The sequence below is a fragment of the Schistocerca serialis genome, chromosome 1 (assembly GCF_023864345.2).
Source record: "Schistocerca serialis cubense isolate TAMUIC-IGC-003099 chromosome 1, iqSchSeri2.2, whole genome shotgun sequence".
Taxonomy (NCBI): Eukaryota; Metazoa; Arthropoda; class Insecta; order Orthoptera; family Acrididae; genus Schistocerca; species Schistocerca serialis.
Window position 1 is genome coordinate 618,045,069 of NC_064638.1, and position 576,716 is coordinate 618,621,784.

A 576,716-nucleotide genomic window follows, 5' to 3' on the forward strand; every position below is an offset into this window, starting at 1 on the left:
TTCTTCATTTAAGGAGAGGTGTGAAACAAGCTAAAAAGAGAACTGAAAATTACATGAAAATTGGTTTCCACTTTTGCACATGTGCACTGAAATGCTGTACTCAGTAAGAAAATTAGTTTTATCAATCTTTAAGTGATTGCGTCTGCGATCTAGGGGTAGCATCTTTGACAAGCAATCAAAACATCCTCGGACCCAGGTTCGAACCCTGCCGCTGCTTAAATTTTGAATAAAAATCATTAACAGCGGCAGCCAAAGTCTTCTGGCATAAGAAGCCACCCTCATTCTATCAACAGCTTTGTCTATGGGGAGCAGGCAGAGGTTCATGGCAGTCTATTGTCCTTGGGGTAGGAATCGGCCCCTAAAAGGCAGAAGAATCAGCAGTGATCAAAGGCATGTGGATGCAGAAGGCAATGGAAACCACGGCATTAAACATACATAATGTGTATTCACACGATATGTGGCCTGTAATTGAAAAAGTGTCATGATTGTCATCATGATGCCTCCATTGGCAAAAAGATTTCAGACTAGTGCCCTATCAGATCTGTGGGAGTGGACTGCCAAGGGTGAGATGATCATCAGAAAAAGATTACATAACCAATTAAAGGGTAATGTTTGACATGTTGGGGTTTCGAATATCAGAAGTTTGAATGTAGTATGGAAGCTAGAAAATCTGAAAGGGAAGGCTCACTCTTGATATGGAGGGTTTGTGAAGTGAAATGGAAAGAAGTCAGGGATTTCTGGTTGGATGAGGAGAGGGTAATATCAACAACAGTAGGAAACGATGTAACAGGAGTAGGATTCATTATAAACAGGAAGGTAGGACAAAGAGTAAGTTACTGTGAACAGTTCAACGTTGAAGTTGTTCTCATCAGAATTGACAGTAAACCAATATCGACAACAAAACATCAGGTAAACATGCTGACACTGCGAGCAAAGGATGGTAGAGAAAGCGTGTGAGGATACTGAACAGGTAATTCAGTACATAAAGGGAGATGAAAATCTAATAGTCATGGAGGACTGGAATGGAGTTGTAAAGGAAAGAGCAGAAGAGAGGCTTACAGAGAATATAGGCTTGGTAGTATGAATAAGAAAGGAGAAAGACTAATTCAGTTCTACCATAAATTTCAGCTGGTAATAGTGAGTGAATACTATGTTCATCAATAATGTGAGGAGGAGGAATACTTGGAAAAGGCTGGTAGAATGGGAATATTTCAGTTAGATTACATCACAGTTTTACAGAGATTCTGAAATCAGATAATAGGCTGAAGTTTAAGAGACTAGTCAGGAAGAATCAAAGTGCAAAGAAGTGGGGTATGTAAATACTGAGGAATGAAGAGATTTGCCTGAAGTTCACTGAAGCTATAGATACTCTGACAACAAATAGCTCAGTACGCAGTTCAGTTGAAGAGGAATGGACATCCCATACGCAGTTCAGTTGAAGAGGAATGGACATCCCTAAAAAGAGCAATCACAGAAGTTGGAAACAAAAACACAGCTGTAACGAAAATAACTGTGAGGAAATCATGGGTAACAGAAGAAATTCTTCAACTGATTAATGAAAGAATGAAGTCAAAAATGTTCAGGAAAATTCAAGAGCGCAAAAATGCAGGTCACTTAGGGATGAAATAAATAAGAGGTGTAGGAAGCTAAGGTGAAATGGCTGCATGAAAATGCGAAGAAAATGAGAAAAGAAATATTCGTTGGAAGGACTGACTCAGCATATACAAAAGTCAAAACAGCCTTTGGTGAAATTAAATGCAAGGGTGGTAACATTAAGTGTGCAATGGGAATTCCACTGCCAAATGCAGAGGAGAGAATGGATACGTGGAAAGAATACACTGGAGGAATCTCTGGGGGAGGGGGGGACTTGTCTGATGACATGACAGAAGAAGAAACAGGTGTCTGTAGAGAAGAGATAGAAGAGCCAGTAATAGAACCAGCATTTAAAAGAGCTTTGGAAGACTTAAGATGAAATGAGGCCAAAAGGAGAGATAATATTTCATCAGAATTTTTAGCTTTAGGAAAGGTAAAGGCACAGAGAAACAGGTATTGTTGATAATGGAAGCAAGACTGAAGAAAAATCAAGACACATTCATAGCACCTGTTGACCTGGAAAAAAATGTCTGTAAATGTAAAATGGTGCAAGATGTTTAACATTCTGAGAAAAATAGGGGCAAGCTATAGGGAAAAACAGGTAATATACAATATGAACAAGAAACCAAGAGGGAACAATAAGACAGGAAAACTGAGAATGAAGTGCTCTGATTAAAAAGGATGTAAGAGAGGGGTGAAGTCTTTTACCTTCAAGAGTGGGATTAAAATTCAAGGTGAATGGATACCAATAATAAGATTCACTTATGACATTGCTAATCTCAGTGAAAGTAACGAAGAATTACAGGATCTGTTGAATGGAATGAACGGTCTACTAAGTACGGAACATGGAGAATAAATCACAACTGGGGATCACAAAGTAGATGAAGTTAAGGAATTCTGCTATCAAGGCAGCAAAATAACCAATGACAGATGAAGCAGGGAGGATATAAAAAGCACTGGCCAAAAGGGCATTCCTTGCCAAGAGAACTCCACTAGAACATAGGCCTTAATCTAAGGAAGAAATTTCTAAGAATGCACATTTGGAGCACTGCATTTTATGGTAGTAAAACATGGGCTGTACGAAATCCGGAACATGAGAGAATTGAAGCATTTGAGATTTGGTGCTACAGAAGAATGTTGGAAACTAGGTGGAGTAATAAGGTGAGGAATGAGGTGGTTCTCTGCAGAATCACTGAGGAAAAGAATATATGTGGAACACTGAAAAGAAGAAAGGACAACATGATAGAATATTTGTTAAGACACAAGGGAATAACTTCCATGAAGGAAAAAAAAAAAGTTCAGTTTTATTTCACACTATTTGTTACCTTCTGAAAGCAAAGAATTTTGTAAACCTTTTGTAAAATAAGGCTTGTTTTTTTCCTCAGAAAATTTTTCTATTTCTTATTTTCTTGAAAGATATATTTACGTATGAAATAGAATATGACAAGCTGTAACAATTTTTATAAGAAAAGATATAAAAATACACAGTCTAGCAAAGTGACACTAAACCACAAATAAAACGCTTTTAAGGCAAAGTAATAGATTTATGAGCCAAAATAGAAAAAAAAAATTCGAATTTCACAATCTCTAATTTGTGGCTCAATGAATTTAGAAGTGCAATGTATACAGCATATAAAATGACTTCAATTTTTTCCTAGATGGAAGAAAATAAACTTTTTAAATTAATTTCTTATTATTTATTTATCTTCTCGGTTGTGAAAATTGCCCCAGTTCAAACGTTACTAATTTCAATGCCACAATGTGTCACCTTCAGGCACACACATGGGCCCCTGTAAAAATTGTTCCAGTTCAAATGTTACTGATTTCAATGCCACAGTGTGCCACCTCCAGGCACACACGTGGGCCAATCAATGTATGGCTGCTACATAAACTATCTGATAAGAGTGTGTGAGGAAACTGTTGATCCGCCCATGTATCAACATATCAAATACACTTCAACTGACTGATCCCTAACCCCCCCCCCCCCCCCCCCCCACCACCCTCACCACCCACCCACTTCAAAAAAATTGTAGCTTAGGAATTAGTAACTTTTAAACTGGGAAACAATAAATATAGCCGAGTGTTTACTTTCTTTCAAGATGTTCTAAACAACTGTATCTCCACCATCATCCAGCATTAAAACAGCTATGAGACTTTGTAATTGAGTTTATTTACAATAAAAGAACTCACACTCACATTTGGAAGGAAGCAATAACAAGTTTCTGATAATTATGCTTCAGTGCTTTATTATGAAACATGTGGAGTCAAATAAAGCACAAACTTCCTAATTTCATCCATTCTTTATGTACTCGGTGCAAATGTACATATTATACAATTCACAGGCCTACAAATATATACAGCTCATTCACTTAAAAATATAAAATAGGAACTCATATTTGTCTACAAAATATCACAGAAATGAAAGTTAAATGCATTATTCACATTATTACACACCCTCTCTCCAAGTCTTTAATATGCTAAGTGTTTCATTTTGTCAATTCTTACTAGAATAAGCCCAAACTGTTGCAAAAATTTTAATATGTACTTAACAGGAGATGTATAAAAGCGTTCACTATAACAAAATCCTATTAGTTCATCGTCATATGAACACTCTGTCAAGGAGAAAACATTTGGTAATGCTTCTGTTGAAAGATGTGGATAAAAAACATCTTCAATAATAAATGACAATGGTGAGCTTTTGTTGTATGTGAGTGAGTAGAACTCTTCACTGAGGGTAGCCGGCATAGCCAAATATAAACGATAATCAAGCTTTTTAAAATGAAATCGTCTCTCACATTCTTCTAGCAGTTCATTAATTTTTAAGTACACTTCCTCTAAAGGGACGGACCCCATCTCATAGGAAAAAAACTGTTTCGCTTTGCGGTATTTTAAGCCAACAGTTCTGTTATAATATGTATGGTGGGGATTATGCAACTGCAACAGAGATATTGGCAAAGAATACATGTGACTAGTTACAAGATGAATTGAAGTGAATTGTGGTTTAGACTGTAGTTCTGCTGAGAAATGTTTTAACAATGGAAAAATTCCACCCTGGTGAAGAAAACCAAAAAATATAGTCAATATTAAATTACTGATGCACCATAATGATAGCAAAAAATTCATTTTTGAATGAGCACCAGTTGGTTTTCTCTGCACATGATGATAGGGCTGCACTGTACCAGAAGTTTGATATATATGTTGTGAGTGTAGAAAAACTACAGGAAGTGTAACAGGTATTAGAAATCTTGGTTCCTGATGGGGGAAAACAGATAATGCAGCTACTGGTGTGATGAAAGAGGCTGTCATAAGACTGACAACACTTTGTATTCTTGGTAAATCAGTCCACTGCTTGAGAATTAGAGCCCTGAAACAAAAAAACAATGTACATGATTTTCAATAAAAGATAGATTCATCTATAATGTTTAAAACAGTGGCACACTTCTGATTTTGCTGCAGTGCAGTCAAAAATCGTGTTCCTTTGCAACATAAATTGCAATGCAAAGTAATTAGGTTATAGAAATTTGCCGTTAGAGTTAAGGGAAGTTGAAATGCCCTATCCCAACAATATTAAATTGAGTGACTTGGCTTCCCTGTATTTCAGGAACTACTGTAAACATTGACATGAAACTTTTACAGGACATTAAACTGTATGTTCTGAGTCTACTGAACAACAATAACTGCATTTCAGCCACTGCTTTTAGAAATACAATTTTTTAATAACACAGTTAAAATTTTGTGTATTTTTTTGTACGTTATACTAAATAATTTCAATTATACATAAAATTATGTTCTTCTTGTAGTTTAGTAGACTCAAGATATGTATGTTATTACTCCGTCAAAATTTGAATACTCTACTCAAAGTGGTTTCTGAGATTTAGAGAAGAATGCAACAGAAAATGTAAATTTTCAGGAACCGCTTCTAAAGTTTCAAAAGACTGTAACTCACTTAAAATATGTTTAATTTTTTATTTTTAGTCACTCAGAAGCACCCAGCACCATACTGTATATCATCCTCATGATCTTTTCCCCAGCTTTTTCTTCTTAGCAGCCAACTGTGCTGCATACTCTGCTTTATCAATGCGAACCTTGTCCATCCATTCAAGTTTTCTGATGTAGTTCGCTCCAGGATTAATTCCTATATGCTGTAGCACTTTCACACCACCAATGTTATCATCATTAAAAGCAATAACAGCATCACTGCCCCCTCCCACTCCCACTTTAGTGTCTTCATTCCAACAAAAATGTTTTTTGGTAAGCAAGACCATATAAGATTATTGAACGACTCATTGGGATTTTGAGTCTGACCATGCAGACACTTCACAGTAATTCAGTATTTGCCAGGTCTCTGTAAATAGGTTTTATGATATCCATGACTGCTGCTGGGATGGAATGTTTATGGCTGTATGAACTGTTTGAGTACTGAGCATTGCAGTAATTGCACCATGAATCAGGTCCAGGAGGGCAAAGGTGGTGTACTGCTTTTTCATCAGTTGACAGTCTGTGGAAGAAGTTAGCCCATACTGCCTACTTCATTTTCAACAAATCCTCAGTATTATTTCTAATGGCCATCCCGTAACACTGCTGCAGTTCATCAATCAGTTTGTCTGTCAGCCTGCCTCCTACGGTTTTACCATCAGAAAGTCTCTTGTCTCTCAAACTTTGTTTCAACTTCCTCAACCTGGTGCCCATCCTCTTCTGGACATGAACAACACATTCCAGTTTTGTGATAAGCTTCTCACTGTAAGGCTGAGTGGCTACTACACTGTTGTATGCTTCTGAGTCTCCATCACCTAAGAACTTAATGTAACACACAAAAATTTCAATAGCTGCAGAGGCCTCCATACCACCACTTGTTCCTTCATAGTTTCTGTCGCAGATATGTCCTCCTTCATTCCCTGCTTTACACTTATAACAATGTTTGGTTAAAATCTGGAAATCTATTAGCTTTCCAGTATCCACAATGGTCATTGTAGCAACAGAATTGTTAGAACTGTAGCTGCACTTCTGCCAAGTGCTATCAAAAGCTACTGGTATGTCAGTCATACCATCATTTATTTCAACAGCTTCATTTGCAGCACCCTTCATTGGCTCACATGCAACAGATTCCACAGCAGGTCCAATAAATCATGCATACTTGTCTCTTTTACAAGGTGGGCATGGCGTACTCATCACGGCACACATTGTTTCTGCTGCAGTGTGTCCTTTGCCAACAGCTCTCAATCTATAAAACCACCTAAAATTTACTTTATCTTTACACGTACCAGAATTCAAAAATGAAGAGTATATTTACAACTAGCAGAATTAATGATAAGTTTCCTGGCTAGTCCATTTGATACCTGTCTTTATGTAAAGTAACTGGCCCTCCACATATTTTACAACACCCTTGCTAGGATGTGTAAATCTATCAGAATATAACCTAGCCTCTCTTTACATCACTTTCGTTTTGAGAAAACTGTGTATCACTATGTTGTATTTTTATCTTCGAAGCAATAACGAGTGTTTCTCTAGATACTGATGAGTTTGCCTATATTTCATTGGCTGTAACTTCACATGCCACAAGTTGAACACAATGTTTCCCTTTATTCGAAAATCTATTAGCATGAAACCCATGTTTCTTAAAAACACTTCATTTTGGCATCATACTTTACTTTTTGAGAGATTTACCAACCTACTTGTCACTTTTCCTTGGAAAAACATTAGCATTTTGACATACAATGGGTGTTTATACTATGAAACTATACGATACTGTTTTTGACAATGCCACCAACACAAACATGTGATTTAACATTTAAAAAAATAAAATAAAACACTTCCCATATATATATTCAGAAAACTGCAAATCTGCATATTGTTGTCTGCACTGTACTGATAATGCCTGTCTTTCTAGTGACACACTCACAAGCATTGGTCTGTTTGTTTGATCTGACGAGTGATCCAGGATGGTCTGGTAGATAATTCCTATTGTTTGGGTAACTGCTTTATTGGAAAGAAAACTTAAAATGGTGGAAATCTTAACTGTCCTTTCAGAGTTAGATATGTAAAAAAATACTGCATACTAGGTTAAAACTAGAAGTAGCTATAATTTTCATCTGGACAGAAAATAGTAAAGTTAAAAGTTAGCAGAGTTGCACAATACCATCAAATTATAAAATAAATTATTCATAATATATAAAGACATATATACTATCTGCTGTTTCAAAACAAAGCTAAAAGATTATTTACAAAATAACAGTTTTGATATGGCAGTGGAGTACCTGGATTAAAACAGATTGTCTAATGTAAGAAGTCCTGTATTAAAAGATATCTAGAAATGATAAGTAGTTAAGACTAAAAACAAACACAGAACTAGATTAGAAGAAAATTCATTGTCAATTACTGAGTAAGAAATGAATTTTAAGCTGCTAATTTTTCAATGTTGGAATGACAAGATCCATAAAATGTGAATTGTTTCATGGATTAACAAAGGAATCAATAAATGGGGTGCTCTAGGACTATGGTGCAAGTGCTTCAGCAGTAAATAACTAGTATTTTAATATTTTTTATCTCCATATTTGATATCTTATCAGCTTTAATATGTTCCTGAGAAGACTTTTTTTTATTGAGAAACTCTTCTATAAGTTTTCTAAATGCCCTTCTTGCCATTCACAGATCACCTTTGATGTGTGGGCACTCTACAAAACTCCAATGTGTAGTGCAGACCAAAGAATCTAGAGATAATGTTGTCACAGATCTGATTCGTGCTTCCTGTGTGGTCTCTTCTGTCTGGCAGCCAATTCTTCCGCAGATGAGCCTGAGACACTATCATGTGCATATAACTTGAGCAGCTTACAACTGGTGAAAAGAAAAGAAAAGAAAAGAAAAGAAAAGAAAAGAAAAGAAAAGAAAAGAAAAGAAAGGAAAAGAAAAAAAAAGAGGGTGAGTTTATTGTGCTCAGTCAAGTTTCCTTTTCCATAACAATATTGCTTTCAAAATGGCCACATATCTTTCCCCTATAATTAAAAATTTCTGTTCAGTAATGGTTGTTTCCTTACAATATACATTTCTGTTCTAAAAACAATACTCTATAAGTGAGATATAAGTAAGGGTAAATCAAATAACAGTTTTTACTTACTTGTATATCATTTTTATGACTGTGATCATTCCGATGACCCCCAAAACATTATACAGCAGTGGAACATTGACCAACACATGAAGATATCGTGGGTGTAATCCATGTTTGGATAAGTTTGTAAAAACTGTATTATATCGTAAGAAATTCAAAGGAGTAACAACAAAATTATTCAAACTTACTTTAAATTCCTGAATTTCACTATTTGTCAAATATCCATAGTAATATGAATCAGTTATTATGTAAAAAATAATCCCGGGTATGCAAGATAAAATAAAGACAAGCATACGGAGATGAAATTGTACAAAACCAACACTTTTTGATCCAAGACCTCTATGAAGCCAAAAGAAAACAGGCGGAATGGCAAATGCAATAAATGTTGGTCGATTAAATACTCCTATAACAACCACTGTCGCAACAGCAAAACAACAACTAAAAGAATGACTTGGTAAGGAGTTTATCAATTTATAGAGTTTTGTCCTGGTTACTGGTGAATCAGCCTTGTTGTATTTTTCTCTGAGATATTCATCACGATGAATGACCTGAAGACAATACTTGTTATTAATAAAATTTAATTACAGGTAGACTAAAATAAATAATGAACAATCAGTGTGTCCCTTACCTGCTCTGAAAATGACATACAGTCAACAACTAAACATAAAAGAACAGACACCAAAACCATTTCCATCATATTCGAGAATGTTCTTGTTCCAAAGACTAGGATAACAAAAGAACTTGCATGTACAATGAGTCTCACTCTATAATTTTGACCATAACATTTGCAGATGTGATATAAACAATAATCAGTAATAAATGACAAGGCACAACAAGTTAAACGAGGTAGAACTAACAATGTATATGGAGTTTGCACTTCAGCACCAGTCCAATACTTTGCATAAGGTGCAATAAACTTCAAGAATTTTAATGGCAGTCCTACACAAACATATGGCAGCACAACACTTCTAATTGGGAATGTTGTATTAAACTCCCAAGGCCTAGAAACATCAGTATTAAAAACATCACCTGAAAGAGGAAAGAAAACAATCATGTAATTTAGATCAAAATTTTATCAGTTTTAGCTGGACAACACAAAAGATACTCTTAGAAGGTCCTACTATATAACTAAGAACAATGAAATACACTGAGGTGACAAAAGCCATGAGATACCTCCTAATATCATGTTGACCTCCTTTTGCCCACCGTAGTGCAGCAACTCATAGCTTCAACAAATTGTTGCAAGTCCCCTGAGGAAATATTGAGCCTTACTGCTCCTATAGCAGTCCATAATTGTGGAACTGTTGCCAGTGCAGGATTTTTAGTATGAACTGACCCTTCGATTAAATCCCGTAAATGTTCAATGGAATTCACGTTAGACAATCTGGGTGGCCACATCACTCACTCAAATTGTCCAGAATGTTCATCACACCAATAGCGAACAATTGTGTCTGGCGACATGACATCGTTGTTTGGGATGATTGCAAATGATCTCCAAGTAGCGGGACATAACCATATCCAGCCAATGACTGGTTCACTTGAACCAGATGACCCAATTCATTCCATATAATCTCAACCTACACCATTATGGAGCTACCACCAGCTAGCATAGTGCCCTGTTGACAACTTGGGTCCATGATTTTGTGAGATCTGCACCACACCTGAAGCCTACCATCAGCTCTTACCATCTGAAATTGGGACTCATTTGACCACCCCTTGGTTTTGCAGTTGTCTAGGGTCCAACAAATATGGTCATGAGCCCAAGAGAGGCATTGCTGATGATGTCATGTTGTTAGTAAAAGCTTTTGTGTTGGTTATCTGCTGCCATAGACCAGTAATGCCAAATTTCTCTGCACTGTCCTAATGGATATGTCTGTCATATGTCCCATATTGATTTCTGCGGTTATTTCGTGCAATGTTGCTTGGCTGTCAGCACTGACAACTCTATGCAAACGCTGCTGCTCTCGGTTGTTAGTTGAAGGATGTTGGCCGCTGCTTTGTCCATGGTGAGAGATAATGACCGAAATTTGGTATTCTCGGCACTCTCTTGACACATCTCTCAGAATACTGAATTCCCTAATGATTTCCAAAATGGAATGTCCCATGTGTCTAGCTGCAACTACCATTCTGAATTCAAAGTCTGTTAATTCCCATCATGCAGCCATAAGCACATTGAAAACCTTTTCACATGAATCACCTGAGTAAAAATGACAGCTCCATCAATACACTACCCTTTTATACCTTGTGTACACAAAACTACTGCCATTTGTATTCCTACATATCACTATCCCATGACTTGTCACCTCTGAGTAAGATGTCAATATAAAGCAATGAGATAGGTAAAGCTCAACCAGAAGGCTGGTGGCCCTGTTGGAGGTGCTATGTCCTTGCCTTCCTCAAACCTTTGAACTGACTTAGCTAGACAGTTACGAGGTGTGATAAAAAAGTAACAGGATTTTTTATTTAATTTCATGGGTGTTATACATTCAATTTTCTTTTTTTATCTTGTTGGTACATATGTTCCTGATTTATGTTTGATTTTCAGCTGTTTTGAATATTTAGTTTATTGTTGACAGTTGTACAGGTTATACATGTTTTCAAGTTCTCAGTGAATTTTACTTACAAAAAAGATGGATCAAAGAATCTGCATTAAATTTTGCTTGAAAAATTGAATAAAGTGCAGCCGCCCCATTCAAAATGTTGACTATCGCTCCTGGTCAATCTACTATAAATAAGAGAAGACTTTACGAGTTGTGTAAACATTTCAAAGAGAGTTGAGGGATCAAGTACTGATAACAATGTGGAAGACGTAAGGAAAATGGTTCTAGAAAATTGCCGAATCACCGTCAGAGAGGTTGATGATGATGTCGGCATTTCTTTGGCTCATGCCAAGCAATTTCTTGATGTTTTGGGGGTGAAATGGGTAGCAGCGAAGTTTGTTCCAAAAGTGTTGAATTTCAACCAAAAATGATGCCACATAGATAATGCTCAGGAACTGCTGAATTAAGTTGACAATGATCAGTAACTTCTAAAGAAGATTATAACAGGTGACAAAACATGTATGAATCCAAACTGAGGCCCAATTATCCCAATGGAACCTGCCGTAAGAGCTGAGACTGGGGGGTGGGGGGGTCAGGGTGGAGGGAATTACAAGTTCGACCATATGTGTAACTTCTTCTCACTGTTATCTTTGACTACTATGGGATAGTGCATCATGAGTTCCTGCCTTATGGTCATATGATCAATAATGAATATTATCTGGAAATTACGCATCATTTGCATGAAGCAATCTGAAGAGAATCACCAGAATTAGGGCAAAACTACTTGTGGAAATTGCTTCATCATAATGTTCCAGGTCACACGTCAATGTTCATGCAAGATTTTTTGGCAGAAAACAAACCACTATATTCACCAGGCATGGCTCCCTGTAACTTCTTTCTATTCCCAATGCCGAATAGAACCATGAGAGGATGTCGTTTTGCCACCAGTGATGAGATAAAAATAGAATCGCTGAAGGAGCTGAACACCATAACGGAAAGTGAGTTCCAGAAGTGCTTCCAAGATCAGAAAATGCACTGGTACAATTATTATATCTGAGGAGGATTACTTTGAAGTGGACAAAGTTACTGTTGATGAATAAATAATGATTCTTCAAAAAAAAATTCTTTTGCTTCTGGATCACACCTCATATATGAGAACATACAGTTTAATGTGGCTTCTGAACCATGTTGCAACTTGTCATTTGTCACATTAACAACCATTGCCAAAGGATGGAAGAATTGTTAAGTGACTTGGAATAGAACCTGAGACCTTTGAATCCATAGCACAGCACTTAACCACTGATTCACTGAACCACACTAGTAACAAGATACTGATATACTAGCAGGGTGCTTCTCTTGCATCCTGGAGGAACAGTTTGGCAGATTACGAATCAATATTTAGTTTACAAAGACAAGCAATAGAGGGGCCACACAACAAAATGATAAACTTTCAAAAGTCCAAAACAAATCTTAATTATTTTTTGTTGTGAAAAGGAAGGAGGATATAAGCAGTAGTAATGCTATTTGTGTCAAAACACTTTAAAGCATCATACTCATTTTGCTACCTACAAGTTTAAATTTATAAGAAAAAGGAATTCTATGTTCCTCAACAGATGGAAATAGAAACATTGATCTAGCTGTGAATCTCAATCAGTTGCGCGAGTCTAAAATCAAGATGGTGGACATATCTTTGAACTGTGGAGGCAGGTTATTAAGCAATACTAGAAGTTTGGGAAAGTTGCTGCTGTTCAAAAACTGTGGAGTAATGACTATGGAACTTATTCACCTAAAAGACGAAAATTACAATTATATGTGCAGCTGATGCAAAGGACAAGCTTGAAAAAGAAGCACTCCTAAATAGTGAAAATGCAAACAAATACCTATTACAAAACAACCTTTTTGTAAATCAGTCTAAAACAATGCCTATAATGTTCCAAACCAGTGTGAAATGTATAATGCTAATATTAATTAAATAGTGAAAGCAAACAATGGAAAATCTGGGATGGCATGTAACAATATAATGGAAAGGATAATTGCTACATATAATATACCAGAGATGCTGAGTTGCAGAAAGGCACAACAAAAGGATTGTCGGAAAGTTAGCTTTCAGCCAACAAGGCCTTTGTCAAAAATAGTATCCAAACACACACACACACACACACACACACACACACACACACACACACACACGCAAATGCAACTCACACACACATGATCACAGATTCTGGCAGCTGGAGCCATACTGCGAGCAGCACGGCATAATGAGAGAGGCAACTGGGTGGGAGTAAGGAGGAGGCTGGGGCAGGGAAGGGGAAGGATAGCAGGACAGGGGTGGGGGACAGCGAAGTACTGCTGGTAACATGCAGCGATGAGGTGGAGAGTGGGGCAGCTAGGTGCACTCGGGAGGTTAGACGTAAGGTGTGGGAGAGAGAGGGGGGAGGGGCAGCTAGTAGAAAATGAGAGAAGAAAAATATTGGGTGCATTGGTGGAATGAGGGCTCTGTAGTGCTGGAATGGGAACAGAGAAGGTGCTAGATGGGTAAGGACAATGAGTAATGCAGGTTGAGGCCAGGAGAGTTATGGGAGCATAGGGTATATTGCATGGAAAGTTCCCACCTGCGCAATTCAGAAAAGCTGTTGTTGGTGGGAAGATTCCAGGTGGTACAGGTTGTGAAACAGTCATTAAAATGAAGGATGCCATGTTGGGCGGCGTGCTCAGTGACATGGTGGTCCAGTTGTTTCTTGGCCACAGTTTGTTGGTGCAATTCATGTGGACAGACAGCTTGTTGGTTGTCATGCTCATGTAGAAAGTGGCACAGTTGTTGCAGTTTACCTTGTAGAGCACATTACTGGTTTCACATAGAGCCCTGCCTTTGAAGGGGTTGGTGATGTTTCGTGATAGGACTGGAGTGGGAGGATGTATGGGACAGGTCTTCCATGTAGGTCTATTACAGGGATATGAGCCATGAGGCAAGGGGCTGGGAGCAGGGGTCGTGTAGGGATGGATGAGAATATTGTGTAGGTTTGATGAGTGGCAAAATACCATTGTGGGAGGGATGGGAAGTACAGTGGGTAGGACATTTCTCAGTTCTGGGCATGGCAAGAGGTAGTCAAAAACCTGGCAGAGAATGCAATTCAGTTGCTTCAGTCCTGGGTGGTACTGAGTCACAAGGGGAATGTTCCTGTGTGGCCAGATGATGGGTTTTTTGGAAGTGTTAGGTGACTGGAAAGATAAGTCATGGGAGATCTGTTTTTGAACAAGTTTGGGAGGGTTATTACGATCTGTAGAGGCCTCAGTAACAGCCTCAGTATATTTCCAGAGGGACAGCTTGTCGCTTGAGATGCAAAGGCCACGGGTGGCTAGGCTGTATGGAGGGAACTTCTTGGTATGGAATGGTTGGCAGCTGTTTGAGTGGAGGTATTGCTGGCAGTTGGTAGCTTTGACATGGATAGAGCAACTAATATAGCCATCTTTGAGGTGGAGGTCACCATCAAGAAAAACCTCGATGGGTTGAGTTGGTCCAGATGAAGAGAATGGGGGAGAAGATGTTGAGTTTTTGGAGGAATGTGGATAGGGTGTCATCACCCTTGATCCAGATCATGAAGATGTCATCAGTGAATTTGAACCAGGAGAAAGGTTTGGGATTATGGGTGTTTAGAAAGAATTTCTCCTGATGGCCCATGATTAAGTTAGCATAGGATGGTGCCATGCAGGTGCCCACAGCCGTAACCTAGATTTTTAAAATTTTTATTTTTTATTTTTTTAAGTAATCTCTTTGAAGGAGAAGTAATTATGGATGAGGATATAGTTGGTCATGGCAACTAGGACAGAGGTGGTTGGTTTGGAATCTGTTGGTCATTGGGAGAGATAATGCTCAATAGCGGTAACACCGAGGGCATTATGGATGTTAGTATAAAGGGAGATGGCATCAATAGCGACAAGCAGCACACTGTGTGGTAAAGTAACATGAACTGTGGAGAAGCAGTAGAGGAAATGGTTGATATCTTTTAAGTAGGAATGTCGGTTGTGGGTAATAGGCTGAAGGTGTTGGTCTACAAGAGCAGAGATTTTCTCAGTGGGAGCACAATAACAGGCCACAATGAGACATTCTGGCTGGTTGGATTTATGGACTTAAGCAAGCATGTATAAGATAGGAGTGCGGGGAATGGTAGGGGCAGGGAGAGAGATGGACTTTTGAGAGAGGTTCTGGGATGGCCCTAAGGATTTTAGGAGAGACTGGAAATCCTGCTGGATTTCTGGAATGGGGCGACTGTGGCACAGTTTGTAGGTGGATGAATTTGACACCTGGCAGTGTCCTTCAGCCAGGTAATCTTGGGGGTTCAAAACCATAGTGGTGGAGTCTTTGTCAGAAGATAAGATTATAAGATCAAGATCAGTTTTTAGGTGGTGGATTGTAGATTTTCTGTTGATATAATGTTAGTTTGCATGTTGAGGGATTTCGGGGATGATGGTGAGGCAAGATTTGAGGTTAAGAAATTCTGGAAAGTTAACAGTGGGTGATTTGGGGGCAGTGGGGGTGGATCATGGTTGGATGGAAGAATGAACTGAGTCGGGCAGGGTTCCACATTTGTCTCTGGTTGAGTCTGACTGATAGGGTTGGTGGCGAAAAACTGCTTCCACTGTAGGGACCGGGAGAAGGAGAGAAGGTCTTTAACAAGTCCTATATGGTTGAACCTTAGGGGTGGGGGGGGGGGGGGGGGGAGGGGGGGAGTCAAAAGGTGAGGCCTTTGGAGAGGACTGATACTTCTGCAGGGCTAAGGCTTTGGGAGGAAAGGTCCATGACTGCATTTAGAGTCTGTTTAGGTACTGGATTCTGTTTGATGGTGGGGGTGGGGGGGGGGGGGGAGATTTGGAGGATGGGGTAAATGTAGTAGGTCTGCGAGACACAGTTTGTCGGTTACGAGGGGATATGGGGCAGGTTTGGGGGTTGTAACAGAGATGGTGGACAGTGGTACTCCCAGGCAGGAGTTGGAAGAGAACAAGTTGGAGAATTTTTTGAGGTGGCATTGTGCATGTTGCTCTAGTTCCGGGATAGCAAGAGTTTCAATGTGTGTTATGAGATCCAGCAATTTGGGATTGCATAACAGGGGAATTTAACGAATTGAGAGAAGGTATTGCAAGGAGGTTTGGGCCTGATTGATATGGTTATGCAAGACTGTAATGGTGAGGGCTAAGGACTGGCAGAATAAGAACAGATGGAGGTCACTGTGGAAGGAAGGATGGCAGCCAGAGATGGGTAATTTGATGGTAAGGCCATTTGGGCAGATTCCATGCACCAAGCAACAACACAGGAACAATATGTGGGACTGAGTTCTGGCTAAGGGACAGAAACTTTTCTGTACTTACGCAAGTGGAAGACGTAAGGTGGAAAGAACGCGTAAAGATGTGTAAATAACATAGAATAATGCCCAAAAAATTTTGCTAAAACACACAGAAACACAAGGGAAAAATCATGAAAAGGAAGAAACACGTGAAATAAGGAGAAACAAGATGAAATTTGAGGGAGTAGGCCGATAGTGAATGGGAAAAACCAACAGAAATTAGTCCAAAGTCACAACAGATCAAATGAAAAATAAAAAATATTTGTAATGTAGGTAGCAGGTCTGTAGGTGGATAAGTGTCAAAAGAGGGGATGACAGAAGTGACTAGATTATGTGAAATTAGTAGGTGTGGACTGAAATAGAGGGGGGAAGGACTGGGGTATCGGGAGGGCTTGGTAGGACACAGGGAGAGCGATCAATATGAATTTATGATATCGGCAGGTGTAAAGTGGGACATAAGATGCTGCATTGTCAAAATATACCAAGGGTCGCACTGAAACCTTTGCAGATTGTAATTACCCTTTCAACCTTGTACAAGAACAAATCTCCCATGCCTTATCTTTCCAGTAACCCAAAACCCCACCGTCCACCTACAGAGGAGCATTCCCCTCATGACTGGGTACCATCCAGGACTGGAGCAACTGAATTACATTCTTCGCCAGGGTTTCAACAACCTCTTGCCAGAAATGAGAAATGTTCTATCCAATGTCCTTCCCATCCCTACACAACCCCTGCTCCCAACCCCTTGCCTCATGGCTCATGTCCCTGTAATAGCCTAGATGGAAGACCTGTCCCATACATCCTCCCACCACCACCTACTCCAGTTGGTCTCAAACATCACCTATCCTATTAAAGGCAATGTTACCTGTAAAACCAGTCATGTGATCTACAAACTAAGCTGCAACCACTGTGCTGCTTTCTACATGGGCATGACAACCAACAAGCTGTCTGTTCGGATAATTGACCATCTACAAACTGTTGCCAAGAAACAACTGTATCACCCTGTTGCTGAGCACGCTGCCCAACATGATGTCCTTCATTTTAATGACTGCTTCACAGTCCATGCCATCTGAATACTTCCCACCAACAAAGCTCTTCTGAGCTGCACAGGTGGGAACTCTCCTTGCAATATATCCTACATTCCAACCCTCCTGGCCTCAATGTGGCCTCAAGGCCTTGTTGGCCAACTTTTTGACAGTCTTTTTGTTGTGCCTTGCTGTGACTCAGCGTATCCGTTATATGGTGGTAGCAACTATCCTTTTCATTATATTCTTAAATTAAATAGTAAGGCAATTAAAGAAGTACGCAACATAACATTTCTAGTAACTATTATAGATAACCATTTGTTGTGGGAGGAGTACATAGATGTACCGTGTACAAACACAAATACACAGATTTTCCTCATGTGCAAAATGGCAAAAGTTGTGGATGACAAAATTCACAGGACAATGTACTATGGACTGTGTTCCCACAACTGTCTTTTTCAGTTCATATACGGGGAAGTGCACAGAATGGCTACTTAAAAAAGAGTATTTAAAATTTAGAAAAGAGCAGTGAGATATGTAGGCAAAATACCAGCCACAGAAACTTGTACACAAGTTTTGTAAATCATAATATTATGACAGTGTACTCACTGCATATAACTGAAACCACACTTCATCATCTTCGCTACATGGTGAGTAGCAACTTTGCTTTTCATAATATTAGAACATTATGGCATTGAGAGTAAGTGATAAACACCTCCTAAATAAAGATGTACATGGCCATGCAACAAGAAGAAAGGAAAATTACTACACAAGGTAGAGTAATCTCAAATTGAAAATGAGTGCTCCAGATGAAGCAGGGAAAAGATTTTAAGCGTTACCAAAATCAACCAAGAAAGTGAAGGAATTAATTAATTTAAAAATTGTTTAAAAGTGTATTGTACAGAGAAATGTATATACTGTATGAGTAAGTATTAAATAACAAAATAAATATTAGCTATTGCATTGTAACAGAAAATACGTAACAACCTCATATGTGCCTATAAAATGTAATCCTGTTTTTTTTCTGTACATTTATTGTAGGCCTATACATAAAATTGTATGATGCACCCTAAACTCACAGCCAAAAATTATCAGCTAGAGCTAGATACATCCACCAACTTGTTTTTAGTTCACTTAGTTCAATTCATTGATCAGTATGGACTGCAAAAAAAAATCAAACCTCGGTCCTGCAATATGTAAAGGAGAGCTTTACAGAAAGACACAAATGTAAAACTTGCAAAGAAGTCAACACAAAACTTAAAAAGAAGTCAGCTCCATCATCTGACAATGGGCTCAGGCTCAAAACTAGTAATGACATAACAAAATCATTTCAAGAAAACTTGTGGCTCATTGCACTATTTCATACAGTGTAATTTATGAGAACAGCTGGATAAGGGAACAAACAATAATAGCAACAGAATAAAATATGCTGATCTAAATAAACTATTCTGCAATATTTTCGAGAGGCTTTGAAAAGATTACATAGAAATTGGGTAAGAGGAACAACTGAAAACACAGGAAAAGAATTGAGAAAGTCACATCAGGTAGATACCACATTTCATCAATTAATATGGCAGACAGTACAAAACAAGAGATATAAAACTGTACACCCATTTGAAGATTTCTTTAAATGTTTTTAGAGTTCAAGATATGACTCACAAAAACAGATGAAAATAATAACATTTCAGAAGTAAGCTAAATCATATATATACACCAAGTCCAAGTACAAAGTAAGAACTAACATCATTTGATACAAACAGTTACAGATGGAGGAAAAATAAAACAAAGGATTTTGCAAAATCATGAACAGAATGTCTGCACAGGAACACACTGTCTCAAAACTGAAAACTTTTAATTAAAAAAAAAAAAAAAAAAAAAAAAAAAAAAAAAAAAAAAAAAATCATCTTCACAGTATAAATACTGTCAGTAGCTCTTTAACACTTTCCAAACTTCACCGAAGCTCTCCTGGATACCTACTGGGACTGGCACTCCTGGAAGAAAGGATACTTTGAAGCATTTCTCATGAAAGGCAGGGTTCCACAGTAGAGTCCGGGTTCTGGGTACAGTTTTAATCTGCCAATAAGTCTCAACAGTCCATTATTCTGCTGTTAATGAAATACCTTAAATTAAGTATTGTGTATATTTGCTATTACCATTGCCACTATGCGCAGACCTCAATGCTCTGGAAATTGTTCCATTCGAATGGTGTACTCACGAGCAGTAAAGTTTGGAAACTGGTAGTATTGGGCTTTCATGACAGATGTACTAACTCGTGAACTTATGCTATGAAATCTGATCTTATATTGTGTTATGCATATGTCCTATAACACGCTGATCACATGATTAACCACTAGCACCTAGACCCTAAGAACAAATATTGGTCAGAAAGCAGATTTTTGTGAAGCATTTGTATAAGCAATAATTCTTTGTGTGCATGCAAATCTATAGCAAACTCAGGTTAGTCTCTTGTCAGTAAAAAACTGAAGCACTGGGTTTAGACATAGCCAACAAAATAGAACAAATTGCTAACAGAACTGTCATCCACTACCCTCACAGAGATGGGATGTCAAGGAAGAAACTTCTGGAGATTGTGGTCACATTGGAGATATGTGATTCTTTATATAATGCAATAGAAAGTCTTAGCTGAATTCAAACATAGCCATAAGGAGTTCTAACATTACTGATGTTAACAATGATTAACTCCAATAAGACTGATGATACCATGGAGAAAAAGGATGAAACAGTAATAATCAACTATCAATTACGGGGTAAGAACTACAGTTAATGTATTGAGGAAATACCACAAGCACATTCACCAAACCCTAGTGAGGTTTCAGACTTCCTTGAAAAAGTTTAATACTGTACTGCCTAAACTGGACTGAACTGATGTCTGTAAGCAGTTCAAAGAAAGGAAGGAATATAAGAAATTAACATCCTTTCAGCAATGAAGTCATTAGAGACAGAGCACAAGCTTGGCTTGAGGAAGTATACAGATGAAATCAGCTGTGTGCTTTACAAGGATCCATGCTCGCATTCACCCCAAATCACAGAAAACCTAAATCTGGATAGCCAGAGGGGGATTTGAACCACTGTCCTCCCTAATATAAATATAATGTCTTACCACTATGTCACCTTGATCAGCATGCAAGCCATTAAAGATGACGAATTAAAATTGAGTTCATTGATACCAAACTGGCTGTAAATTTCAACACAGGCAAAGTAAATACATGAAACTTCACACACCATCTGCAAGGGAGGTCATGGCACTCATCTTTTGAGCTGTTATGATGTGTTGTAGGTTGAGTTCCTGCAAAATAATGAAAGTTTGACAGGAGCTACCACAGAGCAAAATATGAGGTGTCAAATAAAAAGGGAGGAATGTTAAGAGAGGGTCTCCTGTTGCTACCTGTTACAAATGCTGCAGTGCAGACATCAGATGAACCATATTTTTAAGCACAGCTGCTTCCACAAAGTTCCCTTGGGTGTTGTGTGTAGCATTGCAGTATATGCTGCAGATACTCCCAATTCCTCTTATACATTATTCCACTGGGTTACTGGCAGGATGGTGTGACAAATGGATATTAGCCATGACTGTCTTTTACATCTTTCTAATGTATCAACATAAACTTAGGCTCATTATCTGTGCTCTCTACAGTTTGGGAAATAGTGTTTTACCATTCTTGCATAAACTATGGCACACTCTGCCTTCTCAAGTGGGTACAATACCTTGAATTCTGGAAATACATCTAGTACTAATAGAATGTAACAAAATATGCTTCTCAAGTTTGATAATGGCACAAATAAGCTGACTCACACTGCTTCAAGTATATCGTTGAGCCTAATGCTCAGCATCTGTTGTTGGCTAGACCTGTAGCTAGATTTTCCCTCTGACATCAGTCACAGGACCTAATGCATTCTTGCACAAGCTTGGTCATACCATAGAAATGTGGAGACTCACTATGTTTGGTACATGCATTTCTTATAAACTACAATCAAATCAAATACATTGATGAACTCCTGAATGTATTTCTTCAAATAACATGTCACGCAATGATCTGAATTCTCCGCTTCCTTACACAACAACACATCACATCATGGCACATCTTCTAGACACATTGAAGTTTAAATTATTTTCTTGTAGTATGGGTCCTCAGCTTCTATAAACCTTTTAATAGATTTCATCTTGCTTTCAGCTATTGGAACTTTATTTTAAGATTGCAATTTTGGCATTAAGTGATTTTCAAGCATCTACAAAACATAATAGAACATAATGAGAAAAAATCACACCAAGGTTAACAGAAGGTACAACCAGTTTTGTAGTTTAATGACATTTGTGTACTGTACTTTCAAGATTTTAATATACAAGTCAGGCAGAGATTACAACACAATACACAGGATTAACTCATCAGAGTAAATGTCTAAAACAGTTGAGAAATTTTTTATTTCTGAGGTCTGTTTGTTCATTGAATACGTACTGTGGCTGTTCTTTGAAGGTGCTATAAATTTCAGTTTCTTCCAGAATGTCCATCGCTACCCTGTGTAGTGCCTTTAAGGATTTCTCGATGCAGTTGGTATTATGATTATTTTTTCTGAGCTGTGCACTAAATGAAGACTTCCAGTTCTCACATATGTCTGTGTACACACTGAATTTGGTGGAGAAACATTTATTGTTTGCCCCACATAGAAATTTTCACATTCACTGCGTTTCATTTTATGTCACTGATTGTGTAAATGGTATTTGTTTTTGGGTTGTGAAACTGATTATTATCCCTACTTTGTTGATTATCCAAAACCCAATTCATACATTAGTTTATGAAAATCATCAGTTATTCTGTCTGATATGATACCCTAATAAGGTAAAGCAATGTATTTTATTTTTTCTGGTTTTGCTTCTCTTGTTAATGTTATTTTTTTATCTGTAGGGTTGCTTTTGTTATGAAATTTGGTAGTATACATTTTGTCTACCTTATTACCATTGTAGTCATTATTTGTTGTTATATGTTTTAGTATACACAACTCTTTGGTAAATTGTTGCTCTGTTTTCTCCAAATATCAGTCTTTATCTTGTTCTACATCTCATCCTCGCTTTGGTTGTGACACAATTTCTTGCCTATTCCTTGAGTTAATCCCTACTCTGAATCCTCTAAACCATCTTTAATTCTGTTGTATGCAACACATATGAAGTATTTTGTATCTGCATTTTTAAATATATGTACTTTAGTAATCTTTTTCACCTCCTTTGGCAATTTACACTCCTGGAAATTGAAATAAGAACACCGTGAATTCATTGTCCCAGGAAGGGGAAACTTTATTGACACATTCCTGGGGTCAGATACATCACATGATCACACTGACAGAACCACAGGCACATAGACACAGGCAACAGAGCATGCACAATGTCGGCACTAGTACAGTGTATATCCACCTTTCGCAGCAATGCAGGCTGCTATTCTCCCATGGAGACGATCGTAGAGATGCTGGATGTAGTCCTGTGGAACGGCTTGCCATGCCATTTCCACCTGGCACCTCAGTTGGACCAGCGTTCGTGCTGGACGTGCAGACCGCGTGAGACGACGCTTCATCCAGTCCCCAAACATGCTCAATGGGGGACAGATCCGGAGATCTTGCTGGCCAGGGTAGTTGACTTACACCTTCTAGAGCACGTTGGGTGGCACGGGATACATGCGGACGTGCATTGTCCTGTTGGAACAGCAAGTTCCCTTGCCGGTCTAGGAATGGTAGAACGATGGGTTCGATGACGGTTTGGATGTACCGTGCACTATTCAGTGTCCCCTCGACGATCACCGGTGGTGTACGGCCAGTGTAGGAGATCGCTCCCCACACCATGATGCTGGGTGTTGGCCCTGTGTGCCTCGGTCGTATGCAGTCCTGATTGTGGCGCTCACCTGCACGGCGCCAAACTCGCATACGACCACCATTGGCACCAAGGCAGAAGCGACTCTCATCGCTGAAGACGACACGTCTCCATTCGTCCCTCCATTCACGCCTGTCGCGACACCAATGGAGGCGGGCTGCACGATGTTGGGGCGTGAGCGGAAGACGGCCTAACGGTGTGCGGGACCGTAGCCCAGCTTCATGGAGACGGTTGCGAATGGTCCTCGCCGATACCCCAGGAGCAACAGTGTCCCTAATTTGCTGGGAAGTGGCGGTGCGGTCCCCTACGGCACTGCGTAGGATCCTACGGTCTTGGCGTGCATCCGTGCGTCGCTGCGGTCCGGTCCCAGATCGACGGGCACATGCACCTTCCGCCGACCACTGGCGACAACATCGATGTACTGTGGAGACCTCACGCCCCACGTGTTGAGCAATTCGGCGGTACGTCCACCCGGCCTCCCGCATGCCCACTATACGCCCTCGCTCAAAGTCCGTCAACTGCACATACGGTTCACGTCCACGCTGTCGCGGCATGCTACCAGTGTTAAAGACTGCGATGGAGCTCCGTATGCCACGGCAAACTGGCTGACACTGACGGCGGCGGTGCACAAATGCTGCGCAGCTAGCGCCATTCGACGGCCAACACCGCGGTTCCTGGTGTGTCCGCTGTGCCGTGCGTGTGATCATTGCTTGTACAGCCCACTCGCAGTGTCCGGAGCAAGTATGGTGGGTCTGACACACCGGTGTCAATGTGTTCTTTTTTCCATTTCCAGGAGTGTATTTTATATTTTTATTTTGTGGTGGAGAATCCTGTCCTGAGTTTTTTGTTTGATAAATGCAAGTCCAAACTACATCTTGTTTCACAATTCTGTATTCGTAAAATATTTACTATTTTTTCTCTGATATACACAACAGAGTGATATATGTAGGTACTTGATGCAGTAAGGAACTCAGCTTTTTTAATATAGTTGTGTACAATGAGTCTGACTATTACTTTTAGTTGTTATTTGTACAGTCTTTTTCTGCATATTGTGCCCTTTGAGCCCCAGAAAAGAATCCTACAGCTAAGAACTGAGTGTATGCAGGAATAGTAGTTCACCACATGGCATTGGGTGTTACAAATTGCCACTAAAACCCCAAGACCACAATGTGTTTATTACATTCTGTTTGGCAGTATCCTTAAATGTTCATTCCAGTTTAACTGACAACCAATGTTCATTCCTAAATGCTTGGTGTCCATTACACATTTTGTATCATCTATGCCCAATCCAGCATAGCTGATTTCCATCTTTGTGATGAAGTGTATGCTGTTTGTTTTCTTTGTGTTCAGTGCTAATTTATTACATACAACCAACCTGTATAAACCTTTAAGGGTTCCATTTGCCTTCTCTATGAGCAGTTCTGGCGTTTTATCAGTTATTACATTGTTACTATTGTCAGGAAAGACAACATTTTCTCCATGTCTTGTACTGTCTGGAAAGTTATAGGCATATGAAGAGAATTGGTCCCCATACACTGCCCTGAGATACGTCTATGTTTATTTATTTCTTGTCTGACAACTGTGTTACGGAACATTTATCACCAGCTGATGAATGAACTCTCTCTTACCTTTTGCACCCTGTTTTCCAATTAAGACTGGAAACATTCATTTGCTATTCTTCATACACCTAATGCTTCTAGTTTGTTCAATAGTATTTTATGGTCAACAGTATCAAAAGCCTTGAACAAGCCTACGAATACGTGAGTTACACAGTCACCTTCTTCTATGAGCGGAGAATAGGGACTGGAACCTCATCTATGCCTGCTGAGTTCGTATTTTTTCATTTCTGTATTGTCTTGCTGATATCGAGTTCTATTGTTGAACATCATTGTGCTTGCAGTGTAATTCACTGTGGATGCTACACATGTTATAGAAAGATTTTGTTGCAACTTCTCCACAATAAAAGAGAAGTAGTCATTTATTAACTTTGGCATCTTTGATTTGCAAGTTACTATGCTTGTGTCCATTTCTTCCAGTTTCACATGTCATGACAACCCATACTACTTTCCTTTTATTTTATGTTCCACTTCATACACTATTTTTTCACTGAATGATCTTTTGCAGCAAGAAGTGCCCTTTGTACACGTTTTTGTAACTGTGATAGAAATTTATAAACTGTGGACTACAGTACTGCTTTCACAAAGAACAGAGCAAATTTATTGTCTGGGAGGACTTCCTAATATCTGCAATTATCCAACTACTTTCATCACCTGCTGCTGTTAAAGTGGCTGCTTTTTGGAAATATCTCCTCAAAAATTAATTTAAACAATGTGTAGAATTTAGAGAACTTCACAGCTACATTGCTTTACATGTACAGTTTGTACCAGCTTTATTTGGCAATGCCCCAGAAAAAAGTAAGTAATTTGCATTCTGAGAAGATCCGTACCACACACAGGCCTGTAGTTGTGCATATTTTACGAAGCCCATCTGTAGCTTTATTAACTGACAGTAATGGTCAGAGAAGCCAACATCTTTCATAAATACAATTTTCCTTGTTGATATCCTTAGCTACATGATCTAACATCAGTGCTGAACATTTTGATACCCTAATAGAAGAGTTTACCATTTGTATCATGCCAAAAGTGGGCTGAATGTCTACGAAGTTATTACTAATTTCATCCTCAACATCTATATTAATATTCATTAATATGTCTCGGCATATTATTACATTCATTGTGGGGGTTCAGACTGTTCTCAGGACTTCAGTTAGTTTGTTGAAGACACTGTTCAATTATCACTATGTGAGGAGGGCATGCACAGAATGACTAGCTTTTTATGGATAACTAGCTCTGTTAGTTCAGTACTTGACAATTCAAAATGTTTATCTGCACTAATTGGTATCAGATCATCTCTAGCATTAAAATGCACACAATTTCTAATATAAAAACATGATCCCCTACTCTTTAAGGTAGTTCTGAAGTAGCAATTGTACATTCATATGACAATAGCAGTACATGCCGTATTTCAATGTCTCTGCACCAGTGTTTTGTAATGTATACAATTGTGCTGTTCGAAGACTTTAATTCAGTTTCAAGCTGGCCTAATTTATTTTTAAAAGGCTGAATATGTTGGTGATGAATAGATAACTTGTATTTTCCCACATTTAGAGCAAGGTGCCATTCATCACACCATCATCTGTCCCAAGAACTTAAGGTTCTTTTTAACAAACATGGCTTCGATAGTTTATAAGTCATGTGCCCTTTTCTCTACACTATAAATACTTCATTTAGCAGCTCACACTACCCTTGCCAACCAGTTGTACAGATTATTATATTGTCCACATAGATCATAATGCTTGAACTGAGTTCTTTTCCTCACATCTGAGATAGAGCTCTTACAAACTTGACTTAAATATTGAATCCAAAGTGGACTGCCTTACATTGACAGCACTTGTCCCCAAACAGGAAAGCAGTGTACATTCTGTCTTTGGTCACTAATAACACTTGCCAGTAAACATCCATAAAATCTAAACTTTTCATGTACTTCACGTTACAGAACTTCTGCATGTTCTCATTTATGTTCTCTGGTCTGTTTATCTTTTTTCGTGTTATCAAGTTCAACATTATGACATTAATTTGTAACAAATGTATACCTTCATGTTTTTTATCCATGACCACAAGTGAGTTAATTTATTCTCTTTTGCTTCTCTCACTAAGCCCCTCTCAGCTCACCTGTCTCAACTACTTCAACATTATTTTCTGTTCAGCCACCAATACCAATTAGGGCTTTATGAAAATAGAGAAATAATCTTCAACCTGCATATATAATTAATTATTTGCCCTGGTTTATCTGAAATCATTGCATACTTATTATAGATTACCTGCTCAAGTTCATCCAATTTTTTCACTTATCCCTTTTATTTGCAACAGAACTTCTTTTACAAACTGTCCTCAGTCACAAATTGTGATATTTTTTTTAAAAATTCCAATGTACAATGCATTTTAAGTCCTGGGGGCTCATCTTCAGGTACTTCATCAGTTTACATATTTTACTGGTCTACTCCAGTACAGGTTACTTAGTTTTCGAGCACATTGTGAACAGACATACATATTCATATAGATGCTTTTTGTATATCAGCACTTCTGCAAACAAAGGTTGTAATTTTGTTTACAGATATGCTATAAGTCAAAAATTGTATATATGTACATATATAAATATTGTTTGACACCTTGATTTGTTTCTTGTGCTGTTATTGTGATACCTATCTTATTCTTGGCCTGCATAATATACTTGTCACAGATCAATTATGGAACATTATCATTTGCTAAATTAAATTCCATTTTATCTGTACATAATAATTATTTTGTATTGATTTAGATTTTCAGATAAGTTAGGTTTGTATTATCCACTGCCACACTTCAGCCAATCAGTGACCTAAATATGATCCTTCAGTTTCAGTTCACTGTTGATGGGTGATGTAATACTGTGTGAAGGTAAATTTCAGAGAGAAGGTTTTCCCTGCCCAACTGCAAAAGATGATATCTGTTACATCATACAGAAACAGCTTCTCCAAGTGACCCAAACATTGTACTGTCTGTCATCCATAATTAAAAAGTACTAAGAAGAGTTCCTTTGAATCGTTCTCAAGTTTCCACAACATGACATGCAAGATTTGGTCATAATCTGAAACAAAGTCTTAATCAGATTCAAAGCCAAATCGAGCTCACACACAGAGAATAGCCAGTTATAGGTCTTACGTTATAAGCCTAATGTTGGAACTTAAGTCCAAACCAACACTCTCCAAGGCCTTACACTGACCACTGAATTCTGGATTGTATTTAGCAATTGAGATAGAGTTAACAAAGTGCTGTGCCATTGTCTGGGTGATACCTGCTGGTGTTCTTTGGAGATCCACAATGTGGATGCATCTATTGTGTTTAATAATAATTGTGTTTAATAATAATCCTCCTGAAGGTATCCTGCATTTGTGCTCCAAGCAGAATGATTGACAAAGTTCACAAAAATCTGCCATGATCTCTTCTTGTGCTCTAATCGTTTTAGATCAAAAAGGCTGTGAAGTTACATATAAATAATAACTGATGAGGATAAGTTCAAATCATCAGTGAAAGATTAATTGGTTGAACACTGCTTCTGTTCTAGAAAAGGAAAACTGTACCACACTTCTATGGTTCATCTGTAAAATGCCTTAAGTAGTAATACATTATTATGTAATACTATTTATGGTGGAAAAAAAGTTGTGTTCTAGTGTAAGTAATAATGTCTGCTTTACAAAGTGCAACACAATATTTACAGGACCATTACATAAAAAACAAATAAACCTTTGGCCCAACATCAGTGACATTATCTTCATGACGGAGAATATGAACCCATTACACAGAGGTATTAGCAAGTTTAAAATGCGTTTTCGTAAACCAGGAGCCTTTTCATGTCAGCAGTTTTGACTAAAATGCATTTACTCTGACTATGGCTCTTGCATCGTGTGCTGATGTTGGCTATTTTTTGACATTGGTCACTGAACCTTATTATTTATTTTGGTGGAAAATACAAATTGATTGCATTTGTTTTTGACATGGAGAGCAGCTGAATAACTTTTAATGATCTGGTTATTACAAATTTTCAGGTATGTTACTGATTTTCGCATTTATTTGGTGAATGGTGATGGTGGTGGGGAGGGAGGGGGGGGGGGGGGGGGGGGATGACTAGATGTGCTGACAGATTGAACTGTAGTGAAGCCCGAGGCCAAGATTAGGTTGGAATGTGACACTTGGTTGTGAGTTGGAGAAGCCAACAAATGTGAGGAGAAGGAAGATGGATGTGCTGACAATCTGACCTCTAGCACATCTGCCAAGAATCATGTGGTACTGGTATCAAAGGTGCCTCAATTACTATCCTTTCCTGTGGATCCTGTCTTCTTTGTGGAAAGTATGGGCTCTGTCACTATTTTTCCACTTGACTGCGAGTGGTATTTCAATGGTAGAGCTAGGCGACATGTATAGTGTGGATAGGGAACAGGGAGGACTCGGGGTGTTATACCAATCCGCCTAACTAACAAGTTCGAAGTGCTGTCTTTCACTGAAACTGAGCCAGTGGGACTCATTTCATATGTTTTGGGATAACCTGTTTCATCTGGTGTAAAGAGGAGGCAAATGCGAAAAGGGTAGAGGCAATTCAAACATACAGTTAATGGTGGCACCACTTAATGAAATTGCAACAAGGGACACAAAATGACACCAAGTGGACTCAATGCATATGCCTGGAGGCCTCATTCAACATGTTGCAAAGGCTACTGTGGCAGACATTGAGAGCATGAGGTACAAGCAACTGCAGATTGAGGTGTACGTTGGAAAAAATGATGCCTGTCATCTGAGCTTCGAGATCATACTTAGATTACTCAAGTGACTGGCAGAGAAGGTTGAAAAGACCAGCCTTGCACAAGGAGTTTCAATGAAGCTCACAATTTGCAGCATTGTTCCCAGAACTGATCATGGCCCTTGGCTCTGAGTTGAGTGGAAAGACTGAACCAGAGACTTCAAAAGTTCTGTGACAAGCTAGGCTGCGACTTCCTGGACTTGCGTCACAAAGATGAGAACTACACGATGTCCCTAAATGGGCAGGGGTGCGTTCTAAGTCAGAGGCTGCTACCCACGCACGTAGCAATACAGATAATGATAGCTGTAGGAAACCCAGAAGTATCAGCGTTAGAGCGAAAGAATGCCTCCCACAGGTGAGAGTATTAAAACCCTAGTGGTTAACTGCTGAAGCATTTGCAACAAAGTGCCAGAGTTCAAAGTGCTCCTGAAAAGCAGTGAAGCTTACATAATATTAGATATAGAAAGCTGGCTGAAATCTGAAACTGGCAGCAGCAAGAATTTTGGGAAAAAACTTTTAGTGTATAGCAAAAGCTTTGGCTAATGGGAAATGGAATTATGTATTTATCACAGCAGACAAGAAATTGAAGCTGCATGTGAGATTGTTTGGGCAATATTCAGTATCAGGGTGATGATAAAATTATAACTGGATTCATCTGTCACCCACCAAACTCATCTTGTGATGTAATCAAAACCTTTAGAGAAAACCTCAGTTTGCTTGTACATAAGTTTCCATATCAAACTTTAATCATTAGTGGAGACATGAGTCATCCAACAATCAATTTAAAAAATTACAATTTTGTTAGTGGTGGGCATGGTGAAACATCCTGCAAAACATTACTAAATGTCTTCTCTAAAAACTACCCAGAACAGATAGTTCAGAACTCCACTCACAATGGCAACAAACAGAGCTTACCTCTTTAAGAATGTCAATATCGAAACTGGTATCAGTAACCATGATGCATTTGTGGCAACACTGAATGATTACCAAAGTACAAAGGGCAGCTAAAACAAGCAGAAAGATATATATATTCAGTGAACTAGATAAAAAAATCAGTAGTCTGATATCTTCGTGAAGAACGTGAAACTTTCAGCACAGGAACATGTAGCAGAATTATGGTTAAAGTTTAAAAGAATTTTTGACCATGCACTGGGTATATATGACCCAGCAGAATAGTTCTTAATGGGAGGGACCCTCCAAGGAATACAGTCACTTTAAAGAAACTTCTAAAATGGAGACTACTGTGTAAAAGGTGTAAAACAATTCACAGGACTACAGATAGAGAGATGCTGAATAAAACATGTTTGGTGTCAAGAGGGCAATGAGTGAAGCTTGTTAACATAGCAGAATATTGTCAAATAATCTTTCATAAAACCGAAAGAAATTCTGGTCGTATGTAGAGGCTGTTAGTTGCACCTAAGTGAGTGTCAGTCCCTAGCAAATGAGACAGGAACTGAAACTGAGGGTAGCAAAGCGAAACCTGAAATGCTTAACTCTTGTTTCCAAATGTTCCTTTACAAAGGAAAACCCAGGAGAACTGTCCCAATTTAATCCTTGTACAACTGAAAAGGTGAGTGAAACCAGTATTAGCATTAGTGGTGTTGAGAAACAGCTGAAAATGTTGAAACTGAACTTAGCTCCATTGCCAAATGGAATCTTTATAACATTCTACACTGAATTTGTGGCTGAGTTAGCCCCTCTTCCAACTGTAATCTATTGTAGATCCCTTGAAAAAAAAAATCATGCCCAGTTCTTGGAAAAAAAGCATAGGTGACTCCTATCTACAAGAAGGGTAGTAGAAGTGATTCACAAATCTGCTGTTCAATATCTTTGACCAGTATTTGTTGTAGAATCTTAGAACATATTCTGAGCTCATACACAACGAAGTGTCATGAACAGAATGACCCGCTCCATGCCAACCAGCATGGCGTCTGAAAACATTGATCACGTGAAAAAAAACTTACACTTTTCTCACATGACATACTAGCTTTGGATCAAGGCAGTCAGATAAATGCAGTATTTCTTGATTTCTGAGACACATTTGACTCAGTAGCAAACTTATGCTTATTGTCAAAAGTACATTCATATGGAGTAGTAGTAGTTGTTCTGGTCTTCAATTCGAAGTCTCGTTTGCTGCAGCTCACTATGTAATGAGCCTTTTCATCTCTGAATACCTACAAAAACCTACATCATTCTCAATCTGTACTCATCTCTTGGTCTCCCTCTATGATTTTTACCCCCACAATTCCCTCAAACACTAAATCGATGATCCCTTGGTGTGTCACAATTTTGACCTATCAACTGATCCCTTCTTTTGCACAAGTTGTGCCACAAATTTCGTGTCTCCCCAATTCTATTCAGTACCTCCTCATTAGTTATGTGGTTTACTCATCTAATCTTCAGAACTCTTCTGTAGCAGCACACTTTGGAAACTTCTATTTTCTTTTTGTCTAAACTGTTTATTGTCCATGTTTCACTTCAAAAAATGGCTACATTGCAGACAAAAATCTCAGAAAAGAGTTCCTAATCCATAATCAATATTAACAAATGTCTCTTCTTCAGAAATGCTTTTCCTGCCATTGCCAGTCTAGATTTTATATGCTCTCTACTTCGGCCAACATCAGTTATTTTGCTGCCCAAATAGCAAAGCTCATATACTAGTTTAAATGTATTGTTTCCTAATCTAATTTCTTTAGCATCATCTGATTACATTCCATCATTCTTGTTTTGTTTTTGTTGATGTTCATCTTACATCCCCCTTTCAAGACATTGTCCATTCTATCTGAGCACTCTTCCAAGTCCTTTGCTGTCTGTGACAGAATTACAACTTCATCGGCAAAACTTGAAGGTTTTTTTTTTTCCTTCTCTGGAAACTTTAATTCCTACTCCAAATTTTTCTTTGGTTTCCTTTCCTGCTTATTCAGTGCACAGACTGAATAATATTGGGGACAGGCTACAACCCTGTCTCACTCCCTTCTCAACCATTGCTTCCCTTTCATATCCCTTGACTCTAATAACAGCTGTCTGGTTTCTTCACAGGTTGTGAACAATCCTTCGCTCCCTTCATTTTGCCCCTGCTACCTTCAGAATTTCAAAGAGAGTATTCCAGTTATCATTGTCAAATGCTTTCTCTAAGTCTACAAATGATATAGATGTATGCTTGCTTCTCTTAACTTGTCTTCTGAGGAAAGTCATAGGCTCAGTATTGCCTTCCATGTTCATGTATTTCTCCAGAATCTAAATTGATCTTCCCTGAGGTCAAATTCTACTAGTTTTTCCGTTCTTCTGTAAAGAATTTGTGTCAGTATTTTGCAACCATGACTTATTAAACTGATATTTTGGTAATTTTCACACCTGTCAGCAACTGCTTTCTTTGGAATTGGAATTAATACATTCTTTTTGAAGTCTTGAGGTACTTTGTCAGTCTCATACATATTGCACACCATATGGAAGAATTTTTTCATGGCTGGCTCTCTCAAGATTATCAGTAATTCTACCTTCAGGGCCTTGTTTCAACTTAGATCTTTCAGAGCTCTGTCACATTCTTCTCGCAGTATCATATCTCCTATCTCATCTTCCTCTATGTCCACTTCCTTTTCTATAATATTGCCTTAAAGTTCATCTCCCTTGTATGGACCCTCTACATATTCTTTCCACCTGTCAGCTTTTGCTTAAGAGTCGTTTTCCATCTGATCTCTTGATATTCATACAGCTGCTTCACTTTTCCCCAAAGGCCTCTTAAAATTTTTCCTGTAGTTGGTATTTATCATTCCCTTAGTCAAATATATTTCTAAATTCTCATATTTGTCCTCTAGCCATTTCTATTAAGGCATTTTGCACTTCCTGTCAATATCTCTTTCTTTTTTAAACGTTTTTATTCCCTTTCGCCAGCTTCATTTGCTGCATTTTGAAATCTCCTCCTTTCGTCACTTACATTCAATATCTCTTGTGTTATCCCAGGATTACCACTAGGCCTTGTCTTTTGACCTATTTGATCCTCTGCTGTCTTCACCATTTCATCTCTTAAGCTATCTATTCATCTTCTACTGTGTTCCTTTCCCCTGTTCTAGTCATCTGTTGCCTAATGCTCTCTCTGAAGCTCTCAATAACCTCCAATTCCTTCATCTTATCCAGGTCTCAACATCTTAATTTCCTACATTTTTGCAATTTATTCAGTTGTAGTCTACAGTTCATAACCAATAAATTGTGGTCAGTGTCCACATTTGCCTATGGACACATTTTACAATTTAAAAACTGTTTCCTAAATCTTGGCCTAACCATTATATAATCAACCTGAGATCTTTTGGTGCCTCCAGGTATCTTCCATGTATACAACCTTCTTTTGTGATTCTTAAACCAAGGGTTAGAAATGATTAAATTATGCTCTGTGCAAAGTTCTACTAGGCGGCTTCCTCTGTTGTTCCTTTTCCCCAGTTCATATTCACCTACTATTTTCCTTCTCTTCCTTTTCCTACTACCAAATTCTCCCAATGAAAATTAAATTTTTGTCTTCTTTTACTATCTGAATGATTTCTTTTATCTCATCATACATTTCTTCAGTCTCTTCATCATCTGCAGAGCTAGTTGGCATATGAAGTTGTACTACTGTGGCAGGCATGGACTTCACATCTATCTTGGCAATGGTAGTGTGTTCATTATGCTGTTTGTAATAGCTTACCTGCATTTCTATTTTCTTATTCATTATTAAACCTCCTCCTGCTTTACCCATATTTGACTTTGTATTTATAACACTGTATTCACCTGACCGGAACTCCTGTTCCTCCTACCACTGAATTTCACTAATTCCCACTATATCTAGCTTCAACCTACCCATTTCCCTTTTTAAATTGTCTAACCTACCTGCCCAATATAAGTATCTAGCATTCCATACTCTAATCCATAGAATGCCAGTTTTGTTTCTCCTGTTGACGACATTCTCCTGAGGAGTCCTTACCCAGAGATCTGAATGGGAGGCTATTTTGCCTCTGGAATATTTTACCCAAGAAGACACCATCATTATTTAACCATGCAGTAGAGCTGCATGTCCTCAGGTGGGATTACAGCTGTAGTTTCCCCTTGCTTTCAGCCGTTCGCAGTAATAGCACAGGAAGACTGTTTTGGTTGATGTTACAAGGCTAAATCAATCAATCCTGCAACTACTGAAAAGGTTGCTGCCCCTCGTAGTTGGTACACAGCTTATTACCTTGGATAGAGTCTCATCATCAGATGTAGAAGTCACTTCGGATGTATCCCAAGGAAGTGTATTTGGTTGCTTGCTCTTCATGTTGTATGTTAATGACATTGTGGATAATAGTAATAGTAACCACAGACTTTTTGCAGACAATGCAGCTCTCTATAATGAAGTACACTCTGAAAGAAGATACATAAATGTTCAGTCAGTTCTTGATAAGACTTCAAAGTGGTGCAAAGGTCGGCAACTTGCTTTAAATGTTCAGAAACGTAATATCATGCACTTCACAAAATGAAGTAATGTATTATGTGACACACTGTAAGGATATGAAGGGGAATGATTAGCTATGTTCAGTTGTGGGTAAAGCAGATGGTAGACCTCGTTTTATTGGTAGAATACTGGGGAAGTGCAATCAGTCTACACAAGAGACTGCATACAAATCACCTGTGCAATCCATTATAGAATAATTCTCAATGTGTAGGACCATACCAGACAGGACTAACAGGAGATACTGAACATATACAGAGAAAGGCAGAACGAACTGTTACAGGTTGGTTTGACCACTGGGAGAATGTTACAGGGATGCTCAAGAAACTGGACTGGCAGACTCTTGATGACAGACATAAACTATCCCAAGAGTCTAGCAACAAAGTTGCAATAACTGACTTTTAATGAAGACTCTACCAATACACAACTACTCCCTATGCATCACTCACATAGGGATCAAGAGGACATGATTAATATAATTACAGCAAGCACGAAGGCATTCAAACAACCGTTCTTCCTGCACTCCATTCCTGAATGGAACAGGGAGAAACCCTAACAACTGGTACAATGGGACATACCTCTGCCAGCACTTCACAGTAGTTTGTATGGGTGTAGATGTCGGTGTAGATGTAGAGAAGGGGAAAAAGACGGTGCATGTACTGTCCTGTAGAATCTTGGAATATCTCCCAACACATCAACTTCTTTGATTCTACTTTCCTTCAAATACACATGCCATATCTTAATCTAAAAGACTCACCTGGAACAATTATATCAGGTTTTTGGAGAAGAATAAGGCTTTGAGGTTAGTTTACAATATTGTAAGTCTGTCAGATATGGTAAATGACTTGGAAGAGCACTTGAATGGAATGGACAGTATCTATAAAACTGTTTAGAAGATTAATGTCAACAGAGGCAAAACAAGGGTAGGCCAACAGAATGTAGCCAAGTTAAATCTGGCGATACTCAGGTAATTAGACTAGGAACTAACATAGGCCCTACTAAAGTAGTATAAGAATTTTGCTATTTGAGCATTTCTGTAAAAGAGGAATTTGTTAACATCTAATATCAATTTAAGTGTTAGGGAGTTTCCTCTGATGATATTTGTCTCAAGTGTGGCCTTGTACAGAAATAAAACATAGGCCTATATGATAACCAGTTCAGAAAAGAAAAGAAGTTTTCGAGATTAGGTGTCACAGAAGAATGTTGAAGATCAGATAGGTATAGTGAATAATCAATAAGAAGGCACTGAATCGAACTGAGGAGAAGAGAAATTTGTGGGATAACTTGATTAAGAGAAGGGACAGGATATATTCTGAGGCACCAAGAAACAGTCAGCACAGTAATGGAGGGAAATGTAGAGGGTAAATATTATAGAGGGAGACCAAAGCTTGAACACAGTGAGCAATTTCAAATGGATGTAGGTTGCAGTAGTTACAAAGAGGTTTGCACAGAACAGACTAGCATCGAGAGCTGCATCAAACCAGTATTAGGACTGAAGATCCTAACAACAACAACAACATGGCTGAAGTTAATTTGTCCCAAAACACAATGTCCAACCTCACTATAATTTCTTAGCATATTGTGCAATTTCTTTGGTGACTTATAAGGAATTTTATTAGCTTCCTTCAATGGAATATCAGTATGGGGAAGGTAGTAAAAAATGAAATATCAGTGAAAGAGACCTTGGCAGTGCAAAGCGTTACACATAACCTTTCAAACCAATTATTTGGTGCAAGTGAAAGCACAGTTGGATACCTCAACACAGATTCTTAGTGACCCATTAGTAGACCTATCGATAGGGGATCGCCAAAGAAAAAATTAAATAGGGAAATCAATACTTGCCATGGTGTGAAATACTGTTGTTTCTGTATCATACTATTGCAGTTATATACCTAGGAGAACAAACATTTTATTTTTCTAGATCATAAACACTCTATAAGGCTAAAAGTATCGTTTTTGCAAAAGTTATCAATAACCTATAAGCCCTATGAATTAAAAATGAAAAATGTGCCTTCAGCAAGGCCACAGTCAACCACCTGTATCATCCTTGTAAAAATATACGTATTGAGAGATTATCTCTAATGTATGCGTATAAATAAAAATGTGGTTTGTTACGTGAACATGTCTGTTTTTCGTCTTAGATAGAGTCGACTAAAAATAGAAACAAAATTTCAAACATAAAAGTGACGTTCAGGGTGGTTTTCATAAATGGAAGTTTCCTTCACCTTCATGGGAGAGAAATTATTTTTTTGGAAACTAGAGTATTCAGGAATTAGGAACAGAAGTCAGTAAGTACGTTGAAAAAGCGAAAATTGTGGGGGAAGGGCTATTTTTTTCCTTCTTTTCATAACTATTTACTCTGAGAAGGAAAATTAAATTATTTTCTCGCGAAGCTGTAGTTTCGATACTGCGCTTGTACCACTGCTTAATCGTGCCATCTTTCAATCCGTTTGAACTAATTCTTAAGTTCACCCGCATAAGAAATGCGTCTGGATTCCAGTTAAGCGAATTTAGACAGAAGCGATAGTATTTACCATGACAGTCTCTTAAACCAACCAATGACTGACCTGCCATGACTTCTATGGACTGGAAAAACTCATCCGGATGAATATAGCCAAATTGTGGAAGTAATGTCAGCAGTATACGTAGTGCAGCTAAGAACCAATATAAGTTGTAATTCCGGCGTACTGATTCACAGTACCATGTAAATCTTCGAGTGCTGTGGTTAACAAGCTTTTGGAACATGTCTGTTGATTCAGAATGTTCAGCATGTATTCTGAAATAAATATGCTGGTACTAATAACACCGCCCACTGTCATGCCACAATTTGTCAACAACGCTGTTTACAAATGAACATACTGCTGCTTCTCCAAAGATGTTATGTTGCCCTTAATAAGTAGTAAGTAGTAATGGATGCCGAGTGTCATTTGTTTAAATTCAAATTGAATTTGTTTATAAACATTACCTTACTTTTGAAAGTTGAAAGATAACATGGTTTCATTGCGGAAGTACAAGAAGTTCCTTAATTACAGTGGAGCTGCTGTTGTATTTATAGGGTTTGTATGATTATACTCAAATGAAACAAATCCTTATGAGACCGGTTGCATTAGGTTATTGTAGTTACAAGGGTGAGGTTCATTGTTATCACGATGCGTACTCTGTTGCATACATTCTTGTATGCTAAACGCAAATGTTACAGAACTTTCTAATTCATATGGATGGGTTTTACCCTTTCGTAACACTATATTTATATAGGACCGAACAGTTTGCGATCCATATATTCCGTAATGAAAGCGTATTTTATAAAATAAAATAAAACAAAATAAAAAATACTCCCAGGGTGTCGCACAAACTTTAGCGCAATCTTTATTGTTGCAGCAGAAGTGGATGGATAACGTATCATATATACACAACCCGATTAAAGCCTGCTTTTGGGACTACTCTCCTGAGGCCCCATAAAACGAAACCAGAGTATATTTATATTACTGATCCGAAGTTGAAAGGTAATAAAATTAGTTTATTACATTCTCCTTTTTTCATGCAATCCACGTATTATAAGACATAGTCACACTGAAATAAAATGTGTACTGTTCATTGTTGACTGTAACACATTTCGTCATATCGTAGACGACTGTAGCTGAGGTTTTGCATAGAATGCAACAGCTTACCCAGGATTCGAGTGATACGAGAGGGGGGGGGGGGGGGGGGTCGTGGCTGCGGAGGTTGCACAACTCGAACTCTGATATTAGTTTCTTGGGGATTGCTGAAATATGATTTCCAAAAGACATTTTGTAAATGTGGCGTTTGATGTTGAGTGAGTAGCGTACTGTTTACAATACCTACTGTGATTTAGATGTCCCAACTCGTGGCTGCGGAGGTTGCACAACTCGAACTCTGATATTAGTTTCTTGGGGATTGCTGAAATATGATTTCCAAAAGACATTTTGTAAATGTGGCGTTTGATGTTGAGTGAGTAGCGTACTGTTTACAATACCTACTGTGATTTAGATGTCCCAACTCAAACTCTGATATTAGTTTCTTGGGGATTGCTGAAATATGATTTCCAAAAGACATTTTGTAAATGTGGTGTTTGATGTTGAGTGAGTAGCGTACTGTTTACAATACCTACTGTGATTTAGATGTGGTAGTTGTCATAGATATTTTTCATTCCAGAAAACAAATTTAATTACAGAAATATGATTTCTTTTTAACTCAGCAGTGTAAACTCCAGATTTGAATATCAACCATGTTAGGGAAAGGACAAGTTTCTGCTTACCATAAATATAACACATTGAGTTCCAGTCAAGCACAAGGAAAATACTTGCACATTTAATTTTCAACCAAAGCCATCTTTCATATATTCGCACGATCAAGCACATCTCACAAATATATGAACCAGAATGCAGTCCGGTCTAAGCTACTGTGTTTTCGTTGTAATTGATACTTGTAACCATAGGACAAGAAGTCTCCCATCACATTCCCAAAAACCACCAGGTATTTAGCCTGTTTCATACTTTGTTAGTTACATAGGTCATAATTTATAATTGGAGTGAAAGCTTGACGCAAAAAACCCTATATTTCCATCCTAACAATGAAACTTTCAGTAGTATGGGATGAATTCTCTCTTCAATTTGCTCATCCATGTAGATATCAGGACACTTCATCATGGCAACTGTCTGCCCCTGGTAGCTGAGTGGTCAGTGCGACAGACTGTCAATCCTAAGGACCTGAGTTCAATTCCCGGCTGGGTTGGAGATTTTCTCCGCCCAGGGACTGGGTGTTGTGTTGTACTAATCATCATCATTTCATCCCCATCGACATATAAGTCGCTGACGTGGCGTCAAATCGAAAGACTTGCACACGGTGAACGATCTACCTGATGGGAGGCCCTAGTCACACGGCATTTACATTTATTTTGTCATGGCAACTGTTGTAACCCTTGATTGGGTAGCAATAAGGCTCTACTTGCACTTTATGTGTGTAGATAGTGCTTTTTCAATAATATAACTACAAAGTGTTGTCTTTTGGATCATGTAAGATTTGTTTCAGCGGGAATCTGAAGAATGTGGTACTAGTCATCAAAGTCACATAAAATGTTTACTTTTAAAGTCTTCTAAAGACGTTTTACTTAAATCTGTTGTACACATTGCTTCACTAAAATCTGCTACACACTTTGGTTTAAACAGTAGTGTAGTAAATTTCTAAAAATAACTTTGTTGTAAGGCAGAAGACTATTCTGCTTCATTATTGGCAATTGCTGAGATATTACTCTAGTCACACTACATTGGTCTTTCCATATTTAACTTTACGAGGGTAATTCAAGAAGGGGAATAACAATAGCTCTTCGTGGGCGCGTAAAGACCTCTTGTGAATTAAATGCCATCTCTAGATAGAAGAGAAAATCAGAGCTTCCAATGTGATTGACAAATGGAGGCAAATGTGCTATTGCGCTTAGAGATATAGTTTCAAGATGGAAATGTTGATTGATAACCTATATGGTGGGCAATTATAACCAGAGTTTTATGTTCAAAGAAATCATCCCCAGCTGCAGTTCATAACTGACTAGTGGAAGTTTATGAAGCAAAGGTGGTGTCACAAAAACAACATGTTTTTGGTGCACGCAATTTTGATAAAGGCAGAATAGAAATAGAAGTACGAGTCGATCAAAGGCCATGGCTGCCAAGCACTTCCACCCCATGTGACAATGTATGCTGTGTTGAAGGGTTCTTTCAAGATGATTGTTGCATTCACATGAGACAAAATTCACGCAAACTCAGTATCTCCAGTGGCATCATAATGGATATTGTGCACACTATATTGGACCTGTAGATGTGTTCTTCCTGTATAACATGGCAGTTCTCAAATGTGCATAAAACCAAGCAAATGCGATCATCTCTCATGCACCTAAAGCAGCATCAGCAGAGGATGGTACATTTCAACACCATCTAGTCACAGCGGATGAATGTGGGTGCACCATGTGATACCTGATATGTAGAGTGCTTAATATCATGGAGACACTCTGCTCCCCCATACAAAGCATAAAAAAGCAGTATCTGTATCAAAAGTTATGGCCACAGTATTTTGGATCACACAGTTATTATATGAAACTTATCAAACTTGAAAACAGTTTATAGAAGATAATTCAGAGGAAATGACTGGGACTACTTTAGAAAGATGGTTGTAGGAAATCAGCACCACATACATACTTGGTTGTGTGTGGTTTGGTCCTCCATTCCCAGGGCTCTTTATTGGAGCACCCTCTACACAACCCAACCATCACACTAAGTGATTTCTTTTATACAGGTTTCAATGGATTGTTTTATTAATGGAGTGAGTGCTTAGGTAGCACTGGTGACTATGCGGTAAGTAATATGTACCACTGCCGTGGCAACTTTGTGTATCTCTTTGTTTTACTAAATAAACCCTTTCACCTAGAGGACATCTTACGTTTTGAACAACTCTATCTCTCTAATTTTACCTATTCCCTCATATTTTGAGATAGCATAAAAGCCTTTGTTTCAAAAAAATTGAAGTATCACATAAAAATTAATTGTGATGGTTCTCCATACTTTTACTTGTGTAGGGAGATTGTCATCACATGTGCTATAGTAAACTAAGGGAAAAGAATTGGAAGAGATTTAAGACTGCAGGTGGCAGTGATAATATTGAATAAAAACTTTTTGGTCTTCTAGCCATGTCATATGATTAAAACTCCTTGAGCTTAAGACCAAGCTCTCATTGGCCATTGCCAAATGATACAATTGCCAGTGGGTTGCTGGTAACCTCTTATATACACTAGCTGCTGGCTGTGACATCACTGGGGCTTGCCTTATCATCATATGTGAGCATACATTGAGTCGGTGTTCAGTGAGCCCAGTTTAACCCACTTGAACTTCACAGTCACTAGATCCCATGTCGCCCTGAGCTGCAGGCACCATCTCTATTAAGGTGTTATCAGTGTTTTTTTAATGTGATACACAGTCTCAGAAGCCGTTAGTGCAAGCCACAACAGAGGTTTCATCAAAACTGATCTGGTGACTATTTTCTGAAGGTGTGCTCAGCTAATGCTGATTGATTGGCTGTAGCTTAGATGATAAGACTTCTCATGCTGCTCCCTACATTGTTCTGTCGTGCATACTGTTTGTGCGATGGAAGACTGGCCATACTTGTAAGGTATCTTGTAGAGCATAGGTGTTCTGAGACCCGTTAAATCTTTAACTGGTCTCAGTAATTGGCAGATTTTTTGTCTGAGGTCTGAAGATTAATTAGATCTTGTGCCTTTCAGCAGACAGCTTCGCTTACTTGAGACAGAGAAAAGCAAGTTTCTTTTCCTGTTCCTCATTGGTGGTCTCATTGTCGTGGCTTGATATTACATCATTTCGTTGTGACCATTGTTCCTTAAGACGCTGCATAGGTGGCTCAACTCATGGAATAGATTATTGGTGTCTGATATTGTTTTTGTGCGATGCACCCATGTTTGTAACACAGTGTGCTTCTGTGTCAGGCAGGTAGCTTGGAAGTACAGATTGGTATGAGTAACTTTTCTATTGATGCTGTCGTCAAAGCACCCGCTTTGTTTGTACAGATGAGGACGCTGAGGAAGGGCTACGCATTGTTTTTTCCTACCTCCATGGTGAGCTGGATGTTGTGTTAATGCAGTTGACATGTTCCAAAAACCCATCAGGTTTTTCACGTGTATGAGGCCAAATAAACTTGTTGTCAGTGTTTAGGAACAAACAACCAGGCTTTCCGTGAACAGCTGCAGCTAATGGACTTCCCATCACAATGCCACTCGTCTGGTTATAATCCAGGTTGTTGTACAGGAAGTAAGAAGACATAAGAAAGTGTCTAAATAGCTCAACCACATCACTTAGAAAAAACTGGGATACTAGACCCAAAGAGTTGCTGATGGCACATTCATAAATAGTGCCATCACATCAAAACTGACCATTACGTCACTCTCACTAAGTCAAATACGGTTCATTCAGCCGATGAAACCAGCCGAGTTTTTCATATGATGTTCATAGTGTTGCACTGTAGAGTGAGGAGATCGACCAAGTACTTCGTTACCTTTTATGTCGATGAGCCTACGGTAAATATGATGAGTCAATAGAATGTCCCATCCTTGTGGATCTAAGGTAAAGTGTAAGCAGTAAGCAGTCTTGGTGCTTGAGGAAGATGATTTTTTTGAACACACACAATCTTCCACTGAAGAGCACTTAAGAAGCTCAGATGTCTTTCATGTTATTTTCAATGTTGGGTCATATGGGAGCATCTGCAAATTGATCTTCAGTTACTGAGACCAGTTAAAGAAGCAGCAGGTCTCAGAATGCCTGGGATCTACAAGACACCTTGCAGGTGTAGCCACCTTATATCAGACAAACAGTACGCATTGTAGAACAATGCCATTACGAGCATGAGACATTTTATTGTCTATGCTATCTCTGAGAAATCTCCTTTAGCTGAACATCATTTAAAAAAAAATAGTCAGTGGAGCAAATTTGATGAATCCTCTGTTGTGGCTCACACTAATGGCTTCTGGGTCTGTGAAATTAAAGAAACCATCTAAATAAAAAGTATCCATAACACCCTTAATGAAGACAGCAGCCTACAGCTCAGCGCAGTGTGGTATTCAGTGGTTGTGAAGTTAAAGTGAGCACTCAAATACAGAGTCAACATATTGCCCATATACGGCGATGTGGCGAACACCAGTGATTTTACTGCCTGCAGCTAATGAATATAAGGCTTTGTCAGCAGCCCACTGGCAGTCATAGCACTTGACAATGGCCAAGGAGAGCTTGGTCAAAAGCTCATGGAATTTTAACTGCTTGATGTGGCTAGAAGGGTGAGAACTTTTTATTTATCTGGAAGAAAATTTAAAATCATAAAGGTAAGGACATACTTCTCACAGCCTACAGGTTGGTTTGAACAAATTCTGTTGGAGGTGTTGTCATCCTCTAATCTTCGAAGTGAGTTACGAAGTCAGCTATAGGGAGAGCTACTATTTAATCTGGGCTGTGAAAGCAGGATCAGCTAATTACAGCATACATACAGAGACACTTCAGCAGACATTTTCCCCATACGCTGTCAATGAATGTAAAGGGAATATTCCCTAATAAATGTTAGTATGGAAATTACTACCCTCTGCCAAGCACTTCACAGTGGTTTGCAGGGTAGAAATGTGGATGTAGTCTCCAAACTTCAGTGCAAATTGGCATTTTACACACACGTATGCACATGCACTTGCCCACTTACTGACACACACACGCACACACACACACACACACACACACACACACACACACATACACACATTGGCAGAGCTGAGTGAAGTGACAAAAGAAGAAGAAGAGGAAGAAGAATCATCCTAAGACTGACTAGGTATTGGATTGTGAACATCTTAAGTTTTAGATGACTCGTACCCACAGAGCTACCAAGCAACACTCTTAAAAAAGTATCATTGCATTGGCTATAAATTAGGATCAGAAAGCATCTGATTTTTCTTCATTTTAAAGTAAAAGAAATTAGTTTTATACAGGGAGAAACTATTGACTAAAAGTCAAGTGTTTTTAATTTTATTTTGAATCTAAAAATTCCAAATTTCTGGCTTAATGATTATCATAGCATTATAAGACCTCTGTAATGTAATACAAAACCTCTCTGTGGATCCGAGACACGGAGGCAAAGTTGATAAGCAAATATGATCTTCTTCTCTTGTCTTGCAATTTGGAAACGAAAGTTATAATTTATCTGTAACTTACTGTTCCTTGTTGGCCACAGATAAGCAAAGAAGGAACTGTTTTGGGAAGTGTGTGTAATAGTTCCAACATCTTTGGAGAGCTCTTTACATAACATGTGATTATTTACTCTAAACAGTATTCTTATTACTCACTTTTACTGAAAAAGTAGTATTTTCTGTTACTCTGTCTGCATTGCAGCCGAGTACAATTCTATAGAAAAACAGAGTGAAATAATGCAGAATAATTTAGACTACTATTATCAAGTCAGTTGCAGTGAGAGGCACATCTATGTGCTGGTCATGATGAACTAAGCACAATTATGAAATGGGGTCATTCCACATCAAGGGGACCAGGGGTTCTCACTTGAACACCTCCAAATCTAATGAAATTTGGTGTGAAGGTTGTATATGGTCTTCGAGGGTTATATATCAAATTTCATTCCAGTATCTTCAGTTGCTGAATTTTTAGGAGCTTTTAAAGAGAGGCTACTCATAAATTGAGGACATTTTTGAAATTCTTATGTTGAACAGCTAAACTATCCCTAAAGTAATAAATGTTGTTAATGTTTTAAATCTTTGTCTTAAGGATGCTGTTAACTTTATTTGAAAGTCATTGACAGCAATGACATCATGATGGAGACAGTTGCTGATCATACAAATGCTAATATTCTAGCATTCACAGTGTTACATGGCTTTATGCTTAATTACAGACTTACTATTTTATCAGTTGATTTGTTTTCACCACGTAACGCCCGCTGTTTACGTCCTTCTTCATTGCTGAGTGATGTATCACTTTTCGTTCTGATGCCGTAACTCTTCCTTTCCTTTATCTTTACTACTTTTTATCTATATAAATGATGAACTATTGGTTTTGCCGTTTAACAACTTTTTAATAACTGTGGAAGTATTACAGGCATCGCGTCCCACCTAATGTGTCACCCACCTATACATTTTACATGAACCTTTCAAGACTGGATCGATCTGTTTACAAAGAGAAAGCAGAATATCTCTTCCTTTGACGTTGTCCAACAACGACCTAGGAAGCTCGATGCCCTCGCGGCCCAGGCTCTTCCATGGCTCGCGGTAGTTTGCAGCATTTGTTTTATTCCTTGCCCATTTGCCGCTACGTCGAACTTTTGTGGTGATCGTTGGGCAACGTCTTCCACGTTATCTGCAACATAAATAAACTTTCTTCCCACAGTATTTCTGAAAACCCAAAAACAAACTTAAAGAACGTAATAATAATAACTGTTCTTACAATTATTCGTATAAGTCTTGGTCGATTTAATGAGGGGTGGGACAGGTGTAAGCCTTGTGACACCACACACCCCCACTGTAGGCCAGACTTATGTGAATTATTCTCATTTTGTACATTTTATTTGATAAAACATTCACATAAGTTTTCCACTAGTAAACCACACTAAACTTGGAACAGCATTGTCAGATCGATTTCAAACTATACGAATTCATTCAGATTGGCAAACACCAAGCGTTTTCAACATATTAAATTATATCTATTTTTGATATGTTTGAATGTACAGAGCTTTTGAGGATAAGGTACGTAAATCATATCTCACTAAAGAGCCTTCTCGCCCTTAAGTTATTATTCTTCATCTGATTTGAAAGTAGACTACAACATTGCATAATACCATATCCTTCTTGGCACCATAGTATACCAAAAAGGAATGGCCCTAACTAGGGATCCTCACCTAATGGTTGAGTAGAACCCCATAAACCCTAACATTTAAGGACCCCGCCGTCATGGTCGTGTAAGTCCTCATAACATCTAAGGACTAGGGAACCTCCCCTTTTTCTTTGGTCGAGTAGAACCCTATCCTTCTCACTTCCCCCACTTCCATCCTAATATCTAATACAATTTGGTATGTTTTGTCTACCTGTAAATCTTGAATATTTTTACGCTTTTGTGTGAACTTAAACAATTTTTCTTCATATCAGTACCAGTCCTTATCTCAATTTGTGCTCAGTGTTTTGCTAATACGTTTACAAATCTGCGTGTTCCTGTTCTCTATCACTTACTAATATTATTTGACGTAATAATGTCCTTGTTCTTTACTTCTCCCCCACTATTTCTCCCCTAGAAAGCAGGACATTATTACGGCGAATGTTGAGCTCTCTATATCTTGAAGTCCAAGTTCTCTCATGTGTTGTCATGTTCTGTTTTTTAAATATATTAATATTAATCTCCTAAATTATAAAAATATACTAATAAAAGAAATAAAACCCATCCCCTAGTCAGTACACGACTTACAAAAGTATAAAAAAATTCTGTCACTATACTTGTGTATAAATCGTTTAATATGTTCCACATTATACAATAATTAATGAACATTTCTTTCAGGTTACAAAGAAGCAGGGGTTTTTCTGCTTGTGAATCTTTTGCCCATTTATTTTTACTGCAGCACAATCCTCTTTGCCAGCTCATAAATAAAACTTAATCTTAAGTTCTTCAATTAAGATGTCCATATATTTACGTTTCTGGCACTCTTCCATTTGTATTTGAGCAATATCTACTTGGCTCACAACAACAGATGTGGCAATTACCTTAGTAATGCTGCCTTCGGCTTTCAGAACTTTGCACTTTATGTATCCCATTGAATCTCTTGTGCTGATCCATGGAAGCTCTAATGGTGACTCTCTAAGTGATGATAATGAAGTATTAGCAGTAAAGCAAGCATCAGCAACATCCATGTCTTCGGGGGGGGGATGATGATTCTTGCTTATCCTGTTGGAGATGATTCTTTTTGGGCCACTTCATGTTTACATTTGATACAAATTTTCTGACTAGGTATGAAAACTTCATGAGTCAGTAACTGCAATGGTTACTGGTGTTAAAGGCTTCTTGATTACATGTTTTCTTTACCAAATGGGTTGCAGCAAGTCTTCTGCAGGAATTGAAATTTTGTCATCAACAAGACATTATGGTGTGAACAAATTTGGGCATCTTCAGCAAAAACAAGCCCAGACCTACGTCATAGAAACTCCTTGTCCACTGGTGACATTTCCTTAACTGATTGTAGTTGACTTATACCATAATAGAATGGTGATGACTTATGACAGTCAGCTCTATCTGATCCATCAAAGTAGCAGGATGCAAGGGTCTCTTGGTTCATTTTGTACAGTAGTTATTAACCTATAAGAAGCGATTTTGAAAGCTCATGACTATCCTGGTTTGAAGCATAGCAGATTCAGGCTTATTTGTATATAAAATATATGAATTGCCATATCAAAACACAGTGTTTTAGTGCTTACTTTCAGCTGCAACAATGTTATTGATTATTCAAACACTTGGTACTCAACACTAAGATTGTATGATGTCAACATCAAAGATCACACTGCACAGAACACTGACACTGTGAAAACTGCCAATAATGAAAGCAACAACTGAAAGTCGTGATTCAGCAATGTATTACTGCAGCGAGGAAAGAGCCTTAAAAACTATTGGCGCTTTATAATGCTGATGGAAACTGACAATGCAGATACGCACCACCGTGCATTGAAGGGTTCAAATGTTCAAAAGCAACATAGTGTTCCATTATGATCTTCTACATTTTATAATCTTCAGAATATTGTCTATGGTTTTATTATATTTATGTTTTATACCGCAAAATAATGTAAAACACTTCTTATAAGCACCGAGCGAGGTGACGCAGTGGTTAGCACACTGGACTCGCATTCGGGAGGACGAAGGTTCAGTCCCGTCTCCAGCCATCCTGATTTAGGTTTTCCGTGATTTCCCTAAATCGTTTCAGGCAAATGCCGGGATGGTTCCTTTGAAAGGGCACGGCCGATTTCCTTCCCAATCCTTCCCTAACCCGAGCTTGCGCTCCGTCTCTAATGACCTCGTTGTCGACAGGATGTTAAACACTAACCACCACCACCACCACTTCTTATTAGCATAGTTACTTTCCCTAAACCACAGGCGAATCTTATACTATTAAAAGACACTACAATTACACATTTTTTATTTACAACTTCAAAGTGTATTAATTTTATGTATTTCCCGATAATCCATTTTCCTTACATTTGATAAGTATTCTTACTCATCAATATGCAAGGTCCAGAAAGTAAACAATATAGCTTTGAAAGCTTAAAGCATGCTCTTTCCAGCTGTGCCAAGAAACAAGGGATTGAACGAGACACAGTTGAGATACTACCCCCCCAAAAATACCCTAAAACTTGAACATAGAAAATTTTGGACAACTTTGCAGATGCATGTCTTTCCATCTTGGTATCCAATGTTAATTAAATTTGATCAACATATAGACATCATAGGTAGGAATAACCCTCTGAAGTTTTGGGTGATTGGTTCATATGAACAGCAGCAGTGGTCAGTCAAACCTTGGCTCTCATAATAGTGTGACGAATCTTTTAGTCACTGTAGAGGCCAGTAGCTATATTTGGGTGTGGCTAAGTCCCTAATTTTTGCTGTGGTGTGATTCAGCACAGAAAGGTGTCTATGTATATTAAAGCAAATGGCCAAATATTTTCTAGAACTTCTAAAAAAGCCTAGTGAACTTAGCACATTTGCACCTTTGAATGTGATGCAAAGATGAGTAAACTCTCTTTAAAATCCCATAAAAATTCAACTATTGAATATGCTATACTGAAATTTGATATATAACCATAAAATACCATATAGAACCTTCACACCACATTTTATTAGATTTGGAGAAGGTCAAGTGGGGACACTTTATAATATTAGTCCCTTTGATGTAGAATGACCCAGTCAGTATATATTTGACAGTGGAGAGGCCTGTATGGAAATCAGATGGAGAGCTATTTAAGAAATTCTGCTGAGATTGTGGGCCAGAAATGTATGGTTAATGAAAACTGAATACAGTTTGCCTTCCTTAGTACAAGGTTGGTTCAAAAATTCCAGAATTTTGCCCGCAAAATTTTTCTATACTCCCCTTTTACTTATTGTGTATGGTCTCCTTTGAAATGCTCTCTTGCACAATTGATACATCACTCCCAACACCATTTTTATTTCCGGAAGCAATCTTGGTAGCCTCTTGCTGGATCGCACAAAGCACCATTTGTGAATTTTCTTTTATCGTGTATATCATTGCAAATCTTCATCCTTTCAGAGGGTTTTCAACTTTGAAAATAACAAAAGTCCTCAGGGGTCAGGTCTGGAGAGTGCAGAGGATGAGGCAGCACAGTGATTTCATTTTTTGCGCAGTAGTCACACACCAATAGGGATGAATGTGCATGTGAGTTATTGTAATGCAAGAGCCATGAATCGTCTCCTCACATTTCAGGCCATTTTCTTCTCACATTGTCTCTCAGGTGTCGCAATATGTCCTGATAGTACCATGGATTAATAGTTTGTCCCTGTGGCACAGATTCATGATGAACTAATCCGTCAAAGTCAAAGAAAACTAACAGTATAGGTTTGACACTTGACCTATGATGATGATGATGATGATGTTTGGTTTGTGGGACACTCAGCTGCGCGTTTATCAGTGCCTGCACACATCTCATCACCAGTTATGATTCTCTTAGGGAACATCTTATTCTTATTTGTGCAATCTAAAAGCTCTTCACAGACTGCGAGGTAAAGATCATTCTGGTCTTGACTTATGAGCCATAGGACGAAGTTGGTGGCAACATGATGCATTCCAAGATGCTTTGTGAGGATTTCATGACATGATCCAACTGAAATGTTACATTATTATGCAATCACTCAGAGAGTCAGTCTTCAATTGGCACCAAAAATTTTGTTGATGTTCCCAACATGAGCCTTGTCAGTAGATGTCAAAGGCCCTCCTGAATGAGCATCATCTTTACCTTCCATCTGGCCATTTGTAAACTGTGTGAACCATCCATAATACCGAGTACAGCTTAAACACTCATCACCAAAGGCTTCCTGCTTCATTTGGTGTGTCCCTGTAAAGGTTTTCTTCAGTCTCACGCAAAATTTAATGCAGACGTGTTGCTCCTTTAACTCTGCCATCTCAAAATTTGCAAAGTGTGTGACACAATGTTCTTCTCAATACAGCACTTAACAATAACTAACAGACATACAACAACAAAACTTTTGGCACTTACACATTAAACACAGGCCGGTGCAGAGATGGCAACTGCATTTCGGTCAAACACACTGTTGGTGTGAAATTATGAATGTTCCAGAATTAAGCTAACGTAATATTTGTGGAGTAAGCTGAGTAGAACCAATCAAAATAAAATTTACGCTGCTCTTACAAGTCAACACCTGATTCCTCCTGAAGGTGGAGTTAAAATATGGTTACCCTGTGGTTATCTCTTCTCGATAAATGTTATGTTGCAGATTACAAAATTGAGTAGCCTACTGCTGGTTGTATATGAAAATGAAGAATGCAATCATTTATTTTTTAAACGTCCTCCAGTTTGTTAACAAGTGTAATAGAGCTGCAAAGACATACTGTAACAAGCTTTCAAATTTGAAAGAAATATTTTGTCAACTGCTGAATATTTCTGTTTGTGGAATTCAAGGCATATGCAAGCACAAAGTTTACAAGCAGAAGTATATTATTCCAGCTATTGTTGATAATTTAATTTAATGTTTTATGAGAAATTGCTTTAATAGTGGCAATATTATGAAAAGGATAGACTGCTACTCACCTCATAGAGGAGAGGTTTAACCGCAGACAGGCACAACAAAAACTGCAAAACGTGAGATTTTGGCCAAAAGGCCTTCTTCTAACATAGAAAACGAACAGACACATTCACACAAGCAGGTGTGAGTTGTGCCTGCATGAACGTATGTGTGCTTTCTGCATTAAAAGAATGCCTTTTGGTCGAAAGCTCACATTTTTAGCAGTCATTTTGCTGTGCCTGTCTGCACCTCACCATCTCCTCTATTTATAATATTGTCATGTAGAAGAAGGTGTAATTAGATGAATGACAAACACTAACTTCACTTAATGAAAGTTTATTCAGCACTTGCACATACAAGAGTGTGGAGCGAACTGCCTCCAGCCAGAACACGTACAATATATATACAGCTACAGAACATTCCGGCACAATGAATCTTGACATTTGTGGATACTTCTAGAATGTAATCGAACAGAATACAGAAATTAAAATTGTACAGTTCAGGTGAGTTTTGAACTCACGACCCCCCCCATGCAACAGAATAGTATCATACCCTTTACGCCATGGTGCTACTCAGCTTCTTCTGTGACATTGCTCCCTCCTTAAGTGAACAGCGTCTCAGTGTTACATCCTCCTAGTCCGGGAACGAGTCATCGGTCCTGCATACTCCCGATGACTGATGTTCTCCCTGGTGGTGATCTTTCTTTTTCCGCTACGTTCTTCGTCACCTTTCCACTCGTTGCCTGTCGCTGGAGCTTTGGCCTGTCGCTGGAGCTTTGAATTTACCCTGGGTGGCAGGATCGTTGCAGGGCTTCATTCGAAGGACGTGGACAATATCTCTGTACTTTTATCATCTTGCGTTGGGGTCGAAATCTTCAACTTCATAAGTAACATCAGACAACTGTCTTACAACCTTATAAGGTCCAAAGTAGCACCTGAGGAGCTTCTCAGAGAGACCAACCTTCCGAACAGGAGTAAAGATCCAGACAAGGTCACCAGGCTGGCAGCCAAAAGGAGGTGGCTCGCGTCATACCTTCGGTGATCGTTTTCTTGAGCCTGCAGCGTGCAGAGTCAAGCTAGCTGCTGAGCTTCCTCAGCTCTGGTTAACACCTGGCCGATGTAGTCATTATCCACATCATCAGGATGTAATGGAAACACAGTGTCCCTCGTTGTAGTCGCCTCACACCCATGCACCAGGAAAATAGCATAAATCCTGTGGTGTCCTGTTTGGCAGTGTTGTAGGCAAACGCCACTGAAAGGTAGCACCTAATCCCAGTTGTCCTGCTCAACATTGACGAACATTGATAGCATGTCGGCCAAGGTCTTATTGAGGCATTCAGTAAGCCTGTTAGTTTTCGGATGGTAGGCAGTCGTCATGTGATGAGTAATGTTGCACCGACGGTTTATCTCTGTCACAAGATTCAATTGAAAAACTTTCCCTCAATCCTTAATTAATGATCTTGGGGCACTGTGTTTTAATACACGGCTTTTGTAATGCCATAACGTGTCAGATAATCAGTGCAAACAATAATCACTCTATTGCCACTAGCAGACATTGGAAATCGTCCGAGGAGGTCAATCCCAACATGCTGGAAAGGTGTTTCGGCTGACGGGATTGGTATGAGTCGGCCAGGTAGTTTCTAAGAAACTGTCTTTCTCCTCTGGCACACTCTATAGCGTGACACATAGTGATGGACACTCCTAAATAAACCTGGCCAGAAAAATCTCTTGCAAATTCTATCATAGGTCTTAATAAATCCCAAATGTCCAGCCTCAGGTGTGTCATGGAATTTCTGTAGAACATTTAAGTGCATGTGTTTAGGAATCACTGGCAGCCACCTCTTTCCAAACGGATCAAAGTTTTTCTTGCAAAGTAATCCATTAACTACCTTAAATTGTTCTTTCATGTCCTCTGACCGATTTAAGGCAAGCATAATTTGAGATATCTTGGCATCCTTCTTCTGCTCAGCAGAGAGATCCTGGAGTGCAGTGAGACAGTTACTATCTTCATCAAAGTCTTGATGGTCTTGCACACAATTTTTTGAGGGACAGTTGGCATCTTGGTGTTTTCTTCCACTTTTGTACACTATGATAATGTCATATCATACTCTTGAAAACGTAGTGCCCACCTGGCGAGTCATCCTGTTGGATCCTTAAGACCTGTCAACCAAGAAAGTGAATGATGGTCTGTAACAACTGTGAATGGCCTTTCATAGAGATACTGTCAAAATTTGCACATGGCCCAGATCACAGCAGGACATTCTCTTTCTGTAGTTGAGTAGTTTTGATGTTTGTAAGTGTCCTATAAACATAGGCTATAACCTTCTCTTTTCCATCTGAAATTTGCGCCAGGACAGCACCGATCCTGTACCCACTGGCATCTGTGTGTAGTTCTGTAGGTGCTCTCTCATCATACAGACCAAGTACAGGGTCAGTTGTCAGAGCTTTTCGCAGCACATCAAAAGAATGTTGTTGAGCACCACCCCTGATAAATTTAGCATCAGCTTTTAACAACCCTTGGAGTGGCCTGGCTTTGATACAAAAGTCTTTGATAAAACGATGGCAATAAGAACATAATCTGAGGAAGCTTCTCACATCTCTAATACTTTTAGGAATAGGAAATTCCATTATAGATCTCACCTTTTTTGGGTCTGGCTGCACACCTTTGTTTGACAGAAGGTGTCCAAGTGTTTTGATTTCTTTTGCTCCAAAGAGACACTTTCTTGGATTAAGTTTCAGTTTGTCTTGTTGGAGACACTTAAGAATGGCCCTCAGTCTTTTTATATGTTCATCAAATGTCTCTGAGAACACTATAATGTCATCTGAATAACAAAGACACATCGTTCACTTCAGGTGATGTAGAAGATTATCCATTATCTGTTCAAAAGTTGTTGGTGCATTACACAAACCAAACAGCATTACCTTAAACTCATACATGCCCTCAGGGGTGAAGAATGCAGTTTTCTCACAATCAGCCTCATTTACTTCGATTTGCCAGTATCCCGAGTACATGTCCATGGTTGAGAAAAACTTAGCCCCCTTCAGACAATCTAGTGTATCGTCAGTTCATGGAAGAGGGTAAACATCCTATTTAGTTATCTTATTAAGCCTCCTGTAATCAAGACAAAAGCGCCAACTGCCCTTCTTCTTCCTGACGAGGACCACTGGTGATGACCATGGGCTCTGTGAAGGCTGAATGATGTCATTCTTCATCATTTTCTCTACCTCGTCACGAATTATTCAACGTTCCATTGCTGACACACAGTGTGCTCTCTGGCTTATTGGTTGATGGTGTCCAGTGCTAATCCAGTGCTTCACCATCGATTTGTCTAATTTGATCTTCACCTGTGGATTGAAGCATTCAGAGAACTCTCGAAGAATGACAAGTAGCTTCTTCTGTTGTTCCTTAGTGAGATCAGGTGATAGTCGAGCTAGAAGATCTTGTCTCATAGTGGTAGCACTAATGTCGCCCACAGAATTGGCATGTGAAGTTTCTATGAAGCTCAGCTGTTCTTCAATTGATGCCTCAGCATTTGCTACGCACCTGTATTTTGGAAGGATCTTCAGTTCTTGGCGACAGTTAACTACCCACAATTCACTGAATACGTTCTTAAATGAGGCAACAGAGGCTGGGATGACCAAATTATTCTTCAGTGGAATGCTTCTCTTACATTCCACTACAAGATCCAAGGGCTGATGCATGGCATGACACGTGACAGTTACCTTTCTAGCGCTGACTGCAGGAATCATCACTTCATCCAGCACACACAGTCTCCACACACTCGGATGCGCATCTTCCTGTCCACAGCATCTCATCTCTTCTAGCATAATCTTCGAGCAACCACAATCTATTATTGCCTGAGAAGTTGTCAGAAAGTCCCATCCGAGAATGACTTTATGACAATTCTCTTGTAAGACGATGAATTCTAAGGGCTGTGTATGGCCACTTATACCCACACAAATGGTACATCTTCCTGTAGGTTTTACATATTTCCCATAGGCCACCTTCAGCAGAGATGTTTTGTTGTCAACGAATACGGTTTTCTGCAACTGGTGATGGTACTTGTCCCCAGGGGCTCATCATTCGTTTGCTGGGTACGGGCTTGGCGACCCCGGGGTCCTGAGCTGGGGACTGGTCAGCGCCGCCGGTCTCCTGTCACCGTAACCCCCGGACATGCTTCAGCGACCACCGTATGGTGCGGCGGTGGAATGTTGTGTGCTGCGGGGAATGGTAATCTTGGCTTGACCGCCTGGATTGCGAGGAAGGTAAACCTCTATAAAAACCCCTCAATCTTACGGTGTGCTGCGCGCTTATAAGATGCATGGCTGTTGGGGTGGAACAGTCGCTAGCGGGCAACCTCTGGGGCACCTGCCGCACCCCAGTTGTATACGGCTTACTCAGGCACGCGGGGCTCTGTCTGAGCGGACCTTTAGTTCCCTAGCTGCTCGTGGGACCGCAATGGACCCTTCGACCTCTACATTTCCCCCTACCAGTGGATTGGGTGGGCCGCTGGTAGGCAAATACACCCCTTCGAAAAAGCGACTTCGTGCTTCGAGTCCTCCAGCTCCTGGTGTTGCTAGAGATTTATCAGACTGTTGTAACAGAGCACATGCTGAAAATCAGAATGTGTTTTTGATTATTAAACGGAAGGAGGGTAGCTTTGAGAGGGTTTCTCCCTTTTACATCCACAAGGGTCTTGAAGGAATTGCAGGTACACTGAAATCTGTTAAGCGACTGCGCAATGGTACTCTCTTAGTTGAGACTTCTAGTTCCCGTCAAGTCGCTTCTCTTCGGAAAGCACCCAGTCTCGGAGAGTACGCTATCGAGACCGAGCTCCACTCCACACTCAACTATAGTAAGGGTGTTGTGACATGTAGGGACTTGGTGGATATATCCACAGACGAGTTGAAATCTGAGTGGGCTGACGAAGGTATTGTTGACGTGCAGAATATTATGAGGCGAGTCGATGGGGACCTAGTAAAATCCGACTCGTTTATTCTCATGTTCAGTTGCCCGAGACTTCCAGAGCATGTTAAAGCGGGGTTCTTACGTTTGCCAGTACGGCCATATTTCCCCAACCCAATGCGCTGCTTTAAATGTCAGCGCTTTGGGCATACTACATTGGGATGCAATGGGATAGCCACTTGCGGTAAATGTGGTCAGCCTGCCCATGAAGGAGCCGATTGTTCATCGCCTGTGAAGTGCGTGAATTGCTTTGGGAGTCACCCTGTCTGGAGCCGGGTCTGCCCCATCTATCTCGAGGAACGGAAGATACAGGAGATCAAAACATCTAAGCGCATCCCCTATGGTGAGGCCAAGAAGCTCTTTAAGGCCATGCAACCTCCTGTGTTTACTACATCTTTCGCTTCCGCCCTGAAAAAACAAGTACAAATGGCCACTGTTGCTACGCAAACGGAGGTTGCTAGTGTTAGCAATAATACCTGCGTTTGCCAGTGCACTTGTGCTGCTGCGGTTGTTTTGCAACCTGCAGCTCTCCCCGCAACGTCGGACAAGGCCGTGGTTGCTGACATTGGGGTACTTCCTGCCTCTTCCCCTGTGGCACCTTCTGCCCAGGCGAGTAAAGCTCCAACTGCTGACAAGGCTCTGCATTCTAAGCCCCCTAAGACCAAGACGCCGAAGGTGAAGATTTTGCCACCTGCGGAGACTGATCAGGGTCGGTCCGATGATGAGGCCATCGTACTGTCTGACATCTCCCGTGGGTCGTCATCGGAGCTGATGGACATTGATGTCGACCGGGGGCGCTCTTCTCGCCCCAGGAATAAATCTCCGGCCAGTACGGGCTCTCCTCCAAAACACAGAGGCAGGGTGAAAGTTCAGCCACCCTGATCACTGGCTCCCATCTTACAGTGGAACCTGAATGGGTTCAGGACGCATGTGGCCAAACTACAACTCCTTGTACGTGAGTTCCCTTTGTGCTTATGTCTCCAAGAGACACATTTTCGGGCCACTGATGCTCCTTCTTTACGGGGCTATACCGTCTATCGGAAAGATGATCTGACGGGGGAAAGGGCAAAGGGTGGTGTTGCGGTTTTTGTCCGTGACATGCACCCCTCATCTGAGCTCCCTCTCGTTACAGACTTGCAAGCAGTTGCAGTTGACCTTCTTGTGGGTCGGAGGCTCACAGTCTGTTCACTTTACTTACCTCCTCAGGATGCGATAGACTCTGAGGCTCTCTCAGACCTTATTGGCCAACTTCCCCACCCATTTCTTCTTCTGGGAGACTTCAATGCTTATAATGTCTTATGGGGCTCTCCGACTACTTGCCCCAGGGGTCGCATTCTGGAACGCCTCATGGTGTCTGAAGAACTGTGCATCCTCAACTCTGGTGCCCCCACTCATTTCTGTACTGCTTCTGGGTCGTCGTCAGCTATTGACCTTTCCTTTTGCTCTCCAGCACTAGCGGATTCTGCTCTATGGGAGGTTGATGCTGACCTCCATTCTAGTGACCACTTCCCCCTTTGGATTCGCCTCCTGGATGAGGCTATGGCATTTCCGGTACCGCCCCGGTGGCACCTCTGCAGGGCTGACTGGACACTTTTTAGCCACCTGGCCGTTTTGGAACACCGTGACAGCGTCCACGAATGGGTAGACCATGTTACAGCTGTGATCTCCCATGCTGCTGAATTGTCAATCCCACGGTCATCCGGTCATCCCAAGAGGCGTCCTGTCCCTTGGTGGACCCCTGAGTGCCGCTCAGCCATCCGAGCCCGCCGTGCCGCTCTGCGCCGCTTCAAGTGCCGTCCCACAGCTGACAATCTTGCAACCTTTCGGGTGGCAAGGGCTAAAGCGCGACGCGTGATTAAAGAGAGCAAACGACGGTCATGGCAATCGTTCTTGAACTCCATCTCCCGCTCCACTAGTTCTACGAAAGTATGGGAAGCCATCAGGAGGATTTCCGGGAAACTCGGCCAGCTACCTGTCACGGCCTTGCTGCATCAGGGAAGTCTCCTCACGGCGCCGAGAGACATTGCCCAGACACTGGCCATGCATTTTGCGGAATCTATCGCCACTATTAACTGTGATCCAGATTTCTGCCGCTACCGCACTGCCATCGAGAGGGGTCACTTGGACTTCCGGTCTCCTAATTCTGAACCCTACAACTGCCCCTTCACAATGTGGGAACTGGATTCGGCGCTGTCTGTGGCTCATGATACTGCGCCTGGCCATGATCAAATCCGGTATAGCATGCTGCGGCACTTGTTACTGCCTTCCAAGGAAGTTCTCCTGAATTGTTTTAATATGATATGGTTATCCGGCACGTACCCTGACTCGTGGAGGGAAGCGATTTTGATACCCCTCCTCAAACCAGGGAAGGACCGAACGCATCCCAGTAGTTATCGAAGTATCGCCTTGACGAGCTGTGTCGGGAAGACGTTGGAACGCATGGTCAATCATCGCCTGGTTTGGCTGCTCGAGACCAGGCAGCTCCTTAGCCCCTCTCAGTGTGGCTTTCGGAGATGGCGTTCCACTATAGACAACTTGACCCTGCTTGAGGCGGCCATCCAGCAGGCCTTCCTGCGTAACCAGCATTGTCTAGGTGTATTCTTTGACATTCATAAGGCGTATGACACTACTTGGCGCCGCCATATCCTCAATCAACTCCATGAGTGGGGCTTTCGTGGCCGTCTCCCCATCTTCATTCGGTCCTTTCTTTCCCACCGCCTCTTTCGCTATAGGGTTGGTAATGTGCTATCTGATTTGTATGTGCAGGAGAATGGTGTTCCTCAGGGAAGCGTTTTAAGTGTCACCCTCTTTGCTGTCGCCATTAACAGTATCACGTCCACTATCCGGAGTCCTGCCCAATGCTCCTTGTTTGTGGACGATTTTGCTGTTTTCTGTTCTTCCTCCAGTCTTGTCACTGCTAGTCGACAGTTGCAGCTTACGATACAGCGATTAGAGGCATGGACTGCGAAGACGGGTTTTACCTTTTCTGCAGACAAATGTGTGTGTGTTCATTTTAATCGTTCTCGACATCTTTTTACCTCCCCTGAATTGCGTCTGAGGGACACCATTCTTCCTTTTAGCGACACTGTGCGGTTCCTGGGCCTCACTTTTGATTCAAAGTTGTCGTGGTTGCCTCACCTTAAAGACCTCAAGGTGCGGGCCCTGAAGGCACTGAATATTTTGAAGTGTCTGAGCCATCGGTCCTGGGGAGCAGATCGGGCGCGTCTGCTGCAGTTTTATAGGGCTTTCGTCCGATCGCGACTTGACTATGGTTGCACCGTGTATGGGTCAGCAAGGCCTTCGTATCTGAAGATTCTTGACGCAGTACACCATGAGGGTATCAGGCTGGCCACTGGTGCCTTCCGTACTAGTCCCATCCCCAGCCTGTGTGCTGAGGCAGGGGAACCGCCGCTCGCCATCCGGCGGAAACTCCTCATGGTGCGACGGGTGTGTCAATTCCTTGCCTGTCCTACATCCTCTGCGTACCCTACCGTTGCCCGACCACCTATGGAACGTCTCTTTTCCAGTCGTCCCAGGGCAACGAGACCGTTTGGGATTCGTGCCAAGCATTTGCTTGAGTCCCTTGGTGTGGAACGTGTGGCCCCCCAACGACAAGGTTTTACTCGCCTGCCTCCCTGGTTGCTCCAGAGGCCGAGCGTCGTTTTAGACTTGTCGGAGTACCGGAGGAGCTGCACTCCTGCGTTTGTTTTTACCGCCTTATTTTCTGATATTTTAAGCCAGCATCCCGACCATGTACCAGTATTTACGGATGGCTCTAAACAGGGGGACTCTGTTGGTTGTGCTGTTGTTTTCCCTGATCGACTCGTCAAGTTACGGCTTCCTGCGGTGTTTACCATCTTTGATGCCGAATTGTTTGCGATCATGCGGGCATTGGAGCAGATGAGATGTGTCCCCAGTCGTAAGTTTCTCATCTGTTCTGACTCCCTGAGTGCCCTTCAGACCGTGCAACACTTGTACCCAGCGGATACGGTCGTCCAGAACATCCATGATGCCCTACTCCACCTGCAGCGGCAGGGGAAGGAAGTTTCCTTCTGCTGGGTGCCGGGGCACGTGGGTATTAGGGGAAACGAGCTGGCGGATGTGGCTGCCAAAGATGCATGTTGCCTCCCTGACGTTGTTGCATGTGCCGTCCCCCTCCATGCTGTTACCTCCCTCCTGCGTTTTCGCGTTATGCGTCAGTGGGAAGAGGAGTGGCTGGCAGTCGGTGAAAATAAGCTGCGTCTGGTGAAGGCCACCACGCGGCCATGGCGTACTTCCTCCCAGTCATGCAGGCGGGATGAGGTTCTCCTCACTCGCCTCCGCATCGGGCACAGTCCCTTCACACATGGTTTTCTACTCCGGCGGGAGGATCCCCCAATCTGCAGTGCTTGTGGCGTCCAGATTACTGTCCGCCACATTTTACTTGATTGTCTTTTATTCTCTGACCAGAGGGCGGTGGTTTCTTTGCCACCGGATTTGCCTTCTATTTTGAAAGACGACGCATCGTCTGTGGTGAAGGTTTTACGGTTTTGTGTCCTGTCCAATTTGTTGCCACGGATTTTAGGGAGAGGGTTTTAATGTGCTGCTGGATGACTGGCTCACCCAGATTTTAGGTAAGAGGTCCGCCAGTCACGAATACCTCCTTGTTTCCCTTCGGTTTCTGTCCTCCCTTCCTTGTGTTTCCTTTCCTTTTTTAGTGCACTCCTTCTCCTCTTGTTTTGCCTCTGTACATGAGGATTTGGAACTGCGTCAGGTCTGTGTCTTTTCGCTGTTCCCCTTTTTCGCTGTTCGTCTTAGTCCCTTCACTGCATGTGTTCCTGTTTTTATGCGTTTGGGCGCTGATGACCTCGCTGTTTAGCGCCCGTAAAACTCAAACACACACACACACTGATGGTACTTCTCCGAAATGACTGACTATGATGCTCCAGAGTCCACAAGAGCTTCAGCTTGTCAGTCATCCATGAGGATATCGATGTAGTTTCCTATCATTTTTGTAGTGATCAATGGCGCAGGATTTTTCCCTTCGGTGGCCTCACCTCTAAGGAAGGTTGCACCCTTTAGTTTTTCAGATTGCGGTGCCTAGGTGATTGGCTGGAGCTTCTAAATGGCGATGGAGACCTTGATCGGTGTGCTGGGGAGCATCCTCTCCAGTGGCTAGCTTGCAGCGATGGTGACCTCCGTCTTCCTGCACCTGCATCTTCTTGTTCGTCTTCGTGGTCCCGGAGTTGGTGTTGGCTAAGATCGGTCTGCTGTCTTCTGGTGCGGATGTCATCAAATATCCACCGCCTTTCTCGACAATAGTGCACCACATGTCCCGGTCGTCCGCAGTGGAAACATGCTGGTTGGTTATCCTGGGTACTCCAGACATCAGTCTTCCTTGGTGCCCAAACAGGTTCCTCATGTGGCATTGCAGGAACATAACTCCGCCTGGGTCTCAAATTTATCATCGTTTTAAAGGGAAATGAAGGACAAGAGATTGGGTTCAATGTCTGTTACACTTTCTCCCTTATGACCTCTTGAAGCGTCTTGATTTTTTGCTCGCCTGCAATCCAAGTGCCTTCTGAGCTTCCTCTCTCACTATCTGATGAAGGACACTCGTAAATCAGTTGCTTCCTCCATCACAGACATTGATAAAACGTTTGGAAGCCGTTCAAACTTCTTACTTGTAATTCTTTTTGATGCATTGTCTTCATATACTGGCACCATTTTATGAAGTCGTCTGCTGTCGAAACCTCCTTCAGGAGTAGAGCTTGATGCATGTCCTCAGCAACACCCTTCATGAGATGTGCAACCTTATCTTCCTCCTCCATTCTAGGATCCACTATTTTACACAGCTCCAAGATGTCTTGAATGTAGGATGCTGTAGTTTCTCCTGGATGCTGTGCCCTGCATTTTTAATTATCTTCAGCCTTGCACTTCTGTTGTTGTGTGTCGCCGAAATCCTTGCGCAGTTCCACCTGGAATACTTCCCAGCTTGTGAGCTTCCCCTCATTCTCATACCATTGCTTGGTAGTGCCCACCAAGTAGAAAAATACGTTAGCCAAACACACAGGGCCGGCTGCTGTGGCCAAGCGGTTCTAGGCGCTTCAGTCCGGAACCTCGCTGCTGATACGGTCGCAGGTTCGAATACTGCCTAGGGCATGGATGTGTGTGATATCCTTAGGTTAGTTAGGTTTAAGTCCAGGGGACTGATGACCTCAGACGTTAAGTCCCATAGTGCTTAGAGCCATTTGAGCTGAACACACGGTGTCATCCAATTTGTTAAATTTGGCCATACGCTCATATACCTTCAACCACTTGTTTGGATCTTGGCAATCATCACCAGAGAACCCAGAAGGATGTCTCATGTGGTGGCACACAGTTGCTGTGATCATAACGTCCTCTTCTTCTTCTGTCTCCGGTAGATTGCAGACTGTTGAATTTGGCTCAAACTCGTGTTTCTTGCCATGTAAACGGTGGCTCTGTCGTGGCCTGAAGGGAGCCACTGTGTCGTCAATAATGTGCGCTATCACAAGTTCCAATACCCAGCACCTCCACCAGAATAATGTCACATAAAAGAAGGTATAATTAGAGAATGACGAAGACTAAATTCACTTAATGAAGGTTTATTCAGCATTTGCACATACAAGAGCGCAGAGCGAACTGCCTCCGGCTAGAACACATACAGTATATATACAGTTACAGAACATTTCATTACAATGAATCTTGACATTTGTGGATACTTCTAGAAAGTACTTGAATTGAAATAGAAATTAAAATTGTACAGTCCAGGTGAGTTTTGAACTCACGACCCTCCATGCAACAGTTTAGTATCATAACCTCTACACCATGGTGCTACTCAGCTTTTTCTGCAACAATATTGTTATTCCATCGTGGATTTCCCATTGTTTGATTTAATAGTGAACAATTCATAGACAGTCACAGCCTATTTGTTGACTTACAGCCACTGTGAAATACATACCTTGCATATGTGTGCAGTAAACTAATGTTTCTGCAATACTGAGGAACAGATGTAATGGAATGACTTATTTAAATTGTGTTTGGATTTAAAATAAATAATCTAGAAATATAGTAGCTGCAGTTTATTCCAAAGAATCATTACATTTTTTAGCATGGTTCCATGTCTTACTTCTACATAAAATTAAATCGGTCTACATATACATGAATTTTGTATTTTTTTTATTCACTTTAATGTGACGCTAAAACACAATACAGTAACATCTTGAAGGAGTTGGACAAAGCAACTGACCCACCCAACTTGCAGTTTAGATTCGATAATTGGTGATGTGTGCCCCCATCTAGAGATGAAAGAGTGGATAGAGATTGGCACTTCACTTCAAATGAGGAAGTATAGATGCAGAGGGCAGTCTTCGTGATATACATACTTAGAAATCCAGTGCATCGCTGTCCCACTGATCATGGTAATAATTTGGACAATTAGAGAATACCTTTCTGCTTTGTGAAAGCTGTTGTTGAAATCCACAAATTTGTGTATTTCTGCGTACAATAGAAGTTGAAAAAATGAGTTGCATGTATAAATTTGAGTGATCATATAAAATACAATGTAATGACACTAAGGACAGACTGTAATTTATCGGAATGCTTCTGCAAAAAGTAAAATCGTCTACTTCATATATTGTCAAGACAAAATCTATTTTATATATTGTCAAGAGAAAATCATAAGAAAGATGAGGAAGTGCCTCAGAACAATTTCAGATGTAAGTCAGTGGGGACCCAGCAGGAGCAAAACTAATCATACATTATGTTATCAGTGATTTTGTCATAAGTGGGATGTTAAACCCTGGTTTCCCTTCCATATTTTTTTCATTAAAAGTTAAGGATTCAGATTAAATAATGTTGTATTTTATACCAACATCTGTTAAATATTATTGTCAATATTATTGCTAGAACAGTGTAAGACCTATTACTGAAATTCATTAGTTTCTGTGAAAAAGGTGGGTTACATTTTTAATGTTGTGTCAAGCTTGGATTGGTCAAGGATGGCAAAGAAATTGATCGTATTTTTTTTTTGTAAGGGGCCATTTACTGAAAGTGGCTGAGGTAATCAGACATTAATTTGAATCATGTTCTTCTAGAGTAGAGTTAAATACTTTAACCACAGCACCATCTTGTTTTGTTTAGGCTTTGTGCAGGCTACTCTACTAGTTCCCTCAACTATCTGTTCCTGTTTATCAGTGAGGACGTACTATGGATACTTTACATTATTTCCATATCACATATACATGTTTACAGCTTACAATGCCATTGTTGTTGTGGTCTTCTGAATCTGCTTAGTGTATTCATCTCTTGGTCTCCATCTATGATTTTTACCCTCCATGCTACTCTCCAATACTAAATTGGTGATCCTTTGATGCCTCAGAACATGTCCTAACAACCGATCCCTTCTTCTAGCCAAGTTGTGCCACAAATTTCTCTTCTCCCCAGTTCTGTTCAATACCTTCTCATTAGTTATGTGATCTACCCATCTAATCTTCAGCATTCTTCTGTAGAACCACATTTTGAAAGCTTCTATTCTCTTCTTGTCTAAACTATTTATTGTCCACGTTTCACTTCCATACATGGCTACACTCCATACAAATACTTTCAGAAATGACTTCCTGACACTTAAATCTATACTCGATGTTAACAAATTTCTCTTCTTCAGAAAAGCTTTCCTTGCCATTGCCAGTTTACATTTTATATTCTCTCTACTTCGACCATCATCAGTTATTTTGCTCCCCAAATAGCAAAACTCATTTACTACTTTAAGTGTCTCATTTCCTAATCTATTTCCCTCAGCATCACCCGATTTAATTCGACTACATTCCATTATCATCATTTTACTTTTGTTGATGTTCATCTTATATCCTCCTTCCAAGACACTGTCCATTATGTTCAACTGCTCTTCCAGGCCTTTTGCTGTCTCTGACAGAATTACAATGTCATCGGCGAACCTCAGAGTTTTTATTTCTTCTCCATGGATTTTAATTCCTACTCCGAATTTTTCTTTTGTTTCCTTTACTGTTTGCTCAATATACAGATTGAATAATATCGGGGATAGGCTACAACCCTGTCTCACTCCCTTCCCAGCCACTGCTTCCCTTTCATGTCCTTCGACTCTTGCAACTGCCATCTGGTTTCTGTATAAATTGTAAATAGCCTTTCACTCCCAGTATTTTACCCCTGCCTCCTTCACAATTTGAAAGAGAGTATTCTAGTCAACATTGTCAAATGCTTTCTCTAAGTCTACAAATGCTAGAAATGTAGGTTTGCCTTTCCTTAATCTATTTTCTAAGATAAGTCATAGGGTTAGTATTGCCTCACGTGTTCCAACATTTCTACGGAATCCAAACTGATCTTCCTCAAGGTCGGCTTCTACCAGTTTTTCCATTCGTCTGTAAAAAAAATTGTTGTTAGTATTTTGCAGCCGTGACTTATTAAACTGATAGTTCAGTAATTTTCACATCTGTCAACACCTGCTTTCTTTGGGATTGGAATTACAAGGCCATTACCAGATGATATCTAATGAAATACAGTCATTGAAGTCAGTAGTAAGCTGCCAAAAAAACCTTGGGAAAGATACTGCATTTGAAAGGTGTGTTCTAAAACTCAGTGTAAATGTCATTTTTGGGAGTTCGCTTGTGACATAGCAGCAAATGTTCAATTTGAGCATTGAATAGAAGTGAAGAGAGTAGGAGGGGGGTAGTGTGATTGCACAAGGTGAGACACATTAGATTATAGGTTCAAATCATGCTACAGTTAAATTGAAATTGTTGCTGAAGAAATTTCCTTCATGTTGTAAGCAGTACATACACTGCAGCTTTATCTAAATACCTGTACTTGTTGAGTGCCTGGCATTGCCCGGGTATGTATTTATTCCAGTCTTCTAGTAGTCCGTCTTCTCATTCCCTTCCCTCTCCCCCTCTATCTTCTCTTTCACCCTCTCTTTGTCCATCTCCTCCTTCACCCTCTCTCTATCCATCTCCTCCTTCACTCCCTTTCTGTCTGTGTCCTCCACTCCTCCACTACCTCTCACTGTTGAACCCCATCTTGCCTCTCTCCCTGTCCTTTTGCTCTTCCCCCCCCCCTGTCCATCTGCTTGCTCCTTTCCCCCCTCCCCATCTCCCCCCCCCCCCCTTTCACAGTACACCAAATTTAGTTGAAATCATTCAGGGGTTAGGGATGAGCTATTTATCCATGGCTATGCCTGTGTGTGCATTTCAAATATATTTCACATACAGTTGATGTACAGGTTGAGTCAAAAATGACTACAGTTTTGGAATGATACATAAATTTATTGAGATAACTCAAAAAATTGGTTGTTGTTGTTGTCTTCAGTCCTGAGACTGGTTTGATGCAGCTCTCCATGCTACTCTATCCTGTGCAAGCTTCTTCATCTCCCAGTACTTACTGCAACCTACATCCTTCTGAATCTGCTTAGTGTATTCATCTCTTGGTCTCCCTCTACGATTTTTACCCTCCACGCTGCCCTCCAATGCTAAATTTGTGATCCCTTGATGCCTCAGAACATGACCTACCAACCGGTCCCTTCTTCTTGTCAAGTTGTACCACAAACTCCTCTTCTCCCCAATTCTATTCAATACCTCCTCATTAGTTATGTTATCCATCCATCTAATCTTCAGCATTCTTCTGTATCACCACATTTCTAAAGCTTCTATTCTCTTCTAGTCCAAACTGTTTATCATCCATGTTTCACTTCCATACATGGCTACACTCCATACAAATACTTTCAGAAACGACTTCCTGACACTTAAATCTATACTCAATGTTATAACGAATTTCTCTTCTTCAGAAACGCTTTCCTTGCCATTGCCAGTCTACATTTTATATCCTCTCTACTTTGACCATCATCAGTTATTTTGCTCCCCAAACAGCAAAACTCATTTACTACTTTAAGTGTTTCATTTCCTAATCTAATTCCCTCAGCATCACCCGACTTAATTTGACTACATTCCATTATCCTCATATAATAACCCAGATAGACCCCAGAAAATTATAAGCCAGCAACCTTAGAAAAAAACATATTATGTTAAAAACATCACAGTCTAGCACATTTGCAGCAACAAAGAAAAAGTAACATGGCTAAATATTGGCTGCAGGTACACAGTTTAATATGGTAAGTGTTTTTTATTGTGCTATCAGGCAGAAACCACAGCAATTAGATTAGACAAAGATTAGCATATCTAGATGTTGGAAGTGTAAATTTGTGTCTGCTGTGCATGTACTGAGTTAGGGTTCTTGTCACAGGATACAGTCCACATTTCCCAATGGTAAAGGGCAAGAGTTTGTGATGCTGCAAACATCCCACTGGTAATCACTTTCTTCGCACACTCGTTGCAGAAAATAGGACACAGCTTGTGCAACAGTAGCATAGATTCAGTTTTTCAGTCAGCTAAATTGTAGGCCTGCTTGGAGGTTCTTCAGCTTACCTGGTGTGAAATTTATGCCAAAGAGCTGTTGCAGAGTTTGTTTCATGAAAACAAAACACACAGAGACTACACTCCACACCAGTGAAGTAGCCATTTAACTGTACACTACACTGGCACTCCTGGTGGTGGAATAGGGTATTTATTGGTGCACTACATGAATCAAACTTGAAGTTGTCTGCTACAAATTGACACATTGACCTACCCCCATGAACCATGGACCTTGCCGTTGGTGGGGAGGCTTGCGTGCCTCAGCGATACAGATGGCCGTACCGTAACTGCAACCACAATGGAGGGGTATCTGTTCAGAGGCCAGACAAACGTGTGTTTCCTGAAGAGGGGCAGCAGCCTTTTCAGTAGTTGCAGGGGCAACAGTCTGGATGATTGACTGATCTGGCCTTGCAACACTAACCAAAACGGCCTTGCTGTGCTGGTACTGCGAACGGCTGAAAGCAAGGGGAAACTACAGCCGTAATTTTTCCTGAGGGCATGCAGCTTTACTGTATGGTTAAATGATGATGGCGTCCTCTTGGGTAAAATATTCCGGAGGTAAAATAGTCCCCCATTCGGATCTCCGGGTGGGGACTACTCAAGAGGACGTCGTTATCAGGAGAAAGAAAACTGGCGTTCTATGGATTGGAGCGTGGAATGTCAGATCCCTTAATCGGGCAGGTAGGTTAGAAAATTTAAAAAGGGAAATGGATAGGTTGAAGTTAGATATAGTGGGAATTAGTGAAGTTCAGTGGCAGGAGGAACAAGACTTTTGGTCAGGTGAATACAGGGTTATAAATACAAAATCAAATAGGGGTAATGCAGGAGTAGGTTTAATAATGAATAGGAAAATAGGAGTGCGGGTAAGCTACTACAAACAGCATAGTGAACGCATTATTGTGACCAAGATAGACATGAAGTCCATGGCTACTACAGTAGTACAAGTTTATATGCCAACTAGCTCTGCAGATGGTGAAGAAATTGATGAAATGTATGATGAGGTAAAAGAAATTATTCAGGTAGTGAAGGGAGATGAAAATTTAATAGTCATGGGTGTCTGTACTTCGACAGCAGGAAAAGGGAGAGAAGGAAACATAGTGTGTGAATATGGATTGGAGGAGAGAAATGAAAGAGGAAGCCGTCTGGTAGAATTTTGCACAGAGCATAACTTAATCATAGCTAACACTTGGTTCAAGAATCATAAAAGAAGGTTGTATACATGGAAGGATCCTGGAGATACTAGAAGGTATCAGATAGATTATATAATGGTAAGACAGAGATTTAGGAACCAGGTTTTAAATTGTAAGACATTTCCAGGGGCAGATGTGGACTCTGACCACAATCTATTGGTTATGAACTGTAGATTAAAACTGAAGAAACTGCAAAAAGGAGGGAATTTAAGGAGATGGATCCTGGATAAACTGACTAAACCAGAGGTTGTACAGAGTTTCAGGGAGAGCATAAGGGAACAATTGCAGGAATGGGGGAAAGAAATACAGTAGAAGAAGAATGGGTAGCTTTGAGGGATGAAGTAGTGAAGGCAGCAGAGGAACAAGTAGGTAAAAAGACAAGGGCTAGTAGAAATCCTTGGGTAACAGAAGAAATATTGAATTTAATCGATGAAAGGAGAAAATATAAAAACGCAGTAAATGAAGCAGGCAAAAAGGAATACAAGCGTCTAAAAAATGAGATCGACAGGAAGTGGAAAATGGCTAAGCAGGGATGACTAGAGGACAAATGTAAGGATGTAGAGGCTTATCTCACTAGGGGTAAGATAGATACTGCCTACAGGAAAATTGAAGAGACCTTTGGAGAAAAGAGAGCCACTTGTATGAATATCAAGAGCTCAGATGGAAATCCAGTTCTAAGCAAAGAAGGGAAAGCTGAAAGGTGGAAGGAGTATATAGAGGGTCTATACAAGGGCGATGTACTTGAGGACAATATTATGGAAATGGAAGAGGATGTAGATGAAGATGAAATGGGAGATAAGATACTGTGTGAAGAGTTTGACAGAGCACTGAAAGACCTGAGTCGAAACAAGGCTCTGGGAGTAGACAACATTCCATTGGAACTACTGATGACCTTGGGAGAGCCAGTCCTGACAAAACTCTACCATCTGGTGAGCAAGATGTATGGGACAGGCGAAATACCCTGAGACTTCAAGAAGTATATAATTATTCCAATCCCAAAGAAAGCAGGTGTTGACAGATGTGAAAATTACCAAACTATCAGTTTAATAAGTCACAGCTGGAAAATACTAACGCGAATTCTTTACAGCCGAATGGAAAAACTGGTAGAAGCCGACCTCGGCGAAGATCAGTTTGGATTCCGCAGAAATGTTGGAACACGTGAGGCAATACTGACCCTACGACTTATCTTAGAAAATAGATTAAAGAAAGGCAAACCTACATTTCTAGCATTTGTAGACTTAGAGAAAGCTTTTGATAATGTTGACTGGAATACTCTCTTTCAAATTATAAAGGTGGCAGGGGTAAAATACAGGGAGTGAAAGGCTATTTACAATTTGTACAGAAACCAGATGCCAGTTATAAGAGTCAAGGGGCATGAAAAGGAAGCAGCGGTTGGGAAGGAAGTGAGACAGGGTTGTAGCCTGTCCCCGATGTTGAGCAAGCAGTAAAGGAAACAAAAGAAAAAATTGGAGTAGGTATTAAAGTCCATGGAGAAGAAATAAAAACTTTGAGGTTCGCCAAGGACATTGTAATTCTGTCAGAGACAGCAAAGGACTTGGAATAGCAGTTGAACGGAATGGACAGTGTCTTGAAAGGAGGATATAAGATGAACATCAACAAAATCAAAATGAGGATAATGGAATGTAGTCAAATTAAATCGGGTGATGCTGACGGAATTAGATTAGGAAATGAGACACTTAAAGTAGTAAAGAAGTTTTGCAGGACTGAAGACCACAACAACAACATCATCTGGGTTATGAATTGTAAGTGTGGAATAACAGACCACTTTGTGCAAATATTGGAAGAATATAGAGAGAGATACAATGTTCAGTTTTCGTCTTTAATGTGAGATGGTTTATGGTGGTTCCTAGAAGTAATAAATTTTATGGTGCTCAACTTTATAAATTGTATGAAAAATTTTCTGAAGGTTCTGAAACAATGTGTTCATTTACTGATGTTAAGCTGTGATCCTGTATTTAATATTTATGCTTAAATATTGTTTACTTAAAAGAAGAAAAAATTCTGAAATCTTCCATATAAATCAAGCCAAATGTGGACTTGGGGGAGACCTCGTAGCTAACCCTCTAACTGCTTACACTTAGTACCATTAAACTGGAAATATCTACATTTACATCGCTATTCTGCAAATTACACTTAAATGCCTGCCAGAGGGTTCATCAAGCTACCTATAGACTACTACTTTATGGTTCCACTCTATAACAGTGCATGGGAAAAAGGAACACTTAAATCTTTCAGTATGATCTCTGATTGTAATTGTAAACTGTCGAAGCTGCGTTGGTAAAGTACCGGAACTTCAAGCACTGATAGAAAGCACCAAAGCTGAAATCATTGTAGGTACGGAAAGCTGGCTGAAGCCAGAGATAAATTCTGCCAAAATTTTTATGAAGGCACAGACGGTGTTTAGAAAGGATAGATTGCATGCAATCGGTGGTGGTGTGTTTGTCGCTGTTAGTAGTAGTTTATCCTGTAGTGAAATAGAAGTGGATAGTTCCAGTGAATTATTATGGGTGGAGATTATACTCAACAACTGAGTTAGGTTAATAATTGGCTCCTTTCACTGACCTCCCGACTGAGCAGCATTAGTGACAGAACAACTGAGAGAAAATCTGGAATACATTTCACATAAATTTCCTCAGCATGTTATAGTCGTAGGTGGAGATTTCAATTTACCAGATATAGACTGGGACACTCAGATGTTTAGGACGGGTGGTAGGGACAGAGCATCGAGTGACATTATACTGAGTGCACTGTCTGAAAATTACCTTGAGCAATTAAACAGAGAACTGACTTGTGGAGATAAACAGACCCGAACTTTTCGACTCTGTAAGCACAGAACAGGAAACAGTGATCATAAGGCCACGGAACATCCCTGAATATGGAAGTAAATAGGAATATAAAAAAAGGGAGGAAGGTTTATCTATTTATCAAGAGTAATAGGAGACAGATTTCAGACTACCTAACAGATCAAAATGAAAATTTCTGTTCCGACACTGACAATGTTGAGTGTTTATGGAAAAAGTTCAAGGCAATCATAAAATGCATTTTAGACAGGTATGTGCCGAGTAAAACTGTGAGGGACTGATAAAACCCACCGTGGTTCAACAACAAAGTTAGGAAACTACTGTGAAAGCAAAGAGAGCTTCACTGCAAGTTTAAACACAGCCAGAACGTCTCAGACAAACAGAAGTTAAACGATGTCAAAGTTAGCATAAGGAGGGCTATGCATGAAGTGTTCAGTGAATTCGAAAGTAAAATTCTGTGTACTGACTTGACAGAAAAGCCTAGGAAGTTTTGGTCTTACGTTAAATCAGTAAGTGGATCGAAAGAAGATATCCAGACACTCTGGAATGATGATGGCATTGAAACAGAGGATGACACACGTAAAGCTGAAATACTAAACACCTTTTTCCAAAGCTGTTTCACAGAGGAAGACCATACAGCAGTTCCTTCTCTAAGTCCTCGCACAAATGAAAAATTGGCTGACATCGAAATAAGTGTCCAAGGAATAGAAAAGCAACTGAAATCACTCAACAGAGGAAAGTCCACTGGACCTGACGGGATACCAATTCGATTCTACACAGGGCAAGTCTCTAGAGGAACGGAAGGTTACAAATGATTGGACAAGAGGACAGTTAGTTCCAGTTTTCAAGAAGGGTCGTCGAGCAGATGCGCAAAACTATAGGCCTATATCTCTGACATTGATCTGTTGTAGAATTTAGACATATTTTTGCTCGCGTATCATGTCATTTCTGGAAACCCAGAATCTACTCTGTAGGAATCAACATGGATTCTGGAAACAGCGATCGTGTAAGACCCAACTCACTTTATTTGTTCATGAGACTCAGAATATATTACATACAGGTTCCCAGGTAGATGCCATTTTCCTTGACTTCTGGAAGGCATTCGATACAGTTCCGCACTGTCGCCTGATAAACAAAGTAAGAACCTACGGAATATCAGACCAGCTGTGTGGCTGGATTGAAGAGTTTTTAGCAAACAGAACACAGCGTGTTGTTCTTAATGGAGAGACGTCTACAGACGTTAAAGTAACCTCTGGTGTGCCACAGAGGAGTGTTATGGGACCATTGCTTTTCACAATATATATAAATGACCAAGTAGATAGTGTCCGAAGTTCCATGCGGCTTTTTGCGGATGATGCTGTAGTATATAGAGAAGTTGCAGCATTAGAAAATTGCAGCGAAATGCAGGAAGATCTGCAGCGGATAGGCACTTGGTGCAGGGAGTGGCAACTGACCCTTAACATAGACAAATGTAATGTATTGCGAATACATAGAAAGAAGGATCCTTTATTGTATGATTATATGATAGCGGAACAAACACAGGTAGCAGTTACTTCTGTAAAATATCTGGGAGTATGCATATGGAATGATTTGAGGTGGAATGATCATATAAAATTAATTGTTGGTAAGGCGGGTGCCAGGTTGAGATTTATTGGGAGAGTCCTTAGAATATGTAGTCCATCAACAAAGGATGTGGTTTACAAAACATTCATTTGACCTATACTTGAGTATTGCTCGTCAGTGTGGGTTCCTTACCAGGTCGGGTTGACAGAGGAGATAGAGAAGATCCAAAGAAGAATGGCACGTTTCGTCACAGGGTTATTTGGTAAGCGTGATAGCGTTACGGAAATGTTTAGCAAACTCAAGTGGCAGACTCTGCAAGAGAGGCACCCTGCATCGCGGTGTAGCTTGCTGTCCAGGTTTCGAGAGGGTGTGTTTCTGGATGAGGTATCGAATATATTGCTTCCCCTTACTTATACCACCCGAGGAGATCACGAATGTAAAATTAGAGAGATTCGAGCGTGCACGGAGGATTTCTGGCAGTCGTTCTTCCCACGAACCATACACGACTGGAACAGGAAAGGGAGGTAAGGACAGTGGCACGTAAAGTGCCCTCCGCCACACACTGTTGGGTGGCTTGCAGAGTATAAATGTAAATGTAGATGTAGATGATTTCTCTTATTTTGGTGATCATTTCTCCCTACGTAGACTGGCGACAATAAAATATTTTCACATTTATGGGAGAAAGTTGGAGATTGAAATTTCATGAAAAGATTTCTCCACTTTGTTTTAACAATTGCCACCCTAACTCAGTTTTCATATCCATGACGCTGTCTCCCCTATTTGGTGATAATACAAAATGAATTTCCCGTCTTTGGACTTTTTCAGTACCCTCCATCAATCCTATTTGATAAGACTCCCATACTGCACAGAGGTACTCTAGCAGAGCACAGACAAGTGTAATGTAGGCAGTCTCTTTACTAGACCTATTGCATCTTTTAAGCATTCTGGCGATAAAGCACAGCTTTGGTTTGCCTTCCCTGAAACATTATCTGTGTGATTGTTCCAATTTCAGTTGTTCATAATTGTAATTCGTAGATCTTTATTAGTTTAACTGCTTTCATCTAGTATTCATGTACATGACCTCACACATTCTGTTATCGAGAGTCAGTTGCCACATTTTTGCACCATACAGATAACATGTTTGAGTCATTTTCCAATTAGTTTTGATCTTCTGATGACTTTAGAAGACACTAAATGACAGCATTATATGCAAACAATCTAAGAAGGCTATACAGATAGTCTCCTAAATTGGTTATATATGTTAGGAACAGCAGTGGGCTTAGAATGCTTCCTTGGAGAGTGCCAGAAATCACTACTGTTTTACTCAATGATTTTCTGTCAATTATTTCATACTCGAACTGTCCAGCTGGAAGTCACAAATCTAGTTGCACAGCTGAGACGATACTTCATAGGAACGCAATTTGATTACAAGTCTACTGTGAGAAACAGCATCAAAAGCCTTCTGGAAATCTATAAATATAGAATCAGTTGGAGAACCCATGCAATTAATTGGATTATTCTTTTTTTAATTTTTTTCTTATAGAAATAGTAAACAGCCGATCATTTGCAAAATGGAAGTTGTATTAAAACCCCTTTCCTGTGGTTTCAAAGTTTATGAAAACATCTTCTTCGGAAGGAAGTGTAGACAACTGGATTACATGTTGTGGCAGAGGTCAGTCTATAAAAACGTCTACAACAAGGTTCTTATACGGTATTTCCTCCCCAGTGTACAACCTTAGCACAAGCATAGTGTATGTGACAATAATGCATTAGCTGTGCATTGAGGATGAGATACCACATGACGACCATATTGTACATGTTTTAATTTATTATGGAGGTGAAATTTTGTATTTGACTGATGCCTTTCGGCTATCTTTCAACGTATCTGTGCCAGCCACAGCATGTAATCCAGTCATCAGTATATTCTTCTGAAGAAGTTGTTATAAACATTGAAACCACGGCAAAGGGATTTTAATAACCTTCCAATTTTCAACTGACTGGCTCTTTGCTATTTCTACTAAAAGATTTCATTCTACAGTTGCTACTCCAGCCATTTTCAAAATTACTCCTGTTTCCTGTTTTGTGCCCAGCATATCAAATAAGTTTGCTTAAAAATAGCTACGTCTTAAGGGTTAACATTAGCTCTATAAGGCAACTGTTCACTTGTTCCATCCTCATAAAACATATTTTTATATTTTGTGTGTGTGTGTGTGTGTGTGCATGTTTTTGAGCTATTTATTTTCATTCTTTTTTGATGACAAGCGTCATATTATCGTAAGATGATCTCTGGGTGAATAAATAAATTAAGTGCAATCAACCATTAGTAGGTGAATTGAGTAGTACAGAATGTTGATTGTCACATATGTCATATACAAACATTTTATTGAATCATTGATGACTTGTTAATGAATACAGTTTATGGCTATATAGGTACATATAAAAACAATATACACATACGTATTCGCCCCGCCCCCCTCCCCAAAAGAGAGAGAGAGAGAGAGAGAGAGAGAGAAAGAGAGAGCAGTGTAGAAAGATAAACAGGTGTTAATTTATTCCTCTTTCTTGAAATTTTCCTCTCTGTAAGAACAATTTCTTTTAAAGTATTTATCGTTGTTTGCTTCTGTAGTTTATAATAAAGAACACACACATCCTTAAAAGAGAGAGAATAATGTAAAGAAATGTGTAATATTTGTTTTTTGTCTTCCTCTTTTATAAAATCTTCCATGCTGTATAACACTTGATTTTTAAGTATTTTCCAGTGTTTGCTTATGTAGTTTCTAGCTTAAAGTCCTTGACTTTGGACCATATTTATTACAAAGCTTATATACTACATGGTATTCTTTTTTTTAAATTAAGTCTGTGATGGGGTGACAGGTAGTCTGATCTGTGCCTTGTTTCAGAAGCATGTGTAAAAGAATTTATTTCAAAAAGTTGTGCATTTTTTAGTTCAAAGCGGAGTATTTCACATATAAACATACAAGGAATTGTCATTAGGTCCAGGCTTTTGAATAATGGTCTGCATGATTGCTCATTGTTTGTTCCTATCATAGCTGTGGTGATAAACAGCTATTTTGTGAAGCAGCAGCTTATGATAATCAAGCATCAGATAAAATCAAACAATGGAAAATCCAGGCTGGAATGTAACAAAATAATTAAAAGGATAGTAGCTACTCACCACGTAGCAGAGATGCTGAGCCATTGAAAGGCACAACAAAAAGACTGTCAGAAAGTTATCATTCGGCCAACGAGGCCTTTGTCAAAAATAGACAACACACATACACACATGCACACACTCATGCAAACGCAACTCACACACACATAGTCACAGTCTCTGGAAGCTGGAGCCAGACTGCAAGCAGCAGGGCATTATGAGAGAGACAGCTTTGGGGGGGGGGGGGAGGCTAAGGAGGAGGCTGGGGTGGGGTGGGGGAGGGATTGCAGGATAGGAGTGGGGGACAGAAAAGTGCTGCTGGGAGTGTGCAGAGACGAGGCGGAGAGGGGGCAGCTAGGTGCAGTCTGGAGGTTACACAGAGGGTGGGGGACGGGTGGGGGGGGGGGGGAGAAAGAGAGAGAGAGAGAGGGGGGGGGGGGGGGTAGCAGAAAAGGAGAGAAGTACAAAAACTGGATGCGTTGGTGAAGTAGAGGGCTGTGCAGTGAACTTCCACAGATAATGCAGTTATCATGAATGAAGTACTGTCAGAAAAAATTCAGATCTGGATAAGATTTCAAAGTAGTGCAGAGATTGGAAACTTGCTTTAAGTGTACATAAATGTGGAATATTGCACACCATAAACTGAAAAACTTTGTATCCCATGATTACAATATTAATAATTCACAGTCAGTCAAATCATACAAATGCCAGAGTATAGCAATCTGTAGGGATATGAAATGGAGTGTTCTCACTGCCTCAATTGTAGGTAATGCAGCTGCCAGACTTCAGTTCACTGGCATGTTTCTGGGAAAATATAGTGAGTGTACAAAGAAGATTGCTCACAAATGACTCGTGCATCTCATCTTACAATATTGCTGAAGTGTGTGGTACAGTTACCAAATAGGGATAATGTATATTGATTTCATTCATCATATTTGATGTTTTAGGAGAGTCAGCGTTTCATTCATAATTTAAATAATGAAAAACTGCACCAGTTGCTTATTTTTTCATATTTAGCACAATGTGTTTTGAGAATTTATTCTCATTTTCAAGTACATTTGTTTACATGACTAATTTTAGTGATGTATACAGACACACTTGAAAAATGAGGATAAATTCTTGAAACATGTTGTGTTAAACATGACAAAAGAAAAAAAGTAACTGATGCAGTTTTTCATTATTTACATCAGGGGTATATTGAATGCAAACAAAGGAGGAAAGAACAAATGATCATAAGTTTACTTGCCTCAAGGGGAGGCATCATGGAAATGTTGAAGAACTTGTACAGCCAATCTCTTGAAGATCCTATGAACTGTGGATGAAGGGCAACAGGCAGATTCCATATTCCTAGATTACCAAAAATCATTTGACACTGTGCTCCTCTGCAGACTGCTAATGAAGATATGAGTGTACTGAATAGGTTCCAAGATATGTGAGTGGCTCGAAGATGTCTTGCAGTAGAACCTAGTACATTTTCCTCAATGGTGAATGTTTATCAGAGACAATGTTATCATTAGGAGTGCCTCAGGGAAGTGTGATACGACTGCTATCATTCTCGGTGTACATAAACAATCTCATGGATAGGGTGAGCAGCAGTCTGTGGCTGTTTGCTGATGATGCTGTGGCATATGGGAAAGTGCTGTCATTGAGTTACTGTAGGAGGATACAAGATGCCTTAGACATGAATGTGATGAATGACAGGTAACTTTAAATGTAGAAAAATAGAAGTCAATGCAGATGTGTAGGAAAAATTATCTCGTAATGTTTGAATACAGCGTTAGTAGTTTGCTGCTTGACACGGTCATGTTGATTAAGTATCTAGGCATAATATGGTAAAGCAATATGAAATGGAAAGACCATGTAATGATTGTAATAGGAAAGATGAATGGTCGGCTTCAGATTATTGGGAAGTTTAGGAAAGTATGGTTCATCTGTAAAGGCGACTGCATATAGGATGCTAATTGCGATCTGTTCTTTAGTACTTCTTGAGTCTTTGGTGTCCCCACCAGGTTGGATTAAAGGAAGTCACCAAAACAATTCAGAGGCAGAGTGCTAAATTTCTTCCTGGTCAGTTTGAATGACACACAAATATTACAGAGGTGCTTCAGGAACTCAAAAAGAATCCCTAGACTGAAGGTCATGTTCTTCTTGAGGAATGCTATGGGGAAAATTTAGAGAACCATTATTTGCAGTTCACTGCAGAATGATTCTACTGTCACCAACATATGTTTCACATAAGGACCATGAAATGGATAAGAGAAATTAGGGCTCATATGGGGGCGTATAGACAGTCTCTTTAACCTTGTTCTGGTTTGCGAGTGGAACAGGAAAGGAAATGAGTAGTGGTGGGCACAAGTTACACTCAACAACGCACCATATAGTGGCTTCCAGAGTATGTATGTAGATGTAGATAACTAAAAATTATACTGTAAAAACCCACTTATAGAACTTCAAGAACCAGCATTATGTGAAGAATCAGGAGATATTATTTAGCTCATGAAGGGACCATGAAGTCAAAATTAGACTAATTACAGCCCACACGAAGGTACTTAAGCATCATTATTTCCATGTTACTTACAAAATTGGATTGGGAAGAAACCCTAACATGCAGTACTGTGCTATGTACCCTCTTCCCTCCATTTCACTGTTTTAAAACTGGACATCTGAACATGATACGGAAAGATCTTTTTGGATGACTTGTCAAAATTGTTGAGAATTTTCAACTGTGAATCAGAATAATGTTAATATGTTTAATACAAGGGGCTTGCTGTGTAATGGAACAGGCATTCCTTTGATTCCAATGATATTTAACATGTCGTTTGTTGATAGTTGTCACTGAAGTAGTGTGACAATTTGTTTCTGTGAGACATCAGGAAATAAGTCACAATCAGTATAGACCATAGAGGGAAATTTACAGATTACACGAAAATGGTTCTTACTGAATATGTGATGCTTGGAGGTGCCGATGTCTGATACGAAGGTTGTTTAAAAGAGACAGATTGGCAATTTCTGGAATATAGATGCTGCAATACGTACTAAGGGTCTTTAAAGTAATTATGGGAGACACCAGCTATGATCAAGGGATAACACATGCTGAATGGGAATGTACGACTTGCACAAGATTTGAGAGCAATTATTGAGATTGTAGGTTAGTGTAGACAAGTAAGGTTTCCCTTTCATATAGTTAATAGAATCATTAATATACTCTGTAGTGGCACTATGAAAACCAAATAGCTTGTGCAGCACACTGTTGACTACTGTGGCACCAGTTCATGACACTTGTCATCAGGAGTTCCCTCCGATGCAATCAGCTGAGAATTTAGCATATAAGCTGCTCCAGGGTGGTCTGTACCAGTTGTTGTGTGATCTAAGTAGTGTGAGCGAGTGTGGTGTTGGTTTGGCTGTAGTGTTTCCACTATGTGATCAAACGTATCCAGACACCTGGCTGAAAATGACTTACAAGTGCTTGGCTCCCTCCATCGGTAATGCTGAAATTCAGTGTGGTGTTGGTCCATCCTTAGCCTTGATGACAGCTTCCACTCTTGCAGGCTTACATTTAATCAGGCACTGGAAGGTTTCTTGGGGAATGGCAGCCCATTCTTCACAGAATGCTGCACTGTGGAGTGTATTGATGTTGGTTGGTGAGGCCTGGGACGAAGTCGGTGTTCCAAAACATCCCAAAGGTGTTCTGTAGGATTCATGTGAGGATTTTGTGCAGGAAAGTCCATTACAGGTATGTTACTGTCATGTAACCACTCCACCACAGGCCATGCATTATGAACAGGTGCTGATCATGTTGAAAGATGCAATTGCCATCCCTGAATTGCTCTTCAACAATGGGAAGCAAGAAGGTGCTTAAAATATTAATGTAGGTCTGTGCTGTGATAGTGCCACTCAAAACAACAAGGGGTGCAAGCCCCTCCATGAAAAACATGACCACACCATTACACCACTGCCTCTGAACATTACTGTTGACACTACACACGCTGACAGGTAATGTTCACCGGGCATTTGCCATACCTACACCCTGGCATCAGATCACCACATCGTGTACTGTGATTTGTCACTCTACACAATGTTTTCCACTGTTAAATTGTCCTTACACCAACTGAGGCGTCGTTTGGCGTTTGCCGGCATGATGTGTGGCTTATCAGCAGTCACTCGACCATGAAATCCACATTTTCTCACCTCCCACCTAACTATCATAGTAGTTGCAGTGGATCCTGATGCAGTGTGGAAATCCTGTGTGATGGCCTGGATAGCTGTCAGTCTATTATACATTATGACCCTCTTCAACTGTCAGTGGTCTCTGTCAGTCAACAGACGAAGTTGGCCTGTATGCTTTTGTCCTGTACGTGTCCCTTCACGTTTCCACTTCACTATCACATTGGAAGCGGTGGACCTAGGGATGTTTAGGAGTGTGGAAATCTTGTGTACAGATGTGTGACACAAGTGACACCCAATCACCTGACCACGTTCAAAGTCCGTGAGTTCAGCGGAGCACCTCATTCTGCTCTCTCACGATGTCTAGTGACTACTGAGGTCACAGATATGGAGTACTTGGCAGTAGGTGGCAGCACAATGCACCTAATATGAAAAACGTATGTTTTTGGGGTTGTCCGGATACTATTGATCACATAATGTATATTGTAGACTCAATATGTTATAGGCATAACTTCAGTGCCTTGTGGACTGGACTTTACTTTGGAATACAGACTTCAACTATCTTGCACTGTGTTGGAGGAGCAATCTGTATGTACATCTCTTACTGTGAATAAGTCTGGGTTGTGTGCATGGATCACCTTTTACAAAAGTGGTGATGTCTCGGGACAAGTGATGTGTGGTAATTGGACCTTCAACTTTTTTGCTATTTGGCAAGAGTGCAGGTTTTCAACCATGGAACACTTACAACCAATACTAATTCAAGCCATCCACGGTTATCAGGAGCTAGCGATAGCTGTATCACAGACAGGGCAAGTGTAAGTGAATGCAGGAGGAACATTTGTGCCACTCATATTTACTGTTTTCCACCGTATAATGAACAATGTATTTATTGGGACTCTTACCACCAATGATTCCAGGTATGTTTTTTGCTATTCAAATTTTTGTCTTCGAAAGACAAAAGATAATGTTCTTTTCAGAATCACCTAATACATAACTTGGAGCAATTGATAAATCTGGTGGAACTTGGGTTGTCTAGAATATTTTGTTACAAAAACATTTTTTGACCAAAAAATTGTGTTATTGCAGACAGGCTATGATTTTGGAAATGAAAAAGGGGCCCAACCAGTTATATGCATACCAAGCCACTGACCTAGATGGACTATGCATGAATTGCAATTTCAAATGCTGCTGTGGGCAGACCTTTGTGGATCCTTTAATCAGTGACATTATAATGTTGCTTACACCTGATTTGTATGTGAGAAACCGCTTTTTAAGGATATCTGAGCATTCTCTTATAGAAGTAATGTGAATAGCTCACACCCACAAAGTAGCCCAAGCAGCTCAAAATTTGTGCTGGATGAAGAGGTCACAGTAGTTAGCTCTCTCTGGCACCAGTCATGCAGGATGATACACCAACTCTGGCTGGGACCTTCTCTGGCTGTCTGGATGACTCTGCAAACAAGTTTACCCATGACTGAGTGCCATGTCCACAGCAGCACCATTGCTGAGCTGTATATATTGTTTCCTTCATCACATATGCAGTGCATTCTCTAATCAGCGCACAATGTGCCATGGGTTTGACAAAAAGGGACACTTGTAAGAAGTTTGTTGTAGTAGTTGTGTTGCAAATATGTCTCAACCTGCAAAAGAGAACCAAGTGAGTGACCAGGCTACCTAAGTGCAGACCTCTCAGAGTGCAGCCAAGAAAATGTGCTTACAGGATGTTCATTGGCAAACACCCTTTGAGGTTACTTTTGAACACTGATGCTCTGTGTAAGAACATTCAACATTGCAGCGTGTCAGCAATCATTGGTTAGTATATTAAAAAACTGAAGACCCGCCTCGATTGCGAAAGATGCGGGTTTTTAGTTTTTTAATAGATTCTCTGTGTCCTTGCTAAAGCAGTGTACTTACGTAAGTTTAGAATCACCATCTTTGCAGGCAACTGAGACAAATTATTGGGCATATAGACACGTGCCTTCACGAGGAAAGTTTCCTGTTGCACTTACTTGTGACCATGTCACTCACCCAGTAATTTTTCTTGTGGTAGCTGTCCACAAAGGTGACATTGTTTCTGGGAAAGACTCTTTCCACATTTTTGAATTTGTAATTCATGAATGTCATGCAATCTGAAGGGCTTTGTGCCACCTTAAACAGTCTCTGTATGGACAGTCTCTGTGATATATATGTTCACATTTTCTGTCCTGTATTAGGCAAGATAACTGATTTCTAGGCTCACATCACTCTTAAAGCTATGTCTGTCCCAAGTTTTTTCAAAGTTCACCTGGTGCCCTTGACTCTGAAGGATCCCTTCAAAACAGGGCTGGGCAGACTCTCCCATGAAGACCTGTTAATACCTCTTCTTTGTAGTCAATATGCCACAGTGCATAAACACAACAGCACCACGAGACATTGTAATGAATTTAAAGTAACTGTAAACACACAAGCTGAAGTTGAAACTTATCTTCTGCCAACCCTGGTTGAACTTTATGCATAATTAGGTCATGACACTTTATTCAGCAAAACTAACCTCACAGATTTTGAATCCTATTGGATGCAGCAACATGAGCTTACCTAGAGCTAAATACACCCTACATCCTTTGCCCTTATAATAAGTTACATTTCAGAATCTCTGTAGCAGCATGTGTTGTATTTCAGCATTTTTTGGATCAATTATCATAAGGTATCCTCAATGGTGCCACATACTTTGATGATATTTTGGTCACAGGTGCAACTCCAGAGGATCACCTTCACAACTTCAAGATTTTATTCCAGAGACAGCAGCAAAAAGACTTAAATGTAACATGTGCAAGTGTTCTTCCAAGCTGCTTCCTTGACATATTTAGGGCTAAAACTCTCAGCAAATGGAGTGGAACCAACAAGGGAGTATGTTGTGGTGATCTATAAAATGAACCCCCCCCTCCCCCCCTCCTCCTTCCATTAATATAAAAGACTTGCAAGTGTCTCTGGTATGGCCAATTCACTGCAAACCTAGAACAACTCTCTTACCCACTGAATCAGCTATGATGCCAAGGTGCATGTTGTAAGTGGTCAGTTTGCTATCAACAAGATCATCAGGCTTTAAAACACTGCCTTAACTGAGGACCGTATTTTGCATCGTACACTCCTGGTCTGTCTCTAATAGTAACAACTGACATGTCCCCCTACAGTATCACTGCAGTCTTGTCTCATAAAAACCTTAACAGCACTGAGCACCCTATTGCATGTTCTTTAAAGGCCTTATCTGCTTCCCAGCAACACTGTTCTCAAATAGAGCGGGAGGCCGTCACTGTTATTTAAGCAGTTCAGAAATTTAAGTTATTCCTTTGCATGCAGATTTTAACATCAAGTGGTGTCATGGCCCCTACTACCTAGAACCTGACATTAATTTCAAGATTTTAAACATGGCTGCAGCAGCAACTATTAAAATTCTTCACAATAAATTTTAAAAATTCTATCCTGCAACTGTTTTTGGCTGTCATCCTTTATTGTGACCTGACATTAAGTCGTTATGCTCACTTTGTGCAAAATGGTTAGCTGAATACGTCTCCTGGCCCAAATATCATCCCTTACGGCCATCGAGGCATCAAGTACAGCTAAACCAAAAGTTTCTGTTGTAAGTGTCAGATGAGGACAACTGCTACATCCTGGTTCCTCCCTCTCTTTGATGATGAATGTTGTGCTTCCTGCACACTGCCCATTGGAGCATGTTCTGGTGCGAGAACACTTATTCTGTCCAAATATTGACTCTGACATCACGGACCTGGTCTGCCAATGTTCTGCCTTTCAGGCCCATCAAGCTGAACTTCTCTCCCCGACCCACTGCTGCAGAGTCATGGGAGTGCATACACTTAGATTTTACTGGCCTCTTTTTGGGATCCATGTCTTTTTTCATGATTGATTCCTTTTCTTACTTCCCTTGTGTGTTCCGCATGTCTCAGGTCACTAATACCACTACTACTATGGTGTTGAAGAAAGTATTTGTCCATAAAGGCATCCCACACATCTTGGTTTCTGATACTGGGATGCTTTTACCTTCTACATTTCGAACAGTTTTGTACTCTTAATGTGATGGCACTTCTCACTATGCCTTTTCACACCACATCCAACAGACATGTGGAATGCTTTCTTTCTGCACCTTCAAAATCTAGCCCCACAAAAAAATGATGTGTAACACCATGTGTAATGCCCTCTGTAGTTTACGAGCAACTTATGGGCCAATTGAGGATCACAGCCTGACAGTGGTCTCATGGCCATTCTCGTTGCACACGCTTGCTCACCACCAGCTCATGTCGTTATCAAGGCTTCGCCTTTCAGGGTGAGCACTCTGGTGTGTGCCCATCAGTCCAGGCACTATCCAACCTGGATCCAAGGGATGATCTCCATCCATCCAGGTCCATGATTTATGCTGTTACCTGCACCCATTGACTTTGGAGGTGCCATCAAAATCAACTTCATTTCTGCCAGCCTAGTCAGCAGCTACCTGCTTCTCTACCCTTGACAGACCCTTGCGTCCTGTGGTGATTTGTGCACCTTCCATCAAGCCTTATCCTGCCTCAGCCTTCCACAGTGACACCCATGGATACCAACCTGTCGCCATTCCTGGTGGCAGCTCCTCCAGACTATGTACTACCTAGATATTCTGGTGGTCACTATTTGGCAGGAGAAGGGGGTGGGTGTAGTGGTGTCACCTGATGTCACTATGGAAACTGAATAGTGGGCACAGCATTACTGTTGACCACTGAGGTGTCACTATCCAGTAGGCACTTGTCATCAGGACCACACACTGACAACACCATGCCAGAATCTGGCATATAAGATAGTCCAGGGTCGGTCTTAGCCAGTTGTAGTGCAAGGTGTTTATATTGTGGAAAACGTTTGTCATAGGTCAAACTCTCTGTCAGTTGATAGTTGAACAAGATAATCATTCTGTCAATATGGATTCTTTTCCCGTAACTGTAATGTAACAGAATGCTTCTAGTGAGAGGTTCCCTTCTCCAAAATGTAGTACAAGCTACAATCAAGGCCTCTTACAAGAAACAGGGAACATGCTGCAGTCATATGTACACCTGTTTGGGAAGGAGCCGTTTGGAGATGACATGTCTGACGGTAGAAATGAGTAATAGATTCAATAATATAATCAAAGTGTCATAGGTAGTCAGTCAAACGGAAGACCTTGAGTTGAATAGAAGAAAGAATTACAATGACAGATAACAAGGCATCCATTATAAGTGTTTAGCAAGTTTTCATATTGGAGACAGCTACTAATTTTGAGCTACCATCAATGGCACTTGCCCAGTACTGTCTGTTTTTATGTAAATTGATACTTGATCACAGTTCATCATTAACAATTTCTTTTCTATGCTAGAAAACTTTGAACATATTTTCTACACCAATGTATGTATCGGCATCACTTTTTTGTGCATTTTATAGCAATATAATTCAAGTCTTTAAACTCATTTCAGCTGCTGGATTGCAGCAGATAATTTAGTTAGGCTTAAGGTTTCTTGATGCCACATATACTTCTCATTTGGTTGAAGTACATGTGGACATTTTCAAGATGTGTTACCATTTAGATATTCACCATACATTTTATATGCTCATTGCAGAAAGAATGAAATTTGATAAAAATATTGTAGGCCAGTTGTTTCCATTTTTAATCATTTAATAACTTTTGCTGGCATTTGTGGGACGTGATAAATATTTCATAAAGTAAATGCAACAACTGAACAAAGTAAATGTTGTGTAACAATTGTTAAATAATCACAGTTCTAGTGACAGAAATAAATTTTATTATTTTCAGATGATATTAACTTGTTTGCTAGCAAATGTAGTGAAAAAGATGTAGATCAGATACTACCTTGGAAATGGCTGGAATCATGGAGACAATCACTTGCCTGGCGGTTACTCTCTGTTGCCAAAACTGGAGATAAATATGAGAGACTAAAAGCAGTCAGAACTCTTGCTTCACTTAAAGATCTTAAAGGTATTAAGTTAAAACATCATCATGTTTTTTGGTCCTAGCCTTGTATTAACTAATTTTTTCTTTCAAATAATGTTACATCTTAAGTTAGACATTAATAAATACAGATTAATTGTCTCTGTTTATTAATTGATGTAAAAGGCAAATATGCAAGGAAATTTGTTGCAGAATGTAAGTAATTTTGAAGAGTAAAAGTATCAACTCAATGCTGTTACTATTCAGTGGTTTGTTAGCTTTGCTCCTAAATGGCTTACAAAATGAATTACATATAGTTGTGGCAGAATGCAAACAAAATTTAGTAATAAAGGTAACAATCAATGCCTCTGCTGTTCGAAGTGCTGTTATCTTTAGTCCTAAATGATGTGCAAAGTGAGTTATATAAATTAAAGGAAAGCAACATGAAAATTTGCCAAAATTACCAAATGATGACCAGTATTGTCTAGTGAACCTGCCTCCATAACCAACATCACTTGTACACACTAGTGTTCAACTATAAAGTAATTTATTCAAGTAGTGGTTATGGCAGAAATTTTTTCCCCCACTGTTTGACAGTTAAGTGAATGATGATTGGTTGTGTAAAGCTTTTGATCACTAGACAATGTGGAACCTCACCTCACTGTCTCATTAAACGAGGGCATTAGACGCTGTTGATGCAATATATGTATGGGATTGGGATGTTAAACATGATAGCTTTCCTGGTATTAATCAAGAAGAGAAATCCATGTTTCAGCACCATCCCCTCCTCTTTTTTTCCTCTCTGTATTCCAATTTATCTTCTACTTTTTCATACTATCAGCAGTACAAACACAATAGTGCGATCAGCATAAATTAATTTCACTCAGCAGTATGAAAAAATTACATGTAATATGTAACACAGCTTACAAAGAAAATGTGCCCAGTGGTTGTGACTGAATATAACCTTTCTGATTCACACTGTTGAACACCTAGAAACCTCTTAGACAATAATTTCATTTTGTTACAACACTCAATTAGGGCTAACAGTGTTTATTGAACGTGATTAATTTTTTCAATTTTTGACAATAATTTAGTTGGATAGATAAGAAAAAATTTACTCACCAAGTTGCAGCAGAACACACACTTGAAAGGAGGTTATAGTTAGGCAAGCTGGCTGAAGGGTTGAAGGGGAAGGAAGAGGGGAGAAGGAAAAGGACTGGAGAGGCCTAGGAAAAGGGATAGATTTCGGGAAAGTCACCGAGGACCATGGGTCAAGGGAGACTACAGGATATTGCATGTTACCAGTATACACCCTCTGCCTGTGCCCATTCATCCTAATAGATAATTTGGTGGTAGTCATGCCGATGTAAAAGGCTGAACAGTGTTTACATAATGGCTGGTACATGATGTGTCATTTCACAGGTGGCTCTCCCTTTGATAGTATAGGTTTTGCCTTTTACAGCGCTGGTATAGGTGGTGATAGGAGGGTGCATAGGGCAAGTCTTGCAGCAGGGACAGTCGCAGGGGTAGGAGCTGTAGGGTAGCGAGATGGGTGCACAAGGAGCGTAGGGTCTGACAAGAATATTGCAGAGATTGAGAGGGCGACGAAAAGCTATTGTAGGTGTGGTGGGCAAAATCTTAGACAGAATGTATCTCATTTCAGGGCATGATTTTAGGAAGTTATGGCCATGTCGAAGTAGCTGACTAATAAATTCCAAATGACGATAATACTGAGTGAGCAGTGGTGTGCTCCGAAGTTGTTTTTTGGAGGGATTGGTAGTACCAGGATTGGATGTGATGGCCCGGGAAATCTGCTTTTTAACTAGTATGGTGGGGTAATTACATTCAGTGAAGGCTGAGGTGAGAATGATGTAAAGAGTTTGCTTCTGAAGAAATACATTTGCCTCGAATGCCAGGACTGTATGGGATGGAATGTTTGACACAGAAAGGATGGCAGCTGTCAAAATTTAAGTACTGTTGTTTGTTAGGTTTAATGTGGACAGAAGTATGTAGCTGGCCTTCTGTAAGGATGAGATCAACATCAAGGAAGGTGGTGAGGGATTCGGAGTAGGACCATGCGAAATTTAATTGGAAGAAGGTATTTAGAGATTCCAGGAATTTGAACAGGTCAGCCTGAACATGATTTCTTATGGTAGAGATATCATCAATGTATCTAAACCAAACTAGAGGCTGAAGACATATGCATCCCAGGAAGGCCCCATCCAGGCCACTCACGAAAAGGTTGGCATCGGAAGGAGCCATCATGGTTCACAAGGCTGTACCCCTGCACTGTTTGTCTTTCCCTCAAAGGTGAAGTAGTTGTTGGTAAGTCTGAAGTTGGTTAAGTTAGTAGGAAGGGTATCATAAGTTTTGGTATCAGGTGGGCATTGACTTAGGAAATGTTCAGCGGCAGACAGACCATGTATGTGGGGGATGTTGGTATAGAGGGAGGTGCCATCAATTGTGACAAGCAAGGTCTGTGGTGGGAATGGGATGGGCACAAATTTCAGATGAGTGAGTGTGCATGGTGTGGGTGGGGTGAGAAGTTCTATGGATTGAGGTGTTAAACCGTGTGAGGGACCTCATGTTCTAAGGGGTGATTGCAGGTCAGTTTGAATCATAGGGGTGGGATCTTGATGGCAGACGCTGTATGAGGAGAAGGCAGACAGGTGATGTGGACCTCCACTAACATACCCCCACCCTTACCTTCTTCCTAAGATCTACAAAACCAATCATCATGGCCATAATGTAGTATCCTGTCTTAGTTGACCAGCATCTGCAACCCATAGTACAAAGACTTCCCTCCTATATCAAAGGTACCAACCATTCCAGAGATCGACTGAAATCGGTGCCCTTCCCACTCCCACCACACACCTTACTTGTCAACATTGATGCCACCTCCATCTATACCAACATCCCCTACCTACATAGTCTGTCTGCTGCTGAACATTTCCTCAGTCAGCACCCACCTGATTCCAAACTTATGATATCCTTCCTACTCACCTTAATCATCTTTAGACTAACCAACAATCACTTCACCTTTGAGGGGAAGACATACAAACAGTGCAGGGGTACTTCCGTGTGAACCAGGATGGCTCCTTCCTACGCCAACCTTTTCATGAGTCGCTTGGATGGGGCCTTTCTGGGGTCCATAAGTCATCAGCCTCTGGTTCAGTTTAGATACATTGATGATATCTCTACCATATGGACTCATGTTCAGGCTGACCTGTTCGAATTCCTGGAATCTCTAAATACCTTCTCCCAATTAAATTTCACATGGTCCTATTTCGAATCCCTCGCCACTTTCCTTGATGTTGATCTCATCCTCACAGAAGGCTACTTCTGTCCACATTGAACCTAATAACCAACAGTACTTAAATTTTGACAGTTGCCATCCTCTCCATGTCAAACGTTCCCTCCCATACAGCCCTGGCATTTGATGCAAATGTGTTTGTTCGGAAGCAAACTCGTTATGCCATTCTCATTTCAGCCTTCTCTGGACATAATTATCCCAAGAGCCTAGTTCATAAGCATATTTCCTAGGCCATCATATCCAATCCTGGTACTGCTGAGCCCTTGAAAATCAACTTCAGAGCACATTGCTTGTCATTCAGTATTATCCTGGTCTTAAATGTATTAATCAGCTATTTTGACAAGGCCATAACTTCCTAAAATCATGCCATGAAATGAGATCCATTCTGTCTAATATTTTGCCCACCACATCTAGAATAGCTTTTTGTTGCCCTCCCAGTCTCTGCAATTTTCTTGTCAGACCCTACACTCCTTCTGCACCCATCTTCCTACCCTATGGCTCCTATCCCTGAGACTGTCCCCACTGCGAGACTTGCCCAGTGCACCCTCCTACCACCACCTATACCAGCCCTGTAACTGGAAAACCTATACTATCAAAGGGAGAGTCACCTGTGATACGACATATGTCATATACCAGCTATTACATGAACACTGAATAGTGTAGTCATGCCTTCTACATCAGCAGGACTACAACCAAATTATCAATTAGGATGAATGGGCGCAGGCAGAGGATGTATATTGGTAACAAGCAATATTCTGTTGCAGAGCATGCTCTACAGTATGACAATTGTGACCTTGGTGCCTGTTTTGCTACACGTGCCATCTGGATTCTACCCTCCAGACACCAGTTTGTCAGAACTCCGCAGCTCGGAACTAGCGCTACAACATGTCCTTGTTTCTTACCACCCACCTGGCCTTAATTACCATTAATTTTTTCCATCTCAGAATTTCTTTACAGTAACTACTCTTTTCTTCACTCTGTTTTAGTTTTCTACATCTTTTATTGTCTTATCTGTCTACTTGTCACTGTCCCCATCCCACCTCTGTTGTGTACAGTTCACTTAGCATTTCACTCTTATTAACTTGTGCACGATGTTTAAGCAGAAATCTCTGTCTAGCTTATTACCCTGTCTTCCACCTTTAAACTCTCAGGTTTTCAGATCTCGTCTGACGCAATCCCCAAGAATCAGTCTTTCCTTCTCATCCCATCCAGTAAATCTCCCCTGACCTGTGGTTCTGGGTGACTTTCCCAAAAATCTACCCCTTTTCCTAGACCTCTTTAGTCCTTCTCCTTCACCCCTCTTCCTTCCTCTTTAGCCCTTTTACCTGATGAAGGGGCTCTGAAAGATTGCCTAAGTATAACCTCCTTTTAGGTGTGTGTTCTGCTGCCGCTTGGTGAGTAGATTTTTATCTATTCTGTTAAATTATTTTGTCAACAATTAAACTTCTGTAACAATAAATTAAAATTGCATGTTACCCCCTGAAACCAAACTGTATTCAAATTAAACAAACCAAAAGTTAATATGAGATAGTTTCTGATTACATTTGAATAAAGTTCAAGCACTACTTACTTGCTAAGCACATTGATAGTGAAGTTGCATTAAGCCTGTTGTTTGCAGAAATTACATGTACCTAAGTCACAGCACTAGCCACATGGTTTTGAGTTCACGGGTAGAGACAAGGTGAATAACATCAAATAAGAAAGAAACCGCCACTGGGCGATACTGTATTTGCCCACTACAGGATTTCACACGACTAGCCAGTGATATCAATAGTGCTCCCACCACAGGTACACCTGAAAAATGCAGACAGTATCGATACATCTGTATTCTCCATTAGCACATGTGGTAGATTTACTAAACACGTGATATTTATAAATAATTTTAACATGTAGAATGTCTGTAAAATTCTGGCTTGGTTATGAATGTATGATATGCATATCAGGATATGGTAGATACTGTGTTACATGGGGAATTTAGTTGGTCATAAAAACCTGTGCTATGGACTTGATCTGTATACAGAAATGTTCTTGTGTCCTAGAACTTCCTGTGGTTTGAGAAGCAGGTCTGCAAGCAGTGAAAGTGTCTCAAGCTAGTACAAAATATAACCTCAGGGTACTGAATCTATTGCAAGTTAATGTTCTTCAGTAGCATTGGAATAAGTGAGCACATAGCTGCATTCATTCATTCACGTAGTGAGTTCTATATGCCAAATCATGAAGCAGAGTCTGCAGGTGCATGGAATGAATCAGATTGTACATAATTTGGCAGAATCATGCACAATAGATTAGCTCTGTAAAGTACATGGGAAGCCAGTACCCTTGAGTTCTTTTAGAAAGTATTGCTTTACAGTACTTTATCCCAGTCATTATATTTGGTAATGAAAACATTTTCAATCTCTTCATTATGCGTGGATGTAATAGACGTGATGGATGGTGGCTTTATGTCTATCTTGGCCATTATGAATCTTTCACTACGCTTTTCATAGTAGTTTACCTGCATTCATGTTTTCTTATTTTTCTGCCAGAAAGTGCAAAATTACAAAACAGGAATTGCTATAGGAGAAATCCAAAGCTGTAGAAGTAGCATGCCTGTGGGGAATATGGATGCTGCAGATAGAGAAGTGAAAAAAACCATTGGTGAAAAGAGAATGTCATAGGTCTGATGACAAGACAATAGAAGCAAGGAAGGGATAGCTTGAAGGTTGAATGAATATTAAAAAAAAAAAAGAAAATTGAAAACACTATAATGGAAAGGGAAGAGGAAATAGAAAAAGGTGAGATGGCACATGTGATGCTTTGAGAAAAGTTTCACAAAGCACTGAAAGACCTAAGTCAAAAAGAGGCACCTGGAATAGATGACATTCCATAAGAATTTATAAGATCCTTGTGAGCTTAAACCTTTAGAAAACTGTTGCACGTGGTGTAGAGAATATGTGAGACAGGCTAAAGACTTCAATAATAAAGTAGTTGTATTACAAAACTATCAGTTCAATAATTCCATGATTCCAAAATAATAACAAAACTTCTTAACAGCAGCTTGAATCTACTGGTAGCAGATGCCCTGTGATAATATCAGTATGGGTTCTGAAGGAGTGTAAGAACACATGAAAAAATACTAATCACAAGGTGTGTCTCAGAAGATAGGCTGAAGAAATGCAAACTCACATTTATGGAATTTGTAGATTTTTGAGAAAGCCTTTGACGGTGTTGCCTGGAGTACACTGTTTGAAATTCTGAGGTTATCATGGATAAAATACCTTTATAGAAACCAGACCACAATTATATGAGTCAACAGGTATGAAAGGTAAGTAGCAATAGAGGAGGGACTGAGACAAGGTTGCAGCTATCCCTCATGTTATTCAGTCTCTAAATTGAGCAAGCAGTGAAGGAAACTAAGGAGATATTTGGAAAAGGAATTGAAGTTCAGGGAGAATAAATAAAAAAAATATTGTTTGCTGATGACATTGCAGTTCTGTCAGAGTTGGCAAAGAAGTTGGAAGATCAGTTGAATGGAATGGTTAGCGTTTTGAAAATATAAGATAAACATTGAAAACATCAAATAATGAACTGCTATGGAATTAAATCAGGCACTGCTGGGGGTATTAGGTTAGGAAATATCACACTACAAGTAATATATAATTTTCTCTGTCTGAGCAGCAAATAACAGATAAACAGATCGATTAGCTTTTGAAGGTTTTGTAAAAGAGTTTGAATTTTTAAGGAGAAATGTTTCCTTATAGGGCTTCTACAGATCCCCTAGTTCAGACTACATGAGGTTCGTCTCCAGACTTGATGCAGTGCTGGCTTGATTCTTAAGAAAGAGAAGCAGTTGATTTTCTTTGGGTATTTTAATATAAGCATTGTGGCTGATTCTCCAGGGAAAAGAATGTCAGTGGATTTACTTGAGTCTTACAACCTGATTCAGACAGTATTCTTTCCAACTAGAATTATTAAGAAAAGTAGCAGCATAGTCAGAGATAATATTAGATTGTTCTCTAATTGATGTGCATGGTGGAGAAAAATTAGTAACAGCTTTTCAGACCATAATTTACAGATAGTAATGCTGAAAGGAATCAAGGCAATATCATACCCCAAAGAAGTAAACAAAACATTTAGAGATATCAATCCACTTGCAATTCAGACATTTAAAGTCAACCTCCAGGCATAACATAGCAGGGAGTCTACAATATAGACAACTTGAATAACAAATATGATACATTCCTTCAAACCTTTATCATTTCTTTTAATAGCTGATTTGTATTAAAAAAGTGTAGTTACTTGTAGTACTAATAAGCAACCAGTTTTTTTAACTAATGGATTTAGAAATTATGTAGCAGGAAACAGAAATGGTTTCATAACGTGTAGGAGAGTCCGGACTGTAGCAACAGAATTGTGCTACAAAATGGAAGGAAGATTAGGGTTTAATGTACCGTTGAGAATACTGTCAACAATGCTGTTGACAACTAACTCATTAGAGACAGAATTGTGCTAAAAAATGGAAGGAAGATTAGGGTTTAATGTACCGTTGAGAATACTGTCAACAATGCTGTTGACAACTAACTCATTAGAGACAGAACACAAGCTTGGATTGTTTCAAGGATGGGGAAGGGAAGCGGCTGTGGCCTTTCAAATGCACCATCCTGGTATTTCTCTGGAACAATTTAGGGAAACCATGGAAAACCTAAATCAGAATAGCTGGCCACAGATTTGAACCATCTTCCTCCCGAATGCGAGTCCAATGTGCTAATTGCAACACCACCTTGGTTGGTGAATTTTACATCTGACAATACTGCAAAGTACTGAGGAATGTTATCAGACAGACTAAAAAGGGCATTACACCAAGAGAATAGAAAGTTCTCAGGACAAAATTAAACTTATATTGCCAGTTATGAAAGGAAGTATCAGTGCAGAATGTTGAGTGTTCAAAATATTACTCATTTCTTGTATGACAGTGAAAAAGTTTGTGGTCTACCTGAGTTGTGTAAAATATTTAATAGTTTTTTTCTTGTCATTAGTAGGAAAGTCAAAGCAACATTTTATTGGTATAGGTAAATATGTAGAACTCCTGTAAGCTGGTGTTCCAAGATAACTACATAATTTTCTGCTACAGGAAACAAGAAAATATGACAGTGAATCAATTATCACATTATTAAAGAGAAAATGCTCGCATGGGTATGATGAATTTTTAAGTAATATTGTGAAGATCAGTGTACGATTCACTAGTTCTGTAACTTGGCACCATTGCAATAAGTCTTTTGTATGTGGTCATTTTTTTGACAGATTTTGAAGCCACTTTTTAGCAAAAGAGGTAAAGTAAACAGTAATCAGTTTCTTTGCTGCCAGTGTTTTCAAAAGCTTTTGAGAAATCAATATATAGGACTATAGAGGCTCATTGACTACACATAATTTCATAATTTGCTGTCAGACTCTCAGTTTGGCTTCCACAGAAAATCCTACTAATTGTTTTGTGCCTGAGGTACTAGCAGGTCTAAATGATGGTGGGCTGAGGACACTAGGCACTTTTCTTGGATTTAACAAAAACATTTTATTGTGTAGATGATACAATACTTTTGCATAAGTTGAAAATGATGGAATTAGAGAAAAAAACTTTACAATGGTTCGCTTCACATCTCAAAAGTAAGAAGGAGAAGGGAAAAGGGACAAATTTGAACCTGGCTAGGGATGGTATATAGGAAATATATTATGGATAATAGAACTGATATTATCCTTGTCTTCACTATCTGATAGTAGATGGCTAGTCAGGAAATTAATTCTTTTGAATATTATTGCAATAAAAGATCATCTCTGAATTAATGGATAAGTCAGCAGGTTCGTCATTCGCATATTTAATATGAGCATTGAATTGTCATTTCATCTGTCATTCCAGATAAGGTCTAATATACTGTGTCTCTATAATATGTCTGAAATCTCATTAAAGACCATCATTTCTTTAAGTTAACATATTTACTGAACTGGAACAAATGCATTAGGAATGTGGTGTATGATATATTTTAATATGAAAATATTTTTATTGCTGTGAAGCACTCAAATGCCCTTGTATTAAGACAGATATACTCTACAAGAAATTAAGAATGAGTGGGCTTTTAAAAAGGCTGAATTTAATTTTATTTTATTCTTTAGCGACCAGTGGGTCATTACAGTATTGACAAGGATTCATATTCTGCGCTATTGATTCCATTGCTTTGTTACATAGTCTCTGACCAAAGCCAGAGGTAATGCAAATTTTCTAATGCTTCATACGACGTATGCTTAAAGCTCCTAACGGTAGCAGACATTATTTATGTAATAAAAAGGCTGACACCATTCTGGCATAACTCCTCGGTTTTTTGAAAAGATTATTATTTTGGCCAACGTTAAAGTTTTGTTTGCTTTTGGGGAACTTTGATTGTTTTCTGTTTTTGCAATGTGAGGATATGGTTGTTAATTTTTGTTCTGGGTATACTTTTTTTTATTACATCGAGTCTGACAATGTGTATCATTTTTTTACAATTTTTTACAGAAATTTTCTTTTTTAGACATTGCTTTTTAACTTTTTTTGGTTGTTGCTATGTTGAAGTATTCTATACATTATAAGGTCACATTTTGTGTTCATCCCAGATAAATTATAGCTTTGCCTCACCATTCAGTTTATGTCCAGTGGAAAACTGGGCAAAACCATGAATGAGGCCTTCAACCTAATGTTACAGTTAATTTTGTTACTTTGAATATTTTTCATTAACTTTAAAAACAGCAAACAATTATTATTTTACAATTACAAAAAATTCATTTTTCTTTGTTAGACACTTTTCATAAAATGGTTGAGGGTAAGAGTTCTTTGCTCTCGTGGAACGTGTTGGAATGTTCACGTAGATTAAGTTAAAATTTTTTAAATACATATGCAAAAGTATTTGATTCGAAGTTTTTTTGAGAATGAAGTCTTTCATGATGACACTCGTATGTAAAACGGTTTTGGTTTCCTTGCCGGGTTAAAATCTCGAGCATGTAATATGTTCAGGACTAGATTACATAAGGCTACTGTGGGATGTGGGAATCCGGATGTGCATGAAATTAATGAAATGGAACAGCGAAATAAGTTTCAAAAAGTGGCTGGCACTCCAGGTTTATCCCAGAAGTCTGTCACAAAAGGATACAACATGCGGCGCATGGGAGGCCACCAACAGACTGAGCCCATTTTGCTTGAGAGAGGGATGAGAAGGTACATCCGGATGGGCCAAAGCTGGCTGCCAAAAGTAGTCGAGTTCTGTCCCACCTCGTTCTTGCCAGCTCGATATGCGGCCTCCGCGAGACCATTCACAGCACTCTGATTGCTGGAGGATATGTTGGAAGTGTACCCTGTCAGCATTATTCGCTGTGAGAATGGTATGCTTGTGAACAAGGTGTGTGTTGTTGGTGATATCCAGTGTTATTCATTATCGTCCCAGCCTGTGCCTAGCCTGGCTCTGGAGTGAAACACAATTTCTGTATATAGAGAATGAAATTTGGAAAAATAAAATATTTTGATTAAGAAGAAGGCTTTTCACACTCAGTCTGTTGGTCCATCAATCACAAATAATTTGCAACTCAGCAAGAAACTTAAAGCTGGTAGTCACAGTAGACCTTGGTATGATTGTCAGCAAGGTTGAAATGAAACTTTTTGACTGTCCACGTAACTGTAAGGGCTTCTAATTTTGTCATTGAATATGCTCACTAACAGTCCAACAAAACCTGACTAGCAAACGCTACCTTACAAACACTAGGCTTACCATTCATTTCTCATTGCTGAAACAAAACTTCCACAAAGTGCACAAACTATGCGTAAGTGGCAAGACAGCATTACACTGACATGTAAGGATGTAAAACATATTTGAGTTAATGCAAGCAGCTTTTATGTTTTCAAAATTCACCTGACATTCCTTCGACTAGTGCCATGGGACTTGTTTCCATAATATTTAACATTGGCTCACAATTAAGCAGTTGGCCAGGCATGAACCACTTAGAAAGTGAGGCTAATCTGATGAATGCTTTGAGTTGTTTCTTATGTCTCGCTCAGGCCCGAATTTTGACTTTTGAAGACTGACTTCTTGAAGGCTCGAGGGGCTCTGAGCACTATGGGACTTAACATCTATGGTCATCAGTCCCCTAGAACTTAGAACTACTTAAACCTAACTAACCTAAGGACAGCACACAACACCCAGCCATCACGAGGCAGAGAAAATCCCCGACCCCGCCGGGAATCGAACCCGGGAACCCGGGCGTGGGAAGCGAGAACGCTACCGCACGACCACGAGATGCGGGCCTGACTTCTTGAAATTTGTGTAATACTCTCTCAATAAGTTCCACGTGTTGTTCTCATGTTAGTGTCGCGGTTAATATGTAATCCACAAACTAGGTTACCTTGCACAGTAACTCTGGGCCGAGAACTGTATCTAGCGTTGCTGTATATAAGCCCGCACGCACGTTCAGTTTGAATCGTAGAATTTTGAACTGATAACTGGCCTGTTTGTATAAAGGCTGATATTTTCATGCTATCTCATTCAGAGGAAACTGCCAATACTAGATACATAAATCAAGCTTTTTAGGTACTTTACCTCCATGAAGTGTCTGAATTTGCTCCTCAGTCTTGATGGGTTGAGTCTGGATAGTTGTTATGATTTTGTTTATTTCCCTAGCATCAATTACAAGCTGGACATTGCCACTTGACTTTGCTATTGTGAGGAGCAGCCTGCAGTGTGGGCTAGTAGATGGTTCAGTGATTTCCCATTCTAATATTTGTCAGATTTCTGTAGTGTAGTGCTGTGACGCAGCCATTGGCCAGAAAATTATTAGTCTTAAACAAAAGAAATAAAGAGTACCATGAAAGAGCCATAGAGTGTTGGGTTAACAACTGCAGGCCAGTAGCCACAAGTGTGATGATGTTTGATCTTCAATAATAGATGTGCCAGTTGGTTGCACAGCAAGTATAGCAGATCTCAGCAGAAAAAGGCACTGCAAGGTGCAACTGTGTAGCAACCACAGCTGTGTCACTAAACTGGGGCAAGTCTCTTGTTTTTGCAGTGTAACTAGGCCCAGGTTTTAATGAAACAAATGGGCACTGGAGCCACATGAATAACTCTGAATTTCAAGCCAGGGTTTCTAGACCAGTTTGTGTATGTTGGCCGCACTTAGTCCTTCATAGGATATGTTGTCACAGCCTACTTATTGGCAACCCACACATGCTGAATCCAACACTGAGTTCATAGCAGTACTCAGTGCCACAACACAAGCGAAATGCTGTTTGACAGCAGTGGTTCATATCCTGCACACGCCCTCTTGTGCGTTCCATTGCAGTGACACGACTGGGCTGAGGGGCTGCCGAGCCTACATGAAGCAAAGGAGATAGTGCACACGCCACCACCATGGTCACATGTGGAGCCAAGGGACTGCCTCCCAAGTGGGGTGTCATCACAGCACAACTCAATGTGGCACTGATGTCAGTGCTCACGTGGCTGCAGGGGCTGCCAGCCTTAGCAATGAGAGGTGACAGCTCAGTGCCACCAGGCAGAGGCTGCCACCAGTTTATTGGCCTAAGTCAGGGTCAGTGGGATCACCAAGATGTCATGTGCCTGCTTCACTACGCCAGGTACCAAGATCAATAAAGCTCTTTGAAATTGTTAACAGTGTTTTCCCTGGGCTCCATGAGCTGTCACCACCATTCACTCTTTCCTCACAGTGCCCAGCACTCTACAGAGTGGTTCAGAAGTGCATTCGAACCCATATCGACAGACCCTGTCATCTCTGTCACCACCCCTCTGATGCTGCAAAGTGATGTCTGTAGGAGTTCTCTGAGCCCATCACCATGCTGTTTGGTGACAGTATCTTCATTGTGTGGTGAGTGTAGCCATTTTGTGACTGTGAGCATCATGCAAGTCAGTGGGTTTTGCCAGGGGTTGGGTCATACTTTTAAGTTTAGTAGGTTACAAGTGAATGGAGACAGTATTTTTGGGGAAACATAAATATAAATGTTAATGCTCATCTGTCAGATATGGGCGATGTGGTTGTCATGAGCAAGAGGTGTAGCTCATTGTCTAGTAGTATATAAGCTGTTAAACATGATTAGTGATTTGGGAGGTAAGGCTAAGTTAAGTTGTCGTTTTGGTGTATAATAATAATAGTAATAATGAGTATGAGCTGGCAGTCAAGTGAGAGTAATTAAGTGATGGTGAGAAGTAATATGTTAGGTTAAGATTAAATTTTCTCATAATTTTATTTCGTTTTTTGTGGAGCAAGTAGTATGACTCGGTGTTTTATCACAGATCGTGAGGAATGTTGGGATAGGGGTATGTTTTAGTGGTTTTTTTCTCATTTATGATTTTGTAGTTGATAGGAGGCAATTATGTCATGGCCACAGGTGTCTCAGGTTGCAAGGTTGTCAATACAGTGAGGCGGTAGCAGGGAGGGGATCTTGAGAATTTTGAGGGATGAAGTAGGTAAATTGCAAGTAGACCAGGTAGAAAAGAATAAGGAATTATGGACACATTTGATGCTGAGTTGACTACGGAGAGAATGAGAAAGGAGGAGAAAGAGGATGCAGAGAGGTTGAAGAAGAAGAAGAAGAAGAAGAAGAAGAAGAAGAAGAAAGCTGAAAGTGAGAGGAGCAGGCTTGTGGGTAATTTCCCTGTTTCTGCAGCAGGTGTGACTACTGTTGACGTAGCTAACCTGTCAAACCTGTGAAGAGTAGGGCAGAATGTCGAAGTTGGTTAGACAATTCTTTTAATGTAAAGGTTAGATTAGTTGTAGATGGTGTTGAATTATGACTTCTTGGAAATTTAAGCAAAGTACAGAGTAATGACATTGTTGAAGTGAAAGAGAGTAGTGTAACAGTTCCAGCTCCAATATCCAGTGGAATTGTGGTGGCTGGGGTAACTATAGTACCAGACAGAATGAATAAGGGTTGTGCCGAAGTGATTAAGTGTGGGGATAGCAACATGGGTGATTTAAGTGTATTAGTAGTAGTAGTAGTAGTAGTAGTAGTAGTAGCTAGGCCACTGGGTGACAGTGGGTATTAAATAGTCCGGGGAATTTGGGCCAGGTTCACAGGTGGGTGCATGTGCCAATGATTTTTGCATCATGCAGAATGGAACTGCATGTGGTTTTGTTGTTTTACATACTATTGGGAATGCACAAGGTATTGTTGAATGTTGTGTTGCAGATGTTGTACAGGTACAGGTACAGGTACATATATTTTCTGAGAAGCAGAGTGAATGGAGGAAAAGGAAAAGAAGATGAGTTTGTAGATTGGAGAATCAAGTGGAGGGGGCTGAATCTGTTAAATAGTGTATGCTAGAGGTTCAGAATGCGGCATGAGCACAAGCACAGGGTCACATCCTTGCAGGACAAGCAGCTGACATGCACAACAAGCTGTTTACAGCACAGCTGAAGTCTGATGTATGCAACAAGTCTGAAGGGTGCAAAGCAAGCCTGAAAGTAAACATTCTGACTGAACATCATGACAAAGTTAACTTTTGGCAACAGAAAGCTGTTGTCTGTGCAGAGCTGTCATGAGGTGCACCTAGTGTACAAGACAGACCAGTTAAACCATGTACAAATATGTCAAGGAGTAATTTGCATTGTACAGTGGTACTAAGCACCAGAAAGTTGTTTTAGGTGAGCAGGAGTACCAGAAAACCAGGCATTCTGAGGAGAATTCAGTATGTAATGAGCACTACAGTGCGAGAAGTGAGTGGGAATACTTGTCAAAGTGGTGGTGGTGGTTAGTGTTTAACGTCCCGTCGACAACGAGGTCATTAGAGACGGACTTGTCAAAGTGTGTTGAATGGTAGTACAGTATGTCGTTTTCTTGTAAGGATAGTTTTGGAAGTCAGTTGCCTTGGGAAGCATAAGGAGAACTTTTTCGTAAGGGTGAAGTTCCAAAAGTTGTGCCAAAGCAAAGGGTTAAACAAAACTAAACAGGAAAATGGGATGCCAAGTGTAAGGTTTTAATGAATCCATACCTTGTTTAGTTGATATTATGTTAAGGATAATTGATTAAGAAAGAAAGATTATCATATTAGTTTGTAAGTGTGGAATGGAGAGTTAGAAGTTTTTGTGTGGATGAGTATGACAAGAGGTCTAACAGTGATATATGTTTTGTAGTATCTGAGTTAATGAGCATGGAAGGGGATTAAACAATATGAGCAAGAGATAAGAGATAGATGTGTGGAGTCAGGGATGAACATAATGATTTGTGCAGTAATTAAGAATAGCCCATTTTGGTATTGGGTACTAGTTTTACGGAGTAAGAGTAGAAGTAATTGCAATAGAGTTCTTCTAGTAACCAAAATCCAGTATGACCAGGAGACGCAGGCAGACTGGCTGAGGGTGTCAATGGTGAGTTGCCAAAAACACAAAAAGACAACAGCTATGGACAACAATGAAGGCAACAACAACAGCAATGGTTAGGTATGCCAGAATAGCAAGTCCGAAGAGCGATCCAAATTGAGAGCCTAGCTGTAGCAAATTCAGGAACTGAACAATGATGGGTATGATGTACAGTACAAGAATGCAGTCGGAACATGACTAATTGCTGAGCCCATGCCAGCTGGCTTTATAGAACCCCCAAGCACCAATAGGCTGGCATGGTAGTCATGGCCCACACACAGTGCTATGGTGGTGACAGCACCTCTCACAGGTTGGAGGGACGGTGCCTAGCGGCTGTCGTCTAGGTCTGTGCCTTCTGACGAGCTGTCCAAATTGTCAGAACGGAATACCAGATTCCCCCCCCCCCCCCCCCCCCCCCCCCCCGAAAATGGGCGCATAGAGCCTGAAGGGCCTGGCCAGTGTTTTGGAAGGTGAACAGGTGGTGTCTCATCAGTGGAGGCCACCAGCTGGGAGAAGGAATGCGAGACTTCAGGTACTGTGCTGGAGAACCACCATGTGGGGGATGACAATGAGCAGATGGAGGCAGTGTTGATGTATCAATCTCCATACCCGTGTCTACGGGAGCTACCGATGGCATCCTGGAGCTTAAATGGTACTCATGAGATGGAGGGACATGTGAGGGCTGGGATTCCAACTCAGAGCAGTCAACTGCTGGAGGGGTAGGCTGGAGACAGGGACACAGTTGGCTCCAAACTTCTCATAAGGTGCTGCTCATGAGTGGCAACTACCGTAGCTGACATCCATGAAGATTGTGCCCCATAGGAACATGTCCAAACAGCCAAACCAGGAGGGTATCGTCCGGCATGTCAGGTCTGTGTTTCCTTGGGTCGGGGTACCAGGAGATGGAGGTGGGTACACAGTTGTCGAACATGGAGGAGTTCTGCCAGCATGTGGTCCTGGACAGCGGTGGATCTGTAGGTACTGAGGAACATCCAAGTGCTGATGTTGTGGTAGATGCACTCACAGCCTTCATCATTTGTTGGTTAAATGTGTGCTCGATCCACTCCACTTCACCATTGGAGGAGAGGTGAAACGCAGGGCTACCTAGGCGTTTGATGCCATTAGCAGTGCAGAACTGTTTGAAGGCTGTAGCTGTGAATTGGGGCCCATTGTCAGTTAACGATGGTGTGGGGAAGCCTTTGCATGGTGAGAATCTGCAGAAGGGCATTGAGTTTGGCAGCTGTGGTGGTGGATGCCATGCTGACCACATAGGGGTAGTTTGAATAAGTGTCCATGACAATAAGCCACATTAAGCCGAGGAAGGAGCCAGCAAAATCTAGATGAATGTGATCCTGAGGGCGACAGGAAATAGACCAAGGGTGAAAGATTGACGTGGAGTAGCCCGATGGTGAGCACAGGCAGAACAGCGGTGCACCATAGCTTCCACATCCTTGTTCAGTTCCAGCCAGTAGACATATTGCCTGGCAAGGACTTTCATCTGTGGCTTACCCCAGTACCCACAATGGAGGAGTCCCAAGATGTGAGTATGTAAGTGATTCAGGATGACAACACAATGGGTATCCCTCTCCGCATGCAGCAGGAGCACATTGGAGATGACGGACAGATGGTCAGAGAGATGAGCCCAGGCCCAGAGCTCAGGAACAGCTGACTTTGAAAAATTGGTGGACCACCATGGAGTACATAATGCATGACACACCACAAGATAAGGTCACTGTGTGTGTCCGCCACAACATGAGTAGTGGTAGTTGAACACCCATCCAAGGTGTGGTGGTGTTCTATGTTGATGTGAAAACAGGAGAGCTTCAGTTTGTCATATGCCATGTCAGCCCTGACAGTAAACATAAGAGGACATCTGCATTTGCACAGTGTCAGTAGCCTTGTGCTTGATGGCATAATTGTAGGAGCTAAGGAAAAGAGCCCAATGCTGGTGCCTTTGGGTTGTCCACTCTGGCCCAAAGAGTGCTACTAATGATTAATGGGCCGTAACGAGGGTAAGCTGGGTTCCAAATAGGTACACATCTGGTGGGCAGACGTCAGTGTTTTTGGTACATAGGTGATGAGTTGCTCCGTACCATCATCATTACGGTGTGGCAGCACTGCACCAGTGCCATAGGGAGATGCGTCTGCAGGCAAAACGAGAGGGCATAATGGGGAAAAGAGTGTAAGGCAGAGTGTAGAACATTACATGTGCTTCAGTTGTGTGAAGGCCTGCTCACAGGCGGCTGACTGCTGAAATGGAATGCCTTTCTTCCACAGCTGGTTGAGGGGTTGCATAATGTGTGCTACCTGTGGAGGGAACTTAGAATAATAATTCACTTTCCCCCAAAAAAGCCTGCAAGTCCTGGAGGTTTTGGGGACGCGGGAGAGAATCAATAGCGGAAATATTATGGCCAGTAGACTGAATCCCAGCTTTTGTGAGCAAGTGGCCTAGGTAATCCACTTGTTCCAAAAGAACTGGCATTTGTGCAGATGGCACTTGAGCCCTTCATGATGCTATGTTGTAAAGAGAGAACATAAGTTACATAGGCGGTCTCGATGCTTAGTACCCGTGACAGTGAAGTCATCCAGATAATTGGTACAAGCTGGGATGGGTAGGGTTAACTGTTCCAGTATCTCTGGAAGATCGCTGGAGCAGAAGAGATCCCTAAAGGCAAACACTTGTATTTATATAAGCTGAAAGGCGTATTGATGAAACAGTGCATTGCGATTCCTCATTTAGTGGAATCTGTAAGTAAGCATCAGCGAGGTCTATTTTAGAAAACATTACATCCAACAAGCTTTGAGAGGAGGTCCTCTTGACGTGGTTTAGAGTAGGTTTCCACCAGAGTTTGGGCATGGATCATTGACTTAAAATCTCCACTAAACCGGAGGGAACCATTTGGCTTCTGGACCACGACCAGGGGTGTGTCCCAAGCACTAGTTTTGACCAGTTCTATGACCCCAGCATCGTCAAGGTGGTTGAGTTTGAGCATAATGGCTATTCATAAGGAGACTGGAAGAGGACATGCTCAAAAGAAATGGGGCACCCCATCTGGATGTAAAGAAATATGTGCCCGAAATTTGGTGGCACACCCCAAACCAGGCTCAAACAGAGATGTGAAAGATGCATGAATGTCACCAGGTTCCTGGAAGGGGACTGTATCCGAGATGACCTGAACTTCATCTGTGATCGGGAAGCCAAACAGTGAGAAAGCATCAAGGCCGAAAATGTTGCTAGCTGAATGACTGTTGAGAACATACAACATTAGTGGCCGCACAATCATCTTGTATATTCAGGGGCACCGACATAAAAGGTATTGGCGAGGGGGGGGACTACTGGGGGTCTTGCCCCAGGAAAGTTTCTAAATTTTAAATGAAAAATAGTGAGTTTTAAAGGTTTTTTTTAAGCATTTTAGAGTCATATTGATCAACATTAGAACCCCGAAAACTGGTCTCTCGATAACTCGACACTCCGGGAAACTCGACAAGCCTGACACATTTTTTGGCTTTGAAAAAAGAAACAAAATATAAACATGCATGGTATTTTTGTAAAAAGCTAATTTAATTTACATTAATAACCATGCTTATAGACTATGACAGAGCAGTGAATATATAGCTCTTAAAAGACTGAAATTATATTTAAATAAATCCTAAACTATCATTAAAAGAATAAAACATTAAGTATTGCTGTCACACAGTAATAGCACTTTGATTAATAAGTGAAATAGCTAATTTAAGCTTACTTTGAATAAGGCTCAGTGTTCATTAAATAAAAACAATATCTCAAAGTTAATGCTTTAATACAGTTAAGTTAATACAGTACGCCTACTACTTTCAGTCAGAAAGTATGTAAATAGCGGGTTTTAATTGGGTCTTACACCCTAAAAATATTTAAGTATTTGAAAATAACTAATACAGTACTATAGTAATATAGTACTAAACTAGTACTAATATTTCAAAACTGAAAATTTAACATTATGCATGTATTTAATTCTCTATTTTATAAAGATTTTTAATATTGTTATAAATGACATTATTAGGGCTAGAGTGTCTTTAGAAAGGTGCAAATGTCAACCATCTGACTGGATTACTGAATATGAAGCTGTTGATGACTGGTCAGATATCCAATTCGTCCAAAACATCTCGGTGGGCATGAAGAACAGCCAAGTTGTTCAATCGCTTCTGTCCCATTGTTGATCACAGATATGACTTCAGACATTTAAGGGCGCTAAATGACTGTTTTGCTGTTGCTGTCATAATTGGAACTACTTGGAGAAGCTTAATGCACTTCACTACTTCACATAACATTTCTTCAACTGCAGGCTCTTGTGTAATATACTTTCTTACATAACGCATGTTTTTAAGACCAGTTGTTTTTTATTAGTGATATCGGCTAACATATTCAAGTGTTGTAAGTGCAGTCTCTCAGTGTCTAGGTCATTTTTGAAAATCTCTGTTGGTTTTTCCAAATTTGTTTCACCTCTGTTTACTAAAAGCAAGCACTCTTGTTCAACTGCAATGACCTGTGTGAGTCCAGTTGAAGCAAACCACTCATTAATGCAAGATTGCACCATTTCACAAACTTCAATGTAAATAGCTTTGTAGTATTCCTTTGGGGTTTTGAAAGTGTGCGGTGAACTGGCTTTGTTGTTTTCATACTTCTTTGGTATACTTTGATTCCAAGGAAGCGAAGGATCATCAATTTGTGAAGGTTTTTCTTTTGAACACAATTCCCAAAAGTGTTCAAAACTATAACATTGCATTCAATATACAAATTAAGCCCTCATATATTTTTTCCAGATCAGCAACACTTATATGAGGGCATTAAATTTTTTCATTGATATCCTCTACTGGGTTCATTGAGTGGCAATAAAGATGTAAAACGAAATAAGTCTTGAATTGTAACATTGACTCAAGGTAGCGTGCACATTTGTAACCTGCTTCTGTTTTGTCCTCTGCAGAAAATGTTTCAAAAAACTCCAGAAGTTCTTCAAAGTTTTTCAATATTCTCAAGATACTAGAAGCTCGCGTAGTCCATTGAATCGGGTATTTTAAAAGGTAACTATTGTCAAACAAGAAAATAAAAAATCCAACATAATTTTGTGATTTTACAAAGCATAACATAACTAACAATTTTCTTAAATTATTAAATTATTGGGGGGGCTCTGCTTCCCTCCCCCCCCCCCCCCGCCCCCCCGCCTCCAATCGAATTTCTGAGGGGGCTCGGTCCCCCTCAGGCCCCATGGAGTCGGCACCTATGTGTATATTCACTTCTGAGGGGAACAGAGCTGTCAACATATTCAACCAACTTGCGAGAGGGCAGGGCCAATGTCGGGTAACCCAGACAAGTTTTATGTTGGGAGATTGACCAGGGTAAGTGTCACTCCTGTGTTGACTTGGAAACGAACGTCCTGACAAACAATCATGAGATCAATAAACAACTTGGGGTGCAAGGATTGCCTCGGGGAATGATGGTGTGAAGTTTGTGCACCGTCCTGGGATGCAAATTAGGAGTGGTGTTAGACTGACCTGACAGCTGATGACAGACAGTCAGGAGATGTCCACCCTTGCTACAATGGGTGCAGCGTGTCCAACAATTAGGGCAATCTACCCATTAGTGCATCACAAAACAGTCAGGACAAGAATGCAGATCCCGCTGTTTGTGCTGACACAGCTGGACTGGCTGCTCAGAGGTGATTGCCATGTCCAAGGGTGAGCCATAAGATGTTCATTTGCTGTCTGCATAGTCTCAGAAGAGTGTGCACTATTCAGTAAGCCATCTAAGGAAGGGTTGTTGAGCTTGAGGTCTGCCGTTTAAACTTCTAGACTGGGAGCCAATTGGACCACTACATCATGGCTCAGGGAATAGGCATATGAGGTTTTGCAAGATGGGTTGGCACAGGTGAAATCATGACAATGACTCATATCTTGCAAATCTGTCACCCATGAGCAATAAGAATGGCCTACTTGCTTGTGGTACTGATGGAACTCGAGGTACGAATAATAGGTCGACAGCAATGAACATGTTTCCTCGAAAGTGACTGCATCTACAGAGCGACAAGTAATTGTTTACCCTTTTCTGTGTTTTCCACGTTATATATTTATTAAATTTCATGCCTGTTTCTGTGTTTAACAGGGTTAATATCATGTTTTTGTAAGTGTAAATTCATTCAGTCTTTAGCACAATTGTTGCTCACAGAACAGCCAGCTGTGTAGCTCTTTAATGCGTCAGTGTCCATTGGTGACACATCAGGATGGTAGCAAGTCACATATCTAGGATTATCTTCTTTAATAGTTCACTTCTTCAGTTAATCTTGCTACGATGGATAGGAAGTGCGCATGCTGTGTGCGGGTGCAGGAGGAGCTGGCTGCAGTTCGCGAACAGCTGTATGTGCTGTTAGCTATGGTCAGTCACTTTCAGGCTGCTGTCTTGGGGTGTAGTGGTAGGAGAGAATATAGTGTGTCACATGGGCCATCTGAGGTGTCACTTGTTTTATCCAGAGGCTCTGTTTCTGAGGCAACTTCTAGTGCAATCAATGCTGTGGATCTGCTCTCAAAGCAGGTTGACACATTGAGTGGCAGATGGTAACGCATTCGCATCACTCGATGCAGAGGACCAATGTGGAGACTGGTTACCTGTGCTCACCCATTCACCCTGTGAGGGGAAACATGGCCGCTCCTTCAGCAGGGTCCAAGCAGACACACTGGGGGAAGAGTGTAGTGGTTAATGGGAGCTCCAGTGTTAGGCACATTATGGAGCCCCTTAGGCAGATACCGTTCAAGGCTGGAAAGAAAGCCAATGTGCACTCGGTAAGTCTGCCAAGGTGAGGGGATGAGGGGAGGGGGGGGGATGGGACGGGGGTGGGGGGTGCCTCATCTGACATGTGGAGGTGGTCTTGCCTGTGGCTATAGAGCGTGCAGGCTGCAGTTGTCTGCAAGTTGAGGCTTATGTCAGCACCAACAATGCCTGTCCCATTGGTTCTGAGGCAATCATCAGTTTGTACAGGCGGCTGGCAGTGGTGGTCAACACTGCTGGCCTCGCGCATGGTGTGCAAGCAGAGCAAGCAACAATTTGCAACATCATTCACAGAGTTGATCAGGGTTCTTTGGTCTGGAGCCAAATGGAGGGTTTCAACAAAAGGTTTTGTCAACTGTGGAGGATTTGGCTGTAGATTTGTAGACCTGCGTTATTGTGTACGGGATTTGTAGGACTCCCCTTGATAAGTCAGGGGTGCACTACACAAAGGAAGCAGCTACTCAGGTAACAGAGTATTTTTGGAGTGCACATGATGATTTTTTAGGCTAGGCGGTAGTTTGAGGTGCTCTGCAGAACACTCGCCAGTTGATTCATAGCAAGAGCATTCAGAATAAAGACACTTCAACTGTCATAATTTTACCAGTAAATTGTTGAAGTATTTGTAATAAAGATGCTGAATTTACTGTTCTCCAAGAAAGTACTCATGCTAAACTTATTCTTGGGACTGAGAGCTGGCTGAAACCCAAAGTGGAAAGCTGTAGGACATTGAGCGAGTCATGGAATGTACATCGGAAAGATAGATTAGAGACCATAGGAGTGGGAATGTTCATTGCAGTTGACCAAAATATTGTCCCTTTTGAAGTTGAAACTGAGTGTGACAGTGAAGTCCCTGGTCGCGCATAACAGATGTAGGTGAAACTAAGTTAATTGTTAGATGTTTTTACCAGCCACCTAATTCCACTGTGGCAGTTCTGGGGTCATTCAAAAAAAGTCTACGGTCAATAGTGTGTAAATACCAGGTTCATGCAATACTAGTTGGAGGAGACTTTAACCTGCCGAGTATAGACAGGGATGTAATGGATTCATTGGGAAAGGGAGGGGGGGGGGGGTGGATTTACAGACGGACAATAATGCTAAATACTTTTGAACATGTTTTCTGAAAATTGTCGTGAGCAGCTAGCTCAGCAGCCCAAACACAATGGGAATATCTTAGACCTTGTAACTACAAATAGACCGGACCTTATTTGACGTTAACAGTATGGGATGGGGATTAGTAATCATAGTGGGAATTTAAGGAGATGGGACCTGGATAAACTGACTAAACCAGAGGTTGTACAGAGTTTCAGGGGGAGCGTAAGGAAACAATTGACAGGAATGGGGGAAAGAAATACAGTAGAAGAAGAATGGGTAGCTCTGAGGGATGAAGTAGTGAAGGCAGCAGAGGATCAAGTAGGTAAAAAGATGAGGGCTAGTAGAAATCCTTGGGTAACAGAAGAAATATTGAATTTAATTGATGAAAGGAGAAAATATAAAAATGCAGTAAATGAAGCAGGCAAAAAGGAAAACAAACGTCTCAAAAATGAGATCGACAGGAAGTGCAAAATGGCTAAGCAACGATGGCTAGAGGACAAATGTAAGGATGTAGAGGCTTATCTCACTAGGGGTAAGATAGATACTGCCTACAGGAAAATTAGAGACACCATTGGAGAAAAGAGAACCACTTGCGTGAATTTCAAGAGCTCTGATTGAAACCCAGTTCTAAGCAAAGAGGGGAAAGCAGAAAGGTGGAAGGAGTATATAGGGGGTCTATACAAGGGCGATGTACTTGAGGACAATATTATGGAAATGGAAGAGGATGTAGATGAAGATGAAATGGGAGATAAGATACTGCGTGAAGAGTTTGACAGAGCACTGAAAGACCTGAGTCGAAACAAGGCCCCGGGAGTAGACAACATTCCATTAGAACTACTGACAGCCTTGGGAGAGCCAGTCCTGACCAAACTCTACCATCTGGTGAGCAAGATGTATGAGACAGGTGAAATACCATCTGACTTCAAGAAGAATATAATAATTCCAATCCCAAAGAAAGCAGGTGTTGACAGATGTGAAAATTACCGAACTATCAGTTTAATAAGCCATGGCTGCAAAATACTAACACAAATCTTTATAGACAAATGGAAAAACTGGTAGAAGCCAACCTCAGTGAAGATCAGTTTGGATTCCGTAGAAATATTGGAACACGTGAGGCAATACTGACCCTAAGACTTACCTTAGAAAATAGAGTAAGGAAAGGCAAACCCACGTTTCTAGCATTTGTAAACTTAGAGAAAGCTTTTGACAATGTTGACTGGAATACTTTCTTTCAAATTCTGAAGGTGGCAGGGGTAAAATACATGGAGCGAGAGGCTATTTACAATTTGAACAGAAACCAGATGGCAGTTACAAGAGTCGAGGGCCACGAAAGGGAAGCAGTGGTTGAGAAGGGAATGAGACAGTGTTGTAGCCCATCCCCGATGTTCTTCAATCTGTATATTGAGCAAGCAGTAAAGGAAACAAAAGAAAAATTCGGAGTAAGAATTAAAATCCATGGAGAAGAAATAAAAACTTTGAGGTTCGCCGATGACATTGTAATTCTGTCAGAGACAGCAAAGGACCTGGAAGAGCAGCTGAACGGAATGGACAGTGTCTTGAAAGTAGAATATAAGATGAACATCAACAAAAGTAAAATGATGATAATTGAATGTGGTTGAATTAAATCGGGTGATGCTAAGGGAATTAGATTAGGAAATGAGATGCTTAAAGTAGTAAGCCTCGTGTTGTTGTGCGAAATGTTTTCCCTGCATTTCATACTGCTGTTGTAAAGTCTGCCAGTTTTCTATTGCAAAGTTTTCCATCCAGCTCGAAACCAATTGAACGTTCTGGCAGAGTGCTGAATGGATTGTTTTACTGCGTTAATCTCGTTGATTAATTTTGTGCACTTCCTCCAGAATACTTACATGTGCTTTCTTTACTTCCAATATCTTGGCAGATAACTCTTTTTGTTGTATTAATCTGTCTTTCTGATAGTGGAGAGAGCTCAGGCACAAGCACGTCCTGTTTCTACGGGACCTCTGAAATCTTAGCTGTTTCTGTAGCTGTAGCCTTCTGCATTTTTACTTTTTTAGTCACTGCTGAAAATGTTGACTAAAAGTTTTTCAATAATTCAGTGACTGGATCATCTGGTCATAATTACCACATACTTGTTTCTCCTACTTCTGTTTACAATGTGACATTTCTGTCATGTTCACGATCCATGAACATTTGCTTGACGATCTTCACCATAACCTAAATTTATTGTATTTATCCAGTTGTAAGGTGACCCTTTTTTAAGAGAGCTTTTGAGAAAAATGTATTTTTAACATATTCTGACTAGTCAGAATTACAAAAGATTTTACTGACAAAGTGTTTGCCTAGAAAGTTAACAGTATATCTATTTTAAATTTATACCAACTTTCTGATACTACAGGCAGAAATAAAATGAATGAAAAGAAAAGGTGTACGCTAATTTATAGACTGTTTTTCTTTTTTCTACATTTTTTGCTCACTAAGCCTGTCATCTGTGGTATCACTATTTCTAATAATAATAATCATCATCATCATCTTTCTAGTGGCACAGCTGTGAAATTTATATCTTTATTATCATAGATATTTTGTTGTCTCTTCTGAATATGTTGCAATTTTTTATGTTGTGGTTGTCGATGCACCAACTGTTTCTATCTGATACATATCAGATATTGTTTCTATGTGGATGTGGGAATGTTCCAATGTCTCTTGTTTCCAAACGCATCTTCTACTCACCACTTCCTCATTGGCTGCATAGAACTCACAGTTGACACAACCCTTCTGTTCCCATCACACATCACAGGGAGCATTGATGACACTGCAGCACTAAGCACATAAGTAAGCCACTGGCCTCTATCTAGACTATTACGATTTCCTTGAGAAATTAATATATTGTTGAGTAATTGTTAAATTTTGAAGTTAATCCATTTCTGACTACAAATGGATCCAGGCAAAATGCAGTTTAAACATGGCGCATGAACCTAAAAGACCAAAACATGTCGTCTACATTCCCGTGCTTGGCAACATAGTATCATAAGTTTATTCATTTTGTAAGTGCTCAATTTTACATTTTTGAACATTTAAAGCAAGTTGCCAATCTTTGCGTCACTTTGAAATCTTAGTAAGATCTGACTGAATATTTATGCAGCTTCTTTCAGACAGTACTTCATTATAGATAATTAGTTTAATTCACTTGTCACGCCATCTACTGGTGTCTGTTGGTACTATCACCAAGATGGGTCCCACTGCCGTACTTTATCCTCTTGACAACAATTACAGTTTAATATTATTTATTTTGTTTTTTTAGGCATTTAATTCTGGATTCATTTTCCTTCTTGTTTCATCTGAGTGTCATCTTCAGGTTCTAAAGCTGATTAAAATCTGGTAATGTTTTTAGCCAGTATTTTAATAGATGAAAAATGACTGAGTTTTTCATCTACAACTTAGTAAATCATTACAATCTCTCATAATCAAATAAAATATTGATCTGGGTTCAGAATCAAATAACATTTTTTGAAGTACAATATTTTCAGGATTAAATGTTATCTTTACTTAAAATGCAGCATTAATGTTTCTATAACTATGGTATCCATACACATATGAAAACTCTTATTGCAAACCTGTTCAAAAACAACACGAGCTGGAAGATAATAGAATTTAATGCTATTTTCTCCTGTGTTTTACAAAATTTTCATGTTTTAAGCAGAGCAGTAGACTGTTGTAATGGCTAATTCATAGTTTCTGGCAATCTCTGAGTCACATTATTTTTTATCCTTGGATCACTTTTGGTAGTGATATTGGATGTGTCAGGGTATAAATGGGTGTGTTTCCAAAGTATTTGGTAATTACATAATAGCTCCGATATACAATTTTTTCAAACAATTGTAAAAGATGTTGAGAGTTTACACCATAAATACAAAATTACACTTATCAGTCAGAGTTAAAAAGAATATATATAGTTGTGCTTCTGTATAGTGACAGAATTTTGTATACTTCCATCTAAGAATAGTTTGTATACTTGCATCTAAGAACTCCTTTTCACTGTAACAAAAAGCTGAGATTGGATGACCTTTTAGTTTTGTTTGAAAGCAGACAGTGTTTTTAAGTTCTAGATTCTGCTTGGAAGTTAGTTATATAATATACATCCTGCAATTGTAGGTTCTTTGTCACTTAAGTTTAGTTGAATATATGTGATAATTATCTTTACACCTAATACTGTATTTATGTATATTTTTGTTCATAAAAGCTGTACAGTTTATTTTTAGGTACATGACGTAGGCATTGTCAGTATTTGCAATTCTTTGAATTAACGTGTGCGGGACTGTCTTGGTGACAGGTTTTCAATGCACCTATCACTTTCTTTTGCAGTTTAAGTAAACTGCTTATGTTTATATTAGCTACATTATCCCACACAGGTATACAATAAGAGATATATGGATAAATTAATGCATAATACATTTTTACGCAAAGTGTCATGATCAACAGTTTGTGATTTTTTCTCATGTCATGTGATTGTTTGAGCAATGTTGATACTGTATCAAGTGCTTCAGTGTATTGAGAGATCTTGAGCTTGTTTGAACGCAAGGTCCTGTTTGTACTAACTCTTCAAAATTAATTCTACACATGGCCTCAATAGCCAAGGCTCCACCTGTAAATGTAAGATAACCCCTATATACTCTATTACAAAACATTAAAATGCCAACTTCAGCAGCAGTAGTTTAATCTGCGAATATAAGATGACCCTGAATTTTTCAGATGATGTTTTTGGGAAGAAAAGCCTCATAATTGGGTGTGTGGTACTCAAAAATATATTGAAATGAAACTAAACATAATATTAAGATATTTAATGTGGCAATCTATTGCAGCAGTAACGTCAAATCATAATCAGTTAAGGAAAAATAGTCTAACTGTGCCTCCATTTGTTGTTGTATCAATGGCGGATTTCACTGAAGAATTATATTAAATTCTTAATCATTTCAGGGAAATTAATTTATTCCCTGCTGGAACATTGATAACTACACTTTAACGGGGGTAGGACGTCAAACAGGCCGACTTGGAGCAGGAGAGTCACCACAGGACATTTTAATTTCTACTGTCTATGCTTTTACAAATAAATTCATAAAACTTTGTCACCATGACCAGGAAGGATTGAGGACTAACACTCATCGCAGTGGAAGTTCAAAAACATAGCAAAATACCATTTTTTACATGTGAAATTTCATCATTTTTTCACTTATTACTGGCTGCTTTTGTTGCTATAGGTACACTTTTCTTCCTAAGTAAGAGAGATTCTTCAATGAATTTTTCATAGCATACAAACAGTAGTTACAGGTGTATGAAACTCTAGAATTTTCCAAATCTATTAAAAAACTGTGGAAAAAATTAAGATAATCAACTATAAAACTTGAGGTTTTTTCTAAACATGAAGTTTAAAATGTAACAGTTCATTCATTTTTTGATAAATTAAATAACTTCTAGATTTTCATACACCTGTAACTATGGTTTGTATGCTGTGCAAAAGTCATCGAAGAATCTCTCTTACTTAGGAAGAAAAGTGTACCTATGGCAACAAATGCAGCCAGTAGTAAGTGAAAAAATGATGAAATTTCACATGTAAAAAAATGTGTTTTGTTACGTTTTTGAGCTTCCACTGCTATGAGTATGAATCCTGAATCCTTCCTGGTCATGCTGTTAAAGGTTTATGAATTTATTTGTAAAAGTATAGGCAGTGGAAATTAAAATGTCCTGTGGTGCCTCTCCTGCTCCAAGTCGGTCCGTTTGACGTCATACCCCCCCTTAGCTGTTCCAAGCCCCCAAAACCTCACATAAGAATGTTAATTAAAATATATGAAATTTTTCACTTGCTTATTCGTAGCTTCATAGACAATCATTTCTCTGCTCTCAGTGTACAGCCGTTTTTGTTTATTAGTTATTTTTTTATCGTCTCTCCACTGGGAAGAACATGAAACATAAGAAACAGACATGAATTAGTGCTAATGCTTCATTAACGTTTATAAAATTCTATTAACAAAGGGGGGGGGGGGGACACAATAAGGTATTTCCATCTACATCTATACTCTGCAAACAACTGGTAAATCAAGAAATGCTGCATCTGTCTGACTGTCTTCATCCTGTCTGACTGCCTTCATCCAAAGCTTTCTGTATGTTATGTGAGAAAAGTGCAAGTTAGGTTTCACATGATTGATGTTTTCGGAATCCATGCTGGTTAGCATGGAGAAAGCCATTCTATTTGAGAGACCTCATTTTGTTTGAGCTTGGAATATGTTCTAAGATTCTGCAACAGATTGATGTCAAGGATATTGTACAGTAGTTTTGTGCATCACTTCGACTACCATTCCTATATACAAGCGTGACCTGTGCTTTTTTCGAAGAACTGGGCATGGTTTTTTGTTCAAGGGATCTACAATAGACTAAAGTTGCATAAGGGCTAACTCAATAACTAATTCAGTATAGAATCTGATAGGGATTCCATCAGGCTCTGAAGCTTTGTTCAATTTTAATTATTTCTGCTGTTTCTCAGCACCACAACGCTAATACTTATTTCACTCATTTTTTCAGTGGTACGAGTATTAAGTTGAGGCAATTCTCCTGGGTTTTCCTTTTTAAAGGAACATTTGAAAAGAGAGTTAAGCATTTCAGCTTTTGCTTCGCTAACCTTGATTTCAGTTCCTGTCTCATTTGCTAGGGACTGGACACTAACTTTGGTGCCACTTACAGCCTTTACATATGACCAGAATTTCTTTGGGTTTTGTGAAAGATCATTTGACAATATTCTGCTATGGCAGTCATTGAAGGCTTCACGCATTACTCTCTTTGACAGCCAGATATGTTTCATTCATCATCTCTCTGTCTATCACACTATGCTTTCTTTTAAGCCTATTATGCAATAATCTATGTTTCTTCAGAAGTTTCTTTACATTGCCTATATGCCATCGAGGATCCCTCCCATTATGAACTGTTCTACTGGCTACATATCTGTTCAACGTATGGTAAATTATTCGTTTAAACATGAACCATAGTTCCTCTACATACTGTAATTTTCCCAATTGATTGTTGTATGATTAGTCACCACTGATGATTACAGTATGACTGGGGAACTTACATACAATTTCAAGTTCTTTATTGTGATATGACACTACTGTTTTTTTTTTTTTTTTTTTTTTTTTTTTTTTTTTTTTTTTTTTTTTTTTTTTTTTTTTTTTTTATGGTTAACTGGACATCTGTCAGCTCGTTTCAGTTGTCATTTGTACTTTGGTAACCATTGTTGCCACAACTGCATCATGGTCACTGATGCCAGTTTTGATGTGGACAACCTCAAAGAAGTCAGCTCTATTTGTTGTTATTAGAGCCAATATATTTACATCATGAGTGGGATTCTGGAGTAGTATGTAGTTTTCAAAGAAGGCATTTAGTAATGTTTCACAGGATGTGTTATCACACCCACTGCTAACAAAACTGTAATTTTCCCAATTGATTGTTGTATGATTAGTCACCACTGATGATTACAGTATGACTGGGGAACTTACATACAAGTAAATTGAGGTTTTCTCTGAAGTTAAGTTCTGTTCTGGGTCAGCTGCTTTTCTTGATGTATATCAGTGAACTGCCTCAAAACGTGACAGATGACACAACATGTGATCTGCTTGCATATGACACAAGTGTTATTGAAAGATGTGAAATGTAATATAAATAATGTAGCTAATAGGGTAGTCAGTAACAGTAGCATGTCACTTTCAGAGAACACATTAACGTTCAACTTGTTAAACACAATATATACATTTTCTGACACAAAACTCTTGTATAAATGAAATTTAATACTCTTAAGCTGGTCAAACAGTCAGTGAAATTGACAACTTTTAATTCTTAGGATCTTGCACAGAAACTGAATGCTGCTATTTTCACTACAAGAATGGTCTCCTCTGTCTCTGAGACTGAAATTTGAAGGCTTGTTTACTTTGTTTACTTTGCTTACTTTCATTCTATTATCTTGTATGCTGTTATATTTCGTGGCAAATCAGTGCACTCACCAAGAAAATACATTTTCTGACACAAAACTCTTGTATAAATGAAATTTAATAGTCTTAAGCTGGTCAAACAGTCAGTGAAATTGACAACTTTTAATTCTTAGGATCTTGCACAGAAACTAAATGCTGCTATTTTCACTACAAGAATGGTCTCCTCTGTCTCTGAGACTGAAATTGGAAGGCTTGTTTACTTTGTTTACTTTGCTTACTTTCATTCTATTATCTTGTATGCTGTTATATTTCATGGCAAATCAGTGCACTCACCAAGAAAACACTTAGTCCAGAAAAGGACATTCAGTCGGATCTGTAGTGTCAGTTGTGAACTTTATGTAAGGTGTTGTTCAGATATTTTGGAATTCTAACCCAACTATCACTCTACATGTATTCCATCCTGGGATTTTTGTTGTTTACAGCATTTACTGATTCAGAAGAAACTGCAACATTCGTTCAGTGAACACTAGATGGAAAATATGTGCGCTTGGATAACACGTCCTTAAGCAATGTACAAAAAGGTGTGCACTGTTCAGCGAGTTTCATTTTGAATAGGGTTCCAGTAGATCTGGAGAAAAAGAGTGATAAATCCCAAGTATTTAAATCCAAGTTGAAAGGTTTTCTTGGAGTACAAACCTGTTCTGTGCAGGGGTTCCATGCAGTCATTAAGAACTTCCCCATCTCATGATAGAATACTGATTCTATCAGAATTTTGGAAAGTATGTACTGACTTGTCCCATAACCATGTAGCTTTAGCTCACATGGCCCACAGAACCTGGTAATAAATAAATAAATCTGACATGTGTTTCTAAAGGTTGAATTTGGACACTTGATTAATATGGTTGTGGCACAAGAAAACATTACAGTTTTTAAACAGCCTTTCAAAGTCATTGGAAGCTCATTTACACAGACTAGAAACACAAGTGGTCCTAGTACCTAACTTTGTCAGACTTTTATGTGCTATATTCCCCCATTCTGAGGTTATTTTCGTTCCAGAGATACAGTCTGTTATGGAACTGAGCTTCCATCAATGGAAAAAGGACGACATTAATGTCATAACACTGTAGCTTTGCACACAGCCATGGGCTTTTGTGAGGTCACTAAATGTATCATGGGGGTCCCTCTTCTTGTTTAGCTTTGCCAGGACTTCATTTGTGAGATCAGGTACTACTTTCTCTGTGAAGAATCCTTCAGAAACTCAACTGAGAGGCAGATAACGAGTTCTGCTCATACCAGGTGGAGAAAAATTGTGTCACAAAGTTTTAATCCTGGATAGCTGATGCTGGTAGGAACTAAAATTACTAATGTTGTGTAGGTCGACAATGTACCATTGTTAAACTACGGAAACTTGGCACCACGCTCTCCGATTGGCTGTTGGATTGCCCTATTGCCATGTGTTGGTTGATGGGCAGTGCTGTGGTTGTCGGTTCATACATACAAATAAATGTCCCTTGCCCCGTCACTGCCCCAACTGATAAGCATTTGTGTCGAAAAGGTCTTGCTGTTTGTCTCCACCTCGCATCAGAGGCATTCACACGTAAGCCTTGCTTCGGAGCATACACGTCACCTGCAATTTAGTCATACAGTAAACATGGTGGCACAGTATTCGTTTGAAGAACAACGAAATATGGTTTTTGTTTATGGACTAGCTGACGGTAATGTGCATGAAGCTCAACGATTGTATGAGGAATGGTACCCAGCAAGACATCACCCATACCCGCAAACATTTACAGCCGGTGACTTGGTGAAGCAGGCTCATTAGTGGGATATCATGATGATGCTGGAAGACCTGGAACATGACGGGATGCTGCATTTAAAGAGACTGTTCTCGAGTGCTTCAAGGAAGCAGTTGGACGTGACATGGGAGCCACTCATTGGTTAGTTTGGGAAGTTGTGAAGGCTGACGGCCAGCATCCATTTAGTTTCCACCCTGTCCAAGACCTAAATCCTGCGGCAGACTATGAACACAGGCTAGGGTTTTGCCGATGGTTTCTGCAATGTGGCACAAGAAAACATTACAGTTTTTAAACAGCCTTTCAAAGTCATTGGAAGCTCATTTACACAGACTAGAAACACAAGTGGTCCTAGTACCTAACTTTGTCAGACTTTTATGTGCTATATTCCCCCATTCTGAGGTTATTTTCGTTCCAGAGATACAGTCTGTTATGGAACTGAGCTTCCATCAATGGAAAAAGGACGACATTAATGTCATAACACTGTAGCTTTGCACACAGCCATGAGGTCCTAACTTTCTCACCATTGTGTTGTTTACCGATGAGTGCACCTTCCATTGGGATGGCCTTTACAATGCTTGAAATGTACATTACTGGGCAAGGGGAAATCCCCATGTCACATATGTCCACGGACACCAGTAACAATTGTCGCTCAACATTTGGGCATCCATTGTGGGTGATCATCTGATTGGGCCAATCCATCTGTCTCCCCAACTTATAGGGTAAAATTACCTTTTTCTTTTTTGCAGGAAACTCTACCCAGCCTGCTGGAAGATGTTTCCATGGACATATGGCTACTCATGTGATTGGAGCATGATGGGGCACCTGCACAAAACAGTAGTGCTGTGCACAGATATTTAAATGAACTTTTTGATGGCTGGGTAATTGGCAGAGGTGCTAGTAAGACATGGTCCCCGCAATCACCAGACCTCATGCCATGGGACTTTTTCCTGTGGGGATTCTTCAAGGTTCTAGTTCACCCACCTGGATGCGAACTGCCAATCACATCAGGGCAATGCCAGGAATCTTTGAAAGAGTTCGGCAAAACACCGTTTGACGTTACCAAGCTGGTGTCGTGTCAGAGGGTCACCAGTTCGAGCACCTGCTTTAAGTAAACAATGTCCTAGCTACAAAGAAGGCCCTTTTCAGGGCCTAAACAATTTGTAAAAGACTTTCTGTATGTGAACTAACAGCTGTTGATGTGTTTGTTCCCGGTATGTCTTATCGTGGAACTTCAATGGATGTGTCGGGACCCTGGTGGATTCGCCCCCAGAGCAGAAGGCTGGTGCACCACCACCATGCATGTGGGCTGCCTTGGATACATCACAATCTCCAGCAGGCAAAGCATTTGTGGTCATGTGTTGTCCAGAGCATCCTGCAACAGGGCAATCCTGTGACCAATCAGAGCATGTGGTGCCAAGTTTCCGTATTTTAAAAACTGTGCATTGTCGACCTACACAACATTAATAATTTTGGTTCCTACTGGCATCAGCTATCCAGGGTTAAAATTACGTGAAACAATTTTTCTCCACCCTGTATATTTATACAGGGTTGTATTATGGTCCAGTTCCTCAAATGTTGACAGATCACAAAATACACTTGTAATTATGATTGATTTCCTCAGCTTCAATTTCATAGATTGGTGTTACTTCTCTATCCTTAAACCTGTCAGAAAATATGTCCTGAGTCATTGATTACAAAGATAGTTTAAGAGTAATAATTCTGCTAGGAATACTGCCATAGCCACCAAAGTCCTATGGCAGTTAGTTAATGACCTGATGAATTTTGAACTTCTTTTAGGGATTTTAGTGTCACATGGAGTATTTACACAAATGAATCTGATGTAGGTACTACTCCCAGTGTTTGCAGTGTTTAAGCACTTTGAAGAAGTAAACTGATTTTGGTTGCCTGTGGTTTGAAAGTGCCAGTGCTTTTGTCAGATGTATTCTCTGGGGGTCTCTGTTCCATATGGGTCACTATTTTTATTTATTTTTTGTGTAATAATGATCCAAATTGTGCTGTAGGGATATGTTTTGGAAACAGTTAAATTTTCTATCTGCTCTGCTGGATAAATTTCTCCACTTAGTTTTTCCCATAATGTCTCTCTAAGTACTGTGATCGAATTAATGTTTATGATTTTGCGATACAGTACTTTTCTTCTGCGATCTGTACATAACTGGTCAGTATATTTTATTGTGCACATTTGATCATCATGGTCAGATGAGCTATTGACAATTGGTATCACTGCTCAATCACTGTGGGTTATTGGCTCTAAAAACTAATTGTCAGTGCATTCTGCACTATTGAATTCAATTCACCTGGGGAATTGTATTGCGGAAAAAAAAATCCAATAACCCAATGCTTTGATTTCTTTGGAAAAAAAAAAAAATGTGAAATCAGTCAATTGCCCGTTAACCTTTTAAAATTTTGTTTAGATTTTGGGGTAACACACGATAAAATTGCACTGGTGAGATTCAACTAGAGCATAAATGAATATGTCACCAATCCTTGCCAGGCAACCTCTTGCTCTCTTTATAATCAATTCATTATTGAAGAAACTTTAAACCACAATAGTCTTTTGTATCTTCCAACCACTTTTTAAATTCTGTGCTCACTAAATGTCATTCAGTTACATGATTTGTAATCCTGTGTGTGTAATTTCTTTTTAGATTCTGATTTCTGTAACATAGCTCAGTCATGTGATGCACGGACAGCTGTAGGATTAGCACGAAGTGATGGAGCTGATCTGAAATATTTTCTGAAATCAGTTTACATAAATTTATATCACAACAAGCAGGTAATTATTAAGTACAATATAATGTCCATTCTCATTTTGAACATACATGCGTGTACGTGTGTGTGTGTGTGTGTGTGTGTGTGTGTGTGTGTGTGTGTGTGTGTGTGCATACAGTGCTGATATGCAAACATAATTTAGTAAGTAAGTAAACTGCAATACTAAATAAAGAAGCAAAACAAGGAGCTAGATAGACTGAAAAATGTGTCTATTTTCTGTTTAAGGTTTAGCTGAATGACATAATCAGTGAAGCTGTTTTATTATTATTATTATTGTTATTACAGGATTAATTAACACAGAGATCAGTTGATAACAACATTTTGTTGTAATCCTGTTATCTTCTGCCAAGCCTCTCTATTCAGTGCATCCTCCTTGTATATCCCATGATGCTCTATTATTCCACTGATGTGTGGTCAATCCAAGAACATCATGGTCTACCCCTTTTATGTCTGCTAGGTGGTTTACATTCAAAAATTTTTCCACCTGTTTCATAACTGCTCTTTCACTGATGTGATCTTCAAATTTAGTGTCACTATTCACTACCAGATATTCAGTTTTTGTCAGACTTATTTTAATCCCCATTTATCATAAATGATATTGCGTTCTCAACAGATGCCCATACCACTTTAGAGATTTTCTTTCAATTCTGTCTAGCAGTGTTTCATCTGCCTTCTTTTGAGCTTTCACTTTTGGTTCTTGATACTCTGGCACTCCTTTGTAAATGATCCATTTCCACAGCTGTTATTCTTCTTTTCAGATCAGCATTTAAAAACCATAGTTCTGACCCATAGCATGGCTGAGTTGTTGACTTCACCAGTCGCAGCTTATTGGCCATCACCACCAGCCATTCTTCCTCGCACAACTGCATGCACTTCCTGTGCACCCTCCAGGAGGGTGAGGTTATCAAAGGTGGAACGAAACCTCTTGAATCCACACTGAAAGCGACTAAGAAGTTGCGGGGATTCTAAGATCCAGACAAGGCAGCGGTTGACCATCTGCTCTGAGGTCTTTCCCATGCAACTAGTGAGGGTAACACTACAGTAACTACTTGGGCATGTGCGGTCTTTCCCAGGTTTTAAAAGAGGAATTAAAACTGCCTCATGCCATGAGTCAGGAAAGCGGCCTGACGCCCAAATGGCATTAAAAAGTGCAAGGAGGATATCTTTGTTGCACCTTGTAAGGTGCTGCAGCATACTGTAATGGATCCTGTCATGACCAGGGGATGTGTTACAAGCCATAGATAATGTAGAATACATCTCCCACGTGGAGAATGGGAAGTTGTAAACTTCATTAGGGGTGGACTGGAAGTCCAAACTACACCTCTCAGGAACCCTCTATGGCGCTGGAAAACCAGATCTTGACTGGCTGTTGCAGTAACTGTGGCAAAATACACTGCCATAGTGTGGGCAATGTCTCACAGATGCATGTGGAAAGTGCTGTTATTCATTGCAGCAGCCATGGGGCACCTCCCTCCTCTCCCAGAAATTCTCCTGATGGTTTCCCATGCAATGGAACTTTTGGTGGAATGATTAATGGTGTTCAGGAACTGTTGCCATGACCTCTTCTTCCTCTCTTGAATAATTTGGTGACATTTTGCCCTCGCCACCCGAAAGGCTGCAAGATTCTCACCAGTTGGATGACTCTGGAGCCTATGCAGAGCCGCACGTCTGGTCCTGATTGCAGAGCAGCATTCGGCATTCCACCAAGGGACAGATTGCCTCTTCTGGTGGCCCGTGGACTGTGGAATGGATGCCGCAGTGGCATGGTGGACCGTTTTGGTAATATGATCCAACCATGCCTCGACATTCGCACAGTGTTTGAACTGGGCCAACTGGCTATGAAGTGTCCCATTGGCTCTACTGAGCACCCATCGTGGCGGTTTCCTTTTGGGGCCCATGCCATCTGGCATGTGAATCCAGATCGGGAAGTGATCACTTCCATGAAAGTCATCGACCACTTCCCAATGAGCACTGTGGGCAAGAGCTGAAGAGCAAAGCAAGAGATCAGTGGGAGAGAACGACCCAGTCGCTGTGCAGAAGTGAGTGCTCTATCCCAAATTTAGCAAGTATGCACAGGATGACAGGAGAAGCCTCTCAATTGCTCTACCCCTGAGACAGGTAATTACAGAGCCCCAAAGCACATTGTGGGCATTAAAATCACCACAGATGATGAACAGCTTGGGGAGCTGTGTAACAAGGTCGGTGAGGGCCTTTTCATCGAGTGCATCATGTGGGGGCAAGTAAAGGGAACATATAGTCAATGGATGATGCATGTGCTGGACACAGCAACAGCTTTTAAAGTCGCCATAAGTGAGAAAGGCGAGGAGTGGTAGTCCGTCCTGATGAAAATACCTATGCCTCCTATAGCTCTCTCTCCATGCAGGTCGTCCTTTTTGTGGAGTGTATAGCCTCGTAGCTCAGTGATGTATGATGGATAGAAATAAGTCTCCTGGAGACACAGACTCAGTGGTTGACCCTGAGAGAGTAGACGAAGTTCCTCCACATGCATCCTGAACCACTGTAAGTTCCACTGAAGTATGGGAGTCATCTATGACTGGGATAGCACCTTTATCCTGTCTTTCCGATGGGGTGGGGAGACTGCAGCAGGTGGAGGGGCAGTCGTGGGGCAAGATGATTGCCCCACACATATGTCATACTCCATCAGTCTGGATAAGAGTCAGATGAAGCATAACGTAAAATGACATTGACATGGCCGGCCGGAATGGCCGAGCGGCTCTAGGCACTACAGTCTGGAACCGCGCGACCGCTATGGTCACAGGTTCAAATCCTGCCTCGGGCATGGATGTGTGTGATGTCCTTAGGTTAGTTAGGTTTAAGTAGTTCTAAGTTCTAGGGGACTTATGACCTCAGAAGTTAAGTTCCATAGTGCTCAGAGCCATTTGAACCATTTGACATTAACATGGTCAGACTGTTTATCACATGATTTAACCTGCCGTTGCTGCTTTCTAGGAGCTTTTTGCGGTTTGGTGGGCTTTGTTGGAGCTGACGTGGGAGTTGTAATGGCCATACTGGGCTTCTGAACAGCCTCAGTTGTTGTTGGAGACACCAGGGGCTGGCCCAAGTTGGACACTGTACCTTTCTCTGCTGTTCAAGTAGAGGCTACAGGCTCTGAAACACTCGCTGCCTTGCAAGTGCACTGACATCTGCAGGTGTCACAAAAGATGTAGCAAATTTGGGAGGTTGCATCGACTTGTAGATCTTTTTGACCTCACCATAGGGGATACGCTTGGTTGCTTTTATTTCCTGGACTTTGCGTTCCTCTAAAAAGATTCAGCAGTCCCTACTCCAAACACAGTGGTTTCCAGAGCAATTGATATATTTGGCTCGAGATGAGCAACCAACTCCTTCATGAGTGGCCTTACCACAGTTGCCACAAGTCGCTTCACCTTTACACCCTAAGGCGGTATGCCCAAAACACTGGCATTTAAAACAGCACGTTGGGGTCGGGAAATAAGGCCTCACACTAAGGTGAAGGAAGCCAGCCTTAACATGCTCAGGAAGTTTTGTGCTACTGAAGGTTAGAATAAAGGAGTCGGATTTGATAAGACTGCCATCAACCCTCTTCATGATATGTTGCACTTCAACTATACCTTCCCATGCCCACTCACGTTACAGTTCCTCCTTGGGAATGTCAACTAGATCCCGGTGTGTCACAACACCTTTGCTATAATTCAAGGTACTGTGAAGACCAGTGTCTATGGCATATTCCCCAAGGCATTTAGCAGTTTGGAGGTTAGCTGCCTGCTAGGAATTGGAAGTTTCCACTAGCAAGGTCCCATCGCGCAAGCGCTTCATGGATTTTAAGGATCCACAGATTCCCTCCAAACCCTTTTGTATGTAGAAGGGCAAAACCTTCTCGAAACTACCCTCTTTCCATTTCACTATGAGAAATGCATTCTGAGGACCAGAATGCATTCTGTTACTAAAGACTATAGTTGTCAAAGAAGCACCGGAGTCAGGGGGACTGACTACATGAGCCCTCTTGATAGACTGGGAGTTAGAACCTTCCAGCATCCCACCCTTTCCGCTGGGAGGAGGAAAAAAAGATTTCGAAGGCTCCATTTTGGTCCCACGAGCAGCTAGGGAAGTAAGGGTCCACTCAGACAGAGCCCCGCATGCCTGAGTAAGCCTTATACAACTGAGGTGCGGCAGGTTCCACAGAGGTTGCCCGCTAACATCTGTTCTACCTCAACAGCCTTGCGTCTCATCAGCGTGCAGCGCACCTTGAGGTTGAGGTTTTTTTTATAGAGGTTTATTCCATCCTCACAATCCGGGCAGTCAAGCCAAGATCCCCATTCCCTGAGACACACAATGTTCCACCGCTGTGCCACACAGTGGTTGCTGAAACACACCCAGAGCTTACAGTGAGGGGGCCTGGCAGCACTTACCAGTTCCCAGCTCAGGAACCCTGGGGTTGCCAAGCCCGTACCCAGCAAATGAATGCTGAGCCCCTGGGGGTGTTAGATGTAGAAGTAACTTCAGGTGTTCCCCAGGGAAGAGTGTTGGGACCCTTGCTGTTCATGTTGTATATTAATGATGTTGCAGACAGTTTGATAGTAATCTCAGACCTCAGACTTTTTGCAGATAATTCAGTTACCTATAATGAAGTACTATCTGAAAGAAACTGCATAAATATTCAGTCAGATCTTGATAAGATTTCAAAGTCGTGCGAAGGTTCTCAATTTGCTTGAACTGTTCAAAAATGTAAAATTGTTCACTTCACAAAACGAAAAAACATAGTATCCTATGACTATAATATCAGTGAGTCATTGTTGGAGTTGGCTAACTCATCAGATACCTGGGTGTAACACTTAATAGAGGTATGAAGTTGAATGATCACATATGCTCAGCAGGTGGTAGACTTCTGTTTATTGGTTGAATACTGGGGAAGTGCAATCAGTCTACAGAGGAGACTGTTTATGAATCACTCATGTGACCAGTTCCAGTGTATCACTCAAGTATGTAGGACCCTTATCAGGTAGGACTAACATGGGATACTGAATGTATACAGAGAAGGGCAGCACAAATGGTCACAGGTCGTTTGATCCATAGGAGAGTGACAGAGAGATACTGAAGAAACTGAACTGAAGACTTTTGAAGATAGAAATAAACTATTCTGAGAAAGCCTATTAACAAAGTTTTAAGAATAAATGATGACTAGGAATATACTACAGTCCCCTAAGAATCTCTCACACAGGGATCGTGAAGATAAGATCAGAATAATTACTGCATTCACAGAGGCTTTCAAACAATCGTTCTTTGTGCACGCCATATGTGAATGGAATGGGAAGAAGCCCTAATAGCTGGTACAACAGGATGTACCCCCGGCCTTTGCTTCCTGGTGGTTTGCAGAGTATAGATGTAGATTTTTGTATCGTTGCCAGCATGGGAGGAGAGGAAGCATAGCTGCACTCCTTACCAGCTGACGTTACTTCTTCATGAACGACCTGCTCCAGTGGCCTGGTGTGCTTCTACAAGGGTAAAAGAGTTGGCAGCGTATATGTGACAGGCAGATAAGGTGGTGCAACAGTTGCTAGAAGTGGCCTGTGCAGTGGGAGTGGTTCTGTGTGCATGGGAGTGGTTCCGTGTATGTGGGTTCCAATACCCCAGCCCACTTGTCTTTGTGCTTACATGTGGGCTAGCAGGGATTCAGTTGTACCTGTGAGTGGGCAGTAGAGGTGGCACAGGGCTATGGCTGTCAGCATATTTGGTGGTTGCATGAGTGTCAGATCTCTGGATTGGAGGCAATGGCAGCAGGGGCATTGGTTATAAATGCAGTTCCAGCCAGAGTTGATCTCAGTGGTGGGTGATCCTTTGGGCCCACTTTGATTGTTAGCTGAATATGTATGCCTAGACATGGGTACTGTGTGCACAGACAGACATATACTTGGGCTGGGCATTCTGCATGGGATGCAGAAAGTTTACCAGGGACTGATGCCTGTGGCCTGGCAGTATTTCAGCCAGAGAGGGCACAGTTGGGCGATCAGTGATAGCATCCATGCCAGAAAAGTTGTGTGGGAGAGAGTGTCCACCACAAGCAGCCACATTGCTCTATGCCCTCAAATGGCCTTGCAAAATCAACATTCTGTCTCTTCCTGTGATTGATCCAGACATAGCTATGGAGACAAACCCTGTACTGGAGCTGCCTGCTTCAGGAAGCAGTGCTGACAGGAATTTCATGCATGCTCAGTTGCAGCATTCATACCAAGCCAAGGTATGTGCTGTTGATCTAACGCCTCTATGTGCATCACATCCACAGTTTGTGGTCTAGATGCTAGCATTGCTACCTGTGGATCACGGGGTCCCAGGTTTAATTATTGTCCGGGGTGGGGATTTTCTCTGCCCAGATACTGGGTGTTTGTGTTGCCTCATCATTTCATCATCTTTCAGGAAAGTGGCAAGACTAGACATTGAACAGATTGGGAATCTGTAAAGGTGATCATAACCACACAGTTGAGTGCCCAACAAACCAAACATCACCATCATTATCAATGTGCATCATCCTCCAGTGCAAGGCATGAAGCAGTTCGAAGATGAGCGGTTGTGAGATGATGACCCTGCAGTCACAGTCATCGGAGGTTAATCTTGAGTTGCCATTTGTTGCATGAAGCCAGTGCCACATTCCAAAATAGCTATGAAATGATGGCTGCACTTGTTTTGATAAGCTTTGCATCCACCCCAGCTGGTCTGTTGACAAAACTTTGCACAGTAGCAGGCCATGGGCTGACTCTTTGGCTACCTCACCAATTGTCAATGGGAAGTCATCCAAGTTTGTTGCATGTGCTGGTCAGATGCAAAACAAACCATTTCCTGACAGTCAAACATGAAGTCGGGGCCAATGAGAAGACAGAACAGGACATCTGAGTTGCCATATTGAGCAGTGGGTCGTAAGAGGATTTCGTAGTTATAACCATTTAAAAGCAACATCCACCATTGAAGATGCTGCACTGTCTTTTCAGGAGATTCAATCTTTGCTTCAAAAGTGACATTAATTTTTTGTGGTCAGTTAATAGGTAAAATTTGCTGCCATACTAATAAACATGAAACTTCTTCACACTGTAAGACCTCATTTTTAGTCTGTGAAGAGGTTAGTTGTGATGCCATTAATGTTTTAGAGGTGTAGGCAGTCTTTAGAATTTGACAGGTTTTAAATGGTACAGAACTGTCCCGATCCTGTGTTGCGAAGCATCCATAACAAGCATTGACTGCAAGCTCTGTTATTCAGTATCAACCGCTGTGGTGGTTTTAGATCCTCAAGGTGTTTAAAAGCCTGCTGGTGTGCCACTGACCACACAAATTTGACAAATTTTTTGTGAAGCTGATTTAGCAGGTGCACAGTTTGTGCTGCATCCGTTATGAACTTAGCATAATAGGTAATTGTACCAAGAAAGTACTGGTTCTCATGTATCCTCTTGGCCCCCTGACAACACAGGGATCACACTGCTGATTCCAGAGCTGAGACCTTCCCATGTATGTCAAGGAGTATGTGCCCATCCTTTCTGGGGCACCAGGACTCCCAGCAATGGCCATCCTGCCAGGTGGCCCTTGCTGAGGCTGGGTGGCACCTGTGGGGAGAGCCCCTGGTCGGAGTGGGTGGCATCAGGGCAGATGACCCACAATGAAACGGATTAAATTGGATGAAGCTGGTGGTTGCTCGGCCCCAGCTGTCTCAAAGTGAGTAAATGATGATTTTGATGCTGTGACCTATGATTCCTGATTGTTCCCTCCCTGGCCACACCTTGGGAGGACCACAGGGCGACCAGGTCTCGTGAGCCATATTCGCCTCAGTACCTCGTTTGCAGCAGGACTGATGAAGCGATCTTTCAGGAAATGAAGTCCCAGTTTTTTGTTGACCACCTTGAAGATGGGTTCGAGGAAGTGGCAGCATTGTCCAAAATGCACAGCAGGTCGATTTTGATCCAAACGGCCTCCTCAGCCCAGTTGCGGGCGTTGCTTGCCTGTGACAAGCTGGGTGACATCCCTGCCTCTATTACGCCCTATAAAAGCCTCCATATGTTCCAGGGTATTATTTTCCATCGAGACCTCCTCTTGCAGTCGGTTGAGGAGCTACGCGCCAACTTAGAGCGAGGGGGTGTCCACTTTGTCTGGCGCGTGCATATGGGACCCAAAGACAACAGGGTTTCTACCGGTGCCTTCATCTTGGCTTTTGAGGGTGACTCATTACCTGAAAAGGTCAAGGTGATGGTTTACCGTTGTGACGTGAAACTGTACGTCCCTCACCCTAAGCGGTGCTTCAAGTGCTGGAAGTTGGGACCCATAAGATCTTGCTGTACCTCCAGCGCCACATGCAGGGATTGTGGTCGTCCTCTGCATCTGGGCACTCCGCGTGTGCCTCCTCCTACTTGTGTCAACTGTGGGAAGCACCACAGTCCCTGCTCACCTGACTGCTCTGTTCTCCATAAGGAGCGGTGAATAATGGAGATAAAAGTCCTGGGCAGGCCCACCTATCAAGATGCAAAGAGGAAATACGAATGACTTCATCCTGTTTCAGTGACTACATCATATGCTGCGACTGTGACTTCGTTGGCCCCATTGGCGATGGCTGTCCCTGCATTTGTTAAACCTCCAGTGTCTCTGATGTTGGACAGTGGTTCTTCTGGTGCTCCCAAGGTACCTCCTTTGGGTACCAACCCCCAAATTGATGGGGAGCAGTGGGAGGAGGGGAAGAAGAAGAAAAAGCTGGGTAAGAAGGAAGAGGTTCAGGTTGCCTCTGTGCCACCTGTTACAACCAGCTCTGCGTCTGAGGATGATTTGCAGATTTTGATATCCCCCAATTACCTTGATCTTGCCTCTACCTCAGATGCAATGGTTCTTGATTCAGGCTCTCCTTCAGTGGTGGTAGATGTCCCAGCAGCGTAATCTGCCTCCTCGGTCCCTTCATGCCTTTTTTGACCGTGGACGATGTCATTCTCCAGTGGAATTGCAGCGGTTTTTTCCACCACCTTGCCAAGCCCTGACAACTTATCAGCCTTCACCCTTTCTTCTGCATTGCTCTCCAGCAAACTTGGTTCCCAGCGATGCGAACCCACGCCCTCCGTGGCTATCGGGGTTATTATAAGAATCAGGCAGCTTATGTGAGGATATCTGATGGAGTCTGCGTCTACATCCTTAACTCTCTTTACAGTGAGTGTGTACCTCTTCAAACACCTTTAGAGGCTGTTGCTGTTAGGGTGTGGACGCTTCAGGCTGTTAATGTCTGCAGTATCTACTTCCACCAGATGGTGATGTCCCACAGCCTGTATTGGCTGTGCTGATAGCCCAACTGCTGCCACCTTTTCTGTTACTGGCCGACTTTAATGCCCGTAACCCTTTGTGGGGTGGATTGGTGGCAACAGGCTGAGGCACTATCATTGAGCAAGTGTTGGCACAGCTAAACTTTTCTCTCTTAAATAATGGTACCTCCACACATTTCAGTGTGGTGCATGGCATGTACTCAGCCATTGACCTTACGGTCTGGAGCCCTGGCCTTGTACCATCTGTCAATGGAGTGTGCATGACGACTTGTGTGGTAGTGACCAGTTTCCGATCTTTCTATCACTGCCGCTACATCACTCTTTCGGGCACCTCCCCAGATGGGCCTTGAATAAGGCTGACTGGGACTCATTTGTCTCCATTGCCACTATTGAGCCTCTTTCTCATGACGCCATTGACGTGGTGGTTCACACAATAACCACCAGCATCATTTCTACAGTGGAATCTCCAATTTTTTGTTCTTCCGGGTCCCCTCGGCGGAGGACTGTGCCTTGGTAATCACCAGAGATCGCTGACGTGATTATAGATCACAGGTGGGCCTTCCAACGTCATAAGTGGCACCCATCACTGGAACAGCTCATTGGCTTTAAGCTGCTCTGTGCCCGAGCCCGATGCCCTATTTGCCGACGGAAACTAGAGTACTGGGAAAGGTATGTCTCCACCATTGGCAACCGTAACTCCCCATCGCAGGTTTGGACCAAGATTAGGCAACTCTATGGATAGCAGACTCCTGTCAGTGCACCTAGGCTTTCCCTGAGTGGAGCAGTCTATACTGACTCAGACATGATTGCAGAACTCTTAGCAGAGCATTATGCTCAGAGGTCCACTTCTGTGAATTACCTGCTGGCCTTCCACTCCCTGAAAGAGCGGTTGGAACGTCAGAGCCTTTCATTCCATACACACCACCCCGAATCATACAGTGTTCCATACAGTGAGCAGGAATTCCAAAGTGCCCTAGCTGCTTGCCCTGATATCGCTCCCGGACCGGATCATATCCACTATCAGATGCTCAGACACCTCTCGGTGGACTGCCAGTGACACCTCCTAGACCTTTCCAAACTTATCTGGGTTGAGGGTAAGTTCCCATCACAGTAGCAGGAAAGCATCATCTTACCAGTGTTGAAACCTGGCAAGAACCCCCTGGAGGTGGACAGCTACCGGCCCATTAGCCTCACCAACATTCTGTGTAAGTTGCTCAAACGCATGGTGAGCCGGAGGTGGAGTTGGCTACTTGAGTCTCAGGGCCTTCTGTCTCTGTCTCAGGATGGGTTCTGTAAGGGCCGCTCTGCCACCGATAATCTGGTGTGCCTGGAGTCTGCCATCCATACAACATTTGCCTGCTGCCAGCATCTGGTTGCCATCTTTTTTGACTTGTGGACGGCATGTGATATGACATGGCGACATCACATCCTTACCACGCTTCATGGTTGGGGTCCTAGGGGCCCGCTCCCAATTTTTATTCATAATTTTCTGTTGCTTTGTTCCTTCCATGTGCAAATTGGTCCCTCCCATAGTTCCTCCAGAGTCCAGGAGAATGGGGTCCCGCAAGGCTCTGTCATGAGTGTGTGACTCTTTTTAGTTGCTATTAGTGGGCTAGCTGCAGCTCTGGGAACGTGTGTATCACCTTCTTTGTATGCTGACGACTTTTGCCTGTACTACAGCTCCACTGGAATTGCAGTTGCTGAATGGCAGCTGCAGGGCACTATCCGCAAGCTGCAGTCTTTGACCGTAACGCGTGGCTTCCAGTTATTGGCTGCCAAGACTTGCGTCATGCATTTCTGCTGGTGTCACACTGTTCACCCCGAGCAATGGCTTTATCTTGACGGTGAACCTCTTGCTGTGGTGGAGACGCATCAGTTTTTGGGATTGCTTTTTGGTACCCGATTGACTTGGCTCCCTCATCGGGCTTAAACAAATGTGCTGGTGACATCTTAACGCTCTTCGTTGCTTGAGTCACACCAGCTGGGGTGCCGATCGGTCCACCCTTCTATGACTGTACAAGGCATTGAGTGTCCCTCCATTGCAGATCTGGTGCCAGTGACTACTGGCCACTTATGCTGTACATGTTTGTAGCTTGCCCAGGCATCCAAATTACCATCTTCTGTTCCCCAACTCGGTCGCCCATCTTCCAGAACGGCAGCCCCTGTCAGGGAGGACAATTGCAGTTCACTCTGGTCTCTTCCCTCTGGACTTGCGTTTTTCCCTCTCCCACCTCTTTTCCGGGCCTATATATCCCAATGGTGTGTGCCCTGCCCATGCCTTCAGCTGGATTTGGCATAAGACTCGAAAGACTCCGTCCCTCCTGAGGCCCTCCGTCGACACTTTCATTTCATCCTTGCCGCATTTCATGGCTCTGACATAGTTTGTACCAATGATTTGATGGTTGCTGGTCGAGATGGTTATGCTTTTACTCTTGGGAATCAATCTGAAGAATGCTCCTTGCTGGATGGCTGCAGTGTTTTCACTGTAGAACTGGTAGCCATCTCTCGCACCCTAGAGTGTGTCAGCTCCTGCTCAGGTGAGTCCTTCGTCATCTGTAGTGACTCCCTGAGCAGTTTAAGGGCTATCGATCGATGTTTTCCTTGCTCCTGTCTGGTGATGGCTATCCAGGAGTCCATCCATACTCTTGCCTGTTGCGACCACTCTGTGGTTTTTGTGTGGACCCCAGGTCATGTCGGCATCCTGGGTAATGGATGTGTTGACAGGCTGGCCAAACAGGCTATCAGTGAACTCGCCCTGGAGATTGGCATTTTGGAATGTGATCTCCAGTCAATATTGCAGCAGAAAGTCCTTGGTACCTGGGGTGATGAATGGCACACCTGGCCTTCACCCAGCAAACTTTGGGTTCTCAAGGAGACTACAGGTGTGTGGCATTGCTCCATGCAAGCCTCTCACAAGGACTCAGTTGTTCTCTGCCAGCTACGCATTGGCCACACCTGGCTGACCTACAATCATTTATTGCACCGCGAGAACCCACCTTTATGTCGCTGTGGATCAGTGTTGACAGTAGTCCACATCTTGTTTGACTGTCTGCTTTTAACTGCGCTCAGGCAGACGTTTGTGCTGCCTGATACGCTCCGTACACTTTTAACAGATGATGCTGCAATGGCAGTCTTAGTTTTGGGTTTTATTAGAGCAGGGGGCTTTTACCTCTCAATCTGAGCTTTTGTCTCTTTTGTGTGTTGAGTCTGGCCTTTGGCCTATGGGGTTTTAGATTGGAGTTTTTAGTGAGTCTCTTGGTGGTTGGCTCCCCCCCCCCCTTTTTTTCTTTTCTTTTCTTTTTTTTTTTTTTTCCTTCTTCATGCTCAGCCAACCACTGTAATGTTCTGTGTGCTTTTATTTCCTTTTTTCTGGTCTTTGTCTGTGTCTTTCTTATTCTGTGTCATCCCTTGTCCTCTCCCTTGCTTGTTTTTATTCCTTGTGGATGTTTCATGGTCGTGGAAAAAGGGACCGATGACGTTTACAGTCTGGTCCCTTCAACCCCCACAAGCCAACCAACCAATTAGAAGGCAAATTATTACAGAAAATGTAATATGTTGAAATATTATTTAGGGGTGGAAATCAATAAAGGAATGGCTAATGAAATACCCAGTTTTAGACAAGTTGGTGTGTTTGCCTTGACCCAAAGGGAAACTTTCTGTTACACAGACAATATCGCTCTGTAGACACTGAGTGGATTATGAGGCACAATGATGAAGTTACTGGTGTGTGTGTGTGTGTGTGTGTGTGTGTGTTTGTAGTGATTCACAGTTAAAATTTCCTGTCTTGTGAGTTAGGAATTATGGCAGGGTGTCAACATTGATCCAAACAAACTTATTTATGAATGAATACTTTGCCAAAAACTGTATGAATAAATATTTAAGGATGTCAGCAGACCTTTATCTCTCCGATCATATGGCTACCATTCATTCTATGAGGGTTGGAACTTAAGTAGTGGCAACTATTTATTCACAACCGATACAAAAGAGTTACATGTTTGCACCTGTTACTGTCCTTCAAAGTAGTCACCAGCATTGTGTAGAACCTGTTGCCAGCAATGTGGAAGTTGTAGTATACCATTAGCAGAGCGTGTTCTGTTGATGGTGTGAATTGAGCGTTCTACTGCCAGTTGAATCTCTGGAACAATTCTGAAGCAAATGCGTTGAAATGGTTTCTTCATCTTTGGAATCAAATCAAAGTCACAAGTACTTAAGTTCTGGGAGTACGGTGGATAGTACAGTAAGTCCCAGTTCCATCGACTGAACAGAGCAGCTACAGCTTGCACTGTATGCAACCACGCATTGTCGTGCAAAATGATGGGTGGGTTGCTCAGAAAGTGTTGCCGCTTCTTTTGCAAAGCTGGTCGCAGGTGATGCTCCAAAAATGAACAGTAATACTGTGCATTGACGGTCTGCCATGGAGGAACGTAATGCATTAGGATAACACCATCACAGTCGTACACAGAATCACCATAACTTTCACCATACTGGAGCCCTGATGCATTTTCGACTTTTGCGGCGACCCATAATGATGCCATTTGTTGGATTGGCGTTTCAGTTTTGGCTCGTAGGATGTGGCCTATTTCTCATCCAGTGTTATGATACGCCATAAGAAAGCCTCTCCTTCCTTCTGTCCCATACATCCTCCTACCACCATCTACTCCAGTCTGGCAACTAACATCTCCTATCCCATCAAATGCAGGGCTACCTGTGAAACCAGTCATGTGATTTACAAGCTAAGCTGCAACCACTGTGCTGCATTCTATGTAGGCATGAAATCCAACAAGCTGTCTGTTCACATGAATGGCCGCCAATAAGCTGTGGCCAAAAAACAAGTGGACCACCCTGTTGCTGAACACACTGCCAAACATGATATCCCTCATCTCAGTGACTGCTTCACAGCCTGTGCCATATGGATCCTTCCCACCAACACCAGCTTTTCTGAATTGTGCAGGTGGGAACTTTCACTGTAATACATCCTACGTTCCCGTAACCCCCCTGGCCTCAACCTTCGTTAGTCACTGCCGTCACCCATCCAACTCCCTCCCTGTTCCCATTCCAGCACTACACAGCTGTCATTTCACCACGACACCCAGTCTATTAATTTCTTTTTATTTGTCTCCTTTCTGCTACTTACCCCCTCCCCCCTCCCCACATTTTGTCCTGCCCTGTGTCTAAACTGCAGCACTTCACTGTCCGTCACCCCCACCAAGTGGACCACCCTGTTGCTGAACACACTGCCAAACATGATATCCCTCATCTCAGTGACTGCTTCACAGCCTGTGCCATATGGATCCTTCCCACCAACACCAGCTTTTCTGAATTGCGCAGGTGGGAACTTTCCATGTAATACATCCTACGTTCCCGTAACCCCCGTGGCCTCAACCTTCGTTAGCCAGCAGACCTTTATCTCTCCGATCATATGGCTACCATTCATTCTATGAGGGTTGGAACTTAAGTGTGAGTGTGTGTTTGTAGTGATTCACAGTTAAAATTTCCTGTCTTGTGAGTTAGGAATTATGGCTGGGTGTCAATATTGATCCAAACATCCCCACCCCACCCCAGGCTCCCCCTTACCCCACCCAGTCATTACTCTCTTCATGCACTGGTGCTGCTGCTTGCAGTTTGGTTTTAGTTGTATGAGACTGCAGACATGTGTGCAAGTGGAGATTGCTTGAGTGAGTGTGTGTGTGTGTGTGTGTGTGTGTGTGTGTGTGTGTGTATTGCTGACAAAGGCCTTAATGACTGAAAGCTACAAATGTGTGAATCATTTTGTTGTGCCTATCGTGACTCAGCATCTCCGCTGTATGGTGAGTAGCAACTTTCCTTCTCTGATATTGTTTTAGATGGGAATATTTACACCCGAATTTCTCTTGAAAATTGTCCCATGAGGTAAAGTCTTCAGAGTGGACATTTCCCCAGTCAGTAGTGTCCCCTAGCAAGTAATTCGAAATGAAATCTATCTTTCTATAGTCTTCCAACTTTTGTGGTAGTGACCTGCAAAATGCTCTCAGGAAGAAGGTTAGATGTACTTCCCCATCTGGTTTAAACTTTGGAAAAGGCTTATAAAAGTTCATTCCACTTCCCAACTTTAATTCGTCTAATAGTGTTGTAGCATCAAAATATTTACCTTTAACTTGACTTTCTGTTAATTCCCTTCTAGTTTTTGCTAATTCGTCCCATAGTTGTTAGTGATTTCCTCCCCAGAAAGCTGCCCATTTCCTAAAGTGTGTGAAATCTCCTTTGTATTTTTTCCTCCTAACCTGACTGTATCTCGTGTGAATATACAGAATATCGATTGTCACTTCTCTGTTCTAATATTTCTTTGTGCAATTGCACATCTGACATCTGATCTTTTACCAACTTACATTCTGTTTCTGTAAAGTTATGTAAACTATCTATGTCCGTATGCAAATCTTTAATGTTTTCACATATCTCTTCCTGAACTAAGTTCCATTGTTTCAAGACTGCATTGTATATTTCTTCTCTTAAGATGTTGAGTCTTTGCTCTAGCTTATGTCTTAAATGTGCCTCTAATGTTTCGTGAGTGTCTTTAAACTGCGTTTATAATTCTTGTTGCATCTGTTTAGGTTTTACATTACTTGCTCATGGGCATCTTCAATCAGATGTAGTTGCACAAACGTATCATTAATACTCTCTTGAAATATAGCATCATTGTCAATTATTTTTACAAATATATTACTGATCTTTTAAATTTTTTCATTAGATTATTTTATAACTTGTGTGAATTGCTTATCGATCTGTGAAAATTTTGTATTAGATTGTTCTATTACTTGTGAAAACTTTTTGTTTACCTGTCTCTGTATGTCTTCCAGTTTTTGTAATAACATTTCTGTATTAACCTGTACTGATATTTTCCCTGCCATCATTGGCATAAATAAATTCACAATTATTACCTAATCACTGCACTATGCCTACAAAAACAATTTTGAACTGAAATACTGGTGTAGCACACCATAGTCGTACTGTGTGCTGGCGATGGTCTAGTCATTGGTGATTGCGTTCTGATGGGACAATGATTTAGACTGTTGGTATTTCGATGATGTAAGCTGCATGCTGACATCGTGGTCGTATAGACTGAATGTTGGCGTCAAAATGGTATAGACTGCGCTCTCGTGGTGGATCATTTGTCAATGGCTGCATGCTGGCCAGACACCACTGGCTGTGTGCTGGCCCTTGGCAGGTCATATATGGTTGTGTGCTTCATCAGTTTAGACAGGTGCTCTTAGCCCAGGCACATTGACATTGTTCTTTATGATCCCTGTTGCCCTAGGCTATCCATCTTCTCTTTGCTGATTTATTAAGGAGTCGTCCTGTGGAGTATTTATTTAAATGACTGATGACTGCTGTATTTAGCTTATGTGGTGATGTTTTGACTGGTTGAGTAACATCTGTTCTAGACCTATTACTCTATACAGCTACACCTAACACCTCTGCCTTAACACTCCTTTATTATATTGGTGTAGATGTTCAACCTTGCAACTCATTTGATTTACCTCAGGGTCAAGCTATGGTGTACCCTGTTCTTCTTCGGCATTGAACTTCTTTCTTCTGTGCAGATTCCTGTAAGTGAATTGGCTGTAAAACCAGACACTGCTTCTCTACTTAAATAAAGTGTAGATTGGTTCCAATCATCTCTGTGTATAGTCACAAATGTCCATAAACAGTTACATGTTACCTGGGAAGTTAGTACTCCCAGTGCCAACTGATATTACTGCCTCAAAGACCTCTCTTTAACTTGTCAAACAATGGAAAATCCCAATGTAACAACCTTGCAAAAAGGAAAGTTACTACTCACCGTATAGTGGAGATGCTGAGTTGCAGACAGTCACAACAAAAAGACTGTCACAAATACAGCTTTTGGCCAGTAAGGCCTTCATCAGAATTAGATGGCAAACACACACATATACACACACACACACATGAGTGCAATCTCAGGCAGTTGAGGCCACACTGCGAGGAGCAGCACTGGTGTATGATGGGAGTGGCGACTGGGTGGGGGTAAGGAGGAGGCTGGGGCGAGGAGGGCGAGGGATAGTATGGTATGTGTGGCGGACAGTGACGTGCTGTTGGGGAGCGTGGAGGGACGAGGTGGAAAGAGGGTAGGGCAGCTACGTGCAGTCGGGTGGTTAGATGGTGGGAGCAGAGAGGTGGGGAGGGGGGGAGGGGATAGTGGAAAAGGAGAGAAGTAAAAAGACTGGGTGTAATGGAGGAATGAGGGCTGTGTAGCGCCGGAATGGGAACAGAGCGGGGGCGGGATGGAAGAGGACAGTGACTAAAGAGGGTTGAGGCCAGGAGGATTATGGGAACAAAGGATGTATTACAGGGAAGTTCCCACCTGTGCAGATCAGAAAAGCTGGTGTTGGTGGGAAGAATCCATATGGCACAGGCTGTGAAGCAGTCATCGAAATGAAGGATGCCATGTTTGGCAGTGTGCTCAGCAACAAGGTGGTCCACTTGTTCTTGGCCACAATTTGTCGGTGGCCATTCATGCCCACAGACAGCTGGTTGATTGTCATGCCCACAGTGCTATGAGGGGAAACTTGTAATGCAGTACCACCCAGTACTGGAGCAACTGAACCATGTTCTCTGCCAGGGTTTCAACTAACTCTCCCCTGCTCCTAACTCCTTACCTCATGCCTCATACCCCTGTAATAGACCTAGATGCAAGACCTGTCCTATAAATTATAAATCCTCCCAACACCATCTACTCCAGTCTGGTCACAAACATCAGCTATCCCAACAAAGGCAGGGCTACCTGTGAAACAAGTCATATGATCTACAAGCGAAGCTACAACCACCGTACTGCATTCTATGTGGTCATGACAACCAACAGTCTGTCTGTGCACATGAATGGCCACCAACAAACTGTGGCCAGGAATCAAGTGGACCACCCTGTTGCTGAGCATGCTGCCAGACATTACAGACTTCATTTCAATGACTGCCTCACAATCTGTGCCATATGGATCCTTCCCACCAACATATCAGCTTTTCTGAATTGACCCTGCAATATATCCTATGTTCCCGTAACCCTCCTGGTCTCAACCTCCATTAGTCATCAGCACTACACAGCCCTCATTCCTCCATCACACCCTGTCTTTCTACTTCTCTCGTTTTCCACTATTGCCCCGTCCCCACCTCTCCACTCCTTCTGCCTAATCTCCCGACTGCACATAGCTGCCCTTTCCTCTTTCCACCTTGTCCCTCCTTGCTCCCCAACAGCAAGTCACTGCCCACCATGCCTACCCTGCTATCCCTCTCCCTCCCTGCCCAGCCCCCTCCTTACACCCACCCAGTTGCCACACCCACCATGTACCGGGGCCACTGCTCGCAGTGTGGCCTCAGTTGCCTGAGAGTCAGTCATGTGTGTGTGAGTTACGTTTGCATTATTGTGTATGTTTGTGTTTACCATCTAATTCTGATGAAGGCCTTACTGGCCAAAAGCTATATTTGTTGTGCCTATCTGCAACTGAGCATCTCCACTATATGATGAGTAGTAACTTTCCATTTCACAATACTGTCTCTTTAACATGCTTGTCAATAGCTTAAAACAACAATTGGCTGCATACATTGTATTTATCTTCCTTGGTGCTGGAGATCTTCCATGATACCAGAGTTACTTCATTCCTTCTTGCTCCATGGAGATTACAAATACTCTCCATCAGGTAGACTCCGTACGTGATGAGTAATACTTTCCGGCAGTTTCTGGCCCGATGTTTACAAAGCAATTGTGATCACACACTTCTTTACCCTGAGCTCTACGTTTGACGTACATGATACATGTCCTTCCATGAATGGCGTGGACCACTACAAGTGCATTCAGTTTACAAGTGAAGTACCCACTGACATATTTAAAAAAATAAAATTTTGGATAGAATGTACAATTTTAAAAATATGTTGTAACTGTAAAAATAATCACAATGGATATACTTGAAATATCTCTTGTATGAGATATTATTGAAACTTCTGATGATGTCTCTGAATTACCAAACTAACTTATGTTTCACGTTACTTTCAGTCATAGTCCACTTTTCTTGTTGCTCATCTGTCATGGGCACTTCATTTGTTTTTCCACTCATCTCTCACTTCCCTCCATAAGTAGTCTTCTTTGACACTGACCACTTTTATTTTCTTTTGTTACTGGGGCAGTTCATACATTTGGATTGTTCTGCACGTATATTTTTTTAATGTGAGATCATCTTTTGATATGCATACTGAGGTAAGTAAATGAGGTTTACTGTCATTCTCAAACCATGCTTTTCTTTTTTCTCCATGGCTTACCTGTTGTACTCCCCCCCCCTCTCTCTCTTCCCTCCCCCCCTCCCTCCTCTCTCCCTCTCCCTCTCATCCCCCCTCCTACCCATCATCCTTCCTCATCGTTCTATCTGAATCTTATATGACAGAGTCTAGCTGTATTATGTCATGTAACATCTTCATTTCATCATTTTCTCCCAAAAAATTTGCTTTCTTTTGTTTCTGTTTTCCAAGTTCTGATAACTTTATCATTAGATTTAAATCTATGAAGATATTAAAACTTTTTTAACTGATGACACAGCATTTAACAAGTATGTGGTCTCGAATGCAAAACACAAAGATTTCATGAAAAACTACATTTGTTCTCCCTCACAAAATAAAAGAATCAGTTTTCAATTGAGAATTTTATCTTTTTGTTTTATCTAATAAATTTGTTTTGTTCTGTCCTTGAAATAAGGATGTAATTGACAGGTTGAAGCAGTTACTAATATCTCTGGACAATAAAAGTAATCACCACTGTTTGAGATACTTGATGGCAAAGACACTGCCAGAGTATCAGGTAAGTTATTTTTATAAAATATCTAAGAATACTTACTGTTAAATAGTCTCTATTATATAATGCAATAATGTTGTTGACTGAATGGTATCAGAAACATTGATTCGGTTAAATGTAGATACAGGAGACACAAATTGGAAGCAAAGTTATGTATCCAGTCCGAAGCAATGTGTAAAGCATATTGAATTTTATATGTGGTCACATTAGCTTCCAGTTTTTTCAGTTCTTACTCCATATCTGAAATTTTAGTGGATAAGAATTCGAGGCCTATGTTAATGTGAAACAGCATGTATATCCATTATATCTCTCCATTAGATTTTGTGGAATAGTCTCTAAAATTTATTTTTGATAGATACCTTTCTTTGACCACCTACACAAGGGATGCCACTTCAGAGGAATTTTATACCTTTTTATATTCCATGTAGCTTGTTACTTCCTCTTCAACCCTCTAAATTTATGAAATTTTAAACATGTTTATTGGCTATGATACAGCAACTGTTCGCTATTTAATTACAGGATGTATATACAGCCACATCAGTTGCACAAAATTTTTCTGTCAATTGACCATGGTTTCGATTGCACTAGGGCAATCTTCATCAGAATAAAAAAATTACATGGAATTGCAACATGATTGAAAACATCTGAGCAAAAGTCCTCTCATGAAACAGAAATGTCACATGAATAAAAAACTAAAATGTAAAAGTATAACATGATTGTCAACTAGATAAAATACTCCATGGAATACAATTACAGCTGCAAGGTCGCTTAGGGCCAAGAGCAGCATAAGATAGCCACTACCATCAGGCTAGTCTAATCCTCTAAATTTATCTTTGGTACATACACTGAATCATTGTGCTCCTTCTTTAAGTCTGTCAATACGTGTTAGCAACCCGTCGTGGCATCAAAAGAGTAGTACCAAGTGTCTACAGTCGAGTGTCTTATCTGGTATAATGGTAATAAATTATGTCCCTAGCCTTTCTCCTGAATCAGTCTACCCATTACTGAAAACTGTATCAAAATCCAAACAGTAGTTCCTGATGTTAGCCTTCACTCAGTGAAGGACTTCAGTTTATAGTATGTGTATAGATTGTATAGATTCCAGTCAAGCTTCATTGCTCTCTGGAGTTGCGATGGCTGTTTACTTTTTTGCTTTTCCCACCAGATGCTCTTTATAGCTGACCAAGCCTCCATCAGTCCCTTTGAGATGTCACTCCAAATGCTTGTTAAATATAGAACAGATACAATAACATTATGAAAAGACTGCCACACACACACTCACACAAACGCACCTCACACATACATGACTGCAATCTCTGGCAACTGATTGAGTGTGGCTTCAGTTGCCAGAGGCTGCAGTCAGGTGTGTGTGAGTTGCATTTGTGTGTGTGTGTGTGTGTGTCTGTCTGTCGTCTATGTTTTATGAAGTCCTTGCTGGCCAAAAGGTTGTTTGTGACAGTCTTTTTGTTGTGACTATCTGCGACTCAGCATGGTGAGTGGCATCTTTCCTTCTCATAATATTGTTACATTCCATCCTGGATTTTCCCTTGTTTGGACAGATACAGTACATATATTACACACTCTCTACCTCTTAGTGAAAACTGTATCAAACTCCCAACAGTAGTTTCTGTGATTAGTCTTCACATACAGAGAGAAAAATGTGGCAGGAGCTTTAATTTAGTAATGTGTGTAGATATATTTGAAACTAAGTCAAAAGCTATATAAAAATCTATGAGTTATAGCCTATTTGGATGCTGATAACTTTAGTGACTATCTTGTTATTACTGAGAGGAGGCTGACATTTCTGTAATTTTTTGATGTCTTGCCTGTCTCCTTTCTTGCCAAATATAATATATATAAAATTGCCACTGTTTTGGAAAATTGGTCTTGTACAGACATTCCATAAACACTTTTGCAAATTTCTTTTGTATTCATTTCCCATGCATTTAACCATTTATACTGAAACACTATCATCTCCAGGCACCTTTCTATTGTCATACCTTGCCTTGATTTATACATCTCATCTGGACTTACTTCTGTGATGTCTTTATTTTCATTATTAACTTCTTTGTTTCCTTATTTGTACTACATTAACATTTACAGTAGTCTTGGAATGCTTGTAGAATTATCTCTTTGTTGCTTGCTAATCTGTTGCCTGGGATTTTAACTTGATGATATGTGGTGTCTACCCAACACAAGTTTCTGCTTTGTTTTCTTTATGCTCATATTGTTTTCAGTTAATTATCATAACATATTTTCATTGATTCTTCTCAAATGATCTCAAAAAAATTCTGAATTATTATCTTTAATTCGACATATTCTGTCACATTCCCATCCCTGTTTACTCGAAACTGTTGCCTTAACAGCTGCCTCTCACTTTGTATATGGAACTTCATTTTCTGTTTGCATTAGTATCTTTGTGAAATATTACCTCTAATGTCTAAAACTTTTTACCCTTCATTTCCTAAGATGTCAAGCTTGTTGCTTAATTTGATCTGGTGTACCTTTCTGCTGCTAAATAAATTGTGGTAATCTACATTTCAGACTTCTTGTTTCTATTTTTACTCTGCATCTTAATAATCTATGTTCACTCAAATTTCATAAGTGGTTTTGGACCATCACATCTTGCAATTTCTTAATTGTTTGATAAAATATAATCCATGTATTTTTGAGTTCAAGTTTCTCATTGTTATGTCCATTTTCTATTTATTTTATTCTGGAAGAGTGAGTTAAGCATAAACATGTTCTTATAAATTTCTACTGGGTGAAACCTTCATTATTTTGTATCATACACGATGTTCCCTACAGAAGGATCATTCTATTGTTTTTATCGTACTATTGCATTGGGTAAATTCCCATTATCAGTGTGAGAAGGGAGTTGCTGTGGGAAGGGAATTGCTGTTACTTAATAGCTTGTGTAACATTTTGTATAGGTCCTGTACCCTCTAATCAGGAAGCAAGCGATTTGGTGCTTAGACTTGAGTGATAGCCATAGAGTATCCTTAGTTTATTTTGAAAATAGTTTTGCTATTCTGGCTGACTTTTCTTCATTCCTTAAATATCTGTAATCTTATTTTTAATTTTTGTGTTTATTACAATGCCAAGGCCTGAAATTCGCCCCTCCCTCTTCCATACGCAGTTTATTGCCACAAATAATAAGGAATATAAGTAGTTGGATTTTAAGTTTCATACTTTTATTTGTTTAGCCAATCTTTATACTATTAAGTGCAGATGCAGAAGTACTTGGTCGTGTCCTGAAGCCATTTCCTCTGTTCCCATAGTCCATAACTTCAAATATTCTTTCATCCAGGCCACAATCCCCTGCAACTGGCATGTATCATTATGGCTGCTGGCAACTTGAATCTCAGAACATAGAATCAACACACTGTTTAGATGGTGACTACTAGCCACCAGAGCACTTTGGTCTCCAGTAAATACAGTGAAACCCTGCTTTTACACTTTTCCAGGGACTTCAGAAAGTGGTGTAAAATGTGGGGAAACGTAAAATGTGGGAAATAACGTTTTGAGCTGTAAAAGTTATATACAGGATACTCCCTCGCATTTTTGGACTTTATATGTGATATATGTACATAACACACTTCAAAAGACTTATCGGGGACTTGTTTATTATCTAATAAAGGTTTATTATCTAATAAAAACCACTGATTTAACTGGAACTGAAATTGTCTGGGAAACAGGAATGTTTGACTCAATTTCATACGTGATAATCAATGTTTTTGAAAGCCTGCACTAGTAATGAATTTTTTCATGCTAGCATGATGTGTTTTGAGAATTTTTTCTCATTGTCAAGTGCAAATATGTATATAAGTGTGGTTTCCGAATGTGTGTTATTCTGTGCCTTTTGCACTGTAGTTGTCTTTTTGAGGTTATCAGGTACTGTGCCTTATGTAGAAAACCAAAAAACACAAAATATCACTCACATTGTTTGTTTGTGTAACATCACAAAAAATACATACGTAAATAGTGCACTTGACATTGAGAATAAATTCTCAAAATATGTTTTGCTCAGCATAAAAAAAATATGTAACCAGCACTGTGTTTAAACTAAAAGCATTTGAGCAACACAAAGTGAATGACGGTGTCAACTAGCACTCCAAGTGACCAAACACTGAAACACGCTAAATATGGTTTGACAAAGGTGTCACAAGGATCACAACAACCACGAAACTGCTTGTGCATAGTAGAGGCGGTTTGGAAATGGTTGTGATTGGTCATGATATCTTCATTCAAATGAACCTAGTTACGCCTCTCAGCCGCCACACCAGGTAAAGCTTGGCAGCGGCGGGAGATACGGCACAAATTTTTCCAACTTTTATACATTTATGAGCTCAGATCTGCTGAGTAGAGTGCCCTGGTGTCAAGAAACTTAACCACGTAATATTTATAAACATTACTGGGTGGCCAACATTTTGTTCTCCATGAACATTTTTTCGTAATGCATAAATCGCGGGAAAATTATAAATATGTTGATGCAAAATCAGGTGCAAATTAACATTTTGGCCAAAGGAAATTTGATGGGAATGATAAAAAATGTCACAAATGGTGGGAAAACATTAATTCCGGGAACATAAGAGTGAGGTTATACTGTATTGTCTGTCATTTTACAGTCAGTCAATATTTATTTCATCAGTAATAAATTTAATTAGGAGGGTAGCAACTTTGGCTCACCCCACTGTCTACATTGCTACCCATTCATATCCTTTTTGCGTAGAATGATTAATCAAAATTTTTACCTTATGGGTACTAATAAATGAACGGCATAAATGTATGGGTTGGATATAGCGTTTTTTTCCAGTTGGTTCCTTATAAAAAAAAATAAGGAAGGCAAAACTCACCTGTAACCAACTAATTCACAGTACATAGGCCCATTCAACTTTATACTGGTTTTACTAGCTTTTAAGCAAAAACTCTTTTTCTAGTTTTAGTACAAAATCTCCATACAAATCCACTTGTGGCAGCAACACTGTTGATTGTTTGTGACTATTTACGCAGGCAGGTAGGAGTGGGAGGTAATGAAAGGAGGGCAACAAGTAGGAGGATAGTAAGATATACCAGGGAAGGGGTGGAGGTGAGGAGGTTATGAGAGACATGAGAGGAGGAGAGACCCAGTAAGCAGTAGATACCGGGCCCCAGGTAGATGCTGTGTTCCTTGAAAGTTCAGCACAGCTGCCTAATGAACAAAATATGAGCATATGGCATATCTGCCTTTTCCTACATTGTTGAAAGCGTACCTTCCTAGAAGAGTCTTTTAATATATAGGGTGTTTCAGAAGTGATGGTCAGTAATTCACACATGGAAAGTAGAGGTCAAAAGTAGCTAAAAAGCTCCAATAAAAATGGGGACTTACCAGCAATCATTCTTCCCGCAAACCATTTGCGACTCGAATATGAAAGTGGGAAAGTGACACGGGTTCACAAGATACCCTTTGCCACACACTGTGATAGTATAGGTTTAGATATAGACTGATGGCTCTCAGTGGCAGCTGCAAAATGAATACATAGTGACTGTCCAAAACTCTCTCTGTCTGTTTTCTGAACACACATTTTATAGTGTAGCTGTTAGTGAGAGCCATCTGTTTCCTCCTCTCCCTTTTCCCACAACTTCCTCTCCCTTCATTGCCCCATACATCTTACTCCCTTCCAGTTGTCATGTGCCTTTCTACACCTCTCCATCACTCCTGTCAGCCTGTGCAACTGCTTATAATCAGTTAGCACTGCTGCAGCTGCACACAGGCACACTTGGGTATCTGTTTTGTTATAGCAGGGAGAGTGTGAACTTAGGACAGAAAAATTTCAATAGCAAGAAAACTAGTGAAGTCTTTCTTATGTTATTTTTTTCTTTAGTTGATAGATAAATGCTTCCATCTATAATGCTTCCATCTTTATAATTATTCATCACATCTGGGCTCACCCTTACCATGAAGCAGACTGGGTTATATCTCAAAATAAGGCATGAACCTGTATTACTGAGAAGCTCCCTGTTTAGCAGATGACATGTGTAGGCTGTTTTCATGGAACAGACACGACATTGTGGCTGATGAAAAGTATTGAGTATAAATGGAGTAATACAGTCTTTGACAACACCAGAGAGGAACTCTCAGATATCCAGAATTGCTCATCAAACATGGCACCCTGAAATTGCGTGACTTGTCCTTTCACTGCTGCAGAAAAGCCTGTGCAGGTATTCATTGATCTGCTGTTAGCAATTATACTCTACTACATCATTTCCTTACTTATCTTTTACTAATTCTGTACTGTGTTGACCACTTCTTGATCACAGCAAAAGCTTCCCAATGGTGGAGACTTTTGATCGATGATTGACAGCTAATTTGCATCGTAGGAACTGTATTTGCTTACAGTCAAGTCATTTATGAAAACCTGTAAAAGTACATGGATGCCAAGCAAAATTATTGCCACTAACTCTGAAATATTTGTTTCCTCTATGTATGTTCAAATACCATGTAAACTGTGTGTTAGAAAATATTTCAGTGGAATATCAGTAAGCATCCACTACAATATTTTCAGCAGACTCCTACTAAATAATCCCATTTTGTATCAGATGATATGAATACATTTGTGCTGTTCTGTGTGTTGTGCTGGGACTTTATTTGAGAAAAAAGAGTATCCTGTCATGTTTGGAACTAGCATATTTGTAACAGAAAGATAATTATCTTACTCTTTTCGTGATTGGTGACAATTTATTTATTTTAAGTTTGTATCGTAAAATTATTTCAGCGACAGGACAGAATATTTGATCCTGAAATGTCTTCAATAGAGCCATCTCACACGGTGCTTAAAGATGATGAGCTAATTCACATATGTGTTCAAAATTTGTTGCACCATTCAGCAATTGAAGATAATGCAAAAGGTAATGTCATTTTTTCCTTTTCTTTAAATTGAACGTGGTTAATGTTATGGGAATGACTGAAGAAGGACTGTTAATTAATGTAGGTTCATGTAAAGTGAAATGATAATTATGCACTAGGAACTCTGTGGAGATAAATTTATTTGTTATTGTACCGTTTGTGTGAATTATGTTCATAAGTGAATGAAAGAATCCTTTTGGAGCACCAGGCAGGGATACTTTTTCAATGTTCACAAAAAAAGAATAAAATAAAATCTCTATATTGGCTAATGAAAAATTTGCAAAATACAGAACATTGTTAGAAAGATGCACATTACTCAGAAATAGTCTATGACTCAAAAGTACTGAACATAAACATGTAGATTAATAAATGTGTTGCTGACTTATACGGGAAGTCAATTAATATGCTGTACTCTTTCAAATGCCTTTTCTTGCTGCAGTTGTGGTAATGAAAAAAAATGCCATTGGAAAGATTTTGATGATGGGAATTAAGTGTAATGAGAATGCAAAAAGTGTGAAGTCTCAATTACACACACAATAAGACAACAAATTAAAAAGAGAAGATAAAGTTCTACAAAAGGTGTAAATAAAAGATTAGACTAGGAATAACAAGGAGCACATATCTTCTAATGGCTACTTGATGTAAAGCTGAGGTATGAGACTGGAGAACATATTATGAGATATTAGAATTCAAAAGTACTCAGATTGTAGAAAGAGAAAAAGTATAAGTAAAGAAACAAAATACAAAGAAGTGTACATCATAAATTTATAGTGACAGATGGTTACTACTTGTAATTTCATGGTTGTGTGGACTAAGTTGTTTGAAAGTTGTTAGCTATTTTTTTTAATTTGTTTTTGTACGAGTTACAGTACTCTTGAGTGTTTTATAACATTGTACTATGAAGGAAAAAAATAATTTACTTTTCCAAATTGTTACTGTTAACCCACATTCACATTACACTGAATTAAACTATTCATTAGAAAAATGAGAATATTACTACCAGACTCGGAGATAAACCCATTTGGCTGTTCTTATGATAGTAGCAATGTTCCTTATGTGAGGTGCTCTTGACTGTGTCCAAAGTGGGACATCTTGGCATTAGCTAAAGTATTACAGAGGGCAGCTTTTGCTCTGTAAACAGGTGAACTTTAATTACTGTATGTACCATATTACACAGTGCGATCATGGAAACAGCCTACATTGATTTGCACCTGCATGCCACGAATTGAGTGAAATTATTAATGAGTTTATTTTGCAAATAGAGCATTCTCAAACTCTGTGTCAATCAGGGAAGATCCTGACCTAATTGCAGCACATCTTTCAAGTAGATTCCAGGGATGTTCTTGGAATGAAATTGTAAGGTACACCGTAGCCACAGCATTGAATAAAGACCCTCTACTTTTAGTGTGTCGTACAGTGATACCAGTGTGTGGAGAAGAGAAAATTGAAGGTTCTTCTGCCTATACCTTCAAGCTGTCCAATAACATTTTTTAGAATATATAAATTACAATGTGAACCAAAATTCACGCTCTCAGACACTGGAGCATACCAACAGTACAAAAACATCTCCAACACAATTTTGTCGTGTGCATATTTTACTAGAAGATGTTTCAAAGGAATGCAGTGTGTCAGCACTGTTATCACATATGCAGCAAGTATCTAGTTTTAGTGCTTAATTCTGCTCCCCAGACAGTGCAGTGGGTAAAGTCTTGCATTAGAATACTCCAGAGTTCAAGAGTTCTGTTTTGGGTCTAGCTGTCTTGTTATTTACTTTTCTAATTTTGGTCCGCCCAATAATCGGCTGCATACACTGTTTTGAAAAACATGCATATCCTGCAACTACACTTTCCTTAAAGTTGAATAATTATTGGTTAAACATCTCAGAAACATTCATGAAGAGTAATAGTCAGATAGAAATGAATTACTTGTTGTAAAACAAAAATAACTCCAAAACTTGTCCAAGTGGAGATGTTAAATGTATGTGTTACATTCATCAAAAGTGGCCAGTTGTAATCTTTTAAATACACTATCAGTGACAGCATGTCTTTTACAAAATATACATATTCTTTCACGAAATATACATAGTCATTAGAATAGTTGCTCAAACAGACCTCCCTATGTATCTGAATATTTAGCAGCTTCTCTGAACTCTTCGCAGCTCAGATACTTCCACAATTACAAGAGCTGCACGGAAGTTCACTACCAGTTTTCCCACTTTCATCAGTGGAGTAGAATATACATAACAAAGAGTTTATTAATTGCATCTGAAGCAAGTAACTAGACCTACTGATGATGTAATATCCAAAAGAAACGTAATGGACATAAAAATGGTAAGCATGATAATTGATTCCAATCAGTAGAACTGTTGACAGATGGGTGTATTGGAAACTGGATTAAAATGCAATTGAAGCAGTAGTGTGAAACAATACACTTAGACTATGCGGCTAAATGATTTACATGGCTACAGAGGAACTGCCTAGGATAAAAGAAGCGGGATGGACCAAAAAGGAGAGGGCTGGAGTAAGTGGTGGTGTAGTCTCTCTCATTCTCTCTCCTTCTTTTTTGTATTATTATTTAAAAAAAAGGGATATAACTGAGGAGAAGAGAAGCTGTGGCCACAATGGAATAGAAAGCACTGAGTGGTGTAGAGCATGGAAGAAACCAGGTAAAATGTTGAAATGTAAAATACACCTTTAAAACTGGAATATTAAAAACAACTGTACTCCCATTTCTGTGTTTGTATAAAACAATTGCATGTGTTTTTGTATAAGATGTGCTGTAATTGCTGTATATGATTAAGAAACCAAATACTGTATCGCACAGTTAAAAAATTAAAAAAAGAAAGAAACTACACTTAGAACTGGAATCGAACTTGAGCACTCTAATTCAAAACTCTACCCATTGCGCTGACTAAGTAGCACAGTTACTCAATTTTGAATCAAGATACTTGTCTTACATGAGAATTCGGTGTTGCCAGATTGCCTTCCTTTGGCTTCCTTTTACTACAAAAAATACGCATGTGACAAAATTTTGTGAGAATCAAACAGTGGTAAAAACTGGGATGAAATAATGACAATATTATGAAAACAATAGATTACTTCTCACGATATAGCAGAGATGTTGAGTGTGTTTGTTTGAGAGTGTATGTATATATTGTCTAATTTGGATAAGGCCTTTCTAGCTGAAAGCTTGCTTGTTTGACCGTCTTTGTGTTGCACCTATATGCAACTCAGCATCTCCATTGTATGGAGAGTAGCAATCTATCCTTTTCATAATACTGTCAAAATTTTGTCACAGACATTTTCGCACTGTTAGTATGCAAGGAATCACATTGTGGCAACCAAGTGTACAAATTTTGATTCATCGAGTATATGTCCATACAATTGCCAATTTTGTTTTCTGTTCTCTCCTTAGCCCACCACCACATAATGAGGAAAGTGATCCACTTAGTCTATTTTCAATTTCTTTATCAAATATGCTACCAGTTTTTGTATATCATCTACAATGCAATGCATTATTCCTCTTTCTGGAGCTCTGGATGATTTTCACCAAATATTTCATTAAGATGTTAAATTACAGAAAAGATTATTGAAAACTGGAGATGTGACAGAATAACATGACTTTCATTTTTAGCAAGCTTTGTGTTTGTGAAATTGTGCCACATTACATTGGGGTTGGATTCCTGAAAACTGATCGTGTTAGTCAGCTCACATATTAAAGTAAGACAAGTGGCTGGTTAAGTGCTGTATGTTAGAACCATTCTTATTCTGTGACTATCAGTTGATAATTTCATTTACACACACACACACACACACACACACACACACACACACACACACACACAAATTGATCCAATTGTGCATGAATCTATGGTATGGACCGAGTTAAAGTTCAGAAATAATAATTACGTAGAAAGTAAAGCAACCTTATCTCAGATGTTTCAGAGACTCTTAGATTCTGACTGACACAGAGACCAAGAGGAGAAGAAAAAAATCAGATCCTGTTTCAGAACTTCATTTACTGTAAAATACTGATATAAAGTAGATGAAAACAGGAGAATGAAATACACATGAAGGTGGAAGGGAGAAATGATTCAAGATCTTGTGTTAGGGAAGATGTTTCCATTTTATATTTGCTTCCTGTGTTCTCTGTAAACGATGACTTACCCCCTGCAGTTCCATAGAAATATTGTCAATGAGAATTTCCTTATTTCATGAGTTGATGCACATTATTCTGAAAAAAGAATATTTTCCTCCAGAATAACAGTTATTACTCAAAAGTTTTGGAATCAAAATTAGGAGTGTAATAAATGAGTGTAATATGAACTTAAAGGAAAAAATGATGTTTTACTGTGTGAAAGTGCACACAATTTACAAACCACCAAGTACTGACAGGCTCACACAAATGCCTATATTGTGTGAGCCTGTCAATACACTGCAAAGAAAAGTGAGTTGCTAAGCCCAGAAAATATAATGCTTTCTGGGCTTAGCAACTCGCTTTTCTTTGCAGTGTAATATGAGGGCAAGGTAGAATGTTCTTGATCTGACTCAGAGTTGGTGTTGACATCAATGAAATTTTGTTTTTATTGTGCTAGTACATGTTACTCAATAATGTAAGCCCAGTGTCAGCTAGATCAATAAACTAGTTTTGCTTACACGGATTAATAATGTAGTCATGTGTGCTTCATTCGAAAGGGTGCCCTGGAATACCACATCATCTAAAGTTCTTTATTTTCATGGTTTATTACCAACAGAAATTCAAGGTGCTGTTGATGCTGATCCATGTGAAGGAGGCCCTGAAAGTGCATGACTAAAAGCAAATGCAAAAATAGAGGTTTGGCCCATTAAAAAAATCTATGTCATTTTATATGACAATTTGTTTCTGTGGATGAGGTACCACTCTACCCCAGATATAAAAGTCATTGGTAGAAGTGGGTGGCCTTGTACCTGAAATAATGAATGAGGTTTCATGTTCCAGAAATGGCTGACTGTATTTTTTGATACACAAAAGAGATTCGTTTTGCTTACCTAGCAGAAGTTTAAAAAATGATGGACAATACTACGCAACACTTATATACAAATTAAATGACATATATGGGGAAGAGAGGGTTGCAAATGAAGAGAAAAATGGGCCATCTTTCATGCTGAGAAATTGCCTTCTCAGAAAGGTTCTTTGATAATGGGAAAGCTGGGGGATTTGAAATACTGATTTTGGAATGCCCACCCTACCCACTAAATTTGACGTCTTCTGTCTTTTACCTATCCCCACAGCTAATGAACTTGGTATTTGGAAAAGATATTTAGCCATAGATAGGCATTTTGTTGGACACTGCAGAATCATTTGTAAACTGTGACATTGTGTCATTATGGAGAAATCTGCTGTGATGTGGCTTTTTATTTTAAATATTCATTTCCAGAGAAATTCACATTTTATTTAATTATTTATACATTGTATGGTCTTCATTGGACCACGTAAGTTAATTGTATAAAAAGGACTTTTCTATGTGCATTAATAACTCTGATGATGTTTGTTTCCATTTACTTTACATTTCAGAACTGAGGAAATCGTGGTGATGTGTGTACTCTTGAAGCATCTTTTATGGTTTTACACAACAGTCGTCTTTCTTTAAGGGGATCAAATGCTTGTAGGTTTGATAATCATTCTAAGGCACCATTATCTTTTCATCACCCATTTCAAACCCAGTATCATAGATTTTGCCATTTCTTATATTCATTCTCTTCTGGCTGTCCTTGCTAGATGACATGCTTATGTTTCTGGAAAACATTTCTGCTGTTTTTAGGGGGACAACTGTGTTTCTTTTAAGATATTTTGTTATTGTTATTATTATTATTATTATTATTATTATTATTAGCATTATTAGAAACATAGCTATAAAGGAACCAGAACACAGCTGTCACCTTTGGAATAACTTCTCCCTGCAGCTTCATCCATGCACACGTCTCCTCCTCCCACATCTCCTCCTCTCCCTGCCTTGGTCAGGTCCTTCTTCCCACCTGTGCGCTCTCTCTCTGACCATTTGCCCCTCCCCCCCTCTCCTGCTCCCTCTCTCAGTTTATACCCTGTTGTCCACCTCTCTCTTTCCATCCCCTGCTGTTCTCCTCTTTCTGCCTGTCCTATCATGCCCCTCTAACCTTGTGCATTCCCTCCGCCCACCTCTCTCTTTCCATCCGTTTGTCTATCCATGTCAACTTTCTTCCTGCCATGCCCATCTGTAGGTATAGCCCCTACACAAGAGTTTGACGAAACAGGCCAATACTACTCCCACAAGATGTCTGTCATGCTGGACAGATTACACATTAGGAGCTTGGAAACAGGTTTTTGCCCTGAGGTGTATGCTGCCGGGCAACACAGCTAGATAAAGCAAACCAATAGTATTGCAGCAACACACCTCACATGCAGCATAGGCTACATATGGGGCCTGCAAAACTGTTTTTGCTGCTGACACATAGGCAAAGTGGGTTAATAAGGCAGGCTGGTACTGCTCCAAAAGGATGGAAAACTATTTCATGGCTCTGACTTCGAGGCTGCCCGTAAAGCAGGTGGGTAAGGCAGGCTGACACTATTTCCACACAAGGTGCTTGTCTTGCAGGGCAGCCTATATGGCAGGGGCTGAAGGCGAAGAGAGAGGTGGGGGGGGGGGGAAGGGGGGGGGGCACTTTTTTTCCTGTATATCTAGGCACATTTGAAACAGGAGGCTATAAACCCCACAGTTCTGATACTCATGAAGTTTGCTGTTTGTTTGCGTGGCACTGATGAACCAAAACATTATGATTACCTGCTCCATAACGTGTTGGTGCCCCTTTGAAACACAGTACAGCAGCAATTCTGCATGGCATGGCTTCAACAAACCTGCGGTAGCCTTCTGGAAGTATGTGGCACTAGACATCTATACTCAAATCATGCAATTCTGGTAGATTACAAGCCCGTGATTTATGGGTGCGGAACTAGGGTTTGATGGCATCACAGATGTGTTCCATTGGGTGGCCAAGACATCAACATAAGTTCACTGTAACGCCCGTCAAACCCCTGTAGCTTGATTCTGGTCTTGTAACACAGCAGTTATTCTGCTGGAACATCCATCGTCATTGGGGAAAATATCGATCATGAAGGGATTCAGGTTATCCACAATAATTTTTATGTCATGGTGTCTTCTGCTGTGGCAATAAGTGCAACAGGTGCAAACAGCTACCCACACAACATACATAACAGCAATGGTACTCCTGTCTGTGCAAGGCAGAAATTCAAACCAGCCAGCTTAATACCAGATTAACTGTCACCAGGTTAGCCGCAGATATTTCCTACTTCCGCCAAAGCCAAGTTTGACGCAGTCAGACAAAAGTGTCACTCCGTGAACAACTATTCAGGCCTGTGCTCCGATGGCAGCCAGTAGCATTAGCGCAGCCAGCCACATTGAGAAGACCACCCCTGGACAGTGTGCTACCGTGATCAACTCCTCTACTCATTGCTGTCCCTGTGACGTGAGCTCTGCCAATGGGGCACTGCTGAATGGAGAGGACTTGCTGTTCTGTGTTCTGCTACATCTCCCTCATTTGGAAAATGTCAGACTTAGTGTTATTCTGTTCTCTGCTACATCTCCCTCACTTGGAAAGTGTCAGACTTAGTGCAATTATAACAAACATTATTCATACAGACCCTAGAGGATTCAACGTGTGATTGTTATTTTTGATCTCAGTTTTTTGAATATTCACTCAGTCCAGAAAGATTTTTGTGTTTCTTTTTTCTTTGGAAGCTAGTTATTGTGTTAATACAAAGTCTATTATGTTATTTCTTTACTTGCAAATAAAACTGTTTAATGGTATACCTGGTAAGCATTTTGTATGATATAACTGAAGTGAGGGACATATCACCTTCAATTACTGCCAAATGTTGCATGGAAGTTCAAGTGAATGTCCATCATAATATTACTGCTCACACTGGTGTGTATCCATGGTATGATGTATGTTTTGAATAGCCATTCACCTGGATGATGACCTGTCCAGGCATGACTGTTGATCTGGTGCAACAACTGGGCAATAAATTTCCACTAATCCGTGGTAGAATCTCCATGATCCTGTGCCTACTGCAAATGTAATGGAGCTATCTGCTGTGGATACGTATCTTCAGTTATCTGCACCAAACTGTGTGCTCCTAGCGCCTGCATCAGGATTGTACTCTGTCATCAGATCTGCCACAGATTGCTGCCTATCCAGCTCTACAGAGCGGCCAAGCCACTAACCTGCATGTTCTCTGATGATGTGCGGATGTGCAGCACCTTGTCACCTTATTCACAGTTTCATTGTCCTTCAACCACTTTCCGTGGAAGAATGACAATAGCACATGAATAGCTGGCCAGCTTCACTGTGTCTGAGATGCTTGTTCCCAGGTAGTGGGCAATAACAATATATCCTTTGTCAGAGTTGTTTATCTCAGTGAATTTCCGATTTGCAGCCTGTATTATTGCTAGAATGATTTCCCATTTGTCTCATTTTTGATTATGTACTTTCCTTGCTGCCTCATGTATCTGCAGCACCACCAGGCAGCACTTATTCTTGCAGTGGGTATTGGTCATTATGTTTATACTTAAAATGGGACTAATCCTATCCTCCTCAATGAACATATTTTGTGATACTCAGATCTTTTTCATTATCTCTTTATCAACACTATTTCATGAAACTAGGTTTAATTTTCTCTGAAACTCATCTCTTCTAATTGTTAACTATCTCAGGTACCTTTTTTAATCACAGTTCTTTCCAGTATGTCTAAAAATGGAGTTAATTAATAGATCCACTCTTGTTTACTACATATATAAATGACCTGACAGATGGAGTGAGCAATAGTCTGCAACTGTTTGCTGATGATGCTGTAGTGTATGGGAAAGATAATCATTGGGTGAGTTTAGGAGGATACAGAATGACTTGTATAGAACTTCTATATGGTGTGATGAATGGTAGCTTGCTCTAAATGTGGAAAAGTATAAGTTAATGCAGATCAGTAGGAAAAACAATCCCCTGGTGATAAAATACAGTATTAGTGGTGTGCTGTGTGAAACAGTCACATTGCTCAAATATCTAGATGTAACATTGCAAAGCAACATGAAATGGAATGAACATGTAAGGATGGTTGTAAGGAAGGTGAATGGTTGACTTTGGTTATTAGGAGCATTCTAGGAAAGCATAGCTCGTCTACAAAGAATGCTATGTACAGAAGATTTGTATGATACATTTGAATTTTGCTCAAATGTTCAGGACCCCATCAAGCTGAGTTAAAAGAAGACACTGAAGCAATTCGGAAGTGGGGTGCTAGATTTGTTATCAGTAGGTTCAGTCAACATGAAAGTATTCTGTAAATGCTCCGTGAACTCAATCGGCGATACCTGGAAGGAAGAAGGTGCGCTTTTCATGAAACAGCATTGAGGAAGTTTAGAGACCAGCATTTATGACAGATTGCAGGGCAATCCTACTGCCACCAACATATGTTTAACACAAGGACTGTGTAGACAAGATAAGAGAAGTCAGGGCAAGTCCAGTAGCATATAGATTGTCATTTTTTCCTCACTCCATTTGCAAATGTAACAGGAAAGGAAATGGTTTGCAGTGGTATAAGGTACCAAGCACCTTGCAATGTATGGTAGCTTGTAGAGTGTTGTGTGCATGGAATAAATGGAGTTTTCATCTAAAAAGAAATAGGTAAGAGAATCTCTCTTTCACTCTCAGGGCAAGGGTGAGAAACTTACAGCTTGCCTTCATAGCTGAAGTTTTTTTAATTTTCTGATTTTATTTGCGGTACACAGAACAGCAAATAATGTTGTTGTTGTTGTTGTTGTTGTTGTTGTAACTGTTGTTGTGGTCTTCAGTCCAGAGACTGGTTGGATGCAGCCCACCATAATACTCTAATGTGTGCAAGCCTCTTCATCTCCGAATAACTACTGCAACCTACGTCCTTCTGAATCTGCTTAGTGTATTCATGTTGTGGTCTCCCTTTATGATTTTTCCCCTCCACACTTCCCTCCAATTCTAAATTTGTGATCTCTTGATGCCTCAGAACGTGTCCTACCAACCAATCCCTTCTTCTAGTAAAGTTGTGCAACAAATTCTCCCCCCGTCCTGCCCAATTCTATTCAGTACCTCCTCACCAGTTACATGATCTACCCATTTAATCTTAAGCATTCTTCTGAAGCACATCACAATTCAGAAGCTTGTTCTCTTCTTTCCTAAACTGTTTATCGTCCATGTTTCACTTCAATACATGGCTACACTCCATACAGACACAGTCAGATAAGACTTCCTGACACTTAAATCTATACTCGATGTTAACAAATTGCTCTTCTTCAGAAATGCTTGCCATGCCATAGCCAGTCAACATTTTATATCATCTCTGCTTTGACCATCAATAGTTATTTTGCTCCCCAAATAGCAAAACTCATCTACTACTTTAAGTGTCTCATTTCCTAATCTAATTCCCTCAGCATCACCCAATATAATGCGACTACATTCCATTATCCTTGTTTTGCTTTTGTTGATGTTCATCTTGTATCCTTCTTTCAACACAGTGTCCATTCTGTTTAGCTGTTCTTCCAAGTCCTTTGCTGTCTCTGAAAGAATTAAAATGTCATCAGCAAAACTCGATGTTTTTATTTCTTGTCTCCATGGATTTTAATTCATACTCCAAATTTTTCTTTTGTTTCCTTTACTGCTTGCTCAATATACAGATTGAACAACATTGGTGATAGGCTACAACCCTGTCTCACTACCTTCTCAACTGCTGCTTCCCTTTTGTCCCCCTTGACTCATACAACAGACATGTGGCTTCTGTGCAAATTGTAAGTACCCTTTCACTCCCTGTATTTTACCCCTGCCACCTTTAGAATTTGAAAGAGAGTATTCCAGTCAACATTGTCAAAAGCCTTCTCTAAGTCTACAAATGCTAGAAATGTAGCTTTGCCTTTCCTTAATCTTTCTTCTAAGATAAATCGTAGAGTCAGTATTGCCTCACGTGTTCCAATATTTCTATGGAATCCAAACTCATCTTCCCCGAGGTCGGCTTCTACCAGTTTTTCCATTCGTCTATAAAGAATTCGTATTTTGCAGCCATGGCTTATTAAACTGATAGTTCAGTAATTTTCACATCTGTCAACACCTACTTTCTTTGGGAATGGAATTATTATATTCTTCTTGAAGTCTGAAGGTATTTTGCCTGTCTGATACATCTTGCTCACCAGATGGAAGAGTTTTGTCATGGCTGTCTCTCCCATGCCCATCAGTATTTCTAATGTAATGTTGTCTACTCCCGCGGCCTTGTTTTGACCCAGGTCTTTCAGTGCTCTGTCAAACTCTTCACGCAGTATCGTATCTTCCATTTTATCTTCACCTACATCCTCGTCCATTTCCATAATATTGTCCTCAAGTACATCGCCCTTGTATAGACCCTCTATATACTCCTTCCACCTTTCTGCTTTCCCTTCTTTGCTTAGAACTGGGTTTCCAACTGAGCTCTTGATATTCATACAAGTGGTTCTCTTTTCTCCAAAGGTCTCTTTAATTTTCCTGTAGGCAGTATCTATCTTACCCCTAGTGATATATGCTTCTACATCCATAAATTTATCCTCTAGCCATCCCTGCTCAGCCGTTTTGCACTTCCTGTCAATCTCATTTTTAAGATATTTGTATTTGTTTTCACCTGCTTCATTTACTGCTTTTTTATATTTTCTCCCTTCATCAATTAAATGCAATATCTCTTCTGTTACCCAAGGATTTCTACTAGCCCTCATCTTTTTACTTACTTGGTCCTCTGCTGCCTTCACTGTTTCATCTCTCAAAGCTACCCATTCTTCTTCTACTGTATTTCTTTCCCCCATTCTTGTCAACTGTTCCCTAATGTTCTTTCTGAAACTCTTTACAACCTCAGGTTCTTTCAGTTTATCCAGGCCCATCTTCTTAAATTCCTACTTTCATGCAGTTTCTTCAGTTTTAATCTACAGTTCATAACCAGTTAATTGTGGTCAGACTCTGCATCTGGGCCTGGAAATGTCTTACAATTTAAAACCTGTTTCATAAATCTCTGTCTTACCATGATATAATCTATCTAAAACCTTCCAGCGTCTCCAGGCCTCTTCCATGTATACAGCCTTCTTTCATGATTCTTAAACCAAGTGTTAGCTATGATTAAGTTATTCTGTGTGCAAATTCTACCAGGCAGCTTCCTGTTTCATCCCTTATCCCCAGTGTGTATTCATCTACTACTTCTCCTTCTCTTCCTTTTCCTACTATTGAATTCCAGTCACCCATGACTATTAAATTTTCGTCTCCCGTAACTATCTGAATAGTTTCTTTTATTGCATCATACATTTCTTCAATCTCTTCATCATCTGCGGAACTATTTAGTTGACGTATAAACTTGTATTACTGTGGTATGCATGGACTTTGGGTCTATCTTGGCTACAATAATGCATTCACTATGCTGTTCATAGTAGCTTATCTGTGTTCCTATTTTTTTTACTCATTATTAAACCAACTCCTGCATTACCATTATTTGATTTTGTATTTATAACCCTGTCTTCACCTGATCAGAAATCTTGTTCCTCCTGCCACAGAACTTGACTAGTTCCTACTATATCTAACGTTAACCTGTCTATTTGCCTTTTTAAATTTTCTAACCTACCAGCCCAATTAAGGGATCTGACATTCCAGACTCTGATCTGTAGAACACTAGTTTTGTTTCTCCTGATAATGATGTCCTCCTGAGCAGTTTACGCCTGGAGATTGGAGTGGGGGACTATGTTACCTCGGTGTATCTTACTCAAGAGGACACCATCATTATTTAACAATACAGTAAGGCTCAATGCCCTTGGGAAAATTTACAGCTGTGTTTTCCCCTTGCTTTCAGCTGTTCGTAGTACCAGCACACCAAGGTCATTTTGATTGATGTTACAAGTCCAGATCAGTCAATCATCCAGATCGTTAATCAGTCATGGAATATAATAGATATATATGTGTTTTTAAATGGGTGTCATTATATATCCATAGAAATATTATAAATGTGAAAGTAACTCCGTCTGTTACGCTTACATGACTAAACTGCTGAACCGATTTTGATAAAATGTGGTATGGAGATAGCTTGAACACTGAGGAAGAACATATGCTACTTTAGAAAGTGCAGAGTTCAATATATTTATTGATTTTAAGAATATAACATGAAATATGAAATGTAATTACTCTTTGAAAAAGCTATTTAGTCTATGACTTTTGAACCTTATCATATTTGTGAAAATGCTTGTATTGTTTTGAATGTTCTACTTACTATGATTCAGTATAATGAATACAATCTTTATACAGTCCTCTACATGTTTAATTCATCCATCCATGATATTTTATACCCGGAATAGAATATGTTTCTTATAAGGTCTTTGTTGTGTTAAAATTTGTGAGAACAGCTCATGGTCATGCAATTTCATGATCATGGTTTCCTGGGTTCAATTTCCACTGGGATCAGTTTTTTTCTGTGCATTTCTGAATTTGTGCGTTGTCCTCATCATCATTTTATCAATAATAACATGCAAGTCACCGGAGTGGCATCAAATAAAAATATTTGGACCAAGCTCCCGATCTTCCTAACCAGGGTCTCCTGTCCAATAAAGCCATACACACATTTTATATCATTTTACTGATAAGCAAGCACATACGCCTCCTGAGACGCAGCAAGTAGGCAAAATGCAACAGGGAATAACAATATTAATGTGCTAATAGTAAACTGCAGGAGCGTCTACAGAAAGGTCCCAGAACTGCTCTCATTAATAAACGGTCACAACGCCCATATAGCACTAGGGACAGAAAGTTGGCTGAAACCAGATGTAAATAGTAATGAAATCCTAAACTCAGATTGGAATGTATACCGCAGAGACAGGCTGGACAGTGAAGGGGGAGGCGTGTTTATAACGATAAGAAGTGCAATAGTATCGAAGGAAATTGACGGAGATCCGAAATGTGAAATGATTTGGGTGAAGGTCACGGTTAAAGCAGGTTCAGACATGGTAATTGGATGTCTCTATAGGCCCCCTGGCTCAGCAGCTGTTGTGGCTGAGCACCTGAAGGATAATTTGGAAAATATTTCGAGTAGATTTCCCCACCATGTTATAGTTCTGGGTGGAGATTTTAATTTGCCGGATATAGACTGGGAGACTCAGACGTTCATAACAGGTGGCAGGGACAAAGAATCCAGTGAAATTTTTTTAAGTGCTTTATCTGAAAACTACCTTGAGCAGTTAAACAGAGAACCGACTCGTGGCGATAACATATTAGACCTTCTGGTGACAAACAGACCCGAACTATTTGAAAAAGTTAACGCAGAACAGGGAATCAGCGATCATAAAGCGGTTACGGCATCGATGATTTCAGCCGTAAATAGGAATATTAAAAAGGGTAGGAAGATTTTTCTGTTTAGAAAAAGTGACAAAAAGCAGATTTCAGAGTACCTGTTGGCTCAACACAAAAGTTTTGTCTCAAGTACAGATAGTGTTGAGGATCAGTGGACAAAGTTCAAAACCGTCGTACATAATGCGTTAGATGAGTATGTGCCAAGCAAGATCGTAAGAGATGGAAAAGAGCCACCGTGGTACAACAACCGAGTTAGAAAACTGCTGCGGAAGCAAAGGGAACTTCACAGCAAACATAAACATAGCCAAAGCCTTGCAGACAAACAAAAATTACGTGAAGCGAAATGTAGTGTGAGGAGGGCTATGCGAGAGGCGTTCAATGAATTCGAAAGTAAAGTTCTATGTACTGACTTGGCAGAAAATCCTAAGAAATTTTGGTCTTATGTCAAAGCGGTAGGTGGACCAAAACAAAATGTCCAGACACTCTGTGACCAAAATGGTACTGAAACAGAGGATGACAGACTAAAGGCCGAAATACTAAATTTCTTTTTCCAAAGTTGTTTCACAAAGGAAGATTGCACTGTAGTTCCTTCTCTAGATTGTCGCACAGATGACAAAATGGTAGATATCGAAATAGACGACAGAGGGATAGAGAAACAATTAAAATCGCTCAAAAGAGTAAAGGCCTCTGGACCTGATGGGATACCAGTTCAATTTTACACAGAGTACGCGAAGGAACTTGCCCCCCTTCTTGCAGCGGTGTACCGTAGGTCTCTAGAAGAGCGTAGCGTTCCAAAGGATTGGAAAAGGGCACAGGTCATCCCCGTTTTCAAGAAGGGACGTCGAGCAGATGTGCAGAACTTTAGACCTATATCTCTAACGTCAATCAGTTGTAGAATTTTGGAACACGTATTGTGTTCGAGTATAATGACTTTTCTGGAGACTAGAAATCTACTCTGTAGGAATCAGCATGGGTTTCGAAAAAGACGGTCATGTGAAACCCAGCTAGCGCTATTCGTCCACGAGACTCAGAGGGCCATAGATACGGGTTCACAGGTAGATGCCGTTTTCTTGACTTCCGCAAGGCGTTCGATACAGTTACCCACAGTCGTTTAATGAACAAAGTAAGAGCATATGGACTATCAGACCAATTGTGTGATTGGATTGAGGAGTTCCTAGATAACAGGACGCAGCATGTCATTCTCAATGGAGAGAAGTCTTCCGAGGTGAGAGTGATTTCGGGTGTGCCGCAGGGGAGTGTCGTAGGACCGTTGCTATTCACAATATACATAAATGACCTTGTGGATGACATCGGAAGTTCACTGAGGCTTTTTGCGGATGATGCTGTGGTGTATCGAGAGGTTGTAACAATGGAAAATTGTACTGAAATGCAGGAGGATCTGCAGCGAATTGACGCATGGTGCAGGGAATGGCAATTGAATCTCAATGTAGACAAGTGTAATGTGCTGCGAATACACAGAAAGATAGATCCTTTATCATTTAGCTACAAAATAGCAGGTCAGCAACTGGAAGCAGTTAATACCATAAATTATCTGAGAGTAGGCATTAGGAGTGATTTAAAATGGAATGATCATATAATGTTGATCATCGGTAAAGCAGATGCCAGACTGAGATTCATTGGAAGAATCCTAAGGAAATGCAATCCTAAAACAAAGGAAGTAGGTTACAGTACGCTTGTTCGCCCACTGCTTGGATACTGCTCAGCAGTGTGGGATCCGTACCAGGTAGGGTTGATAGAAGATATAGAGAAGATCCAACGGAGAGCAGCACGCTTTGTTACAGGATCATTTAGTAATCGCGAAAGTGTTACGGAGATGATAGATAAACTCCAGTGGAAGACTCTGCAGGAGAGACGCTCAGTAGCTCGGTACGGGCTTTTGTCAAAGTTTCGAGAACATACCTTCACCGAAGAGTCAAGCAGTATATTGCTCCCTCCTATGTATATCTCGCGAAGAGACCATGAGGATAAAATCAGAGAGATTAGAGCCCACACAGAGGCATACCGACAATCCTTCTTTCCACGAACAATACGAGAATGGAATAGATGGGAGAACCGATAGAGGTACTCAAGGTACCCTCCGCCACGCACCGTCAGGTGGCTTGCGGAGTATGGATGTAGATGTAGATGTAGATACGTGGGTAACAGCTAGAACACAATACCTATACAATCCCCAGTGTTTCTAATCCATGCCAATTGATACTTCCATACTAATATTATAGATGCGAAAGTAGCTCTGTCTGTTACATTTTCACGACTAAACTACTGAGCCGATAGCCATGAAATTTATCTTGGGATAGCTTGAATCTTGATGAAGAAGACAGGCTACTTTACAAAGTGTGAAGTACAAGATATTTATTGATTTGATGAATGTTAGATAAATTAAGGAAAAATATTTACTCTTTGAAAAAGCTACACTCATGTTCAGGGGAAAAAAAGAACAACTAGAGATAGAACATCCATATTCACAGGACATGTACATTAGTATGTGCTGCAGAAATGGTTAGCATTTGAACCATGTCAGCCTGTCAATTTGAGGTCAACATACATATCAAGGCTGAATGCCACCTGCCAGTAAAATGTGCCTGTGGCTCTCATTGTCACTACAAATCATAGGTAATGGGTCAGTGCGACTTGAGCAGACATGCAGGAAGCCTCGTACATGTATGTGCAAACCCTACTGCCAAATCACTCAGTTTGAAAGAGGGCACATTATTGGCATGAGAGATTATGATGCATCCATCCAGAAAATTGCTGCTTGTGTGAGACGAAGTGTTCGGCAAATGGCGTGCCGAAGGTTCATGGAAGACTGTAGAGCACGATGAGATGGGTCAGGTTGCACCACTCAGGCCACCTCCTGAAAAGGCTGAAACGTCATCCGAATGGCGTTGCTGGATAGATCTGCATCTTCCTCATCTCTGTCGCAACAGTGGGACAGCGTAAAACATCGTACACTATCAGGAGTGACAGTTCGTCACCATTTATTACTGCATGGGTTATGTTCGCATCATCCACTACTCCGCCTACCTTTGATGAATGTGCAGAAACATGCTAGACAGCAATGGTGTATGGAACAACGTCACTGGGGATAGGAGCGGCATCAGATAATGTTTTCTGAAGAACCCAGGTTCTGTTTGTTTGAAAATGATGTCCACATTTTGGTTTGCCACAGACTGGGAAAGCAGCATCACAGTGACTGCATTCACACTAGACATACAGCACCAACTCAAGGCCTTATGGTGTGGGGTGCTGTTGGTGTGTGTCCATGGCACTGTCACCAGTGTGACCTACAAGAATGATGTCCTGCAACCCATAGCCATACTCTTTCAGCACAATGCCCCAGATGGCATTTTTCAGTAAGACAATGTGTGGCCACATGTTGCAGTACGAACACATGCCTTCTTGGTGTCACAGGAAATCAGCCTTTTGCTCTGGCCCACCAGATCACCAGACTTGTTGCCAATTGAAAATGTGTGGGATATGGTGAACCAATGGGTGTAGCACTGCGGCCCAGTGTCAACCACCACAGATTAACTTTGGAACCAGGTGAATGCAGCATGGATGGCTATACCACAGGGCACCGTTTGTGCCTTGTACACATTGGTGCCATCACGCATGGTCCAAGTTATCAGGACCCATAGCGGACCCCGTGCCTACTAGGTAACAGGACACACGATGAACTGAGATGACGGAAATGCTAATCATTTCTGCAAAACGTACTAATGTATGTGTCCCGTGAATATGAATGTCCTATCTCTAGTCTGTTTAAGGTGTTCCATTTTTTATGAACATGAGTGTTTACTCTCTCTCTTTTGAACTTTTCATATTTGTGAAAATGCTTTTATTGGTTGATATGTTCCAAGTGTTATGATTCAACATAATTGATATGATGCTTATTTAATTCTCAACATATTTAATCCATACTTTCATAATATTACCTGTATTATTAATTGTGAAAGTAACTCGCTCTGTTAAGTTTTCATGACTCTACCGTTGAACCAATTCCGATGGTGTTTGGTATGGAGGTAGCTTGGAGCCTGAGAAGGTCGTAGGCTACTTTGGAAAGTTGTATCTTTTTGAATATTATTCATGTTTTTAAATATGGTATTTGTGAGTGGCATGCAGATGACACTGCCATGTGCATCAGCGACTCATAGTGCCTATAAATTATTATTTTGACAGTGCAAATCCGTTATTGTGGACAGGGTTTATGATGTTGAGTTTCTACACCACCTGGCGTAGGTGGAGAGGTTTGGTGGAGATACAACAATAAAATAACACAGTAGGTGGACAACTACAATAGAATCGAATGGTAAGCCTGAGAAATACTTTAAACCATTACTGTAAACCTTGCAAACATAAGTCTGATTTAGCACGTAATTCTAAGAGAGCTTAAACTATGAAAGTTACTCAAATCCAACAAGCCTTAGAGGAATCCCATGTCCACTGGAACTTGTTTGCAGAATTTCAGGCGGCCTTAAGAGCTACGGAGACATTAAAACATTCGGAAGCCCACCACATTTCAGATGCTCAGCATCATGTTTCTTGTACAGCTTCCAAGACTCTTGAAGATACACCACAAAAGCATCATTGAAAGGCTGTACGACAAACAGAGTGTCGTACCTTTACATGTGGAATGTGGCAGTCTTTTGGCGAGGTTGCATTTTATTATGATCTATTAACTGACTATGTTAATCATAAATTAATCATTTTAGGGGGATGGATCAAAAATCTCACATCCAACACTAGGTGAACCAGAGGGACCCCTAAAAACCCTACTTCTGCATGAATGTAAAGAATCAAGGCATTTTTAAAAATAATTAGAAAATATAAGCATGCTTTCAGATTTGACATACAGCAAAATAACAGAAACACATTCATTATGTACTTACATACCAGCAATGCATACATTTTTTATACATACATCTCTACACCAATACATATACAGATGTCTCATAAAATTACTAGTTTACTTACTCGCCATCACTCATCATAATAAAATTACTGATATGTGAGTGAAGCAGTGGGTAACAGCTAGTTATATATATAATTCTTTTGCTAACTTTTTTGCCTCCCTGTTTGTCTTCCATTTACTATCTCTGTAAGCATCCTCATTGCATCTCTTTAATTGGGCTATCGAATGCCTACCGTTGTTGGATTTCAGTTTATCCTTTATTCTAATAAAACTATCAGTGTAAGCACAGCATGTGTTAATTATGTGCTGCTTACAATCTGACCATTGACTGTCTAATAAAAATGACAGATGATTATTTTTCAGTTTCCCTTATTAACCAACATGGTTCATTACCTTTTTCTCAACAGCCAAGAAACTAGTAGAACAGCTATAAAAAGGTAAAGCTGTCATCAAACTGAAGTTTGGCATGAGCTTAGTGCATGTGGTATGCTATTGCCTACCTCTGACCATTCAACTGACTACTTAACCAGTTACAGGGGTCTGAAGCTTAACATTGACTCCAAAACACAGTGCAACTCGAGATTTCTCACATGAATGGATATTGCCAAAGGTAGTAAAATTGAAAAGTGACAAATAAAAATCCCAGAACTTATCAGAGATTGAACAGGAGATGTTTTGGTTCATTGCCTGGCACTTGGCGACCAAGCCACACAGAACAGCTGTTTTGCTGTTGTTATTTTAAGAACAGCTGTACACAACCCTAGTGAACAGAAAAACAACCATTCCTGCACAGGTCTGAAGTATACTATATGCTCATTTTTTGTAGATCACTAGTAGAGCAGCTGTCTACTGCTGTGTTAAGGTAAGGAGGGTGGCTGATGCTGATTCAAATCACAACATGGTGATGGTCAAGTATAGGCAGAGGATATCAACAAAAAAACTATAACCATGCAGAAAGGAATAGGAAGTGTAATGTGTGGCGAGTCATCATCAGTGAAAGAGAAGGAGCAGAATTCCAAACAGTAGGACTCTGCTTACTTGTGGGAAGAGGAAGGATCCTCAAAGGTAGGGGACCGTTCCAGGCAGAAAAGGCAGCCACGCAAGAGGCTGTAAACAGACAGGTGGTAGTGTATAGGGGTGACTTACCTGACATGTAATGTAGTCATGAAAATGTCAAGCGCATTTGGAAACTGGACAGCCTCTATGATGAATGACCAATAAACGGACATGGACTGATCTAATAATGGTTACTTGGAATGTACTAAGTCTTAATAGAGCAGGGGCACTTAGGAACGTGAAAGACCAACTGAGAAAGTATCAAATAGGAATAACATAGTTGCAGGAGATTAGGTGGTAGGAAGCCTGCACATGGGATTCTGCTGATTACACAATGGTTGGCAACTCCAGTGGTACAGCCAATCTTGGAACAGGTTCTTAGTACACAGGGCATGCAAGTCAGCGGTTTTGAATTTTGTGTGCATAAATGGTAGGAAATGGCCACTGAGAATAAAAATAAAATCCTTCTATATGACACGTGAGTTGCACCCACATTCCAACAGGGGGAAGCAAATGATGAGGTCAAAGACTCGTTTTATGAACAGCTTGAAGGCAGATATGATGCTGTATTGGAAAATGATGTGAAAGTGGTTTTAGGCGATATGAATGCCAAGGTGGGAAGAGAAACAGGGTTTTGACCAAATGTGGGAATGTACAGTCGAGATGAAGGGTTTAATGACAAAGGATTGAGGGTTGATTTTCCCATAAGCAAAAACCTCACTGAGAGCAGCACCATATTCCCACAAAGGAATAGCCATCAAGGAACATGGAAATCTTTGTATGAGTACACAGTCATGTGCTTATCCAAAGACGGTGTGGTTCAGACATTAAGGATGTTAAGGTGAGAAGGGCAGCTGAAACTCATTCAGACCACTATGTGGTGATGCTCAAGTATAGGCAGAGGATACCAGCAAAAATATTCAACCACGCAGAAAGAGATAGGAAGTATAATGTGGATCCAGTCACTACCAGTGCATCAGTGAGAGAGACAGAACAAAATTCCAAAGACAAGTGGATGAAGGGATGTGTGTGATTGCCTTTGAGGAGGAAGCTAACCTTGAAGTACAGTGGCAGCTGATGGAAAGATCAAAACAACAGGCAGTGGAATACAAGCTGGAACTGGAAAACAGAGTAATATGAAGTGAGTGGTATAATGATGACTGTGATAAGGTTATTGAGGAATTGATTAACACAGAGAAGGAGATGCTGTTATGAGATACATGGGCTGTCATACAAAATGATCAAGAAATGAGACTTTTGTATCTGCACAGGCGTGACGATACTGCTACTCTACACTGACAGCACAGGAACTTCATCAGTCGATAGTGGCTTGATAATAACCATGGAACAGAACCCCGTGAGAAGAAATGAAAACTCGCCATGTGAGTCAACCTATGGGCAACAGAAAGTCCAAAACCTTATAGAGACATGCACGGGAATAAAATCAACACATAGATGTTGTGGGTGGTGTTGACTGCGTACTCGGCAATAACACTGGACACATAGACCAAGGAGAGGTCCGCATTATATGAGCTTACTGTAAGCACTGGCCTGTCCAACTTCTTGCCGCCCTCAGGTACACACCTCCCATCGAGTGGAACTACTCATACTACATGCCACATGTGGCCTCCTTTGCAGGTGTCCACAAAATTCTGCTGCACTACCCACGCCAGCTTCTCCGTCTCCATTGTGATAGCCACTGAAAAGGCCACTTATGGCTGAAAATTGCCAGACTTGGACCATGGCCTTCACTGCTGCCTCCACTGGAAGGATATGGGGACTGAGCAATGGGGGTCCACTGGCAGCAATGGAGGCAAGGGGTGAGGCAGAGGAGGAGGAGGGCGGATCAAAATCCATGGGGCTACATTGGCAGATGCAGTAACAAGCCCCACTGGGGCCCGAGTTTTCAGGTAACAGGAGGACAATAGAGAGTGCAGCAATGGGGAGGCACAATGTACCATATTTACTCAAATCTAAGCCACACTTTTTTTCCGGTTTTTGTAATCCAAAAAACCGCCTGCAGCTTAGAATCATGTGCAAAGTAAGCAGAAATTCTGAAAAATGTTGGTAGGTGCCGCCACAACTAACTTCTGCCGTCGAATATATGTAGCGCTACACAGGCATGCTTTGCAGACACAAAGATAAATACTGGCGCCAAAACCTCCGAGTCAGTAAATAAATTAAAAAAAAGGTGGAAGACGAGCTCTTTCCTCCGCCCCGAGTTTCGACCACTGCAATTTCATACATTATCCAATGAAGTAAATACAAATTCCATATTGTTCATCTTCGAATGTAGCAGCATTTCAATGTACTATGAAAATCCGACTGGCAAGACTGTTTGGGATGTTTCTCAATATGGCCAACTCTACATTCTGAATTTTTTCCTACCTGTGAGAAGAGATCGTTGCTAATAGGAACTTTTATGAATTCTGAATCACATGCAGTATTCTCTTCATCATAAGAATAATACCAATATAAACATTTTGCCATGTATTCTTTCGTGTTTGCTGCTATCTCATTTAAATCCTGTCTGCCTAATAGACTACAAAACTAGTGTGAGACAACAGCAAACGCAGAAGAATATACATATCATGTCATGTTTATATTTGTATTATTCTTATGCGTAATGGTGATACAGTCAGAAATGAAGCACGGCAATTGACTAGATTTTTAAATCTAAGATGACTCTAATTTCTGTGCAGAATATAATGGACAAAAGTGGCGTCTGCAAAGATTTTCAAATGGCGAAAAATTTTAGGTAAACTCTCGTTCAGAACATCTTCTATCATACGCAGTCTATTATTTGGTTCTTGTTGATCGTTATCAAAGAAAGCAGCAGTGTAAGTAACAACAAATAGCAGTCTCTTGCCATTGTTTCGCTAATGAGACAATTCCTCTCTCTCTTTTTTTTTATCGTAAGCGGCGGTAGCGCGCACAAAAGCAAGTCATGCCGCGAGCGGCGACAAGTCGTAAACACACATTATCAGAATGCGACAAACAATGCATGACACAGTACAATAACGCATTTTCAGCTTAGAGTGACGAAAACACCTAAAACAAAGAGAACAGCATTTATCAGATCAAAGAAAAATAAGCAATCGATTCAAACCAGACGAAGCACGTGAAAAAGGAAGGGTACCCGTATAAATATGGACAGAGCACCTGATGCATAGCCGTGGCTACTTGGTAAAGCTTAACTGTTAAGCTTACGACTCGAACCAAACTACTGTAGCTGTATCTTCATCCTTTCGACCTAAATTGTGTCTCATGCTACAATGGACCAACTTCGCTTCGATTTGGAGGTGCGGTCTAAAACTTTTCTCTATCCTTGAATTTCAAGTCTCAAATTTCAGGTATGGCTTAGATTTGGGAAATTTTTTTCTCCTTGATTTCGAGTCTCATTTTTCAGGTGCGGCTTAGATTCGAGTAAATACGGTAACAAATGGGGGCTTGCACGATGACAATATCAACCAACCCTGTTGCCTTGCTGACCAGAAGACCACAGTGGTGATGTCCCAACAGGGTTCAGATGCGACTGATTTGCACGACAGGTCAGCTGCTCCCTACCGACATCCACCACATACAACTGCCATATTTTGCTGCCTACCACAACATCCAACAGCCACCTCTGCTACTGGCGGAAGGACCATGTCCAAATGGCAGCCTCAGGAAGAAAATGCAATGGGCCACAGTTATCAGGGCATGCTATTCAAGGTGCAACAAATCCATGAGGCCCTGCAGCTGGCACTTGTGCAAATGTTCTGCTGGACTGCACCTATTGATCAACATCATCCAGTATGTAGCCAGAAAACTCTACAATGCATCCATGTGGGAAGAGGCAGGCACTGACTTCTTCATTTTGGTTTTGAGAGTATGTGTGAAGCATTTCACTTCTGAGTTAGAAGCTGGGTGAGACAAAGTGGTAGTCAGATGCTGGATACAGTTGTAAATACAAAAGTCTTCAAACTCCCACAACATAAATTAAGTGCCGTTATTGGACACAAGGGTCCCAGGGAATCCCTTAGTGGCCAAAGTAACAGACAATGTACAACCAGTGGCAGCCTACAATGTGGAGGACAGCTTAGTTGAATACAGGAAATTGAACAATGTGTCAACCATCAATAACCACATGCTTCCAGAAGCAGACCTGCATAACTGACATGCACCCTGTCCATAGGGTGTTCCAGGATTGGCCAAGTAGAAAACTGGTGTGGCAATGCAGCCTGTTCTGTGCACAAGCCTCACAAGCCTGCCCAGATGTTCGATGTCACAATTAATCGCCATCCAGTAGATGTAATGTCATGCCAATACTTACAAGTGAGTCATACTCCAGTGCTGTAATTTGTTCCTGAAATTCAGCTTAACTGCAACAAGTACAGATGTACTATACTCTGTTCGTCATAAGAATCGTAAGAATAAACCTGATGTAAACATTACACTATGTATTCTTCTGCATTGAATCTCATTGGATTTTGTTTCACATAGAGTGTAAGCCAAGCTGTGTCCAGTGCAGTCAAGTACAATCACAGGGATATGTTTTGTGCTGTGTTACACACATATAGACTCAGCGATAATGTTGGACAACAGCTTTACTGGCACTCTAAACTTGGACAGCACTGGCCAGCCAGCTGGTCCAAATAACCTGCAATGATGTGAGCAGTTGCAGTTCAGACATAAAAAGAGATGACCAAAGAAACAATATAGCTTTGAATGTCATTTAATTTTTAATGAGAATGAAATAATATTCGGCAAAACTCCAGCACTACTACAGGCTTCTTAGGTGACCAGATGGAAAGCATAAAATGCTCTCATTCTCACCTAACATAGTATTCTAATTACAAACAAGAGTGATGAAAATTCCTAACTCATACACAGGGTAATTTTCGTGAGCAAGCAATGCACAAACATACTGCAGGGATTTCACCATTCTGTTGAATACTGAAGCCACTGAAGGTATTAATTAGAGTCAGTCGTCTGGTAATCTCTTAGTTTTTTCCTTATCCGAATCTAAGAAATACATATAAGTTCTGGATTATCATCTGCTATGTCAATAACTAGTCAATCAACAGCAGAATCCACGAAGCAACCCAGGAACCGAATTCTCTCCCGTTCTTTTATCACATGCCATTCTCTATCCCCCTTCCACAGACCCAAGTGGAATGATCATCTTGAAGGTGGAATGAGGAAAATAAAATTTTTAAGCATATTTTCATTTTTGAGGTAATAAACACTGAAGAACCATTTTACTATGCTTATTTAAAATGATTGCATTACTGCACTGAATTTGTATAGAAGTCATATTGTAGTAATATTCACATTATTTTATATTATTAGCAACACACTCATGCATGTCAGTAGTTTCTACTGAGAAATTCATTAGTGGAGTAAGAGTTGGCCACCAATAAATGCTTTAGGCTCCTCTTAAACTGAACTTTATAGGTAGTTAAACCTTTTATTGCTCCTGGAAAGTTATTGAAAATGTATGTTCCTGAATAGTGGACACATATTGGAGCAAAGGAATTGTCTTTAAACCTTTGTGAAGATTATTCTTACTTCTAATATTGGTTCCGTGAACTGAGCTGTCGGTTTGAAAAAGAGATACATTTTCATTCTCAAATTTAATTGAGGAATAAGTACATTGGGAAGCAGTAATTCTGCATCTACATCTACATCTGTACTCTGCAAACCACCATGAGGTGCATGGCAGGGGGTACGTCCCACTGTATCAGTTATTAGGGTTTCTTTCCGTTCCATTAAGTTATGGAGTGCAGGAAGAATGATCAGTTGAACGCCTCTGTGCGTGCAGCAGTTATTCTTATCTTATCCTCACGATCCCTGTGTGAGCGATGAATAGGAGGCTGTCGTATATCGCTAGTGTAATAATTTAAAACTGGTTCTTGAAACTTTGATAATAGACTTTCTCAGGATAGTTTATGCCTGTCTACAAGAGTCTGCCATTTCAGTTCATTCAGTATCTCTGTGATACTCTACCATGGATTACACAAACCAATAACCATTCATGCTGCCCTTCTCTGCATATGTTCAAGATGCCCTGTGAGTTCTATCTGGTACAGGTCCCACACACTTGAGCAATATCCTAGGATAGATCACACAAGTGATCTCCAGTATTCTGCCAATAAACCAAAGTCTCCCACCTGCTTTTCCCATGACTGAACCTATGTGATCATTGCATTTCATATCCCTACAAAGTGTTAAACTCAGGTATTTTTATGAGTTGGCCGATTCCAACAGTGACCCATTGATGTTATAGTTGTAGGATACTACACTTTTTCTTTTTGTGAAGTGCAAAGTTTTACATTTCTGAACATTTAGAGCAAGTTGCCAATCTCTGCACTATGTCGTAATCTTATCAAGATCTGACTAAATATTTGTGCAGCTTCTCTCAGGTACTACTTCATTATTGATAACTGCATCATCAGCAAAAAACCTGATTTTACTATTGTCTTCAAGGTTATTAATATAGAACATGAACAGCAAGAGTCCCAACACACTCCCCTGGGGCACACCTGAAATTACATCTACATCTGATGATGACTCTCCATCAGAGAACGAGCACCAGTTCCGCCACGACTTTATGGCCTGCCAAAGATACATCAGGAGAATGTTCCGCTTTGCCCTATCGTCAGTAATGTAGGTGCCCCAACATACCACCTAACTAAACATCTGGCTTCTCTTCTGAGTCCCATGGTGGGGAAATGTGAACACCGTATTCGAAACTCAGAAAATTTTATACAGAGACTGAAGAACCTGCGCCTTGAATCTACCGATTTACTAGTGAGTTTCGATGTGGTTTCTTTGTTCACACGAGTGCCTCTGATGGACTCATTACAACTCATAGGAGCTAAGCTGGAGAGGACATCTTACACCTTTTCAAACACATGCTTACCTCAGCTTACTTTTAATTCAATGACCAGTTTTTTGAGCAGGCTGATGGTGTTGCTATGGATAGCCCTCTGTCTCCCATAGTAGCTAATCTTTTTATGCAAGATTTCTTAGCACACTGGACTCACATTCGGGAGGACGACGGTTCAATCCCGTCTCCAACCATCCTGATTTAGGTTTTCCGTGATTTCCCTAAATCGTTTCAGGCAAATGCCGGGATGGTTCCTTTGAAAGGGCACGGCCGATTTCCTTCCCAATCCTTCCCTAACCCGAGCTTGGGCTCCGTCTCTAATGACCTCGTTGTCGACGGGACGTTAAACACTAACCACCTACCTACCTATGCAAGATTCCTTGAGCAAAGCACTTCAGACGGCAGTTTTGAAACTAAAATGTTTTTGGAGATATGTAGATGATACGTTTGTGGCATGGCCGCATGGGACAGCAACGCTTCCTTCTTTTCTGGAACATCTGAACTCCCTCCATCCAAGCACCTGTTTTACCATGGAAGTAGAGAAAGATGGTGAGCTCCTGTTTCTGGATGTTTTGGTTTGTAGAAAAGGAGACAGCTCCGTGGGTCACAGTGTGTTGCGGAAACCTACACACACAGACTTGTATTTACAAGCTACGCGCTGTCATCATCCCTCTCAGCGCAGTGGTGTATTACGGACGCAAGTGCATAGGGCTAGAGCCATCTCAGATTAGGACAGCTTATCGGCAGAGCTTGCCATCTCTGCTCTGTGTTTGCCCAGAACGGGTACTCCGAGAAGCAGATCCGGAATGCATTTCGTCCAGCACACTCCAAACCTCAAGAACAGCCTGAAGAAGCAGAGAACACCATGGGGTTGGTTTTTCTACTGTATGTCGGTGGCATGTCTTTTAAGATGGGAAGAATTTTCAAGAAATACCTAATTAAATGTGTTTTCTGGCCTCCAACACGAGTGCAATCAATGCTGGGCTCTGTTAAAGACAACCTCGGCCTGAGGAGACCAGGAAAAATAAAATCCCGTGCCACTGTGGGAAGTCTTATATTGGCCAGACGTGTCATACGGTTAAAGACAGCTGCGACGAACATAAACGTCACACGAGGTTGGGTCAGCCAGAGAAATCTGCGGTTGCTGAACACTGCCTTGACACGGCACAAGGCATTAACTATGAAGAAACCAAGATCCTCTCGTATGCTTCCACATATTAGGACTCCATCATCAAAGAGGCGGTCAAAATACGTATAAGCAGTGACCTAATAAACAGAGACCTGGGTTTCACCTGAGCAAAGCCTGGGAGCCAGCCTTGGCGGCACTAAAGAATTGTCAGCCGCAGATTAGCAACTGCACCGAGTCAACGCAGATGAGAAACTTTAGTGCAGATGCGTAAATCATGCGCCAACACCTTGCACACGCAAACGGGGTCCATCGCTCCCGGCCGCATTTTCCTGTGTTGTGGTGCACTTCCGCAGACCGCAACCCGTTTCTCCAGCAGAGGGCTCTGGTATTTGACACCATTTATGATTGGTCTTCAATGACATTATGCCCTCGCTGGTGCCTGCGCTGTTCTAGAAAGCTAACATAAATTTGTAGCATCTGAAGATGGCGGGCAGTTGTCTCGCTGAAATATTGTGCGGCTTTTACAATATTATCCAGCGTAATTTCCGGGAACCTATCAAGCAGATGCAGTGCCGGGAAAGCCTCAAACAGCACACACTGTTTTCTATTAGAAAGATAGGATGAGAATTATGAGCCTGCTACTCCTGTTGCCCCGTAATATTTTAACTTTTGTGTAAGGATATCATGCTTAACACTATCAAAAGCTTTAGCCAGGTCACAGAATATTCCAAGTGGTAATAACTTGTGATGTGAGAAAAGTGCAAGTTGGATTTCACGTGATCATTGTTTTCAGAAACCATGGTTGGAATTGTGAAAGTCATTGTGTCTTGTTTTGTTGGAGCTTGGAATATGCTCTAAGATTCTACAACAAATCAATGTCAAGGATATTGCACAGTAGTTTTGTAGATTGCTTCTACTACCCTTCTTGTAGACGGGGGGACCTTTGCCTTTTTCCAAGAACTGGGCACGGTTTATTGTTTGAGGGATCTATGATAGATTATAGTGAGAAGAGGGGCTAACTCAGCCACAAATTCAGTATAGAATCTGACAGGGATACTATTGGGGCCTGGGACTTTGTTCAGTTTTAAACGATTTCAGTTGTTTCTCAACACTACTGACACTAATACGTATTTGATTCTTCTTTTCAGTGGTACAAGGATTAAATTGAGGCAATCCTCCTGGGTTTTCCTTTGTACAGAAACATTTAAAAACGGAGTTAAGCATTTGAGCATTTGCTTCACTATCCTCAATTTCAGTTCCCGTCTTATTTGCTAGGTGACTGGACACTAACTTTGGTGCCACTAACAGCCTTTACGTAGACCAGAATTTCTTTGGATTTTGTGAAATGTCATTTAACAATATTCTGCTATGGTAGCCATTGAAGACATCATTCATTGCTCTCTTGACAGCCAAACGTGTTTCATTCAGCATCTCTCTATCTGTAGCCCTATGCTTTGTTTTACACCTATTACACAGTAATCTCTTTTTCTTTAGAAGTTTTGTTACATGACTCTATACCATTCTATACCATTATGAACTGTTCTACTGGGTACATGGCTGTCCAGTACGTGGTCAGTTATTCTTTTAAACTTGAGCTATACTTCCTCTACATGCTCCTGACCTATGCTGAAAGTTTCAAATTCTTAATTGAGGTATGACGTAACAGATTTTTTATTTAGTTTACTGAATGTATATATCTTTCTGCTTGCTTTGCTTGTCCTTTGTACTTTGATAGTAATTGTTGCTACAACTATGTCATGGTCACTGATACCAGTTTCGATTTGGACATTCTCAAAGAGGTCAAGTCTATTTGTTGCCATTAGATCCAATTTATTTCCCTCATGAGTAGGGTTCCTAACTATCTGTTCTAGGTAGATTTCAGAGAGGGCATTTAGTATAGTTTCAGAGAATGGTGTATTATGCCCACCATTACCAAAACTGTAATTTTTGCAATTAATTGTTGGATGATTAAAGCCTCCACTGAGGATTACAGTATGATTGGGGATCTCATAGACAAGTGAAGTGAGGTTTTCTCTAAAGTTTTCTGTTACATCAGGAGATGAGTCTGTTGGGTAATAGAAGGATCAATTATCATTTTATGACCACCCCTGATATTCAATCTTGCCCAATCAGTCTAACATGCAGCTTCAATTTCTATCTCGGTAGATTTGAGTTTTTTGTCTACTGCAACAAAAACACCACTTCCATTTCCCATTTGCCTATCCTTTTGTTGTACACTTATATCTTTCTCAAAAATCTCACTGCTATCAATTTCAGGTTTCAATCAGCTTTCTGTACATAGTACCATGTAAGCTTCACTGATTTTCATGAGCAGTTCAAACTCTGGCACTTTGTTGTGGATACTTCAGCATTATGATTTTAATACTCTCACCTGTGGGAGGCATTTCTTTCAGTCTTATACTGATACATCTATGTTTCCTATAGATATCGTTATTGGGATTGGGTGAAGAGCTGCCTAATCTAAAAACCTGTATGTGATTCCCATACACAGTCAGCTACCTGATTAGCTGTAGTGTACATCTGACCTATTTAGGGGGACCCTGCAGTTCTCAACCCTATTCCACTCGATTGAGAACCAAAGAACCACAATCAGTACTGGGGACAATGCTCCAAATTGTGAACTTCATTGGAACTCCACGAGTAAGGCTGGTCTTTTTAACCTTCAGTGCCAGTCACTGGAATGACAGAAGTATGACTTCTGAGCCCAGGCATCATTTGTTACCATGTGAACCACAACCTGGAGTTGGTTGCACCCTGTTTCCTCAATGGATGCTGGAATAACCCCTTCAACATTTTGAATGAGACCCACACACATACACCTTGTGTGTACTTGGTGTCCTTTCCTGTCTCTTACTGCCATTTTCCTAAGGGGTACCATTTGAACTGCCAGCAATTAATAGACCACTACACTTTTGCATTTGCCTCCCCCTGATACCAGACATAACAGGCTTCCCCGCAACAGATGAAGTGAGTTCCACTGGCTCAATTTCAGATTAAATGAAAAACAGCGCCTCAAAATTGTTGGTTAGGGCACAACACCCTGAGTCCTCCCTGGTCCCCATCCACCCTGTACATGATGCTTAGAACTACCATGGACAAGCCACTTTCAGTCAAGTGGATGGGTAATGACAGATCCTGTACTTTCCACAGAGGAGATAGGATCTGCAGGAGAGGACAGTACTTGATGTACCTCTGATACCAGTATCACGGGTACATGGCTCTCAGGAGCCCTTCTAACTCACTGATTTGTAGCAGATGTCAATCATTTGACTGCAGTGAGGGTGATTTTCAGCTGGTTATGAACGTCAACCAACTCATTCTGTGTTTGAGAACAGCATTCGCAGTGGGGCAGCATTTTGGCTGGTGCAGTGTAGTACAGGGCAGTGAACAAAGGACTTTAAATTAAACACGCTGGTTGTCTTTTAATCTGTAGATCCAAACAGTTGCTAATTCCCAATAAGAGTTGAAGCAGATACACAAAACAAAATTTCTATGAAGGCAACACAAAAACGTGTGCAAAAAATTACCAGTTTCCTGAAACGTTTTGATGTTAATTGTAGTTGTTATCAAACTTGAAAACTGAATTGATTTACAATGAATGCAAATAATATATAGGTCTACTCCTCTCAAAGGAAAGCTAGATGTAACACAAAATGTTGGAAAATCTGCTACAGTAACTAAATTCAAACCCCGATTTGTTACAGATTGCTCGTAGGTTGTACAAAGGATAGTGGTAGCTTCTGAAAATTCTCAAAATGAACGTTTATTTGCACTGATTTACAGTGAAAGTCAGGGGTGATGTGTACTTTGGCTGAACTGTGAATCACAAACGCTGATTTGCTACAAAGTAAATTATGTATCCGATACACTCGTACTGCTAACTTATGGAAATATAGTTTTGTAAGTGTCCGAAAATTCTAGAAGTAACCTATTTCTCACATAATTGTACAATGAAATTAGAGAAAGATTGTTTTGAACAAGGATAGGCTTACTGTCCTTAAAATTTTTAAAAAAGCACAATTTAGTTTTAGCCTACAATTGTCGAGAACAACACTGCGAGGGTGGTTTGTAAAGTTCTCGGAATCACCATGAGAGGTCAGTGCTAGCACAATGAGTTGTTCACGTGATATTCATTGGACTGTTGCCTGTAAACACGTGTCATGTCATGCTCTTGGAAGAGAGCTGTGGTGGTGATGTGGCTCTGCTGTTGTTCCCGCTTAGTAATTTGTGAAGATGGAAAAAAAAAAACAAGATTCAAGCAGTGATTAAATACTTCGTAAAGATAGGTATGAAAGCAGAAGACAGTCATGCTGATTTCCAGAATACAGTAGGGGACTCTTCTCCTTCATATTCAACTGTTGGCAAATGGTTGAATGAATTTAAATTTGGTTGGGAGAGCTTAGACAATGATCCACGCAGTGGTCAGCTAATATGTGTCACTACTCCAGAAATCATTGCAAAAGTGCACAAAATGGTCATGGAGGATCGCCAATTGAAAGTGCATGAAATTGCTCACAGTTGCCAGATGTCATCTGAAAAGGTATATCATGTTTTAACTAGAATTAGAAATGAAAAAATTATCTGCAAGATTGGTGCTACGACTCGATGCTGTATCAAAAATGCATCAGAATGGATATATTGGAACAATGTTTGGCCCGTTTTAGGAGAAATGAACAAGATTTTTTCGTCGGTTTGTGACCACAGATGAAACAATATCCCAGAGACAAAACAACAGTCAAAGCAGTGGAAACTTGCAGATTTTCCGCCACCAAAGAAGGCAAAGACAATTCGTTTGGCGGGAAAGGTCATGGCATCAGTGTTCTGGGATGCAAAGGCGATTGTGTTTGTAGATTATCTCCCCATTGGTCAAACAATTACTGGAGAATACTATGCTAACCTCCTGGACAAATTGCAACAAAAGATACGTGAAAAAAGGCCAGGTTTAGCAAGGAAGAAAGTCATCTTCCATCAAGCCAAAGTGCTCTGCACACATGTGCCATCACCATGGCATAATTACACGAAATGAGGTATGAATTGTTGCTACTCCCACCTTATTCACCTGACATGGCTCTGTCAGACTTCCATCGCTTCCCAGAACTAAAAATTTTTCTTTGTGGACGAAGATCCATTTCAAATGAAGAATTGATAGCTGGAGTTGACAACTATTTTTCAAGCCTGGAGGAAACTCATTTTCGAGACAGGATCAAGGCACTGGAACATCATTGGACCAAGTACATTAATCTACAAGGAGACTACATTCAAAAATAAAAAAAATCAGTTGCCTTTTTTCTGTTCCGTTCCGAGAACTTTTCAAACCCCCCTCATAGTTTATTGTGGCACTCTCTAGTTCCCTAAATGTACGTCTGCAGGATATTCTTGAGTTCTCCTGGAAAACTTCATCTTGACTTGGTGAGTTACCCTAGAAAATAATCCCATATGACATTATGAAATTAATGTAAGCATTTTTATGTCCACTATAGCTGAAGCATTTGCATTGCAAATAGAGGCTTGTTTAGGCAATTCAGCAATTCTGTGGTATGCTCCTCCTAGTTTAATTTATTAGTGAGCTATAATCCCAAAAATTTAACACTGATCACTTCTTTTGTCTGTTTGTCATATTTTAGGCATGTACTGACGGGAAAACTCGTACTAGTAGTGTGTTTTTCAAAGTTTAGTGACAAAAGAATTGGCTAGGAACCCATTTTATAATATCCATGAAAATTTCATCAACCAATCTTTATAAGACTACACTTGATGTGCTATTTATTGCAATGTTTATATTATCTGCAAACAAAACAAACTCGGTATCTGGTAATGTGACTGATGAAAGGTCATTGATACACACAAGAAAAAGCAAGGGCCATAAAATGGAACCTTATGGGATGCCACATGTAATTAATTCCCAGTTTGATGATGCCTGATAGCTTAATTTGTCTCTCTTTCCTAATTACAGCCTTTGTTTCCTGTTAGAGGTATAGAAATTGAACTATTTTGCAGCATTTTCTGCTACACCATAATATCTTAATTTACTTAAAAGGAGACTGTAATTTACACAGGTCACAAAATATACCTGCAGCCTGTAATTTATTGTCAGATGAATTCCACTATTTGAAGATAGTCTCAATACTATAATTTGTTAAAATCCAAGATGAGACTTCGAGAATATGTTATTTGTTGTTGGATGGTTAAGAAGCCAAAAGTGTATTATCTTTTCTAAAATTTCTGAGAATGCTGGCAGAAGTGAAATTGGACATAAAGTTGATGTTTTTTTATCTCCTTTCTTAAGCAAAGACTTGACATCAGCATATGTCAACCATTCAGGAAATGTTCCACAATTGAACAACTGGTTACTACACTCAAAAGCATACTCTTTAATTAACGTTGTTGATATTTTATCATAACCACGAGATTTTTATTTTTTTTTTTTATTTTAAGGATTTTTTGGTGGACCTTACTTCTGCTTGGTTAGTGAGGGTCATATTCATGTTATTGAAGTTATATGTACTGTCTTGTCTGAGGTACTCCATGGCAGAATCCACTGAACCTGACAACCCCATCTTTTAACAGTTATGAAATGTTTGTTGAAAAGTTTTGCATCAGTGCACTCACCTGTTAGCAATGTATCATTTACTCTTAATGCTGTTTGCCCCTCTTCAGTTTCCTCCTTCGCTATATCCCATATTATCTTTATTTTGTCATCTGATGTGCTTATCTTTTTCTTGTAATGTATTTGGTTTGACACCCATATTACTAACTTTAATATTTTACACTATGTCTTGTTACTTGCTACAGCATCAACATCATTACTGTGTCTGACTGAAATAAAGTTTCCTTTTTGTTTTACACAATACCTTTATTCCTTGAGTAATCCATGGTTTCTTTGTAGACTTTATTCTAATCTGGGTTAGTTTTTGGGGAAAACAATGTTCAAGTAAGATAAGTGTTTTTTTTATTAATAAAAGTGTTATATTTTTCATTCATCCCAGTAATGCTGTATACATCATTCCAGTTCATGTCTTTGAGGAGTGTCCTAAAATAATCAATTTTTATCTTACTGCCCAGCCTCTTGAATTCAGATTTAATAGATTTTATATCCTGTTCAGTATTTACATTGAACAAAATGAATTCCAGTCAAGGCCTGAAAGGCCATTGACTATTGGCTTTGTAATACAGTTTTGTTCATTAAACCTTTTTATAAGTATACTGTCAATGGCTGTTTGTGAGCAATTAGCAGCCCTAGTTGGGAAGTTTGCAGTAGGAATTAAGTTGAATGATACTGTTACTGACTCTAATAGATTCTTGCACAGAGAGTTTTTAAGAAAATCTACATTAAAGTCACCAGCAGCCAATATTTCTTTGTTTTTGTTGTTGTTAAATAAGCCAGTAGAGCTTCAGGGTGATTTATAAACAGATTAAAGGTACCTCCAGGTGCTCGATGTACACTTATTATTATGAAGCATTTATTATGAAATTCTGCTTTGGTTGCACGTGCTTCCATATGCTGCTCTAGGCAACATTTACGAAGTCTGTTTCCTTAAATTTATGACCTAGCGAATGTGGCAACTCCTCCTTTCTCCATTTCGACTCTGCAAAAGTTAGATGCTAACCTAAATTCTGTAACACTTGACACGTTTATACCAGTGGTCAATGATCTCAGTTGGGTTTGATGGCTCTAATTCATCAATGCAAGTAATTAGTTCATTAATTTTACTTTTTAGTCCTTGAATATTTTGATGCAATAAAGATATCTAACATTCCCAAGTGACTCAGTTAAATTTGGGTAGAAGTAATATTTATGCTGATTGCTTAAAATTTTTAATCAACTGCTGTTTGTGCAGATGCAATACGCCAGAATTATTTGTTTGGTTTCTTTCTCAGACTGAAAGTTTTGTTTCAATCTTAATATTTCTTAAAATGTGGTTTCTTTCTGCCCTTCCTACCCAAACAACAGTTAAGTTGAAATACAGGAATAGATTTCCATATTTGAAACTTTGTATGGATCCTTCCCACTAACTCCAGCTTTTCTGAACTGCGCAGGTGGGAACTTTGCCTGCAATACATCCCACGTTCCTGTAACCCTCCTGGTCTCACCCATCCAGCCCCCTTCTTGTTCCCACTCCAGCACTACACAGCCATCATTTCACCGCCACACCCAGTCTTTTAATTTCTTTTTATTTCTCTCCTTTCCGCTACTCCCCCCCCCCCCCCCCCAATCTCTCCTGCCCTCCGTGTAAACTGCAGCACTTCACTGTCTGCCACACCCACCATACTATCCCTCCCCCTCCCCACCCCAGCCTCCTCCTTACCCCCACCTAGTCTCCACTCTCATCATGCACTGGTGCTGCTGCTCGCAGTGTGGTTTCAGTTATCTGAGACTGCAGACGTGTGTGCAAGTTGTGTGTGTGTGTGTGTGTGTGTGTGTGTGTGTGTGTGTGTGTGGTGTGTGTGTGTGTGTGTGTGTGTGTAATCTTTTTGTTGTGTCTATCGTGACTCAGCATCTCCGCTGTATGGTGAGTAGCAACTTTCCTTCTCTAAAATTGTTACATTCTGTCCTGGATTTTCCATTGTTTGAAACTGTTATTTGTCATCGGACAGCCCTGTGACGAAAATGACAGCGATAGTCAGTGACTTCTCACAGTCTTGATTCTAAAACCTGCAAGAGAATCAAGAGCTGTGCAAGTGTGGGTAAATGAATTATATAAATTATGTTATATTTATTATATAAATCTATGAGAAGAAATAGGTAGGTGCGTGGAAGTGTGGGTCGATCCAGGAAGTGTACTTGAATAGCCTAAGTGTAAGATATGAAGTTGGGAAAAACAGGATATCTTTGTTTGAGGCCCAATCTAGCACAAATTTTCATGTGTTGCCTTCGTTAGTACGTATATACCTATTATAGGTAAGTTTAATTTCAGCAATAAATTTCAATATTTGAAACTGTAATTCATCATTAAATATAAATATATACCATAGTGTGATGCATGCGACAACTGGAGTATGCAAGGGTGCAACTCCAGGAGGACGACCAGTTGTCAGCATTACTTCTCTGTGGCAAGTGTGAGGATACCCCGGACAACGTTGAGTCATTCATGTGGGAGAGAAAACTAAGATCAAGTTAGCTCCACACCCAAAGATACACACTCTAGCCAAGTTAACTTGACTGTTGGAATGGATTTTGGTGACGCGAGTCAGTGGTCATGGCATTCACAACCTTTTGCTCTGTCAATGGAAAATCTGACAGTGTTTGCTGTAAGGCATCATCCAGTGTGAACACGAGAGCCTCCTGCTGATTGAACTCAGATTGGGCCCACCAGTAGCGGTGATAGTGGATCAACATTGGTGTGCTGGGCAGAGAAGTGGTAACAAATTTCATACTAATAGTTACTGAGAGAGGGGGCTCACCACTGCAGTTGGTGAGCAAAACTTGGAATGAGGGCCATATAAGGAAACCCCCAGCCCTGTATAAGAAAATGTGAAACTTTCTAACCCCAAAAATAATAGCTAGTGCATCCTTTTTCACCTGTCAATAATCATGCTGCACTGTGGGAAGCACTGTCAAAATGTGCACAATAGTCTGTTTGGTGCCATCTGTGTTCCAAAGGGACAGAACTGCACCATTTTCATACTGGGATGCATCATAGGCCAGTGTTACAGGTTTACCCAGTGTAAAAGAAGCCAGACAGGGAGCAGAGCACAGACACTGCTTGAGAGACATTCTGCTGACCAGACAAAATTAATGTCCTTCTGGCAAAGTTGATTAAGAGGAAGGCAGATGTGCATGGCATGGTAAATGAACTGGCCATAATATGAAATCTTACTCAGAATGACTGCAGCTTCTTCAGATTCTTGGATGACAACAGGTTGCAATGGCCGTGATGTGGTCACTTGCCGAGACAAGGCCATCTTTGCTAAGTACACATCACAAAAAATATACCTTTGGGGAGAAAAAAAAACTGCACTTTCCCAGCTTGCAACAAAGGCCAGTCTCCAGGGGGTGTGGGAAAACTGCAAGATTTTTGTAAATGCTTCTCTTTTGTAGGGCCCATAGCACAGGTGTCATCAAGGTAACTGATGCAACAGGAAATGTTCTGAATCAACTGCTCCAAATACCATTGATATATTCTCTAGCAAGACTTAAGAAAAGTTTAGACATATTCATAGAATTTGTCGATCTTGAGAAAGCAGTCAACATTGTAAAATGGTGCAAATTGTTCGAAATTCTGAGAAAAATAGGGCCAAGCTATAGGGAGAAATGGGTAATGTAAAATATGTACAAGAGTCAAGAGGGAATAATGAGAGTGGATGACCAAGAATGAAATGCATCGATTAAAACGGGTGTAAGACAAGGATGTAGTCTTCTGCCCCCACTCTTCAATCTGTACATTGAAGAAACAATGATGGTAATAAAAGGAAGGTTCAAGAGTGGAATTTAAATTCAAAGTGAAAGGATATCAATGATTTGATTTGCTGATGACATAGCTATCTTGAATGAAAGTGAAGGAGAATGATGTGATCTGCTGAATGGAATGGACAGTCTAATGAATATAGAATATGGATTGAGGATAAATTGAAGAAAGGCGAAAGTAATGAGAAGTAGCAAAATTGATACCAGCGAGAAACTTAAGGGGAGTTAGAACAGATTTTTATCTCATTATAAAATTTGCAGTTTTCCAAATAAAATGTAAACTCACATGGGAAGTATTTTATTTTAAAAAAAATATAATCTACACCAGTTGAAAATGTTAAAACTTCTATGTGCATTACTTCAAGATCTAATAAAATTGGTAATTTTTTATATTGAAGGCTGTGGATTGTTGTGTTATAAAGGTCACGTCCAGAAGAGGAGGGCACCAGGTTGAGGAAGTTGAAACAAAGTTTGAGAGACAAGAAACTTTCTGATGGTAAAACCATAAAAGGCAGGCAAAATGATTGATAAACTACAGCAGTATTATGGGATGGCCATTAGAAATAATACTGAAGATTTGTTGAAAATAAAGCAGGCAGTATGGGCTACCTTATTCCACAGACTGTCAACTGATGAAAAACCGGTACACAGCCTTTGCCTTCCTGGACCCGATTCATGGTGCAATTACTGCAATGCCCAGTACCCAAACAGTTCACACAGCCATAAACATTCAATCCCAGCAGCAATCATGGATATCATAAAACCTGTTTACAGAAAAAATCCTGAATTACTGAAGAAGTGTCTACATGGTCAGACTCAAAATCCCAATGAGGTGTTCAATAATCTTATATGGACTCTCTTACCAAAAAATGATTTTGTTGGAATGAAGACACTTAAGTGGGGGGTCAGTGATGCTGTTATTGCTTTTAATGATGGCATCATTGGTAGGGCGAAAGTGCTGCAGCATATGGGAATTAATCCTGGAGCAAACTACATCAGAGAACTTGAACGGATGGACAAGGTTCGCATTGATAAAACAGAGTATGCAGCACAGTTGGCCACTAGGGAGTGCAGAAAGAAGAAAGGAAGAAAAAACTTGGAAAAAGATCAAGAGGATGATATACAGTATTGTGCAGGATGCTTCTGAGTAACTAAAAATTTAAAAAAATTAAGCATATATTGAGTTACAGTCTTTTGAAACTTTAGAAGCTGCTCCTGAAAATTTACATTTTCTGTTGCATTTTTCCCTAAATCTCAGAAGCCACTTTGAGTAGAGTATTCAAATTTTCAGGGAGTGATAACATACATATCCTGCGTCTACTGAACTAAAAGAATGACATAATGTTATGTATAATTAAAATTATTTAGGATAACTAAAAAAAAGTACACAAAATTTTAAGCTTGTAATTAAAATATTTTATTTCTGAAAACAGTGGCTGAAATGCAATTATTATAGTTCAGTAGACTCAGAATATACAGTTTAATGTCCTGTAAAAGTTTCATGGCAATGGCTACCATGGTTCCTAAAATACAGGGAAGCCAAGTCACTAAATTTAACATTGTCGGGATAGGGTGATCCAACTCCCCTTAACATCAGGATTGATAGCTATGAAGTAGATGAAGTTTAGCAGTTCTGCTACCTAGACAGCAAAATAACCAATGACGGGCAGAGCAAAGAGGACAACAAAAGCACACCACCAGTGACAAAAAGGGCATTCCTGGCCAAGAGAAGTCTACTAATATCAAACATATGCCTTAGTTTGAGGAAGAAATTTCTGAGCATGTACATTTGGAGCACAGCATTGTATGGTAGTGAAACACGGACTGTAGGGAAACTGAAACAGAAGAGAATCGAAGTATTTGAGGTGGTGCTACAGACGAATGTTAAAGGTTAGGTGGACTAATAAGGTAAGGAATGAGGAGGTTCTGTGCAGAATTGGAGAGGAAAGGAATAAATGGAACACACTGAAAAGGAGAAGGGACAGGATGATAGGTCATCGGTTAAGACATCAGGAAATGACTTCCACGGCACTAGAGGGAGCTGTAGAGGGCAAAAACTGTAGAGGAAGACGAAAATTGTAATACATCCAGCAAATAATCGAGAATAGGTTTGCAAGTGCTACTCTGAGGTGAAGAGGTTGGCACAGGAGAGGAATTTTTTGCAGGCCACAACGAACTAGTCACAAGACTGATGACTGAAAAAAAAATTGTCAACACAGACATGACCCCAAAAGGAAAACAATTAAACTGATAATACCCATAGTTGGTGTTGAGGACCGAGGATGTAGGCATCACACAAGTCAATGTATGAAAAATATTGCACCCCTCCTCAGCAACTTTGCTAAAAACCCTGCTGGTCATAGAATTTGATATGAATCTATGACACATTGCATGTTGACCATCTGTTTAAATTTGCTGCAAAGGCACATGGTGCCATCGGTTTTGTTAGTCACCACCAAAATGATGGCTCACAGACGGCAAAACAGGAGATATGATGCCTTGATCATTCCAATGCTGTAAATTGGCCTTTACCTGTGCACATATGGAGAAGGAATGAGGCAACAAAATTTAGGTACTGTCGTTGGCTTAAGCGAAATGTATCTCAAAAATTTTCGTCTGGCCCAAGGTAGTACCTTTGGTTGTATGACTGCAGTAAGGAGTCCAAATAGTGAAAAGAAATAGATTGAGATACTAAATGCACTTAATCAACTATCTGGAAGCCAAAAACAGAAAAGGTGTTGAGCCCAAGAATATTTTGCGCCAACAGTGGGAATTTCTCCTGCAAATGAGTGCATTATATACTATAAGACACAACCTGACATAATGGTTGATGCATCTCTGGACATCCCAACAGCCTCTGCATATCTTAATTAATGATACTGACTGTTGTTCCCCTGTTGACTTGAAATTTGATCAGCCTTCCACCCACAACCAACGTCAGCAAAAGATGCTGGACGGCCTATGCAGAGCATCAAGGATGTCCCCAATCCAGTGGGCTGACTGACTCATGGCTCACCAGCCATCATAAACAGTTGCCAAATCGCCTTCCCGATGGCATACCACAGCATGGCTTCCACATGCAGGCAATTTCTTCGAACATGCAGCAGATAACGATCAGGGCAGGATGACTGGCTTGTCCATTGAGTGAAAGGAGAATGGTCTGAGAAATCAAAAACTGCTGGGAGTGGAAATTACAATGTTTTGGCTGATGCAGGCCATCAAGCTTGGTGTGGGCAGGCAAAAATGGCTAGCACTGTGAAGTCAATGCAGTGGAATCATCAACTGCAGGAACACATGGTGACTCATCATGAGGGTCCCTGAGGTACTGCTTGCATTGCTAGGGGCTGTTTATCATGTACACCTAACTGAACCACCTGCCAGTTATCAAAAAGGACATTCCTTGACACTGCTGTCAGCTCATATTAGTCCTCAATATGGGCAATGTTGGCCAAAGAAGAGTCAACACCCTTGTCCAAATCTCGGGCTCAGGCATTAATCAGATGATCACATCCTGAATTAATGAGTACACATAGAGGTAGCACATTTGGGGCACTCAAAATGACACTTGCATGAGAGATCCTACAAATCGGCATTCGTGACCACATATAACTGCCCAGGGTGTTTGTGGTACTGGTTAAACTACAATTGTACCACCAACACTTGGGTTTCATGGCCGAGATACTGTATCAGCAACTGACAAAGCTTGTTAAAGGGGAGTTTCTTGGGCTCAGTGGATGGCTTTGAATTTTGAACAACTTTGTGTAAACACATGCTGCTGGACAAGTAGGTGGCCGTATCAACTGGTAATATGTCTTACCTGGCAGTGCAGCAAGAATCATTGCACGTAATTCTCCAATTTTTATGGAGACTCATCAAAACTGGCATATGGCTTCGAGTGTGCCGAAGAAAACTGCACAACAGCCACATGGCCCACTGACAGTGGGGTTTGGTGCAAAGCAATTGCACATTGTGGTTCATCAGCACCTGCATCTGCTGCTGCTGCTGTTTATTTTGTAGGCACAAATGTTTGTGCCAGCATTGCAGAACTGCCATGTCTGTGGTGGTGCAAAATCGGCACTAGGTAAAGGGCTGCTACATTGATGTCCTTCGTCATCACTTTAATATCTACAGAGACATGACAACATCACTACACTATACTGTTGGCACGGGTACTTCACGGGCCAGTGCTGGGTTGATAACAACTAGGGAACAGAACCTTGTGAAAGAAAATGAAAACTTGCTGTGCAAGGCAATCTATGGGAAGCAGAAAGTCTGAAACCTCATAGAGACAGGCACAAGGATAAACTCAGCTTGCACCTGGCTCAGGCGGCTGTCAACTGAGCACTTGGCAAAAAACTCGGTACATAGCCCAAGGCAAGGTCCACTGTAGGTGAACTTAGTGTAAGCAGTGACCCATCTGACTCAGTGCTGCCTGCATGTAAAACACCGCTGTCAGTGGATCTGCCAATAGTATGGGCTGTGTGTTTGCTGCATGGCAGGTTTTGGCACAAATCTGCTGTGCTACCCACACCAGCTCCTCTGCCTCCGTCAAAATCTCTGGTGGTGGTGATACAGTGATACTAAAAAGTTGTAAAGCAAAAACTATTTGTAGAAGGAAAAGGAGAGAATTTGAGAAAAATAGATTCAAAACCATCCAGGAATGTAGAAATAAAAAGTATGTTAGAAGAATGTTTAAGGGAATAAAAAAGAAAAAAAAAACAGTGACAGAAGTCTCAGGCAACAATATGCAGGGATAAAGAAGGAAAGCATCTACACCTGCATCATTACTCCAAAATCCAACTCATACAGTTACTAATTATTGCCTTTCCTGGTCCACTCGCAAGCAGAATGAGGGAAAAATGACTGTCCATGTCTGTCTGTATGAGCCCTGATTTCTCAGTGCTGTGTATGTTGGAGGCAACAGAATCATTCTGCAGTCAGCTTCAAATGCCGGTTCTCTAAATTTTCTCAACAGTGTTCCCAAAAAACAATGTCACCTTCCCTCCAGGGATTCCCATTTGAGATCCTGAAACATCTCCAAAACACTTGCGTGTTTTTCAGACCTATGAGTAACAAATCTAGCGGACCACCTGTGAATTGCTTCAATGTCTTCCTTTAATCCGACCTAGTATGGATACCAAACACTCAAGCATTGCTCAAGAATAGGTCACACTGATGCCTATATACAGTCTCCTTTACAAGTGAACCACACTTTCCTAGAATTCTCCCAATAAACTAAAGTCAACCATTCACATTTCCTACCACTATCCTCACATGCTCATTCCATTTCATATCACTCTGCAACATTATGCCCAGATATTTAGATGACATGACTGTATCAAGCAAGACACTACTAATGCTGTATCTGAACATTATGCGTTTGTATTTCCTACTGATCCACATTAACTTACATTTTCTTGCATTTAGAGCTAGCTGCCATTCATGACACCAACAAGACATTTTGTATAATTCATCCTGTATCCTTCTACAGTCACTCAACTTCAACATCATTACCATACACCTCAGCATCATCAGCAAACAACCCCAGGTTACTTACTGCCTACCCTATCCACCAAATTGTTTATATATGTGGACAATATTAGCGGTCCTGTCACACTTCTCTGGGTCACTACTGGTGATACCCTTGTCTCTGATGAACACTCACCTCCAAGGACAACATACTTGGTTCTATAACTTAAGAAGTCTTTGAGCAACTCACATATCTGTGAACCTGTTCCATACGCTCGTACCCTAGTGTTTTTTAAAACCATACTGATTTGTGTTTATTTCATTTGAACTGAGAATATTTTCGAGGATTCTGAAGCAAACCAGTTTTAGGGATATTGGTCTAGAATTTTGCGGGTCCTTTCTTTTGCCCTTCTTATACACAGGAATCACCAGCTCTTTTTTTCCAGTGAATTGAGACTTTGTATTGGGTGAGAGTTTTGTGATAAATGCAAGCTAAGTAATGGGCCATTGCCATAGAGTACTTTTTGAAAAACTGAATTTGGATTCCATCTGGACCTGGTGACTTATTTGTTTTCAACTCTTTCAGTTGTTTCTGTATGCCAGTGATGCTTATTACTATGTCATCCATATGTCAAACTGCTCAATGGTCAATTGATGGTATGTTTACACAATTCTCCTGCGTGAACAATTTGTAGAACGTTAAATTTAAAATTTTGGCTTTTGGTTTGCCATCTTCAGTTGCCACACAGGTCAATAACTGAATAACTGACTGGATGGAAGCCTTAGACCCACTTAACAATTGTACATAGGATCAGAATTTTCTCGGGTTCTCTGTCAGGTCTTTTACTAAGAGCATATCAAAAATGAAACTAAAATCATAACAACATGGGAGGAATATGTTAAAGAAGTATTGAAAACTGAGGAAATCCATGAATTTGAAGAAGAGGAAAAGATGGAACAAGCTGATAGCAATGATGATTAAGAGGAACCAATATTGGAGGAATTATTCCAGCTGTTAATGAGATGAGGAACTGCAGAGCTATGGCAAGAGATAAGATACCAAGTGAAATTTGGAAGCATGGTTGCATAGACCTATTAAAGAAAATGCATGAACTAGTTTGGAAAATACAGAGAGATGAAAAAATGCCAACAAAGTGAACGCATCCACTACTATACCAATACTTAAGAAGGATGCTAGAATAATTTGCAATTGCCTAGAGGTATAGAACTGGTGAATGCTGCCTAAAAAATGCTCGCTAGATACTGAACAAGGAATTGCATCCATATGCAGAAGCTACTATTGGGAAACATCAGTGTGGGTTCTGGAAGGAAGAGCATCAATAGATCATGTGTTCACCCTTAGATTAATAATGGAAAAGTGTTACGAGTTAAATACATTGGTGCATCAGCTGTACGCAGGTTTGTAAACGGCTTCTGATAGGATCATCGTCTTTTCAGGGTGTTACGAGAAATGAGGATATCACTAAAGCTAATAAGACGCGTGAAAATGTCCCTGAGCAACACCAACTGAAAAATAAAAGCTAATGGCAAATATTCCAGTAATGTCTCAATCCAAGGATTTAAGCAAGGAGATTCTGTACCACTGGCCTAATTTAACTAGGCTCTGGAGGCTATTGTGTAAAACTGCCAAGTAAAACAGAAGATTCTATTTTCAACACGATGACTCAGAATACGGCAACTGCAGTTGACATTGCCATGCTTGAGAGAAACAGAGGATATTTACTGGAATATGATCTACTTCTGTAATGCAAAGTGGGTGCATGTGGCTTGGTCATAAGTAAGGAAAAACAAAATATATAATCACCACCGGAAACGAAACGAGCTGGTTTGAAAGAGTAAATTAGTTTAAGTATTTTGGAGGAATAGTTATAGAAGATAATATTGTGGTACCAACAGAGCTAAAGATAAGAATTGATGCAGGTAACAGTTGCTATTACAGCATCCCTGAACATGTTGCACTCCTCCAACATGTCAAGACAGTAGAAGATGTTGTCGTTGTTGTTGTGGTCTTCAGTCCAGAGACTGGTTGGATGCAGCTCTCCATGCTGCTCTATCCCGTTCAAGCCTCTTCATCTCCAAATAAACTACTGCAACCTACATACTTCTGAATCTGCTTAGTGTATTCATCTCTTGGTCTCCCTCTATGATTTTTACCTTCATACTACCCTCCAATACTAAATTGGTGATCCCTTGATGCCTCAGAGCATGTCCTATCAACTTATCCCTCCATCTAGTCAAGTTGTGCCACAAATTCATCTTCTCCCCAGTTCTATTCAGTACCTCCTAATTAGTTCCTGATCTACCCATCTAAACTTCAGCATTCTCTGTAGCACCACATTTCGAAAGCTTCTATTGTCTTCTTGTCTGCACTGTTTATTGTCCCTGTTTCACTTCTGTACATGGCTACAGTCCATACAAACACTCCCTGAAAGACTTCCTTACACTTAAATCTATACTTGATGTTAACACATTTCTCTTCTTCAGAAACGCTTTCCTTGCCATAGCGAGTTTACATTTTATATCATTTCTACTTCGACTATCATCAGTTATTTTGCTCATCAAATAGCAAAACTCATTCGCTACTTTAAGTGTCTCATTACCTAATCTAATTCCCTCAGCATCAACTGATTTAATTTGACTACATTTCATTATCCTTGGTTTGTTTTTTTGGTGTTCATCTTATATCCTCATTTCAAGACACTGTCCATTCAGTTCAGCTGCTCTTCCAGGTCCTTTCCTGTCTCTGACAGAATTGCAATGTCATCAGCAAACCTCGAAGTTTTTATTTCTTCCACATGGATTTTAATTCCTACCCCTAATTTTTCTTTTGTTTCCTTTACTGCTTGCTCAATATACAGATTGAATAACATTGGGGATAGGCTTAGGCTGGGCATCCTACTGCCTGTGTGGAAAGTAACGGGAAACTACCACATTACATTCCCAAGCAGTACGTGGTATGTATCTCCATGTGAAAGATTCTGGAGTTAAAACTTCCCCTCATTCGGATATCTGGGAGGGGAACACATTGAGAGTAGACATATTTGAAAGGAAGAAAGGGACAATGAAGGGAGGAAAGATACGGATTGGAACATGGAATGTAAGGACTCTTCTGCAAGCAGGAAAGCTAGAGAATGCAAAACAGGAGATGAAAAGGAACAGTTTAGATCCCCTCGGTTTGTGTGAAATGAGATGGGGAGAGAATGTGGAGATAGAAAGTAGCGATTATAAACTCTTTTACTCAGGGGAAATCAAGAGTGATGAAAACGGAGTAGGAATATTGATAGGGCAAAAGTTGAAAAATAAGGTAATGAAGGTACAATGTATTGATGGAAGACTTGATGATGATACGACTGAAGGGTAGTTCAAAAAATTTGGTATTAATACAGGTATATATGCCAATCAGCCAGCACAGAGATGAGGAAGTGGAAGAATATTATGAGAAAATACAAGAACTTATCGAGAAAGAAAATAGAAATGCCTGTGTTATCATCATGGGGGACTGGAATGCAGTGGTGGGTGAAGGAAGAGATGAAGATACTGTAGGAAAATTTAGATTAGGAATAAGAAATGTGAGAGGTGAATGACTAATTAGTTTCTGTAAAGAAAATTCATTAGCAGTGGGTAATACATTATTTGAACACCACAAAAGGAGACATTACATATGGATATCAAATTTGAATAGGGAAAGATATCAGCTGGACTACATCCTGATACAAAAAAGGTTTAGGAACTGTTTAAAGAATGCTAAAGCTTATCCAGGAGCGGATATAAATTCAGACCACAACCTAGTGATGTAAAAGTGAAGTCTGGAGAGGTAAAGCAAAGGAAAGACTAAACATAGAAAGACTTAAAGAGGTAGGAAAGGCATCTGATTTGGAGAGCAGATGTATGGAAAAATAGTAAAGAGGTAGTGTTGATGAAAGTGTTAATGACAAGTGGATAAAAATGAGGGAAGGACTCATGGACTCTGCCAAAGAAGTACTAGGAATTAGAGTAGCCCAAAGCACCAGGAAAGAATGGATAACAGAATACATGTTAAAAAAGATGGAAGAGCGCAGAAAGTGGAAAAGTGTAGAAGCTGAAGAAGGCAAAGAGAGGTACAGGAAACTGAATAATGAATTAAGAAGAGAAACTGAAGAAGCAGGAAAAAAATGAATGAAACAGAAATGTGACAAAATAGAGAAATTGGAGAGAGGGAAAGTATGAAATGATGTATAGACTGGCTAGTGAGATAGTTTTTGAACGTAAAAGAAAGAGGAATAACATGGAAATAGAATGAGTGGATGGTACTCTAGCAGAAGAACCACCAGAGGTTTTGAACAGGTGGCAAGAATATATTTAATGTCTGTATAAGGGGGATGAAATGCAAAGCAAAATTAAGGTTGAAGAGGAACAATATGTGCCGGAAGATGGAAAGGGATTTACAATCTTGGAAGCAGAAGTAGAAAAGGCGCTGAAGGAGATGAAGAATAGGAAGGCGTGTGGAATGGATGATTTGTGAGCGGACTGTTGAAGAGTCTGGGAAACAAGGCAAGAAAAGAAATAATCTACCTCTGTAACGAGATATATGACAAAGGGGAATGGCCCAAGGACTTCGCTGCAACAGTTATGATACCAATAGAGAAAAAGAGAAACACTAAAAAATGTGAAGAGCACTGGACCATCAGTGTAATTTCTGATGCAGCTAAAGTCTTGCTGAGAGTGTTGAATAGAAGGTTATATGGCAAGCTGGATAGAGGGATTGCAGAGGAGCAATTCGGTTTTAGAAGAGGAAAAGGAACAAGAGATGCTATTGGCCTGCTAAGAACTGTAGGGGAAAGATATATGGAAAAGGGTAGAGAAATCTTTGCTGTTTTTATAGATTTAGAAAAGGCTTTTGGCAGAGTTCAGTGGAACAAGCTGATGGATATTTTGAAGAGGAAAGGAGTAGATTGGAAAGAGAGACGACTGATACAGAATCTCTGTTTACCCCAGAAAGGAAGGATAAGGGTTGGAAATGAAATGTCAGAAGGAAGCAGCATTGGACGACGTGTTAGACATGGTTGTTGCCTTTCCCCACTGTTGTTTAACGTATACCTTGAAGAAATTATTGCGAAAAGCTTAGAAGGGAAAAGAGGAATATGTATTGGTGGAAAGGGAATAGAATGTATAAGATTTGCTGATGACATGGTATTAGTGGCAGAATGTGAGCGGACAGTGAATAACATGCTCAACGATCTGAATGAAGCTTGTGTGGAATATGGGATGCAAATAAACACAGCAAAAACAAAGAGTATGGTCATCAGTACAAGATGCAGACTGTCCAATATTAAAATAGGACAATCTACCATTAGCCAAGTAAGTGAATTTAAATATCTCGGAATCACAATAACTGAAGACTTGAGATGTCACCAGGAGGTGAAAACTCGAATTGTCATAGCGAAGGAGGCATTCAACCGAAAGAGGAGACTCTTATGTGGCAAATTAGATAAAGGACTAAGGAAAAGACTTGGCAAATGTTTTGTCTGGAGTGTGGCACTATATGGGGCAGAAACATGGACACTGAGACGAGAGGATGAAAAAAGGTTAAAAGCATTTGAGATGTGGATGTGGAGGAGAATGGAGAGAATAAGCTAGATGGAAAGAGTGAGTAATGAAAAGGTATTGGAAAGGTTTGATGAGAGATGATGTCTGCTGAAGGTTGTAAGAAAAAGGAAAAAGAAATGGTTGGGACATTCATTGAGAAGGGAGTGCGTGCTAGTAGATGCTTTGGAAGGATTGGTTTGTGGGAGAAGACTGAGAGGAAGAAGGAGATACAAGATGATAGACGACATAAAGGGAAGAGGAAATTATGCAGACCTGAGGAGGATGGCAGAAGACTGGACAGCCTGGAGAACCACAATGTGAAAACCTGCCTTTAGGCAGAACACTGATGATGATGATGGGGATAGGCTACAAACCTGTCTCATTCCCTTCCCAATCACTGCTTCCCTTTCATGCCCCTCGACTCTTATAACTGCCATCTGGTTTCTGTACAAATTGTAAATAGCCTTCCGCTCCATGTATTTGATACCTGCCACCTTCAGAATTTGAAAGAGAGTATTCCAGTCAACATTGTCAAAAGCTATTTCCAAGTGTACAAATGCTAGAAACATCAGTTTGTTTTGCTTAACCTAGCTTCTAAGATAAGTCATAGGGTCAGTATTGCCTCGCATGTTCCAACATTAGTACAGAATGTATACTGATCTTCCCCGAGGTTGGCTTCTACAAGTTCTTCCATTCTTCTGTAAAGAATTCATGTCAGTATTTTGCAACCTTGACATATTAAACTGACAGTTTGGTAATTTTCACACCTGTTGACACCTGCTTTCTTTGGGACTGGAATTATTATATTCTTCTTGAAGTCTGAAGGTATTTTGCCTGTCTGATACATCTTGCTCACCAGATGGAAGAGTTTTGTCATGGCTGTCTCTCCCATGCCCATCAGTATTTCTAATGTAATGTTGTCTACTCCCGCAGCCTTATTTTGACCCAGGTCTTTCAGTGCTCTGTCAAACTCTTCACGCAGTATCGTATCTTCCATTTTATCTTCACCTACATCCTCGTCCATTTCCATAATATTGTCCTCAAGTACATCGCCCTTGTATAGACCCTCTATATACTCCTTCCACCTTTCTGCTTTCCCTTCTTTGCTTAGAACTGGGTTTCCAACTGAGCTTTTGATATTCATACAAGTGGTTCTCTTTTCTCCAAAGGTCTCTTTAATTTTCCTGTAGGCAGTATCTATCTTACCCCTAGTGATATATGCTTCTACATCCATAAATTTATCCTTTAGCCATCCCTGCTCAGCCATTTTGCACTTCCTGTCAATCTCATTTTTAAGATATTTGTATTTGTTTTCACCTGCTTCATTTACTGCTTTTTTATATTTTCTCCCTTCATCAATTAAATGCAATATCTCTTCTGTTACCCACGGATTTCTGCTAGCCCTTGTCTTTTTACCTACGTGATCCTCTGCTGTCTTCATTATTTCATCTCTCAAAGCTAACCATTCTTCTTCTACTACATTTCTTTCCCCTGTTCTTGTTGACCATTCCCTAATGCTCTCTCTGAAACTCTCTACAACCTCTCGTTCTTTCAGTTGATCCAGGTCCCATCTCCTTAAATTCCTTCCTTTTTGCAGTTTCTTCAGTTTTAATCTACAGTTCATAACCAATAAATTGTGGTCAGTATCCACATCTGACCCTGGAAATGCCTTACAATGTAAAACCTGGTTGCTAAATCTCTGTCTTACCATTATGTAATCTATCTAAAACCTTCTTAAACCAAGTGTTAATTATGATTAAACTGTACTCCGTACAACATTCTACCAGGCAGCTTCTTCTTTCATTCCTTACCCCCAGTCCATATTCACCTACTACTTTTCCTTCTCTTCCTTTTCCTACTATTGAATTCCAGCCCCCTATGATACTAAGTTTTTGTCTCACTTAACTATCTTAATAATTTCTTTTATTGCATCATACATTTCTTCCACCTCTTCATCATCTGTGGAGCAGTTGGCATATAAACTTGTACTACTGTGGTAGGCATGGGCTTCATGACTGTCTTGGCTACAAACATTCACTATGCTGCACATTCCTATTTTTTTATTCATTATTAAACCTAAATTCTGTTATTTGATTTTTTGTTTATAACCCTGTTTTCACCTGACCAGAAGTGTTGTTCCTCCTGCCACCGAACTTCACTAATTCCCACTATATCTAATTTAACCTATCCATTTCCCTTTATAAATTTTCTAACCTATCTGCTCAATTAAGGGATCTGACATTCCCCACTCCGATCCGTAGAACGCCAGTTTTCTTTCTCCTTATAACGATGTAATGATGTCCTCCTGAGTAGTTCCTGCCCGGAGATCCAAATCGGGGACTACTTTACCTCCGGAATATTTTACCCAAGAGGACGCCATCATCATTTAATCATACAGTAAAGCTGCATGCCCTCAGAAAAAATTACAGCTGTAATTTCCCCTTGCTTTCAGCTGTTCACAGTACCAGTACAGCAATGCTTTTTTGGTTTATGTTACAAGTCAATCATCCAAACTGTTGCCCCTGCAACTCCTTTACCCCTCTGTCGTGGTTGCACCTACGGTACGGTTAAAATCCAACTTTAAAATTAATCATGTCAATCAATATGATCTAATGGCGACTCATTGACTTACTTTAATCATTATAAGTTCTCTTGCCAGGAAATGAAATATAACAGTCGTTTGATGCTTCTTCTGCTCACTATTGACACAGAATTTAATATTATCTAAATCTCAGTTAACTAATTAGTAATGTGCATTTGAGTAAATTGATTTATCATTTTCATTGATTTAAATAAATGGCCACGTTTACAAATTAGTTTTGAAGAAGTAGTACTAATGATCACTTCTTTAACAAAGCAAATAAAGTCCTTTCTAATTACACACAAAGTTAGGTAAATTGTAAGCATTGACAGGATAATTTTCATTCAGTGACAGATACTAAATATCTTTATGCTTTATATTGTTTAAATTAGCAAAATTTATTTATCTGCACACAGTTAAAAAAATAATGCATACACTATTTTGTTCCAGCATTTTTATGGTCATGATTGATGAATTATGTGCTCAGTTTGTGGGTGCTCTTACAAATGGCTCCCTGTAATACATATCACATTCTTTTATGCACATTATCCTCTTGATGTACCATTATATGCATTTAATACTCCACTTCCTGTATTTGAGGTAGACAATTTACTCAAGGCAGGTAATTGATGTTTAGAGCAGAGAACCTCCAGACTACATCCATTCAAATATTCTTTTTGCCTCACTTAGTAGATTAGCCACAGTTTGACAAGAGAACATGCCACCTACAACCAGTCACTGCACTCATAAGGTTATTATCCCGGATTAACTTTATACACAAAATAAGATCCGTGGGGCACTGCTCAGCCTTTTATTGAATTATTACACTCCAATGAATTATTAGTTTTATTATGAAATTTACTGTGGGCAGACTGTTACACAAAAGTAATGACTCTGCAGTGTAACTGCACTCAATACTTCTTTCTCCATGATAGCTTACTTCAGACCATGTCTTTGTTTCTCTGTATTTTCTGGAACAAGCGTTAACTTTTGGTGCCCTCCAATTTGTCAGTACTTCCCCGTGTCAGGAATGATAAACTATCAAAACTCTGGCAACTCCTTCTAATGCATCTGTCTGTAGCAGCAGATGACAGGCTTCGTAAACTGGAAACCAGCTCCCCAATACCCTCGTTGATCACTTCCACTGGAGGGAGAACTTAGATGCCCACATTTTCTGGACCTGAGGCATTCCAGACCATCATGCTAGCAGTCTCTTGTTCTGCCCCGATGAGGCACATCCTCAGCCGTGTTCTCAGCAGCTCGCTCGTGCAACACCATATGGCTCATGTCGTCGTCTGCTGCATTTTGCTGGGATATGTGTGAACTGCAGAGCTCTTATCCTGTGCTCATCATCAATGTTTTGTTGCAGTGCTACTTCATTTTTCCGCACTGCCTTCTCGAGCTGCATCTCTTTGAGGTGCTCCTGTTGATTACAGGTGTACAAAGCCTGATACCGACACCTGTTTCATCTTCCCAGTATCAACAGTTGGAATACTGTGTACGGTGTAGTGCAAATAGTGCAGTGACATGCAGTGCACACCAGGACTACCAGGCAGATTTATTACTGCTCTATCCCTGGCCATTTTGGCACCCCTTTGTTAGCAAACGTGCCATTGAAGTGGGCTTTCCTGTGCTGCCAGGCGATGTCGAACAAAGGCTGTACACCATTCATGGTCCACCCAATCCAGTGCCTTCACCATGAGTGAGGGTCCTCCTTGATTAAGAGCCGGCCGCGGTGGTCTCGCGGTTAAGGCGCTCAGTCCGGAACCGCGCGACTGCTACGGTCGCAGGTTCGAATCCTGCCTCGGGCATGGATGTGTGTGATGTCCTTAGGTTAGTTAGGTTTAAGTAGTTCTAAGTTCTAGGGGACTGATGACCACAGATGTTAAGTCCCATAGTGCTCAGAGCCATTTTTTTTTATTAAGAGGTATTAGCTTAGTGAATGTTACTGTAATGTTTAGTTTTTGGGTTAATAAGTTAGAATGAGCTGGCTCGGCCCTTCCAGCAGGCCCCATCATTTATTGTCATTTTTCTTAACTAGCACACTGTTTAGGTGTGTATGCCCCCTAGGAGTGTAGAAGAGAACATAAACCATTCCTTTCACACTACTCAGAGTGCTTCTACAGCAAATTTTAAATTGCCAATTTCTTTGACTTATCTATGAGCAATTTTTGTTGCTACAGTTACAATAGTTGCATGTAACTTGAATTTATGTGAAATAATTTTAAGCAAAAATTTTGTGTAAAAAATACACTAGAAAACTTGAATATGTTTTGTTATTGTGTTAACGGTTGATTGGTATGGATTTCTTACATTATGAAGTCTTCTGCCTTTGATTCCCCCAATTGAGTGCTCAAGAAAAATTGAGCAGATAGCGTGAGGCTGTTCTGCTACTTTATCAGCTTTTGAGAAACATTTGATAAAGTCGAAGACAAATTAGCGTGAAACAAATTTTTTTCTATCGCTCCTTGCTGATCACTTTATTCCTGGGATTAAAAATAAATCTGTTCATCTAAACTGACTGAAGTCTTCTTTGTGGGTGGTTTATTTCACATGGGCTTAGAAGCTGGAAGACATCAATATTTTGTCATGAGGTTACAGGTGTTGAACATTTGGCCAAAATGTTATGGCAAGGTGTTGATGCAATCTGGCTGCAAGACTAAAATGTAGTGGAATACTCATTGCACGAGGAACACTTCAACAGTAACATATAAGCAGTTTAACTGCACAAGTGTTCACTTTATTTGATCAAAAATTGTGCTTTTCGCGTGTTGTAGTAACTGAGTAATACACACAACCAATCCAGGTAACACAAATATAGCTTTATTCATAAGCTTCTGAACAGTAACAGAAATAAGCCTCTCATGACTTCACATGTGACAAGACAAAAGAATCATACAAAAGGTGCACTGTAAATGATACATAGAACAACTGATGTGAGCAATACAAACTATAATAGCATAGTGAGAGTGAGTCAGCATTGCTTCATGCGTATACAGGAGCAAGTCTCCGGTAGATGGCATGGCGGAGGCCGTGCTGTGTGCAGATTTCCTACAGGTGGCCTCTAGTGGCTGGCCCATGCTGATGAAGTTGGCCGATGATTTAAGTCCACACATGCGGCGACACTGCACTCGGTGCTCTTGTATTCACACACACTAGTAGCAGGACACAGCACATCTGACCCTCGTGTGACGAGGGCACACAGGTGATGGAGGAGATGGCAGAGGCCCGACAAGAGACACATCCCTCAGATCCAGAGTGGTGGCAGCTAGTACCAAGGTGGGGATGGGGTGATGTGCCGGGCAGGCACTGGAGCATAGGGCTGGAATGTGTGAAGACATGGGCGCTCCCAAGGGTAGTGGGCCCATGTGGTGCCCGACATCAGCACTTGTGCAGAGGGTGCCATTGCATGTGAAACTTCCCAGTAGCTCTAGAGGAGAAGGCATAGAACCTTGCACTGTAATGCAGCAGGAATGACCAGTCGGGAAGTGATGTCTTCTGTGGACAACAGCAAAACACCACCAAAAACAAAGAGGCAATCTTGTAAGGAAAAATAGTTGCATAGAGGGTCTGAAGCCCGACCCAGCAGTTTATCTGGCCAGCCCTGTTGAACAAACCAATCCACCTGGTGGAGAACCGGGTCCATGGCAATGGCAGCTGCTATGACTGAGCTCATAACTGGGAAACCCTCAACCGTGGCATGCATTTCAGTGTTATGATGGAAGCAAAGCAGTTCTTCACAATCAAAGTCAGGATCAGGACCCACAGAAGGTGGGAGTTGACGCCCACATTGGCGTGTTTAGATGAAGGTCGAAAATGTATTTCATAATTGTGGTGAGACAAAAACAGGGCCCAGCATTGTAGGCAGTGTGCTGCATTGTCAGGCAAAGAAGTGTGAGGGTTAAACAAAGAAACCAAGGGTTTTTGGCGAGCATAGAATATGAAAAGAGCCTCTTCTTCCACCTGAGAGAAATAGTTCCAGGCCGGAGTAACAGATTTATAGATGAAAGCAACTGGTGATTGAGAGCTGTCAGCTTATTGGTGCTTTAGGACTGCACCAAGACCATACTGTGATGCGTCACTCACCAAAACTACGTGCTGCTCTGGAGAGAATGTAGCTAAACAAGAAGCAAAGAGTAGTTTGGTTTTCAATGTTTGAAAAGCACGTTTGCAGTGTGGGCTGCGGCAAAAAGGTACATTCTTGCATAGAGAGGCATGCAACAGGTTGGTCAGTGTGGCCTCCCCTGGCAGGAATTTATGGTATATTTAGGGTATCTTCCCTAGGAAGGCCTGAAGTTCCTTAGGGTATGAGGGGCAAAGCATAGACGTAACAGTGAAGGTGTGGTCTGGCAGAGTGTGAACCACATTCAATGAGTCATTGAACCCCAAATAAACAATAAAAGGTTGAAAAAACTGAGATTTCATGAGACTACACTGTAAGCCTGTGGACTGTAAGGCAGAAAACAGGGTACACAAATTTTTCAAGTGCTCTGCTGTGAAGGAGCTCTTGCTATCATCATCCAGATAATTAATGTAACCTGGGACAGGCATATTCAGTTGGTCTAAAAATCATTGGAAAACAGCAGGTTGCTAGCCACAGCAAATGGATGGTCCACGTGTTGATAGAGATCAAAAGGAGTATTCAAAACCAGAACTCGCAGAGACTATTCATCCACAGGAACCTGCACATATGCTTCAGGCAAATCAATTTTGGAAAATTACTGGTCACCCAGTATTTTCGCCAACAGTTCCTCCTAGCATGGGAGAGAATATGTATCCATAATCAACTGCACATTTACAGTAGTTCTGAAGTCACCAAAGAGGTGATGTTTTCCTGATGGCTTTTGAACTACAACTGGCGGAAATGATCATTCACTAGCCAGAACAGGTTGCACCACACCTAGAGATTTAAGTGTGTCTCATTTTGCTTTCATTTTATCTTTCAGGGCGACAGGAATTTGATCTTTCAGGGCGATAGAAATAGGACATGAGAGACAAAAATGAAGCTGACCTGTGGATGTCAAAGAAATCTGAGCAGAAGAATTTGTAGCTCACCTTATACTTTCCAAAAACAAGTCCTAATATTCCTGACACAGTGTTTCCAGTTAAGAATATGGTACCTGATCAGACACAAGGCGAACTGCATGGGTGATAGAAAATCCAAATACCTTAAATGCGCCCATCCCGAACAAAACACCGGCATCAGCGTCCAACAAAAATGTAATGGAATGAACCACTTATTTGTAAAAGGCAGATGCTGTAAATTATCCCAACAGCACAATGTTCTGTTTATAAATTGTTGATGGTATACAGCAACCAGCCTCAAATTGGTTTTAGGTTACATTATTTAAAAAGTGCCCACCTGACACGTTTCATGAACTCACAGGAAACCAATATATTTTGTTTTGATGAAAGTGTGAAAAACCTATCTGATAATGAATTGTGAAAAATTCAAAACCAATAATGGTACTTTTTAAATAAATTTCCCCAAAGCCAATTTGCAATTGGTTGCTGTACACCATCTACAGTTTACTTCATGCAACAGTCTTGGCCTTCAACCATGTCTTTATTTGACAAAATTGCACAATGTTCTGTTTGTTATAACTGTCCAGCCTCCGCGTGACCGATGTGAACGGCAGTGAGCCTAAACTCTCATAGGTCTGAGAATTCAATAATATCACTGCAGAACCTGTGCTGACCTGTAGCCGGAGCACTTGGTGAAAAACACTGAACTCGATAAGCAACTTGGAAGCAGTCCCAAGCATTGGGCCCACACAGTTTATGTCCATGCCCATATGCTGAGCAACCTTTCAGCAGAAAACACACACCAAGCAGTACAAGTAGCCCAGTACTTAGGGCATGCCAAACATTCATGCTGAACAAAACAGAAAAGATGAGATGGGAGCAGAGATTGCTGATGTTGACACTGTGGTGGCCACTGTAGTGATTCGAGAATTTCTGTGTAAATTCTAGAACCACTCAGCCTTCTACCGTCTCGAACATACGATATTCTGGATATGAGTGTGGGATGGTAGAATCCTACCTACTGCGCATCACATGTTTGTGTGTCCAGGTTTAAAATCAGTTGAGGGAAGAAAGTAGACACGGTGGATGAACAGCACCGACAAGTACCTGTTGGGCAGTCCATAGGTGTTTTAGTGAGTGTGTAAGGGAGAACCATGGAGTTTATATGCAGTTCTGTGCATATTGGGTTATTAACTATTGTTATTAAAACAAAGACAGTTGAAAAATAACTCTTGACATAACCTTGCTGTAGGTAAGACTTATTTTCTGATTTATGTTAAGAAAAGTTATGGTATCAAAGCCAACTTTCTTTTAACTGTAATTCAATTTGTTTCTGACATTCTACTTTACAAGAGACTTACCCGAAGTTTTATATTTATGTTGAAAGTGAGAGTTTTATTGTGTATGAAAGTCAAATACATCATTAATTGACAAAAAGCAAAGTTTTTATGTCTACTTATTTCAAAAGTAGAAAGAGTCTAAAAATTCCTGTACCTACCATTGTTCAACGGAGTATAAGTCGAGAGGGTTTCTAGCAGCTGGCTATCCAGTAAAGAAGAGTGGCTGCAAATTCCAAGTAAGTCACCTCGTAAAGAAGTGGAAGGTGGTTTGGGGGAATAAACCGAAATAACCCAGATTCGCATTCACACTTTAAGTCAGAAGCGTTAGATCACAGCTGCTTGAGCCAGACTCGGTCTGCTTGGTTCTGGGCCTGCACGTTTACTGCCGCCACTACTGCTTCCTTGTGCAAGCTATCTGTCATCCTAGTGGGCACATCTTGTGGCACTACTGCCACATAACACCAGGCTTTAATGTGGTCACCCACTGCCTGAGAAACTTCAAAAGAATGCACTATTTGCGAAACTTCGGCCAACAGGGGTTTTTACAGAGTAAAACCTTCTGGTGCACTCCCTTGTCTGGAGCTAAACAGATAATTGCGTCACTGTACGACTGGTTTTGTTTCTCGTGGCATCAGTAGAATTCCATTTGCACTGCGTGTTTGTTTGTGATGGTAGTTGGACAATAAACTGCATGCGTGATCAAAAGCAAGAACTGCTGGTTCTTGTAAAGGTGCAAGCTGACACTGTAATTGATGCACCTTAGATGGAATCCACAAGAGCAGTCTGTCATACCAAAAGCCAGAAAATGCTGTGTGGGTCTTTTTTCATAAGCTTCCCAATTCTCAACTGAATCATCATATGGAGGTATAGTGGGTGGATAGATCAGTGGAGCAGTACTGTGTCTGTTAATGAAAGCCAAAGTAAGCTGTTCAGTTGGAGCAGGTAGCATAGCACCTGTAATGACAAAACCCGTTGAAACAGCACTTAAAGACTGCACATGCAGAATCTGTTCCAAACTCACCCCAATCATGTAGTAGTCAAGTAATACACAAAACCGATCCAAGTAACACAAATAAGACTTTATTCATAAACTTCTGAACAATAATGGAAATAAGCCTCTCATGACTCCACAGATAACACAACAAAAGAATCATACAGAAGGTGTAACATAAGCCATACACTGATCAACTGATGTGAGTGGTACAAACTAAAAGAACATAGTGAGAGTGAGTCAGCGCTGTGTGCAGGCGTGAGTCACCAGTAGACTGGCTGGCAGAGACTGTGCTGTGTGCGCACTTCCCAAAGCACATGCACTAGTAGCAGGATACAGCATGTGATAAAGAAAAAATAGCTGATTGAATGTTGGTTGTTCAACTGTTCCAGCATAATCACGATATTAATATGTACTGTAGACTTTATGTTATTTTTATCACCAAAAGATGATATTAAGATTAATAATTGAGGTATGAAGACATTTTTAGATCCTACCCAGGCACAAACGTGAGAAGATATCAATCAATTGATGATTTGTTGCTGCAGTAATTTTTAGGAAACTTAAGAAACTGATAATCAAAGCTTCACAAATCCTCAATGGGTTTTGTAACTTCTCTGTGTTATCTGAGATGGCACTAAGGCACTGGACTTGATTTGAGAGAAGAAGGGTTCGCTTTTGGGGTCACTTGTATGTAAAATGATGCCACAGAATTTTTTTTCTTAATAAATAGTATATTTTTGTTGGCTCTTGTCTCCTCTTCTCTCTATCTGTCTATCTATCTATATGTGTGTGTCTTTTGTAATCCATTTTGACAATTACTTATTCTCTCTCTCTCTCTCTCTCTCTCTCTCTCTCTCTCTCTCTCATTAGCATTTTATGTTATTTTAATATTCTGAAGTTATGTGCTTTACTTTTCTATGATAATCCCTTACTATTCAGTCTTTTCTCATTTTCCATATTCAGCCATTAGCGTTTAACATCATATTTTGTTTGTCTAATAAAAGTAAAATATTTCGGAATTGAATTAATTTTGAGAGATACATCTCTTCAATGATCAAATGACATTTGATTAAACAGTAACTTGATTTTGTGAACAATTTTAAATAAGTTTTATTAATTAAAATATTGTATTTTTTATGTGTGCATTACAATTTTGTCCATACTTAAAAAATTCTTATGTGAATAAAATGCATGACCATTTTTAAAAATGTGTACTTGTATCCATAACAGCCAGAACTTGGTATTTGAAATTTATGTTGCAAAAATATTTATTCTAGATATTGTATCGGAAGGTGCATTGCCACTGCTTATTGGAGTTTATAGGCATTTCTTGAATGACAGAGAAGTTGTGATAGCCCTTGCAAAATTGCTGTCAAATATATCATTTTACAAGGAGCACTTGAATGATATTTTTCAGACTGGTAAGTATTTGTTACATTTGTCTGAACTTCAGTTCGTAACAGTTATTTCAATCATTTTTAATCTATCAGATTATCGTCTGATGGGTAAATGAATGTTACAGTGCATGTTTGAACATATTCGTGTACAAGTATATTAATCAAAATTGTAAATTTTGACTATGAATTTGCTGTTAATGTAGGACATGATACTGATATACTAACCTGCCATCACAATAGCACTTTTTCACACAGACTACTCTGGATCATACTTTTAATTTACATAAACTACGTATCTTACTGTTTTTATGCCAAAGGCTTCTTTGTAAATGTGTAGATATGAGTAGAAAAACATACAGCGAGAAGCATGCTAAACAAAATCTTGTCTATATAAAACAAAAGACTGTAAAACTGTGAGTACACATTGTTGTATCTGGGAAGTGCAGAACAACAAAGACTGAAGACATGAGTGTAAAAACAAGTTTAATTTCTCAATTGAATCTCACACAAATACAAACATCTGAATACAAACACTGTCAGATGAAATTGTATGCTGAGTCCTTGTCACAGTCATACTACACTGCCATTTCCAGTCTGTATATGTCCATAGTTATAAGTGGTGAGTCCGAACACTTCGAGAGAGTGCAGCGTGACTTCTCACTGCTGTCTGTGGTGGGGTGTGCACACAGGAGTACACAGGTTGCAGTGAGCCTGCTGTGGTGTGGCATGGTGTGATTGGCCCTTCGTCAGTAGATTGCTATTTTCTGTATGTATGCCGGTTGGCGTAGCTGGGTTTACTGCAGAAGTGGCTTAGGGGTGGTTGGGCCTGCACTGTTAAGCAGCGGTGGAGCCGCCACCTATCGGCCGTGAGCTGAACACCATCTAATTCCTGGCTGCGAAATGCTGTGTGCCACGGGTTGGTCATTGATGATACTGCACACATCATCATATCACAATTCTGAGTACAGCCTGTCCGATGCATTTGTGCATAACTGTTCTTTATACCAGACTACATAAGGAATCAAAAAAATGTGTCTGGTAGACACTGTGCAGTTTTTAAAATGTTTTGTGTGTGTAAGATTTTGTTAATTCATTTTGACAGACTTCTCATTGTGTGGTTTATTGTCTTATCTCAAAAGTGTGATCCAGACAAAGCCATGTGATGTACGTGTTACACGTTGCACTCATAGTTACTGAATTACTAAGAGGGGACTATTTCATCTGAATCTCAATTAATAACCAAACTTTGCATACTGGTAGTCATTGAGTTACAATCTTTTAATTACTAATATTGTTGGCATTTCAAGCAGAAGACTCCGTTCCATTAAAAATAAAAATAAAAAGGGACTGTCCCAGTTTTATTGTATAGAAACAGATATAGAGTGTATGTGTGTAATGTCATTATACTGTTCAGAAAGAGTAATCAGAGGCATCATAGTAACCCCTTCAGATAGTAAAGAACTACTTTGGGTGTGCAAAAATCAATTAGCATGCTAAGAGATGTAAAGAGAAAAATAGTTGAAGCGTGTAAGAAAATATTCAAAGAATTATTGGTGTGATTCAGAACACTTCTATCATTTGAGAATAATAGCATATCATCAACATGCAAAATTATGATGACAGTTTGGTACCATCTCTCTGAAAATAGACACATGGATCTGTGGTTTGATCTGGCCAGTTTCAGTTTTATAAACAGCTCCTCAGTTTATAATATATGGTATGTTACATGAATTATTGGCCCTGTTCAACCACCAAGTACCTAAAAAGGGTTTGTGAAGTCTAGAGGTAGTTGTTTCATACATTTACAGGGAATGATGCATGAGGTTTTCAAATAAGTGTATGCACTTACATCTGACCGTGGAGCGTATCCTTCCACACTAATTGTTTTGTATTCTTATCAATGGCTGACCAGTAGATTGACTGTGGGAAAAACACCGTCATGCAAGCAAATTTCCGGTGACCTTTTTGTAGGAATTCCAAGTCTGGCAGTATGAGAAATAACAGCTTTATCATAATAATTTTTGGATTTCAACATGAGAACTGTGTTCTGCATGGGCAGCAAGTGGAATCAAGAAAAGAGCATGTAGAAACCATCAGGGATAAGTGACAGAACTATACCCACCAGTGTAGTTCACATCCCATTTATTGTGAAAACTTCTCTGCGGACATCGACTTGACCACACAACACACCAGAGTTTGCCAGTGGGTTTCGTGCTGCCAAAATTTTGGGCCCCCATGGCAGAGCTATCCAGGTCCACCTCTGTGTCTACTACTACATTTACACTGCACAATCCACATTACGGTGTGTGGCAGAAGGTAATTCTGGTACAAGTATTTCTTTCCCACCTTCTGACACTCCATTCAGGAAAGCTTTATCGGAAGAATGGTTGTTGGTACGCCCAGTTTTTAGTGGTAATGACTTGGATGATGTGCCAATCTTCTTCTATGTGAAAGTAAAAAATCTCCTGGGCATCAAATATTGTTTTCTGGCCCACAGGTAGTCTAGAAAGGGCATCAGAACTGATGTGAATATCATTAAGTTGCAGACATGCACAGTTAAAAGACACCCACCTATAGCTTTCAGCCACAGCCTTCACCAGTAAAAAAGACACACACACACACACACACACACGACTGCCAACTCCAGTATCTCAGGCCGGAATGCATTCCGAATCTTATCACAAATGAAATTGTTAGCAGAGGGAAATCCCATACACACTGTAGCACTCTGAAAATAGTAGTGAAAACCAATAAAGAATAGGAAGCTGTTGAGCCATGATGAGAGTCTCAATACTCACACCCAATCTTACCTCAGGCGACTAAGCCATGTGACTGTCTCCCACGATTGTGTTCCGGTTCATTGAACCGCTAGCACAATGTCAGTTTTCATCTTTTGTGGGGTGTTCATTTCATTGGCATGACCTGCACTATGTTAGTGTCCAGTCTTTCAATGCTCTTATCTGTATCACTGCCATAGTGGGATACAAGAACACAGGTGTTTTCTTTTTTTATCTTTGTACTATTCTGGAATAGCGATCTAGTAATGGCTTTTGTTGCTAGCTCCACATTGAGAAGCCATTTTATGTAGTGATGTTTTTGTTATGATTACTGTTGGGAAGCTGATTATATGACATTTGATTTATTATGTTAAGAAACAATATATATAAATTATGTATATTAACTACAAAAATTATGCTTGAATGTGGCATTTGCATTCATATAAAAAGAAAAAAAAATGAATATGTGCACCGCCTGCAGGAATGTAATTAAAATATATTACAGGTAATCCCCTATTTCATGCCATTGCCTATCTCCCACGACCTGGATGAAGGGTTGGACTTCACAAAACATCTTCTGAAACAGTTAACATCTTTTCATCACACACTAAGATTAAAAAGAAGACAATAATTTACCCATTATATTCATTAAAATCGCAGTGTTGCTTTCCTGAGTGTTAATTATTATTTCAAGACAAACAAAACTTTGGCAGACGACCATTTACCGGAGTGCTTTAGTGCATGTCATTCAGGATGCTGCTTGGTGATGAGATGACATTGTACGACTGCCCTGTCTCTCCAAACAATAAACTGATTAATGAGTGTGCCTGCCGAAGACATAATTGTCTGACAAAAAAATTTCTTTGCCTATGTCTGTGTGTGTCTTCAGATGGTCCGTTGCCTCCTCATACAGATGCGTCATAGAGCTCCCTATTTAATCGTGCAAAATTTTGCACGCCAAACTTTTTTTGTGATTAAGTAAGAGTCGTCTTCTTCTTTCTTGTCTCTACAGCTCATGATGAGCCTTGGCCTCTTCTACAACTTCCTTCCATTTCTCTTGCTCCTTTGCCAATACTCTACAGTTTCCATAGCCCATCTTCCTAAGATCTTCGATTACTCCATCTTCCCATCTGGCTCTTGGTTGACCACATCTGTTCTGCCCTCCTGGCTTTCCTGTAATATTCTTTTTGGTACTTCTGTATCATTCATGCAAGCCACATGTCCTGCCCACCTCAGTCTGGATGATTTCACTATCCTTCTGATGGGTTGGTCTTTGTATGTGATATACAACTCATAGTTGTATCTCCTCCTCCATCTTCCTCTTTCACAGATTGGGCCGATAATTTGTCTAAGTACCTTTCTTTCAAATGCATCCAGTGTTTCAATGTCTTTAGTTGTTAATATCCAGGCTTCAGAGTCATATGTAAGCACTGGTTGTATAAGTGATTTATAGATAGTTGATTTAGTGGTTGCGTGCCTCAGCGGTACAGATAGCCGTACCGTAGGTACAACCACAACGGAGGGGTATCTGTTGAGAGGCCAAACAAACGTGTGGTTCCTGAAGAGGGGCAGCAGCCTTTTCAGTAGTTGCAAGGGCAACAGTCTGGATGATTGACTGATCTGGCCTTGTAACAATAACCAAAACAGCCTTGCTGTGCTGGTACTGCGAACGGCTGAAAGCAAGGGGAAACTACGGCCGTAATTTTTCCCGAGGGCATGCAGCTTTACTGTATGATTAAATGATGATGGCGTCCTCTTGGGTAAAATATTCCGGAGGTAAAATAGTCCCCCATTCGGATCTCCGGGTGGGGACTACTCAAGAGGATGTCGTTATCAGGAGAAAGAAAACTGGGGTTCTACGGATCGGAGCGTGGAATGTCAGATCCCTTAATTGGGCAGGTAGGTTAGAAAATTTAAAAAGGGAAATGGATAGGTTAAAGTTAGATATAGTGGGAATTAGTGAAGTTCAGTGGCAGGACGAACAAGACTTCTGGTCAGGTGACTACAGGGTTATAAACACAAAGTCAAATTGGGGTAATGCAGGAGTAGGTTTAATAATGAATAGGAAAATAGGAATGTGGGTAAACTACTACAAACAGCATAGTGAACGCATTATTGTGGCCAAGATAGACATGAAGCCCATGGCTACTACAGTAGTACAAGTTTATATGCCAACTAGCTCTGCAGATGGTGAAGAAATTGAAGAAATGTATGATGATATAAAAGAAATTATTCAGATAGTCATGGGTGACTGGAATTCGAGTGTAGGAAAAGGGAGAGAAGGAAACATAGTCGGTGAATATGGATTGGGGCTAAGAAATGAAAGAGGAAGCCGCTTGGTAGAATTTTGCACAGAGCACAGCTTAATCATAGCTAACACTTGGTATGAAGCATGGTAGAAGGTTGTATACATGGAAGAACCCTGGAGATGCTAAAAGGTATCAGATTATATAATGGTAAGACAGAGATTTAGGAACCAGGTTTTAAATTGTAAGACATTTTCAGGGGCAGATGCAGACTCTGACCACAATCTATTGATTATGACCTGTAGATTAAAACTGAAGAAACTGCAAAAAGGTGGGAATTTAAGGAGATGGGACCTGGATAAACTGAAAGAACCAAAGGTTGTACAGAGTTTGAGGGAGAGCATAAGGGAACAATTGACAGGAATGGGGGAAAGAAATACAGTAGAAGAAGAATGGGTAGCTTTGAGGGATGAAGCAGTGAAGGGAGCAGAGGATCAAGTAGGTAAAAAGATGAGGGCTAGTAGAAATCCTTGGGTAACAGAAGAAATATTGAATTTAATTGATGAAAGGAGAAAATATAAAAATGCAGTAAATGAAGCAGGCAAAAAGGAATACAAACGTCTCAAAAATGAGATCGACAGGAAGTGCAAAATGGCTAAGCAGGGATGGCTAGAGGACAAATGTAAGGATGTAGAGGCTTATCTCACTAGGGATAAGATAGATACTGCCTACAGGAAAATTAAAGAGACCTTTGGAGATAAGAGAACCACTTGTATGAACATCAAGAGCTCAGATGGGAACCCAGTTCTAAGCAAAGAAGGGAAAGCAGAAAGGTGGAAGGAGTATATAGATGGTCTATACAAGGGCGATGTACTTGAGGACAATATTATGGAAATGGAAGAGGATGTAGATGAAGATGAAATGGGAGATACGATACTGCGTGAAGAGTTTGACAGAGCACTGAAAGACCTGAGTCGAAACAAGGCCCCCGGAGTAGGCAACATTCCATTGGAACTACTGACGGCCTTGGGAGAGCCAGTCCTGACAAAACTCTACCATCTGGTGAGCAAGATGTATGAAACAGGCGAAATACCCTCAGACTTCAAGAAGAATATAATAATTCCAATCCCAAAGAAAGCAGGTGTTGATAGATGTGAAAATTACCGAACAATCAGTTTAATAAGCCACAGCTGCAAAATACTAACACGAATTCTTTACAGACGAATGGAAAAACTAGTAGAAGCCGACCTCGGGGAAGATCAGTTTGGATTCCGTAGAAATACTGGAACACGTGAGGCAATACTGACTTTACGACTTATCTTAGAAGAAAGATTAAGGAAAGGCAAACCTACATTTCTAGCATTTGTAGACTTAGAGAAAGCTTTTGACAATGTTGACTGGAATACTCTCTTTCAAATTCTAAAGGTGGCAGGGGTAAAATACAGGGAGCGAAAGGCTATTTACAATTTGTACAGAAACCAGATGACAGTTATAAGAGTCGAGGGACATGAAAGGGAAGCAGTGGTTGGGAAGGGAGTAAGACAGGGTTGTAGCCTCTCCCCGATGTTATTCAATCTGTATATTGAGCAAGCAGTAAAGGAAACAAAAGAAAAATTCGGAGTAGGTATTAAAATCCATGGAGAAGAAATAAAAACTTTGAGGTTTGCCGATGACATTGTAATTCTGTCAGAGACAGCAAAGGACTTGGAAGATCAGTTGAACGGAATGGATGGTGTCTTGAAGGGAGGATATAAGATGAACATCAACAAAAGCAAAACGAGGATAATGGAATGTAGTCGAATTAAGTCGGGTTATGTTGAGTGTATTAGATTAGGAAATGAGACACTTAAAGTAGTAAAGGAGTTTTGCTATTTGGGGAACAAAATAACTGATGATGGTCGCAGTAGAGAGGATATAAAATGTAGACTGGCAATGGCAAGGAAATCGTTTGTGAAGAAGAGAAATTTGTTAACATCAAGTATAGATTTAAGTGTCAGGAAGTCATTTCTGAAAGTACTTGTATGGAGTGTAGCCATGTATGGAAGTGAAACATGGACGGTAAATAGTTTGGACAAGAAGAGAATAGAAGCTTTCGAAATGTGGTGCTACAGAAGAATGCTGAAGATTAGATGGGTAGATCATGTAACTAATGAGGAAGTATTGAGTAGGATTGGGGAGAAGAGAAGTTTGTGGCACAACTTGACCAGAAGAAGGGATCGGTTGGTAGGACATGTTCTGATTCATCAAGGGATCACCAATTTAGTGTTGGAGGGCAGCGTGGAGGGTAAAAATCATAGGGGGAGACCAAGAGATGAATACACTAAGCAGATTCAGAGGGATTTAGGTTGCAGTACGTACTGGGAGATGAAGAAGCTTGCGCAGGATAGAGTAGCGTCGAGAGCTGCATCAAACCAGTCTCAGAACTGAAGACAGCAACAATAACAACAATTTAGTGGTACAAGTCAGGAGCCTTGAGGATAGAAATCTTGTTAGGGCAAAATAGGCTCTTTGGCTAGTATTAATCTCTGCTTAATTTCATAGGAGTATCATTTAGATGCGTAACTGTAGAGCCCAGGTACTTGAAATGTTCAACTATCTCAAACCTATAATTGCCCATTGTTATTGCCTTTGGCATATTTTCTCTATGTGCTTTTCCAGCTGCCATATATTTTGTTTTTTGTTCATTAATAATTAACCCCATGTTCCTACTAGCCTGTTCAAGAGCTGTAAATGTCTCTTCCGTTGCTTTTTGGGTTCTTGCTATTATATCTATGACATCCGCATAGGCCAGTATCTGCACTGATTTATAGAAGATCGTTCCCCTTTTCAGAAAGTTTGCATTTCTTATCATCTTCTCCAGGGCGGCATTAAAGAGAAGACATGCCAATGCATCCCCTTGTCGCACTCCGTTTTTAATACTCAATGTATTGGATGTTAGTCCTCCCATTCTTACACTACGTTGTGTTTCGCTCATTGTCATTGTCACCAGCCTTACCAACTTTCTCGAGATACCCATTTCATCTAGAGCTTGATATAACTGCTCTCTATTTATGCTATCATAAGCTGCTTTGAAATCTATAAAGAGGTGAGGCGTGCCAACCCTGTATTTGTTTGTTTTTTCCAGGATCTGCCTTAAGGTGAATATTTGATCTATAGTTGACTTCCCAGGAAGAAATCCGCAGTGGTACGGCCCTATCTCCCTCTGTAAGATTGGGAGTATTCTGTCGAATAGTATATTAGAGAATATTTTGTATCCCAAATTAAGTAGTGTGATCCCTCTGTAATTACCACACTCCATCTTATCTCCTTTCTTATACCAGGTGATCAAAAAGTCAGTATAAATTTGAAAACTGAATAAATCACGGAATAAAGTAGATATAGAGGTACAAATTGACACACATGCTTGGAATGACATGGGGTTTTATTAGAACCAAAAACATACAAAAGTTCAAAAACTGTCTGACAGATGGCGCTTCATTTGATCAGAATAGCAATAATTAGCATAACAAAGTAAGACAAAGCAAAGATGATGTTCTTTATAGGAAATGCTCAATATGTCCACCATCATTCCTCAACAATAGTTGTAGTCGAGGAATAATGTTGTGAACACCACTGTAAAGCATGTCCGGAGTTATGGTGAGGCGATGGCGTCGGATGTTGTCTTTCAGCATCCCTAGAGATGTCGGTCGATCACGATACACTTGCGACTTCAGGTAACCCCAAAGCCAATAATCACACGGACTGAGGTCTGGGGACCTGGGAGGCCAAGCGTGACGAAAGTGGCTGCTGAGCACACGATCACCACCAAATGACGTGCACAAGATATCTTTCATGCGTCTAGCAATATGGGGTGGAGCGCCATCCTGCATAAACATCGTACGTTCCAGCAGGTGTTCATCAGCCAGGCTGGGGATGATGCGATTTTGTAACATATCATTGTACCTCTCATCTGTCACGGTAGCCGTTACAAAACCAGAAACCCGCATTTCGTCGAAGAAAAAAGGTCCGATAATGGTAGATGCGGTAAATCCAACCCATACTGTGACTTTCTCCTCATGCAATGGAGTTTCTACGACAGTCCTAGGATTTTCGGTAGACCAAATTCTGCAGTTGTGGGCATTGACAGACCCTCAGAGCATGAAATGAGCTTCGTCGGTCCACAACACATTACTCAACCAATCGTCATCTTCTGCCATCTTTTGAAACGCCCACACTGCAAGTGCCCTCTGCTTCACTAAATCGCCAAGTAACAGTTCATGATGCTGATGGATTTTGTGTGGATAGCATCGGAGGGTACGCCTCAGTGCCGACCAAACAGTAGTGTATGGAATGCCGGTGCGACATGCGACTGCATGAGCGCTGACTTCCCTATGCATAGACGAATACCCTACAGTCTCCATTTCCTTCTGAACTGTCTCAGCAGCATTACACCTTGTGCTCGGTCAGCCACTACGGGGTCTATCGTCTAAACAACCTGTGGCTTCGAACTTCAAGATCATTCTTGCCACAGCTGCATTTGTCAACGGACCTTTAGCCATTCAAATCCCCTTCCTATGGCGATAGGATTGTAATGCTGAACTAGCACATTCCCCATTCTGATAATACAGCGTCACTAAAAGTACCTTTTCAGGTAACGTCAACATTCTGCGACTGCTGGCGCATCTGATTCTCTCTCTCATTACAGCTCCTTTTATCTTTTATACACGATTGTCATGCGCAGTCACTGACGTTTAGCTGTCCAGCGCCATCTGTTGGACGTTTTGTGAACTTTATGGAATAGCTAAAAGAATTTCCCCTTTATCTTGAGTGTTGATAATTTTGGACTAATGGGTGTAAACCCTATTACCAAATGCTTTAATTGGTGGTGTACAACAAATCCTGTCCCCACCTCATGATTTGTTTTGCTTCAGGTATAGAATATATTCACCTCTTTCTTTTCTAAAACTCCACTCCCTGTCCATCTAATTTCTTGTAGTGCTATTATACTTTGCTTCAGATTCATTATTTGATCCAGCATTACTTTCAGTGCTCCTGGGCGATATAGGGATCTCACATTCCAAGTACCAATATACAGATCTGATCTATGCCTTATATTTCTCTTCTTCCTTATTTTCCCTCCTTCATTTACTTGTATTCCATCCTCTTTGTCCTTTTCCATGCCAGGTCCATCTTCCTTCATCCGTCCGTCTTTACCGTGTAGAAGTTTCACAACAGTTGTTTTTTACAGAGCGGGCTGTCAACCCTGCGTCCAACCCCTACCGGGGGGCAGGTGATTTTTAATCAGGGTTTTCTTCCCTTAGCCTTTGGAGACCCAACTCCCAACTACAAGGCAGCAGTTGTTGTTTTGCTAGTTTTGATCCGTCCCGGGTATTTTATTTCCCCGGTGTCCACCGTATCTGGTGAATGTTCCCCAATCTGCCACCTGGAGAGGTGCCCAATGGGAGACTAGCAACTTCACACGGTTTAAGTAACAGTCACCCACACTTAAAATCGTACAGTGTCGTTCAGCATCCCATACACACTGTCTTCATTTAACTACTTTATACCTCATTTGTACCAATATAATTAAGAATTACATTCCACATAGCCAGCAGTCAGTATTTTTGGAAACTTACTAATTTTAATTAAAATTGTTCTATGTGTACTGCCATATCATCTTATATGATGACTTGGCTTTACATGTAGAAGGATTTTAATGACATTGATGCTCTCTGTAAAAGCCTAGATATTTGCATCTTGATCATTTTCTTTAATGTTTGTAATCTTTCAATGCTCATTGGACATGAAATGAAATGTTAGCTTTACTTACAGTAGTACAATGACTGAATATCATGACAACATATAAAAGTTACACTAATGAAACTGGGAAAACAACAAAAACAAATATCAGCTAACTGTACATGAATTTATATGTTGTGACAAATATCTGTAGAAATAAATTAGAGGACTGCAAACATAAATAGACAAATATATTTCAACAGTTCCATTGTCGAAATCTACATATAGTTGAATTTAATCATCTACATCTATACTCTGTAAACCACTATACAGTGGATGGCACAGTCTATGTTCTATTTTACCAGCTATTAGGGTTTCTTCCCATTCCATTAATGTATAGAGTGTAGGAAGAATGATTGTTTAAATCTCTTTGTGTGCTATAATTAGTCTGATCTTGTCCTCATGATCTCTATATGAGTGATAAGTAGCAGGTTTTAGTATGTTCCTAGAACCATCATTTAAAGCCAGTTCTTATAAGTGGGATTTCTCAGGATAGTTTACGTCTGTCTTCAAGAGTCTGCCAGTTCAGTTTCTTCAGCATCTCTGTGACATTCTGCCAAGAATCAAACAAACCTGTGACCACTTGTGCTGCTCTTCTGTTCTTATGTTCAATATTGCTCTTAGTCCTATTTGGTAAGTATCCCATACACTTGAGCAGCATACCAGAATGGATCCCACAAGTGATTTGTAAGCAATCCCCTTGGTAGACTGTTTGCATTTTCCCATATTTTACCAATAAACCAAAGTCTACCACCTGCTTTACTCATGACTGAGTCTGCGTGATCATTCCATTTTATATCCCTACAAAGTATTACACCCATGTATTTCTAGGAGTTGACCCATTCCAGCAGTGACTATTTGATATTTTAGTCAGAGGATACTATGTTCTTTCGTTTTGTGACGTGTACAATTTTACATTCCTGAATATTTAAAGCAAATTGCCAATCTTTGCAATACATGGAAACGTTATCGGTATCTGATTGAATATTTATGCAGCTTCTTGCAGGCAGTACTTCACTATAGATAACTGTGTGCACTGCAAAAAGTCTACATTAGTATTAATATTGTCTGCAAGGTAATTAACATACAACACAAATAGCAAGGTTCGTAGCACACTTCCCTGGGGATCACCTGAAGTTACTTCTACATCTGATGATGACTCTCCATTCTATATAACCACCTGCATCCTACATACCAAAAAATCCTCAATACACAATTGTACTTGATACCCCATGTGATTGTTCTTTTGACAATAAGCGTAGATGTGATACTGAGTCAAACACTTTTTGAATATCAAGAAATAGTGTGTGTGCCTGACTGCCTTGATCCGAAGCTTTCAGTAAGTAATGTGAGGAAAGTGCAAGTTGAGTTTTGCATTATCACTGTTTTCTGAATGCATGCTGGTTGGCATGGAAGAGGCCATTTTGTTTCAGATACCTTATTATGTTTGAGCTCGCAATATGTTTGAAGATTCTACAACAAATCAATGTCAAGGATATTGGACAATAGTTTTGTGGATCATTATACTATCCTTCTTGGATACAAGTGTAACCGGTGCTTTCTTCCACCTAATGGGCATAGTTCTTTGTTCTTAGGATCTGTGATAGATTATAGTTATAAGAGGGGCTAACTCTACCACACAGTCAATGTAGAATCTGATAAGATTTCCATATAGTCCTGCCTGGAGCTCTGTTGAGTTTCAATGATGTCAGCTGTTTCTCAACGCCACTGACATTAATACTTATTTCACTCATCTTCTCAATGGGATGAGGATTAAATTGAGGCAATTCTCCTGTGTTTTCCTTTGTAAAGGAACATTTGGAAAAGCAGTTAAGCATTTTAGCTATCTTCAGTTTCAGTTCCTGTCTTATTCATCCAGCTGTGTGGATTGGCTGCGCGGTTAGAGGCGCCATGTCACGAATCGTGCGGCCCCTCCTGCAATAGGTGTGAGTCCTCCCTTGAGCATGGGTGTATGTGTTGTCCTTAGCGTAAGTTAGTTTATATAGTGTGTAAGTCTAGGGACTGATGAACTCAGCAATTTAGTCCCTTAGGAATTCACACACACATTTTTTGTCTAATTCGCAAGTGAGTGGACACTAACATTGATGCCACTAACATTCTTTACATACAGTCAGAATTCCTTTGAATTGTATGAAAGATCATTTGACAATACACTGCTATGGTAGTCACTGAAAGCTTCATGCATTACTCTCTTGACAGTTAAATGCGTTTCATTCAGCATCTGTATGTCTGTCTGTCTGTCTGTAGCCCTATATGTTGTTTTACACCTGTTATGCTGTAGTTCTGTTTCTGTAGAAGTTACTTTACAGTGACTATATACCATGGAGGGCCCTTCTGTTATGAACTATTCTATTGAGTGCATATCTATCCCATGCATAATCAATTGTTCTCTTAAACTTGAGCCATAGTTCCTCTACTTGCTTTTGTCTTGTGCTGAAAGTTTCAGGTTCCTTATTGAGATATTACACCACTTCTTTTGTATCTAGTTTACTGAACATCTGTGTCTTTGTACTTGTCGTAGTTGCTCTTAGGTAATCATTGTTGCTACAACATTGTCGTGGTCACTGATAACAGTTTCACTGTGGACATTCTCAAAGAGGTCTGGTACATTTGTTGCCATTAGATCTAATACACTGTCAAGTCACATTAACATGACCATCTGTTAAAAGACTGAATAACCACCTTTTGCAGTGCGGATGACTGTGAGACATGCAGAAAGAGAGTCATTGAGGTTCTGGAAGTTTCTGATTGGAATGTGTAGCCATGCCAACTCCAGTGCCATGGCCAACTTCTCAGTTGAGGATCCATGGTGCAAACAGCCTGATAAATGTGGACCCACAGATTCTCAATTGGGTTTAAGTCCAGAGAGTTTGGTGGCCAGGGGTGTACGATAGACTCATCCTGGTGCTCTTCAAACAATGCATGTACACTGCAAGCTGTGTGACATGTTGCTTTGTCATGCTGGTAAATGCCATCGTGCCAAGAAAAAACAAACTATATATAGGGATGGGCATGGTCTCCGAGGATAGATGCATACTTGTGTTGATTCATTGTGCCTTCCAGAATGACAAAATCACCTGGGGAACACCGCAGAAATATTTCACAGACCATAATGCTTCCTCTTCTGGCCAGGATCTTTATGAGGATTGTTGCAGGGCCATGCATGGCAATTACCATCTGTCTGATGAAGTGTAAAACATGATTCATCTGAAAAGGTCAATGTAAGCATTCATTGGACATCTATTTATGGTACTGGCATGCAAATTCCAGCCGTTGTTGCCAATGAACAGCAGTCAGCATGGCTTAAGGAAACAGCTGCCTCTGCAGAGTCCCATATGCAGCAATGTTCACTGAACGGTAAGGAGACACTGTTGGTAGCCCCCCAGCTTTATCTGGGAAGTCAGTTGCTCACCAGTTTCACATCTAGTCATCTATACATGTCTGTCCAGCTTTTGTTTACCCCTGTCATCTATGGCCTACATTGCACCGCAGTTGCCTCAGCACTGCTATTGGATAGTGCCATTTTGCCACGCACAGTGTACTGTAATCATGGCAGTGCATGAATGGTTCATAAGCTTAGCTGTTTCAGAAATGCTTCCACCCTTGGCCTGAAAGCCAATAATCATGTCCTTTTGGTTGTCAGATAAATTGGTTCATTTTCACATTAGGACAACAACTGCACTGTTGTCCATATCTCCCAACTTGATTTATATATCATCCACAGCTAGTGCTTCTACCTATTAACTGTGAGTGTTATGTCACATTGGCGTTGAATGTAAGTGATGTTCACATTGATGTGACTGGACCATGTGTATTTACATCATGAGTCAGTTTTCAAACTAAATGTTCTAGGTCATTTTCAGAGAAGGCATTTAGTAATGTTTCTCATGTCTTGTCATGCCCACCACTAACAAAACTATAATTTTACCAGTGATTTCCAGATGATTAAAGTCTCCACTGATGATGACAGTATGATTGGGGAACTTACTTACAAGCAAACAGAGGTTTTCTCTAAAGTGTTTGATTGCATCAGGAGATGAGACTAGTGTGTGATAGAAGGATTCAGTCGCCGTTTCATGCCCACCCCTGATAGTGAGTCTTGCCCAAACACTCTCACATGCAGCTTCAACTTCTATCTCCATGGGTTTGAAAGTCTTGTGTACTGAGACAAATATAGCAATATAGCACTTCCATTTCCCATTCGCCTATCCTTTCAATAAACACTTAAATTTTCCCCAAAATCTCACTCTAATTTCAGGTTTCAACCAGCTTTCTGTACCTAGTATTATGTAAACTTCACTACTTTTCAAGAGTGCTTCAGACTCTGGCATTTTGTTTGAAAAGGATTTGACTAGGATTTTAATACTCTCGTGTATAGGAGGCATTCTTTTGGACCTTACACTTACACTTATGGGTCTCCTACAGCTTTTGTTATATGGGCTGGGTGAAGACTCACCTAACTTAAAAAAACTCTTGTATGCACCCCACACACAGTCAACTATCTGGCAAGCAGCCTCTGACATACAGTGCTCACCTGGCCCATTTAGTGGGACCTTACAGTTCTCCACCCTATGGTGCAGTTTTGGGAAGTCACAGCCTAGCTCATTACAGAACCCTTAAAGTCTCTGGTTCAGTCCGTCCACATGACCAAGAGCCAGGAAGCTATGATTAGTTCTGGGGACAATACAGGAAATTGTGAGCTTCATTGAACTTCAGTGCACAAGGCTGGTGTTGTCAACCTTCCTTGCCAGTTGCTGGAATGGTCCTAGAATTACCTCAGAATCCTGTTGACAGGCACTTTTTGTTCCAATGTGTACCTCAATCTGTGGCTGGTTCCACCCGTTCCCTCGGTGGCTGCCGAAACAGCCTGTTCAACATGTTGAATGAGAGCCCCCAGGCCTACACACTGATTGCACCTGGTGCTCCCCTCTGTCATTTCGCCAAGGGGTACCATTATTCACAGTATGTTTGAACTGCCAATGATTAACAGATCACCTACTCCTCTTGACACGGGACAAAGCAAGCTTCCACAAAACAGGCAAAGTGAGTGCTGCTGCCTCAGTTTCAGTTATAGTTTCAGTGAAAAGATTGTACCTTGAACTTGTTGGTTAGGGGGTTTGATTTAACACTCTGAGTCCCCCTGGTCCCTGTCTACTGTATACATGATGCCTGGATCTATCATAGATATGCCACTTGCACTCAAGTGGACGAATAATGACAAATTCCGTACTTCCCACAGAGAAGACAGGATCCAAAGAAGAAGGCAGTACTTGAGTGTGTTTGACACTACAGGTACATAATTCTCAGGAGCTATTGCAACACATTGATTCGCAGCAGTTGCCAAATGTCGGACAGTAGTCAGAGTGATTTCCAGCTGCTTATGAATGCCAGCTAACTCATCCTGTGTTCGAGAATAGCATCCACAGTGGAGCTGCATTATGGCTGGTGCAATGTTTTGCAGGACAGTGAACAAATAACTTTAAATTAAGCCTGTTGACTACCTTTTAATCCATGGAGCTAAAAAATTACTAATTTCCTATAAGATTTGAAGCAAATACACAAAATGAAATTTCCATTCTGGCAACAGAAAAACCTATGGTAAAAGTTACTAATTCATTTCCTAAAACTTTTTGAGGTTAATTACAGTTGCCAACAAACTACAAAATAGAGTTAATTTTTGATAAATGTTGATAATATACAATCTACTCCTCTTGAAAGGGAAAACTAAATGTAACACAATATGTTAGTTGCAATGTCTACTACAGTAACTGAATCACAAATGAGGAGTAACTTTTCAAAACAAGATTAGTCCATAAATAAAAATTTTACAGGAGAAGCAAAAAGCTAATATTAGGCAAAGTTGTGGAGTAAATTAGGATTTGTGTATGAGAATTTATTAAGCTTCAAAAAGTTAGAAGAATGGAGTGAGGGAGACAAATCTCACTCTTCATTTAAAAGCAGTGTTGCCAACCTAATTTTTGAAATCTATGGGCTTTTCTTTTTTTACACCAGCCGAATGATCATAATTTGTTTTGAAACAAATCAAAGTTAGTCATTTGATAGAATGGTTGCTTACTATAACTGTTTACATATTGTATTTTGTTGCAAATTTACATATGCTATAATCTTTATTCATTCACTCATAATTAAAATTAAGCATGCCAGTTTCAAACATTGTTGAAGAGTACAGCCGTAATTTTTATTGAACTTGCAAATTATAATATACATTGTTTTTCTCAAAATTATCTAAAACTTTTGTAAGCAGTTAATTGAAATTATTAATAATTCTTTTCACACCTTAGTTAATTTATTATTTTAAAATAATTGTAAACTTCATTTTTGATAGGTATTGAAAAGAAAATCATATTTTGGACATCACTGTCAAAAACATGATTTGAGTTTTCCCATGTTTTAATTAAAAACTAATGTTCAAAATTTTCTGGGTATTATTCTTTCAAACTTTCTTTCAAGCATTTCGTATCCTGGTTCCTCCTCCAAGCAATCACACTCTACATCTTCAGCTTCGTCTTCCACATTCGCTACCACACAATCACTCTGAAGGGTGTCAACATAAAATTTTAAGGAATCATCTTCATTCCAACTATTACCAAATTGTTTCAGAAGGTCGAATAAATCCTTATTTTTGTGATTTTATTGGATGTACTAGACTGACAACATTTAGGTGATGGATCTGATCTGTTGCTACACCTCTTTTTAGCAAGGTCATATAACTTTTCGACAGATCATCCAAACCATGTTAGGGCTCCATCATAAAAACAACATGGATTCTTTTCCCCTTCAGTTTCTTTTTGAGGATAACCTGTTTCTTGTCTCTTTCCCCTACTGGCTTCCTCAAATTGCGGCAGAGGTCTTTGAAGTTCAGAACATCCCAGTCTATTCCTAGTCTGCAAACATTCCCAATTTTCTGATAAATCCTGTGATATTGTTCAGGAATTTGTACGAGGTCTATCCACAAAGTACATTACGTTTTGGAATTAAAAATAAATAAAGTATTGGAAATTTTTTTTATTATATACAGATGAAAGCCACACTTAAATACTACTTTTCTATATAGTTGCCATTTAAATTAAGGCACTTATTGTAGCGATGGACGAGCTTGGAAATTCCTTTGTCGTAAAATTCGGCCGCCTGCACCTTCAACCACGTGGTTACCTCTTCTTGAAGCTGTGCGTCGTAATCAAAACGCTGCGTAGCCAACCACTTCTTCATTGCTGGGAATAAGTGGAAGTCGCTCGGTGCCGGGTCGGGACTGTACGGCGGATGAGGAAACAACTCCCACTTAAAAGATTCGACGACTTCACGAGTGGCATTCGCCGTGTGGGCCCGGGCATTGTCGTGAATCAGCAAGATCTTTGAGCCCAACTTTCCCCTGCCCTTGTTTTGTATTGCTCTTCTGAGGTCGTGCAGAGTTTGGCAATACCTATGAGAGTTTACTGTAGTGCCTCTTTCCAGGAAAACCACAAAAATCGCACCTTTTCTGTCCCAAAAGACAGTCGCCATCACCTTCCTTGCCGACATTGTCTGCATGCATTTCTTAGGGTTTTTGGGGGGAATTTGTGTGCCCCCACTGCATTGACTGCAATTTTGTCTTGCAGTTCACATGCTTAACCCATGTTTCGTCACCAGTAACAATGCGATCGAGTAATGAGTTGCCATCTTTCTCGTAAGCGTCCAAAAATGTTAACGCTGCAGCCATTCGCTGATTTTTGTGAATCTCTGTTAAGATTTTTGGTATCCATCTTGCACAAAACTTGTGGTAACCAAGCTTTTTGGTAATGATTTCATGCAACAAACTTTGTGAAATTTGTGGAAAACTCATAGAGAGTTCCGTTATTGTGAAATTACAGTTTTCACGGACCACGGCATCGACTTTTTCGACAAGTTCGGCAGTCACTATGCTGGGTCTTCCACTTCGCTCTTTGTCGTGAACGTTAGTTTGGCCATTTTTAAATTTTATGACCCATTGATGCACTCCACCTTCAGTGATTATGTTGTCCCCATACACTTCACAAAGCTGCCGATAGATTTCTATCGGTGTACAGTTTTTTGCAGTCAGGAACCTTATTACAGCACGCACTTCACACTTCGCGGCATTTTCAATTAACGCTGTCATTTCAAACTGTCACAGTAACTCAACGGAGTACAGCACGAATCTCTCACTAGCACGGCAGGATGCCGACTGCGTGGCGGAATGCCATGACACCAAGATGGCCGTGCTAGCCCCGCCCCTAATGGACACAAACGAAAACGTAATGTACTTTGTGGATAGCCCTCGTATTTCAGATTGCTTCTGAAGGCTTTTTCCCATGGTACCAAAAAGTCGATCTGCAGGTAAGTAGGAGTGACTGCACACTGGAAATGTAATGCATATCTCCTTCACTGAGACTGGAGAGATTTTTTTTTACAGCCACCAGTAGAGAGAATGAACCACATTGGCATTCCTGTTTTGTCCAGTGCAGCCATCAAAAATAGTCCTATTTTTGAAGTGTTTTCTTCATTTCTGTGCTTGCTCAGAGAGTCTACTAAGGCTGAAACTATTTCATTTGAACCTCTACCAGCCTGGTCTTCAGTCCAGCAGTAAAAGTTTGGAGACTTATTGTCAGTATCTGCAATACAGAAAGCATAATTTGACAGTTGCCGTGCGTAACAAGCCTCACCAATAGCGATTTTTGGCAAGGGTTGGACGTGCTGCAGATCACAGCGTAAAGACATGGTATTGGGCAGTTTCTCTTTCATAATTTTGTAAAACTGTTTAGCTCTCATTTTATAAGCAGCAAGCTCTGCTCGCACTCTTTGTCTTTTGACCAACTCTTTCGTTAGCTTTATTTCATGTTTCATTCTACAGCAGTAACTACAAACATCTACTACAGGATAACCAAACCCCAAATTAAGTTTTTTTGGGGATATGGTGCTGAAGAACCACTTTTTTACTTTTAACGAATCAGGGACACTTCCTTTATACATTTTAAAAAGTTTCATGACATTTAAGCCTGAAGGTAGATACAGCCTTTTACTTTTTTGTCTGCTATAGTGACTTTCTCTAACCTTCAAATTTGCGATGAATTGTATCACACTATCTTTCTTTGCAAAGTTTTGTTTTGTTCTATGATCACCTCCTCTTTTTTCACAAATGACATTATCAGCAACTACTGAGAAGCAGTGCTATTAAATCGAGTTGTTCCTATACTAAACAGAACTCTAAAAACAACTTGAACACACAGGAACTAGCATGCAGTCTACTCTGACCTGAAACTTTGAGTCTTCAGTTTTCCATCCTCTTTCCACGGATGTTGTCATTTCGGATTGGAGACAAAATCCTGTCTTGCTGTAGTTTGTTTAAGTGTCTGTAGACCTTCATCCTATTCCTGATTAGATGGTATACAGGGATGGTACAGAATTTGAATCTTCCTTCTTTGTGTCCACAAGGAGGCTCAAACTCCAGCATTTCAGGATCCTTATCACGGTATCTGAAGGAGTTAATTAGTACATGTTTAACTGGATTCCTATCCAGAAATTAAAGTGGAACACATAGTTAGTACGTGTAGTAAAACCAGTAGACAATCTCACAAAAAATTGTCTTTTAAAACATCTTACCTCTCCATCTGCTCAATCTTTCTTTACACAACGCCTTTCTGCTGCTTCCTAGATCCAGAGGAGTGGTCCCCTACATTACAACTCCTCCCACATTAGTCATATTTTTCACAAACAGCAAGCTCCCACATAAATAAGATAGTAGCCAACCAATCTGTTTCATGTGACAATAAGTGGTATGGGTATACAACAGATACATTGTAGTGAAGTTATGCAATCTGTCTTGGCGCCACAGCTTTTATTTGTCATACTGAAAAAACATTTGTTACCAATCGGCAGTAAATGGAATTTGAACCAATTTCACTGATGGACTTATTGCACTTTGAACCAAAAGTCAAATTTTGCAACTGATTTAAACAGTTAAAAATATCATTATGAATGAAAACAACACCATAGCTTGATGTAGCACACTTTGTAGAGTAGAAATTCACTTCAAACTAATTTTTGACTGTGATTGGACCTATCACGTTTTGAAATGTCACTCCTCAAATGCTGATTTAATAGTTTGAATTAGTTCATGCACTGGGCAATAGTAATTTCTGAAAATTCTCAGGAATGTGTGTTTATTTGCACTGATAGACACCGAATTGGGATGATCTATTCTTTGGCAGTAACTGTGAGTCACAAACACTTATTTTCTATGGAGTAACATCATCCACAACTTTCATAACTTTCAAAAATTAAGAAAATTTTCAAAAATATAGTTTTGTAAATGTCCAAAAATGGTCAAAATAAATTATATCTTACATAATTATACCACGAAATTAGAGAATGATTATTTGAATGAGGATAAACCTACTGTTCATTTTCAAAGATAAAAAAGAAGTTTAAGGTTAAAATTGACAATAACAGTATGAGTTTACCACAGTACACACAAATGTTTGAAATTTCAAATATATCACAATACAAATGAGTATGTATATAATCAATGAAAATTATGCAGAAGTGGCACAAACAGTAACATAAGTAAATGTAGAATTTCAAGCCAGCACATGAATCTGGCACACGTGGTTTCACACGAAGGAAAATTTCAAAATTCGAATGAGGTATTTTTCATGTTTCTTGTGACATTTTCACATAAACCTCGTAATTGTTCATCTCATTAATATGTCACTAATGAAATTAAAATTATGAGCAAGAACATTGCTATTTATACTCTTAGATATTTTATGGTTTCTGATAAGGATATTATCTTTCCCTCTCAATGTTTTGTTCTGACTGTAACTTGTACTTTGCATTATCTTGCAGTCTTTTATCATAATGTAATGCAAAGGTTTTTAAATCTTCACAGCACTAAGTTGGTGGTCACTGTCGTGCTGTGTCTGCCTGCTGTCGTCTTGTCCGTGATAGTTTACAATGAGCATAAATTACCAGTGCACATTTACTTGTTTCATGCGTGACAAGTCTCAAATCATCTAAGGGTAACTAAAGCCATTGTATCTAGTGGTATGATGGCTTACTGAGTTTGTGGGGAAAGAGATAATAAATAGGATAGTGACTGTGGCTTGTGACTGTTTCCTTCAGCATGGATAAGACTTAATGGTTTGTGGTGTTTGTAAACAGGGAAAAGATTATAGCTAAATGTTCCATTGATAACAAGGTCTTTAGAGACTGAGCACAGTCTTGATTGAGAAAGGAAATCATCCCTGACCTTTCAAAGGAACCATCCCAGCATTTGCTCTATGCAGTTTAGAGAAATCACAGAAAACCTTATCTATATGGCTGGTTGGAATTTGAACCACCATTCTACACTGTCTTACCACCATGCCATCTGCCACTGAACTACTTGGTGATGCTTGCTGCAAATATTGGTGTACTATATTTTAATTGATTATGTTTAATATTCTGATAAGAGGACACCAATTTGTTTTAATGATGTCCTGGAGATCTAGCTATGCTCGAGAGTACAAAGAAAACATAGTAACACATATATTAAGCAGCAATACAGGAATGCCTTCCAAAGTGCCCTGTTACAACTGGACTGGAAGAGCTGTATCCTCGTCAGCAGAAGAGGGATGGTATGCGCTCAACTTACAGTTCTGCAAGTGCAGCGAACCATCGGGAGCTGGCGGTTACTTCACGGAGTGACCATCAACCCATGGACACCACCAGCCTCCAGCTCTACATATCAATCTATTATTGATGTTGAAGATTGGCACTCATGAGTCACGACCCTAGGTCCACCTGAAGTATTTGCTGATGTGTGGAGATTGTCAAAGGCAGATGATGGACAGCATCATAGTCACTCAGGTCAAGCCTCCAGCAGGCCTTCAGTGTGATTGTGGCCTTCGCGTCCCATCAGCGTTATCTCATAAGTTGGCAGTGCAGATGGCGGCAGCAGCAGCATCCTTCCAGACGGACTCAAGCTCTGTAGATGATTGAAGACAGCTATGCCTCCCGAGGGTCAACCTTTGTAGCACCCCTTCTCACTGGCTAGCTGCGACTGACATGTGGGCTGAGACTATGCATTGGGCAGTCAGCAATCCATCCTCAGCAGTCACACTTATGTTAAGAAGGGTGGGGTATTTATGTGGTGCTTCCCGTCTGCTCTGTGGTGGCAGGAATGGCCATGATATTATGGGTCCTGGTTTTCCCTTGCTGTCAGCTCTCCTAGTGACTTCAAACTTTCTCAGCTTCACCTTTCAGCAGCTCTTTTGTGCTGGTTCAGCACCTGAATACCTATTGTTGCTTTGTGCCTAGGCCTCCTTGTGACACACTGCTTCATCACTAGTATGACAGGATCTTTAGGCTTCCATGATGTCATTATGCTTTGCCTGCAGAGTCAGTCATTTGTCCTTGCTGCAAAGCCTCCATATCTGTCGCAACATGCTCAGCATTTCTTTCAGCTGGCAATCTACTAGTCACTGGCACAGGTGGTTCAGCTTCCGGGAGCTGCCAAGCTAGAACATGGATGAGCTTTTAGCATCTGCTGTGGATACTACCCCGGGGAGTAACACATGGATTTTAAGATGGATTTAAGAAATTGTGTCTCGTTTGGACTCTTGTCCAAGCTGTTATGTAGAACATTGTAACGTGTGTCAGACTAACTAGCTCTTTTTTTGCATTTTGGATTTTGGGAAGCAGCAATTAGATGGGTGTAGAGAAACATTTAAGAATTTGTGTGTCATGTGGACTTCTGCCCAAACTATTGTGTAGAATACTATAATCTGCGTCAGACTAACTGGTTCATTCTTCTTAGCCAGTGATCAACTGACCATGTCTGTCTGAACCATTATTGTACAGTTTACAGTATTTTGTCATTTTACTTTGTTTTTAAGCAAATGAAAAAAAAGAGTTTTATTTTTTACACGTTAAAGATATTTTTGTGGACCTGCATGTCTTTGTATCATAATGAACTGTTGCTGTTTTTAGGGTTTTGTACGTCAAACGGTAAAAACGGAACCCTTATAGGATGACTTTGGTGTCTGTCTGTCTGTCCAACTGTTAAAAACCCTTTTTCTCAGAAACAGTTAGACATATGAAGTTGCAGTGTATGCCATGTACTAAGGTCTGCAGTCCCTTGGCAATGTAAGCTTCTAAGTCAGTACAATAAAACGATATGGCTATCTATGTCGCATATTTTGATACTCGCTGACTTACTCTTAAAAACCTAAAGGGAACGCCCATTAATCATGAACTTTGAAATTGGGTGAAAACAAAGTTTCATAGCACAAATAAAGGAAAAAAATCAAAAAATTGTTAATTTGTAAGTATCTCACGTGACATTTTTTTGTAATTTGTTATCCGACTGTGTATCTGTCCATATGTCTGTTAAGAGCCCTTTTTGTCAGGAACCTGGGGACATATGAAGTTGACATTTATGCCACATACCAATATCTATATTCCCTTTGTGCTGTAAAACATTTAAGCTTCTAAGTCAATGCAGTCAAAATAGACAGCCATTAATGTCACATATTTTGATGCTTTGCCAGTATTGATACCAATAACTGCAAAAATCATTGAAATGCTCAGTTCCCAGGATGAATGAACTTTCTGTATACAGAATTAAGATTGTATGGAACCCTCGGTGGTGAGCTCTACTTGCACTTACATGGATTTTTTTAAAACATTTATTTGACTTGAAACTTCCTAGCAGATTAAAACTGGGTCATGGATGGAGACTCAAACTTTCAACCTTTGCCTTATGGCTAAGCCATGTCTCTGTAATATCCTTTCTTACAGACGTGCTAGTTCTGCAAGTTTTGCAGGACAACTTCTGTGAAGTTTGGAAGGTAGCAGATGAGGTACTGGCGGAAGTAAAGCTTTGAGGTCAGGTTGTGGGTCATACCTGCATAGCTCAGTTGGCAGACAACTTGCCTGTGAAAGACAAAGGTCTTGAGTTTGAGTGTCAGTCCAACACATGTTTTTAATCAGCAAGGAACTTTGATACCACTGCACACTTTGCTACAGAATGAAAATTTCATTCTGGATATATTTCACGTCTCTGTATGCAGTGGGTCACTGCCGTGTATGAGAACATCCTACACCCAATGATTCAATGCAGATTAGTGCCCATGAAGGAAAAAAAAATTAATTCCCTAAGCAAACCATTGGCTATTGGGAGATGTCCTTTGGCCTCACCCAAGCAACATGAGAAGTGGCCAAAGACTGCAATTCAGGACTGGGACTATTAAATAAGCTGGTACAAATTAAGCTGCAAATAGTGCAAGTTCCAAACTTAAGGATTGGAACACTGAGCAGGAGCACGTGGAATTGGCTGACACCCTCAAATGCTGCCACAGTATGTAGTACATATGATGTGATCAGATTAGATGGGAATATCAGAAATGCAAGGATAATGGAGAAGATTACAAACTAATGTGCCGTGGTGCATCATTCAACAACTGCATCACAGTAGTTGTGGGAGAAACTTGTTAACAGTCTCTTAGTACTTTGTGGGGGGCTAAGGTACACATAAGAAGTATGCAAGGTGGTCACCTGTGCCTTGGACATTGAATCTCAGATGAATTTCATCCTTGTACAGAAACATGATTTTTCCCTTTCTGACAGGCACTGAGGTTACTCCATCTGGGAAAGTCACCCAACAGCACAAACCATTTATAACCGTCCTGAAGAGAAGAGGAAGTAAGCAGTAAAAAAGTATTTGGTTCCAAAGAAAACCAAATGGTGGAAAATAAGAGACCAGGAAGAAGCATTGTACAGTAGAATCGTACTTCCTCATTTCAATAACACATAAAGTGTATCTACTTGGCCAACATTTCAAGAGTGTATTAATATCACAATCATAGGAGGTCAGCATCATGAACCTGGTGCCCTGATACATTGAGAAACAAATATGATTACAGACAGGACATGTGTAGAAATAAATAGTAGTACTCATAGAACAAAAATGCAGTTTGTTTTTCAACCTTAAATGTGAAACTGGTCTACCAGGAAGTGACAGAAGATTCCATAAACATGTCAGAAGACAGTGTAAGAGAAGACAGCTTGGAAAAAATGGAAAACCTGTAAAAAAGATTGATAATGTTTAGTCATCAAAACAGAAGCTGTGAGGGCTGTGATGAACAGATTAGTTGAGAACTACACTGATGAATCAAACATTATGACCACTGTCTACCACAATATTGAATGTCATCTGGTGGTGATGCAGGCAGGTGACATGGTAAGGAAAAAGTATCAGTGGAGCAGAGACAAATAGGGATTCATTCTAGTTACATATGGCCTGCAAATGAGGAAATCCACTGATACAAGCAGCTGTGACAAAAGGCAGATGTTTATGTCCTATCACCTATGAATGAGCATCTGGGAAATGACAAAGCTGGTAGGCTGTTTGTGTGCTACTGTCATGAGCTTCTGTGGAAAGTGGTTGAAGGATGATGAAACTATGAGTAGGCAACACAGTGTTAGACGTCCATGCCTCATGACAGAACATGGAAGTTGGATGCTAGCCCATTCTGTAAAGTGGGATAGGAGGCATTCTGTGGCAAATCTGATGACAAATACAATGCTGATGCAGGAACAAGTATTTCACAGCACACCTTTTAGTTGACATTGTCGAACATGCAGCTTAGGAGCAAACAATCATGATGCTTTTCCATGTTAACCTTGCAGCATCAATTTCAACAGCAGTGGCCATGGAATTATTGAGACTGGACCATATATCACTTGAAATTTTTTGCCATGCCAGATGAATCATTTATTGTGAGACCAGATTGATGGCCATGTACAGATCCACTGTCATCCAGGTGAGTTTATGTTCAAAACGTGAACTATGCTTTGGACATGGAACAGTGGTGACAGTATTACACTATGGAGTATTTTGCCTGGCCTTCTCTGGGATACATCATAATAAGCAAAGGCAGCATGACAGCTGTTGACTATGTGAAGATTACGTCAGTTCACCTGTCTGTCTTTATGCTTGAAGTTTTCACCAACAGCTATGGCATCTTCCAGCAGGATAACTGTACTTATTGTAAGGTTGAAATTGTGCTGCAGTGGTTTGAGGAGCATGATTGTAAACTCATATTGATGTCATGGCTACCAAATTTGCCAGATCTGAACATCTAGGATGTATTTGGACACCAGCTCTGTGCCCATGAATGTCATCTCAAAATTTCCAGGAATTGTGTGACCCGTACATAGACATCTGCTGCCACATACTTCTGGGAATCTACCAAGGACTTATGGAATCCCTGCAAATGGAACTACTGCTGTATAGCATCAAAAAGATGGGCCAACACACTGTTAAGCATGTAGTCATGTCTTGTCTCACTAGTGTATGTGATTCACTGGAAAACCCAGAGGTTGCAGGACAATGTATTGATTGGATAGAGGCTGGGTCTCGTGAAAATGATGAAATTCTGTCATGAAGTGGTATCCTAGTTAAAGAGAGATCCTGGCTGACTCGATTTGTCAGTACCTTAACAGATGTTAAGTAACTACCAGATGACTGGTTAGCAAGTGTAATCATCCTTATCATGAGGATTAAAGATAACCCAGTTGAATGTATAACCTAGTTGAGTGTACCAACTGATGTGTTGAGTTGAATTGTTCCTGTTATATGCACAATATTTTGACAACCAACATAGTCCTCTTCTTCAGGTGCTAGCACGTGCACACACACACACACGCACGCACGCACGCATGCACGCACGCACACACACACACACACACACACACACACACACACACACACACACACACACACACACACACAAAAAAAGCAGAAAACTTGATAGCTTTTGTAGTAAATCCTTTGTTGAGGTAGAGCACGCGCGCGCACACACACACACACACACACACACACACACACACACATACCTTTGCCCCTGCCTAGTGCTGGCTGGACGCACAATTCAATTATGTAGTACCATCTGGAAACAATCAAATGCATCTAGCTGGCACTACATAGGAACGCTGGTGTGCGCGCATGACACATATCTGTGCGCACATGCATGTGTGTGGTGTAGCTTGAGAAAGGATTTACTCCAAAACCTAGCAAGTTTATTGCCTTTGTACATATGCCTGTTGATGACTCAATGCTTCTGATTTTTTCTGAATGCTTTGCTGTACTCCTAGAGTTATGTTGTGTGTACTTACTGCCAAGACTCCAACCAGACTGTACACTGCTGTTGGTCTTGTCCCAATATTTATAGCCTAATTTGACTCCGGTGCTCACTATACCCTTTCATGCTCTTTTTTTTTATCGTGTTCTGTATTGATTTTCCGGTGCTCACTATACCCTTTCATGCTCTTTTTTTTTATCATGTTCTGTATTGATTTTCCAAGAAATGTACTTTCTCTCAGCCTTTACCAACCCTGGTGGGTTTGATAGCTGGTGAGATCTGAATTAATTGGATGCCAGATACTAACCTTCTTAAGGGGGGTAGGACGTCAAACAGGCCGACATGGAGCAAGAGAGGCACCACAGGACATTTTAATTTCCACTGTCTATACTTTTACAAGTAAATTCATAAAACTTTGTCAGCATAACCAGGAAGGTTTCAGGATTCACACTCGTAGCAGCGGAAATTCAAAAACGTAGCAAAATAATTTTTCTTACATGTGAAATTTCATCATTTTTTTCACTTACTGTTGGCTGCATTTGTTGCTATAGGTACACTTTTGTTCATAAGTAAGAGAGACTGTCTGATGAATTTTGCACAGCATACAAACCATACTTACAGGTGTCTGAAATCTAGAATCTATTTAATTTATGAAAAAATGAATGAGCTGTTACATTTTAAACTTTATGTTTAGAAAAAAATCAAATTTTGTAATTAATTATCTCAATTTTACCACAGTTTTTAATAGATTTGGAAAATTCTAGAGTTTCATACACTTGTAAGTATGGTTTGTATGCTGTGCAAAATTCATCAAGTAATCTCTCTTACCTGTGAAGAAAAATGTACCTATAGCAACAAATGCAGCCAACAGTAAGTGAAAAAATGATGAAATTTCATATCTAAAAAAAAATTATTTTGTTATGTTTTTGCACTATGAGTGTGAATTCCAAATCCTTCCTGGCCATGCTGACAAAGTTTTATGAATTTATTTGTGAAAGTATAGACAGTAGAAAATAAAATGTCCTGTGGTGCCACTCCTGCTACAAGTCGGCCCGTTTGACGTCCTACACCCCCCCCCCCCCCTTAAATGGAAACTTTTGTCCCAGTTCATTAAGTTTTCCAACATCTTTATTTTGATAGACTCCTTAAATATGCTGTCCCAGAAGCTTGACATTTGCACCACTGTTCTGCTGGTCCTGTCGTATTTCATTTCTGGTTTATATTAGAGGCAGTGCTCATGTGCTGATGTTCCTTACATTTCTTCTTAACTATTCTAATAGGATGTAGGCATTAAGAAAACTGTATGCAAAGTACAAAATAGAACAATGGATTCTCCAGGTTGGAAAGTCAACAATGTAGGAAAATACAATTTGCTGCTTACTGTATAGATGAGACGTTAAGTAACAGACAAGTATAATTAAAAGACACTTACTTATAAGCTTTCGGTCACAGCCTTGGACAGAAAAAGAAAGAAAAACACACACCATTCTGTCACACTATCAAGCACACACAACTGCCAACTCCATCACCTTGGACTGGAAAGCGTCTGTCATGTGGAATGGAAGCAGCAATCTGTAGGGGACTGGGAGGAGGGAGAGGAAGCAGAAGGAATAGCAGTGTATGGTTGGGGGGGGGGGGGGGTGAGAGGAACGCTGTTTGGCAGAGTGTGCAGGGCCTAGATTGCCAATTGGCACAGCATTAGGTGGTTGTGAGGCAGGGAGGTGAAGAAAAACAGAGCAAAAAAAGAGAGAAGTGGGAAAGATAGGCAGATGCATTGGCAGAGGGCGGCAAACAAAGAGGGTGAGAGACAAGAATGGGGAGGAGGTGATAGAACAGAAGGGGTAGAAACCGTTGGGTGGAAGGTGTGGGGACAGTAAGTTACCATGGGTTGAGGCCAGGATAATTACAGGAGTGGAGAATGTGTTGTAGGGATAACTCCTGTCTGCACAGTTTAGAACAGCTGCTGGTGGAGGGGAGGATCCAGATTGTTTGGGTAGTGAAGCAGCCATTGAAATCAAGCATGTTATGTCACACACATACACCACACACAAGTCCATGTATTGATAGAAATGCATTTGTTTGAACTAGGTGGATCTTAATGCCTTTGCTTCGAGGTGTTCCATGTAGACTGATGTTAGAATGTACCTAAAAAGAACAGCAAAGCAATTACTGAACATTTCCATAGTTTGTTCCAAGGATTTAGAAAGTGAGATTCTTGTAAATAGGGAAAAAAAGTTCAACAATTGTTTTGCTGTACTTTTTAGGGAGATTCTCACATCAACTTATGTATGTTTTAAAAGAAGACACATTGTATGTTATTTGTTTGCAACAGGCACAGTATAGTCAAACCACAAGAAACAGTAATTTACTAAGGTTGTCAACAAATTTTTGTACCAGATGCATCTGAAGCAGCAGAAGCACCAGAAACATATGTTTAGTGCTGTATATCGGCAGCTGAAATGCACAGTATCACTTGTTTTTATTGGAATTGTGTGAACAATATATTTTGTGTACGATAGCGACAAAATGCATCATGTAAAATATAATATACCTGTCTGGTGCTATTGTATGCTCTTGAGTTTCACGTGTGTAATATAATGTTCCTTAGTTGTTGTGTTCGATGTATTTTACCTGGAAGTGCAAATATAGTTACCGGCACTAGATGTCTTTTACTCATTATTACTTATTCAATTGTGTCAACTCTAATGGGTTATGGTCCCAGCGATGCATTTGGAATAAATGTATCCATAGTATAGTAGTGAGAAAGTATTGGAAAAGTTCCAAGTTGTACATTTGTATGAAGTACGAGTTATTTTGTACGTTAAGAAAGATCAAAGTTACTGTTAAAATGAGCGTGGCACAAATTCCACACATTGAAAGACTTATGGGTCGCGAAAACTATGCAACATGGTAATTTGCAGTAGAAGCGTATTTACGTTTGGATGACCTATGGAATGTGGTGGATGGGACAATGAAATCTACAGATCAGAATTATTCAAATAAGGATAGGAAAGCAAAATCAAAGTTGATATTACTGGTTGACTCAATGAATTATGTTCACATTGAAAAAGCTGCAACAGTGAAAGAAGTCTGGGACAAATTACAAAGTGCATTTGAGGATGGACATCTTAAAAGGAAAGTAGGATTATTACATGAATTAATTACCAATCAGCTGGACAAATGCAAGATCATAGACAAATACAGCAACAAAATAATAGCCATGTCGAACTGACTGAGAAACATTGGGTTTGAGATAGCTGACGAATGGAAAGAGACACTACTATTGGCAGGAATGCCCAAAAGGTATGCACCTATGATTATGGGGCTGGAAAGCTCAGGTATGCCAATCACGGGTGACAGTGTTAAAGTGAAAATCCTACAGGATGTAAAGAGTACTTCAAGCTCTCACGTATTGGAGAAGGAAACTGCATCTGCTCTTTATTCAAAAAACAAAAGAAAGAAATCAGTGAGGTGCTATAGACATCAGAAGAAGGGGCGTATTGTATCTCAGTGCAGAGAAAAAGTAAACTCAAGGTCAGACAAGCAGCAAAAGAGGTACGTGGTGGACAGCCCAGCGAGGGACCAATAATACAGGTAAAGTGCGGTCATGTTTTTATTCTTTTGGAGATGTGGGTAATTGTCAGCTGGAATGGATTTTAGACTCAGGTGCATCTGTGCATATTGTTAAAGACAAATCTCTTCTTCATGATGTTAAAGATAAGACTCATATGGGAATATCTACTGTTGATGGCAGCAAGCTCCAATGCCATTTGGCTGGGAAATTAGACCTACATGTAAATGTAAATGGTGAACCTGATATGGTTAGAGCACATGATGTTCATTATGTAAAAAATGTTGTGACTAACTTACTGTCTGTTGGGGAAATTGTCAAGAAGGGAAATACAGTCACTTTTGACATGCATGGAGGGAGAGTAATCAATGAAAGTGGTGAAGTAATAACTACAGCAAGTAACGAAAGGGATATTTTTAAGTTGGATACCATTGACAGTAAACATAGAAATGTTAGTCATTCAGTATACTCAGTGGAAGGTTTTTATGGCACCGTAGACTTGGACACCTAAATAGAAAGAGTATGTCTTTATTAAAGGATATGGTAAAGGGAATACAGAATTATAGTTTATCCAAGGACCCTTGTGAGATATGCATTAAAGGAAAACAAGTGAAGCTACATTTCAAGACTAGTAAAAGTAAATCTGCAATGGTCTTACAGATAATCCATAAAGAATGTAAATAAGTTATACACAACTGCAACCAGTCACTTTTTGGATAATAATGCTTTATTACATGAACCGGTTTTCAAACCTTTTCAGGTCCATCTTCAGATGGTTTCGGGAGGATCCGGGAAGTTACATCATTACTGGTAGTAGCATAATGCTGGGTTCTGGTTTGCGACAGTATAGGCGGCTTTTTTCGGATCTGTCTGCCTCCATTTTGATGTCCTGAACACTTTCACACAAACTATATTAGTTTACACTTTGTGAAAGTGTCCTGGACATCAAAATGGATGCTGGTAAAGTGTCACTGTCAAAGTGTAAACTAATATATGAGGGCCGTTCAGAAAGTAACCTCCGGTTGATTTAAAAAAATACACCAAGTTAAATAAAAATATTTTAATATATACATCTTACAACTACATCTTTGCACTATTTTTCTACATAGTCTCCATAGCGATTGAGGCACTTATCGTATCTCTTCACAAGCTTTGAAATTCCTTCTGCATAAAAATCACCCGCTTGTGCCTGGAGCCAGCCTGTGACCGCATCTTTGAGCTCTTCGTCGTCATCAAACCGCTGTGACCCGAGCCATTTCTTCAAATGCATGAAGAGGTGATAATCACTTGGCGCCAGGTCTGGGCTGTAAGGTGGATTTATTGATAACGTCCCACTTGAAGGACTCAAGAAGGGCCGTTGTTCTGCGAGCAGAGTGAGGACGGGTGTTATCGTGCAAAAAAACGATACCGGAAGTCAGCATACCACGGCGTTTGTTCTGTATAGCCCGTCGTAACTTTTTTATTGTTTCACAGTACACGTCTTGATTAATGGTCGTACCACGTTCCTTGAATTCAACCAACAACACCCCTTTGGCATCCCAAAACACCGTTGCCATCAGTTTTCTGGCAGAAAAATCTTGCGAGGCTTTTCTTGGTTTGGTAGGCGAATTTGAAGGTGCCCACATCTTTGATTGTTCTTTTGTCTCAGGGTTCACGTACTTAATCCAGGTTTCGTCACCGGTCACGATTCTGTTTAACAATGGTTCTCCTCCGTCCTCATAACGTGACAGAAAGTCTAATGCAGAGGCCATTCTTTGAGTTTTGTGGTGGTCGGTAAGAATTTTGGGCACCCATCGTGCACAGAACTTACGGTAACCCAATCTTGCTGTCACTATCTCGTACAAGAGTGTCTTAGAAATCTGTGGAAAACCAGTAGACAACTCCGACATTGAGAAACGTCGATTTTCACGAACTTTTGCATCAACTGTCTGAACGAGTTCGTCAGTCACCAATGATGGTCTACCACTCCTCTCTTCATCATGAACGTTTTCTCGTCCACTTTTAAATAAACGTACCCATTCACGGACAACTCCTTCACTCATAACTCTTGGTCCGTACACGGCACAAAGCTCACGATGAATAGCTGCTGCAGAATATCCTTTGGCTGTAAAAAACCTTATGACAGCACGCACTTCACATTTGGCGGGGTTTTCTATTGCAGCACACATTTCAAACTGCCACAAAAACTAAACTAGCGCAGGTACGACGTTCACTCGACCACGGCTTGATGCCGACTGACCTTTTGAGTGCGTGATCGCACATATGGCGTCGCTACTCCCCCCACAACCCGCACTGTGATCAATCGGAGGTTACTTTCTGAACCGCCCTCGTAGTTTGTGTGAAAGTGTTCTGGACATCAAAATGGAGGCAGACAGATCCGAAAAAAGCCGCCTATACTGTCGCAAACTAGCACCCAGCATTATGCTACAACGAGTAATGATGTAACTTCCCGGATCCTCCCGAAACCATCTGAAGATGAACCTGAAAAGGTTCGAAAACCAGTTCATGTAATAAAGCATTATTATCAAAAAAGTGACTGGTTGGAGTTGTGTATAACTTATTTACATTCAATATACAGTCATGGTTCTAAAATATCCATAATGGATAAGTATAATCCATAAAGATGTATATGGCCCAATGGAGTGCAAATCCATAGGGGGGGGGGTCATTATTTTTTGACGTTTATTGATGATTATTCTCGATATATTCATGTTTATTTTCTTAGTTCCAAAGATCAAGTGAAAGGTACTTCTGAGAGATATTGTAATATGGTCAGAAGGTTGATGGGAAAGAATATTAAGATCATCAGGCCTGATAATGGGAGAGAATATATTAACCAGAAATTGAAGACATTTCTGGCAAAAATGGGAATCAGGCATCAAACTACCATAAGTTACAGCCCATCTCAAAATGGGGTTGCTGAGAGGGCTAATAGGACCATGGTCAAAAAAGCAAGGAGCATAATAACTGATGCTGGACTATCAAAAGAGTTTTGGGCAGAGGTGGTATCAACGGCCATATATTTGAACAACAGAACACCTACAGAAGCATTAAGGAATGGAACCCCCTATGAGATATGGGTAGGAAGGAAACCTGATCTAAGCAATATAAGGGTTTTTGGGTGTGATGCAGCAGCACACATACCAAAACAGCTCAGAGGAAAGTGGGACCCAAAAGCTAAAAAAACATATTTTTGTAGGCTGTTGTGAGAATTAAAATGGCTGCCGATTAATGGATCCATTGAATAAAATGATAGTTTCAAACAGAGATGTAGTATTCTTTGAAAATAGAAAGGACTCTGAAGGGCAAGACTACTAAGTTAACTGCCCCTAGTTCCAAAGGTGAAACCTTACATGAAGAAAGAGAAAATGAAGAACACGAAGAGGACAGCCAAAGCCAAAAGGAGACTATTTATGATGACAATGAGATTGAGAGCGAAGAAAATGAAGAGAACAATATAAATGATGACAATGAGATTGAGAGCGAAGAAAATGAAGAGAACAATATAAGGCATTCTTCTTGTGTACCAAAACGGAAAGAATATTCAGATTTTGAGATGAATGCAGCCCAGTCTTTTTAATGATGACCCAGCAACAGCAGAAGAAGCAATGAGCAGACCAAACTCTCAAGAATGGAAAGAAATGATGGAGGGAGAGTTGGAATTTTTATCTCAGAATGAAACCTTTGAATGGGTAAATATGCCAGCAGATAAAAAACCATTACAGGCAAGATGGGTATTCACTTTGAAGAGCCCTGAAAATTCATATGCAAGATATAAAGCATGACTTGTAATAAAAGGATATTCGCAAAAAACAAGGGGTAGATTAGAAAGAAACTTTTTCACCTGTAGTCAAATATGCCTCATTGAGATATCTTTTAGCCTTGGCAGCAAAACGAAATTTAACAAGCCATCATATGGATGTAACAACAGCATATTTAAATGGGAAATTGGAGGAGGAGATATATGTCATTCCACCAAGAGAAGTCATGAAAACCAAATCAGAAAGGAAAAAGATTTGGCATTTGTGAAAAATTATTTATGGACTTAAACAGAGTAGACATTGCTGGAATCGATGTGTGCCTAAAACTCAATTAAATATGAATATGAAGCAATCTAAGGCAGATCCCAGTGTATACTATAAAAGGGGAAGAGAAGGGATAATAATAATGGGAATGTGGATGGATGACTTCTTTATCCCGACTGAAAACGAAAGATAAATGAGAATTTTTAAGAACAGCTGCAAACCAAGTTTAAGGTGCATGATTTGGGAGAAGTTAAGCATTATTTTGGTATGCAGATCACTGAGGATGAAGAGGGATACGAATTGAGCATAAATCAATCACTAAATACAGAAAAAATCTTAAACAAATTTGACATGAGTGATTGTAAACCCATAGCTACTCCAGTGGAAGTAGGAGTGAAGCTAAATGTAAATGAGACAGATGTGGAATGTGATAAGAATGTTCCATATTTAGAAGCAGTAGGGAGGGAGTCTGTTATATTTGTCTCAAACGTCATGACCTGACAATGCTTTTGCCATCAACGCAGTGAGCAGATATTGCAGAGACCCAAAGGAAAAGCACTGGAAAGCTGTGAAAAGGATATTTCGATATCTAAGGGGAACTTCAAACCACAAATTAAGATACCATAGAGAAGGTAAAGCAAAACTGGAAGGCTACAGCTATGCAGATTGGGGGAGTGAATTGGGAGATAGGCACTCCACTACTTGCTGCTGCTTTAAATTAATGGTGGGCCACATTTCATGGTCTTGTCAAAAGCAAAAAACTGTTGCACTGAGTACCATAAAGGCGACTATATGGTGCTATCTTATACCACGCAGGAAGCATTGTGGCTAAGAACATTAATATGTTAAGTAGAACCCAATTTAATCATGGAACCTATAACAATCTTCTGTGACAATAAAGAAGCCATTAATCTAGCGAAAACTGGTGTCACTAGTACTAGGACAGAACATAATGATATAGGACACCATTTTATTTGGGACCACATTGAGCAACAGAACATCGCAGTGGACTACCTGCGCAGAGAAGACATGTTGACTGACCGTCTGACAAAACCTTTGGACAAAGAGAAGTTTGAAAAGATTGTGGGGCTATTTGGTTTATCTTGTGAAGGCAAACCACAAAATATATACTCAAAGTGGGATGTTGGAATTGTGTGAACAATATATTTTGTGTGAGACAGCGGCAAAGTACAGCATGTGAAATATAATAGACCTCTCTGGTGCTATTGTACGCTCTGAGTTTCATGTGTGTAATATAATCTTCCTTGGTTGTTGTGTTCGATGTATTTTACCTGGAAATGCAAATATAGTTACTGGCACTAAATGTCTTTTACTCACTATTACTTATTCAGCTGTGTCAACTCTAATAGTTTTTGCAGCCTGAGAAAGCCAGCATATGTAAATAAATGTTTTTCTAATTCTAATTATTCTGTCCATCAACTGTCAAATTTGAAAGTAAATATAGATAAGAATTTCAAGTGACATTTTTGCTTATTGCTGAGATTATGCTCCCCCCCCCCCCCCTCCCCCTCTCTTTCTCATGTGTGCGTACATGTGTACTGTTTTAATTTTGCGTATTTGTTAATTTTAGGTTGGATAGGTATTCTAGCTCAATGGTCTAGAGATCCAGATATTCAAATATCATCACCTGCAGTTAAGGCCCTTTACAATTTGGATGAAGAGTGTGAAGATGGCAGATTTCCTCGCAGCATATATGTTCTTCATCCTACTGTCCGTACCATGCATGTACCAAAAATTGATGTTGTATTTATCCATGGTCTCTGGGGAGGGTTGTTTGTTACATGGAGGCAGAGAGATACTGAACAGAAGAAACATGTTTTGAAAGGTAAGTTCCATGTTTCAGCTGCCCTTGATTATTTCCATTAAATGTGATTATATAGCACTAAAATACATAACCTGAGTAACTCATGTTGGATTCTAAAACTAATGTAATTTATATCTAAAACTAATGCAATTTAAATGATTCCCTTAAGTAATACTACATTATCTTTGTAGTCCTGGGCAGTTTGAAATTTTAAAGTGGAATCTATTAAGCCTATAATTATTAATTAAAAAAATTATTTCCATTGGCTATGCCACCATTTCAACCCTTTTTTTTTCTGTTTTGCTACTTCTGTACAGCATATTGAATACTGAAACAGGAGTTTCTATGCTGATACTGGTACATCGTATACCATAAGTAGCTCTGTTTTGATATCCGTAGTGTATAAAATACTTGATGTTTTTGACGGATGGTACTTTTTTGGGCTAATTTTATCTCAGGAAGGTGCTGAATACTCAGGGTTTGGGTATCTTACAGTGAAATACACCTTGCACACAACCCGTATTACCTTTCCTATTCTGGATATAAATGCTACATGAACAGGTATATATATGTGGGGGGGGGGGGATCATGATTAATAATTGCTAGAGTAATTGGAAAAATTGATTGGAAAGAATAGTTGAAAGAAATTTGGAGGTAATTCATGAATCTGTACACAATACTATAACCAATATCAGTATCAACAGACCTTCAATATCAATATATTCAAGGCCAATATTCATAATTTGTGTTGCGTACTGCTTCACATTAATTCCATTGTGTGTAGCCTTGATTGTCACAATGTCGATGCAGAATCACTCCCCCGTTGTTCACGTAAATTCTTCTTGTCTGCTCCGAACCTATCGATTCAGGATCTTGCCGGTGAGCGGAATGATGAACAGACAGGGACAGACGTTGTAAATGTGCGAATAAATTTTGCCTTTGTAATAACTTTTTATAACGATTTTAATGTGTGGTTGAAATACTCATTTTTTATCAGTGCTGGTATGATGGATCCAAGCATATGTCCACACACTGCCACTTCTAGAAACAAACAGGTGAAGATACGGGAATAAATAAATTGAAGAGTTTCATACAGATGTATTAAAACATTATTCTTGTCACAAAACAACTCATTAATTTATCTTTTTTTGGTGTTTGCAACCTATTAATTTTACATATAGCTTGTTGTTGTTGTTCTGGTCTTCAGTCCAGAGACTGGTTTGATGCAGCTCTCCATGCTACTCTATCTTGTGCAAGCTTCTTCATCTCCCAGTACCTACTGCAACCTACATCCTTCTGAATCTGCTTAGTGTATACATCTCTTGGTCTCCCTCTACGATTTTTACCCTCCACACTGCCTTCCAATACTAAATTGGTGATCCCTTGATGTCTCAGAACATATCCTACCAACCGATCCCTTCTTCTAGTCAAGTTGTGCTACAAATCTCTCTTCTCCCCAATTCTATTCAATACCTCCTAATTAGTTATGTGATCTACCCATCTAATCTTTAACATTCTTCTGTAGCACCACATTTCGAAAGTTTCTATTCTCTTCTTGTCCAAACTGTTTATCATCCACGTTTCACTTCCATACATGGCTACACTCCATACAAATACTTTCAGAAATGACTTCCTGACTCTTAAATCTATACTTGATGTTAACAAATTTCTCTTCTTCAGAAGCGCTTTCCTTGCCATTGCCAGTTTACATTTTATATCCTCTCTACTTCGACCACCATCAGTTATTTTGTTCCCCAAATAGCAAAACTCCTTTACTACTTTAAGTGTCTCATTTCCTAATCTAATTCCCTCAGTATCACCCAATTTAATTCGACTACATTCCATTATACTCGTTTTTCTTTTGTTGATGTTCATCTTTTATCCTCCTTTCAAGACACTGTCCATTCCGTTCAGCTGCTCTTCCAGGTCCTTTGCTGTCTCTGACAGAATTACAATATCATCGGCGAAACTCAAAGTTTTTATTTCTTCTCTGTGGATTTTAATTCCTACTCCTAATTTTTTTTTTATTTCCTTTACTGCTTGCTCAGTATACAGATTAAATAGCATCGGGGAGAGGCTACAACCCTGTCTCACTCCCTTCCCAACCACTGCTTCCCTTTGATGCCCCTCGACTCTTATAACTGCCATCTGGTTTCTATACAAATTGTAAATAGCCTTTTGCTCCCTGTATTTTACCCCTGCCACCTTTGAAATTTAAAGAGAGTATTCCAGTCTACATTGCCAAAGCTTTCTCTAAGTCTACAAATGCTAGAAATGTAGGTTTACCTTTCCTTAATCTTTCTTTTAAGATAAGTCATAGGGTCAGTATTGCCTCATGTGTACCAACATTTCTACGGAATCCAAACTGATCCTCCCCGAGGTCAGCTTCCACCAGTTTTTCCATTTGTCTGTAAAGAATTCGTGTTAGTATTTTGCAGCCATGACGTATTAAACTGGTAGTTCAGTAATTTTCATAACTGTCAACACCTGCTTTCTTTGGAATTGGAATTATTATATTCTTCTTGCAGTCTGATGGTATTTCACCTGTCTCATACATCTTGCTCACCAAGTGGTAGAGTTTTGTCAGGGCTGGCTCTCTCAAAGCTGTCAGTAGTTCTAATGAAATGTCTACTCCCAGGACCTTGTTTCAATTTAGGTCTTTCAGTGCTCTGTCAAACTCTTCATGCAGTATCATATCTCACATTTCACCTTCATCTATATCCTCTTCCATTTCCATAATATTGTCCTCAAGTACATCGCCCTTGTATAGACCCTCTATATGCTCCTTCTACCTTCTGCTTTCCCTTCTTTGCTTAGAACTGGGTTTCCATCTGAGCTCTTGATATTCATACAACTGGTTCTCTTTTCTCCAAAGGTGTCTGTAATTTTCCTGTAGGCAGTATCTATCTTACCCCTATCTATATGCCTCTACATCCTTACATTTGTCCTCTAGCCATCCCTGCTTAGCCATTTTGCACTTCCTGTTGATCTCATTTTTGAGACGTTTGTATTCCTTTCTGCCTGCTTCATTTACTGCATTTTTATATTTTCTCCTTTCATCAATTAAATTCAATATATATTCTGTCACCCAAGGATTTCTACTGGCCCTCGTCTTTTTACCTACTTGATCCTCTGCTGCCTTCACTGTTTCATCACTCAAAGCGATCCATTATTCTTCTACTGTATTTCTCTCCCCCATTCTTGTCAATTGTTCCCTGATGCTCTGCCTGTAACTTTCTACAACCTCTGGTTCTGTCAGTTTATCCAGATCCCATCTCCTTAAATTGCTACCTGTTTGCAGTTTCTTCAGTTTTAATCTACAGTTCATAACCAATAGATTGTGGTCAGAGCCCACATCTGCCCCTGGAAATGCCTTACAATTTAAAACCTGGTTCCTAAATCTCTGTCTTGTTGTTGTTGTTGTGGTCTTCAGTCCTGAGACTGGTTTGATGCAGCTCTCCATGCTACTCTATCCTGCGTAAGCTTCTTCATCTCCCAGTACCTACTGCAACCTACATCCTTCTGAATCTGCTTAGTGTATTCATCTCTTGGTCTCCCTCTACGATTTTTACCCTCCACGCTGCCCTCCAATGCTAAATTTGTGATCCCTTGATGCCTCAAAACATGTCCTACCAACCGATCCCTTCTTCTAGTCAAGTTGTGCCACAAACTTCTCTTCTCCCCAATCCTATTCAATACCTCCTCATTAGTTACGTGATCTACCCACCTTATCTTCAGCATTCTTCTGTAGCACCACATTTCGAAAGCTTCTATTCTCTTCTTGTCCAAACTAGTTATCGTCCATGTTTCACTTCCATACATGGCTACACTCCATACAAATAATTTCAGAAACGACTTCCTGACACTTAAATCTATACTCGATGTTAACAAATTTCTCTTCTTCAGAAACGATTTCCTTGCCATTGCCAGTCTACATTTTATATCCTCTCTACGTCAACCATCATCAGTTATTTTACTCCCTAAATAGCAAAATTCCTTTACTACTTTTAAGTGTCTCGTTTCCTAATCTAATTCCCTCAGCATCACCTGATTTAATTTGACTACATTCCATTATCATTGTTTTGCTTTTGTTGATGTTCATCTTATATCCTCCTTTCAAGACACTGTCCATTCCATTCAACTGCTCTTCCAAGTCCTTTGCTGTCTCTGTCAGAATTACAATATCATCGGCGAACCTCAAAGTTTTTACTTCTTCTCCATGAATTTTAATACCTACTCCGAATTTTTCTTTTGTTTCCTTTACTGCTTGCTCAATATACAGATTGAATAACATCGGAGAGAGGCTACAACCCTGTCTCACTCCTTTCCCAACCACTGCTTCCCTTTCATGCCCCTCGACTCTTATAACTGCCATCTGGTTTCTGTACAAATTCTAAATAGCCTTTCGCTCCCTGTATTTTACCCCTGCCACCTTCCAAATTTGAAAGAGAGCATTCCAGTTAACATTGTCAAAAGCTTTCTCTAAGTCTACAAATGCTAGAAATGTAGGTTTGCCTTTTCTTAATCTTTCTTCTAAGATAAGTCGTAAGTTTAGTATTGCCTCACGTGTTCCAACATTTCTACGGAATCCAAACTGATCTTCCCCAAGGTCCGCTTCTACCAGTTTTTCCATTCGTCTGTAAAGAATTCGCGTTAGTATTTTGCAGCTGTGACTTATTAAACTGATAGTTCGGTAATTTTCACATCTGTCAACACCTGCTTTCTTTGGGATTGGAATTATTACATTCTTCTTGAAGTCTGAGGGTATTTCGCCTGTCTCATACATCTTGCTCACCAGATGGTAGAGTTTTGTCATGACTGGCTCTCCCAAGGCCATCAGTAGTTCTAATGGAATGTTGTCTATTCCCGGGGCCATCTCTGTCTTACGATTATATAATCTATCTGAAACCTTCCAGTATATCCAGGCCTCTTCCATGTATACAACCTTCTTTCATGATTCTTGAACCAAGTGTTAGCTATGATTAAGTTATGCTCTGTGCAAAATTCTACCAGGCGGCTTCCTCTTTCATTTCTTAGCCCCATTCCATGTTCACCTACTACGTTACCTTCTCTTCCTTTTCCTACCATCGAATTACAGTCACCCGTGACTTCTAATTTTCGTCTCCCTTCACTATCTGAATAACTTCTTTTATCTCATCCTACATTTCATCAATCTCTTCTTCATCTTCAGCGCTAGTTGGCATGTAAACTTGTACTACTGTGGTAGGCATGGGCTTTGTATCAATCTTGGCCACAATAATGCATTCACTATGCTGTTTGTAGTAGCTATCCTGCACTCCTATTTTTTCTATTCATTATTAAAGCTACTCCTGCATTACCCCTATTTGATTTTGTATTTATAACCCTGTATTCACCTGACAAAGTCTTGTTCCTCCTGCCACTGAACTTCACTAATTCCCATTATATCTAACTTTAACCTATCCATTTCCCTTTTTACATTTTCTAACCTACCTGCCAGATTAAGGGATCTGGCATTCCACACTTCGATTCGTAGAACGCCAGTTTTTTTCTCTTCTGATAACAGCGTCCTCCTGAGTAGTCCCCGCCCGGAGATCGAATGGGGGACTATTTTGTCTCTGGAATATTTTATCCAAGAGGACGCCATCATCATTTAACCATACAGTAAAGCTGCATGCCCTCAGGAAAAATTACGGCTGTAGTTTCCTCTTGCTTTCAGCTGTTCACAGCACCAGCACACCAAGGCCGTTTTTGTTAGTGTTACAAAGCCAGCTCAGTCAGTCATCCAAACTGTTGCCCCTGCAACTACTGAAAAGGCTGCTGCCCTCTTCAGTAACCACATGCTTGTCTGGCCTCTCAACAGATACCCCTTCATTGTGGTTGCACGTATGTTACAGCTATCTGTATCGCTGAGGCATCAAGCCTCCCTACCAATGGCAAGGTCCATGGTTCATTGGGGGGACATGTAGCTGACATATAAGAAAAGAATGAATGAAAACATGATATAATTCAACATACATAACACTATTTTTCCAAATAGTAGTTAACTTTAATCTGATGCTGTAACGTCTAGGGTGGAATACAAATGATGGAAGGAATAAAGGAGCACTAATTCTCTCTCTCTCTCTCTCTCTCTCTCTCTCTCTCTCTCTCTCTCTCACACACACACACACACACACACACACACACACACACACACACAGAGGTTCATTGTCCATGCTGGGCCTGACACTGCAGCCTGACAAATTACTTTTAAGAATTCAAGTATTTTAACTATGCTACTGAGTTTGTTTCACATGCAGTACAAATATTCTGTGTGATCGGTTTATTTCAGTGTTTTTGTGTACTGCTAGTCTCTGTTGTATCATGTTAAAAATTAATCCATGAGTTATGATATGAACTTTAGTAATTGGCTGTTGAGAAACCACTTTACATTAACAGCTCTGTTATCATTGACAATAAGGGGATTTATGTAAATATTGTTAATGTTATTAGGTTAGTGTTATACCTGAGGATATGCTCACCATTCAGGACCATCCATTCTGATAGTCAGGAGGTAACAAATTAGGCCTATGATTATGACTGGATTTAATTTACTATCTGCCTCCTCACTCCTTTATAAAATAACCTGCCTAAAACATAATTTGGGCAGTTCATGGCAGGCTGCACAGATTCTGATGTGTTTGCATGAGTAAATAAAAAAAGTCTGTAACTACACACCGTTGATTGACAGCCTGAACCATCCCATTACAGTACCTCCATAAATTGTAATTGTTACTGCATTATCACCCTCCCCACCTGCATAGGAACCATGCTAGAGCAGATAATCAGCTATTGCATCATCTGGATTTTAGAGCTGAGAAATGTTATAATTATATTTCAGTGTAGATTTGTAAGGCATCATTCTATTTTTGTAATTATCAGTTATAATTTATCAGTACTAGAGGTGGCTATACATGAAGTATTGCTTCATAAGCACCATCTAGTTACAATATTTTTAATAAGAAGTAAGTTTTTCTGTGATTGAGTTATAGGAATGTTCCACTGTTCTCACAGCTGTTTCTTGTGTGAGTGTGTTGGGACCTTTTATCAGTATAGTTGTCTCATTAGTAATCATGACAGCTTTTAAGAGTTCTCCAGTCTCTTTGGTAAACATTTATGTTGTTCCAGAAAAGGTGTGGTCCAAGTACGAAACATCATGTGACACCATATTCAATGTTTACCCACTCTGTATTTAGTTTTATTCATGTGGTATCATTTGTTAATATGGCTCTCTATTGTATGTTGTCAAGATATGACTCCATCAATTCAAGAAGGCTTCCTTTAATGCCATAAAGTTGCAGTACACTAGCAAAATTTTGTGATGAACGGAGCAGAAGGTTTTGATATGGTCACAAATATTCTGCATTTAAGCCATTACCTCAAAAATTCCTGATAAGATTGGAAGAATGGAAATGTGTTTATAATAAGTTAGAGGGCTTTTTCTTTTCTAAGTGGACATTACTAAGGATTTAAATCTTTCAGGAGATACACCTTGACTCATTGACTTATTGCAAAGATGGCAGTTCTAGGTGAGGGGTGTACTACCTTGTGTTGGACATTGCCAACCTCACAGCCAGAAGGGTGACTTAATGATTTTAGTGGTTCCTGTGGTGGTTGAGTTGACAACAGTGATACCTATTGGTGGAGTATGCATAGCCTGTCCATGTAAATCTAATGGACCTGTTTCTGATTGTTTATTTTTTTCCCCTTTGTACTTCCAACTACTATTAGGAAGAATTAGTTGAGTTTTTAGGACAATGATTTGAATCCAACATAATTTTTCTTGCAGCCATAGTCATCAGAGAGTTAAATGTCTTTGTCTTATTGTGTTTAATTATTTTGTGATGAATGATGGTCTACATTTCCTTTGACTTGTCTTTAAAATTTTGTAATTTTTTTGTGCATAGCCCATGGTTTTTAAGATTTGTACATGTTTTTTAAAGTTTCGATAATACATTGAAGAGTTTTACAGTATTATTTGTTATATACCTTTAAATCTTGATTAGAGATAGTACTCTGCATTGCATAAGATACTTTGATTCTAGATGTTAGCTATCCTTTCTCCTCATTTCCTCTGTATTGTCTCTCACTCATTGAAAAAGAAAACTGATTTCATAGTGCTGTAAGACTAGTGCTGCAAACTGCCGAGCATAGAGTGTGGCGTAGCAGTTAGTGTCACTGGCTGGTGCGCTGTGGATCACCAGTTTGAACCTGACCACCACGAATCATGTTATTAGTATTTACCACTTCTGGAAGGTTCTTAAAATATCTTATGTTTGCAATATTTGCATAGACTGGAATATTTATTTAAGTAGAGCACTCTCCATCCAGAAATTCAGTTCTGTTCTGACTGTGTGTACATTGGTGTCTGTAATAACCTGCTTTCAGTGCTAAGTGTGGTACTTCATCGACGACTAAGTGTGGTACATCATTGATAACCCTGCCACCAGATTTGGACTTAATTGTGGATTATGATGTGACATTATTTGGTGAAAATGCAAGGTACTTCAAACCAGCTACATCATTGTGACTCCAGTTGTCAGTAAAGACAGGAACCAGACTACAACCAGTACATCATGCCCATAATACTTATATTCTTGAGACCAATTGATTCCAAGCCAGCAGTAAGTCAGCTGTGCTTCAGTCATCCATCAGTGTTTTTTTCATATGTGGATCAGAACCGAACAAAATGGCTAAAAGATTTGACCAAGTTATAAAATATGCAGAAAGTCTGAGATGAAGTTTTTGTTAAGTGTGTGCTTTTACTTGGACATCACAGTTCAGCAGTGGCTCAAAAACAATGAAGAGAAGTTCGGTAGCTGAGTTAAATTTCAGACCAAATTGAAGAAAGTGTTTGGTAACAATCAGCAACAACTGAAAAACGGGGCTCAACATTATGCGGGAATGGCACAGTCCTACACATAAAAAGTTTTGGCCTATGCCACTGTAGTGATTAGAGAATTTCTGTGTAAATTCTAGAACCATTCAGCCTTCTACCGTCTCAGACAAACTATATTCTAGATACGAGTGTGGGATGGTAAAATCCTACCTACCACGCATCACATGTTTGTGTGTGCAGGTTTAAAGTCAGTCGCAAAAAGAAAGTATATGCAGCAGTCGAACGGCACCGACATGTCCTTGTCGGGCAATCCATAGAGGTTTTAGAGGAAGAACCATGGAGTTTTTATGCAGCTCTGTGCTTATTGTGTCATTGACTATTGTTATGTGAAAGAAGAACAGTTGAAAAAGTAATCTTGTAAACTCCTAATCCAGCCTTGGTAGAGGCAAGGCCTTTTTTTATGGTTCATGTGAAGCAGAGTCATGGTTATTAAGCTAGCTCTTTTATAAATGTAATTAAATTTGTTTCTGATGTTGGATGGAGTGAATGATTTACTGGAAGTCATATATGTATGGGTAAAGTAAGAATTTTATTCAGCATGGAGTTCAAATACACCGTTGGTTAACAAAAAGTAAAGTTCGTGTATCTACTTATTTCACAAGTAGAGAGAGAGGCTTAAATATTCTCATACGTAGCATCATTCTATGGAGACAAAGTCAAGTGAGTTTTCCAGCAGCCAGCTAGCCGGCTAAGAAGATCGGCTGCGAATCTCAAGTAAATCACCTTGTATAAAAGAAGTGGGAAGTTTGTATTTCTACTTCTCACTTTAAATCGCTATCAAAAAATTAGACCACATTGTGAATCCAAATATGACACATACTGACAAAATCTCACACATGATGAAAGGAACTGCAGAATGCATGTTCCGAGCTCTTCTGGTAAATGATATCACAACAGTCAATGGATTCATTTAGTGGTGCCAGTACATAGAGGAAATGCGTCAGAAAAGAATAGGCTGAAACAAGTATGACCAGCTGTAGAATGTGATCCTTGTGGCAGTTGCAGGAGACCATCACAACCTCACTTCTCTCATATGCCAGGTAGTAGGTGAAGAGATACAGCATTTAATGATAACCAGAACTGCTGGACCATGTACGTAAGAAATATCAGACATGAAAGTCAGTCCAGTACATCAGGAGGCAATTGATAATATTGAAGAAGATGTGTATCGATCCGTAGCATTAATCCGCATCACCAGTCAAATGCACCAAGAATACTGGACTCAGCCAACCCAGACTTAGGCTGCAGCTGTCCAATAACAACCCAGCACCTGACAAACACAGATACAACCAACTCCTATGCAAAGTCCAGTGCCCTGTGGAACAACAGACGTTTGGAGAACAGAGGACAACACACCGTACTATTTCCTTTGTGGGTGCACTGAGCACATTGTACATTACTACAGAGAAAGAAGATGAGTTTTTGATGACTACACTGCTAGATGTCAAATATCACAACAGTTCTATTCATGACAGTCAACTGCAGACAATTAGAGTCGACTTCTGGGATGAAGCCCATTGCCGTAACCTGAATGTGGTGATCCCAACATGCCACAGGCATTTCCCATCACTGTACAGTGGTACCAACTGTTTGAATAGTTGGTATCAACTGTTTGAATAGTTGCTGACATCAGGAAAACTACGCAAGGAAACTCTCTATGGAGGTGAGTCCACCAGAGATGCAATTACCAAGATGTCAGGAAATATCACTGGCATCATCAAAGCCAACCAGTCCAGCTACTAGTTGACTCAGTGGCTTCCTTCTCTGTAATGGTTATCACCATCAGCTAAAGGAGACTATGTTCCATGACATGAAAATGATTGTGCTAAAAGTTGCAAAGGGAAAATATGTCCAGCAGACAGGAATTTCAACAAGCACACATAATAAAGGTAGCTCTGTGCATTTGTTTGCTGTTGAAGACATTGTTATCCCATAATCATCAACAAGACTAGCTCCAGTCATCAGTCATGTGATGAGCTAAACTATAGAGCTTATGTTGACTGCAAAAAGCTACATATTCTCACATGCCGCCACCGATCGTCAGTGTTGTTGGGGTCTGGAAGAACTTTCAATCACTAAACGTGACAAGCAGCCACAATTAATGCTTAAAGTTTGAGCATAGGGGCAGCTGTACTGGTCCAGGAAAGGCAGCTTAGTGTCATTGACAACAATGCAGGTGAGGAAGTTACCTTCGAACTGCCAATAGCATCTGACCTGACTGAGGAACAATGGTGGCAAGTGATAGCTATTCTGCATCTGTTTTTGGATGCTGTTAAATTCAAAAGGAAGTGGAGAAGATGCAAGATGACATCACTGAACCTTCAGAGAGCCCTTGGGCCTCTCCTGTGCTCCTTGTGTAGAGGAATGGTGGTACATGGTATTTCTACATTGACAGCTGAACAAAATCATGAAGAAAGATGTCTGTCTATTGCCATCCATTGATGACCTCCTAGACTGCTTGAATGTTGCAAAGTATTTCTCAGTTGTGGATGTGTAGACAGGCTTCTGGAACAATAATGTTCTACGAGTCGGTGCATGGAATGTCAGTTTTAATGTGGTAGAGAAGCTAGAAAATCAGAAAATGGAAATGTTAAGGCTCAATCTAGATATTGTGGGTGTTAATAAAGTAAAATGGAAAGAAGACAAGGGTTTGTGATCAGATGGGAATAGAGTAATATCAACAGCAGCAGAAAATGGCATAACAGGAGTAGGAATGGTTAGAATAGAAAGGTAAGGCAAAGGCTCAATTGTTGATATTGTTGTAGCTCAATTACAGGGTTATTTTCTCCAGAATCGACAGCAAACCAACACCGACAGCATTAGTTCAGGTATGTGTGGTAGAGTCACAAGCAGAAGATGAAGAGTTAGAGAAAGTATATCAGGATATTGAGCATGTAATTCAGTACTTAAGGGAAGATGAAAATGTAATAATAATAGGGGATTGGAATGCAATATTAGGGGAGGAGGTAGAAGAAAGGGTTACAGAAAAATATGGACTTGATGATAGGAATGAGAGAGGAGAAAGATTGAGTTCTGCAATAAATTTCAGCTGGTAATAGTGGATACTCCATTAAAGAATCAAAAAAGGGGGAGGTTTAGGTGGAAAAGGCTGGGAGATACGGAAAGATTTCAGTAAGAATACATCATGGCTGGGCAAAGATTCCAAAAGCAGGTATTGGATTGTAAGTCAGGAGGAATCAATGTGCAAAGAAGTGCAATATAGCAGTGGAATGAGATACACTTGTGCTGTGATAATGAATAGTTCAGTAGGCTTTTCAATTGAAGTCCAATACACATCTCTAAAAAGGACTATCACAGGAGTTAGAATAAGAAACCATGAAGGGAAAAAAAAAAAAGGTCACTTAGGAGTGAAATAAATATGAAGCTAATGCAAAATAGCTACATAAAAAATGTGAAGAAATCAAAAAAGAAATTATTGTCGGAAAGAATGACTCAGTATACAGAAACGTCAGAACAACCTTTGGTGAAATTAGAAGCAAAGCAGTAACATTAAGAGTACAATGGGAATTCCACTGTTAAATGCAGAGGAGAGAGCTGATAGGTGGAATGAGTACATGGAAACCCTTTGTGAGGGGGAGGACTTGCCTGGTTATGTGATAGAAGAAGAAACAGGAGTCAACAGGTAAGAGATAGAGGAGCCAGTATTAGAGTCAGAATATAAAAGAGCTTTGCACAATTTAAGATCAAATAAAGCAAAAGGTATAGATAACATTCCGTCAGAATTTCTAAGACCAAGTGGCAGCAAAATGACTATTCACATTGGCATGTAAAATGTATGTGCCTGACAATATACCATCTTACTTTCAGAAGAATATCATCCACACAATCCTGAAGATAGCATGAGGTGACAAATGCAAGAGTTATCATACAATCAGCTTAACAACTCCTGCATCCAAGTTGCTGACAAGAATAATATACAGAAGAATGGAAAAGAAAACTGAGGACCTGTTAGATGATGATCAGTTTGGTTTTAGGAAATATAAAGATGACAGCGAGGCAGTTCTGATGTTGTGGTTGGTAATGGAAGCAAAACTGAAGAAAAATCAAGACAAGTTCATAGAATTTGTCAACCTGGAAAAAATGATCAATAATGTAAAATGGTGCAACATGTTCAAAATTCTGAGAAAAATAGGGGCAAGGTGTAGGGAAAGATAGGTAATGTAGATGTACAAGAACCAAGAGGAAACAATAAGACAAGAAGACCAAGTGCTCGAATTAAAAAAGGTGCAAGTTAGGGATGTAGTCTCTCGCCCTGACTGTTCACCCTGTACATTGAAGTACCATGACAGAAATAAAAGAAAAGTTCAAGCGTGGGATTAAAATTCAAGATGAAGCACTATCAATGGTGAGATCAATGGTGATATTGCTATCATCAGTGAAACTTAAGCAGATTTACAGGTATGTTGAATGGAATGAACAGTCTAATGAGTATGACATATGGTTTTAGAGTAATTTGAAGAAAGACGAAAGTAATGAAAAATAACAGGAATGAGACCAAAGAGAAACTCGACATCAGAATTTTGGATCATGACGTAGATGAAGTCAAGTAATTCTGCTACGTAGGCAGCAAAATAACCCACGATGGACGGAGCAAGAACGCAGACTTCACTGACAGAAAGCATATTTGCGACCAGGGGAAGTCCACTAATATCAAACATAGGACTTGTAGGCCTTGATGTGAAGAAGAAATTTCTGAGAATGTACATTAAGAGCACAGCATTGTATGGTAGTGAAACTTGGACTGTGGTAAAACTGGAAGAGAAAAGAAGTGAAGCATTTGACATGTGGTGCTACGGAAGACTGAAATGTATTTGCAGTTGCGAATATGGGGGACTGTCAGCTGTATAATGGAATGACAACATGGAAAATGTATGCCAAACTGGGACTCGAACCAGGATTTCTCACTTATCACAAGTGATCGCCTCACCATTAGGCAAAGAGGGGGTACCCAGAAACAAACCAGAATTGTTTTCTAAAAGCTATACAATTTCAAACTGTTTGCAAAACAAGATTATCCCCTTCAGAATACTCTCCATTACAACCCATAAATTTGTCACATTGGTGCTTCCATTGTTCGGATATATTTTTTTTAGTCCTGTATAGAAATGGCTGACAGTCTCCTCCCTCATTTTTTTTTTCTTGACTTCTTCAATGTTGTGAAATCGGCATCCTCATTATCCTTTTCATGCTTGGAAATAAGAAAAAGTTACACGGAGCAAGGTCAGGTGAGTAAGGTGCATGGGGCAGTGGAACCATGCCATTTTTAGCTAAAAACTGTCTAACAGAGATGGCTGTGTGTGCTGGTGCATTGTCGTGGTGGAAGAACCAGCCTCTTGTCTGCCACAAATCGAGTCTTTTTTGATGAACATTGTTGCACAATCTTCTTGAAACTTCCAAATAAAAGTTTTGATTGGCCATTTGACCTGGCGGAACAAACTCTAAATGTACTATGCCATTGGCATAAAAAAAAAGCAAATCAGCATTGTTTTGATATTGGATTTGACTTGACAACATTTTCTTGGATGGGGTGGCAATGACATCTTCCATTGGCTTGATTGTTGCTTTGTTTTTGGGTCATAATCATAACACCATAACTCATCACTGGTAATGATCTTTGACAGGAAAATCTGGCTCAGCTTCAAGCTGTCGTTTCAAAGCACGACATGTTTCAACATGACATTCCTTTTGATTGATGGTCAGAACCTGTGGAATCCTTTTCATTCCCAAATCTTCCATTAAAATTCACTAATCCGAGCTCCAAGATAACCCACTAATCTCTGACAGCACAAGCAGTGCATCACGACAGTTGAACATCCCATGGTTCACTGTTTGGAAGGTGCTTTGAACCATTCTCAAATTGTACCCACACAAGAGCCCACTCCCTGTGATTTCTGGTTGTGGGGCTACCTGAAGGACAGGTTTTACCAGGAGAACATTCACACATGTGCTGATTGGAAGCACAGCATATCAAGAGAGGTAGCCAGCATACCTATGGACATGCTATGTTCTGCTCTGCAGAATGCAATCTTGCGCTTTCAGACTGCTCTGGACACTGATGGGTACCGTATTGAGCCTCTTTTGTAGCAGTAATGGTACCGATATGTAATGGTATGATGTACTGTAGCAGCACATTAAAAGTTTATCAACTGAATTGACTGCGTTATTTCTCTTCCCCATGTCCTTGAATGCTACCCAGACTGGTACTCATACAGTAATTAGTTTCCATGTTATAGCATTTTAAATCAGGAAAGTTTAATTATAGCCATCAGGTATATAGAATCAGTTTTGTTTTTGTGTGTATTGATGTCATAACACCAAACTTCAAATCATTTCATCCATTTTTCCCTTACTTAAAACTGATTATCGTGTCAAGAACTAGATAAAATAACCTCAAAGCACGTGATATTTCGTAACTTGCTTTTATGCTCAATTTCTGTTGCATCATATAATGCAAATGTATATACAAACTTTTGCAACCTATACATGCATCAACAGAATCTCCTACAGCAGCTGCATCAGCTTGCTGATGGTAACTCACTACCCTTGACGATACTGACCACCTGTTTCCTGAAACAAGCCAAGTGGTCTAAACAACTTGTGTTGACCTATCCCCAAATTGCTCTCATCCCTATCCCCAAATTGCTCTCATCCAAAATAAAAGAACATACAGTAGTTGACAGTTGTCTGCATTGTTAACATGATTTTTAAAAAAATTACATTGACTAGGTGGCGTCATCTTTATTACAGTTGAACGCTGTGCATAATATTTGATTTTCAGTATACAAGAAAACATGTAATGCAGTGTCTATCTCTGTTTGTTTTTTTTTTCGTTGTTTTGATGATGAGGCAGTAATGTTACAGAAACAGAAAAAGTCTGAAAAGGCATAGCTGCTACCTTACACTAAAAGTTATTACTTTAAAAATTCCTCTATTGTTACCTCACTTATGTATTTGATGAATCACAGTACTGGAAATTAATTATTGTCTGTCTTTCAAGTGGTAGATCGGAATGCTTCACCATTAAACTCAAGTCATAGCATTAGTGATGAGAAAACAAGGGCATTTCTGGAAGAAGTTACCGAACTCAAGCAAGAAGAATGGAATGAGATAGGAAATGATTTTGAAATAGTGATGGAAGATTGTCCATTAAGTACCAATATAACTGCATGTGGGCCATATTCTTTCACTGGGTATGTATTGTGTTATATATTGTATTCATAACAAATGGATCATGTCATACTTTACAAAAATAATGCAGGATGTTTTACTTCATTACTCTTCATCTGAAGACAGGTTTTTTAGGAAGGGAAGGAGGGAGGAAGCGTGGCATTAATTGAGATCCATAAGGTGTAATATTGGATGCTCTGTTGTTTCTTATGTAGATTAATGACATTCCATTTAATACATAGCAATAAGAATTAGTTCTTTTTGCAGATGAGCCAAGTGTTATAATCAGTACTAATAGATATACAGAAACAAACCATATTTTAAATATTTGTGTAAAAGATTTGTTGACAGATTTCATGCAAATGATCTCTCTCAATTTTGAGAAAATGTAGCATAGTCATATCCGCACATCCGTTTGTACAACACCAGTGATACATTTTAAGAATCATCAGAAGTAAATAAGCAAGAGGTAATCTTCACAAGTTTTTGGCGTATGTACTGATGAGAATTTAAATTAGAGAGATGGGAGTGGGGGGAGGGGGGGGGCGGCACATCATGGAGCTTCTTAAACAACTGAATTCAGTTAATTTTGCACTTCATGTTATTGCAGCCTTAGAGAGAGAGAGAGAGAGAAATCAGTATGTTAACATGTTGTTGTTGTGGTCTTCAGTCCAGGACTGTTTTGATGCAGCTCTCCATGCTACTCATTGATTATTTTTGTTTATTGATGTCATGTGGAATTATGATCTGGAGTAACTCGTCTTAAGTAAATATTGCCTCTGTTACATGAAAACATGTTATAAGTATAAAACATTGTGCTCACCTTCGATTATCTTTAGACAGTTTTTTAAGGAGTTAGATGTTTTAACTCCAGCCTCACTGTACATATTTTCTCTCTTGAAGTTTGTTATACATAACCCATTAGGGTTCAGGAGGAATAAGAACATCAATAGCTACAATACTAGAAGAAAACATTGATCTCCATGAGTCTTCATTAAAACTGACTTTAGGTCAGAAGAGGGTAAGTAGTATCATTACCAAAATATTTTACCACTTTCCAAATGATATTAAACACCTGACAGATGCAATGCTAAATTTGGAAATAAGCTGCCAAAGTCCTCTGCTACACACCACAAGGCGGCTTTGCAGGGTATTGATGTAGCATATAGATGACTAGTTTTTGGCGTATGTACTGATGAGAATTTAAATTAGAGAGATGGGAGTGGGGGGGGGGGCACATCATGGAGCTTCTTAAACAACTGAATTCAGTTAATTTTGCACTTCATGTTATTGCAGCCTTAGAGAGAGAGAGAGAGCCAGCAATAAAATAGTATCTCACAAAATTCGTCTGGCGAGTACATCTGACAGAAAAAGAATGGTGGATGACTAGGTTTTACTCCTCCATAAAAGAATATTTATTTTGAAACTTGTAACTTATTTAGTGGAAAAGTGTTAAATTCTTACATGTGTTATTAAACTAAATATTCTTTTATGTTACATGAAATTGTCTGTGAATTGTTAGCATGTAGCCATATTTAAGTACTGCCTAAGTTAAAATTTTGTAAACTGACATCACTACAGTACATAGAGTGAAGCGAAATTTGCACACTCGGGCTTCACAGCGCAATTCCTCACATGCCAGCAATAAAATAGTATCTCACAAAATTCGTCTGGCGAGTACATCCGACAGAAAAAGAATGTAAAAGAGTGGCAATCTGGAAACACTGTAACCACATATGTATGGTAACTACCTCTGTCAGCACATGTTAGTCGTACTGCACAGTTGGTGCAGTGGATAGAGTTTTGGTTTAGCATGCAGGGGGTCGATGGTTTGATCCTGAGGGTTGAGGGATATTATTATTATTATTATTATTATTATTATAAATTTTTTTTTTTTTTTTTTTTTTTTTTTTTTTTTTTTTTTTTTTTTTTTTTTTTTTTTTATGTCCAGATGGTGCGGTATCTGGCATCTTAATTCTCAACAGCAACTGCAGTGGGTCCTCTAGAAAACATTTGCACTAACACACTGCAACTGTAGAAATGTAAGATTGGTCAGCTTTGAAAGAAGTCCTTTGCACATCATGGGCATGAATTTATTTGCACCACTTCATCTACTACATCCGAAATGTATTTTATTTGCACCCTCCTCCAATGGTCTCATAGATTAGTACCAACTATTGTTCTTGCCTCGTTCAGCTCCATTACATTTCGTTAGGGCCTTGCATTACCAGTACGACTAGCAGCTTGCTTTGCGGATAATGTCCAAACTCAGTTACTATTTGTATGTGTTATCACCATGGTCCCACTAATTATGTATTTCAGTGCTGAGTCTGATGACCACATGCTGTTTAGTATGTTTTTAAATGTATTATTATTATTATTATTATTATTTCTTTTCTCAGACATTATACCTGGTCAAAAATGGAAAGTGACACGGACCTTGATCAAGCATGACATCCTTTTAACTTTTATTATTATTTATTTATTTATTATTATTATTATTATTCTATCAATGAAATTGTGGAAATATCATGTCTATTACTGTTAGGGAAACAGTGTAATTCGAAACCGAACATTTCACCATTAGTGGTGTCAAGATGAATCATGCAATACAGTATCTGTGTATTGTACATGTGTACACGTATCAAATTTCCTCACTGTAAACCTCTAAACCAGTGTGGCAGACATATGGTATATGCAAAAAATATGTGGGTATGCTTCTGGTCCTTGGTGCATCTGATTATTGGGCTGGTGTTTCTGCTTGTGAATATGCTGCTGGATATCATCATCGACACCATCCAGATAAAAATTTGTTTCATCGACTGGAGCTGCACCTTTGGGAGTCAGGTTCTCTCCTTCCACCATCACATTACAGAGGTCATCCACAGACTTGCCATACTCCAGCTTCTGAATAAGCTATTCTGGAGGTCATACACCAAGAACCTCAGCAAAGTACACGTAGTGTAGCAAGGCAGCTGCATGTCTCGCAATGCACAGTTGTTAATGTGCTGCACGAGCAGGGGCTGAACCCCTATCATTATGCTTTCATGCTACATCTGCATCCTGCATATCGCCATCAGCAGATACGATTCTGTGAATGGTTCCAACAACAACAGGAAGCCAACAATGACTTCATGAACACCATAATATGGTGGAATGAGGCAGCATTCACTCTTGATGGTGTCTCCAATATGTACAATGCCCACCATTGGTGTGAAGTTAACCTGCATGTCACCCGCGACCATGGATATCGAGTTTGTTTTGGCATCAACATCTGGGCTGGAATATTGGTTGACAGAAGTTTGGGCCCCTACATGTTACCTGACATTTGACTGCACAGAGGTATTGTGCATTGTTCTCAAACTATCTTCCTGATGCACTGGAAGGTGTTCCACTACATGTTCCACAGAGGATATGGTTCCAACATGATTGTGCACCTCCAGAGCTGCATGATCAGGTGGGCTGCACAATTTTTGGATGTGCATGGAGGTCACTTTGAGCGTCTGTTGTTATGAGGACAACATATTCTGTTGCAAAGGTCGTGCAGTCATTGTTGTTGTTGTTGTTGTGGTCTTCAGTCCAGAGACTGGTTCGATGCAGCTCTCCATGCTACTCTGTCCTGTGCAAGCATCTTCATCTCCCAGTACCTACTACAACCTACATCCCTCTGAATCTGTGTAGTGTATTCATGTCTTGGTCTCCCTCTACGATATTTACCCTCCATGCTACCCTCGAATACTAAATTGGTGATCCCTTGATGCCTCAGAACATATCCTACCAACTGATCCCTTCTTCTAGTTGGGTTGTGCCACAAATTTCTCTTCTCCCCAATTCTATTCAATACTTCTCATTAGTTATGTGATCTACCCATCTAATCTTCAGCATTCTTCTGTAGCACCACATTTCGAAAGCTTCTATTCTCTTCTTGTCCAAACTATTTATCGTCCATGTTTCTCTTCCCTACATGGCTACACTCCATACAGATACTTTCAGAAACGACTTCCTGACACTTAAATCTATACTCGATGTTAACAAATTTCTCTTCTTCAGAAATGCTGTTCTTGCCATTGACAGTCTACATTTTATATCCTCTCTACTTCAACCATTGTCACTTAATATGGACATTATTATTGTCACTGGTTGCTAAAGTGTGACATCTGAGCACTCATATTACATTAGTATAAATGACAAGTAGAGGTTGTGTTATTGTACTGTGCCATCATCTTTAGCATCTCAAAATTTATATTGTTTTGTAATTATTGTGTCCTATGACAGGTCATTTGTTTCAACTGTATATTTCTTGTTTGTCTAACCATGTATTTGTTATGTTCAGCATTACAAAATGTTGTAAATTTACAATACATGTGACCTAAGAAATAGTGCCTATTACTATATGAAGTGTCAGAATGAAATTAGCAAATAAAAAAACTGCACCCCCAACTTGGGATCGAACCTTCGACCTCCTGCATGCTAACCCAAAACTCTATCCACTACACCAACTGTTCAGCATGGCTAATATGTGCTAACAGAGTTAGTTACCATACATGTGGTTACAGTGCTGCCAGATTGCCACTCTTTAATGTCCTTTTTCTGTTGGATGTAATCGTTGGATGAAATTTCATGATAGGCATTTTTTTTTATTGCTGACATGTGAGGAGCCATGCTGCATATGACCTAGTGGATAAAGCCAGAAGTTCCTTGAGGATTCTTGTAGGTGATGCTTGGTAAAAGAGAAGTTGCAACACAAAAAAATTGTACTGAAATGCAGGAAGACCTGCAGAGGATTGACACTTGATGAGGGAGATGAAATTGACCTTCAACATAAACAAATATAATGTATTGTGCATAAATAGGCAGAAATACCCATTATTGTTTGATTACATGATTGCAGAACAATCATTGCAAGCAGTTACAGCCATAATATATCTGTGAGTAAGTCTGTGGAGTGATTTAAAGTAGAATGACTCTCTTTCCTTGTGCCTTCATCCCACACTCCACAGGGTCGGCATGGTTATTGTCTGTTTTGGCAAGGTTAATTGAAGGGGTGGCTGGATGCCCTTCCTGTCACCACCCCAGTGGATGAGATGATGATGAAGACAACACAACATGATGACGAGGACGAGGACAACACAACACCCAGTCCCTGAATGGAGAAAAATCCCCGACCTAGCCGGGAATCGAACTGGTGCCCCTTGATGCAGCATTCCATCGCGCTGACCACTCTGCTAATGGGGCAGACTTAAAGTAGAATGACTACATAAATCTTATCATAGATAAGATAGATGTCAGACTGAGATTCGTGGAAAGAATCCTCAGGAATTGTAGCCCACCCAAGACTGAGGTAACTTACACAATCCTTGTTTGACCGATACTTGAATATTGCTTGTCATTGTGAGATCTGTATCAGACTGGATTGATACAGGAAAAAGAGCAGATTCAAAGAAGATTTAATTACAGGTTCATTTAGTAAATGTGGAAATGTCATGGAGATGCTCTGCCGACTCCAGTGGCAGTTACTGAAAAAGAGGCATACTGCATCACAGTGTGGTTTATTTTTCAAGTTCCAAGAGCATATGTTCCCAGAAGAGTCCATTAACATATTTTTTCCTTCAATGCATATCTTGTGAAAAGGCCACATAGGTAAAACTAGAGATTTGAGTTTACACAGAAGAAAAAGGGGGAGTGTTAGTGGGACACAAAGTGTGAGTTGCGCTTGCCAAGGCAACCAGAGACTGTGGTCATGGTGTGTTAGGCGCATTTGTGTGTGTGTGTGTGTGTGTGTGTGTGTGGGTGTGTGTGTGTGGGTGTGTGTGTTAAATTGTTTTAACTTGTTTCGATAATTCATTCTTATAGGAAGTCAGAGAAAAAAAGACTTGTTCAAGCCATGGAAAAAAACCATTTACCAAAGCAGAATTATGAACTCACCAGCAACTTTCTACTCATTCACTGGCATACATTCAGTTCTACTCTGAATAGGATAATTGACGCAAATGTACCTTAAAACTCTGTTATGGACAGGAAAATATGTTCAATTGTGCAAGATGTCTCCGTTACAATGTTTTTCATTTTAATTTATCCTGAGTAGAAGATAGAATAATATTTACTGTGGTGACGGACATTGAGCTATTGCATTATATATTGATTCATTGGCTCTCTGTGTTACATTGGACATGCTTTCTAATTTCTTGAAAAATATCAATTCATAGGAAGCACATTAGGGTAACTGCTTTTTCGTATTCTCCAAGTTATGGTGTATGCAGCGCTGGCCCCCTGCACATTTTGGTCACAACACTTATGGTGGTGGGTGGATGTACATCTACATCTACATCTACATGACTACTCCGCAATTCACATTTAAGTGCTTGGCAGAGGGTTCATCGAACCACAATCATACTATCTCTCTACCATTCCACTCCCGAGCAGTGCGCGGGAAAAACGAACACCTAAACCTTTCTGTTCGAGCTTTGATTTCTCTTATTTTATTTAGATGATCATTCCTGCCTATGTAGGTTAGGCTCAACAAAATATTTTCGCATTCGGAAGAGAAAGTTGGTGGCTGAAATTTCGTAAATAGATCTCGCCGCGACGAAAAACGTCTTTGCTGTAATGACTTCCATCCCAATTCGCGTATCATATCTGCCACACTCTCTCCCCTACTACGTGATAATACAAAACGAGCTGCTCTTTTTTGCACCCTTTCGATGTCCTCCATCAATCCCACCTGGTAAGGATGCCACACCGCTCAGCAATATTCTAACAGAGGACGAACGAGTGTAGTGTAAGCTGTCTCTTTAGTGGACTTGTTGCATCTTCTAAGTGTCCTGCCAATGAAATGCAACTTTGGCTCGCCTTCCCCACAATATTATCTATGTGGTCTTTCCAACTGAAGTTGTTCGTAATTTTAACACCCAGTTACTTAGTTAAATTGACAGCCTTGAGAATTGTACTATTTATCGAGTAATCGAATTCCAACGGATTTCTTTTGGAACTCATGTGGATCACCCCACACTTTTCGTTATTTAGCATCAACTGCCACCTGCCACACCATACAGCAATCTTTCCTAAATCGCTTTACAACTGATACTGGTCTTTGGATGACCTTACTAGACGGTAAATTACAGCATCATCTGCGAACAACCTAAGAGAACTGCTCAGAGTGTCACCCAGGTCATTTATATAGATCAGGAACAGCAGAGGTCCCAGGACGCTTCCCTGGGGAACACCTGATATCACTTCAGTTTTACTCGATGATTTGCCGTCTATTACTACGAACTGCGACCTTCCTGACAGGAAATCACAAATCCAGTCGCACAACTGAGACGATACCCCATAGGCCCGCAGCTTGATTAGAAGTTGCTTGTGAGGAACGGTGTCAAAAGCTTTCCGGAAATCTAGAAATACGGAATCAACTTGAGATCCACTGTCGATAGCAGCCATTACTTCGTGCGAATAAAGAGCTAGCTGCGTTGCACAAGAACGATGTTTTCTGAAACCATGCTGATTACGTATCAATAGATCATTCCCTTCGAGGTGATTCATAGTGTTTGAATACAGTATATGCTCCAAAACCCTACTGCAAACCGACGTCAATGATATATGTAGTTAGATGGATTACTCCTACTACCCTTCTTAAACACTGGTGCGACCTGCGCAATTTTCCAGTCTGTAGGTACAGATCTATCGGTGAGCTAGCAGTTGTATATGAGTGCTAAGTAGGGAGCTATTGTATCAGTGTAATCTGAAAGGAACCTAATCGGTATACAATCTGGACCTGAAGACTTGCCCGTATCAAGCGATTTGAGTTGCTTTGCAACCCCTAAGGTATCTACTTCTAAGAAACTCATGCTAGCAGCTGTTCGTGTTTCAAATTCTGGAATATTCCATTCGTCTTCCCTGGTGAAGGAATTTCAGAAAATTGCGTTCAATAACTCCGCTTTAGCGGCACAGTCATCGGTAACAGTACCATCGGCACTGCTCAGCGTAGGTATTGACTGCGTCTTGCCGCTTGTGTACTTTACATACGACCAGAATTTCTTCGGATTTTCTACCAAATTTCGAGACAATGTTTCGTTGTGGAACGTATTAAAGGCATCTCGCATTGAAGTCCGTGCCAAATTTTGCGCGTCTGTAAATTTTAGCCAATCTTCGGGATTTCGCTTTCTTCTGAACTTCACATGCTTTTTCCGTTGCCTCTGCAACAGAGTTCGGACCTGTTTTGTGTACCACGGGGGATCAGTTCCATCTCTTACCAATTTATGAGGTATGAATCTCTCAATTGCTGTTGCTACTATATCTTTGAATTTGAGCCACATGTTGTCTACATTTGCATAGTCAGTTCGGAAGGAATGGAGATTGTCTCTTAGGAAGGCTTCTAGTGACACTTTATCCACTTTTTTAAATAAAATTATTTTGCGTTTGTTTCTGGTGGATTTGGAAGAAATGGTATTGAGCCTAGCTACAACGACCTTGTGATCACTAATCCCTGTATCAGTCATGATGCTCTCTATCAGCTCTGGATTGTTTGTGGCTAAGAGGTCAAGTGTGTTTTCGCAACCATTTACAATTCGTGTGGGTTCGTGGACTAACTGCTCGAAATAATTTTCGGAGAAAGCATTTAGGACAATCTCGGAAGATGTTTTCTGCCTACCACCGGTTTTGAGCAAGTATTTTTGCCAACATATCGAGGGAAGGTTGAAGTCCCCACCAACTATAACCGTATGAGTGGGGTATTTATTTGTTACGAGACTCAAATTTTCTCTGAACTGTTCAGCAACTATATCATTGGAGTCTGGGAGTCGGTAGAAGGAGCCAATTATTAACTTAGTTCGGCTGTTAAGTATAACCTCCACCCATACCAATTCACACGGAGCATCTACTTCGACTTCACTACAAGATAAACCACTACTGACAGACACAAACACTCCACCACCAATTCTGCCTAATCTATCTTTCCTGAACACCGTCTGAGACTTCATAAAAATTTCTGCAGAACTTATTTCAGGCTTTAACCAGTTTTCTGTACCTATAATGATTTCAGCTTCTGTGCTTTCTATTAGCGCTTGAAGCTCAGGGACTTTCCCAGCACAACTACAACAATTTACAACTACAATTCCGACTGTTCCTTGATCCAAGCACGTCCTGTATTTGCCATGCACCCTTTAAGATTGCAGCCCACCTCGTACTTTCCCGAGGCCTTCTAACCTAAAAAGCCGCCCAGTCCATGCCACACAGCCTCCACTACCCGTGTAGCCGCCAGCTGAGTGTAGTGAACTCCTGACCTATTCAGCGGAACCCGAAACCCCACCACCCTATGGCGCAAGTCAAGGAATCTGCTGCCAACACGGTCGCAAAACCATCTGAGCTTCTGGTTCAGACCCGGCACCCGGCTCTGCACCAAAGGTCCGCAGTCGGTTCTGTCAACGATGCTGCAGATGGTGAGCTCTGCCTTCATCTCGTAAGCAAGACCGGCAGCCTTCACCAAATCAGATAGCCGCTGGAATCCAGAGAGAATTTTCTCAGATCCAAAGCGACACACGTCATTAGTGCCGACATGTGCCACCATCTGCAGCTGGCTGCACCCTGTGCTCTTCATGGCATCCGGAAGGACCCTTTCCACATCAGGAATGACTCCACCTGGGATGCACACAGAGTGCACACTGGATGTATGGGACAGGTCTTGCAGCTAGACCTATCGCAGGGATATGAGCCATGAGGCAAGGAGTTGGGAGCAGGGGTAGAGTAGGAAGGCACAAGTGGGTGGCAGAATACCACTGTGAGAGGGGTGTGAGGGGTACAGGGTAGGATACTCCTAATTTCAGGGGAATGACAAGAGGGAGTCAAAACACAGGCAGAGGAAGTGATTCAGTGCTCCAGTCCTAGATGGTATTGAACCTATCTTTGTATTTATAAGAACATGTCACAATCAATGGGCAACATGCAAACAATCAAAGTCTTTTGCTATATACAATGTCCATGTAAACAATGGATATGGATCACATGTCACTGCTATCATAGTGCTGGTCTAACACTGTGCGACCAAGACTGGCAGGAGCAGCACTTATATTCCCTTATTGTAAAGGCTGCTCCTGTCGTGGTACGGTCCTAGTCAGCAGGCTATTGGCTGACATCGTCTCACAGCCTTCTCTGCTATTGCATTCTTCGTCTTTGTGCTGGCATGCCGGAAGAAAGACATTGATGATCATGGTGTCCAGGAAGGAAGTTCTAGGTTTAGGCTGCGTTCACACTGCCGGCCGGGCCGAGCCGAGCCTGGCCGGGCCGCCGCTCGCTTCGATATCAAACACATGGTTTTGAATTGCGGTGTTCACACTGGCGGCCGGGCCGCGCCGACACGGCGTGAGCCTCCCGGAGCCGAGCCAGCGACATCCCGAGTGTTTAATATTGCCGGCGCGAGCCGACCGCAGGCGCGAGCCTGTGGAGCAGCACTACAGCTTCTGCACTACACGCATCACACGTCTCCCTTCTGCTTTCATCACAAGTGTGACTGCACACGTCTTTTATTTCACAATCAGTGAGGAAAAATTACGTTTATTATAATGATACATGCGAAATTACTTTTATTTCATTTATTTAATCCACCGTATTTACATGCATTTACAACAATAGCTTGCCAGCGATCGCGGCATTGCCGCCACTGAATAGTTCTCATTTACTTGTAAACGGAGACAGATATGAGTGTCACTGAGGGACGGAAATGTGTCCCTACCAGATGATAATGCATTGTAAAGTCATGCTGTGGCAGTTCCTTATCAGTGGAAATAGAACCACTGAGTCAAAGGGCATTACCTCAAAACTCTTCGCCTATCAATCTGTCTATCTTACAAGGTAATGAAAAGAATTCTGTGAGGTCATCAGTGGCTCCACATGATGAACCATCACCACTGCCAAGCGCTGCATCATGAAGAAAAAAAGAAGAAAAAAGTTGTAAAATTCTGAAGGAGTATTTCTGCGATTCTTCGTTGAAGGCACAGCAAGACATTACCCAAAATTACGAAGCTAATTACTTCCTAATGATTCTCAGGAGTCCCTTAAACTCTCTTCCCCTCAGAAGTAAGCGTATGTGAAATTTAAAATACAAATGCATGACTACAATTAATTGGAGGTAGTGAATGCTGTACAAAGTTCTACTGCAACCAAAATGTGTGTACTAACGAATCTTACCTTACCATTATACACAAATTTTCTTCTGCTGTTATTCTTCTGCGAAAATTTGTGTTCTGATTAGAAACTTTGTCTTGAATGTTCTGCAGCACATACTGAAATGTATTATGATTCATTATGTAATTTGAATAAAATTTTTCAGGATAGTTTTTAAGTTCTTCATATAAAGAAAAAAACTCTCCTAAATGTGTGTCGCTATTTATGGGATGAATCCATAACCTTCTAGTTCTTCTGTACTTCATAACTCGACGAGTTACTGCAGAGTCAAAACAATACCAATAAAAGAGTGAACTCTGTGGCTTGCGGACGCGGCACTGACGCCACTGAATAGCTCGCATTACTTGAGACCAGAGACAGATATCAGTATCATTATAATTTCAAAAACTTTTTGGTACTTTTAACTACATTTCATTCCCAACAATGTATCGTCTAAAACGGATCTAACAGCAAGCTACCCGCTACATAACTTTTTCACTACAAGATTTGTAAATCAAGTGCACAACGTTGACAAATACATCATTTCACAATGACTGTTAAGAAATATGGAAAGATAAATGATTCAGTCCGAAGCTAAGATGTTGCACTACCACGTGTACAAAAATCAGATTCTTTAGCCACATACTTTCTTCAAAATCGGTTGGGAAGCGTTACGAAACTAAGAAATCACGCGAAACGAAAAGTAGACTTTTTCTTTTTTCACGACGTAAGTAACGCTTTTAAGGAAAAAATAAGTTCATAAAACGATTTGGCGAAGTCTTATATACCACTAAGAATTTTTAAAACGTGAAAATCGGAGAAGTGGATTTTCCCCCATTTCGCCGTCCCGGCTCGGCGCGGCGCGCAATGTGAATGCACTACTCGTCGGCCTGAGCTGGCTAGGCACGAGCCGAGCCAGCACGCGTCAGCCCGGCCTGGCCCGGCCGGCAGTGTGAACGCAGCCTTAGAGTCAGACAGGCTTCTATTGAACACCACCTTACCTTAGAGTCAGACAGGCTTCTACTGAACACTGCCTTACCCACGGACAGAGTGAGGAGGCATGGTGGAATTTAAAACAGGAGAGGTAGGGTAACAAAATATTTGAAAAACGTGATTCAAAGGTGACAAATTATTTCAATAAGCAGATATGACAGAGATGAACTACTTCGATTTTGATAATCCTGTACCATAAGGCCAGTTAAGATCATAGTAAATCCTGAATGACCATTACTTTTGCTTCATAGAAATTTATTCACATATGCAAGTACAATGGTAATATGGAATTGGTAATTCAGAATTGGTAATTGTAATTCACAAACAATGTCTACGTTGTATTTTTACAGCTAATGACAGTCTATACTGGAAAAAGATTAACAGAATAGGTGTGGGTTGCTGTTTATTAGGAATCTTAGCAATGAAGTAATCATACAAGGTTTTTCTGAATGCTCTCTCCCTCCCTTCTTTCACTCTTTCTTCTGCTTTCATCATTCGTGCACCCTCAGTCATACCCTTGGCCAATTTTGCTGCTTTTAAATAATTCTTTTAAAGTGTGTGTATCATTTTAACTGAAGCTTGAGATAGAAGTTCTTCTCATTCTCCTTAGATATTTTGTGTTCTTTTTTCTTTTTCTCCCCAGAACAGCTGTGTCATACTCAACAGACTTTTTTTATGTTTTTCATCTTTTTAATATCCTCTTCAAGATTCCTTTGGTTTTGTACTGCTTTTTGCTTCTCTTCTAATTCGAGTCTTCCTTTCACATTCTACTTTATAAGCAATGTAATTTTCATGCGCTTACTGTCCAGTGCTGTGAGTCAGTGGGCACAGAGAGAAAATGGGGGTATAGTTCCAAAGCATCCCTCACAGTTGAAATACTGTTCAAAAATCTTTCAGTCATCACTACCTTATCTTCTAGTGCGAGCTTCAAAATGGAATATCTTCTTTCTCTCTGTCCATATTTCCATGGGACAATGTAAGAGAATCCTCAACACGTTTTGGAGCATTTAGATATTTTAGCTCTATGGATGAGAAATGTCTTTCTGAGATGTGCCAGAAATTGTCAGTGTCGTTGTTATCTAAAGCTGGATCATCTTTTTCAAACTGTAGAACCTTCCACTCATCTAATAAGTAATCTTGTCAGACATCGAATGCCATAATTTTTGCAACCTTAAACAATTCACTGCAGCTTCTGCTCTTTATTCTTTCTTTGGGATCTAAAACCCTAAGACTTTTCAGTGGTGCACTTTATAGGCATATCTTTTCTTTTCCATCACACATTTGCAAGCTTTGATGTAATGTTTTTGGGCATTCTTTAGAGACCATAACTTTTCATGTTCTTCCAGTTTATGAAGCTCTTCAGTTACTTGCCCACTAGCAATTAGTTATTCAAGAGGGGGCAGATTATCCAGTGTAAAGAGTTTATTATGAAGAACTTCAGTAATTCTCTCAATTTTTCTCAAAGCAGAAACCTTTTCTGTTTCTGTATGCAACTTGTGAATGAAAGGTATTTGGCTTTGAAAACGTTGTATGAACTTCTGATCTGAAATTCTGCTTTTATTGGGATTTAAAAAAGCATTCGCAGCAACTCAACATTAGTAAAATTGTTTTTTAGATGTATACGATTAAGAAAGTAATACTGAATTCCATCTCACTCTTCCAAAATCCTATTTGCTGAAGCTCCTAAAGTAAGTTACCATGTGGTTGTATGCCTCAGAAACTTGTGGAATGTTTCACTGAGACTGAATTTCTTCAAATTCTTCCCAGTGAACTGGTTAACCATCAAAATAACAGTAAATATTGACCAGAAATTAGGATGCTTTTTCACCTAAACACGACAAATCATATAGATAGGCACTATGCGTTGTACAAATGTTACATGTTCCAGTGTTTATAAGGTGTCTGTCTTGAGTCTCCTATACATCACTATCCAAAAGCTAAACATATTTTTATTGATGTTATGTCTATCTGATCCCAGCATAAGGCATGTGCTTAGTGACAGATTGGCTTCAAAAAGTGCTTCACATAATTTCTGATGTAAAGTTTCATCATCTCCTCTGCCTATAAAAAGGTTCTTAAGTGTCATGTTGTTATTTAATGTTTACTCTCAGTCCAAACTGTAATTGTTGTTTGTAATTCTTTTTTATCTTCAAAATTGGTAGTCTTATCAAAACACAATTTGTAATATGAAGAACATGAATTTGCTTCTTGTAACATACATTCCAGAAAATATGGTGCCAGTCCATCAGTTATTAGATAACTCATTTTCTTAAATGAAAGTGAAAAATGTTCAGGAACACTATCAGGCAACATTATCTTAAAAACATCACAAATATCATTTGACAAAACTTTAGAGTAATTGGAAATCACCAGTTTCATTGTCCAAATCAATTTGCAGTGGTGGAATTACCCTTGGTATTTAAAGTGCAAATTTTTGGTGCACATAATGAGCTTGTGTCTGAGCTGAAAGTTATAAATGTAACTGACATGGTCTCCATTTAATGTCCAAGTTATACTTACGTTTTCTAGAACGTGAGTGGCTGAAAATTGCCTAAAAACCTTTTTTTCTCAGACTTGATAGCCAAGAACACACACCGCTAAATATACTTTCAATATTTTTTTACCCATGCAGATACTTTATTTTTCAAATTATCTGTCTTCTCAAAACAGTCACTAAAGACTTTGCATTTTCCTGTGTCAAAAAGTTTATTTTCAGAATGGAACAGTGTATCACATATGGCGTTAATTTTTAGGCTGATTAAAAGACATGCTCTCTGACCACTAGATAGCAATAGCATCTGTGACAATGACAAAAGGTAGCGAGGCACACACTGATTAATTAGTAGCTGTTTGTCTGTGTTGAGATCTGAGAGAGACCACAAGCATATGATGACTTGTGTAAAAAATGTACGCACGCCAAGTATTATTAACCTTGTGAATGTATTACGTAAGGGCTGTGTGTGGAAATATTTCTGGAACATTGATGAAGGTTCCTCAGGTCTCTCAGCCTACAGTCACATATCTGGGACAGTTTTAAAAAGTTCTTTAAATATTTATTTATTTATTTATTGGTCCATGAAACTACATAATAGTTTGGATGATCATGAGGACCTGCAAGGACATTAGTAGGCTAATAATGGAGGGAAACACCAACATGTCACTGCAGTGTCGAAGGAGAATGTGAAATCATTTGAAGAAGGGACATAAGAACATTTTTAATTTTTATACCTATATATTCATAACGAAATCTTATTGTTAACCGAGCAAGGTGGCACAGTGGTTAGCACACTGGACTCGCATTCGGGAGGATGACTGTTCAATCCTGCGTCTAGCCATCCTGATTTAGGTTTTCCATGATTTCCCTAAATTGCTCCAGGCAAATGCCGGGATGCTTCTTTTGGAAGGGCACAGCTGTCTTTCTTCCCCATCCTTCCCTAATCCGATGAGACTGATGACCTCACTGTTTGGTCTCCTCTCCCAAACAAACCAACCCCCCTCTTATTGTTCAACTTTTTTCCACATACAGACACAAGCAGACATATTTAAAGACAAAGAGTTTGGGCAGAGATGTCAGTCGAGGTAGAAGTGTAGAGGCAAAGAAGTTGTTGAAAGACAGGTGAGGTATGAGTGGCGGCAACTTGAAATTAGCGGAGATTGAGGCCTGGCGGATGACGAGAAGAGAGGATATACTGAAGGGCAAGTTCCCATCTCCGGAGTTCGGATAGGTTGGTGTTGGTGGGAAGTATCCAGATAACCCGGACGGTGTAACACTGTGCCAAGATGTGCTGGCTGTGCACCAAGGCATGTTTAGCCACAGGGTGATCCTCATTACCAACAAACACTGTCTGCCTGTGTCCATTCATGCGAATGGACAGTTTGTTGCTGGTCATTCCCACATAGAATGCATCACAGTGTAGGCAGGTCAGTTGGTAAATCACGGGGGTGCTTTCACACGTGGCTCTGCCTTTGATCGTGTACACCTTCCGGGTTACAGGACTGGAGGAGGTGGTGGTGGGAGGGTGCATGGGACAGGTTTTGCATCGGGGGCGGTTACAAGGAGAGGAGCCAGAGGGTAGGGAAGGTGGTTTGGGGATTTCATAGGGATGAACTAACAGGTTACAAAGGTTAGGTGGATGGCGGAAAGACACTTTTGGCGGAGTGGGGAGGATTTCATGAAGGATGGATCTCATTTCAGGGCAGGATTTGAGGAAGTCGTATCCCTGCTGGAGAGCCACATTCAGAGTCTGGTCCAGTCCGGGAAAATATCCTGTCACAAGTGGGGCACTTTTGTGGTTCTTCTGTGGGGGATACTGGGTTTGAGGGGATGAGGAAATGGCTCTGGTTATTTGCTTCTGTACCAGGTCGGGAGGGTAGTTGCGGGATGCGAAAGCTGTTGTCAGGTTGTTGGTGTAATGATTCAGGGATTCCGGACTGGAGCAGATTCGTTTGCCACGAAGACCTAGGCTGTAGGGAAGGGACCGTTTGATGTGGAATGGGTGGCAGCTGTCATAATGGAGGTACTGTTGCTTGTTGGTGGGTTTGATGTGGACGGACGTGTGAAGTTGGCCATTGGACAGGTGGAGGTCAACGTCAAGGAAAGTGGCATGGGATTTGGAGTAGGACCAGGTGAATCTGATGGAACCAAATGAGTTGAGGTTGGAGAGGAAATTCTGGAGTTCTTCTTCACTGTGAGTCCAGATCATGAAGATGTCATCAATAAATCTGTACCAAACTTTGGGTTGGCAGACTTGGGTAACCAAGAAGGCTTCCTCTAAGCGACCCATGAATAGGTTGGCGTACGAGGGGGCCATCCTGGTACCCATGGCTGTTCCCTTTAATTGTTGGTATGTCTGGCCTTCAAAAGTGAAGAAGTTGTGGGTCAGGATGAAGCTGGCTAAGGTAATGAGGAAAGAGGTTTCAGGTAGGGTGGCAGGTGATCGGCGTGAAAGGAAATGCTCCATCGCAGCGAGGCCCTGGACGTGCGGAATATTTGTGTATAAGGACGTGGCATCAATGGTTACAAGGATGGTTTCCGGGGGTAACAGATTGGGTAAGGATTCCAGGCGTTCAAGGAAGTGGTTGGTGTCTTTGATGAAGGATGGGAGACTGCATGTAATGGGTTGAAGGTGTTGATCTACGTAGGCAGAGATACGTTCCGTGGGGGCTTGGTAACCAGCTACAATAGGGCGGCCGGGATGATTGGGTTTGTGGATTTTAGGAAGAAGGTAGAAGGTAGGGATGCGGGGTGTTGGTGGGGTCAGGAGGTTGATGGAGTCAGGTGAAAGGTTTTGCAGGGGGCCTAAGGTTCTGAGGATTCCTTGAAGCTCCGCCTGGACATCGGGAATGGGGTTACCTTGGCAAACTTTGTATGTGGTGTTGTCTGAAAGCTGACGCAGTCCCTCAGCCACATACTCCCGACGATCAAGTACCACGGTCATGGAACCCTTGTCCGCCGGAAGAATGACGATGGATCGGTCAGCCTTCAGATCACGGATAGCCTGGGCTTCAGCAGTGGTGATGTTGGGTGTAGGATTAAGGTTTTTTAAGAAGGATTGAGATGCAAGGCTGGAAGTCAGAAATTCCTGGAAGGTTTGGAGAGGGTGATTTTGAGGAAGAGGAGGTGGGTCCCGCTGTGACGGAGGACGGAACTGTTCCAGGCAGGGTTCAATTTGGATGGTGTCTTGGGGAGTCGGATCATTAGGAGTAGGATTAGGATCATTTTTCTTCGTGGCAAAGTGATACTTCCAGCAGAGAGTACGAGTGTAGGACAGTAAATCTTTGACGAGGGCTGTTTGGTTGAATCTGGGAGTGGGGCTGAAGATGAGGCCTTTGGATAGGACAGAGGTTTCGGATTGGGAGGGAGGTTTGGAGGAAAGGTTAACTACTGAATTAGGGTGTTGTGGTTCCAGATTGTGTTGATGGGAATTTTGAGGTTTTGGAGGGAGTGGAGCTGGAAGTGGGAGATTGAGTAAATGGGAGAGACTGGGTTTGTGTGCAATGAGAGGAGGTTGAGGTTTGCTGGAAAGGTTGTGAAGGGTGAGTGAGTTGCCTTTCCGGAGGTGGGAAATCAGGAGATTGGATAGTTTTTTGAGGTGGAGGGTGGCATGCTGTTCTAATTTACGGTTGGCCTGTAGGAGGATGCTCTGAACAGACGGTGTGGATGTGGGAGAGGAAAGATTAAGGACTTTTATTAAGGATAGGAGTTGACGGGTGTGTTCATTGGCTGAGTTGATGTGTAGGTGAAGGATTAGGTGGGTGAGGGCAATGGATTGTTCAGTTTGGAACTGGTATAGGGACTGATGGAAGGAAGGGTTGCAGCCAGAGATGGGAACTTTAAGTGAGAGGCCTTTGGGGTGATGCCAAATGTCAGACAAGCCTGAGAAAATAGAATATGGGAGCGTAATCTGGCTAGGGCGAAGGCATGTTTGCGGAGGGAATGTAAATAAAACTTAAAGGGGTCGTTGTGGGGCTGTTGTGAGGGTGACATGGTATTAGAAGGTGGAAAGTGTAACATGAGGTGAAATGAAAATGAAAATATATATATATATATAATAGAGGGAAACATTCCACGTAGGAAATAAATATCTAAAAACAAAGATGGTTTTACTTACCAAATGAAAGTGCTGGCAGGTCGACAGACACACAAACAACCACAAACATACACACAAAATTCAAGCTTTCGCAACAAACTGTTGCCTCATCAGGAAAGAGGGAAGGAGAGGGAAAGACGAAAGGAAGTGGGTTTTAAGGGAGAGGGTAAGGAGTCATTCCAATCCCGGGAGCAGAAAGACTTACCTTAGGGGGAAAAAAGGACGGGTATACACTCGCACACACACACATATCCATCCACACATATACAGACACAAGCAGATATATATACACACAAAATTCAAGCTTTTGCAACAAACTGTTGCCTCATCAGGAAAGAGGGAAGGAGAGGGAAAGACGAAAGGATGTGGGTTTTAAGGGAGAGGGTAAGGAGTCATTCCAATCCCGGGAGCGGAAAGACTTACCTTAGGGGGAAAAAAGGATGGGTATACACTCGCACACACACACATATCCATCCACACATATACAGACACAAGCAGACATATTTAAAGACAAAGAGTTTGGGCAGAGATGTCAGTCGAGGCGGAAGTGCAGAGACAAAGATGTTGTTGAATGACAGGTGAGGTATGAGTGGCGGCAACTTGAAATTAGCGGAGATTGAGGCCTGGTGGGTAACGGGAAGAGAGGATATATTGAAGAGCAAGTTCCCATCTCCGGAGTTCGGATTTTTCTCACGTGGAATGTTTCCCTCTACCTCAGATCTCAGAAGCCCTAGTGTAGACTATCTGCTTTCATCACTGGAACGTTCCAAAAAGTTAAATCAATGACCATAATACATGAACTTTGAAACAAATGTATGTAACATATTTCTACCTAAAAGAGTGAAATAGGTTTAAAAGATGGCAACAATTTAAAAAGGTGACAAAAGGCAACACTGTTAAAAAAGAAAAAAGGTGACTGGCTCCTCACACTGCAATTACTTCTCCTCTGATGGCATCACATGCAAACAAATCCATGGTACAACAGTGGATCCTGCATGTCAGCATCCTGTGCCAACCACTCGTGGGCCATGTAGAAGAATCCTTCCTAACCATCCAGAAATCCAAACCCCTCACCTTGTTCAGATTCACAGATGACATATTTGTGATGTGGACTGAGTGTGAAGACACCCTATCCAAATTCATCCAGAACTTCAACACATTCTCATCCATTCACTTCACTTGTTCCTCCTCAGCCCTACAAGCCACCTTCTTCAAAGTTGACCTACACCTCAAGGATGGCTACATCAATACCTCTGTCTGTATCACACCTACCAAGCACCAGCAATGTCTCCACTTGGATTGCTGCCATACCAAACTGTCCCTTCCATACAGCCCAGCCACCCATGGTTATCACATCTGTAGTAACTAGCAGCCCCTCTCCAAACATACTGAGGGTGTCCCTGAGACCTTCAAAGTGAAATTACTCTCCCAACCTTGCACAGAAACAGAACTTGTCTCTCCAGTTACCTACCACCTTCCACATACCACATACACACTGTGCAGCCACAAAGGAGCAATCTTCTCATGACTCACTACCAACTAGGACTGGAGCACTGAATCACATTCTCTGCCTGTGTTTCAACTACCTCACATTATGCCCTGAAATTAGGAATGTCCTACCCTATGTCCCTCCCACCCCTCTCACAGTGGTATTCCGCCACCCACTTGTGAGTCCCTACTCCACCCCTGCTCCTAACCCCTTGCCTCATGGCTCATATCCCTGCAATAGACCTAGTTGCAAGATCTGTCCCATACAGCCTCCCACCAACATCCACTCCAGTCCTGTCACAGGCATCTCCTATTCTATCAAATATCTATCTGTCAAAGCAGCTGCGTGATCTACAAACTAAGCTGCAACCACCGTGCTGGTTTCAAAGTGGGCATGACTACTAGCAATCTGTCTGTCTGTCTGCATGAATGGCCACCCCACTACCCGTGGCATATTTCTGCTCCCTTCAAGTGCAGTTGGTGTCTACAGTTTGGCTGCAGTGGCCAGGGACAATGGTAATCTCTCTTGTCTGTGTGTGTGTGTGTGTGTGTGTGTGTGTGTGTGTTTTCTATATCAGAAGAAAGCCTTTTGGCTGTAAGCTTAAATGTATAGCAATCTTTTTGTTGTGCCTGTGTGCAACTCAACGCCTTCTCTATATGATGAGCAGCAATGTACCCTTTCTATAATACTGTTGTTATTCCATCCTGCGCTTTTCATTCTTTGAATTTTGTATACAGATTTCATATTCCACAGCAGCAGGCCAGTCTTCATCATAATAAACTAAATTGGTTTGCATTATTCCGGCTGAAGATCCTGCATTTGACCTTCAGTGTGTTGTTTTAGCCTAACCCCTTTCATGGTGATGGCAACTATTTAAGCTTTATGGTCACTGAAACCTGTACTGTACACTTTTGCACACCACTTCAGTTTCTTTCTGTGGATTAAGATTTGATCCAAGGCTGCCTGCCTGGTAGGTGTTGTTGTTGTTGCATGGTTTACTATGGAAATAAGATTACATAATTCTATGAGACTGACTAGAGCTGCTCTCTATTTATATTTACAGAGGAAGCTTCTGTTGAAGTCACTAATCCTTTTTGCATTTACTTTATTTAGGAATCATTACATTTTTTCCAGAAACTCCCCAAAATTTTCTGATGGAGAATGGTACACTCTGGCTATTATCAAATTTCATTTTGGAATTTTAATCACTACTGTCTGAAAGTCATTGTTACTGTTTTGGTGGGTAATATTAGCTACATTAGTACCTTCCATATCATCCTTGGTGAGTACAGGTATTCCCCTATAGTGACCTTCGAATCTACAATAGTAGTAAGTTACAGATAAATTGTGGAGGGAGAAACCAGTTATCAGAAAGATATATTCCATAATTATCTTATAATTAATGCATTATTAGTATATTGAAATGTACTTTGCTGTATAAGAGCTGAACATGTTGGTGAAAGATATTCATTACAGAATTTTAGGGAATATCTATAGTACCACTAATATTAAGACCACTAATCTGCTCTGTTAGAGTTGTTATTTTTGTTGAACAGGAATCCTTGTAAAGAGTTGATTCATGTTGCACAGATGTTCAGTGCTTGCACACCAGTTACAGGTGTAAAGCTGCTAGTTTTTTGGTCTTTAAATAAAGTCCTGTCTCTCTGTACCTTGTGTTTTGGTAGCAGCCATAGAGTTGAGGAACAATCCAACACTACCACCTAATTGAATATGTACCATGACATGTTTCACCCCAAGAGTTTTCTGCTGTAAGGAAGTTTTTTACAGAATTTATAAGCTTTATTTAACATTTCTTTACCAGACCACTGTCACTTTTTAGAGTTCTTGTTGGGCATACGCCGCTCCTACTGAGTGAAGTGTATGCAGTAGTTAGCACACTGGTCTCACATTTTGGAGAATCATGATTCAAATCCTTGTCCAACCATCCAGATTTCGATTTTCTGTCCTTTCCGTAAATCACTCCAGGCAAATGGTGGGTAGATGCTTTGAAATTTCCATCCCCATTCTTGAAATAATCTGAGCTTGTGCTCCAGTTCTAATGACCTTGATGTCGAGAGGATGTTAAACTCTAATCTTACTTTCTATTTGCCACTGCTACTGGTGCCTGAGCCTAATGAAGTGAAATATCAGTTTAAAATATAGCTTTCTGTGTTGTACTCTTGGCTATCTATGACAGCTGAACAAGGAATTGAACTGTGGCATATTTAAACTATTCATTTGAATGGAACTCAAAACATTATTGGAACTGTTGCAAAAGTCCATGACAGATAACAACTTCCCTTTTGGCTAATCAGTGTGATCAAAAAGCCTTCTGACTTGTTTAAAAGACTTCCAACTTTAAGCAATTTGATTTCTTTACCCTGACAATTTCTCTGTTTCCCTCTTTTTTTTTTGTAGTAGTCTTTCTTGCTATAATCATGCATCAAGTGTCATTTAATATGTATTCACTGAGTAGTGATTGTGCAAAGTATCCTGTGTAAAGACTTTAAAAAAGACCAAGCACAAACGACAGAGCAAGAGATTGATAAAAACTAAATTACAAATACTGAACTAACTATAGAAGCTTTATTGGACAGCAGGAGCTAAAGCAGCTGGTTGACTTCTTGTATGATTCCTTCTGTTTCTCTCTTTATTTGTCCATTTTTGCATGTAAATTAAATCAGTTTCATTCAGTTTTTTCTGCAGCAATTATGCTTGACGTTCAATGGCCAAGCATGATTGTTAATGGTACAAGTTTTTAATGCATGTCTTAGGACGTTGCTTGAAGATTCAACTGAAGATCCTCTTCAAAAAAGATGTTTAAAAATGGGTGAGTATCTGGAAACTCAGTAGGATGGGATCTAATTATGATTAGTGTCTTAAAGTGTTATTGACAGAACACTGTTTAAGTATTAGAAAATGTATATTCTGGCTTATTTTTTGTATTTTTATATGAATTTTCTCTGTACATGTTAAGTGAAAAGTGCCCAGAATGCCATGAAGATATGTACACACCATGTTGGCCAAGAGACTGGCTTCCAAAAGATTGCCCTTACCTGCGGATAGTTGGTGTTAATTATGATACAACGATTTCCAGATGGTCCCCAACATGTCCTTCAGAAAAAATAAAGTAAGTATTTTGCTTGCAAAAGATGCTTCATATTAATATTGGATAATTGTAGTCAGATCTTACTTTTATTGGTGCTACATTTGAAATTTGTAATAGCCTGTAATCCAACATCCTATCCAAAGCATGCGTTAAACAACTACAAAGTTAGAAGGTGTTCTTTACTTTTTGATAAACATTTTTATTTGTCAGCTGGTTGACAACAGTCACTTTGAGAATATAAATAATGGGAGGAGCAAAGCTAACAACTCATCTATATCTACACTTATACTTTAGATTGTATAATGAAAAGGAAAGTTGCCACTCATCAAATAATGAAGATACTGAGTTGCACAGATAGGGGGGGGGGGGGGGGGGGAGGAACCCCTCACAAATCAAGCTTTCAGCAAGTAAGGCCTTCTTTAAAAATATGACACCCCCCCCCACCCCCCCCACCCCCCACCCACACACACACTCATGCAAACACGACTCACAAACACGCCTTGCATTCTGTAATTAATCTAATCTTTTCTGTACTACCTGTATGGGAGTGATATGTAGTCTAACGTTCTGACGACTTAAACTGTGAGTGTGGGTGTTTTTTACACTGATTTATTTCCACAAACCACATTCCACTTCTTTACAAGGTGACTTATTTGGAATTTTGCAGCCTCTCTCCTTTACGGGATAGTTGACTGCCGGAAAATCTCTTGACTTTTTCTCCATTGAATAGAGCTTGGTAAAGGAAATTTTAAGCCTCTTTATACTTATAAAATGAATAGCCAAACAACTTTCCTTTTCGTCAGTTAACGATGTATTTGGCTTTCATGCACAACATAATTCACACTTTCAACATACATTTGCAACTTTTTGTAAGTACCTCGCACCGTCATACATTAGAAACAAAATGAGTTACAGTTAAAAGGCAGTTGGCTTTACTGCCATGACTTTCTTAAAATGAATCAGAAATTACATCTTCCCTCTACTAAGGCTGAGTCAAGAGTTCACAATAGTACTTTTTCAACTGTTCTTGTTTCACATAACAATAGTCAGTGACACAATAAGCACAGAGCGGCATAAAAACTCCATGGTTCTTCCTTACACACTCATTAACACATATGGATTGTCTGACAGGTACTTGCTGGTGCCATCTGAACACCTGTACACACAAACGTGATGTGTAGTAGGTAGGATTTTACCATTCCACACTTGTATCTAGAATATCGTGTGTTCGAGGCAGTGGAAGGCTGAGTGGTTCTAGAATTTACACAGAAATTCTCGAATCACTACATATCCCCCCCCCCCCCCCCGATCAAACACGCGATATTTTATACATAGTCATTATGCAAATAATGTAACTCATAATAAAATTTCATATCTTAACAGTATGCATTTTTTTACATATATTTATGTACATATCTCTCCTTTCCGTCACAATTCTGTGTCCTCTCTGGAACAATCTTTCGCTTATTGTTTCTCTATTCTTTTCTTATTTTACTTATGTTATTAAGACATGAGCATGTACTCGTGGTTTTAGACAGCTTTACTAATATTTATGAATTGTGAGGACCTATTTTTTTTAATTTCATTTTTCAATCTAAAATTTTAGGTGTTTATGGCACATGAGTAATTTATTTCCATTCTTATTTTTTTGTACTACCTTTTTCCCAGAATGTACTATTTTCATTAGTTGTAGCTTGGAGGAACTCTGGGTGAAATGAAAGTGTTCTTTTGACACTCATGTACTTTCACAAAACATAATAACGCTAGTCATTCATAGAATTTACACTTTCCAGAATATTTCCTATAAAATTTGTGACTTTTGTCACGATACTGTCCCCTTCTTCTAGGATCAGCACCATTTCCTTGCTTGTGGGTTGACCTTATGAGATCACTTCCTCTTTCCATTCTGGTAGGTACGCCCCTTGCAAAACATCTCTAATTTTTTAGGCCACAGATCGTCCTTTCTCCCCATAGATACATCTGCCCTTTACACTTAGTGAATGCCAGGTACGTCGCCCTTATCCTTTCTGAGTAGGCCTCACGGTTCTTTACCCTAATATACATTTCTATGTATACCATGTAGTTAAGTATCTTCTGCTAAAATATAAATCTATTTTAAACTTCGCATTCATTCTTTAATACATCATTCACTCCCTAGAGTCCTCCTCTACTTATGAACTTCTATACTTTCAATAGATATTATGTCTATATATACTACTTACATACCACTATCCTTCAATTTATCAGAGTTTTTATTATACTGACGTTGCTTAGTGATCAACCTGACTAATTCTACTCCTACTTTCGTTTTCTTTCTTTGCTCACACATCTCTCTTATTTATCCATTACTCATTACTACTTTATAGTTGTTCGTTATGTATGTGCTCCTCTTCTTATGTATATTCGATGTAGAACCATCTTAATTCCCCATATATGCACGCATAATTCCCTATGTACACACCTTTTCCCCTACAACACCTGGCAGTTCTCATATTGTGACAGGCTTTGTCTTATATGATTTAATGTTTGTGTAGAAGCGTATGTTTGTGTATATGTGGATGTGTGTTCGTGTAATCTGATTCTTCGGCCTTCTTATCTAAAGATAAGATGTGGGTTATTAGTAACCACGGAAATAAGGTAGGGCTGCAGCGATAGAAGCTTATGAATATGGAAAGAGGGAAAAAATAGACAGGTCCTCAAGATGAGAAGTAAGAAAGGAAAAAATAGATGTGGTTGTTAGGATCAAAGAAGAGAAAGAAGATATCCCCAAAGACAGGAAACCCTTCCCACCCCCCTTCCCCAAGATCTATACCTCTCAGGTACTTGAGTAAGAAACCGGAGGAGGTTTGGTGTCAAATCGTCTCCTACAGAACGGTCTTGTCCCACCTTCACCCTCGAGGTCCCGAAAGGAAATCCCGGCCACTCTATGGAAACAGCAAATGAAGAAGAATCAGACACACTTGTTTGTGAGGGTTGTTTGAAAGGTGTGATGTGTGTTTTGTGTTAGTCATACTTTATCTGTTCTTGTAAACCATGCTTTTAGCTACAATACCCACCCCTTTCAAAATTTATACAAACCCTCCCATCTATAGCACATCTCATGTTGTTGTTGTTGTTGTGGTCTTCAGTCCTGAGACTGGTTTGATGCAGCTCTCCATGCTACTCTATCCTGTGCAAGCTACTTCATCTCCCAGTACTTACTGCAACCTACATCCTTCTGAATCTGCTTAATGTATTCATCTCTTGGTCCCCCTATACGATTTTTACCCTTCACGCTGCCCTCCAACGCTAAATTTGTGATCCCTTGATGCCTCAGAACATGTCCTACCAACCAGTCCCATCTTCTAGTCAAGTTGTGCCACAAACTCCTCTTCTCCCCTATTCTATACAATACCTCCTCATTAGTTACGTGATCTACCCATCTAATCTTCCGCATTCTTCTGTAGCACCACATTTTGAAAGATTCTATTCTCTTCCAGTCCAAACTATTTATTGTCCATGTTTCACTTCCATACATGGCTACACTCCATATAAATACTTTCAGAAACGACTTCCTGACACTTAAATCTATACTTGATGTTAACAAATTCCTCTTCTTCAGAAACGCTTTCCTTCCCATTGCCAGTCTACATTTTATATCCTCTCTACTTCTACCATCATCAGTTATTTTGCTCCCCAAATAGCAAAACTCCTTTACTACTTTTAAGTGTCTCATTTCCTAATCTAATTCTCTCAGCATCACCCGAGTTAACTCGACTACATTCCATTATCCTTGTTTTGCTTTTGTTGATGTTCATCTTATATCCTCCTTTCAAGACACTGTCCATTCCATTCAACTGCTCTTCCAAGTCCTTTGCTGTCTCTGACTGAATTAAAATGTCATTGGCGAACCTCAATGTTTTTATTTCTTCTCCATGGATTTTAATACCTAATCCGAATTTTTCTTTTGTTTCCTTTACTGCTTGCTCAATATACAGATTGAATAACATTGGGGAGAGGCTACAACCCTGTCTCACACCCTTCCCAACCAATGCTTCCCTTTCGTGCCCCGCTATTCTTATAACTGGCATCTGGTACAATTTGAAAGAGAGTATTCCAGTCAACATTGTCTAAAGCTTTCTCTACATATAGAAATGTAGGTTTGCATTACCTTAATCTTTCTTCTAAGATAAGTCGTAAGTTCAGTATTGCCTCACGTGTTCCAATATTTCTATGGAATCCAAACTGATCTTCCCCGAGGTCAGCTTCTACCAGTTTTTCCATTCGTTTGTAAAGAATTCGCGTTAGTATTTTGCAGCTGTGACTTATTAAACTGATAGTTCGGTAATTTTCACATCTGTCAACACCTGCTTTTTTTGGAATTGGAATTATTATATTCTTCCTGAAATCTGAGGGTATTTCGCCTGTCTCATACATCTTGCTCACCAAGTGGTGGAGTTTTGTCAGGACTGGCTCTCCCAAGGCTGTCAGTAGTTCTAATGGAATGTTCTCTACTCCCGGAGCCTTGTTTCGACTCAGATCTTTCAGTGCTCTGTCAAACTCTTCACGCAGTATCATATGTTCCATTTCATCTTTATCTATATCCCCTTCCATTTCCATAATATTGTCCTCAAGTACATCACCCTTGTATAGACCCTCTATATATTCCTTCCACCTTTCTGTTTTTCCCTTCTTTGCTTAGAACTGGGTTTCCATCTGAGCTCTTGATATTCATACGAGTGGTTCCCTTTTCTCCAAACGTCTCTGTAATTTTGCTGTAGGCATTATCTATCTTACTCCTATTGAGATAAGCCTCTACATCCTTACATTTGTCCTCTAGCCATCCCTGCTTCGCCATTTCAAACTTCATGTTGATCTCATTTTTGAGACGTTTGTATTCCTTTTTGCCTGCTTCATTTACTGCATTTTTATATTTTCTCCTTTCATCAATTAAATTCAATATTTCTTCTGTTACCCAAGGATTTCTATTAGCCCTCGGTTTTTTACCTACTTGATCCTCTGCTGCCTTCACTATTTCATCCCTAAAGCTACCCATTCTTCTTCTACTGTATTTCTTTCCCCCGTTCCTGTCAATTGTTTTCTTATGCTCTCCCTGAAACACTGTACAGCCTCTGGTTTAGTCAGTTTATCCAAGTCCCATCTCTTTAAATTCCCACCTTTTTGCAGTTTCTTCAGTTTTAATCTACAGTTCATAAACAATAGATTGTGGTCAGATTGTTCAGCTAGTCACATCATATTATATTTTCCATAAATGTAATGCTCTATTCAACTTATTTCGTCTGGACATCACTTTTTTTTCCAGTCTCTATTTTATGGTTATATTCGGTTTTCCTTTTTAATAAGATTACAGGATAGTTCTAGATTTTTAAAGGAATTCAGTGCAGAAAACTATTTTGGAAGAAACATCAGAAACAACTCAGGATCTGACGGTTGTCACGCTGCCCATTAACTCAGAATGTTAACTTCCCTGGGGGGATAGATGACTCCACCCAGGTCCCATGGATCTGATATTAACTTTTCTTATGCACTGGCAGACCAGTAATTTTCTTTAAATTTCTTTTGAAAGTCCTCCCAGAGGGAAAAATTCTCAATATTTACTGTATCCCATTCTGAGGCTTCCCCAAGAAGGTACCCAACAGCAAATTCAATCTTCGTAGAATCCTTCCAATTTTTTGGTAATGCTTGGTTAAACCTTTTTAAGAAATGTATCAGATGTACATCTCCATCCGGCTTAAATTTATGTAATTGACTAGATAACCATGAATTAGCTCCCCATTGTAAATCATTCCTGCTTCACTAGTTAATACCACATTAGGTGAAGTTACCCTTTTTTCTACTTTGTCATGAATAAGCTTAAATTCTCTCCACAGGTCTGCTATACCCTTCTTGGTATCATTAAGTTCAGAAGAAGGAATAGGCGATACATTCCCGGATGTTACTCTCTCGGTAACTTTTCGATCTATAATTTTCCCGGATTGTTCCTCCAAACTAATTGCATTTATTATATCAGAGTTAGCTATTTTCTCTTTGAAATTCCTTTCTACATTGTCTACCCACATACTGGCACCTGTAATTTGCGAATGAATGATTGGCATTAACTCATTCTCCTTATCTAAACTCCCTTGCAAAGTATACAACCCATGTCTTACATCATTACACTTAATATTGTACACGTTTTCAAAAGAGCCCAACTTTTCAATAAGTTTGGATTCTACATTATTACATTTGTTCTCAATGTTAAGTTCTAACCTTTTTGACAAATCCTGAAAGGTATCATTCTGTTTCTGACAAAGGTTGGTAAACATATGATTTATATGAGTAGTGAAAGAGTTTGTCAAGTCATTTTGTAGATCTACTTTTAAATTGTCTACTGTAGTTCTTTTAGCGCCAGACTCAGTCTTCAAAGTACCCATGCCTTCCCGCAGATTACTAAATTCTTCGCTTTGAGAGTCGACCTTGGCACTTAACAAACCCAAATTTGTAATTTGAATATTTAGAGTTTCCCTCTGAGCATTTAAACCTTCACTATGGGCATTTAAAGCTTCAGTCTGGGTATTTACTAAGCTTAGTTCTTTACGTATGTTAGAGTCGCACTTTGAGCTTCGACTAAATTTAACAACTCAGCCCAGTCACACACTTCTTTGCTAACTTTCATGGCCATAGCCAGGTCTTGAGTGTCCCCAGCTTGTATATTCTCCATACTTTTATATACTTTATCCCTAGTAAGCATTTAAAACTAACTTTAAATGTGACACAATAAAAGTTCACTCTACACTATCTTGTACCACTTCGTACTGAAGTAATGAAGTGTTGTTTCATGCTCACCCGGCATAGAATTCTCGTAGCATAGGGGAGCGGATGTGGAGGCAGGTCAGCACCGGTGAACAGGAGCTGGTGCCGGCAGCGTTGGATGTAGGTTGGTTTCCGCGTCTACGTCCCTGCGATGTGTGTGAGAGCTGTATACTCCCCACACTGGATCTTCTTGGTTGAAGTGTTCTTTCTTCTTATTAGACAAATGTGTCAAAATCTTCTTTAATATTTTTATCGTTGTGAGTTTTTCATTTCTTCACAGTCTTTCCCTTCAAATTTTGCTCCATTGGATACTTAAACATATTCCAATGTCTCAGAGTAATTTCCTTGTCTTATTATGTTTGGTTGCTATGGCAACACACAACAGCTTCTTTCCTCGTTTTTGACTTAAAATTCCTGTTTTCTCGGTCCTTTCACACAGGTCGCCATGTTCTAACATTTTGTGACGTCTTAAAGTGTGAGAGTAGACATACAAACTTTCCTTTTTGTCAGTTAACGATGTATTTGACTTTCATGCACAACATAATTCACACTTTCAACGTACATTTGCAACTTTCTGTAAGTACCTCATACTATTGAACATTAGAAACAAAATGTGTTACAGTTAAAAGAAAGTTGGCTTGACTGCCATGACTTTCTTAAAATGAATCAGAAATTACGTCTTGCCTCTACCAAAGCTGAGTCAAGAGTCCACAATAGTACTTTTTCAAATGTTCTTGTTTCACATAACAATAGTCAATGACACAATAAGCACAGAGCAGCATAAAAACTCCATGGTTCTTCCTTACACACTCACTAACACATCTATGGATTGTACGACAGGTAATTGCCAGTGCCATTCGACCACCACATCTGTTTTCTTCCCGAGACTGACTTTAAACCTGCACACACAAAAACATGATGTGCAGTAAGTAGGATTTTACCATCCCACACTCGTATCTAGAATATCGTGTGTTCAAGATGGTAGAAGGCTGAGTGGTTCTAGAATTTACAAAGAAATTCTCGAATCACTACAGTAGGGGGTTGTAGTATATTCCTAGAGTCATCATTTAAAGCTGGTTCTTAAAACTTTTTAAGATAATTTATTTTTATCTGCAAGAATCTGCCAGTTCAGTTTCTTAAGCACCACTTTCCCATGGATCAAACAAACCTATGACCATTTCTGCTGCCATTCTCTCTATATGTTCAATATCCTCTATTAGTCCTATTTGGTATGTGTCCCATGCGCTTGAGCCGTATTCTAGGATGGGTCACACAAGAGATTTGTGAGGAATCTGCTATGAAGACTGATTGGATTTCCCCAGTATTCCACCAGTAAACCGAAGTCTAGCACATGCTTTACCCTGTCCCATGACTGAGCATATGTGATCATTGCATATCTTATCACTACAAAGTGGTTCACCCAGGTATTTGTTTGAGTTGAACAATTGTAACTGTGATTCATTATAGGGTCTACGTTTCACTTATCATCTCAACTATATGGTGAGTGTTATCTTAACTACTTCCATTATTTGTTTTCCACCAAGTACATTCCATTGCCATATTCTGCTATTATAACCTTATCTGTTGACTACTCATAGCTCATTTTGGTTACAGGTGTACACTGGACGACAGAAGTGAAGAAATTATGGAGAAATTAAAGCTCGCTGGAGTCGGTCAGCGACCTGTTATTTGGGTTACTCACTCTATGGGAGGATTGCTTGTGAAAAAAATCCTTGTGAGAGGTGCATTTATTTCAGATTTCTGTATTTACCTTGCCTTGAAATATATGTGGAGAATATTCAGCTGCATCTTGTAGCTGGAACTACTTTGGTATTGTCATAGAATTCTTGCGTTCTACTCAACATATACTGATATATTTAAAAACAATAGTCTCTATGAAACTATGTTTCAAGAAGAGTCAAGAAAAGTATTACTTCATCCTAGTTGTATCTCATGGAATAACCACAGTGATACAATTATGGATAATTGATTCAATACAAGAGCTTATCAACACTCAGTCTTCCAGCACACCATTCAAACATGGTACAAGTGGAAGGAAAAATGATAGCGGTTGTTTGGATGATGCTGATTCTGCAAATATTGTTCAGTTAATGAAAAGCCACCCCAGTTTCTTAACTGGAGCTTTATTAAGTCCACATGACCAGTTTCAGATTTAAGGAGGCCATTATCAGGTGCTTCTGAAGCTGCCAAATGTTAATACATAATATGATGAGTATAAAGATATTTGTTTAATAATGAGCGATGAGAAACAATGCTTTTATACGTATGATAGAAGTGAATAAAGAATAGACAACTTGTAAAGAAGCAAAATTATACAATAAAAATAGTAGTAGCTGAGTGGATTTAAAAAAGTTTTGTGCCCATTGATTCCATGAGAAAAATGGGCATGTCATCATTATAGAGACTGTACAATCCAATACATTAAAACTGTTAATGTGCTTTAGCTTAAAGAGTGTTATGTTCTGATATGCATGAGAATTATAATTACAAGTTTTTCAAATAAAGTGGTGAAATTAATTGTTCGTAATTAATGAGAGTGTAAAATGATCTCGATAATGAGGCATCTGAGTAGAGCATAAAGGTGCAACCTCTAATGAGTAAAATTTAAACCACTGGCAACTGTTGAGGGCTCTAGAAATAACAGAAAGAGACAGTTTTCTGCTTGTTGTTGTTGCCATCAGTCTGAAGTGGTTTGACACAGTTCTCCCTGGTAGTCCTATGTGTGCAAGTCTTTTCATTTCCACTTAACTACCACACCTTACATGCATTTGAACCTGCTGACTGTATTGAAGCCTTGGGTCTCCCTCTACAGTTATGCGCAACCTTCCTTTCATTACTAAATTAACCAATGACACCTCAGGATGTGTCCCATCAATATGTGTCTCTTCTAGTTAAGTTGTGCCGTAAAGCTCCCTTATTCTACAATTTCAGTCTATAGTTACTCTATATACGCACTTAATTATCAGAATTCTTCTGTTGTATCACATTTCAAAGCTTCTGTACTCTTAATGTCTATTCTATTAATTATCCACATTTCATTTCCATGTAAGATTACAATCCAAACACTTTCAGAAGACACAGCCAAACACCTAAATTTATATTCCATGCAAACAGATGCAAGTTGCAAAAAACAAAAATTTTTGATCAGTTGCCCAAGAGTATAAAATATCTGACAGATAGCAAAGCAAGTTTAAAATCTGGCCTAAAATCATTTCTCCTGGACAACTCCTTCTATTCTGTGGATGAATTTGTATTTAAGTACTGGTGGCCTGGAAAGAAGAGAGAAAGAGAGAGAGACCTAGTTTTATATGTTATTGTAAGAGTAGGACTAAAAGATAATGTATTCATTAATGTCAACATGATTATCATGTACAGATATCCTATTAACTGGCTTGTTGCACATAATTTTGATAAAAGAATCATTCAAATAATCTATGGAACATGTAACTAACAAAACAAACATATTTCTCTTTTTGAGGAAAGCTGTTCTTGTTATTGTGCTCTGCTGTATATGTCCTCTAAACTTATGCCATTGTCACTTATTTTGCTGCTACCCTACAACTTTTAGTGTTTCATTTTTTAATCTAATTCCATCAGCATCACCTCATTTAATAGGTTACACTTGGTATTCATTATTTATATTTATAATCTGTTTTCAAGAGGCTTTCTAATCTTTACAACTATTGGCCACATCAGTTGCTGTCTCCGACAGAGTTACTATGTCACTGGCAATGCTTAAAGTTCATCTGGATCCACATCTACTTTTATACTTGGCAAACCACTATGAGGTGCATGATAGAGTGTACATTCCATTGTTTCAGTTATTAGGGTTTCTTCCTGTTCCATTCACTAGTGGAGCACAGGAAGAATGATTGTTTGAATGCCTCTGTGCATGCAGAAATTATTCTAAACTTTTCCTTACGATCCCTAAGTGAATGATACATAGAGGGTTATAGTTCCTAGAGTAATCAATTAAAGCTGGTTCTTGGAACTTTGTTAATAGACTTTCTCAAGATAGTTTATGTCCCTCTTCAGGAGTCTTCCAGTTCAGTTCCTTTGGTATCTCTGTGACACTCTCCCATGGATTAAAGAACTGTGACCATTTGTGCTGCTCTTCTCTGTATATGTTCAATATCCTGTGTTAGTCCTATATGGTACAGATCCCACACACTTGAGCAATATTCTAAAACGGCTCGCACAAGTGATTTGTAAGTGATCTCCTGTGTAGATTGGTTGCACTTCTCCAGTATTCTACCAATAAACTGGAAGTCTACCACCTGCTTAATCCAGAACTGAACCTATGTGATCATTCCATTTCATTTCTCTACAAAGTGTCACACCCAGGTATTGCCCAGGAGTCAACAGTGACTCATTGATGTTATAGTCATAGGATATTATATTTTTCTGTTTTGTTAAGTGCACAATTTAACATTTCTGAAAATTTAAAGCAAACTGCCAACCTTTGCACCACTTTCAAATATTATCAACATCTGACTAAATATTTATGCAGCTTCTTTCAGTTAGTATTTCATTATAGATAACTGCATTAAGCCTTATTTTACTATTAATATTGTCTGCAGGGGCATTAATGTACAATATGAACAGCAACAGTCCCAATTTACTTCCCTGGGGCACACCCAAAGTTCTGCTTGCAACAGATCTGTTTCAAACCTGTAAACATCTTGAGTTTTGTACCTATGAACTACAATTTGCAGACACCATTGATTTCCTGTTATCATTTGAAAAATACTGTTGCAGAATCCCATTGAATGCTTGTCGAAGCTTTCTGCGAACATGTTCTTGGGAAAACACAGTGTTTCGAGTGGTACGAAAAATTCCAAAGTGGTGATTTTGACATGAGAAACAATGAGCGTGGGAAACCATCAAAAAAATTCAGAGACAATGAATGTCAGGCCTTGTTGTCTGAAGATGCTAATCAAACTCAACAGTAACTCGTGGAACAATTGAATGTGATGCAGAAAGCCATTTCTCTTTGGTTGAATGCTATGTAAAAGTTGCAGAAAGTGGGAAAATGGGTTCCACATGAACTGAATGAAAGACAGCAAGCAAATTCAAAGACCACTTGTGTAATGCTGCTCGCCAAATACTAAAGCAAGTCATTCCTCCATCGAATAGTATGGGTGATGAAAAATAGATATATTTTGAGAATTGTAAGTGTCGTAAATCATGGGTGAATCCAGGCAACCATTAATACTGATCGCTACCAACAGCAAATGTTCGATTTAAATCGAGCATTATGTGAAAAATGACCAGAATATGGAAAAAGGCAACACAAAATCACATTGCTCCATGATGACACCCCATCACACACAGAAAAATGGGTCAGAGAAGCTATCGAGGCATTCAGTTGGGAAATACTAGGGCATGTGACTTATTCTCCAGATTTGGCTCCTTCTGATTATCATCTATCAGCATTCCTGGGGCATATTCTCACTGAACAAATCTTCAATTCATATGAAAATGTATGAAAATGGCTCACTGACTGTTTTGCTTTGAAAGAAGAACTGTTTTCTTCGTATAGCATTCATAGCCTGCCAGAGAGTTGGGAGAAATGTATAAATAGCAATGTATAAAATATTGTCTATCAGTTTCAAGCAACAGATGTGCAATTATTGCAACCAAATTCCGGTTTCGTACGTCTACACCTGGTATCTCATCATCAGTCTAGACTGGTTTTCATGTTGGTTGTTATTGCTAGACATTACCAAGTATTTAGATAAGTAATATCAAATTATTACTTATCACAGCATTATTACAGCTACAGTAAAACCATGAAGACAAGATACAGACAGAAGATAAAACAGAGAGAGAAAAAAAGGAGAAACTAAATCAGAGCATAATTATTAAATTGTCACTACTTCAACACCCCCTTTAATTTAATAATTTCATTAAATATCTGCAAATTTCACCGTATTGAACTGTACACTTGTTGCTTTTGTTAACATGTCTGCCACTTGTTCCTTGGAGTTAATGTATTGAACATTCAGATTTCCTTCTTTATACAGTTGTCATGTGAAACTGTATTTAATATTCACATGCCTCAGTTGACTATGTTCCCACTTCTTTAGTAGACATATACATGACCAACATAAATAGATAGATATTGGAAAAGAGATAAATATTAAGGTAATGCATCTTACAAGATATTAAAAATATTCCATTACCCAAGTGTAACCCCCCTACAAACTATCATATGGGCACTCTTGATTAAGTGTGAGACCTTAAACAAAAGGTGATACAGATTGACAACATAAATAGATAGATATTGGAAAAGAGATAAATATTAAGTTAATTTTTTGTAAGATACTGTGATTATCTTCGTTGCAGCTTGGGAGAGTGGAGATAGAAATATTTGCTATAAAACTAAAGGCATAGCTTTCTACAGTGTGCCACACTTGGGTTCACCACTTGCAGAGCTTACACAAGCCATGCAGATTCTACTGTGGCCGTCGGTTGAAGTACAAGAGCTAAGAAAAGGTAAAGTGTTATATTACCAAATCATTATCTTTCTCATCAATTTCATACACACAAAGACTTGTTCACATTTTTTTTATCACAGTTGTAGTATGTGCAGATACTTATGTTAGAGGTTGTTGTTGTTGTGGTCTTCAGTCCTGAGACTGGTTTGATGCAGCTCTCCATGCTACTCTATCCTGTGCAAGCTTCTTCATCTCCCAGTACCTACTGCAACCTACAACCTTCTGAATCTGTTTAGTGTATTCATCTCTCGGTCTCCCTCTACGATTTTTACCCTCCACGCTGCCCTCCAATACTAAATTGGTGATCCCTTGATGCCTCAGAACATGTCCTACCAACCGATCCCTTCTTCTAGTCAAGTTGTGCCACAAACTTCTCTTCTCCCCAATCCTATTCAATACCTCCTCATTCGTTACGTGATCTACCCACCTTATCTTCAGCATTCTTCTGTAGCACCACATTTCAAAAGCTTCTATTCTCTTCTTGTCCGAACTAGTTATCGTCCATGTTAGATCCATGTTATGTTAGATCTGACAATGAAAACAAATTATGTCCTGTTGCCGGAAGTGATGCTATATTTCCTTACATGACAGATTGAATGCTGTATTCGTGCAGTTTCTCACATTCATTCCACTATAAGCATTTTTGTTTTGCATATATTGTTTTTCATTATATCATTTATAAAAGCCAGCAGCTGGATTTGGAGGTGATCTCCTTGCAGCTGGCAGCAGAGGTGATTGAACACTAACTCCCAGGCATCAGGATACATTTATTCTTTGCACAATAATACAATTTGTATGAGGAAATGCAGCACTAAAACAACATTCTCATGGCAAACGATTGACTGTGAAGGAAATATAATGTATGTTGTAGCAGTTGGTGAAAGCGAAAGGAGGGGCAGGTCACTCAGACCCCAGGATGAGTGTTGTGAGTTCCAGCCATTCTATTTCTTCGCAATTTTAAGAATTGTGTTACTCATTTTTTTACCCAAATAAGGCCGGTATATAATTTATTGCTCTTCACATATGTTGAAGCATTTGTTATCTGTGTAACTGTAATCTTTACTGATCATGATTTGTGCTGATTTGATCTATCTCTTTACAGATTCTCCAGAGTTAAAAAGTCTCCATCAAAAATTCTTGCAGATGCTGCCTCATTTGCAAATTCAAATAATAAGCTTTGCAGAAACAAAATCTACTCTTGTTTCACCATTGAGATTGCAGTTTCATTTTGTACCTGTTCCATCTGCAGGTAATGTGTCATTTTCTTGGTTTTCTCATAACTCTGAAATATGAGTAAAAGCTTTTTTAATAACTTGCTAACTTATCACAGTTACATGCATCTTTACATTGGAATACATCTATTAACTAGGTATTACAATTAGTAGAAAACAAATTGGAAGAGTTGAATAGAAATGTCCAAATAAAACATCACTAGGAAATAGCAAAATTTTTACAGTGAGAAACTCTACAGATAAATAAGTGGAGAAAGAGAAGCAATGAAAGGGCACAGGTACTTGGGAAAATGGAACAGAATTCTATGGGAAATAAATTCCAAAAGGTGCAGCAAACCTGAACCATTCAATATAAAAAAAGTCATTTGACCTTAAAAGTATGTAATGAGATTCAGTTGTTTTCCCTTTTTGCAGCTTTTCCTCTCCTGTCCAGAAGCTATTGGCTAAGTTTTTTCTGTACATAAGCTCAATTTTTTTCTGTTTCTCTTAACTAGGTATGTTTCTGATGCATCCAATGAACTATAATAATGTTTAAACAAGTCTTGGAAAGTTTATATAATTTTCTCTCATTTCATAGTAACTGTGCTGTCTACAATCTCAAGTAATGAACTGTGTTGTCTATCAACATGAGATTCTGTTTTGTCATCTTTATGTTTTGTTTTCTATTTTTGTTCTATTTTTTTTAATACAATTTTATGTGTATGTTCTTACATCCTCTCAAAAGCACTTCTTAATAGTTTTGTTTAATTCAGGATATTCTGTAATGTTCCTTTTATTCAGTAGTCAGTGTGTTCACCTATCCAGCCCCTTCCCTGTTCCCATTCCAGCACTAAACAGCTATTGTTCCACCTTCACACCCAGTCTTGTTATTTCTCCCCCCCTCCCCCTTCCCACTCTCCCCTGCCCTCCATCTAACCTGCAGCCTTCACTGTACACCACTCCCTCCATACTATCCCTACCCCTCCCCACCACAGCATCCTCCTTACCCCCACCCAGTCGCCACTCCCACCATGCACTGGTGCTGCTGTTCGCAGTGTGGTTTCAGTTGCCTGAAACTGCAGTCGTGCGAGTTTCATTTGCGTGTGTGTGTGTGTGTGTGTGTGTGTGTGTGTGTGTGTGTGTTTTGTCTATTATTGACAAAGGCCTTAATGGTTGAAAGCTATAATTGTGAGTCTTTTTATTGTGCCTATGTGCGACTCTGCATCTCTTGCTATATGATGAGTGGCAACTTTCCTTTTCATAATATTGTTTCTTTTATTGTCTACGTGGAACTTTTGTCTTCTCTTTAACAGTAGTCTTATTCAATGTGTGATATTCTTTGCTCCTAACGTTTTCATGCTTGCAACATATTTTGATGTATGTGTAAGTACTTATTTTTAAAAATAAATAACCCTTCCATCTCTTTCTAAATAATCAGCATATTATGAGGTGCTGAAATTACTGCTTAATTTAATCTTATGTACCACCTTATCCTGCTGATGAGCCTATTTCTATGAAACTGTTTCTTTCTGTCTATTTATCTATTTTTACTGTACATTGTATGACTATATGGTAACTTTTTAATTGTAAAGTGATTATGGACAATCACTATCTCTACAGTTTCCATATTATTTGATAAAGTATAATTTTAATTCCATTTGGACATTTCAAAGTCCAGTTTCCATTTGTAACAATGTGGCAGTGTGGCTTCAGCTGCCAGAGACTGCAGTCATGCACACGTGTATGTGTGTGTGTGTGTGTGTTCTATTTTTGATGAAGGCCTTACTGGCCGAAAGGTTTATTTGTGACAGTTTTTTTGTTGTGCCCATCTGCGACTCAGCATCTCCTCTATATGGTGAGTAGCAGCTTTCCTTTTCATATTGTTACATTCCATTCTGGATTTTCCAGTTTTCATTTGTTTTTCTTTTGAAAGACTATGTCAAAGACAAAAACATTCTTCTTTTCTGAAAGTTCGAATGACGTCTAACCCTTGTCATTTTTGTTACCACACTGAAGGTGCTCATTGAAGAATCAAGCCGTAGATTTTGTCCTAATTTTGCATTTGAATGTTCCATTATCATTTTGTATTGCAGTCTGCTATCATTTATCATTCTCTGTATGTCTTTGTAGAGGCCATCTAATTTATCAACTGAAAGTGGGCATGTTGGTGCATAAGAGAATGATTTCCATTCAGTAGCTTGTATGTAATTTTAATGTAATCTTGCTATTCTGCCCGAGGATCCCTCGGTGTCTGTAATATTGGTCTCAATTTCATTGTGTAAATTAGAACTTCCACCTGAATTTATTCCTTGTTATGTTTGTCTGTACTAAAACATTTGTCCTGATAATAATTCTATTTGGTCTTTTTTTTCTAATAATCTTACTGTATTCCATCTGCTCTTATTTAATCTTTTTTTCAACACTACCTTTGAATTTACTTCTTCTTCCTACTCCAGTAAACTACCTTCAGTTGTTCTGAACATGGTACATAATTTACACAGTTGTGTTGGTAATAGGACATTCATTTCAACAAAAAGTTACTTTTCAGTTGAAGAAATAATGGAAGTTAAATTATATTAAAACTAAAATTTGATGAAGCAATGGTTCACAGTCTTTAAAAAAGTTTTGAATGTGATAAATACCACTTATGGCTGTTAATGTGCGTATTACTTGTGATTAAAATTTTGGCAGTTTGTCATTTTCAAGCAGCTTCCATTTTTCATGCAGTTTCGCACACCTGAGTGAATTTTAACCTTTAAATGAGGATTGAATTTTGTCTTTTAAATGAGTAGTAGTAATGTGTGCAGTTGAATGATACTAATTGTCTGTGGGTTAAACTGCAAGAAAATGCGAGATACCTGAAACAAACAAAACATCAAAATTGCAATTACGGCTACTGTTATCTTCACAGCCATGGTGGTATTTATCATGGTTGAAGCTATAATTCCTTGAACAGAACAGAATAGTAAAAGCAAAACAAAGAAACAGTGAAATGAAAAATGTCCGTTTAATAAAAAACAGTAGATAATCAAAAAACAAAGATAATGTAACTTACCAAATGAATGTGTTGGTATGTTGATACACACACAAATAAACACAAACACACACACAAAATTCAAGTTTTCGCAACCCACGGTTGCTTCATCAGGAAAGAGGGAGAATAGGGAAGGACTTTCCTGATGAAGTGTTGTAAATAACCTTTCATTCCCTGTAATATATCCCTACCAGCTCCAAAATTTCAGCAACCTTGTCAAAAGCTTGCTCCAAATCTACAAATGCTTTAAACATAGGTTTACCTTTCTTAAACTGATCTTTGAGAGTTAAGCTGCAGAGTCACTAATGTCCCATGTGTTCATACATTTGTCCAGGGCCCAAACTGATCTTCCCCAAGGTCAGTTCTATCAGTTTTTCCATTCTTCTGTAAATAATTCATGTCAATATTTTGCAACCATGACATATTAAACTGATGCTTCAATGACATTCAGCACCTGATATCTTTGGAATTGGAATCAATACATTCTTACTGAACTATGAGGGTATTTTGCCTGTGTCATACATCTTACACACCAGGTGGAATATTTTTGTCATGGCAGGTTTCCAATGATATCAATAATTCTGAGGGAGCGTTATCTACTTCAGGGCCTTTGTCACAACTGGGCCTTTCATTGCTCTGTCAAATTATCCTTGCAGTATCGTAGCTTCCATCTCATCTTCACCTCTTTTTCTTTCTATAATACTTTTCTCAGCAGTAAAATTCTCTCAAGCTTCTAGCCACATCAAGTGGTTTAAAATCCAGTAACCCTTGACAATGGCTGAGGAGTACTTGGCCAAAGGCTTCTGGATTTTAAACCACTTGATGTGGCTGCAAGCTCAATTCCCACATGACTGCCTGCCTGATCAACACCAGTGACACTATTGTAAAAAAAAACTCAAAATGATTTGTGAAGTTTCCACAGTGGCGTTCACCAGAGTTTGCAGTTAAAGACTGCTTGTTGAAGGCGAAGCATTATTTGTAACAAAACCTTGCAGACATGCATTTAATGTATGATTTGGTCTGGAAATATAAATTAACAGACAGAGAAAAATGTTTATTTTCATAGTCTTACAAGGGGAGGCTGCCAATTGTGAAATTCAGATTCAATTCATACTGCGCATAATAAAAGCTGGTGGCCAGAGGTGTAATGTGGCAAAGCACCAAGATGCACTTCTCAGCCATTGTCGAGAAAATTGACAGTTAAAAAAAACCGTTGCGGTGAAATACTCTCCGCGATTAATAATTTTCTACAGCATCGTTGCGCAGCGTAAGCGGTCGAGTTCGTAATCCGTAGGTCGCCGGATCGAATCTCGCGCCATGCAACCTTTTTTTTAGTATCAAAGTTGTATTTCACAAATGTTATTAATTGTCTTCATAATGTTTACCACGTATAGTTAACAGAACATGTAGAAACGATATTCCGAAACGAATATGTATAGTGTAAGTCAAATGTTCGAATTAGAATAGAGACCCCACAAACAAAAATTTGCTGTGGCAAGTATGAAATATAAACTCCGTTACTTGCTCGTTACACTTGAAGGACAGATGTTGAATGGGCCGAAACGAGCCGCCACATAACAGCGTAGTTGCCTGCTAACTTCGAAAGAAGGTAATTGCGGTCCCTAGCACAACTTATAACATCGTCGAAAATCAGTGCGTAGGTGAGAGCTTTGGTACACCCTGTTAAACAAACGGAAAAATTAAGGGGGTACAATTGGAGAGCGATCCGGGCCCTTCGCTTGAAAGCGATGTGATCGAAGAAGATTCTACACACAGTGAAGTGGCGAAACAACAATTGAAAGATGCGTTGGTGTATTTTGAAAGCCTCCTTCATAACAGTAATCGCATCGCAGCAGAACCGTCATCATCAATCAATGAAAAAGCCATGGTAATTGGGGAAGAAATGTTCCAGAATACGCTGCAAATGCTTGCTGAAAAAACCCTTGTTCATGATGAGGAACTGATAGACATTAATGAAATCGAGGATAATAATGCCTACGAAGACGTTGAAATGAGTCCCATTGCCAACGAATCATCAGATGAATAGGAGCTGGACAAGAAGAAGAAAAATGGTATGACTATATTTTTCTGGATTACAAAATTAGAGCTGTCAATCTGGACAAAGAACATCCAGGCTGGAGTCTCAAAACTCTACAAAAAAAGGGGTGCTCTCGTTTGACAAATATGGGCTATTTATCCAGGTGGGAAGAGCAAATCAAACGTGGCGGTAGCAAATTTGATAAATATTGTACCATCGATTCATGGGTGCATGATTGCATCGTAGAAGCTCGACGAAACTTCCAGCAAGTTACTACCAGAAACCTGCAGCAGTGGGTCTTGGGCGCTGCAAGTCAGTTCCCAGATTTCAACTTCAAAGCTTCAAAAACATGGGTCACCAAATTTAAAAAGAAGCATGGGATTCGGCAACAGAAAATCACAAAATTTGTTTCCTGGAAAGAGACAGCTACCCAAGAGGAAATTTTGGCCGCAGCGGACACATTTCGGATCCAGACGCGAATGTTGATAACTAACTTCGACAAAGATTTCATAATTAATACTGATCAAATAGGAACGTTAAGAGCTGTTCACAAATGTCATATGATATGATGATAGTATATGATAATCTGATATATGATAGGCAACACAAATTTGGTATATGTCTTATAGAAACGATATTTTTATATTTTGTTTGTCAGGGTGCCAGTACCAGCCCACGTTCAACAGAACTCTCGCCGAAAAAAATGCTTATTTTCATAATCTTAGTCGCATATAATATATTGGGAGCAGTTTTAATTATACAATACTCATCTTCAAATCTGAATAATCATAAATGGTAATTTGCCAGTACCCTTTAAAGAAATATAACTCAGTCAGAAGAAGTTAAAAGAAAGTTCAATGCACTAGCTTTGTGACAGCTTCTAATGATCCACTACAAAACATAACATCTGAATGAATTGTTTTATTTAAAAGGTGTTTACATTTTGTGATTTATAATAACTCATATCTGATGATGATCACTGAGTTACCAAAACTAGTCATCATATATAAAACAGGGTGGTCAGAAACAGTCTGAAAAGCTTGTAAGGTAGGTGTTGCAGGGTAGGTATGCTGAGAAATAATTGTTAAGAAAAAAGTTCAATTTATTGTGTCATTTTTGAGCTGATTAGCACTCAAATTTGCCAGTCAGGCCATTGCATCCACAAATTTACGCGGTCCACCAGATACACGTAGTGTCAGTGTTCTCACAGCATAGAGATAGCGCAAAGACTGTTCAGCCTTTGTCTCAGTTTTGATCCTTACTACTGTCCCATGTCCAATTCTTATATCATTCACTTTTTTGGTTTTAGGGAACCAAACAAAGAACACATTCACTGATAACACCTCTGTTCAGCTACCTGAATTTTCATGTGCCACAGACTGACTGGCTAACTTGAATGTTCATTAACACAGAAATGGCACAACATACTGAATATTTTTCTTAAAAACTATTTATCAGTACAATCTATCCAGCAGTGATTAAAGTATATGAGAAACTGTGTCATTTGATCCATAGAGAGCTGGCCAAGGTTCTTGAGAAGATTTGTTCACACAATGTAATTCGAGGAGACTGCATTGCAAGAAGATTCATTAATGAGCGCTTATCAGCCTCCCAAAGAATTACATACTTTGAAGAATATGTTGTTGAGAGTACTGGTGGAACAGCTATTATTACACCCCCCTAATACACAATGCATGTAAGCAATGTGGGCCAAATAATTTTGAACACAAAATTGAGCTGTTGATTTTTTTTCACATTTATTCTCAGTTTTCCTCTTGCAATTACCACTTTCTGGTAGCTCTGGTTTTATTATCACTTAACAGAATCCATCTAATTTTGTTATTTTCACTTTTGCGTGTGTGTGTGTGTGTGTGTGTGTGTGTGTGTGTGTGTGTGTGTGTGTGCGTGCGTGCGTGTTTCCAGCCATTCCTTCCATTGTTTCTGAGTTGCTACTAAGCCTATGATTCTGATAGTTTTGTAAGAAATTTCCATTTTGTGTGTGTAACTGATTATCTACTGTATATAATAGAGGGAAACATTCCACGTGGGAATTGCAATTACGGCTACTGTTATCTTCACAGCCATGGTGGTATTTATCATGGTTGAAGCTATAATTCCTTGAACAGAACAGAATAGTAAAAGCAAAACAAAGAAACAGTGAAATGAAAAATGTCCGTTTAATAAAAAACAGTAGATAATCAAAAAACAAAGATGATGTAACTTACCAAACGACTACCAGAACCTACATCTATTGGAATGTAGTTACTGTGCCTTGCTCTCGCCCCTGCAATCCTTGCCCTCCACACTTCCTTCCATTACCAAACTGATGATTTCTTGATGTCTCCTGATGTTTCCTATCAACAAATCACATTTTATTCAAACTGAGCCATAAATTTATTTATTTATTTATTTATTATTATTTTTTTTTTTTTTTTTGTGAATTTGAATCGTTATTCAATCCACCCATCTAACCTTCAGCATTTTTCTATAGCACCAAATTTCGAAAGATTCTATTCTCTTGTTATCTGAACTGTATATTGACCACATTTTACTTCCAAACAAGGTTACCTACCAGACAACTACCTTTAGAAAAGAAGGACAGTAACTGGTGCAAACATGTAACTCTTTTGTATTGGTCGTGAATAAATAGTTGCCACTATTTAAGTTACAAACCTTGTATGTAGAAGTATGAATGTCTTTATGCTGATGAAAATCATAAATGTACAAATGATATTGCACAAATAGAAGGGAAACATAGTGGCTTACTGTGATGTTGCAACAGCTGTAAGGGTGAAAGGTGTGGAAAAATATGTAGGCCTTGGTGGGTGTCATTCCAGTGTGTGACATATGTACATATATAACTATAGCCCTTACATTGAAGGTTATTGATTTATGTTGAAGGTTATTGATTTTTACATGAGTGTAATATTATATCACAAGAGAATGTTTCTTTGAAGTTATTTGGATTAGTAGTATATCTTATCGGTGGTTAAGGTAACATGCTTCTGGACTATGCTCATAATCTTAGAGAGAGAATGAAATCTAATGGAGAGCTTGACTTTGTTTCATTGTAGATCATTTCCAAGAGAATTGAGCACATTTTCCAAGAGTGCATGACAGGGTGTTTTGGATAGCAAGTGTGACAGCTGTCAAAGTATGATTTTGTTGGCAACTTCACTTTGAATTTCACTGTGAGAGATTTTTTAAAAACATATTGTATTTAATGTAGTTGAGTGCTTAGCAATACTCCAATTTAATTTCTCTCAGTTATTCATTGCATGGAGTTTCTTTACAGATCCTGGAGTGGGTGAAATATTTGAAATACCTCAAGATCACTTATGTATTTGCAAACCAGCAACACAGTAAGTATATTGTGTATGTAACTAAGACTGTGTTTTGTTATTTGTGCGTTGTATTTACAATGTTTAAAATTTTGCAGGCATTCATTCCTGTACCAGAAGCTAGTGGATTTAACCAAGAAAGTCGAACAAACATATTGTACCATCATGGATTACTAGAGATTACTTGATTTTCCTTCTTAGGAAATGGACTGAAAAGGAGTTTTCACTGCTGTGAGGTTGTTGGTGTGTTTCACAAGTGGAAATTGAAAATATGTAAGGCTGTGTAATTTGTCAGACCAAATGATTAGTATATAATGTATATTAAAATTTTTCTGTAACTATGACATTTCTTCTTATCTTATTAAAAATATATAAACATATCTATATCTACATTCTGCCACAGTGTTATTGTTTTACTTTCAATTATCCCCACCCCTCTCTCCTGCTGTTTTAACATTAGACACAGTTTGTGGTTGTTTTGTGTTATATTATCAACATGAAAAAGTTGATTGTTTCTAAATAATTTCATAAATTATTGAAATATTTTGAAATTATTTTGCCCAGAGTGATAACCTGCAGAAATATACGGTTCCACCAATTAATAGTCATTATTTTGCACATTGCCAAGAATGTAATCCACAGTAAAAGCAGAGAATTTCATAAATTTCTAGGTACAGTCTCAGATTCTGCTGCATGCATAAAACTCTTTCTTGAAGTCACTGTTTTTACCATTCCGCTGTAAAATATTTTAAAATCACTACACTGAAACATTTCTATGGTGAGTAATTATACTGTCATGTATTATTAGCAATAAGCAGTAGCATAATTTCATTCAGAACTGTATTTTTTGATTCTTTTACAATTGTGTTAATATTTTAGATAAGAGAGTCTAAAGATTGGTTCTGCACAAGACTTGCGGGGAAGTAAGAAAGTGTTTGTTGAAACTATTCATTCTGGCTATGAAGGTCAAACCAGGCAAATATAAAGTGATTTTTCTTGATCAAATGCAACTTGAATATTTAAAGCTGAGTATGCCTCCTCCAAGCAATGACTTGGACTTCTATGTTAAGGAAATAAGAATTAAGAGAGTACTTTGCACACAGCTGGTGTAGCAATGGTGATCACTGAGACTAAAATAAAACTTATAAGGGGGAAGAGAAAGATGTGAGGAGGGAGAAGAAGGGAGAAAACGAGGAGGAGGACTATCGAGTTAGGAATTGGGAATACCTGGGTAGCAACTGCAATTCTGAGCATTGGAGTCAAAAACTAAAATGAAGAGTATTTTCTATGCATTATGTCACTCCCTCTCTTGAGTTTTCAAAACTCACAACCATGTAATATCCATTGTAGTCAATCTTCTTCAACCTTTTTTTAAATTGATTATTTCTCCAATTGCTGCAATTTTGCTTTTCAACCATTTCAATAGAAAAATCCACATTAACAGTGTTTTAATGTTTTGTTATTCTTCTGATGTTCACTGTATAAAATAATTATTTTATTACTTGAATATTGAAGGACTTATATTACAGACATGTGAGTACTAACATCCTGTTTTAGCAGTACCTAAGCTCATACTATGTGCTTTACATAGATTGTTGTGTGTTTTTGTCTTGCACATTCATGGAGGTAATGGGTACAGCATACTCTGAAGACTTACTTGGCACTCCATATGGCATTGGTAGCTCCATGCAGCACTTGTTTGTGAGATAGAGATTTCTGCTGTGGAACTTCTGTTGCACAACACACACAGAGTAGCTCAAACAAATAATGAAAATAAAAAACAAATATTTGAATGTATACAGATATCTTCTTCTTATAAATAACCATTTTAAGGATTACTTTGATTCCATTTAATTATTATTGAAATTATAATTTCCAAATGTAATACAGCTAAATTTTGTATCGTCTTAGTTTCAGAAAATAAAGAATCCATAATTATTGTACAGAAGGATAAGGGTAAAATTGAGGGCATAGGCATCCATGGGGGGAGGGGGGGGGGGGTGCATACTATAGCAGGAAAGAGCATCCTACAGTAGCAGAGTTAATAGTATCATTAAAAGAAAGTGAACTTTTCAGGGGTGGGAAAACGTAACTAAGAACTGTAGTGGAAAGTACAGATTTCTATTACAAAGTGCTAGACGAATGGGAAGTCCTGTTAGAAAAGGTGCATACTGTTACGGCTTGAACCATCTTCTAGCACAAAATTTGTGGGCAAGGACATTCATTCAATTTGTGTTTGTGGTGATGACCATGAAGACAGGTTTGATGCTGATGCCGACTACAGTGATGATGGGGATCTGGATGGAATTGTGTCAATTTCCCCTAAGATGGAGAGTGAAGAGCAATGAATATCAGTTATTTATTGCATCATCATTAGTATAAGATGCCGATCGAGAAGTTACAGTCTCGGTTATTCCTTATTTTGTAAACTATGTACCTTATTGTTTGCAAGATATCAGTCATCATCAAATGCTTATTTTCTGTATTTCTTTGCTCAATTATCAAAAGCGTATACTTCATTATGATTATATTTATGATAAAACATTACAAAGGGCCATATACATTATTATGCATTTCTTTATTTGCTGTCTTTGCGGTAGTAAGTCATAAAATAATTCTTATACAGTATATACTGTTATTGCTCAATAGCTTATATTTATGAGATGGATCAGAAAACTATATTATCTGCTATGTGTATAGAGCCTAGTGTTGCAACATTGCTATTGCAGTATAGCCAGTCTAACTTTATGTAATGCGAACTGTCAAGTGCAATGTTTTGCCGGTGCATGTATAAGTGACAAGGGTGTCTTGGAGGCATCGCTGGTGTTGGATGTGGTGTAGGGACTAATAGAGATTGACATCAAGAGGGTTACAGAATCGAAGTATTCCATGTGGTTCAGAGAAGCTGGCGGGTGAGGGGGAGGGGGGATGGGAGAGAGGTGGGGGGGAGGGTGCAGATGGCACAGGTTGTGAAGCATCCATTGAGTAGAGCATATTGTGCTCAGCATTGTATTTTGACACGTGTACCAGACAAGGACTTGGGGATTCTGGATGGCTTTCAAGGGTTCCTCTGGATGGCCCATATCATTGCACTTGAACCAGACAAGGACTTTGAGAGTCTGGCTGGTTTGGAAGTGTTACTATGGATGGACCATAGTTATGTCACCATTTGCAGCTGATGACTATGCTGTAGAGTTGAAGTTGGTAGCTCATTGGGAGAGGTAAGTGTTTGACAGCTGGAAGGCCATGGTTGTGAGGCATTGGTGTATGGAGAGGTGGTGTCATCAGTGATGGGTAGGGATCAAGATGGTAATGTGGGAGAGATGGTTGAGAGACAATGAAGAGAGCAGTTTGTGTGTTTGATATGAGAGGCTAGGCTGTGAGCAGTGAGTTGGAGGTGTTTGTCAGCAAGAGCTGAGAGTCTTTCAGTGGCAGTAAAATAACCAGCTACAAGGTGGTATCCAGAATGGTTAGGTTTGTAAATCTACAGAAAGCATGTAGAAGAAGAGCAAACAGCTATAAAACGTCAAAGTCCATCTGCAACACTAACAATCCCTTGCCACGAGGGCAATACCCCTAAGTAAGAACTGTCCAATGAACCCGCCCTGCACATTGTACTCCAGTCATGTCACAGGCATATCCTATACTATCACAGGCAAGGCCAGCTGTGACAGCAGTTATATTATATACTAGCTTCGCTGCAACTTCTGCACAGCATTTTATGTGGGCTTGACCACCAATCAGCTGTCCACCCAACTCGGTGGCCATTGTCAAACTGTAGACAAGAGTTGAGTTGTGACTGCTCAATGTTGGGACAGTCCACTGAGCACAACACGCTCAACCTCAGTGCCTGCTTCACAACCTGTGCCATATGGATCCTTCCCAACATGTCCTGTGATCCCATAATCGTCTTAGCTTCTATCTCTGTTAACTGCAGACCCACACCCAGTTCCGCTCCTACCCCATGGTCTTAACTTCACTCAACATGCACTCACACCCTCCTCTCTGCAGTCTCCCTTTTTTCTGTAATACATCTCTCTCCAAAGCCAGTGCTGTTAGCTTTGAAGAATGGTTCATTTGTAAGATAAGCAACATTTTCAGTCTTGTTTATGTGTCTTTTGACGACTTGACACTTTGACTATACAGTGAGTTGTTTCCTTTACTCAATTCATTAATTACATTCCAAAAAAGGACTTATTATTACCAGTGTAGAACATCTTGAGATTTATATATATTTAGGGGTAATATTAACAAGTGATATTATCAGATCTGAGTGAATGACTTAGTACTTGTTCCATAGATCATGAATACGACACTTCGTAATGATGTGGAATGTGTCAGGTTAATAAAAGGTGTCTATACAAGATATTACATTAGACAAAATATTACATGACACTCAAATTTTTTGTGGGCCCGCTTACTATATCCAAAAATTCATCTAATGAGTAGAAGGAGTTGCCATTAAGAAATTCTTTTAATTTCCTTTTAAATGCTGTATGGCTATCTGTCAGACTTTTGATGCTATTAGGTAAGTGACCAAAGACTTTTGTGGCAGTATAATTTACCCCCTTCTGATCCAAAGTTAGATTTAACCTTGAGTAGTGAAGGTCATCCTTTCTCCTAGTGTTGTAGCCATGTACACTGCTATTACTTTTGAATTCGTTCCGATTGTTAATAACAAATTTCATAAGTGAATATATATATTGTGAGGCTACAGTGAAGATTTGCAGGAGGCTCTTGGATGAGCTCCAGCAATTATTCTGATTACACGCTTTTATGCAATGAACACTCTTTTACTCAATGATGAGTTACCCCAGAATGTGATGCCATACGAAAACAGAGAATGAAAATAAGTGTGGTAAGCTAATTTACTCAGATGTATATTGCCAAAATTTGCAATGACCCTAATAGTATAAGTAGCTGAACTCAAATGTTTCAGCAGATCCTCAGTGTGTTTTTTCCAGTTCAACCCCTCATCAATGCATACACCTAGAATTTTGAATATTCTACCTTAGCTACCGATTTCTGATTGAAGTCTATACTTATTAATGGTGTCATTCCATTTACTGTGTGGAACTGAATATACTGTGTTTTGTCAAAGTTTAATGAGAGCCCATTTGCAGAGAACCACTTAATGATTTTCTGAAAAACATCCTTTACAATTTCACCAGTCTTGTCTGTCGGGTGTGATAGCTATACTTGTATCATCGGCAAGAAGTACCAGCTTTGCGTCTTCGTGAATATAGAATGGCAAGTCATTAATGTATATTAAGAACAGCAGAGGACCCAAGACCGAACCTGTGGCACTCCATTCTTGATTGTTCCCCAGTTTGAGAAATCACCAGTTTCTTGCATATTATGTGAACTGTTTATTTCAACTTTCTGCACTCTTCCAGTTAGGTATGATTTAAACCATTTGAGAACTGTTCCATTCATACCACAGTACTTTAGCTTATCTAGAAGTATTCCGTGATTTACACAATCAAAAGCCTTTGATAGATCACAAAAAATCCCAACGGGTGACTTCCGGTTACTCAGAGCATTTAATATTTGATTAGTGAAAGTATATATAGCATTTTCCGTTGAAAAACCCTTCTGGAAACCAAACTGACATTTTGTTAAAACTTTATTTTTACAAAGGTGTGAAGCTATTCTTCTTCTTCTTCTTCTTCGTTTCACCCAACTTTGGGGTACGTTGAATCAATCACTTCTGTGTGTTCTGTGCCTTTCTTTTTGCCCAGTACTGCTTCATTCTTTCTGATCTTGCTTTTCTTTCCTCATCAGAGATGACAATCGTTCTTTTCTTTCTATTTTGGAGCTGGAATCCCTCTTTTCTGTCTTTGCTTATCATTTTTGCGGTCCTGTCTGTGAGCATTTTTTCTGTGATGTGTAGTTCTCTTAAGTCTTTCTCTGTTTGGATAAACCAATTTGGTTTGGATTTTTTATTCCTGAAGTAGTCAAACATTCTTTTTGTAAGTCTATTTGGGTTCATTCTGAGAATGTGCCCATAAAACTCAATTCTTCTTTTCCTCATTGTATCCGAAAGTTTTTCTGTGGTTTTGTAGAGTGTTTCATTTTTGGTATGAATTAGTTTGTCGTTATGAAATTTGGGGCCTAAAATTTTTCTCAATATTTTTCTTTCTTTGATCTCTAGCCTTTCAATTGGGCCATGGTTAGTGATAGATAATGTCTCAGCTGCATATGGTGCTTCTGGTTTAATGACAGTGTTGTAATGTTTTATTTTTGAATTCCATGAGAGGGACTTTTTATTATAAGTATTTTTAGTAAGCTGAAAGGCTAGTTCAACTTTGTTTCTTCTTAATTCTATTGCTTTTTTCTCAAGGGCGTTCCAGCTAATCCATTCACCAAGATATTTGAATTCTTTAACAATTTCGATCTTTTGGTCTCTTACTTTAAGATATTTCATTGGCTTTTTTATATTTGTGATTATTTTGGTTTTTTCAAAAGAAATTTTAAGGCCTATTTTCTCTGCTTGTTTCTGTAATTCGAGGATCTGTTCTTTGGCTTCTTCCCATGTTTCAGCTAGTAGGGCCATATCATCTGCAAATGCTAGGCAATTAACCTTGATGCCTTTGTTTTTTGTTCCTAGTCGGATTCCACTATTGATTTTCTTGTTCCATTCTCTTACTATTTTTTCTAGGGCACAGTTAAATAACAATGGAGAGAGTCCATCACCTTGTCGTACTCCAGTTTTTATCTCAAATAGGTCTGAGAGTTCTCCCATAAATTTAATTTTGGAGTATGTGTTGGTGATGGTTTCTCTAATTAGGTTTGTAGTTTTATTGTCTAGGTTCAATTCTTTTAATATGGAGATTAGAGATTCCCTGTCTATGGAGTCGTACGCCTTTTGAAAGTCAATGAATGTGATGACATACGCTTTTGCTCTCGATTTTTGGTAGGCCATAAGATTTTTGAGGTTTAGAATTTGTTCTGGGCAGGATCTTCCTTTCCTGAAGCCTGCCTGGTATTCTCCAAGTTGACAATCTAGCTGGGGTTCTGCTCTGTTCAAAAGGACTTTAGACAGTATTTTGTATGTTACGTCAAGGAGCGAAATCCCTCTGTAATTGTTGGGGTCTGTTCTGGATCCCCTCTTATGAATTGGGTGAATGAGGGCCATCTTCCATTCATCCGAAATTCTTTCTGTTTTCCATATTTCTTCAAATATGTTTTGGAGAGATTCTATGGCATTTCTATTGACATTTTTCCACAGTTCAGCTGTAATTTGGTTCTCTCCCGAAGCCTTATAGTTTTTGAGATTCAAAATGATTGATTGTAGTTCCTCGATGGTGGGTGGTTCTGAGTTAGGACTTGTTGAAGTTGAGTTGCTGAAATCCATTTTTTCAATTGGTTCTTTACAGTTGAGAAGGTTTCTGAAATATTCCCTCAAAATTTTGCAATTATCCCTGTTGTTGTGTGCAATATTACCATTTTTATCTTGTAATTGGAGTGTCGGTGGGCTGTACTTGGTTATTTTTTGTTTAAAAGTTCTGTAAAAGCTCCTAGTCTTGTTTTTGTTGAAGTCTTCGTTGATCTGCAAAAGGAGTTGATCTTCTTGTGCTTTTTTAATTCTTTTGAGGTTTTTACTCACTAGTTTTCTTACACTCAGGAAATTTTGCCTATTATATTCATTTTTCTGAGATTGCATCTGTTGCCATGCTTTCTTTCTTTGGTCAATAAGTTTGTCACATTCCTCTGTCCACCATGCGTGTTTTTTGATTTTGGTTATAGGTGCTATTTGTTCAGCTTTGGTTAGTAGGCTTTCCTTCATTTGATCCCAATTTTGGTTCCTTATATCTTGAGTCGCGAGGGGAAACTCCTTCGAATTCATTATCTTTTCTGGATCGTATCTTCTGCTTTTGGGTTTACTGTTTCTATCTTTTCTTTTGGGGATAATTTTGAGTTTTATTTTAGAAAGATAGTGATCAGAATCCAAGTTTGCTCCTCTGAGTACTTTGACATTTTGTATTTCTGTATGGTGTTTCCATTTTATCGCCACATGATCAAGTTGAAATTCACCCAAGTGTGGGTTTGGTGAGGTCCATGTCTTCTGTTTTCTGGGTAGTCTCTTAAAGGCTGTGGATTTCAGGATCAAGCCATGCGCTTGGCAGAGTTCTACTAATCTAACTCCATTTTGGTTAGTTCTATTGTGCGCTGGGTAGTTTCCAACAATATTTTTGTATTTCTTCTCTTTTCCTACTTGAGCATTGAAGTCCCCCGTAAGTATGATGTTGTGTTTGTCTGGGATCTTTTGCACCACGTCATCTAGTTGTTCCCAAAAACGTTCCACCTTTTCCTTATTTTTCCTATTGTCTTCATTTATGGGGGCATGTGCATTCACAATTGTGTATACTCTATTAGCAGATTTAAAAGTGAGTGTGGAGAGTCTTTCCGATTGTGATTGAAAGCTGATAATGGAGTCTAAAATACTTTTATCTATTATAAAGCCCGTTCCGAGGTGGGGTGTGTTTTTCATTATTCTTTTGCCTACCTTTCCTTTGTATATTCTGAAACCTCCGGAATCAAAATTGTTTTCATCTATGTATCGAGTTTCTTGTAGTGATGTTATGAGTATTCTATGATGTTTGAGGGTATCTGTAAGATGTTTTAATTTTCCTGTTTTTAAAAGAGAGTTTACATTGAAAGTAGCTATGTAACTTGTTTTTTTACATTTCAATTTGCTTGATGTCTTATCATGTCCCGATTCATCTCTGTGCAATGCTGCAGACTCCCCAGAATCCGATAGTCTGCTTGCGCACCTTGGTGCGGTGGATTGTCCACCTGGGGTAATTTGTTTCACATTACACTCTTCCATGATTGATAGTATTATGTAAGGGGTGACTCTTCGAGCCACAAATTTACAACCACGGTTGTTAGCCCTGGAGGTTTTTCCCAGCCGCCCCTAACCTGGGGAACAGACGCTGACCAAAGACCGCCCAATGTGAGACAGTCACCTTTGGATTTCTGGTCCTGTGTTGGTCCACGGGTGGTATTTTATTTCCCACCTATTCTACAATACATTACTTTTTCAAGAATTTTGGATAAGGCAGTCAGAAGAGAGATTGGGTGGTAGTTGTTGACATCAGATGTATCTCCTTTTTTATGCAGTGGTTTAACAATGGCATACTTCAGTCTATCTGGGAAAATACCCTGCTTCAGAGAGCTATTGCATATGTGGCTAAGAATCCCACTTATTTCTTGGGAACAAGCTTTTATTATCCTGCTGGAAATGCCATCAGTTCCATGTGAGCTTTTATTCTTGAGAGAGTTTATTATCTTCCTAATTTCAGAAGGAGAGGTGGGTGGAATTTCAATTGTATCAAATGGTGTGGGTGAGGCCTCTTCCATTAACTGCCCTGCTTCTTCTAATGAACATTTAGATCCTATTTTCTCTACAACATTTAAAAAATGATTATTCAAAATGTTTTTGACTTCCGGCTTGTTGTTTATCAAGTTTCCATTCGCTTTGATGGTGATGCCATCATCCTGTACTCTTGGTTGTCATGTCTCCCTTGTAATAATATTCCAAATTGTTTTGATTTTGTTATCAGAGGTATTAATCTCAAACATGATGCACATGCTTCTGGACTTTTTAATAACCTTTCTTAATGTAGCACAGTAGTTTTTATAATATTTGGCTGTTTCTGGGTCATTACTGTTTCTTTTTGTTAGATACAGTTCCCTTTTGTGGTTACAAGATGTTTTTATTCCTTTAGTAAGCCAAGGTTTGCATGGTTTCTTATGATTAGATTTAACTACTTTCTTGGGGAAACAGTTTTCAAATTCTCTTACAAGTGTATCATGAAAAAGTTATATTTTAAATTAGCATCAGGTTCCTTGTACACCTCATCCCAGTCTAACTGCTAAAGATTTTCTCTGAAATTTCTAATTGTTGAGTCATTAATTGAACGCACAACTTTGGAGGGTAGTTTTGAATTACTGAATGGAGCTTTGTCATATACTGATTTGTAGGGAGGGTTCTGGGAAAATGCAGTGCATATGTAAACAAAATCACATACAAAACTCTAGTGCCACCAATTATAGAGGATTATTCCTGTTTTTGCATTCTTTATGAGGTAGGTGTGGCAACAGGCATCAATTGAATTTAGAGATTTACTGGTGGGATTTAAACAGTTTGGTGTAGTCCATACAAAATCATAACAAAAATGCTTGGGAAACAACAGTAATCTTTGGAAGAAAGACAATTTAGCTCTTGTGAAACCTTATTGTGTAAATTTAGAGAACCAGAATGTAAAGAAGTGACCGTTATGCTGCCAGAACTTTGTATGTTATGTGGGGATCAAAGGAATAAGATAAAAGAGATTAGTGCACTTACACAGGCATAATAATAATAATAATAATAATAATAATATAGATTTTCTTTTCTTTAGGCCATTACAGCAACTGACAATGTCAAATGAAGATACAATTTACAAGACCGTGTGATAAAGTATTGACTACTGAAATATTTTAGCTTATATTACAATAAATGTACAGTGGGTCATCTATTGGATTACTGCATTTTACAGTTGAAGAATTCATTAATGACATAAAATGGGTGGGCAATTAACCATTCATGCAGTCTTTCTTTGAATGTATGTTGAGGAAGATCCTGTATAGCATGTGGCAATTTTTAAATAGTTTTTGCCTTGTGACTTCATAGGTATTTATTGATTTTGATAATTTGTGGTAAGGTGTGTATATGTGTTTGATGTCTTGTATTGCAACAATGTACATTTTCTCTACATTTCACATCTTGTAGGTTCTTCTTCATATAGATTAAGACATTGTATATATAAAGGTTTGGTACTGTCATAATTTTTTGTTCAGTAAATAAGGGTTTGCAGTGAGCCTTATGTGAAGTATTTGTAACTATCCAAATGGCTTTCTTCTGCAATAATAGGATGTCATGTATGTGATTACAATTACCCCACAAGATAAAGCCATAGGATTTTATACTTGGGAAAAATGCAAAATAAGATGATCTGACATATGTTTCAGGTACACAATTTCTGAGTTGTCTTAATAAATAAATTACTCTAGATAGCTTACTACTAATATAGTTTGCATGTTGGCCCCAGGATAACTTTTCATCTAAATAAACTCCCAGGAATTTAACACACCTAGGGCCATCAAATAGTGGCTTGTCCCTTAGAGTGAAGATTATCTGCTGAGTTTTATTTTCATTTAGCAAGAAACCATTTGGTCTGAACCAATATGCTGATTGAGTGAGTGTATTTTCAGCACAGGTTTCAAGATTGTTACTGCTATGTAGAAAAGTCGTATCGTCTGCATACAATACAGTGGTGGATCTAATAAACGAGGGGAGGTCATTGATCATTATCAGAAATAGGAAGGGGCCCAGTACAGATCCCTGAGGCACACCTACTTTGTCATTTTCTTTGTTTGACATTTCCTTACCAGCACAAACTACCTGTTTACGGCTATTGAAATAAGCTTTTAATAGTCTGAGACTGTTTCCTTTGATGCCTTAGAATTCTAGTTTCTCTAGTAGTGGTGTGTGCTCAACACAGTCGAAGGCCTTGCTTAGGTCACAGAATGAGACCTGAGCAAAGCCTTTGTCCTCAAAAACTTAATGAGGATGTAACTGACTACCGTGTCGATTGCATCAGTGGTCGACAGATTTGTCCTAAACCTATATTGTGTAACATTAATTATTCCTAGGTTCTCAAAGTGAGATGATAATTGTTGGTACATGATGGATTCTATTACTTTGGAGAAAGCGGGTACTATTGAAATAGGCCTGCAACTAGATGGAGAGTCTTCATCTCCCTTTTTGTATTCTGGGATGATCCTAGACAGTTTTAATTCATCAGGAAAATATCCCTCAAGTAAGCACTTGTTTATGTAGCGGGTTAAAGGGTACAGAATGCAGTCACACACATTTTTAGCAGGTTGCATGATATGTCATATATATCTAAGCTATCAGATTATTTCAGTTGTTTTATGACCACTTGTACAAATCTATGCGATACTTCGAAGAAGATTAGCATGCTTGTGTTTAGTGACTGTCCACCCCAATTTTGAGAGAGTAACTCTGGTGGACTAATGTGTGGTTTGATAATTGTAACTCCTATTTCTTTCACTGAATTAATAAAAAAAAAAAAAAAACTCATTGAGTGTTAGAGGTGGGATATTAATTTTGTCTTTTTTAGTATCTGTGGCAGCACTGTTAATAATTTTCCAAGCAGTTTTGTGTTTATTGGTAGAATTATGTATGCTGTTGGCATTGTAGGTTTTTTTTTTTTGGCTTGCAGGATGGCTTTTTTGTATTCATTCCTGCATGCCACATAGGCTGATTTGGCATAGTCAGACATCATACTATTGTATATGTTATTCAGTGACAAAACTTGTTTTTAGATCTGTCAGTTGTTTAGTGTACCACATATTTTGTCTGTTTTGAGATCTGGATTTGTCCGTTATTTTTATTTTCTTTATGGGTATACTATGGTTGAATAGGGTCAAGAATGCATTAAAAAATCTATCAAATATTATTTAGGCTGGCAGGTCATTACTTGATGTGTAATGTCCATCGACACTACAATGACCAAACCAATCTCTGTCAGCAAGGGAATAACGAAATGTGTTAATTTTATCCTCAGTTACGGGTCTGGTAACCACAACTGTTGGGACAGGTCTGTTTGTATTGCTCCTATTGAGGGGAATTTTACTTGCATGGTTTAGAGATACAGATTCATGGTCTGAGAATGGAAACACTACAACTTCGCATGTGTTTTCAGTGGTCTTGAAGTTTACAAAAATGTTATCTTAACATGCTTTGTTTCTTGTGGGTCTGTTATTGACATGATGTAAATTGTATTGTCTTATCAAGTTTTCCAGTTCTGCAACTCTACCCTTACATTTAGTAACATCAAAATCAGCATTCGAATCACCTTCTATTGCAGTATCATAGTGTAGCCATTTAGTATTACTTAATTCACTCAGTAGCATGTCCATTTTTTCTAAAAATGTGTTAATGTTTCCCTTTGGTGATCTGTTCGTGGATACTACTATTAGCTTATGACTATTAATGATTATACCCGTAACTTCAAAGTGCTGTTCATCACACTAGGAATTTAGGTCAAGTTTGGTTATTGTCCAATTGAGTGACCGGTTGGTATAAATTGCCACACCATCTCTAACGTGCTCTTTCCTACAGTAGCTATTTACTACTAAAGTTGTCAAATTTGGTAACTGCAAGTTCATTCTCATTAGCCCAGTGTTCACTCAGATGAAAAATATCCAACCGGTTGTCAAGACCAAACTCGTTCTTTATCTTTCAGTCATTGAACGTTAAGGTAACATATTTTAAGATCTACACTCTTATTGCTTACACACTGAACACTATGGTGATTGGTTTTAAAACCTTTTACAACGCTTATCTTTTGGATTTCTGCCTCCTGTCCTGTTGCCTTTTACTAAAAAATTGTTCACTTTGAGTGGTAGCACATCTACTGTTGTATGCCTACTCTTCCCTCCTTGTGATGATATTGCAGGTGAGGCTGCTATTACAGGAATGGATGGAACTGCTGTTATGGTGTGTGGAGGCACTGTTGTGGCATCTGGTAACTGTGGAGATGTGGTTGTTGCTTCTTCTTTTGCTGCTGTTGAATCTTGTTGATGAAGTGTGATAGATGCTGCTGCTACTGCTAATGCTGCTGCAGGCACTGTTGTGGCAACTGGTGACTGTGGAGATGTGGATGTTGCTTCATCTTCTGCTGCTGTTGAATCCTGTAGATGAAGTGCATTAGGTACTGCTGCTGCAGCATTTGTTATGTGTGAAGATACAATTGTTGTTTCCATCTCTACTGCTGCTTTAGAAGTAACCATTTCTTCAGGCTCTACTTGCATCAAGGAAGGAACTGGAAGAGCAGCAATTACTTCTTGGTTGTCAGATGCTTTCAGTATCATGCTGATGTTTTGGCACAGAATCTTCTTGCCTCTGTTTTTAAGGTGCGCGCCATGTCTCGTGTAACAGTCTCTTTGCAAGGAGCCTAGACTTATAAAATATGCATTTTGGCGGGCCCTGCAAATTTTGTATGCCTGTTTGCTTTTAGGATTTCCACGTTCACACATGACCATTCCAAAAGGTCATGCATATGTGGAATTCCGACTACAAAAACTGATTTCTCTTCTGTTGAATTTAATATTGCCTTAAGGTTTTGTGTTGCACTGTGAAGATTATTTTTGTAGACATTATTGGCTCCAGCTTTGAAGACAATATGATGATCATTTTCGGTTTCTATGTTTCTAACGAGTTCTTGAATGGGTGCACCTGGTTTGACAATACTAGCTGCTTGTATACAATGACTGTAACGTACTATTTGTGCAGTTTCACGTCCATGGCTATCAGAGAATATTTTCACTTTGGTATTGTCTTCGCATTTATTGTGGAAGTTTCTGCTCATGTGCTTGTCACTACATGGATTTGGCATGTTGTTGTTGTCACAGTTCTCCGTGGATTCCACATTTATATCTGAATCTAGTGCATGAAAACGGTTATGTGTAGCACAGGATTTCTACAGTCACTAGGTTTCACACGACCAAGTCTTTTTGGCCCAGTAAACATTTGTTGCCTTGTTGTTTCTGCCTTTATATCCGTTTCAGAGCACTCGTTTATTGTAGGTAGGACACTGAAACTGGTTTTATTGCTGCAGTTCATTCCACTCGTTGTATTTATCAGCTTTCTTCCATGATCATGCTAGTCCTGTGCTCCCAGTTCTGTATTTTATTTGCTTTGGCGATTGGGATATTACGCACCTTTTTCAGTTCTGCATTTTCCTTTTCTAAATGCATAATGTCCCGCCTTAGTACATCTACAATTAATTTCAGACCTGATACACATTCACTTAGCGTCACTATTTCACTGTTATAATTTACGTATGTTCCACTTTTCACCTGGACAGTGCAGGTGTATGTGTAGTTTAATCACTTCAGGCTTAATGTATGCAACCAGTGACATTAATGAAATAGTGCCATAGTACACACTGGAGAAAATAAGTTGCAGATGGTGCTTCTTTGAACAGAATTTTCCCAAGTACGGTACCTATACAACTATCTCCACTTCAGAAACTTCCTAGCAGGTTGACTGTGTGCTAGACTGAGACTCAAACTCAGCACCAACTGTTCTCTGAAGGCCATGCTCATGTGTCATAATTTGAACTGGACAACAGCATTACCATTTCTCTTGCTCAGTCTGTGTAGCATGTACAAACTGGACCTGGAATCTTCACCTTCTGAGTAGTTTATGGAATTTATTGATCCACAGGCAGACCACGCAGATGACATCAACCCTGCAGATTTCATTTCTCACCTCCTGGAGTGAATCATTCAAGTTCAATCTCATCAAGCATTGAGGTATGGCACTTACCCTCCCAAGTGCATTTCAAGCTGTTCATGCACACATCATTATGTGCAAAGAAAGTGATACCAGCCATGACACCTCCATACACAGGCTCACACTGTGCAATTGGCAAAGGCAAAAGAATCATTGATGTCTTTGTCAACAACAACAGCAACAATAACCCCTGTACCATCTCACTGGACTGAGTGAAGTCTGCATACATATTCCAAGAAGAACCTACAGCTGTACCGTGTCATCCATTTACTACAATGCCTTGACCAGCACAGATGTCAACACCAGTACCACCATCAAAACCAGCTACATCACCAGCCAGCATGAGCAATCATACCACAAGATCAGGATATTGGGTCCATTTTCCAGTGCACTATTTGGACAATGCCCACTTTCCCTGAGGGGACTGCTGTAGTGACAAAATTGCTAGTAGCTGTCAGCTGATATACACAAGCCAAATGTCAAAGAGTTCACGTGTCATCTTCCACAGGACCTGTGTTTCCATTGGTTTACCGCTCCTTGATTAATATGGCTTTCCATGACTGTCGGCCTTAGAGACTGATTCTTTCTAATTTTTTGAGACAGTTCGCATACTGCTGTTAACTTCTCAGTAGCTAAGAAATACTAACCTCCATGTGAGATTAATTGTGTTCTTCCTTGTATGTTAAAGTTCTGAAATTTACTTTCTTACATAAGAGCACTACACAGGTTGAAGGCTTCCATTCAGCTATTAGCTGACCAGTCTGATGTGACAATGGAAGACAGCAAGTGGAAAGCTGCAGATTTAAATTTTGTGTTTAAGAAATCATTAACACTTGAGGATTGTACAGGTGCATTATCAGCTGGCTGCCACACAAACTCCCATATGGAGGATATAGAAATAAATATCCTTTTCAGTGAAAATCAACTGAAAGAGTTGAAATAAGTAAGTCGCAAGATCTGGATGAAACCCCAATTCAGTTTTACAGAGAATCCAAAGTAATCATTCTGAAGGAAGGCTCCATTCGCAATGATTTAAAGACGCTCCATAATGCCTCTAAACTACTCTTATTAAATACTCTAGAAGAGAGAGAGAAATTTATGCACACAGCAAAAATAAGCTGCTGTCTTTATCGAATGACCAGTTGGACATATTTGTTGTAAATTTACCTGCTCATTTGTTCTCTGTTTTAATGACTGGTACTCCCTTAAAAAAAAATGTTTAAAGTTATGTACTCGTATTCTGTCATTTTTATTAATGCTTCTATCATCATTTTTGTAACTTATTCATTCAATGGGGTTCTATTAAGTAGTATTATCATCAGGATTACTTTTTACATTCTTTATCTGCTGGCATTTATTGAATGAGAGTTACACTTAAGAGAAATATACTTTTTTGCTCTCATCAAGCACTTGTAAAATTTACCTGCTGTTTCATTTTCTGTTTTAATGACTGATGTCTTCCTTTAAGTGTTTAAAGTTATACGAGGTCTGTTCAAAAAATTCCAGAAACATTTATTTTTTATTTTATTTTATTTTTTTTGCTTCCCTTTCACGTCTTATGCATGGTCTTCTTTGAAATACTCTCCTCAACAACTACTTCACCTTTGAGGGGCAAACAAACAAACAGGTCATGGGTATGGCCATGGGAACCAGGATTGCTCCGTCCTATGCCAACCTTTTCATGGGTCATTTGGAAGGCCCCTTCCTGGGATCCATAAGTCTTCTGCCCCTGGTTTGGGTTAGATAAATTGATGACATCTTTACCATATGGACTCATGGTGAGGCTGACTTGCTAAAATTCCTGGAATCTCTGAATAGCTTCTCTCAATTAAATTTGACATGGTCCTATTCTGAATCCCACGCCACTTTCCTTGATGTTGATCTTGTCCTCACCAAAGGCCAGGTACACACTTCCATGCACATTAAACCTACCAGCAAACAACAGTGTTTACATTTTGACAGTTGTGATCCTTTCCATGTCAGACATTCCCTCCCATACAGCCTTGGCACCTGAGACAAACGTATTTGTTCGGATGCAGGCTCTTTACAGCAATACACCACCATTCTTTCCTTAGCCTTCGCCACACGTGATTATCCCATCAGCCTAGTTAAAAAGCAGTTTTCCTGGACCATCACATCCAATCCTGGTACAGCTGATCCCTCCACAAAACAGCTTCGGGGCACACCATTGGTGACTCAGTATTATCCTGGTCTGGAATGCGTTAATCAGCTACTTCAACTGGGCCATGACTTCCTAGAACAATGCCCTGTAATGAGATCCATTCTGTCTGAAATTTTGCCCACCACACATAGAATAGCTTTCTGTGGCCCTCCCCATCTCCGCAATATTCTTCTCAGACCCTATGCTCCTTCTGCACCCATCTCCCTACCATTGTGACCATCCTCATTGCAAGACTTGCCCCATGCACCCTCCCACCACCACCTATAATAGCCCTGTAACTGGCAAAACATATACTATCAAAGGGAGAGCCACCTGTGAAACGAGACACATATCATATACCAGCTGTTATGTAAACACTATTCAGACTTCTACACCGGCATGACTACCACCAAATTATCAATTAGGACGAATGGTCATAAGCAGAGTGTATATACTGGCAACTTGCAATATCCTGTTGCAGAGCCTGCTCTACAGCATCACATTTGTGACCTCAGCACCTGTTTCACCGCATGCGCCATCTGGATTCTTCCCCCAGACACCAGTTTCCCAAACTCCACAGGTTGGAACTAGCACTACAACATGTCCTTGGTTGTTGCCACCCACCTGGCCTTTATTTACATTAATTTCTTCTGTCTCAACTTTTCTTCACTGTAACTACTCTTTACTTCACTCTGTTTTAGTTTTCTACATCTTTCATTGTCTTTCTCGTCTATGTTTCACCGCCCACCTCTGTTAAGTACAATGCACTTAGCTTCTCACGCTTATTAACTCATGCATGATGTTTTAGTAGTAATGTCTGTCTTGCATATTACCCTTCCTTCCACCTTTAAGTTCTCAGGTTTTCAAATCTCATCCAATGCAACAATCAGTCTTTTGTTCTTTCCCAACAGTAAGTCTCCTCTGACCTGTGCTTCTGGGTAATTTTTCCAAAATCTACCCCTTTTCCTACATCTCTCCAATCCTTTTCCTTCACCCTTCTTCCTTCCCCCTTCAACCCTTCTGCCTGAAGAAGAAGCCACTGGTTCCGAAAGCGTGCCAATCACAACAGTCTTTTATGTGTGTGATCCGCCACCGCTTGATGAGTAGATGTTTTATCATCCAATTAAATAATCTCGTCCATGATTGATACACTGCTCCCAATGCTGTTTCCACTTCCAAAAGCAATCTTTTTATGCCTCTTCCTGAATTACATCAAGTGCCATCTGTGAATTTTGTTTTATCTCGTCTGTCATTGCAAATCTTCATCCTTTTTACATGGTTTTCAACTTTGGAAATAAAAAAAAAGTCTGCAGGGGCCTGGTCTGGAGAGTACAGAGGATGAGGCAACACAGTGATTTCGTTTTTTGTGCAATAGTCATGCACCAACAAGGATGAATATGCGGGTTCATCATCGTGATGCAAAGTCATCAATTGTCATTCTATGTTTCAGGCCATTTCCTTCTCTCATTATCTCATGGGTGTCACAACACACCCCAATAGTACCACAGATTAACAGTTTGTCCCTGTGGTACATTCATGAGGACCTAATCCTTCAGAGTCAAAGAAAACTATCAGTGTGCCTTTGGCATTTGACCTGACCTGACAAGCTCTTTATTTGGTCCTAGAGAACCTTTCCTGACCAATTTTCAAGATTGAAACTTGGTCTCAACATCATAACCATAGACCCACATCTCATCACCAGTTATGATTCTCTTAAGGAACATCTCATTCTGATTTACACAATCTAAAAGCTCTTCAGATATTGCAAGGTGAAGATGTTTTTGGTCTTTACTCATGAACTGTGGCATGAACTTGGTGGCAACATAATGCATTTCAAGATGCTGTGTCAGGGTTTTATGACATGATACAACCGAAATGTTACATTTTTCTGCAATCTCTTGGACAGTGAGTCTTTAATTGTCATGCACAATTTTGTTGATGTTCCTGACTTGAGCTTTGTCGGTAGGCATCAAAGAGCATCCTGAACGAGAATCATCTTTAACTTCTGTTCGGCCATTTTTAAACTGTGTGAACCATTTGCAACATTGAGTATGGCTTAAGCACTCATCACTGTAAGCTTCCTGTATCATTTGATGTGTCTGTGAGAAGGTTCTCTTGAGTTTCACACAAAATTTAATGCAGATGTGTTGCTCCTCTAACTCTGCCATCTCGAAATTCGCAAACTGTCCGTCACAACATTCTACTCAATAAAGCACTGAACAATAACTAACAGACATACAGCAATGGAGTTTCTGACAGTTACACATTAAACACAGGCATGTGCAGAGATGCCAACATTATTTCACTCCAACACACCATTGGTATGAAATAATGAATGTTCCAGAATTTTTTGAACAGACCTATGTTTCTCTTTTGCAATTTTTACTAATACTTTTATCATCTCTTAGTATTTTACATATACATCTCAAATTGAGTCATACAATGGTACTACATTAAGTAGTGTTACTATTAGGATTTTTTTTAATATTATTTGTCTGCTGACCTTGAGGTTTCTGCAGCTAAGCTATTGCAATTTAAGATCATACAGGTAACTGTGAAAGAGATTGTGTTGATGTACCATGCCATTTTTGTCAACAAAAATAAAATTGTATTTAATATCCATGTATACTAAGTTTTAGGCCTGTTATTGTGTGACCAGTACCACTGAGCAACTATCTTCAACCTTCGTATCTACATGGGGCCCAACTACGGTTACTGGTTGTGACTGCAAATTTTGACACCACATTCCTATCTCTGCAGTCACATTTTACATTCCTTGTTGGCAATTTATCATATTTTATTCGTTGTCATGGTTACTAGTGGCATCTGTGTGACACATTAATGTTATGTCTACTCATATTGTCTGGTTGCCTCAGATGGTTCATGTCGATACCCTGCATGCCATTTACTTGGCAAGATAGGCATCTCCTTAACTTATCTTTTCTGTGGCTATACTTGATGTGTACCAACACCAATTTCATGAATGGCTCATAGAGGACAGTCTTCGTTCTCAGAACTGGCTGCTATTGGTTCAGTACCTGTAATTTAACGTAATGTATTCTGATAAACTGCTTCTTCTAGCAGCTAACTTCATTGCCATTTGCATTAAAATTTCACAGTTTGTTATTTATTTTATGCTACTACTTTTTACGTACATTGCTTTTGTATTGTAATTACCTACTGAATGTTTCATTGGTTGCTGCTGACGGCATGTGGAACACAGTGTGTGGAGCCTCTCCTACTTAACCCATAGCCTTTCCACACTATCCAGCTGTTAATGTTCGTCTTTCAACGGGTGGTACCTACACCATTCACCACCTCTGACTGCCATCAAAGGTTATATTTCTGTTTAATTATTTTTTTAGTATGTAGATTTTAACTTGTAAATCTTGTTATCAGTCTAAGTCTGTAAATGTACTTATATTTCAGAGAATGATCTGAAGATGGTCTGCAAATAGATTGAAACTGGTCTCCAATGTAGTAAATGTTTTAATGTGATCAAGACTGCTTTCATTTTTAACTTTAAAAATTGTGCATTGAGGTCTCTGTTCTTCCAATAATGCGTACAAATACCACTGATTAATATGTAGGTGTAATGTTGCAAAGTGGCATGAGATGGAATGAACATGTAAGGTTGGTTGTAGGGAAAGTGAACGGTCAGCTTTGGTGTATTGGGACAATTCTAGGAAGAAGTAGCTCATCCATACAGTAGACTGCATATGGAATGCTTGCGAGGCCCGTTCTTGACTATTTTTTGAGTGTATGGCATCCCCACCATCTCAGATTAAGAAAAGACATTGAAGAAATTCATAAGCAGCATAGTGACATACTGCAAAACAATTTTACAGCCACCAACATACATTTAGTATAAGGACTGTGAAGATAAGATCACAAAAATCAAAGCTCGTACTAAAGCATATAGGGAGTCATTTTTCCCTCGCTTTATTTGCAAGTGGGACAGGAAAGTAGCAGTGGGACAAGGTACCCTGTGCCATACATCATGTGGTGACTTATAATGTATGTATTTAGATGTAGATGTAGATGCAGATGCATTTCAGCCTGGTGGACTTTTTCAAGTGGTTATAAAGTGCCATAGCATACGTGACAGTCAAAATGGAACAACTGTCCTGTCAAAAATAAGGAACATTAATTAAAGTGCCTATCTTGTTTTGCAATATTGTGCACACTGAGGTTATGGAGGCAAGAAATGGAATAAATTATCATACCTCAGTCACCAGGCAAAAAATTTTAGCTTTCCACAAATACAGACTGTGGTGCTGATCAGAGTGGAAATATTAGAAGGGCAGATCATCTAAATAATAAGTAGGAACTGAACTGATTCGCAGAGAAGAGAGCATTGTGACAGACCTTGATTTTTAAAAAAGTATATGTTGTCAGGTGACATCCTGAGGCATCAAAGGATGTGTTTATAGGAGATATTCTGAGGCATCAAGGAATTGTTACTTTGGTAGTGAAAGAGAGGATGGGTAATAAAAATAGTAAAGAGAGATTACTGCTTGGATACAGTAAATAGGTTCAAGTGGATGTAGGTTGCATTAGTTATGCAGAGATGAAGATACATACACAAGATATACAAGTGTGGAAAGCTGCATCAAACTGGTTTTCGGACTGAAGATCTCAACAGCGAAATTCACAATGGAGCATGTATTTTATTTTACCCACATTCATGGCTTTGGCATCAAATGTATCATCTGCTCAATACTACTTGAGAAGGGCATGATGTTACAGTGACATCCATTGCAGTTGATCATGTGATTGTGCACAGCTACTGTGGTTGTCTTTTACCTTATTGGAGTGCCATGTGCATGCAAATTATCATCACATCTACTTGGTATGAATGAAATGTTAATGCCTTCTGATGGAATGAGTCACCCAGAGTGTCAGTATAAACTGTTGGGGATTTACTTTTTCATCTATAATTATTGGTTGGACTGCCTTCCAAAAGTGTCACCTCTTAAAGACAAAGTGATATTCATGAGTGTTTGCTGAAAATTTAACTGTATAAGATGAAGCCTTGAAAACATATCAAATAGAAAATAAGTTTGATGATGTTTTGTACATATTGGTTAGTACTTTTTGTGATGTACTGTGTTCAAATTATTACCCTATAAAATTATGACCATCAAAAGAAAATTATAGACAACCAACTGCAGACATAAAATTTGGATGTTACAGAACATAAGAAAATGGATGTTGACAGACTGAGGGCAGAGGCATACCTTTTGGATGTGAAATTGGAAGTACTATTATGTCATCTCAAGTCTGTGTCAGTTGTATGATGATATCAGAAACATCAATACAGTAAGGCATTATGTGTGATGTATTACACTGAATGGATCTTTGGGTTAATTATGTTGGCTGACATGGTGAAAGGACAAAAATGATGGAAGTGAGAGTAATCAATAATGGATCTCCTTGTTAAAAAAATAAATATTATTTAATGTTTTGGATACCCTAACTGGATGAAGACTTACGGTTTTAAAAAACTACAAATTGACACAAGCCGTAAGACATTATAAGTTGAAGACGATTTAGAAATGCTTAACTTTTAAAATGAGATAGAAACCACGTGAGGCTGTAATGTGGATGCAGAATGGCTATAGAACAAAATCCCACACTGTTTCCTATGCTGATGTTAGGGACACACATTATACTTGCATTTTTGGCAATTATGATGATAGTTATATGCCTGATAGCAGCTAAAGTGGCGCACATGATTGTTTCGCTCACACTCCTTGCTCCAATCACTTTTATTAAATAAGCACTGTTGGAGAGATATAGGCAAATGACTACCACTTTGACACTGTATTTCATTCTACAGTACCATTGTATTGCCATTTAAGTGGTTGAGTATCAGTTTGACATGCTAAAATTAAACCTGTTATGCAGTTTCCAACAAAACTCTAATTTTCTTTGGGTAAAACAGTGTGGTATCCACGTACTACTATTTCATGTGACTTAAAGCCTCCTATGCAAGATTTTATGTAGCCACATATTGAGTCCCAAGGACACATTGAACATCCTCAGTGATGCAGTAGGTATAGTTTTCAGTTGTTCAGAGATTCCTCTGTAATTGCTGTTGCTGTGTACCAGACCATCTTTTACCCTTAAGAAAATTTCATTCATATCTAAATTCAAGGTATCATTTGAAGAATGTGCCATGATAAGAGGAGAACCCCCAAATGCAAGCAACCAATCCACTGACTCAAACTGAAATCCACTTTTAGGTTAAAAAAAGAAAAATCATTCACATTTTCAGTGTGAACCTCGTATAAATCCATTGTTGGGTCACTTACTTGGATTTTTGATAATTTACCTCATTGTATTCATTGAGCATATTTGTCACTTCTGTCTTCCTGGTCTCCACATTGCTGTATTTGAATATGAGTGAGCTCATGTGATCTGTATTGGAAAAGTAATTAAAGGTCTTTAAACCTCCTTCAACATCTCTCAAGGACCTGGAACAGTTTCTTTGTGAATAACAATTCAACATTCAGAAATTACATGCATCAGCTTTCAGAAAGTGTCAAGCTTTTTGATAGTCCAAAACCTGTACAACATCTAAAGAATTGTGTACAGTCACTCATAAGTTCATGCAGTCGTAGAGTTCCAGTTGAGTCTTTAGTTCATTCATCTGCTTCAGGATTAACATAGGAATGCTGTTGACTGAGTTCTTATTGATCACTGTGGACAGTTGGAAACTATATGCTAAGTGGTATTTTGGTTGACAAAGTAGACACATTGTATGATTGTTGTTCAAATTCGTTTGTGTGGTAGACATACACATTTCTCTTGGCTCAGTCAAATGCAGCTTATGGTCTCCTGTTGGCATCTAGAAAGCTCAAATAGTGTTTGAGGAAGGTTTTGTTAGGTGACTTTTGCATATTGCTAAATGCTACATTGGAATTTTTACATTTCACCTGTGCTGAAGAGGAACTCTCTCTCTCTCTCTCTCTCTCTCTCTCTCTCTCTCTCTTTCTCTGTGCTGTTCTGTGTGTGTGTGTGTGTGTGTGTGTGTGTGTGTGTGTGTGTGAGAGAGAGAGAGAGAGAGAGAGAGAGAAAGAGAGAGAGAGAGAGAGAGAGAGAGAGAGGGGTGGGGGAAGTTTCATGATGACCACTGTGCCTGTCAGTGATTCTTGAACTATCAATAGGTATTGGTAGCTGTGTATTCTGAATCCAAGATAACTTGTGCTGTTAGACATACAGACAGTACATAATACAGAAACTACTGTGGTATTCGTCATAAGTATGGATGCCATAAGTAATAACTCTGCGTGATCTAACTGCACACCTCTCTTCTTGGGATCAACACTTTTCTGCTATGCCTTCTATTACTGTGAAACACCTTGGAAACTAACCACAGTATTCTCCAGGCCTCTTAGACTCATTCTGCCAATTTGATGCCAGTTGGAGGTAGCACATTACACCGAATTAGTGACCACAGTGGACAAAAAGTTAAGTCAACCCCAGGAGATATCACACTAATACCACATAACACTGCCTTTAGCCATGATAATAGCCTAAATTTGTTGAGTTTCTGCAGACATGCCATAGCCAGCTGAAGCCTTTCATTCCATTAATGATTAGATCCTATAGAGCTATCAGTTGTGATGATGCTGATTTCTATGTTTCACTCACTGTACCAAATAATCACTGAATTTTCTATGGATTTAAGTGTATGTGATTTAGTGGACTAGTCAAGATGTGTTAGCGTGCTGCAGTCCCTGTAAACACAGCTGTTGTCATGCTGGAAGACATTAGTGTTTCACAGCATATTCATAATGAATATGTAGAAGAAAGGACAAATGTTTCACTGAGAATGTTGCAGTAAACACTCTGGTTCATATTCATGATACCTGAACGAGTGTGACCAGTTCATGGTATATCTTTGTACAGACTTTAGGTTAAATACCTCATGGGAATGTTTGCCTGCACTTCTCACCAAGTACTGTCTGTAAAGAGACAAAATTGCAGAGTCATCAGATCACATTACATAGTTCCTGTCACCTTCCATCGAGTTTCTGTGTTTTCAGTCCATTTAAGAGGTGCAGCTTTGGGTGCTGATGTGAGCTATGATCTTGTGTGAAGTACAAAACTCCAAATGTCCATTGCATGAACGTGAGACAGTAGGCCCTATGCTGATGATTGTTATATTAAGCAAATTAATGCCCCGTTTTATCAGAAACTACTTAACAGATTTGTCTAAAATTTTCATTGTAAATTAAATGGTCTTCGTGCAACTTACTGACCATAAATGGCTGTGATATTGTTATTCAGAGTATAGTTATGAATTTAATTTCCATGCATTCCAGTTCTTTTGGGAAAAAAGTAATAAATATTCTTATTACAGCACAATTACTGGTGCAGTCAGCATGACAGAGGATCCACAGCTGCAATACAGTGGTGTTTACAAACTGTGAAAATTTCATTGAAGTCTCTCATAGTTTCTGAGAAATCGGGACAGATTTTCAGAAAGCTTTACAACATGTATATCGTAGCAAACATCTACAGATCTGTTCCTGAGAAGTGGTTAGAAATATCCTGCACCATTATCAGGGTCCTCATTATCTTTGGGTTCATTTGCCAGTTTTCTTTTCCTACGTCTTTACTCTTTAGGCATTTGACTTGGCAATACGCAAGCCATCAAGTTTTCTTAGACTAGTTACAGTATTCTGTCCACGTGATAAACATAACTGTTGTACAACTTTTAGTCTGGCAATGATTACATTGTTCCATGTTATTACATTATCTGACACTCCTATTTGTAAAGTTCTATAACCAACAAACAGATTTTTAGGGATGTTGGTCACCACGATATTGTTCAAGGCCTCATATATGGTTTGATTTGATCTGTAATTGATTCAGGTATAAAGTGCTTGTGTGTGAATGTGTTGAGGTTGCCAGCTGCCTGTGCCTCCCTAAACTTGCACCATGTATTTGGGGGGGGGGGGGGGGCAGACAAAGAAAACTGTTGGCTTCTCATCAGTGGCTATATGTGGAAGAAAGTGACCTACACTATATTTTTCATTGCTTCAGAATTCTCTCTGATGGCATTACCATAATATTCCTGCAGCTTGTTGATAATTTTATCTGTCAATTTGTACTTCATAGGCATGACACCAAAATGCTCTGCTCCCCTGTGTTTGCTCTTGAGTGTGTGAAGGCAGGTGCCCATTCTCTTTTTAACATGCCCCACATATTAAAATTTTATTACAGGAATATCATAAGGTTTACTCTGGTAGACAGCATTGAATGCTTTGCAATCTCCATTGCCTAGGTATTCAGTATATTGTATACCTGTCTCAGGCTCAGATCTACTGAAGACAGCTACAGCACCAAAAACTTCCATTCCTCCACTTGAGTCTTCTTAGTTTTTCACACTGCTAGTTTTGTGAAGAGCCATCCTGTTTCAATCTGTGCTTATTACTGAGCATCCATGGCAATATTTAGTATTTATCTGAGAGTCAGCAACTTTACCTGTGTCAGTACTTGTTGCTGTAGAATAGCTAATTTTTGAAGTGTGCCCTCTCTTCTGCCAGCTTCCATCAAAGGCAACAGGAATGTCATTTCTGTTGTCATTGATTTCTGCTACTTCTTTAGCTGCAGATTTCATTGAATATTCTGCTACTGTAGTGATAGCATCCAATATGCAGTTAGTGTACATGTGACAATTTGTAGGGTGACAAATTCATTATGACACAAAGCACTTTACCACCTGTAAAACCCTTCCTTATGCACTGAAGACCATACACTAACCTCACATTCTCTCTCTCTATTCGTTTAGTCGGTTCCGACTCTTCGTGACCCCAAGAACCAAATCACGCCACTTTTTCCTGTCTTGCACTTTCTCCCGTAGACCTTCCAGGTTGGAACACATTGCTTCTGTGATGCCATCGATCCATCTCATCCTCTGACGTCCTCTTCTTCTAGTTCCTTCAATCTTCCCCAGCATTAATGTTTTTTCCAGCGAGGCATGCCTTTGCATTGCGTGTCCAAAGTAGGTCAGCTTTTGTTTTAAGATTAGACCTTCCAGGGAGAAATCTGGTTTAATTTGCTCCAATATTGATCTGTTGGTTCTTTTTGCAGTCCATGGAACTCTAAGAAGTTTCCTCCAACACCACAATTCGAAGGAGTCAATTCTTCGCCGTTCAGCCTTTCTAATGGTCCAGGTCTCACATCCATACATCACAACTGGAAAGACCATAGCCCTCACAATACGGATCTTTGTTGCTAGTGTTATATCTCTGGACCTTATAACCTTGTCAAGGTTTGACATCGCCTGTCTACCGAGCAACAGGCGTCTCCGGATTTCATGGCTGCAGTCACCATCAGCAGAGATCTGGGAACCGAGATAACTGAATGTGGTCACTACCTCCATGGTTTCTCCTGCTATATCCCACGAATTGGTAGGTGTAGTTGCCATAATTTTCGTTTTCTTCAAATTCAGCGTAAGACAAGCCTTTTCACTTTCGTCTTTCACCTTCAGTAAGAGTGTTCTCAAATCTTCTTCACTTTCTGCCAATAGGATCGTATCATCCGCATACCTGATGTGGTTTACATTTATTCCAGCTATTTTAATTCCTGGTTCTCCTTCATCTAGCCTCGCATTCTTCATGACATGTTCTGCATACAGATTGAATAAGTACGGTGACAGTATGCAGCCTTGCCGGACCCCTTTCTGAATCTTTATCCATTTCGTTGTTCCATACATAGTTCTCACCGTGGCTTCTTGGTCAAGGTATAAACTCCGTATCAGATGAATGAGGTGATCTGGTACACCCATGTTTTTCAGTACGTTCCATAATTTGTTGTGATCGACGCAGTCAAAGGCTTTGGCGTAGTCAATAAAGCAGAGGTACACATCTTTCTGGAATTCTCTCGCTTTTTCCATAATCCACCGAATGTTAGCAATTTGATCTCTAGTTCCTCTTCCTTTCCTAAATCCAGCTTGTTCTTCTGGCAGCTCTCGATCTAGATATTGGCGAAGTCTATTTTGTAAGATTTTCAACATAACTTTGCTAGCATGTGAAATAAGTGCGATTGTTCGGTAATTAGTATCATATAAATCACTGTTAAAACAGTTTTGTGGTGTTAAAAATAGTTTTTGACTGCTGCAGACACTGCCGCAGTTTCTTCGATTTACATACTAAACCCAATAGCACTTGCATCTTCACCCAAAAGCTGACTTCACCGCCACCAAATTTGCAGGCCACTATTTCACTTAGAACACACTGCAGTAACCATAGATCTACTGTAATATTTGTACTTCCGCAGCTTTTATCTACTTCCGTACACATATCAGCTGTTATCTTCTTTCTCGTGGCACTTGGTAGTGTTTACATGCTGCTGTTGCACTGATTTTGGCCTTCACTTTCTACAGTTTTCTGGTGTTGATTCTCTGTGAATTTATATTTCTCAAAAACACTTTTTGTTTTCATCATTCTAGAAAAACAGATTACTATATATTGCACTAAAACTTCCAGGAAACTTCATAATCACAAACAGTAGCAACCAACGAGATGTGTTTTTCCAAGAAAAAGACTCTTGTTTACAAGCGCACCAGCAGACATTTCACTACTGAAATGCGCTGTAGCATGTTAACCAACTTATGGACCAAACATTTCTGTACAAAACACAAAAAACCTAAAAGTGTAAAAGAGCTGGAGATAAACAAAATTGGGTGGAAAATTATTACAGAGTGACCGATGTCAATGAAATTTTTTAAAAAATGATAATGCAATTATAACTGCATTCATTGACATCAGCAGTTCCCATCTAGACTGAAACCAGTTGTCATTGACAAGGCATGATACTCGTTGATTTTTTTTTTTTTTTTATGACCATTATTTTTATGCCATGTTACATGGTTGCAAGTGGTACATTACTCCTTGTAGATATATTGGGCAGTCTCCACATCAAACAATCTAACTGAATTCCATACAACCACATAGCACATACACACCACTTCACTGCCATGATTTACAACAGTGATAGAGGCTTACATTCCCCCCTGGTTCCAGTTCTACACCATCTACGATGCTTCAAAGTCACTAATGTTCTCTTTTAAGGTAGTGACTAATATTTAGCCTGGGGGCTTCTTTATTATCTGCCCCACAGGAGAGAATACTGTGGAGCAAAACAGATAATTCAAATACTGTGGCAGCTTATTTTATGTGAAGTTAAGTTAAACTGCAACAAATCTCCTTCACTGATAACTTTGTTTTGGATGTACATATGTACTGTTTGAAACTGTTTTTATGCCAAATGCTAGAAAAGTGGTTTTTAATGAAGTTGTTGTTCTGTTGAAACTATTGTCATCCTTTCACCAAAAGTTTAGGTACACTGTTTCCAGTTGTTTATTGATGACATGCAATACAGTCCAGATGATCTGTAGACTTATTTCATCTACATGTATATGGATACTCTGCAAATTACATTTAAGTGTCTGGCGGAGGGTTCATCAAAACACCTTCACAATAATTCTCTATTACTCCAATCTTGTACAGTGCATGGAAAAAAAAATTACCTCTCTGATTTCCCTTATTTTATTATGGTGATGGTTTCTCCATATGTTGGCTGGCATCATCAAAATATTTTCATTAGCTGCAATGAAAAACGCCTTTGTTTTAATGATGTCCACCCCAAATCCTGTATCATTTTGGTGACACTCTCTCCCCTATTTTGCGATAATACAAAACATGCTGCTTTCTTTGAACTTTTTCAATGTACTCTTCAATCCTATCTGGTAAGGATCCCACAATGCACAGCAGTATTCTAAAAGAGGATGGACAAGCTTATTGTCGGCAATTTAATTAGTAGATCTGTTACATTTTCTAAGTGTCGTGGCAATAAAACACACTCTTTAGTTAGCCATCTCCACAACATTTTCTATGTGTTCCTTCCAATTTAAGTTGTTTCTAATTGTAATTACTAGGTATGTAGTTGAATATTTGTTTTTGATTCATAAGTTCAAACCTGTATCACTCATGTACAGGGAAAAGTGGTGATCCAAGAATGGATCCTTGAGAGACTCAATTTTTTGAGAAATATGTTCTTGTGTAGCCACATAGCTCATGATTTATTCACCTGAGTTTGCTTCCTGTTTCCCAGGGTTGATATGAACTAATTTAGAACAGTGCTCTTAATGCCATACATTTAAAGCTTTCCATCTGGATACTGTGATTCAAAAAGAAAAAACCTAAAAAGCCTACAAACTAACTTTTTGTTAATAATGCTTATGAAGCATCAAGTGTTAGATTTATTTTTCCTGGATATGAGACTTTAGTGAGAATTATGCTTCAGTCCAAGAATTTTATTGACCTGTTGTACAATTTTTTATAATTTCGGCAAATTCTGGTATCATAAAGGCTGCTCTATAATTTTCTAAATTTTCTGTGTATCTTTTCTTAAGAATAGTTAGCACTTTGTTGTAACTTCTCATCTTTTTCTGGCACTGGTGTTGATTTAAGTCTTCATATGTTGTCAGCTGGACAATCGTGCCAATCAGGCACAATCATCCGGCTGAAAACCTGAGAAGTCTGATAACAGTGATCACTTTCACAATTTTAAGACAATCAAGTACTGTATGTTTATTTCCTATCGCTGACATAAAATTTTCCTTAGATATTAATTTTTGCCTGCGGTATACTTTTTCAGGTTTATTTCCTGATCCTGACATAAATTTTTCATTAGATATTAATTTCTTCCCAAGGTATACCTTTTCTGTAAATTGTGTGTTTCGTAAGATAACTGTCAAACTTATTACTTGAGATTATTTTGCTAATATTCTGAAATGAAATCAAATTTCAACATTGCAACTCATACGCTATAGAAATTTTTGTTGGAATCACAGTAATAGTTTTGTCCAAGCAATATGTGGCCTGAGAAAATTACCATTTTTGCTTGATGCCTTGATGCTCATTAAAATTTGTATTTAGATTTTTACATAGGATGATTCATAAATAAGGAAAAATATACTGAGGAGAAAATGCTGCTATGAAAAACTAAAAGACTGTTGTTATTTTTTCCTCCTTGACTTACTGATAACAAAACATGGAAAAAATTAATCGTTTAACAAGAAACTGAGAAACATCCAGATCTTGACAGTGTCTCATCATGAAACATGGGCAATTGTTTAAGAACTTATGCACTACACCCTAATACCTTGCCACTGCAGCAGTATGGAAATTAGTCGAAGAGTGGTGTAGCAGGTATTTCCACTTGCAATGGCCACCACTCCACAGGTCATAGTATAAGTGGGGGAAATAGATTACCTGGATTGGCAGGTAATATCTCACAATTGAAGTCTACACTATAGTGATATCTGTATATAACTTATCCTGCTCTTCCAAAGCTGAACTTTGATTTTGTTACTGTTTAAGACAATTCTGGCTTTGTTCAATGGCACCAATTTAAGTTTACATTACTTGTAGTTGTAACATTTTTTCTCTGTTGTATTTTTGGCCACTGACTATAATATATCTTATTATCTACAAATTATATTGTTTACGGGAGGGGCCTGCCTAATTTCTGCCAATCTGTGACCAAAAAAAAAAAAAAAAAAAAAAAAAAACCACTTTTTGTTGAAAGTAACTGTGTATTACACTCTCATCTCATGTAAAGTTTGACTTGTAAACAGAAAGTGCAGCTGATGAGCGAGTGAAAAATGCTTTTTAAGCCAGCCTTTCTTTACTCCTGGCTTATGCAGGTACAAGGAAACAATTAAAAGTTCCCTGCACATTTCTCAGTTTTATAAAATTCTGTCAAATTGCCATTTATTGACATAGGAACATGGGAAAAAGAAATTTGTGCTTATTGTCCATTGTGTGAGACTACCCACGAAACATATTCCTCAATAGTGCTTACCTTGTATTTGATGCAGGGTAGGAGTTTTATTTATTGTGATTATTGTTGGAGCTGTTATTGTTTGTTTTAAATTGGAAGTGGTTGTTACATCAAGTATTAGTTCGTTCCTTGCGGTGGTTTCAAGAAACCAAATGTTCAAATGCCCTTATTTTGGGCCTAGATGAAGCCTGTTTAGCAAAGTTTCAACCTTATTGAGAAATGAATCAAAGTTTATATTTGTAGATGTGAATAATTATTGTATTTGCTTCATTTTATTATTGCACAAATGGGAGAAATAAAGAAACCGTTATTAAATCAGTACATTTAAACAACCATTACTAACAATTAAATTCTGAATTAGATATTGAAATCATACCTGAACTCTACGTGACCAACTGTTTTCATTATCGCTTTAACTTTGTAGGCTGAGGCATTCCTAAATAAATAAATTTTGGGCTGTTATCTATATATTTTATGCTGAACATATTATTTAATATTGTGGCAGAAACTGAAGATAAGAGATACTGATGGACAGACAAGCATCTTTCTTTTTCTTCTTACCTTGGCCAACCATATGTAACAGCTTCACTCTGAAATCTCCCAGATCAACAACAAAACTGAAAAATGTGGGCAGCCATGCCTCAACTTTTGCATCTGCTTTGTTATGAGAATTAATGCTACTATATCCACAATGGAATGTAACTAACTATGAGCATGAAAGTTTATTCTAAACACAATAGTACATCTAGTATTAAATGAACCTTTTACAGCAGTTCATGGTGTTTATTGAAGATCTATATATTTTTCAGCAGACAACCTTTCACGAGTAGATGATTTCTTATAAATATGCGAACACAAACGGTTGTTTTCAGCTAACAATGTTATTGCAACATGTATTTCATATGAATAGTATTTACACTTCATCATCATATGCAGTAAAAATACTTATGGATCCTGATATCTTTGAAGTGTTTGCTGCAAAAAAGATATAGGGCTTCTGACTTCTGTTGGACATGTTAACTTTTCATCATCACACTGTCCTGTTGATCAAATTAATGAGCTGCTTGTAGAGAAAACAGTGCCTGCAATTATTAAAGATAGTATTAGTATTTAGTATTTAATAAAACATCTTAAATAAAACATCTTAACATTTAATAAAAACATCTTTAATAAAAAAATCTTCTGGCAGGACAACGACAGTATTAATTGTTCTGCACAACTGCAAACATTATTGTACTTATACTTGATGTCATCATGAAGAATGTCCATTTATTAGCGAAATGACATGTTTGTAAAAGGATACTCTTTCATTGACTCATTTTCACACTGTGTGCCATAAATTCCATCATAATGCAGACCCTTCAGGTATGAGGAGGGAGACAAAACCTACTTCACTGCAGCAGGCACTGTGTGCTACTTCTGTAAAGTCATGCCAATCTGTCCACATTAGTATGAAAATTACTTCTATGTTACTTAGTGAGCAGAAAGACAGCTACTTTGTTTTGTGTGTGTGTGTTTGGGGGGAGGGGGGGGGGGGGGGTTTGATCCCTGATCACTTGATTTTAAGACTTTTATTCCAATTACTAGTTTCGGCAGCATCCTGCTGTCATCCTCAGATTGGCATTACAGTGTATGAAAAGAAAATAGGTACTCAGTAATCTGCACAAGATACAACCACTTTTTGGAATGACCCAAATTTTACAAAAACTTTTACATACCTTCTCGTATACGTTCACACACATATGATGTCTTTGACATTTTGAGAACGAAGTGTAAATACATTAAAGAAAACTCCACATGGTTTGTCATTTATAAAACAGAATGTTCCCAAATGGGTTTCCAAATGAATAAAAGCTGAAAGTACAATGTACACAGCACCAATTGAGTAAAACTATACACCATGTTGAAAAACTCACATGGACTAAACTGAGATGCCGCAGCACCATTGTGACTTGTCACGTAGACGTCAGGTGCCACCATCTTATTAATCAGTGATGTATTGACATATTTTGAAATTAGACCCATGATATTTCTTATACACAATTTGAAAAAAAAAAAAAAACATGTTATGTACTATAGGAAACACAGAGGTAAATCCTTATGCTGATTCATGTATATAGAGACGTGGCACATTCCACAAATATAAATTACATGCATGGAAAAACATTGCTCAGACTTGCACATCATCATTCATAAATTCTTCTGTGGAGTAATAACATTTCTCCACTAATAACTTGTGCATCTTTGGTTTCAGTTGCCCTAGCTCCATGCTGTTTATTTGTTTCTTTTTTAGCATGTTGCAGATTTTCATGCTCATATATTCTGGGCTTTGTGCATGTCACTTTGACCTGTGAGTAGGAAGCATGAAGTTTGTCTTGTTCCTAGTGCTGTTTTGATGCTTAAAATTGTTGTCTGTGAATAACGTAGGGTTACTGTATAGAAAAATAATCATTTCATAGATGTACAAACAGGGGGCACTTAATATTTTTAGATTTCTTAACAGTGGGCGACAAGATTCTGTGGTCTTCCATTACACATATTTCTAACAATTGATTTTTAAAATTTTAATATTCTAATGATTTTGCTCGTATTACCGCAAAAGATAATGCCATACCTTATAACAGCTTCAAAATAGCTGTGATAAACAACTTTTCTTATCTCCATGCTAGTTGAATATGACAAAATCTTCATAGCAAAGGTCAGGCTGTTTAACTTATTTGCTAAGTATTCTATATGTGAAGACCAGGATAAATTTTGGTCCACATGTATTCCTAAAAATTTAACACAATCTGAATCTTCCAGTTCCTGGTTTCTGCATGTAATATGAATTTCATTTATCTTAGAGTTTGTAGTTTTAAACTGTAGTAAATGTGTTTTTCCAATATTCAATTTTTATCGATTTAGTTGGAATTAGTTTCCTAAACTGTCTAGTAGATTTGTGACAGTTGAGGGAATTTGTTCTGAGTGATTGCTTTCTATGAGGGCAGACATATCATGAGCAAATGAAACTGAGTGTGAATTTGTGTTTAGTGGCAAGTCATTTATGTAAAGTAAGAATAAAATTGGACCCAGCATTGAGCCTTGTGGAATGCCTTGTGAACTAATCGTCTATTCAGAGAAGAAATTTCCCTTGCTTGATGATACAACTACTCTTTGTTTTCTCTTTGTGAGGTATGACCTGAACCACTCTAAAACGCGACCTCCAATTCCATATTTTTCCATTTTATACAGGGGCAATTGATGGTTTACACAATCAGATGCTTTTGTGAGGTGACAGAACAATCCTGCAACTTTACTAGACTAGTCTTAGGCAGAACAAATTTTTTTCACAAACTAATTTATGGCTTCTATTGTGTTTTTGCCTTTCGGAAAGCCATTCTGATTATCTGACAGTATGTTTGATTTTTCTATAATTTTTTGAATTGCATTACTACCACTTTTACAAATATTATAGCTTCTCTTAAACCTTTTTTGAACAAAGGTTTTACCTCTGCATTCTTCGGGGCATATGGAAAGTGGCCTTCTTTGAGTGATTTATTGATCATTCAGCACAGGGGATGAACTATTATCCTGGCAGCTGACTTAACTACTTTAGTAGGTATGCCATCCCACCCTGCAGAATTTTTTTTTTTGAGCTGTAATATAGTGTTCTCTACATCTTTGGCTGAAATTTTTTAAAATTTGTTAAAGCATTCTTCCGCCTTCTGACATAATTGTACTTTTTTGGTATAACCATCTACATCGGCAACTGATTTTGATACATTTATAAAAAAAAATTCTCAAAAGATTCTGAAATCAGAGCAGGATTTGTTGTAGTTTTATTTCCCACCTGAATTTTGGAGATAAGTTTGCTGTTAGTTCTCATACCCAGTTCTGATTTTATGACAGACCGGAGTGCCTTTGATTTTTTTTCATGAGCCAAGATGTATTTATTATGTACCATTTCTTTTGCAGCTTTCACTACCCTTTTAAATAAGCCTTTATACCGTTTGACATAATTTATGAAAACAGGGTCTTTGTTGTATTTCAACTCCTTGTGCAGTTGTCTTTTCTTCCAACTGGATATTTTTATTCCAGTGGTGACCCAATTTAGCTTATTTGAAACCTTTGTGTGGAATACTCTAAGTGGAAATTTTTCATTAAATACATGTAAGAACTTTCTAGAAACCTGTTAAATTGTACAGAGATTGGAGTATCATCTTCAACTTGCCACTCCAACTCTTCTAATTTAGAGCAGAACTGTTTTAAATTTTCAGCAGTAAAATGCCTTTTGCTATAAGCATTTTTAGTGCTTGGTTCATTTGCATTTTCTATTTCAATGAACAAAGCAGAGTGGTCCGAGAGCCCTAAATCCACACATAACTTATTTGCATCATCAAATTTATAATTTGTTAAAATGTTATCAATATAGCTTCCTGTATTTTCGTTTTCTCTTGTGATTTCCATGAAATTTACCTTGAAACCAAATTTTTGGATGAAGTCCATAAAATTTATTGAGTAATTTGTTTGATTTAATAAATTTATATTGAAATCAGCTGCTATTAATATCTTTTTCTTTTTCTCATTGATGACTTTCTGTAAAAGATTTTTTAATTTTGGTAAAAATAATTTTGTTATCTCTACACCTTGGATTCTATATATAGAAACAATAATAATATTTCGTTTTTCTAATTCAGTTGAGCAGCTTTCAAATACTCCTTCATTTAGAAAATTGAAATCGTATTTTACTTTATACTGTACAGAGTTCTTTACAAGTATGCACAAGCCCCCATGAATACTATTTGTTCTACAAAAACTTGAGACTACATTGAATTTTTTTAAACTTATTTAAAATTATTATACTATCTTTAGTAAGCTAATTCTCATTTAAACGAACTATTTTAATATTTTTACATTCTGAAAGTGAAATTTGTAGTTCATCAATTGTATTCATTCTTTCATTTTGATGGATTGTAACCATGCCATTTATGTTCAAGTGCATTAAAAAAGTGGTGGTTTTTGCCTAAGGTTTCAAGAATAGCTTTCTTTATACGATTTTTACACTTCCTATTCTCTTTTTCCTTATTTACAGTTTTTGTTGGAAATGTTTGGGAACCAGTACAATCATGAATAAAAACATTTCTTACCTTTGTATTTGCCTTAGGCTCACTGGCACTAAAAAATCCTTTAAGTGCAATGATTGTTTGATTTTTCTATTTGGGAGTCGAGTGGTTGTTGCTGTTGTACTGGGTGATGGTGGTGGATTGATTTCTGCTGCTGTGCTGGCTGTTGATGGTGGGATGGTTTCTCCTGCTGGGAGTCAAGTGGTTGTTGCTGTCATACTAGCTGTTGGTGGCATTAGTACATTATTATTTCCTTTCCAGCACCATATTTTAACTGTTGATCTTTGCAAACGTACCGCAAATTCAATGTGAATGCAAATGTTTTTATTCTTGCCATGACAAATAACTTTTAACTATGTACCACCCCACTACCCCTTTTTCTCTCCCCCCTCCTCTTTCTGCCCCATTCCCTATACATTTCCCTGCACATTTCCTAGAATTCCATCCCCCCCCCCTCCCTCATTGCCTCCTTTCCCCTCCCACTTTCCCCTCCCCCATGTCCCCCTTTCCCCTCCCCTCTATCCACCCATCCTCCCACCCCCTTCCCATGGTTTCTTGATTTATTGTTTTAAGGTGCGTACAATATTTTTTTTGTATAACTGGGCTTGGGTGGATTAGTGAATGGTATGTATAGGATATAAATAAAAAAAATCATCGTGTAAGGTCATCAGCTATTGTGGTGTATTGAGCACCTTATAGCACTTAATGATAGTCTAGGAGGATTACAAATGTTTGTTACCGTTACATTTTTCCATACACGTAATTTATATTGGTGAAATACACCATATATCTGTGCAAGAATCAGGTGTAAAGATTTACCATTGTGCTTCATATAGTATTATATGTTTTTTTTTAAATTGCGTATAAAAAATTTTGTGGGTCTAATTTAAAAATATTTCAATAGATTGCAAATTAATATGATGGTGCCACCTGGCATCTACACGGCAAGTCACAAGGGTGCTGCAGCACCTCAGTTTAGTTCTTATGAGGTTATCGACATGGCATGTAGTTTTACTCTATTGGTGCTACGGATGTTGTACTTTCACCTTTTATTCATTTGAAATGCATCTGGGAGAATACTGATTTATAAATGTCAAACCATATAGAGTTTTTAATGTATTTACACTTTGTTCTCAAAAATGTCAACAACACACGTTTATGAACATATACGCAGAGGAATGTAAAAGTTTTTGTAAAATTTGGGTCATCCCAAAAAGTTGCTGTATCTTGTGCAGATTACCGTGTACCTATTTTCTTTTCACACTGTGTAATGCCAAAGATGACAGCAAATTTAATGTGAACAGCAGTTTTAACTGGAAATCACATATCTGATTTCAACTTTCTGACAAATTATAGAAGATACTATTGCACCTAAGTTTTAAGTATTTAGAGATTCTCATTTTTCTGCCTAATGTCTGCAAGCCACTTGTTGAAGGTATTTGCACTAAATTATAAAATTCTTTTCTTCAGACAGGGTAATGTTTATGTAGAACTTATTTTTACTTCTGTTATTGTGGTGAATTTTAGAGTTCATCTTAAATTCATTCTTATTACTTACCATAAATATCATTAGAAAGTGAATATGTAAGTATGTGAATATAACAATTCCAGATCCAAGAGAGACTTCTGCGAGGATTTTAGTTAACATTTTTACATAGATTTTTTTTTTTTTTTTACCTCACACTTTTGTATAATAAATATTTGTTCCACCTTGGCTGCATTGCCCCAGAAGACTACGCTAAAGGACAGTATATAATGGAAGCAATGTCGTCTGCATGCCAACACAGAGAGCGAGATTTCTCCACTAAAGATTTTTTATTGATATTCTTTTTGATTCCAGTTTTTTCAATAACTCAGCACTGATTGTAAAGTAAGCTGAATCATCTCACAATCTTTGCATCTTGTGGAAGTGTTGTTGTTGACCTTGAAGCTCTTGACAAATCCTGCACGCCCCATTGTAGCTTGTTATTGTGCTTCCACTGAAAGAATTTTGGCTCATTGTCCAATACCTTCAACTTATTGCTGAATACTGGTCTCTCACGTCAACAATGTCAACCACTTCCTTCACTGACTCTCCAGCATTCCACCCCTTTACCTCCTGGATCATTATTCATAACTGTTGATGCCACTTCCATATACACCAACACCCCTCATGCACATGGTTTTCCCACTATTGAACACTACCTCTTCCAACATCCTTCAGACTCCAGACCCACTACCTCATTCCTCATAAATCTTACTAACTTTATCTGAACCCACATCTACTACTCCTTTGAAGGGAAGGTATACAAACAAATCTGTGGCACAGGCATCAGACCCTTCTATGCCAACCTGGTTATGGGTTATCTAGGGAAAACCTTACTAGCCTCCTAAAACCCCAAACCCATGGTGTGGTTCAGTTTATTGATGATATCTTTGTGATTTGGAGTTCTGTCCACATTAAACCCACCCAAGGTATCTGAATTTCTACACCTAACATCCCTTACACACCTAAAATCCTGGCCATCTGGGGATGGCATAGCTGCAGTAACAAGAATTCTCTTTCCCAGTATGCTGAAAGTCTCACAAAGTTCTTCAAAGACAGGCACTATCCCCAAACATAATCTGCAAACAGATTTCCCATGGTATATCCCCACACACCCCATTTCTTCCCTCCACCCCCAAGAAACAGCTGAGGAGCACTCTCTTTGCCACCAAATACCACTTCAATCTGGAACAACTGAACCACATCTTTTGTCAGGGATCATATCCCAGTAGAAGACCCAAGTGCAAGACCTGGTCAGTCAAGCACCCAGCACTTCCCATTCCAGTCCTGTCACAGGCTTATTCTATCCCATCAGGGGTTAGGCCACTTGTGAAAGCAATCATGTCATATACCAGTTCTAATACAAGAATGGCACAGCTTTTTATGTTGATGTGTCTACCAACCAACTGTCCTACCAGTTGATTGGACACTGCCAAACTTTGACCAAGACCAAAGCGGACCATCCTGTGGCACAACATGTAAGTGAACATAACATGCTTGGTTTCAGTGGCTGCTTCACAATGTGGCATTCTGGATACTTCCCTCCACCACCAGGTTTTTAGAACTGTGCAGATTGGAGTTATCTTTGCAACACATTCTCTGTTCCCAAAATCATGCCAGCCTCAGCATATGGTAATGTACTGCCCCACTTCCACCACAGATTTCGCCCCCCCCCCCCCCCCCCCCATCCCTGTGCCCCACCACCACCTCCCGATTCACATCCTGTCACCATCATTGTGCACCACTCCTCGCCGCATTGGTTTTTTCCCTTTCACAGCTCCTTCTGTATTCCGATCCCATTCACCCCTAGACTTCTGACTCTGTACATGGTAGCTTTGTACTGCATGCTCTGCCAGGCAGTGCTGACTTCTCTGCTACCCCATCTGCTATCCACCACCCTTCCCCATCCCACTCTGGATTACTGCTTCCATTCAACACGATGCAGTTGTGTTCTGGCCAGTGCAACCAGAGAAGCGTAATCATGTGTGTGCATGAGGTGTTCTTACTTGTGTGAACGTGTGTGCATTTTTCTTTCTAAAGGAGGCTTTGGCCAAAAACTCAATGTGTAATCATCTGTTTTGTCTGTCTGCAACTTAACATGTCATCTTTACAGCGAATATCAATCTATCATTTCACAGATTGTAAATATTTCACTAATATTTCTAAACAAGAGCTAATTTGGACTTGCATTTACCATGAAAAACAAACAAAAAACTCAAAACAGTGTTTCCTGACAGAGAATAAAATTTTATTATAAACTGACCAAGGAGATAAAAACTATTACTAAAATGTATCTATATAAAAAGGCATCTATAAAACATTCTTCATAAGTTAAACGTATTAGACAATTAAAGATCACTTAGTGGACTCACAGCAATGGTCAGTGATGAAAGGGGATAACTATAACACACTGTCATGTTACAATACACAATCACAATTTAATGCTTTTACAAGAAAAACATGTGCCAAGATCTATAGTGCGTGTTAGTAATGTCTTATCTTCTTCTGAGCTCAACATTTCAACCATCATGTTTTCAAACGGATGGCATAAAAACATGCTTGGGCCATAGATGCATGTTTACAGGCCTGGAGTCAATTTTCCAAACAGACTGGAGCAGTGCAGGAGATTAACCGGAAAGTGTCCTTAGTGTGTGCAGAAGTGAAGTGAAAAACTATGTTTTATAAATTATCTGGAGCAAATCGTATGTAAATCAAAGAATATGGTACAACAGGACTAAGCTGAATGATGCAGTGCAGTTAAGATACTGACTTCATATTCGGGAGTTTTCTCTGTTGGACCATACCGATTTAGGTTTTCCTAAATTATTTCAGGCAAATACTGAGATAGTTTCTTCACCATAGTCATGGCCGACCACCTGTCCTATTCTTATAAAAGCATAGTTATATATTCAGTGACCATGTATAATTTTAGCACCAAATGAGGTAGCGCAGTGGTCACCACACTTGACTCTGAAATGGGACACCCTTTTCTAACATTACCTTTTTTTATATAAATAGCCAATATCATTTATACTATCAATTCTTGTACAGGTTAACACTATCTCAGCTGTTTAACTAAAAGAATTTTGTGTGATTTTGTATGTTGTTGTTGTGGTCTTCAGTCCTGAGACTGGTTTGATGCAGCTCTCCATGCTACTCTATCCTGTGCAAGCCTCTTCATCTCCCAGTACCTACTGCAACCTACATCCTTCTGAATCTGCTTAGTGTATTCATCTCTTGGTCTCCCTCTATGATTTTTACCCTCCACGCTGCCCTCCAATACTAAATTGGTGATCCCTTGATGCCTCAGAACATGTCCTACCAACCGATCCCTTCTTCTGGTCAAGTTGTGCCACAAACTTCTCTTCTCCCCAATCCTATTCAATACTTCCTCATTAGTTATGTGATCTACCCATCTAATCTTCAGCATTCTTCTGTAGCACCACATTTCGAAAGCTTCTATTCTTTTCTTGTCCAAACTATTTATCGTCCATGTTTCACTTCCATACATGGCTACACTCCATACAAATACTTTCAGAAATGACTTCCTGACACTTAAATCTATACTCGATGTTAACAAATTTCTCTTCTTCAGTAACGATTTCCTTGCCATTGCCAGCCTACATTTTATATCCTCTCTACTTCGACCATCATCAGTTATTTTGCTCCCCAAATAGCAAAACTCCTTTACTACTTTAAGTGTCTCATTTCCTAATCTAATTCCCTCAGCATCACTAGACTTAATTCGACTACATTCCATTATCCTCGTTTTGCTTTTGTTGATGTTCATCGTATATCCTCCTTTCAAGACACTGTCCATTCCATTCAACTGATCTTCAAGTCCTTTGCTGTCTCTGACAGAATTACAATGTCATCGGCGAACCTTAAGGTTTTTATTTCTTCTCCATGGATTTTAATACCTACTCCGAATTTTTCTTTTGTTTCCTTTACTGCTTGCTCAATATACAGATTGAATAACATCGGGGAGAGGCTACAACCCTGTCTTACTCCCTTCCCAACCACTGCTTCCCTTTCATGTCCCTCGACTCTTATAACTGCCTTCTGGTTTCTGTACAAATTGTAAATAGCCTTTCGCTCCCTATATTTTACCCCTGCCACCTTTAGAATTTGAAAGAGAGTATTCCAGTCAACATTGTCAAAAGCTTTCTCTAAGTCTACAAATGCTAGAAATGTAGGTTTGCCATTCCTTAATCTTTCTTCTAAGATAAGTCGTAAGGTCAGTATTGCCTCACGTGCTCCAGTGTTTCTACGGAATCCAAACTGATCTTCCCCGAGGTCGGCTTCTACTAGTTTTTCCATTCGTCTGTAAAGAATTCGTGTTAGTATTTTGCAGCTGTGGCTTATTAAACTGATTGTTCGGTAATTTTCACATCTGTCAACACCTGCTTTCTTTGGGATTGGAATTATTATATTCTTCTTGAAGTCTGAGGGTATCATACATCTTTATCACCAGATGGTAGAGTTTTGTCAGGACTGTCTCTCCCAAGGCCGTCAGTAGTCCTAATGGAATGTTGTCTACTCCCGGGGCCTTGTTTTGACTCAGGTCTTTCAGTGCTTTGTCAAACTCTTCACGCAGTATCGTATCTCCCATTTCATCTTCATCTACATCCTCTTCCATTTCCATAATATTGTCCTCAAGTACATCACTCTTGTATAGACCCTCTATATACTCCTTCCACCTTTCTGCTTTCCCTTCTTTGCTTAGAACTGGGTTTCCATCTGAGCTCTTGATATTCATACAAGTCATTCTCTTATCTCCAAAGGTCTCTTTAATTATCCTGTACGCAGTATCTATCTTACCCCTAGTGAGATAAGCCTCTACATCCTTACATTTGTCCTCTAGCCATCCCTGCTTAGCCATTTTGCACTTCCTGTCGATCTCATTTTTGAGACGTTTGTATTCCTTTTTGCCTGCTTCATTTACTGCATTTTTATATTTTCACCTTTCATCGATTAAATTCAATATTTCTTCTGTTACCCACGGATTTCTACTAGCCCTCGTCTTTTTACCTACTTGATCCTCTACTGCCTTCACTACTTCATCCCTCAAAGCTACCCATTCTTCTTCTACTGTATTTCTTACACCCGTTCTACTCAATCATTCCCTAATGCTCTCCCTGAAACTCTGTACAACCTCTGGTTCTTTCAGTTTATCCAGGTCTCATCTCCTTAAATTCCCACCTTTTTGCAGTTTCTTCAGTTTTAATCTACAGGTCATAACCAATAGATTGTGGTCAGAGTCCACATCTGCCCCTGGAAATGTCTTACAATTTAAAACCTGATTCCTAAATCTCTGTCTTACCATTATATAATCTATCTGATACCTTTTTAGTATCTCCAGGGTTCTTCCATGTATACAACCTTCTTTCAGGGTTCTTAAACCAAGTGTTAGCTATGATTATGTTGTGCTCTGTGCAAAATTCTACAAGGCGGCTTCCTCTTTCATTTCTTAGCCCCAATCCATATTCACCTACTACATTTCCTTCTCTCCCTTTTCCTACACTCGAATTCCAGTCACCCATGATTATTAAATTTTCGTCTCCCTTCACTATCTGAATAATTTCTTTTATTTCATCATACATTTCTTCAATTTCTTCATCATCTGCAGAGCTAGTTGGCATATAAACTTGTACTACTGTAGTAGTTGTGGGCTTCGTATCTATCTTGGCCACAATAATGCATTCACTATGCTGTTTGTAGTAGCTTACCCGCATTCCTATTTTCCTATTCGTTATTAAACCTACTCCTGCATTACCCCTATTTGATTTTGTGTTTATAACCCTGTAGTCACCTGACCAGAAGTCTTGTTCCTCCTGCCACCGAACTTCACTAATTCCCACTATATCTAACTTCAACCTATCCATTTCCCTTTTTAAATTTTCTTACCTACCTGCCCGATTAAGGGATCTGACATTCCACGCTCCGATCCGTAGAACGCCAGTTTTCTTTCTCCTGATAACGACATCCTCTTGAGTAGTCCCCGCCCGGAGATCCGATTGGGGGACTATTTTACCTCCGGAATATTTTACCCAAGAGGACGCCATCATCATATAACCATACAGTAAAGCTGCATGCCCTCGGGAAAAATTACGGCTGTAGTTTCCCCTTGCTTTCAGCCATTCGCAGTACCAGCACAGCAAGGCCGTTTTGGTTATTGTTACAAGGCCAGATCAGTCAATCTTCCAGACTGTTGCCCTTGCAACTACTGAAAAGGCTGCTGCCTCTCTTCAGAAACCACACGTTTGTCTGGCCTCTCAACAGGTACCCCTCCATTGTGGTTGCACCTACAGTACAGCCATCTGTATCGCTGAGGCATGCAAGCCTCCCCACCAACGGTAAGGTCCATGGTTCATGGGGGGGGTGATTTTGTATACGGTGTATTATATTTCAGGATAAAAATGTGTAAAAAGCAACTAATTTGGTAGTACACTGTACGTATGGTTAAAATTATCTTCATCATTTATTTAGTCATCAGGAACCCACAACATTATAAATCAAATCTCAGCCACAAGAATGTACACCTAGATGCAAGAACTGGAGCCAACAGTAAGAGAAAATGAAGATAAGTAAGAAGTTTTTCTTTTGTATATCTTATACCTCACAAAGCTTTAAAAACTTGTGCAGAAACAGAGCATTTTAATAGTGATGTGAGGGAGGGTAAGATTACAACTCGCATTCGGAGGACGATGGTGCGAACTCATGTCTGGCCATTCTGATTGAGGTTTTTTCCGTGATTTCCCTAAATCACTTCAGACAAATGCCAGGGTGGTTCCTTTGAAAGGGCTTGGCCAACTTCCTTCCAGATATTCCTTTCAGACCTGAATTTTTTTCTGGAGGAAGGAAAATTTTTCTTTATATTGTGAAGCTTTTAGGTGACATTTTATTAACTTTGGATTCAAGTTTTATACAAGAATATGTATTCACTTTCAGAACGTACTTTTTAACTTAGTTCCATTTTATGGAATAAAATAACTATTTACGAAAAACACGGTAAAACGATCATTCAATAATTTCTGTGCAAAAAATAACAATATTCAGTTATAAAGTTATATATCAAACCAGTCACATCCGTGTATTCTGTTGGTCATAAACCGCTGTGCTCTGCTACATGAAAAGGTTGAACATTGACAAATGTGTACCTCAGATTTCCTTTGGGAAAAACTACTTCTGTTGCAGCGTAAAATTAATGTGCACAATTATTGCCAGAGGGTCTCAAAGGGTTAAGCCGATGGGACCGAGTTAAGCTGATGGAACCGATGACCTCACTTTTTGGTCCCTTCCTCCGAATCAACCAGCTAATCAACCTATAATTTTAGATATTTATTTACATTCTGGAGGGTGTTCCACATAAAATTGGTACATCTCTCATACCACTTCATCATCTCTAGTCAAATTGCTTGTGAAGTGGCAACACTGTCTCGAAAGTGGATTACACAGCATTTTACCGCAAAGTTGAGCAGAAGCTGGGTGTTCATGTGTCAGTTGTTGTGAAAAGCTCCTGTACAAGAAATGGAGGGCTGTAAGATTCATTCAGAATGTGTAGATGAATAGGTGACTGACAGTGAGTACCTCTGAAACTACGGACAGAATTTGCATGGACATTACGAGAAGTCCTCACAAGTCAGTAAGGAGTTTATCACAGCAGGTTGGCATATCTCATACATAGTGTACTAAAAGATATGAAATTGAAAGCCTCTGTTGTGTGATTGAAGTGCAAGAGTTGAAATTTGAGGATCAGGAAAAAAACATTTCATTAGCTAACAGTTACATGGACCTCTTGCTTCACTTCATGCCAGATGAGATGTGGTTTCATTTGTCAGGTTATGTAAACTCCCAGAATTACAGATAATGGTCACAGTACAACCCACATATTCTAAATGAAGAACCTCTCCTGTCAGAGGAGATAGGTGTTTGTTGTGCATTGTCCGACATGTGTATCATTGGCCCGATATGTTTCAATTGCACCTTAAAGAGCCCCAGATATCTAGAGATCTTTGACACTTTCTATGCACAGTTAACAGAAGCAGAGAAGCTGTATACAGTATTCTGCCAAGATGGAGCAACCACTCACACATCCACCCAAAGTATGGCCCACATCACCAATGTTTTCCCTGAAGACAGATTTGTAAGGAGAGGCCTCCGACCCCCAAGGTTCCCAGACTTAACGTCATGTAATTTTTATTTATGGGGAGCACTAAAAAGCGAAGTGCATGTTGACAATCCTCGCCCAATAGATGATCTCAGATGGAACATTACTGACAAATTAGCATCATCACATATGCAGAATTACAGTGTGTTGCTCACTGTTAATTTTTTTTTTTTTTTTTATTTTATCCTCCCTCCCCCTCGATGAACCATGGACCTTGCCATTGGTGGGGAGGCTTGCGCGCCTCAGCGATACGGATAGCCATACCATAGGTGCAACCACAACGGAGGGGTATCTGTTGAGAGGCCAGACAAACGTGTGGTTCCTGAAGAGGGGCAGCAGCCTTTTCAGTAGTTGCAGGTTGCAGGGGCAACAGTCTGGATGATTGACTGATCTGGCCTTGTAACAATAACCAAAATGGCCTTGCTGTGCTGGTACTGCGAATGGCTGAAAGCAAGGCAAAACTACAGCCGTAATTTTTCCCGAGGGCATACAGCTTTACTGTATGGTTAAATGATGATGGTGTCCTCTTGGGTAAAATATCCCGGAGGTAAAATAGTCCCCCATTCAGATCTCCGGGTGGGGACTACTCAAGAGGATGTCGTTATCAGGAGAAAGAAAACTGGCATTCAGCAATTATTCAGATAGTGAAGGGAGACAAAAATTTAATAGTTATGGGTGACTGGAATTCGATAGTAGGAAAAGGGAGAGAAGGAAACATAGTAGGTGAATATGGATTGGGGGGAAGAAATGAAAGAGGAAGCCATCTGCTAGAATTTTGCACAGAACATAACTTAATCATAGCTAACACTTGGTTCAAAAATCATGAAAGAAGGTTGTATACATGGAAAAAGCCTGGAGATACTAGAAGGTATCAGGTAGATTATATAATGGTAAGACAGAGATTTAGGAACCAGGTTTAAATTGTAAGACATTTCCAGGGGCAGTTTTGGACTCTGACCACAATCTATTGGTTATGAACTGTAGATTGAAACTGAAGAAACTACAAAAAGGTGGGAATTTAAGGAGATGGGACCTGGATAAACTGACTAAACCAGAGGTTTTACAGAGTTTCAAGGAGAGCATAAGGGAACAATTGACAGGAATGGGGGAAAGAAATACAGTAGAAGAAGATTGGGTAGCTTTGAGGGAAGAAGTAGTGAAGGCAGCAGAGGACCAAGTAGGTAAAAAGATGAGGGCCGGTAGAAATCCTTGGGTAACAGAAGATATATTGAATTTAATTGATGAAAGGAGAAAATATAAAAATGCAGTAAATGTTGCAGGCAGAAATGAATACAAACGTCTCAAAAATGAGTTCAACAGGAAGTGAAAAATGGCTAATCAGGGATGGCTAGAGGACAAATGTAAGGATGTAGAGGCTTATCTCACTAGTGGTAAGATAGATACTGCCTACAGGAAAATTAAAGAGACCTTTGGAGATAAGAGAATGACTTGTATGAATATCAAGAGCTCAGATGGAAACCCAGTTCTAAGCAAAGAAGGGAAAGCAGAAAGGTGGAAGGAGTATATAGAGGGTCTATATAAGGGCGATGTAATTGAGAACAGTATTATGGAAATGGAAGAGGATGTAGATGAAGATGAAATGGGAGATATGATACTGCGTGAAGAGTTTGACAGAGCACTGAAAGACCTGAGTCAAAACAAGGCCCCGGGAGTAGACAGCATTCCATTAGGACTACTGACGGCCTTGGGAGAGCCAGTCCTGACAAAACTCTACCATCTGGTGATAAAGATGTATGAGACAGACAAAATACCCTCAGACTTCAAGAAGAATATAATAATTCCAATCCCAAGGAAAGCAGGTGTTGACAGATGTGAAAATTACCGAACAATCAGTTTAATAAGCCACAGCTTCAAAATACTAACAGGAATTCTTTACAGACGAATGTAAAAACTGGTAGAAGTCGACCTCGGGGAAGATCAGTTTGGATTCCGTAGAAATACTGGAACACAATACTGACCTTACAACTTATCTTAGAAGAGTGATTAAGGAAAGGCAAACCTACGTTTCTAGCATTTGTAGACTTAGAGAAATCTTTTGACAATGTTGACTGGAATACTTTCTTTCAAACTCTAAAGGTGGCAGGCGTAAAATACAGGGAGCGAAAGGCTATTTAAAATCTGTACAGAAACCAGATGGTAGTTATAAGAGTCGAGGGGCATGAAAGGGAAGCAGTGGTTGGGAAGGGAGTAAGACAGGGTTGTAGCCTCTCCCCGATGTTATTCAATCTGTATATTGAGCAAGCAGTAAAGGAAACAAAAGAAAAATTCGGAGTAGGTATTAAAATCCATGGAGAAGAAATAAAAACTTTGAGGTTCGCCAATGACATTGTATTTCTGTCAGAGACAGCAAAGGACTTGGAAAAGCAGTTGAACGGAATGGACAGTGTCTTGAAAGGAGGATATATGATGAACATCAACAAAAGCAAAATGAGGATAATGTAATGTAGTCGAATTAAGTCGGGTGATGCTGAGGGAATTAGATTAGGAAATGAGACACTTAAAGTAGTAAAGGAGTTTTGCTATTTGGGGAGCAAAATAACTGATGATGGTCAAAGTAGAGAGGACTGGCAATGGCAAGGAAAGCGTTTCTGAAGAAGTGAAATTGGTTAACATCGAGTATAGATTTAAGTGTCAGGAAGTCATTTCTGAAAGTGTTTGTATGGAGTGTAGCCATGTGTGGAAGTGAAACATGGACAATAAATAGTTTGGACAAGAATACTGAAGATTAGATGGGTAGATCACATAACTAATGAGGAGGTATTGAATAGAATTGGGGAGAAGATGAGTTTGTGGTACAACTTGACAAGAAGAAGGGACCGGTTGGTAGGACATGTTCTGAGGCATCAAGGAATCACCAATCTAGTACTGGAGGGCAGTGTGGAGGGTAAAAATCGTAGAGGGAGATCAAGAGGTGAATACACTAAGCAGATTCAGAAGGATGTAGGTTGCAGTAGGTACTGGGAGATGAAGAAGCTTGCACAGGATAGAGTAGCATGGAGAGCTGCATCTAACCAGTCTCAGGACTGAAGACCACAACAACTTTTTTTCCTTCCAAATTATGTTTATGGAGATAACTGATTTTTTTATATTAGTACACATATTTGGTATAATGGGGTCGTGTACCTTCAACAGAAGTGCTCATTAGAAGGGTAATGAGTTAGAGAAGTGGCAATGTCCATATAAACAAGTGTATAGTGAACCTGTTCCAGTAAAAAAGAAGAAACTAGATTAGGTAAAGAAAATTCTCCAATATGTAACAGACTTGCAGAAACTATTTTATAACATTTTCAGCCAGTGGCCAGCGAAGATTAGACAAGATAAATATGAAACATAGCCGCCATTGTCTGCTTTGCTGTATTATGCTTGTGGTTGTATTTTGAGTACATTATGAATAAATGTGTATGCTCATAACAAACTTTTTTATTGCTGTAATGAATATGAATAACAGAAACTTGCATAACACAATACTTCCACTACAAATCTAATCAAATTAGATTAGTTTCAGTTTTCATTCCATAGACCCAAAAATGAGATGATTCTTGTGTGTGTGGAACATGTCGAAAAGTATAACATAAAACATTTGAATATAAGATTCACTACCCTGATCTTTTGTCAGGAGATTGTCAAAATAGGTGAATACATTATAGTAAACTGGAACTGCTAATATATACAGAATAAATACACTGACAGAATGAAACATAGTTATGCCCTTTTAATAAGTTTGTCATATAGAAAATACCTATTCTTGACTGTTGTGACCAAGTGCTGTCAAAACTGGAATGTAACAAGCATTTTTACTTAACCTTGTCTAACAGTCTGGTTCAGATATTCATCTATAGAATAGAAGGAGTTGCCTATCAAAAAGTGTTTCAAACTCCATTTAAATGGTGCATTATCAGAAACCAAGTGTTTGATGGTTACTAGCAATTTACTGAAAACATGTGTTCCTGAATATTGGACCCATTTGTGGGCCAAGGTAAGTGATTTTTAGGTCTTTATGTAGAATGTTCTTATTCCTAGTATTGACACTATGTATTGAGCTATTGGTTGAAAGAGAGACATATTACTTGCAACAAATTTCATTAAGGAATAAATATACTGAGAAGCACTGGTTAGAATACAAAGTTCCTTGAACAGTTTTCTACATGACGTTCTTGAATGTACTCCACAAATGATTCTTATTACACACTTTTGTACACTAAAGACTTTTGCTCAGTTTGATGAGTTACCCCAGAATATGATCCTGTATGACATAATAGAGTGAAAGTAAGCAGAGTACGCAAGCTTTTTTTTTATATGTATATCTTCTACATCTGACATCATTCTCACTCCAAATACAGACTTGTTTAGGTTCTTCAACAATTCTGTGGTATGCCCTTCCCAACTGAATTTATTATCGAGTAGTAATCCCAGAAATTTAACACTGTCAACCTATTTGAACTGCATGTCTTCATATTTTATACACATACTGGAAGGAAATCTCTTACAGGCTCTGAACTGCATATAGTAGATCTTTTCAAAGTTTAATGACAGTGAATTAGCTTTAGACCATTTATTAATGTCAGTAAAAATATGATTAGCAGCTATTTCTGAATCTGTACCTGACTTGTTACTTATTACAATGTTTTTATCATCTGCAAACAAAACAAATTTAACATCTGGCAATGTAACAGATGAGAGAACATTGACATATACATGAAAAAGCAATGGACCCAAGATGGAATCTTGAGGAACACCACAGGTAATTAATTCCCAATCAAATTAAGACTGACTGGTTACTGCACAGTTGTTTTGTAACAACAGCCTTTGTTTCCTTTTAGTTAGGTAAGACTTGAACCATTTTGCAGCACTGCCAGTGACACCATAATATTCTTATTTACTTAAGAGAAGGCTGTGATTCACACAGTCAAAAGCTTTTGGCAGTTTGTAGAAAATGCCTGTAGGCTCTAATTTGTTATCTAATGAATTAAGTACATTCTCACTGTACTTGTAAATAGCTTTCTCTATAACAGAACCCTTAAGAAACCCAGACTGTGACTTGGACGATATATTACACTCCTGGAAACGGAAAAAAGAACACATTGACACCGGTGTGTCAGACCCACCATACTTGCTCCGGACACTACGAGAGGGCTGTACAAGCAATGATCACACGCACGGCACAGCAGACACACCAGGAACCGCGGTGTTGGCCGTCGAATGGCGCTAGCTGCGCAGCATTTGTGCACCGCCGCCGTCAGTGTCAGCCAGTTTGCCGTGGCATACGGAGCTCCATCGCAGTCTTTAACACTGGTAGCATGCCGCGACAGCGTGGACGTGAACCGTATGTGCAGTTGACGGACTTTGAGCGAGGGCGTATAGTGGGCATGCGGGAGGCTGGGTGGACGTACCGCCGAATTGCTCAACACGTGGGGCGTGAGGTCTCCACAGTACATCGATGTTGTCACCAGTGGTCGGCGGAAGGTGCACGTGCCCGTCGACCTGGGACCGGACCGCAGCGACGCACGGATGCACGCCAAGACCGTAGGATCCTACGCAGTGCCGTAGGGGGCCGCACCGCCACTTCCCAGCAAATTAGGGACACTGTTGCTCCTGGGATATCGGCGAGGACCATTCTTCCGCTCACGCCCCAACATCGTGCAGCCCGCCTCCAGTGGTGTCGCGACAGGCGTGAATGGAGGGACGAATGGAGACGTGTCGTCTTCAGCGATGAGAGTCGCTTCTGCCTTGGTGCCAATGATGGTCGTATGCGTGTTTGGCGCCGTGCAGGTGAGCGCCACAATCAGGACTGCATACGACCGAGGCACACAGGGCCAACACCCGGCATCATGGTGTGGGGAGCGATCTCCTACACTGGCCGTACACCACTGGTGATCGTCGAGGGGACACTGAATAGTGCACGGTACATCCAAACCGTCATCGAACCCATCGTTCTACCATTTCTAGACCGGCAAGGGAACTTGCTGTTCCAACAGGACAATGCACGTCCGCATGTATCCCGTGCCATCCAACGTGCTCTAGAAGGTGTAAGTCAACTACCCTGGCCAGCAAGATCTCCGGATCTGTCCCCCATTGAGCATGTTTGGGACTGGATGAAGCGTCGTCTCACGCGGTCTGCACGTCCAGCACGAACGCTGGTCCCACTGAGGCGCCAGGTGGAAATGGCATGGCAAGCCGTTCCACAGGACTACATCCAGCATCTCTACGATCGTCTGCATGGGAGAATAGCAGCCTGCATTGCTGCGAAAGGTGGATATACACTGTACTAGTGCCGACATTGTGCATGCTCTGTTGCCTGTGTCTATGTGCCTGTGGTTCTGTCAGTGTGATCATGTGATGTATCTGACCCCAGGAATGTGTCAATAAAGTTTCCCCTTCCTGGGACAATGAATTCACGGTGTTCTTATTTCAATTTCCAGGAGTGTATTTGCAGTCAGATGCTTAAGGAGATGCTTGAACACAACCTTTTCAAATATTTTTGAAAAAGCTGGCAAAAGTGAAATTTGTTGATAGTTTGATGGTATCTCTTTATCCCGCTTCTTGTAAAGAGGCTCAACCTTAGCATATTTAAGCCAGTCTGGAAATGTTCTGCTGATAAGAGATTGATTACACAAATAACTTAAGATAGAACTCAACTTGCATGTGCACTCTTTGATTAACTTCACTGATATGTTATCATACCCACTAGAATACGTAGATTTTGTGATGGATGCTACTTCTTTGGGAGATGTGAGTGTCATTTCCATTTTACTGAAGTTATGCACTGTTCACTGAACCTAATAACCCCAAGCCCTCAGTAACAGAAACAAAGTACTTGTTTAAGAGGTTTGCAACACTACACTTGTTACCAATGTCTCGTTTATTATTAGAGTTCTGTGTTCCTCTTCCTTTTTGGCCCCACCTGTCTCTGTCTTCACTATATTCCATAAAGTTTTCATTTTGTTGCCTGATGTAATTATCTTTTTCTCTTAATAAAGGTGCTTTAGTTTCTGGATTACTCACTTTAATATTTTGCAATATTCTTTGTAATGCATTACAATGATAACATCACAGCTGTTCCTAGATAGTAGATACAGTCTCCATTTTGTCCCACATGGTGTCTAAATTCCGTGTGTAATACTTGGTTTATTTTTTGACTTCTCTTTGATTTGAGTCACCTTTGGGGAAAGCAGTTTTCAATAGTGGAAGTAACTTTATTAATGAATGCTTTGTATTTTCCATTTGAGTCAGAAGTATTGTAAATGTCTGTCCAATTCACATCTTTGAGCAATCTCCCAAAATCCTCAATTTTTGACTGATTTATTACCCTCCTGTACTCAGCCTTAACACAGTTTTTATCTTGAAAGTTTCAACATTTAACACAAGATGCTGCATGTCTTGCTCAGATAGCCTATTTACTATTGGTTGTGATATCACTTTTTTTCCTAGATTTGTCTACCAAGGTATTATCAATAGCAGTCTTAGAGCATTTACATACCTTAATTGTAAAGTTAACCATAGGAATTAAACTGAATGACAGTGTCACTGATTGCAATAACTGTTCACTGACAGAGCTTTTCAATAAATCCACATTAAAATCACTGTGAGATGGAACAACTGAGCTTCCAGATTAAAATTAATGAAGAGGTTAAATTTTCCTGAAAATGCTCTGTATATATTTACTATTGTAAAGGACTTCTTATGGAATACTAATTCCATTGCACAAGCTTCTAAGTGTCACTCTGAGCAAAATTTATTAATGTCAATATTCATGAAATCAAAACAGTTTCTGACAAATGTGACATCTCCTCCTTTCTCCACATTTTCTCTACAGAGTAAGATGCTAACTTGAATCCTGTAATATTTAACATATCTATACCATGGTCATGTGACATTCAGAGAGGCAGATTATATCAACTGGTTTGCTTACCTTTAATTCTTCAACACAAATGAGCAACTCACTAAGTTTACCCCATTGTCCTTGGATATTCCGATGCAGTAAGGATAACTGATTCTGTGTGCTGGCTGAATTATAATTGGATGAACCTAATTTTTCTGTCAGTTTTTGAATATCTCCAGATTCAATCATGAATTATGTACATTATAATTTGCTTTCTGGCTGCCTGTTTTATGAATTTGAATGCCATTTTCAGCCTATCTCTGAACATCTCTTCCCCCCCCCCCCCCCCCCCCCCCCCCCAGACAGTGTTCCCTTCCCTTTCCTGTTGAAGTGAAAGCCATGCCTAGTATAGTCCCACCTGCTGACAGAGTCAACAGGAACCACACCAATATGAGGCCTCATACCTGATCCAAGCAGCCATTCCACCTCAAAATTAACTATCCTAACAGAAGAGTTTAAATGAGCCCATGTTGGTGCCCCGGGAGTAGACAACATTCCATTAGAACTACTGATGGCCTTGGGAGAGCCAGTCCTGACAAAACTCTACCATCTGGCGAGCAAGATGTATGAGACAGGCGAAATACCCACAGACTTCAAGAAGAATATAATAATTCCAATCCCAAAGAAAGCAGGTGTTGACAGATGTGAAAATTAGCGAACTATCAGTTTAATAAGTCACAGCTGCAAAATACTAACGCAAATTCTTTACAGACGAATGGAAAAACTGGTAGAAGCGGACCTCGGCGAAGATCAGTTTGGATTCCATAGAAATGTTGGAACACGTGAGGCAATACTAACCTTACGACTTATCTTAGAAGAAAGATTAAGAAAAGGCAATCCTACGTTTCTAGCATTTATAGACTTAGAGAAAGCTTTTGACAACGTTAACTGGAATACTCTCTTTCAAATTCTGAAGGTGGCAGGGGTAAAATACAGGGAGCAAAAGGCTATTTACAATTTGTGCAGAAACCAGATGGCAGTTATAAGAGTCGAGGGGCATGAAAGGGAAGCAGTGGTTGGGAAAGGAGTGAGACAGGGTTGTAGCCTCTCCCCGATGTTATTCAATCTGTATATTGAGCAAGCAGTAAAGGAAACAAAAGAAAAATTTGGAGTAGGTATTAAAATTCATGGAGAAGAAGTAAAAACTTTGAGGTTCGTCGATGACATTGTAATTCTGTCAGAGACAGCAAAGGACTTGGAAGAGCAGTTGAACGGAATGGACAGTGTCTTGAAAGGAGGATATAAGATGAACATCAACAAAAGCAAAACGAGGATAATGGAATGTAGTCAAATTAAATCGGGTGATGCTGAGGGGATTAGATTAGGAAATGAGACACTTAAAGTAGTAAAGGAGTTTTGCTATTTAGGGAGTAAAATAACTGATGATGGTCGAAGTAGAGAGGATATAAAATGTAGACTGGCAATGGCAAGGAAATCGTTACTGAAGAAGAGAAATTTGTTAACATCGAGATAGATTTAAGTGTCAGGAAGTCGTTTCTGAAAGTATTTGTATGGAGTGTAGCCATGTATGGAAGTGAAACATGGACGATAACCAGTTTGGACAAGAAGAGAATAGAAGCTTTCGAAATGTGGTGCTACAGAAGAATGCTGAAGATAAGGTGGGTAGATCACGTAACTAATGAGGAGGTATTGAATAGGATTGGGGAGAAGAGAAGTTTGTGGTACAACTTGACTAGAAGAAGGGATCGGTTGGTAGGACATGTTTTGAGGCATCAAGGGATCACAAATTTAGCATTGGAGGGCAGCGTGGAGGGTAAAAATCGTAGAGGGAGACCAAGAGATCAATACACTAAGCAGATTCAGAAGGATGTAGGTTGCAGTAGGTACTGGGAGATGAAGAAGCTTGCACAGGATAGAGTAGCATGGAGAGCTGCATCAAACCACAACAACAACAACATGTTGGTGCCCCCCTCAGGGGACTCAGCATTTATGTGCTGGGTACGGGCTTGGCGAACCCAGGATCCCCGAGCTGGGGACTGGTGTGCGCCGCCAGTCCTCTGACACCGTAAGCTCTGGGCATGCTTCAGCGACCACCATGTGGCGCAACGGTGGAACGTTGTGTGTCGCAGGGACCGGGGATCTTGGCTTGATTGCCTGGATCGCGAGGATGGTACATACCTCCCTAAAAAACCCTTCAATCTTAAGGTGTGCTGCGCGCTGATAAGATGCATGGCTGTTGAGGTGGAACAGTCGCTAGCGGGTGACCTCTGAGGAACCTGCCACACCTCAGTTGTATAAGGCTTCCCCAGGCATACGAGGCTCTGTCTGGGCTGACGTTTCGTTCCCTAGCTGCTCGTGGGACGCACATGGCAACCATGTATTTCCCTTCACCAACTTCGCAATCAGTCAAGCGCATGAGGGAGGCTAGTCCTCCAGATATGCAGATGGAAAAGAGTAACAGGGCTCATGGAGTCATAAATGACAATGTTTTCATTGTGATTAAGAGGAAGGAGGGCTCATTTGAAAAAGTGTCTCCTTTCTATATACATAAAGGTTTAGAAGGACTCGCAGGTACACTGAACTCTATCAAACGCCTGAGGAATGGTACCCTGTTAGTTGAGACTACTAGGGCAACGCAAGTGGAACTGCTTCGGGAGTCACCCAAGTTAGGCGAGTATGATATTACTGTCGAGTTGCACAATTCCCTCAACTCCAGTAAAGGCGTTGTCACCTGCCGTGATTTAATGGATATCGATGTCGACGAGCTGAAGCAAGAATGGGCAACACAGGGGATTGTAGACGTGGAACAAAGGACACGTAGGAATAATGGAGTTATTGAGAAATCTGCCACTTTCATTGTGACTTTCAATTCGCCTGTCTTACCTGAATATGTTCTGGCTGGTTTCCTCCGACTTAGGGTTCGGCCTTATATACCTAACTCTATGCGCTGTTTCAAATGTCAGCGATTTGGCCATACGACAATGAGTTGTGGGGGTGAACCAACCTGCAGTATATGTGGCAAGGCAGCTCATGAAGCTGGGACCAACTGCACATCTCCAGCGCTGTGTATAAACTGCTCTGGGAGCCATCCCGTCTGGAGCAGAGACTGCCCCGTCTTTGTGGAAGAACGAAAAATTCAGGAGATCAAGGTGACAAAGAGGCTACCGTATGCGGAAGCCAAAAAAGAGTATAGGGCTACAAAACCCCCTGTCTTTGCCACATCCTATGCCTCCTTGGTGCACAACCGTGCGTCGCGAGTAGACGCTTCGACGCAGACCATGTCCAGCGTCTCAGTATCCTCCACCCATACCTGTACCTGTGTTTGTACCTGCCAGAGCACTCCCACTAACGATATAGCTATTCAGGCTGCTCCGCCTGCACCCACGGCTATTGCAGAGAAAGCTCCAGTGAAGCCTTCGAAGGCCCTCCAGAAACAGAGTGCCTCTCCACTTCCCCCATCCCCGACTTCCACAAAGAAAATGGGACCAGGGAAAGGGGCACGGCGTTTGACGTCAAACCTGCCAAAGGCACCATCGGATGTCGTCATGGCATCCCTGACTGATGAGGAGGACATCGTCATGGATTTTGATACCTCTTCCCCAGAACCTGGCAGCCCCTCTGCTGCCACTCGCTCTACAAGTGCCTCACCAGCGCGGCGCAAAGACAGGGGGAAATCTAAACCGAAACGCTGATATGGCTCCCATACTTCAGTGGAATCTGAATGGAGTCAGACCTCGCCTTGCAGAATTGCGGCTGTTAGTACAGGCAAACTCCATTTGCATCTCTTTGCAAGAGACACATTTTAAAGGGACTGACACGCCTGTACTTACGGGATATCACATGTACAGGAAAGACGACCTGACTGGTAATAGGGCTCAGGGTGGGGTGGCAGTGTTCATTAAGGACACATTCCACTCCTCACCTGTGACCTTAACCACAACGCTACAAGCGGTTGCAGCTCGGATCCTGGCCCAGGTTAATGTTACAGTGTGCTCCTTGTATTTACCACCCGCTGAGCTCATTGACAGTGAAGCCCTCGCACGGCTCATTGATCAGCTACCCCGTCCCTTTCTCATTTTAGGAGACTTTAATGCTCATAATGCATTATGGGGTTCCAACAAAACCTGCCCCAGAGGCCAGATGATTGAGCAGTTGCTCAGGACTTCCGACATCATACTGCTGAACACAGGTCAGGCCACGCATTTTAGCACCGCTTCAGGTTCATCTTCTGCCATAGACCTCTCTATTTGTTCGCCTGTGCTTGCGGACATTGCTCAGTGGGTCGTCGACGACGACCTTCATGGCAGCGACCATTACCCTATCTGGCTCCATCTGCCAGTTGAAATGGGTCGTGTCGCACAGCCACCGAAATGGTTGTTCCGGAAGGGAAACTGGATGCTCTACCGGCAGTTGACTGTTTTTGAACGGTGTGAAGGCGTCCAGGATTGGGTGGATCACATTACAGCGGTGATGCACCATGCCGCTGATGTATCCATACCAAAGTCAAAGGGAACACCTGTGCGGCAGCCTGTCCCTTGGTGGAATTACGACTGTTGTACCGCCATCAGAGACAGACGGGCGGCTTTGAGAAGATTCCGTCGGTGCCCCACTGCTGCGCATCTGACAACTTTCCAAATAGCATGGGCGCGGGCGAGAAAAATCGTTAGGGAGAGTAAACGGAGGTCTTGGCGTGAGTTCCTGAACTCCATCAATAGGTCCACATCTTCAAGCAAAGTATGGGAAGCCATTAGGAGGATCTCAAGGCGATACTCTCGACCGCCAATAGCAGCTATATGTGAGCGGGGGTGTCTCCTAACATCTCCAAGAGACATCGCCCGGGTGTTGGCAGAATCCTTTCAAACTATTACGGCCGATTCTAGCCAGGACCCAGAATTTCTGCGCTATCGGGGTACACAGGAGAGGGCTGGTTTTGATTTCCGTTCCAAGAACACTGAGGAATACAACCAGCCTTTCTCTTTGTGGGAGTTGGACTTTGCACTGTCCGTATCTCGGGATACCGCACCTGGTCCAGACCTGATATCATATAGCATGCTGCAGCAGTTGGATCTGCGGTCAAAGGAAGTCCTTCAACTTTTTAATGAAATTTGGAAGACAGGCGACTTTCCTAGTTCGTGGAAAGAATCGATTTTAATTCCCCTTTTAAAACCAGGGAAGGATCAGACTGAACCCAGTAGCTACCATAGCATTAGTCTCACGAGCTGCGTCGGAAAGACATTTGAGCGTATGGTCAATAGGCGCCTGGTGTGGGTTCTCGAATCCAGGTCCTTACTTACCCGCTGCCAGTGTGGGTTCAGGAGGTATCATTCCATCCTAGATAACCTGATCCTACTCGAAACAGCGATACAGGATGCTTTCCTACGTAAGCAACACCTTATCGGGGTTTTCTTCGACCTGGAGAAGGCGTACGATACTACCTGGAGGCATACCATTTTGCGGCAGCTTTATGAGTGGGGTTTCCGTGGGCGTTTACCCACACTCATCAGATCCTTTCTGTCGGACAGGTATTTTAAGTATAAGGTTGGGAGTGTCCTGTCTGACCGTTTTAAGCAGGAGAACGGTGTCCCTCAAGGAAGTGTCCTCAGTGTGACAGCTTTCGCAATTGCCATCAATAGTATTGCGTCCACAGTACGACGGCCCGTGCAGTGCTCCTTGTTTGTGGACGATTTCTCCATTTTCTGTGCGTCTTCCTCCGTCACAGCTGCTACACGCCAATTACAGCTGACACTCGTGCGATTGGAGGAATGGTCTAAGACCACGGGCTTTAAATTCTCTTTGGAGAAGACCGTTTGTGTAGATTTTAACCGTTCCCGTTCTCTTTTTAATCTCCCTGTTTTAAAACTAGGAGACACTGTTCTCCCCTTTATGGGAAAAGTGAAATACCTCAGGCTTATTTTTGATGAGAAGCTCACATGGTTGCCACACTTAAAGGATCTAAAGGTCCGCTGTTTCAAGGCTTTAAACGTCCTTAAATGCGTCAGTCATAGATCCTGGGACGCTGACAGGGCACGTCTGCTCCAACTTTATAAGGCCTTTGTGCGACCTCGACTGGAATACAGATGTCAAGCTTATGGCTCTGCAAGACCTTCCTACCTCAAAATGTTGGATGTGATTCACCATGAGGGTATTAGGCTTTCAACGGGGGCTTATCGCACGAGTCCAGTTGCTATTCTGTGTGTCGAGGCGGGAGAGCCTCCGCTGTCCATTCGGCGTCTTCTCCTCGTGGTACGGCACGCATACAGGACCAAGTCCACTCCTCTTTCATTGGCGTCCGACACTTTTTCCCAGCCGGCACTGGCACGTCTCTTCCGCCACCGTCCGGCGGCAACAAAGCCGTTTGGCATCCGTGCAAAGGAGAGTCTCGAGTCAGTATACCTGGAGGGCATTAAGGTCCTCCACCAGGGATGGAGTAGGGGATCTCCCTGGCGACTACAAAGGCCAAGATTACTTCTTGACCTGGCTGCTTACAGGAAGTATTGTACCCCGGACCACCTTTTTAAAATTAAACTTACTGAGATTTTAGAACGCCATTCCGATTTTATTACTGTTTACACGGATGGGTCTAAACAGGGGAATTTTATGGGCTGCTCTGCTGTGTTTCCCGATACTGTCCATCGGATAGGGCTCCCAGAGCAGTTCTCAGTTTACTATGCAGAACTGTTTGCCATTCTGCAAGCATTAGAGCATATGCGCCGACATCGTGGCACGAAATTCATCATCTGCTCTGATTCCCAAAGTGCTCTACACGCTCTTGAACAGATGTACCCAGCAGATCGGATGGTGCAAGAGGTGCAGGACGCACTCCTGCTCTTGCAACAGCAGGGTAAGGATGTGATTTTCTGCTGGGTTCCAGGGCACATAGGGATTCCTGGAAATGAACTTGCAGATGCGGCTGCCAAGGAGGCTTGCTCCATCCCACCTCCTGCTCGCTGTTCCGTCCCCCTGCAGGCCATTACGTCTTTCGTGACTCGGAAGGTCATGCGTTGGTGGGAGGCTCAGTGGCAGGACGTGAGGGATAATAAGTTGCGAGCAGTGAAGGATTCTGTCCGACCGTGGCTCACCTCCTTCCGACAACGACGTGCTGAGGAAGTAGCCCTTACACGGCTTAGAATAGGACATTGTCCTTTGACACATGGTTTTCTGTTACGTCGTGAGGAGCCACCAACGTGTCAGACATGTGGGACACAGTTGTCGATACGGCATATTGTAACTGAGTGTGTTTTATATGCGGGTTTGAGGGAAGATTTCAGTTTCCCACCAGACCTACCCTCTCTTTTAACTAATAATGAGGTGAGTGTCGCTAGAGTTTTACGTTTTTGTGTGATGTCTGGCCTTCTTCCCAAAATATTGGGATTGGAGTCTTAATGTGCTGTCCAGTGGTTTGGTCACCCATTATTTGTAAGTGGTCACTCAGCCACCGTTACTTATTTTTCCCTGTTTGTACTGCTATTTTATTTTTAGTTTTATCTCCCTGTTTTGATGTGCTGTGTCCATTCTTGCAATTTGAACAATATCAATTCTCTCACGATTCGGCTCTGAATTGAACTTTTGGGAACGGGCGCTGATAACCTCGCTGTTGTGCGCCCCAAGACACTAATAATCATCATCATCATCATCATGTTGGTGCCTCAGAACAGATACAAGCCCAACACAGTATGTCTCGTTGCTGAAGCTATCTTTACCAGATCACTCTAAATTGAATAATTGGGGTCCCTGTCCTTGCTATTCCCTGCCCCAACCACTGTTACCACAGCGTCTTACCTTGAAAAGTCTTTGCAAACTGAACCTACATCCTCTGTCACCTGAACCATACTTGCATTTGCTTTAAAAAAACTTTGTGTCCTGGTAATCTGATCATAGTTCATCCTGCAACAGTTGGCCAATACCTCTACCATGTGAATTACCTTACAACAAAAGTTTCTTCTTCTTTACAACTTTTTTTGACTTCTTGCTTCTCAAACATGTTTTGAAAGTTTATGGTGTCCTGTCTACTCCTACATGTACTTGTGGCTCATCAGGTACCAGCTGTGACAATAGATCAAACCTGTTTTCAACAGTGCGAACAACACTGTTTGAGAAAGTCCTATTCCTATTTCTTCTGTTACTTGTAGTCACTTCCCACCTTTCTTTTCCCTTTTCCCCCTTAATCTTTCCAGATCTTGTTTTGCCTTATCTAGTTCCACGTGGGAGGGGGGCAGTAATCTTCTCCTCCTGTTCCAGTGTCTTCCTACTTCTACAGCAAATCCTACACAACCAACCAGCCTTGTTTATTTCACCAGTTCCCATGCCGCTAAAGTCACCCACATGATAGAAACTGCAACAGCCCTTGCACCACAACCTAGAACTAACAGTCCTGTGGCAAGTCATACACTTCTCATTCATGACAAACAAATTTTAGCTTTAGGTAAGTTAAACAAGAGTAACTGCCTAGACTACTCCATTAATATATTAAACTTATTAGAAAGTTTAGGCCTAAAATTCAGATACTAATTCAAAACTTCTGGAGAAATACAAACAATTAAACATGTATTATTTATGTGATAAAACAAAAGTAAAAAAAAGAACTGAGCCTACACTGTATGAGCTTTTCACTTATTTCTGAAATTTTCACTTTGGCTACTTACTAGAGAATGAAATCGATAGCATCTAAGAATATGCTATCAACACATACTGTGCATTATTGAAATGATCACATGACCTACAGTGTACGATAATGTAAACAAAACCTAGTCCGAAATTCGTGCCTATGAAATGTTTTCTTTTTCCAAAAAGTACACAAAAAGATATGAAACCTTCAATTGATAGCTTACAATAGGTATTAATTTACTTATTTACAATATAATATTGCCCAACACTTATCCTTGTGAGAGTTCTGAGTGTACACTTCTCGTCAACCAAAGATGCGCACGCACAGGAATGCTAGTTGCCGTGTCAGCATCATCATGTTTGAAAAAGGGTTATCACCAGTACCAGCTAATTGGATTAGTGACCACATTCTCTCACTGAAGTATGTTGTAATGGTGTGCATTATTTCATTCTGGAGCCAAATGCTACATGGCAACTCCATAGCAATGTTTAAAACTGTTGTGTAATAAAACCACTTTTTGTACCTCCTGAAAAATTTTGTGTCTGGGATGTGACCACTTTTCCAACTCACCAATTTAATTCTGCTTACTATTCCATCATTGAAACACACAACACAATCCAGAACATTAAATCTCATGATACTTATTCTAAAAAGTACATTTTTGATATCTTTCTCCAGATTATATGATCAAAACATTCATTAGGAATTTGTGCGCGGCCATGGAGGCATTTTGCTAAAAGACTGTAATCCGTCAAGCCATCAAGGGGGGGTATATGTTTTACTGTTTTCATTGCATATCGCTACTCTACTTCAGGAAATGAATGGTTGTATATGTACGTTTCCCTCTAATGGTTTCCTTTTGAATCCCACCACCACAAAGCCTTTTGAACAAATAGCATATTGTGCAGTGTTGCCTATAGAATTCACTTCCCACACTGCTCTTCTCATTTTCTGTACTGGATGCAGCATTTCTCTTAACTGCAAAACCACAGTAACATTGCAGTATAGTGATCTCACTATCTGAAGGAGATACACAACTTGTGACTCGTTACCATCAGACAATTTCTTTCTTTTCAGGTTCTTCAGTTTTCATAGCATTGCACCCATCCTTTCAATTTTCAAATTCCTGTATCTCCTTACACTTTAGATTCTTTTACTTTCATGAGTCTTTTTGAATTTCCATCCCCAAGATAACTGATGTATCTAATATTTAATAATGTCTGATACTTCTGGAAAAATTGTAAGCACACCTGCCCGTTCCATTCCACCACTTTAACTCTTGCAATTCTTAGGGTGGTGAGCACCAACCAGGAGTAAGTGAAACTAAAGTAGTAAGTTACTAAGAGAGAAGGAAATCGGCGACTTCCAGTCAATAGTACTGAACTAAAGGAGTAAATTACTCCAGGAGAAAATTTTTCATTTACTTACAAGGTAAATTTATTTACTCCATTACTGGTGGATAGCAAAAGTCACTGTATGTGTCCATGCCACAGAGCCAAGAAAATATACCAAAGAACAAAAGGGAATTGTATGAAACTGGTGGACTCCCAAATGTCATAGGAGCCATAGGTTGTGTACACATACCCATACTTTGTCCTTCTGGAGCCTAAGAAGAACTATACAGAAATCTCAAGAATTTCTTTTCTACCAATACATAAATCATCTGTGATACCAGTATGAACATTCTGAACGTGGTAAGCCGTTGGCTGGGTTCGACACATGATGCATGCATTTGGGACAATAGTAGAGTTGCTGCAGAATTTGAAAATGGACAATATGATGGGTTGCTTGTTGGATATAATGGATATACTCTCTCCAAACATCTTATGACACCTGTGTTCCGAGTCCACACAGGAGCCGGTGCTGCAATAGAACCCATATTGCTACCAGATGTGTAATAGAGTGAGCATTCGGTGTTTGGAAGAAAAGTTTCCAAATTCTCACTAAACATTGCGATTTAAACCAAACAAGTGTGGGAATGTTGTTGTGGCTGCTAAGTTCTACACAACTTTTGACTAGAAGTTAGACATGTGTTTCACCATGACACTGTGGAGTGAATGACAGCGAATAACAAGCATTTTAGCCAGATGCAGATGCTGCAGGCCAAGTTGTCACAAGGTCTATTATACTTAATTATTTTAATTAAAATTGTACCTAGTTTGCTAGTAAAATTAGAAGTTAGTGTAAAGACTTTCCCTTCTTAAATGAATAAATAAACCTCCAGAGTGTCACTACTGCAATGAAAGTGACTCATTTTATTTATGTGTAATTTTATAGTTGTGTTCTTTTTTTCTTTCTTTCTTATTTTGTTTGCTTGGGGATTAAGATTCTCTTTTTATTTCTTAATTGAGCACTGAGAGTCATACAATGTTTTGATTATTTCTAAAAAAAATATTTTATAATATTGCAAATCCAAATAAATATTAGAATGTGATGTTAACAAAAATTAGTACCGATGCTGAAATGATAAATACAAATACTGTGCCACACAAGAAACAGGAGCATATTAACCATTTGAAAAAATATCAAGGAAATAAAAGATGTTTTATACATATGGATATTTTCTTATTCATTCACAAAAACCCAAATTTCACGAGCACATTGGCTGAAGAACTGGAACCTGAAGTTTGCTCCATTACGTTCTTGAACTGATTCATAATTTCCATTTTACAGTTTTCACTTCATCCATGATTTCTCTTTGTCTTTCTATTAATAACGTTTTTGCATTGTATTCCTCTTGTGTTATGGAACGAAGCTCATCTGCTTTTTTCAGCAATTCTCTGTTCTTCACTACAACCGCATGTTCTCTCCCTCTTTGGCTAGGTGCATCTTCTGATAAGCTCCCACTAGAGAATGCAGGCCGAGGTTCATGGCTATGAGATAAAGTTCCACCTTCAGCCGCTTCATTGTTACCTTCAGAGCAGTTATCATCATCGAAGTTTCTTGAAGGTATCGCACTATCTTCAAATGTGTCATTGCTGTTAACTCCAGCTATCTCTTTGAAAACTTGTGGGATCATATAACAACCATTTGCCTTATATTGTTGATCTTTGTCTCACCTACTCCACTGCCAGTTTGAAATTGTTCTTGATTAAATTTAGCTTTTATTTTCTTTGCTTTCACTTTCATGTCCTTCCAAATTACTTTAAGCTGCTCTTGGGATCTTTGTGTAAGAGCTTCTGCATTGTATTCAACATGTATTTTTCCCCAAACATCCTTTTTCCTTTTTAGCATTTTGACATCATGCTTTTTAGATTCAATAGTAGTTATGTACTTTTTCATTATTTCAGCAAATCACTCTTTTTTTCATTTTATGGTATGGTTTTTGAGCATTTCTTGGCTACCTGCATGTTGCTGCTAACTCGTATCTCAAACTGGCGCTTAAATTAATACGTGTCACCAAAAAACAATGGACGATGGTAGCTGCAGATGGCGGGGTTAACAGCAGATTCATCCATTATTAGAATGTTTCTTTTTCATAATACACAGATCTTATCATTAATTAGTGCAATAGCATTTAGATTTTACAATCATAATAATTCAATTTAATAATCCTTTCTAGCTTCTAAACTTAAAGCAATGAACATAAATTATTCAAAGGTGATGAAATAATGTCTGCTGACAATCAATATTTTCCGAGAGGGGATGTAATACATGTTCCAGCAGTGTCCAGAAATGGCTTACTTCTTTAGTAAAAAGTCATTACTACTTTAGTTATAACTAAAGAAGTAAATAGAAATTGAGCTCTCGAACAGTTACTAAAAGAGTATATTACTACAGAAGTAATTTACTAAAGTAGTCCTGACTAAAGAAGTAAGAGTTACTACAAGAGTAATTTATTCTAGTTTGGTGCTCACCACCCTTAGAGAAAATTATGAATACAACACCTCTCATGGCACCTACAACTGTAGCAGTGCTTTGTGAGGCATTCAAAGTCAACCGCCTTTTCATTATCTAGAGAATTACTTGTAACAGTGCCATTTGGAGAAGAATGTCCTTGTAGTTCCACAGGTACAAAACCAGAGATATAAACTGAAGACAGTTACAGACAAAAATTACGTGTAGACAGTAGTGCTAACACATGACTAAAATTTTGCTGAATAATTGTATCTTTGAAAGTAAAAGATGTGTGTGTCAAACAACGTACTCAAGAGGGAATGTGACTGATGGGCCATGTGCCACCAGGTTTAACAGGTCAAAGGCATCTAAATGCTCAAATTATGATGCACAAATAACTGGAACATCTGATAGGATAAAAATTTAAAATTCAATTTTTTCTTCAGTTTTCACTAGCCAGTGTTTTTAAGCTTTCCCAATGTTTGAAAATCTCGTGGGTATACAGATGAGTAGAATCATCAAAGATGACCAATATTTTGATGTCCCCCTTCCTCTTTATCCTGCATGTTGTTATGAGAGTTCATTGTTCCTTTATATTGGTGTCAGTGTGAGATGTAAGCTTACTAGGAAATGTTGTTGGTGTGCTGTAGTTGCATAGGCGTGCTGTCTTACCTATCAACAGGTTTGCATATACTGGTGTGATCTAGAGGAGCACCATACAGTTCACCAATCCCAGCATCTGAAAAACACAAAGTAAAACTCAGTCATTGTTTTCACCAAAAAGTCTATTTTTTGTCACCTCTTACAAACAACTTACCGGCTGATTCAACTGATACAATCTGTAAGTAAACAAGCTTCATAAATGTCTGAACTGTTTCTGTGAAACTGCAGACTTCAGCTTGTAACAGATTTCTATTTACAAGGGAAAGAAATTTTTCATGGAGCTCCAAGACATTATGACAATCTGTGAAAAAAGTACATGTGGTAAGTAAATTTTATTCCGACACTGTGTTACATTATATTGTAAGGAATGAAGCAAGTATAGTGATAATGAATAGTTTTGTGAATATAAATTGTTTTTCAATGAAGCACAAACTCTTTTTTTTTTTAAAAAAAAAAAGTCAGTGTTTTTCATGCATCTACATATTCTCAGAATTATTTTCAGTCTTGTGCATTTCTTGAAATTTTGGTAATATCCATCATGAGAATAAGTCATGTTATACTCCTGAAACAATGCAATTCTCCATACTGTTACTTTCCTCTTGGTGTGCTAGATTGGCACTTACAATGAGTATGGTAATGGTACTTTCATACGATGATGATGGTTTCATGTGCTAGCTTAACCTGCGGTTACAAAAACTTATCACTGCAGCAAAATGAGAGTTGAAGGGAAGTGAGTGTCAGAGGAAGCAGACATGACTTTACTGAAGAAAACATGCGGAAACTTCTAAAACAAGAACTACATAATATAGCAAATCATGAAGACAGGCAACTTTTGGTAAACAGTAGAATTTCAATAAATGTTTGGCTATTATTTGGCTTTCAGCCACTTTTAAGCTATTTGGCCAAATACTTTAGTAAGATGTTTTGTTGTAGTCAAATAACTGGTAAAATGAAACTATTGATTTATTTTATAATAATGACAACAATATACTTTTCTTGTAATTGTTAAAGCAGTCATAAGTACATAATTATTTCTGTAATATAAAAATTAATAAAAAACTAGGTATCAAATAAAATAAATGTATGTATTTCTGTGGGCTCATTTTTTAAAATAATGAATGTCTATGCACTTGAAATCTTGTAATTTCAATTCAGAAGTGGAAAACATTCCTTTTAAAGCATGGGTATAAAGCAGTAGCCAGTAAATAATTTTCACTTGTTGTGACATCTTCAAATCATTCTTGCAACCTTTGTGATATGACAGCCTCATCTGGCTTAATTTAGGTGTTAGCTCTGATGTGCTACTTTTATCAGTATCACAGTACTGTAACAACAAATGGAATAACTTCACAAAAGTAAGCATATCTGAAACTTGTCATTTTTGTTATTTCGTCAAAGGGCTGCAATAATTTCAGAAGTTGCTCTAGAAGCTCCCACTGTGTAGCAGTCAGATTGGCAATATCACAGTCTGCAAGCTAAAGTGAAATGGTCTGTTTTTGTTCCATTAGTGTTCCAAGATGTATGAGACAGGCGAAATACCCTCAGACTTCAAGAAGAATATAATAATTCCAATCCCAAAGAAAGCAGGTGTTGACAAATGTGAAAATTACCGAACTATCAGTTTAATAAGTCACAGCTGCAAAATACTAACACGAATTCTTTATAGATGAATGGAAAAACTAGTAGAAGCCAACCTCGGGGAAGATCAGTTTGGATTCCGTAGAAACACTGGAACACGTGAGGCAATACTGACCTTACGACTTATCTTAGAAGAAAGATTGAGGAAAGGTAAACCTACGTTTCTAGCATTTGTAGACTTAGAGAAAGCTTTTGACAATGTTGACTGGAATACTCTCTTTCAAATTCTAAAGGTGGCAGGGGTAAAATACAGGGAGCGAAAGGCTATTTACAATTTGTACAGAAACCAGATGGCAGTTATAAGAGTCGAGGGACATGAAAGGGAAGCAGTGGTTGGGAAGGGAGTAAGACAGGGTTGTAGCCTCTCCCCGATGTTGTTCAATCTGTATATTGAGCAAGCAGTAAAGGAAACAAAAGAAAAATTCGGAGTAGGTATTAAAATTCATGGAGAAGAAATAAAAACTTTGAGGTTCGCCGATGACATTGTAATTCTGTCAGAGACAGCAAAGGACTTGGAAGAGCAGTTGAATGGAATGGACAGTGTCTTGAAAGGAGGATATAAGATGAACATCAACAATAGCAAAACGAGGATAATGGAATGTAGTCTAATTAAGTCGGGTGATGCTGAGGGAATTAGATTAGGAAATGAGACACTTAAAGTAGTAAAGGAGTTTTGCTATTTGGGGAGCAAAATAACTGATGATGGTCGAAGTAGAGAGGATATAAAATGTAGGCTGGCAATGGCAAGGAAAGCGTTTCTGAAGAAGAGAAATTTGTTAACATCCAGTATTGATTTAAGTGTCAGGAAGTCATTTCTGGAGGTATTTGTATGGAGTGTAGCCATGTATGGAAGTGAAACATGGACGATAAATAGTTTGGACAAGAAGAGAATAGAAGCTTTCGAAATGTGGTGCTACAGAAGAATGCTGAAGATTAGATGGGTAGATCACATAACCAATGAGGAAGGATTGAATAGGATTGGGGAGAAGAGAAGTTTGTGGCGCAACTTGACCAGAAGAAGGGATCGGTTGGTAGGACATGTTCTGAGGCATCAAGGGATCACCAATTTAGTATTGGAGGGCAGTGTGGAGGGTAAAAATCGTAGAGGGAGACCAAGAGATCAATACACTAAGCAGATTCAGAAGGATGTAGGTTGCAGTAGGTACTGGGAGATGAAGAAGCTTGCACAGGATAGAGTAGCATGGAGAGCTGCATCAAACCAGTCTCAGGACTGAAGACCACAACAACAACAGTGTTCCAAGCATATAATAGGTGGAAGTCCACCATGTATTGACATCTTGCACCGATTCAAGTTGAGGGAAATCCAAAACTGTTTGGATGTCATTGTTCTGGTTTTCAGTCAGAAGTCTGGTTTGATGCAGCTCACCATGGTATTTTGTTCTGTGCAAGCCTCTTCATTTCCAGGTCTACTGCAACTATGTCCTTCTGAATCTGCTCCTATATTCATCTCTTGATCTCCCTCTATGATTTTTACCCCTGTGCTTCCCTCCAGTACTAAACTGGCGATCCCTTGATGTTACAGAATGTGTCCTACCAACTGATCCCTTCTTGTAGTCAGGTTTTGCCAAAAATTTCTTCTCTCCCCAATTCTATTAAGTACTTCCTCATTATTTACATTATCTACCACTATAATCTTCAGCATTCTTCTGTAGCACCACATCTCAAAAGCTTCTAGTCTCTTCTTGTCTAAAGTGTTTATCGTCCATGTTTCTATTGCATACATGGCTACATTCCTACAAATACTTTCAAAAAAGACTTGCTTACACTTAAATCTATTCTCGATGTTAACAAATTTCTCTTCTTCAGAAATTCTTTTCTTGCCGTTGCCAGTCTGCATTTTATATCCTCTCTACTTCGTCCATCAATTATTTTACTGCCCAAATAGCAGAACTCTACTACTTAAAATGTCTCATTTCCTAGTCTACTTCTTTCAGCATTACCCCATTTAACTTAACCACATTCCATTAGCCTCATTCTGCTTTTGTGGAAGTTAATCTCATATCTTCCTTTCAAGAAACTGTCAATTCCATTCAACTGCTCTTCCAAGTCCTTTGCCATCTCTGAAAGAATTACAGTGTCACTGACAAACCTCAAAGTTTTTACTTTTACTCCCTAGACTTTAATTCCTATTCCAGAATTTTCATTTGTTTCCTTTACTGCTTGCTCAATATACAGATTGAATAATTTTGGGGATAGACTGCAACTCTTTCTCATTTCCTTCTCAACTACTGCTACCCTTTCATGCCCCTTGACTCATAATTACCATCTAGTTTCAGACTAAATACCCTCAGACTTCAAGAAGAATACAATAATTCCAATTCCAAAGAAAGCAGGTGCTGACAGGTGTGAAGATTACTGAACTATCAGTTTAATATGTCATGGTTGCAAACTACTAACATGAATCCTTTACAGAAGAATGGAAAAACTGGCAGAAGCCAGCTTAAAAAAAATCTGTTTGGATTCCAGAAAAATGGAGAACACGCAGGACAATTCTGACTCTATGATTTCTCATAGAAGAAAGTTTAAGGAAAGGCTAACCTACATTTATAGCATTTATGGACTTAGAGAGAAGGCTTCTGACAATGTTGACTTTCAAACTCTGAAGGTGGCAGGGGTAAATTACAGGGAGCAAACAGCTACTTACAATTTGTATAGAAACCAAATGGTATCTTTTTGGGTAGAATGCAATTTTTTTTGTGTAATCCCTGAATGTTTAAAATGAGTTACGATACTCCTGCCAGTTGCTATCATGTGAGTTACATTTGACTGAGCCTTCAGACAATGGTTAACAATTAATTAAACACTATGAATGAAACAAAGCACTGAGGCCACCTCTGTAGTATTAACAGGTTTTACTATGTTTCATCCATTATCGTGAATAATTATATGAATTTTTGCCAGCTGAATGTCCTGTAAATTTGTAATTTCCTGTAAACTAATCACTATGTTTTCTGGTGGATGTTGTCCCTCAAACTACTTGATGCTTAACATTATATGTTTGACATTGAGTTCATGATCAATAACATGTGCAGTAAAACTTAAGAAAATTTTAATTATGCAAGCACATCCACATGTCACGAAAATATAATCAGTCTCTGAAAATAATCTTTTAATTGTGTCAGCCACCTTATGACATATTTCTGGAATTATTTTACCTGAAAAGTAAGGGTGATCTGGTATTTTATATTGTGGAAAAGTGCTATTAATCAGTCTTCTAAAGCTCGCTCTTTCTACTGTATTCACTGCCCCATTGTTAAGTGCTATCATTTCACCAATTAAAAGATGGTAGTTTTTAATCTTAGGAGCATCGATATCCCGTGGTTTGTGTATTTCAGATCATTTGTCGACTTGGTTGCTTTTTTGGTCTCAAAGATTTACTTACACCTGTATCTTGATCCGAATATATTATTCATGGCAAGTTTGGTAAACAGCTATTAAATAGTTATTAGCACTTGCACTGTGATGATAGTGGAGTTCTATCTCCAGAATTTCATTTGTTTTGTAATGTTGCAGAATGGGGCAATACACCAAGAACAAATCAATACCAGTTGATCTGAAGACCAGTTTGGTATGTCAGTACTTTAAACTTGCATTATTGATAATAAACAAATTTCTAGAATGTAATTAGTTGACGTGTACTGGTTTAACTGGTAACATTTCAGCCTCCTATACTTGAAATGTCTAATTTAGAAATGTACTTTATAAGAATGATAAATCACAATTAACAGTTCACATTTCAATTAGACAATGATTCATGCTAGACAGAAGATTTTAATATTTTTTAATTGTTTGGTGCATCCTTCTTTTTCTCAGTGATTAGCTAATCATAGTTCCCCCTTACATTATTGTAACAATTGATTTTGAAAAAATGAATATAAAGTGAGTTTCATGTATTATGTATTTTTAAGTGAATGAGTACAAACGACACAGACTGGATTAGATATAATTTTAGTTTCAAAATTTAACATTTAGTTTTAAGTATTTTAACTACATTCATCTCAAAATATTCTTGTAAGAACACCAATGACCACAATGTTGAGTGTCTTAATGATACAACCATTCCATTCCCGCCCCCCCCCCCCCCCTCCTCTCTCTCTCTCTCTCTCTATGCAGAAACTAAATGTAACAATCTTCAAGAGTTATACTGTCAACACCAGTGATAAAGTGAAAAAACTTTTTGATGTTACATGGGAAAGTCAGTTAAGACAGAAAGAGTGCTTTTACTGCAAAAGTCAGCGATCTCACCAGCATGAAGTGTTCATCTTGAACCTCATGGATGCCTCTACTTAATGAGTAAGAGACCCTTAAACTGACAGTATATTTACTAATTTATAAAATTTGGGCTGATATCATAAATTTATTTGAAAGGAATGACAAAAACCATTTATTGAACATGAGATATTTGAGCAAACTGAATTAATGATTTAATCCTATGTTACTGTATGAAAAAGTGCTCAGCACTATGCAACACTTTTCAGTACACTTCCTCAAGTGGAAGTCTGTTAACAAAAACCTTAGAGTACTTCAGTCCTAGTTGAAGTATTTTCTCCTGGCAAACTCGTAGTCACTCTTGCAGGAATATTTTTAGGCACATTAACTACATATAGGGCAAATGATATTTGATATGATAAAGTGAATGGGGCACTACATATTCTGGTTCTCATAGTCTGCATAAAAAGAGAGGTTCAAGGCTGACAGCAGACAATTGCAGTTAGTGAGGCAAATATGATACTTGGCCCAGACTCATTTCTACTGATTGAGAACTAAAGAACTAAGAGGTAAAGGAAAAGTGCATGAATATTTTGACATATGCATGACAAGTTAATACTTTGTACCAAAACAAATTTCAATTCTGGCTCACTGCCTTTAAAGGGCAGTGTGCACAAATTATGCAGACTAATTCCACCTCTTAGAAGCTTGAACTTCACAGGGTTCTACACCTTCCTTTCTGAGCCAGCAAAGGCTCAACACAGTAAGAGAATTCATTCTCAGTATACAGACTGAAAATCAAAATAGAGGGTACTTCTTTACTTTTCTAGTTGTGTTGGACAAAGAACAGATGTACACTTCTTAACTAAGTGGAGAAACATTGATCTTTCATAGAAGAACAGCTGTTGGATTAGTGCTTGTTTGTTTCCTATCAGGTTACTGAAATTTTACAAATTTGTTGTTATTGTGTGTTAGCTATTGTTATACATTACTTGCATGTACTTCTGTCAGTTCGATGGATTGCCTGAGAAATGGCAAGTTTATCTTGGCAGGGACAGATCCACGATGAGGCACACTGTAGAACATTATTCCTCTTGTATTACGGTACAGGCCAGCTAAATTTTCTTTGCCACTTTCTTGTGCTGTAATGTATAGCATTAATTGTCAATAAGCTGAGCATGATGGATATATTGCATTTATGAAATGGTAATCAGTGTTGTAGGGTGTGAAAGTAATCACTTCAATTGAACATATATAAGAAATAAACATAAAGCAGCACTTTTAAAACTGCAACTTATAACATAGTTTTACTTACCATAAACTATTATTTGCTTCACAAACAGTCCACCTTTTGAGTGGCCTACCCATACAATTGGGTAATTTCCTACACCAATCCTGCATAAGAGCTCAATCATTTTACAGCTTCTTTCGATCATTGATGTGCTGGAAAGATATGTGGGAATTTGCTTGACTGATCATTCAAAATGTGCAAACTAAACTTACACATGATCTATTGGGTAGTAATAAAAATAACAAAGACAACAAAAAAGTGAGATCCACTTTTCACACTGAAAATGTTAAAATGCTTGCATTATTAGCTAAATGAATGAGAAAAACATAAGTAAAAAGAATAATATTAAAAATGGTAGTCAGCACATTGTGTCAACTGAAAACTTATTTTATAGCAAGTGCTCATCTGGTATAAGGCATTCCATTGAAAACAACATGGCACCTTAGGAATACTAAGCAAGACAGAATTGTTGTTAATACACTGTAATAGTATGTTGGAGAAGTGATGCAAATCACTGTCTGGACATCCTGATTTATGTTTTTCATGTTTAACCTAAATCACTCCAGGTGAATGTTCTCAGGTTTCTTCCAGAAAGGTTGATTTTTTGCTTCCTTCCTTCTCATCTGATTCTTTACTCTTTCTCTAATACCTTGGATTTGCAAGTTGTGACCTTGTGATATATGACATATTACTTGACTATATCTTGAACTCAAAACAAATATTTTAATTTTTTCTGCTCGTACTTTATGTTTCTTTAGTTCCCCAATAATACAGTTAATTAACAACTTAAACCTAAGTACATTTTGTTTCATAATTCTGTTCAGGCTATCCTTGTAAACATTTCCTGTCATTTAACCTCTTTGAAGGGTATTACACTCTCATAGAGATCAGACATAACACCAACAAACAAAAATTCATGATGAAATTACACTTTGAAACATGTTTCAGAAGTCTCATGTACAGGATTCTATCCATACATTTCATTTTTATAGTTATTTTCTGACACAGTCACATGAGCATTGTGTTGATGTGTGTTTAGCCTGATGATGACCAGTGGCTGGTTGATGCTGGGAACAGCATTCTGAATTGCTCATGTGATTGTACCAGGGGGAAAAAAAAAAAAAGAACATAAGCCAGTAGCTTTATCTCCTAGACAGCATGTCATATATTCACTCCCTTTTCGATTCCATGCTACAAGGCTTAGAGGCCCTGACTGGAGCATAGGGGAGCTTCACATCTCACTGAGTTCTCAAATAGGAGATCAAGTAGGCCTACAGCTCTGTAATACTAATCATGTACATATCAGCATGTAGATAATCTGTAGTATAAAGGTTATTCAGTTATGGGCTTCCTTCTTGATGTTGTAAACTTCCACTCTGCCTCGTGATGACTAGGTGTTGTGTGATGTCCTTAGGTTAGTTAGGTTTAAGTAGTTCTAAGTTCTAGGGGACTGATGACCATAGATGTTATGTTATGTTATGTTATGTGGTTTATTCATCTCATTACATACAATTTTCAAATCATTTGATTTGATGTACAGGAGACATGTCACGGTTTACAAAAGAAACTTTTTTCACTTTTTTAAGAGAACTACAAAAGTTTACATTATATTTTACATTTCTAAGTTACAGCTACACATGTACATAAAATAATAAATGTATTACAATCCCTGTGTTCAGATTGTGAAGCTGTCCTCAATGAATTCATCGACAGAATAATAACACTTTTCCACCAGGAGAGTAAAGAGCAATCTTTTCAGTGAACCAATCTCCATTTTAAATATATTACTGCCTTTTATTTTATTGAAAATTTTTAACCCCATATACTCTGGCGTTTGGGCATAAAGTTTTAAATGATGTGTTGGAAGTTTGAAGTTATCTCTGTGGCGAGTGCTGTAGTTGTGGTCAAAACGGAAATTGTCTAGTGTATGTTGATTTCTATATAGGAACACCACCATCTCATATATGTGAAGTGAGGGGATAGATAGTACTTTTAAATTTTTTAACAGTGGTCGACAGGATTCCCGTTTTTTTGCAACACACATGTTTCTAATTACTTTCTTTTGTAATACTAGGAGCCTAGTGACATTTGCTGAATTTCCCCAGAAGATTATGCCATAACGAATAACTGACTCGAAGTAGCAGTGATAAACTATCTTTCTGGTATCTATGTTTGTGGCACCTGACAAAATACACATTGCAAATGCTAAGTTGTTCAGTTGATTTGCTAAGTAATCTATGTGTACCTTCCAATTTAAATTTTTGTCAAGATTTAGGCCTAAGAACTTCACGTGGTTTGCTTCTGTGATATCCTGATCATTGCAAGTTATCTTTATTTCACTCCTTTCTACTGATTTAGCTTCAAATTGCATCATTTTGGTTTTAGTTACATTTAGTTTTAGTCCATTTTGATAGAACCAAGATTCAAGTTTTTCTAAAGTGTTTTTGGCTTTTTCTGGAATATTTTCAGATACCTCATTTTCAATTAGAACTGATGTATCATCAGCAAATAAGACTGAATGAACATCAATAGCAAGTGGTAGGTCATTTACGTAAAAAAGAAACAGATAGGGACCCAATATCGAACCTTGTGGGACTCCTTGGGGAACTGTTTTCCAGTCTGATGAATAATTGGTTCCATTTGAAGTTAAAATTACTCTTTGTTTCCTACCTGACAGGTAAGAGCTAAACCATTTTAAAGCAGTGTCTCTGATTCCATACATCTGTAATTTGTGGAGGAGTAATGCATGGTTCACTGAATCAAAAGCTTTAGTCAGATCACAGAATATACCTGTGACCTTTCTACCTTTATCTAACGTGGAGCATATTTTTTGGATAAACTCATTTATAGCATTCGCAGTGCTTTTACCCTGTTGGAATCCGAACTGGTTTTTAAAAATTATATCATTTACAGTAAGAAAGTTATTAATTTGTTTTGCTGCAATCTTTTCAAACACTTTAGAGAAGACCGGCAAGAGAGAGATAGGGCGGTAATTCCCCATATCTTCTGTCGATCCTTTCTTGAATAGAGGTTTGATCTCACCATATTTCAATACCTCTGGAAAGCATTCCTGTTCATAAGATTGATTTATAATAGTTGACAGTGGTTGGGAAATAATATCATACACATACTTGATTAAGTCCCATAGTGCTCAGAGCCATTTGAACCATTTTTGTAAACTTCCAAATGTTGTGATATTATTTTTTTTTAATTTATCTTTGTTTGGACCAACTAGAACCACTTAACAACTCCAGTTTCTCCTCTTTCTTTGTTGTTTTTGTTTTGAAAGTATTCCTGAATCTTATCCCTATGTTGACTTTTCCTTTCATCTGTCCTTGTTGTTCCTGATTTCTTATTTCTTCTGCTTTGAAAGCCTTTATTTTATTCTTAAAAATATCTCTTTCTGTTATTCATGACTCTTTGATGGTGTTTCTTTCTAGTTTTTTTAATTTCTGTAATCTATATTACTGCCAATTTCTTTTCCCACAAATACAATATATTTGTTTCATTAGATTGCTCTCATTCATTCAGCAGAGGTATCCAAAGGAGATTACTCTCCACATTACTATTACATCTGATATTTTCTCAATATTTTTGTAGATCTCCTTGTTACTTCTCGTTCTCTGGGCATCTGCAGTTTGCCTATGCCCACTGTGTTTCTAATAGTTCGTCTTTCAGAACCCATTTTCTGCCCAGCTTATAGTTCATCTTTAAGCATTCACGTGCATATAAACATTCTGGTTTCCCCCCTGTGGTATAGTCTTTTTGTTTTGTTTTCCTAGATATTCATTTCTTATTGTAGTTATTTCTTGTCAAACCATAGGCTCTTTTCATTCCTTAGCCCTTCCATCAATTGCAAAATTTTCTAGTCCATTTTGCGGTATGATTTCTCCAAAATATTTAAATTTACTAAATCTCTCTATTTTACCTATTTGTATTCCAGTTTATTTTGGTGCATTTTTTACATTTATCATGAATTACCTGAGTTGGCTGAGACTGCAGTCTTGTGTGCAAGTTGCTTTTGCATGAGTGTCTCTGCGTGTGTGTATTGTTGACAAAGACCTTAATGGCCGAAAGCTATAATTGTGAGAATCTTTTTGTTGTGCCTATCTGCAACTCAGCATCTCCGCTATATGGTGAGTAGCAACTTTCCTTCTCTAATATTGTTACCATGAATTCTGTTATTTCTGCCAAAGTTGTAAGACCAGTTCTTCTTTTCTCCCCAGAATATTTTGTTGAGTAATCCCTTCTGTCAGAATTTTCTGAAAGTATTCCAAAATTGTCTGCAAAAGCCTGACAGTTCACATTAGCTCAGATTTCCAGATCCTTAAATTTGTTCTAGGACACACAGAAACAATTAAGTTGCTAAGTCATTGCCTTATTTAACAACAGTTTTTATTTGTATTTGTGACATTTTTATTCTGAAATATTTTTTAATTTTATGAAGGTATTATTCAGAATGATCAATGATAAGCTATAAAAACTACAATACAAGAAGGTTTAAATAAGAAGTGAAATATTGTGTTTTACAAACCGTGGTGGTTGTTTAACTCCAACAGGGCACCAAAGCATTGCATCTGTGGAGTAGTTAACTGCTATCACACGTACTCCTGGACAGTCTAGTGGCAACCAGTCACGGGGCCAGCAGGCTGAGTATGTTTTTTTCATATCTGCTAGGTCCTCATGTTTTGAGTCATCACTTCCCCATTGCTTCTCATTCTCATGATCTTCCTAGAAACCACATTGCAATGATCCTTTTTGGTAGTACTGCTCATAGTTGGAATTTAAAGCATATGAGAAGTTCAGACATGAATAGTATTATATCTGTCCTATACAATATACATGAGGAATCAGTGGTGACTTAAGTTTACTTCAAGTATCCAATACCACCAGGTGTTTCAGTCACTTCATAATCAAGAGCTAAGCAGTAAGGAAGTTCTACATTTTAATACATCCATGTGATAACCCATTTCCTGTGCGAAAATGTGGGAAATTGCAAGATATGAATGAGCTATAAAGCTGAGAGGAAGGAACAGCAATTAAGAAATGCTACAAGAGGCAACTATGTTGCTGATTCTAGAGACAGCTTTGTAGGAAATGGTGCATTGTTTGCATATGACTACCAATATGATTGATGTAGCAGACACTTTGTTGTGGCAGTACTGATATTTCTAAATTGTGAATTTTGCAGCAAAGGAAAATAGAAAACTAAGTGCCAGGTGGCTGTGGAAAGTTTTCAGATGGAGATTCATGGGACCTAAAAAAGTTAAGTAAATTTGATGGCTGGTAAAAGATTACTTGTATGAAAAGGGGAAATTTTGGATAGTATGATCTCATGTTGAGCATCACACGAGAAATTCCTAGTCACTGTTGTAAATTACAGATGAAGATATTACTATATGATTAGATGAAGGACTATATTATCTTTAGGCACAGATAAAATGAACAACCACAGAATAAACAATTTAATTGTGAACAAATGTGATAAGGTACTTGCAGAATGAGAATTTTGGTGTCTGATTACTATCTTTTATGCAAATAAAAATAGTCCAGAGACCATACAGATACTGAAATACACTGCCTTGTAAATCAAAAAGCACTTCGAAGTTACATAGTAAATCAAGATATAGATGGTATGCACATAACTTTTACATACACTGGCAGAAAAAAAATAGTATGCCCTTTCAGAAGTTTCCAATTCACTCAAGATTTACTGTTGCAACAGTGCATATGAAGTACATGAAATGATTACATTTACAGATCAATAGCACAAGTAGTTCTGAGGTACCATGTAATAACCCATGCCAAAACACCCATATCAGTGAGTGATGTTGCCTCCAATGCAGGCACTAATTCTGGCATCCATTAGATCCTACAGATGGTGAGTACAGCCCTGGGATACATACTGCCATGCCTGGTTGACCTGTTTGTGAAGTTCTGTAAGACTTGTTGGTTGATAAGTCACATGAGTCACTTCTCAACTCATCATATCCCACATGTGCTCGATTGGAGACAAGTCCGAAGATCATACTGGCCAGGAATGTTGTTGCACATCTTGCAGAGCACACTTAGTTTCATGGGCAGTGTGTGGGTGAGCACTGTCCAGCTGGAACAATATATCACCTTCCTGTTGCAAGAACGAGTCTAACAACATTCTTAATGCACTGAGTGCTGACTAGCATCCCCTTCATGAACACCAAAGCTGAACAAGAGTTGTAGCTTATCGCACCCAGGCCCATAAGGTCTGGTTTGGGACCAGTGTGTCTTGGACAAATGTACTCTACGACACAGCACTCATTGGGTCCACGTTGTACGTGTGAACAGCCATCATTTGTGTGCTGGTAGAATCTGCCTTCACACTGAAGACCATGGCATGCCATTCCATCTTCCAAGTGATCCTCAGACAACACCAGTCAAGCCATGCATCTAGATGCTGCAACATGAGTGTAAGATGGACTAGAGGTGTGCATGTTCATAGTTCCACTGCTAATAACTGGTTTGCAACAGTTCATGTTGAAATGTCTGGACTCACAGTCCCTCTTTTCTGTATTTTGGTAGCTGTATGATCTGCCACAACTGGCCTTACAATATGAAGATCCTGGCATGTATCTGTACTGCTTGACCATCCAGAACCTTGTCTATGCATATGAGAATGTTCATATGACCAGTAGTACCAGCAGCATTGCACAACTGATGCAGCACATCCAACTTGTGTTGCAATTCTCAGAAAGGACCATCCCACCACTCGGGAGACCACAATTTGACCCCTTTCAAACTACCTCAGTTGGCTGTAGGAATCATGAGTGCATACCTGTGGCATGGTTGCCTGCTATCTTCACATGTTTACAGCACACTGAGCCTTCCATCTGTGAGCACTCCCTACTAAAGGGTAGACACAGTTGGCACCTAGATGACTACGCCACTATGCTATCTGTTGGTGGATGATGTTCAAACCATTATCAGTACAACTACTATCCCCTAGGTTGCATATGCCATTACCAGATCAAAACTGATGTCTTTGCAGGTATACAATTTTTATTTATTTATTTTTTTCTGTCACTGTATTTAGAATCTTCTAACATAAACACAGTTTATTTCTAATTTTAAAGCTACATCTATGCAAAGATTTCAGCATAGTTACTTGATAACAAACCACTCTGATGAACTGGATGACCCACTCTGCTTTTCTTAGTTTCAATCATTATAGAGGAGGTGGTGGCAGTAACAAGTTACACTGAGGTGACAAAAGTCATGGGATGGTGATATGCGTGTATACAGTATAAAAGGACATTGCATTGACAGAGGTGTCACCTGCACTCAGGTGATTCATGTTAAATGATTTCCTATGTGATTACAACTGCACAATAGGAATTAACAAACTTTGAATGCAGAATTATAGTTGGAGCTAGACGCATGGGGCATTCCATTTCAGAAATCTGAGAACCACAGTGTCAAGACTATCCCAGGAATGTCCAATATCAGGCATTACTTCTCACCCTGGATAATGCAGTGGCTGATGGCCTCCATTTAACAACCAACAGATGCAGTGTTTTTGTATATCTGTCAGTGCTAACAACAAGCAACACTGCCCAAAATAAAAGCAGAAATCAATGTGGGACGTTCGATGAATGTATCCATTAGGATGGTGCAGCAAAATTTTGTGTTAATGGGTTATGACAGCAGACAACTGATGTTAGTATCTGTGCTAACAGCACAACATCACCCTTAGTGTCTCTCCTGTGCATTTTACCGTATTGGTTGGACTCTAGATGCTTAGAAAACTGTTAAGAGCTGATGGTATGATTGAGTGTGGTGCAGACACCATGGAGCCATGGACCCAAGTTGTCAACATGGCACTGCACAAGCTGGTGGTGCCTCCATAATGGTGTGTGCTTTTACATAGAGTGGACTACGTCATCTGGTCCAACTGAACCGATCATTGACTGGAAATGTTTATGTTCATCTACAAGGAGACCATTTGCAGCCATTTGTGAACTTCATGTTCCCAGACAACGCTCGAATTTTTATGGATGACAGTGGGCCATGTCACTGGACCACAGTTGTTCATGATTGGTTTGAAGAACACTTTGGGCAGTTTGACTGAATGATTTGTCCACCCTGATTGCCCAACATGAATCTCATAGAAAATTTATGGGATGTAATCAAGAGGTCAGTTCATGCACAAACTCCTGCACCAGCAAACCTTTTGCAATTATGGGTGTCTATAGAGGCAGCATGGCTCAATATTTCAGCAGGGGCTTCCAACAACTTTCTGGATCCATGCCACATTGAGCTGCCACACTATGCCAGACAAAAGAAGGTTCAACATGATATTAAGGGGTATTCCATGACTTATCATCTCAGTGTATTGTGTATTATGTAATACACTTGAGAAACATCTGAAAATGTTTGCTATTGCCTTAGCCATGTCTTTGGAGGAATACATTATGTGGCCTTTATTTAATTTATGAGGTAGTATTAGAGTATTGGCTCTGTTGTGAAAAAGCATTTCCTGTCATAGCTATCCACTAATATGGGTAGCTATGGCAGATTTATTAGGGGTGTTACACATAATGCAGTTGTATGTTCTGTAAATCTAGTCTGTAAGTTTCATAAAATGTGGCTCATATACATACTCATTACATTTTATTTTATAGAAGTCCAAGTTGAAAAATTGGCCTTTATTAGTTTTTGTACTGTGTGGCTGTCTATTACTTATATTATAGCTGATGGAAAAAGCAATTCTTATGTTGTATGGCCTCAATACTTCAGTAATTATTTGTGAAATGGCATCAAAATATGGAAAGCACACTATCCTGCAGTCTGTCTGTTGTTCTTATTTTTGTTTTTATCTATTCGTTTTATGACTTTCTTGGACATCTTGTCCATGAGTGCAACTTGAAAAGCAATGGCAGCTGCTGTTTGTCTAACTGTTTCAATTTACTTTGAAGCATTGTGTTACTCAATGGCATTTTGTGTTCTCTGTATATCATAGACATGTATGCTACAAGTTTGTCTGTGTGAAGATGACATGAAGATGCAGGGACCACTATTGCCGTTGGTTTTCTGTAGATGCTAAGGATATTTTCAGTGTTTCAGCTGTAAATGATGCAGTCAAGAAAGTTGATTGAATTTTGACATTTATATTCAGACAAAAACCGAATGTTCTTGTCAAATGCTTGAATCAGTGCATCCATTTCTTACTTATTGTGCACTTAAGCAAATAAATAATGTTGCTGGAATTTTATAATTAACAAATCTTACATAGAACTGAATATTTTGTAAACTTGATTATCTACTGATAAATAATTTTTCCCAAGGTGATTTAGGAAATGTCAACTGGGCCACAGACATGTTGTAGACCATTGCTAGATCACTGGTTTGTTTGTATACTGCCACTGAAAGTCTGTAATTCCAACTTTTGAAAGCTTTTTATATTTTATAAGCTTGTGTTTACTTACTTCCAATGGTTTATTTGTGAGAATGTTTGTATACGAACTTATGATGTCCAGTGATAAAATGTGGCTTTTGTTGGGAACAAGAATTTTTTTAAAGAATAAGCAAGACAACTGGCTACATCTAGGAGAAGAAATACAGATGTAAATCACTGAATCTACACGAGGTGAAGAGTGTAAGACCTTGAAATGCACCATGGAAGAAAATACAATTTGGCTGATGCTGCCTAAATACAAATTATGATCTAAATATAAGTTGAGGCAGTCAGATAAGACAAAATATAAAGTAATGCTTGTACAACCTTCTTTAGTGCCTGGGGCTGAATGTATGCCCTTTCATGTTTCCAGCTGCCTTGTCTCCATGTCTTGTTTGGCCCACCATGGAGTCCGTGTATAAATATAATATCTGCTCGTGGAACAGAATTTGCTGTAGGTTCATACAGGACCTCTATATGAATATCTTCATTGCCTGTCTTCATAATATTATTTTCTTCAGATCTTTTCCTACGATCAGCTGCACATTTGACAGAAAGTGCTGAAAGATCCACATAAACATTTTTAATCATTGAATATTTTCCCCTAGAATATTTGCAGCTCTAGCAAATAAACTGTATAAGAATCACACCTCTTTATTATAGCAGAGGGATAATACTGTAAACCCCTGCAGTTACAAATGTAAGTGAAGCTTGAATTTTAATTGATTTTTAAAGTAATAACAGAAATAATAGCAACACAAAATAGAACTAAGCTTTTCTTCACTTATTCTTTCCACACAACAACAAATTCTCTATAATAATTGGAAATCTTGACATTTTATCCTGCTTAGTTATGTGCAGTATACTGAAGTTTTCATTGACACAAATCTCCATCACTCTGGATATCACTTGAAAAGGTCAAACACATGAAAGTCAATAGAGGCTAAGTCATCATGGTAAACTGGATGACTGACTCTCCTTCAGCTGAGTTTTGCTCTGTGTATGGCTGTACCACTGTTGCAGAACTTACAAAAGTGTTCATGATATTAGTTCGAAATGGAACACTGTTCTGTGAACTCAAAAAAACTAGCAACCTAAATGTTGAGAACATTTCAAGCACTGTGTTCTTGAGAGCAGACTGCACTATCTGCATTTACACAGCACCAGATGGTAATCTGTCAATATACCAAGAAAAGTTGGAGCAAATTATGAATGCCTACAATGCCAAAACACAAAGGAATTATGTGGTGATTTTAATATAAACTTTGCTATCAAGTTACATGAATAAACCAACTTAAAAAACCTACTGAATACATTTTCTATGTCTAACATTGTGAAAATGTTGCCATATTGCAGATCTCAGAAAAAGGGAGAGGCAGCCTCTCAGGCACGCATGCACTCTAAGTGTATCTTTCATGCCTCAGCATCTCGAGCTCTCTGTGTTGCAACCATGACTGGACAGCAGACAGTGGTACCAGTGCCTGCAGATGCCGCCACTTCTGTAGAGATCTATCTGTATCAGCATTAACACATGACAAGAAAATAAAGTCACGAGTGTTCTGCTGCTGGTAGCTATAAAGATGGGTTACACAAGTCAGTTCTTCCAGCTGGGAAAGCCTCTCCTAGCCTCTGACGGGATGCTACTCACCACATTGTCTCAGGATACTGTTGAAGCACACCATAGGGACCAACACTGCTGTTCTCAGCTTCCATCATTTCCTTTGTGGACTTAGACTGCATTAAGGACAGACTTTTCTGTGTCTGTGTTGGACCTAATCAGAATTTGTATTATTTCTCTGCAAGCGTATTTTCCTATGAAGCTCCTAGTGATGTTACTTTATACTAGTAACAATCAGGTGACTTTCTGGCAGCAGCTCTGTCACACCTCTGTACCAGAACCTAGTGAGGCATTGTATTTGTGTTTCTTGTTCTTACCTTCAAAGCAGACTTATTTTTATTGTCAGTAAACTTTCTGAAACATGATCACTGTTTTCCCCGTGTCCCCGTGAGGAACACTTCTGCTGGTAAGGAGGTAAAGTAAGGGGCTTTTAGTGTCTTCCAGTCAAAGTGTTTGGTAACTCCAGCAGTCACTATTACGTCCCCATCATGGCGCAACATGAAAATCTCTCACATAATCTACTAGCTGCCCTCCAACACATACAATGAAACATGGAACTGTTACATGAATATCTCATTGTGGGTACCCCCACACAGCCAGACTCCTCAAGTCTTGTGGCAGCTCTTTCATCCACACTGTCTCTGGGCTTTGTCCAGCACATTTTGCCTTCGAACCACTTGACAAAAAGTTTGAACCATGGGCTAACTACCTTGCCTGGCTCCAATAGTATTTCATTTCCAACAAGATAATGGGGTATGAACAACAATGCACTTATTTCCTCCCTATGACAGTCCAGACATTTTCCACCTCCTCAAGCAATTCGGCCATTAAGCAGAGCCACATTTGCTCCTTTGCGAACATTTGAAGTCCAGTCTTCTGGAACACTTTGATGCACAAGTCCATGTTGTTGCACAAAGACAAAAATTTTTCAGTTGTCATAAGCAAGTCAATCAAACTTGTAAAGAATGGATCACCCATCTGAAAAGCCTCACCAGGAATTGTCGTTTTCAATGCATCAACCCCATTGTAAGCAGTCTTACACTGCGTTGTTGGTCAGAGACATGATTGTTACCCAGATGACAGTCTTCGCACAGGGTTACTCAAGTTGAGGACCCTCCTCTGGAAACATGCCTCTGTATCGTTGGGGCATTTCACCAATCACTTTATTCCATGGCAGCTACACAAGACCCTCACAAGTGTTAGCAACCAAAACACAATGTAACGGATTCAGAAATAAGACTCAGTTCAGCTGCAGTCTCATACCTCTGCTGATCGCCCACACCATCAACACACACAGCAACTTCCCTGCTGTATTCAATGCTTCATCCACCATCAGCGGCAACAGTGCTGAATGAGGTGGGCAAAGTGTAGTAACTGGCAAGAGGGCACATCAAGCAGAGTCTACTAGTCAACATTTAAAATATCATAGACTGTAATGATTGAGTTGAAACTGATTATGAACTGTAGGGTGACACCGCATTCTACCCAGTCACAGGATTCATACCTCATACCTCTGATTCCATGCACCTCTTCTTCTACGTCAGTGGACATTCAGTCAACTTTCAAGTCAGCACAGGTTCTTTGGCTACCATCATTGACTGGACCACATACTCCACACTGGGATCTCCAGCCATTCAGTCGGCATCTGCGGAGCTGCATTAATGATACAATCCACATCAATGGACAGTTTCAAGTCACAATTTCATACTGCTCTTGCACCATTCAGAAACAGATTCTGGTAGTAGACAAACCACATCCTGTCAACCGTCTGACAATGGTCTTATTCCCCACTGCTGGACTTGAGATCCATGATGCAGAACCTACCAACCATTCAGTGAACACAAACACTTATGTGCCATGGCTGATGCACAAGTTGATGTTTGTCTTCAAGTGTCCCGCCTTTGGCATTACCAACATTGAAGCACATATTCACTTTCTCCCTACAGCCCACCCTTGCCTCTACAAAGCCCGTAGTGTTCCGTTTGTCCCAAAAGACAAATTATGGGATGAATTATGCCGGCTCCAAGATGTTGGCATCATCACTCCAGTTGCCAACAACAAATGGGCAACCCCCATAGTTCTCATTGCAAAACCTAATGGTGCAATATGAGTGGTGGGAATTCTAGTTCAACATTCAACTCACAATCCATTGTCGATATGTATCCAATCTCTCAGATTGATGACTTGGTGACTTGACTGGCTGGGGACAAAATCTATCATAAACATCAACCTTAAGGGCACCTCCTTCGGCCCAGGCCTCCATGTGACTGGGCTGTTGCAATAAACCATCTTCCATTTGTCACAGATAGTGCTCCTGCCATATTTCAGCAGTATCTGAAGTAACTGGTCAACTGGTTCAACTGCTCCCTGGGATAGTAGACTACCTGGATTACGTGCTAGTCACTGGCAAAATTGCCAAGGAGTAGCAGACAACTTTGAGGCTCTCTTCCCAGTAGTATAAGAGGCCAGTCCCAAATGAAAAAAAAAGTGCAAGTTTTTTTCTCCCCAACCATGTACTTAGAAGACTTGCTCATGGCGTCAGGTATTTGTCCTAGGTTGGAATACATTTACACCATTCAACATCTGACCACTCCATCAAACACAACTCAGCTGAAATATGTCCTGCAACAGCTGAACTAATACAGATGGGTCCTCCTCCTGTTGGCCGACATATATGATTTCTGGTACCAAATCTCATCACAAAATGCCAGACCCTCTACCCCGCCTACCTGTGGGTGCCAACCAGGGGTTCAATGACAATCCTGAGGTGTGTTTTCACTTGGACACCATGGTAGCTGATGCTGTCACTCATCTACCACTCAACGCAAAACTAGTTGCACAACACTTCAGCAAAATGATCCCACTCTTAGGGCAGTCCTCCACATGGTCAGGAATGGATAGCCCCTGGACCAGAAGGCCATCAGGGACCCAGACATTTATGTATTCTGGCATCACAGGCACAACCTCTTGTTCTTGCACAGCATCCTCCTCATACAGGATTAAGCAGGCTCAACATATGTAGTTATCCCAACAACCTTCCAGCAAAGAGTGCTACAGCTGCTACATGTGGGTCATTGGAGTGTAATGACTAAACACCTTGCACGGTGTAATGTTTATTGGAAGGGCATGGATGCAGCCATTGCCACCTTGGTCTCCTCATGTCCTACATACCAAAGTAAACAGGCATTTCAGCTTCTATCCCTGTCCTGACACTTCAGAGCCTTGGTCTTGCCTACATATCTAATTTGCTGGACCTTTCCTTGGCTTCTTCTGACTTATGGTGGTTAATGCAGGATTTCCCTATGTTGCAAAAATGTTCGATATCTCCTCCAACCACATTACCTGTGTTCTTTCAAACATTTTTCCTAGAACAGTTGTTTCCAACAATGGGCCACAATTTACTTCCACTATGTTCACACCGTTTTGCAAGAATGGCATCCAACTGATTTGTATAGCACCTTTCCAACCTGCTTCCAATGGTATGGGTGAGACGTTTGTCAGGACTTTCAAAACTCAAATGACCAAACTCTGCAAACACCACTATTTGGATGATGCCCGATTGCTATTTCTTGCATCCTCCCCAGGAGGGCTTTTTCCCAGCAGAGAAGCCGCATGGAGTTCCTGACCAATCCCATCTCCCCATGATACACCCTCACCCCTCCTCTGTAGCCACTTGGCACCCTTGCCACAATCACTTTGTCATCCAAGATCCTGTGTGTGTCCTAACATTTTCTCACCTCTGACAACAATAGCTCCCTGCCATCATCTCAATTCCCTTTGGCTGAGCTATGGCGAAGGTTACTTCGGCTGATGGTGTTACCTGCTGTAGGCAAATAAACCAGCTCCGAAAGTGCCTGGGCCCTAGTGCATCTGAAAGTGGTATATCTCCAGCTTCTGTTCCAGGGCCAGCGCCTACTCATGGCTGGATGACCAATGGTTGTGCTGCTATCCAGGACATGGGCTGCGACCCAGCAGCAGACCCCCCAGCCTGTACAACAGCGATGCCAGGTGTCATCCTAGTGGATGCAGATGGTGCACTGCCCATAGTCCAGCAGCCCAATGAGGACATCATGATCGGCTGCAGCCTCGTGTCCCTTCCCGGTGAGTGAAGGATGCTACACTTGACATCTATAGAAAAGGAAGTGGCAAACCATTGGGCACCTCCGGCATGCATACAGTCTACATAGCTCCTGCACAACTCAGCGTTACTAGCCCTCCATGTTGAAGTCACGACAGACACCAGGTTGCGATGCCAGCACTGGCAGAGCCACTACTTCCAAGCGACCTATTTGCATCCACAGAACACATGACAAGAAAATAGTACAATGAGTATTCTGCCACCGGCAGCTATAAAGACTGCGCATGGACTACACGAGCCAGTTCTTCCAGCTCGGAGGGACTCTCCTGGCCTCCGGGTCGATGCTACTCACCTCATTTTCTCAGGATGCTCTCAGAGCCTATTGCAGGGACCAAAACCACTGTTCTCAGCTTTCATCACGGTTCCCTTTGTGGACTTAGACTGCATTAAGGATAGACTTTTCTATGCCTGTGTTGGACCTAATCAAGATGACATTCTTGGAAGTTGGATTATTTCCCTGCAAGTGTATTTTCTTATGAAGCTCCTAATGATGTTACTGCAAACAGTTAGATTAGATTAGATTTACTTTCATTCCAATTGATCCGTAGTGAGGAGGTCCTCCAGGATGTAGAACATGTCAGAAAAACAACAATACATGACAAATATTTACAACTCAAACAAATAAGCTAATGTACCATTCCACAGGTCCCAAGTGGCATGGTCATAATTTTTTAATGAACGCTATATGAAAGAATCATTTTACAAATACTAATGCACTGAATTTAAAATAAAAAGATTTTTTATTTATTTATAAGGTAATAAATGTGTAATACAACTACTAAATACTTATTTACAATGAACACGTTACTGCACTGAACTGGTGCAGAAGTTAGATTGTACTTACACACACACACACACACACACACACACACACACACACACACACACACACACACACACACACACAGTTATTTACAATGAACACATTACTGCATTCAAATTGTCCACACAGTTATTTACAATGAACACATTACTGCACTGAAATTGTGCAGAAGTTATATTGTACTTATATATATATTTCCACCAATAAATCCTTTAGGCTTCTCTTAAACTGAATTTAATTGGTTGTTAAGCTTTTTATGGCTGCTGGCAAGTTATTGAAAATGTGTGTTCCTGAATAATGCATACCTTTTTGTGCAAGACTTAGTGACTTTAAATCCTTGTGAAGATTATTCTTATTTTTAGCATTGATTCCATGAATTGAGCTGTTGGCTTGAAAAAGTGATATATTTTTAATGACAAATTTCATTAAGGAATAAATATATTGGGAAGCAGTAGTTAGTATCCCTAGTTCCCTAAACAGGCTTCTGCAAGATGTTCTTGAGTTCGCACCACATATAACTCTTACTGCACGTTTCTGTACCCAGAAAACTTTAGCTTGGCTTGATGAATTGCCTCAAAAGATAATCCCATATGACATTATGCAATGAAAGTAAGCATAGTACGCCAGCTTTTTCATTTATCCCCTAAATCCGACACAATTTGCATTGCAAATAGATATTTCTTAAGACGCTTCAGCAGCTCTGTGGTGTGCTCCTCCCAGTTGAATTTATTATCAAGCTGTAATCCCTAGAATTTAACACTGTCCACATCTTCTATCTGCTTGTCATGGTATATTAGGCATATACTCGTGGGACACCCCTTACAAGTTCTGAACTGCATGTAGTGTGTTTTTTTCAAAGTTTAGTGACAAAGAATTGACTAGGAACCAGTGATTAATGTCCATAAATATTTTATTAGCTGATCTTTCTAAGACTGCACTTGATTTGCTATTTATTGCAATGTTTGTATCATCAGTAAACAAAACAAACTTGGCATCTGGCAAAGTTACTGAAGAAACGTAATTGATATGCACAAGAAAAAGTAAGGGCCCTAAGATGGAACCTTGTGGGATCCCACAAGTGATTAGTTTCCAGTTGGATGATGCCTGATAACTTAATACATGTCTCTTCCCTAACAACACCCTTTGTTTCCTGCCAGAGAGATAATATCTGAACCATTTTTCAGCATTTCCTGTTACACCATAATATTCTAATTTACTTAAAAGGATATTGTGGTTTACACAGTTAAATGCCTTTGACAGATCACAAAATATACCAGTTGCCTGCAATGTTTTATCTAATGAATTAAGTACATTTTCACTGTAAGTATAGATAGCGCTCTCAATATCAGAACCCTTTAGAAATCCGAACTGCGACTTTGACAGTATGTTATTTGTGATAAAATAGTTATAAAGCCGATCGTACATTACCTTTTCTAAAATTTTTGAGGTTGCTGGCTTAACTTCATCATATTTCAACCATCCAGGAAATATTCCACTGATAAATGTCTAGTTACACAGATAGCTTAATATGTTACTTAGCTCAGAATCACATTCTTTAATTAACTTTGTTGATATTTCATCATACCCACTAGATGTTTTTGATTTTAATGATTTTATGATGGATATTATTTCTGCTGGGGTAGTGAGGGTCAAATTCATATTATGGAAGTTACTTGAAATGTGTGGTCTGAGGTATTCCATAGCAGCATCTACAGAACCTGACAACCCCATGTTGTCAGTAACAGTTATAAAATGTTTGTTAAAAAGTTCTGCAACACTATACACGTCTGTCACCTATGTATCATTTACTCTGTATCTTAGCTGCTGTTGCATATGGCACAACATGTGTGCTGAATTTTCATGTGTACGTTAGTTTATTTACTGTTTAAGACAAATGTTAGGGTTACTGCTGCAGTTATTTAAAACCTTTGGTTGTTCGCAAATGTAACATGTGAAAATGTATTTAACATTTATATCATCACCCCGATAACTTTGTGCTTACACTGTATAAAATTTCTGGGCTACAAATAAACAAAAGCACATTCTCATGTCATCCCTGTTTTTTCCTGCTTTTTGTTGTGGATCATGTTGAAGATAATTCCCAGTATATAAGAATTATGTATCAATTGTAATTTAAAGAATTATGTTTCAATTGTAATTTAATAAGGCATTATTTTCATTGAGCACTTCACATAATCTTGTTTTGTTTCAGTTTAATATACACACTTGTATGTCTTAGGTCAGTGTATAAGGTACATTTCATAAATGATGCACATGTTGGTATTACTGTGGATTGTTTGATGCAACAAGAATGAAAATTATGTCAGATATAGTTGGGAGCTTGAGGAAGAAGCATGTGTTTTTATTTATTTATTTTGCTATGTATTCCAACATAAAATTGGCAAGAGGTAGACATGGACACTGCAGGAATCTTGATAACTGACTGTTGAAGACCAAAGGTCATACAGCATGATCAAAACTTTACACGGTAAAAACCTAACAGAAATCCTTGGTGCTTTAAGTGAAATTTGTGGTGAGTTTACAGTGGATCATAATACAGTTCCACATTAGGTTAATCATTTTCATGGTAGTCATATGAGCATAGAAGATAATCCAAGATCTGGTTGGCCAAAAATGCCAACAGATGAAAGAACTGTGAAACTTGTGGCAAAAGCACTTGAAGAAGATCACAGTGTGACATGTGAGGAACACTCTGAAGCCATGTGAATTCCCCTAACTTCATTATTCCATATTTCAACAAATGGTTAGAGGAAGAGAAAATTTTCTGCAAGATGTGTACCACACTGATTGCTGAAGAGAGGCAGAAATGCCTGAACATTGCAACCTTGCTCAAACAACACTTTGAGCTTGAAGGTCAGGGATTCTTGTGTCGAATTATTTGCTATCGATGCAACATGCGTTAGAGGCTTTGAACCAGTTTTGAAATCACAGTTCACTGAGAGAAGAGCTTCAGTTTCTCCACGTCAAAAAAAAATAATTTTTTTTTTTTTTTTTGACACACTCGATCAAAGCTCAAGCAAATGATGATTTTCACTTTTGATAATCAAGAATGAATCATCACAACAGATAGAGTCCCATGTGGAACAAGTGTCACAGCAGTGCATGATCATAACTTCATGCAAAATCTGCACATAAAAATGCTCAAAACCTGACCTCAGTTGCTTGAGGCTGGGCCACTCATTCTTCACGACAATGCTCGCCTGCATATCAGCAATTTTGTAGCCCAGGAACTGCACAAATATGGATGGGAAATGTTGCTGCATCCTCCCTACAGTCCTGACATGAGTCTACCAGACTTCAACTTGTTCCCAAAGCTGGAAAAACCTATGTGTGGATGTTGTTATCTTTCTCTGGAAGAGCTTTCTACCACCATTATACGAGCCACTCAACAGATGGACAGTAAATTCAGCTGCAACTGAAACTGTTAGTAGCAGTACAAACCACTATATGCTAGACAAAATCATGTGTACTGGATGGAATAACACAGCTTCTGAGGCTTTTGGATTCAGTCATGGAGAAACTGGAAGACTATATTGAAGTACTGTAAATAGATATTCAAAAAATAAATAAATTAACATGTAAGTAAAAAAAATATTAGTGTCCATTATTTATGAAATGGCCTTTTACAACAGATTAGCATCACTGAATGCTTAACCACAAAGAATGACAACCAATGATGATACAGAATCTCATCATAAGTCTTCTCTGTTCACAAATGGCTGGCATTCCTAGAAAAACATTTTCATTTGAAATATTCAAATGCTTTTTCAGCAAGGCGTACAGAATACATGTATCTTCTCAAAGAACAAATGTTCGTGGATAAGGGAAACAATTCATCCAATATTTATACCAATGACAATGTCTGTATAAGGCATGTGATGCATCAGCCAATAGTTTGATCTCTTCAATACGCAAAATGTTCCTGCTATTTCAGTGAGTATGCTGCATGAATGATTTACGTAACTGACAGTCAAGTATGATATTTTACTTGAACAGTGATATTACTCATGTCAGCTATGTGATGACTGCAAACACCACTGCACATTTATGAAAAGAGGATAAGTAACTGGAAACTTCTATGAGGAGATTTGGGATTTGCATTGAAGGGATTAGAACAGTTCAGAGCAAAAATTTCCAGCTGTCATGCTATTGGTAAGTCAGATGACTTGATTAATGCCAAGCTTTCGAGAGCTAATAAAAAGTTTGAGAGTCACTGAGAGTGTAATAGCCTCTATGTAGATGTCTCCATTAATGTCTGCTTTATAGACACTGGACAAAAATATGCCACATGATTCCAACCAAATAAATCTGACAATATAGGGAAAAGTTGAAGTTAAGGTTGGTAATTACGTTTTCACAAATTCAAGAAGTTCATTTTTCTGCAAAGCAGTAACAATAGAAAAGATTATACGAAAATTGGTACAAAACATGTTGCATAGTAAATATGGGATGCCTAATATTTTTGAGTCAAATGCAAGGCTCATCCATGTTATGAGTGATTTTGTCTCTCTGGGCACATACATAGATAAAGATCATATATGAACTGGAGGCAGAGGCAGCAGTATCAATTATGCAGTTGAGGCTGATATCAGTTGCTGCTTTGAAAATGCTCGTTACACATATGTGAAGAGTACACCAGTCTTCAAGCAGTGAGATTAGTCTTGGGTGGAGGTTCTTGTGAAATTACTAATGAAGAGCATCAGGAAACACCTTGAGGACAGAAGTGACCACACAAGGGCCTGTATTATTCCATATGATAACATCACATGAGGCATAGTCTACATTCAAAACATTTCTAGAAAGATGTAACTGTCATTACTCGGCCTGATCACAATCGTATATTTTCACTTGGCTTTTTCTATGGTAGATGACTTGACAAGACAGATCTGCAGAGTAAATAAGCTGCAACTGAAACCATTACTAGCAGTACAAACCACTGTATGCCAGACAAAATCAAATTTTAGAAAGAATAATAACTTATTTTGCCTTGTAAGATCCAAATGGCAAAGGTAATGAAGCACCTGTTGAAGTCAATGGCTTTGTGGTCAACTGCAAGTTAATCACTGTTGGCCTGTGGCCATTAATGGAACAGACAATTGCTGAATTTCCATACCCATATGGAATGTTTGTTCCACTTTATTGGCAACAAAGCTGCTATATGACATGCGTTTGTCCCACCAATGAGTAGACAAAAATTTCTGTAATTGGACTACATTAAGAAATAATGGGTGTGTGTTTTAACACTTGTATCCAGTCCTGGAGAATCTACTGCAGTTTTCACACTTGTTTACTCTCATACTATTAATGTAACTTGAACTATTCAGTTTACAAAAGACTTCAGTTATGTAATTCATAAATGTAACTTGTTTGGCAAAATAGTTTGTCTGATGCTAAATATTTAATCAAATGTGACAGAAGTCTTGTTTACTGTTACAAAAACTTGACTTTTGATGAGTGTTCAAACTAACTTAAAGGTTGAGAATTTTTAGTTTAAACAGTTATATGATTAGCTGTGGTTGACTCTTTCTACTGTCACTAGGTACTGAGTCTAATACCATACTGTGGAAGAGAGATCAGAATCTTACTTCATAAGAAATAATGTCTGTAGTTACTTGAACATGAACAAGGTCAGCACTTTAAACTGAAAGGCAAGACAATTTCTGTGACAAAGGCGGGTATTCTGCTCCTTGTTGGAAGAGTAATCACCAAAAAAACTGTCATTTCAGACAAATGATGATCAGACTCAGGGATGCAAATTCAGGTTAACTTTTCCCTATATTGGCAGATTTATTTGCTTGGAAACATATGGCATGTTTTTGTCCAATGTCTATAAAGCACAGACATTACTCGAGATGCCTAGATAGAGGCTATTAGACTATCAGCGACTCAAACATTTTATTAGCTATGGAAAGCTTGGCATTAATCAAGTCACTATCACTAGCATGACAGCTAAAATTTTTTGTTCTGAACTGTTCTAATCTCTTCAGTACAAATCCCATATCTCCTCATAGAAGTTTTTGATTACTTATCCTCTTTCCATAAATGTACATAAATATTAAAGAAATTTGAACCTTCCAATATACGAGGTCTGTTAAAAAAAATTTGGAACTTGGTCCACAAAAATTTATCTGCACTTACCTTTAACTAATTGTGCATGGTCTCCTTTGAAATACTCTCCCCCACAATTGACACACTGCTCCCAATGCTGTTTCCACTTCTGGTAGCAGTCTTGGTACACAGGGTGGTGGATCATGAGAAGTGCTGTCTGCAAATTTCCTTTTGTCTCATCTATAATTGTAAATCTTCATCCTTTCAACAGGGTTTTCGACTTAGGAAATAAAAAAAAAAAACATCTACTGGGGCCAGGTCCGGAGAGTATAGAGGAGGAGTCAGTACAGGCATTTCGTTTTTTGTGCAATAGCCATGCACCAACAGGGATGAACGTGCGGGTGGATTATTGTGATGCAAGAGCCTTGAATTGTTTCACTACATTTCAGGCTCTTTGCTTTGCAGGCATCGCAGCAGATCCCGATAGTACCACCAATTAACAGTTTGTTGCTGTGGCATGAATTCAATATGAAGTCAAAGAAAACTGTCGACATGGTTTTCACATTTGACCTGAACTGACAAGCTTTTTGGTTTTGGAGAACCTTTCCTGACCCACTGTGAAGACTGAACGTTAGTCTCAACATCACAACCATAGACCCATGTCGCACCACCAGTTACCATTCTCTTAAGAACATCTCATTCTCATTTGTGCAATCCAAAAGCTCTTCACAGATTGTCTTTCTGGTCTCGACTAATGAGCTGTGGGACAAAGTTGGCAGCAACATGATGCATTCCAAGATGCTGGGTCAGGATTTCATGACATGGTCCAACTGAAATGTTACATTCTTCTGCAACCTTTCGGATAGTCAGTCTTTGATTGGCGTGCAGAATTTCTTTGATGTTCCTGATATGAGTGTCGTCAGTAGACGTGGGGCGTCCTGAACAAGGGTCGATTTTAACTTCTGTCCAGCCATTTTTATACTGTGTGAACCATCCGTATATACCTCATTCATAACACCAAGTATGGCTTAAGCACTAAGCACCGTAGGCATCATTTGGTGTACCTCTGTAAAGGTTTTCTTGAGTTTCATGCAAAATTTAATGTATTCTCTAACTCTTCCAGCTTGAATTCACAAACTGTGTGATACTACGTTCTACTCGATACAGCACTGAACAATAATTAATAGACATACAACAATGAAACTTCTGGCAGTTACACATTAAACACAGGCAAATGCAGGGATGCCAACTGCATTTTGCTCCAACATACCACTAGTTCGAAATTATGAATGTTCCAGAATTTTTTGAAAGACCTTGTATAGACAGCTGTTATTAAGATATGTAAAGTTACAAAACACTCAGTTGTAGATAAATCAGCTAAAGGCTGCAGGTGAGTGATTGAAGAGGGAGGTTGGGAAGAAAGACATGAATCGACTATCTCTGCGCCCCTTGTTGGCCAAATACTGGTGCTGCCACCAGGATTCAAACCAACTACATCCATATCATGGGCTTCTGAGCCACCTACATTAACACTGTAAAGACTCTCCAATATTCATTGTTTATTCACGTCAGATTGGTTTAAAATGAGGAAAAAAATTCCTTCATTCATTAACATAGCCTGATCCAAAAAATGCATCATAAAGGAGTGGCTTCTGGTATGTGAAATGAATAAAATTATACATTAACTGGTAGGAGAATCCACAGAAGGCTACTTTTGTAAAGTATACTAACAACAAATTATGGCTAAACACTAATCTATCCACACTGATAATTATGGAAATTACTTTTAGATTTTTTATTGCATATGTTTTCCTAGCCACACTACCTCTTTTCAGCCAAATATTTTTTTATGTGCTATGTCAGCACATTTTTATTATCTGCACACTTGTTTACTAACCTGGCCAATTCTTTTGCACTGGCCCACTTCTCTACTACCTGTTCTCTAACTCACTGCCTCATGTTCTTCATTTTTTAAATTTCATTTTCTGCCTTTATTTACTGTAATTTTATTTGATCATACTTTAATCTTGCAATTTTAATATGTCCTTTAACTATATACTTTAACTATTTGAGCTTTTCTGTATCAGAGTTGATTGTATATACTTTGACTTCATAACACTACATGTGATGCTGCCTTCATTGTCTTGTCCCTTCCTCCATGCACATCATGACCTGTGTTGTGAGCTTTTCCTTAACTGTTACTTCATACACTTCTGTTGACTTTGCTGAGTGCTGTTTTACTTCACACGTCTTTGAATTTAAGACTTCCGTAACTGATTTTTCTTGGTTTGTAAGATTCGATAAATGTGCGCTAAGTTTGGAAGTACAGCTAAGTTAGGATATGAATGAACCTTAGTAACAGAAGGAAAAATGAAAGTAACATTAATGCAGCAATTATAAGCAACAGTAATACACATTTGCTTGTCAAGCTAATGTAATCAGTTTGTGACAGGTTTGAAACTGTGTCTAGTTCATTCTGCTTCTGAGTTGCAGTGTAGTCTCATAATATTAACAAAAAGGTAGTACTCTTAGCATGTGCATTGGTTTCTGTTAATTTATTAAGTAGAACACACGGATCTCCATGTCTTTTCATGCGAAACTGTGGGAGTGGGGGTCTGTAGAGATGACACGCACAATACAAGGCATAAATATAATTTTCGTATAGACATTGCCTCCTTGTCCAGAGTTCAGAATGTAAATACATACTATGATAGTAAGATAACCAACAAGCTCCCATCCAATGTAAAGGAAGAAATTGGGAATTCTTACACATTCAAAAGAAAATTAAAACATATCTCATTCCACTGTTTCCACAAACTGAAAATCTGTGTGCTTGTTATAAAGCTGTATCTCAAGTAATAATGTATTATAAATAGGACCCAGTATTTCTAGGCATAAAATTTTTTTCTTTAATACTATTGTAATCAAGCAAACATTAAGCTACTAGTAGCAGGTAAACAGCAGCTATATGATAAAACTGAGAGGAGTAGAAGCTTTTTATCAATGTAACAGATTTCTTTTAATTTACCCGATTAAATTTAGATGATTTAAGTGTGAAAAGCATGAAGGGGTTTGGCGGCTACAGTAGTCGAGCGGTTCTAGGCGCATCAGTCCGGAACCGCGCGACTGCTATGGTCGCAGGTTCGAATCCTGCCTTGGGCATGGATGTGTGTGATGTCCTTAGGTTAGTTAGGTTTAAGTAGTTCTAAGTTCTAGGGGACTGATGACCTAAGATGTTAAGTCCCATAGTGCTCAGAGCCATTTGAACCATGAAGGGATTTATTGTTACTACAGTGTATAGATGAAGTTTCTATGATGTCTTTGTCTCATGTTAATGTATATCTTGACTCTTTCTACATTCCTGAAGGTTTTCCTTCTGGAGTGGATCTATGGAACATGATAAATGAATGAATGAATGACTGTGTGATCATCCAGTGCTTATCTCATGGACAAATATCACAAACAACAAACAATTCAGTGTATGAAGTGGCCAACCTAATTATTCGATAAAAATCCTACAGAATAATTTTGAGATGTTCTTAGGAATCTTGTTACAGCTCTCAGTCCTTCTCTCCAAATACCCATGACATGTGAGTGCAGCCTTTGGGGAAGAATTGGGTTATGCTGAGCTCATAGACACTGTCAGTATGAGACAGCTACTCACCACAGCCAGGCCTCAGTGCCTGGAGATGACAGTGGCCATTTGTGTATGAGCTATGCATGCATGCATTTTTTGTTACATCTGATGAAGAACTTGGTTCAATAGCTTACTTTTATATGTGTCTGTTCATTGCTCAATGCTTCCTACATGTGGTGAGTAGTAATCTCTCCTAATTTCTATTGTTATTCCCGCAGCAATACTATCATACATCAGCATAAGTTCTCTGTTACTGCATGGGGTATCAATTTCTGTATTAATGCTGCTTGTGCCATACAAAGCTGACACACATTTTCTACACTGAAATGTGTGCTAAGTTGATCCTTAAATTCTTTGTATTTCATTGTTTTTACATTTACTAACTTATACCCATTATCTGCGCAGCCGGCCGGAGTGGCCGAGCAGTTCTACGCACTACAATCTGGAACCGCACGACCACTATGGTCGCAGGTTTGAATCCTGCCTCAGGCAGGAGGTGTGTGATGTCCTTAGGTGAGTTAGGTTTAAGTAGTTCTAAGTTCTAGGGGACTGATGACCTGAGAAGTTAAGTCCCATAGTGCCCAGATCCATTTGAACCATTTTATCTGCGCAACATGTTGGACTTGTTTCATCACACTTGACATGTAACGTTTTGAGCTAAGGTAGTCTGTGTCCTTTATTTTCAGTTCTTTGTTATTTTATTAATTACAAACAGTGTGACTACTTAAGTTCTGTTGGTTACATTTCAAGCATAGAAAAGGCCACATTTACTCTAGATTTCATTCTGTAAAGTGTGCGTTATACGTGTCTTGCCTCATAATTTAGACTACAGTAGGAAGCTCTATGTACACTTGATGAGTGTACTTGGGTATGAATTCTAAATAACAACAGTGAGAAAGGACAACCACTCACATACAGCTGACTTATGTCTGGCACAAAAATACCCACTTTACTGTCACTTTTTGGGCTACCACTCTTTTTCTGTTGTACGTGACTGATACACACACACACACACACACACACACACACACACACACACACACACAGCTAAATACACGCACCCATGGCAGATGCATACATACAGAAAACTCAAAATTATTACACAATATAGTCGCATTAAGTACATATATAAATTAATAAATTACTAGTTATATCAGACCTGGAAGTGAGAATAGCTGGTGCTTTAAGATTGAAACAATCAGGTTGTGTAGTGCTCGACATGCAGCAAGCAGGTGTGGCAACAAAACTTGAGCAGCCACTGAAATACACGATGTTACAACCTGCACTCGCCTGTAACAATGTTTAATCAACATTAATAAATTGCTAAAGCTGTGTTGTGGCACAAATATTTATAATTGTGTTTAATAAGAAGGTTAACCAGAAATAGCAAGTCATGTATAAGAGCCACTCATTTGATTATTATAAGTCATCATCATAGTAACTCACTTCTCTTAAATCTTGCCCACCCCCCTCCCCACCTTTTTTTATAAACAGGAAGAATTTACAGTCAAGTGGAAGCATGCAACCTTATATTTACCTGTTATGGTAGTTGTTCTTAATCAATATGACTGTTTCTGAAGAATGTTGAGTACCATAGCGCAAATATACTTTTAAGAGACTAATTTTCCAACTGACAAAATATATCTAAAAACGTGTATTGTGAAGCAACATCCCAGAATCCGATGCTATTTGCTGGTCGTCTGTATAATGGCTTCCAGGGGCAACAAAAATTTGATTTTTAGTGTTTCACATAATTACTGATTGAATTTAAAAAACTTACATGATAATCTACTCTTTAAGAGGTATAATCTTATTTGTGGCTCCTGAAGATAAGCAGCAGCCTTTTCTGTAGTTGCAGAGGCAACAGTCTGGATGATTGTCTGAACTGGCCTCATAACATCAACTAAAATGGCTTTGCTGCCCTTGTACTATGAATGGTTAAAAGCAAGGCAAAAGTACAGCTGTAATTTTTCCCAAGGACATGCAGCTCTACTGTATGGTTAAATGATGATGGCGTCCTCTTGGGTAAAATATTCCAGAGGTGAAATAGTACCCAATTTGGATCTCTGGGAGGGGACTACTCAGGAGGATGGCATCATCAGGAGAAACAAAATGCGTTCTAGGGACTGAAGTGTGGAATGTTAGATCCCTTAATCAGGCAGGTCAGTTAGAAAATTTAAAAATGGAAATGGATAAATTGAAGTTACTGAAGGTTCATGGCAGGAGGAACATGACATCTGGTCAGGTGAATACAGGGTTATAAATACAAAACCAAATATGAGTAATGCATGAGTAGGTTCAATAATGAATAAGACAATAGGAATGTGGGTAAGCTACTATAAATGGCATAGTGAATGCACTACCATAGCCAAAATAGACATGAAGCTCACACTCACCACAGTAGCACAATTTTATATACCAACTTGCACAGCACATGATGAAGGGCATGAAGAAATGTATGAGATAAATTATTCAGATAGTTAACTGAGACAACATTTTATTGTGGTAGAGGACTGGAATCCGATAGCAGGAAAAGGAAGAGAAGGAAAAATAGCTGGTGAATATGGACTGGGGGAAAGGAATGAAAGAGGAAGCCACCTGGTAGAAGAATCATAAAAGAAGGTTGTATTGTGGAAGAGACCTGAAGACAACAGAAGGTTTCAGACTGATTATATAATGTTACGACACAGACTTATGAACCTGATTTTGAACTGTAAGACTTTTCCAGGGGCAGATGTGGACTCTGATCACAATTTATTGGTTATGAATTGTAGATTAAAATTAAAGAAATTGGAAAAAGGTTGAAAATTAAAAAGATAGGAATTGGATAAGTTGAAAGAACACAATGTTGTTGAGAGCTTCAGAGGAAGAATTATACAATGGTTGACTAGAACAGGGAAAAGGAGTACAGTATAAGATGAATGGGTAGCTTTAAGAGATGAAATAGTGAAGGCAGCAGAGGATCAAATAGGTAAAAAGACAAAGCCTAGTAGAATTCCTTGGATAACACAAGAGATAATGAATTTAGTTAATGAAAGGAGAACATTTAATAGTGCAGCAAATGGAGCAGGCGAAAGGGAATACAAATGTTTAAAAAATGAGATAACAAGAAGTGCAAAATGGCTAAGCAGAAATGGCTATAGGACAAATGTAAGGATTTAGAAATGTATTTCACTAAGGGAAAGATAGATATTGTCTGCAGGGAAATTAAAGAGGCCTTTAGTGAAAAGAGAAGCAGCTGTATGGGTATCAACTGCTCAGATGGTAAACCAGTCCTAAGCAAAGAAGGGAAATTTGAAAGGAGTATATAGAGGATCTATACAAGGATAATACAGGAGATTTTGAATTTAATTGATGAAAGGAGGAAATATAAAAATGTAGCAAATGAAGCAGGCGAAAAAGGGAGTACAAATGCCTAAAAAATGAGACACAGGAAGTACAAAATGGCTAAGCAAGAATGGCTAGAGAACAAATATAAGGATTTAGAAGCATAAACCACAGGCTAAAGATAGATACTGACTACAGGAAAATTAAGGAGATGTATGGAGAAACGGAAAACATCTGTATGGACATCAAGAGCTCAGATAGAAAACCAATCCTAAGCGGGAAGAGAAAGCTGGAAGATCAATACAGACCCTACAACTTACCTTAGAAGGTAGATTAAGGAAAGGCAAACCTACATTTATAGCATTTGTAGACTTTGAGAAAGCTTTTGACTTTATTGGCTGGAATACTCTCTTTGAAATTCTGAAGATAGCAGGGATAAAATGTGTGAAGTGAAAGGCTATTTACTAGTTGTACAGAAATCAGATGGCAGTTACAAGAGTTGAAGGTTACAAAAAGGAAGCAGTGATTGAAAAGGCAGTGAGACAGGGTTCTAACTTATCCCTGATGTTATTCAGTCTGTACTTTGAGCAAGCAAAAAAGGAAACCAAAGAAAAACCTGAAGAAGGAATTAAAGTTCAGAGAGAAGAAGTAAAATCTTTGAGATTTGCTGGTGACATTGTAATTCTGTCAGAGACAGCAAAGAACTTGGAAGAGCAGTTGAACAGAATGGACAGCGTCTTGAAAGGTGAGTATGCGATGAAAGTCAACAATAGCAAAAATAATAGTGCAATGTAATCGAATTAAATCAGGTCATGCTGAGGGAATTAGAGTAGGAAATAAGACATTTAAAGTAGCAGATTAGTGCTGCTATGAGGGCAGCAAAATAAGTGATGATGGCTGAAGTAGAGAGGAAATAAAGTGTAGGCTGGGAATGGCAAGAAAAGCATTTCTGAAGAAAAGAAATTTGTTAATATTGAATATAGATTTAAGTATTAGGAAGTCTTTTTTGGAAGTATTTGTATGGATTGTCACCATTTATGGAAGTGAAACATGGATGATGAACAGTTTAGACAAGAAGAGAATAGAAGCTTTTGAAATCTGGTGCTGCAGAAGAATGCTGAAGATTACATGAGTAGACCACATAGTTAATTAGGAGATACTGAATAGAACTGGGGAAAAAAAGAAATTTGTGGCACAAATTGGCTAGAAGAAGGGATTAGTTGACAGGACACATTCTGAGACATCAAGGGGTCAGCAATTTAGTATTAAAGGGAAATGGGGGGTGGGGAGGTAAAAATCATAGAGGGAGACCAAGAGATGAACACAGTAAGCTGATTCAGAAGGATGTAGGTTGCAGTAGTTATTCAGAGATGAAGAGGCTTGCACAGGATAGTGTAGCATGGAGAAGTGCATCAAACCAGTCTTTGGACTGAAGACCACAACAACAACAACAAAAACAACAACACACACCACCACACTGTGCTACACTTATGATGCAGCTGTGTGTCCTTCTTTGAACCTCTGAAAGTTCCTTATTTCTGTTAACTAGGTGGCTTTCAAAAAGTTTGCTTCTCATTGCCATCTGGTCGTTGATCAAGTTGGCGTGGTGAGATCTCTGGTAACAAGATATCTTCATTTCCTCAGTCCAAAAACCTGCCCTTATCCCCTCTAGCAGCACCATCAGTTGTGACGTTGGATTAAGAAGACCATGCCCAGTGTCAAATTTAGTTTTTCAACTATAAACCTCCTCTCTGATTCCACATGCTCACAAAATCTAATCTCAAGCCTTCTCCCAGTTTTAGGTTTCTTATATTAAGATATGATGTAAAGATCAGGGTATTTTGTGAAAGGGGATACCACAGAATTTATTGACAGTTTTTCTTTGTTTTAAAAACAATTATTTCATGTTTAATGATAAAATTTATCTACAATAAGATGGCTTAAATATGGGGAGTGCTGCTTCTGAGTTGTTAGCTGACATCTTCATTAATAATCTAGAATAGTAATTCTTCCTTGAAAATCTTGAATTGCGACATAAAATTTTCTAGTACTTCATATACATTGCTGACACACTTTTTTTTAACAAGAGGAAGTAGTACTGACATAGATGCAATAGTAACATAGTTCAGTAGTTTACATGAGAAAATAAAACTCATGATTCATATCGGTATGGGAGGGTTCATAAATTTCCTTGATATAAATATTATGAATGAAAAGTGTAAACATACTATAGAAACTTTTCAAAAGAATACTTGCACTGGTGTCATTTTAGATTTCCCTTCTAACCATCCCAGTCAACATAAAAAGGCATATTTTTAGCTTAGCCATTAACAGGATATTGAAGCTTCCACATTCAATTTCTGAGCAAAAATAGAACTTGAAGTTAACAACTGTATTGCAAAAGCCACCAACTATCTTAAAGATTATGTAAATAACATTTACAATAAAATAGTGAAAGACAAGGGAGCAGGGAAGAACAAGTGTTGTGACTAATAAAGGTAATGAAACTGGGGACTCACTTCATTTATTTTTGGGAAATATGTTTTCTCTGGTGTCAAGAGGAGGCAAACACGAAAGGGTAGGGGTCTATTAATTGCCAGCAGTTTAAACATATGGTGAATGATGGTACCCCTTAGGCAAATGACAGCAAGGGACAGGAAAGAGACTATTCTGGCAGCCTCTGACGGAACAGGGCGCAAGCAACTGTAGACCATTACGCGCATTTCAACAAATGATCCCTACTGTGTGGACTCTGAGGTCATACTTGAATCATCCCAGCAATTTGACAAGAGGTTAAAAAGACCAGCCTTCCTTAAGGAGTTTCGAAGGACCCCAAAATTTGCAGCATTGTGCCCAGAACTGATCTTGGTTACTTGGTTCTGTGTTGTTTGGAAGGACTGAACCAGAGACTTCGAAAGCTGCTACCTAGATAGCTGACTGTGTGTGGAGTGCAAGGCAACTGTCCATCCAATCCAGATAAACAATAGAAGATCCTAGTGGTTACCTGCTGAAACATTCACAACAAAGTGTCAGAGTTCAAAGTGTTCCTGAAAAGCACTGAAGCCGACGTTATAGTAGATACACAAAGCTGGTTGAAACTTGAAATTGATAGCAGTGACATTTCTGGTGAAAATTTAATTTTATATTGAAAGATAGGCTAATGGGAATTGGAGGTGATGTATTTGTTGCAGTAGACAGGAAATTCAAATCCACGAAGATAGGAATTGAAGCAGCATGTGAGATTGTTAGGACAAGACTCAGTATCAGGGATGGGCATAAAATGGTAATTGGATCCCTCTATCAACCACCAGACTCATCTCCTGATGTAACCAACAACTTTAGAGAAAACCTCAGTTCACTTGTAAGTTCCCCAATTGTACTGTAATCATTGGTGGAGACGTTAATCATCCAACAATAAATTGGGAGAATTACAGTTTTGTTAGTGGTTGGCATGATAAGACAGCTTGTGAAACATTACTAAATGCCTTCTCTAAATACTATCTAGAGCAGGCAGTTCAGAACCTCACTTGTGGTGGAAATATATTGGATCTAATGGCAACAAACAGACCTGATCCTTTTGAGGATGTCTACACCAAAATTGGTATCAGTGATCACAATGACTGGCGACAATGATTACCAAAATACAAAGGACAACTAAAGCAAGCAGAAAGATATTTATGTTCAGTAAGCTAGATAAAAGATTTGGAAGTGTCATATCTCAATGAGGAACTTGAGACTTCCAGCAGGGCAGGAGTGTGTAGAGGAGCTATGTCTCAAGTTTATAAGAATAGTTGGCCAAGTAGAATAGTTTGTAATGGGAGGGAACCTCCATGGTGTACAATCACTGTAATGTAAAGAAACTTCTACGGAACAGAGATTACTGCATAAGAATATCTAGTCCCTCCTCTAACTATCCACAAAACTACCATCCAGTATCACTGACATCGATTTGTTTTAGAATCTTAGAACATGTTCTGAGTCAAACGAAGTGAGGTATCTTGAACAGCATGACCTCCTCCATGCAAACCAGCATGGATTACAGAAACATCAATCATGTGAAACCTAACTCACATTTTTCTCACATGACATATTGAAAACTTTAGATCAAAGCAGTCAGGTAGATGCAGTATTTTTTTATTTCCAGAAAGCATTTGATTCAGTACCACACATACCAAGAGAAGTTTGTGACTGGATTGAGGACTTTTTGGTAGGGAGGATGCAGGATGTTATTTCGGATGGAGAGTCATCATCATATGCAGAAGAAACTTGGGTGTGCCCATAGGAAGTGTGTTAGGACCGTTGCTGTCCATGTTGTAGTGAACAAAAATCGAGCTTTTTTGTAAAAATGTAAGATATTATGATATATACTCATTATCAGCAACAGATAAATACACTGAAATGTTCACATACTCATCACAGTATTCTGAAGGTTACTATTAGGTGTTTGACTTGTTATTCACTGCTTGTGAAGAACCATGTTGAACAACTGTCACAGTGGATTTTGTCAAGAAAGCTAAGATGAATTTAGTGTTTCACTCAGAGCTCATGAATCAGTATCAAAGTTCATATTATTCTGTGTTGTTATAAACAGAGTTTGATGTATATGTTCATAGTGGATTGTAAAAAAAATATGATGAAATTTTTGTATTCAAATTACATAACCCGGTGATTTCAGAAAGTTCTGTGTGGTTAAATATATCTATGATATACTTACAGAAATCGATAGGCATGCAAAGAAAGCACTGTGCATATCGTTTTGTGGAGTCTAATATTTGCTGCTTGTTGTTCTCTAGTGCATGGAGTCGCACATCTGAAACAGAAATAATTGGAAGATTGGAAGACTGAAATATTTCACCAATGTTTCTAAGCAAGTTCTCTCTCTCAATCACACACACACACACACACACACACACACACACACACAGAGAGAGAGAGAGAGAGAGAGAGAGAGAGAGAGAGAGAGAGGGGGGGGGGGGGGGGGGGAGGTAATTATATTGGAATAATGTATGCACTTTTCAGTAAACAATGGAATTGTCAAACAAGATATGTAGATATTTTTATCTCCAAAAAATAAATTTCCTATTGTTTCCTTAATGGTTCTATATATGTAAAAATATAATAATTGTTTCAAAACATCTGATTAGAAATGGTTGGGTAGAAGTTGTGAACATAGTATGATCTTATGCTTCATGATCTGCCTTATCTGAGGATCATTTGAAAAGTTCTGCACAATGTAATAAGATAGTATTGAAGAAAATCATTTATTTTACAGAATACCTTTACAGGCATTCAATATGCTTATACTTAAGATTATGACGTTCTTCCATGTTCTGTATTCCTTATACAGCACCTCACTGGAAGCTTCATCAATTGTATCAAAACGTTTCCATGGAGTTTGGGGAAGTATTTCCCACTTACAATGACGGAAAAAAATTGCAACACCAAGAAGCAGTTGTGCGACATAACGAAAGTTGGTGGGCGTGTTTCTATATCTGAAAGATGATGTCTATTGGAATTTTGCGCCAGTCGCAGAAGAGTGGTGCTAATAATGCCACTTTGAGGATGCAAATCAGGTTTCCTTCAAATGCACACAAGGTCGTGAGCATTAGTTGCCTTGAAACTGGACGTGGTGGGCTGATGTCAGTCAAGAATGCCTTTAAGGCGACAAAGACATCATTATCATCACCTTACTGAGTTAGAACGAGGTCGTGTAAAAGAGCTACGAGAAGCTGGATGTTCCTTTTCGACATTGCAGAAACATTTGGCAGGAACGTGGCCACTGTACAAAATTACTGGAGCGGTGGTCACGGGAATGTACGGTCGCAAGAAGACCATGTGGCCGAGCGGATCTAGGCGCTTCAGTCCGGAACCGCGCGACTGCTACGGTCGGAGGTTCGAATCCTGCCTCGGACATGGATGTGTGTGATTCCTTAGGTTAGTTAGGTTTAAGTAGTTCTAAGTTCTAGGGGACTGATGACCTCAAATGTGAAGTCCCATAGTGCTCAGAGCCATTTGAACCATTCTAAGACCAGGCTCTGGACTGTCACGTTTTACTACCGAGAAGGAAGACCATCGTGTTCAGTGTGTGGTTCTGACGCATCATACTGCATATACAGCAGAAATTTGAGCAGCAGTTTGCGCGACAGTTAAACAACGAACTGTTACAAACTGGTTACTTCAAGGACAGCCCCAAGCCAGACGCCCTGTAGCGTCATTCCACTGATCCCAAACCACCGCCACTTGCGACTTCAGTGGTGTCAAGCGATAGCCTTTTCGGGGGCAGGGAGGAGGTCTGTTATGTTCTGAAGCTGGTTCTGCTTTGGTGCCAGCGATGGCCACTTGTTGGTTAAAAAGAGGCCAGTTGAAGGCCCGCAACCAAACTATCTGCGTGCTAGATACACTGGACATACACCTGTGGTTATAGACTGAGGTGCGATTTCGTATGACAACAGGGGCACTCTCGTGGTTAATTCACACACCCTGACTGCAGATTTGTATGTAGGTCTGCTGATTCGACTTCTCGTGCTACTATTCATGAACAGCATTCCAGAGGGTGTTTCCCAACAGCATAGCGCTCGCCAAGATACCGCTCTTGTAACCCAATAAGTTCTACAGAGTGTCGACTGTTGCGTTGCCCTGTCTCCTGTCGAGCACATATGGGGCATCATTCAACAACAACTGCAGCGTTACCCACAAACAGCGTTAAACGTCCCTGTATTGATCAACCAATTGCCAAATGCATGGAATTCCATCTCACAAACTGATAACCAGCACTGTACAACACATTCAACATTCTGCAGTACACCGATTATTAACGTACCAACATTTCACTTTTGCAATGGCTTATCTCGTACTTTCATTAATCTGTGATCTTACAATGTTAATCGTTCATATGTTTTACCTAGACTAATGTATTCGGGAAATTTGATTACTCTGTATTAATTATTTGTTGGTGTTGCGTTTCTTACCGTCAGTGTATATTTGCTGATCATTTTTCTCACTGGTTTGGCGGTATGGAGCTTTGCATTGTCGTGCAAATGAGGATACCAGCTGCAAGCATGTCAGGCTTTTTTGAAGAATTTTCGGGCGGAAAATATTTTGCAGGCACAGCTTGTAGTAGGCGCCTGTTACAAACTTCCTGTGGGGCACTATATTTGTAGCTATGTCTCCATTCATGTCATACGGAAAGATCATTGGCGGCGGAGTTTTTTCTGGCGTGGAGCGTCGGAACTTTTCTATTGTGACGGCTTAAAATCTCGTATCCAGGTTTCATCAAGTTCAACAGTCCTTTTCTGATACTGTTCTCCTCCTGTCCAATAACACTGTTTCGCGTGGATTACATGATACAACGAACTGTATAGAACAAGTTAAGTCCGAAAACGCTAGTGAAGGTGACTACATACCCCCTCACACAGGTGCACATGGACCTCCTGCTTCCAAGTGGCTACATTCATCGCATCTCTCCACGAATCTGATTGAATTACCTCGAACACAGGAACCACACAACCTAATCCCTGCATGTGCTTCAGGCCCTTTGTTAAGCCCTAGTATTCAAATGCAAAACTGCTTCCAAGCCACGCCAGAAAAATCCTGGATTTTCTACTGCATCGCGGTTGATCAATGTGGTTGTTCCTACACCCCCAGTATATACTCAGTTGGTTCCTTACGGACAACTATTCAGCAACGTTCGCAATGTAGAACATATTCCACCGAATCCGCCTTATTTCTTATCAGACCAACCACAAACTTGGTTGTTCACTACTCACGACAGTTTTGATGACAGTGGGATTTATCGTGTCATAAGAGATGAACGTGCTGCTACAGTCAGTGATGTTATCCTGTCTCGACCTCCTTTCAACAAGTTTGAGGCAGCCAAGGCAGCACTACCTCATAGACCGTGCAAATCAAACGAGCAGCAAATTCGTCAGGCTATTTTCTCAGAACGATTAAATGGACAGACATCCTTCAGTTGTGGTGCCACCTACAAGCTTTAGTGGATCCTATATTAACGCCTGACAGTTCTCTGTGGGCCATATGGACAAACAAATTGCTAAAGGAATTCAAGCATTTTTAACATCTAATGATGGATTTCTACAAGACGTTAAGTTGCAGTTAGCAGAACATGCCTTTGTATTGTAAGATGTATACCCCAGCTACATAGCAGCTACCAGCAGTACATGCAGTTGGCAGCGATGCTGTACATTGACATGGCAACTGGCTACTGAGCTGTAACAACCGCGCCCGAGGCTTTCTGACACACCATGCACAGAGCGGCGGCAGCCACCTTGTCCTTTACGGTAGCAGGGAGCAATCAAACAGTTCCAAACGTTCACAGAGATGCTGCCATGTGTCTTCGACCCTGGTGACCGATACACACCATACTTAGCTGACAACAGACGACCAGGCACCCCCACCTCTCACGATACGGACAGTGTTCGACATATCGTGCATTGGTGATGGTTTCCATTCTCGCTTCGGCACCACCATATCAAGTACTCTCATCTCAGTGGTCCCCAAATGCTGCCCATGACTTTCACTAGATTTCAGAGGTCATGGCGTTATCATAGTACATCAAAAATCAAACCAGGTGAATCGAACCAGTTGGTTTCCACCCTCTGCTATCTAAAGCGATCACCTCAATATTTGCGATCGTCATGCTACTCAGCATTTTCTGGTAGACTCGGTATCTGAGATCAGCATGATCCCAAATACGACATCCCTTCCTTACGCTGCAGACATCACATCTCAATACAAGGCAGTGAATGGATTGATAATTGCATTATAGGGGTATATTTCTCACAACTGTCCTCGGCAACAGCCACACTTTCACGTGAACTTTTGTGCAAGGTGATGTAAATGAACCCTTGTCAGGGACGGATTTCCTTTGCCGCTTCCGTTTCCATTCGGATTTACAAGGAGGACAGCTATTGTGTAGAACATCTGGTGTTAGCATTCATGATATAATTGGGAGACCTTCGACACAAGCTGCTCCACAACGCACAGGCGCCTTCTAACCCCCTCTATATAGGCTTCAGCAGTTACATTCCTCGCTCGAGGATCAAGTGGCGGCAAGCAATAAATTATACAGTGACATCAAAAAGGAACGCATCGCGTTGCAAGAGGAAAACTCCCCACTGCAGAAATCACTGCATGAGTGATGCGATCAGTTGGTGGAGTACAAACTTTATATTTCGTCATGGCAACCGCTACCTATCGCTACCATTGAGCGCCTTCCATTACAGGATTTTAGCTTCATGGCTATCTGGCGTAAAATGGAGGACTTACAAATTAGAGTATGGAACTTCATTAACAGTGCTAGGAGCGACAAAGAGTATATATACCTTGACGAGTTACTGACCCTACACTAAAGGCAACGTGTACGCACGTCACTGCTGAAGAAAAGCACTGGACATCATTCAGCAATGCGTCAGTCAGCTGGAGTCTTCACAGATGTTATCACCTACCCACTACAACTACCTTCCTCATGCACCTACAATGCATGCACATGTTAGTGACAGTGCAACCAATGACAGTGAATCCCACACATGTGTATTTCGTGTTTCCCAGCCCCTGGTTCGCCACGGCACTAAGGGTGATACATGCATAGGGTAAGGAGATTTTGCCGGCAGAGGATAGAACAGAATTAATTCAGCTGATGCATAGGCCACACACGATTATCTTCTGTTTGTGTCACATGCCACAGGCCGCAGAAATCAAGCTAACCAACGCCCTGTGCAGGGAGAATACAAAAGGGAATCTAGGTGTACCATGATCAGAGGAAATATTAAGAGCTTTTGAATTGGTCGAACAATCTTTACAGAGCGCCGAGACTTTAGCTCACCCATCGCGTACAGCCCATCTATTTACCACTGCTGAAGTCATTGGCTCAATTTTACAACAAACAGTGAATGGTATCCAGCAATCCCTATGGTTTCTTTTCCTGAGAATTAACAGCTCTATATGAGGCGGTAAAATTCTTTAAGGAAGGTATTGAGGGCCAAGTCCTCGTACTTTTCACTGACCACAAGCCATTGATTCATGCTGTCTGTAATCGTAATTGGGACGTGTCCCCCACCGCTTCAGACATCTAGACTCAAGTGTGCAATATTCAACCAATAACTGGGATATGGATGGGGGGGGGGGGGGGGGGGGAGGACACTGTGGCAGATTACATGTTTCGAATTCATGCACTTAGTATGTTAATTGATTTCAGTCACTTTTCTGCGGCACAAGAACAGGTCGAAAAGTTACTTGGCTCTCTTAAATGCCACAGTAAGAGCTTGCAGCTACAACACATAACGCATTAGGATATCTGACTCTCTCGTCTAGCTATGATGTGATACGTCAGAGACCAGGTCACGCCCCTTGGGTCTGATGTCGTACAGGAAAACAATCTTTGACAGTTGGCACAATCTATCACACAAAGGAGTTCGCCCCACCATGTGACTCGTTATGGAATAGTTTGTGTAACTGGGCTGAAGGCATATTGCAGGAGGTGATCACGTACCTGCCTGCCTGCCTCCCTGCCTTTCTTGCTAGCGCAGTAAAACGGTCGCCGCGCTTTTCCACCACAGGCCACCTTCACAATACCTAAAGGTCATTTTCAACGTGCAGTCCAGTGGCTTCAGATATATTCCGTCAGCCATCGACAGTACGATAATTGGGTTGAGACCATTCCCTTACAAGATATAATAGCGGAATCAATGGCATGGGCGTTCATTAACATATGGATATCTCATTTTGGATGTCTGTTGTCTGTTACAACCGACCAAGGATGGCAATTCGAACCACTTCTCTTTTCCAATCTGTGCAAATTGTGCAGAACTCAACGCTTTCATACAACTGCCTGTCACACTCAAAATAACATACTGGTCGAAAGATGGCACCGAACACCGAAAGCAGGTTTGATGTGCCACGATACACAATAGAGCGACGCGTTGCCATGGATCCTACTGGGAATCCGGACTGCATATAAGGACGCCTTTCTTTAAATCTTTGATCACAGAAGTACTGTACTCCTCGTACTAGTGTATGGTGAATGCCTCACACTCCTAGTACCTTCTCCATCAAATAATATTGTAGAGTTACCAATGTTGGTATAAAATTTCCGTCACGTAGCCCACAACCTCACACTACCACCTCAAGCCCGTGGCTTATAAGTTTTTGTTTACAGAGGGTTACTGGTACGCGATTGTTCTCACGTCGTCCTATAATGGCGGGAACAGACATTTTACGTCTTCATGAAAGGCACTCCTTCAACAGTATCGCTTACTGAAGGTTATAATGCATAGATAGTAATGGGAAAAGAAAGCTGGTTGAAACCAGACGTCAATGACAAAGAAATCCTACGTTCAGATCGGAATGTTTATCGTAAAGATAGGTTAGTCGCCAATGGTGGTGGCGTGTTTATCGCAGTAAAAAAGTTGATAAAATCTAGCGAGGTTATCACGGTTTCCGAATATGTATTAATCTGGGTGAAATTGAGTATCAAACAACGGTCAAAAATGATGACTGCGTGCCGGTCAGGATCTGTGGTTGTAGAGCGCTTCAGACAGAACTTGCAGAATATCATTAGTAATTTTTCTGATCATGCCGTTGTAATAGGGAGTGACTTCAACTTACCAGGTATAGATTGGGAGTGTTATGCCATGAAAACTGGTGCCAGAGACAGGGGATCGTGTGGCATTGTTCTGGATGTCTTGTCCGAAAATTACCATGAGCAGATAGTTAGAAAACCAACTCATGTGGTAACGTCTTAGACCTCCTGGCAACAAACAGACTTGAACTTATCGAATCAGTTAACATAGAGGAAGGTATCAGTGATCATAAGGCTTTGAGAGCATCTATGACGACGGGCCCTACAAGGAATGTTAAGAAAGGTAGGTAGATTTATTTCAAATGGTTCAAATGGCTCTGAGCACTATGGGACTTAACAGCTGTGGTCATCAGTCCCCTAGAACTTAGAACTACTTAAACCTAACTAACCTAAGGACATCACACACATCCATGCCCGAGGCAGGATTCGAACCCGCGACCGTAGCAGTCACGCGGTTCCGGACTGCGCGCCTAGAACCGCGAGACCACCGCGGCCGGCGAAGATATATTTCCTCAGCAAGGGTGACAGGATACAAATTTCAGAATATCTCAGCAGTCAGCATCAAATAATCGCTTATGAGGACGAAGATGTGGCGAACAAATGGAAAAAATTGAAATGGCATTGTTCAATATGCCCTAGAAAAGTACGTTCCGAGTAAGGTTTTACGGGATGGGAAAGATCCACCATTGTTCAATAGCCGTGTTAGAAAAGCGCTACGTAATCAAAGAGCACTTCATCTCAGATTCAAGAGAAGTGAAAACCTAGCTGACAAACAAAAGCTGAACGAAGCGAAAATGAGCGTAAGGAGAGCAATTAATGAAGCGTTCAATGATTTTGAAAGTAAGACATTGTCAACAGACCTGAGTGAAAACCCTGAGGGATTTTGGTCGTACGTAAAATCAGTAAGTGGGTCAAAATCGTCTATTCATTCTCTCAGCGATCACACCGGCACCGAAAACAGAAGATAAAGAGAAGGCCGAAATACTGAATTCGGCGTTCCGAAGTTGTTTCATCGCGGAAGATCGTAGCACTGTCCCTCCTTTCAATAGTCGTACGAACGTCGAAATGGCGAATATTGAGATAACCTATCGCGGAATTGAAAAGCAGCTACAATCACTTAGTAGTGGAAAGGAGTGAGGGCCAGATGACACACCTATAAGATTCTATAAAGATTATGCGAAAGAACTTGCTCCCCTTCTAGCAGTAATTTATCGTAGATAGCTTGAGCAACGAAGGGTACCTAACGACTGGAAAAAAGCGCAGGTCATTCCCGTTTTTAAGAAAGGCTTTAAGATAGATCCACACAATTATAGAACTATATCGTTGACGTCAATCTGTTGTAGAATTATGGAACCTGTTTTATGCTCAAGAATTATTATATATAAACGATCTAGTAAAAAGCGTCGAAGGCTCTTTAAGGCTATTCGCAGATGATGCAGTTGTCTATACCAAAGTACCAACGCCAGAAGATAGTAAGAATTTGCAGAACAATCTGCAGAGCACTGATGAATGGTGCAGGCTCTGGCAGTTGATTGACCCTGAACGTAAATAAATGTAACATATTGCGCATACATAGAAAAAGAAATCCACTACTGTACAGCTACACTATTGATGACAAACAACTGGAGACAGAGTCTACCGTAAAATATCTAGGCGTAAATATCCTTAAGTGGAATGACCATATAAAACAGATAGTGGGAAAAGCACACACTAGACTCAGATTCATCGGAAGAATCTTAAGGAAATGTAACTCATCCATGAAAGAAGTGGCTTATAAGGCGCTTGTTCGCCCGATTCTTGAGTATTGTTCATCTGTCTGGGATCCTTATCAGGTAGGACTGATAGAGGAGATAGAGAGGATCCAACGAAGAGCGGCGCGTTTCGTCATGGGATCGTTTAGCTGGCGAGAGAGCGTTACGGAGATGCTAAACAAACACCACTAGCAGACATTATAAGAGATTTACTACTGAAATTTCGGGACGGCACTTTTCAGGAGTCGGACAACATATTACTTCACACCACATACATCTCGCGTATTGATCACGAGGAGAAAATTCGAGAAATTAGAGCCAATGCAGAGGCTTACCGACAATTATTCTTCCCACGCGCTATTCGCGAGTGGAACAGGGTTGGAGGGATCAGATAGTGGTACCGAAAGTACCCTCCGCCACACAGCATTTGGTGGCTTGCCGAGTATGATGTAGATGTATCAGTCCAATGTCCAATGCCCGCCCGGGTGCTGGTGAAACGAGAGAATGACTACCTTCAGGTATTTCTTCCGTTTCCAGCTCCACTGACAGGGAACTTCACGCAGATACTATCGCCTATACAGCAAATTTTGGCAGTCGTTCCTTTACTCCAAGCAACGCCGACGACGACCCATCACGTTCCCCTTACGGTAGACCTCTTCACTCTCCAGCATTTCTCCTTGATTGCGGTCGAAATAGGGTTCCACTTCTACCCACTACTGGTTGTCCACACCGTTGGGTAGCAGGGGGGTGGGGAGGGGAAGCGGGCTCTGTGGCGGCACTCACCGCCGAGGTCGTCATCGAGTACCGAGTCGATAATAGAAACAATGAGCAAGTGTTCATCTTTGTAGAAATTGTTGTTTGCGTCTTATTCTCCGCCACTGTATGGAGTCGTATGCTTTGGTATCTATCTACATCTACATCTACATCCATACTCCGCAAGCCGCCTGACGGTGTGTGGCGGATGGTACCTTGAACCTCTATCGGTTCTCCCTTCTATTCCAGTCTCGTATTGTTCGTGGAAAGAAGGATTGTCGGTATGCCTCTGTGTGGGCTCTAATCTCTCTGATTTTATCCTCATGGTCTCTTCGCGAGATATACGTAGGAGGGAGCAATATACTGCTTGACTCTTTGGTGAAGGTATGTTCTCGAAACTTTGACAAAAGCCCGTACCGAGCTACTGAGCGTCTCTCCTGCAGAGTCTTCCACTGGAGTTTATCTATCATCTCCGTAACGCTTTCGCGATTACTAAATGATCCTGTAACGAAGCGCGCTGCTCTCCGTTGGATCTTCTCTATATCTTCTATCAACCCTATCTGGTACGGATCCCACACTGCTGAGCAGTATTCAAGCAGTGGGTGAACAAGCCTACTGTAACCTACTTCCTTTGTTTTCGGATTGCATTTCCTTAGGATTCTTCCAATGAATCTCAGTCTGGCATCTGCTTTACCGACGATCAACATTATATGATCATTCCATTTTAAATCAATCCTAATGCGTACTCCCAGATAATTTATGGTATTAACTGCTTCCAGTTGCTGACCTGCTATTTTGTAGCTAAATGATAAAGGATCTATCTTTCTGTGTATTCGCAGCACATTACACTTGTTTACATTGAGATTCAATTGCCATTCCCTGCACCATGCGTCAATTCGCTGCAGATCCTCCTGCATTTCAGTACAATTTTCCATTGTTACAACCTCTCGATACACCACAGCATCATCCAAAAAAAGCCTCAGTGAACTTCCGATGTTATCCACAAGGTCATTTATGTATATTGTGAATAGCAACGGTCCTATGACACTCCCCTGCGGCACACCTGAAATCACTCTTACTTCGGAAGACTTCTCTCCATTGAGAATGACATGCTGCGTCCTGTTATCTAGGAACTCCTCAATCCAATCACACAATTGGTCTGATAGTCCATATGCTCTTACTTTGTTCATTAAACGACTGTGGGGAACTGTATCGAACGCCTTTCGGAAGTCAAGAAACACGGCACTACCTGTGAACCCGTGTCTATAAAGTGCTCTGTGATTGTTCTATGTGTAATCGTATCAGTAAAGTGTGTAGCTCGTGATAGCTTTGCCGACACTTTTGAAATACAAGAAGTTGTAAGTCACAGTTCGACTGGGCAAGAGAAACATCTACACAGTGTAATTGAATCTTTGTTTTACCTGCAGAGCTTACAGTTGCCTCAGTAGTTGCAGTTTCTTTACAAACCAAACAAACCTTTGTGAAGTTTCAATACCAAAAAGAGTGGCAGCAGTGAAGACAAAATTGGAGGATGTGTGCAGAACAGCATAGCATTTGGAAGTGATTAAGTTTATAGACAAATCGCATACACGTAGATCCATGGACGACATTTTTGTGTGGCCAGAAACATCAGTGTTACGTCATAATCAGTCAGTGAAGACTCGAAGAGGAAGGAACTGAAAGCAGATACATCAAGCTCATTAAAAGCGTCAATATCAGCGCGGAAGTGAACTGAAACAAGGCAGTACAATCGGTCTCTGGGAAAAGGGTTTCACATACCATGATATTTCGGTTTGTATAATGATTCCTGCTACGGCCGTGATAAAGAGTGTACAAAAGGTGTTCTAAGAATTGTTACTACATCATGGAATGTCTGCCATCTTATCCACATTACCGTAAAGAACCCAAAGCAACACTTGCAAATCTCACTCAATGCTGCAGCACTGCAAATATCTGCACCAACAGTTAGATACAATCTGCCGTAGTGTTGGACTGTTTGGCACATTGCACTGCATCGTCTTCAGCAATTACAGACATCTCTCGCTGCAATTGGCATGTGAAAGCCATTACTGGGACGCTGAATGCCCAGATGTAGTCTTTTCAGACCTGCTTTAAGCTCTCCTACAGTGAGATTCACTGATGATGGTATTGACGATGATGAAGACGATGACTATTAAGGTTCTACGGTGCTAAACCACAGGCTTTGCAGAACCCTAGTGAATGACATACATGCGTTTTATGCTACCATGTTAACTGCCATATGGCAAAAATGGTTCAAATGGCTCTGAGCACTATGGGACTTAACATCTCAGGTCATCAGTTCCCTAGAACTTAGAACTACTTAAACCTAACTAACCTAAGGACATCACACACACCCATGCCCGAGGCAGGATTCGAACCTGCGACCGTAGCGGTCACGCGGTTCCAGCCTGAAGCGCCTAGAACCGCTCGGCCACACCGGCCGGCGCCATATGGCAGTCACATGGTTTAGTGGCGTAGACAAACTCTGAATACTTCTCAAATGGCTCAAATGGCTCTAAGCACTATGGGACTTAACATCTGAGATCATCATTCCACTTAAACCTAACTAACCTAACGGCATCACACATAACCATGCCAGAGGCAGGATTCGAACCTGCGACAGTAGCAGCAGCGCAGTTCCGGACTAAAGTGCCTAGAACCGCTCGGCCATAACGCCAGGCCTGAATACTGCGGTTAGGATGCAGTTGGATAGAACAGGGAATTCATATCTATTGAGAGCAATCTGACCATATATTGCTACATGAAGGAGATCTGAAAGCTTGATGTATAGCCTGTCCTTCATGTAACTTTATGTGCCTTATCGCAGCAGAACATTATCTAACGGCAACTTGCGTCAATGTGGCAGCCTTCATCTAAGAATAATGGGCAACACTGCTTGACTGGTCTTCATGTTTGCCTAATATGTTATCCACTGAATATGTTTGGGATGTAGTTTCCTAGCTACTTGTTCCTTATGAACCTGTGCCAAACACGGAACTGTCAGTCTGTTTGCTAGATGTCCGAGAGTATGTATTCTACTACCAAAAGTACAGAAAAGGGCCCATTTATAGTGGAGTCAGCAAAATGGCTCATATTTGTCTGGGCGGAAAGTGGAAGCCGGTAAAAACATAGCAACATTTAAGAGAGCAGTTTGGTAACCCAGTTGTGGGAAGGCTTCATGTCAGATGGTCGTTCAAAACTTCAAGTCTTCTTTGGTGGTTGGAGGAATACTTTTAAGGCTCACAGAAACAGAGGTGAGGAGTTTCAGATTTCCTCTTCATGGGCGATAATACTCAGCTGTAACGAGTTGCCCTGGTGGACGAATCTGTGGTGGTTGAAGTTAACTACCACATGATTGTCTAGCGAAGTCTGTGGATCTGAATATTGTGCAAGAAGTCTGAGATTCACTGGAGAGACGAACCAAAAACCCATTCAGACTTCCGCACACCTCTTCCTCAGAAATGAGAACAACTGACCATAAACTCTTGAATCACGTCACACAGAACTTTCCACACTGCCGTCAGTCGCTTGTGGCAGCTAGTGGCGACTATTTTTCATAAACAGTACGTTATTTCCAGTTTCAGAATTTTTTTATTATATGTTGTGGATATTGTTGTGTGACAGATGTCCAGTGATTAAGCAGTACGTTGTTTTGCAGGCTTTCCGACGTCCCCTCAGGAAAAAAATTATTTCTTCATTACATTTAACTTACTCACGGGATTTACATTCTTTTCCTGGATCAAAATTCATTTTTCCATATTTTGGTATGACTATAAGGAAAAGGAGATCTTTAGTTGCAGAAACGAGGATGATAAATAAACAAATAGGTATTCAGCGGTCAGATCATTAAAGGCGATCTACGTAAAAGTTGAAAAGGCAGAGTAATTCCTTGTTACCTCCGCTTGAGAGAAGTAAGTATGGAAGGAAGTTACATACGGATACATCGAGAAATGATTTATGTTGCAGAGTTTCTGTGAAGCCAAAGACGTAAAGCAGAATGTTACAGGTAAGTGTACAGTCCGGATTTTTATGTAATTACATATTCTTTCCCAATGTTACTACGAACATGAAAAGTGTAAGCATTCACGAAGTATGTTGCCAGCGTTGATATATTCCATTTTATAGTTATGTATTTCACCATAATTATATATTTTTACATTTTTAACTTTATGCTATGTAAAATTACAATTTATTGCTTTTTTTATCCTTCTTCAAAATCCCCGACACCCTCACTACGCCACTTCCTGAAAAATATCCGAATCCGACCTACCGTAAAAAGAGACAGAAAAAAAATCACATTCTCATGCATTACAACGTGGTTAATTGCACTTTGATTTGGATTATGAAGGATATACTTTTCTTAGATTCCGAATTTCATTTCTCAGTTCTCAAAAGCAAAGCAGATATAATAACAAAACTATGTGTAACATTAGTCATTATCCTGAGTACTGGGGTTTGTGCTATCGAGATTAGCAGTGGAGTAAATAAAAGACTAGCGGCCAGAAATTTTCCGAGCACTAGCTACTTCCACCCACTCAGATCTAAAGACAGCGTGCGCCAAGAAAGATTAGCCAAATAGTGTTTACGAGTTCTCGACAGTTTGCATTCATGATGCCTCCTATTGCATCCAAATTATCACCAAGTTAAAATTTAGGATTACAATGGACGACGCTTTTACTAGGCCTACTGATGGAGAGGTTGTTCTATGTCGAGCTTGCAATAAGCAGATCATGTGCTCTATGAGGTTCCAACTTCAGCAATATATGCGTGCCAGTAACGACGCACACAGACAGGGCCGTACCTCTGGTACATAAACTGCAAATTGTATGAAGTTAAAAAAGAATAAAATAAAATAAAAACAAAATCGATATCCGGTTGGTTTTAATATGACATATAATAAGGAGTAAATTTCATTTGCACTTCATTAATTATTAATAATGCATAAATTATCAACTGTGAATAAAAAGGCCTATAATAGAGTAGAAAAAATGTCCCTTTCAAGGATTTGTGTTTTTATTATAAATTTACTTTACTTTTCCTTGCTTTCAGTGAAGCAAGTTCATTGATTATGCCATTGAGGTCAACTTCAGCAGTTATCTCATTTTCTAACGACAAAATAGCAAAATTAGTCTGTTTTCACACGTAAACGACCTTAAGTAGTTTTGTACCATCTTTAATTAGCTGAAACTCCGTTCACAAATTGGTGCAGTCAGTGGCGTTGTCATAAATATCCTCAAGGCTATTTCGATGCTCCGATAAACTTCTCTTAAACCATATACTGAAAAAAAACTTTCCAAATATCCAGATGGTAAGCTGTGTTAGTGGTCGTCAGAAGCTCTTTCGCCTACATCTCCAAAGTAGCTATTTCCGCCTGCATCTCCAAAGTAGCTATTTCGTTAAGTATCTCCTCTGTGTCAATATCTGTATTATATTCGGCCCAAAATCAGCTGCAAATTTTTCAAGATAAAGAGTTTTCATTTACGGCATATCCTGACAGCAAATTAAAAATGAAATGGTGTGATATATGCGATCTCTTATCCATTTCACATATTATTCTATCAAATACTGCAAGAGCTTCTCAGCATATATCAAATGCGCCTCGCATTCGGCCATCTCACTTTTTTCAGCCGTTCGAGAACAGAACTGCTTTGGACAGATACAGAATCACCAACATGTTTGGCTTTGGCTGTTTATATTTGCACCACTCGTTCGCCCAACAGTTCTTAATTTTTCACCAAACCAGACAGCAAACTCGGAGCTAAATCAAGGTAACACTGTTTCCTTGCTTCCTCGGCCAGTTTTCGCGTCCCTGGCATGGGCCCATCTCGTCACTCTCACCGAGCAAGGTGGCGCAGTGGTTAGCACATTAGACACGCATTCGGGAGGACGACGGTTCAAACCCGTGACCGGCCATCGCTTCAGGCAAATACTGGGACCGTTCCTTTGAAAGCACACGGCCGATTTCCTTCCCCATCCTTCCCTAATCCGAGCTTGTGCTCCGTCTCTAATGACCTCGTTGTCGACGGGACGTTAAACACCAGTCTCCTCCTGCTCCTCTCCTCATCACTACCGTGGTTCGGCCCTGAAAGTGGTGGTGAGGCAGGAGGGGAGGGGGGGGGGGGGGGGACGCAACTATGACAGTTCTGCCAGAGGCTCAGGATGACCTCGGTGCGACTCTGTGCAGACAAAGAGCAAACAGTGCAATTGTCTAAGAAGCATATGTTACTGACGCAGGTTCAGAACTCCGCAGATGATTTTTTCCGCGATATGTGCTCCGCTGTAGTTGCTGTGAGCATTCCACAGGAAAAACTTCAATGGCCTATATATTGCGCTTTTCTACGGAAGTACTGCGGGCAACAGACTCCTGATAAATCGACAGTAAATAAAATGTGTTCTGATATTTTGTTTACAGAAGGCCTTGAAGAGTTTACGGCACTTTATAAGCAATCACTTCATATGGGTAGCCGTCGACGCAACTGTTGTATGAGGAATGTCAAATACTAGGTTAATGACATTAGAGGTGATATTGACTAGAAAGTAGTGAATAAGATTGATGATGTATTGGCAAGAAATCTAGGCTACTCGACTTTTCGAACTATTTGCAACATCCCTAGTGGGAAGTGCTGCAGCGGACATCTCTCCACGAAAATTCCATCCCATAAAATTCGTACCACGTCCAGCGATGTAGAGATCATTTTCCTCCTATAAAAACATTTTTTCTGATCGGCAGGGAATTTAGAGAAGTACTTGGTTGTTCACTGTACTACCAATGAAAAACAAAGCAATCTCAGTGAAGATGAACCTTTTGGTAAACAGAAGTGATCGAAAACATTCTTTTATTAGCACAGTATAGACTAATTAATGTAACATGTGTCTTCTTAGTGCATTTTTCGTGCTTCTGATACCTTTAAATTCTTATTAATATAATGTAGTAGGCTATGATGTAATGCAGAAGTTGATTTCAGTCGAAATTAGTGTTTTATATTAAATATTTTATAAAATATTTTTGTGATATAAAATAATTTCTCATGTATGTTACCGCTTTCGTTATATAATTATGTAATATTTTGCGTGTTGATATTACATAAAAATCTGGACGCTAATTATCCCGTGCGATAACTGAGACCCAAATGGTGCACCAAGACGTCCAAGCGTGACTTAGGCCGACCACTGCAACTTCTATGGCTTCGGAAGCGCGACCTGAATTAGCGTCAGCTGACAACCTGAGCAAGTTCCAGTAGCGTGTGACTTATGAAGCAGTGCATTCCAAAACTAAAATGCTTCAGTGATTCCTTTGCAATGGGGCAAAAGGTAATTTTGGGAAGATACCACTGTAAAGGGACATCCTCCTCTAGCATTACTTTTGCCCAACAGTAGTTGTCGATACCAGTAACATTTTTCAAATTTTGGACAGGTCAATATTATCTCAACCGCTTTTCTGAAAACTTTCATATAATTGTACATACAATATGTTATATTTCAAGCTAAAATTTATGAAAAGGAATTACTTTATTTACGATGTTACAATCGGTAATGTACAGTTAAAATTATTTTTTAGAATCATTTGAAATTACGAATTATTTGGCACACTTAAAATAGAAATTTATTAATTACACAATCTAGTACTGTTTACTATGTTTGTTTCTGGATTCATTTATGAAACAATAATCGAAACTAATAGAAATTCATTTGCCAAGAAAACTTGTAAACCCGTTGGAATATTGTTGTTTCTGTTGAGTGAAATAGTAGTAAGCATGCCTCTGATGTGATCGGACGTATCTTGGGCTAACAATGTAATTCCGACTTTGTTAATGTGAAAATTCAAAAGACTTCACTAAAATGTGACAAAATATATTAACGTAACAATAAAAATTCTGCAACAACAATCTTCGAATTTATTTAGATCAATTCAAACATGAGGACTTAAAATGTGAGAATTTCAGCTTCAAGAATCAGACCACAAGACAAGAAGAACTGGAGCCAACACGACACGAAAAGCTAAGTAAACTAGAAAGTTTATCGTAATTTTGCATAAAAGATTTTGCTTACTGTGTACAATAACTGGAATTAGGAAAGTAGGGGGAGATTACACAACTTTGTCGACGACAATCAAAGCAGAAATCATCAAGCACTGCCAAAAATGAAAAGACGAAATGCGTAGAGTGACTAATTAAAATGTTACACAAATATAATTTTGTCAGCTGTGCGAATTGATTATATACATTTTTCAAGCGATTTACTGGTTTATATTCTACGCTGCTTCTGTAATCTTCATATTGAGCGAAACAAATCTTGGTCATCCAAGCTGCCGTTACCGAACACAGTGCCTCATATAATACAGTCTGAAAGTAATTCCATGTGTTCGAAACAGATTTTCAGACAGGTAACTTACGTCCTTTGTACACTATGGGACCGCACGTACTGTAAATCGTACGTAGAAAATGCCAGACGACGTGTAAACGTTGCTGGTTTCAACTTGCCCAAGCAAACCCAGGCCAAATGTTTTAAGTTTCGCAACTCGGCTGACATGGGACCCCTTGGGTGCGAGATCGCAAGAGGCCAATCATGTTTACCGACATTCGACGCACCATATATTGTCTACCACGCAACCACGATATCGGATGCTAATGGCAACAGGGGGCGGGACTGTAGGTGTTTAGTAGTGACCATAGCATGAGGATACGAAGCATAAATCAACTGCTACGTTGGCGAGAAACTCTCAACAGTGTTAAGGCGCATGTCCACTAGCAATTAACTTACGCAAGTAACTTCTGCAAGCACTTGCTGAGGTGTTTACATTAGTACGAAAACTTGCGCAAGTTGACTTCTGCAAGTTGCTTCGACAAGTTAATTTCACGAACTTGCTGCAAGTACTTGCGTAAATGTATCCACTACAGTTCACGTTGTGAGACAGGCAAGTTGTAGATTGCAAAGTCGTGTGCACAAACCAGAGCAGCCGCCAGTGTTGTTGTATTGTTATTGTTAAAGAAAAAGCGTAGCGAAAGACGAAAAGTTAAGACAAAGAGAAGTGTTTGGGTAAAGAAATGGATACAGAGGCGTCCGTGCTTAAGTTTCCAAGAAACACTACTGAGCGAACAGAAATCAGATGACTTTGCTCCGATTACAAACTTTCTGAGAACGTCTCTTGCAAGTTCTGAACACCTCTTGTCAATTGTAGAACCAAATATTCGGAAACAGGGTACAAATATGCAGCAAGCTATATCACCAAGAGATCGTCTTTTAATTATTCTTCGATTTTTAGCCACAGGTAAGAGAATAAAACACGTAAATGTCAAATATTTATTGTCAATAGTCGTACATTTATATTTATGTCACGGAATTACTTTTTATTAATTTTTAGGCGATAGTTTCCACTCTTTGATGTACCTTTTCCGAGTACCCGTTTGCACAATCTCTCGAGTTGTTACGGACTGCTGTGTGGCTCTATATGAATGTTTGAAAAGAGAATATTTGAAAGTTAGTATTTTGATATTTCATAACTCACACAGATAATTCGCTTAAGCAGAAAATTTCCGAAACAATTAATTTGTGGATGATGAACTTGGGCAATATGAGAAATAATAATTACTTTCTCTGATGGCGTGCAAATGAAACTGCTTTCACCTGTCATCCAAGAATTAGTTATAGTTTCATCTTCCTCAGATACTTCCTTAATTTTTTTCGACTTGACGTTTGTGTTAATAACCTTAATTTCGATGCCACATAGTCTCCAGACACCTGATGTTAAACAGGTTTGTGCATCGCTTCTATTGCCTTGTTTAGAATAGTGTCTGAATTTTCCTCGGTATTTTTTTTCTTTTCAAAATTCTTCCTTCTTGTACTTTTTCCTGGACTATATCTGTCTCACACTCATCTTCCCTGGCGTTTTCTGATCCCCAAAATAAACATTGTAATGTAATATTTATCTTCGAAGGGATAAATTCAAGATATAATTTTGTTTTCTATAATTTTAGGTACCTTCATCAGAAGAAGAATGGTTACAAATCGCTCCTGGTTTTGAGAATAGATGGGATTTTCCAAGCTGTATTGGTGCTATGGATGGGAAACATATAGTCATACAGGCTCCCAAGAAAGAAGGCAGTGTGTACTTTAATTGTAAAGGGAACCACAGTATTGTGCTATTGGCACTGACTGGACGTGACTACAGAGTTATACAGGGTATTACAAAAAGATACGGCCAAACTTTCAGGAAACATTCCTCACACACAAATAAAGAAAAGATGTTATGTGGACATGTGTCCGGAAACGCTTAATTTACATGTTAGAGCTCATTTTAGTTTCGTCAGTATGTACTGTACTTCCTCGATTCACCGCCAGTTGGCCCAATTGAAGGAAGGTAATGTTGACTTCGGTGCTTGTGTTGACATGCGACTCGCTGCTCTACAGTACTAGCATCAAGCACATCAGTACGTAGCATCAACAGGTTAGTGTTCATCACGAACGTGGTTTTGCAGTCAGTGCAATGTTTACTAATGCGGAGTTGGCAGATGCCCATTTGATGTATGGATTAGCACGGGGCAATAGCCGTGGCGCGGTACGTTTGTATCGAGACAGATTTCCAGAACGAAGGTGTCCCGACAGGAAGACGTTCGAAGCAATTGATCGGCGTCTTAGGGAGCACGGAACATTCCAGCCTATGACTCGCGACTGGGGAAGACCTAGAACGACGAGGACACCTGCAATGGACGAGACAATTCATCGTGCAGTTGACGATAACCCTAATGTCAGCGTCAGAGAAGTTGCTGCTGTGCAAGGTCACGTTGACCATGTCACTGTATGGAGAGTACTACGGGACAACCAGTACAGCGTGTGCAGGCACTATCAGCAGCTGATTGGCCTCCACGGGTACACTTCCGCGAATGGTTCATCCAACAATGTGTCAATCCTCATTTCAGTGCAAATGTTCTCTTTACGGATGAGGCTTCATTCCAACGTGATCTACATTTTCACAATCAACATGTGTGGACTGACGAGAATCCGCACGCAATTGTGCAATCACGTCATCAACACAGATCTTCTGTGAACGTTTGGGCAGGCATTATTGGTGATGTCTTGATTGGGCCCCATGTTCTTCCACCTACGCTCAATGGAGCACGTTATCATGATTTCATACGGGATACTCTACCTGTGCTGCTAGAACATGTGCCTTAACAAGTACGACACAACATGTGGTTCATGCACGATGGAGCTCCTGCACATTTCAGTCGAAGTGTTCGTACGCTTCTCAACAACAGATTCGGTGACCGATGGATTGGTAGAGGCGCACCAATTCCATGGCCTCCACGCTCTCCTGACCTCAACGCTCTTGACTTTCATTTATGGGGGCATTTGAAAGCTCTTGTCTACGCAACCCCGGTGCCAAATGTAGAGACTCTTCGTGCTCGTATTGTGGACGGCTGTGATACAATACGCCATTCTCCAGGGCTGCATCAGCGCATCAGGGATTCCATGCGACGGACGGTGGATGCATGTATCCTCGCTAACGGAAGACATTTTGAACATTTCCTGTAACAAAGTGTTTTAAGTCACGTTGGTACGTTCTGTTGCTGTGTGTTTCCATTCCATGATTAATGTGATTTGAAGAGAAGTAATAAAATGAGCTCTAACATGGAAAGTAAGCGTTTCCGGACACATGTCCACATAACATATTTTCTTTCTTTGTGTGTGAGGAATGTTTCCTGAAAGTTTGGCAGTACCTTTTCGGAACACCCTGTATATGCTGATGTTTTACTACACTTGACTTACGTAAGCAATGTTCACTCTTTTCACTACAGACGACTGTTGGGATTGTTCCTTTCAGATAACTCACGGCCGACATCCTTTCCCGTTCCTGTCCAACCGAGCTAGTGATCCATTTCTAATGACCTCGCTGTCGACAGCTCGTAACGCTCTGCTCTACTTTCTCTGTTGCCCTTCTGGTCAAATAGCACCGACAGAAATTCTTCACGTCATTTGATTGTCATGAATGACGAGAATTCCACGTCTTAGTCTTTCATAGTGTCTGTTCTGAACGGCACCTAGCAGCTTTGAAGATGTTTAGATACACTTCAGATAATACTGATTTTCTTAGCTTTATGATATCCAGCAGGAGTACATACCCCACTGGCCATTAAAATTGCTACACCAAGAAGAAATACAGATGATAAACGGGTATTCATTGGACAAATATACTAGGACTGACATGTAATTACATTTTCACGCAATTTGGGTGCATAGATTCTGAGAAATAAGTACCCAGAACAACCACCTCTGGCCGTAATAACGACCTTGATACGCCTGGGCATTGAGTCAAACAGAGCTTGGATGGCGTGTACAGGTACAGCTGCCCATGCAGCTTCAACACGGTACCACAGTTCATCAAGAGTAGTGACGCGTATTGTGACGAGCTAGTTGCTCGACCACCATTGACCAGACGTTTTCAGTTGGTGAAAGATCTGGAGAATGTGATGGCCAGGGCAGCAGTCGGATATTTTCCGTATCCAGAAAGGCCCTTACAGGACCTGCAACATGCGGTCGTGCATTATCCCGCTGAAATGTAGGGTTTCGCAGGGATCGAATGAAGGGTAGAGCCACGGGTCGTAACACATCTGAAATGTAACGTCCACTGTTCAAAGTGCCGTCAATGCGAACAAGAGGTGACCGAGACGTGTAACCAATGGCACACCATACCATCACGCCGGGTGATACGCCAGTATGGCGATGACGAATACACGCTTCCAATGTGCGTTCACCGCGATGTCGCCAAACACGAATGCGACCATCATGATGCTGTAAACAGAACCTGGATTCATCCGAAAAAATGACGTTTTGCCATTCGTGCACCCAGGTTCGTCGTTGAGTACACCATCGCAGGCGCTCCTGTCTGTGATGCAGCGTCAAGGGTAACCGCAGCCATGGTCTCCGAGCTGATAGTCCATGCTGCTCCATGCCCGGGTTGCCGGGTTCGATTCCCGGCGGGGTCATGGATTTTCTCTGCCTCGTGATGACTGGGTGTTGTGTCATGTCCTTAGGTTAGTTAGGTTTAAGTAGTTCTAAGTTCTAGGGGACTGATGACCATAGCTGTTAAGTCCCATAGTGTTCAGAGCCATTTGAACCATCCATGCTGATTCAAACGTCGTCGAACTATTCGTGCAGATGGTTGTTGTCTTGCAAACGTCCCCATCTGTTGACTCAGGGATCGAGAGGTTGCTGCACGATCCGTTACAGCCATGTGGATAAGATATCTGTCATCTCGACTGCTACTGATACGAAGCCGTTGGGATCCAACACGGCGTTCCGTATTACCCTCCTGAATCACCGATTCCATATTCTGCTAACAGTCATTGGATCTCGACCAACGCGAGCAGCAATAAACCGCGATAAACCGCAATCGCGATAGGCTACAATGCGACCTTTATCAAAGTCGGAAACGTGATGGAACGCATTTCTCCTCCTTATACGAGGCATCACAACAACGTTTCACCAGGCAACGCCTGTCAAGTGCTGTTTGTGTATGAGAAATCGGTTGGAAACTTTCCTCATGTCAGTACGTTGTAGGTGTCGCCACCGGCGCCAACCTTGTGTGAATGCTCTGAAAAGCTAATCATTTGCACATCACAGCATCTGCTCCCTGTCGGTTAAATTTCGCATCTGTAGCGTGTCGTGTTCGTGGTGTAGCAATTTTAATGGGCAGTAGTGTATTTATGCTCTCCAAACACAGCTGCCAGATATTTATGGCAGGCTACATTGTATTTAACGGCACTAACGGAAAACAAAATCTCAGCACCAAAAAATTAATTTATAGTAATGAAATTTCGGGAATAAATTTGTCTAGGTAACAAATGTAACTGGTTAAATTTGCAAGACCACAGGTTAATGTAAGCGCGAGAAGAGCCATTGCAAATGTAAAATGATGGTACGTTAATAACCGGTGCAACCGCCAGAATGTCGAATTCAAGCATGCAAGCGTGTATTCATTGTGTTGTACAGGTGCCGGATATCACTTTGTCGGGATGAAGTTCCATGCCCGTTGCAATTGGTTGGCTAATACTGGGCGACGGCGCTGAAGTCGTTCGACGGTATCCTATACGTGCTCATAGGAGACAGATCTGGTGATCGAGTAGGCAAAGACATGTCGACACCCCATAGAGCATGTTGAGTTACAACAGCGGTATCGCGGCGAGCATTATCTTGTTGGAAAATCCCCCTAAAATGCTGTTCATGAACGGCAGTACAATAGGTCGAATCATCAGAATGACGTGCAGATTTTCAGTCACGTTGCAGGGGATAACCACGAAAGTGCTCCTGCCCTCATGCGCAATCACAACCCTGACTATTGCTTCAAGTGTAGGTCCGGTGTGTCTAGCACGCAGACAGGTTGGTTGCAGGTCCTCAGCTGGCCTTCTCCTAGCCAACACACTACCATCACTGGCACTGAGACAGAACCAGCTTCGGAAAACACAACAAATCTTCATCCGGCCCTCCAAAAGTCTCTCGCTGACGCCACTGAAGTCGCAATGGTTTTTGCTCAATGGAATGCACGCTGCAGGGCATCTAGCCCGAAACTCATCTTGATGTAACCGGTTTCGTTGTGTCATTGTGTTACCTTTGTAATATTGCAAAAAGAGCATCCAGCTTTTCGTAGCCCTATTACACGACATCATTCAAACTCAGTGAGGTGTTGATAATGGATGCTTTGTCGCCTTAAAGGCATTCTTGGCCAACATCAACTCTCCATGTTCAGTCTAACGCTCACGACCTTTACAGCGTGTATTTAAAGCAAACCTGATTTGCATCCTCATAGTGTCGCTGCCAGCGCCACTCTTATGCAACTGGCGTGAACTTTGAATAGAGGTCATCTTTCAGACGTAGGAACACGCCAACCAACTTAACTTTATGTCGCTCAAGTCCTTCTTGGTGATGAGATTTTTTTCCGTCGGTGTATTTATGACTTTGATGGAAATGACGCCGGTGTACGGACTACAGTTTGGATTTCACTCTCAATAAAAAAAGAAATATTGTCTTCATTCGCCCAATACTGGTAGTGCACAAGTGACCCGATTATCTACTTTCGCAGACTAGTCTCTGATATGCAAAGAGAAAACATCACGAGGAACAATGAGTGCTCGAGCATAGAGTATCACTGCATGGTATCGCTACAAACACATTTTCGAGCTGATAGAACTTACCTTTACGACGCTATAGCTTTTATGATATGTGCGTAAGTAGTGCTCTCTGTAGTTCATCGCCGGCCGCGGTGGTCTCGCGGTTCTAGACGCTCAGTCCGGAGCCGCGCGACTGCTACGGTCGCAGGTTCGAATCCTGCCTCGGGCATGGATGTGTGTGATGTCCTTAGGTTAGTTAGGTTTAAGTAGTTCTAAGTTCTAGGGGACTGATGACCACAGATGTTAAGTCCCATAGTGCTCAGAGCCATTTGAACCATTTTTTTGTAGTTCATCGGAGTTTCTTCCTCTCTCTAACACGTCCTTGGACTGCGTTGCATTCAGCTCTAGCGCGTGAAGTTAGCAGGGAAAGCGAGCATGTCAGCATCTGGTACATCTGGTCTGCCGAGATATGTGCCTGCAGCATTTGAAATTCAAGTACTTCATTTTGATGGCACAGAATTAACTCCTTGTTAATTATTTAGTAACAGTTATATTGGTCTGTTGAATGTGCCATTACTGCCTAAAGTGGAAACAGACTATGGCGGTTCATGAGAGCCAATAGATGTGCTATAGTGAAGCAGCTCACCGACCAAATCTTTCATAACTCAGCGAACTCGCTGTGCATGCGGCGCAAAAGAAGTCATATGGTTTTCCACCCAAGCCTATTTTATGATGCAGACGGGAAATTGTGCTCTTGATAACTTTTAACACTCACATTTGTCGCTCCAGAGAGTGTAATGGGTGTGGACATGTCCGGTCGCCACCATTTCTGAAAGAGCATAACATGGTGACGGCAGCGCCCGGATCTGTGTAGTTGTTTAGTGGCATTCCCTAGAGTCATGGCAATATTTAGTGTTTTTGGTTACGAATCCAACTTCGTTCACACATGCAAGATGATTGTCTTTCGCGGGAGGACAACATTTTTCGGCGAGGTAATGTCGCTTGCTGGAAGTTTTCACAGATGGCAGGAAAAACACCACGATGACTTTAAAATCTTTCTTTTTACTCCGAATTTCTGGACTTTCAGCCCGTTGGACTATCTTAATCAACATGTTTTTTACTGGGGAAGTACAGCACCAGCTTGACTCCAGATGCCCGTGGAGACTTGTTGGCACCTAGTCAAGTCATTTCAAGTCATGAACCCATTGTTTGTGTAGCAAACACATTTGCTTTGAACAGTCGACCAGGTTTCGACCAGTTGTGAGGAGTACGCGCGTGCGCCCCGATGTCTGCCGAGGTCGGCGCGGCACGGTTTGTCGGCTGCGTGCGTCTGGCTGCCCAGCGGCTACCGGCCATCAATTGGAGCCACTTGACGCCTGACCTTCCCCAATCACGCTGCACGCTCCGCACGCCGTCACACGACCGGTCGCCGCCGCGGCGCTATTTTTGCATCGCACTGGCGCTTTGCACTCCACAGTTGTCCAGGTCAGAGCTGTAATCGTCACACCTTCCTACATACGTAAAATGTGCGACGTGGTAGTGAAGCGTCAAACGAGAACATCCTGTGAGACGTTACTATTTCACTACCGCTTTCGTAAAAGGGTAAAGGCGAACATAGATGACGTTTCGGGACTGCAGATGGCCGTCGTGTACCGTCACTCCAGATATTCCGTCCGAGCACTTGTCAGGCATCTTCAGGATGGAATAACTCGACGAAAAATATCGCCCTCCCAGGATGTCTGAAGGCGTCTGGGAAGTGCCTAAATAAAATACTGCGCATGATAGTAAACGAACCGCGTTGCACTCCCAAAATATCACTGAATATTCAGCAGGCTGGGAAAATTTAAAGATATACAAAGTGAAAAGTGTTCTTCCAGGACGTGAAATGTGAAATATTTAAATATTTTTCTACTTATTTCCACTTTAGGTCTAAGAAGTTTTTGCATTGAAAACATTCTCTGAAGTGAGATTCTGGAAGATATACAAAATACCCATTTACGGCTGACGTAAACGTTTCATGGAATTCAAAATGTTATCCAACCACTAAATTCATCAGATATTGGAATAGGCGAAAGTCTGAGGATAAAAAATTTGTTAAGTAAGGAGGATGTTCCGACAATTCGTACTTATAATCCCTAGATTTTTCCGAATGTCGTTGTACCCTTGTTGGTAGGTGCTACATCCTGATGAAAGATGGCCTCTTTCGAAACAAGGTTCTTCCGTTGTAATTTTTTTGTTCTCAAGTTCGGCGTATTAGTCGTCAGATTAATATCCAAGTTTTCATTGGTAACTCGATGACAAAAGGAAGATGTGGAACAACACTCAAATCTTTTTACACGTTGCAAAGTAATTGATAACGAGTATACCTTCGTAACCCAAAAAAAAAAAAAAAAAACACTGGTCAGAACCTTTCCGTAGGTGAATGCAGCTTCGTCTCATTTTGGTACAAGGCCACCCGGCTGTCACCGACTACTTTGCTTGCTGTCTCATTTCAAGTGTGAAATGGTCGGCTCATATCTCATTTCCAGTGACAAATGGTTGAACAAAATCACTCGGATTCGTTTTAAAATGGCCCAACATTAGTGAGAAATTTGTTTTCGCTTTCGATTGTTCGTTAGCAGACAAATGTGCAGAACTTAACTTTGCCCAATGACTCCTCAGAGTGAAACGTATCATACCCGTCTCTATAGCGTTAGCTATTCCTTACACCTGTAATCGTCTAACTATCAATACCATCTTGCACACTTTTTCGTTCTAGTCATCTGCGGTTGCAGTAATGGGACTTTCTTCACGCTTCACACGCCTTCTTCAAGAGAAGTACTGACACATTGAATTCAGCATCCCATTTATTATTCATCAACTTTAGATGAATTTCCGTAGTCGATAAATAGTTTGAAACAAAGAATTTTACGATAGAATGGTATTCCAGCTTATTTCAGCTGAACGTAACACTCACAAATCTATTACTTCGAAATAGTCCTATAAAGAATCTATTCCGCAAATAGAGTTGCGCTTGACAAACATAACTGCGCAACTGAGTCAACATAACAAAAACATTATTTCATTTAATAACTCCGTCGGTGGACCGCGTAAAGGACTGTTCATCTTCCTCTCGTGGTATGGTTTTGGAGAGGTGGAGGGGCGTCGGCAGACACGTTCGGCCTGTAATCTCATTGACTGGAACAGAATTGTCTTCAGCGATGAGTCCCGCTCTGAATCGAGCCTCGATGACCACTGAAGACGTGGCTGGAGACGCCCCAGACGGCAGTGGGATGCCAACCTGACTGTCGCCCGCCAATGGTCTGGGTTGCCATTTCTTTTCATAGCACCACCGCTTTGGTTGTCACCCGCGGCACACTTCGGCACAGCGGTACGTCGACGATATTCTACACGCCGTTTTGTTGCCAAGCCATCTTAGGCTTATATTTCAGTGAGACATTGCCCGCTCGCACACGGCTATAGTTCTACTGCTCGTCTTTGTGCTTGCCAAACCTTACCTTGGCGACCGGATCTCTCCCAGACTGAGAACGTTTGGAGCTTTATGGGCATGGCCCTCCGACCATCTTGGAATTTTGAACATTTAATGCACCAATTGAACAGCATTTGACACGATATCCCTCAGGAGGACATCAATGCCAAGCCGAATCACTGCTTGCGTAAGGGCTAAAGGTGGATCAACGCCTTGCTGACTCGTTCAATTTGTGACGCTCTTTCTTTAGAATAAATCACCTAATTTTTCTGCAGTTCAGAGAGTAACGTGAAGTAGGCTCTCCCGGCACTGTTGCCGAAAAGCTATCGAGTTTCCAGCTGGGTGGCAGCATTAAAAAATTTTACACAGCGGAGCTGGTCAACGAAGTAGCTGCTGTGAAGTGCCAGATGAAAGAGCAGATAAAGAGCATTGATACGGCTTCCCATGTGGATACCTGAGAGGTTATTTTTCAAATAATGAATCAAGAGAAACTTATTGAAACATCGAAATACCTCTCTATCCATTTATGACACTGTAAGTAACTGCAGCATCTTGTGAAAGATAGGCGTAAGCATACTATCAAACTATGTGATTTTGTCGATAGAATAGAACTTACAATGAAATGAATATCCCTAGCTGCATACAGGCATTGAAATAACTGAACGAGTACAGTTGAAAATGTGTGCCCCAATCGGGACTCGAACCCGGGATCTCCTGCTTACATGGTAGACACTACATCCATCTGAGCCATCGAGGGCACTGAGGATAGTGAGAGTGCAAGGACTTATCTCTGGCACGCCTCCCGTGAAACCCACATTCAGCACTTATTGTCCCGCACTATATTCGTAGTGCCCCTGCCTATTATACTCATTACTCGGGGCTTTACGGCTGATTCCCGTAAGAGTTCGGGCACTGTTTGTGCATCCGCACAGAAGAAGATGGTCAAATGGCCGGTCGGCCTTAACTACACTCCTGGAAATTGAAATAAGAACACCGTGAATTCATTGTCCCAGGAAGGGGAAACTTTATTGACACATTCCTGGGGTCAGATACATCACATGATCACACTGACAGAACCACAGGCACATAGACACAGGCAACAGAGCATGCACAATGTCGGCACTAGTACAGTGTATATCCACCTTTCGCAGCAATGCAGGCTGCTATTCTCCCATGGAGACGATCGTAGAGATGCTGGATGTAGTCCTGTGGAACGGCTTGCCATGCCATTTCCACCTGGCGCCTCAGTTGGACCAGCGTTCGTGTTGGACGTGCAGACCGCGTGAGACGACGCTTCATCCAGTCCCAAACATGCTCAATGGGGGACAGATCCGGAGATCTTGCTGGCCAGGGTAGTTGACTTACACCTTCTAGAGCACGTTGGGTGGCACGGGATACATGCGGACGTGCATTGTCCTGTTGGAACAGCAAGTTCCCTTGCCGGTCTAGGAATGGTAGAACGATGGGTTCGATGACGGTTTGGATGTACCGTGCACTATTCAGTGTCCCCTCGACGATCACCAGTGGTGTACGGCCAGTGTAGGAGATCGCTCCCCACACCATGATGCCGGGTGTTGGCCCTGTGTGCCTCGGTCGTATGCAGTCCTGATTGTGGCGCTCACCTGCACGGCGCCAAACACGCATACGACCATCATTGGCACCAAGGCAGAAGCGACTCTCATCGCTGAAGACGACACGTCTCCATTCGTCCCTCCATTCACGCCTGTCGCGACACCACTGGAGGCGGGCTGCACGATGTTGGGGCGTGAGCGGAAGACGGCCTAACGGTGTGCGGGACCGTAGCCCAGCTTCATGGAGACGGTTGCGAATGGTCCTCGCCGATACCCCAGGAGCAACTGTGTCCCTAATTTGCTGGGAAGTGGCGGTGCGGTCCCCTACGCCACTGCGTAGGATCCTACGGTCTTGGCGTGCATCCGTGCGTCGCTGCGGTCCGGTCCCAGGTCGACGGGCACGTGCACCTTCCGCTGACCACTGGCGACAACATCGATGTACTGTGGAGACCTCACGCCCCACGTGTTGAGCAATTCGGCGGTACGTCCACCCGGCCTCCCGCATGCCCACTATACGCCCTCGCTCAAAGTCCGTCAACTGCACATACGGTTCACGTCCACGCTGTCGCGGCATGCTACCAGTGTTAAAGACTGCGATGGAGCTCCGTATGCCACGGCAAACTGGCTGACACTGACGGCGGCGGTGCACAAATGCTGCGCAGCTAGCGCCATTCGACGGCCAACACCGCGGTTCCTGGTGTGTCCGCTGTGCCGTGCGTGTGATCATTGCTTGTACAGCCCTCTCGCAGTGTCCGGAGCAAGTATGGTGGGTCTGACACACCGGTGTCAATGTGTTCTTTTTTCCATTTCCAGGAGTGTATATACAGGGTGTTACAAAAAGGTACGGCCAAACTTTCAGGAAACATTCCTCACACACAAATAAAGAAAAGATGTTATGTGGACATTTGTCCGGAAACGCTTAATTTCCATGTTAGAGCTCATTTTAGTTTCTTCCACCTACGCTCAATGGAGCACGTTATCATGATTTCATACGGGATACTCTACCTGTGCTGCTAGAACATGTGCCTTTACAAGTACGACACAACATGTGGTTCATGCACGATGGAGCTCCTGCACATTTCAGTCAAAGTGTTCGTACGCTTCTCAACAGATTCGATGACCGATGGATTGGTAGAGGCGCACCAATTCCATGGCCTCCACGCTCTCCTGACCTCAACGCTCTTGACTTTCATTTATGGGGGCATTTAAAAGCTCTTGTCTACGCAACCCCGGTGCCAAATGTAGAGACTCTTCGTGCTCGTATTGTGGACGGCTGTGATACAATACGCCATTCTCCAGGGCTGCATCAGCGCATCAGGGATTCCCTGCGACGGACGGTGGATGCATGTATCCTCGCTAACGGAAGACATTTTGAACATTTCCTGTAACAAAGTGTTTTAAGTCACGCTGGTACGTTCTGTTGCTGTGTGTTTCCATTCCATGATTAATGTGATTTGAAGAGAAGTAATAAAATGAGCTCTAACATGGAAAGTAAGCGTTTCCGGACACATGTCCACATAACATATTTTCTTTTTATGTGTGTGAGGAATGTTTCCTGAAACTTTGGCCGTACCTTTTTGTAACACCCTGTAAATACAGTTACAGAAAAATAACTTTGTCTCTGAAAATAGTCCTCTTCGACGGCTATAAAATCAATCCGAGAAACTACCTGATCTGACTCTCAATCAAAACAATGAGGTAGATGCCGGCCAAAGTGGCCGTGCGGTTAAACGCGCTGCAGTCTGGAACCGCAAGACCGCTACGGTCGCAGGTTCGAATCCTGCCTCGGGCATGGATGTTTGTGATGTCCTTAGGTTAGTTAGGTTTAACTAGTTCTAAGTTCTAGGGGACTAATGACCTCAGCAGTTGAGTCCCATAGTGCTCAGAGCCATTTGAACCAATGAGGTAGATGAGGAATTATTTCTGGTTCCAACCGATGAGTTTTCGCCACCGTGGCTACAGCTTTATGAGATGGACCGTTGTCCTGGTGAAAAAAGCCCTTAAGTATCGATCTTGGTCGTTTTTAAAACAATTTCCTTTTTAGAAGAACCATTAATGAAGCAAAGACCGTCGAGTTATGATTCTGGCTTGCTGTAAGAAGTCAGTCAAGATTATATCCCGAGAATCCTTAAAAAGTAACTTCGCTCATCCAGCCGAAAAAGACGCGTTTTCACCAATCTTTTTTGCATAGTTCTGAGTTTTTCTTGGGATGTTGAGAGAGATGATGGAGCCAAGTTCCTTACCCTGCACTTTGATTTCCCTTTTCTCATCCAGCAATGCTCTCATCCGGCGCCCACGCCACTGCTTTGTGTGTTGTTTTTCGTTCAGTCGATGTCGTAATGACAGGTACCTGACACACACTCCTCCTACAATTTTGCCTTAGCATAGGAAAAACGGTTTTTTAGTGATTTTCTATTTGTTGGTCTTAACTAGACAGCGACAATGCAGTTAATGGAGCTACAGGTCATTTTGGATTTGTTCGATGACTCTCGATATCAATGCCAATGGGATTAGAATACCTCCATAATATGTGCGTTTGACATGTGTAAGATATACTGACTGTATCATGTGGTATTCTTCTTTGAGTTAATAGGTGACACTAGGTAAATATTACAATAGATGGTTCACATAGGGTGACCTTACAATGGATATAAAACGGAAAGTACAGACAGTTTGCAGTTCCTCTTCTATCTTCCTATTTTTTGTTCTACCAACGGTCTAGTCAATAATTAACGCTGAAGATCTTCGTTTAGAGCCACGACTTTCAGAAACCAACTGAAGAGGCAACTGCGGGCAGATATCAATAGAGATACATGTGATGGTCAAATACAAGGAAAAGCATTCGCTCAACGTCATTCGAAAAGTACCACCGCCCATCCAAGCCCAGAGAAAGTATGCTGTTTCCAGGGTCACTACCCTCTTTCGCTTGTTTCACGACAGAAACGTTCCGTGCATTTTGCGGCCAACGTGCTTCTTTTATGTTAAACAGCTTCATGAAATCTTTACAATGTAATCACGTTTGAATTAGATAGTTTCATGTTCTCGCGACCTGTCGTACCTACAAAATTGTGGCGGTAACTCCGTGAAGATTAATTTATGAGAAAAATGATGCAGAACTCTTCTATTCCTTTCAGTATTGTCTATGTATCGTTCGATTCTCCATTCACATCGGAAAGTCACCTCGTACGGATCTTAGAAAGTGTAACAAATCTGCTAAAAAGTGTGCCTACATACCGACTGTCCATCCTCTTCTGGAGATGGGATCCTTAGCAGATAGGATAGACGGAGAACATCTGAAAAGTTCAAAAAAGCTTGTTTTGTACTATCGAGAATAGGGGAGAGAGTATCACGGATGTGATAAGTCGCTTACGGTGACAAGGTCTTTTCACTAAATTTCGACATCATTCTCCTCCGAATGCCAAAATATTTTGCTGAATACTACCTACACTGCGCAAAATCACCGTCGTGATAAACTAAGAGAAATCAGAGCTCACGCGGAAAGATTTGGGGTTTTATTTTTCCCACGTGCTGTTCGAGATTGGAACTGTAGGGAAATAATCTGAAAGTGGTTCTGTGCACCATCTGCCAAACACTTAAATATGAGTCGCGGAGCAATCATATTCATACAGACAGAGATGAATATGTACATTCTAAAAGTGCCACACTGACAAAGTTTTATTGATTTCCCGATAGGGTAGTAGAACTTCCTATAGTTTTGTATGCCATTTTTTCATCTCTCTCTCTCTTTCGTTTTATTATTTGCCTATGCGAGCTAATCCATGCTGAAATTGGAAATATGAGACCATAATTATTAGATGTTCTGTATAGTACTGCTTTAGGGATTTAGAAGACTAGAGAGCAGGCCTAACGGCAGTCAAAAAATTGAAGAAAAAATGTTGTTCGCCTTTAGTGTTTGTGGAAGGAACACTGGACAGTAAAGAATGCACCATCGTCGGCCCCGTTCCGTTGCCATCCACTCACTGTCAAGGAGATCCATTTTACAGCAATATATTGCTCGTACATACTTTTCTCACGTCACACAGTACGCTCTTCGACATGTCCCCCTACTTCTCGGCCAGTATGAGCATCTCACATGTCGTCCACAGAGCATTTGTGCGAATTGATGCAAGGCGTCTGGTGTGACAACAAGTTGAGTGTAATATTACCTCCGAAGATGACAGCCAACACCAGTTTTGATTGTCCCTAAGTACGCTTGCAAGGCTGCATCGTAGCTAGTGAAGGTTATATGAATAAACTTTTGGCTACACAATATATAGAATTCCTATATCTATTTTCGGATAAAAGTTGCCTGTGATCGTTGAAAAAGTGACAGAAATAGTCGAGGATGAGAAATAGGACTGCTAAATTGCGAAACAGGACAAAGAACAAGTCAGCCGCCCCTTTTTTTATTCTTCACTTTCGCAGCTGTAATCGTGTATTCTTCAATATTTTCCATGACAAAAGCACTGGTGCCGAAATACTTGATATCGTTTATATATAGTGCAGCAGAGTTTCTATGTGTGTTTGTTCTTGAGTCTTAGCCTGTTTTGTATCTGGTCCATAAGAGCTAACTGGAGATTAGAAGAAAGACAACAAGCGGAATTAATTGCTGCAATTATTACTACCATTTCGACGTCCGCTAGGCGTTTTCCCAGAAACTGTCAACGCGATGACGTCAAGACGAGTAGCGCTCGCAGAGGGACGCATAGCATCATATAGTCGTGCAGTAGTTTTTATTGTATTGGTGATGCACAGCGCGTGGAGGCGATGTCAGGCAGTGGCTGAGCGGAGAAGCGAGACAAATGGTACTCGCAGCGAAAACGTTTACGCACGCTCATAGATGCCCACACACAAAGTCACCGCAAGCAAGTACTCGCTATTCGTACGCCATAGAGCTAAAAAGAAGAAAAGTCGTTCCCTCTTCATGCACAAAGAACAAACTAAACAACGCAAAAAAGTCTTGCAATATTATGCAATACTACGGATAAAGTAAAGCTCCCATAATGAAGACATTTAAAAGAGTACTACGGTGGCACTTTGTTATTTAATTTACGGCTATTGTTTCTTAGTATCTACCACTAAGCGACAAAGAAAAATCTTTTATGCTGTGTAGTAAACATTTTGGATAGCAGTTAAAAAAATTAGCCGTTTTTATCTGAATGTGGAATGGCGACAGCTTAAGTAATAATTTATACTTAAGTAATAATTTATACTGCAGTTGTGAATTTAACTATGAGAAATTAACAGCAACCTTATTACTTTTTACTTTTACATAGTTCTGTCTATACCAATTAATTTTCACAGGTCTACTTTACATTAAGGAAACTACGAATTCAAAAGTTAATCTACCATATCTATAGGAATTTCTAATCCCATGGTGTAATGACAATAGGTCAGATGCAGAAGTATATCAAATAGCAAAATAGAATAAATTTTTTTTCAGAATTAATGTAGTGTGTGGTGTTATTACATAATACTTAAATAACAGTTAAAAACTGGTATATTTTGAAAAGAACAGCAAACACTCTGCAGTTGGAAAAAGAAATGTTCCATCAATGTGTGATTGGTTGAGAATATGTTACATTACATACTGGATTTATTTAAATAAAATGCGTAGATTATTACAATGAAAATATATTTAAAAATAAAAATTTATTCACCAGTAACTGGTGGTGTCATACTGCAAATTTTCAACGGAATCGGCTGAACTGCAAAGGTAATAAACATAAGCGACACTGCTAGTGCATCTGTATCGTTCTACGCCACTTTGCTAAAATTCGACGCATATGAGGCAAAGTTTTCATTTTTCGAGCTAAGCAAGTTATTCATTTATTCATCAAAATATAATGGGATTTAGGTATTGATTAACGTACGTCTGAGTTTGAGGACAAGAGATTAGGGCACTTTTTATGAACAATGAAAAAAAAATATAAAAAGTGAATCTACTGCAGCTACCGTAATTTCCGATTCCCGTGGGGTAATGGCGGTAAGTTACATCCCCAAGTATTTCATATTGTTTACCTTTCTTAACTTTCTTATTACTACACGCTTGGATGGCTGTTTTAACGGATCCTTAGTATGATTTTTAGGTATGACATTTTCTTTGTTGAGGGTCCTTATCTTTTTCCTTCCAGCTGGTTTAATTCAATTTCACAGTCGTGGATATCAGAACTTGTGATTCCTGTTCCCCGCTGGGTCTACTTTTGACCTTAGCTTCATTGGTGGTGAGTTATTGAGTATAAAGAATTTCAACACCACATCATACCGGTTTGCTCCTTTTGTTATGTGTTGATTCTCCTCCATTCCTGGGTCTGTTGTTTCATCCCTGTCCGCTCTTCGTTAATAATCCACTGTTAAACAGAGATGTCTGATTTTTCCACAGATCCATAGGTAAAAGTATTTAGATCAAAAGAATCCAATGCCCTACATCGTGATTCAGCGACCTCTGTTACCCCTTCGCAATCTTAACACGGCTACCCGTTGAGCATCGTGTGCGAAAAGCCTCCTTTTTGGCCTTTCGCCCACGGAGCGATTGAAAAGTAAAGGACAGGACGACTAGCTGGCAACGCAGTTCCGCACGCGGGCCAACTGAAAAACGAGAAACTGCAGTTGCCGTGTGCGAGCATGGAGGACAGGGAGAGTATCGTTCGTCGCATTCGAACCCTGCCTCGGGCATGGATGTGTGTGATGTCCTTAAGTTAGTTGGGTTTAAGTAGTTCTAAGTTCTAGGGGACTGATGACCTCAGATGTTAAGTCCCATAGTGCTCAGAGCCATTTGAACGTCCGTCGCAACCGAGCATCCTTTGGTTACTCTCGACATGTCGAGCACACATTCGCGCTCAGAGGGAGACGTGGTCCTCTGTTATCACACACGAATAAGAACACGAAGGAACTCTGGATTCATGCGAAGAGCCAAAGAAATATAAACTGCAAGCTATATGTGGCAGCCAACGAACTGTAACATTCAAATTATAAATTCATAGATATTTGTAGAATGACTAAACAGTGTTACAGTCATTTGGTGCAGCTGATTTCTTCCACCAAAACACACCGTTAGTTTGATTTAAAAAACCCAAATATCTTGAGATTTATGTACACGAAAATGTGGTGATGGTGATTTGTGTACCGTCGACATTTGTACGACAACACCAATTTAGTTACACGTATCGGAGATTTGTTACCTTTTACTGTTCGTTTCCACCGTTAATTTTACAGACTGACAAAAGCTGCTAGTCACACAAAAGAATGCTGGCTGTATGATTTACAATTTTTGCACATTTGTTTCCATTGGCGTACCGATAATTTTATTTTAAGCAATAGATGTATATTTCACTACACATGTAATATGAAATTCTTTACCCACTTCACGCCCCGTTTTTTCTGTCGAATCTCTCCTGCTGTAGCCTGGGAGCTTGTAGTTGTATAAAAACGAGAGGTTTTCGACTTTTCCTACAAAGCTAATATTCACAACCTGTTCGTTCATCTTCAAATTAAACCAAGAGAGAACTGTGTTCGACGCGGCAACGCGGGCGTCGAGTCTCTGGAAACTGGTTGGCAACGCAAGCGATTGACTGGGGAGTTACTCTGCAGTTGCACCGAGTGCGGTGACCTATTAAACTACATAGGAAGTGGTTCACTGCCGACCAGTTACCAACTCACGTCGGCAACGAGTTGCTTTTGAGTCGCTGCGTGTGGGGGGCCCTAAGGCTCTGCAAATATATGAAGACCTCAACTGTAAACAATTTCAAGAGACAATTTGGCTGTTATGAGAAACTGCACAGTAAAGCTTCAATCAGTACTCATAAGAAAGATACTACAAGTAAATCCATTGTGATTTTTTTCATTCAGATTAGCCATCGTTCTCAAATACTCCTAGAGTAACGACAGACATTTGAAATCTTAAATTTTATCCACAATTTTATTCTTAAAAATACGCCAATGGTTACTTAACATTGCTTACTTACAAACCAAGTGCACTCAAGATCAGATACCGTTGACTTACCAGTTTACTGTCAAAAATACAATTTTTTGTGGTCCGCATTGCTTCTCTTTATGATACTAAAATTTGCGTTATCAGTTTTTGAAATAATGAATTGTTTACTTGTCTAAAGAATTATTCACATTTATCTGGATAGCAACAACTTCTGAAGCGCATGTGCATTCAGAACCGTATTCAGCACCTTTATCAGAGTCGTAGTTATCCAAATTGTTCATAGATTTGCGCAAATCGTTCGAAAAAAAGCCTTTTTCTGGCACGAACACCGTACACGTTACTTCTGCTAGCAACTATGTTCTTGGGACTTACTACTGTTCACATGCACACATCCTTACAAAGCTGCCATTTACCACACGGGATATCTACGGTTCTCGTCGAGTGTCTCTTACCATTGTTTACAGCCGAGGTCTTCATGTATAAAGTAATTAATAATATAAACAGCATTAAAGTTCAGTATGCACGCTGACAGTAAAAGCTGACTATATGACGAAGTACAATATGGACAGATCAAGGACGGTGGCAAGGGGGGGGGGGGGGGGTTACGGGGGCTATAGCGGCCCCCCCCCCCCCCTCCGCCATGGAGTGTCGTATTACACTGGGTAAAATGACTTCAGAAATCAGCGAATATATTACTCCAACAGATTCAATCATTTTTTTAATAATTATGTAGCAATATAGGTTACAGTGTATTTCAAATACATTTTAACAAAAGAATAAGAGTGGCAAATAGCTTACTATCAAAACCAATAAATATCATTTAACTTGAAATAGGCGTCTTATTATTTATGAAAACACATTTTTTACCCTGAACTTCAAAACAGTTACCAAAAACTACTTTAAGCAACGCCAAATTTTACCAATTTGTAAGTAGAGTGCCCCAACTCTCCTTTTGTTAAGCGATATTCCATTCCCCTCCCCCTCCCCCAAATTAGCACCCCTCCCCCCTTGATCGCCCCTGGGACGGATAATAGACATAAGAAACAGAAGGGCACAAAATAAACAGCGCGGTACAAACATAGCAACGTGTTCTCCAATATTGGCACTGCTCGCTCAGTAAGTTCACTTATTTCATTCGAAAAGCGCCGCTTGGGATGTCAACTGACAAAACTTAAAGCAAAACGTTCACCTACCGGGGCTCCCTCCCTACTGGGACAATACTTCTCTCCCCTATTATTCGTATATAATGCTGTAATTGCTTCTACATATTAGTTAATTTGTAGAAGAAGTGGTTATTGTCACATGAGCCAAATTTATTTTTCAACAAGAAATATACTAATTTTAGAGTTTGCTCTCGATGGAGACGTCTCACTTTCATGCCATAGTATTTGAGTTCTCGCTATAATTTTTACATCGCATTTTGGATCGGAATCCCAAAAAAATGACCATAAATCAAAAAGAAAACTTTGGAGTTAAGAAGTTTCGTTTAACAGGTTGACTAGAGTGATGTTAAGACTAATGAATCTCGGTCTTGGAAGCGGCCAGCCGTTCCTTCCAAAAGGTTGAATTTCAAGTCCAAAGCGGCTTTCGTTTGAGAGCCGAGCACAGAGCTAGCCGGGCTGCAAAAGTACTGGGATCGTTCGGATCAAATATTTTTGTTCAGAGAAATCAGACCGAATTTTTTGTTACATAGAGGCTATTCCAGAAGCTATGTACTTAATTACGAACACTTATTTCATCATTTAATCGTTATTAACAACTGGTATTTGCTAATTAACTTCTTACCGGAATGCAAGCAAGAAAATTATAAAACACGAACAAAACAAAAATATAAGTTTTAGATTCCACGACATTCTCCCTTCTTTTTCTTAAATGGTTCAAATGGCTCTGAGCACTATGGGACTTGACATCTGAGGTCATCAGTCCCCTAGACTTAGAACTACTTAAGCCTAACTAACCTAGGGACATCACACACATCTATGCCCGAGGCAGGATTCGAACCGGGCGACCGTAGCAGTAGCGCGGTTCCGGACTGAAGCGCCTAAAACAACTCGCCAGAGCGGCCGGCCCTTCTTTTCATTCCGCCCATAAGTATGTACTATTATCTTTGCGAATCGATTTTAAAATCCAGCTACTAGCCCTAAAGCCGACTTTGGGCCATTTGTTAAGCAACAGTTGCAAAATGCCTTTATCTACACTGAGAAAATTGAAATTGACGTCGAAAACTTTCGACGCTACGTCATTGCAACTCATCAAACAATATGCCAATAGACGTCCACAGACTCTTGTGCGACGGACCGGGCGTTATTGATTCTACACTTTTCCCACTAAGTCAGCTGTCGGAAGATGCGCAGGAATCAACAAACAAGTTAATAAGACAATACCAACAACGCTTTGCTCGAAAGTCTTCTCTCGTGAAATATATGGAAGAGATGTTATGGAAATTGCGGGCGACAACCGATCCCTATATTTCTTCTTTGTAGAAACCATCTCCAAGCGAAAACTTTGTCGTCGGAAGCTTTTGTCCTCTTGGTGCCTGCTGCAGAGGAAGCATAGGCTGCGCGTGATGCAGAGGATACAAATGTCAGTGAGGAAGAAGATGAAGAAAGAAATGAAGATGAAGAACAATAAGCAGTAAGAAGATCAAGAAGACTTATAAGACTTTCAATTTTCGTTACTAATATGCATTTTCTGTAGTAAAGAGAGTACAGGTGCAGTTTTGTTATGAAGTTTACAATTACAATTAAAAATACACACAGAAAACATTTTTTGTAGGATTCATTAATTTCTTACAGATTATTTTCGTCGTACTGGATCCGTCATTTGGAAATTTTAAATTTTGATATAAAAATCGTTATCGGAAGAGCCAGCCTACACCCATTTTGGCTATACTGAAGCAGTTTTGAAATTTTGCGAGGTTTTCAGTATTACGGTCGACTGTGTATAGATATAAAATCTTCACGATTTTATGCATTGCGATAAACATCATCAGCGATTCGAAGTGTCATATTCTGAGCGTAAATACCTTTAGTCTTTCATGGTGGTTACTCGAGTCTGTACGATTACTGACATATATGGTTCAAATGGCTCTGAGCACTATGGGACTCAACTGCTGAGGTCATTAGTTCCCAAGAACTTAGAACTAGTTAAACCTAACGAACCTAAGGACATCACACACATCCATGCCCGAGGCAGGATTCGAACCTGCGACCGTAGCGGTCTCGCGGTTCCAGACTGCAGCGCCAGAACCGCGCGGCCACTTCGACCGGCACTGACATATATCATTATCATTTGTCGTGTATCAGTTTTTCGCAAACGCTTTATTATTTATTGCAGGCTTTCCTCAGCGTGTAAATTCACTGTCTAGCAAAGAGTGGAAATGGGCTCGGGCGATGACAGTTTTGCAGTCTAATCAACAGTAAATGCAAAACTTTCTCACCTGTTTGTGTCAATTTCAGGTTCTCTTGTCATCCGTTCTGTATATCAGTCAAATATTCTGTATTTACCGACTTGTAGTTATCTTTAAGAAGAACATAAAAATAGATTCATTATAAGAAGAGCTTCCTCGGTCTGCGACCGAAAGTTCTGTATATCAGTCAAATATTCTGTATTTACCGACTTGTAGTTATCTTTAAGAAGAACATAAAAATAGATTCATTATAAGAAGAGCTTCCTCGGTCTGCGACCGAAAGTATTTGAACAAACACCGAAAAACCTTCATCTCGGTTGCTTGGCCGTCTGTTTCTGGATTCCACACCAGCGTGGCACCTCTATTGGTAGGAGGGAACAGGATATTCATAACGTTGCGATGTGATTTCCAATGAAGCACTGAAAGTTCCACAATTAATATGTTGAAAATGAGGCAGAAAAAATTGCAAGGATATTCTAACTGTTTTAGAATAGTTAAACTTTGATTATTATGTTCGGCTTTCGCTGTTTTTAAGGAGCATCAACCTCGAACGAGCCTGTAAATCACCTAGTGCAGTGTGGGGATAAAGCCTGTCATTAGATATTCTGTGAAACGTTTGTAAACATTAACGCCGGCCGATGTGGCCGAGCGGTTCTAGGCGCTACAGTCTGGAACCGCGCGAACGCTGCGGTCGCAGGTTCGAATCCTGCCTCGGGCATGGATGATTGTGATATCCTTAGGCTAGTTAGGTTAAGTAGTTCTAAGTTCTAGGGGACTGATGACCTCAGAATTAAGTCCCATTGTGCTCAGAGCCATTTGTAAACATTAACAGAAGGGAGAGTGAAATGGTATAGCAACTGATTGTTGTTACAGATTGGCCAAAGAGAAACTAACCCGAGAAATGTTTATAAATATTTCTTACATAGCTAAGCGGCTTTGGGATTTTGTCGAAATCTCCATGCCGTATTTCACTAGAGAAATGGTTTTGCAGAAACTTTCGTCAAAATTGCAACGCCCGGTAGCTGAGCGAGTTGGTCTTACAAACATTTTTCAGATGAGTTTTATGTTGGGGTTTCTGTACGTATGTGCCCATTTTTTGTACTCTGGTTACACTACCACGGATTTCTGCCTCCGAGAAAATGGTCTCTCTGACTCACTTGTTACAACAAGAACAATAAAGAATGAGTATATCAGGAAATGATCTCTACCGGCAGTTAGCTTACTGGAGAAACGTTCATGAATTCGCCTACAGAAAATCTAACTCTGGGGGAGACGCCAGAAAATGACTGCCACTCGCTCAGCTCATGAAGAGTTGAAGCTGTTGGAGAAAGAGAGAGAGAGAGAGAGAGAGAGAGAGACAGAGAGAATCCGCAGTGGTGAATGCTACTCCCGCAGTTATTATAGTTGGTCCACGAGTCGCGTGGTTTTGTCCAGTAGACGGACACGTGCGTGGTGAATCACGAGTCGTCAGCTCCGCACCGGTCATTCCCACGCATGCGCAGTTCGACGGGCGTGTTCGTTGAGGGGACGAGACCCATTGCTGATCCTTGACCAGCGGTTTGGTTAGACTGCTATAGTGACGCGCGTGTCTTACGAAATGGCAAAAGATTAACGTAAATGGACTCATGCCGCTAGTCTGCGATGATGGCTGCACGCAACATCGAAATGGAGTGCAAAGGATCACGCTGCACACGCATTGCCAACTTGCAGCTCAAAAATGTGTATTCAAGCATCATTTATGAACAAATGATTATCAGGGAAGCCTTCACTGTTTGGAGTAAACTGTTCCCAGAAAATTACTATTTTTATTATAATTATTAGTTTTAGATTCTGTCCAGGTGCAGATGAATAAAAACAACTGACCTTTTGCTAGACACGACTCGGGTTAAATTTACTGAACCATTTTCGTGCCCTAACACTATACACATTATCGCCTAAAAGCGACTGTTTTAACTTACGTGTTTTGCCGTTATACTCGTACCGCTATGCAACAAGCTCTTCGAGCAGTTTTGCTCGATAATTCTGCTTTATTACGTATGTTGATGTTATACATGTGTTCTTGCTGCCATACTGGTGAAATACTTCTGGCGGCGGCCGGTGTGGCCGAGCAGTTCTAGGCGCTTCAGTCTGGAACCGCGCGACCGCTACGCTCGCAGGTTCGAATCCTGCCTCGGGCATGGATGTGTGTGATGTCCTTAGGTTAGTTAGGTTTAAGTAGTTCTAAGTTCTAAGGGACTGATGACCTCAGATGTTAAGTCCCATAGTGCTCAGAGCCATTTGAACCAAATACTTCTGGCTAAACCACTAAGAATTTTTGTCAGCACATCTCACAAACTTCGCTCTCTCGATCCCACCACATTATAAAGTTTGTTCTGCGTAGTGTTGCAAACTGTAGAATGTATTTATGTGATACCTTTAGTCAGAGTTTATGCGTGGATATGTTGTGTCTGCTTCATGTCTTTGGCTAGGCAAAAGAACAGCTTCACCGGCAAGCAGCAATACACGTATAACACAATAAACACATCGTGTAAGTAATAAAACATACTTGAGCTAGAAAGCGCAAACAACAGAACTGTTTGAAGCCTGGAAGTAAATAGCACAAAATGTAAGTTAGAAATACTGCATTCAAGTGAATATGTGTTTGTCATTCAGGCCATCGGATGTGCCTCAGTAAATTTAAGCGAAAAAAACGTAAACTATAATTTGTTCAATTTCACACAGATACATAAAAAATAAGATGATTGATATAATTTTACTAAATGAGAATTAACAAGCGCTGCGCGGGGTAGCCGTGCGGTCTCGCGCGCCTTGCCGCGGTTCGCGCGGCTCCCCTGTCGGAGTTTCGAGTCCTCCCTCGGGCATGGGTGCGTGTGTCTGCGTGTGGTCCTTATCGTAAGTTAGTTTACGTTAGATTAAGTAGCGTGTAAACCTAGGGACCGATGACCTCAGCAGTTTGGTCCCATAGGAACTTTCCACACATACCCAGATAAACAAGCCACAACTTCAAGGAATATTGGCATGTGTTGAAACGGATCAGGTGCGTGTTTACAAGGAAATAAACAACTGCTGCAAATGGCTCACGCCTGTCAAATTTTACTCGTGTAGTCAGAGAAGGTCCATTTAGCAGAGAGTGTGGTTTAAAGATAGTTAAAGCGTCAGTGAAAGTTACGGAAAATGCTATAGAAACAAACCAACTTCCCACAGCTATAAACACTCAGAAGTAGAAAAAGCATGAGGAATTTTTTTCCTCTCTATGAAAAAAGACTTTGAAAGGTGACCACAGTAAAGGAAATATCGATCGACTGAAGCACGAGAAGAAAATTTCTTTCAGCTAATGTGTCAATCATCGACGTGGTATTAAGGAAGATCTTCCCGAGCGCAGCACAGAATGCATGTGAAACGCGAGAAAACAAGGAAGAAGGAACTAGAAATATCAAAAGTTGCCGTACATCAGGAGAATTTTAAAAATTAACTGCGTAAATCACGTACGAAATGAAAAATAGGAAAGAAAAAAAGTCTGCAGGAAATGCCTACCAACAAGAGACAGAGGTTAGTGGAACTTCCTAGAATGGTACAGGAAGGAGATGAATATGACGAAAGTTGTTGGGTAGACATTGGAATTTGTGAAACAGGTTATGAGGGAAGTTAAATCCACCTGTTGCGCAGAAACTAAGAAATTAAGAGAATATGGGAAGGTATCGAGAACAGGATCAAAAATGGTTCACATGGCTCTGAGCACTATAGGACTTAACTTCTGATGTCATCAGTCCCATAGAACTTAGAACTACTTAAACGTAACTAACCTAAGGACATCACACACATCCATGCCCGAAGCAGGATTCGAACCTGCGGCCGTAGCGGTCGCATGGTTCCAAACTGTAGCGCCTAGAACAGGATCAAATCAGACTAAAGACAGGATAGCCTTGTCTGGTTAGCCGCCGGATCGTAAAATCAGGATGACAATATTTAAACGTCCTCGAATAAATCACTGATGCAGTTTCGCCGAAGTGATACGAACCACAGACGACGGGGCTACGTAAGGTACATTAAAAAAATAAACTACAGTGCCTGATACGCTGTACGGACGGCATTTTACAAGAGGAAATGCGTGGTTCAGGTTCTGACGATTCTAGCATTGACAACGGCGGCGTCAAAGCTTCTTTGGATTTTTACTCAAATAGTTACTCAACCTAGTAACCAACAGTGTTAAATGAATGCATGGACTGCGCCTAATAAACAGCACTCCTGCACATTTCCTAAAATAGGCTGCGTGTTGAAAAATGATCAGGTTACTTCCTGCTCAACATATTAGGCGATCTGCAGGCGCAGTCCCTACGTCCTCATTACACTGATGATGAATGAGTTGCATAACTAATCAGGATAGCAAACGCAATTAGAAGATTGGACTCCATCTCAAATTTCGAAGGCCCAAAGTGCTGAAAACTACACATTTCTAGACAGAGATTCCCTCTCGACCTTATTGGAAAATGGCCAGTTAACTGCTTCCCACAGCATCCTTGTCGCAGTTAGATTTACTGTTCATACACTCCGCGTAGGCGCGTCGTCTCTAGTTTTTTATTTTATTTTTTTATGAGCATTGTATAGGCCATTGAAAGAATAAGATGCATGCAGCAGATGCTGTGTCAGTTTTTAGCCTTAACGCAATGCACTGGTTGTCTACCGTAAAGTCCAACTTCCTGACTCTGGAAACAGAAGTAGAAACAGCAGGAGAAACGTTTCTCTCTCTATGAAACAAGACTTTAAAAGATGACACCTTAAGGTGCATAAAATAGTAGTCTTTTCCTGGCTAGTTCAATTTTTCCCACCTTGTAGTATGGAAAGCCTTGCAGCAAAAGCCTATTGTAGACTAAAACTTTTAAACGGCCACCCATAGAGTTCGAAACCCTCCACTACCCTTCCCATGTTAAAAACACTAATCCGAACTATCCTCCTCTATGGTAGTGTTTCTGGGATATCAGTGTTACCCAAGTTGTATTACACCCTCCAAATCCTGGAATACCATGCACTCTGGCTCCCTTTCTGGATATATTTACCTCCCTCCAAGGTAGATTCCTTACAGTCTTCTCAAACTCTCGCTCCACTTCGCACATACTAAACACCCCTGTGTATCCTACACTAAAAGGATATTCTTGTCCAACAACCGCATCGTTTCCTCTCTAATTTCGATACGTCTTACGCTGCCGCGCATATACCGACGCATCCAAATACAACTACAGTTGCAAAAACATCACATCTTCTTCCAAAGAAACAAACCTCTCCTAGTAGCGTACCGCACACGAGGTCTCCGCCCGCATGCATCTTCTTCCCTTCTCCCTGCAATTCAATCCACCTATCAATTTCCGTGAACGTGCAGAGCTTCTTCTGAGATCCTTCTCCTTTGAAAATGAGAAAAAACGTCAGCTGTGATATTTTTGAATATCATTCGCGAAAATCATCTATTTAATAACTGTAAAATCAAATGTAACTGTTTCATCTTTTTATATGTACTGATCTAAGTATTTTAAAATTATTTGAAAGAAGAGTGGAATGTTTAAACCGCAGAGAGCTCACCTCTCGGCCATACGGGGCGAGTGGGATGAAACAACAATAAAGAACAAAAGGAACAGTACTATTGACTGGTTGTGGGAAGCACATTCTCACCCCACTTGCAAACTTGTTCTTGAAGGACTTTTGCTTTGTGCACCAAGGAATACAACTTTGAAACCTACCTGTTTTTGAAAATACGTTTATGATCTGGACACGTGGAGTAGATCCCGTGAACCGGTTTCTCGAATGTTTTAATTTTCTTTATTCTAGCATTAAGTTTATTGACAGCGATTGAAAGTGATAAGAAACTTCCTTTTACTTGGATGCAGTGATCTACAGAAAGACTGATGGAATCGTGGGATACACAGTTAGTCGGAAACCTACCCATGCTGACAGGCACAAGCAAGAGTTGCCATCTGCCATATTAAGGCAGTGGAGCCCTGACGACCTAGAAATTTTTGTCACTGCAAAATTAACATAGAAGAATATTTTGAGCCTACACAGAACGGATATTCCGATTTCTGAATTAGGTAACTGTAAGCAGCTTATATTGTAAATTACAGTTGCTTAAAGTTTTACTGATGAACCTCAGCCCGGCACCTGGTTTTTGGTGCAACTAGTTTTATGTAATCGTTCCACTTTAATTTGCTCCGATCAGTTACTCTAAATATTTCGTGGTTCTTACTGTTTCCAGTGATTTATCGCAGGTACAGTATTCGAGTAGTAGGGGACTTCCCCCCTGTTTCTGCGATATGCTTTAAATTCCAGATCCCTCTATAAACATTAGGGACTGAGGTGAATGGTGACCCGTCTATCGACTGTAGTGGTTAATCTAGGCAGCCACTTAGGTCCTGTCCGAGAGCAGGCACCATGTTCACCTTTTCCCTCTTCTCCATAATGGCCGTCATCGACAGAAACGCACTACACTCTACACACTTTCATTACAGACCCCTGTACTACACAGTCATATATAATGTACACTAAACAGTTGTTCATACTTGACTCGTAGCAGCCCGAAATAGCAGTAGCTAAGAACCTTCCTTAGACTTTGAGTCACGCGTGACAGCCGAATCTTCAGCCTTTAAAGATACACCTACTCTGCCAGTTCAAAAAGTTTCGATGCTGAATTAATAAAGCCGGACGGAGTGGCCGAGCGGTTCTAGGCGCTACAGTCTGGAACCACGCGACCGCTACGGTCGCAGGTTCGAATTCTGCCACGGGCATGGATGTGTGTGATGTCCTTAGGTTTGTTAGGTTTAAGGAGTTCTAAGTTATAGGGGACTGACGACCTCTTAAATTAAGTCCCATAGTGCTCAGAGCCAATTGAACCATTTTTTGAATTAATAAAACATAGAGAAAAGTTACGATGATGGTTTCGACCGTCAGCTGTTCTGCATAGTCTCCCTCCACTTGGCTGTATGACACGTTAAGCTGTCAGAAAAGTCCTTCTTTCAAGTTGTGCGTCGCATTTACTCCGCCTTTGATCTTGGCAAACCACCAGAGATCCATTCCGCAGTTTGTAATTTTGTGGTAGTTTCGTATTGACAATACCAAACCTCACCACCCTTGATGATTTTTTCCAAGAAAAATTTTCCGCTTTTTCTTTCGAGTGAAGTCGCGACACACGTTTTTGCTCAAGAGTCAGGCTGTGCGGGTCAAACTATGCACACACTTTTCTCTTCATCAAAACATTCTAGAGAATATCTAGAATATTTGTTTCAGAGATGTTCAGTTTGTTGTTCCACTGCGATTTGTTACAGAACAACTTCGACACCCTTCGGCGGCACACCCACTACTTAACGCTGCGTGTTAACAACTGACTGGTCCAATGCACCTCTGTTGTTTACAGTTGTTAGTTCAAACTGCTACTGTAATTACCGCGCCAGGAATAAAATCCGTCTCGGAACTCATTGGACGGACGTTGTAAATCTAGTCGTACAATCTGCTGAAAGTACGTAAGACTTTGGGACCTCTTTAACACGTTCCACAATCTGACAAGCTGCTCTGAATATCTATGTAAAAATTACGTAAGTATAGGAGAAGGCGGTGTTATGACGCCTAAAAATATCGAAGTCTACCGCTTTATTAGCTTGTCGCTTCTGGCATGTAACTTTAATTGAAGTAAAAAAAAAAAGTTTTCGTTACGTAGATCAGTTAACCTAAGAATCGGGTCCTGATTTCTTCAACTAGCCCCTGTAAAGACAATGGACAACGACCATGTCGTTTCATGTGAAAACCAATTTGAAATGTATGGAAACGTTTCCATCGCTAATGTTTTGTAGACGTCATACCTTGAAGTTAACACATACTTTTTAAACGACAAAATAAAATGTATAGTTGCCTCTGAGCTGTGTCAGTCTTTTGTTGTTTCCATACTGGACATGTCACGGGAATGCATTCCATTTTAAACAAAATAATTAAATAATAAATAATGGGTTTCGTTCACTTCGGCTATTGAAAATGGAATCCGTATCCAAATCATGGTTCCGGCCGGAGTGGCCGAGCGGTTCTAGGCGCTACAGTCTGGAACCGCGCGACCGCTACAGTCGCATGTTCGAATCCTGCCTCGGGCATGGATGTGTGTGATGTCCTTAGGTTAGTTAGGTTTAAGTAGTTTTAAGTTCTAGGGGACTGATGACCTCAGAAGTTAAGTCCCATAGTGCTCAGAGCCATTTGAACCATTTGAACCAAATCATGGTAACTATGGAAGTAATAATATGTTTACGCAAATGAAGATAACTAAAATGTTTTATTTCGTACGTAATGTGTGCACAGACAGAGCACGATATTTCCAAAGATGAATCGCTGGGACCCTTTAGCGATTTAAACAGTCTATGTAAGCCACATCTGGTTGCGACTCTTCGAAGTTGCCCACTTTCGACAGCTCAGCACAAAGGACAATTGACTCTCGCCTGCCGCGCGGTGTAGCCGCGTGGTCTCGGGCGTCTTGTCACGGTCCGAGCGGCTTCCCCCCGTCGGAGGTTCGAGTCCTCCCTCGGGCATGGATGTGTTTATCGTCCTTAGTGTAAATTAGTTTATGTTAGGTTAAATAGTGTGTAAGCTTAGGGACCGATGGCTTCAGCAGTTTGGTCCCATAAGACTTTACCACAAATTTCCACCATTTTTGACTCTTGTCTATACAGGGAACGCCCTGTTTGCAAACATTTAATTCACCAAAAGTTCAGGGATCAAACACTTTTTGTTGTGCTGTTGATTTCCAAATCTTACCAATGTGAGGGACAAATTTTAGCTATACTGTTTTCATATTTCATTTTGCTCTTTTATCTTCAACATTCAGTTGTCGATACTGCATAATGGTCGTCAAACTTTACCGGAAGGTATTTTTACTGAATATTCACGCACTGATTTCTTATATTTCTATAGGAACATTAGCTGATGGCGAATGCAGCTCAAAACTTCAACATGGTTGCACGCAGTACATCAAAACCTAAGAGTGGAGGAAGAAAGGGTTTGGTGTTGATCTCTCAGTTGCAAAAGATGCAGCAAAAATTCGACCTTCAAATTGTCTAAGGAACCATCGCAGCATTCGTCTGGTTGGGGAATCTCAATCAGTTTGGCCACGTAAACATCTGTTTTCAGCTGTGGACTACGGGACCAGTCTCTTAGCCGCTGACCCTCCTCGCTCGTTTCCAAAACCCAGGGCGCCTCACCTTATTTTACAGAATCTCGCTTCCATGTTGCATACTCAGTTTACTGCATATTCACGACATCCACAACCTTCATTTTGATGTGCAAAGTTTCGGCAAAACGTTTCCCACTCCTGATGGAGCAGTGTGTATAATATAATGCATTTGGCGTTCTACGCTACTTGAAATGTCAACTGCTTCCAACAAAATTATTTATCTCATCCTTCATACCACTGATACAAAACGAATGAGGAGAAATCTGTCGACTCTGACGCCCAGGAAATAAGACTGAAACGATCGGAAAATAAAGAATGTACATTTTTAACCTGTAGTCATGAACTTTGCTCAAGAGCCAATACTGACATTGTGGGGCGGCACGCAGGGCCGCATATGTTCCGATCCTATTATTAAATGGTAACGAACATAAAGTAGTATGTTGTGAGCTCCCAGGAGGCTCGCTACAGCGTCTGGCATCTGCAAGTGCGGGAATTTATAAATCAAAGGATTATTGATCGATGGATCGGTTGCACTGGACCAAATGATTCATCCTTACATTACTTGCCTCCAAGGTCATCAGACCTGACTGTATGTGACGGGGGTTTATAAAAGACTCTCTGTTTATGTCTCTCCGTTACCAACAACAATGAATCTGAGAAATCGCATAACAGCAGCTGTGGAAGCTGTAACTCAGACATGCACGCTGCAGTGTGGTAACAATTTGAATACCAGACAGATATATGCCGTGTATCCCAAGGGGGGCCTATTGAACACGTATGAAAAGGTAAGAAAAACATCTTTTTGAGTTTCCCGTTCGTCAAAAAACAAAATTCATCGTATATGATTATTAGTTTCAGAAATATAGACGTGCCAAATCGGATGATTCTTTCTGATATACCTTGTATTATGTTTTTATTAGTGTTTGATATATATTTTCGCTCACTTTGCAGAGCCTATTTTATTCTCTCCTCCCTAAATACTCGTTTCATGTTGTTTTTGGGCACACCCCATTTTTAACACTTAGACGAATGCTTCTAGCGGGTTTTAATTTGTCAGTGACGTGAACGACGAGGGAGGCTTCAGGAAGCGTAAATTAGCGTTGTATACACAATTTATTTAAATACATAATGTACAGGGCTATTCTAATCCACATAACAATATTTACTATGGCAGTGTAAAAAACTTGTGAAATACTTCCTTTCTAAAACTTGTTCAGGTCACCTGAGGACGTGCCTAAATTGACGTGAAATCAGTCGTCGTTTTAATAATAAAAAAAAAAAAACTTTCTGCAGCCAGAGAGATGGTTTTTGCCTTCCTACATAAGATACGTGAAATGCAAAAAATCTGAATGATGACTACGGGGAGAACTAATACAACGGTGTAGTTGTATTTCTAATAAATTTGCTTCAATTACTCCACTGTTTTATTAACAGTCTAAATTTCCGCACAACCTTCTCATAAACAGAATATTTAGATGAATTTTACCTATTTTCTTAACTTAACGGCAGTAAGCAAAAACATCCAAATCATTGGACAGCGAAGAGAAGAATAAGGTAGAAAACGGGCGCAGGAAGCGTGATGCGATCGAAGCGTATTTCGTACGACTGCAACGTCTGCCAGTTGAACTCGTCCTCCTCTTCATTCCATCGGCGATCGAACTGCACGCGAAGATCGTGTAACAGTGGCGTGTGGGGTGTTCTCAATAGGGGCTGGATTATACTGCCTACAATAGACTATATTGCTCTAAGTTTACCACGTAGTGGCTGCCGACTCACGTTCCCTGTCGTAATCCCTCAATGTGACTCGGCTGGGCTTCGCTACTGAAAAGCTGACCGTTAAAGCGAGTGTATGCGTACTTCAAGTTCTGAATATGTGTACGTGTGTGTGTGTGTGTGTGTGTGTGTGTGTGTGTAGATCTTGCAACTGTACTTTCAGTGGAAGATATCAAACTGAAAACTTTCCTACCCATTCAGGTCAAAAGCGTCCATTATGCTTGTTCTCAAGTGACTTTAGCTTTCGAAGTTAATTACATGTTCGTTGGTAAAATAATTTTAATTTTTTTAATTACAAATGGTTGCTGGTATTTTCCTTGGTCGTTATCTCTGGGTAACTGAGACTTGCTTACTGAGCATGCCACACTAAATCTTTCCTTTCAAAAGCCTTCATTAGAAGAGAATTACTGTTTTCCTGCACTTTTGCAATCTATTGGAAGATTCTATTTGCAGTTCATATCTTGCAACTCATAAGAACATTTAATTTAACACCACTTCTTACAATTTCTTCTTCGTGATATTCTATCTATTTAATTTTTGGATCTCCTGAAGCTTCTTATATTGATGACAACAAAAAGAGTCCATGTTATTTTATTTGGGCAATAGAAAAAAAGTTTTTAGTGGTTTTGATCTATTACAAATTCTCTTATTTACTCTGTCACAGTTGTAACTACTCAGGCTGACTGACTGCCTTACGAATTTTTTTCAGCCACAAATCGCCACAGCAAGTAGCTATGGCGCACTTGTGCCGCTCTGGCCAGGTTCATGATGTCTCGTTCTAAGGTGGTAACAGATCCGAAGTATAAAAACATACAATACAGTTTGTATAAAAAATAATAAACTGAAATTCTTGTCTGGTTTTGTCTTTCTGTTGTGGAAAAGTTATGCACCGTTGTAGAACCGCTTCTCATTGGCGCTCCATTGTTGTCAGAAGCGTTTTCGTCTCACAACAGTCCACTACGTCCCATGCTCCTCAACTGCAGTAATAAGACGTCTGTCGCTTGGGGCCGTATAGTACAATTAAGGTCTACTTCCTTTCCACTTTCACACTACAGACAGTCCCTTCATCCGAATCGGTGCACATGGTTTCTTGTAGCACTTAACAGTTACGCTTCTGGCGTAGCATCGTCACACAGAACGTACTAAGCGTAACTTGGGGCGTCGACTTCCTACTTCTGATTGGTAGCACCCAGCAGCGATCGGAGACTTCGCGCCATGCCTTACTTTGACAACTGTACTGCGTACTATTCGCTGGAGTTAGGCTGTATTGTCGCTGAGCTGTGCAGTCGCTGAGGAGTGTATTGTTGCGCTATTATCTTCGCGATTGTTTCTAAAATGAATGGTTTCGATAACACGAAGTATTTAACTAATCATTACCTCCATCGTGCACATTACTGTTTCGTGGAAAATCGAAAACAGTGGTTCGTGGTGCCTACTTGATGTTCCATATCGCACACCTTACTTCGCCCCGCACGAAACCCTCGCTCTCCCCCTCACCGCAAGGGCCACTCACAGCGCGCCAAGTTCCAGTTCGCGAGTGGTACAACAGAAGGTTTGTTTATAGTGCTGTCACTCTGGACGCAGGCATACAGCCTACTATACTACCGCTACCTGGCAGTCTTGCCAACTCTCCAAAACGAAATAAGCCATAAAAAGGCTGATGTATAATTGTGTAGTTTTATTTTTGCAATATTATGGTGCGTAAGGTATTTAAAGGGCGGAGGTGCGTATAAGAAAATGCAGTAAGGTAAATATAGTTAGAGAAGTCCAACTTTCTGCAGAACAATTGGATCAAATTTTATACACAAACAAGCAAAATGTAGTGTTATTATTTCGATGAGAAATTTTTTTTACTTCGGAAAGTCTTGAAAAATAATTTACTCACATTTACTAATATCAGGTATGTGCATTAAAACAACTTCAGGGAATACCTGTTCCGCAGGATTTTGCATCGTATCTTCAATGCGCCAACGACGTTACATTGTAATGGCTTTAATAGCGGCAGAAGAAATGCGTAGATATTCAAAAACGTAAAACTTCCAGAAAGCACCAAAGAATAAAAATTTAGAGGCGGAGGAAGATAAGGTAAAACGTGTGAATTACTGTATTTGGCTATGTCAAACAACTGAATGTGGAATGTTGGATCCGCTGCTGAATCTTATGAGTGATGAAGCCTGTGTCCATCTGACAGGACATGTGAATTCCCAGAACAGCAGATACTGGTCAACAATCAATCCCTATACTATTAATGAGGAACCTCTTCACGGTGAAAAAAAAGGGAAACGTGGGGTGCTGTGTCAGCAAGTCAAATTGATGGCGCCATATTTTTTGAAACCACAGTAAGCACTGCTGTGTGTATGTGAATCTTAGTGGAATTTTACGCACATTGACCCTCCATGAACGTACGTATAGTGGACGGGGCGATCTGTCACACTTCACGTGAGTCAATCTCTCGAATTCATGAAAGATTCACAGAAGAAACGACTGTCAGTTAAGGAGTTTGGCCGCTTATTCGCGGTACCTAACCACTTCTCACTTTTATCTGTGGGACAATCTAAAGGAAAAGTGTATGCAAATAACTCAGTAACGTTAGGAGACCTGAAGAACAAAATCAGTACAGTAATGAAATTTTGAAAACTGATGAGGCAGAGTTGCGCAAAGTGTATATTAACATATTAGGGCCCTCGCAAAAGTGTATTGAAGAAAAAGGAGATCATTTTCAGCACCTAATGCAATGTAAAAGACAAGACCAATTCAATAAATATAGACCTCTGCATTAGGTTATTTGTTATTTCTTTACTATCTAATTCTTACATGTTTGTCTGTTTGCTGTTGTATCTGCTCGTGGTGGGCAACATTTCTTGCTTAATTGGCAAGCAGTCTGTACTGGGGGCCGGTTTTTCGTGTGCCAAACTATACTATCGTGGCTGTGAGTTTCACTATTGATCGTAGAGTCTGCCTCATTATTAAACTCAAATTTATTGACATGTTGTTGTTGTTGTGGTCTTCAGTCCTGAGACTGGTTTGATGCAGCTCTCCATGCTACTCTATCCTGTGCAAGCTTCTTCATCTCACAGTACCCACTGCAACCTACATCCTTCTGAATCTGCTTAGTGTATTCATCTCTTGGTCTCCCTCTACGATTTTTACCCTCCACGCTGCCCTCCAATGCTAAATTTGTGATCCCTTGATGACTCAAAACATGTCCTACCAACCGATCCCTTCTTCTAGTCAAGTTGTGCCACAAACTTCTCTTCTCCCCAATCCTATTCAATACCTCTTCATTAGTTACGTGATCTACCCACCTTATCTTCAACATTCTTCTGTAGCACCACATTTCGAAAGCTCCTATTCTCTTCTTGTCCAAACTGGTTATCGTCCATGTTTCACTTCCATACATGGCTACACTCCATACAAATACTTTCAGAAACGACTTCCTGATACTAAAATCTATACTCGATGTTAACAAATTTCTCTTCTTCAGAAACGATTTCTTCGCCATTGCCGGTCTACATTTTATATCCTCTCTACTTCGACCATCATCAGTTGTTTTGCTCCCTAAATAGCGAAACTCCTTTACTACTTTAAGTGTCTCATTTCCTAATCTAATCCCCTCAGCATCACTAGACTTAATTCGACTACATTCCATTATCCTCGTTTTGCTTTTGTTGATGTTCATCTTATATCCTCCTTTCAAGACACTGTCCATTCCGTTCAACTGCTCTTCCAAGTCCTTTGCTGTCTCTGACAGAATTACAATGTCATCGGCGAACCTCAAAGTTTTTACTTCTTCTCCATGAATTTTAATACCTACTCCGAATTTTTCTTTTGTTTCCTTTACTGCTTGGTCAATATACAGATTGAATAACATCGGGGAGAGGCTACAACCCTGTCTCACTCCTTTCCCAACCACTGCTTCCCTTTCATGCCCCTCGACTCTTATAACTGCCATCTGGTTTCTGTACAAATTGTAAATAGCCTTTTGCTCCCTGTATTTTACCCCTGCCACCTTCAGAATTTGAAAGAGAGTATTCCAGTTAACGTTGTCAAAAGCTTTCTCTAAGTCTACAATTGCTAGAAACGTAGGTTTGCCTTTTCTTAATCTTTCTTCTAAGATAAGTCGTAAGGTTAGTATTGCCTCACGTGATCCAACATTTCTACGGAATCCAAACCGATCTTCCCCGAGGTCCGCTTCTACCAGTTTTTCCATTCGTCTGTAAAGAATTCGCGTTAGTATTTTGCAGCTGTGACTTATTAAACTGATAGTTCGGTAATTTTCACATCTGTCAACACTGCTTTCTTTGGGATTGGAATTATTATATTCTTCTTTAAGTCTGCTCTAGATTTTTAGCATCGCTAATATTATCGGCACGCAGGCCTGTCATTTGCCCGCCGTTGCAGCAGCTCACTTGTGCAGAATGCCTCAGAATTGATTTCTTATTTCAGATCACACTAAAGAGGAAAATGTGTCGCATTATTCACTGATAAGTGTTAGAATTTGAGACACAACAGAATTTCTCGACACTCTCCGTAGTTCTGTGCCAAATAATAAAACGTCGCGAGAGACCGTTTGGTGAGAGTGTATCGATTTTTTTCCGAAGATTTGTTGAAAATGTAGAGGAAAGCATCCCGCTCGACAACTGCTGCACAGCGTAACATAGTGGACAAGAACCTGTAAATAAAAATGTTAATGTCGTGTGACTAGAGCCTCCCGTCGGGTAGACCGTTCGCCAGGTGCAAGTATTTCGATTTGACGCCACTTCGGCGACTTGCGCGTATATGGGGATGAAATGATGATGATAACACCCAGTCCCTGAGAGGAGAAAATCTCCGACCCAGCCAGCCGGGCTTTTAGGATTGACATTCTGTCGCACTGACCACTCAGCTACAGGCTGCGGACACCTGTAAATAAAACTCTTGTACCAATTCGTAATACTGGGAATTTGGTTTAAAAAATACAGTTTATTCTTCAAACATTCGGAATTACACACAATTTTGTGTCAGTGAGTTATTATTTCCATTATTTTGAAAATACTGCCCAACCGTACACAGATAATCCTAAAAAGCACTGTTTTTAATTCAGAACCGCTAGTGATAAATGTTATCCCGTAAAAATAGGTTGGGCGATGCAGGGAACCAACCCGGGTTCCGTAACATGTGCTGTATGGATAAATGACGACGTTTGGTTCGTTATCAGCGCCCGTACAAATGCCCAACCTTTGCTCAGTCCAAACTCGCCACTTTCATGAATGATGAGGACAACACACCCACCCACTCCTCTCCAGGCAGGTGAAAATCCCTGGCCCCGCCGGGAATCGAACCCGGGACCCCATGCTCGGGAAGCGAGAACACGACCGCGAGGCCACGAGCTGCGGACGCTGTATGGATAAATCGCCTCTTCTTCACGAGAAACTTAACATATTTTGTGGTCAGACGTACGTACTCACAACTACAGAGAATATTCAACAACTTTGTCTTCCACTGTTTTCTTCTTATTTTGTATAAGACGAGCGGCTAATAAGCTTATCTTTTCATGATTACTTTTCCCCGGTCCGCACGTGCACGCAAATGGAGAGGAAGCGACCTTTAACGAAACACTATTTCCTCTATCAGACTCTATAGAGTTCCTATACTAGTTTAGTTGCGATATTTGGCATCGATGCCAACATACGAAATGGTGAAAAAACCTGTATAATATCGGAGCAAAAGTATCAATACTGACATCAAAGCAAAGTACTATGTTACGTAAATTTTTTTAAATAATATGATTTCTTCGGCTGCAATATTTTATTCTTTTGGTTTGATGCGACGTGTTTCGAAGTTACAACTTTATTCTCAAAGGCTACAATAACGTTTTTAGGCGTGACGTCTGCTTCAGTTTATAGGCTTCATTTGGGCGCGAAATGTTAATCTTCTGCATCGATGAAAAATTTCCACATTTGCATTTACACTTTAAATAATACAACGTCGTGGTTAGCTGAAACTAAAAGTTGAAGCAGATGTAACGACAAAAAAAAGTTTGTGTAGTCATTGAGACTGGAATTGAAGCTCCGGATCGCGTTGGACTGAATCGGCAAAATAAAATATTGAGTCTGAAGAAAACGTAAGTTGAGACTGTCTTTAACAAAATGTCTTTCAATCTAGTATTGATTGGGTACGTATCGTTAAGCTTTCTTGGACGCAAAAGCACTAATTTAGAACACAAGATGAAATGTGGAGTTCATGCTACGTTTTTATAAACCAACTTGAATGTAAAATGAAACACAAACGTAAGGATCAAAGGACAAAAATTGCAAACGCATAAAAAATATAGCCCTTAGCGTCGATTTTATGCTATCTGTACGTTGCATTGTTACAGTGAATCATTACTGACAAAACCATTCAATTATAACATGCTTTAATAAGACATAAGCACTGATTTTGAATACAAGGCAAAATACGGGTCTGTTGTATATTTTCGTGCACCAACTCGAGTGTTACATTATTACTAGATGACTTTTATGGCGTAGTGCGAGCATACATAATGTTTCTGGTATACGCTGCTGAAATCTAATATATTTATGATAAACTGTATACTATGTAATGTAATTTTTACTAGTGTACTTGTCTTTACTGCGTGCTGTGTAAATACTGATTAAATTTTTATTCTCATTAAATTAATAGCAAGAGGTTATTGTTTTTCCCAACACCATTCGATATTTCCGATACAAATACTCTTATATTTGTACGATACTATGATATTATCGAATGTTTGTTATTGATACCGACGCCATTTTTCTAGAAACAAAAGCATCGATAGTTATTTAAGTCAGTAATATCGGAGTATCCCTACTGTAGTCCCAAACACGTATTGTTACTAAATTCCCTAGAGAGATTTTAAATTTCGCTTACCAATTCCTAGGACGATTAGGCTCGCTGATAGCTTGAAAAGGACCACACGCCCGCTATATTGACCCAGTAACGAAACTGTGTGAGCGACGTGCCGCAGAGACCAGTTTACGAAAAAAGTAAAAGATAGGATGCACAAAAGAACAAATCAATATCGCTGACGACAGACTGTTGTCGCGTATTGGATGATAGTCGAACCACAAACCTTATGATGGTCCTCGAGGAACAGAAGTCTCTCTCAAAGAACACACGTGTCTCTCAAACAGTCAGCCCGGTTTCAGGAAAAATCACGTAAAACACGGCTTGGTTTGTTCATAAATCCAGATGGATAATAAACCGAGGCGGCACGCCACATTGTTAAATTTAAACATTCGTTGTTACACGGTATTGCTAGCGTACATTACACGTTTTCAATCGCTCTGTACCCATAGCGTAATGCGGGGCAAAGGAGATACGGTCAAAAATACATTTATTCTACCGAAACATGCACTAGAAATATTGCGTAAAATCGACTACAGAATATCTTACAGAAGCCTCTTCAGAGACATTGGGGTTATTAGGCTCACGTGTCAATAAATTTGAGTTTAATAATGAGGCAGACTCTACGATCCCCCCATGAACCATGGACCTTGCCGTTGGTGGGGAGGCTTGCGTGCCTCAGCGATACAGATGGCCGTACCGTAGGTGCAACCACAACGGAGGGGTATTTGTTGAGAGGCCAGACAAACGTGTGGTTCCTGAAGAGGGGCAGCAGCCTTTTCAGTAGTTGCAGGGGCAACAGTCTGGATGATTGACTGATCTGGCCTTGTAACATTAACCAAAACGGCCTTGCTGTGCTGGTACTGCGAACGGCTAAAAGCAAGGGGAAACTACAGCCGCAATTTTTCCCGAGGACATGCAGCTTTACTGGAAGGAGTATATAGAGGGTTTATACAAGGGCGATGTACTTGAGGACAATATTATGGAAATGGAAGAGGATGTAGATGAAGATGAAATGGGAAATAAGATACTGCGTGAAGAGTTTGACAGAGCACTGAAAGACCTGAGTCGAAACAAGGCCCCGGGAGTAGACAACATTCCATTAGAACTACTGATGGCCTTGGGAGAGCCAGTCATGACAAAACTCTACCATCTGGTGAGCAACATGTATGAGACAGGCGCAGCGGCTTATCTTTCCATTTACTAAAAACAAGGCTAAGATCACTCTTGTCACTAATACGTCCTAAGTAGGAACTTGTGCAGAAATTTTATTTCAGTTTCACGTTGGAGAGTCTTATTGTTAGTAAACGTTTTTCTTGCTATGTGAATGGAGCTAATAAGAGTCGACTACGACGGGTCGTTTTAGTGTCATGAGTAATGTTGATTATTTCCTCGGATAGCAGTTCAGTCAAGAATTATGGGTTCTGTTAGGCTTAAAGTAGTGAAACACAGTTTTAATGGACGTTACCTTCACATATTATGCATGTTATAATCTATTACAATGTAAGAGTACGTATTGGCCCACATTTATTTAATGCTGTCGCTCGCGCAGCCTTAAACCGCCGTTATGTACAGCCAGTTACTTTCTTACTAAATTTTTTCTGGGTGCACTGCCACATCATCTTATAAAATACTTAGAATACTACAACATCGGCCGGAGTGGCCGAGCAGTTCTAGGCGCTGCAGTCTGGAACCGCGCGACCGCTGCGCTCGCAGGTTCGAATCCCGCCTCGGGCATGGATGTGTGTGATGTCCTTAGGTTAGTTAGGTGTAAGTAGTTCTAAGTTATAGGGGACTGATGACCTCAGAAGTTAAGTGCCATAGTGCTCAGAGCCATTTGAACTACAATAACAGATGTTTCGGCTGTGTTGCTCCCGCCTTCCTCAGGGAACAGACTGATTAGATTGGGAGTGAATTCCTCAATACATCTTCTGCCTCCGTTAGAAATGCAATATGTTGATGCAGCCCCTCCCCAGATAATTATTTTAGATCCAGAAGGATCTGAATGAGATTGACAACGGCTTAGTTATTTATACCAGCTACGTGCATGTAATTACTCACTCGTCGCCGTCAGCATCGGCGGCCCGCGCCTCTCCAGCCATCGCCGATGGCGGAGCACCGTCGCCGTTGCCTCGCGTCGCCCACTGACAGCCGTCCGGTCCGCCACTGCCGCCTGTTAAAAGGAGTTGCGCGCAGACGCTGCTGCGGTGCTGCCAACTTCCGCTCGCCAAATTCAGACCTCACGCTGCAAGACCGGGTAGATTCCCGTCGCCGAAATCATGGAATACTGTTGCGGCCAGTTTTCCCTGACGTGGCAAAAGTCATCGGCTACCTCCTAATATCGTGTCGAACCTCCATTTGCTCGACGTAGTGTAGCCGCTCGTCGTGGCATGGACTGAACAAGTCGTTGAAAGTCCCGTGCAGAAATATTCAGCCATGCTGCCTCTACAGCCGTCCTTAGTTACGTAAGTGTTACAGGTACCGGATTTTGTGCGGAAGTTGACCTCTTTATTATGTCCCATAAATGTTCGATGGGATTCATGTCCCTCGAATTGTTCAGAACGTTCTTCAAATCAATCGCGAACAAATGCGGCTAGATGACAAGGTGCACTGTCATCCATAAAAATTCCATCGTTGAATGCCTGCCAATGGTCTCCAAATAGCCATTTCCAACCAATGATCGGTTCTGTTGGACTGGAGAACCCGGTCCATTCCACATAAACGCAGCCCACACCATTTTGGAGCCATCAGCAACTTGCACAGTGCCTTGTTGACAACTTGAGTGCATGGCTTCGTGGGGTATGGGCCACACTTGAAATCTATCATCAGCTCTTACCAACTGAAATCGGGACTCATCTGACCAGTTCATAGTTTTGCAGTCGTCTAGGTCCAAATTTAATATTTTCGGTACACTCTTGACTCACAAGGGGAGATCACGGCGTTTGGAACCCGAATTTACTGCAAACTTCGTACACTCGTAGTGCTCCATGAGGACAACAAAATGTGTGAGCAGTAGCGCGCACTTCTCAAGCGTTATTGAGAAAATCGCAAGATAATTTCGGTCGTCGAATATATAGCTGTGCATGGCCATTTTTAACATGAAGCAGCGGCAAGCGAGTGGTTAGCTTTCAAGCCACGTAATCGCTGGATCGAGTCCAGTTCGTCAGTTTTTTTATTTCTAACACAGTCATTTTCTTTACTATTTATATTACAATTGATATAATGGGAAAATACGTGTAATCGGATGAACTTTTATTCAATTTACAACGTTATTTGGCAGTCTACAAATTTTTAGTTCAAATGTGTGTGAAATCGTATGGGACTTAACTGCTAAGGTCATCAGTCCCTAAGCTTACACACTACTTAACCTAAATTATCCTAAGGACAAACACACACACCCATGCCCGAGGGACGACTCGAACCTCCGCCGGGACCAGCCGCACAGTCCATGACTGCAGCGCCCTAGACCGCTCGGCTAATCACGCGCGGCAAATTTTTAGTATCACGAATAATGTAATATTCATAACTATCGACTAGTAAACGACCAAACGCATAAAGTGATACTGAAAATGTATGCTTGTCCGTGATTTGATAAATCCCTTATACCTGGAAGGAGTCCGACCGACTTGTTACCTCCAAGTTTTGACCGGCACAGACGGCTTTCGAAAGATGTACATTTAATCGTCGCATTCGACATTACGAGCACAAGTTACAGGATGGTATTTTTCGTAAAAACATGGAAAACATAAAGTTAAACGGCACCAGCTGCATTGAATAAATGCTATGTTTCCGCATACGCAAGGTCTTTAGAGGTTTTCCGTGGAAAAAGAAACATCGTTAACATTTTCAAAAACCTCTCTTTCTGACGATAATTTGGAAGCAAACCATGCATAATGTAGCATTTCCTTAAATATCGGCGCTGATAATTGGTCATGCAGTATCGACTGTATTTTAATAGCGTCTTCACAAGAAGCAATTTCTCGTTCGCTTTCGATTAAATACGAACAATATTTGAAGACACGGACAAGCATACATTTTCATTATCACTATACGCGTTTGGTCGTTTACCAGTCGATAGTTATGAATATTATATTATTCGTGATACTAAAAATTTGTAGACTGCCAAATAACATTGTAAATTTAATAAAAGTTCATCCAATTACACGTATTTTTCCCATTATATCAATTTAATGTAAATAGTAAAGAAAATGACTGTGTTGAAAATAAAAAAAACTGACGAACGTGACTCGAACAAGTGATTACGTGGCTTGAACGCTAACCACTCGGCTGCCGCCGCTTCGTAGTAAAAATGGCCACGCACAGGTATATATTTGACGACCGAAAGTGTCTTACTATTTTCTCAATAACGCTTGAGAAGTACGCGCTACTGCTTACACATTTTGTTGTCCTCATGGAGTGCTAAGAGTGTACAAAGTTTGCAGTAAATCCGCGTTCCAAACGTCGTGGTCTCCCTTGGTCAGTGGATCTCGGAATATTGAATGCCCTAGCTCCAACTACCATTCCGCGTTCAAGGTCTGTTAATTCCAGCTGTGTGGCCATAAATGTACAAATGTACAAATGACAGTTCTGGCAATGCACTGTCCTTTTGTACCTTGAATACACGATACTACCACCGCCTGTATATGTGCATATCGCTACCCAATGACTTTCGTCACATCAGTGGATTTTCCTTTTTCTATTGCATTTTTTTTAGTCATACGTGTTTTGTCCGTATGAGAAACGATGGCCATAGAGCTCGTGCAGATAGGTTGTGTCTGCCAATACCTACATCACGTCAACCTCTGTGGTCCGCGAGCCTCCTGTAATTCGGTTGCAGCAGTCATTTCATACCACTTTCCCTGTACCATTTGCGAATGCTGCGTGGTTACTTCGCGGGACGTATTTGGGAGGAAGTGTTATGTTGCCTCACTCTTCTTCAAATATACGTTCTAGGACCTTCCGCAATAAATTTCTGTGTAACGTACAGCGTCTATTCTTGTAGCGTCTGCTACTGGACTTTGTCGAGAATCATCATAAAGCAGTCGCTCATACTACACGATCCTGTGATGAAACATGCCGCTCTTCGTTGGATCCTCTCTCTATCTCTCTCTCTGTCTGTCTGTCTCTCTCTCTCTCTCCATCTCCCTTCCTCCCTCCCTCCCTCCTTGCCTCTCTCTCTCTTCTAATACGCTACTGGCCATTAAAATTGCTACACCACGAAGATGAAGTGCTACAGACGCGAAATTTAACCGACAGCAAGAAGATGCTGTGATATGCAAATGATTAGCTTTTCAGAGCATTCACAAAAGGTTGGCGTCGTTGGCGGCACCTACAACGTGCTGACATGAGGAAAGTTTCCAACCGATTTCTCATACACGAACAGCAGTTGACCGGCGTTGCCTGGTGAAACGTTGTTGTGATGCCTCGTGTAAGTAGGAGAAATGCGTTCCATCACGTTTCCGACTTTGGTAAAGGTCGGATTGTAGCCTATAGCGATTGCGGTTTATCGTATCGCGACATTGCTGCTCGAGTTCGTCGAGATCCAATGACTGTTAGCAGAATATGGAATCGGAACGCCGTGCTGGATCGCAACGGCCTCGTATCAAAAGCAGTCGAGATGACACGCATCTTATCCGCATGGCTGTAACGGGTCGTGCAGCTACGTCTCGATCCCTGAGTCAACAGATGGGGACGTTTGCAAGAGAACAACCATCTGCACGAACACTTTGACGACGTTTGCAGCAGCATGGAGACCATGGCTGCGGTTACCCTTGACACTGCATCACAGACAGTGATGCCTACGATGCTGTAGTCAACGACGAACCTGGGTGCACGAATGGCAAAACGTCATTTTTTCGGATGAATCCAGGTTCTGTTTATAGCATCATGATGGTCGCACCCGTATTTGGAGTCATCGCGGTGAACACACATTGGAAGCGTGTATTCGTCATCGCCATACTGGCGTATCACCCGACGTGATGGTATGGTGTGCCTTTGGTTACACGTCTCGGTCACCTCTTGTTCGCATTGAGGGCACTTTGAACAGTGAACGTTACATTTCAGATGTGTTACGACCCGTGGCTCTACCCTTCATTCGATCCCTGCGAAACCCTACATTTCAGCAAGATAATGCACACCGCATGTTGGAGGTACTGTACGGGCCTTTCTGGATACAGAAAATGTTCGACTGCTGCCGTGGCCAGCACATTCTCCAGATCTCTCACCAACTGAAAACGTCTGGTCAATGGTGGCCGAGCAACTGGCTCATCACAATACGCCAATTACTACTCTTGATGAACTGTGGTATCGTGTTGAAGCTCCATGGGCAGCTTTACCTGTATACGCCATCCAAGCTCTGTTTGACTCAATGCCCAGGCATATCAAGACCGTTATTACGGCCAGAGGAGGTTGTTCTGGGTACTGATTTCTCAGGATCTATGCACCCAAATTGCGTGAAAATGTAATCACATGCCAGTTCTAGGGTAATAGATTTGTGCAATGAATACGCGTTTATCATCTGCATTTCTTCTTGGTGTAGCAATTTTAATGGGCAGTAGTGTAATTGTCCCCAGACTGACGAGCAATAGTCAAGAATCAATCTTACAAGTATTATGTAAGCCTTTTCTTTCGTGGTTGAATTACGTTTCCTTAAAATTCCCCCGATGAATATCATCCTGCATGTGGGCAGAGTGTGTTCACATCTTTCCAGTCGTGCCAAGTTTGCAATTTTCGAGTTATTATATGGGGGACCATATTCCTGCAGTAGTGGGTGTTAGAGCTGCACCTTTTTTAGATTGAAGTCAGCTGATAGTTATTCCTGCTTAAGGGAAGTCTCTCTAACAAAGGAACCACTTTTGACAAAGCTTAGGTATCCGAGTAATGAGGGAATTAGTATATTTCATCAAAATATAAAAGGTATTAGAGATAAAGTTAGTGAACTGCTTATAGATGTTGACTCTGAAATTATTGATATACCTGAACACTTCTTAAATAAGGAGATAATTCAGAGGCTTCCTTTACCAGGATACAGGTTGGCTGGCAGCTTTTCGAGGAGCTCTTTGCGGTGTGGGGGTGTAGCCATGTATGTGAAAAACGGCATCCCATTTGAGTCAATTGATGTTTCAAAGTAATGCATTGAAAAGGTGTTTGAATGTTGTGCAGGTGTGGTTAAATTTAACGGAGCTAAACTTCTAACTGTTATTAATTATAGATCCCCAGACTCCGATTTCATAACATTTTTGCTAAAGCTAGAGGAGGTTCTTGGTTCACTTTATAGGAAATACAAAAAGTTAGTTATATGTGGTGACTTCAATATTAATTGTATAAGTGATTGTGCAAGGAAGGGGATGCTGGTAGACCTCCTTAATTCATATAATCTTACGCATACCGTATTCTTTCCAACGAGAGTGCAAGGGAACAGTAGAACAACAATAGACAACATTTTTGTTCATTCCTCATTACTAGAAGGGCATTCTGTTAGCAAAAAGGTGAATGGATTTTCAGATCATGATGCACAAATTTTAACTCTAAAAGATTTTTGTGCTGCAACACGTGTTAAATATAGTCATCAGCTGTTTAGGAAAGCTGATCCAGTTGCTGTAGAGACCTTTGTAAACCTTATCAAGGAACAAGAGTGGCAAGATGTTTATAGCGCTGATACAGCAGACGATAAATATAATGCTTTTCTCAAGACTTTTCTCGTGCTCTTTGAAAGTTGCTTTCCGTTACAACGTTCAAAACAAGGTACTAGCACAAACAGGCAGCCTGGGTGGCTGACTAGAGGGATAAGAATATTTTGTAGAACAAAGTGGCAATTATATCAAAACGTTAGAAACAGTCAAAATCTAAATGCAGCAGCCCATTACAAACAGTGTTGTAAGGTGCTTAAAAATGTTATTAGGAAGGCAAAAAGTATGTGGTGTGCAGATAGAATAGCTAATTCTCAGGATAATATTAAAACCATATGGTCAGTCGTAAAGGAAGTGGCTGGTCTGCAGAGACAGGTCGAGGATATAGAATCAGTGCATAGTGGGAATGTCCGTGTTACTGATAAGTCGCATATATGTACAGTATTTAATAATCACTTTCTGAATATAGCAGGTGAACTAAATAGAAACCTAGTCCCAACAGGGAATCATATAGCGCTCTTAGAAAAAAGTATTCCGAGACTGTTACCTGAAATGGTCCTCCATGATACTGACAAGAGGGAGATTGAGTTAATAATTAAATTACTAAAGACCAAGAACTCTCATGGATATGACGGGGTATCTAGCAGAATACTGAAGTATTGTTCTATGTGTGTTAGCCCAGTACTTAGCCATATCTGTAACTTTTCCTTTTGGAGTGGTCGGTTTCCTGACCGATTAAAGTACTCTGTAGTGAAGCCACTTTATAAAAAGGGAGACATTGATAATGTTGACAATTTTAGACCTATTTCTATGCCATCGGTGTTTGCTAAATTTATCGAGAAGGTTGTATATACAAGGTTACTGGAGCATTTAAATTCACATAATTTGCTGTCAAATGATCAGTTTGGTTTTAGAAATGGTTTAACAACTGAAAATGCTATATTCTCTTTTCTATGTGAGGTTTTGGACGGATTAAATAAAAGGTTGCGAACGCTAGGTGTTTTCTTTGATTTAACGAAGGCCTTTAACTGTGTTGACCACAAAATATTACTACAGAAGTTGGACCATTATGGAGTAAGGGGAGTAGCTTACAATTGGTTCGCCTCTTACTTTAAGAACGGAAAGCAGAAGGTAATTCTCCGCTATATTGAGAGTGGTAGTGATGTTCAGTCCCAATGATGCACTGTTAAGTGGGGCGTTCCCCAAGGGTCGGTGCTGGGGCCACTGCTGTTTCTTATTTATATAAATGATATGCCTTCTAGTATTACAGGTGATTCAAAAATATTCCTGTTTGCTGATGACACCAGCTTGATAGTGAAGGATCTTGTGTGTAATATTGAAACAGTATCAAATAATGTAGTTCATGAAATAAGTTCGTGGTTTGTGGAAAATAATTTGATGCTAAATCACAGTAAGACTCAGTTTTTACAGTTTCTAACTCACAATTCAACAAGAACCGATATTTTGATCAGACAGAATGGGTATATTATAAGCGAAACGGAACAGTTCAAGTTCCTATGCGTTCGGATATATAGTAAGCTGTTGTGGAAGCACATGTCCAGGATCCAGAATGAGATTTTCACTCTGCAGCGGAGTGTGGGCTGATATGGAACTTCCTGGCAGATTAAAACTGTGTGCCCGACAGAGACTCGAACTCGCTTCGGTAGCTCAGATGGTAGAGCACTTGCTCGGAAAGGCAAAGGTCCCGAGTTCGAGTCTCGGTCGGGCACACAGTTTTAATCTGCCAGAAAGTTTCACACGTCCAGGATCTTGTTCAGAAACTAAATGCTGCTTTATGTACCATTAGGATAGTATCTGAAATAAGTGACACTTCAACATGAAAAGTAGTCTACCTCGCATATTTTCATACGCCTATGTCGTATGGTATTATTTTTTGGGGTAATTCTTGTGATTCAGGAAGGGTATTTTTGGCTCAAAAACGGGCTGTTCGAACTATATATGGTGTAAGTTCGAGAACCTCTTGTCGACCCCTGTTCATTAGTCTGGGAATTCTGACATTGCCCTCACAGTATATATTTTCTTTAATGTCGTTTGTTGTTAGCAATATTAGACTATTCCCAAGAGTTAGCAGCTTCCACTCTGTTAATACTAGGCAGAAATCCAATCTGCATGTGGAATGCACTCCCTTGACTCTTGTGCAGAAAGAAGTGCAGTATTCTGCTGCATCCATTTTCAATAAGCTACCACAAGAACTCAAAAATCTTAGCAGTAGCCCAAACTCTTTTAAGTCTAAACTGAAGAGTTTCCTCATGGCTCACTCCTTCTACTCTGTCGAGGAGCTCCTGGAAGAGCTAAAAAATTAAGCAAATTCCAGTGTTGCATTGTTGATTTTCTTTATTTAAACTTACGACTTGTCACCTGAATATGTTTTTTTATATTTCATTTTATCTGTTTCTAATATCGTGTTATAATTTCATGTATTGACTCGTTCCATGACCATGGAGACTTCTCCTTAATTTGGTCCCACGGAACAATAAATAAATAAATAAATACATAAATAAACCAGTTATGCTTAAAAATCATACTTGAATTAGCTAAGATACTGTATTGACCGCGACGCTGGAAATGTCTGTAATAGTGAATGTGCGATTACGGACAGTGTCGTTCATTTTTGAAAACAGCCAAAAGTCGACGGGATCCCGGTCAGGTAAGTAGGGAGCGTGAGAAATCACTTCAAAGCTGCAGGATCACGTTCTATTAAAGCGCCGGTGCGTTATATTGATGAAAGAGCACACGTGCAGCCTTTTGCGGCGGTTTTTCACGCAATGCTGATGAAAAGTCCCATTCGTGCCACCATCATGTGTCAACATAGCCTGGCAATACGCCACGCGTGCTGTCTTGTGGTAGTCCGTCAGCATTCCTGGCGCCCTCATGGAAGACACATCTCGCTTTTCCGGGTCTATGTGCACGGAACCCACGGAAATTCCAATTTCGGTGGCGATGTGTTCAACACTCATTCAGTGATTCTCCTAAACAACTTTCTCCAGTCGCTCAATCACGTTGTCAGACCGGCTGGTGCGAGGCAGAGAATGTTGTCTGTTGTCACTAGATATTATGCCTTCTTTGAACTGTCGTACCCATGAACGCACATTAGACACATCCATGACATCATAACCACATATCTCACTCAAATGGCGATGAATTTCTACTGGTGGCACACCATGAAAATGGAGAAAACGAATGATCACACACCGTCCTTGCAATAGAAACGTTGCCATTTTAAGTATCAAAAGCGGCCCTCATTCTCGCCGCTGCCACCAGACTTCTGTTTGACCTACAGTACTGCCGTCTCTGTTACACATTCATAACGAATGCCCACATATTTGCAAACAAACTGCATGTTTCTATCTGTTTCCCATCCTGAGAAAAAAAAAACCTGAATGCACCTGGTATATCTTGGATACTGTTGTTTGGCGGTTGATTCTGATGAGAATAGTCCTATCACCGACCTATTCACAGTAATTGCTTCTCTCTCCTACATCCTATTCATAACAATGCTACGCCCGGTATAATATTTTCTGCTGCTGTTGATATTACTCTATATTCATTGTAGCAGAACTGCTTACTTTATTTCCGTTTTACTTCACTGACCTTCATTATGACTGGATTGAGCCCCTGCATTTCCCTTTCAGAGTTTCTACCTTCCCTACCACACTGAAACTTCTGACAGTCCATGCTGCGACCCGTAGAATATTGCCCTCTAGTTGGTTATTCAATTTTTTTTCATATTCGTCTCCCACATGGCAGTCCCCTCCGAAGGATCCGAATGATGGAATAGCCGTGAGTCAGCAGAATGTGCTGTAACTGTTCTTTTGTAATTTCCGACATGGTTTTCACATCTTTGGAAACACCATTTTCAACTATGCTACGAGGATCTTGAAAATGGGTCTCAGCCCGAAAGTAGTCATCGAGTGAATAAAAATTAAAATTTGCAACTTTGGACCGGTTTTTCGTTGTACGGATTCGAATGAGGTACTAATCTGGAATCTTTTCTCAGTGGAGAGATCATTGTGGGATTGCAACATAGTGGCGAGTAAAGGAAGCGCATCGAGCCTGCGCTCATCGCAACTTTGCAGCTAATACGCAAGCCTCTTTCAATTTCTGTATGCTGCTACTTTTTCCGGCCACGTGCGGTTTTCGAAAGTCTTTATACAGCGCCTGTTCCTTCAGGACATGCATGTCTGAAGGAACATGCGTTGTAAAATAAAAATAAGTATTACAAGCCTCGATGGACAGAAGAGGCGATAGTAACTATGGCCATGATTCCATGTCGTCTCATTCTGTGTTGCGGGACTCGTGTTTGTCCGAGCAATAGGAAGCATAGACAACGTGGCATATAGATGTTTGAATTTGTCCGGGGACTGTGCACGGATAGCCGAATTGGTTAAGATGAATGCTCGCAATAAGCAGGAAATCCGGGTTCGAGTGTCGGTCCGGCACAAATTTCCATGTGTCGCAAACAGATGACGTCAACATAGAGTCGCAGAATGTGAATCTATTTCATAAGGAATAGATAGTGTACCTATACTTAATACAGTTGATGTCAAAGAATTCGCAATCAGCGGATGAAATTCCTAACATACAAGTGATATCGATGTGGCATGTGTACTATACAGGTGCCTATTAGTCCAGTAAAGGCGTCACAAAAAATGCCCTTTGCTTGCAAAAAAATGAGATAGAAGATTTTATTGTTTCATCTTGCGTACATAGTTGAGAGTATGCAGAAGCCAAGTTTTTGACATTCGTAATCCTTGGGATGGCTTAAAAAAAGCACTTTTTTTAGGTTTTCGCTTATTACTCGGAAATAATGCGTCCTGCTGAAAACGTTACCATTACCAAAAGGAAGGACCATTAAATTTTGCATCGAATGACTACTTAAATACAAAATTGGTCCACCAGTTTGCGTGGTAATTCAAGAACGACTACTGCAAACGAAAAATAACAAATTATCAATAAAAAATTCATCCTTAATAAATGAGTAGGCAACTTCAGCAATTCACCGTCGCTGATCCTCGCTCCTTTTGTAGGAGAGAAGGTTGGAAAGGATATAGTAGGATGAGAAAGTCAGAGTTAATTAATTTTATAACCAAGCAAGTCATTCAAAAAAGTAGGACTAACAGAAGAATCTGAGTAAAACTGTCTTTCTCTAAAATGAAAGTACTGATGATATTTTCTAAAGTGTCGAGATTAACTATTGAAAGAAGTATTTCCATTTTCTACCAATGTGCTCGAGAGACAAAGAGATAGAACAACAGTTAACCAATATCTAGTCAATAACGCATTTGCAGAGAGTTTGCAAACAATAAATTTCGAGAACAATCTAAACTTGCTTGACCCAACATTCTTCTTGAATGCTTCGAAGCTAAAAATCATTGAAAGCGTGAAGGATCAACTAAAGATTCATAGGGGAGTGAAGATTGATTTCAGCTTCTTCTGCGAATACCAGATGAAAACAAATCGAAAAATGATGGACTTTGGATTTCAAACACCATACTACACAATCATTACAGAGAAGGATTTAATTGAACAATTCAAGCATGGAAAGTAAGATATTTTAGCAAAAATGGCTAATTTTCAAACTCGAGTTTCAGGATGGACAATAAACTGAATTTTTGGTCTACAACTAGGAATTAATCGATATGTTCCATTCAGAGGATCGTCCTATATTGAATTACCAGAAAAAATAAGTTTCTAGAAAGCTTGCATTGATGTGAAAAATAATGATCGAAAATGCTTCCTGTGATCAATAAAACCTTCATTATATCCAGCAAAAAGAGATCCGCAAATTGTAAGCAAATACCAAGGCATTGGTCTTGAAATTAATGAAAAACTCGAAAATTTTGAATTTTCTATAGCAGTTGATAGTATTCTGAAAATTGAAAATAGAATTAATGTATCCATCAATGTATATTCGTTTGATAAAAAATATGATGTATATCCAACGAAAATTACGAAATGCAGGAAATTTTCCAGGTTTGGTCAAATCCAGAACAAGAGTTGTTTACAATGAAGCGTTTTGTGTAAGTTCAAATGGTTCAAATGGCTCTGAGCACTATGGGACTTAACTTCTGTGGTCATCAGTCCCCTAGAATGTAGAACTACTTAAACCTAACTAACCTAAGGACATCACACACATCCATGCCCGAGGCAGGATTCGAACGTACGACCGTAGCATTTGTGTAAGTCCAAACAGATATCTGACACTAATAATCGGAAATCATAGCATAAGTCCAGTAAACTTAGTGAGCGTTATGAGTGGAAAAGGCTCACTTGCAGGAAGTACAATTTTTAGACAAAAAATTCTCTTCCAATAATCGTTTTGGTTAACGGTTTAGTCAATAATTAACATAAAAGTTTTTTGTAAAACGACTGTCGAAAACCGCTCATGGTCAGAACAGGTGGCGGCGTACAGAGATTGGATGGGGAACGCATGAAACACAAGGAAAAATGTGCTCTACTCGCTCGAGCTCATCTGCTGAAAAGCGCTGCAAACCAAGCGCAGAAGAAATATGGCGCAGGGAGTTGTAAGTGCGCTGCTGATCCAAGTGGTGTTCGCTCGTACTCCGGTGTGCGAGAGAGAGAGAGAGAGAGAGAGAGAGAGAGAGTGCGAGCGAGGGTGGGGGGAGTGAATTTCGCATAGCTTCGCTGAAGCTGCAGGAAATTACCGAACCTACGTCAGTGACATATAGTCCAGTAATGGGGTATTTTTTCTTGCAAAAACGAGGAAGAAGATTTTATTTTTTTATCTTGTGCATATAGTTGAGATTATGTAGAAGCCAAGTTTTCGACAACCAAAACCTACAAGTTTTGTGGGCATAAAATTAAGAAATTTCGGCACTTTTTTCAGGTTTTCGCCTCGGAAACTATGAATCCTAGTGAAAATTTTACTATTACCAAAATGAAAGAGTATTAAATTTTGCATCGAATTACCTACTTAAATGTCAACATAGGTGCAACCATCTGGTCGCAATCAGGTGTCAAATTCCTTTCGTTTTTACCAACTTGGCTTTAAGTCGTCTCTCCAGCACTCGCAACTCAAAAATAACTACTCTGAATGAAAAATATAAGCTGTCAAAGTTGTAGAGCATAAAATATTATCTAATTTTGAAATTTCAAGCGCTATTAAGCGTTCATACACCTCAAAGCCACGTTAATTTCAATCTTTTTTTTTCCTTTTTTTTTTGTGGATCAAACTTATTCAATGAAATGAAATTTCCAATAGGATGACGGCTCTTTAATAAGCACATATGTGTTTCGGTAATCTCCTGCAGCTTCAGCCAAGCTATGCGAAATTCACTCCCCCCACCCTCGCTCGCACTCTCTCTCTCTCTCTCTCGCACACCGGAGTACGAGCGAACACCACTTGGATCAGCAGCGCACTTACAACTCCCTGCGCCATATTTCTTCTGCGCTTGGTTTGCAGCGCTTTTCAGCAGATGAGCTCGAGCGAGTAGAGCACATTTATCCTTGTGTTTCATGCGTTCCCCATCCAATCTCTGTACGCCGCCACCTGTTCAGACCATGAGCGGTTTTCGACAGTCGTTTTACAAAAAACTTTTATGTTAATTATTGACTAAACCGTTAACCAAAACGAATGTTGGAAGAGAATTTGTTGTCTAAAAATTGTACTTTCTGCAAGTGAGCCTTTTCCGCACACAACGCTCACTATGTCTACTGGACCTATGCTATGATTTCCGATTATTAGTGACAGCTATCTGTTTGGACTTATACAAAACGCTTCATTGTAAACAACTCTTGTTCTGGATTTGACCAACCCTGGGACATTCTCTGGACTGTATGGTTCCAGAACCTACTACAAACCTTCCTTGTGTTTCGTATATGTGTCAGTTTGTCCCGACAGAAAGATGAAGGTTTCCTTATAATAATGGCAACGAGAGATTTCGACTGAAGTTGAGCAATATGGGTCAGCGTTATTAAAAGCTCTTGGATTATATTTGGCAGTTAGTCGTTCCACAACAGCAAACTCAACGGTACTTTAAACGACGATTCCAGGTATGTCAGAGACTTCTTACAATGTGATTATTCAACATTTTGTCATATAAATACAGTATTACGTACATGTATGTTGTTTTCTTATGTAAATTCACGTATTAAATGATTATGCATAAAATAATGTAAACTTTAGTTGAAGAATTCTTACGTCGGCCAAACAACGTAACGCAGCGCCGCAATTCAGTATCCGTAAACGGGAGGACTATAGATCGAATTGTGCTTTAGCTCTCCTGCGAATCTCATAAATCGCTCCTCACGAGGCCTGTGATGAGTTCCTGGTATACCATTCGGCGTCTCGCCAGGTGTTGGATGGGATACCATTGAGAAGTTTTGAAAGGTACCAGAGAAATAAAATTTGGGGTAAAACAAAACCAGAAACTGCTGCCTTGATAACACTAAAAGAAAAAAATTACCTGGACCTCCAGGCAGGGTAAAGGGTTAACAATCCCACCTTGGCAAAATGCACGGTTTCGGGCATCTGACAACACCTTCGGAACTGGATGGAAGACAATAAATGACAAGGCTGGTAAAGATACACGAAAATGGAAGACAAGGTAATAACCGCCACTCTGAGTTTGCAATATGTAGACCAAAATCGTTAAAAGTTAGCAGATAACTCGAAATAATAAAGGGTTAATAATCCTACTTTGGAAAAATGCACGGTTTCGAGCATCTGACAACAACTTCGGAACTGGATGGAAGACAATAAATGACAAGGCTGGTAAAGATATACGAAAATGGAAGACAATATAATAACCGCCACTCTGAGTTTGCAGTATGTAGACCAAAACCGTTAAAAGTTAGCAGATAACTCGAAATATGCAGAATTGGATTAACAATACTCTAGGAAGTGAGGTGGAAGGGCCATGGAACGAAAGAATCAAGGTGACAATGGGGTGAGATAATAAATCTAGCAATGCAGAAAGAGATCGTTGCTATATCTCTGTCTTCGAACAGCGAGACTGATAATCTAAGATAATCGCTGCGACAGACTTCTTCGATAGACAATAGACAGCGTAAGACAGCCGCCATGAGGGCTGAGCAGCTGATATCATAAGGCTAATATGTATATTTCGACGAGCAGAACCATTTCCGTCCGTGCTTTTCCGCGCTGACGACTCTCACTAAAACCGTATTTCGTACGACCTCGATGGTACATGATTGGACTCTGGCGCGAATGCGGATTTTCTGGCGAATCCTTAGACTGGCTGTGTATCACGTTTACAGCATCAAAGCAGAGACTGCTTTTGCGAGCTGCAGTGTAATTTGTGTCGTGTTATGAGTAGAGATATAAATCACTTTTATTACACCAACACTAAGTGTTATAATGATAGTAACCTGCACAAGGTTGCAAAATAAAATAAACATGCAAGTCGCCAGATGGAAATGCTGAAAATTAAATCGATATTGTTCCTCTTCAAGTAGAAATGCACTGGTATGCAGGTAACAAACTGTAGAAACGCAGATGCAAATAACGATCATTATTAGGTATTAGAAAATTACATTGAGCAGAAAGAAAGGCAAATAAGAAACAGAATAGATCGTAACTAGAAACTATAACAAAACGTAGAACAGGTGGCACAAAATCAGTAAGAACAACAGCAGCTATGAGGAGAAACACAAGATTGTGTGGAAAATAAGAGCGAGACGTTAAGGAAAGCTATTGTGATAACACAAAGAGTTATCGGAATAAGGAAACACAAAAACAATGGCTTCTCAGAAAAAATGTACAGGTGATCTCACAAAGAAATAGTATAAAGGGATGAATGCCACAGAGAGAAACAAAGGCGACAGCCGAAAAAAATGAAGATTAGCTTGCAAAACATACGTTAAGAAAAGAGAGCAAGGTAAGCTCAAGGCTCTGCAAAGAGAAGGACGCAAATCTGCAGGGTGGTGAGGAAACTACACTAAAACAATAAGAGTAGACTTACTTTGATGAATCTTTAAAAACAGGGACGGGAAATCCAGAAACGTAACGAGTAAATATTACAATATGAAGCACCATGTGAACAAGGAGAGAGACGACTCGCAAAGGAAGAAGTAAGAAAGATCATCACTGATTCAGAAATCCCATCAACGAGATCATTGATGCGATATGAATAACATAAAAATCTGAAGAGCGGGAAAAATAACTGTGATATGTCCTATACACAAGTGCAAAAGAGATAAAACGTAATGAGAAAATTGAAGAGGAATTGCCCTAATGGATGATTTGTACAGGTTATTAATTGTAACGCTATTTGTAATACCACCTTCTGTGAAGAGTACAGCGGAAGATCGGTTGTGGCTTAAATTTTCACACTGAGAAAGTTGCTGAAAAAGGCATAAATTAAACAACGAAATACTCCAAATGAACGTCGACTTCAAGCAAGCGTGTGATTCAGAAGAGAACTGTTGAGAGCCTTGGGAGAGTTTGGAGTCTCAAGAAGCGTGACGTTGTGATTCAAAGTAATCTTTTAGAAACAGATACAAATAAAATATCTGTACTACGTAGATTTATTACCAACAATTATTTATAATAGTGCCAAAGAAATAGTAATAAGAGAAATAAAATCAGACAACCTCTAATTATACGCATCATTGTGTATGCAGCGATGTGGAAATTACGAGAGAGTGCATGCACTGATATGGAAATTATGACGATAAGAAGAAATATTCGTCTACCATTCGGTGAAGCAGCAAGAGAGAGATGGGTTTAGAATTTAATAAAGATAAAAGGTAACACGGGATTCTGTCGAGGAAACAGCGACGAAGAACTGAGACAAAAGCACCCTAATGAAATGTCCAAAAATTGGAATTGTTAAATATTTAGGAACATAAACAACAGAAAGTAATCTTACGTAAAAATAAATAGAATAACGAATAGTTGTAAATAATCGAAGCTACTGTGCACACCAGCAACTCTTTATTAACTTATGGGAAATGAGATGAGATAAGAACGTATAACACAAGTTAACCAGTAGTAACAAATGGAGGAAAAAAATGGACACTATATGAAGTAAAGTAGAGCAGGCAGAAATGTGCAAGGACTAGTACATGAAGCCGAAGAAAGGAAATACAGACAGGATGAAAAATAAGATAACCTTTGCGGAGAACCTGCAATATTAGTAGAAGTTGAAGAAACGCAGAGAATGAGGTGAGCAGGGCATCTGTAAAAAGTGCCAGAATAAGTACAGAGAAGGAAGTATTCTGCTAACTAGAACTCCGCATGGTTGCAGGAACGGTGTATTTCTCCAGAATAGTGCCGGCCGGTGTGGCCGTGCGGTTCTAAGCGCTTCAGTTTGGAACCGCGTGACCGCTACGGTCGCAGGTTCGAATCCTGCCTCGGGCATGGATGTGTGTGATGTCCTTAGGTTAGTTAGGTTTAAGTAGTTCTAAGTTCTAGGGGACTGATGATCTCAGCAGTTAAGTCCCATAGTGCTCAGAGTCATTTGAACCATTTCATTCTCCAGAATAGTGCCAGTTCTTCGTCAAGTTACCACATTACATTAAGCTTCAAATTTCACTTTAAATAATCGAGATTAGTTACTTCAGATCGACAAATATCCGTTATTTTCAAATAATGACGCAAGTTCGCTACAGACAGTGTTACATAGTTCTATTTATGCGGCAATGTTGAAGTATGATGTAAAAATACACTATAGCAAAATATTGTAAAACTCAGCAGTTACTGACTGTGGAAGGATAGCTAATGAGAAATTTTTTTTAATGTTTCTTTCGCTGTGTAGATGGATTTTCCGTGTTCTTTTTTTCATTTCATTTAATTTTAAAATCAGGCTTTCTTTATTGGACACCCTGTATGTGTGAGTAACGAAACTATCGTTGGAGATTTATGTGGAAATGATCTTTCATCAGCGAAATCGTTCGGAATTTACTTAGTTTTGGCTCAGACTGGAAGCATTATGTCCTGCTTAAATGAAAAACTACTTCACATTGTTAAGCATCTGGAGGGATGACGTGAACTTTTCTAGTCAGAACATAGGTATAAGGAATATATATTTTTCCCAGCTCTTTGTTACCGAACCATCACTTACTTTATGAACGCCTCGATTACAGCATTAATGTTCAGAAAAATAGTCCGAGTATACGTACTTCAGTTTCTGTTCCAGAAAAACTACGAATGTGGTAGCTTTAAACATACATTACTATTATTTGAGGACAATTAGAAACTTGTGTGTTTTCAATCAGCAGTATACGTCTAGCAAGTCTACATTCCGACATGGAGCATCTCTAGGACGGTCCTAAGACACGCGCCTCCCATTGTGGCTTTCCGAAGCGTTCATAGGGTTACAGCATTCTCCACAGATACGTCACACTTTACGTAAAGGAAGCCCTACCACGTCCGTACACGGTATTAAGCACCTGTAGGATGTCATTCCATTTAGCACGCTACGACAGCATCCTGACGCCAGCTGACTGATACTATATTTGGTATTAGCCTCTGTGGGGCAGCAGGTATAATAATTTAGAAAGTTTATGGTTGGTTGTTATACGGTTCGCTGTCTTTCTCACGCGAGCCTGGCAACTAAATTTGTGGTCAGCCAGAAAGCGAAGTGAAACATACTTACCTTAGTTTCCAGTCTACACGGCCACATTCTGGTCCTGCCCACTGAAAGAAAACTTTCTATTCTCCTTCTACTTAGCGGGATCAGGACTATGATTTAAAGTGAAAGTATAAAGTTCTATTTAATACTTATATTGCGTAAAGTTTCTCACGTGCGAAAGTTGGAATTCGCATTGTTCAATTGAAAATAAATCTTTCTAACAACACATTTAGCAGTTCAGAGGTGACCTCTACGTTACGTTCCTACCAGATTGTCTATTGTCATTATTAATAATAGTCAGTTGAATGTTCAACTTAAATGTTCAAAATTAATGCTCGCCATAAAAGTGGAAATAATAGTCGCCACTTGCCACGCTGATTTGTAATTGTCACGGACGGCACACTAACAGCTACTTCGGCGAATCCTAAGCGATCCAGGACAGTGTACAGTCCTCGCGAGTTCACTGTCCGTTTTTACCACAAATACGCGATTCGTCACAGTCCGGCTCTGACGTCATCCGAGGCAGAGCGAGATCCGACGTTTGGCAGACGTGGATCTTACCGTGGCTAATTGCGAAGTAAACCTTGCTACTGCCTCTCGGGCTATAATTATATAGGTGCCGGAGTGGACGGCCGAGGGAACATCTGTTGTCTACGGCTATCTGCATACTGCAGCAGCCTCCGAACGACCGCTTTCTCAGGCACATAAACTTTAGTAATATAGTTACAAATTACTTCAGAAACCTCTTAATTTTTATTTGTATTCAGTTAAGTTGTTGGAAAACGCCGAAAAAGTTTCCGCTGGCTAGAATGAAAATTTTGCCTCCTATAATTTTTTAGTGGAACTAATGGTAGATCGTTACCTCTGAACCATATCTTTACTAGAACTTACGTCAGCAGTTATTAATACTACAACTCTCAAATTTGGTATAGCTCTATCACTTGGTATGTTTTATCATCCACTTTAACGAAAAATCTCTATCATCAAAATTACAGGTATACTTACGTTACAAAATTGGTTTTTACTTAATTACTCAAAAACTATAAGAGGTAGCTTAACGTGGTCCCTCAGTTATTTTTGGGGTGAACTGAAGCAAAAACAAATTTTCGTGTTTCTAAGTCCATTATTTAGCGCCTCTGAATTTTCCTAAAAACGTGGATTGCGGTGTTAATTTTTGTTATGGGCTTTGGGAACCTACACCACTTATTTATGGGCTCTAACTGCACATTTTGACCAAATTCTGGCTTCCTAGCTTCATTATTTAGCAGCACTTAGTTTTCTCTTAAAACGGCATTTTTATGTGAACTATTAAGTCTAGAACATAAAGACTTGATATTTGGAACATTATAACACTAAACTATATTTTAACAAAGTTTTAAACATAAATTTTGATTTTTAATTTCGTACTTAATTGTGCTGCAATACTTGCGCGCTATGCGCAGACGCGTTAAGGTGACGTGGCGCTACTAGCAGTGAGCTGGGGTAAGACCTTGCACACTCGCTCGCCTCTGTATCTCACACATGATACAGAGCTTGCTTTGCTTCACCTCCATTGTAACAGTATCGGCTTTCATTTCCTAATGGGGATTATTAGCGTCTGCCGTAACGATTAAAATGAAACGTTTTCAGATTTTCCACCTTGGAACTAATTTTAAGCGTTGGAAACAGGATATTCACATTGGGATGAAATTCGAAAATACGTTGTTGTTAACAGATTGGCACAAGATTTGTTGTGAGAAATATTTATTGTCTATCTGGATTGCAGTTTCAGCTTTATCTGCGTTTTATTGAACCATATTTTGCCAACCATAAGCAATAACAATGCTAATTATGTGCTAGTTAAATTTCAAAATTGGGGTATGTAAGAAGTTTTATATTCATTATTTTTAACAGATTAGAAGATGGCTTTTCATAGTTGCATCCAGTCATGAAGAAATGACTGTGAATAAATTTAACATGGAAGTAAGTCATCGTTTACAAATAGGAAATCAAGGTGACCTGTGCCCTTGACAGGACTGTGAAAGCAGCGTCTCTTGTACCACATTGTTTCCAAATTCTGGCCGAGTTTGCGTCCCAGGAGTAAAGCATGGCAGGCATTCGGTAATAATTTGGACAGCTATATCATGGTATTTCATGGGCCCCGTGGTTACTCTGCGAGGCCGCATTACTGCCAAGGATTATGTGGCTATTGTGGTTAATCAGGTCCACATCGCAGTACAATGTCTCTTCCCTAATGGAGATGCCGTGGTCTAAGACGCAGGCAGTCTGGAACTGCGCGACCGCTACGTCGCAGGTTCGAATCCTGCCTCGGGCTTGGCTGTGTGTGGTGTCCTTAGGTTAGTTAGGTTTAAGTAGTTCTATGTTCTAGAGGACTGATGACCTCAGAAGTTAAGTCCCATAGTGCTCAGAGCCATTTGAACCATTTTTTTTAAGACGCAGGGGCCCCCGTTCACACTTCACACAGCTCGCATCGCCCGGGAATGGTTTTGCGGGCGCGAGGATCAACTGTCGCTTCTCCCCTGGCCACCACAGCCACCAGATATCAACATTATTCAGTCTTTGAAGATAATGGTGAGTGAGCGTTACCCATCTTCCCCATCATTACCTAAAGTTGCAACTATTTTGCAAGAAGAATGGTATAAGATTCCCTTGTAAAACCATACAGCATCTGTATTTGTCTATTCTGAGACGACTGGAAGCTGTTTTCAATGCCAGCTTTTTCATACATTATACTAGGCATGTTGTGTTTTTGGTGTTTCCATATTTTTGACCAACCCCTGTAAACCATGTTAGGGATAGATATCAGTTGGGTAGTAGTCTTTTCATTATGATGCTCCTAGGACGAAATGACTGTAGAAATGACCCTGTAGAAATGAAATGAAACTGTGACAACAGCGTACGTTTACGGCCGAGGGACGAGGGAACGGCTTCTTCTCCTAGCCAAAAGTTAGGAACGCGAAGGGTCGAGCAACTCACGTATGTCTCTTGGTCAAATTTTAAACCGTCCTTTTTTTAGTGTTGCATCCCTTTTTCTTCGTCTTCTTCGCGGATGGATCACTTAGGGCCAAATCAACATTTGTTGGCCTTCCTTTTCACCCAGTATTCCTTCATAAGCAACGAATGGTGAAAGGTGGCTACACTGAGCCACAGCGCCAGAGATTGCGCCAAAGAGTTTTATTCCGCCGCCTCCAGTGGCAGTGCTTATCGAGATGTGGTAGGAGTGAGTCGGTGTTGAGATGTTGTAGTAGGGAGTGCTTGTTCCATGTTTTACGCAGTTGTTTGATGGGCTAGACAGCAGACGTTGTTCGAATGGAGATATTGTAATGTTCAGAGTGCTTTTCGTCAATATACACTCCTGGAAATGGAAAAAAGAACACATTGACACCGGTGTGTCAGACCCACCATACTTGCTCCGGACACTGCGAGAGGGCTGTACAAGCAATGATCACACGCACGGCACAGCGGACACACCAGGAACCGCGGTGTTGGCCGTCGAATGGCGCTAGCTGCGCAGCATTTGTGCACCGCCGCCGTCAGTGTCAGCCAGTTTGCCGTGGCATACGGAGCTCCATCGCAGTCTTTAACAATGGTAGCATGCCGCGACAGCGTGGACGTGAACCGTATATGCAGTTGACGGACTTTGAGCGAGGGCGTATAGTGGGCATGCGGGAGGCCGGGTGGACGTACCGCCGAATTGCTCAACACGTGGGGCGTGAGGTCTCCACAGTACATCGATGTTGTCGCCAGTGGTCGGCGGAAGGTGCACGTGCCCGTCGACCTGGGACCGGACCGCAGCGACGCACGGATGCACGCCAAGACCGTAGGATCCTACGCAGTGCCGTAGGGGACCGCACCGCCACTTCCCAGCAAATTAGGGACACTGTTGCTCCTGGGGTATCGGCGAGGACCATTCGCAACCGTCTCCATGAAGCTGGGCTACGGTCCCGCACACCGTTAGGCCGTCTTCCGCTCACGCCCCAACATCGTGCAGCCCGCCTCCAGTGGTGTCGCGACAGGCGTGAATGGAGGGACGAATGGAGACGTGTCGTCTTCAGCTATGAGAGTCGCTTCTGCCTTGGTGCCAATGATGGTCGTATGCGTGTTTGGCGCCGTGCAGGTGAGCGCCACAATCAGGACTGCATACGACTGAGGCACACAGGGCCAACACCCGGCATCATGGTGTGGGGAGCGATCTCCTACACTGGCCGTACACCACTGGTGATCGTCGAGGGGCACTGAATAGTGCACGGTACATCCAAACCGTCATCGAACCCATCGTTCTACCATTCCTAGACCGGCAAGGGAACTTGCTGTTCCAACAGGACAATGCACGTCCGCATGTATCCCGTGCCACCCAACGTGCTCTAGAAGGTGTAAGTCAACTACCCTGGCCAGCAAGATCTCCGGATGTGTCCCCCATTGAGCATGTTTGGGACTGGATGAAGCGTCGTCTCACGCGGTCTGCACGTCCAGCACGAACGCTGGTCCAACTGAGGCGCCAGGTGGAAATGGCATGGCAAGCCGTTCCACAGGACTACATCCAGCATCTCTACGATCGTCTCCATGGGAGAATAGCAGCCTGCATTGCTGCGAAAGGTGGATATACACTGTACTAGTGCCGACATTGTGCATGCTCTGTTGCCTGTGTCTATGTGCCTGTGGTTCTGTCAGTGTGATCATGTGATGTATCTGACCCCAGGAATGTGTCAATAAAGTTTCCCCTTCCTGGGACAATGAATTCACGGTGTTCTTATTTCAATTTCCAGCAGTGTATATGAAGGTAAAAAAATTCCCTTTTCTTTTTATAATTTCAATGTCTTTAATAATGCGTCATTACAGGTTCAGTCAACAAAGCATCTGGCTTGTGTTCTTGTATTAGAGTGTAATTCTGGTTTTCTTGCGCAATTATAGTATTTCTATTTTTTTAATTACTTCAGTATAAATGGTATTTAAAATTTCTTGTCTTATTGACGAAGAACCGTGCCAGATGTGTACGTTGAATCACACTTCCACACACAGAACAATGACACTTGTGTTTTGGTTTCGTAGGTTTTATAGTTGCTGGGGACTTAATTAATTAATTGTGTTAACGGAAATTTTCTTTCATTCTTTGTTGTTATTCTATGCAGTCAGATTGCGTACTAAAACTAGTCAGGGCCAACCGTTTACGAGACTTCGTAATCGGACAGACAACTACTAAATCAAAAAATTAAAATTATTTTCATATTTATATAATTAAGCCCCCATGCATGTGGTGACCCTGCCAGGATCGTCCCTTGGAATTATTCTGTTTGTAAAAATAGCAGACAGTAGTATTGTTGTAGTAATTTGTAGTTTAGTAATTGGAGTCTATATTGCATGTGTAGATTTGGTAATTGTCATTCTTCTAATGGTATTTTTTGCAGAATTTAATTTTTGTTGTCTTGTATACGGGTTTTACAATTTTGTGCAGTTAGGAAGATTTCAATTGTTCGTTAATCGTGTTTGAGGGAAGCATTTCGTGTGAATGGTATTGTTGGAGATAAAGCCTCATTGTGTGTAATTTTTGTATAGTGACGAGTTTTGTATGTTTTGTAAATGATTACGCGATCGATGTCAAAGGCAAAATGATGAATAGTCAGAATAACGAAATTGTAGACATGGCGACCTAGCCAACACAGGAGAACAGGATGATGAATAATGAAGTGGAAAACAATTTAATAAGTCGGGAAAATAGTCCGGAAACAGTTCAAAATTTTTCACAATCGAAAAATTTTCAGAATACGAGATTAACGACAGAAGATATGGAGCAGTTGATGAGTGCAATATTAAATTTGGGATCACGGTTAGACTCACAAATAGGAAGAATTAAAACGAAGATGGAAACTTTGACAACACGGTTAGACTCACGAATAGGGACATGTTTCAAAAAGACGAAAGATGAATCAAAGAAAGAAATTAGAGAAGAAGTACAACCGATTTTGAATGCTCACAATAATAGTTTAATTTCGATAGAAATTAGACAAAAGGAACAGGATAGAGAACAGGAAGAAAGAGATCGCGTGATAGTACAAAAATTTTCAGAGTTAAATTTACAACGTGCACACGATAAGGAGGAAATATTTGAGAGAATCGAGGAATCCGTACCAAATGACAGATTAAATAACCCAACACAACAGTATGAACAGTTAACTACTAAATGTGTTAATACTGAAACCCAAGTCGCGACACTTACGGAAGACGTAAATAAACAGAAAGAAAAATTAGGTGACTTATCGGAAAGAGTTGAGGAGATTTCAGATAAATTGACAAGTCTTAGCTTAAATGGGGACAGAGATTCGGATGATACAGCTCCATTACCATTTGCAGAAACTGAAGAGTACCAGAACATAAATAAACATGTTGAAAATCAGGGAAAATTTAATGAACGCGTTAAAAGGGAAGTTGTGGCATTACGAAAGCAAGTCAAACGAATTGAAGGCGAAATCGTAGGAAAAGACAGCAGAAGAAATTTAGAATCAAAGATAGCAGAGGGCTTTGAAGAAAATAATTTGTTTCATTTACGGGATGCAACAAGAGAGCGCCAGGCGCGTGAACTTGTCAATAATCGACATTCGGACTGGGACAGACGCAGTAGGTCTTTGTCGCCACGAGGCGAAAACTTTGACTATAAACACTTCTTAACTGTTCGCAAATTTAAGATCTTTCGCAATTCTAAGAATGACATACATCCATGTGCATGGTTAGATCAATTTACGTACGCACTTCCACCAAATTGGCCAGTAAGTCACAAACTGAAATTTATGTGCGGCTATTAATGTCCTCAGGGGATTCACTACACTAAGTGAATATGTGCCGTAGCGTGCATAGGGCCCCGAGCTGTAGTGGTGCTATTTCCCTGTCAAAACAAATCTTCGACTATCAATCTATCTAGAGAGTCAGTAAACAATAACCGGATATGACTATTTTACCCAAAAGTGATTTCGGAAATTACCATTTGGACTTACTGTACCTTCAGCAGCATTCATTCGTAGTTTAAACGAAATTTTACTTCATATGTTGACGATATTCTTATTGCTAAACGTTCTTGGAGTGAGCACAACAAAATTTTGGATTCATTATTACGTATTTTTGCAAGAGTTGGCATTACAGTGAACTTGGAAAAATCTGAATTTGGTCGTTCTCAGGTGAAATTTCTTGGTCATATTATTTCTACAGAAGGTATTCTTCCTGATCCAGAGAAACTAGACGCTATTCGTAATTATGCTGTACCTACCACAAAACGCGATGTTCGTTGTTTCATTGGTGTTTGTAATTTTCTTAGACGCTTTCTTAGATTGGAAAATTTGGCCACACCTCGTTTATGTGAACTATCTGGAAAGAATTCTAATTGGTGTTGGGATGAGGAAGCTCAATCAGAATTTGAACAACTTCGTGCTGCTTTAGTTGCTGCTCCACTTCTTTCACATCCGGATTTATCTAAAGATTTTTGTTTGGCGACGGACTCATCATACAAAGGCCTAGGTGCACACTTATTTCAAGAGATAGAAGAAAACAGCGTTGTAGTACAGAAAACTATTGCATTTGGAAGTCGTGTTCTCTCTAAATCCGAAAAGAATTATTCGATTACGGAACTTGAAGCTTTGGCTGTTGTTTGGGCTTTCACAAAATTTCGGACATTTTTGTTTGGCAGACATACTAAGGTTTACACCGATCATCGAGCTCTGGAATTTCTTACGTCAACAAAATTAACTCATGGCAGATTGTCACGATGGGCGCTGTATCTACAGGAATTTGATTTTAGTATTGTTTACATACAGGGTTCTTCAAATATTATTGCTGATGCTTTATCACGTGCACCTATGGGTTTGAAACAAAGAAAACAATTATTGTTTGATGTATATTCAAGGTGTTAGGTTTGAGAATTTTATTTCGTCTTCGCTCCAGGACATCGCTAAGGAGCAAAATAAGGATCCAATCTGGAAGAACATTAAGGAGAAGTGGAGGAAAAAGGAAAGCGTAGCGATTAGACAGTATTATTTACTTCGAAATGATATTCTTTTTAAACGAAAATCGGTCGACAACTCTGTTTGGTTAATTTGTATTCCTGATGAGTGGGTTAATAAATTGATTTGGTACACACATTTCAGTTATGCACACTTTGGTCCCAGAAAATGCTTCCATAAATTACGAAAAAATTGCTACTTCAGTAATATGGAAAAACGTATTCGATTTGTTCTTGCCAAATGCAAATTATGTCAAAAGGCTAAGCCGCCAACTATTTCTCACAGAGCACCGTTGTTTCCTATCACTCCAGCGAAATTGAAGGACATGGCTGCAGTCGATTTGTTCGGTCCAGTGGTTCGTTCTGCTAATGGTTTTGCGTACATTTTGGTAGCAGTGGAATTGACATCAAAATATGTGTATTTTACACCTTTACGCAAAGCAACAGCTCGTTCAGTATCTAACGCTTTCATCAAACATTTTCTTAAAGAAGTTGGTCATGTTGATAAGGTTATATGAGATAATGGATCACAGTTTCGCTCTAAAATTTGGCTTCGTACTCTACGGCGTCGTAAGATTAAACGAATTTTCATTTCACTTTTTCACCCTCAATCTAAAGCTTCAGAGAGATGGATGAAGGAAATCAATAAATTGTGTCGACTTTATTGTCATCAGAATCACAGAACATGGGGGTCAGCATCTTCATATTTTTCGAAACATTCTGAATGAACTCCCTAATGATTCAACTTCTTTACCGCCTATATTGATATTAAAAAATAAAGCACCGACAAATCGCATTTCTGAAATCGTTCCTTTTCCGCCTTCACGGAAACTGCGGCATTCTGAAGTTGTGAACCTGGCTCTGCAAAATATTGCATCTGCGGCTGCTAGAAGAGAGAAATCAGCTAAACGTCCTGGTCGTTTAAAAACCTTGTCAGTTGGTCAAAAGGTGTTAATTAAATCTCATCGTTTGTCTCACAAAGGAAAAGGCTTATGTCGCAAATTTTTTCTGCTTTATAACGGTCCATATAGAGTTCGCAAAATTATTCATGATAACACTGTTGAAGTAGAAACTCTTAAATCTCGACGCTCTAAGGGAGTACATCATATATCAAACGTTAAAGTTTTTGTAGAATGACATACTTTTGAGACATCAACAGTTATACGTAAACACACGGAGAGTACAAGGATACCGCGCTGTGTTCCGGCGGCGGCACATACTCAAAGCAACAGTCAAGTCTGCGCGCCGCACAAGGCAGTCGTTGACCGCAAACAATTACTTCCTACGTCACGGTACTTACAGCTGATCGAGCGCTCAGTGCGAATGCACTGACAGCCGTAAATAAATACACAGTGTAATTTCTCCGAATAAATTCAGTATAAAGCTATAGTGACTAGATAAATTATGTTATTAACGTTCAGTATTTTTCAGGATACGGTTGTATAAAATATTTAAGAACTTCAGGTAAATTCTGTGTGTGACCGACGTTAAGAGGACTTGCTATCGAGAAAAATTCAGGAAGAATGTAATTTCGAAGAAGAAAATAATAAACTAAAAAGGTATCTATTAATTGAGTTTATTTTTCAGGTAACATATTTCCACTTAGGTACGTACTTTAGACGTAATTTGCTGCTCGCGATTACGTGATTCATACTTTGTACTAAATTTCATGTTCTATGAATTTGCGTGTGAAGCGACGTGCTTGCGTACATTAACTGATTTTGACAATGATTGATTAATGAGCAGGGTTGTTACTTATATATATTATGCATCGCTTGGCTGCTATGCTTTTTCACTGACGTCATATTTTTTTATTATGTGCCTGCTGTGCTTATTTATTCAAATTATAATTGTCACCTGATTAATTGTGCCGACTGTGGTTATGTATGTAAGTTATACTTTGTGATTTATCTGCTTGCGCCTTCATGTTTACTTATTAAGATTACATATGAACATTTATTTGCTTATGCTGATATGATGCTAATGACCTGTTTATTGTGTAAGATATATATTTGCTGCTTTGCGTATGGATTGCATATTTATACATTTCTGTTGTTGTCATAACTACTCTTTAATTTGGTATATAGAAATGCTGATATGAGGTGTACGAACATGGGGTTTACGTTACACTGTGGTATTAATTATAGATTGTTTGCTTGGCAGAGCCTCGTGCTAGGAATTGTGCTGCATCCATTATGTTCTCCACTGGTATATTTACTCGCTAATGCATGATTTGCTTACGCTCAGTGCTTTATATTTTAAGATAAGAAAATGAACTGCAGTAATTCGACGAACGACATTAGTACAAGAAACGTCATAGACGTCACATGAGCTGGAGGTTTTATGGAAGCTGTATAAATTTATACTAATAGGAAGGAAGCTTACGACATGAAATACCAACACTAGGGTTAGACCATTGACAGTTATTACACTACATTCTTCGTGAGCAATTGAAATAGGAAGTGACACTTGACACAAGAAATACTCCACATGTATGTTTCTGATTTGCCATGATTCTTGAAGTGGTGTACACACTGTGAAATATTACGATTTGTTCACTCAAAGTCTTATGTGATCTTTCATACTACGTACTCGTACTTACTTACTGAAAGTTATTCAAACTAAAGGCTGTTAGAGGTCATGTATGCATTTCTTTTATTTAATGATGGACAAGGTAACCAAAATGTATTTTATAATTCATAATGAGTAGAAGATTTGGGTTAGATGGATTACACAGAGGTTGTGTGTTGACAGTGTGTCTACGGATTGTATGGGATGATGAATTGAAGTTTTCACTAGGATTTTATCTGTACTTGTTCGAGGAGAGTGACTAGAAGAAAGAGTTGTTATGGAAGTGAAATGATATTGGTAATAAGGTTTATATGTATCGACGTATTGAAGAGATATTATTGAGGTATTGAGATTGTGTGAAGTTGATGATTATTGGAGATTTGGTGGACAAGAGGTAAGGTAAATGATATTGATGATAAGATTTATATGTATCGACGTAAAAGGTATTATTGAAGTATTGAGATTATGTGATGCTGATGATTATTGGAGTTTTGGCGGATAAGAGGTAAAGTAAGTGAGGAGCATATTTTTTTGTTGGTTTATATGGAACAAGGAGGATGAAGATGGCAGACTAGAACACTCAAGTAGAAGGAAGATTGTCTACACACATACTTTGTTAAATCACTAAGCAGTATATACTTTTTTTTGAGAGAGGAAGCATTTGCATATCTTGGCTCACTGACAGTTGTTCAGCAACCGTACAATTGATTTGGCTTGGCAAACATTGGTCTTGAAATGATGACTATGACGTTGACTAACTATTATTGACTGTTATACACTGTGCCACTACTACTTGATACACAAGTTGAACATCAATTTTGACAGAATTGCATTTACACAGTTAACACTATTCAATTACACAGTTGTACTTAATGTGGATGAAAGATAAGTGAGTGTGTTTTGTGTGTTTTCCATTCCTAATCCCAAATAATTGGTACCGACCTATCTCCTAAATATTATTTTATTTGTTTGTTGTGGCTTGCACTGACACCCATAAATATTATAGGTTTACTGATATTTGCGTATTTGTAATAGTTAATATGACACTTATCTGATATCATTTGTGTGTTTATTATAATTTGTATGTTTAGTGTAAGAGCATTGATAATTATTTTGTAAAAGCAATTGTGTGTGCATTCAAACTGTTGTTCACACCTGTACCTGTTCAACATTGATGTGTGACACTTAGAGATGTTTAATTTCTGCTAATGAACTGTGTGATTAGTGATAGTGAATATTATGGACTGTTCTTGCACTTTTTCTACATGATTGGTGCCACTAGGACATGTTTAATTTCTGCTGATAAACTCTGATGAACAGTGTGATTAGTGATGGTGAATATTATGGACTGCTGTCTGCACCTGCTCAACATTGCTGGGTGCCACTGATGGACTGCTTCTACTGAAACAATGTCACTTGTTGGTGTCTGCACCTGTTCAACATTACTGGGTGCCACTAATGGAACTGTTTCTGCTGAATGATGTCACTTGTTGGTGTCTGCACCTGTTCAACATTGCTGGGTGCCACTGATGAAACTGTTTCTACTGACATAATGTCACTTGTTGCTGTCTGCACCTGCTCAACATTGCTGGGTACCACTATTGGAACTGCTTCTACTGAAATGATGTTACTTCTTGCTGTCTGCACCTGTTCAACATTACAGGGTGCCACAGATGGAACTGCTTCTACTGAAATGAAGTCACTTATTGGTGTCTGCACCTACTCAACGTTGCTGGGTGCCACTAATGGAACTGTTTCTGCTGAATGATGTCACTTGTTGGTGTCTGTACCTGTTCAACGTTACTGGGTGCCACAGATGGAACTGCTTCTACTGAGATAATGTCACTTGTTGGTGTCTGCACTTGTTCAACATTGCTGGGTGCCACTGATGGAACTGTTTCTACTGAAATAATGTCACTTGTTGGTGTCTGCACTTGTTTAACATTGCTGGGTGCCTCTAATGGAACTGCTTCTACTGAAATAATGTCACTTGTTGGTGTCTGCACCTGTTCAACATTGCTGGGTGCCACTAATGGAACTGCTTCTGCTGAATGATGTCACTTGTTGGTGTCTGCACCTGTTCAACATTGCTGGGTGCAACTGATGGAACTGCTTCTATTGAAATGATGTCACTTGTCGGTGTCTGCACCTACTCAACATTGCTGGGTGCCACTGTTGGAACTGTTTCTACTGAAATGATGTTACTTCTTGCTATTTGCACCTGTTGACCATTGCTGGGTGCTACTGCTGGAACAATCAACTACTTGTTTTTTGAATCATTGAAAGCATTTTATGTGAACATTTGTATAAACTGATTGTTTGTGTATTGTGTAAACTATTAAGTAAAGTCACATGTATGAAAGAATTTGTATTGCTTACTGTATTTTATGTATTAGGTTATTGAAAGGTCAGTGCAAAGCCAAAATTTTATCTAATTATGTGATATTTACGTATTAATATTATCTTTCATTTTTGTCTGTATTTTTGTGGACGAATTTGGTGGTATTTTCACCACCAATGCTGGCAAAAATACCATCAAATTCTGGCCCGTGGAGGAAGAGCATATGAAAGGTGGCTACACTGAGCCACAGCGCCAGAGATTGCGCCAAAGAGTTTTATTCCGCCGCCTCCAGTGGCAGTGCTTATCGAGATGTAGTAGGAGTGAGTCGGTGTTGAGATGTTGTAGTATGGAGTGCTTGTTCCATGTTTTACGCAGTTGTTTGATGGGCTAGACAGCAGATGTTGTTCGAATAGAGATATTGTAATGATCAGAGTGCTTTTCGTCAATATATATGAAGGTAAAAAAAAAATCCCTTTTTTTTATTATTTCAGTGTCTTAAATAATGCGTCATTACAGGTTCAGTCAACAAAGCATCTGGCTTGTGTTCTTGTATTAGAGTGTATTCTGGTTTTCTTGCGCAATTATAGTATTTCTATTTTTTTTAATTACTTCAGTATAAATGGTATTTAAAATTTCTTGTCTTATTGACGAAGAACCGTGCCAGATGTGTACGTTGAATCACACTTCCACACACAGAACAATGACACTTGTGTTTTGGTTTCGTAGGTTTTATAGTTGCTGGGGACTTAATTAATTAATTGTGTTAACAGAAATTTTCTTTCATTCTTTGTTGTTATTCTATGCAGTCAGATTGCGTACTAAAACTAGTCAGGGCCAACCGTTTACGAGACTTCGTAATCGGACAGACAACTACTAAATCAAAAAATTAAAATTATTTTCATATTTATATAATTAAGCCCCCTTGCAATGGGTTAGCTTTCGTTGCGTATACCACGTATGTCGGTTAGTTTTTCTCTCTTCTTCCTCAAACCCTCGTGTGCTTGTGTTTTTCTGATTTCATTTCTGTCAACTAGATTTGGAGACCCTAATTCTCTAAGGCCTTTTTCCGTCTGTTTTTACCAGTACGGTCTTGTAGTTTTGTTCTTTAAAAATGTATGGATTTTGTGCATTAACCTGTTTGAGTCCATTCTTTCTAAATGCCCCATGAATTGGATTCTTCTCGTGCGCATTGTGTCTGTTATTCTGGAGATATTTTTATATATTTCTACATTGGGTTTTGGATAATGCACACCATCTTTAGTTCTTGGTTCTACGATTATCCTCATTATTTTACGTTCGTTAACTTCTAAATCCTTTGATAGTGTTCTGTGTTGAAGGTTTAGCGTCTCAGATGCCTAGAGAGTTTCGGGTTTAGTTACTGTTGTGTAGTGTCGTATTTTGCAGTTCCATGAGAGACTCTCTTTGCTGTAAACGTTTTTTGTTTTCTGGACTCTTGATCTGACAGATTTCTTTTCATTACAATTTTCTGCAATCCATTCACCTAAATATTTAAATTCTTTTACTCGAGAGATGTCCTTATTACCACTTTTGATATCAGAAGACGCATCTTTGATGTCAGTCATAAATTTTGTTTTTTGAAATGAAATTTCTAATCCTATTTTTGCAGCCTGTTCTTGTAGTAATTCTAGCTGTTTCTGTGCATCGGTAATGTCTTGGACGATCAGTGCCATGTCGTCAGCAAATGCTAAACAGTCTAATTCTAAGGCCTTACGTTTTGGTCCCAGTCTGTGTGCTGGTGCACCTGCTTTTCTCCATTCTCGAACAACTTTTTCAAGAGCACAATTGAAGAGCACTCGGGACAGTCCATCCCCTTGTCGTACTCCTGTGTCTATTTCAAATTCTGTGCTCAATTCTCCTATAAATTTTACTTTGGATTTGGTCTCCGTGAGTGTTTCTTTTATAATGCTTGTTGTCTTTTGATCTACTCCAAATTCTGCTAACACTTCAAAAAGGGATTCTCGGTCTATACTGTCATATGTTTTTTTTAAAGTCGACAAACGTGATGACATCCATTCTGTGTTAATGGATTAAGTTCAGTTTTTGTGTCGCTGATGACGTAGTAATAATCGTCCATCGGAAACTTTAAATACACGCAGAGATTTATTTCGGTATGATTCAGATTTTTCCTTTTACCTGTTTAGCACAACATCTAAGATTTCCTGTATAAAGAAAAGATTATTTCTGAGTATAGTTAAGTAGAAACGAATCAGGTATAGCATAGCGTTGAGAAAGACACAAAGAGTCTTCTTACGAAATTCCAGTCACCAACTTTCTCCTCCGAATGCGAAAATATTTTGTTGACACTGATCTACATAAGGAGAAACGATCACCACGATAAAATAAGGGAAATCAGAGCTCGTACGGAAAGATATAGGTATCGTTCTTTCCGCGCGCTATACGAGATTGGAGTAATAGAGAATTGTGAAGGTGGTTCGATGAAGCCTCTGCCAGGTGGATTTGCAGAGTATCTATGTAGATGTAGATGTAGAAGAGCAAGATTAGATTCAATCATCGTTTTATCGCGTAAAACTCCTGTGTAGCATTACGATATTTTAGCTCTCAAAGAAGACGTTTAAGTTCTACGCGTGTTGCTTTAACTATGGCATTGAAGCTACTAATGTGTGGAAAATAATGAAATACACCGCTCAAAGATTGTTTGTTTTTATTGGGGCTCAGGACTGGAAGAGGGGGAGCTTCCCCTTTTATAAGAATGCCGAAAGTAACCTATGTACTGTTTAGAAATCCGCTCTCCATCTCGTTCTCACAAACCCCCTTCCCACACTCCTCTCAAAGACTAGTATCGATACTCTAAAAAAAGAAAATCTGAATCACTTCCAGGATCGTGACAGTGCGTCTGAGAGCGGAATGCAGAAGTGTAACCAAAATAAGGGTGAATCTGGCGTACAAAGTTTATGGTAGGGATGTTATAGAAAGGTTTCTCGATTAATCTAGTAAATTTGACGTCGTAGATGAAATATTTGAGGCGGAAGTTACTAATTATCGTCGATGGACATTCGTAGAAGGGAAGATACTTTCCACGTTCTTGGACGTGCACGAATGAATTAGCCAATGTTCTTATAGATCTCTAAATTTGTTATCTTTAACAGAGAATTAGATTTCCTATCAGTTTTTCCCTCGTCGATCCGGAGAAGCTACGAGATATACACTCCTGGAAATTGAAATAAGAACACCGTGAATTCATTGTCCCAGGAAGGGGAAACTTTATTGACATTCCTGGGGTCAGATACATCACATGATCACACTGACAGGCACATAGACACAGGCAACAGAGCATGCACAATGTCGGCACTAGTACAGTGTATATCCACCTTTCGCAGCAATGCAGGTTGCTATTCTCCCATGGAGACGATCGTAGAGATGCTGGATGTAGTCCTGTGGAACGGCTTGCCATGCCATTTCCACCTGGCGCCTCAGTTGGACCAGTGTTCGTGCTGGACGTGCAGACCGCGTGAGACGACGCTTCATCCAGTCCCAAACATGCTCAATGGGGGACAGATCCGGAGATCTTGCTGGCCAGGGTAGTTGACTTACACCTTCTAGAGCACGTTGGGTGGCACAGGGTACATGCGGACGTGCATTGTCCTGTTGGAACAGCAAGTTCCCTTGCCGGTCTAGGAATGGTAGAACGATGGGTTCGATGACGGTTTGGATGTACCGTGCACTATTCAGTGTCCCCTCGACGATCACCAGTGGTGTACGGCCAGTGTAGGAGATCGCTCCCCACACCATGATGCCGGGTGTTGGCCCTGTGTGCCTCGGTCGTATGCAGTCCTGATTGTGGCGCTCACCTGCACGGCGCCAAACACGCATACGACCATCATTGGCACCAAGGCAGAAGCGACTCTCATCGCTGAAGACGACACGTCTCCATTCGTCCCTCCATTCACGCCTGTCGCGACACCACTGGAGGCGGGCTGCACGATGTTGGGGCGTGAGCGGAAGACGGTCTAACGGTGTGCGGGACCGTAGCCCAGCTTCATGGAGACGGTTGCGAATGGTCCTCGCCGATATCCCAGGAGCAGCAGTGTCCCTAATTTGCTGGGAAGTGGCGGTGCGGTCCCCTACGGCACTGCGTAGGATCCTACGGTCTTGGCGTGCATCCGTGCGTCGCTGCGGTCCGGTCCCAGGTCGACGGGCACGTGCACCTTCCGCCGACCACTGGCGACAACATCGATGTACTGTGGAGACCTCACGCCCCGCGTGTTGAGCAATTCGGCGGTACGTCCACCCGGCCTCCCGCATGCCCACTATACGCCCTCGCTCAAAGTCCGTCAACTGCACATACGGTTCACGTCCACGCTGTCGCGGCATGCTACCAGTGTTAAAGACTGCGATGGAGCTCCGTATGCCACGGCAAACTGGCTGACACTGACGGCGGCGGTGCACAAATGCTGCGCAGCTAGCGCCATTCGACGGCCAACACCGCGGTTCCTGGTGTGTCCGCTGTGCCGTGCGTGTGATCATTGCTTGTACAGCCCTCTCGCAGTGTCCGGAGCAAGTATGGTGGGTCTGACACACCGGTGTCAATGTGTTCTTTTTTCCATTTCCAGGAGTGTATTATAATGGCAAACCCTCTCAGTTGCCGCGCCGGGTAGCCATGCAGTCTGGGGCGCCTTGCCACGGTTCGCGCGGCTCCCCTCCCTCGGGCATCTGTGTGTGTGTGTGTGTGTGTGTGTGTGTTTTGTCCTTAGCGTAAGTTACTTTAAGTTAGATTAAGTATTGTGTAAGCATAGGGACCAATGACTTCAGCTATTTGGTTCAATAGAATTTACCACAAATTTCCAAATTTTATTTCCCTCTCAGTTAGTCAGAATCCTGTATCTCCTATTTTACATGTGTTTACGTTTGGAAGAAGTCTGAAATCGAAGAGACGTGTGTGATAAATTTCTTGGGAAGTACCGTGAATAAATTATGATGATATAATGAAAGGCACTTTTCAGGCCGCCCGAAATTTTCTACTGGTGTAGGTGAGTTAACGAGGATCACACAAACTCGCTAACAGCGAGTGAATTTCTTTCGAACATGTGGCAGTAGGCAAGGGCTAAGAACTTTTGAATTAGAACTTATGAACTTTGAAGTGAGAAAATATACGACTATGAACTAAAAGTTAGAAGCAAAAGTTTTCATTTAGTGTACGTACTGTACCTACATACTACTTACAATTTTTCTGTGGTGGGCAAAAAAGAAGGCTATTTACAACTTGTTCAGGAACCAGACGCAGTTACAATCGCGGGACAGGAAAAGGAAAGAATGATTGAGAAGGAAGTGAGACAAAGTCGTTGCCCATCCCCTAAGTTATTCAAATGGTTCAGATGGCTCTGAGCACTATGGGACTTAACATCTGAGGTCATCAGTCCCCTAGAACTTAGAACTAAATAAACTTAACCAATCTAAGGACATCACACACAGCCATGCCCGAGGCAGGATTCGAACCTGCGTCCGTAGCGGTCCTGCGGTTCCAGACAGAAGCGAGTAGAACTGCTCGGCCACATCGGCCGGCTAAGTTATTCAATCTGTACATTGAGCAAGGAGTAAAGAAAATAAAAAAATTTGGAGAAGAAACTAAAGTTCAGGGAAAAGAAATAAAAGCCTTGATGTTTGCCGATGACAATGTAATTCTGTCAGAGACTGCAAAGCATCAACAAAAGCAAAACAAGGATAGCGGAAACTTTTAAATCAGGCTATACTGATGATGGTCGAAGTAGAGAGGATATAAAATGTAGACTGGCAATCGCAAGAAAACCATTTCTGAAGAAGAGAAATTTCTTAATATCGAATATAGATTTAACTGCCAGGAATTTTTTTCTGAAAGTGTTTGTGTGAAGTGTAGCCGTGTATGGAAGTGAAACATGGGCGTTAAACAATTTAGACAACAACAGAATAGAAGCTTTTGAAATGTAGTGCTACAGAAGTATGCTGAACATTAGATGGGCAGATCACATTACTAATGAGGAGATACTGAACAGAATTGGGGAGAAAAGAAATTTGTGGCACAGCCTGACTAGAAGAAGAGATCTGTTGATATGACACATTCTGATGCATCAAGGAATCACCAATTTAGTACTGGATGGATGCGTGGGGAGTAAAAATCGTAGAGGAAGATCGAAAGGTGAGTACAGTAAGCAGATCCAGAAGGATGCTGGTTGCAGTAGTTATTTGGAGATGACGAGGGTTGCGCAGGATAAAGTAGCATGGAGATTTGCACCAAACCAGTCTTTGGACTGAAAACCACAACAGCAACACAATAAAACAAGAAAGCCAATTTTCCTACGCCGAAGATTGACTGGCAGGCTTGCATTAATTTGTTGGATGCTACATACTGTAGTGAACACCTCCAGCTTCTTCGTACTACAATGCAACTGGTAATTTGCGACGCTTTCTCCGTTAATAACCAGCGTGCGGTTACAATCGTAATTTTTACATCCTGGAAGCCGCGAACACAATTTCCAATCCGACACTTCTGGTTTTGTTTTCCTGCTCTTTATTTAAAATATTCTATGACTTTACTCGATAATTTATTTTAATAAAACCACGAGAAATTGTTTTCTACGTTACTGCAAAGAGCTGCAGTTCTGCTGTTAATATATGTGGTACTGAAATGGCACTGGAAGTGACAGAAGAAAAACAAAGGAATTGCTGTGTCACAGCCTGTTAATAGTCCTCTATTTATGAATGTTTCTTTATTACACTCTATTACCCTGGGGACAATTAACCACACAGTTTATTCCCCTGGAAGCCCCATTCATAATCATCACATATTTTCCTGTGCTACCAGTGTGGTCATGAAAGGGGGCAGTTGGCAGAGCTCCAATCCAAACTGCCCAATTGCCAGTTCTTCGAGGTCTCTCTGACCAACACCTTTCTCTTCATACGTGTAAAGTGCCCGACAGTACTGAAAGACTGCCACGCTCCACACACAGTGCCGAAAGCCTTGGGGGCAATGAACCAATCCAACAGAGCCTTAATTCCTTATCTTATGGTCTAACACAAATTTTTCTTCTCAGTTTTCAAAAATAAAATCTCTTAGAGAAACGTTTTAGAAATATGGTAATAATCGCAATTGTTCAATGTATCTTAAAGCAATTAGAATGGAATATTTAGTGGTTTTTACACAAGCGGATGCAATGTTCAAACGAAGTTTGGCCTCTTTATCAAGAAAGCTTCAATGTGGTAAACAAAACTAGCTCGTCCGTGAGATGCTAACGGTTTCATTCGTAATATCATTTCGTATTGCTTTAACAAATTGTTTTATAGAACAAGACAAAATAGCAAAGAATAATGCAAAAATATTACAACAGATGGCACATGTTACTGGTGCATCGGAAAACAGGACCATCAAGATAGTGACGGGAGAGCCTCCCACTGGAAGCTGACTTATTTTTCGTCCACGTAAAAGATACTTTGACGATATTCGGGTTTGGAAACATTAAGACTGGAAAATTATTTGCAAGGGCAGAGCAAAGTAGCTCAGTATTTCTCACTCTGTAGGGAAGCACATACACGCTCCGTAAAACTTTGTAATGATAGAAGATATTTTGAAAGTTCATTTAATGCCCTGACAGCGACAAAATGAGATTTTTCTTTTAGAAATGTTGAAGACAAGGCTCAATAAACAGGAGACTTTCATTTATCGGTCAAGGACGGAATCACAGACTTCAGTCTTTCCAGTAAACTGCAGGTATTCACTAACGTATGGCGATTATTTACGGATTTAAAGCAGGGCTATTGCAGATGAAATATAGCGATGTTTTCATTCTATAAATATATTCCCACTACCAAAAACAATCTGAGAAATTGCGTTTTGACCCTGCATCGTAGGTTTCATACAATGCTGGTAGAAATATTGGAGAACTGTGATACCGGACCGCTTTTCGGAATACATATTCTTTGAGTTCTCTAAATAATTCACGATAAATATTGGAATTGCTCTTTATTCATACCCGTAGATAAAGGTCCCTCCATTACTGATCTGAATCACATGAAGAACATGTTTCTTGATGCGCGCAGCGGGCCAATTACAAAACTTCTCACGCGCTTTTCTCACACGACAACCTGAATGTGACAGATCAAAGCCAATCATGAAGATACAGTATTTCGTGACTACCGTAAAACATTTGACCCAGTACAGCATTAACTCTTATTAACGCAAATACGAAATTTTTGACTTCATTGAAAGAGGATTGCTTGACAGGGAGGACGCAGTTTCCTATCTTTCTTAGAGAGTCATCGACTGAAACAAATGTAGCTTCTGGAGTCCTCCGGGGTAGTGTAGCGAGATCCTTGTTGTTCATGAACTTGCGGACGATGTTAACAGTAAACGCAACATTTCCAGACGCAGTTATCTACACTACTGGCCATTAAAATTGCTACACCAAGAAGAAATGCAGATGATAAACGGGTATTCATTGGACAAATATATTATAGTAGAACGGACATGTAATTACGTTTTCACGCAATTTGAGTGCATAGATCCTGACAAATAAGTACCCAGATCAACCACCTCTGGCCGTAATAACGGCCTTGATACGCCTGGGCATTGAGTCAAACAGAGCTTGGATCGCGTGTACAGGTACAGCTGCCCGTGAAGCTTCAACACGATACCACAGTTCATTAAGAGTAGTGACTGGCGTATTGTGACGAGCCAGTTGCTCGGCCACCATTGACAAGACGTTTTCAGTTGGTGAGAGATCTGGAGAATGTGCTGGCCAGGGCAGCAGTCGAACATTTTCTGTATCCAGAAAGGCCCGTACAGGATCTGCAACATGCGGTCGTGCATTATCCTGCTGAAATGTAGGATTTCGCAGGGATCGAATGAAGGGTAGAGCCACGGGTCGTAACACATCTGAAATGTAACGTCCACTGTTCAAAGTGCCGTCAATGCGAACAAGAGGTGACCGAGACGTGTAACCAAAGGCACCCCATACCATCACGCCGGGTGATACGCCAGTATGGCGGCGACGAATAGACGCTTCCAATGTGCGTTCATCGCGGTGTCACCAAACACTGATGCGACCATCATGATGCTGTAAACAGAACCTGGATTCATTCGTAAAAATGACGTTTTGCCACTCGTGCACCTAGTTTCGTCGTTGAGTACACCATCGCAGGCGCTCCTGTCTGTGATGCAGCGTCGAGGGTAACAACAGCCATGGTCTCCGAGCTGATAGTCCATGCTGCTGCAAACGCCGTCGAACTGTTCGTGCAGATGGTTGTTGTCTTGCAAATGTCCCCATCTGTTGACTCAGGGATCGAGACGTGGCTGCACGATCCGTTACAGCCATGCGGATAAGATGCCTGTGATCTCGACTGCTAGTGATACGAGGCCGTTGGGATCCAGCACGGGGTTCCGTATTACCCTCCTGCACCCACCGATTGCATATTTTGCTAACAGTCATTGGATCTCGACCAACGCGAGCAACAATGTCGCGATACGATAAACCGCAATCGTGATAGGCTACAATCCGACCTGTATAAAAGTCGGAAACGTGATGGTACTGTAACACTCCGGTTTATTTTACTGACTTATCCCGCTCGATCGGGATCTGATAGCAGCCCAAATAGATAATAACTAATGTGACCGTGTACCTAATGGGGCTGGCAATCGGATTGGACTGCTACGGAGATGTTACATTCCATTTTGTCCTTCTCAAATGCTGTAATAAAGAAATGTCTGGTGCCAAGAAGAACGACAACACAGCTTCATTAATCAACAACTTATAATCATCACAAAAACACAAGGTAAGGAGACAGCCACTGCCTTCGTCGTACAGAATTAATAATGGCTAATCTCAGCACAGGCCCTTTCGTTATTTCTTATCGTCACACGCAATTTCAATCATTGTAATCCAACACTACAATCCAACACTGCAATCCAACACTGCAATCCAACACTGCAATCCAAATGATGCCGGCGCGGTAGACGCGTAATTACAAATATCGGAACAAAAATATCACTGAATCACACTAGTAATTATACTTTTTCATTTTCCCGAATATTCCTAACACAAAGGGGTTAAACCACGGCGATGGCCACTCCCTTTGTCGGTACGGTCTTGCATTCCAGCAACAGACCTCCACCCGGCTCGGCCCGCAGCGCGTACCACACTCCTGTCTCAACACTCGCTCTCGCTCTCGCAACCCGACACACACTATCGATTGTTTGTCCTGTCAACCTGTGCTGTCGCAAAACTTATAGTAAGGGCCTACGGACCCCTTACAGTACGCATTTCTCCTCCTTACACGAGGTATCACAACAACGTTTCACCAGACAATGCCGGTCAACTGCTGTTCGTATATGAGAAATCGGTTGGAAACTTTCCTCATGTCAGCACGTTGTAGGTGTAGCCACCGCCGCCAGTCTTGTGTGAATGCTCTGAAAAGCTAATCATGTGCATATCACAGCATCTTCTTCCTGTCGGTTAAATTTCGCGTCTGTAGCACGTCATCTTCGTGGTGTAGCAATTTTAATGGCCAGTAGCGTATAAGGAAGTACTGCTCGATAAAAGCCGCGTGACATTCAGTCAGATCTTGATAAAATTTCATCAAAGTGTTGAAAACATTGACAAGTTGCTTCGAAAAATATTACATTATACACTTCACAAAATGCAGGAACGTAATAATGTCATGTCTACTATATTAATGTATCAATTTTGGAATCACTCAAACAAACAAACATCCAGACGTAACAATCTTGGGGGATATAAAATGTAATGATCACATAGGATTGGTCGTGGGCAAAGCTGGTGGTGGACTTCGACTCGTCGGTAGGATACTAGGAAAATTAATCAGTATATAAAGGAAAATGCTTAACAACTGCTGGTGCAATGCTATCTAGAATATTGCTCAAGTTTGTCGAACCCATACCAGACGGGACTGACAGGGAATACCGAACGCAAACAGTGATGTGCAATACGGATGGTCACATGTTTGACCTATGAGAGAGTGTCACTGAGATCTGAAAAACTTGAAATGGCAGGCGCTTGTAAACAGGCGCTACATATCGCGCCAAAGTTCCTTTCCAAGGACTAAATGAGAATCCAGTAGCATAGACTACACAACAGAATTAAATGATCAGTTTTCGAAACCCCGTAATTGTATCTCATTGCGGATGCATAAGTTTGACATTTCACCGAAATATGTTGACAACCATCCTCCGTAGTGGTGCAAAAACGTAGCGCCCTGTGGCGTCACCCTCGGACTGGACGACTCTTCAGACAAGGCTTCGACACATTCGAAGAAAGGGCCGCAGCTCAGATTTTCAGGTGACGTGTAAAGTGGGTTAGTGATGTCACTAAATTTTACCACAATTCTGTCCAACACCATTGTGGACTGTCGCACTGTGGGGAGGTCGTCACATTCCCTCCTACTCATATTTCACCCCCCCTCCCGCCCCCCCCCCCCTCTTGACGCCTCTTCGAGCGAGGTCACAGCGACGCACAGTGCTGAAGTCACTCGGTTTTCTTAAAAGTGGCCGAGGAAAACATTCCAGATACACCGCCGCTCACAACCGGCCCAAAACGGCCTCAGGGGATGGCATAAAGCGCATCAATAAAACCACCCCTTTCCCTGGGGCGTTCCGGGTAGACCGTTAGCCTGGTGCAAGTCTTTCGAGTTGACGCCACTGCGGCGACTTGCGTGTCGATGGGGATGAAATGATGATAATTAGGACAACACAACACTCAGTCCCTGAGCGGAGAAAATCTACGACCCAGCCGGGAATCGAACCCGGGCCGTTAGGTATGACATTCCGTCGCGCTGACCACTCAGCTACCAGGGGCGGACCGTGAGGCGTTGATTCCCACACATTTAGCGGTCGCAAATGACGGTTCGCAGTGTGACGTGCAACAGGAAGACCTTATTGACCACCTTTGACACTGCTGATGTTTCAGTCCCTCTCTAACGACATTGTGGAGCTGCGTCCTCATTAAACATGAACTGGCCCCTTTGCTGTGCAGCTTGACCGCAATTTTTGCTCTCGTGTACATATTGGAAACACTAGGGACCGTCCTCACCCTTAGCTGCTTCATCTATATGTACATTTATACTCCGCAAGCCACCCAACGGTTTGTAGCGGAGGGCACTTTACGTGTCACTGTCATTACCTTCCTTTCCTGTTCCAGTCGCGTATGGTTCGCGGGAAGAACGACTGCCGGAAAGCCTCCGTGCGCGCTCGAATCTCTCTGATTTTACATTTGTGATCTCCTCGGGAGGTATAAGTAGGGGGAAGCAATATATTCGACCCCTCATCCAGAAACGCACCCTCTCGAAGCCTGGACAGCAAGCTACACCGCGATGCAGAACGCCTCTCTTGCAGTCTGCCACTTGAGTTTGCTAAACATCTCCTTAACGCTATCACGCCTACCAAACAATCCTATGACGAAACGCGGCGCTCTGCTTTGGATCTTCTCTATTTCCTCTGTCAACCCGACCTGGTACGGATCACACCCTGATGAGCAATACTCAAGTATAGGTCGAACGAGTGTTTTGTAAGTTCCGGCGAGATTGTGCACCAGCGCTCTCACCTGAAGATGGCGGCCAGTTGGACCGCGGAAATATTGTGTCATGAAGACGTTATGATCCGGCTGCATACCCGAGAAGAATATTATCACCTCCTTTGTTGATAGACTACATTTTCTAAGGACTCTTCCAATGAATCTCAACCTGGCACTCGCCTTACCAACAATTAATTTTATATGGTCATTCCACTTCAAATCGTTCCGCACGCATACTCCCAGATATTTTACAGAAGTAACTGCTACCAGTGTTTATTCCGCTATCATATAATCATACAATAAAGAATCTTTCTTTCTATGTATTCGCAATACATTACATTTGTCTATGCTAAGGGTCAGTTGCCAATCCCTGCACCAAGTGCCTATCCGCTGCAGATCTTCCTGCATTTCGCTGCAATTTTCTAATGCTGCAACTTCTCTGTATACTACAGCATCATCCGTGAAAAGCCGCATGGAACTTCCGACACTATCTATTAGGTCATTTATATATATTGTGAAAAGCAATGGTCCCATAACACTCCCCTGTGGCACGCCAGAGGTTACTTAAACGTCTGTAGACGTCTCTCCATTGAGAACAACATGCTGTGTTCTGCTTCGGATTATGTTCGAATTCCTCGAATTATTTTGAAAGGTCTCTAGTGGTTCTAACCTGCATCCAAGTCTGTACTATCGCGTTCGATGGGGATGCAGGCCCACAATGTCCTTAGAGAAGAGATGAAACGCCCGAAGGGAACCAGTGGTGTCAGAAGTAGTGAAGAAGGCTAACCTGTTGTTCAACGCACATTGAACGGTCGTTTTAGACTGCGAAAGTGTGTGAATCGACGTCCCAGGGAAAGTGGTGGTTTCGTTAACGCCCTTAATGCCATTTGATGATCTTTCATGTTGATTCTGAGTGGCGATGTGTTTGAAAAGTTTCCTCGCACATAAGAAAGCCACGCAGTTTCAATGCTTGGTGTCGCAGTTCTAACATCCACAATAGAGGCGTCAAAAGAAGGTCTGAAATATGGTTATGACGGGCTGTGACGACCTTGCTGTCAGGTGGTACGGTCACAAAGGCATTGGGAAGAATTGTGTTGAAGTTTGATGCCAATGTGACATCATTAATCCACCTTATACCTGACATGACGGTCTGGGCTACGGTATCTTTTTCGCACGTGTCAACACGTTGCTGTGTGAAGCGTCGTCGAGTCAGAGGGTGACGTCGCAGGACACCACGCTGTTGCACCATTACAGAGGAGCCAACTTCAAACTTATGCGTCGTAATCGTAAACAGTTACGGTATTTAGAAAAGATGATCCTTTAATTATGTTGCACAGAATAGTAGTTCCCCGTGCGTATTGTTCCCAAAGCTACAGCAAACATCATATCAGGCAAATGAGGAGACGCATAAAGGCATTTAAACTCTCCTTCCCGCGCTCTCTACTCGAACGGAACTGGAAAAGCCCCTATAATAGTTATAAGTGCCCTCTGCCATGCCCTCACCAGCATTGTATTCTGTCTTCAAGTCATCCACACATCGCCGCTTATCCTACTTTACAGACCGAACAAACAACGGACTTGCACGTTTTGTAATGACAAATGGACACCGAACTCCCTGTCGCCTAATGGCGGTTTCGTCGGCCTTCACCCACCTTCAATAGACGCTCAAGACAGTAGCACGCAAATAGCCAACAACCTTCCTATCTTTCCGACTTCCCAGGCGCCGGACGATAAGAATGATTTCTTTTTAGTCACCAGCCTTCTGCCTGGTTTGGTGCGATCCACCACGAATTCTTCTTCTATGTCAACCTTTTCATCTCAGAAACAATTACAGCCCAAGTCCTCAATTATTTGCTGGACGTATTCCAATCTCTGCCTTCCTCTACAGTATTTACCATCTACAGCTCCCTCTAGTACCATGGAAATTATTCTCTGGATCTTAATAGGTGTCCTATCATCCTGCCCCTTTTTGTTCTCGGTGTTTTCCATACATTCCTGAATGGTTCAAAGGGCTCTGAGCACTATGGAACTTAACATCTGAGGTCATCAGTCCCCTAGAACTTAGAACTACTTAAGCCTGACTAACCTAAGGACATCACACACATCCATGCCCGAGGCAGGTTTCGAACCTGCGACAGTCGCAGTCGCGCGGTCCCAGACTGAAGGGCCTAGAACCGCTCGGCCACACCGGCCGGTCATACATTCCTTTCTTCGCCGTTTCTGCCGTAAACCTCCTCATTACTTACCTTACCAGTCCACTTAATTTCTAACATTCTTCTGTAGCACCACATCGCAAATGCTTCGATTCTCTTATGTTCCGGTTCTCCCACAGTCCTTGTTTCACTACCATACAATGCTGTGCTCCGAGAGTACATTCTCAGAAATTTCTTCCTCAGATTAACGCCTGTGTTTGATGCTAGTAGACTTCTCTGAGATCAGAAGTGCCTTTTTGCCATGCAAATCTGCTTTTGTTGTCCTCCTTGCTCCGTTCGTCATGAGTTATTTTGCAGCCTAGGCAGCAGAATTCCTTAACTTCATCTGCCTCGTGATCACCAATCCTGATAATGTTTCCTGCTGTTGTCATTTTTACTACTTCACATTATTTTCGTCTTTCTTCGATTTACTCTCAATAGATATTCTGTACTCATTATACTTTGCACTCCGCTCAACAGGTCCTGTAATTCTTCTTCACTTCCACTGACGTTGGCAATATCATCAGTGAATCTCATTACTGATGTCCTTGCACCGTGAGTTTTAATTCTACTCTTGAATCTTTCTTTTATTTCTGTTATTGCTTATTCGATGCATACGTTGAACGGTAATGGCGAAAAGCTACATCCCTGTCTCACACCCTTTTAATCCGAGCACTTCGTTCTTGGTCTTCCACTCTTATTGCTCCCTCTTGGCTCTTGTACATATTTTATATTAGACGTCGCTCCCTGTAACTTAAACCTGTTTCCCTCAGATATTCGAACATCTTGCACCATTTGATATTATCAAACGCCTTCTCCAGATCGACAAATCGTGTGACTGTGTCTCTATTTTTCTTTAGTGTTGCTTCCATTATCAATCGCAGCATCAGAAGCGCCTCTCTGTTGTCTTTACCTTTTCTAAAGCCAAACTGATCGTCATCTAACACATTCTCAATTTTCTTTTCGATTCTTCTGTATATGATTCGTGTCATCAACTTGGATACATGAGCTATTCAGCTGACTTTGTGATGATTCTCGCACTTGTCCGCTCTTGTAATCTTCGGAATTGTGTGGATGATATTTTTCCAAAAATCAGATGGTATGTCGCCAGATTCATACATTCTACACACCAGTGTGAATAGTCGTTTTGTTGCCACTTCCCTCAATGACTTTAGAAATTATGATGGAATGTTATCTATCTCTTCTACCTTTTTCGATCTTAAGTCTTCCAAAGCTCTTTGAAATTATTCCTGTTTCTTCTTCTATTACATCTTCAGACAAGTCTTCCCCCTCATAGAGGCCTTCAGTGTACGCTTTCCACCTATCCGCTCTCTCCTCTGCATTTAACAGTGGAAGTCCCATTGTACTCTTAACATTACTATCCTTGCTTCTAACTTCACCAATGATTGTTTTGACTTTTCTGTATGCTGAGTCGTTCATTCTGATCATCATTTCTTTTTCATGCAACCATTTCGCCTTAACTGCCGTGCACTTTTATTTATTTCATTCCTAAGCGACTTCTGTTTTCGTATTATTGAATTTCCCTGTACATTTTTGTAGTTTCTTCTTTCATCGATCAGCTGAACTATTCTGTTACCGATGGTTTCTTCGCAGTTATCTTCTTTGTACCTATGTGTTTGTTCCCAACTTCCGAGACTGCAGTTTTAGAGATGTTCATTTCTCTTCAATTGAAATATCTAACGAGTTATTCGTTATCGCAGTATCGATAGCCTCAGAGAACTTCAGCCGTGTGTCTTCATTCCATAGTACATCTGTATCCCACTTCTTTGAGTGTTTATTCATCCTGCCTACTATCATAAACTTCTGCCTACGCTTCATCACTTCTGAATTGCGATCTGAATCTATATCTGCTCCTGGGTACGCCTCACAATCCGTTATCTGATTTTGAAATCTCTGCCTGACCTTGATGTAATCTAAGTGAAATCTTCCCGTATCTCCGGGCCTTTTCCAAGGTTACCTCCTAATTTTGTGATTCTTGAACAGAGTACGCGCATATACTAGCTGGAAACTATTGCAGAACTCAATTAGTCTTCCTCCTCTCTCATTTTCAGTACCAAGCACTTATTCTCCTGTAACACTTTCTTCTATGCCTTTGTACCTGTGTTGCACTGAAAACATCTGCGCGACAGCGCAACTCTGCGCATTTAATAAAACCAAATTTATTCCATTCAGTCACAGCTCTTACTGTTAGCAACAGTAACGCCCACTTCACTTTCACCCTTAAGCTTGCATTCAAAGCTGAATTGTCTGAAGTTTGTTTTTCTGACAGTGTCACTTGTATGTTAACAGTGAGTCACAACAGTGTGGCTAGGTTTACTGATTAAGTGTTGGAAGATGTGCACGTCGTGTGCGGGTTCACTGAATGCAGTGGAAGAATGGCACAACGTGGCTTTGGTGAGCCCTTCTTGAAAGACGGTAGACACATCACAGCACTTCTCATACTTTTTGAGGGTTGTTCATTGTTCTGTATTTTATATTGTACGTTTTGTTGGTCGTGAATTACAAGTTTTTTCACTACTGTGGAAGTATTCTCACAACAACGGAAATCGTCGCAATAAACCAAATAAATCGTAATTAATACGGGACTCTTATAACACAATGCTCACAAAATGCTGCTGAGAAATTTTGTCAGCAGAATCTGACTTCACCCTGTAGACATCGATGTACGAGTAGATGCTACGCCTCACCACTGCAGCGCCTGTGTCACAGTGTACACGCAGCACAGCGAAATTTGCAGTCTATCATTAGGAGTACCAAGACTCCAAACCACTATGTCCTGGACTACTATAAGCGACTTTTAACGCATATAACTGGAGACTTCTTCAAATATTCCACGAAAAGAGCTGTAACTCTGGAGGTTTGCCTTTGACCTTTGATGGTATTTGTTATTTCAAACAATATATCTTACTGTGGGCTCAAGTAGAAATGCATTATGAAACATTTAAACTAGGGTTTTCTCCTCTAGTAAATCACGTCTGGACCATTGTGCCATATATTCCCACGTTGCATGACATGGAAAAATGGTTCCAGTTTGATCCGTACCGTTAAGCAATTTCGGCTACAGAAATGTCAGTATTCTCTTAGACATTGTTATGCATGACTTTGGAAATCAGTCGGTGGCAGCGTTATACGACAAAAATCGAAAAGCCAGATTTTGAGATGCAGATTAGTGTTGATAAGAATAGTTTCGCTTAATGCCAGGTATCATATGTAAAAGCAGTCGTTACCTGGATTCGTTCATCAGTCTGACTTCGTGGAGAGCGCAATCACTATTTATGAGAGAGGGATCATCGAACTTAGTTCATATCATAGGGCGTTAGATAAAAAGTCATTTCAAATTGTACCAACGAACGTGAAGAGCTCTGTGCTGAGTGTTCTTGATATGAGGAGCCCTTGGCCTCTAGTTTCTATGCACAGTAATTCGATTTAGTGACGAGGAAAACAAAAGAGAATATTGAAGAAGACTGACATTAATGGACAGTTGTCAATCTATCCATTAGAGATACGGCAAAAAGAGCCATTATTGTCAGTAACTTTCGATATGAACAAAGGAAAAATTGAGAATTATTTTTATGAAACTGAGGACATTAAGAATCACAATGGAGCAGGAAGAGAGATTGTCACAGATAATGAGAAGTGTCAAATCTCTCTGTCCTCGAAAAATATCACACGAATCTAAAAAAGATGTTGCTCTAGAAATGATAACTATCTTAACGAAACTAATATACTGCACGTCCTCCGTTTCCTTCATAAAATAACGGGACTTTAAACCCTAATCTTTCTTGACGCCAAATTTCATTTGCGTTTAACAGAAGATTAATTGTTGCCGCTTCCGTGGCATGTTTCATGATATGCTGATGCAAACAATCATCGTCTCCGAACTGTTTCTGCATTGTAGACTTTACACAGTGCTTTACACATTTGCTGTCTTCTAAAGTGCAATAAGGAGCCACATCCTAACTAAGAAAAGGGACGTACATTGATTACATGATCTCAAAAGGGAGGGGGTGGGGGGGGGGGGGGCAGATCTCAGAGGTCCGGGGAAAACTCACCAAATCTAAACCGAAAAGGTGGCGAAGGGGGTGGGGGGATGAAAAGCTCACGTTAACTTTTTAATTCAGAGAATATATATTACTAAATTGGACAGCATTTTATTTTACGTAATTAATCCCGAATGTAGACATTATTATAGTCCTCACCAGTCTTCATGGCCTCTCTGAAGTGAACTGTGAACTGACTGCGTCATATGTGTGCATGCCGGGGATTTCCTGAAATGAAACAAGTGCCGCACAAATGTCAGGTTTTATTTGGGCATTTCTCTGCCGCGCTGGTCGAAATCAATGGATGTCAGTCAGTGAGTCAATCGTGGCATTCTGCGGCCCATATAAAGCCGATGTTACTGTGTTCGGCATGAATTGACATCAAAACTTTTACAATTAGTCTGTTAAGCGGTATGCTAAGAAGTCCAAACACATGTACGAGCAAGAAGTTAATCGTTTGTGGAAGGACGCTAAGCCGAAGTTCACACACAATAATGCTCTTAGTGGTCATATAAATCAAAAGACTGAAAAGCTACTTAATCGTACACTTCAAAGGAAGTGTAAACAATGTTATGCTTCATCTGCAAAGTAAGTAAAGGTTCAATGAAGTTTAATGTATGTATTCTATTTCAATAAAAGCTTAGATTATTTATATATCTGTCAAAACAGTTAATACTGTTTTTGACCGTCTGTCTCCGTCCATCAAAGTGTTTAATCAGTATTTAAAGCAAATAAAAAATCATATTTACGGTTTTTTACTCGACTAAGGGCTGAATTTCAATTGGTGGGGGGGGGGGGGGGGGAGGGAGGGGGAGACAAGTCCGCTCCACATCTCACCATATTTCACCAAGGGGGCAGTGGGTCCGTTTTTTAAAGATAACTACTCACATAATTAATTGACGTTCCCAGAAACACTCCCATATTCAAACACTACTTCTTCTGTATTTCTTGTATTGCACGTACGGTGCTACCCGTGATAGCAGGTGACGTTTTCAGGCATTCACCAAACTTAAAACCCTTCTATCGAACTGTCACAGGGTATAATGTGGTTCATCACTCTAAATCTTTCTTGTCCAGTCATCCACTGTACAGTAACATCGATCATACATCACCTGAAATACTGCTTAGTATTGACTGTAGAAACGTGTGGCTTTTGAATAGTTGTTCGACCAGACCGCTTTACCCCATTATTTTTAACTCCTTGCTTACCGTCATGGTGTTACCCGGATTGCTGATGGCACTTTCGAGCAGACGAGTGATTCCCTCTGCTGAGTTCATGAGATGTTTGCAACCACACTACGCAGTGCTCGACGGTCCCTGTCCCCCAGTACATGAGGTCTGTCTGGTCTCGGTTATTCCTTCGAGTTTCCACTAAGCACACCGCCAACAGTCAGCCTGGACAGCTTTAGAAGGCTCGAAATGTCCGTTATGGGTTTGTTACTCAGGTGACACCCAGTGACCAGTCCACGTTCGAGCTCACTGAGCTCTCCAGACCGACTTATTTCTGCTGCTAGGGTTTCTCTACCGACAACACCATACACTCCGCGCCTCTCATGTCATCAAACGGTCAAACCCACATTACCTAGGGACATCCGAATACTTCCGAACAGACAATATAGTAGGAAACGAGGCTGGGCGGCCAACAAAATGTATGACTTTGGTGATGGTCTAGTGGGTAAAACGCGTTTCTGGAACTGAGACAACATACGATTTAATCACAGTCGCACCTCGAAATATTTCAGACTGCCTTTAACCTAGCTTTCACCTCTCAGTGATGTGTGTATTCGTCAAGAATGACACGTGCTAAGGATCCCATGTTAAACTGTGGGTTCCTTTTCCCCAGTAAGATTCCTGCGATAAGTTACGGACCCACAAGTCGCCCAACTGGCGTCCAATTGAAAGACTTAGATCAGTCCATGGAGTCACGCGGAAATATTATTAGCATTTGATAGTTAAGAAAATAGGACCTATCCTTTCTTCTTTAGGGCTCAGTATTTGTAACGTAGCATCTAGATAACTGTATACAAGCTTTTATCGTATTATCTGAGCAGAAATAACCTTCGTTTTCTGTTCTTCATTCCTTTAACCCTGTTAAAGTCCATAGTTTGCTAACCGATTCATTAACAGCAATCACATCTAAGGCATCATGGATGATTATTATTTTCGATTATTATTTTCCATAATGAGTGACTTACTTGAATATCAAATAGCTATTAACGATAATTTGTCAATAACACTCTTAGAATGATTTCCCAGTAATCACGAATCTGTACCTTTGCTTCTCATTTTAAAAAGCGAAACAATTTCGATGAATAGCTGGGAAATTCAAACTACGGTGCTTCGATCAAGAACTTTTCACACATTACTTTCAAGTCTCTTTTTCAAGAGACAGGAAGTAAAAATACTTGATTCCAACTGACAGCGTTCTTCTGATATTTAGCTCTCTGCAGTATGTACTATTGCCCAAGTGTTGGTATTCACTGTAGTTTCGACGCCACTGTAGCTGCCGTTGGATCCCTCTTCCACACATATTTATTCACCTGTAACTCGCTGCTCTTATCTGACTTTAACTAATATTCCCTGATTAACAATCAGTGCTGTATAGAAGGACTGAAACAGAGAGAATAACAGCTGTACAGGCAAGGAAAGCCAGGCGGTTTATGAAATTAACGAGAAATTAGCTAAGAACAATGCTATCACCCTTAAAGCAGAAAATGGGAACAGTAGCTGTGTCGTCAGTCGGGACGATTATATTGATAAAGCCCAGAATTCCTTCTCTGTCAATGGTATTGTAAATTTAAATAATGCTCTGAGTAACAAATTTAACGCATCGATTGGAAAAGCAGTGACGAAGTATGACTTTATTTTTAATTTTTCTGAGAAAGACGTAAAATAAGTCTTGGTTATGAACCTGTGCACTATTACCTTACATGCTCACCCGGAAACTCACAAAGTAGTATTCCAATTTGTCCCATAGTTAAATTTATAAACATCCCTGCCTATAAGTCAGCAAAAAACTGGAAACATTACCTAAAAATATTCTATTTCTGAAGAAAATTATATTGTTGAAAATTCCATTGAACTGCAAGCCAAAATTAGAGACGTGTCCATTTCTGCTAATGGTAAATTTGTATCCTTTGGCACTGTTAATTTATTTACTTACATTTCTGTTTAAGATGCTGTTAAAATCATTGAAAAGAATCTCCTCAAACACAAGAAAGCCAGTGTACAACAGAGTAACTGTATCATTAACTTATTACTGACATTCTCCTTCAACTGTTTAAGTTCAACGATGAAATTTTTCCACAACTGGACGTTCTATAGTAAGTACACTTGGTGACACTTTTATCAATCGTATCCAAAGTCAGTTCTTCAAGCAATTCCCCATTACAGTAAAAAACTGAATGTCACTGTAGTTGGGTGGATGACCTGTTAGTTTTATTTAGAGGATCACTCAGTGACACTGACATTACGTTAGCACAACTCAATATTATGTACACTAACGTTCATTTCACCACGATGTACAAGACAAAACACAATTAATTTCTTGGATTATTCTATAAAGACCAACAATGACGTTCATAGATTTAGCATCTACCGTAAGCCTACCTGCTCCTAAAATGTCATCCACAGTAATTCTTGCCACCCATGAGCCCTAAGGAGGCACTTTTCCGTTCTGTGACTACATAGGTTCAACATTACCGAGTCAGCCTTTCCCTAGAGCAAAACGAAATTCATGAAGAACAGAAGATCCCAGACATGTGGAAGTGAACAATGGTTAAACAGAGCAAATGACTGATAAAATTTTTGCTGGAAACTACCGATGAGGTCACGTTGCTGGAAGAGGAAGAGATTAAAGCTAAATATTTGTCCTTACCGTATACCAGTTCTGTTTCTGACAGAGTATCCAAACAAGTTCAAAACATCAAAATAGGAACACGTTCCTGTACTAGCATGTTACGTGGGATCATACATCGTAACGCGCAACATAACAAACATTACATGTTCTATTGGGTCTCAAAAATTAACTGTGGAGAATGCATAAACCTTTGTATAGGACAAACTGATTGAAGTTTTAACATTCGATTTACAGAACTCAGTACCATCAGTGACAAACGGATATCGTCGCTTGGTAACCATCTTCGAACAACCAAACACAGTTAAGATGACATCGAAAACTGTTTAGTAATTCTTAGAATCTAAAAAGGAAGACAGCGTGATTATCTAGAAGAGATCGAAATTTATAGGGCTTTTAGTGACTAGTGTAATATCCACGCCTATATTTTATATAAAATAATATTCACGACAGAATTGTATGTGGAATGTGACTGAACTTTGATTCTATTCTCGTAATACTAACAAAAAGGACTTCATCGTTAGTAAAATAATAAACAGTTATTGTCAACGACACAGTTTAATATTTTGTAAAAAACTGTGTCTCAGCCAATATCCATGTAAAAAGATAATGAAAATCTTGATCTTTTGGTATCCATAATTCTGTATAAAAATCCTTCTTCTTCTTGTTCGAACTATTGTACTCGTAGGATGTGATTGATGCCTCGTAACACAGAGGTCTGTAAAAACTATACTAAAATATTGTTATGTTGCTAACCAATATTTGAAAATAGAGTTTACGTGTTATTGAAATGAATCTTCTTTGTATTTCATTGTAATTAACGACCTATATAAATGTTAAGTTTTCTGCTCGGCTACCAAAGAGCGCAGCCATTAGCGCTGTTGATCTACAGCGCAGTTTATTGGTAAATGGAGAATATTAATGTGAAACTTTCTGGCAGATTAAAACTGTGTGCCGGACCGAGACTCGAACTCGGGAACTTTGCCTTTCGTGAGCAAGTGCTCTACCACCTGACCAACCAAGCACGATTCACGACCCGTCCTCACAGCTTCAATTCTGCCAGTACCTCGTCTCCTACCTTGCAGCGCTCACTCCGCTGCAGAGTGAAAATCTCATTGTGGAATGTTAATGTGTCTTGTAACATAGAGAAATATTTTCAATTGTTAATGTATATAGTGAAGGTGAGAAAAGATTTAATATATATTATTTATTACGACGAAAACACAGCCTGAAGGAGAGTCGATAAGTGATTGTCTTATGTTAGCCGCCAACTTAGTGAAATATTACAGCCGCAGCTGTAAATTGATTTCTATACAGACTTAAATGTTGTTGGTAATAATTGCAATAGTAATTGTGTACTAGTGGCCGAGGACCCACTCTGAGGTAATAAATTCCAGTTTAAATTCTTATCTGCTGATGTATGAAGCCTGGTAATTACGAAACAACTTTTATGAAATACTTTGACAGGATAACACATTAGTGTTGTGTACGTGTGACAAAACTGTTCATTTTGCTTAAAGAGGAGTGTTGCCACCTCGAGATAACAGTAGCGTTAATTTTGATGAACGATCTGTAACTAGCAAAGAGACTTTTAAACAACAGCACTGAAATTACTAAAAATCATTAATCTTGTTCAGTTCAGATTACTTATCATCATTTAGCTTGTTTGTTGCTTGTAAATGATTACTTTTGTGAACGAACGTAGTGACATTTACGCTGCTTGACAGGCAACATTGCCGCACGTTCCCAGGTGGAGATTTCTTTAACAAAATAACGTTCATTAGCCGGGACAAGGAGTGATTAAATAGAACCTCATATTACATTAATAACAAGTAACTAATTTTATTGTAATCGTGCTGAACTTGTACAACACAACATAGGTCCAATTACACCACACGTTACACTAGCCAGAATAGAAGTTGAATGGACAGATTGACGTTAAAAATAGGAGATCCTTAGACTGCTTCAGGAACATCTCATAATCTGGTGTTTCTTTATATGGGTGGTTTTAGTCGTGTTAGTCTTGGCACGTATTATAGACAATGCCACACTTATCATTAATGAGTCCTATTTCTTTCCTAATTACTTTTACATTTGTCCAATGGCCTGCGCTTGTTTTCCGTGCATGGACCGCTGTTTTTGACCTTCTGTTCTCATATTTTATACGTGTTGTTTTAATGTGACTGAACAGTCAAATGGTCTATCCACTGTGATTAGAGGTATGTGTACTTATGGATGTAGATAGATGTATGTGTACTTTTGGATGTAGCTATCTCTTAATTTAAAGGAGAACGCTCACACTCGTCGATACGTGCTTCGTTTGACATATGTTTTTCCTTGTGCTCATACCTGATGTACATGTATGTTAATATTTTCTTTTAGGATTTTAAGCTATTGTTTCCTCGAATAAGTAGTTCACTTTAATTTTACCATTAGATGTATCGGTTACAATTATATGTCTTATACTCAGGTGTCTAGGTATTACCTACTTTTTAATTTACATTTTCAGTTGTGTTTGGTGATTCTGGTTTTATTCAGCGCATACTTCTGTCACCTTCGTTCTCTACGTACACGCTCCACAAACCGCAGATACCGACTCTGTCTTTGTCATGTGGCTCGTATTATCATAGCTTATCTGAACTGCCGGAGTCGGTGCCTCGAAGGTTCCTGCGGATGCCGCGAGCAACGCTGTGAACATCGTCACCAATGCAGAACCTCTGGGCCGCCGACCATTGAAGCTCGCCAGGACGATGTTGTAAGCGGTGGGCACCGGGTACCGGTCCTCTAGTTGCTAGTTGGTGCCGACCGTTACACGGCCTTGTTGATAGCTCTACTGGCAAAAATTCAATGTACTTAGGTGCAATGCCCGTGCCGGACCTATGCTTACAGCTACCTACGCCTGCCGCAAGTGGTCAACAGTGTAGTACTTCTTCAGCTCCAAGTTGAGTACAGTATACTTATTTAAAGTGCACTTTTGTCACTCTTTTACTTGCCTGTTCAGATTCTCACGGCGACATATCCTATGGCCGCCTGATACCCATTTATCATTAGCAGTGAAAGCGTGACATTGGCTCCTCGGAACATAACGTTTACCGACTCGCATCATAACATGACCGCCATTGTGATGCATCCACCACGTCTGCTGCACGAGATTTCAACTTTATTGTTGATAGTGGACGTTGTTTTTACAATCATGTTAGCTTTTTGCCATTATTCTTTTTCACGGGTGTTCACATGGCGTACAGAACAACGTGCAGATTTATAGCACCACGTGTATTTGGTTTTAAACTGCTGGGAACTAGGTTCCAAGGTGTCACAACTTCATTTTGTTGCGTGGATGCTAATATCCCTCGCAAGTAGCTTAGAATTTGCAGTTTTCAGTGATTCCATAGGGATTTCATTTGGTAACTGATTACTTTCAGAATGCTTGACAATGACCATGTGTCGGAACTGCAATCCCAGTAAGTAATATTTTAACCGCCTGAAGCGGAATGACTTCATTCAAAAATAACGTTAACGCTTTTGATACCACAAGGACTTAAGAGTCTCCTGTACAATCTTTTACAGAGTTTTCTACGGACTCTGAGAATTTATTGAATATCAGTGAGATACAATAATTCGTGGTTACTTCATTGCACCGTCATGATATTTGAGTAGAAACACCAAAAGCAGGGTAGAAATATGTAGTCTATATACCCCTTAATATTCAGTATATTACACTGTGTTCACTTCTATATATAAGGTCTCCTCGCCGATGCTTACTTTACATCCATGTGATGACATGGAGACGTTCAGAGATTCAGCAAGAAGATTAGCATTTATATACTATATTTCGTATATATACTTATGGAGCTCTTTCTTTTTGGTTATACTTCAAGTATTTTATTTTGTATTTTATTTTATACTGTTGATCTATTTTATTTCTTACGTTAATAAGCGCTCAAAATATTGCTTTTAATGTTCATTTCAAGTTTTAATAATACACTATCAATTGCACAGTTAAATGTAAATACGTTTACTTTAATCAATTGTGGATGTGTTTTTGTTGTGTTGTGGGGCGGCGGGTGGATTTATTGTGAATAGATGTAGAATGTAATGTAGAAAATACGCATTTCCCGGCCGATTAACAACATATGTGGGGTGGCGGTTGGAATTAATTTTGTTATAAAGATGTTTTGTTTTTCCGGCCGATTCACCATATGTGGGGTGGTGGGTGGAAATTTTGAATATATATATGTTTTGTATTATTTATTTAATGCTGCTGTTTGCCGTTCTCAACACTGGCTCTCTAACTACTATATTGGCAACCAGAAAGTGATTAGCAAAACGTGAAGCCTGTAATTAGAATTCCTAGTGCCCACTTCATCTGAGAAATAAATTTATAGCTACAGCTTATAGCTCTGAGGAATTAGGAGATTGTCTGGGATTCATAATCAAAAACCATTCTCTCTAAAATGATCACTATATTCTGAAAGTCACAGACCAAAAAAGAATCCACACAATCCAACTACCAGAGCAGTTCAGAGTCTAATGCGCTGGTGCAACTATAACTGTTCAAATTAAATGTTTAAGTGAATGCTCCCCATAATTTGATGGTAATGTTCATCAAACGCCACGCTAAAAATGGTAGAATGTCTGTCCCACAATGGCACGTGAAAATACGACATACACAAACTGAAGCTAGATCATTAAAGTCATCCCAGAGTTAACACTTCACTCGAAAACGATTTCATGGCTACGCATGTCCCGAGTAACTTATTACGGCATCCGAGGCTGTTTATAGCAATGACACCGATGCGACGCGACTCCCGGCACAGGTGGTGCGCTAATCAGCGTCTGGAGAGAACTGGGGCCTTTCTCTCAGGCACCATTCTTATATATAAAGCCGCGGTGCGGACAGCTAAGGGAACGCCTGATCAAATCCGCTCTCCCAACTAGCCACTGGGCTAGTATTGCACCACTTTAAGTTATTGAATAAACCATTGCTTCCTTTGCTGATGGCCAATGAAGCTCTCAATTTAAATGTGCAATCAGCACACAGGTAAGTAATCATAATAAAAGTTTGACGTGGCTAAGTCAAATATTTTGGGCGAGAGAATTAATTTAATTACACTATACGCAGTAGACAAGCTCTGAACTTGCCCTTTGGAGATACGCTATCGCTATATTTTTATAGTTATTCAGTTGAACCTTCTCACATCTTAATGGTTATAGCGGATCTCCCTTCTACTTAAATTTAAACATACTAGCTTTACTTATTCGCCTACTTAATCTATCTTGCTTCCTTAATTTTTAAGACAAAAACCAGAAAATCATGAATTTCAACTAAAATTTTAATTTGTGAGATCCAGAATACTGTTTCTACTAAATTATTATGCAAAATGAATCTAAATATAAATTTTTAAGTTTCTAGCTCTTTTCTGTTGCGCCAATGATTTTTACAGAAAAACGTCAAAATTTCGAAAATGGTTAAAGTTATTGAACTGATATTCAACACATATTGATTTAGTATTACTCCTGACATACTAGAAACGTTTCAGGTTATTTACTTGATTTTTAAAGTATTGTGCAACATTTATGACATCAGAGCTAGTTACAGCGGACTGGCTGGCACACAATGGAAAGACTGATGTGAATTTTATACGGCGTGAGTAGGCTGCTTCCGTACATCACCCTCTACTTAATTTTTTGTTTTTGAATGTAAATGAAAAAAAATTAATCACAAAAAGGGAAGCAAGAGTACAGCTTAACTCCCTATGAAAAATTAAAATTTAAATGTAAACATATAGAAATATTAAAAGAAAACTTATTACCTACTTCAATTATTTAAATTGCTGGGATCTTCATTGCTTAATAAGCAACATTATCACTCAAAATTTTAGGCAAAATCAATGAAACACTTTGGCATACATATTGCCTTAGACAGACAAACACATAAAAATATGTAAAATTATGAAAATCTGAAATCCATTAAATACATTTTTACATACACAAATTCAAAGAAAATAACACAGTTATTCATGATACATAAACAGATAATTATATCTTAGCAGTCTTTTCTAAACCTGAAAGAGAATTTCACAAATCATGACAATTTCATTTTTACACACATGGTTGTATCCGCTTTGGCTGGCGTTCTACACTTCCATTCACAAAGGTAGAGGAGGGGAAGTTGGTATGGTGTGCGTCCTTCACGTTCACTCTAAATTACATGGGGAAAGGGGAGGGGTCACTGTGAGTTGTGTCCAAGTCACTCCAGGCTTTCACGCAGCTACCAGGCTGCCATTATCTGGTTTGTCTTGTAGAACAAACAAAAAGAGTGCCTCAGACTCTGTTCACTTAATATCTAAGGGTGGGTCACAATGAAATGGGTATATATACATTTTATCTTTCAATATGTTACTAGATCAAAGTTAACAGAACTTTCTCAATTTTACTCTCGCGGTTACTTAACTGTCATAAAATCGGTAAACAAATGGCTCAAAACGCCGTTAGTCATGCACTAGAGAAAATTTATGCTCAAGGCATACAATCATAAATCCTATTTAATCTCAATTTATTATTTCTGGGCCGGTACATTCATGACTAATCTGTATTTTATTTACTTAGCTGACTCATCTTCGATTACCTTATTCTTAGAGATAGTATGAGTATATTTGAGTAGTAGTTGTCTTCTCAGCTTCTTTGTACATGTGAGTAACTTGTGGTAATAGTACAGTTCTGAGTGTTCAAAACACACTACGTTTAGTTGACTACTAAATCCACTTATTGGTCCTCTGCTGCTGTGTCAGTTCCACATCTGCAATTATGTACTTACTTCATCGAAGTGTATTTATGCTGAACTATAAATAATGTTTCACATCTGCCATTATGTTACTCAATTATGTTGCTAGTGTATGTACTTATTTAACATTCACTCTATTAACATTTAACGCATAGGATAGCACATTTATTTCATATCTGTAGTGTATTGCAGCTGATCAGTTTGCTCACGTTGTGGGGCGGCGGATACGTTTGTAGAAAAATAAACTAAAATCTGATTGCTGGATAAACGCTTGCATGTAGAATCAGTTTCTGGCTTTTAGAATGTTGTTAATGCTGTCTTTCGCCGTTCTCAACACTGGCTCTCTATTTACTTTTTGGCACCCAGAAAGTGATTTAATAAAACATGGAACCAGTAATTAGAGATCCTAGTGCCCACTTCATTTGAGATACCATTATAGCTGCAGCTTATAGCTCTGAGGAATTAGGAGATTGTCCGGGATTTCTAATCAAAAACAGTTTTCCAAAATAGTTGAGTATATTCTGAAATTCACTGATAAAAAACACAAGTATCCCTACAACCTAACTAACAGAGCAGTTCAGAGTCTAATGCGCTGATGCAACTATAAATGTCCGAATTAAATGTTAAAAAGAATGCTCGCCATAATTTGATGAAAATATTTCATCAAACGCCACGCTAAATATTTGGTAGAATGTCTGTCCCGCGACGGCACGTGAAAATACGACAATACGCAAACTGAAGCTAGATAATGAAAATCATTCCAGAATTAACACTTCACTTGGAATGTTTTCATGGTTCCGCGTATCTCTAGTAACTTAATACGGCACCCGAGGCTGTATGTAGCAGTGACACTGATGCGATGCGGCTCCCAACACAGATGGCGTGTCATTCAGCGTCTGGAGAGAACTGCGGCCTTTTTCCTCGCGCAGCGTTCTTATATATAAACCCGCGGTGCGGACGGCGAAGGGAACCCCTGATCTTTTCGGCTCTCTCGACTAGCCGCTGGGCTAGTAACGCACCACTTCAAGTTACATAATAATTTATAGCTTCTTTTGCTGATGGCCGATGAAGCTCTTAATTTAAACGTGCATTCAGCACGCAGGTAAGTATTGATAATAAAATTTTGACGTGGCTAAGTTAAATATTTTGGGCGAGAGAATTAATTAAATTACACTGCACGCAGTAGATGAGCTCTGAAGTGGCCCTTTTGAGATCCGCTATCGCTATAATTTTATAGGTATTCAAAAGAAACTTTTCACATCTTCATAGTCATAGCGGACCTCCAACCTATTTAAATCTAAACATCCTAGCCTTATTTATTAGCTTACTTAATCTATCTTGCTTCCTTCAGTTTTGAGACGAAAACCACAAAATCATGAATTTCCACTAAAATCTTAATTTGTGAAATCCAAAGTACTGTTTTTATTAAATCATTATGAAAGATGAATCTAAATATAAATTTTGAAGTCTCTAGCTCTTTTCTGTTGCGCCAATGATTTTTCCAGAAAAACGTCCAAATTTCGAAAATGGCTGAAGTTATCGCACTGATATTTAATACACATTAATTTAGTATTATTCCTGACATGCTAGAAAAGTTTTAGTTCATTTGCTTGATTTTTAAAGTATTGCGCAACATTTATGACGTCAGAGCTAGTTACAGCAGACTGGCTGGCACACAATGGAAACTGATGTGAATTTACTATAGCGTGAGTAGGCTGCTTCCCTACAACGTGGCAATCCATTTCCACTCGATCGGACGCTGAAACCACGGGTAGTCTCTCTCGACCTACCACTAAAGTGCATTAAGTAATTATGGACGAGCGTAATGCTAAATTCCTTAAACCTATAGGACACCATGAGCTGCTCTGTCTCATCTAACATAAGGGTACCTATGGTCGCATTCACGTCTCCAACTCATAACCTCAATACGTGTAGGTGTGTCCTGTCACACACTACACCAAATAATGGCCAGCTCCAACCTTATAAATATTTCAAGGACGTGTCATTCGCGTCTCAGCCCCAAACACTGTTCAATTCCATTACACTGCCATTCCTTGCTACACAAGGTGAGTTCATTTCTACAACTTATCTGTCTATTTTTCATAACACTAAGCAATCTCTTTTACTATTAATTAGTTAGCTCTACAGCCTACAATGGGTTTCACTGCCACTTCAGATCCTGCTTATACACGAATTTGTATATCCTTTTATATTACTGTTGGTGGACCATTTCCAATAAAACAACAACTTTGTACTTATAATATTACCAGGGTTCTATACATACTTGTTACTCAAATACCTTTGTATCTTAATTACATCATACTTCTCTGTTGTTTATGTCACTGTTAGGTTTGTTACATTAGCTATTTTCTTCGCTAATCGGTGGATAGAATGGTTACAGAACTCATGGCTTGATAGACATGACGGAAAATTTTTGTATTGCAAAGAAGGAGTCGAAACTTCGGTAGATAGGAAAGATGAAGAATGAGTGAGACCTGAAAAGGAAAGAAGATCTCACACAGCTGGGACTGCAAAGCTGCCACACTGTGTAGAGGTTACAGAACAACCTCCTCCCTACAGAATTCATTAGTTTATTATTGGCTTGATAACCATAACAGAAAATTTAACGTGTTGGAAAGAAGAGGTCGAAATTTTAGGTGAATAGAAAAGATGAAGAGAGAGTGAAATCTGAAATGGGAAACAAGCTCTCACACAGCTGGGACTGCACAGCTGCCACACTGTGTAGAGGTTACAGAACAACCTCCTCCCCACAGAATTCATTAGCTTATTACGGGCTTGACAGTCATACCGGAAGATTTTAGTATTTGAGAGTCAGAGCCGAAATTTTGGTGGATAGGAAAGATGAAGAATGAGTGAGACCTGAGAAGGAAAGAAGATCTCACACAGCTGGGACTGCACAGCTGCCACACTGTGTAGAGGTTACAGAACAACCTCCTCCCTACAGAATTCATTCACTACCTATGAATTTCTTTAGGTCGATCACGTTCCTGAGATCTAATAGCTTTTTACTCTTAGGGTACTCTAGGCTATATGCATTGGCATGTGGTTTTCCTATGATCCTGAAAGGTCCTTGTGAAACGTCCCCTTTGAACAATTATACACGACTGACCTTAAACTGACACACAATATTTTTAGCGCAACGCAATCTGACTTTCAAAATTTCCTACTAAAGAATGGCCCTGACAAACATTAAACTATACCTTTCACAAATCACTTACCTCACAAAAATCTTCGCTGCTCAAGCTACTGCAATACAGCGAGCGCCACTACTGCCAGCTAAATAAAAGATTCAAACTACTGAAGGCACTAACTACTGGTAGGGATAGTTAGCAAATGAAAGATATTAATAGAGAACAAACAATGTATTTACCTTGATATCATCATATATAAATATATCAGTTCATGAAAAATTACAAAACTCCGCCATCTCTCTCCCCACATCCACCACTGCTGGCGGCTCACCTCCAACTGCGCAACGCTACGCGCTGTTCACATCCAGCTGCCTAACACTACAATGGCGAGTATTACAACAATGCAAAGCAGACACAGACTGCCCACAGCAGAGCCAGTGATTGTCATACAGAGGTGGCGTTACCAATAAAAAACCTAAACAGCCTACTTACATAGAGAAAACATAAACAGCCTACTTACATAGAGAAAACATAAACAGCCTACTTACATAGAGAAAACATAAACAGCCTACTTACATAGCCCCCATGCTCCCCACAAAAATTTTTACAAATGGTGTTGGGCACTGGCCAATACAGATTTGACAAAAATTTTTCACAATTACAGTAACAAAGATATAAAATGCACACACTTATTAATATTATGTTGGTCAAAAGATCAAAATTTCTCACAGTCCATAAAGACAGTCCACATTGTTCATCACAGTAAAAATGCAGAGCTTTTCTCAAAGTCCAAGCAGTAAAAGAAAATGCACATAGAAGTAGTGGATTTCCATGCAGTCTTGAAGAAGTAGTGTTGTCCTTCCAATGGAAAGACAGTGCTGACTCTCGACATGCAGACAGGTAATGGTCCACAACAGAGCAAACCCACAGCAGAGTCATTCGAAGTTCTGACGAATATTGGTAGGTAGGTCATCACAGAGCAGACCCACTGGAGTCCTGGTAGAGATTGTGGTATTGGTGGGCCACCAGAGGTGCAGAGCCACTGCAGTCCTTGTAGAAATAATGGCGTTGGTGGGTCATCATAGATGCAGACCCACTGTAGTCCTTGCAGAGATAATGGTATTGGTGGGCCACCAGAGGTGCAGACCCACTGTAGTCCTTGTAGAGATGGCCAGCAGCCATCTGTTGCGATTGTGCAGGTGCACATTCACCATCGAAGAGTCTTGCGGAGAATATAGCAAGTCCATAAACCACCACTTGTGCACTCACAAAGTTTTTTGGAATTGTCCTTAGAACGAGCAATGCTGTTATCCAGTCCCTTGCTGAATTATTAACACACGTGCAAACACTATCAGTCCCTACTTCTCACATATTGTCCATGTACTATGACCAACAGAAACGTGTGCAGTGAAATGTTACTTAATTTGAAGAACTGGTAACAATTACAATTTTATAACATGAGAATACAATAACAAAGGTACACAATACATCATTAAAAACATAACAATATAGATAACATTTGTAGTAATAGGGGCTTTACAAAAGAATCGAACTAACATATACATCAGTGGAATTATGACATGAGTACATACATAAAAGATCACAATAATTTTTGAAACATCAACTTCACACATGAGCATTAAATAGAATAAATAATGTGTAAGCATATTTATAAGGTAAATAACATATTATTAATGCCAATTATATTCGAGGATAACAGTATTCCTCATCACAGTGAATGTAGCTTAATATTAAAAGAGAAAAAAATTCTATGAAACTGTACACAGAGACAGGAAGAAAACAAATACACAAGGGTACACAAACATATAGTGGGATAACACAAAAGGAAAGGACAGGGTTCGTTTTCAGTGTAACATTTGGTACTGCAGTCCAACCCAAAACTTCATATACTTTCCTCTTATTTCATCCTTTGTTTCCACCAAAAAAAATTCTATCTAAGCATGCTTTCTGTATTTATATGTTCACACATTTCTTACCTCAACATTTATTTCCAAGAAAATCCTACCTAAACCTGTTTTCTCAATGCATTTCTTCCAATTCATCGCAACTCATTCTCTTAGAGGCTACCCCCTCTTAAGCTAACTTAAATCTACTGAGCTCAGATGCTAAACTAAGGGACGAGGCAATGCAGCATCACATAACAAATCAACACAAACAGCAATGCAAAAAATGCAAATTGGCAAAGCTAGCAGCATAAATGAGCAAAAGTCAAATTCAATAACACTATGCCTGGCAAACAGCAGCAACTTATACCTAAACATGACATAGCGCAAGCAGAAAAAATATTACACTAAACAACAATGCAGATAAGGGAAATGTATATTCACATCTTAATGTCTATGTAATTAAAGTGGTGCACCACAATAAGTTATTCTACCAAAAAGTTACCAATTACTTGAAAAGAAAATTATGAATGCAGTTACTAGTTCCTTTTTATTGTTCTTTCCTTTCCAAGTGCTCCTTTTTTAAAGAATGTGGATCATAAAATAATTATTTAATAGATCTGTTGACAGAAAGTGTTCACATTAGCAAATGCATTTTATTTTATAAAAGCAATGCTGCAACACAGCTGGAAAACAGATGTCAAGTGAAATAAGCAACTATGAAAAGCAAAGCATAAAAATATCATTCAGTAGTCATGTGACATTTCATAAGTTAGTAGCTCTCAACTCTCGTAGAAAGACACTTGTCGTAATCAGGTGTGCAGATGTACGAATATTTCCCATCAATTCATAAGCATTTCAGTAATTAGCACAAAGTGCGAGTAATCATATGTTTTCAAGTAACGAGGGTGTCGCATTAGCGATGAAAGGCACACCCTAATGGCTTGTTCTCCAGGTGTTTGACACGTCCCACGTCCCCTTTTTTTTCTACCTGTGCCGCTGAAAAGGGCTCGCAATAATGGCTTTTTCTCCAGGCGTCTGACACAGCTGGGTGCCCGCGACGCATTACGTGCAGGTGGTCACTTAACTTTCGTACGGAAATATTTACCGCTACAGTGACAGTCATATTTACAAAATTTCACAGGTCGAGAATTAGCGTTGCAAATCTGTAGAAACAAAACCCTATAAATATAACAGTGTCCAAAAAAATTTTCAGTGGCATTGTGATACATTCATGCATATACACACACATTTCATAACTCTTAAAGTACGATTCTTGGTTTCCAACAACCTTTTCATAAATCAGAGTCCCTAACCCCTACTCCTTATTCCTTACCTTATTACACATATACATATTCATATTCATCAACATGTCTTCAATATTTCATCATAATAGCTACACAGCATAATCAGATTCCTCATATAGCATCAGCTTATTTATCATAAACATACCTCAACAGCATAGTACACATCGTCGTCGTAATAATAACATCATAACACTTCAGTCAAATCTCAAAATCGCCGTAACTTCCTCCAATAATTTCAAAACGTAAAAAAAATTCTCTGCTCATTTCAATAGTGTCATCTACCTCAAATGTACTTTAAAAATCATGAATCCATACAAAATACATCATTCCAAGCTCTCATAGTATCACAATGATTCCGAAAAAATATGAACAGATCACACACTACAGACAAAATACAATTTCGTAAGTGTGAAGTAATCCAACTCTGTAATTGCGTAAACATATGTCACTGATGTAATAAAAAAGTTTATCTCTCAGTTACATGATCAGATAGCTGTGTAATTTGTGTGTTAGAGAAATATGGTACCGATGTGTAAAGTTGTATAAGCAAATACCATATTAGCTAGGGTTCCTTGTGGTTGCCACACACATGGTACACAAAGTAAGCGTGTACCCCCCTGAGGATTAATGTAATTATACCCTCAGGTGTTACAGATTACACCAATGGAATGAAATATATCACGGAAGACTTTCTTTGTAATTCAAAAATCTTTAAAAATAAATGTTTTAAGTATAAAATTGATCACTGAAATGCGTGTCCTGTAGCGCTAAATGTGCATCTTGTTGTAAGATAATCTCTGTGGAAGTGTCGTAGTTATTTTCCTCCGAAAGCTAAGTTCTGCAGAAGCCAATGTACTTACCTCATGATAAACAAAAGTGAAATGCTTTGCGTATAGATATCGTAGTTATTATGCTTATTGGCGTGATGAAGAAAGTACTGTACAGTAACGTATCGTTGTGCCACGAAAAAGGCTGTCTCATTGTTGCTATACCACAAAAGTTACTACTAAAACATGTTTTTCTTTCCAGAAGAATTCAGAAAACTGTGCAGATATAAAACAGATACACCGCAAAAGCAACATTGTAAATTGTCACTCATTAGTAGCGTCGTGATAAAAATCGTGTAGCTGTCACATAAACTAACTATTGTCTCATCTGGTATCTCACAGAAAGTACTTTAAATCCAGAATATATTTTCAAGTAAACCAAAATGTTGCATTAAAATCTCATTAGCAGTACCAGATATAATGTTATTTTTCTCGGAGCCAGCCGGCGCACGTGTATGCCTGCGGTGCGAGTCATTGTCTGTCTCTTTGTTGCCGCGCGTCGTTACTGGGATTAGGAGGCCTAACTTCTACAAATTCACGTTGTCGAAAGTGCCCTGCTCTGTTTGAATCCCGCCAGTTCTGATGCAATTCAGGTCTGTCGTTACGATCATATCGTCTTTCGTCATGTCGGTAGATTCCATAGTTTGTTTCTTGTCGGTCACGTGGTGGAGAATTGCTCCCTGAATCGTAACTGTGCGCCGAACTGTTGCGTCTGAAGTTATTCTGCCTCCCTTGATAATAATTGTTTTGGTTCCCATATTGTCTGTTTCTCTGATTGTCTCTGTGATAGTCATTACTACGGAAATGCGATCTTTCTCTGTAACTATTATTACGCTGCCAGTGGTTGTCATATGGGTGGTGTCTGTTTTGGTCACGATTTGTGTTGTGAGAATAGACTTGTCGTGTCAAGTTATTACTTCTTTCATCGCGGAATTGCGACTGATGTGATCTGTAATTGTTGTGCTCTTGTGTTCCGCGATTGTCAGTGTCACTTTCCAGTTCTTGTAACAGTCCCTGGAAAGCTTCAATGTCGTCTTTGCAACGTCCTGCCAAAATAATATGTCGTAAATGTTCAGGTAATTTGATTAAGCAAATGCGGATGAGTTCTGAGGGGCTGTATGGGTTTGACAGGTACTGATTCTTGTGCAACATGTCTTCAAAATATTTCACAAGACTGGAGAATTCAGATTGTTCGAAATGTTTCATCATTATGATGCCATGTTTTACGCGGTCTTGTGTGGCTTGAGACCAATATGCTGAGAGGAAGGCATGGTAAAATTCTCCTTCACTGTGGCAATCGTGAATTACCGATCGCATTCTTACAGCTGGTTCATTCTCTAAGTAGCCACACATAAATTCTAATCTGTGCTCCAATGACCAGTTGGGAGGAAAACAATGAGAGAATTGATGGAGCCATGCTTGTGGATGAATGTCATTGCCAGAATTCTTAAATGTTTTGAATTTACGTGTAGTAATGAACAGCTTATAGTCAAAATCATCATGTCGTCGGGTCGCATATCGGTCATTGTTAGGTCGTGTCGGCCGTTCCATCTCAAAATTCGGTGCACATTGCCAATTTCTTTCATAACTTCCGAAATGCCCTGTGTTATTATTTTGCGGCTTTTCCGTATTTCTAAGTCCCTCTTCCCGTGTTGGAGCGCGAGTGTCTTCTGAAATACGTAATTCTTGTATTACCTGTGTCAGTTGATCTTGTACTTCCCGGATTTCTCTTTGGTGTTGCGTATCAATTTGATTCAGATTTTGTTTCAGTTTCCTAATTTGTTCGCTCTGTTCTGTGTCATTAAAGACTACCGGTTTTGCGTCATTCAAATTATCATCTACCTTCGTAGATAAATTATTTAGCTGATCCGAAAGTTCAACTACTTTCTCTGATAATGAACACATTTCCTCAGTGTGTTTTTCTGAACCAAGTTTCAGAGTGTCCATTTGTGTTGAAATCGAATCTACTGTGTCCTTTAAGTTATCCTGAGTTTTTGCAAGTTGCGTAACCGAATCGGTAGATGCAACTGAGTCAAATTTAGCTTGCAAGGTCTCATGATTTTCATGAACAATAATTTGCAGTTCTTTTATGGCTGCTTCGTGATTCTGTAATGCATTTTCATGCCGCGAAAAAATAGGTTGAAAATGCTCACAAATTTGTGTTTTTACGTCATTACTGACTTTTTGACATTTAGATTCAATGTTATGTAACTCAGTAGTTAAATCTTCACGTGTTTGTTCAAGTGTGGTGTCTAACTTTTGAAGATTTTGTTCCATTGTGTCTAACTTTTCAAGCTTTTGTCCCATTTGTTGCATTAATTGTAATAACAATGCACTGGTGTCTGAAACATGTTCCTCAGTGCTTTTCGGCAGTGAATTTGCACCGGCAACATTCACATTTTGACAAGCGGAAAACGTGTCTTGACTCATTTGAGAAAACGGTGAGGACGCAAAACCTGAATCTACAGTGTTTGCAAAATTGTGTCCTATCATTTCGGATTCCTGAGGCGAGCTGTTGCCGACCGATCGATCGATAATGCTTCCCTCTTCACTAATTGTTTCACTGTCCACGCCATTGTTTGCCGCCTGCTCCATTTCCCTATGCACAATTATCAAATTACTACTTTGAACATCAGTTAATTCATTACTCGGTGGCGCTAACACACTGCTTTCATTTTCACTGTCATTTCTCAGTTTACTTTGGAGCCTAGTATTACGTTTTTCACACGCCATTATTGTTACAGTATTTCACACGACAACACAGAAAAACACAATTTGAAGATCAAAAATAAGAGAACACATTAAAATAGCACTGAAAATAATATCTAGTTAATTGCAGCTGCGAAAAACTTGGTGCAAATCTATATGCATGCCACAACTGTTTTACTGTACAACACATGAAAGGCTACAACTACAAAGGAGATTCTCTCTACAATTACGCGATAGCAATAAACAAAAGCTACACTAAATACACAAACTACAAGAAAAAATCAGAAGATTCCAGTGAGGTATCCTAGGCTAAGGGTCGACATATGAAACGTCCCCTTTGAACAATTATACACGACTGACCTTAAACTGACACACAATATTTTTAGCGCAACGCAATCTGACTTTCAAAATTTCCTACTAAAGAATGGCCCTGACAAACATTAAACTATACCTTTCACAAATCACTTACCTCACAAAAATCTTCGCTGCTCAAGCTACTGCAATACAGCGAGCGCCACTACTGCCAGCTAAATAAAAGATTCAAACTACTGAAGGCACTAACTACTGGTAGGGATAGTTAGCAAATGAAAGATATTAATAGAGAACAAACAATGTATTTACCTTGATATCATCATATATAAATATATCAGTTCATGAAAAATTACAAAACTCCGCCATCTCTCTCCCCACATCCACCACTGCTGGCGGCTCACCTCCAACTGCGCAACGCTACGCGCTGTTCACATCCAGCTGCCTAACACTACAATGGCGAGTATTACAACAATGCAAAGCAGACACAGACTGCCCACAGCAGAGCCAGTGATTGTCATACAGAGGTGGCGTTACCAATAAAAAACCTAAACAGCCTACTTACATAGAGAAAACATAAACAGCCTACTTACATAGAGAAAACATAAACAGCCTACTTACATAGAGAAAACATAAACAGCCTACTTACACTTGGTATACGAACGTGAATTTCTTTGTTTCTTCTTTTTCTTCTGTGTTTAGCTTACTTTTACTAAGATTAACACCTTCCTCCCAATATCTCCTATTTTTTAGAACTCGTATAGGCAGCTCCCAAGTTTCATCATTAGTTACTACATGTTTATCAATGAAAGGTACCGTAATTACTCCAGTTATCGGCAAGACCAATTTTAACTGGCTTCTTTTAAAGTCAACAACACCCTGATACTTCGACAAGAAATCTATGGCAATTAAAACCTCAATACTGAGATTGTTTAAAATTAACCATGGATGATCACTTAAATTACCTTTAATATCAAAGGGCAGCAAAGCTTCTTGCTTTACCGTTTTTGACACCTTGCCAATAGCTCCAATTATTCTTAGTCCTGATACCCTCATTAATGTTAGCTTGTCTGTACCAGGTAATGCATCAAAGAAGGACTGAGATATCGCACTCACCTCACTTCCACTGTCTAAGAGACAACGTACATTGATACCCAACATATTCACTATTATTATAGGGTGGCTTATTCTAGTTTGTACAGGTGGTTCCTCAAACTCATCAAATAGTTCCTTTTGGATTTGTCTCCAACTAAAGTGATCGACATCTGTCTTCATTACATTTAGGTCAAAGTGTGTAGGGGTTTCCTGAATTACATTTTCAGCTGCCTTTTCCAGTCAGTCTATTAATTTCAAATCGAAACACCGCACGACTTCATTACATTTAGTTTGCTGAACATGACCCAAATTACTGTAGTCTGAGCGATTCTGCACCTCCAGACTGGGCATAACACTAGTTACAGCTAAACCACTTTCATTATTATCGTCGGGTTCCTTCTCAAGTGACAACTGGTCACACCTACCGGGTTCATCGAGCCCCAACAGGCTATCCTCTACATTCTCACTTACCTCCTGTCCTAAATCTATTAGTACAGTATCAGCATCCTGCACAGGCACTTTAGATAAGAGCACATCATCCTCATCGTAAATATAAGCATGATTTTCTTCTGCTTCTTCACTCGACAATTCAGTATTTTGTAGCTCTTCCCTACCGTTACACTGCTGCGCCTTCTCTTTCTCTTCCCACTTAGAAAGCGTCTCTAACACGGTATCTATCAAATACTGTGAGTGATCTAATATTTCTGCTGTATCCTTAGATGCTACCGACCCCTCATCCATATGTTCAGTCTGAGTATTCTGATCTGTCTTACCATTTACTGTAATTACTGGCTTAGGAAAAGTAACCGCCTGGTGAGCGCCAGTGTCCTCATAGACGGGAACTAGTTTTCCTGCCTCGGCCTACTACTGTTTCCTTTATTTCCATTATAGTTAACTGGCACAGCATTGCTTTCCGCACTGTTGTTTACCTGCATAATTTTGTTCGGAACAAAATTACTATCATTTGGATGCCATTGTTGGTTCTGATAATTATTTCTCCAATTCCTACCTCTCTTAGGATGGCGAACACCTACTGTTCTGATGTTTACATCGCCATTCTGCTCGTTCTTAAAATTACTACTAGTGTTATTAGCATTTCTGTTATTACGTGCTTGCTCCACATTGGCAGCCACACGCTCTACACGTTACAAATATTCAATGAAACGATCCAGATTGTCTCTAGGGGCAGATATAATTCTAGTTTGCCAATACCATGGCAGTTTGGCTTCAAGACGTAGTATTATCATTTCAGGTTTTAGCTTTTCGGCTAAATGTGACAAACATGAGATCCATGACCTGGGAAACTCTTTAATAGATTCCTTGCCTACATTGAAGCGTTTTCCACTCCAAAATTCTCTCAACACTTCATTTTGCTTATTGCTAGACCAATACTCATTAATGAAAGCTGTTTTAAAGTCCGCTAATGTTTTACACATCAACATAACATCAGCTGTCCAACGCATGGCGTCATCTGCTAAATGGCTTCTAATAAATGAGATTTTCTCTCGTTCAGACCAAGTTGGTGGAATCACATCTTCAAAATCGTTCCAGAAACCTAGCGGGTGGATATTTTTATCTGGATCGAACCGCAAGAACTGCCGACACTCGATAAAAGCGGCGTTTGCAGCTACAACTTGTTGCATACTACCATTACCAGAAGTTACTGAAGCTACTTTACTCTCAATGTTAGTACCAATATTTTCTACTCTCATTTCAACATTATCTATTCTTTGCACAATATTAGTAGTATCAGTTTTGATTTCGTCTACTTCTGCTTGACATATGTTTACTTTTATATCAAGATCTTTAAACCTGACTGAGCACAGTTCAGATTCCGCCTCGATCTTTTCTGTTAACTTGTGCTCCAGGTTCGCATCTTCCATTTGGAAGTCTCTGCGAACCTCAGCAACTTCGGATTTTACTGTTTTATACATTTAAGAAAATTGTTGAGGAACCTTTTTCTTAATATCCTCATGATTATAATCAATTTTATAATTCAAACTGTCCAGATCCTCTTTCAACTTATTGCAACCAGCCTTGAAGGTATTGTCCATTACTTACAATCGTTTATTAAAATTAGTTTGGCTGGCCACAATCCCATACTTTAATTCAGCATTACTGCTTTTGACCTGTTCACTTATTTCAGACTTCAATTCAGCTGTCATTCTAGCATTACTGGCAGCTATTGCTTGTAATATTACATTTAAATCCATAGCCCCAGTATCTTTGGGTTGCTCACTAGCTGGTTTTTTTATCACACTCAGGTGACGAAAAACTAGCTCCAACACCAGAATCATCAAAACGAAATGAAATATCTGATTGATCAGTCATATCTAACCTATCCTTTTTAAACTCTACCACCTCTGATGACTGTTTCGTTTTTAAATCATCAGATAAACTATCATCCAATAAATTAACAATTTCTGATTTCTGTTTTACTACAGGGATCTCTATTATTGAATCATTGCCCCCTTTCACACCACAGTCAGGAGACAGTACTTCATATTTCACTTTAACATTACTATTTTCATGCATATTTACACTTGAACCGTTGTCTGGATTTACAGTTCCCTCAACAGACATAGGTTCTGATTTAAGTTTAACCTCAGTTTCTTCTGGCGGTTCCATCTCCGACAGTCTTTTAGTGCAGGTTAGTAAAAATTTTAACAGCTTTTCACTTAACTTAGTTCCTTCTGCACGACGTATGGCGTTGCCGGCGCGGCGTACCAGGATTACTGATGCTACGTGGCGCGTTGAACTGCAGACGGCACTTCGACGGCTGCTGTGTGTTTGCATGGCCCACAACTGCAGGCGCGGCTCCTATTGTTCCGGCGGACAACTGCGGTGAGGCGAAACTGGCTTCTCGCGATGCCGGCAGCGCCGTTATATTCAGTCAATCCAGATGCGTTGTTAATCCAATTGTGTCATCCACATACACACATAACACTATCACTGTTCTATTACTCACTTGCGTACCGCATTTCACTTTAAAAATCACTTTCACTTTTACTCAGTTTTTTCCCACTCGATGCACCATATGTGGGCCGGCAGTTGGATTTATTGTGAATAGATGTAGAATGTAATGTAGAAAAGATGTATTTCCCGGATGATTAGCAACATATGTGGGGCGGCGGGTGGAATTAATTTTGTTATAAAGATGTTTTGTTTTTCCGGCCGATTCACCATATGTGGGATGGCGGGTGGAAATTTTGAATATATATATGTTTTGTATTATTTATTTAATGCTGCTGTTTGCCGCTCTCAACACTGGCTCTCTAACTACTATATTGGCAACCAGAAAGTGATTAGCAAAACGTGAAGCCTGTAATTAGAATTCCTAGTGCCCACTTCATCTGAGAAATACATTTATAGCTACAGCTTATAGCTCTGAGGAATTAAGAGATTGTCTGGGATTCATAATCAAAAACCATTCTCTCTAATATGATCACTATATTCTGAAAGTCACAGACCAAAAAAGAATCTACACAATCCAACTACCAGAGCAGTTCAGAGTCTAATGCGCTGATGCAACTATAACTGTTCAAATTAAATGTTTAAGTGAATGCTCGCCATAATTTGATGGTAATGTTCATCAAACGCCATGCTAAATAATGGTAGAATGTCTGTCCCACGATGGCACGTGAAAATACGACATACGCAAACTGAAGCTAGATCATTAAAGTCATCCCAGAATTAACACTTCACTCGAAAACGATTTCATGGTTACGCATGCCCTGAATAACTTATTACGGCATCCAAGGCTGTTTATAGCAATGACACCGACGCGACGCGACTCCCGGCACAGGTGGTGCGCTAATCAGCGTCTGGAGAGAACTGGGGCCTTTCTCTTAGGCACCGTTCTTATATATAAAGCCGCGGCGCGGACAGCTAAGGGAACGCCTGATCAAATCCGCTCTCCCGACTAGCCACTGGGCTAGTAATGCACCACTTTAAGTTATTGAATAAACCATTGCTTCCTTTGCTGATGGCCGATGAAGCTCTCAATTTAAATGTGCAACAGCACACAGATAAGTAATCATAATAAAAGTTTGACGTGGCTAAGTCAAATATTTTGGGCGAGAGAATTAATTTAATTATACTATACGCAGTAGACGAGCTCTGAACTTGCCCTTTGGAGATACGCTATCGCTATATTTTTATAGTTATTCACTTGAAACTTCTCACATCTTTATGATTATAGCGGATCTCCCTTCTACTTAAATTTAAACATACTAGCTTTACTTATTCGCCTACTTAATCTATCTTGCTTCCTTAATTTTTAAGACAAAAACCAGAAAATCATGAATTTCAACTAAAATTTTAATTTGTGAGATCCGGAATACTGTTTCTACTAAATTATTATGCAAAATGAATCTAAATATAAATTTTTAAGTTTCTAGCTCTTTTCTGTTGCGCCAATGATTTTTACAGAAAAACGTCAAAATTTCGAAAATGGTTAAAGTTATTGAACTGATATTCAACACATATTGATTTAGTATTACTCCTGACATACTAGAACGTTTCAGGTTATTTACTTGATTTTTAAAGTATTGTGCAACATTTATGACATCAGAGCTAGTTACAGCGGACTGGCTGGCACACAATGGAAAGACTGATGTAAATTTTATACGGCGTGAGTAGGCTGCTTCCATAAATGTCCAGTCGAATACTGGATTGGTGCAGCTCTTCTCGCTACTCTAGCCTGAGCAAGCCTCTTCATCTCCGAATAACTACTGGAGTCTACATCTGTTTGAACCTGCTTACTGTACTCTCTCTCTACAGTTTTCACCCCCTCACCCTCTCCCTACCGCACACTCCATTAACAAAATGACTATTTCTTGGTTCCTCAGGATTTACCCCACCAACCGATCTATTTTCTCAGTCAGGCCCTACCAAAAATGCCTTTTTCCCCCAAATCGATTCAGTACCTCGTAATTCATTTCTTATCCGAAGTTTTTATTGTCACGTTTCACCTACGTACAACGGTGCACACCACATAAATACTTTCAGAAAAGAATTCCTGGCAATTAAATTAATATTCTTTGTTAACAAATTTCTCTTTTGCATAATCGTTTTCTTCACCATTTCCAGTCTGCATTTTAGATCCTTCATACTTAGGCCATTTGCTTTGCTTTGGACTTTGCTTTCCAAATAACAAAACTCGTCTACTATTATAGTGTCCCATTTCCTAATCTAATTCACTCGGTATCATCTAATTTAAATCGACTGCATTCTGTAACCCTCGTTTTACTTTTGTTGATGTTCATCTTATACTCTCTTTTCAAGACACTATCCATTCCATTCAAATGCTTCTCCAGGTTCTTTGCCTTCTCTGGCAGAATTACAATGTCATCGGTAAACCTCAAAATTTTTATTTATCCTCCCTAAACTTAAATTCTTCTCCCACATTTCTTTTTGATTTCTTTCAAAGTTTGGTGAATGCGCAAACTGAGTAACTTTAGGGATCGTCTACAACCCCTACTCACTTCCTTCTCTACCACTGCTTCCCTTTTAATGTCCGTCGCCTCATGCAACTGCACTCTGCTTTCTGTATAAGTTATAAATAACCTTTCGCTTCCAGTATTAATTCCTGGCACCTTCAAAAGTTTAAACAGTGTCGTCCAGTCAGCATTTTCAGAAGGTTTCTCTAAATCCACAAACGCTATAAACGTAGGTTTGCTTTATCATAACGCATCTTCTAAGAAAAGACGTAAAGTCAGCGTTGAGTCAAGTGTTCCTACATTTCTCCGGAACACAAACTAATCTTCACCGAGAACGACTTCCGCCAGTTTCTCCACTCTTCTGTATATAATTCGTGCCAGTAATGTGCAACTATGGCTCATTAAACTGATGTTTCGGTAGTATTCACATCAATCAGCATCTGCCTTTTTGGAACTGGGAGTATTACATTCGTCCTCAAATCAGAGGGTATTTCGCCTCTCATATATCTTTCATACCATATAATACCGTCTTCATTTTTGTTTCCTTTTTAAGAAATATCTATCTACTCCTTGCACCTTTCAACTTTCCCTTCTTTGCTTAGTACGAGCTTTCCATCGGAGCTTTTAATATTCATAGTGCTGTTTCTCTTTTCACCAAAGGATTCTTTAATTTTCCTGTAAGCATATAGGTGGAAACTATCTTTCCCAAAGGTATGGATGCTTCTACAGCCTTGCATTTATAGTCCAGCTACACCTGCTTTCACTCGTTACACTTCCTGTCAACCTCATTTTTTCGACGTCGATATTACATTATACCTGTTCCATTTACTGATTTTTTAATATTTCTTACTCCATCATTTGTATTTCATATATCATACGGTATCAAATGATTTATACTAGGCTTTCTGTATGTACCTACATGATCCACTACTGCTTTGACTACTTCATCTCTCAAAGCTACCCATTCATCTTCTATTGTATTCGTTTTCCCCTCTTTCGGCTTAACGTTGCCTAACGGTCCCTTTGAAACTCTCAGCAACCTGTGGTTCCTTCAGTTTACAGGTCCTATCTCCTGCTCCCAGGCATTCAGTTCGTCAGCAAACCTAACTGTGGCAATGTGGCTGCTTGCCGAAATATTGTACCCGTTGGCCACTGACATATAGCCATTCATTCGTGAACTATGCTGGGAGAAGCTGAATGATCTCATCGCTTACCTGGACTGGGAGAAGATGTACTACAGCATGGAAAGACTCCACAATTGGACGAGCCTTTTCCTGAGTGTCTTTGCATTCCTTACGAGCTGCTGTAAAAAACGTGTGTCGTGCCGAAACGTGCCAAGATAATTCACCACGTCGATTTGGCGGCATCCAGAAGAACCAAGAAACGTGGATAGGGTATGCTTTACTCGTTGGTGCTTGGACTCGACTAACAAAGAAAATTCTAATTACATCTACAGCTGGCCAACCATTTCACTTCGTGGACGTTGGAATGGATTGTGGTGTCACCTGGGCCACGGCAGTACCTCACCTAGGAAGGCCACCAGACGTCAAATATTGAGTTTATATCAGAGAGAATATATTCTGATGCTTCCTGTAAGACTGTCACCAATCTCACGGCAAAGCAACTGGATGAGGACACGTTTTCAGTTCTTAAGGCAACACTCAAGTTTGCACCGACTCTTAAAGACGCACCTATCATGAACATCTTCGCTACAATGGAACAGGCAGATGCACAACATCCATCTTAAACAGCTAAAGAGATACGTCGTGAAACCTGTAGTGCTCTCACGTGAACGAAACCTATGAAATCTCTTGTAACCGGAATCGAGCGAGACCGGAGCACACTGGCCGATGGGCCGACGGCGTCAATGGGAATCGCTGGTACAACGCAGACACACACAACAGAGACGACTGACAACACAGACCACAAGGAGAAATACCAAGATCAGAGAGCTAAACCAAATGAGGTACCAGGACGTAGCAACTATCAGTGACCAGAGCAACGAGGAATAGCTAAACGATTTCGAGCGCTGTCGGAACACGACTGCAGTCTGAACCCCCTCGCTGCCGGCTTTATAGGAACACCGCGAGCGCCGATAAGTCGGGGCGATGGGTGTGGCCCGAGCATACAGCTATGGCGGCGACAGCAGCGTTCGCAGATTATAGGTGCGCTGCCCAGCGGCTGTCGTCTATGTGCATGCCTTCTGGCGGGTTGTCAAAATTACCGGACAGCCCCCCCCCCCCCCCCCCCCCCGAAATGGCCACGTAGGGCTTGAAGCGTCCTGAATGATGTTTTGGGAGGTGAACGATGGTGCCTCGTCAGGGGAGGCTGCCATCTGGTAGAAGGAACACGGGACTTCTGGCACTGTGCTGGGGAACTGCAGAGTGGGAGATGATCGCGCAGCAGACGGAGGCTGTACTGATGTCTCGAACTCCACACCCGTGCCCCAGGAGCTGCTGATGGTGTCTCAGAGCGCGAGGCAGAGGGATTCCAACACAGAGCGATCCACCGCTGAAGGTGTAGGCTGAAGTTACTTAATGGCCAATGCTTCAAATCTCTTGCGGTATCAACTGTCGTAAGGCGCTGCCCATGAGTGGCCACTACTATAGCCGGCATCCATTAGGGTTTTGCCTCATAGGAACTCGCCCAAACAGCAAAACTCGGAAGGTATCGTCCAGAATGTCGGTTCTGGGGTACTTCGGTTGGGTGTCAGGAGATGGAGGCGGGTATGTGGCTGTCGGCCATGAAGGAGTTCTGCTGGGCTATGGTCACAGACAGGGGTGGTCCTGTAGGTGGTCAGGAACATTTTCAGTGCCACTGTCATGATAGATGCACCCATGACCTTCAACATTTGTTGCTTAAATGGGCGCACCATCCACTCTGCTTCGCCACTGGACGAGGGGCGAAACTGAGGGCTACACAGGTAGTTGATGCCATTGGCAGTGCAGAACTATTAAAAGGCTGTAGCTGTGAAATGGGGCCCATTGTCAGTTAAGATATGGGGGAAGCCCTCTATGGCAAGAATCCTTGCAAGGGCACTGAGTGTGGCAACTGTGATGATGGACGTCATGCTGACCACATGTGGAAGTTTGAATAAGTGTCCATGACAATGAGCCGCATAGAGGCGAGGAAGGGCCCAGCAAAGTAGAGATGAATGCGATCCCAAGGGCGACAGGGAGTAGGCCATGGGGCGAAAGACTGAGCTGGAGCAGCTTAATGGTGAGCACATGCATAACAGCAGCGCACCATAGCCCCCACGTCCTTGTTCAGTCCTGGCCAGTAGACAAGTCGCTTGGCAAGCGGTTTCATCCGTGACACATCCCAATGCCCATTATGGAGGTGTTCCAAGACTGAGTGTGTAAAATAGTCAGGATAACAACACGGTGGGTATCTGCCTCCGCAACCAACAGCAGCACATTGTAGATGACGGACAAACGATGTGAGGGACAAGCTCAGGCCTGGAGCTCAGGATCAGCTGACTTAAAAAAATAAGTGGGTCACCCATGGAGTACATTGTGTATGACACGCTGGAAGATAAGGTCGCAGCGCGTGTCCACCACAACGTGAGTAGCGGTAACGGGAAACCAATCCAAGGTGTTTCAAGGTGTAATATCATTCCACATCGATGTGAAAACAGCAGATCTCCAGTTGGTCAAATGCTGGTTTTGGACCTGATGGTAAACGTCAGAGGGAATCCACGTTTGCATGCTGTGCAATAGGCTTGTACTTGATAGTATAATTGTAGGAGTTAAGGAAACAGAGTCCAACGCTCTAGCCTTTGAGCCATGCGCTCTGGAACTGAGAGTATGGCCCAAAGAGTGCTACTAACGGTTTATGGTCTGTAACGAGGGTAAACGAGGTCCCAAATAGGTACACACTGAATTTATTCATTGCAAAGATGATCGCCAACGCCTTTCTCGATCTGGGAGTAATTGCGTTGGGCAGGCGTCAGTGTTTTGGGTGCTTAGGCCGTCGGTTGCTCCTTACCGTCATCATTACGGTGTGCCAACACTGCACCAATGCCACAGGAAGAAGTTTCCACAGCCAAAATAAAGGGGTGTGATGGGGGAAAGGGGACAAGTTAGGGTGCAATATGTAATATGCGCTTCAACTGCATGAAGACTCGCTCACAGGCCACCGACCACTGAAACGGCACGCCTCTCTTCCGCAACTGGTTGAGGAGATGCATAATGTGTGCTGGCTGTGGAAGGAACTTAGATAATAATTCTCTTTTACCAAAAAAGCCTGCAACTCTTGCAGGTTTTGGAGACACGGTAGAGAGTCAATAGCGGAAACATTACAGTCAGTGGACTGAATCCCATCTTTGGTGTGCAAGTGGCCAAAGTAGTCCACTTGATACTGAAAAAACTATCATTTGTGCAGGGGCACTTGAGCCCCACATCACGCAGCATAGTAAAGAATGTACGTAGGGGTTTCGCAGGTGGCCTTGGTGCGTATTATCCGTAACAATTAAGTCAGCAAGGTAATTGGTACAAACTGGGATGGGCATAGTTAACTGTTCCAGGTATTTCTGGAAGATCGCTGGAGCAGAAGAGTTCCAAAAAGACAAACGCTTGTGTTTGTATAAGCCAAAAGGTGATAAGGAGGATGGACGACAACAATACATTGAAATTTCTCATCTAGTGGTATCCGTAAATAAGCACCAGCAGGGTCTATTCTCGAAAAACATTCACCTCTAACAAGCTTTGAGAAGATGACCTCATGCAATGGAATGAGGTTGGTTTCCACCAGAGTTTGACTCAAAATCTCCAGAAAGCCGGAGGAAGTCATTTGGCTTCAGGTCACTGTACCACACAAGCGGCTTGTAGTGAAATTGCGTTCATATGGAATATCGTCTCAGTTATGTGACTGGATTCGTGATTTCCTGTCAGAGAGGTCACAGTTTGTAGTAACTGACGGAAAGTCATTTAGTAAAACAAAAGTGATTTCTGGCGTTCCCCAAGGTAGTGTTATAAGCTCTTTGCTATTCCTTATCTTTATAAACGATTTGGGAGACAATCTGAGCAGCCTTCTTAGGTTGTTTGCAGATGACGCTGTCGTTTATCGACTAATAAAGTCATCAGAAGATCAAAACAAATTGCAAAACGATTTAGAAAAGATATATCAATTGTGCGAAAATTGGCAGTTGACCCCAAATAAAGAAAAGTGTGAGGTCATCCACATGAGTGCTAAAAGGAATCCGTTAAACTTAGGTTACACGATAAATCAGTCAAACTTAAAGACCGAAAATTCAACTAAATACCTAGGAATTACAGTTACGAATAACTTAAATTGGAAGTAACACATACAAAATGTTGTGGGGAAGGCTAACCAAAGACTTCGTTTTATTGGTAGCACACTTAGAAAATGTAACAGATTTACTAAGGAGACTGTGTACACTGTGATTGTCCTCTTTTTAGAATACTGTGCTTGGTGTGGGGTCCTTACCAGATAGGATTGACGGAGTACATAAAAAAAGCTCAAAGAAGGGTAGCACGTTTTGTATTATCGTGAAATAGGGGAGAGAGTGTCACTGAAATGATACAGGATTTGGGGTGGACATCATTAAAGGAAAGGCGTTTTTCGTTGCGACTGAATCTTCTCACGAAAATCCAATCACCAACTTTCTCCACCGAAGTTGACACCGACCTACATAGGAAAAACGACCACCGTGATAAAATGAGGGAAATCAGAGTTCTTATGGAAAGATATAGGTGATCGTTCTTTCCGCGCGTTATACGATATTGGAATAATACAGAATTGTAAATGTGTTTCGATGAGCCCTCTGCCAGGCACTTAAATGTAATATGCAGAGTATCCATGTAGACGTAAATGTAGACCACGACCAGGGGTGTGTCCCAAGCACTAGTTTCACCGATTCTATGACCCCATCGTCGTGAAGGCGATCGAGTTCGAGCTTAACGACTGTCCGTAAGGAGACTGGAAGAGGACGTCCTCAACAGAAACAGGGTACCGCAAATGGACGTAAAGAAATCGTGCCTCAAAATTGGTGGTGCACCCCAGGCCAGGCTCAAAGGGAGACACGAAAGAGGCACAAAGGTCATCATGTTCCTGATATGGGACGGTGTTCTAGACGACCTGAACTTCGTCAGTGATGGAGAACCCAAGCAGTGAGAAAGCATTCAATCTAGAAATGTTGCCAGCTGAATGACTGTTGGCAACATACAGCATTAGTGCTGCGTAACCTTCTTGTAAGTTTCTCTAGAGATGAATTGATCTCTGAGAGGAATAGAGCTGCCACCATATGCAACGAACTTGCGATAGGGCGGGGCCAACGCTGTCCATGTCAGGATATTGACCAGGGAAACCGTCGCTCCCATGTCGACTGGGAAACAGCCGCCATGATGAGCAATCGTGAGATCAATAAACAACTTGTGGGGAACTTAGGAGTGTGGTTGGTCTAACCAGATGCCTGATAGTAGTTCAGAGATGTCCATCCTTTCCACAACGAGTGCAGTGCGCCCAGCGATCAGGGCAGTCTGCATGTTTCTCCATCACAAAACTGTCAGGACAAGAAGGCAGACCCCGCTGTATGCACCGACAAGGTTTGACTGGCTGCTCAGAGGTCACTGACACGTCCGGAAGTGATGAACCACGACACCATTGTTGGGAAGAAGGCATGGGACAATTCTGTCCCCGTGGCGGTGGTTGAACCGCTGCAACCTAGGGGCGGGCCGTAAGACGTTCATTTGCTGTCGTCGTGACCTCGAAAGAGTGCACGATTTTCAGTGTGTCGTCCAAGAAATGATTGTCTAGTTTGAGGGCCGCAGTGCTAACCTCTGGACTGGGATCCAATTGGACCACTACGTCATGAATCGGGGAATTCGCATATGAGGTTTTGCAAGAAGGATTGGCAAAGGTGAAATCGCAACGACGACTCACACCTTGCAAATCCGTCACCCACGAGCGGTAGGACTGGTACCGTTGCTTGTGGTACTGATGGAACTCGAGACGCTATGCGATCACGTTGAACCGTTGTGAATAATAGCTCGACAACAACGAACACATTTCCTTGAAAGTGAGTGCAACCTGGTTTGAGAGGGAGCCAACTTCTTAAGTAAGAAAGGTATCTGCAGGGAAGCCCAAGAAAGGAAGAACGACCGTTGGAGAGTGTCATTAGAAACTCGAAAAGTAGCGAAGTGATGTTTCAGCCGCTGCAAATATGCGTTCCCTCCTCCATGGTACCGTTAAACGGCGGAAATGCGGATGGGTGGGACTCTGTCTGGGCGGCGACCACAGTGGGACGGGGTGTAGACCTTGTACGTGTAATAGTTCTGACAGAAGCTGGATTACCTGACGCAAAAGGTGTTTGCTGCTGGAACTGCTCTTGGAACTGCTGTTGCAATGGCTGCTGCAGGGGCAGCTGATGTTGTTGCTGTTCCACGAGCTGTACAAGTTTTGCGTCCATAACGAACTGTTGACCTTTTACCCAATCGCAAATACTAGTACCCGGAATCGACCGAAACAGGAGCGCAATGGTCGACGGGCCGACGGCGTCAACAGGGAATTGCTGGTACAGCTCAGACACACACAACAGTAACGACGGACAACACAGACGGAAGAAGTAGCGACACGGACTCCACTTTCACCAGTTATCGCCAACATGTGTATGGAACATTTCGAGGAGAAAGCCCTGCAGTGAGCCCAGTGGGAACATACCGGTTTCTTCCGGTATGCAGGCGACACCTTCGTTATATGGTCCTGAGAAAGAGAAAGCTCCTCACACTTTTCATTTCCATACACCAGAAGATCAGTTTCACCATGGGAATCCAAGTGGACGGAGTGCTCCCGTTTCTGTATGTCCTGGTAAAAAGAAGAGCGGACGGCACGTTGGGGCACAGTGCGTACCGTGAGAAGATACACACCGACCTATACTTACATATGGACAGCTGCCACCACCTGGCGGAGATGAACGGCATGCTCAAAACATTGACACAGGGGCTCACACGCTCTCTCACAATGAGCGCCTCAACCAGTAACTTCTGAGGACGATTTTCTGGATAAAGAGGCTGTAAAGAATGGTAAATTCGGAGAGCTCTACGTTCTACATCGACTGTACAACCGGGGGAATCAGAGGGGGAATCTCAGGAGGACGCAGCCTTTGAATTTATTCCATTTGTGGCGCATTGTGCGGAAAGTTAGCATGCATTCTTCGCAAACATCAAGTAAGGACTGTTTTCTGACTGCGAGCTAAAACTCAAGCTCTGCTTGATAGTGTCAAGGGGGTCCCCGGGCTGCGGAAATCCGGGGTGGATCACATCACCTGCCTATGTGGCACAACTTGCATAGGATAGACGGTGCGTGCTGTCAAAGATCGACGCCGAGAACACCAATGGCACACCAGACTGCAGCAGCCTAACAAGTAGGCAGTGGCGGAACATTGCTTATTGGAATTACGCGGAATAGACAATAGACTACAACGGTACTAAGGTTCTTACACAGACGTCTAACTTCTGCGTCGTTAAAAAAATCCGTCAAGATTCGAGAAAGGGAAAGGCTGATCAGTCGTGGTAGGGGTTAAATTCTTATTAGGGTTTGAGAACCGGCACTGAGTCTGATTAAGAAGAGGAAGGAGATATCCCACAACGAATTGTCTTCAGGAACAGGCAGAGAAAGAGTAGAGACGCCACCAACATGTGTCCCTGGATCCTGCGCACGAACCTCTTAAGGAGCGACTTTAAGGGTGGGGGGGGGGGGGGGGGGGGGGGAAGAACCGCGGACAGACATCGGGTCGGAAGAAGGGAGGAGATGTAAGCCCTGAGCCAGCTCCTATGCAGTCAGTTCATCATGGCTTGCCGAATTATTCTCCAGATGGACACTGACATCCGGCCATGTACTCGTTAACTATTTCGTTATGAATTACCCCGTAGGAAGCTGAAGCATCACATCATTCAAACAATAGTTCCCTTATCATTTAACTACAAAATAGCAGGTCAGCAACTGGAAGCAGTTAATTCCATAAATTATCTGGGAGTACGCATTAGGAGTGATTTAAAATGGAATGATCATATAAAGGTGATCGTCGGTAAAGCAGATGCCAGACTGAGATTCATTGGAAGAATCCTAAGGAAATGCAATCCGAAAACAAAGGAAGTAGGTTACAGTACGCTTGTTCGCCCACTGCTTGAATATTGCTCAACAGTGTGGGATCAGTACCAGATAGGATTGATAGAAGAGATAGAGAAGATCCAACGGAGAACAGCGCGCTTCGTTACAGGAGCATTTAATAATCGCGAAAGCGTTACGGAGATGGTAGATAAACTCCAGTGGAAGACTCTGCAGGAGAGACGCTCAGTAGCTCGGTAAGGGCTTTTGTTAAAGTTTCGAGAACACACCTTCACCGAAGAGTCAAACAGTATATTGCTCCCTCCTACGTATATCTCGCGAAGAGACCATGAGGATAAAATCAGAGAGATTAGAGCCCACACAGGAGCATACCGACAATCCTTCTTTCCACGAACAATACGAGACTGGAATAGAAGGGAGAACCGATAGAGGTACTCAGGGTACCCTCCGCCACACACCGTCAGGTGGCTTGCGGAGTATGGATGTAGATGGATGTAGATGTAGATTCAATTCCTATCGTGAAACAAAAAACACTGAAGACACTGGCTAGAAGCGTTTGCATGCAGTCAACAACAACAGATGATGACTGCTACCTGTACAGAAGAATGGAACTAGTTGTAGCGATCCAGACTAGGTGGGCAAGAGAACAGATGAAATGCCAGCTGGATCAGTGGTGTTTAGTTGTCTTCACTGATGAGTGCAGGATTTGTCTGAAGTCTCATCGTCATCGTAGAAGAATATGAAGACCATTAGGTACCAATGCACGACTTAAGCATGCGGTCCCACCGATTTAGAAAGGAGACAGGTCAGTCTTGTTGGGGCAGTACCGTGCACGGCCGTCAGTGCCTCATTGCTGATTTGAGAGCTTTGCTGTAATGGAACACGATTCTCTAATTTATTTTCCAGCCTTGAAGCACATCTCAGACACGGGTTCATCTTTCAAGACAATATGGCACGAGCACAGCTTGCAAACATTCGTGAGCGCCTTTCTTCAGGAGGCAAGGATCTACCGAATAGAATTGCTTGCTGTATTTGCTAGGAATCCGTTCGATCCCGTTCTGGACCAGCTGAAACTTGCAGCGCAGGAACCCCACATGCTGGACTGACTCAGTACGGTCGCCATTGAACGGTCAGACGAGCCTGAGGAGCAACTGCCCGGCCGACTTGTTGACAGCGTGCCAGGGAGCATCCAAGCAAGTTACAGTGCTCTTGTGTGGCAGGATGGTACTGAATGATACCCAGCAGAAGATTTTCATGTCACAGATATGGAAATATGCACCTTTGAAATGACTGCCTTTGTTTTAGTAACTGTCTTGTATTTATTTCACGATAAACTAACTTTTTTAGGACTTGCTCTTCCATTCCCTTCTTCCCTTGAATCTAAGATCATACGCTTTCGTAGATATGAAGGTGGTTTAAATTTTTTTTTTTTTAGCAAATTATTTGTATTCTCCAGTCTTGCCTCCAGTTCTTCCAACTGAAGTGCCATACTTCGAATTCGTGTTTCTTCTTTGTAGACTATTACAATGACGGAAGAAATATTATATTTGCTTGAAGATATTAGTGTGTATATCCGTTATTCCTACATATAACTTTTGATTTAAAACTGCTCCTTTTAATTCTAAACTAATATCATAGCAGATCGGGGACAGCCTCACCTCTATAACACGCCTTTTACGGGCCTGTTACCGTTCTCTTCAACGGAGAGTAGAGCTGGTAAAAAGTAAGATCTTCCCTAGTTGCAGATGAAGCAAATCATATATATATTACGTATTTTCGTAATTGTGTGTACGAAGTGGACATAATTAGTCAAAATTTAAGACTTTTTGTTGGGTCTTGTAGCAAGGTACTACTGGTTTTAACATTTTCTAATATTCCAATAATTTTATTGCTGTCTATTGTATTGCTTATGCTTATAGTGACAATTGATTTTGCACAAATTTGAAGAAAAATCTCTAGGTCTTTTACAGTTAAAGAGTTGTCTTTAAATGTGCTGTGCTTAGCCTCCATAAGTCACTGTAGATTTTGTTGCGCACGAGTTTCTTATTGTATATACCTCTACCGTAATCAGTTAATATTCAGTAAGAATAGATGCGAATAATGTTCTGGAATGAAACGGTTATTTATTATTTAACAAACCTTCAGAGTCAGGATTTCAGAACTGATAAAGCACTTTATCTTTGACGTGAACCTCTTCGTAGGTTTCGGAACAACACTTGTAATAACCAGTATTAGATTCAGATGTCAATTTGTGTCAACTGTGAATGATATTTAAAGCTTACCGCTGATGTTTGTTTTGATGCTGTCTTTTGGTTTAGACACAAGCCAAAAAGAATTCGACACGATATTGTGACAAATAGTACGAATTGGGAGCTTTATTGTAGAATAATGTAAGCGAACTCGTGGCACAAAGCAATGTCCGTGTCTGTGTTCTGCAGTTCTCCTTAGGCAGAAAACCCCGTCCACTGAGTTCTTCATAAACTCGCTGAGCGATGTTTGGATTATTCGTGATACCTCCTCATTCGATTGTCAATATTTATGCACTCCGTCAATAACTAATACACTGATGCGCCAAAGAAACTGGTATAGGCATGCATATCCAAATACCGAGATACGTAAATAGGCAGAATACGGCGCTGCGTTCGGCAACGCCTATATAAGCCAACAAGTGCCTGACGTAGTTGGTAGATCAGTTACTGCTGCTACAATGGAAGATTATCAAGATTTAAGTGAGTTTGAACGTGGTGTTATCGTCAGCGCCCGCGCGATGGGACACAGCATCTCCGAGGTATCGATCAAGTGGGGATTTTCCCGTACGACCATTTCACGAGTGTACTGTGAATATCAGGAATCCGGTAAAACATCAAATCTCCGACATCGCTCCGGCCGCAAAAAGATCCTGCATGAACGGTACCAATGACGACTGAAGAGAATCGTTCAACGTGACAGAAGTGCAACCCTTCCGCAAATTTCTGTAGGTTTCAGTGCTGGGCCATCAACAAGTGTAAGCGTGCGAACCATTCAACGAAACATCATCGATATGGGCTTTCGGAGCTGAAGGCCCAATCGTGTAGCCTTGATGACTGCACGACACAAAGCTTTACGCCTCGCCTGGGCCCGTCAACACCGACATTGGACAGCTGATGACTGGAAACATGTTGCCCGGTCGGACGAGCTGATGGACGTGTACGGATATGGAGACAACCTCATGAATCCATGGGCGCTGCATGACAGCAGGGGACCGTTCAAGGTGGCAGGGGACTGTTCAAGCTGGTAGAGGCTTTGTAATAGTGTGGGGCGCATGCAGTTGGGGTGATATGGCCCCTGATGCGTCTACATACGACTCTGATAGGTGACACGTACGTAAGCATCCTGTCTGATCATCTGCGTTCATTCATGTCCATTGTGCATTCCGACGGACTTGGGCAATTCCTGCAGGACAATGCGACACCCCACACGTCCATAACTGCTACAGAGTGGTTCCAGGAACACTCTTCTGAGTTTAACCACTTCCGCTGACCGCCCAACTTCCCAGACATGAGCCGGCCGGTGTGGCCGAGCGGTTCTAGGCGCTTCGGTCGCAAGTTGGAATCCTGCCTCGGGCATGGATGTGTATGATGTCCTTAGGTTAGTTAGGTTTAAGTAGTTCTAAGTTCTAGGGGACTGATGACCTCAGATGTTAAGTCCCATAGTGCTCAGAGCCATTTGAACCATTCCCAGACATGAACATTATTGAGCATATCTGGGATGCCTCGCAACGTGCTGTACAGAAGAGATCTCCACCCTTTCGTACTCTTACGGATTTATGGAAAGCCCTGCAGGATTCATGGTGTCGGTTCCCTCCAGTACTACTTCAGACATTAGTCGAGTTCATGCCACCTCGAGTTGCGGCACTTCTGCGTGCTCGCGGAGGCCCCACACGATATTAGGAAGGAGTACCAGTTTCTTTGGCTCTTCAGTGTACATTAGGAATATATATTAGGAGTTTTATTTTTCCTTCCAGAATGCCACATTTCTAAGAGGATCATAATGTATATCAGAATATGAATATCCTCAAGCAACAATAACTTTACAGTATTAAGTAGTGCCAATTGGAATGATGCTAATACCTCTCCAACGAGTTACGTTTGTAAAGATAACTTTATCGAATATGGAGGACCATGTATAAAGATGTAGCAGATATAAAGATGTAGTAAACCATCTGCATTCACATAGAAAAGGCCGCACAACTACATAAAGTTACGTTGTGGAACAACTTCCTTGCAGTAATGTTTAAAGAAAACAGCATTGTACTGTCTGTTAAGTAAGATCGTTGCCGGGTTAAGTGGTAGAAACATTTATTTGACAACAAAGTAAAATATTTTCATACTGCATACAGGAACAAAAGAAATATTCTGTTGCAATTGATATGTCCATTCACCCGCAGCGTCGATAATTGCTTAGCATCTTCTATGCTTGGTTAAAACCAAGTTTTGCACTAATTCACTTGGCAGAGACGTTCAAAGTGAAGATTTATTTCCTTGGAGTTTATTTTTGATGTAAGACCATACATTTTCAGTAGGATTAGCGTCAGGCGACTGTGAGGGCCAATCCAGTACCTGTATACATTTCTCCTTTTTCCAGTAGCTGCAAAGCCTGCTGCGATACCTCGGATCATTGTCCTCCTACAGTATCCAACCTTTGTTTTTCTCGATGAATGGACGTTTGGCAATCGACATTAAACATCTTTGACGAATTTGTAACATCTTTACATTTAAATTGTCGGCAAACACGTGCAAACCTCACTCAAGAACACAAAGTAAAGGGCTTGTTTTAGGGAGGAGACCAAACAACGAGGTCATCAGTCTCATCGTACTAGGGAAGGACTGGGAAGGAAGTCGGCCGTGCCCTTTTAAAGGAACCATCTCGGCATTTGCCTGGAGTGACTTAGGGAAATCACGGAAAACGTAAATCAGGATGGCCGGACACGGGATTGAACCGTCGTCCTTCCGAATGCGAATCCAGTGTTCAAAGTAAACTAATGCATTATGGATACTGCGTCAAGAACCAAGGTTCCTCCAGTGGTCTGCGAAAGAACTTTTACCACCTGTATGTAATGCCGACTACCCCCTTACTTAACAGACTAACAGACTATACACAAGTGACAAACTGAACGAAATTACGCTCTAATTAACAGACTTGTATTAGGGAGGATATAGGCTTCAGTCTCAGTTCGACCATTGTGATGTAGGTTGTTCATGATTTCCCTAAATTACTTCAAGCAAATACCGGAATTATCCCTACTATTAGATTTCGGACAACCACTCGTGCAATTTCCGTCAAACTATGCCTGTATGCATACAAATATCTTAATACACACTGCAATGACACGTCAAGTATTACTATAGAAGCGATTCACAAATAAATAGAACTGCAGCTACGAAATTAAATTACAGTCAATAATTCAGGTAGGTATCTTAAATTCTTGAAAGTTGAATGCATTCAACAGATTAAAATTTTACCATTATTTTCCGTATCCCTTCCGGGTACTGAAAGTGCTGCAAGTGTAAAACTTGTACTACGAGTTAGTTGCTGAACTATAAGTTCTCATTGCAATAGTATTAAGACCTACAGTGTCATATGCACTAGAAATAGATCTTTTGCAGACATTCACGCATTCTGTCGTTACTCTTTAACAAAACTCACTTACACCGATGGGCCAAAAAATTATGAAGCGTTTAGGTCCACTTTTCTAACGCGCGGTACATGCTGTTCACCTGGATGACGACGTGTCCGAAAGCGACCATCGACGTGGTGCAGCAGGAAATGTAATTCATCCCACCAAGCGACAAGTTTCTGTTGATCCTCGGTCCACTATCGATGATCTTGTGCCCAGTCAGTCGAACTAAAGAAGCCGTTGGGTGTTCTGATACACGAGTGCCCTCACATGCATTGAACTCTGTCGTCAGACCACCCACACATCGCCACTTATAGTGCTTTATAGAGCGGACAAGCAACCGACTTCCACGTTTTGTAATGAGGAATCGACATCAACACCCTGTCGCTTACCGGCGGCTCCAACGTCCTTCACCCACTTTCAATAGACGCTCTGTCTAGACAGTAGCACGAGAACAACCAACCACCTTCCTTTCTTTCCTATTTCCCAGGCAACGAACAGTAAGAATGATTTCTTTTTAGTCATCAGTCTTCTGACTGGTTTGATGCGGCCCGCCACGAATTCCTCTCCTGCGCCATTCTTTACCCTCGACAGCACTCTATAGTGCCAAGGAAACTGTTCCCTAATATCTTAGCAGGTGTCCTATCATTCTGTCTCTTTTTCTTATCACTGTTTTCCATATATCCCTTTCCTCACCGTTTCGGTGAAGGACCACCCCATTGCCTTGCCTCATCAGTCGACCTTATTTTCAACATTCCTCTGTAGCACCACGTCCTAAATGCTTCGAGTCTCTTGTGTTCCGTTTTTCCCACAGTCCATGTTTCACTGTCATACAATGCTGCGCTCCAAACGTACATTATCAGAACTTTCTTCCTCTAATTAAGGTTTATGTTTGATACTAGTAGACTTCTCTTGGTCAGGAACGCTTTTTTGCCAGTGCTAGTCTGCTTTTGATGTCCTCCTTGCTTCGTCCATCATAGGTTATTTTTATGCTGAGGAAGCAGAATTCCTTAATTTCATCTACTTCGTGATCCCCCAATTCTGACGTTTTCTCACTGTTCTCACTTGCACTACTTCTCAGTACTTTCGTCTTTCTTCGATTTACTCTCAACCCTTATTCTGTACTCATTAAACAGTTCCTTCCATTCAAGAGATCCTGTAATTCTTCTTACTTTTCACTCGGGACAGCAATATAACCAGGAAATCTTATCTCTGATATCCTTTCACGCTGAATTTTAATCCCACTCTTGGCTTCTTTTTATTTCCGTCGTTGCTTCTTCGATGTGTAAACTGAATAGTAGGGGCGAAAGGTTACATCCCTGTCTTAAAGGCTTTTTAATCCGAGCACTTCGTCCTTGGGCTTCCAGTCTGATTCTTCCATCTTGCTTCTTATCCCAATTTTCTCCGGAATTTCGAACATCTTGCACTATTTTACAAATAAATTGTCGAACAGTTTATCCAGATCGACAAATCCTATAAACGTGTCTTGATTTTTCTTCAGTTTTGCTTCCATTATCCACTGCGATGTCAGGACTGCCTTGCTGCTGCCTTTATCTTTCCTAAAACCAATTTTCTTTTCCATTCTTCTGTATATTACTCTTGTCAACAACTCGTATGCATGAAGAGTTAAGGTGATTGTGCGATTATTCTCGCACTTGTCGGTTCTTGCAATCATAATATGTGATGAATAAAAATGATAAAATACATTGTGAGGGAAATTTTCACGACTGTCAGTCACAATTCTAACGACACGATAACGTGACTCTCTTGATACACCAGGATGTTCAACTCAACGAGATAGATACATGTTGTGAGAGAAATGTTAACAAATCGCACACTGCTGAAGACAGAAAAACCTGTTTCCCGTGATACGCCTTTGGGAACTCCTATCGGAGCAGGTGCCCTATCCAGATAGTCTTACGTAATGGAGTATCTGAAGTATTAACGGATTCAAGTGAACATGAGTGAAGCAGTCCTCTCACGGTGCGTGTTTCTAATCGTGAAGCACGCCAAACGTGGTTTTCATCTGTTGATGACCGGTCAGAAACGAGCTAGTACTGTGCACCAAACGTGCTCCCCATCGTGATGTGCTACAGCAAGCCTTTCCAACGACAGTTATCGCTTACAGAATATCTCGCGCCCAACAGACTATTTACAAAAAGGGACTCTTGTAAAATTTCTACGTTAACCCTATTAAAGACCACATTTACTCCTTTGTCCATGTCATAGCCACGTTGTTAGTATACGAATAAATAAAAACTTCAATGTCAATGAACACGGCAAAAAGCAGAACTTAAAATTTCATGTGCAGTCAGAAAGGGCATAAAGTTTAAAAAACTTCCATTACAAGTAGTGTGGTACAAATTTATAACAGTCTTCCACATAAGATAAATTATTTAATCATCTTAAGGCGTTCTTATGAGATCACTACTTCTATTCAGTAGTAGAATTTTTAGAACATGTGAAACATAAGAGATTTGAAACAAGAAAGTGCAAAATCTCGTATGGCAGACAGTGCAAGCTCTGTTGTAGATAAGGCCAAAAAAATCGTTTATCAACTGCAATGTTATTTTTAAATTTTCTTTGCTTCGTATACGAGTAAGTGTGTGTGTATGTGTGCGTGTGTGTGTGTGTGTGTGTGTGTGTGCGCGCGCGTGTTTGTTTCTACATGGATGCGTGCACATGCTTGTGTTTGTGCACAGTGTGGTAAGATTTTTGGATAATAAATAAACACTAAATGGCTAGCGAATAAGTCAGTGACATAATAGCAATCCTGTAGTTCAACGAACCCACTCCTGAACAGAAAGAGCTCGTGTACATAAATAACACCTACATCTGCATACATACTCTGCAAGCCACCATATGGTCTATGGCAGAGGATACCCTGAACCACTGTTAGTCATTTACTTTCTTATTCGACTCATAAATGGAGCGAGGGAAAAATGATTTTTCATATCTCTCCGTGCGATCCATACTTGCTCTTATCCTGATTTCACAGTCCTTACGCAAAATATACATTGGTGGTGCTAGAATCATTCTGCATTTAGCTGCAAATGCCTGTTATCTAAACAAATTACAGAGCCCACTTCTTTTAAACTAACAATAAAGTCACAGAATATTTCATAAAATATGGAGATGATTACAAATACATTCAGAAAGCAGAACACGAAACACCAACCCTCCGGCTCCCAGTTCGCGACTCTGCCCACTGTCCCACAGACGTTAGAGGCAAAAATAAGTGTCTGACATGGATTTAACGCTCTCCTCGGCTTTAACCACTTACATCTCATTAACTGACATTTAATTACAACAAATTGCACCAAAAATGTAGATTTTTTGATAAATTTTCACTGTGTCGGAACAGTGAAACGACGTACTTCCACAGTACGTACCAGTCACATATGAGCCACTTCGCTGCGTTTTAATTCCACGTACATTTTAATGAGAAGACTTATACGCATAGCCGAGCTCCAGTGGGAATGTTTTTTAATGGATTTTATTTGGATTTACTGATTACCATACATACCATGTTACTTGACATGCGGTTGCCTCCTCTGAGATTCGCCGTGTCCATCACTTCTGAAGAAGACAATTTTACAATTGCTGAAACCATGGTCAAGAGTTGTTAATAAATCTTTATTCCAGCAACAAGTTGGCTGATTTTCTCAAATTATTCAAATAAAAAAACCTTAAACCTGAAATACCTGCTTTCCCATAATTTTATTGTGACAAATCACAGTAAAGACGACGTATTTTCGAGGGGCTCTCAGTTTGCTGGCGCTTTGAAGCAGAGTATGCTCATCGGCCGTAAATTGTGATTTAGAAGCCACCGAGTACAGGATTCAGTTGCAAACGACGTGATCCGATACGGCGCCTTCTCAGTTCTGTTTATGACGTAGAAAGCGATCTTGCATCTCACTGGCCATGTTCCTTCCCACGAAATAAAAATCTAACATGTCTGACTTTGT

The 576,716-nt window shown here is 40.1% G+C and overlaps 3 protein-coding genes across 10 annotated transcripts; 1 reads left to right on the forward strand and 2 right to left on the reverse strand.

Moving 5' to 3' along the window:
• Positions 1-3,736: 3,736 nt before the first annotated feature.
• Positions 3,737-38,197, reverse strand: LOC126477956 (GPI mannosyltransferase 4). The gene is made up of 4 exons (XM_050103661.1): positions 37,893-38,197; positions 9,324-9,724; positions 8,705-9,243; positions 3,737-4,957 (listed from the first exon to the last, which is right to left on the reverse strand). The coding sequence occupies exons 1-4, from the start codon at positions 38,068-38,070 to the stop codon at positions 4,063-4,065; spliced, it is 2,013 nt and encodes a 670-aa protein (XP_049959618.1). The 5' UTR covers positions 38,071-38,197; the 3' UTR covers positions 3,737-4,062.
• A 40-nt stretch (positions 38,198-38,237) lies between these two features.
• On the forward strand, positions 38,238-311,310 carry LOC126477972 (protein SERAC1). Of its 6 annotated transcripts, none has more exons than XM_050103663.1 (15): positions 38,238-38,381; positions 38,707-38,828; positions 86,759-86,941; positions 122,860-122,987; positions 142,988-143,089; positions 149,839-149,971; positions 211,050-211,193; positions 248,317-248,571; positions 264,489-264,681; positions 287,862-288,014; positions 296,400-296,527; positions 301,155-301,304; positions 302,409-302,555; positions 310,885-310,951; positions 311,029-311,310. In XM_050103663.1, the coding sequence occupies exons 1-15, from the start codon at positions 38,317-38,319 to the stop codon at positions 311,105-311,107; spliced, it is 2,049 nt and encodes a 682-aa protein (XP_049959620.1). In that variant the 5' UTR covers positions 38,238-38,316; the 3' UTR covers positions 311,108-311,310. The 6 variants fall into 6 exon arrangements, with proteins under 6 accessions (XP_049959620.1, XP_049959619.1, XP_049959622.1 ...); XM_050103662.1 differs by having other exon boundaries at positions 38,241-38,381; positions 38,704-38,828; XM_050103665.1 differs by lacking the exons at positions 38,238-38,381; positions 38,707-38,828 and adding an exon at positions 39,033-39,139.
• A 32,784-nt stretch (positions 311,311-344,094) lies between these two features.
• LOC126478038 (protein SERAC1) lies at positions 344,095-480,896 on the reverse strand. Of its 3 annotated transcripts, XM_050103668.1 has the most exons (10): positions 480,795-480,896; positions 420,011-420,106; positions 413,129-413,259; positions 396,012-396,244; positions 390,789-390,985; positions 386,279-386,406; positions 385,956-386,105; positions 379,250-379,396; positions 379,105-379,171; positions 344,095-344,414 (listed from the first exon to the last, which is right to left on the reverse strand). In XM_050103668.1, the coding sequence occupies exons 1-10, from the start codon at positions 480,833-480,835 to the stop codon at positions 344,363-344,365; spliced, it is 1,242 nt and encodes a 413-aa protein (XP_049959625.1). In that variant the 5' UTR covers positions 480,836-480,896; the 3' UTR covers positions 344,095-344,362. The 3 variants fall into 3 exon arrangements, 1 of the variants encoding a protein (XP_049959625.1); XR_007587437.1 differs by lacking the exon at positions 344,095-344,414 and having other exon boundaries at positions 385,966-386,105; XR_007587436.1 differs by lacking the exon at positions 344,095-344,414 and having other exon boundaries at positions 385,960-386,105.
• Positions 480,897-576,716: the final 95,820 nt, after the last annotated feature.

Excerpts from the sequence above, each read along its gene's own strand:
- LOC126477956 (XM_050103661.1), bottom strand. The coding sequence starts at position 38,070 with ATGTTCCAAAAGCTTGTTAACCACAGCACTCGAAGATTTACATGGTAC. Across the intron at positions 9,244-9,323 it reads GTATGTCATTTTCAGAGCAG|GTCATTCATCGTGATGAATA; the intron begins GTAAGGGACACA and ends TATTGTCTTCAG. Across the intron at positions 4,958-8,704 it reads GTCATAAAAATGATATACAA|GGCTCTAATTCTCAAGCAGT; the intron begins GTAAGTAAAAAC and ends TTTTTGTTTCAG.
- LOC126477972 (XM_050103662.1), top strand. The coding sequence starts at position 38,317 with ATGGTTTCATTGCGGAAGTACAAGAAGTTCCTTAATTACAGTGGAGCT. Across the intron at positions 143,090-149,838 it reads AGACACTGCCAGAGTATCAG|CGACAGGACAGAATATTTGA; the intron begins GTAAGTTATTTT and ends AAATTATTTCAG. Across the intron at positions 302,556-310,884 it reads TGTACCTGTTCCATCTGCAG|ATCCTGGAGTGGGTGAAATA; the intron begins GTAATGTGTCAT and ends GTTTCTTTACAG.
- LOC126478038 (XM_050103668.1), bottom strand. The coding sequence starts at position 480,835 with ATGGCTGGAGAGGCGCGGGCCGCCGATGCTGACGGCGACGA. Across the intron at positions 386,106-386,278 it reads GAAGCAAATAATAGTTTATG|CACAAGAAAGTGGCAAAGAA; the intron begins GTAAGTAAAACT and ends TATACATTACAG. Across the intron at positions 379,172-379,249 it reads TGTATCAGTTGAATCAGCCG|ATGCTGGGATTGGTGAACTG; the intron begins GTAAGTTGTTTG and ends TGTGTTTTTCAG.